The following is a 576716-nucleotide window of genomic DNA, read 5'->3' as shown; positions in this document are numbered from 1 at the left end:
GTTAGTTCCTGGCATTCCAATCTTCCTCGAGGGATTTTGGAGGACTGGTAATGTTCCGTTTCTGGATTTGGGTGCTGATGTGTTCAGTTTGCATAACTTTACTGAACTGTATTTTTGTGATGTGCATTCATACTTCAATAATTTTTTTTTAAATCTTCTCAGGAACATAAGATAGGAAATTTCTTTAGAGCTACATGTGTGTATTGGTTTTCTAGTGATGAGCAACAAAATTACCATAAACTTAGCAACTTCAAACAACACACACCTACTATCTCACAGCTTTCATGTGTCATCAGGAGTCCAGCATGGCTTAGCTGGGTCCTTCCATCAGAGACTCACAAGGATGCAACCAAGGTATGGGTGGGACTGTATCTTCATCTAGAGGCTTGAATGAGGAATTCACTTCAAAGCTCTCTCAGGTTGTTGGCAGATTTCATTTTCTTGCTCTTGTAGGACTGAACGTCCATTTCTTACTGGCTATCATCTGGAAGTCCCCCTCTAGTTCTAGAGGTAACTCACAGCTCCCTACTATGTGACCCTCTCCACAAGTGACCCACAACATGGCAGTTATTTCCTCCAGGCCAGCAGACTCTACTGAAATGGACTCATATAGAATGAAATACAATTAACTCCCATTGCTTTTGCCATATTCTATTGGTTACAATCAAGTCACAGTCTCCATGCACACTCAAGAGGAGGGGATCACTAGGGGCTTGCATTAGGGCACGTCCAACACCATATCTAAAAGTGCTCTCTACTTGTGCTTGATTTTCCCCAGAACACAAATACAGTTGTCTCTAAAGGAATCTCAAGTATCCAAGGCACAGGCAAAGTTTTGGGCAGTTTCTGTCTCTTGTGTTCTACAACTGCCTGGAACTTTATATAATAGCTTTAGAAGCTTCCTAATCAAGAATTCAGTTTCATTGAGGATCACTGCATTACCTACATGATGCATAGTGAGTGTGACAAGAAAGGGTCAGATATTGGGTATAGAGTCTTGAGCTGAGAAGTGATGTCCAAGATGGAGATACAGATTTAGGAGTCACTGAGAAGAAATAGGCATGAAATCTTAGGGTCCTTAAGCCATACTGGAGTTATATTATCCTAATTAGCAGAAGGATCCTGGGATCGGGGGTGGGGGAGATAATGAAACTAGAAGAAATATGAGACCTAGCTGATATTAATTGATTGTACTCCAAAATCATATTATATAAGATTCTTTGGATCCCACTTTACAATCGTAACTCCCCAGGAGGAAATTGAGGATACTGTCCAAAACCCTGTACCATGTCAACCAAGTGTCAGCTGCCTTGGTTGGTATGTTCTCTACCCATAATAAAAAAGGGTTGGGCTAAACCAAAGCAGGACTTTGAAGGGTCACACATCTTCATCGATATTTCAATTGTTGACTGCTTATGTATTTGTTTTTTCCTTTACAAATGATAGTACTTTACCATCTTGCCACAGATTATTTCCTTGACCTCTTGAGATTCAAGGCTAAGTAAGCTCTGTTGAAAGCACTAGCATGAAAGAGCCGGTGCTTGAGTTTGATGGTTGATTTAATGTGTTAATTTGACTGGGCCACAAGGTGGCCAGATATTTGGTTAAACGTAATTTCTGAGTATGTGTATGAGGATGTTTCTGGATGAAATTAACATTTGAATCCATACACTGAGTAAAGCAGATTGCCCTTCCCAGTGTGGGCAGGTCTTATGCAATCTTTTAAAGGCCTAAATAGAATAAAAGATGGCTCTCCTGGGTCTGGACTTCTCAGCCTCCATAACCATGTGAGCCAACTGCTTATAATATATCTCTCCCTCTCCTTCTCTCCATATATATTCATACACATATATAGGGAACCCTGACTAAATACACAAAGGCTATTCACAATTAAGCTCTGTATTTTGTAGCTAGGCTGCTATCAGGAATTTAACAAGGAAGTTTCACTCTTTCACTCATTGGATCTCATATATCCAAGATGCTTCTCTTGAGGTAATTTATATGAAAATGCTTAGTAAACTAAATGTCCTTTGTACACTCCATTATTTTTCATGTTACCTTAATCCATGTTTCTTTCTTTAAAAAAATACCATTCTAGGGGCGCCTGGGTGGCTCAGCCGGTTAAGCGTCCAACTTCAGTTCAGGTCACGATCTCGCGGTCCGCGGGTTCGAGCCCCGCGTCAGGCTCTGGGCTGATGGCTCAGAGCCTGGAGCCTGTTTCCGATTCTGTGTCTCCCTCTCTCTCTGCCCCTCCCCCATTCATGCTCTGTCTCTCTCTGTCTCAAAAATAAATAAACGTTAAAGAAAAAAAATTAAAAAAAAATTAAAAATACCATTCTAATAAAGAAAACAGGAAACTTTCTAATGAAGAAAATATCAACTAAAAATTAAAATTGGGTAAGTTTTATAATATATAAAATAAATCAACTACTGAAAAACCTGCTAAGACTAGTATACCTATCTACACTGATCAATTAACTAAAGAATGATGGAATCTCCATCTTATTTTCAACATATAAACAAGACCTAAGTTGTAGGAAATGGAAAAGATGCTAAAAGCTACTTAGCACTCTCAGCTAACTGTTCCTTTGTATCTTCGCACCTTCAATTTCTTTTAATGAGCTATATCATACAAAGGGCTAGTTGGAAGAGACTTACAACTCTACATAATACACAATAAAACAATGGCTGACTTACTGAAATCTTCCTAGGTGTCCAGTATCTTGTTAAGCGTTCTTCATATTATCTCATTTAATTATCTTAACAATGTAATGAGGTAGGTATCAGTATTTGCTTTATTTTTACATTTGAGAAAACTGAGGCTCAGAGAGGGTATATAGAATTCCCAACAACGCATAATTAGTAAGAGAAATAGCCAGATCTGAAACCAGGCTATTTCTAGGCTATTTCTTCTAACAGTTATCTCCTGCCATCAAGCACCTGATAAAAGGTTTTGTCCCTTCACACTGTTGGACTGAGAGTATCTCCAGTCCTCACTTCCAGAACTACCTTATTTTCTGCACTGTTTTGCTGCAAATATTTTGATTTAGAATGAAGTCTTGCTTTCTAGATTTGATTCTTTGTCCTACATAGCATCTTAATCCAGTCTCTTCCCAGAATGGTGACTTTAATTTCCCATGGTTTCATGCCTTCAAGCAGAAGAAGCCATCTCTCCCAATACTGCAGGCCACTCAGAGCCCTAGACTACCTGTTTGCCTGGCAAGAAAGTTTAGGTACATATGAAAGTAGAAACCTTATGCCAAAAGTTACAGGGGATCAGGGTATGAATAGTCAGGAACAGACGACTTCAAATACTCAAAGCTAGTTGCTTGGTCAACTTCACCAATAGCCAACACAAAACTATATCAGATCCACCAAGTTTCCTAGATTCTGAAGTTAAATGAATTTGATTTATCATATTATTTTTATGATGTTACCGATGATTTCACATTATATTGGTTTAAAATGGAGAGGATAGGAAAATTTCTACAAGAAAAGGTATATGTATTAAGCTAAATAGTTTAGTTGGGGTAAAATGAGCATTTCTGAATTTCTCTCATTTGACAGCTCTTTCAAGTATCTTTTTTTTTAATTAAAAAGAAAATACAGGAAGTATACAAGATGAGCCTGGAGCATTTCGTGGTTTGTAGTAGCAGAAAATAAGGAAGTGCTTTAAAAAAGAAAATAGTGGAGTATGTCAAGGGACACAAGAGTCAACTGAAAGAGTTGCTAATGACCAAAGTTGAAACCATTTGAGCAACAAAATGAATTAAGTAGCATTGGATGATAACCCAAAGTATAAAATAAATATCCCTGAATCATACTGACAGAAATAAATTAATTCAATAAACAAATAAATGAGCAAGAAGAGACAGAAGAATTCCAAATAATTTATGTAGGTATTCCTTAAGGAGATGGAACATAAATCCTCATCCTTTTGGAATGGACTAAGCATACTGACTTCTTTCCAAAAAGTACAGCATAGCGGTGCCTGGGTGACTCAGTGGGTTGAGTGTCTGATTCTTGATTTCAGCTCAGGTCATGATCCCAGGGTCATGGGTTCAAGCCCCATGTCAGTCCCTGCCCTGAGTGTGGAGCCTGCTTGATATTCTCTTTCTCTCTCCCTCTGCCCCTCTCTCCCACCTGTGCTCTCTCTCAAAAAAACAAAAAACAAAACAAAACAAAATAAAAACCAGTATAGAAATATGAGGGAGAGTAACTTTACAACAGAGAAATCTGACAAACACAGTTGTCTCATTCAGTGATTAAAAGTGGCATTTTACTTCTATGGTCTTCCTCCAAAACATTCACAAGCCCAGTCTAAATGTGACAAAAACCCCAGACAAACCCCTATTGAGGAATATTCTAGAAAATACCTGACAACTACTCCTGAAAACTGTCAAGATCATCAAAAACAAGGAAGATGGGGACATGATGACAAAGTACAATGTGGTACCCTGGATGGGGCACCAAAACAGAAAAGGTACAGTAGGGAGAAACTAAGGAAATCTGAATAAAGTATGGACTTCACATAATAATAATGTATAATAAGGAAAACTGGGTCTGGAATAAATGGAACTCTCTGTATTAGTGTCACCCTTTCTCTATACACCTAACACTGTTCTAAAATAAGAAGTTTGTTGGGGCACCTGGGTGGCTCAGTTGGTTGAGCATCTGACTTTGGCTCAGGTCATGATCTCACAGTTCATGGGTTAGAGCTCCGTGTCGGGCTCTGTGCTGACAGTTGAGAGTCTGGAGCCTGTTTGAGATTCTGTGTCTCCCTCTCTCTCTGCCCCTCTATCTCTTGCCCTCTGTCTCTCTCTATCTCAAAAATAAATAAACGTTAAAAAAATTTTTTTTAAGTAAGCAGTTTGTTTAAAAATTTTTCTGCAGGCGTGCCTGGGTGGCTCAGTTGGTTAACATCCAGACCTTGGTTTCAGCTAAGGTTATGATCTAGCAGTTCGTGGGTTTGAGCCCTGCATCAGGCTCTGCACCATCAGCACGGAGTCCACTTGAGATTCTCTCTCTCTCCCTCCCTCTCCACTCCCCCGAAAAATAAATAAACTTAAAAAAAATTTTAATAAAAATTTAAAAAATAAAAATTTGTCTTCAAGTTAAAAAAAAAGAAACTACACAGTCATATGGAACATTTATTTAACTTACATGACTTCAAATGTACATGCTCAGCCACGATAAAGAGGGAGGAGTGTAGTAGAGAGGAAATAGTGTGGTCAAATATTTTGAAATGTTAATGTGCACATTCCTCCTGGAGCCTCTTCCCCTGTGCCCCATCCTGCTTCCCAACTTAGACAGCTAGTCTTGAGTGATTCATTGCATCATCAGAAACATCTGACTATTAAACACCATTGCTACTCTGAGACCAGCAAAAGTAGTCAGATGCCTCTTTCCAAATGACATCTTTTATGTCTGAGGCACTAGATAAAAAGTTGACCACAGAAGGGCAAGACCCATTACTCTAAGAAAAGGAAAGTGAAAGACCAAGCACCTGCTGGAGCGGGGACACAGTTCACTCTCAGCAAGGGAGGCTGTGTGAGAGCTGAGTCAGTTCTCCTCGTTGCCACCCACAAAGGACCTCAGTCATGAGAAGATCTTTCTTTTATCAGACAACCAGTGTGAAAGAATTCCAAGACACTGACCTAATTCCTCTCCTATGAGGGCAATGCCCCATCTCAGAATATTCATAAGCTTTCCTCCCAAAACAGAAGATAGGGAACTTAGTCACCCTGAAGGTCTAAGATAACATGAAGAGAAGGCCTTATCTTTAAGGTATGACTAAATAAAATTGCTTTGATATTAGTCTTTTTCTTAGAACACAAGGGATACATACTATATTTGACACCAAAACAACCATGAAGTTATAATGTTGATTATTAACCCTTCAAAAAAGACCACCAGAACAAAGATGATCAAACAAAGCTAAGTTTATTAGGCTTTCTGCTGTAAGGCAAGCCACACCTTGATGGAATCTGGTTGGTAGTAAGAGAGACATAATGACATTTATGGCATAATAGTTCCAGATGCATGGGCAGAAAGAGGTGAGGGTCGTAATTAAGAGTCATGATAAACTGCTGGTTTTGGTAAGTAAGTTGGCTCAGAGTTTTAACTTCCAGGAGCAAGTATTTCCTGAATCAAGTAGTTAAATTACTTTTACTTGTTCTCAGTTTTATGTAAGGTAGAAGCAGAAAAATATTTCCAGTCCTATTATGGCTTAAACATGGGCAGGAAGTATCCTCAGTCATAGTCTAAGTTGACACAGAAACAGGACATTAATTGGTTCTAATTCTCATCCCCTGGGTTTTATGAGGTGGTCTCAATGATCCCTAACTACTGGTATTCATGCCTTTATGATCTCTTCTCCCTGAGTGTGGGCATGATCTATGATTTTCCCCTAATCAAATGAATATGCAAATGCAATGGGATGTATGTGGTTATGTTACATAAGATTATAATATCCTGGGCACCTGGGTGGCTCAGTTGGTTAAGCTTCCAACTCTTGGTGTCAGCTCAGGTCATGATCTCATTGTTCATGGGTTTGAGCCCTGCATCAGGCTATGTGCTGACAGCATGGATTCTGCTTAGGATTCTCTCTGCCCCTTCCCTGCTTGCATGTGTGCTCTCTCTCTCTCTCTCAAAATAAGTAGATTGGGGGCACCTAGGTGGCTCAGTTGGTTAAGCGTCTGACTTTGGCTCAGGTTGTGATCTTACAGCTCATGAGTTCGAGCCCTGCCTCCGGCTCTGTGCTGACAGCTCAGAGCCTGGAGCCGGCTTCAGATTCTGTGTCTCCTTCTCGCTCTGCCCCTCCCCACTTGTGCTCTGTCTCTCTCTATCAAAAAAAATAAATGTATAAAAAAATTTAATAAATAAATATTTTTTAAAAAAACTTAAAAAAAAGATTATAACATCCCTCTTGCTAGATTTTCTTCCTTACTGGCTTTTAGGAAGCAGGCCACCATGTTGAGAAACCCACTCAGCAAGGACCTGAGACAAGGGCCTCCAGAGGGCAGGCAGTAAAACTGAGGACCTCAATCCAACTACCCACCAGGAACTGAATTCTGTCAACAATCATGTGAGTTCAGAAATGGGTTCTTCCATGGTCAAGCCTCACATGAGACTGCAGCCCCAGCTGAAACATTGATTACAATGCTGTGAAACTCTGAAGTACTACGGGCCCAACTAAGCCATTCCTAAATTCCTTACCCAATGAAGCTGAGGTAATAAGTGTGTGTTTGTTTAAGCCTCTAAGTTTATAGCAATATTGCTACATAGCAATAGAGAACTAATATAGTCCCCCTTTATTTTTTTATTTTTTTATTTTTTTAATTTTTTTTTTCAACGTTTATTTATTTTTGGGACAGAGAGAGACAGAGCATGAACGGGGGAGGGGCAGAGAGAGAGGGAGACACAGAATCGGAAACAGGCTCCAGGCTCTGAGCCATTAGCCCAGAGCCCGACGCGGGGCTCGAACTCACGGACCGTGAGATCGTGACCTGGCTGAAGTCGGACGCTTAACCGACTGCGCCACCCAGGCGCCCCTATAGTCCCCCTTTAGATCATTCTTCCTCCTGAGGTAAAAGATAGACCATTATCATATAAACACATGATTAATCCAGTTCTACATGGTTGAATGACATGTTTTGGTTGTGTAGAACTTCTTATGGTAGTCATTCCAACACTAATAAATGTCAGATTTTCTTATTATTTTGCTGGACAATGCATTAATTGGATCATTTGCTGGGACATTGACTTTTCCACAGCATTTAAGGCTCTGAAAACCATACATTTGTGCATTGAAAACAGACAAATACTAGCTGAAGGATAGTAATCAGAATGTGTAATTCACTAATAATGCAGGAGCCAAGACTGCCCAAATTATACCAAGAGAAAGATCCCATCCCCAAACCAAAAAGCCCACAAAACCAGATATGGAAGTAAAAGCCAAATTACCTGATGTCATCATTTCTTGGTTTCCTGGATATTTTTAGTAATATAAAAGACCCTAGAGAGAGGTCTGTCAGGATGTAAATACAACATTTTTCTCCTAAGACAACATACATTCCACCTCTAGACGCCAGTATCCTAAACATTTTGGACCAGCACCTGTCTAATTTCAGGAGCCTCTCCTGTAGGTTTCAAGCCTCAGTTACATTGTCTAGCCCTTCTGCTATACTTTGAACCACTGCATGTAGGATTATTTACATCTTTGGGGGCTTTTGTAAAATATAAATTGAAGAGGGTTGGGGGTAGGAGAAAACTGTCCAAAATTATCTTTCAATGATTAACAGTGTGAATGTAAACTAGGCTCCAATTTTTCTTATTCTTAAGTTTAACTATGTAAACAACTCTCTTTTTTTCTGAGTAGAGAAACCAGTGGGCCAGACGGACCTTGTGTAATGTCAGGGAATACTCTGAAGGTGGTCATCAGATACTCATGATGAGAGTTTTATACAAAATTTGTGGGTATAATTAGTAACTTTTATAACACAAGTCCAATCCCAGTCATTAGGAATCCACCATTAATCTATTTTTGGCCCAATACCTCATGGCGTTGTCATATAGTATGGCAATGTTTTAGTAGCACTCACTCATTGGGAGTGGTCCTGTGCCAGGTGATGAAATCTGTCTTACAGAGATCAGGTAACTCTAAAGCAAAAAAGTACGTAGAGTCGTCCTAAGTGGCACACATTTCTTATAAAGTCTGAAAAAGTGAGACAACCTCTGAACACATACCATCTGTTCTGTAGCTCTTTCCAAGCTGTAATTCTATGAAAGTTCTGTAGCAAAGTCTAGCTTCTATGAAAGGTCTCCATAGGAACCTTTCATAGGAGCTAAAGAGGAACCTACATTTTTAGATATAATGGAGTGTAAGGTTTTATATTTGTCTGGCCTGTTGTAATTTTTTGCCAAATAAAAAGTTGTTTAGTGCAATTGAATCTCCTTAACTCGGGAAACTAACTGGAACTGGTGTCAAAGGAAGATGGGTAGCATGCAAAGGCAAGTGGATACAAAAGCAAGTGGATAAAGACGCTAGGAATTATGTACTTTGGGCATCAGTTTCTCAGTCTGAGGTGAAATATTGGGGTTTCTGTGGTTGTTTTACCAACACATGCTTTTTTTTAGGCCAAGGTAAGAGTTTCTTAAGTTATACAATTCTCCAAAAATCTTAACAGACTTCTGATCTATTTGTTTTGGATCAATTCCTAGTGCCCATAACCACCCCCAAAGTCATAAATCCAAGCCTCCTATAATTTGTTGCTTCTCAGGGCTATTTCTCTTTCTCTACCAACTTAATGGGATCTACCTTGAGGCCATCTGAAATAAAGGGAAAGTAATATCCTTAATGTGATAGTTGCTGCCAGGATGAATCATTTGTTTAACTGGGAACTCTTAATGGGTTTTTTGCCATTCAAAGCCTTTTGTAGTCTTTATTTCCTAAAGTCTCGTGTCTAGAAGCAGTTGCCTCTTCTACATCTGAAAGGCCACAAATTTCTGAACTTTGTCTAATCTCTTTAATTCTGCACAAAACTCATTTCTTTCTTTAAACACTGTGCTAAATGCATCAATAAATGATCAACGCACACTAATATTCTTGCTCCTCCCAGCCATTCTCACCAGAGTTATGGACTCAGTAGGAGTTGCGTCTGACTGCCTTCCATGTTATCACAGATAAGAGTTTCACAAAATCTGTGTTTTCTCACCATTCGCTATTGAACCCCCAACTCAATGTTACTATTTTAAGTTTTTGTTATGATATAACCCCACGTCAATTCTGTATTTGTTAACATATTGCTAAAAAGCTATAGCAGATAATTACCCCAGTTTTGTTACTTTTACATGATAGATGTTGGGGTTTTTTGTTTGTTTGTTTGGTTGGTTGGTTGGTTGGGATTGTTTTGTTTTGTTTTGTTTTGCTTATGTAACAGCAGTTAGTGCATAAACAGTGAAGAAGACAGTCCTGTTCTGTGGGAGTCAGACTAATAACCTTCTAAACACATCGACATTTTAATCCCCAAAACCTATGCATAGGTTACCCTACATGGCAAAAGGGACTCTGTAGATAATACCAATTTAAAAATCTTGAAATGAAGAGGGTATCCTGGTATTCAGGTCAGCCCAGTGTAATCACAAGGGTCTTTATAAGAAGGAGGCAGGAGGGATCAGAGTGAGAGAAGGAGATGTGACAACAGAAACAGAGGTCACCAAGCAAAGGGCTATGAGCCTAGGAATTCTAGAAGCTGAAAAAGAAGGAAACAGATTCTCCCCCGAGGGCCTTTAAGAGAAACATAGCCCTACTGACCCATTTTAGACATCTGACCTTTACAACTGTAAGATAAGAAATCTGTAGTGTTTGAAGCCACTAAATTTGCAGTCATTTGTTATAGCAGCAACGAGAAACTAATAAATATACCTTCTGCAGAGTCAGCTAGGCGTCCAAGTGCAAACACTGCCATCTTCAAAATGTAAATTTGAAAGTTTGAGGTTTAGCTCCACTACAAGTAACTAAAAAAAGAAAGAGTATAAAGCATCTCCCATGCAGAGTTGTATGGACTAGGTGCCTAGATATAACAGGGGCTGGAAAATATAGGTCTGGCTGGGAAGCTGCTTCCAATAATAACTCCATGTACCATGGATACGAAAGCATGAATATTGGTGGCAAGTTGGTCATTCTGCCACAATCCTAGACTAAAAATAGGACAGTCAAGTGAAACTGTTTGTACTGAATGGGAGGTTTGCATTCTCTTTTTCTTCAATTAACTACCAGAACACTGGAGGCAGGCTTTTTCACTTCAAACATTCAGGGATTAGAAGAGTGTCTTCTGGAGGAACTGAGAAGTTCAAGAGAAAAAAGACACACAAATACAGAGCTTTAATAGTCAGGGGTTCCCACACATATCCCACATCTGACTGCCCTGCACATCATTTAGCAAGCCCTTCACCAGCCTTCCCACCCAGCTGCATGGAGACTTTAATCATCTTTGGAGTGACTTAGATACAAAGAGTCAAGAATCACCACTTTAGAAAAGCCTCCCATAGGAAAGAAAAACCGCCATCAACCCACCTCCACCACAAACCAGAAAGGGGGAATTTGAAGAAACAATGGCAATGTCACGGTAGGTGGCAAAAAGCAAAGAAGTTAAAACTAAAATTAAAATCTGAGAAATAAGAAAAAAAAATTAATTCATGAAATCAGAAGAAAAATGTTTAAAAAGAACAAAGACCATGAAAGAAAAGAATTCTTAGAAATTAAAAATGTAACTGAAAAATTTAAAAGAACTAGTTTTTCAAGGCGGAAAGATTAAATTTTGGCTGTATCATAAGAAACACCAGACTTGAAAAATTAGATAGAAAGGATGAGAGCCCTCTAGGTTTGTGGCAAAGATAGTTACACTCATTAAATATTCCATTATGTGCCCAGAGTCCTTGGGAAAAGGCAGGATCATGTGACTAGTTCAGGCCAATGAAATGTGAGCAGAGTGACATGTGTTACCTCTAGGCTGAGAGAGAAAGTTCTCCACCCTCTTTCCTGTCAAAATAACCAACCCACAGCAAGTGGTGGAGCCTCCATCAGCTGGACACGTGTGTGACTATGTGGAGCAGATCTAATTTCACTCAGCTCGCTTTGAACATGAATATGAAACAAACAGTTGTTGGCTTAAGCACTGAGACTTCACAACAGAAATTTATCATAGCAAAATCTGGCCTATCCAAGTAAAAGTCAATCTAGGAGATTCAACATTTGACTAGCAGGAATGTCCGAACAAGAACGGGGGAAGAAATGCTTTTATTTAAAAAATTTTCTTAATGTTTATTTATTTTTGAGAGGGAGAGACAGAGCGTGAGTGGGGGAGGGGCAGAGAGCTAGGGAGACAGAATATGAAACAGTCTCCAGGCTCTGAGCTGTCAGCACATAACCCGATGAGGGGCACGAACCCACAAACCGCAAACCGCGAGATCATGACCTGAGCCAAAGTCAGACACTTAACCGACTGAGCTAGCCAGGTGCCCCAAAAATGCTTTTTTTTAAATATAAATTTATGGTCCTATTTTACTTTATAAAATGTATACATTCATTAATTTGATTAAAAGGTGGAAAATATTTAATAAGATAACTTTAATATTCATATTGGAAAATGTTACGAATTGATGCTAAGCGGTGTTTGCAAGACAACTGGAAAATGAACATGCTTGTGCATTACTGATGGGTACATAAATCAGTAGGACCTTTTAGGAAAGCAATACAGCATTGTCAATTACATTTTAAATTTACACACCAGCCATTCCTATTATAAGTGTCTTTGAAAATACATAAATGTGTCTAGCAGAGTATTCTTAGAATAATACCATAAAATTAGAGATTACTCAAATACCAGTAGGGAAACAGTTACATAAAGTGCATCCATACCTACCAATGCATGGAATACTATGGATTAGTTTGTTAAGGAATGATTTTGTTTTCTTTTTTTTTTTTTTTTTTAATTTTTTTTTCAACGTTTATTTATTTTTGGGACAGAGAGAGACAGAGCATGAACGGGGGAGGGGCAGAGAGAGAGGGAGACACAGAATCGGAAACAGGCTCCAGGCTCTGAGCCATCAGCCCAGAGCCCGACGCGGGGCTCGAACTCACAGACCGCGAGATCGTGACCTGGCTGAAGTCGGACGCTTAACCGACTGCGCCACCCAGGCGCCCCTGATTTTGTTTTCTAAGAAGTAGATGTATGTATATGGACATTTAAAAATGTCCATAATAAATTGTTGAGCAGAAAAAGCAAAATGCAAAACAATATGTGTAGTATGATTTTTCATTTATGTAACTAAAAAAGATCAAGAAATCTGGATATGTGAGCATGAGTGTGTGTGTACATATATGTGTGTGTGTGTGTTGAGAGGGATAAAAAGAAAAGATGGTCTAATGTTAACCATATGTTATCCTTTTCGTCTCTATTACAAGAGAGATGAAAATGACTGACTTGTTTCCTCAGTCAGCTAGAAGACTCTAATTTGTTTTGTAAAATCTAGATGCTGAATAAAGAGAAAAAAAATTACTGACATAATACAGAACTACAGCAGAGAGAGGAGAAAAGACAGAGAAGAGGGTTGGTCTTGAGTGAATTGCGTGGAGAAATTTAGAAAGCTTGGGGTAAGAATGGAGTGAGTCTTTAAATTATTGCTGTAAGTGAGAACAATATTGACAATAAGGACTTAGGGGAAAAAGTTTTTGAAAGAAATTTTATGATGTGTTGGGAATGTTCTCTTGTTTGAATATTTTTGTGCAAGACTGAGTATACAAAGGTTAAAGTTGGGTATTCTAAGATTAAAACTGTATTATAGACGGATCAGAAGATAACCTATAAAGATATAGAGAGATAATCCACAAATATGAAAAAACATATATTTATGTCTTGTTCAGAAAAATTTATTAAAGAACAGACATCAAATTGTTAACAGCAGTTACCTCTACAAAGTCAGCCTAGATGAGGGAAAGTGAAATAACTGGGCAGGGGACTTATTTTATATATATGTATCTTTATAATATAATTTTAAATCAAAACAGATGAAGAAAATAACAAATGTAAGGTATTGCCTCTTCAAAAATGTGGCATTTATTTATGACTACACAAAAACTACACCTTAAAATTATTTTTTTTTTCATTTCTAATCCCCCTATATGTGTTTATATGCATATATGGATTGCAGGGGCCTTTCAACTAAAACATTAAAATAATTGATTCAAAAAATTGATATTTTTAAGTTTAAAATAAGCATGTAACTATTTAATTCCCCAACTCAATTTCAAGTATAAACCATACAGAAAGCTCAATTTTCACTATTTTCTGAAAAAGCTCCTTTTGGACATGTTTAGGCCTCCCTCTTAACATGAATATTCAAAGAAAGCGTTTTTATATTGTATTGTCAGATCTTTTCATGTAAAGACTAAAGAAAATAGCATGTTAAATGATGTTAGACAAAGTAACACTCTGTGGATAATATGTTTAAGGTGGTAAGTTTTCAAATCCTACAATAATGACTGTAAAACTAAGGAACTCCTCTACATTTAGACAGAGGACAGGTGAAAGCAAGTCTCGGTAAGAGGCATGAACTCTAGCGCCATCTAGCAAACATGCTGGGTAACATCACCAACATAACAGATCTGACACAGCAAGGTGAAGCGTCCTCGAATTCTATATTGCCAACCTTGAAAATCCCACTCACGCATTCCTTAGATTTTCTAAAGTTCTGAAACTGGTATATAGCCCTTTCAAAGTCAGGGCCAAAAAACACATTTCAATTTTATCCGGCCTAGTATAGAATGGTGTCTTGGGAAAGAATGAACACCAGTTAACTACAGGTGCCCCTCCGCACCTTAGGTGAAGCCGCTTTCCTTTTACGGAAGATCTACATTGATTGGCACCTGTGTTCTCTAACTGAAAGAAATCTGAAGAGGATTTTTGCTTTAATGAAAAAAGCCACTACCATACTAATGAAGGTCTTTCATAAAAGCAAAGTATAGCAACAATGAACTTTCAGAAAGCAGGAGATACCTGTATAAGTTTGATAATATGTACATGCCTTCATCCTCATAAGAGAACTGGTATCATTTTATTTCATAATAAAAGCATAATGTTGCTAAGTTTGCTAATTTGTGATCTGGACTATTTTTAGTCATCAAAGTAACAAGTAACAAAAGAAACAGCCTCCACCCAACACACACACACTCACTTCAATTTACTGATATTTTCAATATATATTCATATGTAGTGTTTTTCAATCTATACAAGCCTCAGCTACACAGGAATTTTCAAGCAGAAGTATGTATTTAAGCGCAAATCTGTGAATGAGTTAAACTCAGAAGTCTCTTTGCCTTCTGAGACCATAAGGTATAAATAAATGTCATCAAACATATGAAAATACAATACCTGATACCTTGCTGCTAAAATTCCAAAGTAGGAGGGTATAAAAATATGTTTTAATGATGAAATCCTGAGCATCATAATCCCAGATGGATTTCCACAATAACAATAAAAAGTGCCACAATATAACTGAGAAGACATGGATTAATGACTAGAAGAATTAATAAATAAAATTCCTATCACCCTGCTATCAACCATAGAAAATATTTCAAAAACAATGTTAATTTGTTCCTTTCTATTTATAAGGAACTTGTTCAAGAAACTCATCATGTTTGCAGCCTTCAAAAAGCTTATATGATACTTGCTTTTACTGCTCCCCAGCAGCAAGAAATATATGGCTAATAACATGACCTTATTGGACTACAACACATAGCCTTTTGTATTTTCAAATAAAGAGAGGTGTGAAAGATGTTGCTTAATTATGGGTGTCCAGCAAAATTAGTTACCATTTACATCAGTCAGGGACAGAGCAGGAGACAGAAATACAGGAATTTGGGGACATTTAATATAAATGTTTATTAAATTCAAGAGGGTATTGACTAATAAGAAGAAAGAAACACTAAGGAAAACAGAGCAGATAAAGAAGCAGTCACTACCCTTAGGGCTAACCTAGCGCTGCTGAAGAATTTTCCCCACCAGAGCTGATCCAAACCTCACTGGAGAAGGTGCAGTCACGGCTCATTGGATGGTAGAGAAGTTGCTGAAGTGCTGTGCCAGCAGAATTTGCTGGAATATTGCGCTCTGAAGTTTTTGAGAGAAAGCATCCTCGTGGTAGTTCTTCACTGGTGGCTGTGCTGCAAAGCCACCTGAAGGGGTGCCTAGGGAACCATGCCATTGTGGGTACCTGGGTAGCTTAGTCGGTTAAGCATCTGACTTCAGCTCAAGTCATGATCTCACAGTTCATGAGTTCAAGTCCTGCATCAGGTGAGCCATGCTTGTCTCTCTCTCTTGCTCTCTCTCTCTCTCTCTCTGCCCCTCACTCACTTGTGCACCCTCTCTCTCTTCAAAAAAAAAAAAAAAAAGAACCATGCTATAGGAACTCATGCTACAGGAACCAGGTGCTAGAGACGTTGCACACTGACAAAAGCCAGACCTTGGAGAAGCCATGTGTGCCGCAGGAATCCAGAGCGAGACACACATTGGGACCAATAAAAGGTAGTCCTTCCTCTGGTGTCCCTACAGCACCCTTCGCTGACAAATCGTAACACCTTGTCAGCTGGCAAACAGAGTCAGCTCCTCTCTCACAGAGCAGACACTACAGTGTGGATTTGTAGCTGAGAAGTAATAAATCTATGGTGGGTGCACCATTCTTAATGTGTACCCACTGTCACACATCACATCATGCTTAGGAATTGCTTATTCTCAGCTCACTGGTTTTCCCAAACTGAACTTCCACAGGAGGTTTCTTATTGGTTTAGTGGCCTTTAGTCTCCACTTTGAAATCTATGGTGTGCGATCAGATTGATTTCCCTAAACCATCATTTCACTTTGTCTTTACGCTGCTCAAAAGCTTTCAATGGATTCGTATCGCCTAGAATAGTGATCCTAAACTTCTGAAGTATGAAAGCCCCTTAACAATATCAACAATTTTGTACAGATCACCTCATGATAATAGTTTTACTATTAACCCCTTTAAGTGAAAATATAGACAATAAAATGCTATCAGTTAGACATATACAATTAATTTGTATTTTTCACATGACTCATAGTCCAGTACAAATAGTAGCTCAGATACATGTAATAGACCCATCTATTCAGTGTCCAGGTTATGCTTGCTATAGATATGGATCAGAGAGCCTCTTACAGTAATAACTCCAGAGTCCCCAGAGATCTCGGGCCCACAAACTGGACTCCACTGACTTAAAATCAATTTCAATACCCCAAACCCAGCATTGAGTTTTCCCTGATCTGATCCAACCTACATTTACAACTTTGTCATTCACTCATATTTCCCATGTCACTCCAGTCAATTTCTCATAATCGCTGTGCCCTGACCACATTCTGGGATACCTGCAGCCCTAGTTCCACCTAAATTGTATACATTTATTCTTCCTTTTTAATCCAAATCTCACCTTTCCTCAAGCCTCCCATTATGTCCTTCTTCCAGGCTGCTTTTCTTGGCCACTGTAGCAGACGTTTCTGTTGACTCTCAGAAACACCGCTGCCCTTCTAAGCCCTCTCCTCTACAGAAGAGGATGAAATCCTGAAAATTACACATCCAGACTCTTTTCAGCAGGATTCATTGGATTCTACCAACAAGGGACAGAACCAGAAGGCAGATTTGAATGGGTCCCCATTCCCCTGCAGCATCTACAGGTAGATGAGTGGGTACTCTTGGCTGGCAAATGTGGGGTTTGGCCAGCGGTGCTGCCTTCCCTGGGCCCCTTTTGCACCCTGTACATAACTCTATCATATCACTTATTGCATTGTATCTGATTCTTGGTTTACCTGATTATTTCCCCCAGCAGACTCAGAACCCCACATGAATAAAAACCTACCACTGAGAACGCTGAGACCTGCCACTCCTACCACTCCAAAGTTGCAGACAGCTGAGCTCCTCAGCAGTAGTTTCCTGCAGCCCCTTCACCTCCAGGTGTGCTAAAAGCCAGCACCCCTCAGCCCTCCCACTATTTATATGAGCCTCCAACTTCCTGCATTAAACTCCTTCTCAAAATACCCACAGTAGCTTTCACTCCTCTGAACTGCAATAAAGGCCTTAACATAGCTATTTACTGCTTATATCTCCATTTACCTTTCCATTTGTATTTAGATTATCTCTACAGCTAAGCTTCTTAAAGAAAGGACTGCATTTCCTATTTCTTTATACACAATATAGTATCTTCCCTTGCAAGCAGTTATTCAATAACTAATTGTTGATTTGGTTTGATTTAATTAAATATGGGTATAAATAAGACTTAGCAGATGGCATATTAGACTTATGTCTTAGAAAAAATTGGACAGACTTTCAAAAGGCCAAGTCAATACAGAGAGTTTCAATGGTTTAGGAAAGTTCAATGGCCCTTACCCTCCCATCTCTATGTAATCTAACTTACCTGTTTGAATCAAATTGCTGACTTTCATCCTAAACATCTGTAAACATTTTTGGATGGACAACATTGGGTTAGTTAGGCTAAGTCCATGCTTTATATTTCAGTCCTAAGCATTTTACATTCTTCCACATGTTAAATCTCCTTGCCTCTATATGATCTTTCCTAACTGCCCTTAAAGTCTGCCTTTCCCTGTTTTGTTTTCTTTTTACCACCAGGTATAAAACAATATGAAAAAATACACATTTTTTTAAGTGTGAAAAAGGATAATGCTTTTAGCCTTGAGCTACAAACATGTCTTCCGCTTTTTCCATAAATCTAGTTATACTGAGTTGAATAGTGATCCCCAGACTTCATACCCATTCAGAATCGAGAATGTGACCTTATTTTGAAAGAGTCTTTGCAGATATAAAATTAATTTAATAACCTCAAGAACAAAATCATCTTGGATTTAGAGTGAGTCCTACATCCAATGACTGGTGACTTTATAACAAGAGGAGAAAATACAGAGACACAGGGTTGGAAGAAGGCCATGGAAATATGGAGGTAGAGACCGGAGTGATGCTTTACAAACCAAGAGACACCAGGGAGCCACCAGAAGCTGGAAGTGGCAAGGAAGGATTCTCCCCTAGAAACCTCAGAAGAAGGATGGCTCTGTTAACACCCTGTTTTAAGCCACTCACTACATGGTACTTTGTTTGGCAGTCCTATGAAACTAACACTAGCACTGTACTAGTAGCGATAACACTATACTCATACTAGTATAACTGTTATTTTTCATGAAAGTCAATACAAACTTTAGAGGCACACGCGAATGCATTAAATTGTGAGGCAGTTGACATCACGGTGCATGCTGCTAAACACAAAATATTCCTCATACCTACCCTCTGCCCTCTTTTAGGACCCCCTTCAGAGATGTCAATAAAGCATCTCCCGTGAAAGAGCTTCTTGGCGAATAGTTTCTTGGAAAAGCTCAATTTGCCATTTCCCATGTAGAAGTTGATTTCAAAGACACAATCACCAAAGTAAAATTAAACTATTTTCCACCTTCTAGAGATAATACCTTAGTAATTACAAAACACTGGAAAATTCAGTGAAGACATAATTCTCCTTTCCCCCTGAAGATAGGACTGCACAGGCTACAAGCATACCTGCTTCTCCTCCTGAACACATCACATATTCTGAGGTTTATATTCCAAGGGATGCTCTAGAACACAAATCCCCAGGCAGAGTTAGACACGCCCTCTGTATGCCCTCTTTGCTTTCCATGTGCAGCTCTATTTTATCACATTATGTTGTTATTATTGGTTTACCTGATCGTTCCTCCCAACAGACTGAGAACTCTACAAGGGCAGGAATGTGTATAACTCATCCTCATACTCCCGGGCCCTGGCATCATGCTTGACGGCCCTGGTGCTTGATAAATGCTGAACTAATTAAACCGTTGACCTTGCTCTATTCATAACAGAATAGACAAACTTAGACCACATTGCCAAATTGCAGCATTTATTCTCAAAGCAGATGCAGCAGACATATTTTTATTTACAAAATGTGTTTTATATACTGCCCCTTTCTCAAAAGAAAGCAGCGAGACTCAGCAATTAATTACCCAAACCTAGTGAGAGAAATGTTCACAAGTTACTGCAGCCTGGTATTTATCAGAAAGATGTAATGGCCTGGGTGGTAGCAGGTTCAAGACATTTTTCCTCTTCATGTGCAATCCTGCCATAAAGCAGGTCAAGAACAACAGTAATGTGAGGCTGAAGGACAATGAGTTTTGCCTACAAGTCAAACAAAGCCGGGGTTAAATCTCCCAAATCCTCTGTCCTGGAGTCTCAACCACATTCCATATCCTCTGAATTTAAAATTGATAATGAATGTTTAGACATTCTAAGGTGGTTCTAAAGCTTTTCTAAATCCTCAAAATTGCTGGGTCAAGAGAACATAGGCCACAGCTAGTATACTCATCTCTGAGGTCATAACAGTCTAATTTTAGGCACTGCTAATGGCTTTAAGGAGCAGATACTCAAAAACAGTCTAGGTGAAACACCCCTAATAAAAAGTGAAAATATTGGAAGATTCAGGACAGGGATCCTAATGAAAAAAGAATATCGAGAATCTTGGCTGCAGGAATTTGACTAAGAGAGGGGGACTTAAAGAAGAGCTCACACTTGCCAGGTTTCTAGTTTGCAGAAGGCAGCCTCTAAGATGACCCCAAGGATCCCTATCCCCTAGTATTCATGCCTCTGAGTACCCCTCCTCTGGAGTGTGGGCTGCACCTAGTAAGTGGTTTCTAACAACTATGCTACAGCACAAGTAATGGGATGTCATTTCTGGGATTAGGCCGTCCATCTTTGGTGGCACTCCCTCATTCTTTTGCTCATTCACTCTGAAGAAGCCAGGGACCATGTTGTGAGTTGCCCTGTGGACAGTCTCATATGGCAAGGAGCTTAAGCCTTCTGTCCAACAACCCAGTAGGAACTGAGTCCATCCAAAAACCACTTGTGTGAACTTGGAAGATCCACCTCTGATTGAACCTTGAGATAACTGACCTTGACCACCCTCACTTCAGCCTCATGAGAGACCCTGAGCAAGAGACACTCAGCCACACCACACCCAGATTCCTGACCCACATAAGCGTTGAGATAATAAATGTTTGCTGTTGTAAGCCACTAAGTTCTGGGATAATTTGTTGCACATCAGTAGGTAATTATTATCTAGCAACTTCTATTGTAGTATTAAATACATCCTTACTTTTCAAAACACATATCCTGATTTTTGTTTGTGTAAGAAGGTCATCTGATTCCTGAGATGGAAATAAAGGCCACTTTCTTAGAAGCCACATACTTTGTCTGATACATAAACTGGGGAAGCGAATCATTATAGTCAAGGGACTGGTCTATCTCCTTACACGAAAGCCCAGTCAAGCAGAATGTAACAGAGTTGACCCTAAGGTACTCTTTCGAAGGCCAGAAACCATACATCCAAAGTACAGCCCATTCTTTCGCTCATCACCTTATCACCAGCAGTGGAAACAAAATCACTTCATTCTATAAATATCCAACTATGTGTTTATTAATCTTTTCAATTCAGCATTTTATAGGGAACTGGAGCGACCCAAGAACTGCTTCTCTATCTCCTCTGAATCACTAGAGATGTCTTCTACATGAACAAAATGGATACTAAGCACTTACTCTGTGAAGGAACATAATTGCCTGGCTGCCACAAGATAACATTTCACTTCAGATTCTATCCATTGCTTACTCATTTCCCCAAACAATTTCCCTTTTGCTCAAACTTTCCTATATAATAGAGTACTTTATTAGATAATGTTTACTAATAAACTGAAGGCAAGGGTAACTATTAAAAAAGATAAAGTATTCAATTAGAACAGCTTAATTACAATGTGACTTTGTATAGAATTCTAGCTTGTAATTTTATCTGATAGCAATGTCAAGTGTTTGTTCAAAATAAGACATCTCGCATTTGGTTCTTTCCAGCTTTGACTAGTTGAGCTGGACAACACGGGGCTTTAAACATAGATATGTGCTATCTAGGCCTTCACAAACAATCCTGATATTTTCTGTGTTTTATAATGAGAGATATCATATTAGGACACCATTTAAAACATACATGTTTTGGGGTGTCTGGGTGGCTCAGTTGGCTAATCACCCGACTCTTGATGTCGGCTCAGGTCATCATCTCACGGTTCATGGGTTCAAGCCCCGTGTTGGGTTCTGCACTGGCAGTGCAGAGCCTGTTTGGATTTCTGTCTCCCTCTCTCTCTCTGCCCCTCCCCTGCTTACTATCTCTCTCTCTCTCTCTCTCAAAATAAATAAACATTTTTAAAAAATTAAGATATACATGCTTTTAGGTATCTCAACCTAAGCTATCACCATGAAATTTAGTGTTAATAGTTAATGGTTCTCGAGTAGGAGGAAACATTGGAACTTGTCTTTGGAGATCTGTTATATATATAATATATATATATATATATATATATATATATATTGCTTTATATACTATATTATATATAGTATATTTATATTATATACATAATTATATTATAATTACAAATATATTATTAATTATATTATAATTATAATATATTATATATGTAAAGCAATATATATTGCTTTCCCTCTTAATTTATAAATATATATATTGCTTTCTATATTATATATATAAGCAATATATATTTCTTTCCCTCTTTTAATTTACAAATATATCTAAAGCTGAAAATACACATAAATTCTTCTCCTTGAATCTTTCTTCAAGTCCTCTCTTTTAATAGATAGAATATTTTGAAGATTCACTTAACTTCTCACTCTTCCTACATTATTTCTAACAGAACCAGCAACATTATATTGCTCACCTGCAACATTGAACACCTGCCATAATCTGATTGAACTGATTGAACACCTGCCATAATCTACAAAATTGCCATTAACTCATCTTTGGAAAAATATTGAACAAATCACTAGCTACCAAATATTGGTGACTATTGAAACAATATTCAGGTTGTAGTAACACCTAACCTTTGCTTATTAATAATTTAAGCCAGGGCTTTCTTGACATTGTGTTTTTTCTCATTATATCTCACATTCTTAGAAAAGCATTATAGATTTTTTGTCTTTGAAATCTTGTACCCTATTCAAAGAAGGAATATATCTTGTTTCATTTACATAAATTCTGCTGACCTTTTATAGGCAAATTGAGTTAGCAATAACCTGGAAATTTTTCTTTTTTTTTTACTCAAGAGACGGAGAGAGAGATAGAGAGTGCATGTGTGTGTGAACATGTGCACACACGAGAGCGGGAGAGGGGGAGAGAGAGGGAGAGGGAGACAGGGAGAGAGGGAGAGAGAGAGAGAGAGAGAGAGCGAGAGAGCGAGAATCTCAAACAGGCTTCATGCTCAGCACAGAGCTCAACATGGGGCTCAATCCTGTGACCCTGGGATCATGACCTGAGCCAAAATCAAGGACCACCTAGGTGCCCCTGGTCTGAAGATTTTTCAAAGATAAATCTGAACTATGTAGATAATTGGGATAAAATTAACTCTCTATGCTACTTAATTTCTTCAGCTTAGTGTTTTAACCTTGCTTCTGGTCAGATGGCCTTATCCCCAAACACCAGATTTTCACTCTATTAGCTGTTCTCCAAATCACCACCAGAGAAGTCTGTCTAAAATACAAGTGTTTTCTCACTTTTCTACTTAATACTGTTTCATGGCATTGTCTGATATCTTCAGGATAAGGTTAATATTCATCAGAATGATATATAAGGCCCTTAATTACCTGGATTTCCTGGATTCTACCAGCCCCTTTAGTCTCGCTCTCTGTCCACTTCATACTTCACAGCCACTTCAGCCACCATAAACGACTTGCAGTCCCGACTTCACCACATCCTCCACACACTGGGTCTTACGACTTCTGTTCCTTCCACCCAGGTCACTATTCATCCTATCAACTTTACCTGAGTGACTCAGACCTAAACCATCTTCGGTTCTCATCTCAGGTCACATCCACTTAGAAACACCTTCATTTTTGCTTCCTACCTAAGCTAAATGTGTTTCCTATTTTCTTACCAGCATTCTCTTCCAACCATCACATTTATCACACCGTATCACTGTTGACAATTTCTGTCTGTCAATCTCGCAACTAATTGTGAAGTCCTGGGGTCAGGTGTTGCATCTTACTTGCCTGTCTTTTTTTTTTTTTTTTTTTTTTCAAAACTAGCATAGTGTCTGGAACACAGCAGGCACTCAGTAAATATCTGTTGAATTAGCTAGTATGTTTACAGTCTCTTAAAAGGAGTTTTGGAAAAAGATCTTTCTTTTAAGGCTGAGACAAACAGCCATAGCAGGACAAATAATTCAGAAATTGCCACTTCTAGTTAATACATATGGTCCAATACGATAAGAGTATTTGTAACCTTTGAGAAATGAATATGCCATGAAACTGAAGGAATCAGTTGTCTTGTCAATCAAATGCTGGGAAGGTCAGCAGTATACCAAACTAAGAGGCCTGTTTTTGATCAGATAAAAGCCAAAGTTACTGAAACTAAAAATAAAGAATTAGTGTACATCATTGAAATATGAAGTAAAGACACATCATGCATTATACACATGTATAGATCTTTCTCAACTTATGATGGAGTTACATCTTGATAAGCTCATCGTAAGTTGAAACTACTGAAAGTTGAAAATTGTAGACCTAAGCTATGGAACATCATAGCTTAACCTAGCCTACCTTAAACATGCTCAAAATACTTACATTAGCTTCTAATCAGGAAACATCATCTGACACAAATTCTATTTTATAATAAAGTGTTGAAGACTTCATGTAACTTATTGACTCCTGTACTGAAAGTGAGAAACAGAATGGCTACACAGGTACAGAATGGTTCTCAGTGTACTCGTGGCTTACCCTCGTGATTGTGCGGCTGACTGGGAGCTGTGGCTCACTGCCACTGCCCAGCATCATGAGAGAGTACCGTACCACATATCACTAGCCTGGAAAAAGATCAAAATCCAAAGAATGGCTTCTACTGAATGCACATTGCTTTCATACCATTGTAAAGTCAAAAGATGAGAAGTCAGGGGCTCCTGAGTGGCTCATCTGGTTGAGTGTCCGTCTTCGGCTCAGGTCATGATCTCACAGTTGGTGGGTTCGAGCCTCGCGTTGGGCTCTGTGCTGACTGCTCAGAGCCTGGAGCCTGCTTCAGATTCTGTGTCTCCATCTCTCTTTCTCTCTCTCTGCCCCTCCCCCACTCATGTTCTATATCTCTCTCTTTCAAGAATAAATAAACATTAAAAAATGTTTTAAATGATAAGTCAAACCATAATTTGAGGACCATGCGTATTTTAACCTAAATGTGCAAAAACAATTTCTGTTCAAGAATTCTACCTCAGGATCTTCCTCAGGTCTATCTGGTAAAGTCCAACATACAACAAATGTTATACTATTGGAGGGTAAAATGTTCTGAGAATTCACTTTCTAACTTCTAGAATGAAAGCAACAGTTTAAAACAGTAGTTACTTCAGAGTTGGTCTTCAGATTAGTTTCATTTTACTTTTCACTATTTTTTGAAATTATCCTCTGTAAAGAAAGCCATTACAAACAAAACAATATCCCTCTATTGTGGTCTCAGTGAACTCTGCTGAAGGTAAAGTTAAAATCTAAAGGAATCTAAAGTGGTGGAGAAATCTAAGTGCTTACACAGGAGAAGTACTATGTATAAGTATTACCTTATTTCCCCAAACTCCCAAACTGAAAGCATTGGCCAATCTCAGCTGAGCTCTGTGGGTGCAAATCTGGGACAAGGCGAAGCTTCAGATAGCATGTGCTGGGCTGAGGAAAACCCATTTGATCTAATAGACCTTACATCAAAGAACATATTTTATTTGGGCAATTTTGGAGGAGATCAAGAAGCACACTTCTACTCTACAGTGATTCTAGGATCACAAATCACTCAACCTACCCTGGGCAATAGGCAGATGCCCACAATAACCCATGCTAATCATGGTCAATGAAACCACATTAGTCTCATACACCATTATATCCCCAGAACCTTGAATAGTGCATGGCACATAGTGGATGTTCAGAAAATACTTTTTGAATGAATAGATTAATAATTGTCATGCAACTAAACCATATTGCCTAGGACAACACTTAACTGTATCTGTTGCCTATGGACCTTATACTGGTTGAATGTTTTAGCCAGGGTATTTATCACCAGCATCTTACCACCCCAACTTGTACCTCCAGATATAGCCGAGTTGAACGAGTCCTTTCAATCTGGACATTTTAACAAACAAATAAGCATTTATGACTGGGATTAAAAACTGAGGTCCTTTTCCTTAAGCCACTTCCAAATCTCAACTCAGGAGAAACCTCCTAAGAGGACTTTCCTAATCCCTTCCTCCCATACATTTGACCCTTCCCTTCTTTGTATACCCTCAATATCCCACAGCTACTTAAATATTTCTTAATTGTGAAATATGACATGCATAAAATATATGAAATATTGCTATACACTTTAATAAATTATAAGAAACTGCACCATTTAACAATTATAGCAAAATGGATCCTTGTGTAACATTCACCAAAGTCAAAATATTGAACATCATCAGTGTCAGAAAATGCCTCTATCATGTCCCTTCCTGATCTCAAGCGCATCCCCACTCTGGGTTACCTAGTATCCCATTATAATTCATCCTTGCTTTGCTCTATAATTGTGCCACATAAGCAGGAATCTCTAATCAATTTGGTTTACCAAAAAAAATTGTTTACTTTTGTCCATTTTTGTCTCATTTCTTTTGTTGACATTATGTTCTTAGAATTTTTATATGTTGCACATAGCTGTAGTTCTTAAGTTTTCTGTGCTAAATGTTATCCCATTACATGAATAAGCAATTTGTTTGTTTATTTTGTTGTCGTCGGACACTTGGGCAGGATCCTATTTGGGGCTGTTATAAGCAGCATTGCACATTCTTGGCAAATGTACCATAGTGCCCGTAAGTATGCATTTCAGTTAATAGCAAATATCTCTCTGAGAGAGGAATTTCTGCTTGTGTACATCTGCACATGCTGGATAATGCCAAAGCATTTGCCAAAGTGTGTGGATCGATGTTCAATGCCACCAGTTTTTGGAATCCTTTATTTCTCCATGTTCTTGCCTTGGAATTGTCCTACTTTCAAATTTTCTCCAATCTGGTAGATATGCAATTGTTTTTCACTGAAGTTTTGACAGGTTTTATTTGCTTACCAGTGGAGCTGAACACCATTTTACTTATTAACTTTTTAAAGTTGATTTATTTATTTTGAGAGAAACAGAAACAGCACAAGTGGGTGAGGGGCCAAGGGAGAGGGAGACAGAGAATCCCAAGCAGGCTCTATGCTGTCAGCACCCAGTCCTATGCGGCACCAGAACCCCACACCATGAGATCATGTCCTGAGTCGAAACCGAGAGTCAGACACTAACTGACTGAGCCCCCCAGGTGCACCAAACACCATTTAAAATGTACATTGGTTATTTAGATTTCCTCATCTGTGAAGTGCCTTGCCCATGTTTCTATTGGATTGATAGTCTTTTTTTTCTTTTAAAAATTATTTGTAATAATTCTCTGTGTATTCCGAATATTTTGGTTAAAATTGTTGCAAATATGTTCTCCCTCTTTGTGGTTGCCTTTTCATTATCTTCATGGTGTATGTCAATGAACAGAACGTCTTAAATTTAATGAAACCAACTTTATCGATCTTCTTTTAGTTAATGTTTATGTTTAAGAACTTTGTGTCATGTTTAAGAAATTATTTCCTACCTAAGGTCATGAAGATATTCCCCTTGTTATCTGGTACAAGTTTTATTGTTTTGTTTTTTATATGTAAGTCCATAATCCACCTGGAATTGATTTCTGTGTTAGGTGTGACAGGAAATCCAATTTCATTTTCTACAATAAAGATGTCCAACTGTCCCAATGCCATTTATTGACAATACTAGCCTTTCCCCCACTGCTCTGCATGTCACTGTATCATCAATCAAGTGTCTATATATGCCTGGTTTCTTTCTAGATACTCTATTCTATTCATTCCCCTTGTGCTAACAGCACAGAGTATAACTTAATGTAGATTTATATTAACTTGGCTATTCTTTAATCTTTGTACTGTAGTTCCATATAAACTTTAGAATCAAGTTTTCACAATCTATAAAAACAAAAACAAAAAACCAGTGGAATTTTTATTGGATCTGAATTAAATCTATAGATTGATTTAGGGAAAAGTAACATTTTGGCAAATTTGAATCTTCAAATCCATGAACAGTGTCTATCTTTCCATTTATTTCAGTGTTTTCAGTTTATTTTAATAAAATTTCATAGTTTTATTTATAGGTTTACTTCAAGGTACTTGACATTTTAACCAAGTATCTTATTTAAACTTCAGTTTCTGACTGCCGGTAGTGTATATAAGTACTTTTGTATATTATGTTGCCAAATGATCATTAATTCGAATTATTTCTCTGTAGATTGTCTCACATTTTCTGCATATAACATTGTATCATCCAAGAATAATACAAATTTTAGGGTTTTTTTTTTCAAATGTATATAACTTTTGTTGTTTTGATGATTCTGTGTTTTTTAGTTTTTTGTTTTTGTTTTATTGTACCAGATAAAACCTCCAAGAAAAAAATATCCTATACAGTTAGTGAGAATGAGCCACCTTGTCTTGCTTTGAAACTCACAGGAAGAGATGCCTGGGTGACTCAGTCAGTTAAGTGTCTGACTCTTGATTTCGGCTCAGGTCATGATCTCATAGCTCATGAGTTTGAGCCCTGCATCAGGCTCTGTGCTTATGATGCAGAGCCTGCTTAGGAGTCTCTCTCTCTCTCTCTCTCTCTCTCTCAAAAATAAATAAATAAACTTAAAAAAGAGAAACAGGAAAATTCTACAAAGCTCTAGCATCAAACGACTAAATATTAAGAATGATATGCTGTAGGTGTTTATTAAATACTTTTTATCAAATAAAAGAATTACCATTCCATTCCTACTTTGCTGAGGTCTTTTTCTTAATTTAATGAAAATATTGAATTTTGAAAAATTTCTCTGTTTATCTATTAAAATTACCATAGGGTATTTTCCCATTTTTACTCTGCAAATGTAGTAAATGTCATTAATTTTCTATATCAACCACATAGTCCTGAAATAAATTCAACTTGGTCACAATATACTATCCCTTTTATTTATCACAGTATTAGATTTACTAATATTTTATTTAGGATATTTTGATCTACATTTATAGGAGATTTTTGCCTATTTTATTTTCTTGTCCTTCAGATTTTTTATTAAAACCATGATATATGTATCATGTGTATGAGGAAGAATTGAAAAAAGAGAAAGGGGTTAATGCTGGCTGTCTCGTATACAATGAGACTAGTATTTCTAGTCTCTGAAAGTTTGTAAAAGATAGCAGTTACTTGTGTCCCAAAAGCTTGACGGAATTCAATAATTAAGTAAGCTAGGCATGATACTTTCTCTATGGAAAGTTTTTAAGTTATCTTTTCAATTTTTTAAACAGCTACACAACTACTCACATTTTCTATTTTTTTTATGTTCATTTTGGTAAATGGTAATTTTCTAAGAGTGTCTCCATTCCATTCAAGTTTTCAGATTTTCCATAAAGTGTTTGTAATATCCTATCATCATCTTTTCTGATACTGCAGGATATGCAATAATGTCCCATTTTTTATTCCTGGTCATTATTTTGCATCATTGCTTTCCTTGATCCATCTTGGAGAAAAAGTGCTATACAAAGAATAGAATGGAGTTTCCTTGATGTAATAAAAAGTATCTAATAAACACCTATAGTGCATGGTTTCTAATGAGTGTGGTAGCTCTCCATTGTGTACTTCCGGGTGCTGCCATGGTTTTGTCTTGTGTATGTGAGGCATGTTCCATGGTCTTCAACACATGGTTACAGTTGAGAGACAGCCAGCATTCAGAATTTTTCAATTCTTCTTCATACACAACAGAACAAACATTTTCCTTTCAAGGAAAGCCAAGGGCTTACTGATGAAATGACTGCATTCACTCAAACAAGAAGGCCACTGCCCTTGTCAACTATTGGGTCCACCAGTCCATTGGGCCATGCCCTAGGCCCGTGATATGCCTGAAGCCACACGTTGCCAACCCAGCAGAGTCAGTGGAAGATGGGAAATTACATGTCAGATCTACATGAAGTATGTGTGAAAAATAGATGATGAGCTATTCTGCTGCTGAGCACAAGTAGACTGAATGCACTTGCTACAGTGGTTTTGTCATTATTTTCATTGTGAATCGTAAATGTGTAACCATTTATTTTATTATTTTTCATTACTTTCCAATTTAAAACAAACCCTGTTGGCCATGAGCTCAGAAGAACGGAACTGTATGTTTAATAGAAAAATAAGTACTACATATCTATTTCTGAGAAAGTTAATGATGACCCTGTAATTTGCAAAGATTGCCAATATTTGCCATCTACTTTGAAGGTAGTAGTGATATCACTGAACACAAAAAAGGCACAGATCTCCTGAAGAATGCTCAGAATCTATTTCAAAAGTAGCTAAGAAGACTGAGTTAGAAAATCATAAGCCAACACATGTAGCTGCAGAAAATGCATTTAAACAAGACTCTGTGAAGCTTATCTTTTCATTTAGAGTAAATGCCTGTTCTTCTAAATTAATTTCACTCATTTTGATTCCAGGCTTTCTTGTGCGTCTTCAAAAAGTGAAGCCATAGCTGTGAACATGTTGGTTCCATTAGCAGCAACAGCAACAGACCCTTGCAAACCGTTAACCGATGCCAGTTGTATGGTATTTTACAGTATTTTCAATTACTTTAAAAAGAAAATAAGTTAATTGCAATAATATTTTGATTTTCTCAGCCAGCTGAAGAAATTAGAGTAAAGCTTTTGGAAGATCATTATGTCACTGGGAAATGATCTGACATTATTGTGACTGCTACTGAAAATCCTGTTTAAAATTTATGACCATTAAAATATTTGTTTTACGGGGATAATACACAAATTTGGTATACCAAGGCATTATGGTAAAAAATAGTCTTACAAAATTAATAAACCACTGAGATTTTAGTACACGTGTACATGTATTAGTAAACTTGGCCTTGGATATATATATATATATACACACACACACATATACTTGCAAATTTATTAAATAAAATTACTAAACTACAGTATGTTTATATTTAAGTAAAAATTTAAGCAAATTTAGGAAACTTGACCTGTTACCTACAATATAGTAAATATTATATATAATATATAATATAGGGTATAATTATGTATGATTATACAGTATATATTATATAAATAAATATGATATATAATATAGAATTATAAAATACATATTATGTGTTCTACATTCTATTATATCCATTGTTATATTATGCATTGTATATTGTATTATTTCACATGTATAGATATAGATATAAAATAGTTAAAGTTTGCTAAATTGTTATTCAAATCTTTTATAATCTTTCAAGATTTTTCAAGATTTTTCTTGTTATGTTAATTACCAAGAAAGACATATTAAAATGTCTTGCTTGGGACACCTGGGTGGCTCAGTCAATTAAGCGGCCAACTTTGGCTCAGGTCAGGATCTCACGGTTTATGAGTTCAAGCCCCATGTGGGGCTCTGTACTGACAGCTCAGAGCCTGGAGCCACCTTCAGATTCTGTGTCTCCCTCTCTCTCTCTGCCCCTCCCCCAATTGCACTGTGTCTCTCTCTTTCTCTCAAAAAAATAAACATTGAAAAAAAATTTTTTAATGAAATGTTATCTTCTGGGGTGCCTGGGTGGCTTAGTCAGTTAAGCATCCAAGTCTTGACTTCAGCCCAGGTCATGTTCTCACAGTTTGTGAGTTAGAGCCCTGTATCGGGTTCTCTGCTGTCATAGCAGAGCCCCCTTTGGATCCTCAGTCTCCCTCACTCTCTCCCTTTTCCCACTCGCACTCTCTCTCCTTCTCTCAAAAATAAACAATTTAAAAAATTCTTTTTAAAAAATGTCATGTTCTGGGGCACCTGGGTGGCCCAGTCAGTTGAGCCTGGACTTCAGCTCAGGTCATGCTGTTACTGAGTTTGAGCCCCACACTGGGCTCACTGCTGTCAGCCTGTCAGTTGGGAGCCTGCTTCAGATCTGTTCCCCTCTCTCTGTCCCTCCCCCACTTGCACTCTCTCAAAAAAAATAAACATTACAAAAAAAGACCATGTTCTGACTGTAAATTTGTCCATTTCTCCTTACAGTTAGGTTAGTTTTTATTTTTTAAGTTTCAGTGCTATGCTACTAGGTGAATACAATGTCAAATTGTTTATCTTCTTACTAAATTGAACATTTGTAAGATTCTCTGCTTCTAGTAATGGTTTTCAACATTTCTATGGTTTTAATATTTAGATGTGCTTCTGCAAAGGAAACAATTAACAAAACTAAAAGGCAACCGACAGAATGGGAAAAGATATTTGCAAATGACATATCGGACAAAGGGCTAGTATCCAAAATATATAAAGAACTCACCAAACTCCACACCCTAAAACCAAATAATCCTATGAAGAAATGGGCAGAAGACAGCCAGATGGCCAACAGGCACATGAAAAGATGCTCAATGTCACTCCTCATCAGGGAAATACAAATCAAAACCACACTGAGACACCTCACACCAGTCAGAGTGACTAAAATGAACAAATCAGGAGACTATAGATGCTGAAGAGGATGTGGAGAAACGGGAACCCTCTTGCACTGTTGTGGGAATGCAAACTGGTGCAGCCACTCTGGAAAACAGTGTGGAGGTTTCTCAAAAAATTAAAAATAGACCTACCCTATGACCCAGCAGTAGCAGTGCTAGGAATTTACCCATGGGATACAGGAGTGCTGATGCATAGGGGCACTTGTACCCCAATGTTTATAGCAGCACTTTCAACAATAGTCAAATTATGAAAAGAGCCTAAATGCCTGTCAACTGACAAATGGATAAAGAAGATGTGGTTTATACACACAATGGAATACTACGTGGCAATGAGAAAGAATGAAATATGGCCCTTTGTAGCAATGGAACTGGAGAGTGTTATGCTAAGTGAAATAAGTCACACAGAGAAAGACAGATACCATATGTTTTCACTCTTATGTGGATCCTGAGAAACTTAACAGAAGACCAAGGGGGAGGGGAAGGGGGGAAAAAAGTTACAGAGAGGGAAGGAGGCAAACCATAAGAAACTCTTAAAAACTGAGAACAAACTGAGGGTTGATGGGGGGTGGGGGAGAGGGGAAAGTGGGTGATGGGCATTGAGGTAGGCAACTGTTGGGATGAGCACTGGGTGTTGTATGGAAACCAATTTGACAATAAAATATAAAAAAATAAAAAAATAAAACTTTTCCTTTCTTCCCCATGACAAAAAAATATTTAGATGTGCTTTAAGTAACATTATGTTGTTTTGTTTTTTTATGCAGTGTGTCAAACTTCACCTTTTAAACTGAAGGATTTGGTCTATTTAGATTAAATTAGATTAGGGGCGCCTGGGTGGCGCAGTCGGTTAAGCGTCCGACTTCAGCCAGGTCACGATCTCGCGGTCTGTGAGTTCGAGCCCCGCGTCGGGCTCTGGGCTGATGGCTCAGAGCCCGGAGCCTGTTTCCGATTCTGTGTCTCCCTCTCTCTCTGCCCCTCCCCCGTTCATGCTCTGTCTCTCTCTGTCCGAAAAATAAATAAACGTTGAAAAAAAAAATTAAAAAAAAAAGATTAAATTAGATTAAAAACATATTTTAATGTAAATCTACCATCTTATTACATACTATTTGTTCTATATATTCAATATTCCTATTTAACTCCTCTCTCATTTTCCTTTGGATTGAAATTTTTTTTATTATTTCATTTTCACCTCCACTGCTTTGGAGATTTTATATACTTTTTCTATTATTTTTTGGAAATCACAACATATATTTTTGATTCACCTATATAAGAATAATGAGGAACACCTTAATATACTTAACCCTCCCCCATTCATATTATCATTGTATATTTTAATTATACATATAATTATTGCTAAATACAAAATGTTAACATATACATATAGCAATTATATCTTATGTATATTTTGTGGCTATATTATATTCTATATACATATTACATATAATTATACATTATATATTATTATACACCATATACATAACCTTAAACCTCACAAGATAGTTTATTTTTTTTTTTCAACGTTTATTTATTTTTGGGATAGAGAGAGACAGAGCATGAACGGGGGAGGGGCAGAGAGAGAGGGAGACACAGAATAGGAAACAGGCTCCAGGCTCTGAGCCATCAGCCCAGAGCCTGACGCCAGGCTCGAACTCACGGACCGCGAGATCGTGACCTGGCTGAAGTCGGACGCTTAACCGACTGCGCCACCCAGGCGCCCTGATAGTTTATTATTTTATTCAGCCAATGTTCATTCAGACTTACCAAATATTTGCCCTTTTGTTGTTTTTATTCTTCCCCTCAGCCCTAGCTTTCTAATTTTTTTTTCTTCTAACACTCTTTAGTGTTTCCTTTACTGCAGGTATGCTTGTGGAAAACTATCTCAGTTTTTTATCAGTTGCAAATATCTTTATTTCAAATTATTGTTAAAGGATATTTTTAGTAGGTACGAAAGTTCTTAGTTGTTTCAGTTGGCTAATATTTCAGCACATTAAGTGTATCATTTTATAGTTTTCCACTTCCCATTAATGCTGTTCAGAAGTCAGTTCTCAGTCTTACTTGTGTAGCTCTTTGTTCTCTGACTACTTTTAAGATTTAAAAATATTTTTCTCTTTGTCTTCAATTTTCTGAAGTTTCACCCTGATATGTCTAATTGTGGATTTATTTTTACTTATCATCCTTAGTATTTTGGGGGGTTTCTGAATCTTTGTATTTCATCAGTTATACAAAGATGGAGTGACACAGATAAAGACCAAAAAATCAACAAGAGCCCAATGGGGAAAAGGTTTGAAATCATGGTAAGAAATTGATTTTTATTTGAAATGTGATGGAAAGCCTTCAAAATATTTTAAGCAAAGATGTCATAAGACAAATTGCATTTTTAAAAATTTACTCTATCTGATTTAGGTAGAAGATATTGGGGAGACAAAGAATAGAAACAAGGAGGCAAGTGGAGGCTGCTGCAGTTGTCTAGGAAAGATATAAAGTGGCCTGTTCTAGAGTGTTGTCAATGGAGATAGAAAATAGTGTACATACTCAAGATATATTTTAGAGGTTGAAAAAAGAAGCTGATAGGTTACATTTGGAGGTTGAGGGAGAAGGAAGAATCATGAGTGACTATTGTTACTCTGACATGAACAACTGGATAGAGCCAGCTTTTAAGATGGGAAGAGTTAGAAGTAGAACAGATGAATAACATAAGCAATTCAAACTCTGATGTGTTATTTGGAAGTACCCATGAGACATCCAAGTGAGATGTCAGGTTGATAAGATAGACGAGCTAGAGATAGACAGAGACAAATATATAGGCCTGAAATTCAAGGAATAGTTGGGTTTGAGATAGAAATTTAGCAGTTAGCTAAATAATAGATGGAATTTTAGCAGTTAGCTAAATAATAGATGGAATTTAAAGTCATGGGTATAGATTCTAATACCTAGAAGAGAATACAAATAGAGGAGAAAAGAAGTTCCAAGACTGAGTCCTGAAAAATTTCAAGATTTAGATGTCAAGTAGAGGAGAAGTACACTAAGAAGCAGAGAAGGAGGAAAACCATGAAATTCTGAGGTCTTAGCAGCCAAGTCAATTGAAGGCAGAAAAACAATTTCTTGAGTGGGCCACATAAAGGCCTTTGGTGTCTCACACAAAAGTATTTTCAATGCAATGAGGGTATGGAAGTCAAGCTAGAGTTTTTAATTACAAAAAATATTGAAAGCTGAATTAATTGCACTTTCCTATAATGTCAGTATTATCTACCTTGAGATTGCCTCTACATAGCACTTCTTATTTTACAATAGGTAACCATCTGTCCTCTAAGACACTAATTCATGGGCTAGATCCACATCTCATAAACCCACATAACATTTATGTCATGGGAGTCCCAGAAGATGAAGAGGGAGAAAAGGGGACAGAAGGATTATGTGAGCAAATTATAGCTGAAAACTTCACCCACTCTAGGGAAGGCCACAGACTTCAAAATCCAAGAAGCACAGAGACTCCCATTAAATTCAACAAAAGCCAGAAATCACCAAGACATAGCATAGTCAAATTCACAAAATACATAGACAAGGAAAGAATCCTGAAAGCAGCAAGGGGGAAAAATTCCTTAACCTACAAGGGGGGAGAGATCAGGTTTGCAGCAGATTCGCCCACAGAAATTTGGAAAGAAGTGAGTGGCAGGATATATTCAATGTGGTGAATGGCACAAATATGAAGCCAAGAATTCTTTATCCAGCAAGACTGTCATTCAGAATAAAAGGAGAGATAAAGAGTTTCCCAGACAAACAAAAACTAAAGGAGTCATGACCACTGATAGTTTGATATATGGCTATAGTAGCCATATTTATATCAGATTTTAAACCAAAGACTATAACAAGAGATGATGAAGGACATTATGTCATAATTAAGGGGTCTATCCATCAAGAAGATCAAGCAATTATAAATATTTATGCCCCCAAGTTGATAGCACCCAAATATATAAATCAATTAATAACAAACATAAAGAAACTCACTGACAATAACACAACAATAGTAGGGGATTTTCACACCTTACAGCAATGGACAGATCATCTAAGCCGAAAATCAACACGGAAGTAATGGCTTTGAATGACACACTGGGGCCAGATGGACTTAACAGATATAGTCAAAACATTCCATCCTAAAGCAACAGAATACACATTCTTTTTGAGCACACATGGAACATTCCCTACAATATATCACATTCTGGGCTACAAATCAGCCCTCAACAAGTACAAAAAGACTGAGATCATATTATGCATATTTTCAGATCACAACACTGTGAAACTTGAAGTCAACCACAAGAAAAAAATTGGAAAGACCACAAATACTTAGAGGTTAAAGAAAATCCTACTAATGGGTGAATAGGTTAACTAGTAAATTAAAGAGGAAATAAAAAAGTACATGGAAGCAAATTAAAATGAAAACATGACAGTCCAAAACCTTTGAGATGCACTGAAGGCAGTCCTAAGAGGGAAGTATATTGCAATACAGATCTACCTCAAGAAGCAAGAAAAGTCCCAAATACACAACCTAACTTTATGCCTAAAGGAGCTAGAAAAGGAACAGAAAATAAAGCCTAAAGCCAGCAGAAGAAGAGAAATAATAAAAACTAGAGCAGAAATAAACAATATAGAAACAACAACAACAAAAAAGTAGAATAGATCAATGAAATTAAGAGCTTGTTCTTCAAAAGAATTAATAAAATTGATAAACCCCTAGACAGACTTATCAAAAGAAAAGAAAAAGGACCCAAATAAGTAAAATCACAAGTGAAAGTGGAGACATCACAACCAACACTGCAGAAACACAAACAATTATAAGAGAATATTATGAAAAATTATATGCCAACAAACTGGGAAAACTGGAAGAAATGGATAAATTCCTAGAAACATATAAACTACCAAAACTGAAACAGGAAGAAATGGAAAATTTGAACAGACCATAATCAGTAAAGAAATTGAAACAGTAATCAAAAATCGCCAACAAAGAGTAGTTCAGGGTCAGATGTTCCCAGGGAATTCTATCAGACATTTAAAGAAGAGTTAATGCCTATTCTTCTCAAACTTTTTCAAAAAATGGAAATTTTAGAAGAAAACTTCTAAACTCATTCTACAAGACCAGCATTACCTTAATTTCAAAACCAGACAAAGATCCTACTAAAAAGGAGAATTACAGGCCAATACCCCTAATGAACATGGATGCAAAAATTCTCAACAAGATACTAGCAAATTGAATTTAACAGTACACTAAAATAATTATCCACCACAATCAAGTAGGATTTATTGCTGGGCTGCAGGGCTGGTTCAATATTCACAAATCAATCAGCGTGATACACCACATTAATAAAAGTAAGGATAAAAACCATATGATCCTGTCAATAGATCCAGAAGAAGCATTTGACAAAATACAGCATCCATTCTTGATAAAAGCCCTCAACAAAGTAGGGGGTAGATGGAACATATCTCAACATCATAAAATCCATATATGAAAGACCCACAGCTAATATCATCCTCAATGGGGAAAAACTTAGAGCCCTTCCCCTATGGTTGGGAAAAAGACAAGGATGCCCACTCTCACCATTACTGTTCAACTTAGTATTGGCAGTCTTAGCCTCAGCAATCAGATAACAAAAAGAAATAAATGGCATCTAAACTGGCAAGGAAGAAGTCAAACTTTCACTATTTGCAGATGCCATGATACTCTATGTAGAAAACCCTGAAGACTCCACCAAAAAATTGCTATAACTAATACATGAATTCAGCAAAGTCACAGGATATGAAATCAATGTGCATAAATCTGTTGCATTTCTATACACCAATAACAAAGCAGTAGAAAAAGAAATCAAAGAATTGATCCCATTTGCAATTGCACCAAAAACAATTAGATACCTAGGAATAAACCTAACCAAAGAGATAAAAGATCTATACTCTAAAAACTATAGAACACTTATAAAAGCAAATGAAAAGGACACAAAGAAATGAAAAAGTAATCCATGCTCATGGGTTGGAAGAACAAACGTTGTTAAAATGTCTATACTACCCAAATCAATCTACACATTTAATGCAATCCTTATCAAAATACGAACAGCATTTTTCACAGAGCTTGAAAAAACAACCCTAAAATTTGTATGGAACCACAAAAGACCCTAAATAGCCAAAGCAATCCTGAAAAATAAGAACAAAAACAAAACTGGAAGCATCATGACTCTGGATTTCAGCCTATATTATAAAGCTGTAGTCATCAAGACAGTATGGTACTGGCATAAAAACAGACACATAGATCAATGGAACAGAATAGAGAACCCAGAAATGGATGCACAACTATATGGTCAAATAAACTTTGGCAAAGCAGGAAAGGATATCCAATGGAAAAAAGACAGTCTCTTCAGCAAGTGGTGCTGGGAAAACTGGACAGCAATATACGGAAGAATGAAACTGGACCATTTTCTTATACCTTATACAAAAATAAATTCAAAATGGATGAAAGACCTAAATGTGAGACAGGAAACCATAAAAATCCTAGAGGAGAACACAGGAAGCAACCTCTTTGACTTTGGCTGGAGCAACTTTTTCCTAGACACATCACCAGAGGCAAGAGAAACAAAAGTAAAAATGAACTATTAGGACTTTATCAAAATAAAACCTTCTGCACAGCAAAGGAAACAATAAACAAAAGTAAAAAGGCAGCCTATGGAATGGGAAAGATATTTGCAAATGCCATATCTGACAAATGGTTAGTATCCAAAATCTATAAAGAACTTAGTGAACTCTATGCCCAAAAAAACAAATAATTCAGTTAAGGAATGGGCAGAAGCCATGAATAGACAATTTTCCAAAGAAGACATCCAGATGGCTAACAGATACATGAAAAGATACTCAACATCACTCATCATCAAGGAAATACAAATAAAAACTGAAATGAGATATGACCTCACACCTGTCAGAATGGCTAAAATTAATAACATGAGAAACAACAGGTATTGGCAAGGATGTGGAGAAAGGAGAACCTTCTTGCACTGTTGGTGAGAATGCAAACTTGTGCAGCCTGCAGTATTGCACTCTGTGCAGCCTCCTTATTGCACCCTGGAAACCAGTATGGAGGTTAAAAATAGAACTACTCTATGATCAAAAAGTTAAAAATAGAACTAGTCTATGATCCAGCAATTGTACTACTAGGTCTTTACCCAAAGGATACCAAAAAAATACAGATTCAAAGAGATACATGCACTCCAGTGTTTATAGCAACATTATCATAAATAGTAAAGCTATGGAGAGAACCCAAATATCAACTGACTGATGAACAGATAAATAAGATGTGATGTGTTTGTGTATGTGTGTGTGTAATATTCCATTATGAAATATTACTCAGCCATCAAAAATAATGAAATCTTGCCATTTGCAGTGATATGGATGGAGCTATAGGGTACTATGCTAAGCAAAATAAGTCACTCAAAGAAAAAACATACCACATGATTTTACTCATATGTGGAATTTAAGAAACAAAACAGATGAACATATGAGGGGGGAGGAGAGGGGAGAGAGGTAAACAAACCATGAGAGACTCTTTAAAGATAGAGAACAAACTGAGGGTTGATGGAGGGAGGTGGGTGGGAGATGGGCTAGATTGGTGATGGGCATTAAGGAGGGCACTTGTTGTGGTGAGCACTGGGTGTGGTATGTAATTGATGAATCCCTGAATTCATCACTGTATGTTAACTAACTAGAATTTAAATTAAAAATTTGGGGGAAAAAGGAAAGGAAAAGAAAGGAAAGGAAAGGAGAGGAGAGGGGAGGGGAGGGGAGGGAAGGGAAGGGAAAAGGAAAAGGAAAAGGAAAAGGAAAAGGAAGGAAAGGAAAGGAAAGGAAAGGAAAGGAAAGGAAAGGAAAGGAAAGGAAAGGAAAGGAAAGGAAAAGGAAAAGGAAAGGAAAAAGAAAGGAAAGAAAAGATGTTCAACATCACTAATCATCAGGGAAAAGCAAATCAATACCACAAATCAACACTGCCTCACATCTGTTAGACTGGCCACTGTCAAAAAGACAAAAGATAACAAGTGTTGGAGAGGATGTAGAGAAAGGGATACATTGTACACTGTTGGTGAGAATGTAGACTGGTGCGGCCATTAGGGAAAATAGTATAGACGTTCTTCAAAAAATTAAAAATAAATACCATATGATCTGGCAATCCCACTCCTGAGCATTTATCCAAAGGAAATAAAAACAGGATCTCAAAGAGATATCTGCACTCCCACATTCATTAATCACAGTAGCTGAAATTAAAAAACCACCCAAATGTCCACTGATGGGTGAATGGATAAAGAGGATGTGAGATACACTCACACACACACACACACACACACACACACAGCGAGGGAGTGAAGAGGGAGAGAGAAAATACCATTCAGTCACAGGAAAGAAGGAAATCCTGCCATTTGCAACAACATGGATGAACCTGCAGAACATTATACTATGTGAAATAAATCAGATACATAAAGAATATTGTATGATCTCACTTATATATGGAATCTAAGGGGAAAAAAAGTTGAACTCGTAGAAGCAGAGTAGAACAGAGGTTGCCAGTGACTGGAGCGTGAAGAAATATGGAAGATACTGGTCAAATGGTACAAAGTTGTTGTTATGTAGTATGAACAAATCTAGAGATCTAATACACAGGCACAATGACTATAGTTAGTGATACTGTATTAAATACTGCAAATACACTGAGTAGATTTTAGGTACTCTCAACCACATACAAAAAATGATAACTATGTGAAGAGGTGACATGTTGACTAGGTTGACTGTTAGAATTCATTTCACTATGTATATGTATATCAAATCATCATTTTGCACACCTTAAATATACGTAAGTTCTATTCTAAAAATGTTTTTAAAAAATATTTAGCTCCCAAAATGTGGAAGAAATATTGGACCCTTCTCAGAGGACCCATCAGCAATGCCCAGTGCTTCTCTTTTGATTTGTCTCCTCTCTCTCATCCCACAGAATTTTTGTCTACCTGGATATCAGAAAAGCTGGCTCTGATCCACAATATATTCTTCCAAATTTATCACTTTGGGCATAAATTCTGCCTACTGATCTCAGGGCTAAGGCCTCTGATGCCCAAATTCCAGATTCTGGCAACTCCCAAGCAATTCACTCTTGTTTCAGAACTATGCTCTAAAACCCCTCCTTGGGATAATGAGTGACCTTGAGTAAATGGAAGAAGGTCAAGAGTTCAAAGTAAAAAGAGGAAGGGAGACACACATGTCAAATCAGTTAACATATTCAGCAGAATATGTATAGTTTATAGCTATCAGACTGTGTTCTACAGAACCCTAAGACAGAATTATATTTTCTAAACATGATTCTCAAATTGCCACATTATTTACTAATATAAACACAGTGCACATAATTTATTAATAGAAATAAACTACACTGAAGTCTGCTTTTATGTTAGGATGAACAATCTCTAGCCACTAAATCACTGAAACCTCCAGAAGCAAATTGTTGGAGACCCGTCAAGTCCTTTCTGAGAATCTCCAGGGCTGCCCTAAGAAAGCTTTCCCCCTGATGCGCCATTCAGCTGGGAGCTTGGAGAGGGTCATGGAAAGGGCACAGGAATTGCCATCAGACTGACTTGGGTTTCAATCCTAGCCACACTACGTTTCAGTTGGGAGAAAGTAAGAAAGTTACACAGTTTCTCAGGACTTGTTTCTCACATGTTACCAAAAAATTGAAGTAAAAATCCCTGCCTCTCAGAGTTGAGAATCAATGGCATGCTACATGCAGAACATAGCAAAGTGCCAGACATGGGCTAAGTATTCAGTGAATGTCATTCACCGTCCTTGTCTTTTTGTTAACCATTTTCCAAACATCATAGAAAGGACTGTTCCAGCTCCTATTGAATCACATCTTCCACAGAAGGGACTCTATCTACAACCACAAATGCACGACCATAGAAAAAGTACTTTTTGTGCATGTTTGATGCTCTTTAACTGCATCTTCTAAACAGCTTCTCCACATCTACCCTGGCCTTCTAATCCAGAGGTACTTCTCAGGGTTCCATTTGGCTCTGACCCTAAAACAACTTACTTTTGCTTCTGACAGTCCAAAACAAAAAACATTTCTATGGAATATAATGGAGAGGCTGGCGGCAAAATGGAGAATCTAGCACAAGGCTTAGCATGCGGCAGTTATCCGTCAGTCACACTACAGAGCACGTCATGCATAATAAACAGCTGCGTTTTAGCTCGATGGAGCATGCAGAAAATATGAAATGATAGGATGCAGTTACACACCAGTCCCAGGAGAATGTGCCGGTGTGGGCCAAATCGTGGGTACCATTGATGGGAATGCCAGAAATCAATTCTGCCCAGCACACATTTCTTTATCAGGAAACCTCTGGGAGATGACAAAGCCCAGAAGCCACCCAACCCTGCAGGGAAGACAACCAGTGTCCAGACTGAACTCTTGTGTCGGTAACAAATCTGCTTTCCTCTGCATGAGGATGCTACTAAATACATGTGTAACATGAATAAAGATAAACTATTTAGAAAGCTTATTTTTCATGCTCAATTAGCAAGGATATTTGAGGATTCGTTTCATGGCTTTAATCTAGACATATTCCTCCCCCATCTTTTTCTGAAATAGGCTAAATGTCTGTTTGCGACATTATCCATCTTGGGAGTATTTGTTACGGCCTGGAAATGGGAACTGGTTAGCCAGCAAGCCAGAAATGGCAGGTGATGTAAACCCCATAAGGCAGAAGTGAATGTGGAAGAAAATCAGAGAGTTCAAAGTCCTCACCTTCTGACCACCACTGCATTTCCTGAAAGATGATCAAAATTGCATCATCTGTGGTGGTTTGAGAATAGTAATCCCCACATTCCAGCCGATAGAACACAAGTTGTTAAGTACATGCAAATTTCTAGTGCCTCTCCTAATATTCTTTCAACCTCTCTTTTCAGAATATAATACATCTGTGATTTCATTTTGTCCTATTCCATAATGACTTTCTGACCCACGGGATACCATGGAATAACATACTGCTGAAATCATCAAATTACAGAGTATGTGCCTCAGACTATGTCTCATCAAATTAAAATTGAGCATTTCATAGGAAAACAAAAAACAAAAATCTTCCCCAATGACCAAGGTATTTCCCATCTTACAATTCTTTATGTTTGCTATTTCAGGTCAATTCTTGTTTCCCTGCACAATCCAAGTAATTGCCACAGTTTCACAAATTTCCATTTTACTTTGCTGACATTCATGCAAATTAGGCATGACCTTTTACAGTATTCCACCACACAACCAGGTAAGGCTGGCTCTACATACTGTGACCTTATTTTCTGAACCAAAACTGGGACAAATGGGATGCCAGCGAAGCAGAGTGTTTTCCATCCAGTCCGTACCCTTGCATCAGGCTCTCTTCTATCAAACAAGTCCTCAAAACCACCACTGCATTATATTCATAAAATTGAAATCTTATCAGGTTGATCCTATGCTTTAAACCTTTTGACATCTTCCTCTTTCCCTATCAGATAAAATCTAAACTTGTTGATAGGGCAAGCAAAGCTCCAAATAGCCTGGTGCAAGCCATCTCTTTCCCCATGCCATCTCATAAACCCTCCTGTCCAGTCATTCTGCACTGCTCAGCAAGTCTTAACACAGCCTTTCCTAGATTCCATATCTTTGTACCTGTTATCCTTTCTGTGGAAATACTGTTCCCCGCCACACACGTGCACCCCCCCCCCCCCCCCACACACACACACACACTCCTAGTTACCCTTCAGGACAAATTCAAATGTCCCCTCTGAATACTTTCCCCAGACTCTCCCTTGTAGTCAGTTATTTCTAAACAACATATCTGTGCCTCTATCAAAGCATTTACCACATTTTATGCCACTTTATCTATTTAGGTCTTCTTCTAAGCTAAAGCTCACCATAATTTTAAATAAAGTACATTGAGGGGTAACTCCAAATTACAACTGTAATTTGCTGGAGTCTGATTGCTGAAGTCTGTTTTTATCTACTACTAGATGTATTCTATCATCGTCAAGACTACCACTTGGGGGAGATGTTGTAAAGATGGTACCAGCATTGAATGGGTAAGGGGACAGTGGCCTTTAACAACTCTTTGATACTTTAATAACTTCCAAGCCTAAGATGATGAGTGTACAGGAGAAGAAATAATCAGTGTCAAAACAGTCCAGTCATGTAATCAATAACCAGCACTTGTAGAACCGGAGTTTCCATCAAGTCTCACTGTATAGAAAGGCAATGTACTTACAGCTCATTCATTAGGTTGAAACTCCACATTAGCTATAGCTTAGGTTTAATAGGTGTGACCGATCTATCTCTCGAAAGCTAATAACAAAGACTATCATTCCCATTTTTGTTGGTAATTAAAGAAATTTAAGAGGTGAGTGTATTGGGGAAGTGTAAGCTGTTAGAGAGGGTTAATTTGGATAGTGCTAATTCCATAGAGGGCACAATGATAACAAAAAGGGTTTCTTTCCCTTACACAGAAGTTTTCTTTGTACACAAATATTAACTCTAGGCAAAATGCTTTGGCTTAAATATGTAAACTCCTGCTGACAATCAGAGTCAATGGCGGACTGATGTCATGCCAAAGGACATGCAGCGTGAGCCTTGAACTCCGAGTTTCCAGGGCTAATTAAACAGAACAATTACACCCTGCCACATCCAGTTCTGGAGTCTGTCTGTCAACTACAGAATATGATAACAATTATGTACTACGTCACATCTTCGAGCCTGATCTGAGACGAAGAATAAAATACTTTTAAAAGAATTCCTGAAGAACAGAAGAGGATTCAGCCTAACTTGACTCTTAACAGACATCTTTAAAAAAGAGAAAAAAAGTTACAGTGCCTTCAAAAGGAAATCTTTCTTATTTCTCAATTTTATCCACCTGATTTATGAGTTATTTTTTTTTCCTCTCCTCCTGCCTGTAAAACAATAAAAACATCAGCTTCTTGTATTCAGTTTCTAATATAACCCAATACAAGGCCAACATTTTTTCCCAGAGCCCAAGACCCTGCACCAGCCTTGGGAGCCCCACATGTGCTCTCTCCAAGGTCTGTGGGTGCTGAAACTTAGGAAAGGTGCCATCAGTTGAAATAAGTTGTTCCCAGCCTTTTCCAGGGTCTGAGGCCAGTTCTGTCCTGCGTGCCCTCCTCACACATCGGGGACACTGATTCTATTTGGTTCTAAGCCCCCTTTCCTGTAGGCTGCAGTGATGTGGACCAGAACCTTGCCCCACCTCTCCCTCCTGGGGAGCCTCCATACCATCAGTTTTTCCTGCAGGGCCATTAACACAGTTTTTCCAGAAGCAAACATCTAAACCAAACCTAGGTCATCAAAAAAGTATAGCCAAGAGGCAATCAGAAAATAAGCTTCAAGGAGAAGAGAAGTATCAGAGAACGTTGATCACAGAATCTGATGAAAAATTTTCGTCATCTCCAGACGGTCAAAATTATCAAAATAACAGCCCCATGACAAAGTTGCTCTTTCTTTTATCAGTACATTTGAAGAAAATAACAGACCTTGGTCCTAAAGTGTTCATTCAACTATGGAATTCAGTTCACCAGAAGCCCCACAATTTGTACTTTCTAACTGCCTCTTTCTAGAATCATTGAAAGTCATTTATTTTTAGTGCTGATATGTGAACCAAATAAAAGTGGTTCTGAGATAAATATTACTCAGGCCAATTTACTTTAATGTCAAGTATGTTAATAATAATAGCCTTTCAAAAGTACAAACATGGAGAGCTCAGGAAGCAAGTTTCAGCTATCTTTTATCAAATAAATGACCTTGTCCTTTGGCCCATTTTTCTGCTGGAAAAATGGAAACCCAAGTTGTATATCCAGAGAAAGCAACACAAGCCACAGTGGCATTTGTAGCTCCCACCTAGCCTGTTTCACTTCCTTCTTGCAATTATGGTTCTGCTTGCCTTTATCCTAGTGATAAAAGCCAAAATAAAACCTCAAAATTAAATATTAAAACTCAACATTATTTATAACTGCCCAATTTCTTACAACACAGCTACATTTGATTTGATGCGGTTCTGCGTGACTAGGAAAATTAAGCATAAAGCATGATATTCTATCTACTTCTCTAGTATCTGGGGTGCTTTCCAGCAATTCAACATGTGTGCACTTCCTCTTTGGTGGGAAAAAAAATATGAAGATAGATGGCATCACCTGAAAAGCAAAAGAAGTGAGGGCCTCTAAGCCTGTGGAGGCAGTTTAATCACCTGCAAGCAGTTTATCATTCAACATAATAACACAGGGCCTTAAAAAGCCTGCTCTGACACTCTCATTTGTCCTGTGATAGAGTGCTCACTGCATGGGAATTTAATATCCCCAATGCAATCAAACTTTGCAGTGCACAAAATGTGCCCATCATCTATAAGCTGGAAGTCACAGCACAACTACTTCAGTGACCAGGAAAACCTGTTTCCTACAGGGAGGTCTTAACCATATAAGACCCATTTCTGGATGCCCAGGCCCCACCTCTCAGAATGCATGATGCCAGGACTTGGGCATTTTTTTTTCCCAAAGCTACACAGGTGATTCCGTCACAGAGCTTCATCGAGAATCACAGGGCTGCGGTGTTGACCTTTCAGCATCCATTGCTGGTGCATGGTTTTGAAATTCTGTCCAAGGGTTGGTGAGCACTGCCTTCAAGAAAACTAAAGCAGCCTCATGGGAGGAGGTTTTCCCTGTAGGTGGGCAGCCCACCCCGCCCCCCCCAGGAAGTTCTCTGATGGGAGTATAAATCGCCCTTTCATAGAAACAAGCAAATCTGCTGGCTGTTCTGCTCCTGATTAGCCTGGGACAAAATTTCTTGTTCCAGGCAAAGTAGGTGTTATTATCCTCATTGTATAGTTCAAGAAATGGAAAATCTAAGTGCTAGAATGACTTGCCCAGTTTCATACTACTGGCTTGAAAAGTGGCTGGCTCAAAGCAAGGATTAAGACATTCTGTTTCTAAGCATTTAAAAACAAAGTTTTTAAAATGCATTTCCTATTGTGTTATCTTCACAGATGAATAAAATTTCAGAGTTAGGAAAACAGGATGTCCTCTTTAAAAAAATAAAAAGCAGTTTATTTTAGAGCAGTGGTTCTCTCGAAGTGTTGTCCCTGAATGAACAACGTGAGAATCACTTGGGAATTTGTTAGAAATGCAAATTCTCAGTCCTCACCCTTAGACCCTGAGAATCAGACCCTCTGGGAGTAGAGTCAACCCTCCAGGCAACTCTGAATGTTGAAGAACCATTCTTGTAGACAAACACCAAACCATAAGTCCTTTCCCCAGAATCTTGTTAAGCTACAACCCCATAAAAATATCTTAAAAAAAACCCTCAAAGGTAAAGCCAGAAAAGTAGTAGTTTTAGAGAAACCAGTTCGATTGCCAGAGGTGGGTTCTTTTTGACTAGAAAATAAATATTGGACAATTATGGGAAATCATCCACAAATCGTATTTCTTTTTTTCTCTTGAAGAGAAAAGGCATTTAAGTAAAAGGGCAGGCAAGCAGAAACAGTTTAAAGAAAATATGTTGAATAAAAAAAAAAAAGATAATTTTCTGGCAAGTAAAGCTTTAGGGCTTAGTTTGGTCATCAAAATAGCAGAATACAGGGGGAAAAAAAGACCCAATGGAGATAGATGGTCAGGTTTACCAAACCTGTTTCCCTTTCCACTTTGGTACACAGCCAGACTACATTCCCTAGCCTCCTGGGCAATAAAATCGGGCCCCAGGACTGACTTCTGACCACGAAATGTGAGTGGAAAGGGTGGACACTACTTCTAAACTACTTCTAGCCCAGCCCATGCAAAAAACCTCCTTCATAAGGCCCTCTTTTTCTCTCCTCTCCCACTGACTGGCTGGAAACCAAGAATTCAGCAGAGGCTCCCAGAACTTGGAGGAGTAGTTGAGCCACTAGATAGAGAGGTTTTGAGCTCTTTAATCACCTTAGAGAAGGCCACCCCCCCTCCCCTACCTGCACAGAAATACTATATGAATGAGACTTAAATTCCACTGGGCTAAGCCAATGAAACTTGGGTGTTGTTACAGACAGCACCTACCAAGTTTAATTTAAGCCTTTACTACAATAATTAAATAAATGCATATTAGCCAAAGCAGCAACCTTTAATGCCATGTTCTGAAACCTACACATTAAAATGGTTATAGACCAGGAGCTCTGGAATTCCTAAAGATCAAAGTCAAATAGGGCTCCAGCCACGTACATCTGCAGCTTGTTTTCTCTGCAAGCTGTCCGCAACGACACAGGATCCCACTGCTCCTGTTTCCCAGATTGTCCCTTCTGGAATTTGTCATCATGTCCACACAATGCTTAGAAGGTGGAAAGGTGACCCATATAGGGCTAACAGTTTTTTGTTTTTGTTTTTGTTTTTTGAGAGAAAGAGAGAGAGCAGACAAGGGAGGGGCAGAGTGAGAGGAAGAGAAAATCTTAGGCAGACTCCATGCCCATCATGAAGCTTAACACAGGGCTCCATCTCACGACCGGAGATCATGATGCGACCTGAAATCAAGATTCGGACGCGTAACCATCTGAGCCACCCAGGAGCCCGATGGGCTAAAATTTTAAGTCTAACACAAAAATTGACTATAAACATCATGACGGATATGTTTTCAGAAATATTCCATTCTCTCCTCAATCTCACCTTTTATTGTGACTTTTCCCCATTTTCCCTTAATGCCCTATACCTATCTTCCTTGAAGATTTCACACCTCTTGCTCAATATTCATTCACTGATTAAAAGGTTATTTATTAAAAGTCTACCATGGGCAAAGCTATTAGTTACTCTGGGGACAGCAGTGAACATAAGAAGTTTACAGGATAGTGGAGGAAATAGACAAGTCATTTTTTTCATTCTCTTCGCTGCTTCAGACATGGATGAATCTTTCTGGTTTATTCCTATTCTCTGCCACTTCCTTCACTCTACTTTGCACAATCACCCTTCTCCATCCAATAATTAAATGGTGAATGATGGAACTTTTTCAAGTCTCTGTCTTAGCTTTTCTCTCTTCCCAGTTTCTACATTCAGGCTTTTATATCCACACCGATGTCTTCAGTTTTCACCTATTCATGCATGACTCACAAATGTGTATGTCTCAGACACAGATCTTTCTTTGATATTCCAGATTCATATAACCAATTATTGACTAACTGTTCCTCCTTGGGTATCTCCAAGTCCCTTCAAGCACAACATACCACAAAATTGAACTCATTGTTTCCAGCCCCATAGCCTACCTTCATAGTTGTCTTGCAGTGTGACCATTATCAAGGAATGACAAAAGCTTCCACTCTGGCAAGCAAAGCAGAAATCTCAGGATCCTCCTTGACACTTCCCTCTCCCTCACCCTGATATCTACTCCAAAACCACATCTTGCTGATTTGATTTCTGAAAGTCACATCCAAACTACCCACATCTCTTTTTGAATGTAGCAGTACGTTTCCCATTTAAACCACCACTAGTCCATTCTCTACAATACAGAGTGATCTCTTTCAAATTACAAATCTGATCACATCATTCCACTACTGTTTAAAAGTCATCAGAGGCTCCCCGTCAATGCTAGGCCAATGATCCAAATGTTGACATTGTCCACAGGATCCTGCCTTGGCCTGGATCCCACCTGCCTGCCCAGCCTCATCTCAAAGCCATGCCTTCACTTTCCCTCTGCAAGTCAACCACACTGGCTTTTTTCTTGAATGGGTGTGTTCCCTCTAGCCTTGGAATTTGAAACATACAACTTTTTTGGTCTTAATCTCCCTACCCATCCCATCCCTGTTTCATATCTTCTTTTACATTTTATCTCACCCTGTTGCCCTTTCTCAAGGATTCTAGCATGACCTCCATTTTGTGGTTAATTGCCCCGTTCCTAAGTCCCCCTAGAACCCTTCCACCTCCACATTTATCATAGTTGAAAATTTGCATGTAATTCTAAGTTTCTTTCATTACTGTCTATTGCTCTCACTGAACTACAACCAGCCCCATGAAATCAGGAACCACGTCTACTTTTGTTCCAATGTCATATCCTAGGTTTCTCTCTCATTGAACAGTCACGTGTCAGGAAAGATTCTAGGTACTGAGGACACAGTAATAACAAGATAGAGAAGTTTACATCTCTTGTGGTATTTCCATTATAAGAAGAGGAGACAGATAATGGCAAACACTTGTTTTAAAATAAGAAAAACAACAGGTGATAAGTGCTATGCAGAGAATTAAAATAGGATGATCTTATAAGATGTGACTAGATGTTCACCTCAGATTGAAAGAAGACCATTTTGGAGTGGTGAATTCAAAAATTTCAGTTAAGAATTGAATGACAAGATGAATCCAGTCATGTGAAGATCAAAGAGAACATTCTAGGCAGAGGGAACAACTGCAAAGGCCCTAAGATGGGAGCCAATACCTGGCACAATGCAGGCCCATTATAAGTGTTCAATAAATATTAATTGGCTCTTGTTACAGTAAAGAGGCAGATCAGCAGGGGCCACTGAGAGGCCATCACCCAGGCTTCTCTCTTCAGGCTGCAGGAGGTGCAGGACACAGAGGAGAAAGGGGCAGGTGACACGAATTGTTTCTGTTGTAGTTGCTATTGACTGATAGATCCTCACGCAGCTTTCCAAGGAAGCGAGGTGTGACACATTGATTTTTGTAATTTCTATTGTGAGACAGGGATCACCGGTCTTATTGACAAGAGTGATTCAGTCACTTGCACACAGTAAGACTCTGGGCAAGCTGCTGGGAAAACCTGCATCTGCTATAACTATTACTGTTTTGCTCAAATTATAGCTGACTCCAGGACATTGCTTTGAACTAGTCATAGTTTAGTTAAAATAATTTTTTTTTGATTTAAGTTTCTCCTTTCAAAGTTAAGCTAAGTGTGTAAACAAATTCATAATGTCTAGAAAATACTTTGAACATAAAATATAATTTTCAAGTCTAGAATCATCTCATATCTTCTTCCCAGCCCTTGGCTACTCTCCCAAATTGCAGTTGTCCTCGGTTATTTTTCTCCTCCTCTAACTCTGGAGTAACAATAAAACTTTACACATTGACGGATGAATAAGACATGCTCTTCCCCAGGCAGAAAATAGGATCAAAGCCAAGTATGTTACTCAAGCCATCAGCCTTTTTGAAAAGCAAATGTTTCTTCATAGGATGAACTAAAATATTTAAGGTTTAAAAAGTATGGTATGGAAATTCCTTTAAAGTTGTTCAATTATATAAATAAAATTGTTCTGTTGAATAAGAGTTTTAAGAAGACAATCAGTTTTCATATTTTTTTAAAAATTACTCTGTGTGTGTGTGTTATAAAAAAGAGGAAGGACTTCGGAAACTTTCTAAATAAACATATTTAAATAAAATACCTTGTGTGCCTTTCCTTTCAAAAAGTAACTCTTATGACAGAACTTGAATATGCTTCAGTTACTCCAGATCATTATCATTAATGAACTAATAATCAACCTTATGTTAACCACATCAGTTTATTAAATGGCACTTCCTTTGGGAAAGTTACTTATTCTCCCTGAGCCTCAGCATCCTGATCTGCAAGATTGAAATAATATTACCTTCTTTACATTTAGGTAATGCCAACAGCATCTAATACATCACCTACATGTGGAAGGTATAAGATACAAACAAAATTAAAAATTAAATAAAAATAAAAATTTTTATTAGCATGATGTCTAGACGAAATACATAACCAGCAGTATACTGGAATTACCAGGCAGTTGTCTTCAGGGAATGCAACCTAACAAGTTGTTCTTCGTTGCAGCTGATCGTCAGTATCACCAGGGAAGTATTTTTTAAGGTACAAATTCCCAAAGGAATCTGGGAGTCAGGTTTGGAAACTGAGCTGGAGAACAAATTGTAGCAACTAATACTCTAGAACATTTTTCACACATTACCTCTTGTAAAGCTCATGACAACTCTTACTATATTGAAAGGAGAAAGGAATTTGGAGTTAAAACAACTGGACGTAGAGTTCCCACCTTGTCACTTTTTAGCTACACACAGTACTTAACTTCTGTAATTCTCACCTTCTTTACCTATAAAATGGAAACAAAATGTAGTTATATCTGCCCTATGTGCCTCTTAGGCTTTTGTAAATGCCAAAGCACCTCCAAGTATAAGGTATAATTATTAAAACTGATAAATTGTGTGTTTTTGGAGGAGTTATTTGTCCCGAGTGTCTTTATTAAACAGTAAAGCTAAATAAAAATACGGGCATCAGAAGGAAGATGGATGAATGTGTGTGCATGTGTGCGTGTGTGTTTATGACAATATTAGAGGTAAGTTGGACCAAACAAGACTTTAGATAGCATCACCTTTAATAGCACCCACACATTTTTTTTTCTCTCTCAAGATTTCTAATTGTATGAATTCAGATTGAGTGTTAAAGAAAATATCTCAGTTTTAAATCTGAACTCTGGAGGAAAATTCATCTTCTAGAATAAAAGACAATATCTACATATGAAATTCTTTGGGAACACTACTGTCATTCTTTAACTTTTTATGTTGTATTGTGAACTAAGAGCACTTATAATAAGAAATCATTATGGGATTCTCACTCTCTTCTATAAAATAACTTTAATTTTTGGTTGGTTTTATTTTAATAGTTTCCATTCTTCTAAATCACCACCTAAATTAGATTTTGTAGTGAATGGGAGCACTTACAAAAGAAAAGAATAAAATTAAAAAGTCATATGGTTCTTAATGCATATGCTACAGAAACTAATTTTTTCCTATGGATACAGAATCAACCTTCACTTATGAGCCTAGATTATGGGTTATAAGACAATTGCAATGGTTACGTGAAATGAGCATATAACTATAATGCCAGTTTTAAGAAGGATGTGTATTACTCTTTACCTAGAGAATAGACAGTGAATACTTAAGGCCCAAAAGTAAAATGCCCTCCTTTACTTTTTTAACCCCGGACATTAAAAATTAGAGAACAGGTGGAAAGAGCAAGGACACGAAAAGGACATACTCTCTGAGACTAACAGTAATCCACACAAAATGAATGGGATCCATTGGCACCTAGAAAACATCCCAGAAGCAATTAGGAGACAGTCCATTGAAAAGGTAGTCACCGTAAAATTGGATGTTGACATTGTAAGATGTTTGGAAGGTACCGCAGTGAGGTAGAACACTGAAACAGGAGTTGGGTTTTGGGCCAATGCAAGGACTGTAGAAAGGAGAATCAGAAGAGAATACTTAAAAAAAAATTAATGCTTATTTATTTTTGAGAGAGAAAGGCAGAGCACAAGCAGGAGAGGGACAGAGAGAGAGGGAGGGAGAGACAGAATCCAAAGCAGGCGCCAGCCTCTGTGCTGTCAGCAGACTGCCTGACGGGGAGCTTGAATTCACAGACCGTGAGATCATGACCTGAGCCGAAGTCAGATGCTTAACCACTGAGCTACCCAGGCTCCCCAGAAGATAATATTTTAGACATGTGTTTCAGCCATGTCCAATGGAAGAGATAATCTAAGTTTTTTTGTTAGTCCAAATTATGGAACAAAAAAAAAATTCTAGAGAAAAGAAAGGGACTTGATTAAGCCAATATATGTCTATCCAAGTCATTTCTAAAGAATAATCATTTCTTTTGCTCTAAGTCTGAATTCCTCAAGCTCTATTTTCTTATACAATTGGTTCTTAAATGAATCAACCACAGAGAAACCTCAACTATAATGGGCCAAAAATATTTCCTGTTGTAAATCAATATTAACTTTCTGAATTACAAAAAGGTCTTTTGAGAATTTGGTTGGCATCAATAAATCTCCTAGAGATTGATGAAACAGAGGATGAAGAGTACCATAGAAGTAACTATGACAAAATGCGGTTATCAGGACGCACCACCTATCTACCTCAAACGCACACACACACAAATACATGAAAAGAAAACCCTCAAATCTGGGAAGCTTTGAATCTCAGGAAATACATCCTGAAAATTAGGATTTCCAGGTTTATTTTAGCAAATTAAAATACAAGATGCCCTGTTAAATTTGAATATCAGATAAGCAACAGAAAGTGATTAGTATAAATAGGCTCCACACAATATTTGGGACGTACATATATTAGAAAACTATTGGTTGCTTATCTGAAATTCATGTTTGGCTGGGCCTCCTGCATTTTATCTGGCAACCCTACATAAAGGTCTATGTCCTCAAGTTTCAAAAATACACTAAAAATTAAATTCTATCACTTCAGACACTCAACTGGCACCACAATCATAAACCAATCACTAATTTCATTACTGAAATCATATGATGGCCCTCTGATAGGAGGTAAGCATCCAGATGATCCTGAATATAAATATTTGATCATTATAATTATCATTAGATGCAAACACAAAATTTTAAAATTCTCATTCTGAAAGCCAGAGAGTAAGTCCTCACATCTCCCTAAGGGAATCCTTGTACCCCAGCATATTAGGATTCTCCAGAGAAACAGAATCAACAGAGGAGAGATATTTAATTTAATGAATAAATTCACATGGTTGTGGAGGGTTGGCAAGCCCAGAATCTGTAGAGTAGACCAGCAGGCTAGAGATCCAGGGGAGAAATGCAGTTCAAATCCAAAGGCTGTCTGCTAGCAGATTTCCCTCTTCTGGGGAGGTCAATGTTTTTCTATCAAGGCCTTAAGCTGATTGAGTGAAGCCTGTCCACATTATGGAAAGTAATCTGCTATACTCAAAGTCTAATGACTTAAATATTAACTTTACGCAAAAGAACGCCTTCACTGAAACATCAGAAAAATGTTTCACCAAATATCTCAGTATTTTTACCTAGCCAAGTTGATACATAAAATTAATCATCACATTCAGTTTGTCCTACATCACACTGTAATACACTACATACTGTATTTCCCACCAGAATCATAGTGACCTTAATCATCTGGCTGCTCTCCTGATGCCCCAGCCTGTATACTTATTTTCAGTCTTCAGTGTGTCTAAGTATTACCTGAAAAGTTTGTTAAAAATGAGATACCTGATCCCTCCATGAACCCTACGTCCAAGATTCTGATATCTTAAGTTTGGAGTGGGATCCAGAAATCAAAAATTTTAATAAGCACCCAAGAGATTATGATGCAGGAAGTTTGGGGACCACTCTTTGAAAATATTACCATATTGAGGGCAATTCTTCACAACACGTGGTGTCGCATTTTGGTTCGAATAAGGTATGTGGTAGAGACCTACAAATCACAATTGAGTCAATAAAATTCCATGTTATTTACATCTGTTTCTGTGGAATCTATAGGTGTCTATTCAATTGGACACCCCAGTGCAATAAAATTCAATGAGAACATCAGTAGGGAGCCCCGTGACTTCATCCTCTGTACTAACTCCAATCCCGTTCTAACTTAGACTAAAGGGTGCCAGTCTGAACTAAAAGTATCCACTAGGTCTTCCCCAAGAGAGAGGGACTCAAATTACTCTTGGAGGTCTACACAGAGATCCTGAGTAGTAGGAGTCATGGACTAAAATAACAAATCAGGTAAGGCATATAATCGTTTTAAAAAAACAATATCAAGTAACGGAATTCAGGTGTATTTCTGTATGGTCACTCTATTCTTTAACAATATTTCATCTGCCTGATATTTGTAATATTAATGCATTGAATTTCAAGCACAAGATGTAAATTCCCCAGTGTTAAAATTTTATAGCAAATGAAATTTTATGACAGAATTAGCAAGCATAACCAACTACTGAATTTTAGAAGGTAAATATTAAATGTAATACACTGGATTGAAAGTCACCCTTTCATTAGAAGCGGTGTCAAGGGTAAATGCATGTATCAGCTAATACATGATGATGATCACAAAGAAGGTGATTCTGAAATCCTAAACTATTATCCTATAATTTCAGTAAAGTTGTAACCCACTGTACATTCCACACCCTCACCACAAGAGTCATCTGTCTGAAGTCTTGTATTACCTACTGCTATATTTATACTTTCCTTCAGCTGAATCAGAGTCATTCTGAGAAGGCCAAGACAAAAAAACAAGATTAAGTAAGCGTGTTCTTAATTCAGGGACAAATTTCCTGTCATAATTTAAAACAACTTATTCAGGGGCGCCTGGGTGGCGCAGTCGGTTAAGCGTCCGACTTCAGCCAGGTCACGATCTTGCGGTCCGTGAGTTCGAGCCCTGCGTCAGGGGCTGATGGCTCGGAGCCCGGAGCCTGGAGCCTGTTTCCGATTCTGTGTCTCCCTCTCTCTCTGCCCCTCCCCCGTTCACGCTCTGTCTCTCTCTGTCCCAAAAATAAATAAAAAACGTTGAAAAAGAAAAAAAAAAATTTAAAACAACTTATTCATCCTCGTGTCCTAGCAACATTTTTCAACATTTTTCTATGGTATGGTTGATTAAAATAAGCAATACTCTTGATTTCATGACATTGTAATCAATAGTTCCCATTAAATATATTTTATTCCATTTCTCTATTTAGTGAAAATTTTTTGTATTACCAATACTGAAGACAGAATTAATACCTATCTTTAAGCTACAGATATTATTATATCAAGGCTTTAGCTAATACAGTAAAAATTCAAGGGACGTTATTTGACAAATAACACACTTATGATGATGATGATGATAGATTACATAATAGATGATAGACAGATGATAGATAGATGGACAAACAGGCAGGCAATAGCAGTAGTAAGGGGATACCCATTTATCCTTGATCAGTTTCCTACTTTACATTTTAAAAAGTTATCGATCACACTACATTTTTTTTTAGAGAGAGTGCGCAAGCCAGAAAGAGGGGCAGAGGAGGAGAGAGAGAGAGAGAGAGAGAGAGAGAGAGAGAGAGACTTTTAAGCAGGCTCCATGCTGAACACAGAGCAGGAGCCTGACATGGGGCTCAATTCCATGTCGCTGGGATCATGACCTGAGCTAAAATCAAGAGTTGGATGCTCAGCTGACTGAGCTACCTAAGCATCCCCATGAATATTTATATAGTGCTAATTTATATATGTATAGAATATATTTTATATATTAATCATATCTGTATATAATTTATATAATAATTATTGTTATAAAACACTATACCAATTTAGGGGATTTGGCACTATATAAAATACATGTGCCTGGATCAGTGTAACTTACAGCCTCAGGTACAACCAAATAAAGATTTTGTTGAGAGACAATTCCCCATATGTCTTTCATGTTTCTGTGAGTTTCTGCAAAGTCACTAATGGATTAAGTCCTTTGCTTCTAAGGATCTTTGTATAGCAAACAGCTTTGGAAAAACAGAGATAGTGTCTTTCTCTGGAGCAAAGGACAGATATACTTACAGTCCATTATAAGAGATTGAGGATCCCTAACCTCAGGGTTCTTCTTTTAAAATGCAACTTAGCAGGGGTGCCTGGGTGGCTCAGTCAGTTAAGTGTCCGTTGCTTGATTTCAGCTCAGGTCATGATCTAAGGGTTGTGAGATCGAGCACTCCAGCAAACTCTATGCTGAGCATTGGAGCCCGCTTCAGATTCTCTCTCTCCCTCTCCCTCTGCCCCTCCCCACCTCATGAGCACACACACAAGCGCGCTGTCTCTCTCTCTCTCTCTCTCTCTCTCTCTCTCTCTCTCTCTTTCAAAGAAAAAATGAAACTTAGCAGCCACTGTGGACAACAGTATGGAGTTTCCTCAAAAAGTTAAAAATAAAGCTACCCTATGATCCAATAATTGCACTACTGGATATCTACCCCCAAAATAAAAAAAAAAAAAATACTAATTCAAAAGGTTACATGCACCCCTGTGCTTATGCAGCATTATTTACAATAGCCAAATTATGGCAGTAGCCCAAATGTCTATCCATAGATGAAGTGATATATATATATATACACACATACACATACACCCAATGGAAATTATTCAGCCATAAAAAAGAATGAAATTTTGCCATTTGAAATAACATGGGTGGAGTTTGAAAGTATAATGCTAAGCAAAATAAGTCAGTCAGAGAAAGACAAATACCATATGATCTTGCTCATATGTAGAATTTAAGAAAGAAAATAAATGAACAAAAGGAAAAAAAAAAGAAGAGACAGAGGCAAACCGAGAAACAGATTCTTAATTATAGATAACAACTGATGTTTACCAGAGGAGAGGGTGTTGGGGATGGGTTAAACAAGTGATGGGGATTAAGGAGGGTACTTGTGATGAGCACTGGGTGATGTATGGAGTGTTGAATCACTACATTGTACACCTGAAACTAATATAACATGTATGTTAACTCTACCCACTGGTATTACAATAAAAATAAATAAATAAAATTCATCCTAGTGCACAGATAGGCATCCATCCAGGCCCATCCACATCATTTCTGCGAGACTTGGGGGCAAGAAGAACTGATACATGTAGGCCAGCATTCATGCTGCTGCTGCTTCCTGGGTAATGGGTTCCTTCATCCCTGAGCCAGGATTTGTCCCTCAGCCAGGGTACTCATATGTTCAGCCAGCATCCATGAAACTTGTTCGTTTGCAAGTAGGTTAAAATCTCAGACCCTTCACAGTTCTGGATACATAAGATTGCTATTATCAACAGAATTCTCCCAAGAAAGCTCATTATTGTCTTAGTTCTAAGGTGCCCTTATTTATGAGATGCCTCATTGATTTAATAACAGCATTCAACAGTGGGGTAAAAACTAAGGTACTTAAGGCACACATTTAATATACAACATATTCCAATTTCAAAATAATTATCAGTGTGTAAAAATATCAAAATTAAGCAAAAAATTATTAACTTTGAAGAACTGAAGATCAACCTGGAAATCTCAAAAAAAAAATTTTGACATTCTCATTCACTTATTTGACAAATATAAATTGATTATCTCTTATATGCCAGGAATGGCTCTAGGGGATAGATAAGAATTCCAACTCCCATGAAACTTTCATTCTAGAGAGGAAATTAGTTGGTAAAGATGAAAGTAAAATATATAACGTACAATATATTATGATTAGTGTCAAGAGAAAGAAAGTAAAGAAGGGAATGGGAAATGTTGGGAAGGGACATTGAATCATTTCAAAGAGGGACTAAGAAAGTCTTCGGTGAGATTATTATTGAGTAAAGATGTGAAAAAAGTGTGGGACCCAGCTCTGCGGATATCTGAAGGACTAGCATTCTGGTCAGAGGAAATTACAAATGATACTCAGACAGGCTCAGTTAGGAGGCCACTGTGACTGAATTAGTGTGATCTAGAGAGTAAGAGCACGTGAAGTCAGAGAGCTATTGGTAGAGGGTTTCCAAACAGAGGAGATAAGGGAAACATTGTGTAGGGCCTTGAGTTCATCATACGGATTTGGCTTTTTTTACAAGACTGAGATGAGAAGCCAATGGATGGCTTTGAAAAGAGAAAAAATATAATGTATCTGTATTAGGCTTCTCTGGAGAAACAGAATATCTATTTGTATTTATTTTTATTTATAGGTACAGTATAAATTTTTATATTACGTATTTATATTTGTATTATTCATATCATATCATAAGAGAGTTATTTTAAGGAATTGGCTCAAGTGGTTATGGAAGGTTGGCAAGTGCAAGTCTGACAGGGGAGGCTAGCAGGCTGGAGACTCAGAAAAGAGTTGCAGTTCAAATCCAAAGGCAGTGTGCAGTAGAACCAGGAAAATCCCGTGTTGTAGATGAAGTCAAAGGACAGTCTGCTGGGGGCACTTGGGTGGCTCAGTCAGTTAAGTGTCCGACTCTGACTCAGGTCATGATTTCATGGTTCATGGGTTCAAGCCCCACGTCAGCCTCTGTGCTGACAGCTCAAAGCCTGGAGCCTGCTTCGAATTCTGTCTCCTTCTCTCTCTCTGCCCCTCCCCTGCTTGCACTCTGTCTCTCTCTCTCTCAAACATAAACAAACATTAAAAAAAATTTTAATTAAAAAAAAAATAAGACAGTCTCCTGGAGAATTTCCTCTTGCTCAGAGGAAGTCAACCCTTTGTTCTATGCAGGCCTTCATCTGATTGAATGAAGCCCACCACATTATGGAGAGACATTTGCTTTTCTCAAAGTCCACCAATTTAAATACAAATCTTATCCAAAAACATCCCCACAGAAACACCCAGATATGTTTGACCATGTATCTGGGCACCGTGGCCCAGACACGTTGACACATAAAATTAACCATCGCAGCATCTGAAAAGATGAAAGAGGTAGAGGAAAGAACAGAGTTGTTTTGTCAGGTGAAGACAGCAGACTGGCTCCTATGAGTGGCAGTTATAATTAGGTAGATCTGTTTCCTATAAAGACATGTTACTTCATAAATTCAAGTAAAGCCTGTGTGATATTTGAAAAAAAAATTATTACTGCCTTGATAGGCTGAACCAAGTGAACAAGTTTATTTCTATCAATCCCATGATTCTGTGATTTGTTCATGTGATGTAGCAACAGAGTTAATCATAAGGTTTCAAAATTTCTGACTCTCAAACAGAAACATTAGTTCATGTTTCGCCAAATGAACCACATCTTCAGGGAAAATCCTGATATTTGGTTCTTAACTATAGTGATAATGCATCAAGTGTCTTAGCTCTGGCTGCCATAACAAAATACCATAGGCTGGGTGGTTCAGACAACAGAAATTTATTCTCTCACCAGTTCTGGAGACTAGAAATCCCATATCAAGATGCTGGCCAGTGCAGTTCCTGGTGAGAGCTCTCTTCCTGGCTTATAGATATCTACCTTCTCCCCTGTCTTTACATGACAGGAAGGATGGAAGGATGGAAGGATGGGAGGAAGGAAGGAAGGAAGGAAGGAAGGAAGGAAGGAAGGAAAGAAGGAAGGAAGGAGGAAAGGAAGAAAGGGAGAGAGAGGAAGGAAAGGAGGGAGGGAGGAAGAAAGGGCTCTCATGCCTTTTCTTACGAGGATACCTGTCCTATCAGACAAGGTCCTCCACCATTATGACCTCATTTAACTTAATTACATCCATAAAGACCCCCTCTTCAAATATAATCACATTGCGGGTTGGGACTTCAACATATAAATTGAAGCAAGTGGGGGAGTGGCACACATTCAGTCCATGGTACCAACTATCTCTTCTGCATATTGCCAACTCAGTAGAATTTATATAAATATAATACAAAATAACTTAATGTGCTCATCAATATGAAACAGATTCTAATACCCCTTCATTCCTGAAGTTGGCAAGACGGGGACCCAGAGAGGTAGAGGCTGTCTTCTCTCTGACTTACCAACTTAGTGTGACACATAATGTCCTCACAGAGCGAGCTCTCAGAAAACCCCTGCTGATGACAGTGTCATGTTGCCCACAAATATTCTATTCTGTTCATTCTCATGGTTGTCATCTCTAGTCAGTTGTGGCTACCTGGAGCACTGTGCTAAGAGGCTCAGTGACAGGGTCACAATCTCCTAATAATATCTGCCAGGGCTATGGCCACATATGTGCCACATACCTATCATGGACATAAAGGACTCTAAACAATGACATATAGGGGCGCCTGGGTGGCTCAGTCGGTTAAGCGTCCGACTTCAGCTCAGGTCACGATCTCGCGGTCCGTGAGTTCAAGCCCCGCGTCGGGCTCTGGGCTGATGGCCCAGAGCCTGGAGCCTGCTTCCCATTCTGTGTCTCCCTCTCTCTCTGCCCCTCCCCCGTTCATGCTCTGTCTCTCTCTGTCTCAAAAATAAATAAACGTTAAAAAAAAAATTTAAAAAAAAACAAAACAAAACAAAACAAAAAAAATGCCATATATAATTACACCATTACCCTAGTCTGTTCATTCAACGTAATTATTGTTTTTTATAACAGCAAAAACAATAATAGGGGTTAAGTTAGATAGGTTATCTCTCCTCAATGCAAGAATATACAACCATTAAAAATATGATGTAGATATTTGTTAGATGATGAGGGAAGATGTTTATGACAGATTTATTATGTGAAAAAGTGGATTTCAAACCATATGAAGTATGATCACATATTTTTAAAGTTTATTTATTTTGAGAGAGGCAGAGAGAATGTGAACAGGGGAGGGGCAGAGAGAGGGAGAGAGAATTGCAAGCAGCTTCTTCCAGGTCAGTGCTGAGCCTGATGTGGGGCTCAAACCTACAAAACTGTGAGATCATGACCTGAGCTAAAACCAAGAGGTGGACACTTAACCCACTGAGCCACCCAGGTGTCCATGATCACATTTTTAAACTAGATTGTTGAGAGAGGAAGCATGTTAAGAAAATATTTACACAGGTGAATATAAAGCAAATCATAATTTTTTTCCTCCCTCACCTTCTTATTTTCTCTTCCCTTCTTCCTGGTGGGAGGAGTTTTGCATTTTGCTGTTATGTCACTGTTGCGGTTGTGCTGGTGATTCTTTTTTTCTATTTTATTTTGTTTATGTCTTTTTAAGGTAGGGGGAAAAAAGACATAGAAAATCTGTTTAGCCTAGTAAAGTATCAAATCTATACTATTAAAGTCATCAATATAATGCTAGCTTTTGTTTGCCCTATAAATGTTTAACTCTGGATAAGCCACAATCCCTTCCAAGGAACCACAGGATAAAAGGCACAGACACCACCTCTCTGGGAGGCAAAGTCAGTCAAATCAATAAATGAGAAGAGAGGGAAGAAAGGCAAAAATTCTGACAAGAGGGAGGCCAGAAGAAGTCCAACCGAGGCAAACCTGGATGAACAGACACAAAACTCAAAGGAGAAAGCAAAGGGCTGTTCTGGTCCTCAGAATGCTGGTATAGGGAAAACAGCTAGTAGTGCCCATTCATAAGCACTTAACCATAATACCCTTCAAGATGTCACTAACATAACTAAAGTGTGTGTGTGTGTGTGTGTGTGTGTGTGTGTGTGTGTGTGTGCGTGTGTTTGTGTTTTCAGAAAAAAATGTCGGAGACTATATACATCAAGATGTTAACGTGGTGGTGAGACTATGCACCATTTTCATTATTTTTTAATCTATTTTCATTTTTCTCTACCGTAAACATGCAGATTTTTGAGTAGGAATTTTTAAATTGTTATTTTTAAATTTTTAAATTGAAAGAATATACATATATAACATACCCTCTTTAAACTAAATGCATGTCTCTGCACTTTATTCTCTTCCTTTATAATACCCTACCCTGAGTTGGAGCTCAGACAGTCAAGTAGCCAACTCTTGGTTTCAGCTTGGGTCATGATCTCACAGTTTGTGAGACGGATCCCCATATTGGGAGAACTGAACTGATGGCACACAGCCTGCTTGGGATTCTCTCTTTCTCTCTCTCTCTCTCTCTCTCTCTCTCTGCCCCTCCTGCACATGCATGTGCTCTCTAAATAAATATAAATAAATAAATAAACTTAGAAAAAAGAATCCCTTCCCTCAGTGAAGCCTGCCTTGTGATTGGATCACCCATGACATCCTACTGTCTCAAGAGAGTGAAAGAAACTTATTATCATTAAAACCCCCAGCTTTTTTCTGTGTCATATTTTAAAATATGGCTAGTTGATATATAAGCAGTAGTTTCATCTCTCTCTTCTACTCCAAAGTTGAGCTTTAAAGAAAATTTTACAATAATACATGCCTCCAACCTATTTCAGGTAAAATGAATGTGACAACATTGACAAAATACTTTGAACTCCCAAGGCACAGACATCAGACATGAACAGTAGTAACCTTTCACTCATGAAAGGTATCTGCTGAGCCCGGCGAGACACTGAACCATAAAATAACTTCCTGCAACACATCTGTATCTCCCAACTAAATACAGAAATTGAAACTAGGAACCAGTAATTTAGGGTAGAATCAAATGCCAAAATTGTTCTGCAGCATGGGTAAGAAAAGAGGTGAGAGGAGCAAAGGGGAAGCTCTGTGCGAGCAGATAGTATAATGAAGTCAACTTTCAAAGTTAACTTCTTCCTTTCCCACGTACTCTGAATGTGACACATCTTTCCCATAGGCCTGCAGATGGTGCTTCAGGGTGGCTCTCACCGATCCCTGAAGGGTAAAACTGGAACTGAAACCCACAAACCTTGCACCTGCAGGGTCAGCTTCATTAACAGTGCTGACCCTTGCTGGTGTCCAAAACTTTTGATCCAAGATGGGCATCTTAAGTCAACCTTGATCTCTTTCTAGTAAAACTTGAGATGGATACTTTCTGATTGACACATCTCACCCAGCAAAGGGAAGTTTAACTACAAATTTATATCTTGGGCCTCAGTTAACATTTTTTTGTTTGTTTCTAAAAATGACTTAACTGCCACAAAATCATTCCTCTGTCCCTCCTCAGACAAATTCTATCACCCCAACTTTCTGATATTTACCTTGATTGCAATAAAAGCATGCAGAGAACACAAAGGTAAGGGCAGCTGGCAGTCTTACCACACACAAAATTGCCATTTGGGACATGCTGTCCTCATGTGTAGGGGAAATCTGGAGAATCCTGGGAATAGCAGAAAGATTAGACCGTATCTACTTTGGGTACAGGAAAACTATGGAATGTAGGTAGAACTTCCAGGAATTACTGAAAAGAAAAAGCATCATGAAGCTTGCCCACAATACTTGTCCCCATTTTACAGAATAAAAAATCTAGACAGAGAGGTTAATTTGCCCAAATTATATAACTAAATTATAAACATTTCTATAAATACTTTTTCAATATGTAAAGCACATTATACATTTATTGAAGCATTTAGCATTACTGAGTAATTCTCATTCTACCAATATAGGAGCCTATGCTTTAAGAACTAAGGAACAAAATTGTTCATTTTGAATAAGGCTTTGGGCTGGCAGTGAATCCAGATGATGGTTTTATACTATATGAGAACAGCAGCTCTTTGCATGATAGAAACAAAGCAAACTTGGCCCCAGGGTAGAAAAGTCTGTTCTATTTAAATTCTAAACATCTATCAAATACCTACCATAAACCCATCTCCAGTATTATACTGGTATGCCACAGAGATAAGCCCATCCTCTCTTTTTACAAAATTCTGAAAATCAAATAAGGGTTGAGAAATAACCAACTATAACATAATGCAGAATAAAGAAGTCTCCAACGAGAACTGTAAGTGAGTAACATTTGGAACCTGAGGAAGTAGGAGGGTGACCAAGGAAAATTTCAAGAACTGTTTGCCCAACATTAGCTTTTTAGCCATAACCACAGACAGTGTGGGGAGCACTGTCTCCCCACACCCCCTCTCGCACCCCCACAAAAGAATAAGCTATAACTCCAGGATTGAGTCAGAGATAAACTTGGCCCCTAGATGGTGCTGGCAAGGTGAAAATGATTACAGAAATTCCACAAAGGTTTCTTGGAGAAAGGGTAGACACTCAAAGATCAAAGTAAGGCACGGTAGTGCTTGGGGTCCAGCAGAAGAGAGAATGATTTATACATGGTAGACAAACAGGAAGTCAAACGAAAAGAGGGGGAAACTAACAAAAAGCAACACAGCTGAAACAGTTTAAGCCATGTACAGTGGCTTCCATTTGAAGGAGAGATAAAGGGAGAGAGAATAAAACCACCAGCATGAGCAGAACAGAAAATTCACGAGCAACATAACACCATCATCAGCAGGAGTTTTCTGAGAACTCGCTCTGTGCAGGATGTTGTCACACTAAGTGTGCAAGACAGAGAGAAGACAGCCTTTGCCTTTGAAGAACACACAGTGTAGTTAGGGACCCAGGAAATGCTAAATGAGATGTATATTTAAAAAAAATAATGAGGGGCGCCTGGGTGGCGCAGTCGGTTAAGCGTCCGACTTCAGCCAGGTCACGATCTCGCAGTCCGTGAGTTCGAGCCCCGCGTCAGGCTCTGGGCTGATGGCTCAGAGCCTGGAGCCTGTTTCCGATTCTGTGTCTCCCTCTCTCTCTGCCCCTCCCCCGTTCATGCTCTGTCTCTCTCTGTCCCAAAAATAAATAAAAAACGTTGAAAAAAAATTTAAAAAAAAAAAATAAAAAAATAATGATAATAAGTGTGTTGGGGAGCGGAGGATGAAGTAATCAGGGACTTAGAAACCAAAAGGCAAGCAAGAAAGGGGCTACGGTGAACCAAGGGTGTGATGGGGCGCCCCAGAGAGAGAGAAGTGGGGATTTGGAACACTTCTCAGTGAAAGTAAAGAAAGAACAATTTGAGATGATATTAAAGAGCTGTAAAGATACTCAAATCAAATAATATTCTGTGGTTCATAACATGTTCACCCACATATACTGAAACTATTTGGGTCCCAGGGACTTTTCCAGGCTATGAAATTGCAAATAGGTCCTCAATGAGTTAGAGAACAGTTCATTGAAGATATGTGAATGCTTAAAAAAAATTCTTATTTTCACTTAAACTCACCATACTTGCCCTACTATGGCTGAAAGGCAGGTCCCATTTTAGAGAACAGAGAATGATGCCTCTAGTACAGTGGCACAATTAATCAGCAACATATTCTGTGAAGATGTTTATCTATGAACTCTGTGTTTCTATGTTTAATCATTCTGCATCTACATACAGTAACTTTCAGAGACTACCTTACATGGGGTGGGAGTGGTCTTATATTTAGAAAATGTGAAGTCAATCTCTTGTTTAGAAAATGCGGTGGAAAATGAATATATTCATTTGGAAAGTGCTTTATTTCTGCAAATATGCATTATGCATTTTACTTATGTAATAAATAATTTACTTTCTAATACAATCAAGATTCAATAATCTCCTAAGTATCTTACTGTCCTCTCTGAAGTACCAAATGTATCTCATGCTTCCCATTCAAAATGTATAGAAAACACCTATAAGAACTTTCAAACCACTTTTTTATTGCTTTTTTTGTTTGTTTTTATTATCTTAGAATCACCCTGCTTGGCAATGTGTAAAGTTGTTGTGGATATCTGACCAGAGGTGAAAGTAAGCATTTGCCATCTGCGGTAGCTAGAATCACAGGGGTCCCAAAGATGTCCACATCCTGATCACTCTAACCCATGAATACATTGCCTTACAAGGCAGTGGTGACTCTGCAGATGTATTAGTTAAGAATCTTGAGACAGGGAGATGATCTCAGATTATTCAGGTGCTCCAATGTAAAAGTTCTTGTAAGAGGGAGACAAGAGGCTCAGAGTCTGAGAAGGAGATGTGACTATGGAAGCTAAGGTCCGAGTGATAAGAAGAGGAGCCAGGGCCACAAGCCAGTGAATGCAAGCAGCCTCTAGGAGCTAGAGAAGGCAAGGAAACAAAGTCTTCTCTGAAGTCTCCTGAAGGAACACAGCCCTGCCACCCCATTTTAGAGTTCAGATCTCCAGAATACAATAACCCTCTGTTGTTTGAAAACATTAAGTTCATGGTATGGGGCGTCTGGGTGGCTCAGTTGGTTAAGCATCTGACTCTTGATTTCGGCTCAGGTCATGATCTCATGGTTTGTGGGATCAAGCCCTGAGTTGGACTCTGCACTGATAGTGAGAAGGGTGCTTCAGATTTTCTCTCTCTCTCTCTGTCCCTCCCCCAATTGTGTTTGCTCTGTCTCTCTCTTTCAAAATAAATAAACTTTTTTAAAAAAGCATTAAGTTCGTGGTAGTTTGTTAAAACAGCAATGGGAAACTAATACATGATTCATTTTGAAAGTCAAAATCCTGTGTTTACTCAGCACAACTTACTGACTCTGGGTCAAGTCTACAGAACACATACAGGAAGCTGTTCTCCACTAATGGAAAGACACTGAAGATGACTATCAACCAGCCACAACCATTTACAAGGAAGCTTTAAGGAGCTGGATGGATGAAATGTAAATTAAAATCTAGGACTCCAACTTCACTATGGTCTAATCAACTAGCAATGTTTAGCAAACTTCTGCTGTAGAAGGCAAGATAGTGAATATTTTTGGTTTTGTGGGTCACAACTAAATTCTGATATAGTGCAAAAGCACCCATAGACAACGTAAAAATGAATGGATTAGCTGGCTGGGTTCCAATAAAACTTTATTAATGAAAAAGGTAGTGGATCAGATTTGGCCATAGGCTAACCCCAGAACTACACATTGACATCAGTCAGTAGTAATACACAAGATTAAATAGTTCTCCTTTACAAGGGCTTAATACCTAGGGAGATTTAGAACTTATGGATGGACACTTTTGCCTAAACAAAGGAAAAATCTGGAGAATCCACACCAACATACCAGAACAGTCTAAGATACCAGTATGAAAAAGACTTAGTACATGGGATTAAAGGGGCATTTATCACCAAGTCTAGCTAGGGAATTAGAAGAAGTCTAAATTTGCATTTCAGGATCCTATCTGTTACAACGCATTTCTTCCAATCCTCATTCACCCCTGACCACTCCGGATCATCCCAGATTTTCTCTTACAAAAGAGAAAGAATTCTTCACTCTTAATGTCGCTATGGCAAAGCTTAATTTCAACTCATAGGCAAGGCTTATAGCCAACATAGTGGGGGAAGTATACACACTGCCTATCCTCCTTTGTTCTCTGTGTACAATTTAGTTCCTGGATTTTCTACTCCGGAACATATGAAATGTTTCAACTCCAATTATCTCCACAGGAATGAGGGCTTTCCCCTCCCCTTATACACAGTTCAGAGGGAACTGCATATCCACTGTGATAGTAAAAGATTTCTTTAAAGAGGGAGAAGAAGACTCCCTATAATAAAAGTGTTCTCGATAATTTTCCCAGTATTTTCAGTTATTGCATTTAGTATCCTTTCCTCAAAAGAAATCACACGAAGAGTTCCGGAGAAAAACGCAAAGATTCTTATTTTAATTTCAATCACTCTTCTAAAGGCCTAGAGTCATTGCCCTAAAAACAAGGTCCAAATGCTACTTATCTTGCTCCCCACCACTCCCTCTGCTTACAAGTGTTTCTCTGTTATTTTCCATTCATTCATTTCCATCCATTTTCAATTCATTCCATTCATTTTCCATTCACATTCTCTCCATGTGATCAAGCACATCAATCCTTCAGCAGGAAGGCAACATCATTTATAGTGAATCCTTCCGGGAAGGGTATTTATCTCACACCCAGACAATGGTAACCTTTCCAGTGGCTCTTCCATTTCTGTCCTAATGTGCCTTCTCAGAGCTTCAGTTCCTTACTACGGTATGGAAAATGGAGCAGGATAAAAGGACACGGAGAAGTGCCATGTAATAGATGCACTGAAGAGACTGAGATACTTGTGAGTGCGTGAGAGAAGAGAAATCCCCCATGCTCTAGCACTAACACAGTAGAATAATGTCAGGGAAAGTGCAGACTCACAAGACTGAGTTGGGAAAGATTTGAGATTGTACCTATATCACAAAGAAATGTTGAAAGGTTAACAGATGCCCAAGTGGTCAATTTAGATTAAAACACAACTCTGATGACAGACATTCAATACAGAAGTCAATAGACTCGGGCTGATTGAAGTAACTAGCACATAAGGCCTTGAATCTTAACAAAATCCTTTTCTACCCACACAAAATTGTACATATATATGACATGTGTATATACATATATATTTATATATGCACACAAATGTATGCATATACATGTATGTGTAAATACAATGATTATACTATGTTTTTTAAAAATCCCATGCACTGTCTTAAAATGGACTAAAGGAATCATCCCAAACTATTAACAGTATCTAGGGGTGATTTTTGTCACTACATGTTTCTAGATTTCCAAATGTTCTTCAGTAAGTAAATATAACTTTTATAATTAAAAAATTAGGAGTAGTAGGTGCACCTGGGTGGCTCAGTCGGTTAAGCATCTGACTTCGGTTTGGGTCATCATCTCACAGCTCATGAGTTCGAGCCCTGCCTCAAGCTCAGTGCTGACAGCTCAGAGCCTGGAGCCTGCTTCGGGTTCCGTGTCCCACTCTCTCTCTGCCCCTCCCCTGCTCATGCTCTGTCTCTCGAAAATAAAATTTTAAATTTTAAAAATTAAAAAAAATTTTTTTTTAATTAGCAGTAATAAAAACCGTTGTCTTCATTCCTTTTCTTAATCCTCATGGATTTCATTTAATCCTCATGGATAGTGGTACTTTTATTAACTGTATGTTATACACCAAAAAAAAAAAAAAAACACACAAAAAAAATCAAGGCTCTGAAAAGGAAATTATCCTGGGTTCACAGAGACATAGGATGCAAACCCAGATCTGTCTGGGTCCGAGCTATGTCACACAAGCTCCTCTCTAAAGAGTTAGATCGAGGCTCACACACAGAAAACCAGAAGGACAAGTTGTGTTCATGTACAAATTGCTTACAAGCTCTATTATTTATATTTCCACAACCTAACTCTGTATTTTAATTAAATAGTAGATTTGATTGATATGTTCTGTATATGTCTTATTGCTAAGGACCTCTGAGGAAAGAAAAGAGGTCAGCATATTTTAGCCATTCTGTTTTGAGCAATGCTGGTGATGGGGCGGGGGGAGGGCAGGGGGCAGAAATCAATGAAGAAAACTGTGCATTAGGAAAGAAACACTGGACTAATGGTAAATCAGAATGCTTTAAGCATAAACCTGGCAAACTGGATCTACTTATGCCTCCCCACAGTTCTTCAAAATCCATGTGGAAACATTCAAGGGGAAATAATATCAGTTTGGGTGAGGGGGAGAACAGATTTCAACCATTTCTTATAAATTTGAGTTTGTATCCAAGAACTGCTGTTCTCACCTTTCTACCAGCAGCCTTTGTGCTTGGAGAGTGCAAATGTGCCCAGCTGGGAAGAAAGAGCTCTCAGCTTGCAGAAAAGTTGCAGGAGTAATGTACCAGAGAGCTGACGTAATAAACCTGACACCCAAGAAAGGCACAGTCATCTGGGAACTTTGGAAGTGTCCCAGAAATGTGATAGGCCTTTGAACTGGTTAGCAGAAACAGATTTCATTTTGATTGCTTTACAGTGACACCCTATCATGGGATGTGGTGGGTGTGATATGATTGCATGTGTGATTTTGTATGTGATGTGAAGTGTGTGTGTGTGTGTGTGTGTGTGTGTTTCTGTGTGTGCAAGAGAGAGGGAGAGAGAGAGGGAGATTGTGTACATGTGTATGATGTAGTATATGTGTGATCGTGATTTGTGATCCTGTGTGTGTGTAAATAAGATGAGAATCTATGTCAGAGACAGACAGCAATTCCCCCTCTACTCAGGTAGGGAAATAGACAACAGCAAGAAACCAACAATGACCAGTAATGCAGTGAAGAGCGGACAGGGCAGAGGTTGGGAGCAGGGGAGGGTCCCCAAAGTTAAATAATAGAGCCCTTTGACTGCAGGAAACACAACTAGATCTGAATTCAGAAAGAAAACAAAACACGTAAATTAAAATGAAATTAGACATTGGTCTTTGCCTATCAGTTTGACAAACATTAAAAAGATTGATAATATGGGTGTGCCTGAGTTGCTCAGTGGGTTGAGCATCTGACTTCAGCTCAGGTCATGATCTTGCGTTTTGTGAGTTCCAGCCCCACATCAGGCTCTGTGCTGACAGCTCAGAGTCTGGAGGCTACTTCAGATTGTGTGTTTCCCTCTCTCTCTGTCCCTGCCCCCCTCATGCTCTGTCTCTCTCTGTCTCAAAAATAAATAAACATTAAGGGGCGCCTGGGTGGCTCAGTCGGTTAAGCGTCCGACTTCAGCTCAGGTCGTGATCTCGCAGTCTGTGGGTTCGAGCCCCGCGTCGGGCCCTGTGCTGACTGCTCAGAGCCTGGAGCCTGTTTCAGATTCTGTGTCTTCCTCTCTCTCTGACCCTTCCCCGTTCATGCTCTGTCTCTGTCTCAAAAAATAAATAAACGTTAAAAAAAAAATTTAAGAATAAATAAATAAATAAACATTAAAAAAAGAAAGAGAAAAAAGACTGATAAAATGTAGTTTTGGCCAAGGTATATGAAGCTTTTGTACACATCTGGTGGGAGTGTATCTGGTACATTTCTGGAGGGCCACTGACAATATATACTACAGTGTAAATCATGCATACTGTTTGACCCAGCAATTTGACTTTGGGGAATGAAATATCATAGGAAATGAAGGAGTAAGTGTGGAAAGATGTAAGTGAAAAAATATTTCTTGGACCACCCTATGTAATGGGGGCAATGCTCATAACTGAAGGATCTGTTAAATAAGTAGTAACAGTACTGCTGTTTGAAGGATAAGCTGTAGTTCTGTAGATAAGACCCAGAAAAATGCCCAATATATGGTATTAAGATCAAAGATCACATTACAAAACAAAAAGGTGTTGCATTTTTTTGTTTCAGAAAAGTAAAATTATATTCACATTTATAGAAAATATTTGGAATGATTTATAACAAAATATTAACAATGGGTTATGTCTGGGAGGTGATGACATTGGTGGGGGGGGGAAGAGATTTCATCTTCTACTTTATATGTAATTATTTTTTCCCCAAAGAGCAGATTTATTTCTACATCGGAGGGAAAATGACAATAAGGATTTTGCTGTTTAGGAAGGAAGGATGGGAGATTTTCTAACACACTATGGTACAGCAGACTCAGTCTCTTCATTTCTGATCTGAGACCATGGCCCCGATTACCAGGTTATGCAAAAAAACCCTAACAGTTGAATTCCCCAGATTCCTAAATCTATTCTGAGGATGCATAACATAGTCTGGTATTTCCTACACAGTCTGTGCATCTGCAGTCATCTCTGCAAACCGGAGATGCCTCCCTACACAAGCAGGAAAGGTCTTTTTTCCAAGAGCCCAGCTAGTGCTCCCTGGCAAACAGGAAAGAAGAGCTTTGGCTGTTAAGGACCTTATGGATGGTTTAATTTGCTCCAATAGTAAAAATGAAAGCAAAGGCTAAATATGCTCTTACAACAAAATCACCCAAAGGCATTAAGAATGCATGCTATTCAGCATACAAATGTACAGATCACCTTTGTATATATATAGCAATAACATTTAGATTTCAAAGGGTATGAGAGAATAATGGAACAATATCGTGCATTCAACAATGCTGTAGCTCTATCCAATTGTTTGGGGCTTTGTTTTCTGCCTGTGACTTGCTGAAATAGAGCCTTCATCATTTATTGCATGTCTTGCTTTCACAAAGTACACTACCATACCTCTCCTCTGTGCGAAAGGATAGCTTTTATTTCGGGGGAAAAGACACTCTCCATCTTGCAAACCATAAAAGGTTTCATTTTCTATCACAATTTTCCTAAGTTATTATGAATTTAATATTTTTCTGGTGGCCAAAAATTTTCCAAGTGGGTTTTTAAAATTCTTTTATTGATCTTTAATCACTGTGATTTCCTAAATCATTTTATCTTTTCTGCTCTCTCTTCTTCACTATCACCACTTCCCATTTCTTTGTGATCTATAAATAAAATCCCAAGTATATTAGACTCATTCTATTTAAAAGAATTCCAGGAGAAAAGCCTGGTGGAAATCAAAGAATTGTGTAGGCCAACTCTATAACTTTCCTGTTTTGCAAATTCCCCATTTTGAATGTGGATTTTTTTTTAATCTCTCCTTTTTCTTGTTGTGTATAAAAACTAAGTAAGCAAAGAGAAGGGATATCTTGAGACAATTTGCAAATTAATGACGATTGAATCAGGAGCCCTAATTCTCAGTTCCAGCCAAGGTATGTTCAGGACTAATCCCCAGAAGTAAAAAATAAATCCTGAAAACAGATACTTTCTTTGAGAGAAAACACAAATCTATTAGCTCGTGCTAATTTCTCTGAGAAGACTATTGGTCAGTTCTACCTGACGTGCAGCTTCTTTTTCTTGACTAACAACAAAGATTTTTTTTATCTTCCTGGCATCAACACTTTGTCAATAACCTGAAGGAGGACAGGAGGGAGCAGTAAAGCAAAAGTAAATAACTATGGCCTCATACACAGAGCCTGGAATTAAAGGAAAAGAGCCAGAAATGCAGTCCATATGGCCATCTCCCTTTGTACATGTTCAAATCACAACCGGAAAATAAGTGAGGCACGTATAGATAAGCAAAGGCAAACAGCAGACCCAACACATTGCAAATGATTCTGAATTAGGTCTAGCTCTGTGACTCATTCCTAAGTAACCTTGCAGGTGGCACACAGCAACTCTCAGCCCCAGTCTCCTTCAGTTGCCTGGAATCTTCTGCAAGAAGATTCAAACACTACAGAGGGGTGTTTTTTGTTTCGTTTTGTTTTTAACGTTTATCTATTTTTGACAGAGAGAGAGAGAGCACAAGTGGGAGAGGGACAGAGAGAGACAGAGGCACAGCTCCAGGCTCTGAGCTGTCAGCACAGAACCCGACGCAGGGCTTGAACCCACGAACTGCGAGATCATGTCCTGAGCTGAAGTTGGACGCTTAACCGACTGAGCCGCCCGGGTGTCCCCCAAACACTACAGAAATTTAAGGAGAACTGGACTTTTTTACATTTCCAGCCTGACACCAGGTCAGGTTGATACTTTGGTGTTCAGTCCTTTTCCATGTCACCACATAGATATTAAAAAAAAAAAAAATGGGTATCTTCTTATTGTATTAACAGACTTCTGATTGCAGTAGCTATTGGCTCCTCTCTCTGAATAGATCACATACATCACTGCCTATTGCTTTGTGATTTGTAATCTCCTAATAGGTACATTTGAGACGGTGGAAATTTGCATATGCAATTGGAACTCCCCATCTGGATCTCAGACAAGTCAGAAATAATGTGATGTGAAAATTTGGGGGTTGTATATAAATGATGGTGCTATCCTCTGAATGAGGGAACCATAGAGAAGGGCCAGTAATCCATTTACTATGACTACATAATAAATTACCCCAAAACTTGGTGCCTTAAAACAACAATCAAATTTAACATTTTCTCACATGGTTCTGGGACTTAACTGGAACCAGCTGAGGGGTTCTCCCTCAGACTTTCTCACCTAATTACAGGCAGAGGGTGGATCATTCAGTCAGATGTCTGGTACTCAGACTGGGAAGCCTAGAACCTCTGGGGGTTTTCTAACATTTTTCTTTGTCCTTTTGGTGGATCCACATGGTCTCTCCAGCATGGTGACTTCAGAATTTCTGGACATCTTACGTGAAAGCTTGGGATTTACAAGCTGCATATTCAAAGAGAGAGCGAGTCATGTACAAGCTGCATTCTCTTTATGGGCTAGCCTCCGAAGTCACACAGCGGCACCTCTGCTGCACATGATCAGACCAAGCAGCAGTCCCAAGCCCCCTTGGAAAAAAAAAAAAAAAAAAAAAACAAAACATTCAAGGGCACAGAGGAGTGAGAGGAGTATCTCAATGTAAGAAGCCCATAGGGAGTGGGATATATATCTAGCCATTTTTGGGAAACACAGTCTGCCATAGCCAGGTTTAGGAGGCTAGTAAAATGAACGGGTAGAAATCATGTCAAAATCCCTGAGAGTTAAAAATTATTATTGCCGTCATTAAAATGACTACGTAGTTGAAAATTTTCACCCAGCCTACTGGTAAAATTGAGATGATTAGTATTAAAATTGAGTTACAATTATGCTTTTATTTGTCATTAAGGGGAAGCATTCTACCCATCTTTATATTACTTTAATCTGTATATTAATAACCATTTAGATGGATAAATTCATTGATCCCCACAGCTCAAAGCTTTTTTTGCATAATATTTTCAGAAGATGATTACTAAAAACATGTAAAGTACAGTATAAATAAGATTAATGGGAAGACTTCATTATAAACACATTGATAAATTGTTCATATAAAGCCTAATTTCCTTAACTTCTGGGGATAAAGATCTAAGAGGAGAAAATAAAACTGTAAAATGAATTATGAGTTATTTAGAAATAAGTTATTTAGAAAGCTGCAGGTTTCTGGGATCTGTGTACTGTAAAAAAGCAAAAAACCCCATGAAGAATGAAGCCATATAAAAAAAAAAGTGACCAGGCAGGGATTTTTATAGCATTTCTGAATCATTTACATCAAACTGATCTCTCCTTTTCTGTTAATACAATTCAGAAAATGCAAAAAGTTATAAAAATGCCCATGTTGTCAGTAATTAAGATAAGAACTCTCAAATGAAAGTGCTAGTATGGGATTTACAATTATACGAAGACCAACGTGTTAATTCATGGGCACAATTTCTAGTTATCAAATGTTTCATTAGCTACTGGTTTGCGATACCAAAAAAATGCTGTATCTGCTATAATGGACTCATATAATGAGGGATTAAGAGACATGGTTTGCCCTTTACCACCAAAGCTGTATAGTTCCTAATGAAACAAGATAGTTTTCCTATTGAATGTCAAATCTTAATCTTTATATTTGGTACTATACAGGAAGCAAGTTTTCAAAGGAGTGAAACATCACATTATTTTAAGTATTCATACCTGAATAGCATAAACTAAATACTTCACCTTTTGGATAACAATAGCACAAACAGCAAGTTTATTTAAGAATCAATTAATTTAAGTACTATGATCTTGGATGAAAAAAAAAGCTCTAAAATCATTGTGCCAAAACTTCTTGTCCGCCTGAAAATTTTGTATGTGCCAGAAACCCAACTCCATGTCCCCTGAAAATGGAATGTATTCGTTCATGTAACTGAAAGATCCAAGATAAGCCTTCCTATGAAGCTGGTGTCAGCGACTTGGGTGATACAGAGTGTCCTGTTCACTTGTATATATCGAATGTTGCTGCCTCTCAAGAGGAATTCATCCAACACCATGACTTCCAATTTTTCTTAATTTAAGCTTTAATTTATGAAGGATTGCTTCAGAAGGATAAGGGAATAAAACAAGGAAGAAGGAAGCACAGAATCAAGGAGACAAGACCCACACGGAAGACTGGTGAGGTCCAAAGATGACCACGTGCAACAGGTCTGGGGGAAAAAGATCAGAGCAGAAGGATCTACACTCCACAGAGCAGAATAAGGGGATAAAGAGGAGAGAGTGATAACTAATAGCTGATCACACTTGTGAAACTGTTTAGGGAAAGATTCTTAAATGTGTATAGCACATCTAGCGGAGCATTTGGAAAAAATAAGAGTGGGTATATAGGAGAGCATAGGACTGAAAAAAATAAGGCAGTTGTTTTTTTTTAATGTTTATTTATTTTTGAGAGAGAGATAATCAGAGTTCAAGTGGGGAAGGGGCAGAGAAAGAGGGAGACACAAAACTCAAAGCAGGCTCTAGGCTCTGAGCTGTCATCACAGAGCCCAATGCCGGGCTTGAACCCATGGACCATGAGATCATGACCTGAGCCGAAGTCAGACGCCCAACTGACTGAGCCACCCAGGCGCCCCAAAATAAGGCAGTTTTTAATTCCAATAAAAATTTTTTGAAAATACAAGAAAGGGGGCACCAGGGTGGTTCAGTGGGTTAAGCATCAAGCACTATTTCTGCTCAGGTCATGATCTCATAGTTCATAGGTTTGAGCCCAGTGTCAGTCGGGCTCTTGCTGTCAGTGCAGAGCCTGCTTGGGATTCTCATTCTCTCTCTCTCTCTCTATCTCTGCCCCTCCCATGCTCACTTGCACGCGCTCTCTCAAAATAAATAAATAAACTTAAAAAAATACAAGAAAGGAAATGTAATCATAGAATAGTAGCTTCTTCAGTAAAATGTATTTACTTACATCATCATCATCATCATCATCATCATAATATAAAGACTGTGTTTTGACTTTACTAAAATTATGGCCATCATAAAGGAAAAGGAAAGGAAGAAATTTGGAGGGTGGTAGAGAGCCAAGTTCTCAACTATCATAAGAGGAAGCCAGTAGGAAATGTCTAAAACCTAGGAATCAAGTGAAAACAGTATACTGAAGTTAATGTCAGAAGAGAGAGCAAAAAATGTTAAAAGTGGTCTTCTCAGGGATAAAGAAGGATAGGACAGGACACTGCCAATTTTTTATTATTTTATAACTATGTGAATGCACTGTATTGCACTGACATGTTTTTAAGTGTGAGGAAACATTTTTTAAGTTGATGAAACAAAAATAAAATTTTATATGATCTTTAAAAAGTTATCCTTGAAAATGTCTAACCCAATTTTATCCTTTAGCTCAGAAGTTCAAAAAATACAAAAATAGAGTATACAGTAGGTAATACAAAATACAGTAGGTAAAAATTAGTCTTATCTGCCTTTGACCATGGCAGGAGGCATGGGCTCAAATACATCACCATTAAGGAGGCAACGCTAGGCTTGCAAAAGAAGCCATTCACTGAGGGCTTTTGACTACCTTGCCCCACGGTGGGGAACTTGAGTGGTCATCAATAAAAAATTTACTCTGATTCATTCACCAACTTATGAACACTCTGACAGGTGTTAAAGACAGAGTGCGAAAACTGCAAGTGTGCCTTTCTGAATTCTTTTAAGATTTTTGTAGTTATGGAGTTGTGGGTTCAAATCAAGAGTGGTGGTGTGGAGCTGGGTGAGAGAGAAACCACAAGATCGGTGTTTTGACACCAACTAAATGAGCATCACTAACGTCCACCTTGCATGTTGTGAGCCTCAGTTCCCTGGTCTGTAATTCCCTTCAAGTTTGAAAACACTAGGATTTTGGATTTGGTTCTGATGAGAAATGCCAGTGTATGTGGGTAGGAAGTAGAGGGCAGGTTTTTGTCTTTACTCTGTTTTCATTTTGAATTTTAAGTTTTTGTCTAAAGTTTATTTGATATTATGAGTGTTCCAAACTCATAAAGGGAATATATTATAGATGTATAACAAATATTATAGATGTATAACAAATTTTCTCAGTACAATCGAGAAAAGAGCTAGGATTTATCTGAGACCAAAAGTAGAATATCTTGTCCTTTAAATTCCAAGTACATTTTGACATGAAAGAAAAAAAAATCTAAAGGACAAGAGAAAATAATGGCTCTTTGAGAAAACCTATTTGATCAGTTGAATGGATGAGGCCAAAACAGTCACCAGAGTCTATCTACTTGGCCTTGCACTACAAGGACTCAGAAAAAAATATTACCCCGTCACATGTGTATGAGATGCAGGGAAATAAAGTAAGTCAACGAATAGTGCCAGGGTTTGGGGCCACACTGAGAATACCTTCAAGTGTGATTTGACTTCACTGTCTATTTTGAGCTACAAAATAATTTTCCTCGTTTTTCCTGACCACTACTCTTCTAGCTCCTCTAAGTGTGTACAGATATGCATATCCCTCCTCTAAGTGTATGCAAATGTCCATTGCAGACAGAACTCTGGAGGGTACAACTGGGAGCATATGTGGTATTCTGAGTAGGGACAGGAGTTGCAACCAAACAGGCAAGAGACAACCTTCAAAATAAATTTCCCTATCAGCTCATTTTTCACCAGCATTACCCGGAGAAGAGAGTTTCCTTTCTCTGCTTTTTGAGTCCCAAAGTCCTTTTAAGTGTTTCCTTTTGTTCACCTCTTATTGATGCCTTCCTTGATTCAGGTCAATCAGCATATAAAACCACCAATGCAAAGACAGTTTCCCCTACCCTAGAAGAGATACATCTAGTCAGTCAATCAGCTATGACGCTACTGAGAATGGGGAATAGGAGGAAATCATAGAAGAATTAGTGTTTATCAGTTGCTTACTAAGTATCAGACATTACATTAAGTGACTTTTATGTAATATTTGTCTCATTACTCCAAAATGGTTAGGACCCAGTGCCCAAGGTCACCCAAATAGGGAGTGGCACACACAGCACCTGAACCTGACTCCATCAAGCTCCAAAAATTCAGTGCTTAATCTAAGCCACAGCAATACCAACCAAGGCTGGGCGTGTCACTGCAATAGTCTATTTACCACACAGAGTGCATGGGGGTAAGTTATGGCTTAAAAGAACTTCACAAAGTTTAACAGAGCTTACAAGGCTAACAAGCTGGTATAGTGTCACCAACCTTAATCACTTAGTTCACAAACCTTAGCTGCATAAAAATCACTGGGGAACTTGTTTAAAATAGATCTGTAGGTTCTTCTCCAAAACCACTAATCCAAACCTGTGGGAGCGGGGCCTATCTAACCAGCATCTTTAACAAGTGAGCTCTACTGGTGATTCTTACATAGATGGCCCTTGTCCCACAAGTTGAAAAACACTTACTGAACAGCTTTCAATAGGATACTCCTCTAATCCAGCCCCTTCTCAAAGCCCTTCTCAAAGTCCCCAAACTAGCAGCACCAGCAGCATCTGGGAACTTGTTGAGATGCAAATTCTTAAACTCTACTCCAGAACTACTAAATCAGAAACTCTGGAGGTGGAGCCCAGTGATCTGTGTTTTAATAAGCCCTCAAGGTGATTCTGATGCACATGAAGCCATTTCTACCCTAACTCATCCTGATCCTGACATTTTCAGGCCTGTTCCACATTTCCAACACCATAGAAAAGCAAGCCTCCAACACTTCTATGATTTTATACTGACTATGCAACCAATGCCACTATTCCCTGAACTACCCAGTCCCTCATCATTGGACGGTCTAGTCAACACTTTGATTGTCTACCCAACATCTAGTCTTTTCTTCCCCCTTCTCAACAAAGCCCCATTTTTGTTCAGTTATACACTCCATTTTTACTTTCAGAGAATATTACAGATCAACCAAAGTGCCATGACCCAGGAATAGCTCTTGGCCAATGGATGGGCCTGTGATCTGTTTGTCCAATTATATTAAAGGGAATGAATTATATTCTTTGGTCAAGGAGAAGGTTTTTCTTTTCTCTTCTGCTGGACATAAACAAGGAAGCAAGCAGCTCCTGTTGCCAGCATCAACCATCTTGCTAACATAAGGGGAATCACCATTAGGATGGCACACACACTGAGGACAGAAGAGCACAGGGATAGAAAGACCTTGGGTCCCTGAAAATATCAATGAACTCATTCCAGATTACACTGTTCTTGGGCCCACCACGACTCCTACCTCTCTGTGAGATAATCATTTTCTTATTGTTTAAACCAGTTTTATGTTTATAGCCAAAACCAATACTTCCTCATAAAAAAAAATAAATGTTCCCTAAGGCCCCTAAAGCTCAGGTTGATTCTCCTCTGGATTCTGCCCATCATCTTTTGCCCACTGAACTCAGACTCCTGCCTCTGCCTGGACAAAATTCCCTGGAGTAACAGCTTTCTTACCTGACTTGCCTCTGATAAGTTACTGTACTTTGGCTGATTTTCTCAATCTCCCAAACTTGTGCAGTACTAACGTATCCCTTCTCAGTTTTTTATATTTCCTAAACTCCTCTGATTTTTCTCAAAGTTCCTGTCAACAGAGAAATTAGGGTCACATTTTTGTTTCATATTTCATGATTTGGGGGAAAAGCAGAACAGGTGAAGATGCTACATGTTGGGTTGATCCAACTATGGAAATGCTATAAAACAACACATTAGCTTCATTGTAGGATAAACAAGACTGTACTTGGAAACCCAAGGCCCATTTAGACACTCAAATGTCTATTATTGAAAAAATACATGAAAAGTTATTTCTTTGAGACTAATTTTCCCCAATAGAAGAATTCTATTTGAGGGCTTTAATTTCTCTTTGGAAACAAGAGGTAGAGAATTACATTTTGTTCCAATTTGGGGCATTTTTCTATTTTTGGCATCCCATTACTTGGGGAATTTTGTCATGAGCACACGATGTATAAACTTCTCTGCTAAGGTAGCCCAGACACTAAAGCTGCATATATTTTGAGATGGGAAATAGGATAAGTTTTAACCAAACCTATAAAGTCTTGGAAATAATCAATGTTTTCTTTTGAAAAATTTCAGAAATTTTGGGGAGCAACATCAAAAACCATTATGTCTTCAGCTAAAATACCCCTTAGTGCTTTCAGAGTAATATGGACGAGGAAACCATTGATGGACCTCAAGGTGGACTTCTTTGGTGCTCTGATAGATTTTTCCTCCAGAAAACACTGCAACAAACCTAACTAGAGTTTTAAACCCATGTAGATTTTTTAAAAAATGTTTTAACTAAAAGTAAAAGAGGGGTGCCTGGGAGGATCAGTTGGTTGAGCATCTGACTTCAACTCAGGTCATGATCTCAATATTCATGGGTTCAAGACCCAATCAAGCTCTGTGCTAACAGCTCAGAGCCTGGAGCCTACTTGGGATTCTGTGTCTCCTCTCTCTGCCCCTTCCCTTCTTATGCTCTCTCTCTCTCTGTCTCTTAAAAAAAAAGTTAAAAGTAAAAGAATATAAGATAGAAGAATTTCCCAACCATGTTAGAGCCCCATACTAGCCATATTTTCCACTGAGTTCTGCTTTGAGGATTATGGGCATACCTAACAATAAAAATCACATCCTGTTTCCCTCAGTTATGTTTCCTTTTATATGTATCTCCTTCGGGAATATTCACACCATGTACACTCAATGGGAGAAATGACTACAATTTGGGGCCTGAATTGGGGCTTTCCTGGATTCTTTATGTACGGTAGCATTTTAGAGACATCCTAAAATTCCAATTGCCAACACAAATTCGATGTTAACAGGATATCACACCATCTTAAAATATACAGGAAGTTCTATTGACTGGGAAGACTAACATATCTACTCCCTTTCAAGTAAAAGAGCAACTTTCAAGTAAACTAGTGACACCCTGAGTCACTACAAATCATAGATTCTTTGTGAATTACCCAATAAAGTTGAAATTAGCTTTAGTAGTAAGGGAATGTAGTAATTTTTTAAGGAGGTAGAAAGTATACAGACTCTAGAAGAAGATACCTCTCGGTATAAATATTGGCTCCTCTGTTAACTATGTGGTCATAACCAGCTTGTATTACCTCTGTGGGTATTATCATCTTCAGTCCAATATCGCAAGCTTCTTTTGGGGATTTGAGACATTTGTAAAGTACATAGTTCAGTACCCAGTACATTGGCCATCCTAAATAAGCACTGGTTCCTTGTCCTCCTTTAGCCTGATTAAATCCAAAACATAGAAAAGGATCCTTATTAACCAGAATATTTTATTAATCAGATTAACTATTCCCCAGGTATGATGGAAAACGATTAAGGCTATCATATGAAATATTAAAATTCATTTTTACCAAAAGCTCTGGTATGTCTATTAGAATATCCCTTTATATAACAATACTTAATTGGCATTTTGCCTAAATAAAAAATTGGCTCTTTATCATCCTTCCTACATCCAATCCATTCTTCACAACTGAATGTAGCTGCTGTGAATATCTGCAACACCACCGTGAGGACAGTCTGTGCTGTGCGACAGAAAGTTCATCAGTATTCATATAACAAATGAATGTCTTGGATGCTAATCTCTAAAATCTGTGATGGATGGGGTGCCTGGGTGGCTCAGTCGGTTAAGCATCTGACTTCGGCTCAGGTCATGATCTCGTGGTTTGTGAGTTCGAGACCGGCGTCAGGCTCTGTGCTGACAGCTCAGAGCCTGGAGCCTGTTTCGGATTCTGTGTCTCCCTCTCTCTCTGCTCCTCCACTATTCATGCTCTGTCTCTCTCTGTCTCTCAAAAATAAATAAAAGTTAAAAAAATAAATAAAATCTGTGACTAAATTACCTTGTATGGTAAAAGGGACTCTGTTGGTGTGATTTCATTAAGGATCCTGACATGGAGACACTACCCTGGATCATCCAGAAGGGCCTAAGGCAATCACAAGGGTCTTTAAAAGAGAGAGGCAGGAGGGTCAGGGTCTGAGGAGGTATAGTGAGGATGGAGAGAGAGGTCAGAGTGATGTAGCCTCACCAGGCAAGGAATGCAGGCAGCCTCCAGAAGAGGGCAAAGGCCAGGGAACAGATTCTCTCCTGGATGCTCCAAAGGAACGCAGCCTTGCTGCCCACCTGTTTTGATGTTCTGACATCTAGAATCTTAAAATAATAAATTTTTGTTGTGTTATGCCACTAAATCTGTGGTAATTTGTTGGAGTAATTGTAGGAAGAAAACTAATACATTAGACATCATCAGAGTTAAAAATCAATGTTAAGAAATATAACAGGCCAGGGGCACCTGGGTGGCTCAGTTGGTTGAGTGTCTGACTTCAGCTCAGGTCGTGATCTCGTGGTTTGTGGGTTCCAGACCTGTGTTGGGGCTGGCCAGTAGTTGGTATTAAATTTTTAATTTTAACAAGTGTGCAATAAGACGTCATTGTGGTTTTAATTTTCATGTCTCATAACTGATCATTTTGGGTGTTTGTTCATATGTTTATAACCATTCAGATATCTTCTTCTGTAAATATCTGTTAACATTTTTTGCCCATTTTTAAATTAGGTTGTCCTATTATTACTGAGTTGCAAGATTTCTATATATATTCTGAATATAGGCCTTTTATTAGATATATGCACTGTAATTATTTTATCTCAGTCTGTAGCTTGGCTTTTTATACTTCTTTTTTTTTAATGTTTATTTTTATTTGAGAGAGAGAGAGGCAGCAAAAGAGGGGGACAGAGGATTGAAGCAGGCTCCGTGCTGATAGCACAGAGCCCAACACAGGGCTCAAACTCACGAACCATGAGATCATGAACTGAGGCAAAATCAAGAGTTGGATGCTTAACGGATTGAGCCACCCAGGCCTCCCTGAAACTGGTTTTTAAAAAGACCTAGTGATTTGGGGGCACCTGGGTGCCTCAGTCAGTGAAGCATCTGACTTCGGCTCAGGTCATGACCTCACAGTTCGTGAGTTTGAGCCCCGCGTCGGACTCTGTGCTGACAGCTCAGAGCGTGGGGCTTGCTTCGGATTCTGTGTCTCCCTCTATCTCTCGGCCCCTCCCCATTCATGCTCTGTCTCTTTCTCCCTTTCTCTCTCACAGAAGTAAATAAACATTTTAAAAAATTAAAAAGACATAGTGATTAATAAATTCTTGAGAATTGGGGAAAATGAATGTAAAATACCATCAGACTGAGGTAGGAGCCACAGCAACAGCAAAGCAACAGCAACAGGGTGTAATTCTGCCCAGTGGCTGCATATGGTAGTAGCAGGGACCACCTAGAGGAGTTGGATCAACCTTGGTGTTCTGCTAATAGGACCAGTGGCATGGGTAGACATTCTGCTTGATTTGGTGTTTGACAAAAATTCTCTAATGAGAGGTTGTCAGGTAATATGTGAGAAAATCAATTCTACATGTTTGGGGAAAAATAGATTTTACGCAGGAAAATGTTATCCTTTGTAAGTACCTCGTACATCACAGGACCGAACTAAATGGACTTGAGGGAACTACCTGTAGATACTGTCAGCAGGACAGAGTTTTCTGAAATTGTTTGAATAGTCATAGCTCTATAAACAAAAACAAACGAGAACACAGTCTTTGTCAGAGCTGCAAGAATCCTCCGCTTACTGTACCATTACCCCTTTGAAAATGGACAGCCTTGGGTTGAAAAAGGCTCCCCACTGATTCTGCACGAAGCAATGGATAAATATATTACTGTGTATTGGCAGTTATCTGAACTGGCTCAAGGCGATGTTGGGGTTGTCCCTTGCACTAACACTGGAAGAATTTGTATTTAAGCTAAGCAGTTGTATGTACATGCATTACAATTAATCAGAGAAACTGTTCTTAGGGATAATGATGCCCAGTTATTTCATCAGAAGCTAAAAAAAAAAAAAAAAATGCATGTATACACTGCATGGCCCTCTTGACACAGAGCAAGCCAAATATTGTTCTCTTGGAAACCTGACTGTCAAGATGCAAGGTAATGACCAAAACTGTAGCAAATATTCCTAACGCTGGTTGTGCCCACTTCATGCTGGCCTCCTCCACCTTACCAGTGAAGAGGAAGAATGAGATGGTAGAGCTTCTTTCACCACTTGGTTCTTCATTTAATTAATAAACGAGAGTCAGATAATATTTAAGTTCAAAAAGAGATGCTTACCCACCCACCAGGATTGGGGGGTTTAGGGAGGCATGGTGGACTGAATAACAGCCCCCAAAGATGTCTACACCCTAAACTTCAGAACCTATGAATACATTTCTTTACATGGAAAACTGAACTTTGCAGATATGATGAAGTTAAGGACCTTGAGATGAGGGATCCCCCTGGGTCATCCAGGGGCATCCCAATGCGGGGGGGAGGGGGGCAGTAGAGTAAGAGTCAGAGGACATGAGGCAGTGGAAGCAGAGGCTAGAGGTGTGTGCTTTGAGGATGGAAGAAGGGGCCACAAACCAAGGGCTGCAGGCAGCCCCTAGAAGGTGTAACAAACAAGGAAACAGATTCTCCCCCGGACCCTCTAGGAGAAACACAGTTCTGTGACACCTTGATTCTAGTTCATAAGATCCATTTTGGACTTCTGACCTCCAGAAATGTAAGATAATAAATTTGTCTTGTTTTAAACACCAAACTTATGGTGATGTGTTACAGTAGCAGTAGGAAAATAATACAGGAGATATCCTAGATTCTTTGATTAAATGGGAGATAGGTATTTAAGACTCTAAACTACTAAATGTAAAGTGCTAATATGTTACAATGACTTGCAAATTCTACACCCACCATGCTCTTTCCAAACTCAAAAAATTGTATCCCTACTTTAGTGTATTTGTATGTGTTTTCAGTATATGTACAACCCACCTCTGTGTACAAATTGATGAAAAGGAAGTCAAGACACAGAAATAGAAATTAGATCTAAGGCACTTCTTTCCCATTTGCCCTCATTAGGTCTCTCCTCATCCCTCTTTGGCTACCAAGAATTCAAATGCATTTGTTCCCTTCACCTGGGTCTGTTATATCATGTGTCCTTGTAGCCTTCTAGCAAAAACAAGTTCTGCCCTGTGTTTATGTAGCTTCTAAGGTCTAACATCCTACCCCCAGCCCTGAGGTAACTCCTGATTCCGAAGAGCCTGCTTCCTATCTATTTTCATTTCTTGAAACAGTTGGCAGTTTGGCACAAAAGATAGCATTTCTTATGAAATCCAGAGCAATAATTTTCTGTCCCATTCTAACTAGGGTGGAGAAGGGGGTCTGGAGAACCAGTCTAGCAAGGGTAATATGATTGGCCATTAAGGCATAAATAAGGAAGGGCATCTGGGTGGCTCAGTCAGTTAAGCACTCAACTCTTGATTTCGGCTCGGGTCATGATCTCATGGCTGGTCATGAGATCGAGCCCTGCATCAGGCTCTGCACTGGGCGTGGAGCCTGCTTGGGTTTCTCTTTCTGCCCCTCCCCTGCTTGCATGCATGTGCTCTCTCTCTCTCAAAAAAAATAAAGGCCATGAATAAAGAAAGAAAGGGAGAAGGCATTAATGTAGCATCTACGATGCACCAGCACATTACATAAATACACAATTTATCCTTAAGTAACCCAGAAAAGTGTTATTTTCTCTTTATAGATGAAGAAGCAAACACAGAGTGATCAAGTAATTTGCCCAAAGCTACCCGGCTAATAAAATGGCAATGCTAAGACCTAAATGCAGCTTAGTAACTACACAGGACTACAGAGTAGAATGAAAAACCCACCATCCACCTGAGTCACCTGCCTTAGGTGCCTATGGCCCTAGGGTCGGTCCTCTGCTCCTTGATGCAGAATCTCCAACTGCCATTGCTCCTTCCAACCCCTAATTCTAATTCTGTCCTCTACAGGAGGGTGCATTTGTTTCTTGTCTGCCAGAGAGCAGGAAATGGAAACAGTCTTGTTTAGTACTTAGCAATTCAGTATTTTGTAACAAATGTGAGCTCTGGAAGAGTTTTCCCTGGGCTCCTGCTCAGCGCTTCCATCTAGAACAGTTTGTGGGTGGAAAAATCACTGCTCTGTAGGACACTGAACTAGGAAGCCCAAGAAAAACACCAGAATCATTTCCTTGGGCCCCAGCAAGAGCTGAAGCCCCTTGGCCTGAATCAAGGACAACTCACAAACGAGGGCAGGCTATTTGCAGCTCTCAGAGTCCGTCTGTGATTCTGTGATTGTCTTCGCCAGGAACACAGGTCAAGTATAAGCCCTGGGGAGGTGGGACGAAATGAGTCTTCCTGGGAGAGACCTTGAGGCCAACTAGAAATTGGCCTCCCATTTTCTTCTTTACTTATCCAAGAGAGGCATCAAGACAAATATATGGCTCTTCCTAACCCCAAATTCTCAGTGGAAGCAAAAAGAATCACAAGTAACCATTGCCTAAAAATCAATTTTGATATAGTAGCTCCACAAAATGTTGAGCGCGCAATTTTGTATTTCTTGATAAACTGAGGTCAGAAAGTGTTCCCATAATTGGCATATTGTATTTGTGTCCCCAGAGACTAAATATGTGGGGATAGAGTGGTGGGAATTAGGGATTCTTGTTTCTGGAGCAGGCTGGGCTGGCAGCTCATTTATGCTTCATGGTCATCCAGAAGGTGCCAGACCCATCTGCGTATGTGTGTCTTGTGGTGCTTCCCTAATGCTCCCTGACATGCTGTTGATTTAAGGCTAAAATCTCTCACAATAAAGAATATCACTGGTCCCCAAAGGTTCAAATATAATGATGTGTGGAGGATACAGATGCACCATTTATTTTATTCTTCTTTCTTCAACAGAGAACCACACACACACAAAAGTTATTTAAAGGCAAAGATAAGAAAAAGTCACTTTAATACAATTACACTTTCAAAGGACTTGCCAAGAAAATATTTTCAGCTGCCAAGTCAGCAATTTTCCAAAGATATCCAAACAGAGAAAAAGGGATTAATGGAAAAGAAATTATCAGGGGAAATTTAACTATAGTTTAAAGAACAGCAGGTGGTACCCAGCACATTATTACTTTTTTATTCATTACTTGCCTCAGAGATTCAAAAAAAACTAACCAAACTGACAGACAGCAGCCCAGTACTATGACCTTATGAATACCAAATCTGTGCAATAATAATATCAGTCTGACCCGCTGTGCTCTGCCTCCCCACATCCATTACTGCATTCTTTAAAGCACACAGCAAGCAGCATCCTCCCTGATTTGCAGAGAGGGAATCAAGCTCAGGAGACAGAAAGACCTTCCCAGGGACACAGGAGAGGCCTGGGGGGGAGAAATATGCCTAGATCCCTCCCCTCCTCCCCCAGCTTCCCCCACCTCCAGAGCCAGCCCTCAACTCAATCATCAGCCTGACTCCTATCTGACCCCCAGCCAAACGGATCCTTCTTTCCATCTAGACAATGGGAAATGCTGACCGAACTGGCTTGTGCAATTGGTTTAATGTGACTCCTGAGTTTTCCTTACATTTTAATTTCAGAAGTTAGAAGATTTATACTCAGGGGTGATTTGGCAAACATTTTTTATTGCAAAATATGCATGGATTTTGGTAAACTGCCATGGGAAAAAATAGGAGTACTATCCTGAGTTTACATCAACTTTCAATTTATTATAGGGCTGCTTATCCAGTGTGTGTTATTTATATTTTTAATTCTCTCTCTTGCTGCCTACCATTTTCACCATTTTATTGCCCTCAGAACTTTCACAATAGCATGGTAAGGAATACATTTCACAATTTTATAATGAAATACCAGAGTTTGGAGAGGAATTTAAAATCCTAGTTACTTTATCTTTTCAGCAGTTGACTACAGTGTATAGTAAGAAAGAAGAAATCATTGCTATAATTAAAATTTGAGGACTGTTTATGAATTTTATCTATTTTAATATTAGTCTTTCAAACAGTATTTGTTAAAAGCTAACTATATGCAAAATATTCTGAAAAAGATTGTATGATAGAAAAGAAAGAAGAAAAAGATTTATGGTTTGCAGCCTGATAATCACATCTTATATTTGGTTAGTACAATTTTAAAAATGTTCTCACTTTGAAATAATACCTACTTCTTCTGTAATACATATTAAATATCTACTGTGTATCAAGCTCTGAGATAGGTTCTGAATATACATTATTGTTCACTGGCCAAAATTGACTTTCATCATTTTCAGGTAAACATCCATACTCTTAATAGCTACTGTTTTATGAGAACTTATGATATGCTAAATACTACATTAGTACTTTATTAACAATAAAGACAGCTGAAATTCATTGAGCTCTTCAGAGCTGGGTACAGTGCTTTGGGAGACAATTCTCAATGGGTCTCTCACATGCCTGCACATCTTGCAAACAGAGGCCCTGACTGCTTTTGTTCCAGACTGTCTTTTCAAGAATATTTGCATAGCTAACAGTCTTAGAGGATACAGAGATTGTTTCTGCCAGAGCAAAGGAGCAGGTTTGCTTACTGCCCATTACAAACAATTGGAATTCCCTAAGATCCAAATTTCTCTCCGTAACAAATGCACTGCATGTGCAGGTATCACCTGGCCCTGGTAGCTTTACCTTGTGGGAAGCAGAGCTCAGGAAACCAGCGTAATTGCTGATCCTCTGACTACTGCTATTGCTGTGAGCAATAAAGTCATTTGTCTCTGACCCAAGAATCTTGTGTCTTTTGCCAGCATCTGTGAAACTGTAGCAGGTTAACTTGTGAGTTTGCAAGGGAGGTAAAACCTCAAACCATTCACAGTTCTTAACACTGCTGAGTGCTTTACATATGCTACTTCACTGAATCTTCTCAACAAGCTATTCATATTATCCCAAGTTTAGAGATAGAGAAACCAAGGCTTAGAGATGTTTTAGGGAAGAAAACAAAACAAAAATCCTGCTCAAGGTCATATAGCTGGTCTCCTCCTCCCACTTAGCAATACTTTTTGTTTATAGTGAATGCCCAGATTACAGCCCAGTTGTAAGAGTGCATGGGTATGCACATGACAAATGCCTCTGAGAGACTACACCAATTAAGGCACTGGAGCAGGCAGACCTGGGAGGGAATTTTGAGATATGCAAGTCAGGCTCCAGGCTTTACACTTTTCAGAATAGACAAGACTGAAGTACTAAGGCAGAAGACCTTTGAGGAGAGTCATATTTTGGAAAGGGATTCTATTGGAAGACCAGTCACATGAAAATAATCAGGCTGGGCTTGGAAGCAAGGGGAATTGAAGTCAGAGAAGGGAGACATGGAGGCACAGGTATAATCAGAGAGGCTATTCTGGCAGCTGAAACATTGGCTTCATGAGGACTTGAGGCACATCCACAAGCAAAATTCTCATTTCTGAGCTACTGAGAATAAGGCGACCTATGAAACTCCCAGATCTGACTCATAATGAGAAGTTGCTCTGGAGATAAACAAAGCCTATTGGCTGCCAAATCTTTTAGCTTAAAGTTTCTTTCCCATATTACTCAGAGAGGTGACAGAGGCCACAAGAATGAGTCTCTTAATATCCTCTCGGATGCAGATTAATGACGTACAGCCCAGAGGTCTGAACGTTTCCAAAACCAGTAGGCACTGCATGCAGTGAGGAGGACTCTGTCCTCATGAGAGAAAACAGGAAATGGGTCTCTTAAGATTTAGACTTCTTTCACTGGAAAACAGTTTGTCAATGACACAGACAGCAGGGGCTTTCAGTGTTGGGTTTCAGTAGGAAAACAGGGGTGTGAAGAAAAATCAGATGATTTTCCTCATCTCTGATGGTTTAGCATGTTTAAAACTTGAATTGTACCCAGGAGTGGGTCAGAATCCTAAGTAGCATATGTGAGATGATTTGAACGTTTTTAAAAGGAAAAAAAATTAACTTAACATCAGCAGGCACAGACTGCCAGCCAAACTGTGCCCAGATCCACATGCGTAGACAACCCTGATTTCCTCATCGGGGCCTTCTTGTGATCCTTTGGGGGAAATTCACAAGTGCTATTACTAGCCTCTGACCTTAGATATGTATCACGGTCAAACAGGAGAAGTTATAATTAGGAAGTGCAGTCTAAGAGGTAAAGGTCAGACAACGCTCTAAAATACTGCTTAATATACAGAGCACTGTGTGAAAGTGCTGATGCAGGAGAAATGGCTATTGATTAAATCGGGTGCTTCAAATCCCTGCTAATGCCATAAAATTTAATGGATTACAAAGGGAGCACACAAACCACGAGGAAAGCTGTGGGAAGCACAGCATCAGTGCTTCTCCTAATTAAGGCAAGTTCAGAAAACATACTCTGGATTTTTTTTTAAGCCAAACCTTTAAAGACGGGATAAAAATGGCATCTTTATTTATACTTGCCTAATGCTGTCATCCATCCCCTCTTCTTGAAGAGAATTTACTACACACATAAGAAACAGCCCTGGAGACTGCAAGGCTGTTGTGCCTTTTCTTTATGGCCAGCATAATTTGGGCTTTGAAAAGTTCAAGCCAAACATCCCCACAGTCCTCGATCAGACTCCCTGCTCTATGTTGTCAGTGAGCCCAACAGCAGCTATGAAGGGCCAGACAGGGTCACCTCTGCTCATTGCCATTCTCTGTGGTCACTCAAAGCTTCCAAGAAGAACATTAATGGGAGGCCCTGTTCTCTTTCAGCTCTGCTCGGTGTGGAAGAGGACCATTTGGTATATTGTGAACAGCCCTAACAGCTGCTCTTGATGCGGGAGCATAAGGCCAGCTGAGGGCAAAGCACAAACTAGCACCCTGCCACCCACCAGGTGGGAAATGTGTGACATTCCTCAGTCAGTTCTGACTTCCCAAGAACAAAGGAAAGGAGAGAAAACAAATGATTAATGGATAGAGATCACAGTCATGCAGGACATGAGTCTCCATCAGTTTATAAATGTCTTAGTAAACTATAAGAAAAAGGCAATCTTATCAATAGTCTAATCTCCAGAAACCTATAGACTGTTTCCTGGAGCCCCAACATCACCCTCCCCTCCACAGTGATATGAGGAACAAAGACAAGAAGGAAATGCTAGGTAAAATTAAATTTTCTTATAACCTGCAGCCCATTGACAAATACTTGAGGCAAATACAGAGTAGAACATTTCTCCAGAAACCCCTGCTCTCCAAATGTTAATGCCTTACTAGAAGGGAAAACAACCTTAGCTTGACAATAGCAAGGTCCCTGCCATTTTAGGAGTCCTCTTTAGCATATGAAAGTCTTTCTGGAGGCCTCCCTCTTGCTTTACCTCCCCCAACTCCATAGTATATAAGCAGTCACTCTTCACAACCCCAGTACAGCTCTTTCTGCCCATGGGTCCTATCCCCATGCTCTAATAAAATCACCTTTTTGCACCAAAGATGTCTCAAGAATTCTTTCTTGGCCATCAGCTCTGGACCCCTACCACTCCAAAACTCCATCACTCTCAAAACATGGCAGAAGAGCCACTCCAGCCTGTGAGGACAGCATGTTCAATTGCCACCTCATTTCCAACCTCTGCATGGCTGCTAGGGCAACCCAACCAAAACAAGCCTGAGCCTGTGACTTGACTTTTTACAAACAAAGGTTCTCAGTCACACAAAACAGACACAGCTCTGCTTACTTAAGTAGCAAAGGAAAGTACTGGAAGGTTCAGAGAGAGAGCTCAGAGATCCAATGTACAGCCTAGAGACACAGACATGTGTCAGGGAAGGCAAAGTACAGCCAAGAGGGGGCATAAAAATGGTCTGCTTCGAACCCTGGTCCAGCACCACTTTTTACACAGTACCACGGCTCACCACCACACCTACAGACTCAACCCCTTGTCACTCTCAGAAGGAAAAGTCCCAGGCTGGAACATCCATTTGGCAGAGCCCGGGTTACACACGTGGCCAAGACCAGCTTGGTACCTGTGCAATAGAACATCTGCCCCTGCAGGAGGGAATATCCACCTCCAGAAACAGGAAGTTTTTGTAGATGCCAAGTAGCCACAAACATAATACTTTTCAATAATCTCTCTTGCCTGCAGCATAGAGTACAAGTTCTTTAAAAGCTGTCATAGAAGCAAGGTGAGGGTATGTCCCAGTTTTTCTGAGACAGTCCTAGTTTTACAGTTGTTTCCTAGAATAATCTTTGAGACTCCGTTTACTCTCAACAGTGTCTGGGTTACATGGTCACGGTACTTATGAAGTGTTTCATGACACGGCCCCTGCCTGCCTTTCCAACTTCATTCTTCACGATTCCCTAATTTGTCTTTATTCTTCAGCATGACAGAAATGCTCAGAATTCCCTACCTGAAGAATGCTATTTTTACTTCCAGGTCTCTGCTCATGCTTCCTCTCTACCTGAAATCTCCTTTACATTATCTCCATCTCATCCTGTAATGCCCGAAGGTCTTTCTTGTGTTATATGGGTTACCGAGTTGTGTACCCAGTCCAGTCATCATTTCCTGTTTGCACATATATCTGTCTTTGTGCTTACCAGATTATGTTGTGATCATCTGTTTAGGAGACTAACTGCCCCCTTAGACTGTGAGGTACTTGTGAGGAGCCGTGACCTGCTCATCTTTGATCCATCAAGGCCTAGCACAGTGTCAGACACTCTCAATGTGAGACTCCAAAAATGTGACACTCTCAAAAATAACTGATGAATGACTCAGTCATACAAGTTTGAAATAAGAGATTGGTTGTAAAATCACCACAGTGGGACAATAAATGGAAAGAGGAAAGAGAGGTGGGAACAGATACAAATGAAAGTAAAACAAATTGCTGAGCCGACCACACAGGGAAAGATGGCTAGTCATCTACACCACGGCCTCAGAGTCATTCCTCCAATAAAGCTCAGAGCCCAAAGGGGTTCATTCTGATGGGTGGCATGGGGTAGAGACTGAAAGGTAGAGGAATGGTGTTTCCAATCCAGCCGATTTGTTAGATTTTAGAGACCTAACCAGGATTTGACGTGCAGAGGCTCAGGAGTTCAGACTGAGTGTCGGCCCCAGGAGGAGCCCTCAGGTGCAATCCAGAGACAGGCCAGACACCTAGGGGAGGATGATGGAAACCTGAGGCCTGAGAGATTCATGTATACCCCACTTACTCCACCAAGAGCAAGCCTACCAGAGCAAGATTCTTTCATGATGTCTCAGTGGCATTGGTCAGCTCTGACTCCAGGCCCTGGCCCAGGGAAAAGTCAGGTTAAAGACTTGAAGCATCTGCCATTCAGTGAGGCTAGGAAAAACAGAGGCTGTCACCTGCAATTAATGGCAACCACAAGCTAGGCCTTAGATAAACACGATCTATTTGGAGGGGCCTGGGAGTATCCATATGCTTACTCTCTGAAGAAGCCAATACATATGTTTTGGTCTATTAAACTACATGTTTATCTTCCTTCAAGGCAAAAAGGAACATCTGTCAGCAGGCCCTTGCACTTAATTTCCATGGTGAATACTAAGCTTTGTCAGTTGCCAAGTCAAGTCACAAAAATGGGAAGTTTACAGGCTTGGCTGCAAGAAAACCCCACAGAACTGCCCCTTCGAAGTTCGAAATGGGCCACCAGGTCTCCCTAGCATGTGTCCTCTGTCCAGCACTTTATCTGAGCTCTACTCCCTTGTTACTCATTTTGCACTGTGTCTGGGCTTCTCTATAAACAAATAAGGACTTTCTCTCTCAATTCTAGCACTGACTATTCTTGCTGAGAAAAGCCAGAGACAGAAATGGTCAAGTGACCACAAAAAAGATACAGAAACTTCTGTGATTGCCAGCTGAGCATTGGCATGGGTTTTGGAGTCAGAGAGACACATGCGCTGGTTTCGGCTCTACCATTGGCTAGCTGTACATTTTTGAATGAGCTATGTCCCGGGGCCTTTATGTAACTGACGTTGTATCAGTGTACTTCTTAGCACTAGGTAAACATGCAATAAATACTAGGTACAATACAAATTTATCTTCATGGTATGCTGGGTAGTACTGGTCCCTAAACCAAGTAGCTAGAGGGAGAATGGTCTCTCTTCTCATAAGCTTTGGACTGCATGCATCTGGCTCTATATCAGCAATACTGCTTAGAAATCAAATTGCAAACTCAAACTTCAGTGCTTCCAGAGCCTAGAATGTCCCGATGACCAGAGCACTGAGATATCACCAGTAACTTAGGGTCTTAAGGTTCTGACATATTAATAACCTTTCTGTTTTCCAGGATGTTTATTATTTAAAGCCACACCAAAAAAAAAAAAAAAAAAGAAAAAAGAAAAAAGGCATATCTGAGTATCTCCCTAACTTCCAAACCCCCTCTGGACAAACCATAAATTCTTATTTAAAAGAGATAGTATCAGGTGCTGCCTGGCTGACTCAGTCAGTGGAGCATTCAACTCTTGATCTCAAGGTGGTAAGTTCAAGCCCTATATTAGGTGTGGAGATTACTTAAAAAAATAAATAAAACTTAAAGAGAGAGAGAGAGCAAGAGAGAGAGGAAAGAGAGATGGTATCTGGTTGAGCAGAACCAGGCTGTTTTACTGGCAAAATTTTATTTGCCCTGAATGATTTTTCTGCCTAGAAAACTACAGATGATTAACTTGCCATCTAATAAATGCCAGCAAAGCTTTCCTATGGAGAACCCAGAAGTGATATTTAGAGCTATATTATAATTATTACAATCACACAAAAAATACAGAAATACATGCTGTGTACAAGCCCCAGGTTCCCAAAAGAATTGAAAATAGACCAGTCCAAGGAGAGGCAGATGGCAGCAGACAAAAGTATGCTCGTGCATTTGACTTCTCTACATGAGGCCTGTCTTCTTGCACACTCATCTAGCAGAACAGCCCACACTCATGATTATCACACACTTCTACATTATGCATCAGTCATCAGTACCTTTATGAAATCATGATGCTCTTCTGGTTCAGGACTCAGGACATTCCTGAGGTTCCATCTACCATTTTGGTTCCAAATTTTTTAACTTTTAAGGTTAAATATTTCCCCATGTTCCTGGCTATTGCATACTAACTCAAATAGGTTAAACAAGCATTAACTTTCAAATATATGTACCAAAAAAATTCAGTTTTCAAAAACTACATACTACATCATATCTGGGCTACATGATCTACATATTAATAAATTAATAAGCATATATCAAGCTACATAGAAATCTACTCTTAAAATCTCATTAGATTATTATTCACACAAATTAATTACTCAGACCCCTTATGTTTTTACCTACCAAACAGTAGGATCTCCTTATTCCTAAAGAGGTGAGTCATTAAATCCAACCACTTATATTTATTAATATTGGGTATTTGGTTACAATAACATAGGCGTAAGTCTTAATCACTAGAAATTTAAAAATAGGCCCCAAGACTAAAACTGCACTTTTGTACACCAATCAATCCACTGTGGGCACCATATTTTACATAAACAGAATAATTCAAGCAGGTTTGGCCACATGGGACCCCAATCTGGATTAGCATTGACTCACGTGAAGCAGTACTTGATATATCTTAATGTTCCAACTAACCCATACAAAGAGAGTTTTATACTTCAAAAGCCAGCCAACCATTTGCCTCTAAAAAAATTAGTGGTGGAGACTGAATTATGCCTTTTATAATGCATTTTTAATGCCTTTTTTAATGCATTTTAATTTTAATATTTACCTCAGCACAGGAGGTAAATGTAGTTCCGAGGAGAATGGGGTAAAGTCCAGGGGCCAGCTCTCAAAGTCAAGACACCCAGCACAAAGCTACCACCCTCCAAACTGAGTTTCTGAGCTCAGGTCATGGCGTCCAGCTGTTTCATTGTGGCTTTGACATTCTTCCATCTCTCCTCCTTATTCCTTCATGAGCTTACACTCAGGACTAACAGCTACTTAGTGAGTTCCTATATTCTAAACTGACATCCTCATCATGGCTGTTACATTCTGGCATTTCTGGCATCCCCTCTACACTCTTTGCGCAGGATGTGCTCCCTTCTCTAGTGTTACCTTTTGTCCTGCTTCCTGTGGAGTAAATGTCCTTTCAGTTTCCTCACACCCATTCTGGACCCAACCAGTCTTCTTAAATGTGAAGGAATTTACAATCCTTCTCCCTCCCACCTGATTTCTATCCATTCCTTTTAAAACGTTCTGAAATGAGGAACACCTGGGTGGCTCAGCCGGTTAAGCAGCCGATTCCAGATTTCAGCTCAGGTCATGATCTCACGGTTTGTGAGATGGAGCCTCACATCAGGCCCCACACTGAGAGTGCAGAGTCTGCTTGGGATTCTCTCTCCCTCTCTCTGCCCCTCCTGCACACACTCTCTCTTTCTCTCAAAATAAATAAGTTTATAAAAAAAATTTTCTGAAATAAACCAGCCTTGAAGTGGAAGATGCTAGTGTGCACCGTGGTAGGGATGAAATGGCAATACAGTGGTGAAACTGGGGGAGTGCACAGAGGGGGATCCAAATGGGTGGTCTCCTCTAATTTCTCCATCTCCAATCTCCTTGTACTTCTGTGACCCTCTTGTCACTATCTGGGCAGTTTTCTCTTATGAACACGCTGCATTTTGGTGTCAGCAAATCCACCACCATCCTTTTAAGGAGGAACCCAGGAAGCATTGTCCTTCTACAGCCTCTGCCCAGGCAGGTTCCCAGGTCTTTGGAGCACTAGCCAGGTGCCAGACCAAGAAGACCCCTGAAATTCTCCCTAAGGTTATATATCTTTTCAATACATTGAAATAACTTCTTTCAACCTCACATATAATCCTCCCTGATGGCTTCAGGAGGTCCATATAGAAGGGATTTAGGGGTAACAATCTATTTGAAAAGGGAGTTAAGAGACCAGCCTTGAAGCTATGGTTGCATAGAAAGCCCATGGTTTGGGTTTGGATTATACGTTTCGAATCATTTTTTTTTTTTAAATAGCAAGATTTTTTGTAGATATAATCTACATAATACATAACATTGTTTCCATTTTCCTTATCAAAGAATAGGCAATTTATGGAGATTATGGGGATGAAAGGCCCCAAATCATTCTTTGACATCATTACAGCTTCAGTGTTTCTCTAAACACTCTCCGTATCCTTAGTGAAAATTAATTTCTTCATCTTCCCTCCAGCCTGTGGAATTTCCTCAGGGCTGAGGGCTGTGAGCCAGCTCGTGGATGCGTCCACGATGGAGCTGCTGCTGAGCCCGCACTGTCTCGCACAGTACTTCTCAGCAAGGGATGTTCCTCACACTCACCTGTGGATCTTTAAAACCCACTAGTGCAGGGGCACCGGAGTGGCTCAGTCCATTGAGCAGCCGGCTCCTGGTTTCGGCTCAGGTCATGATCTCACAGTTAGTGGGTTGGAACCCCACATCGGGCCCTGCACTGATGGCGCAGAGCCTGCTTGGGATTCTCCCTCTTCTTTGCCCCTCCTCCCCCTCTCTCAAAATAAATAAACCTAAAAAAAAATAAAACCCACTAGTGCTCAGGACCATCCCCCAAGTTCGTAGAATCAGAATGTCAAAGGTTAAGTCTAGGTCACAAGCACCACAAGCATTGCAGGCAGTTCTGATGTATATATAACCTTGGATAAGAGAACAGAGCTAATGAGAAGAATGAAGTTGGGATCTGAGCTGGAATCACATCTCTGTGAGTTTGGACCTGAAAGTCACATTTGAATTGGAAGTCACAAATTTGCCAGTGATCATTTACATAGCGTAGAGTAAGTCATTAAACCCTTGAGCATGAACTTTTGTAATCAGTAAAATGAAGAGAAAAATGCCTGTTCTACCCCCTTTTAAGGTCATTACAAGGATCAAATAAAGTGACAGCTGTGAAATGTCTACAGGCTCCAGAGCTCTGCAGTTCTGTACAGATGCTAGTATTACTGTTTGATGGACCTGTGTTCTCACCAGCCAAGGACATGGAAGCCTTCTTCGCCTGTGATCTTTTTCCCTTTATTTGTGCCTGATCCCAGCTCTTTCTATTGCAAGGAAGAGACTCATTCAATTTTCCCCAAGAAATTAGTTTATTTATAAACATAGTTGTGGAGTAGAAGTAGGCTTGGAACAAGAACCAGAAAGCCATCAGAAACTAAGGCCATTGCAGAGACCATCAACATCTCTAGCACTTTCTCACAGACCATATAATCTCTCTGGAAGAAAGTCTTCACTGGTGCCTGCTTGTCCTCTTACTCATAACCCCACATGGACCCTCACCAACCTCATAGAATTCACTCAACCTCCTGGCCCCTCTGTGCATACTTCCAGCTTCAGCTCGAGTTACCAACTTCCAGTGGTCTCAGCATTTTCTATTTCCAATATCTGAAAGAAGATATAAAACTAACATGGTCAACTCCTGGGTCAATATTATAACAGCCAAATTTGGGTCAAGTACCCACTCTTGTCTGCCTACAAGGTAGGCAGAGTTAGGGAGTAGAATAGAAGTACACAATCTGTATAGAGAAGTCTCCTGAGCAGTAGCTGCAAGCAGGGCCATTCCACTGAGGAGGGACTGAGGGCCAGCAAACTCTGTGGTCAACATCTCGCAGGCAATGTCTTGGTTCTTTTCTCCTCAGGTATAAGGCAATGAGAGCAAAATGGTCAACTCAGCTGTAAGAAAAATCACAATATTACTTTCTTGGAGCTTGAGATTATAAAAGGTTATAGACTATACCCAGGTCAGCAATCCCAACCCTAGGATATAGTTAGAGTCCAGCTTTGAACCACTGGTGTTTATTTGGAGACCCTGCGCTCCAGATGTCCTTGTCCAGTCATTTCATCCAACTTAACGTGCTTCCTGAGACCCAGTACTCCTGTGCTGGTTCCCTCCCTTACCCGTGCCTTCTCTACTCCCCAAACTCAAGGCTGTCTCAGTCTCTCCTAACCTTCCTGAGCCATTGGGGATTGTTGGTCATGCTCCATGATTCTCATTCAAGGAGAAACACTCAATTCAAGTTTTCCTGTTTGTCTAAAGAATTTGCTTCTACAATTTTTAACTTGTACGTTCTCCAACTTCCCTTCCCCTTGGAAACAACTAAATTCTCTGGTAACCATTCCAATAGAATCCTTATTTTCCCGGGCCACACTGAACCTTCATCAGTATTATACTAGAAAAACAAGGCTTTGTCCACCATAATTTCACCTCCAGGTGGCTTCCTTTCCCCCCACATTTTCCAGTGTCTTCTGCAAGTTGTTGTCCACTTCTGCTGGGGGCTCTTTCTCTCTCTCAAAATAAACAAACATTTAAAAAATAAAATAAAATAAAATAGGGGCACTTGGGTGGCTCAGTCGGTTGAGTGTCCGACTTCGGCTCAGGTCATGTTCTCACAGCTTGTGAGTTTGAGCCCCGTGTTGGGCTCTGTGCTGACAGCTCAGAACCTGGAGCCTGCTTCAGATTCTGTGTCTCCCTCTCTCTCTGCCCCTAACCTACTTGCATTCTGTCTCTGTCTCTCACAAAAATAAATAAACATTAAAAAAAATAAAAAATAAATAAATAAAAATAAGATAAAATAAAATATAAAATAAAATCTTTGTCCAGTTTTCAGGGCCCACCAAGATAATCTACTTTCAATATGCAGCTTTGTTTGTTTACATATATAAATAGCAGTTACCAAAATGATAGAGAGAAGATAAAGTTTTTAACTAAGGAATAATTAAAAAAAAGAAAAGAAGACAAACCTGCTGTATTTTCTTAGGATAAAATTTTAATTGATTAATAACATAAAGACCCAAAATAATATACTTAAACAAGATTGAAGGTTTTCCTCTCACCAACTGGGCTTACATGGTAGGAGTTCCACATGTGGGACCCAGGCTCCTACTACATGATCGCTCATCCATCCCTAGACTATTGCACTTAACGTTGATAGTCTAGGATGCTTTGCTACTATATCTGTACTGCAGCCATCGGAGGGAGGGAAAAGCAAGTCATATCCTATGCAAGGACACACGAAACTTTTGTAAATCATATTTCTCATATTTAGAACAGTCACACCCAACTCCAAGGAGCTTAGAAGGTCAGAAAGACTGCTATATATCCAGCTGAAAATAGTAATAACTATGGAGGAAAGAGAACAGTGTGCAAGAAAACCAACAGTTTCTGCCACAGTGCTAATCAGGAATTTTTCTCTGCCAAAAGAAATATCAAAGTCAGAATAAGCCACATAAGTCAAAAACTGTCCAAGCTGCAAGTAATGACCCATTCATTTCAAACAAATCCATAAAGGAAATTTAACATCAGCCTAAAACACATATATAAATGACAGAGACTTTCAACTAAATCAAGGGAATGTAGCCATATAAGAAAACATTTAACATTTTATCCTATAAAAGCACCAATTCTTAGAGCTGGTGAGAATCTTAAAGGTGATGTAGTAAAAATTTCCACGTAATACAAGAATTCCCCATGCAGTAATCTTGACTAAAGCTACCCCATCTTTGCCTGAATGCCTGTAGGGGTTTTGTGTGCAGCTTGAAGGTCCATGGTCCCCAGGAGTTTTGGACAAAAGCAGAAAGAGTGAGCCAGCAGGGAACACTGGCCACAGCTCACAACTGGGCACTCAGCCATGTGCAAGGCCAAGGTGTAAAAGCTCCAGTCCCAGAATCGATCAAGAGTACAAAACATGGTGGAAGGAAAGAGGTTTTCACCTGCAACATAATTTTGAAAGCCCCAGAGTATAGAGTTTTGCCATAGCTCTCTACACCAGAAAGAAGTAGCTCCCCATAACATTGCCTTGAAGGTGCCTACGAGACATTTCAGTGGCAATTTCGAGTAAATTATCTAGAAAGGTATATCTGGAGTTCAGGGAGAATATCAGAATTAGATGGATTTCATTAGCTACATAGAAGTTATATTTGAGGTATTGAGAAGAACAAAAAGATACAGAGGTAAGAGAAGCTGGGTAACGGACCTTGCTCGTAGACTAAAAAATGGTAAAAGAGGGAAGATGAAGAAGCTTTCTAAAATAAATGTTTTATGGAGAGGAAAGAAGGCATGAGTCTCTAGAGGAGCACTGATTATGGGCAAGGGATTCCCAAGGTAGAAGCCAGTAAGGGTTTCTGAAGTCAGGCTTAGGCCCGCATTTAGGCCACAAGAGGAGTCACTTTCAGTAGTAATTGGAGGATGTGTTCCACGTCTGGGAAAAAGGGCAGTTAAGGGAAGAGAAAGTCCCCCCTCTAAGGCTAAGTAAATGCAGTCACCAGCAGAGGACATCAGTTACCAAGGTCACTGGCCGTGGAGGCAGCAATGTAAAAAGGAGACAAGAAAATAGGACATGGAGAATGGCAGAAATCTAGGACAATCCAACTTGAAATGATAAAAAGGTGCGTGCTGAAAAATGACGTCATTTGGGTTGGCCAGCTAGTACGACCTGTGACAGAGTAAAATCTATGACGTGTGAAAGAACTCCCTGGAACTCTCTGAAGATGTTTGGAAGGAAAACTCAATGAAACACTAGAATTCCTTTGGGCAAGCCATGATCATTTGAATGTAAAAGATTATTCTTGTGATCATAGCTTGGAAAGGCCTAGGATGTACAGATAACAGAGAAGGAAAAAGTTTCCAAGGTTTGGTATAAATGGTGTCTCAAGCTCTAAACAAAATGAGAAGGATGGAGATCAAGGAAATACCATTAGAAGGATCACTGTTTCTGTTAGCGACCTTCAAGAGAGTTGTTTAAGGTGACAGGGCAGAAAGCAAATTCAAAGAAATGACCTTGAGTGAATACCGAGAATTGACTGTGCTTTCAAGAAGTTTGGCTGTAAAAAGAGAAAAGAGCGGGTGCCTAGGTGGCTCAGTCGGTTGAGCGGCTGACTTCGGCTCGGGTCACGATCTTGCCATCTGTGAGTTCGAGCCCCGCGTCGGGCTCTGTGCTGACAGCTCGGAGCCTGGAGCCTGCTTCGGATTCTGTGTCTCTCTCTCTCTGACCCTCCCCCATTCATGCTCTGTCTCTCTCTGTCTCAAAAATAAATAAACATTAAAAAAAAAAATTAAAAAAAAAAAAAGAGCTAGAATTGCAGAAAACAGGATGTGGAGGTTGAAAGGAGGGTTGGCAAAAGGAATGGACCAGGATATGAAGAGGGGGCTGAAGTGAGCCAGTGGGGGCAGGGCTGATCCCCTGGAACTCACCAGATCCAGGCTTAAGGCTCACCTACACATCCTGTGCATGAGACTCACTCCTCTGTCAGGGTGATTAAGAAGTCAGTCAGTTACCTCAGGTAAACCACTTAGGATGGCACCAGTGATAAAGACAGACGCAGTGCTACAGACAGATGGTAAGAGTGGGGTATATGCCGGGATAGAGGCAGAGTCAAGAGAGATCAAGTCCTGTTAGGAAAGAAGGGAGGGAAGACAGGGATCTATCTGTGGCCCCTAAATGAGCAGGGGACAGAGAGCATCCTGTGTTTCTGCCTCTCACTACTGAGAGAACACAAATACAGTAGAACCTAAAAGACTCAAAGAGATTTTTTAAATGTTTATTTATTTTGAGAAAGAGAGAACATGTGCGTAAGTGGGGGAGGGGCAGAGAGAAAATCCCAAGCAGGCTCCCAGCTGTCAGCACAGAGCGGGACGTGGGGCTCGATCCCACAACTGTGAGATCATGACCTGAGTCGAAATCAAGGGTCATATGCTTAGCCAACTGAGCCACCCAGGTGTCCCAGATACACACTGAAAGTACAGATGCAGGGGCACTGGGGTGACACAATCGGTTAAGCGTCCAACTCTTGACCTCGTCTTAGATCATGATTTCATAGCTTTGTGAGTTCCAACCCTGGGTCAGGCTCTGTGCTGACAGTGTGGAGCCTGCTTGGGATATTCTCTCCCTCTCTCTTTCTGTCCCCACCCCCCACCCTTGCTCTCTATCTCTCACTCAAAATACATAAAAATAAACTTTAAAAAGGAAAAGAAAGTATAGATGCAAGGGTTAACTGTGAAGATACTTCTTATAATGATTTGAGAGGCCTTGGAAATAATGAATGAAGATAAATAAAAATCTCTAGGTAGAAACAAAGCAACATGAAAGAATTCAAGTAGCAGGGTCTTAATCATCCATTAAACTACACTCTGGATATCACTGTTCAGCTAACTGTGAATCCAAATGTCTCCATCTTGCCAATAAAAAGATTCATTCCACCTTTTTTGTTTTATCTGACTTTTTAACATTAATTGAGCATGTGTATGCTCAAAAGAAAAAAGTAAAATGTATTTGACAAAGAGCAGCTAAGGAAGATGCAGTGGAATGGCTAGCAGAGGAGGGGTGGAGAAGCAGCCTCTCTACCGCCAGGTAAGTTCAATGATAAAAATATGAATAAGCCATGTGGGAACATAAAAAAGAAAATGCTTAACTCTGCCTGAAGAGTCAGAAGTGACTTCACACAGGTGACAATGGCTTGGCTTTGGAGTAGGCGTAGGCGTTCGCCAAACAAAAAAGGAAATGAGACACAGTAACCAGAAAGAATGGCATTTATAACGGCAAGGAATTAAAAGTATGGTGTATGAAAATAACAGTAAGGGAAAGTTCAGTATAGCAAAATCAAAGATGGGACACAGTGCTTTGGAAAGGAATTGTTTTGCTGACAAAGCCAGGGTTTTGTATTAGGTGCTGGGTCTTTATCCTGTGAATGTTAAAGAGCCAGCAGAGTTCTGAGCGTAATCAGTTCTATTTTCAGATAACTCTGGTGGCAGCACAGAGTATGATCCAGAGCAGTGAGAGAAAGGTAAGACAATAGGCTCAGGGTGAAAAAGGAGCAAAGCATCAAAGGTTACTAAGAATTCTATATTAGAAGATCAGTGGCCCCTCTAACTAAGCCATAAAGAGGAAAAGCTTCTGTGGAGGAAGATTGTCATGTTGTGATTGAGGAAATGACTTCCTACAAGGCAGTTAAAAGAGACTGTCATCAAAAAAGAAAATCCATACAGACTTCCAATTATGAAATAAATAAATCATGGGTGTGTAATGTGCAGACTATAGTTAATAATACCATATTACAGTATTTACAAGTTGCTAAGAGAGTAAGTCTTGAAAATTCTCAACACACACACACACACACACACACACACACAATGTGTAACTATGTATGGTGACGAACGTTAACTAGACTTATTGTGGTGATTATTTGGCAATATATACAAATACCAAATTGTTATCTTATATACCTGAAATTAAGATGATGTTATATGTCAACTATACCTCAATAAAAAGAAAGGAAGAAGAAAAAATGGGTGTCATCGGACACAGATACCTTAATAAAATCAAGATCAAGTATGTCTCAGATGTTCCCCTGATCCACCAGTGGGTAACTTCCAAAAATAAATGGGCTCGATTTGCCACATTACTTTCAGCAACTTGGATGTCATGACAATGCATGTATAAACAGTCATGACGGTGGATGACAACTAGTGACTGCTACTTCCTTCCTGAAGTGTTTACAAACCATCTGCCTAACATTCTGTTTAATAGTAAATATCAATGGTCAGTTCAATCATGCATAATTTTCAGAAATTATCTTCTCCCCATCTTGGGAAATTGGCATAACACTGCACATCTGTAACTATTTCCATTTTGTTAGTCACTGTTATTCCTCAAAAGTGAATGAGGATAGTCTGGCAGCACACCAGCACATCTTCTCGCGGTTCTGGGATATTATTCATCTGGGTCTGGGATTTGACCTCATTAAATACAATTAATTCTTCATTTACTATCCTGACCTAGTATGAACTGCAATTCCTTCTTAACGTCACTTGCTTGGGCTTTTCCAGTTTTGAAATCATTTTTGTGGATGAAGAATATGGAAATAAAATCAGACCTGAACAGTTTTGCTTTCCCTTTGTCATGGGCAGTTAGCATTACAGCATCTGTTTCAAGAAGCAGGCTTTGGGCATCTCAGAAATGTTCCCGGGTTTGGAGTCGCCAACATGTTAAATCAAAATTGAAATGTTGCTGTCCTTAGCATTTTGGAATCTCAGAGCATTCTTGCGGGCAGCCTTCCTAGCCCTGGTCTTATTGATTTATGCCACCCTTTTGTATCTGTTCTTAGCCATGTGACCCTCCCTCTGTGTTTTGTGAATATGCTGCCTGTGGATCCTTTATCTGGGCTCCTGTTTACACCCTCATTGAAGTCCACTGTAATTGCAATGTCGGAGTTATGTTTTTTAGACCCACCTGTGTTTCTTCCAGGCAGTGTTTTCAAGTAATGGAATTAATACCTATCTTTTCCTTTCTCAGTTTTCTGTCTGATTTTCCTAAGTGACAATAACCCACATCTTTGACCATGACACACTCCAAGATGACAGTCTTTTCCTTTAACATCAGGATACCATCTATCATTTACCCTTATGTTCCCTCTGTTGGTAATAGTCAAGCCCAAGTAGCAGTGCACTGTATTCTCAAACCTCTGAGAGATGAAGTTACCTCCAAGACCTGAATGTATTGGGTGCTCTGTCCTTGTCAGATCAGAACTCTCAGTGGCTACACCGAGGCTGAAGCATCCTTACTCTCCATCACGTCAATACCTTGTTTCCAGGCCAACTTTTACTTTCTATTGAGAAATCTTCCACTATGTTCCTTTTCTGGATAAGTGTTCAACACTATCACTACCTTTTATCTTTACAAAAATGTTCCAAACCATGCATCTATTAATTTAACAAACACGTATTAGGCATATGTACTGTATTAGTTTGCTAGAGGTGTCATTAAAGGACCACAGACTGGGTGGCTTGAACAACAGAAATTTCTCTTGTCAGAGTTCTGGAGGCTGCATGTCTGAGATCAAGGTATGGGTGGGGTTAATTTCTTCTGAGGGCAATGACCTAGGTACGTGTTCCAGGCCTCTCTCCTTGGCTTGGGCATGCCTGTCTTCCCCCTGTGTCTTCACATCATCTTTCCTTTATATGTGTCTGTGTCTACATTTCCTCTATTTATAAGAATACCAGTCCTATTGGATTTGGGCCCACCCCAATGACCTCATTTTAACTTAATTACCTCTGTGAAGACCCATATGGTCATAGTCTGTGGTACTGGAGGCGTTAAGACTTCAACATATGCATTGGGGGGGGGGGGGGGGTTACAATTTAGCCCAAACGTGCTATGAACGAGGCCCTGGGAATATATTAACAAATGCAATAAAGTCCTGCCCTCATGGAATTTATTCATGCTCTCGTGGGAACAATAAACAGTAAACAGAGGTTGTAATGCCAGATAGTGGCATTTAGAATCTAAACAGGCCAGGCGAAGTAGCGTGACAGTTAAGGGATGAAGCTGGGAGGGCTATAATTCTAGATGAGTTCACATTTCAACAGAGACATGAATAAAGAGAGGGTAAGCCATGTAGTTATATCAGACACACACATTCCAGGCAGAGGGAACAGCCAGGACAAAGACCTGAGGTTGGAGCATCGTTGACACATTCAAGAAACATGAAGGAAGTAATCGGAAATGAGAAATGGGAATTGGGTCGAGTAATGGGTAATGACATCAGCAGGGTGTGGGGTCTTCTATGGATCTGGATTTTATTCTATGTAGTAGGGGAAGCAATTTGAGGGTTGCAAACAGGGAACTGACATGAGAAAGAAAATTATACCAAACATGGATTTTATGAGATATAATGTGCAACCCCTTCTAGGAAATATATGTCATCCTTAATAAAAACGTCTAAACAGTTTTCTGGTAGACTTTATTGAAATTAAGAATTCCTTCTGGAAAAGGTATTACCCATCACCCGCCTACCTGACAAACAGGTCTTGTGAGAAGCCTAATATTCTTATCGCCTTCAATTAAACACTCATATAAAATCTCTCTGCCAAGGGGGAGTCTTTGAATTGGCTTTTTCAGAAGACTCTTCCTTATGGCAAGTTTGAAATTAAACTTTGACATGTGGTTGCCATCAATTTGTCTAAGAAGTTGCTTTAACGAAGGAAATCATATTTACATTTTTGAAGGCTCACTGTGGGTACTGGATAATTCACTGTAGGGTTTCCATTTGGGCACATAACTTCTTTATTATACCTGAGGTTTTTTTTGCATAGTCCAGGCACAGTTCTCTTAATTGTGCTAGTTCGTTTCAAATCTAAATTTACTACACAGGTCTTCTGACTCTAATATAGTCTATTTAAATTACAAGAAGATAAATGATTACAAAATAACTGAAATGCCAAAGCAAGCCCATTTCTGATACAAATTGACCTTTCTGCAGTAATCAATAAAAAGCTTTCTAAGCTCTTTTTTTTTCATTTCCCTCTTTAAGATCATAATTAAGTATGTATTAAGACTCAATAGGGGCGAGTGGGTGGCTCTGTCGGTTAAGTGTCTGACTTCAGCTCAGGTCGTGATCGCGTGGTTCATGGGTTTAAGCCCTAGGTCAGGTTCTCTGCTGTCAGCTCAGAGACTGGAGCACCCACTGGTGCTCTGTCTCTTTCCGTCTCTCAAAAATGAATAAATGTTTAAAAAAAAAAAAAACTTAACAATATTTTGGAGACTGCATAACCAAACAAAACTGTTTGTCCCTCTTCTACTTAAAAAAAAAAAAAAAAAAAGCAAAAGACTGTGCTTTACTTACGTGATTCACAGTTTCCAACCTAAATATAACATTAGTATTCACTGAGGGAGTCCCAGTAAACATCAAGGAGAAATCACACTGTCAGCAGAAGTCACTGCTTATAACATCTGGTAATATTGAGTGTTTTTAGATTTTAGATTTAGATTAATTTTAGATTAAGTCTAATTAATGAAAAGGGGCAAACTAGAGGTTCTTAGATAAACTAGGGCTCTACAAGGTTTTGTTTTGCTTGTAAAACCTGTGAGATCGCCTCCCAATAAGTGAGATACAGAAAAGATACAAAAGTGAGATCTTTAAAAAGTCAGATCAAATCCAGACCCAGTTCCCCTCTCGCCAGGATGGGCAAGTAAAATATTAGCTATTCCTGAGCTAATTCTTGGGGCTACCATCAGTCCTGGGAAGTAGGTTGAGGCAGGTCCCCGGTTGTCATTCTTGCCTGTATTCCTCCACTAACTTTGTTCATTGAAGACTATGTATCTGCTGGAAATACAAAGTCATTAGCTTGTTGAGATTTTATTTAGTTATGGAACCCAAAGAACAAATGAGTGAGGAGCACAAGGGATGGGACAGGAAGGAAAGTCAGCAAAGAAGAAGGGAGGAAAAAAGAGAGAAAGAGCCAGGGAGGAAAAGTAACATTTGTTTAGAACTTTGATAAAGAATCCGTATGTGCAAAATAAATCACACTCAAAAGATTATTTGCTTAAAGATAAAAACCACACGAACATAATTCAAGTTACAAATTATTAGTGTCACATTAAGCAACTGGGAAATTAGGGGCTTGCACTGACAGCAGCATATATACTAAAAATTGGAACTTGGAAATTAGTAATTAACGTCACAGCAGTGATGCATTTTCTTCCAAATGAATTGTACTGTTTTTTTGCTTAGGGACTTCAAGCTTTCTGTATGCAATGTTACTGCTAGTCTTTGTTAATCTAAGCTAAGTATTTCTAAGATCTTCATTTTATAATATACCAAGACTCCCTCTGTTACCAAAATTCTAAGCAAAGAGCATTCCTGAGATGTCTTTATGTCATTGGCTGATTTTTATTTGGTAATTCGTATTTGGCAGTGAACTCTTCACAAAATCACCTTAAATTTGATACAGTCTGTTATTGTGAAGATATTGTTTTCTTTTTTGCTCTCTCAGTCCTCAGTGAAAAATCTACAAATTACTGTGGGTTAGAGCACCTGTCAAGGAAGCATGAGTTCACACATGCCACCCTTCCTTGAGTTCAAAGACTCTGTGAAAGGTATTAGCGTGAGTTCTAAGAACCCTAGTATTCTCCCTCCACAAAGCCTTAACTGTGATCTTTGGGCTCATAAATCCACAGTGTTTAAGAGTTAGGTAAAGAGGACAAAGAAAAGATTGTTCTACCATATGCATCAAATGCACACATACCCCAATGAATTCATCTGATTTGTTGGGATATATGTGCATTGATACCAAAAAAGATATCAAGTATTTTAACATCATTACAAGTTAAAATACTTGATACCTTTTTGAGCTAAGCCACTTGGCATATAACAGGTTAACTGGAGTGTTTGGAAAGGTTGAGAATAACACTGCCATGCTCAGCCTAGCTCAAAGGCTGAGGTTTGGTTTATTATTATTATTATTATTATTATTATTGACTAAAGAATTAGGAACTAATTATCCGTTTTCAAATTTTAAGGTAATTGCAAAGTAGAGATACTGAAAATAATTGCTTTATGCATGTGCTGTCAATCACCCTAAGTTTGCTGGAGCTTCAGCAGCACTGGTTCCATGTCAAAGTGGGAGGCAAGCCAATCTCTGCACGAACATTCACTTATTCCCCCTTTGTTATGCTGTAGAAAGTTAAGTGGTAGATTCATTGAACTAAAATAGCATTGATAAACACTACCAAACTCATTTTAAAAATCAATAGGAATCCAGCAGGCATTTCTATTGGACATTTCAGTAAAAATTTAAATGCATCCCAGGTGTTCTTCTTGTTTTATTCATGCTTATTATTTAAATGTTGCATTTGTAGCCTAACTGTGGCTACCCTAACCTGATTTCTGGCTTGAGAAGTTTTCACTCAGGCAACCTGTAGCCCCAGGCCCCCAAATTAGATCACTCTCTCAATTCACAAGGAACAATTGATGGTCTTGTCTCATAAAATATTAGTGGGTTCAAATCTCTTTTCCACTCCCATCTATTTCCAACTCTTTCCCAGGATAGTTGTCCTCAGAGAATTATGGCAACTACTAACCTCTCTGCAGCAGACAATTGAAGACACATACAGGAAAACCTGGTGCCCAGAGGCTGGCAACAGTGTTGACTGAATCACCATGAATGTGTTCCCTCCTCCTGGATCCACCACACACACACACACACACACACACACACACACACACACACACACACATGCTAATCACTAGGACTTAAGGCACTTTTCCCCAGAGGAGCAAAAACCCAGATGTCTGATTTGTTGGGCTTTGGGAAAGTTATTCACTTATCTAAGCCTTGGCATCTTAAAAAAAAATTTTTTTAATGTTTGAAAAGTTATTAGGAAATATTTAAGGTATATGAAAGGTATAAAATTAGAATATGTTAAACCTGTGAAGTTATCATCTAACTTTACAAGTATCATTAGCATTGCAGGTGAAGTCCCCCGTGGAGCTTCTCCCAGATTGAGGAGATAACCACCATCCACAGTTCGTCTTTTACATGCATTCACAGGTGTTTATGCTACCCAAAATGTACAAAAGTTTTGTGTATGTAAAGGTTATAATACTGTATATGTTCTTTGGCAACTTGGTTTTTTGCCTTAAGATTCTATTTACGAGTCACGTATTGATATGTGTAGCTGTAACTCATTCTTCTTCACTATTGTCCAATATCCCATTCTATTTGAATATATCACAACTTATCAATTCATTCTCTTGAAGATGGGTATTGAAGTTATTTCCAATTTTATGTTCTTAAAAACAATACTGCCATGGAAATGTTTGTATTTATCTCTTTGCTAAGACAGAGACATTAAGCCAGTATGCTGACCAGTTGGGGCACAAATGGGTATGATGGTAAATATATCTCTCTTGCCCTCAGATTTGGCCAGGTCACGGCCTGGGTTGCCAGAGCCCCTTACCGGTCCACTGCATCCATGAGCTACCTCGCCAGCTTATGGTAGTACATGCTATGAAATAAGAACTGAAATTATCTACTCTCACACTCAGTCAAGACACTGAGAATAGAAACCAGATCTTATTGTCCACATTAACATGATTTTGCTATTTCACTACATTAGTATTGCTTTACTTCTCAGGAGCCTCTTGGTCAGATGAATTATTTGGTTGTTCAGTACAGAAACTTTCCAAAAGACTCATCAACTCTTCGATGGAAAGTATTGGCAGACAATGAGTTCCCTAAGAGTCCTGGAATCTGCTGCCTTAAAATCCTTGCCTTGGTGTTCCCATCAGTCCTGGACTGTTGTAGCATGATCCTTACCCAATCCCACTGATGTTTCTTTATTGAGGTACATGGACTAAATGAAAATTCCACTTCTCAATAAATTCTGATCTTGCCTTTCTGTTCCAAGATGCTACCAAAGTTCTGTGTCGGTGTAAACAATAAACTAAGCTTCATCTTATCAACAGGTTGTATGGGTGATATTTGAGGAACTGGTATTTGCATCAAGAGAAGTATTAATATTTTCAACATGTTGATGTGACAGCAAAGGCTTTGAGAAGCAAGGTTATAGAGTATATACCTCATTGTAGAATGTCTGGTCATTATCAACTTTACTATATATTGGCTACTTGTATCAATGTGAACCTTATTTTCTCTGTAAAATAAAATGATTGGGCAAGCTGATACTTAATTTTTTTTTGTCTTAACAAATATTTTCATCTTCAGATCTAGAATAGGAACTCATTCTGAGAACAAAAAACATCACACCAATTATGTGTGTGTGTGTGTGTGTGTGTGTGTGTGTGTGTGTGTGCATGTGTAGCAAAACCTCATCTACCTTATCTTGCAATGTAAGGATATTTTTAAGTGACTCTAAGAAAGAAAATGAAGCATAGAGAAGAAAAATTACTTAGTGTTTTCCAATGATAAGAAGTGGAAAAAAGAACCAAGCTTCCAAACCTTCTCTGGAATATCCTATAAGCACACCTCTTTTCATAGTTTCCATTAGTAGGATATCTATAGCAGGAATACCATATGTATGGCACATGTGCCAATGCCTCCCCACTTTGCCCTTGGCAGACATTACAAAGCATTCACAGTACTCATTCCACAGCACAGAGTCTGTTTCAGAATCTCTTCCATATACCATTCCAGACAGCCAATGCCAATTACCTCAGGTTGGTGCTCAAGATAACACTTACTGACTATTCCTTGTTTGTCTCTGCTTCTCTAGTTCAAGCAATCTGGTTGACTTTCTGTCTTCCCCAACTGCCATGCCATTCCTTCACTGGATGTTCTGATAATACTCTTTCCCCATCTAGGAAACCCATTTCTCTCACTTTGTCTACTCTCCCCATGGCCATCTTCAAAGTTAAATTCAAATTGACTATTCTCCATGAAAGTTTGTCCTGCAATTCCACATCATGGTGACCTGTCCCATTCATAAACTCGAGTGGAACTTCAGCCTGAAGCTATCCCCAGAGATTTGCCATTTTCGGAAGAAAAAACATTGAAGAAAAATCTGACAAACTTTTTGGAAATGTATCACACGATTGGTCAAGAGTAGAAAGAGAGTGAAATCAGATGCCTCCTTGAGTAATTGTTTTTTTTTTTTTGCAGCCAGGTCATCTTTTAAAGGGAAATGGTGTGGGAGTTGGTGATGACAATGAAGGGTAGCTGAGAGACAGGATGATTCTACTCCTTGAGTTCTAGTGTACAGCCTATTTATCAGGTATTGAAGTTGGAGTAAGGAAATGATGTTAGAATTAAAACGTCTTCTCTGTAAAGATGATCAGCAGAACGGATTCACCTTGACGGTAAAGATGTAGGGTGGTGCATAGCTAAGCCTACAGTGGAAAGACCAAGACTAATAGAGATCACCAAATGATTGTCAGATCATGCGCCATCAATCTAATTTCACCATTAAGGCAGCCAAAGCAACCAGATCGATGATTTTGAAGTCCAACTCTGTGTTGTCTTGGAAACAAAATGGCCCACCCCTGTATGGAACTGATCAATTGCTCAGTGCTCAAATTGCAAATAATGCTCTGACTGGATTGTATCCCTGGAAGTTTTTGGACACAGGAGTAATTAGAATTCTAGGCAGGTTTCCTATCACAGAAGGTTAAAGAGACTTAACCAACACAAAGAATTGAGGCATTATATATTTGAAATTACACAATTTTCTATTCCCTTGGTCCCTTCCCAAACTCACAATTGCTTTCAATAAGTTGCCTGTTTAATTGGTTTCTCTGCAACCAGCAAGAATGCTTGCTTTAATCTAGAAACTAAAGGCAATCATTACAAATCCAGAATTTTAGTCACTTGTCATGTTTATACACTTTCTGAAAAAGTTACACATGTCTATTTTTTGTCTTGTATCTTTTTGAAAACAGCATAAATATTTTGTTAGAGGGGCTAATTTTGCGGTATTAAGCAATTTGTCTCCATCCTATATAGAAGGTCATGAATGAGAATTCAAATAAAGGAAAATGTTAATGAAGCTGTTGGGAAGCAAAATGAAGAAAACAGAAGGTTTAATGATGCTGTAAGTGCTCTTTAAAATAAAAGGGAAGCAAAATAACTGGGGAAGATCTCTTCCCTCCCCTAAAGCCAAGGATTAGAAGAATTACAACAATGAGTACATAATTATAAAGAAGAAATAATCAATGAATTTTCAAATGTGTATGCTCATATTTATGCCTCATTCTTCCTTTTATGTTAGAGAAAGTGACCCTTTCCCCAGGCCAGCTCTACTCTGTGGAGGCTTTACCTTCCCCTGTTTCTGAGACCTTCTCTCTCCTATATAAATCAACCTCTTCCTTTCAATTGGATCCTTCCCATTAGCAATTATACATGTTCAAGATTATCCCATCTTAAAAAAAAAAAAAAATTCCCTCATCACTCCACAGCATTTAATTCCTCTACTTTCCTTCACAGCTAGTCTCTTAAGAGTTGACTAAATCCAATTTCCACTTCTCACCTCCCACTTACTAAAACTTACACCTAGATGGCTTCTATGATCGACACACCATTGAAAAAGCCTTCCAGTTACATATCAATAAATCCAGAGAGAATTTTTTTTTTAGTGTTCAGCCTGCCTGACAGCACGTGCCAGTCTCTCCAGCTTAAAACACTCCTTCTCTTGGATTCCATGACACTCCACTCCCCTCCCCTTCCTTTCTAGTCTTGGATCTCTGCCTCCTTTGCTATCTTTTTGTCCTTTAACAGGATCCATGGTAGCGTGTCTTGAGATTGTGCTCTCTACCACCTTCTTTTCTTACAATTTGTTTTCTTCTTGGGCAATTTCATCTAGGCCCATGTCTTTGACTAGCATTTCCAGTCCCGAAGACTCTCAAGATCAAACCTCTTCTCTGAGCTTCCAAATAATAGGTTTAATAATACGTCTAAATCTCCAATTGAATAGCTTGCAGGCATTTCAGTCTCAACATGTACAGAACTGAACTCATGATCTGCCCCTAAAACTTGATCTTACTCCAGTGTTCTCAATGTTAGTGAATGGCAACAAACCAGAATCCTAGCTTAAATATTTCTCAACTATGTCCACTGCTAACCCATTCCACTGCCATGCCCTAATCTATGCTACCATCTCTTGCAAAAGCTTCTACAATGGTCTACTACCAACTGCTCATCCTACACACTAACCTGTCTCCAACACATTCCCCACATAGCAGCCTGAGTGACATTTTCCAAACCAAGAGCTGATCATGGTGGCACCATTATAAAAGCCATTATTGACTTCCCACAAATCACAAATACCAATATCTTGTATGTTGACTACAAGGTCCTACATTCCTGCACGTTGCCCACCTTTCAAGCATCAAATAGTACCATCTTCTTCTTATTTTCTAGTCTCCAACCCCACTAACACCTTCCTTCAGTTCAGCAATTATTTTCTCCCACAGGGCTTTAGTACAAGCCACTCCTTCTACATGAAATATTCTCCCTTCCTCTTTTCTCTCCCACCTCCAGCCAAGCTAGCAGCCTACTCATCCTTTATGCTTCATCACTTTCTCCCAGAAGGCTCCTTGCCACCCCTGTCTAAGTCAGGCTCCTTTGTTATACATTTTCACAGAAATTCATCCTTCCTTCAGATAACTTAGCTGTTTATAATAATACATCCATTTTTACAATCATTTATATAATGTCTACCTCACCCACCTATCTAAAAGGTCCATAGGAGTAAGCTTTAGATGTGTTTTTTTCACTACTCTTTCCAAGGAACCTAGCAGAATATTTAGCACATAAAGATCACTTAATAAAGAATGTTCTTAATAAAGAAGTGTTTTTAAAGTATTTCACCTGAGGGGCGCCTGGGTGGCGCAGTCGGTTAAGCGTCCGACTTCAGCCAGGTCACGATCTCGCGGTCTGTGAGTTCGAGCCCCGCATCAGGCTCTGGGCTGATGGCTCAGAGCCTGGAGCCTGTTTCCGATTCTGTGTCTCCCTCTCTCTCTGCCCCTCCCCCGTTCACGCTCTGTCTCTCTCTGTCCCAAAAATAAATAAACGTTGAAAAATAAATAAATAAATAAAGTATTTCACCTGTATTTTATATTTTTGCCACTGAAAATGTGATAAAATATCCTGGAATGGCTACAGGATAACTCACACAACTACTTTTGTATGAAAGCAGGTATCATAAATGTAGCACAAATGTTCTGAGAACCATGGGGGATAACAGAGTCCATTTATTTTTAAGGCAAAGGGTTGAAGAATCCACAAAACAATTCTGCAAAATTCACTGCACTCAATGAGAGAAATTACTAAGGGGAATGTGCCATGACCATAAATGTGTGGAAGAAATAAAAGGCTGTACTCTTTTTTGCATCTAATCTTCTCAATTTACAAAGGAGATGAGCTCCAGAAAGGTAAAAAGACTTGTCCAAGTTCCTGTAATGTAAGACCCAATAACACCACTTTATTTATGTCTTTCCATGTACCTAACATTGGGCTCTGTTCTCAGAGGGCATATGATAAAGTGTATTAATTAAAAGGAACATGTAGGTACACAATAAATATAATTCATTCAACACATGCCTCTGCGGCACATTCTATTTGTTGGGCCTTGGATAAGTACCGCAGAACTGAAAACAAGACAAACATGATATCTTCCCTCATGGATCTTACATTAATTAAGAAAATTATGGATTGTGAGAGCTGCTATAAAATATATAAACAAGGCAAGGTGATAATGTGACAGGAGGAATAAGCCACAGTCACTTTGGATAGACCAGTCAGAGGAGAACTGTCCTAGGAATGACAGTGGAGGTTAGACATAAAAGATGAGAAGGGGCCGACCCAATGAAGAGGATGTGGGAAAACTCCAGTGGAAAGAGGCAACAGCACATGCTAAGGCCCTAGGGAGTATGAGAATTTGTCTTCTTCAAGGCAAAAAGCACCATGGTTGGGAGGTGGTGCTTGGTGGGAGCATTGTGTGGGGTAAAGCTGAGGAAACTGATAGGAGTCAAATCAAGTCGTTGAAGCCTGTGGCAAAGAGTTTGCCCTTGCTTTTAAGAACTGCGCATAGCTGTAGAGACAGAGCCTAAAGGCCTTGCATTCTTCAGCCTCCATCACTGTGTATGTGAGCGAATTCCTTTTTTTTTTTTTTAAGTTTGTTTTCTTAAGAGAGAAACAGATAGAGTGCAAGCAGGGGAGGGGCAGAGAGAAAGGGAGACACAGAATCCAAAGCAGGCTCCAGGCTCTGAGATGTCAGCACAGAGCCCGGCATGGGGCTCAAACCCATGAACCCTGAGAACATGACCTGAGCTGAAGCTGGACGCTTAACCGACTGAGCCACCCAGGCGCCCCTGAGCCAATTCCTTATAACTACCTCCCACCTGCCTCTAAGCTCAGAGATCTGCAGTTAGGAAGCAAGAGACCCAGGAGAGCCAATAGTGTAGTTCTAGTCTGAAGGCATTCAGCTGGAGACCCAGGAAGACCTGATGTTTCAGTTTGAGTGCAAAGGCTGGAAAAAACAGACACCTCTGTTCAAAAAGAGTCAAGAAAAAGGAATTCTCTTATTCAGTCTTTTTGTTTTATTCAGGCCCTCAACTGATTGGATGAGGCTCACAATAGGGAGGGCAATCTGCTCTACCAATTCAAATGTTCATCTCATCCAGAAACATCCTCACAGACACACCCAAAATAATGTTTGACCAAATATCTGTGCACCCTATGATCCAGTCAAGTCAAAACATTAATTCAATCATCACATTTAACTCTATAAGGCTGCCTTCTAGATGTAGAACTGTGTTGAGTTGAGGGCTGCAGGATATATTAATACTGCTGTTGAATAGATGCCAGCATGTTGTGCTTGGCTATGTGGCTATAGTGACCTTGGACTAGCTCTAAGGTTAGGCAAAGTCCTGACAAAGAATAGCAGAGGTAGGGAAAGTATGTGGAGTAGGAAAGAAGGACAATAAGCTGATTTGGCTCACCTAGGTAAGGAAACTATTTCAAAGCAAGAGAAGTTGTGAGCATTTGGAAAACTCTATAACGTAGTTTGTGAAAGTCTATATACAGTAGGGTGAGATCAAGAAAGGTTAATTGGAAGAGATTATACACCCAGGAAGCCATGTTGGTGGAAGGAAGATTTCATAATCTGAGCAGAACACAAAAATTCACCAGGGTAAGGTTGGAAACAGTATCTGGAAGAGAGCCGGAACCTGATTCTAAGGGATAAACTAGAGCTCAGAAAGAAATCCCTCAGTTTTCTTATCGGTAGAATAGACATAATAATATTGTGTGACTTCTCGGATTATTATGAGGATCAAATAAACCCTACTTACAGAGGCACCTGGATGGCTCAGTCAGTTGAGCTTCCAACTCTTGATTTCAGCTCAGGTCATGATCTCATGATTCCTGGGTTGGAGCCCCACACGGAGCCCAGTGTGAAGCCTGATATGGGGCCCAATGTGGGCCACACTGACAGGGTGGAGCCCGCTTGGGATTGTCTCTCTCCGTCCCTGTGTGCCCCTCACCCACTTGTGCATGCATGTGCTCTCCCTCTCAAAATCAATAAATACACTTGATCTTAGTCAAAAGGCCGAGAAGCGATCAAAATCAATAAATAAAGTCTTAAAAATAAATAAATTAATTCATTAAATAAATCCTACTTTTGTGGCTCACACTGCTGTGTAGGGAATTTGCTTGTTTATTCTATGGGGAATGTTACACTATGTCATGCTATGGTTAACAGAAAAATTTGTGCATTAGTTATTATTCTATTGGTTGTGAGAACTGAATAATGCAAGAAACCATCAGCAACACCTGGCACAACATAAAGGTTACTTACCTCTGTCTCACTATGCCATTCCCACCTGTCACCCTCTATGCTGAAGGGAAGGGGCAACAGAAAGAAGGCTCTTAAATTAATATGCTTCTACTATTTGTTCCAGAAAATTCTTGCCAAGGAAGACAAGGGTATAAAGGCTGTACATTCTTAGTCCACCAATCCTAAAGCATAACTTGCACTTTACCATATCTTATTCAGATCCCCACCCTGAAATTTGCTCTAATTTCAAACAGATTTCCAAATCCTATAAATTTCTGCCTCTGACCTTTCTCTTCTGAGATCCTAGACATTATCAAGGGGGCATTCTCCCTATTTCAGTGAGTAATAAATCAGCTTTGATCGATAGGTCTTTTGAAGGTGTCAAGAATCAACACCTATCTTCTTTTCCTATCTTACACTGTGACTTTGGTTAAGTCAGTTACGTTGTCAAATGTCTCTAGATACAAAACAAGTCCAATAATACCACACGTCTTCCTCACAAAGTATTTGGAAGAATGAAGTGTGCTATGATTTTCTACAGCACTTTCTGTCCAAGGATCTCAAAGCATTTTATTTCTGCCAAGTGCAAATATATTACATGATTAATAGTACAGCTTCTGAATGTGGCAGGAAAAAAAAAAAAAGATTTCATAGTTCCAAGTATTGTGCTGTCAAACTCAGCATTCTCTTAATGCAATGACTTTATCATACCATTACATAAGAGCCATACAATAGGAAGAATTGGATGAAAATTGAGACCTTAAACTTGCTGCTAGTTTCCTAATTAAAAACTAAAGAATGCCTCCCAACTGCTGATTTCTTTATTTGACTTCATTAGAAAATCACACATGGATGGATTCATAATTACTCTTAAATTACAAGCACTTGTTTATTAATGTTACCAAACTGAGGAACAGTACAACTGTCTATGATATGTCAATTTTAAAAAGCTGTGAAGCAAACTGACACTCTGTGTTAATTACATTGAACCTTTCACATTTTGGATTCTAAATGGTACTAGTGCTTTTATGGGCTTGGAACATTCTGTCTTTACTCTTCACAGAGAGGGGGGAAAAAACCTACTTACCGTTCATTATCTAACAAAAGGGTAGATAAAAAACAGAAAATAGTTAATACTATTTTTTTAAGGATCATAAACCAAACTGCATTAGACTCCTATAAAATCCGATTACAGAACAAATCAGCATTCAAATTTCTGTGCAAGAAAGTGTTGCTTTGGAAAGTGTTCCTTTCCCAATTCTTGCTGCCTGATTGTTTAAGATGCAAAGAAAATGTTCAGGGAGTCATCTGATTCTTTAAAATGAGACTCTACTAAATATCTAAGTTTATCCCTGTATATTGGAGTGTGTGTAACTCAAAAGATATAATCTGACATTCCAATAATAATACTGAATTTCCTGGACAATATAGAAAACAATAAGAGAAATGTGAGGTCTTCTATGAACTTGAGATCATGGCTTTATCCTTGCCAAGATTTAGTGAAACTGGATTTGTAATCAACAAAGAAGGTCCCGCAGGAAACCTGTAGTCTATAGGATCTTTCTCATTTGTAATATTGACTAAAACACTCATGATGAATTATAAAGTTTTGTGAACTGGAGGAAGAAATAATATAATTATGAAGACTCCAAGGCAATGAATCAAGCCAAGTGTCTTCATTGTACATAGAACAATGCCCTTCAACAGTGACCAGAATGTATCCTAGCAACATAATAAGTCCTTCGCTGATAACAAAGAACATGTGATTGTTAAAGCAAATAACTGCTCATCCCTAGTTTTGTATTCTATTCTTGGTTCAGCTACTAATTTGTAGCCAGAGTAAATCACTAATCTACCTTCATGTCTCTATGTCTGCTTCCATAAAATTAAAGGAGAGGTTGAGGGATGTTTAGCAAGAAGAGCAAAGAGCTGGACTAGGTTAAGTAATAGTAATTTAACTCAAATTTGAGGTCAATAAAAAGGAAGGGAGGTAAATGTCAGAGAGAGCTCAAACCTCCCTTTACCCACTGACACCGGATTTCACAAAACACAGCTTGTTCTTTTGATAGGCTCTAGAGAACAGTCTTTAAACTCTCATTATAAAGTATGGTCAGAGCCCAGCCACACAAACCATGAGTGATTTTTTTTTTTCTGTCACTCCATTAGCCCTTCTGGATACCTAGTCCCTTCTTGCTTTCACAGTGAGGTGACTTCTGGAACAAATTAGGGACAAGGGAAGAGAGCCTGGGGGCTTACCTGTCTTCATCCCAACTCCTTTCCCCCAAGCACCTGCCCCACTCTTGCTACCCCTTGTTACAAAAAGGGTTAAACTAGACTCTGGAAAACTGCCACCACCGACGTTCCTCTGTCCCATACCTACCCACCTATGGATGTCCGTAACAGCCCTGCACTTGGCATCTACTCCTGGGCGTGACATGAAAAATATACTATGAGAAAGCATCCAGTGAATTTCTCATCTCCATTAAGGGAATGTTACTAATTCCTAAAAAAAAAAAAAAGAACCAAAACCTTTGTCTTCGTTCCCCTTCAGGGTATTTATTTTTCACTGCTAAAGAATCCAAGCCCAAACATTGCAATGAGCCCAAGACAACTAAGCTATTAGAAGCTACTCTCAAATCTTACCAAAGGTGTTTCCTTGGTGGCCATTCTCAGCATTCCTGTCAGCACATGAAAACACGTCTCAGAGAGAAGCAAAGCACTCATTTACAAATTGGTTCCCTTGCAGTTAATGTATTGTTGCTAGGATTTAATGCTCTCATTATCTTTCATTATTTACAGCCAATGTATTAATATCCCATGAAATGTTTCCTCTGAAATGATTTTAATCTTCTTATTTAGCTTGTTCTAAACTCAACCACTTTGCAGTAATGAACCTGCTCCCCCTAATTAGCTGTTCATGGGAAGCCCACACTACCCTGCGAGGAACTTATTACTAATGTGAAGTGTTCAAATGGTCCTGGTGGGGAGCTGAGATGCCAGCAGGCTCAGCATTCCCAGCTCCATCAATTCTTTCATAACCATGAGCTTAGATTCTGAGTAGTAATACCTCTAATACCTCAAAACCTGCACAAAAGACTATCCACATGTCCCCAACAAGATCCTTTCACTCTAAGACTGCAACAATCAACACTAGAAATTCATTTATTAAGTAAAACAGCTCTTATTGATACACCTACCAAGAAACCAGCACATTGCAGGACACTAGAGATTAAAGGATATTTAAGCCACAGTCACAAGGGTCTCAGAATCTTACAGGCAACAGAGGAAATTCCACTGGAAAGTTATATCTAACAAAAGATAGAATTAAAACGTCTGTGCACACAAGAGTACAAAAATATCATAAAACATTACCAGGTTAACTGTCAAATAAGTGCACTGGATAGTTCAGAACAGTAAAAGATCACTGTGGGCTAGGAGCAACTGGGAAGCTCTTTCCAATTTTAAAAATGTTGAGGCAAAATCTTGATGAAATGGCAGGGCTTGAATGGTCATAGTTGAAGAAGGGCGCTCTCAGTAATTACAGGTCACTCATTACTGAATGTCCATTATATGAGTACCAGTCAACTCAGCTCAATACCTCTACTAGCTAATGTATACCTCAAAACTTACAAGTATGCCTTCTATCTTTTGTTGTTGTTGTTGTTCTTTTACAAAGGAAACGGAAGCATAGAGAAGTTACACCACTCTTAAGTCAGTCTTTCTGCTCTGCTATTAGTGTGTCCCCATTTAGGTGACAGGAAACTAAGTGAGAAAGAACCCATAGACCTGACACTATAAGTAGATTGGTTTGACTGCAGGGAAGAGCCCAAGAATTTGAACCAAGAGAGATAAGGATACAAAGGTAGGCCGTGGAGGGCTCTGAATGTTATGAAGTCTCCTTCTGAGCAGACTTTCAGTGTTGTGGGTCACTTTGCAGGAGCCGCTACTCTGATCTTGCACCATGGAGGTTTTAGGGGAATCGGTGGGACTCAACCACTGGAAATCTGAGTGTGATAGCGAAGTGAGGAGGACCTCGAAACAACCAGCACATGGATCTTGGCAGACCAAGTTCATACCTGCAGTGCTCAAGTCATAATCCCAACCAGAAGTTCTGCTCATCTGCAGAACCAAGCCAGGGACACATTATGACCAGGCACTCGGTGAAGTATAGCTCTAGCTCATTAGAATCCTCAGATAAGGAGTTTTGCCAGCCCTAGAGTCCATGCCCAGGTCACTATATAATGATAAAGCAGTCAATACATCAAGAAGATACAACAATGATAAATATTTATGCACCCAACATTGAAGCACCTAAATACATAAAGCAAAATTTAAGAGAGCTAAAAGGTGAAATAAACAGTAATGCAATAATAGTTGGGGACTTTAATACCTCACTCTCAACAATGAATAGATCATCCAGATAGAGAATCAATAGGATAAAGTGGATTTGAACAACACTATGGACCAAATGGACCTAACAGATATACAAAGAACACTCTAACCAACAATAGAATATACATTCTTATTAAGTGCATATGGAACATTTTCTAGGATAGATCACATGTTAGGCCACAAACAAGCCTTAGCAAATTCAAGACGATTGAAATCACACCAAGTATCTTCTCTAACCACAATGGTGTGTAACCAGAAATTAATAACAGGAATAAAACTGGAAAATTCATGAACACATAGAAATTAAACAACACTCTCCTAAACAAGCAATGGATCCAAGAAGAAATTAAAGGGGAAATTAAAAAGTTTCTTGAGGGCGCCTGGGTGGCTCAGTCAGTTGAACCTCTGACTTCAGCTCAGGTCATGATCTCACAGTTTGTGAGTTTGAGCCCTGCATCAGACTCTGTACTGACAGCTCAGAGCCTAGAGCCTGCTTCAGATTCTTTGTCTCCCTCTCTCGCTGCCCCTCCCCTGCTCACACTGTGTGTCTCTCTATCTCTCTCAAAGGTAAATAAACATTAAAAAATTTTTGAAAAAATTTTTCTTGAGACAAACGGAAATAGAAACACAACAAGTAAGAACTTGTGGGATGCAGCAATAGCAGTTCTAAGAGGTAAGTTCCAGCAATAAACACCTACATTCACAGAAAAGAAAAATTTCAAATAAACAATCTAAATCTACACATTAAGGAACCAGTAAAAGAAGAACAAGCTAAGCCTAAAGTTACCAGAAGAAAGAAAACAATAAAGATTAGAGCAAAAACAAATGAAATAGAGGACAGAAAAATAGAAAAGATTAACCAAATTAAGATTTAGTTCTTTCTTTAAAAATTTATTTATTTTGAGAGAGAGAGAGGGCATGCATGCAAGTGAGCATGGGAGGAGCAGAGAGAGGGAGAAAGGGCGAATCCCAAGCAGGCTTGGCACTGTCAGTTTAAGCCTGGTACAGGGTTCAGACTCACAAACCATGAGATCATGACCTGACTCATATTTGGACACTTAACTGTTAAACCGACTGAGCCACCCAGGCACCCCAAGAGTTGGTTCTTTGAAAAGATAAACAAAATTGACAAACCTTCAACTATATAATCAAGGGAAAAAGAAAAAGTACTGAAATCAACAAAATTATAAATGAAAAAGGAGACATCACAACAGATAACAGAAATTCAAAGGCTGAGAGGCCACTGTGAACAACTATATGCCAAAAAACTGGACAACTTAGAATAAATGAAAAAATTCTTAGAAACATAAAACTTACCAAGACTGAATAAGAAAAAAAAAAAAAAGAAAAGAAAATCTGAATAGATCAATTACTACTAAGGAGAGTGAATCAGTAATGAAAAAAAGAAAATCTCTCAATGACGAAAACTCCAGGACTAGATAGCTTTACTGGTGAATTTTACTAAACATTTAAAGAATCCTCAATTCTTCTGAAACTCTTCCAAGAATCAAGGCACTCTCAAATTCATTTTACAGGACCAGCATTTAGTCGATACCAAAACCAGAAAAGAACACATACTAGAAAAAAAAAACTATAGGCCAATGTCCCTAATGAGTAAAGATGCAAAAATTCTCAATAAAATACTAGCAAACCAAATTTAGCAGCACATTAAAAGATTCATACACACGATCAAGTGGGATTTATCCCTGAGATGCAATGATGGCTCAACATACACAAATCAATCAACGTGATACATCACATTAGTAGAATGAAAGAATCACATGATCATCTCACCGAAAAAAAAGCACTTGACAAAATTCAACATCCATTCATGATAAAAAAAAAATCAAACCTCTTAACAAATTAGGCATTGAAGGAACATATCTCAACATAATAATATAACTTAATTATATTATTATAATAATAACCTTGCCATATATGACAAGCTCACAAGTAACATTATACTCAATGGTAAAAGGTAAAAGAATTTCCTCTAAGATCAGCAATAAGACAAGGATGCCCACTCTCATCACTCCTATTCAACATAGTACCAGAAGTCCTAGTTTTGCCAATCAGGCAAAAAAAAAGAACTAAAAGTATCAGATTTGGAAAGGAAGAAGTTACATTGTCCCTTTTTGCAGATGATATGATTTTATATATAGAAATCCTAAAGACAACCAAAAAACTGTTAGATCTCATCAATAAATGCAGTCAAATTGTAAGATACAAAATTAACATGCAAAAATCAGTACCATTTGTATACACTAACAACAAATTTTCTGAAAAAGAAATAAAGAAGTCGATCCCACTTAGAGTAGCATCAAAAATAATAAAATACTTAGTAATAACTTTAAGGAGATAAAAGATTTCTACTCTGAAAACTACAAGACATTAAGGAAAGGAATCAAAGAATACACAAATGGGAAGGTATTCCATGATTACTAATTGGAAGAATTAATATCGTTAAAATGTCAATACTACCTATCAAAAGTCATCTATAAATTCAATGCAATTCCTATCAATATTCCAATGGAATTTTTTATGGAAGTAGAATAAACACTTCTAAGATTTATATGGGATGATAAAAGACCCTGAATAACCAAAGAAATCCTGAGAAAGAAGAACAAAGCAAGAGACCTCATACTTCATGATTTCATTATACTATCAAGCTAGTCATCAAAACAGTATGGTAGTGGGGCACCTGGGTGGCTCAGTCGGTTAAGTGGCTGACTTCGGCTCAGGTCATGATCTCACTGTCCGTGAGTTTGAGCCCCGCGTCGGGCTCTGTGCTGACAGCTCAGAGCCTGGAGTCTGTTTCAGATTCTGTGTCTCCCTCTCTCTGACCCTCCCCCATTCATGGTCTGTCTCTCTCTGTCTCAAAAATAAATAAACATTAAAAAAAAAATTTTTAACAGTATGGTAGTGACATAAAACAGACAGACCAATGGAACAAAATAAAGAGCCCAGAAATAAACACACTCATATGCAGTCAACTAACATTTGATAAGGGAGTCAAGAATACTCAATGGAGAAAAGACAGTCTTTTCAATAAATGATGTTGAGACAATTGAATATTCACAAGTTAAAAAAAAAAATGAAGCTGGGGGCACCTGGGTGGCTCAGGAGGTTGAGCATCTGACTTGGCTCAGGTTATGATCTCATGATTCATGAGTTTGAGCCCCAAATCGGGCTCTCTGCTGTCAGCCTGTCAGTGCAGAGTCTGCTTCAGATCCTCTGTCTCCCTCTCTCTCTGTCCCTCCCCCACTTGTGATCTCCCCAAAATCAATAAATATTTTTTTTTTAAATTAAACTAGATCCATGCCTTACCTCATTCACAAAAATTGACTTAAAATGGATTAAAGATTTGGGATGCGTGGGTGGCTCAGGCAGTTAAGCATCCAACTCTGGATCTCATCTCAGGTCTTGATCTCAGGGTTGTGAGTTCAAGCCCTGCCATGGGCTCTGTGCTGGGTGTGAAGCCTACTTAATTTAAAAAAATGGATTGAAGATTTATACATAAAACCTGAAACTTTGAAATATAGGAATAAAGCTCCTTGGGCTTTCAAAATAATTTTTTTATACAACACCTAAAACATAAAAACAAAATAAAAAATTAAAAAGTGGGACTACATCAAATTAAAAGCTTCTGCACAGGAACATAAATTATCAACAAAATGTAAGGACAACCTATGAAATGGGAAAAAATATTTGTTAATCATCTATTTTATAAGGGGTTAATATCCAAAAAATATAAAGAACTCATATAACTAAATAACAAAATACCAAATAACCCAATGTGAAAAATAAGCAAAGAACCTGTATGGATATTTCTCTGAAGAAGATGTACAAAAGGCCAACACGTGCATAAAAAGATGCTCAATATCACTTGTCATTAGGAAAATGCAAATTAAAACCACAATGAGACATCACCTGACACCTGTTAGAATGGCCATCATCAAGAAGACAAAAGATAACAGATGCTGGCATGGATGTGGCAAAAGGCAACCCTTGCACACTGTTGATAGGAATGTAAGTTGGTGTAGCCACTGTGGAAAACAGTAAGCAAAATTCTCATACCATACAATCTAGTAATAGAAATACCATAAAATCTAGTAATTTCACTTCTGGGAATATATCCAAAGGAAACAAGAACACTGACTCGTAAAGATATCTGTACCCCATATTCATAGCAGCATTATTTACAACAGCCAAGACATGGAAACAACTTAAGTGTCCATCAATGGATGAATATCCATCAACCAAAAAAAGCAAGGAAATCCTATCATTTGCAACAAGATGGATGGCTCTTGAAGACATTATGCTAAGTGAAATAAGTCAGAAGAGAAAGACAAATATTATATGACCTCATTTATATGAGAAATCTTTAAAAATAATAATAATAGAAAAGGAGATCAGGGGCCACCTGAGTGGCTCAGTCGGTTAAGCTTGCAACTCTTGGTTTCAGCTCAGGTCATGATCTCACAGTTAGTGAGATCAATCCCCGAGTTGGGCTCTACACTGGTAGTGCAGAGCCTGCTTGGGACTCTGTCTCCCTCTCTCTCTGCCCCTCCCCAGCTCACAATATCTCTGTCTCTCTCAAAATAAATAAACTTAAAAAAGGAGAGAGAGAGAGAGATCAGATTTGTGGTTACCAGAAGTGGAGGGTTGGGAAGGGAAGTCAAAACTTCCAGCTTATGTGTACAAACTCATGCGCAAGCTTCCTGTTAGAAGATAAGTACTGGGGATGTGATGACTATAGATAACAAGAAAGTTGTTAAGAGAGTAAATCCTAAAAATTTTCATCACAAGGATATTTTTTTTTCCTTTTTTCTTTCTTTCCTTTTTATTGTATCTATATAAGATGGATGCCAGCTGAACCTATCGTGGTAATCATTTCATAATACATGTAAATCAAACCATCATGTTGTACCCCTAAACTTATACAATGCTGTATGTTTATGATTTCTCAATAAAACTGGGGTTGGGGGGTGGAAACTAGATGCAAGACTCATCCCCACCCTGCCCCTTGGGCTGTGTGATCTCAAACCCAAGACTTAACCTTTCATACCTAGATCTCTCTATGAAATGATCTCGGTCATTACTTCCCAGATTCCTTATGTGATCTCAAAATACTTCCAGAGATGTCTGACACCCAGCCACTAAAATGTTCTTGAAACTTCCCTACCAACCTCTTCAGACTATATAGAGTAGTTCCCAAAACAGTTTGCTTATGAGAACCCTCACTGAATATTTTAAAATACCAAGAGTCCTCTCCCATGGTGGCAGGTGTTTGTATTTTTTCAATTGACTGAGAAAATAATGACTAAAGCTGCTGCTGACATCGTCACATTTTAGAATGAATTTGCATTTTACTATCTGGAGCAGCATCCACATAGAATTGAAAAAAACAAAATTACCAATCTGTGGGAGCCTATCTAGCTATTCAGGCTATAGACAATACCGATCTTCTAATGAAATAGATTTGCCATACTTTGCATTGATGTTAAGGTCTTTCCACAGATATTCAGTCCTCAGCCTGGGAACCACTGACTAGAGTTACTTAACTAATTAGGTAATTATTATCCTCAGAAAATTAATTTTTCCTACAGTTTCCTCACTTAATGAAACGGGATGTTAAATGCCACTGCTGTTAAAAAGCAGCCACCAGAGCGTCTGGTTTGTTTGATGTAATGTCGATTACAAATATAGACATTCTTACCCTCATAGCACAACTATATTCTGATAAAGGATTTAGAAAGCAGTTGCTTAAAGGGAGAACTCTTGTTTGGCTGTTTGTTGGCTTTCCCTTCTGAAAGTCCTCATTAAGTACAAGAGGCTGAACAGCAGAATTAAAAAAGAAGAAGAAGAACAAGAAAGAAAGAAAAAGAAAGAAAGAAAAGGAAGCAAAACTGCCTTCCCAAATCCAAGAGTTCAAATGAGATTGCATACAAATTGCTGGGGACTCTCTTCGTTCAGCCTAGTAGCTATTATTCCTATTTCTATGTGACTTGCATGGCAAACGCTGGAACAGAACACAGAGACAAAGAGCCAGGACCAAGAAAGACAATAAAATTGTTGTGCACGCTTCTGCAATCTACCAGGCTAGTTTCTGCCTCGCAAATTTCTTCCACATTCTGCTGTCCATCATAGAGGCAGCTTTTAGGAAATGGGTGGGGGGGGGGGGAAGCGGCGGGCAGGAAGCCATCCGTTGTCATAGAAACAATAGCAATTTGTGCCACCTTTGTGCAAGTGGAGAGAAGCCTGGCTGCTGCTGTCGGGCCCGTTTCCAAGGACCCAGATTGAGAAACACCAGCCAGCTTAAAAGGGAGCCCCTGAATTTTTGCCAAGCAAGCAAACCTATACCCCTCAAGCGGGCTGTCACATATTTGCCTGGGATTGAAAGTTGATTAAAATACAACCCTGGATGTGGGAGCCCTTTGAGAAAGACACGTTACTCCACCTCAAATTCCCCCATGTGAAGTGTAACCAGGCAATGGTAACCTTGCACGCCAGGGTCATTCTGTGGGGAGCAGCCGGGAGCAGGGTGTTTAGCCCTCAGTCTGATGGGATCTGTTCTCATCAGAGAGAGATGTAATCATCTTTAAGAGACTCTAATTAAGCTGGTGATTAAGGTTAGCGTTGGGAAAGGAAACGTCCCAAGGGTGAGGCCAAGCTGCCAGGGATCACGCTGACGGCGTGCAAGGCCAGGTGGCTGTGGCTTTCCCTGAATTTATGGCCTCTTTAAGACGGTTGCAAAATGGCTTCCCTCGTAAATCAGCAGGCAGACATGAAATAGTAACCCCCAGCCTTCCACAGTAGGCTCTAAATATCTGGCTGTCCCTGTGGGCTCCCCCAACACAGAAAGTGCCCATCTGAGAGTTGGGACACAGCAACCTTAAATATAATAAGCTCATGTAAAAAATGCAAGTCCTGTGGGCTCATAGAGAAGAAGAAATTCCTGTTAGTACTTCTACAAGTTCCCTCCCACCATTTATGCTGTTTCTACCTGTGAGTACTGAGAGAGTATCTAAGGGTTATAGATACAGATCAACGAGGTAGGATTGGAGTCTGAGGACTTGGTGGTGAGACAAGCTGGGCTGTAGGGCTGTCACCAGACAGGAGGGCAAATCCAAATGAAGGACAGAAGAGTCCAGAGAGCTGAGGGAGAGAGGTCGGGAATCACATAGGAGGCAGCAGGGTACACATAAGCAAAGACAAGGAGATTGCCAAAGGTTTCCACAGACTGGGAATACACAGACTCCCAGAACAGACTGGAGAGTCCATCTGAGGCTTAATTTTGAGACATGAGCCAAATTCACTCAGAAGTTTTCCATGTGCTTCTGCTAGGGCAAGAACAAATCACACACCAGATCAGTTGGATTAGGTTTAACTGAATGGGACAGATAATCAAAAAGATCCTTGGAAAAAGCCAGAGGTTGGCAAACCAGGGCTGCTACAGTGGCTCTAAGGCAATCAGGGACCTGCTCCTTTCAGCTTTTCACTCCACCTCTAGGCTAAGGGCCTTAGTCTCTTGACCCACAATAGCTGTTACAGCTGCAGCTATCACACACACATTCCAAATGGCAGGAGGGAGGAAGCAAGTTTTGCTCTTCCCCTTCTACAAAGGCTTACCAGAAGTATGGAGCAATACTTTATCAAGCAACACTTTCACTGGCCAGAATCTACTCATAAGGCCACTCCTAACTGCAAAGTGTAGAGAAAATGTGGTCTTTAGACTGGATTCATTGCCATTCTGAATAAATTACTAAGTAAAAGGAAAAATAGATACTTTTACATAACTAGAAGTCTCTGCCACTCAGGGTATTTCTTCTTAGACACTCTGGTGATCTCTTTCGAATGTGTCAGTCATGGTTGCTAAAAGGAAAAGTGTTCTTCCACTCACTACTCACCAAATCAGGGAGTGGGGAGCATTCCCACACCAATTCTCCAACTCTCCAGACACCAACTGGGTGTCCTACCATTAAAATTGGACAGTAACAACCACAGTTAGTGCAGACCCCACAGGACAAAGGCTCAGTCCCACAAGATGTCCCCCACCAAGTCCCAACCTCCCACACTTCTGACCAACTGGCTATAAATCAGGAGGTCCACAACCCTCTCTGGAGGTTCAATAATTTGTTAGAACAGCTTGAGAACTCAGGGAAACACTCTACTTACTAGTACCAGTATATTATATAGTATATAACTTAGGAACAGTGAAATAGAAGAGATACATAGGGCAAGACATGTGAGAAGGGGTGTAGAGCTTCTATGCCATCCCCAGGCCCACCATGTCCCCATAACCCAACGTGTTTACCAACCTGGAAGCCCTCTGAAGCTCTTCTATCAGGGTTTTTACAGAGGCTCCATTACATAAGCATGATTGATTAAGTCATCGGCAGTTGATGATTGAACTCAATCTCTAGCCCCATTTCCAATGGGAGAGGGCTGAAATTTCTAACCCTTAGTCACATGGTTGGTTCCTCTGGCAACCAGTACCCCTCATCCTGAACATCTAGGTGCTTCTAGCCACCAGTCATCTCATTAACATTCCAAAAGACACTCACCGCTCCAGGATTCCAAGGGTCTTAGGAAGCTCTCTGGCAGGAACTAAGACCAGTTATAACAAAAAACCCTTTTACCACCCGTTCTGTTCAGGAAATCACAAGGCTTTTAGGAGCCCTGTGTCAGGAATGGTGGTTAGACTCCAAATATATATTTCCTTTTTGTTGTTGTTGTTGTTGTTTTGTTTGTTTGTTTTAATATATGAAAATTATTGTCAAATTGGTTTCCATACAACACCCAGTGCTCATCCCAAAAGATGCCCTCTTCAATACCCATCACCCTCCCTCCTTTCCCTCCCACCCCCATCAACCCTGAGTTTGTTCTCAGTTTTTAAGAGTCTCTTATGCAAATATATATTTCCTATTACATCACTATCACACAATTCTGCAGCAAGAAAGTCTTTCTTCAGCTCTTTGTCCCCAGAGTACAGCATGTCCTCTTCAAGGTTGGTGGGCAGTACTGGCATCATGGGTTGGATGGATCGGAGATAAGAAGCTTTAGTACCCACAGGAGAAGAACCCCCGGAGGGTCTAAAGCCCCGACAACGAGTCCACCACCCAGGATCTGAGTCACTGTCAGAGACACCTCTGGCTTTAACTACTCTGGGCTTACACCAAATCAAAGTCAGCTTGGATCCCGAGATGGCCAAAGAGACCACAGTCGTAATCATAGCTTCACAAGTAATGGGATTCATTTGCAGAGCACTTACTCTCTGCAAACACTGTTCTAGGCTCTGGAGATGCAAAACCTGAGAAGCATCCCTTCCTCTGAAAGTTTCCAGTCTTGCAAGTGAAACAGTAGTAAACTACAGGTTAAAAGACAGCATGATCCATGTGATGCTAGGTGTTGCTGGCACACTATGGTAGATTCATCTAAATCCTATAGTAGGTAAAGGAAGGCTTCTCCTGACATGAAATCCTGCTGAGTTTGAAAGGCAAATAGAAGTCAGACTAATTGAAGAAACAGGAAAAGTGTGTCGTGCAGAGCAACAGCACATGTACAAATGTAAACACAAAATAGGGCACATTCGAGGGGAACACTAGTAGTTCGGTCTGGATGGAGTGTGTGGTAAAAGTGAATGAATGGCTTGAGACTCAATCTTGAAGCACCTGGGTGGCTCAGTCGGTTAAGCATCCGACTTTGGCTCAGGTCATGCTCTCATGGCTCATGAGTTCAAGCTCCATGTCAGGCTCTGTGCTAACATCTCAGAGTCTGGAGCCTGCTTCAGATTCTCTGTCTCCCTTTCTCTCTGCCTCTTCTCTGCTTGTGCTCTCTCTCTCTCCCTCTCAAATATAAATAAACACTAAAAAAACTAAAAGATAAATAACAGTAATGACTTACATAATGTTTATCATATGCCAAATTCTGTTCTAAATGCTTTGGCTAGAACTCATTTAATCCTCATGACACCTCTATGAATGAATATATATTTTTTAGTATTTATTTATTTTTGGGTGAGCACAAGTCCAGGGGGTGCAGAGAGAGAGGGACAGAGGATCCAAAGCGGGCTCTGCACTGACAGGCTGACAGCAGCGGGTCCAATGTGGGGCTTGAATGCACAAACCACAAGATCATGACCAGAGCTGAAGTCGGATGCTCAGACGACTGAGCCACCCAGGTGCCCTTCTGTGAATGAATATCTTATCCTATTTTATAGGTAAGAGAACTGAAGCCCAGAGAGCGAGGTCACACAGCTAGCATGTGACATAGGCAGTATCTGAACACAGGAAGACTGACTCTAAGGTCTATGTCTTTAACCCCTACACAAAACTGCACCACCACAGTCTGGTAAGGGGCTACTAGCGCTTGGAATTTGAACTTTATCCCAAAGGAAATAAGGGGCCTTTGAAGAGTCGAAGAATTTTAAGCCAAATGGTATAGGATCACATACTCCTTTAGCAAGTCAGTCTAAAGGTTATGTAAAGAAGCCTGGAGGGGATAAGACTAGAGTGATGGGGCCAAACCTAGGACAGCTGAGATCTGAAGGCACAGAGATCTCTTTGGTTGAGTCAGTATTAGAGAGAAACACGAACCTGGGAGTGTCAATGTCACGAAGCCCTGCGCACCCAACAGGACCGATGGGCAGCTGAGTACGGTCTCAGAGGACCAGGTGCATCCAGGGCTCAAGTACAATACAGCAAGGAAATGTGGAAATTTATAGTCAAGGGGCTGGAGGGGGGCTGTGTCATTGGGTAGAAAATTACTAAGATGAAACATCAGGGGTAAGAGGGGATTCTGGCAAGAGAAAACCAACAAGTTTTTTTTTTTTTAATATTTATTTATTAGTGAGAGAGAGAAGGGGTGGTGGGGAGAGCCCGCACATCAGGGAAGATGCAGAGAGAGGGAGACAGAAGATCCAAAGCAGGCTTTGTGCTGACAGCAGCTAGCCGGATGCAGAGCTCAAAGTCACAAACTCTGAGGTCATGACCTGAGCTGAAGTTGGACGCTTAACTGACTGAGCCACACAGTTGCCCCAAACCTGACTGGATTCTTGCTGAAGGCAGGCCAGGGTCATCAGACACCATCTGGGGATGATGAGGAATGAGGAACTTGGATAGATATCAACGGTGATGGGGTATTGAGGGTGAGGGGTTCTGGTTAAATGACTTAAAGATTCTTGGTAAAATTGGACCACGTGAAGACAAACAGGGAAGTCCAAAAGTCAAGGCCTAGTTGAAAAAGAGCTCAAAGGAGCCTGTGCAGAGTTTGGTCAAGGAGAGACTCTTTGTCAGGGACTGGAAAAACCAAAAAACTAATCAACAAAAAACCTCAGTAATGTCATAATGACAAATCAAGAACAGCTATGGAATGCCCATACATCTTCTATATTTTTCTATTATTCTAAAGGCAAGATAACAACTCTGCAGTTACACACCATCATTTAAATACATATTCACTGCAAACTGGAGACAACCTAGCCCTAAGGAACAAAACAGCATATGAGTTCAGTGCATTAAATCTGTCATCACAAAACCATGCTTTCAGTGATTTCATCCTTCCTTTTCCTATCCTCTCCTGCCCTCACAGAAAACAGTAGAGCATTTTCCATTGGAATCTGTTGTTTAGTAAGATTTTTAAAAACGTTTATTTATTTTAGAGAGAGAGAGAGAGAGAGCATGCATGCAAGCAGGGAAGGGCAGAGAGAGGGGGACAGAGGATCTGAAGTCAGTTCCGTGCTGACAGCAGAGAGCCCCCACACGGGGCTTGAACCCACAAACCATGAGACCATGACCTGAGCCAAAGTCCAATGCTTCACTGACTGAGCCACCCAGGTGCCCCTGGAATTTGTTGTTTAGAGTAAGATATGTGATTACCTCAGTATAAACTGAGAAACGGTGCCTGTATATATTCTGAAAATAGAAAATATGTCTCTCTTACACCTATAGGTATTTGTTTCCTAGTGCAGATCCCTGCACAATCCCCTTTCTGGCTCCCCCAAAGTAGGAGAACCCTTGAACATTTAAAAACCAATGAAAGACAAAGGGAAACTTAAATGCAGATTACTAAGTGGGGAAACAAATCTGAAAAGGCTACATACTGTATGATTCCAACTACATGACATTCTGGAAAAGGTAAAACTCTGGAGACAGTAAAAAAAAATCAGTGGTTGCCAAGGAAGGGGGAGGGGGAAGATCAACAGGCAGAGCACAGAGGATTTTTAGGGCAGTGGAACCATTCTGTATGATACCATAATGGTGGATACACGTCATTATCCATTTGTCCAAACTTACAAAATATACAACATCAAGAGATAAGTCTACAGTAAACTATGGACTTTGGGTGATTATGATTGTTGGTGTAGGTTCAGTCTTGTTAAAGAATGGACCATCTTAGAAGTGTTGTTAACAATGGGGGAAGCTATGCACCTGTGGAGGCAGAGAGTCTATGGCAATCTCTGTACCTTCCTCTCAGTTTTATTGTAAACTGAAACCTGCTCTAAGAAACAGTCTTTAAAAAATAACTAATGAAATCTCATTATTTTGAATTATGCTATTTTGAAAGATGCAATCTTTTCATTTGCTTTGGGATGAAATTTACAGAACACAGTTGCAGAAAGGTTTCTAAACCACTTAATAGCACACACACTGTGATAAGCCCCTGATATGTCCTTTCTTTTCTTGAGTTAACTATTTCTTTTGGGAATAGCTAAGACAGACGCAAAACCCTAAGTCATCAAGTGTTTGTCCTCAGATTTCCTGATGTGTGACTCAGTTTAAAGGGCAGCTAGGCAAGTGCCAGGGAGAGTGAAAAGGAAGCGTGGAAAGGTCCTCTTGCACCCCAGAATACAGAGCCTTGTTTGGTGCTGGCCCCACCACCTCTGTGGCTGCAAAAGCCCTCGGTGAGGGAGCTCAGGCTGTGAATGGCTCCACAATGAGGGAGCCCCCCCCCCCCCATGAAGCTGGAATAAAGGGAAAAGAGGCAGGCGGGGACACAAAGGCAACACTAAAGATCAAAAGGTGGGCTGCGGCGGCTGAGTAAAGGTTGGGGGTCTGAATGAGGAAGCAGGAAAGCCGGGGCAATCCCTGCTCACGCTTGGCAGTGAACCCTGCAAAGAGCTGCAGAACAATGCGGAACCGAGATGACTGGGGCAGCTAGCAGATCTAACGCCTTTGACGCCGGGGGAGTTTGTCAGCGCTAAAACCTGACGTGTGGAAAAAAAAAAAAAAAAAAAAAAAGAACAAAGGAAAGTCTGAAGGCTCCTGTATATCAAAGGAAAGGGGCTGGAAGAAATGCTGCAAAGAAATGATTCAGCCCAAGATGCTTCCGGAATTTAGGGTGCTGATGCAGCCGCTGCCCTCTGCAGCTGCGACTCTGAGCGTTGCCTTCCCTTTAACTGCCACTTTGATACCACAGCCTTTTGAAGTCCTTTTTCATATATTTGTAATTTACTTCTGCAACAGAACTTACTGTTCTGGTGTTTACCCTGTCGTTGGGTTCTGCCGCAAGGCAAGAGGAAAGACAGGTCCGTCGGCGCCCTCTCCTGGTGCTACTGAGAAGCTGCAGCAAGTAGAGCTAGAACGCTTGTGTTTTCCCCTTCGGTGCAGCCAATTTTTATTAACGTTTACCCGGTATCTCTGTTTTTCAAACTTAAGCGGTCACAAGAAACGCCTGGAGGACTCGTTAAAACAAGATTTCTGGGTCCCGCCCCCAGAGTTTCTGATTCAGTAATTTTGGATTTGCATTTCTAGCAAGTTCCCAGGTGATGCTGCTATGGGAGCACAGTTCGAGAACCCACTGCTCTATATACATAAGGCACTGGGTGAGATAGGAAGGCACTTTATAAAATTAGTGGACCTTATTCTAAAGCAGGAAGAAAGCTCAGTAAACTGAAAAAGGCTTCCACTTGTCAGGGTCACTCAAGGTAGTAAGTGGTACCATCTGAATGAGAACTGAGCGGTCTGAACCCCCCCAACAGTGCACTTTCCATTATACTGTGCTGAGCCTTAACTACCCTGACATGCCCTTGATGTGTGTAACAGCTCTAACTGCCACCCAGGGGGAAAAACACACGTCAGAATCTTGCTGAGATAGGCAGACTTACCACACACACTCACAAACCCAAGTCTCCGGCTGCATTCACCAGCCACACCCACGTGCCTTCTGAAGATCTATGGCCCAAGAGCACAGTCAGGTGTGGCTGTGGTAACTTTTCTCCCTGCAACCCAGCGTGTTAGAGCAGGTGTGAGAAAGCCAGGTGTTTGTTGCTGCTGCTGCTTTTGACTGTTTTGTGGCCACTCATTGGCCTCAGGATATGTTCTTTAGCAGGATTCTGTATCACACCTCCCGACCCCTTCTAATCGCTTCATACTTTAGATACTCTAAATAATTAAGGTTTCCCTTCTCTCCCCATTGAACCTTTGAGTCCATGAGGACTCAACTTCAATATTGTCTCCAGAAAGCTCCCTTCACCGCCACGCCCCTCCGTAAGACTGAGTAGGAACCCATGCTACAGTGTTCCCACTGCAGCATCCAGGCAGACCACAGCCTCCACACACCCATGGCAATTGTATGGTCATGGGGCCCTCCCACTACACTCCTTGAGGGCAGGGACTATGCCCTTAGCTTTACCTTCAGATCCAGCACAGTGCCTAGAATACAATGGGTGCTCTGTACCTAAACTACAAGGCATGAACACAGGGTCTTGGATGAAGAATTTCTGTGTCATGGATCCACAGAAACTGAAAAGGAGCAGTAGGGGGCCAACCCAAAGGGCATTTAAAGCCATGAAGCATCGTTACTCTCAGCCCCCAGGCCATGCATGAAAAGGCACATGTCCTACAGGAGATAACCGCAGGCATGTTATGCTGAACTCTGGCAATCCCAGAACAAATCATAAACTGAAGTGTCATAGTTGGAGGGGTTGTAGAGATTTGAGAAGACACAGGTGCATGAACTGTCCTCGGTCCCCAATTTTTTTTTAGCAAATGATAGGAAGTAGTCCCCAGGTCTCTGGATCCATTGTCCCATGTTTTCACTACGTGTTGTGATAAAGTCCTTGGATAAGCCCAATGATGAAAAGGTGGGGCAGAATAATAATAGCAAGAGGGTCTCCTGACAACAGTGCCAGCTGTGGCCACCACAGACGTGCACTGATCAGATCTCCCTTCAGAAGATACCTTGTCAGCAGCTGCAAGGGGTACAGTGAGCCGACAGCTTACAGCTGTCAGCAACTCCAGGCTTCACCTACATTTTGAGTCTCATCCCTGGAAGCCCCCAGCCAATGACACAGCACAGCAGGGGGCCCGGGACACGGTCAACTCTGTCTCACGTGGGAACTCCCAACTGGGTTGCCCGATGGTCAGATCTCTATAGTCGTCTGAAACTTTCCCTGCCCAGTCCTGCTTCTTCCCCTTTTTATCTTTTACAGGCATCCCATCCATTAAATCACTTCTACTCCTAACTTCATCTTACCATCTGCTTCATGGAGGACCCAATATGTTGGCCAGAGCCAGGTGGAATATCCACAGGTAAGAGTGGGAACCACAGAGGAGATGGAGTCCCTGTAGCTGTTGAGAACACCAAACCTGAGGTCCAATAAGCGATCTCTCACAAGACCACACAGCAGGCTTCCTTGGAGAACACAGGAACTGGTAGGTGCATCTTCCACGCTGTTAAGGATCAGGTGTTGTTTTTTTTAAAAAAAAAAAAATCTAAGTGCCCAGAGGCTGTGTATGATGTGACCTTGCTTTTCTTGCTTGATACCCTTTCTTTGCATGTGAGGGGAATTTGGATAAAGAAGGGGAAATCGGGGATTCTAAAAAGGAAAACCTCATTCATAGTGTAAGGCAATCTCCCTCAGCTCCAAACTTCATACTATACCCAGGCTCACAAAACTATATCCTTGGTGCCCAGAGAACATTCCCAGTATGTTAAGTAAAAAAAAAAAAAAAAAAAAAAAACACCAGCCCCTGCATCTCAAACATAACCTTCACCCTTGTATCCTTTTCTAGCTCATTGTCAGTATGAGAGCTCTGTCCCTTTTGGTGAAATGGCCTCAAAAAGACTAGGAGAATGAAAGGATTTGGTTCTCCTATAATTTCAAGTCTTCTCAAGTATACATCTTCTGATATCCTAGAGCCCTTTGGTCTAAAAGCCTGAGGTGAGGTAGGGAGAAAGAAAATAAAATGAGGAGGTTTATCTTGTATGGTCACACCCAAATATTTCTACAGTCTCTCCACTAGCTGTCCAACTTTGATGTCTGTGACACAAGAGGGATGCCAGGTGTACCTCAAACATATTTTCCCAGCAACACCTACCTCACAGGCCTGCATGCCTTCAAGATTCTGAAGAAAGAGGGAGAGAAAGATCCACCTCCAGGTGAGAATTTGCTCGGGTTGGAGTAATCCATCTCACTGAAAGGAGCTGCCCTTTGGTTGTTAATTTAAAAAGTAACCACACAAACCAGCTATACTTTGTACTTTATAGATTTTCTTAGCCCACCATTCAATATTGCAAAATAGTGTTGATGCAGTTTTAGCCAGCCCAAATCCCAGCTACATGCCCGTCTTCAAACGTGTCCCTACCAGCCCTCATACTATCCATTCATTGCATCTTTTTTTTTTAATTTTAGAGAGAGAGGGAGAGCAGGGGAAGGGCAGAGGGAGGGCCAGAGAGAGAGAGAGAGAGAGAGACTCTTACACAGGCTCCACACTCAGTGCAGAGCTCTATCCCACAGCCCTGGGATCATGACCTGAGCCAAAATCGAGAGTCAATGCTTAACCAGCTGAGCCACCCAGGTGCCCCCATTCATTGCATCTTTAAACGATCAACCTAAGTATACCTTTAAAATGCAGCCTTCCAACACCACCATCATTCATTGTTCCATCTAGCTCTCAAAGACACATTTCTCGGTCAGAGTCGACCTAGGGACACGGAGTGGACAATATAGTAACTCTATTTTAGCTCTTACTGTCAAAGACAGTTGAGAATTAGGTCCATTTGATTTGCCTCCAGGCTCTTATCAAACCCTGGGAATTGAAGGGCAATGGTTTCATCTACCATCTTTAATCAGGGCCACATATAAGCCTTCCCAACAGAGCAGAATTTATGTTTAAAAAGAATTCAAAAGATACTGAGTGAATAAAAGAGGTCATTTCATTAATTATGTGGTGAGTAATGGACATTTCTGCACATAAATGGCATTGCCATTGGCTGTGCTGCTTATAGAAATCCAGCCTGCACAGAAATGCTCACTTAGGAGTGTAATCGCATCCGGAACACATTATCAGGAGATAAGTATACAATGGGGCAGAAGTTACAGAGCATCTCTCAGTTTGATAAATTAAGTTGGCTTTCTGAAGTCTTCTGGGAACGTGCTAAAAAACTGGGAAAAGGAACATCCTTCTCTGAGCAACTATGATCCACTCTCAGGGCGTTTCCTGGGAATTCACAGCCAGCAAGTCCACTCACTGACCCAATTGTGCATGTCAAGCCATTAACCCAGAATTGAACACTCATTTCTAGGGAATCTATTATGCTTGAATCATTGTCACTGTAATAAGGATAAAAGAAGAGGGCATAAGGATTTCTTTTGAAAGAAGCCTTTTTGCCTAGTTCTAGAGAGTTGTTTGCTGGGCATCAGCCTGGAATAATTCTTCTAGGCTTCATGACTCTTCTCAAAAGAGGTTAATGATTCGTTACCAACTGCATTGGAAAAAAAAATAGTACCTCATGAGTGCTACTATGGCAATTGATAAAACTGAATTGAAATCCCAGGTGGATCATTTACTGCATGTACATCTATGGGAGAGTTGTTTAACCTCTTGAAGACTCCGTTTTCTCACCTGTAAAATGAAGGTTATACTATCTGCCATCCAGATGGTTGCAAGAATTGAATGAAATTCAGCATAGCAGTGGTGTTAGGAGTTGCTCTTTGGCATCCGACTCCTTGTGTTCAGAATGGCTTCTTACCAGCGAGGTGCCTTTGGACGAGTTAACTACCCTCTCTGTTCTTCAGTTTCCTCATAATAATAACTGCTACTTTTGGTGTTGTTATGAGAATGAAATGAGCTCTTTACACAGATAAAGAGCTGAGAGCAATGCCTGGCACAGAGTAACCACTCAAAAATTGTTCATTATTGCTATTGTTGTGTGTAAAGAACCAAATGAGGTGCGTGCACTGCACATTCTAGATGCTCAATAAACACGACTTCTCTTTCTGTCCACTATTCTTTTGGCCAGGTCCAGGGGAAGCTTTAGGTAACATGACTCAGTACTTGTTATTCTCCAGTTCTTCTCCATAAATCAGGGGTATAGCAAAAGACTGTCCCCTTATCTCCATGGACACAGACCACTTTGCCTCATTTCCCACTGGAAAACTTGCACAGGTGGTTGACCCCTAGCCCAACAAAAGTGACCTCTAAAGCCCCCCTGACAAAAAATACAGATCCCTCTGACCCACTTGGCCCTAACCAAAAAAATACACTCCCCTCATCTTGCCAACCCATGTGCTTCAAATACCCATGATTCCATAATCCAGAAAGTACTTGCAAAACACCTGCCATATATAAAGCAATAAGGACTCAGAAGAAGCAGTCATGACCCCTGCCTCCAGAACTTGGTGACCAGTAGAGACACAAAAGGCAGAGGGGGATAATTGCCAGGAGAGAGAAACAAAGCAGATCAAAAAAGACTTCAGGAAGGAAGTGGCATTGAGACTTTATCTTAACCAATATGTAGTATTTTAAAATTTTTATTTATCCTTGAGAGAGAAAGAGAGAAGGGGAGGAACAGAGAGAGGGAAAGAGAGAGAATCCCAAGCAGACTCCACACTGTCAGCACAGAGCCCAACACGGGGCTCAAACTCACAAACATGAGATCATGACCTGAGCCAAAATCAAGAGTCGGGCCCTTAACCAGCTGAGCCACCCAGGTGCCCCAATGTGTAGCATTTTTAATGGCGTCCATGTATGTGGGGAATTCCAAATGGAAGAAAGAGTGGGAGTAAAGGTTTAGTCAGTAGAAAGCATGGAACATAGGAAAGGTATGTCAGCTCCTCAGGCAGGAGCTTAAGATAAATAATAAGACAATGTTGGAGATAAGAATTTTTAAAGGTGTTTAGGACAGAGCTGAGAGAGCATCAGGAGATCTGTAAAGTAGGGAGCCAGTGGAAGTTTCCGAAAGGCAAGGAAGTGGCATGGTTAAAGCTGGTTCTTGGATGGGAAATCTAACACCGCAGAGGATGAATTTGAGAGGAGAGAGGAGTTAGGGGATCACCATAATAGCACAGGTGAGGAAATTGAAACTTGGTGCCGGTAAGAGGGCAGAATGAGAAAGATACGGGGTGTGGTGTCCACAGGTCTTGACCATTGATTGGATTTGGGGGTGAAAAGAGAAAGACACCAAGGATGAGCCTCAGACCTTGAATGTAGCTGCCGTAGCTGCCAGTGGAACAAAGGACAATGGCCTCGCCTGAAGTAGGGAAAAAGAAGATTCTGCCTCTGGCATGAAATGACTTGGGTTCATCCTTCTGAGAGTTAGCTTTGCCCATTCTAGTCCTTTCCTGAAGCTGCAAACAGTGGGCCTTACTTTCTCAGTTCTTTATTTACAGGAGGAGTCCTCATGAAAATCACAGGGCTCTGGGATATTGGAGAAGAAAGCAGAGGCAAAAGCAGAGGCAAGATGGGAATAAATCTCTTCCATCCTCAGGTTTGTGTGACGAGGTAGTCTCTTGCTCACGGAGAAAACGAAAGGACGACAGGAGGAACTTCCCCCAGTAGAATGTACATTCCATAAAAGCAGGGATTTTTTTTTCCCCGTTTTGTTCAGCGATGTATCTCTGTGCCTAGAGCAGTTCCTGGCAATAGTGGGAGCTCAGCCATGTTTGCCGAATGAACGAATGATCCCTGCTTCTTTTCCTGTTTTTCTTCTCTTTTTTTTTTTTTCTTTTCGAGAGAGAGAGGGCGCAAGTGAACAAGGGGTAGAGAGAAGTAATCCCTTGAAGGGCAGAGAGGAGAGAGAGAGAGATAGAGAGAAGTGGGGCTCACCCAACTCAGGGCTCAAACTCACAAACGGCGAGATCATGACCTGAGCCGAACTCCAATGCTTAGCCAACTGAACCACGCAGATGCCCCGAATGATCCCTGTTTCTAGACGTATGAAGAAATAAATAGAAGGCCCTTCACAGCTAATTCTGGATCTCCCTCCCAACCCCAGTCATGTAGTCTTTTCGTTCTTTTAATGTTTTTCACCTTTGTCCAAGAAGTACCTAGAAATAATTCCCAAAGAGCCCTGCTTTACATTCTCACAGTCTTGCAAAGCTCTCAGGAATTGACAATTGCGGGCACTATAACCAAGGAGATGGCAGCTCTCTGATGAGCAGGAAGCTGGATATTTATGATGTCAAGCAAATAAGGCCTGTCACTGGGGAGGGAGGCTGGATTTGGAAGGATACAAGTGTGTGACTTATTGTCTTGATTTTATTTTCCACTTGTAGGCTCTTTTCATTATTTTCATCTTTTCCTTTTTAGAATGTGACGGGTGGAGGGGCGCCTGGGTGGCTCAGTCGATTGAGCATCTGGCTCTTGATTTCAGCTCAGGTCATGATCTTGTGCTTCCTGGGTTTGAGCCCCATGCCGCGTTCTGTGCTGACAGCTCAGAGCCTGGAGCCTGCTTCAGATTCTGTGTCTCCCTCTCTCTCTCTCTCTCTCTCTCTGCCCCTCCCCTGCTTGTGCTCTCTCCCTCTCTCACTGTGAAAAATAAATTAATTAATAAACGTGAGAATATGACTACGTAGAAATTTGCCATTTGGAAACTAGAATACCATCCAGAATAATGTGTCTCTTTTGATGCTATGAGAGGACACCTTACAACCAGTTTGGGGAAATCTGAGGTGTGGATTCTTCTACAGATTCTCAAAAAGCATCACAAGGTCTAAGAGTTGGTGTGAGAAAGTGGAATCAAGGTAAAATATTTTTAAATGGATAAAGATTGCGAAGTGAAAGGATGTTATTCAAAAGAGTAGTTTATGAGTCAGGTTGGTCTGACATCAGAAGTCCTTAGCATCAGGCCCACCCATCCGGACTCATTATGTTAAATCACGTCTTATCTTCCTTTTCTGCTTCCTGAGACTTAATCATTGTTTCCTCAGTGAGTATCATCAGCTCCCTAAAACTTTGTAAGATAAAAGATTTTCTTTTTTGGGAGCTGCCACTCAGGGACTGAAACTGACTTCTGAACCTACAGTTTTAAACCGTATCATGCCTGACATGAGCCACTCATCCAACTCTGTTCAGATTATACTCTAGGGTCATGTATTATGTGCCTATTGCATGCAAAGCACAGTGGGAATACAGATACAGAGAAGAATAAGACTTTGTTTCTGTCCCGAAGGTAACCACAATTCCTGTGTAGAGAAACACATACAACCACCTCTTCCATGACAGACTGACAGGGAGCCACTGAAGGTTTTACAGCAGTAAGTTTCATGAACACCCAGGGTCAGCCTTTTTCAATGTGTCCTACTTTATCTGTGTCAGGACCAACCTCATCACTTCGAAGGAAGTGCAAAAGGAAAATAAAGTCATTTTGTTCATTTTCCAAATATTTACTGGAGAGTCCATTCTGAGGAATTATATGGACACCCACTTCTAGTTAAATCCTAAAGAAGAAAGCAATCAGAGAGAGCTAGAGCTAAAGGTGGGGAAAATAATCAAATTCGGGACAGGGGGAGTTAACCTGGCTGAGGAAACTGGGAAGAAGAGAGGGAAATGGGGGGGGGGGGGGAGAGGAAGGGAGACACTTGTGGAATCTAGGAGAAAAAGAGACAAGAAAATCTCACTTAAAGGCATGAAAACATCGAGACACATCAAGATGTATGTGATAGGGCCATGTCTGGCTTCTCCCCAGGACTTAGGACAGTGCCTTACATGTGGAATTGAGTGAATATTTGTGGATAAGGGTACTATGAAACAATTAATCAAGTGTATTACTTTATAATCCTTACACTTGTGGCTTATGCTTATTCTCTTTGGAAAGCAAAGGTTAAACTCTCTCTACCATCTCTGTTTCATTTCCCAGATCATCTTAACACATACGAGATCGCAACATCATAGTGTATCATTAAGGTGCTTTCCCATAGCAAATAAGCCACATCGTAGGCTACTGCAAGTGTTTGATTTTAATACTGTAAATATACAAAGGAAAGCAAGAAAGTATCTCAGCACTGCAGAGTAAAACACCATGAGGGACCCAAAAGTAAATCAGTAAAGGTTCCTTGCTGGTTTGGAATTCAAAAGCAATCCTGGTGGCCTGCTCAGTCTTCTCTCCCTCAGAAGTAGGTAAGTCTGGTTCTCCCTCTGGTAGACTCTGTCATTAGTAGGAACAAGCTTCTCTCTCCTCCTCTGCTTTTCCCCTGCTTCTCTTGTTCCATGCCTCCTGCCTGCCCTTCTGTCTAGCATCAGATTTCTCCATGGGAGAGAACATGAATGGGTTAGTACCTACCCAATGAAGACTGCCCCCACTAGAGAGAATTCTTGCACCTGGGATCTCAAAGGTGCTCACTCAGAGGATCCCATTGGCCAGGGTACCCATGTGGCAGTGTGTGCCAGGGGAGTTCCCTGAGGCTGCCTAAAGGGCTCGAAATGTGGCACGCGCTTGGGATTTCATGGATTTTTATGACGTTTGTGTGACTGTAGGCAAACAAGTATCACAAAACTATCTAGAATTAGCGGAACATTGAAAACATCATATAACCAATTCTGAACTCATGAAATTCCAACCTGCCGCCACCTACCCACTCCCAGCAAACCTGCTGTTCCCACAGACTTCTTCATCTCAGCTGAAGACCACTCCACCCTTCTATTTATTTGGTCCATGAAATTGGATTCATCCTTCATTACTTTCTTTCTCTTACATCCCACATCTGATCTGACTGGAAATCCCATTGACTCCACTTTTAAAATGTATCCAGAAACTTAGAACTTCTCACCATTATCTGCACTGTCATCACCACGGTCCAAATCACTATCAGTCTAGATTTACTGCTGTAGGCTTTTTTTTCAAGTTTATTTATTTATTTTCTGAGGAGGGGTGTAGGGAGCAGAGAGAGTGAGAATCCCAAGCAGGCTCCGCACTGTCACCATGGAGCCTGGTGCAGGACTCAAACTCATGAACCGGGAGATCATGACCCGAGCCCAAATCAAAATTTGAATGCTTAACCCACTAAGCCACCCAGGCACCCCAATTGCTGTAGGCCTCTAACTGGTCTCTATGCCTCCCCCCTTGCTTCCCGCCTGCACTCACCCCTCCACCAGCCTAGTCTCAACACAGCAGTCAAATTGATCCTTTCAAATATCGATCAGATCAATCATGTCACTTTTCAGTTCAAAACTCCTCAGTAGGTACTCATGTCTCTTAGAAGAAAGCCCAAGTCCTTACAAGAGCCCACAGTGTTGACATGATTAGGCCTTCCCACCTCCTCTCCATCACTCTCACTCTTGCTCACTCTGTGCCAGCCATGCTGGTCTCTTTGATGTTTCTGGAACATACTGAACATGCTCTCATTTCTGGTCTTTGCACTGGCTTGTCCCTCATTTTGGAACTCTCTTTCCCCCAGAAATCCACAGGACTAACTGCCTCAGCAACCCTGGGTCTCTGTTCAGATGTCAACTTCTTATACTAACAAATCACCTCACTTAAACCCCCACCCAGCATTCCCAAACCCCACACCTTCCCCATGTGGCATGTATTATCATATAATTTTCTCATTATGATTTGGGGGTGGGGGTTCTGTAGGGTTTTTTGGTTTGGATTTATTTTTCTTGTTGGTCTCTCTCCCCCTAGTAGAATGAAAGCTCCATAAGGAAACCTAGACCCATCTCTGAAACTTATAGATGCTCACTAAATATTTGTTGGCGGATACCTGATTCACCAGACAACTGAGGCAGCACCCTGAGCTTATGAATTTAGAAGAGATCAAATATTGTGAAAACTCAAGTGTGGCTTGGGGTTTGGTGTGATGGGTTGAAAAAATATATATGATTTTCAAAGGAAACTTCTTTTTTTTCCCCCTACTATCTAACTTCGAATCACCAATCTGAACTGATAGCAATTATACACAGATACTGATGTGCTAGTTCCCATAAATAAGTGCAAGCTAGTGAGTCAGTCCATCACTCACAGATCACTGTAATGTAGGCAGAATGAAAAGGTAAGTTTCTCATTCCACTATACTCACATGCAAGAAATATCACATTGTTGGATTTATTTGTTTGTTTTTCCTGTATGTAAATCAAATTAAATCTGCTCCACTCCCTCTAAAACAAGCTTAGGCTGAGGTCTTCTGCTATGTGCCCCAAGGTCACCACTTTTAGTGTTTGGCCACCCTGGCTTCCACTTGTCCCTGTCAGTGGCCCTATTAATCCCAGGGGTGCTGTGATGGAGGTCCCTGACACTCTTGGAATAGTCTACCACTAAACCATCCTTCCTAAATTTAGAGGAAGCTCACCTTTCAAAAGGTTACCTCTTCTTAAAAATAATGTCAACCTCTAGTCCCTCTTTCTTGATGATCCTGAACCCAAGAGATTTGTTACTTCAGCATGGCAGATGGAGTGTAGATGCGGAGTTCTACAAGGCACCAAGAATCAGATCTTAATTCATCTCTTTACCTGATGTAATACATCCGATAAGACAAAATAGCTTCAGAATGATTACAACAAAAGAAATTGTATCATAGAGTTTCTAAATTGAATGCATAAATTCTCAGACAGTGTAAAACAAAGATTGATCCAATGGGCTAGAATTTCTCAAAGGAATGTTGCTGGAAGAAGTGGATTTTGAATGAGTCCTGGAACAGGGGGAGAGAGACTGAAACATTCCAATAAAGGCAGGCGATTTTGTCTTTGTATGCAATAGGGGAAGGAGGGGGAGGACACCAAGTCGGGAAACAGTGAGTCACAACCTGGGCAGAAGGGTTAGAGGATCAGGATGTAGGATACCGCAGTCGGCAGGGGGATTCTTTACCATGGCAGAACAGCAAGTCTTATGGTGTGGTACGGCAAGATAGCTGGAAATCTGAGCACATCAAGTATGACTCAAGACCAGTTTAGATTCTGGGAAGAGACAGAGGGGAATGCAAATGCACTCCCAAAGCATTAGTGAAAGATGACCCACAAAAAAGGAAGAGACCAAATACTGCAGGGAAGAATCCCAAGTGTGGTATTGGGTATGTGCTCCATTCCCACTGAAGCATAAATTGGCTACTGAATTGCATTTCCCAGAGCTACTTCAGTGACTGGGCTCATCCGATTTCTCCTTTGGGTGGTAAAAACAAAAAATTGAAACCACAGAAACTCACTAATGTAGGGAAACCTGGGGTCATTTGTACTTCTTTTCTGGGATGGTGCTAAACTTTGTAACATTTCTCCCTCCCTCGGGAACTCAAAGCCCTTGCAAAGACCCAGAGCGTTACAATCACAGGCGGCATGCTTCCTGCAAAAGGGAGTGCTTGTAACAAACGACAGGAATGCTTTCCCCTTCACTGTAGTTTCTAAGTAGTATCAGTACTGCTTTAAATTTGTAGTATGTCCTTCATACTAGCTGCTCAGGCATACATCCTTTATTATTCCTAAGTTTCGTCCAATCTTTATCCTTTGAGGTGGATGATTACGTGAAACGGCTAAAAGTGTTTTGTGACTTTAGTCACAGCTCTAGTGACTAAGGTATGTGATTAGACTGGGTACAATGCCATATTTATGACAGTAAATAGATTGCTTTTCTCCTGCCTTTCCTTTTGGAGACTCTTTACAGAGAGCTGTTGATTTCTTACTTCGTCAGCTGCCACAGGGGGGACTGGATTCTTCCCGTGGTCGCTGACACCGGTAAGCTTACATTTTAAGGCAGTATGTACTCAAGCGAATCATGTTTAATACCCGCAAAAGTGAAATACCATGATGTGTGAGAAGAGAGCAAGCCATCCTGGTTTGAAGAGCAGGGAAAGGCTTCATAGGAAAAGGAGCGGTTTTGCCGGCAGTTAGGGGATGAATGGCATCAATAAGCAAAGAAAGGAACGAAAGGAACATTCCAAACTGAGTAAGAATAACAAAGTCACAGCCATGTGAAAGTGCAGGGTGAGTTCAAGCAACAGCAAACAGTTCTGTGGTTGCAGCAACGGGCACTTGGGAGACGGCGGTAGAAGATGAAACCCGACGATGGGGAGCCATAAATATCAGACATGGGGTTGCAGCAGGGACCCAGAAGAGCACGCCCAGTCATGTTCTGCACAATGACGGCCTCGTTGGAATAAATGGGTACCTTCCTGACATGCGTACGTTGAAGGATGGCACTCCCTGGGATGCCCAAGTTCCAGGGTCGCCGAAACACAAATCAGTCCCCCTCACTTGACTAATCACATCTGATATGATTGTGTTTCGGCAGAGAAAAAGTAAACACCAATTAGGTAAGAAATCAGGCTTCAGAGCACAAAATGAGTCATCCGGCAGACCCACAACGGCGGAGGAGACTTGTTCCTGCTGGGTGGCCTCATCTGAGGTTTCGGGGTATAAAGATAAACTCTGCCAGGAAGCCCCCTTAAAAAAATCTGTTTCTGCCTCAGGGGATTTACAAAGGTCTCTCCCAGGGTCAGGAGTCCCAGGGGATGAGGTGGCAGGGGTGGTTTGGGAAAAGCCCAGCATGGTAAAGTGCTGAGGTACAAGGCAGAGAAATTGAGAAGCTGAGTCTATTCTCCAGCACCAAGAGGAGATGGAAGTGATGAGGGTATTGGAGGGAGACCGCAGCTGGCTCAGCCTGTGGGCACCCAAGACGCACACCAAGGGCTCAGGATAGAGCACCCCTTGCTGCACAATGCATTCTGAATGCCACAGCTCGTGGTCTAAGGCTACCAAAACAATGCCCTGTCCTGGGCAGAAGTGGCCTCAGGACAGTGGCTCTCAAACTTGGGATACACCAGAATAATCTAGAGGTTTTATCAAAACACAAATTGCTTGGCCCCAACCCCAGAATTTCGGATTCAGTAGGTATAGGGTGGGCTGCAGAATTTGATTTTCTAAGGATTTTCCTATTTAGTGCTGATGTTCTGGTCCAAGAACCACTGACCTAGAATTTGATGGGCCAGAGAGCTCAAGTAAAGTTTTCAGCAGTTGAAGGCAAGCAGAACTGGAAAAGGTAGGATTTGATCATTTCTAGTTTGAACTACCTGAAGGGGTTTTATATGCTCAGAAGACTGATGAATGTCAAAAGAGGCAACAAGTCAGTGACAATGCAATAGAAAGAGTGGAAGAAGGGAAGGCTAGCTTAAAGGATTTTAAGAAGGAATCTGGCCATTTGCCCAGAACAACCACCTGTTGGAGGAGGAAGGCACTGCATCACTGGCCACTCACTGATAATCTACAGCTCTCCTGTCACCTGGCTGCCTCTAGAATCATCTGGGAAGCTTTCCCAAAACTCCAGGCACTGGGTCCCACGCCCAGGCAAATTATATCAGGATCCCTGCTGGTGGGGCCCTGACCGTGGAAGTTTCTGAAAGCTCCCAAATGATTCTAACAGCAGGTAGGGCTAAGAGCCACTGTCTGAAAAAATCTGATCCAGTTGAAATAGGAAACAAAAATCTAATAGGGGATCGTTGAAATAAGGAGTCTATCTCCAGTTAACTTAAAACCTAAAGAGATTTCTACACTGACCAGTCCTCACTCTCTTGCTCTGTCCTTCCCAGTTCTTCAATCCCGTTTACTGTTGATATTCCCAGTACCTGAGCAGTTTCTTCACTGTGCTCCCCCTACACTTTGCTAACTGTAGATCACCATTATGGTTTACAGCAGCCAAATGGCCTAAAGCTGAAAGCACTGACCAAGGGGTTCTCCAAGAGATTGTTTTCTTCCTGTCTCCCAGAAGCCTGACACCATGAGCAGGTTCAAAGTTTGCTTGTCTCCACAGAGCCCCAAGTCCATGAGTCATTTCTTTTCTGATCAAATCAAAATGTAGGTTTAAGAGTCATGAAATGCCCTAGTGAAAAGGAAGATTTATAGATGAGCTCGTCAAATATTTCCTAGGTAGATAATCTCAGTATAATGAAATCTAAGTGAAATTTCAACGAAATTCCAACATAAAACAGATTTTAAAAGAGGCACTAGGGGGGCACCTGGGTGGTTCAGTCGGTTGAGCATCTGACTCTTGATTTCAGCTCAGATCATGATCCCAGGGTCGTGGGGTTGAGCCCTGCATCCAGCTTCTTACTGAGCATGGAACCTGCTTAAGATTCCCTCTCTGTCTCTCTCTCTGTCCCTTTCCCCTGCTTGTGCTTTCTCCTCTCTCTCTCTCCTCTCTCTCTCTCTCAAATAAAAAGAAAAAAAAAAAGGCACTGTGGAACAGTGTGTATGCTATGTTGCTACTTGTGTTAATAAAAGAAAGGAGATGGGACAATGGTAGGAGGAGGGGGTAGTCTATCTCTGGACAACAGACCAGAGATGGTGACATTGGTTTCCTTTAAGGTAGAGAACTGGAGACAGGTTAGTAAAAAGACTAGTCACCACATACTGTTTTGTACCTCTTGAATTTTGAATCATGGGCATGCATCACCTATCCAATATTAATTTTTTTTTTTTGCAATTAATTTTTTGTAGTAGAACTATTCTGATTGGAGCAGTCTGGGCTTCACCTTGCCCCCCCCCCCCCCCCCCTTAGCCTACACCTCCACCCCTGGACAAAGAACCATTAGAATTTTTAATCCCATGAAGTTCCTCAGAGGATGCCACCATGGGATCTGGCTGGAGACCTGCTAAACTTTTTCAACCCTACATTTTTTCTTTTTTTTTTTTAAGTTTATTTACTTTTTAAAGTTTATTTACTTATTTAAGTAATCTCTGCACCCAACATGAGGCTCAAATTCTCGACTCCAAGATCAAGAGTTGCACGCTCTTCCAAGTGAGCCAGCCAGGCACCCGTCAACCCCACATTCCTTAACAGCCAGAATTGATGCCTAGAGAGGCCAAGTAACTTGCTCAAAGTCACACAGCTGCAAATTAACCTAAATCTCCTGATTCTTCCTTCAGTGTTTTGTTTTTTTTTATGCATCCTCAGACATTTAATCCCTTCTATGTAGCATCTCAGATACTTGCTGAGTTCCTACGACCATGCCAAAAAGATACAATTAATACAAGCACACACCAGGGGCACAGAAAGATTATTGACCGGACACCAAATAAATAAGCACAGCCCTCACTGTTACAGTATTGAAAATATAACAATAACCCTTACCATCTGTGAAAAATCACCTTATTATCAACCACAAAATATAAAGGATTATGTAGTTTATTTGGGTATTTTGTAGCATGAGTCACAAGACAAACATTTTGAAGATAAAAGCACCATATATAGAAAGCAACTCTGTAAGGTTTTTGTCGATGCTGGCACAGCCCCAATGACCACTAGGTGGCAGTAGTGTCCCAACAACAATAAAGCAGTAGGTCTACAGAGCTCTTCGTGAAACAATTATTACACAACTGCCCCACCTGGTTACACAGTCTTGAGACCCAGAAAGAATTATTAGTGCAAATTCCAAACAATTCGTCATTGTCTTGATAAGCTATGCTCTCTATTGTAACAGCCAAGAATGCTTTCGCTGGTGTCAAAAAGTAGGCTGCAACCAGCAGCCCTTGGGCAGAATCTGGTCAGCAGCAATGTGTTTGCCTAGGTCAGTGTTTGTTTGGTTGTGCTGCTTTGTCTTCATCCACAATGACTTTAGGTGGAACAGGCTCTCTCCAGTTTTCCAGATGCCGCACCACTCTTTAATATCTTATTAAAGATATTTAAGTTTCCTCCATATTTCTGCATGGCCCCTGAAGGCATTTGAGATTGAGATCTCTGCTAAAATGTCTTTCTTAAATATGCAGTAACTCCACAATTGCAATCTAACTGGTCTACTCAACAATCTTGAGCTCTCTCACCTCCACCTATCTTTTCTTATATCACCCTTCTATCTGTAATGTTCTTTTCCGAGATGTGTCCTTTTAAAAAAAAAAAATTGTTAATGTTTACTTATTTTTGATGGAGAGAGATAGAGTGTGAGTGGGAGAGGGACAGAGAGCAGGTGATACAGATTCCCAGTCGGGTTCCAAGCTCTGAGCTGTCAGCACAGAGCCCCATGCAGGCTTGAACTCACAAACCGTGAGATCATGACCTGAGCCAAAGTCTGACACTTAAGCGCTTAACTGGCTGAGCTAGCCAGGCACCCCCAAACCTTCTCATTCTTGAAGGCCCAGATTAAATGTCACCTCCTCCTTTTTCAGTCATATCAGGCTTAAGTGCATTTTCCCTCCCTTCTGTCCTCCAATGCCCCACAGGGCCTATACTACTTGGTTGGTGCTTGTTTTCCGCTCCATAGATTTGTCTATCTTTCATAGGCCTCAGCTATTTGTAAGTTCTCTGAGGAGTCGGCCTCTTCTTCATGTATGTAATGGTATTTTGTACAGTGCCCTCCCCAGCTTTTGATTTCTTCCAACTTAAAAATTATGCCAAAATCTCCTTAATGGGGAGGAACGGGAGGCAGAATGGTTTAGAAAAAAGTATTGTAGGGGTGCCTAGGTGGCTCAGTCAGTTGAGCATCTGACTTTGGCTCAAGTCATGATCTCACAGTCCATGAGTTCAAGCCCCATGTCTAGCTCTGTGCTGACAGCTCAGAGCCTGGAGCCTGCTTTAAATTCTGTATCTCCCTTCCTCTCTGCCCCTCCCCCGCTTGCTGTCTCTCAAAAATAAACATTTAAAAAAAAGGATTATAAGTCCTTAAAAAAAAGAAAAAAGTATTCTATAGAATATCACTAAAAATATATAATTTTTGATACAAGTATATGAAAAATTAAAACTAAGATAAGACTCCATTGTCTCCCTGAGGTGCTAAGACGATATATTTCAGGATTTAAGATAAGCTCTCGAATGAGACAGCCTGGATACATATCATCGCCTCACCCTTAACAAGCTGGGTGACTGAGCAAGTTATTTCACCTACTAATAATAGGATAATCATAGCACCTATTTGAGAAGTTTTTTTTTTTTAATTTTAGTTTGAAATAACTTTAAAATTACAGAAAAGCTGAAAACTTTGTAGAGTATTTCTACACACCCTTCACTCGGCTTCTTCTGATGTTAACATCTTACATAAACATAGTCCAAAGATCAAAGCCAGGAATTGACATCAGTGTGATACTATTAACTACACCTACAGACCTTATTTGGATTCCATCTGTTTTGCCACCAATTTCTCTTTTCTGGCCCAGGATCTTATACTGCATTTAAGTGTCATGTCTTCTTCATCTCCTCCAGTCTGTGATACTTCTGGAAAGGCAGGCCAGTTGTTTACAAAATGTCCCTCATGTTTTCTCATGAGTTGATGGAGGTTATGCATTTTTGGCAAGGATACCCAGATGAGATGCTTTGCCCTCTTAGTGCATCATAGCTGGGGGTACATGATGTCTACATGTCTGACTATTGGTGAGGTTAACCTTGGTAACTTGGATTAGGTGGTGTCCGGGGGGCTTCTCCACCGTAAAGTTACTATTATTCCCTTTGTAATTAATAAATTTCTTGTGGGGAGATACTCTGAGGCTATGCAAGCACCCCATTTCTCATCATACTCTCACCCACTAATTGGAGTGTCCATCACTGGGTCTCATCTGCAACAATTATTATTGCGGTGTTTGCCCAATGGCAATCTTCTATTTCTCTCATTCCTTCTGCATTTATTAAGCAGAATTTTACTGGAAGGAAAAACTGTTCCTCCTCCCTCCCCCCCCCCAAGTAAATAATGGTGGATGCAATGAAGTAAGACATTTACAACAATGCCTGGCACACAGTGAGAGCTCGGTGTGATCCATTTCTAATGTTATTATTGAGACAGTGTGAAAGTCCTCTGATGAATATGGCCATTTTCTGATTGGGAATGAGTACTTCTAAAATGTTTAAGGATATTCCAAAATAGTCTACTGTATTAGTTTGCTACAGCTGCCATAACAAAATACCACAGACTGAGTGACTTACCTTTTCCACACTTCTGGAGGCTGGAGGTTTAAGATCAAGGAGTAAGCAGATCTGGTTTCTTCCCAGGCCTCTCTCCTTGGCTTGCAGACAGCCACCTTCTCCCTGCATCCTTCCCTCTATGTGCTTCCCCCTGCTGTCTCCTCCTGTGTCCACATTTCCTCCTCTTATAAGAACACTGGTTGGATTGGATCACGACCCTCTTTAAAGGTCCTGCCTCCACATACAGTCACATTCTGAGGTATGGGAATACCTCTGAGGGAATTAGGGCTTCACTGTATAAATTTTGTGGGGAACACAATTGAACCTGTAATATTTACTTACTTATTTCAAAGAACAATTGTGAGGAAATAATTGTACGTGTGAGGGTGCTTTCAGAATTGGAAAGCCACCTGGGTGGCTCAATCGGTTAAGCGTTTGACTCATGGTTTCGGCTCAGGTCTTGATCTCACAGTTCTTGAGTTTGAGCCCCACATCGGGCTCTGTGCTGACAGCATAGAGCCTGCTTTGGATTCTCTGTCTCCCTCTCTCTCTCTGCCCCTCCCTTGCTCATGCACTCACTCTCTCTGTCTCAAAAATAAACATTTTTTAAAAATTAAAAAAAAAAAGAACCGGAAAGCACCGTACAAATGCAAAGCAATGGTGTAGAAGTCATCACAGAGCTGTAGCCATGCACACACCTCGCCTACAGACTGCTTAACAATGTCACTAGCACTATTAATCTGACCGTCCCTTCATGGCTATCACAGAACTCTGGAAGGCAAACTTCAACCCAGCTGCTGTCTGCATTATCACACATTCTCGTTGATTGGCACCCGCCATTAGTGTGTTTCGGATTTTTGTCTTCCTGAGGCTCCGGGCTTCTAGCAGCTCACTGCAGGCTGTGCCAGCTACCTCGACAGAGGCCCAAGGCTTGCCCTTACCTCAGAGAGGAAGCCTGCCTGTGAGGCCTGCCAGCACAGCGCCTGGTGGCTCCATCCACCAGCTGCGTAGCCTCGGGCTAGGCCGCTCAGCGCAGCACTTTGTCTCAATTCCACAGCTGAAAAAAAGGGATAACAACCCTCACAAGCAGGCAATGAGGATGAATGAGTTAATCTTTGTAGAGCATTTGGATAACACAAAATGGACAAATTCCCATTCATGTCTTTTGAGAACCCGCATCAGACTAAACACCTGCCAGGAAGCTAATCCTTTTATATAATGTTTTCTTGAAGGAGGCAATTTGCAGATTTTAATAAATCTTAGCCTCCCAGAAGTGGGAAAAGGGCACACACTTTACTCTATCTGCGTAAGTGACAAAAGGGAGAATGATCTCTTCCCACTGAAGGTTTTGCTTATCAGAGGCTACCAGAGGCCAGGCAGGAGCTGTGACCCTCGGTCTGCCTTGCCTGTCCCGGATAAGGGAAAAGACCCAGAGACTCTCCCCCTGGGCTGCTGGATATTTCTTCAGCCTCTGACATCCTCGCCGTCCACAGCCTCCACGCTGAGTGTGTGGGAGGACAGAATGGATAAAGTTTAACTGCTTCCGCCACTAGCTTGCCAAGCTCACCACCATTCTGCCAAGATAACAGCAGCCATTCCTTGCCTAAACATCATGCTTGGAAGCTATTCAGAGTCATGGGTGCTTTGACAGCCAAAGGAGAGAAGTCTTTCTTACGAGCTGCTTGGCCACTTCCAGAACATCCCAAGGGAACTTCTCTGTAGGAACTGTCTTTGTTTACTATACTGCATCCCCTTTTTTGAAAAAATTAATCCCTCTACCTGTGACTTACTGCCAGTGAGTACCCACCTAGTTTTGTTGGAAATCTTACTGTAGCATTTCCTTGCTCCACTGGCAGGTCATTATCACTTCCTGTTCAGCAGCAGCCTTCTAGAATATCTCCCTAAGTCATCCTGCATACTCCCAGTCTAGCCTTCCCTGTTCCTCTCCTCCTGGTCAAATCCTAAAACTGAAACAAAATCTCTCTATTCCCATACCCTCTGTGAAGTTCCATGTGGCTGTTGTGGCTTTTGACCACGCAGAGACAGTGTGTGCACGTGTGACAGGCTAATGAGGGAAAGGAGATCAACAGGGGCTGACAGAATAGCATGTACAAAATCGTGAAGTGAGCATGCGGCCTATTTGGAGAACTACATATAATTCTATCAAACTGGGACCTAAGCAGCAGGCAGGAAAGCTGGTGAGGGTACACGGAGCAAGGTCACAAAGAGCTTCGGGTCCCACGTGAAGCTTGGGCTTTATCAAGAGACAGTGGGAATCATTGAAGGGTTTTATGGAAGGTAATGTCGCAAACCGATTTACAAGTTAGAAAGATTTCTCTGGAGTGCCTGGGCGATTCAGTCGGTTAAGCATCTGATTCCGGCTTGGGTCATGGTCTCAACAGTTCCTGGGCTGGAGCCCCACATCGGGTTCTGCACTGGAGCCCCACATCGGGTTCTGCGCTGACCGTGCAGAGCTTGCTTGGGATTCTTTCTTTCCCTCTCTCTCTGCCCCTCCCCTGCTTGTACTCTCTCAAAAGTAAACAAACAAATAAATAAATAAGAAGATTTCTCTGGCAGAGGAGTGGAGAATGCATGGGAGAAAACAGCTACAAGCGGGGAGACCATCCAAGAGACTGTTGCAACAATCCAGAGTTGACAGCCGCGAGGGAGGAGACGTGATGGTAACTAGGTGATGTTCTTCAAAGTGCTGTACTTGGACCAGTGCCACTGTCTGGATGAGAGTCAGTCTTCCACCTGTTTTTAGCGATCCACTATGAGATAAGAACTTTTGCTAGAAAGTAAACCCAAGGCAGTTCTTCCTTCATCAAGAAAGCCTTGCTTTAAAGAGAAACAAGTGTGTTTGGTGAGGTAGTTGTTTTACGTTTTCCATTCTGGCTCAAGTGCCTTATCTTTGTGGACCTGAAACCAGCAGTTTACAGACCAGTACCATGAGTGGCACTAATTAAAAGTCCATTCTGATCTGATGATGATTTGGATCCAAGTGAAAAAGTTCAGTCATGCTGGGCTAGGAAAAGGAAGAAGACAATATATGCTTGTAAGAAAAACCAGTAACCCAAGGTGCTGAAGAGCTAAGACGCTTAAAGAGTGATGCATGAACTAAGTCTTTGAGGGCTCAAATCCAGAAGCTGGATCCAAGAATGGAATTACTACAGGCTTTTGAGTAAAGGAGAATGGAGTTCAAATCCTAACTCTATGAGTATATACTGACGCTAGTTAGCTGATCTCTCTGAGCCTCATTTCCCTGTCTGTAGAACGGAGGAAATGATACCTACCTCACAAGAACACACTACCATGATACAGCATGTGACAGGTGTTTGTGAACATCCCCAAGATCTGGCACATGATAAGCACTTATGAAAATGTATTAAACACCAGAAAAATTAAGCAGAAAGGTAATGAGGAGACTGTTTACAAAAAAAAAAAAAAAAAAAGAGTAGTGTGAATTAAGAAAGTGTTGGGAGTGTTAGCCTCTCTGGAATACCAAACTGTAAAAAAAAAAAGTAAATCCATGCAGAGATCTGCCCCAGCAGAGCTGTAAAGTCCTCTTTTCTACCTCCATTCCTTCCCCAGAATTTTCTTCCTACTTCCAGCTCCAGTCTGACGTTCTGTGGCCCAGCCTTTGAGTCATCCTGACTAAGTGTCCATCTCCAACCTTTAGTCTTGTCTGATAACAGGGCGTTGCTTTGGTGCCATTTTTGGCCCTATTTCAACCCCGTTCATGTTGTAGGTACCTACCCAGCACCCCAGGTCCCTCTATTGGACCACCTGGGCTGCTCTTACTAATCCCCTCCCATGGAGATTCCCAGACTCGTAGCCCTATAGTGGTTCCCTGACACCTACCTGCAGATAGATGCCCTTGAGAACACACAGAAGCCCATTACCTCTTTCTTTGGACCTCTCTACAATTTACCTGCAGGACTCTGATGTAATACTGCCAGCACCCTTGGGCACCAAACTTTGTGGTCAGATGGAAATGTATCCCAGTAGCTGATGAGTCAGGGGTTCCCCCACCCCTCAGTACCTGCCTGAGCCCCAGAGTAAAACTCCAGTTCTAGATCCAAGCCTTTCACTACACATACCTCGGGTTAAAAAAGCAAATAGTACTTTATATTCATATGGCAGTTCGCAACTTACAGTGTTCTTTCACATTATCTCATTTGAGCCTCACACTAAACTCATGATATAAAAAAGAATCAATTTCCTGATTTTACAGATAAAGGCAAGTGACGTAGCAAGTAACTATTCCAGTTTTCCTGACAGTCCTGGGGAAACTGAGATAGTTTGTCACCCTAGGTCCTAGAGCTAGTAAGTGACAGAGCTAGGATTTGAATTCAGCACACATAGCTCAGTACTGGATTAGTTGCACTCAATAAATATTTGTTAAATGAACGACACCTCATCTGTCTGCTTTCCACTGCATCGTGTGCCTCTCACAAACAGCATCCCTGTTAGACTAAGACATACAGGTCTTATACGCCTTCTTTCTTCCTGAAATGGCAATCAGAGAAAGGATGGGGGAAAGCACTGCTTTGCATGAGAAAAGCATTCTTGCATTAACTCCCATGTAGGAATAAACACCGACAGTAATAATTTCAACAAAGGAATTAATTAAGCAGAGTCTGTGATTATCTTAACAAGAACTTGAAATCAAAAGTGATTGTGAATGGGCCACTAACCCAATCAATATACACACTTTGCCCCAGAATAATCAAAGCTGATTGCATATATGAATATTCAGTATATGTAAATTTTAAATCCTAGAATCACATCATAATGGATGGTTGTAAGAGACATGAAGTATATCTCTTTAAAGTCAAGCCGAGGGGCTCCTGGGTGGCGCAGTCAGTTAAGCGTCCGACTTCAGCCAGGTCACGATCTCGCGGTCCGGTCCGGGAGTTCGAGCCCCGCGTCAGGCTCTGGGCTGATGTGATGGCTCAGAGCCTGGAGCCTGTTTCCGATTCTGTGTCTCCCTCTCTCTCTGCCCCTTCCCCGTTCATGCTCTGTCTCTCTCTGTCCCAAAAATAAATAAAAACGTTGAAAAAAAAATTAAAAAATAAAAAAATAAAGTCAAGCCTAGGGGCGCCTGGGTGGCTCAGTCGGTTAAGTGGCCGACTTCGGCTCAAGTCATGATCTCACACTCCATGAGTTCGAGCCCCGCGTCGGGCTCTGTGCTGACAGCTCAGAGCCTGGAGCCTGTTTCAGATTCTGTGTCTCCCTCTCTCTGACCCTCCCCCATTCATGCTCTGTCTGTCTCTGTCTCAAAAAATAAATAAACATTAAAAAAAAAATTTAAAAAAAATAAAGTCAAGCCTAGCCTCTGGGGCACTTGGCTGGTTGAGTTGAAGGAGCTTGGGACTCTTGATCTCAGGGTCATGAGATGACCCTGATGTAGATGTTGGCTGTACAGAGATGTTGGCTGTAGAGATTATTTAAATAAATAAAACTTTAACAAAAAATAAAAAAAGTCAAGCCTAGCCTCACTGAAACCATCTCAGGAAAGATGACAATCTGTGCTCTTTTCGAAGAGAGAACCCACATGACACTTCATTTAACCATCAAGGAAGGATGAGAGTTAAGAGGATTTGTCAAAGGTATGAATTCTAACTCAACACGGAAAATCTTTCCCTTTCCCTTCACCTGCCAAGTAGGCTTCTGTCCCTCAACAACGAAAAAAGAGAGAGAGAGAGATAAGCATTGTTATCCAGGGAGGGGTTCAGGTGGTGACCCTCAGAGGGGCAAGGGTTTCTTTACAGGCTCCTCCAGGGCCAACACTAGCTTGGGACTTTGTGCAAATCACAAAAACTCAGCTTCTCCAGGGGGACCAGTTAGAACAAGGTGTCCCATCTTCTGAGCTGTCACAGACACCCTCCGTGGCAGACAGCTAGTTGGGAGAGGGCCCAGGGTCAGCCCCAGGCACGTACCCTCTGCCAGACTCTTGTGCAGGCACCACTTCCAGTCTCCACCCACCCAAGCCTCTGCCAGTTCAAGCTCCCCTCTGTCATCCGGGGTGCAACTGTCCTCCAAGACCACAGCCTTTCTTTTGACATTTTTCCTTCATTAACGTATATCACCTTCGGGGATAATTATTTCCCAAGACTCAGCCACATTGTAGGGCAACCATTGTATGCACTGAACATTGACCTTTTTTGCCACTTTACAATCTTTATGTGCATCAAAAAGCTTCTGAATAGTCACCATTCATTCAACAAACATTCATGAGATGCCTATACTGTCTCAGGCACAGTGCTGGGTACTGAAATCTGCAGTGGAACAGTTACAAGGGGCATGAGTTCTGGAGGCCATTAAGGGAGCAAGGAATAAAAAGCCATTCCTGGAAGAGAAGACAGCATCACACAGTTTAGACAAAATGCTCAGAAAACTACAAGTTAGCTCAGAAAGGCTGCAGGCAGGGGTCTTTAAGAAATGGCAGATGTGAGCCTGGATAATTCGGTACTTTTCCAGGAAGTCTTCTCCAGCTGATCCCTAGAAAAGCAAATGCCTCTGCCCTCTCTCCTTATTAAACATAAGGCAATCAAGGCTTCCTACCCTCCCTTTCCCATTTTCCAATTCTCAATGCTTTTCCACCAATGAAAATAGATCATTCCCTGTCTGCATTTTCTTTTCCATCTGTCTTCTGCATATACCCTACATGTTAATCCACATCAGTGTTTTCTGCCTGTAACCACTGGGAAGGGTGGAGTAGTCAGTGTTTCCTGTGACCCAGGAAGAAGAGAAAACAGAGGTTATCAGTTCTGGGCTATACAAGCCACTGTTTCCTCAGAAGCCTGGTTAACCTATCTTACTGTAACATCAGATACCTGTGTCTGCCAAGCATACATCATTAACAGAAGAAACAGAATATTTTACACTCCCCAAAATGCTTTCTAGTGGCAGAAAGGGAGCTAAGCAAAGGATTGGCTTAATTCAGCCAGGGTTAAGAGGAATACAAACAGTGGGAAGGGAGAAAGGCTGAGAAAGGCAATGGAGAAGGGGAAGGAGGCTCTGTGAGAAGTGCTCCTGGCTTTAGCACGTTCACGGGCATGACAGTCATGTGCCTGTCCCATCCACAGGCTCACCAATAAGTCTTCCCCCAGCTGGCACTGCCAACCTGAGCAGGTTGGGACAGGAATAGGATCCCACCCAAGGGCTGTCAACCCGCAGGCTGCACAGTGAGCTGCAATGCAGCCTGGGAATGATGACAACAGTGGTGATAATAACAGCCGTGATGTGTTGCGTGTTTACAATATGCCTAGTAGATAGCTTATCTCCGTTTAATCCTCACAACAATGCTATGAAGTAGCTACTACTATTATCTACCTTTTACAGAAGACAAAAAACATGTTTCCAGAGGCTTCACAAATCTCCCAAGATCAGAAGCTTAAGTCAAACCCTGGTCTGTCTGATTCTAGAGCCAAGCTCTTGCTCACCTTTCAGTACTGCTTTTCGTTCATTTTGTATGTGTTCAACAAATGCTACCTAGTACTCACTGCTAGCCAAGTACTGTGATAAGTGCAGATACAACAAAGGCCAAGATTAAAAATGTCCCTGCCCCCAAGGAGGTTATACTCTTCAGAGGAGCTGAATAAAGAACACGCAAATAATGAAAATAAGTACAGGTTGCATTGAATGCTATGAACAAGGTGAATGGAATGTTATGGTAGAGGAAGATGGAAGAGAACTAGTTAATTGTATGGGCAGAGAAGGCCCCTTGATGAAGGGACATTACTGAGATCTGAAGGATGTGACACAGCCAGCCATGAAGTGACCTGAAGAAGAGGTGAGGGAACAACAAGACCCAGAACAGGCCTATCAAAGAAGAGGCAGGGGGTCAATGTGGCTTTTGTCTATAGAGAGTGTGGCAGGGAGCGGATCATGAGGGCCTGTAAATGCTGTAAAACGAGTTAAAATTGTCTTCTGTGTGCAACCCATGCCATTGTAGTTTGTTAAGCAGTAGAGTGGTGGCTTTTTCACTTTTTATTAAAAAGAGAGACAGCATACATGGATTGGAGGAACAAATACTGTTAAATGTCCATACTCCCCAAAGCAATCTATACATTTAATGCCATCCCCATCAAAATACCAAAGCATTTTCCACAGAACTAGAACAAGTCATCCTAAAATTTGTGTAGAACCACAAAAGACCCTGAGTAAATAAAGCAATCTTGAAAAAGAAGATCAAAGCCAGAGGTATCATAATTCCAGACTTCAAGTTGTATTACAAGGCTGTGGTAATCAAAACAGTAGAGGGCAGACGAAAAAATAGATACACAGATCAAGAAACCAGAAGAGAAAACCCACAATTGTATTATTAATCAATCTTAGACAAAGCAGGAAAGAATATCCAATGAGAAAAAGACAGTCTCTTCAACAAATGGTGCTGGGGAAGCTGGACAACAACATGCAAAAGAATGAAACTGAACCACTTTATTACCCCATACACAAAAATAAATTCAAAATGGATTAAAGACCTAAAATAAATTCAAAATGGATTAAGGACCTAAATGTGAGACCTGAAACCAAAAAAAATGTAGAAGAGAGCACAGGCAATAACTTCTTTGACATGGGCTATAGTAACTTCTTTCTCAATAAGTCTTCTGAGGCAAGAGAAACAAAAGCAAAAATAAACATTGGGACTACATCAAAATAACAAAAGAGGAGGAGGAAACAATCAACAAAACTAAATGACAACCTATGGAATGGGAGGAGATAATTGCAAATGACATATCTGATAAAAGAGTATTTAAAATATATAAAAAAACTTACAAAACTCAAAAATGAATAATCCGATTAAAAAATGGGCAGAAGGCATGAACAGACATTTCTCCAAAGAAGGCACACATATGGCCAACAGGCATATGAAAAGATGCTCATCCTCATTTATCATCAGGGAAATGCAAATCAAAAGTACAATGAGATATCACCTTACACCTGTCAGAATAGCTAAAATCAAAAACACAAGAAACAACAGGGGTTGGTGAGGGTGTGGAGAAAAATGAATACTCATATACTGTTGATGGGAATGCAAACTGGTGCAGCCATTGTGGAAAACAATGTGGAGGTTTCTCAAGTTAAAAATGGAACTACCTTATTATGATCCAGCAATTGCACTACTGGGTATTTACCCCAAAAAACACAAGAACACTAACTCAAAGGGATACATGCACCCATATGTTTACAGCAGCATTATTTACAACAACCAAGATATGGAAGATGTGGTATATATATATATATATATATATATATATATATATATATATGTATATATATATATATATGAATATTATTCAACCATAAAAAAGAATGAAACCTTGCCATTTGCAACAACATGGATGGAGTTAGAGTATTCTGATAAGTGAAATAAGTGAGTCAGAAAAAGACAAATCCATATGATTTCACTCATATGTAAAATTTAAGAAACAAACAACAACAACAAAAAACAAGCAAAAGGAAAAAAATAAGAGAGAGAGACAAAGCAAGAAACAGACTCTTAATTATAGAGAACAAAGTGATGGTTACCAGAGGAGAGGGGGGTAGAGGGATGGATCAAATAAATGATGGGAATTAAGGCATGCACTTGTTATAAGCACAGGGTGATGTGGTTTTGGAATGATGGGGATTTGGAACTGACAGCCAAGAAAGAATTTTTGAGACATCTTTGGTGCAAAAAAGGTGATTTCATTAAAGCACAGGAACAGGACTCAGGGAAGGAAGAGCTGTACTGGGGTTGTAAAGAATGACTGGTTATATACTATGGAGTTGGGGGAGGTAAAGGTATACGAAGGCCTCCAGAAGGACTTTCATATGCTAAAAGGGACTCTTAAGATGCCAGGGGCCTTGCTATTATCAAGCTAAGGTTGTTTTCCCTCTAGTAAGGCACTGACATTAAGACAGTAGGGGGTTTGGGGCACCTGGGTGGCTCAGTTGACTGAGGTCTGACTTTGGCTCAGGTCATGATCTTATCGTCACTGGGTTGGAGCCCTACATTGGGCTCTGTGCTGTCAGCCCATCAGCTCAAAGCCTGCTTTGTCCTCCTCTCTCTGCCCCTCCCCCACTTACACTCTCCCCAAATAAATAAATATTAAAAAAAAAAAAAGACAATAGGGGGTTCCTGGAGAAATGTTATACTCTGTGTTTGCCTCGAGTATTTGTCAATGAGCTGAAGGTCATAAAGAAATTTTTCAAATAAATTTTCATGTTTATTTATCTTTGAGAGAGAGATTGAGAGAGAGAGAGAGACAGAGAGAGAGAGAGAGAGAGAGAGAGAGAGAGCAGGGGAGGGCTAAAGAGAAAGGGAGACACAGAATCCAAAGCAGGCTTCAGGCTCGGAGCTGTCAGCCCAGAGTCCAATGCGGGGCTCAAACAAGATCATGACCTGAGCCAAGTTAGAGGCTTAACCAACTGAACCACCTGGGCTCCCGGAAGATTGCCTTTTTCTTGTAATTTACTAAGATATTTGTAAACTTAAGGAGACTCCCGCCTTACATGATTGTGATCTCTATCAGTTAACCATTTGTTTTCCCCCTTTCCTTTGTTCTTGGGCAGCCAGAAGTGCTAGAGGAATATCCCACAAAGGACCTGGGGAGGAGGAGGGATGTGTTTGCTGAGTCTCAGCTTGCATTATGCTCCCTCATCATTAACTAACTGTAGTTAAAATAAAAACTTTAAGAAAAAGAAAGGCAGCATAGTGTTCTAATTAGAAGCATAGATTCTAGAGACAGAATAACTGGCTGCAAATCCCTGACTTGCTGCTTGCTAATGTTAAAAAAGGGACAACAGGCCCCAAATGGAGTCACTTGTGCTAAGCCCACGTCACCAAACCAAGACTTAATACCGAACTTAATTACACTTTCAACCTCTCCCAGAAGTAGACTTGGGCCAGTTAATTTGGAATTTCTTCATCAGCACTAAGGTAATCTGCCTGATGGACTTCCGCTCTCCCCTAAAGGAAGGTGACCTTGCCTCAAACAATCTACTCTTTGCTAATGACTTCCTTGTCCTGTCCCCTTCTGCCCATGAAAATATTTCATTTTGCCCAAGTCTTCAGAGCTCCTTTCTATTTGCTAGATGAGATGCTGCCCGATTCATCAATCATTGAATAAAGCCAATAAGAACTTTAAATTTTACTAGGATAGGGGAGCCTGGTGGCTCAGTCGGTTGAGCGATCAACTTCAGCTCAGGTCATGATCTTGTGGTTTGTGAGTTTTAGCCCCGTGTCAGTCTCTGTGCTGACAGCTCAGAGCCTGGAGCCTGCCTCAGATTCTGTGTCTCCTTCTCTCTCTGCCCCTTCCTTGCTCATGTTCTGTTTGTCTCTCTCTCTCTCTCTCAAAAATAAATAAAAGTTATTATTTTTTTTAATTTACTAGGATAACTCTTGCTTTTTAACAGATTTGGTGGCAGCTGTGGGATCTGAAAGAGACTTTCAACAGTTTGGGGGACAACAAAAACACAGGCATGGTCCCCATACACCCTTTGAGTTCTCTGTCTTTCTCACTGTTTCTGAAGGCCATGGGTTAGCTCCTCTGGATTCTGAGCTCCACTTTCTCTGCATCACACTCCTGATTTAACTGGCTTTCCAGTCCAGCGCTTGTCAGGTGAGCTTGAGCAGGCACACAGTTCCATCTGGAACTTGAGTCCCTAGTCCTTGGTTCAGTCCCCAGCTCCCCATTTGTTTGGAATCCTAGTCCATAGTCCCCAGCTGTTGATTTCTGCTGGCTCAGTCCTCTCCCCAGACCTCAGTTTGATGCTGGGAATTGCTGGTCGTGCACACAAGGCTTTCTATTGACCAGTCAGTAATATCTGTGGTTACTCCTGGCATGTTGCTATGAGCATGTTTGTCTGTCTTGCTTTGTATAATTTAAGGCTACTGCTAAGGGACTCTTGGAAGCCAAAAGCCATAAAATTGGTGGGCATGAGCCAAGCAGTAGAGGCTATCAGAGCACTCACCACCTAACTCTAAGACCCCGTGTTAGGATAAGTTGGTCACAGAACGGGTTAGACTGACACTAGGTCACCCACCGACCTCAAGAAATTTCCATGCAGTGAGATACACTGTAAAGCACCACACAATCCCCAGCCTCAGGGCCCATCCCTTTTAAGAATTAGCTTGGTTTCTGGGGACCCAAAGGCTTAGCTAAAAAAATGGGATCCTTAAATTCCAAGGAGTTGAGCATGCTACCTTCCAGCACATCTGCTTACTTTATGTATAAAAACTGTGATCCTGGAAGCTATGAATATCTACAAAAGTGGCAAATTTTGTATTAAATTTGTGTCCTAAACTTGGCTTGCTAACTGTCAGGTTCGGGGTCCCAGAATATGGCTGGACAGAAATGTGGGTTGCACCCCCATTTGCAGCTAGAGATTTGTGGACAGAAATGTGAGTTAAACTCCATTTGTGGTTAAGGATCCTACCAAACTACCACCAGCCTTCAGGGAAATCCCAGCCCAGAATTATGGTGGCCATTATGGAGAATATTGCAATGAGACAAGATTATCCATTTAAGCAGTACACTTCAAAGCAAGGGCTCTCAAATCAAACAGAATGGGATACCTAATTTAATTGCCATGCAGAAGCTTCCTAAAGGCTTCAAGACTCCAAAACACCTTCACTGAAAAACTCATTGTAAAACGTGGAAGAAAAAATTAAAGACACATGTGGGACCTAAAACAAAACACTGAGATGGATGCAACCCTTACTGCTCTCTCGATTTTTCTTGACTCAAGTACTCCTTCTGGTAATCCTCCATCTGAATTCTTTCCCCTCTGAAGAGACCACATGACCATAAACCAAAGCGCACCAAGTTAGTAGCTACTTACAGACACCCCCAGAGCTACCCATGAAGGAGAGCCCCCACATGGGCCCCGCCCAGGGCTGATGGGACTCTGAGGGATTCTCTGGTAAACTGCCACATTATTCTCTTAAACAGCCAAGGGAAACTAAACCTAAAATTAATAAAAATTGATTAGAAACCTTGCCAAATTCTAGTAGATATCAGACCTACACTCTCCACTTTAAACTCCACTCAGAGACTGCAGATGGAATCCCAGGAAAACGTCCTTTGTGGAGGATTTACTAAAATATTCCAAAGACAAGCTCTAAATCCAGAACATAAAAATCTTTTTATTTCCATCTTAGTTGGAAATCTCCCTGATATAAAAAAGCAAATTGATGAGAATGTGATAGGTTGGAAGATCAGTCCCCTGATGTCACCTGGCCACAACCCAATTCTTTGAGGGATTAAAAACAACTTTCCTTATTTTACAAATCTTTGTGAAACCAGAAATGTGGCTCCATTTTTTATCAATCCCCAAACCTCCCCCTATTTATATTAAAGGGCTTGTAAATATTCTAACAAGTCTGGCCTTAGAGAATTGGCATTCTGTTCCTATGCTTTTGAGATGTAAATATTCTACCTGATCTTCCCCACTGAGCTTTATCTAGGCCATCTCTTTGAAATGCAAAGTTCAGGGAGGTAATTCTTATCAAAAGGGAAAAAGAGGGGAGAGTATTTGAAACTTAGGTGAATACAAAATCTAAAGTGTTTTCTCTACAAATAATAGTTAAATAGTCATCTAAGCAGGTAAATTCAAGTTATTCCATCTACCAAAACCACAATTTGGATTCAACATATTTTATAACTAGTGACTTTTGTATTATTGTACCAGATTCATGGATAGCTAAAATTTTAGAATAGACTATAAGGTCTCTTTTGGCATCTGTCTGTATGTTTGTGTGTGTGTGTGTGTGTGTGTTATACATGTATGTATATGTTATATACAATGCTGTTATATACCTAAACAATGTTGTTGTATGTATATATTAATGATATATATGCTACATTCCCAACAACCATAATTAGTTCTCCATGCCTGAAGGGACGTTTGAGTGGTGCATCACACTGTCTACCACAGGAATGTTCTTGAAAACATCTGTAGGGGAGTAGGGGAAACATGACTGGACAGAGGCATAAGTTAAACTGTGATGTAGTTCTAACAGAGACCTCCTCCAGTTCTTCAGGGAACTCTGGAACTGGTATGGCCCTCTAGAGTTGTCCTGAACTAAAGGCCTTTGTACCTTTGCTTCAACTAACATTGGATGCAGACTGTTCCTGGGGAAAGGGTCTAATCTTGAGCAGAAGACAATACTCAATGAAGTAATCAGTTGTGAACTGTCAACAGCCAACAGTTCATCTGGCAGAATGAGTGCTGTAGTCCTGAAAGGAATATCTGGATGTTAGACTACAGGCTCCAGTAGGAGTTATCAGCCTATAGATGATAAATTAGGCCATGGACATGGATGGGATCCTGGGGAGAAAATGCAGAGTAAAGAGAATAGAACCCAGGACCTACCCTAAATCTAACTACTAGAAGCCAGAGGGGGAGAGCTGGTAAAGAAATGGTAAAAGAGCAGCCAGAATTGTGGGATCTAAATGGGGTGTATGCCTGATCAATTGGGGGCCCTCAAGTGTGGGGCAACAACCAGGTGGAAGCCAATGGCACTTGAGGTGGAAGAATTCTCCTGAGGCAGAACAAAGGAGATAGAAGTTTGTTGAATACACTGCAAGGGAGCAGCTGGCAAGTCCGCAGAGGAGAGGCTGCCTGCAATGAGGCAGTGGATGGAAGGGGGAAGTCGAGGAGATTTGGTGAAGTATGGAAGCTTCCCTTTTCTTAGTAACTGTGCCTGGTTCTAAGTAGCCCATTGGTCAGTTAGGGCCTCTGGATATTCTGAGGTGGGAAGCCTGCTGGGCCTGTCAGTATTCAGCTGGGGTGGTGGGGTGGGGGGGGCACTGTGGACCCTTTCCATTGTTTGAAATTGTTTGCCTAAAAGTGTCGTCTCTAAGAATGGCAGAAGAAAACCCAGGGGAGCAAGATGTCACTGAAATCAGGGAATAAGGATAGAATCATTCCCCAAGGGGAATGATGCTGAAAGTCTGGCAAATGTAAGACACCACGTATCCATTGTCTTACCAGCATAAAGATCATTGGTAACTGACTAAAGCTGTTTTAGTGACTAGTGGAGAGACAGGCCAGCTTAGAGTGTGAGGAAGGATGAAATGAAGTTCAGGAAGTGGAGACTACTTACGAACACAACTTTTTTGAGATTTACTTAAAAAGGAACATAAAAATAGGTGGGGGTAGTAGCTGGAGGTAGATAAGGGCTCAACATAGGATTTTGCATGTTGTATTTGGGCTTGGTTTTTATTTTGATAACTACTAGAGTATGTTTGCATATTGAGGGAAGATATGGATGCTGCTGGAGAAAAGATAAGAGAAGGACAAGGGTCAATGGCTAGCTGGCAGAGGCAATGGCTCTCAGGGCCAAATGGGAGAGACTAGCCTTTGGTAAGAACAGGACCATGAGGAAAGATGGGGAAAGATGTGGGCAGAATTATGATTGGGTGGTAGAATAAATACGTTCCCAAAGATTTACTTTATTTTCTCAACGAAATATAATTGCCTTGAGTAGGTTAATATCTGCTTGTACCTTGCAGTCCTGCTCCCACCCTAAACTATAATGGTCCCAGACTCTGCCTCTCATATTAAACAGGAAGAGAGAAACAAGGTGTGGCTTTGCAGAGCTAACAGCCACGGGCATATGTTGCTTTCCTTCTTGGCCTTCTTTCTTTTTTCTTCCATTTACAGTCAGGGGTGCCAGTTTTTAGACCAGTAACACAGGGTGGGGCTAAAGGTCAAAAGGTGACAAGATTTCAATCTGAACTCACTGGAGTGCTCAGCTGTGCTTCCTCATTTTAATCAGGAAATCCTGGAGTGACCTAGCCAGCAAGAACACATCTGGGGAGACAGACAGGGGAGGAGGGAAAAGAGAAGAAGGAGGAAACATGTAGCAAGGAAGGGGGAGGCTCATCTCTCTTCTCTGGGCTCAAAATGGATCATTTCTTTAGTTCCTCCCTTTGCATATATTCAATGTGCGCACATTTTGATCTCTGCCGTACCTTTTCCCTTTGCAGTTCTGTTTTTATAATCTCTTCCCCGACTAGCGAGGATTTCATTGCACTTACACATAAGGTCTGTTGATTTCCAGATACACCCAAGATAATCAACATTATATCTTATTATATTATAAAGCATACAGATATTAGTGGTAAAACAAAGAAAATAAAACAAAAGGTATTTATTGACATATAAGTATAGTCCTAATATATTGTTTAACAATAAATGTAGGTTTTTAAAAGTATAGATCAATAAGTAGATATGTATTCAAAGATATATACATTATATATATATATATATGTTTTTAAATGGCTAATACTTATTAAGTGGATATTATATGCCAGCTATAATGTTACCTCTGACTTTTGAAAAGTGATGTTTTTATTTAAAATTTTTATCAGTAGCTATTAATTTTCCTATATGCATTACTTCTGTAACTTAAAAAAATTTTTTTTCAGTGTTTATTTATTTTTGAGAGACCAAGAGTGTGAGCAGGGGAGGGGCAGAGAGAGAGGGAGACACAGAATCCAAAACAGGCTCCAGGCTCTGAACTATCAGCACAGAGCCCAACACAGGCCTCTAACTCACATACCACGAGATCATGACCTGAGCCAAAGTTGGATGCTTAACCAACTGAGCCACCCAGGCACCCCGTGTAAATTTTTTATTTAAAAAATTTTTTCTGTAAAACTTTTACAGTCAATTTTAGAACCAGTATCAGGTCCCTGGTAAACCCTGTCATTTACAACCAGATTCCATGGTTCCTCCTCCCATTTGCAACCTATAATTGTATCAGACATGAGGTTGGACCATTCTTCTGCTCTGGTCAGTCTTTCCTCTGCTCTTTTTAACATTTGCCAACCCTAGGTCTGAGTTTGGAATGCCTTGCCGAGCTAAGTATCTTCTGGGCTCTGTAAATCACTAACAACAAATTTCATGTGTTAACCAACATTAACTTAATTTAATTTCTGTTCTCTTCTCAAAGAAGCTCTCTGATTTTTTAAAAGCCTATGCATGGTTCCCCCATTACTCCAGTGTTTGTGGCTTTGACCTCCAATCTCTTAACTACTTGAGTGCCAGAAGCAGCTCCCCACTGTGGCTGACTTCTTGCAAGAAGGCAGTAAGTGCCTCCTCTACCCCCTAAATTGTCTCCTTTTCCACTCTACCTCTGTTGCATCTTTTCATACAATGAGAAAGAAAACTTGACTCTTTCTTTCCCTAAAGTTTGGGCACAAGAAGAGAGATGGTAAACATGTGCTCAGAGGAACTAACAGTGTTTTTGTATCATGTGTCAGTCATGTTCCAATCAGGAAAAGTTATCCTGACAACCAAATAGCCAAGTACTTTTTAGCACTCATCTCTGTCTTCTATAAATTTAGTTCTCTGTTCTAGAGTTAACATGCCTCCTACATTCTTATAGATATGATACAGTTAAGCCTGCCGACAATGACAGGCATACGGTTAAAATTGCTGCAAATCTTCTTTCCTATTTCTCTCTCTTGAAGTTGAAAATTACCTGAACGTTGGCATCCCACATTTCCTGTTCAATCTCCCTATTTCCTTTGGAGATCACAACTAAAAGGGCTGGCAAAACCTCCCTGAAGGCGCTATTTTTAAGAGAAGTGGGATGGGGAGAGAGAGTGGGAGCATTCCTAATTCCTGTAAGAAGAAAAAGGGCCAGAGAACCACTAGAATCATGTTTCCTGATTTGTCCTGCAGGCTTTTTGACACCCTACTGGCCAAACTCCCTAATATTGTACTACTTTGTCACAGTTTCCAGGGAGTATTTTCCTGAACAGATTATGCTTATTTGATTTATAGGAAAAGTCTAAGACTTTTATAGATCTAAACTTTTCTTTTGGAAGCTACTCCTTGCACGCTGAATAAGACCCTAATTTGAATCAAAGAGAAAAACAGTAAAAGCGTAAGAAAACACACTCAGAGGCTAAAATGTATGTTTTATTCCTTAACTTCTATCTGCTATGCACCCTGTTTGTTTCTATTTTTTTTAATTAAAAAAAATGTTTTTAATGCTTATTTATTTATTTTGAGGGAAGGGTCAGAGGGAGAGAGAGACAGGGAGAGAGAGAGAATCTTAAGCAAGCTCTGTGCTGTGTTTGCAGAGTCTGACACAGGGTTCAGTCCCATGAACTGTGAGATCATGACCTGAGCCAATATCAAGAGTCTGATGGTTAACAAACTGAGCCACTCAGGCACGGCCCCCCTTCCCTGTTTGTTTCTAATTACCCCCGCATGTATCTGGATTTGAAGACCCCTACCAGCCAATTAGTGTTTCTTAACTTTAATCCAAATGCTTATTACTGGTTAAGGGTGGGGGTGGGCCTAGTAAAGGAGGATGAATGGTAAGTCTAAGCCTAGGTCACAATTAGAAACATGACCTGGAATATATCCCCATTCCAAGTGCATTGATGACCTCTTCTTCGTGAGGATCAGCATATTCACTGTGTAGGGGAGGAAAAGTTTTCCACTACTACTGTAGATTCTTTTGGTTTGTCTATGAATTAAATTGACATAAGGCAGATTAACTGGAGAAAAACAAATTTAATTACATTTATAAGGGAGTCCCATAAAATATATGACACCCAAGGACAAGTCAGTCAGCTGAAGCTTATATGCCATCCTGATTTAAGAAATGGGATAAGGGCTTAGGGCATCAAAGGGAGGAAGGAGATTCACGGACAATAGGAAAAGCAGATGTTTGGGAATTAGATGTTTGCATTGCCATATAGATATGTCTTTCAGACAAAAAGTTATCTTTGGTAATAGCTCTCTTTCTGGACCAGGCTCTCTATTTAAATTCTTTTAGATAGTTAAGGGAGAAGTAAAAGTTTTTCTTGAATCTGCTGGGTCTTGATTGCCTTTAGCTCAAAATAATCTACATGCCAAAGTGGCATATTTCAGGATCATGCTCCTCCTGTTTTCCTTTGAAACTTCCCTAAGAAGTTTTGCAGTCCAGAAGTTAAGTTGATAGACTGCTTCACCTAATTGAACTAGTCTCTTAGTCCTGAGAATAGGTCAGTTCAGTGAAACAGTTGTGTCTCATTTCAGGATGCGGAGAAGTAAGTGGGCTCACGTTAGGCCTGTGGTGCAAGCCACCTGGTATTTAATAAGAGATATTTCTATGGAAACAAAAGAAAAACAATGGCTAATGATCAGAGCAGACTACAGTCACAGTTTATGAGTTTTGAAGGCAGACAGTTGAGAAGACTTCTAGATGTCCAGCTTGAAGCATCTTCAGATGGAGTGAGGGCGGGCAGTGACAATATGATAGATCTTCCTGATTTGTAATTTGAATATCTCTGGTGATCTTTCTAAGTGGCTTGTAGGACAACAGGCATGAAGATTACCCATACATGAACTATTATCATGATTTCTCTGAAGTTGATATCAAGTTGTCCAGCATAGCTTGCAGGGTTTTAGAAAAAAAGCAACTTTAGTTCTCCATGACTCCAAGTCAGAAGGGTGAGATAAAATTTGAAATGTTAGTTTGGAGAGTTGTAGCCAAATACTGGAGAAAACTTGAAGAATTCAGGATCCATTCCAGTGTATAGGTAGAAAAAAACCTCAAAGCAATGAGCAATACTAGAATCAGATGTCCACAAGTGCTTATCATAGTTTCTATTAGAACATAATTTTTCTGTCTCTGGTAACCCCTATTTCTATCAAAGAAAATGATCATAAGTCTAATTTGTTTGCAAAGTCAGTCTAGTTTCAATATATTTTGCCAGATTATTTATATAAGTACAGCAAGAATAGTTATTAACTATATAGGCTTTTTAAATCTACTTTGCTAGACATTTTTCATAAGGAATCTCAGATTCCAACTTTTTAAAAGCCTCTTGAGGCTAGAAAGATAAGCCAAAGACTTGCCATCAGAGTTTGCCTGAAAAACTTACAGATTTCGGTTATTTCCTCTCTTCTTGAGGTCCCCAAATTAAGCTAAGGTTCCTGTGCCTGCCAGAAAGTGATCTTCCTTACTCACCTGGTAAGACTGTCAAAAACCAAAAGCAGGGCAGAGAGATTTTTGCAAGGGGCTTTATTAATTCCATAAAGTCAACCTTAGTTTCTTAAAGCTATTTGGTCACCTGAGTTTATCACATCATTCTCAAATATGACATTTTAGTTAAAGCATTAGTAATATAACCCATGTTTCTAATTTTCTTATTACAAGAACAGATTCTTACTGAACTTACACAAATACGTATATTGCCATGAAAATATAAGAATAGTCAATATTTTTCAAATTCAGGAGGGATCAGTTAGGGAGAAAATGTAATTATGTCATCTTTGTTCACAAAGGCATATCTTGCCAAGTTGTTGATAGCTTAAAAGAAAAAGAGAAAAGCTTTCCTTAAATCTGGAGAAACAAAACATAAGGAACCAGCAATGTTTCAAACAAAAAAGTCATAATAATTATAATCATCCACCTCAGTTCAGTCAGTTCCATGTAATTAATGTTTGTTCTGCTTGAATCAGGTTTTTCCATTTGTTTTAGAAATTCTTGGGGTGCCTGGGTGGCTCAGTCAGTTAAGTACCCAACTCTTGGTTTTGACTCAGGTCATGATCTTATGGTTAGTGAGTTTGAGCCCCACATTACCCTCTGCACTGACAACACTGAGCCTGCTTGGGTTCTCTCTCCCTCTCTCTCTGCCCCCTCCCCTGCTCACATGCTCTCTCTCTCTGTCTTTAAAAATAAGTCAATAAATATTTTAAAAAATTTTCATTTAGAAAATGATTTGGGGAAGTTTGTCAAAAATATCAGAAGGTTTAGACACTTTACCAAATAAGATCATAGATCATCATGAAACAATACTCAATTTCTTTTTTTTTTTTAATTTTCTTTTTTTCAACGTTTATTTTTTTTGGGACAGACAGAGACAGAGCATGAACGGGGGAGGGGCAGAGAGAGAGGGAGACACAGAATCGGAAACAGGCTCCAGGCTCTGAGCCATCAGCCCAGAGCCTGACACGGGGCTCGGACTCCCGGACCGCGAGATCGTGACCTGGCTGAAGTCGGACGCTTAACCGACTGCGCCACCCAGGCGCCCCAACAATACTCAATTTCTATTTAACCAAAGTGACAAAAGGTTTTAAGGCAAATACAAAAGGTTACGTAGTTGTGAGCAAAACCAATAAAAGACCTGATAAAGCACAGAAAATTATTTTGAGAAAACAAAGAATATTTGCTTTCTAGGCAAAAAACTTGAAAGGTAAAGACAAAACTGGGTGTTATGCATAGGGGGTGAATCACTGTAATCTACTCTTGAAATCATTATTGCACTATATGCTAACTAACTTGGATGTAAATAAATAAATAAGTAAACAAATAAATAAATAAATAAAATTAAAAACCTAAATTAAAAAAGTAACAAAACAAAACAAACAAACGAAAAGGGTAATGACAAAACTTCCATAATCCCTTAGCAGGAGCAGTACAAGAAAACTTAGTCCTTTTAGCAAATGAAAGAAAATTAAGATTTAGTTTTACATAAGCACATTACTGATTTTAAAACTTAACTTTATAACCCTTATATGATAAGGAAAGCAGCTCTCAAGTCCTCAAATAATTAGGTTGCAGCCTAAGTGACATCTTAGGGGATTCACTCACCCAACTACATTGTTTTCATTTTACCTTTTTTTTATATCATGGAATTTTGGAATATTTTAATAAATCCTATGACAAAGGTTTTAGAAGGTTTTTCTTTTCCTCTAGGTACATTTAGCTTCATTTTTGCTTCAGGGGGGAAAAACCTAAAAAAAAAAAAATTCTTCCTTTTAAATATCTTATCAGTTTTCAGCAGGGCCAAAAGTAAATATTTCTGGCAGTCTTGAACAACCCACCTTGGATGTAAGAGGGATCCCCAAAGAGGGTGCATAGGATACTGAAATTCCAAGATCCAGAGTTACTCCCAAAGATAGCCAAAAGAGAAAATAAAAAATCTGCATGCCCCGGACAGGCAGAAAGCCAAGCCAAGTTCTTAGGATACAACAACTAGATAAGCGAGAAAGCCAAATTTCCACTGGTTGATGAATGGATAAAGAAAATATGGTATATATATATATATATATATATATATATATATATATATATATATATAATGGAAAATTACTCAGCCACAAAAAACAATGAAATCTTGCCATTTTCAACAACATGGATGGAGCTAGAGAATATTATGCTAAGTGAAGGAAGTCAGTCAAAGAAAAACAAAACAAATTATTTCACTTATATGTGGAATTTAAGAAACAAAACAAACAAGCATAGGGTAATTAAGACGGAGAGAGATCAGCCAGCCGAGAACAGACTCCTAACTATACAGAACAAACTGATGGTTACCAGAGGGGAGGTGGGGGAAACAGGTGATGAGGATGAAGGAGTACACTTGTGATGAGCACTGGGTGTTGTATGTAAGTGTCGAATCACTAAATTGTACACCTGAAAAGAACATTGCACTGTGTGTTAACTGGAATTTAAATAAAAACTTAAATAAAAAAAAAAAAAAGAAGACAATAGCTATCCCAGGGAGGGAAAGGATCAATAATCAATATGTCTGGAGTTGTAAAGAAAGGAACAACATAAAATTTTATTTTCTTCTTTCCAGGAGACCTGAACTCCTTGGTGGCAGTTTAGGGTACATCTGTGAAGGACATTGCATAGGAAGACCTAAAGCTGGCAGGGCCTGGTTATAGCCCTCAGCAAAATGATCCCTACTGCCCGTCCCAGGTGCTTCTGCCAAATTCACTTTCTGACTTTTGGTATTTTTACACGTAAACTGTATACCCTGGGCCTGGGCATCAGGCTGAAGTGCTCTCTGTAAATTTTATAGGGAAATGAAAGTTAAATATGGCAGATGTGGCCATATTTTGAGAAGGTGAATTTACTTGGGATTTAATTCTTCTTCTAATTTCAATGCTATCATCTTCTTAATGGATTTCCTAAAGTTAGCCATTATATCTCTTTGTGTTCTTTTTAATTTGGTCTTTCCCTGTGTACCAATAAGACAATTTGTTCAGGATGAAAGCTCTCTAATTTCTTTTTTCTTTCAAACACAGCCAGTTCAAAGGATCCATCATCTAGCCAATGATGAGTAGGATCTCATATTAATGTCAATGGCAACTCAAACCAGTAAACCTTTTATGACTTACACATGGGTGCAAGAGGTATTCCCAAAGAAAAGTGTGGGGGGCGGGGGGAAGCAGCTCTCACAAGGTCCAGAAAGTGCACTCCTAAAGTTAGCCTAAGAAAGATCTAGCTGCAAATGGGGTGCAGTTCACATTTATGTTGCCACAAATTGGTGATGACTAATTTGAAGGTTGAGGTGACACAGACCCCTTAAGGACTGGGACCTCTTATGACAAACTCCCCTGACAGCTGGCACAGTTGGACAAAGAGAACACTGCTTATCAGATCCACAGTCTATTCAGCTGTCCACCAGATGCATGCATCCTCTAACTGGTGGACCAGAGAAAATACTCTCATTGGTCATAAAGCCAAGCTCTCAAAGCATAGAACAAGATGAAAGGGAAACCTCATCTGATTTTTCTTATATGCACATTAGCAGTTGTAGCTAAGCCTTGAGTCTTTTGGAGTCAAACAAATACTCAAAAGGGATGTGCTTCTAGTTTGAGGATTGTGTGGTATTTTTTTACAGAGTACCTTGTTGCACAGAAATTTTCTTGAGGTTGGTGGGTAACCTAGTATCAACCTAACTTGTTCCATAACCAAGTTATCCTAACAAGAGAGTCTTTGAGTTAGGTGATGAGTACTTTAATAGCTTTTATGTGCTCCACCCATTCTCACCAACTTTGTGGTGTTAGCTTCTAAGATGTCCTTTAGCAAGTCTTTACCTAATGTGCACATTAACCCACACCAAAGTTTATCTAAATAGACATCAGTCATGGTGAGAACTGTGAACTCATCAGTCTGTTAGACAGGCTTATAGGGCCTATGATTGTATTCTACCTTACAGCTTTTATCCTTATGACAAAGACAAAGAAAAACAGTGACTATCTCTGGGAGGAAAAGGATGAATAAAAATCAAGAGTACTCATATCAAATCTTTACCAGGGTTACTATACACAAAGAACTATTTCCACAAATATTTTTCCTGCTACTCTAAATTTAGAAAAGGAAGAAAAAGACTCTTACCTCTCTTGTTTCCAATTCTCCCTGTAGGCAGAGATCTCAGAGGCTGATGTTGTAAGAATTCTTAGCTTTTTTTGTCAAAGATTTCTCAGCTGCAACAGCCTCAGAACAAGCAGTGTCCAGCCAGTAAAGTTTGTCCCATCTGAGTCACCAACTGTAGGGGAGGAAAATTTTTTTCTCTTTCTTTCTAGGTTCTTTTGGCTGGTCTATGAATCAAACTGACATAAGACAGACTAATGGGAGAAAAACAGATTTAATTATGTTTGTAAGGGACTCCCATAATATATATGAGATCCTTGGACAAGTCAGTCAGTGGAAGCTTGTATGCCATCCTTAGCTAATAAATGGGATGGAGGGGGGTGGGGAAGAAAAGAAAAGAAGAGAAAAGAAAGGAAAGGAAAGGAAAGAAGGAAGGAAGGAAGGAAGGAAGGAAGGAAGGAAGGAAGGAAGGAAGGAAGGAAGGAGAGAGAAAGAAAGAAAGAAAAGAAAGAAAGAAAGAAAGAAAGAAAGAAAGAAAGAAAGAAAGAAAGGGGATAGGGGCCCGGGGCATTAAAGGGGAGGAAGGTGATTCACAGGACAATAGGAAAAGCAGATGTTTGGGAATACAAATAGATCTTTCAGACAAAAAGTTATCTTTGGTAATAGCTCTCTTTCTGGGCCAGTCCCCCTATCTAAATTATTTTAGGTAGTTGTTAAGGGAAAGGTAAAAGTTTTTCCTGAATCTGTTCGGTCATAATTGCCTTTAGCTCAAAATAATCCACATGCCAAAGTGGCTTATTTTGTGATCACATATTTTGCTGCCCTTCAATTTCATTTTCTTTTTCCCTGTCAATTCTTGCAGGATTATATAGCATTGCATCCAAAGAAAGTAAAGTAGACTCCTTGGGGAAGATACCAGAAGCAGATCATCTGGACATCCCACCTCTCTGCTCAATTCTTGGTAGGATCTTAAAGTAAATAGTCTTAGTCAGATACATGCACCATTATTTATCACCTCAGTCTAGATGTCAAGGATGGTTCTAAATACTTAAAGGTCACCTGTACATGTGTTCTTCATGGGACTCATGAATTAAATGACATGAATATGAAATAAACACATAGGTACAGATGATATGTGATTCAAGGATAGTCCTGTTTATACAAATAATTTCTTAAAATTGACCAGTTAATAAAGAATACACATCGAAATTGGTCTTTACTAACACCTTGTGCCCAACAATAATTGTGGTATCGAATCAGGCTTCATTTCCTCCGAGTGCCTGTGATATCACTAGTAGTGAAGTTTCCTGAAAAGTCACAGAAGTTTGAGGACAAAAAAATCTTGTATCTCAAAATAACAGAGAAACTTGAGGAACTAACCTTAGCTTCTTCCAAGCCATAAAGGATTTGCCCCCACCCATTCACTTCCTCTGAAACAGGAACCTGTGAAGATCTTTCTTTGTTCTCAAAAGAGGAGCTTTATAGGAATCCTCCCCATTCTCCCTTAAGGACAAACCATTCAAGGAAATCAGAGGGAAGAGGAGAACATCAGCAGGAGAGGAAAGAGATTAAATATGCTTTAGTTTTAGTTTATACAGTCTTTTTTTGAAAATTCTCTTTATTTTTTTTCCCTCTCTTCCCTAATCCTTAAAATGTCAGTTACTCAGGGCACCTGGGTGGCTCAGTGGGTTAGGCATCTGACTCTTGATCCCTGCTCAGGTCATGATCTCACGGGTTTGTGAGTTCAAGCTCTATATCAGGCTCTATGCTGACAGGATAGAGTCAGTTTGGGATTTTCTCTCTCTTCCTCTCTGTCTCTCTGCCCCTTCTCTGCTTGCTCTCTCTCTCTCTCTCTCAAAATAAATAAATAAAACATTAAAAAAATATATCTTCAAAAATATTTTTAAAAAGTTAGTCACTTAACCCCTCTGAATCATCATTTTGATTTGATACTAAAGCCTACCTTGATTCAAGAGGATACTGAGAAGTAACTCATAGCAAATAACTATACATTCTTTTGGTAGGATTCATCTTCCTTCTCAATCCCAAAGACACACACACTGACTCATTTTTTTTGTTTGTTTGTTTGTTTTCTCGAGTGAATGCTCCATCAGGTTTTCTCATTGAGCCACACATTACCTTTCAGTCAACCTCACAGAATAAAAAATATACCCCGGCAGGGTTCCACAAACCACCCCCAAATGCTACAATGGCACAAGTGTAATTGGTGGATGAACATCCAAGTGTAATTGGTGGATGAACATCCAAGAACAAAGCTGAAAGCAAACGTCAAAGGACACTGCTTATGATAGCCAGGATTTTAGAGATAAAGATTCCAGTATATTTTATTTTCAATGACTTAATGGGGCAAAACACTGAGTAAGGATGATAGAAACAAAGCAGGAGAAAGAGAGGAAAACAGGAAGAAGAAAAGGGGGAATAAGATGAATGGTGAAAGATGCTAAAAAATTGGGAAGTTAAGTATGATTTTAAAAATGAACGATCACCTAAACAGCAAAGGGGGAAATAATTTGGCCTGCAAGAACCAAACAGAAGAATGGAAGAGGAAGAAGTCTGGGTTTCAGCCCAGAAAAAAGCTGGAACCAAAATAATATGGAGACCTCCACTGTTAGCAATTTTGAGTGGCTAAAATCTGTGACCTTCTTTCCATTTCCTGACTTGTACTGTCCTCTTTACCAACAACAATTCAAAATAAGCAGTCATCAGACCATTAGTCAGCACTTTTAATAGAATTGCATCAAAGATTATTCATCTCTGAAAAGGAGTTCCCCATTATTCCCTCAAATGGTTTTTAGACTAGTCATCATAAGACAATGTTTGAGTTGCATGTTCAGAGTTATTGTAGGATCATTCAATTTATGTAAAATCTTTACACAGAAGTCTACATTATTATTCAGAACAGTGTGCCTTAGTGGAATGGGTTTAGAGGCCAATGAAACCTGTGTTCAAGTCCTAGTTCTGTAGCCTGTAACAAATTACTTTTTAACTTCTCTGAGCTTCAGTTTCTTCCTATATACAATGGAGATTTTTTTTAAGTTTGTTTATTTTGAGAGGGAGAGAGGCAGGGGAAGAAGCAGGGGAGGGGTCGCACGAGAGAGAATCCCAAGCAGGTTTCACACTGTCACCTTAGAGCCAGATGCAGGGCTCAAACTCACAAACCATGAGATCATAACCCAAATCCAAATCCAGAAGCTTAACTGACTGAGTCACCCAGGTGTCCCATACAATGGAGATCTTTTAAATTAAATGACAAAACCAATATAAAAAGACCTTTCTCATCTCTACTCTGTAATAGAGCTCAACAAATTATGGCAATAATTATCATCACATTAATGAATGAATGCTCACATATATAAAAGTTCAAGTGTCAGATCAGAGAGAAAAAGAAACCCAATAATTAGAAAAGGATAATGAAGAGGAAGAGGAAGGAGGGAGATCCCACTGGGTGGAAGAGGGTAAGTTTGACTGAAAAGCAAGTAATCTGCCACTGATGCCAAATCAAGAGCTTGTGGGGCAACTTCCCAGGGCTACCTACATCAGAGCAGTCCAGTCACCTGGACGTTGGAGTACCAGATGCTAAAAGAAGACAATGAGTTCCTGGAAGGCAATAGCCGTGGTTCTATAATAGGAGTCAATTTCTGAAGTACTTCTCACTTTTTGTCTTCCTGAGCAGAAATCTTTGCACTAGTCTGCCTCAGGTAATGATTTGTCCAAAAGGAAGGTTTGCATTTTCTTACAGAAGGAGAACAAGAAAAAGAGCAACGTTCTGCTTCTGTCGTTCAAAAAACCTGGATAAGCAAGCTTCTTGAAAAGGGATTTGCTGAACTCCTTTATGAGACCTTTGTATCTGTTTTTTAAATGTTTATTTTTGAGAGAGAGAGAGCACGAGTGGGGGATAAGCAGAGAGCAGGAGGACAGAGGATCCAAAGTGGGCTCCATGCTGACAACAGAGAGCCTGATGCAGGCTCAAACACATGAACCGTGAGATCATGACCTGAGCCAAAGTTGGACACTAAACCGACTAAGCCACCCAGGTGCCCCAAGACCTTCGTATTTCAACAACCAATCATGGAGACTTCAGATCATAGAGGTCTACCAATAACGTTACAAAAAAAAAAAAAAAAAGTAACCTGTTTTATCACTAAGATTTAGCCAAGTGAATGAAGTCAGGAAAAAGAAATGAGGGAAAGAAAGATCTGCTCTTTTTTAGTGTGGGGAATTGTGAGAAGTTAAAAGAGCCCTGTGGATGGTGGGGGATGGGGGAGGAGGGGATGTGAAATGGCCCAGGAAGGGAAAGGTGCACTGGGAAAGCAAAGTTACCTCCGAAGGCAGAACCGGGGTCATTTAAAGATACCTCCCCATAGACTCCGGAACAAAGTGGGCCCCTGTGTGTCATGCTCCATACAAACCTAGGGACCCAGCCCATCCTGAGGCAGTATGGTTTGGTCAGACAGAGGGATGAAGACAGGAGCCAGAAATCAAGCCTCTGTGCTTGTCAGAGGTAGACGAGGCAGAGGCTGGAGAGGCCAGCCAGACTTCAAAGGGCTCTCTAGCACCAGAGGAAACTGAAATGAGGGCATGTCAAACATAGCAGACTACAGACTTTGACCAGCCAGGAGATCAACCACAAGTCACACCCACCCAGTTTTCAGCCATAAACACCCACAGGGCCAGTAGCACCCAATAGAGAAGGGACAACAGCCTGGGGCCAGAGCAAGCTAAGAGCTATGCCTAAAGACACCAACCCCTCCCACCACAACAACTACCACCACCACGAGGTTGAGGTTGCGTAAGCCTCAGCCCTTCCCCCGCGTTCCGGACAAGCTAGGGAGGAAGAGGTCTGTCATCTGAGAGGCTGAACATTTTTAGCTAAGGAAAGCAGAATAGTACCCAAATGGATTAAATTATTGAATGGGACTACATTTTAAACCGATGTTTAGTTAATGGCATTCCTTCCTCTATCCAGAAAGTAAGGGCTTACAAAAGAAGCCAAAACAGTATAGACTAAATAAAGTTTATTTTTTGCACACTTCAAGTTGTAACGTAGGTTACATTTCGCAATCCCATTACACATTCTTTCTTTGGTTTCATGCGGAAAGGCAATCTAAGCACAATAAGTAATGAATGGTTGACTGGCAAAACTTCCAAAGGAATGAATTCTTTGAAAGAACAAGAATATTCATCCTATGTGGTCTGGTTTTAGTGGAGAGGATCGAGTGACTGGGGTGGAGGGAAAGAGAAGAAAAGGGAGCTGGCTGTGGACAAGGATTTTGTCTATTTTATTCACTATCATGTTGGCCACGCCTGGAGCATAGTAGGTGCTCCACAAATCTGGGTCAAGTGAATGAACATTTATACTCAACAAATAAACATTTATTGGGTACCTGTCTTATGCCAGACATTGTCAACATGATCCTATTTAATTCTCACAACAGCCTTTGAAGTTGGTACTATGATCACTACTTGATAGATTAAAAAAATGAGTTCAGAAAGGTTGAGTAACTTCTTCAGTCACACACCTGAGAAGTGTGTGATGGGAAAACAGGACAAATGGACCACTGTGACTTATCAAAGTATTTCCTCCTATGGAAGGAAATATCTTCCTATAGGATAAATTTCAGTGATAACTCTGCCCTCCATTTTATAATTACAAGAAAGATCCTGATGTTCTCTGCCATGACCTGACTCCCACTGAGAAAATGATTCTTCTGCTGCCATGATCACAAGGCAAAGGTAACGCTGATATAGTAGCAGTTGCTGTATCTAAATTGAAACGTTAATAGAATAGTTATCTGGGTAAGAAGAAATCACAGGAAAGTAGAAAGAGCTGTGTGGGACACTGAAATGCAATCCTAGAAAAAGAAAAAGAAAAAAGGGAAATCATAACCGTAATCAGTACTTTAACTGAAATAAGCATTTTTAACTGAAATAAGCATTTTTAAACGTCAAAAGAACCCTTGAGCTTTGTGTAATCAAAATAAACAAACAAAAAAAAATAGACTAAATTGCATAAAATAAGCCCTTTCTTGGGTTTCCAGTGACGTTACAAACCGCAGAGGCTCCACCATCTATTTAAATTACAGCACGGGCCTTCACCCGCTGGTGGGTTGTTTGGTCAAACCCGGCATCTACATTAACATTCACCACGCCCTTCTGCTTTGATCTGAGGCCCCTTCTAAATTCAACAGACATTCAAGGGGACTCAGAAGCAAAACCATTGTCATTTCAGACTTGCATTCCATTTATCCCAGTTATAAAAATTAGCAAAGGGCCAATGGCCTAAAGATCTAAAAAAAATCTGGCTGGATCTAAAGAAATGCAGCTGGAGGCACAAAAATGGAAATGTCACCAGCAACACAAATGATCCACTTTCGATCATTCCTCTTGCTAACATGACTCTGATATCTAAACGGCACAAAGAAAGGAGAAAAGATTATGAGTCAACAACAAGTCACTTATCTCTGAAATGAGACAGCCGGATACATCAATTTCTAAGATCCCTTCCAACTCAATGGTTCTGTAAGTCTGAGGAAGCCTGAGGAAGTTCTCCTGGCTTCACTGTGTAAGGGAAAAGCAAAGCCCAGTTTCGCTGGCCACTCGCTACTGGGCATGGGGAAGTTATTTAACACCATTAGTTTAAGAGTCCTCATTGTCGAGGGTCAGATGGCTACACAGTTCACAGGATTGTTGTATATAGCTACTGAAAAAATGGGGAAGTCAGACTTGCTCATATGCTTTTTAAAGCCTTTAATTTTTAAAGGAATTTTCCAAAGGGAGGATGAAGGAGGGAACTAACATTTGGTAAGTGCCTAGAACGCAGCACAGGATGTGCATGGCTGGTTTTCTCAATGTGCTACTTCTTTGTACAATACGGCACCTTTTAGAAAGGTTGAGATGCTACTATTTTTGAACCCATCATCACCATGCAGTGCAAATGCAGGAGCTGGAAACCTCCCATTTAGGTATGTGGTGGACTCCAGTGATCAGACATGCCAGCTTGGAAGCCTACCTAACACTCAGTCCCAGAACACAGGCTGGCCTGTTCTCCTACTCCACCCAGGGCTCTCACGCTCCAGGCCACCAAAAGGAGATTGCTCTCAAGTGAGACTGACTTAGTACCCATGGTGAACCTCAGCTCTGAGATCTCAGTTATTCCAATTTAAATCAGGTGGCAAAATAGGAGCCCCGAGGTCACATATGGCTACTATCATGTTACAGTTAGCCTGTAAAAGATTTTTTTTCTTAATTTTTTTAACATTTATTAATTTTTGAGGCACAGAGAGAGACAAAGCACAAGCGGGGGGAGGGGCAGAAAGAGAGAGAGACACAGTATCTGAAGCAGGCTCCAGCACAGAGCACGACACAGGGCTTGAACTCAGGAACCGCAAGATCATGACCTGAGCCAAAGTTGGATGCTTAAGCGACTGAGCCACCCAGGTGCTCCAAGATTTTTTGAAACTGGATTAGTTACCAGTATTTAAAACTCAGGAGATCACACATCAAAATCCATATTTTCAGCTCCTCGTGGAACACCTAAGCACACTGGGCTCACAAGTGTGAGCAGTATTTTCAGCTGCAAGGGCTAGAGAAGATAAAGACTCCAAAGTAAAGGTGAACTTACTCTCAAGTTCACCACAGTCCCTGCCTGGTGTACCTCACTCCAGTGAGTTCTATGCCCGATTCCTAGAGGCATTTCAGTGCAATTACTGATTCAGAACATCTAGACTAGACAATTTCTTTTCTTTTTTTAAAGTTTACTGTGAGAGAATGAGAGAGTACTCAGGAGAGGGGCAAGAAGAGAGGAAGACAGGAAGAATCTCAAGCAGGCTCCACATGGTTAGCATAAAGCCCTAGACATGGCTTGAACAAATGGTGAGATCATGACCTGAACTAAAATCAAGAGTCACACACTGAACTGACTGAGCCCCCCGGGCGCCCCGAAACTAGAAAATTTCTGACTGCCCTCAGCTTCCAGGATGAAGTTGCCTCAGGATCAAAGTGGCTACTTGGGCATCTAGTTCATCTAGCCAGAGACCTGTTCTAAGGAGCCCCAAAAACCAAATGATGGAAGAACACTGGCTAGTTAAGCAACGTAGCAAGTAGGCTGCAGATCCTTACGACACTGACAAGGAATCAGGTCCAGGCCAGAAACAACTGTTCTAGGTGGGTGTTTTTGTTTGGTTGTTTGGTTGTTTTTTGTTTGTTTGTTTTAAGTAGGCTTCACACCCAGCACTAGTCCAATGTCAAGCTTGACCTCATAACCCTGAGATCAAGACCTGAGCTGAGATCAAGAGTCAGATGCTAAACCGACTAAGCCACCCAGGTACCCACCAGAAACATGATTTTAATATTGCAACTGCTTTTAGACTGTCTTGCCATGTATGGGATATAAAATGTCATTTTATAAGATATCATGTTAATTAGCTGACAAATCTATGGAGACATTTCCACAATATAAAGGAATATTTCAGCACACTTAAAGCTGAATTCAAACAGTGGTTCACTAAAATAAATGCTTTCTATATCCCACAATTCTCTTCAATAAAAATAAGCCCAGTTCCCTGGAAAATACTATAAATTACAGAGATCCCAATCTTAGCAGAGCTTAACAGATAGATCCTTATTTTCCCAAAGCCCATACTTAGCTCTTTTTGGGAGAATTACTTTTGTTTCTCTGTGCTGTTTCCCAATATATGATGGTTGTCAGCCTGAATGCCAGTCCCCAAATCGGGTCCCGCTTGTGGGAAAGAGCTCGGTGCACTTAGACTTTTATGTTAGTTCATCCCATTAAAGAGCTTATGCTTTGTTATCCTTTCCTGAACCTTGGCAGGACCTCTTCATTTTCTTACAAGTTAAGTGAAAAGCAAAACTCTGCACTGGGCTGTTAATGATTCCTAGTGAGAGCCATGAAATGTGAATGGTGTTCGTCCTGAGATTATTCAAGTAGGCAGCCACAAATCCCAGGGACACTCTGTCAGTTGGAAAACAGGGAAAACATAGTTGCAGCCTCAATTTCTGCCCCTCCTTAAACTTACCAAAAAAGGAATCTGGGAAGGGGAAATGATACTGCCAACTTTACTCGCTTTAGGCTGGGTGTTTCAGCCTCTGAAGTGAGAGTTAAAGCTATGAATTTCCTCAAATTAAAGAAAAGTTCATGGAGCAACATATAAAGAATGTGAATAGTTCAGAACACAGAGAAACTATAGTAATCCCTGATGTCTAAGACTCCTTTTGTATGGAAAACAAATTGTTCTTTTTCCTTTTTCCTTCAAATAGATTGAAATGAAAGTAGGAAAAAAGTAAAAGTACTTTCAGCAATAAGCAAATGTAATTAGTTTGCTCCAAATAGAAGTTTCCTACCAGTTACCAGTGCATTCTTAATTGATAATGAAATGCAAAGTCTAAAGTGAACTCGCTGTGGTAACACAGACAAACACAATTCCATATGAGTCAAAATTCTGCAAACCACTGAAGAGCATCATCTTCAATGCCAGAGTCAACCCTGACATGACTGAAAGGCAGCTGCGGTGGCCTGAAAATCATCCTCTCCGGGGAAGAAATCATAACATTTGGTCACTGCGTGGTTTTTCAGTGAAACTCATCTTTTGTGTGCTGTTATTTTCCCTTTCAATGTTTATGTAATTCCTTCAAATTCTCCACAGCCATATTCTATCCATTAGGCAAAATTTATGTATAAATAATTGTTTCTTGTAAGAGACTCTGATAAAATCATACAGTGCTTCCAAAAAGCCAAAGATCCATAAGTCAAGAAAGTTATAAAACACACAATTTTATACCACAAAGAAAAATGATTGTCCATGCCTTACGTTAAAATTATTTTAGATTTTCAACATTGAGCACTGCATTGAATTAATACATTTCTTCTAATTTTTTTACTTTGGGGAGGAACTAGTTAATTCATCCTTTTCTGAGAAGACAAACAAAAGATTGAGCAATTTTTTTTTTCCCTAGTAAATCCGATGTGTATTTAGGCAGCCAAGATCCCATGCTAGCAATTCTCCGGTAGTTAGCTGCTGTGAACATTTCAGTATTAACACACACACTTCAAATAGACGCCCTAGCCCCTTGATTAGTATTTAACCAAGACTTTCTGAGAATACTCAACAGTGGCCTTTCTACAAATCTAATATAAAACCCAGATGACCATAGAAAAATACCAAACAAACAACCCTAGAAATCAAAATCCCCTTATCTGCAGGCCACATACACCTCAGCCCAGCTCCTGTCCCTGACGATATCCCTGTAAGGACAGAAAGCATAATCCAGATATGTCCTTTAACTTCACCCTTGGTAATAAGTTCAGTAACTAACCTGGCTTATATTGAATTCCTTAGAAAATGAACAGAGAGGGACGCCTGGGTGGCTTAGTTGGTTAAGCATCTGATTCTTGGTTTCAGCTCAGCCCATCATCTCACGGTCAGGCTCTGCCCTGAGTGTGGAGCCTACTTGGGATTCTCTCTCCCTCTCTCTCTGCCCCACCTCTGCTTGTGCACAGGTGCTCTCTTTCAATCAATCAATCAATCAATCAATAAGGCACTTTACCATCTCCAGACCCAGAGTGACATTAAAAGAAAGAAAGAAAGAAAGAAAGAAAGAAAGAAAGAAAGAAAGAAAGAAAAGAAAAGAAAAGAAAAGAAAAGAAAAGAAAAGAAAAGAAAAGAAAAGGAACAGAGAACAGAAGTCCCTTTTATACAAATTATATACAGATGTTTAAATCATTTCAACACATTTCAATTTTTGCAACTCAGGGCTACCATTCAAAATAACTGATGATGAAAAGAAAAACACTGAATAAGCATCTTTTTAAAAAATAAAAACTAATAAAAATGAATACATAAGAAAAGATAATGTATATAAAGCTGTTTTTCAAACTGTATGTTATTATATGGGTCTTTTTGCCCCTTTAAGTTAGGAGGTCCCTGTTGCGTATGTCTTCTAAATTCCTTATAATTCTGCAACTTTTACTGTCATGCTTAATAGAGTATAATAACTCGGAAAAAAAGTTGACATTAACCATTCTGATAATCGAGACAAGGGATTTTATGGATTGAATAATCTAGGTAAGTCTGTGCTATCCTAATTCACTTTGCGCGTGTGCATGGGAATATGAAAATCTGTGTTTTTCTAAATGCTGCCCTGACTGGCATCTAGACAAGGAAGAGAAACCAAGAACTCATATCTGCAGGTGGCCGCATGAAGGTAGCTGAAGCAGAACAGCATGTGAGCGCTAACCACTATTTCTGGTGCCACCAAAGAAGCCTGGGTGAAGACTCTCTGGCATACCTACATGATAGCTGATGTCTTTTTATAAGTCTTCTCTTATTTTAGAACATAACTTTACTGGTGATTTAAATTTGTTTTTCTCTCAAGTGTCTAGACGGGCACAAGAGAAGCCCTGAAATTAGAAATAAATATGCTTTCCTTTGTACAAAAGAATGAAACCGCTAGTTCTGCCTCTAGAAGACCTTTGAGGGGTAGATCCGGTAAAGGTTAGCAGCATCTGAGCTATTGACATTCTCAAGGGTCCTCCTTATAAAAACGGCCCTAGCCCTGGTGCAGTGGGTGGAGGCTACTGGGAGTGCTCTCTGGCAGAAGTAGCCACTGAGACATATAGAACACAACAAGGCCTTTCTCTAGCCCTAGATGATTGCAATTGCCCACCATTAGGTGGATTTGGTCATAATGATATTGATAATTAAGGTCACGTCTTGTTTCCTCTTGAGTGGTGCATTTGTGTCTCCTTTCTCTTTCATCCAAGTTAAATAAGGACACCACCTAAGATTTACTCAAGTGTAGGCTTCATTTGCTCATTTTAACCCAAGTGGCTACACCCAACAGAGTTCACAGCGGTGCTCTAGAAAGAAAACACAAATTAAGGTGAGATGCTGGATGCTTTGATTTCACATGGGGTCTAGGATTTGAAAAATTGAATACAAATGCTGATACTTGCAACAGCATCCAGAGCTTCTCCATTCCAAATCTGAAAGCTAATGTCCCATTGGTTAAATGATAGCTGCTAACATTAATCATATTTGTTAAATAAAATTCTTTTACATTGCTTAAGAACTCAGTATATTAGGGGGACGGTACAGCAGTGGGAAAACTCATGAAAATAACTGTTTCTTACCGTATCAGTTGCCCTGGACCCCAAAGAGAAGGAACCAATGAAACGCCAGAACTGGAGGAATGAATCCTGTAAGCTCTATGAAGTCAGAGACCTTTTAAATGGTTTTCTTGCTAGCCAGAGTACATGGCCTAGGGCAAGCATTCTTGTTGAAAGGATAGGTGAATGGATGGGTGTACCCATCAAAAGCGGTGGGAGTGGGAAGCCTGAGCCACACCAGTTTTCCTCAACAGGGTTCTTCTTTCTACCTTGGTATCACAAAGGAGCAGAAAAGTGGAGTGATAATAGGATCAAAGCTCCGGGGAAGTAGATAAGCAACTACCTACTTTCCCCCATCCCATCCTCCCTGCTATCCTTGCCCTGTTTTTCCTCTTCCCATTCCTCCTTGGATCTAATCAGCCTGATCAAGTAACACTGCAGCACCTGAGGCAATTTGCTGAGTGTAAAGGAGGGAATCTCTAGAGCTGAGCACAGGCAAACAACGTATCTAGCCACAAGCTTATAAAGCCCTCAAGAACACCAGCCTTGTCTTCCTTTTATTGTGTCTCTGCCCGTGACTCCTAACAACGCAGTGCTTGCACCCAGGACCGGTGTTACAATCTGCCTGAATGCTTTTTATAGGTTTGGTCAGGTGGTAAGAAATGGTTTGACACACTCCAGTGTGTATGTCACCTATACTAATATGTTTCGGTATCCTTGCCAGTGTTTTAAAGCCCATTCTTCCTAAGGCTATTTATGATACATTATATGTTCCTAGGACCAAAATCTGAATGTCAATAAACGTTTATTGTGACAGTTTCATTGCAATCCTAGACTCTTCCAAAACACAGACATTCTTAGGTATTACAAATACCATACTATACCTAATTCTCATCCTATAGAAGCAAGGAGAATATCATCGGGTTACAATTATTTAGCATTTTAACGCTTTGGTTCTGGGACTTAGGAGACTGCTGAAAGAGCAAATTTTCCTTCCGTGGAACAGTGTGGAACTTTTGCAGTGTTCTATTGAATTCTTTGGAATCTCACTGCATAATTTCACAGAGAAAGGCCCATACAGTCCTCATATTCAGGTGGAAATCTACCATACTGACTTTTTTTTTTTTTAATTTCACAGACCCTAATATGGTTGGATAAGTTTATATAAATGCATATACCCAAGTAAACAACATCCTAAGAATTAAGATACAGAACACTGCTAACAATCTAACAGAATTTCCTTCATGTTCCTTTTCAGTATATCTTCTCCATGAGGCAACCGGTGTTCTGATTTCCATCTCCATAGATCACTTTTGCCTCATCTTGAATTTCACATAAATGGAATCACGCAGTGTGTTCTCTTTTAGTGCTGGCTTCTTTTCTCAATAGAATGGTTTTGAGATTTATGCAAATTGTTGCAAGTATCAGTAGTAGTTCCTTGTTTAAATATCCGACTAGTATTCCACTGTATGAATTTACCACAATGTGTTTATCCATTGTTAACACAGGAGCTGGTTGGGCACATGATGATGCTTCAATGAAACAAAATATGGCAATTCTTGTTCATTCAAATATGCAATCCACACACGCTTTTGCTAATGATTATACTCAGAGCTAAATCTGATTTTCAATCCTTCAGTCCTCAAAGGGATGAAAAAGAGACCATGAGAAATGCAGGAATCACTTGAAAGTCTAATTCTAAGAAGAAAGCACAAAGAGTATTAGGCAAGTTGTCTTCAACAGGAACCAAATTTGCCATTGGTCCTGGCTCTTGTCAAGGATTGTGAAAAGGCTAAATTAAATGCAGGTCTAACCCTCCCTCAGTGTTATCCTCCTCTTTCATCTTTCCTAGCTCTTTTGAGCACTGGTTAAAAATTCTTTTTTCTTTTGGGGCGCCTGGGTGGCTCAGTCCGTTAAGCGTCCAACTTCAGCTCAGATCATGATCTCGCGGTTTGTGACTTCAAGCCCCGCATCAGGCTCTGTGCTGACAGCTCAGAGGCGGGAGCCTGCTTCGGATTCTGTGTCTCCCTCTCCCTCTGCCCCTCCCCTGCTCACACTCTGACTCTGTCTTTCAATAATAAATAAACATTTAAAAAGTTTTTGTTTTAATTCTTCTTCTTTGTAAACAATAAAAAGGCTTTCAGTAATTCAAGTAGACCTTGCTTGCTTGCTTGCTTGCTTGAGTATTCTGATTGGACTCTAGTTCCAATCATTATAGCAGTGAAGGCAATGGTATGTGTGAAAAAGTATTTTGAGTCCCTTTCCTTGGGCCTTGTGAAGCACACATCAAAAAAGCAGCAAGATTGGAGGAAAGGATGTAATCTATTATGATTTCTCATCATCCAGAACTTACTTTGTCCACAGGGAAAGAATACTCTAACAGGCCCTAAAGGCTTCTTTTGGTTAGTTGTGATTCCTCCCTCCAGACTTTTTAAATTTTTTTTTTTTCAACGTTTATTTATTTTTGGGACAGAGAGAGACAGAGCATGAACGGGGGAGGGGCAGAGAGAGAGGGAGACACAGAATCGGAAACAGGCTCCAGGCTCTGAGCTTTCAGCCCAGAGCCTGACGCGGGGCTCGAACTCACGGACCGCGAGATCGTGACCTGGCTGAAGTCGGACGCTTAACCGACTGCGCCACCCAGGCGCCCCACCTCCAGACTTTTTAAAACTATTTGCGGAAAACACAGGCACATCTAGTTTGATGTGGTTACTTAAGAAACAAATGAGATCGATCTAGTTTGATCTAATTACTGAGGTGTCCATAGAAAACACCATTCCAGCTGGGTATGGAGTAAGCAACATTTTTCAAAAATCTTATTTCTTTATTTTGAGAGAGAGAGATAGAGAGCGAGCAGGGGAGAGGCGGAGAGAACGAGCAGGGGAGAGGCAGAGAGAGCGAGCAGGGGAGAGGCGGAGAGACAGGGAGACACACCTCTGCGGTGTCAGTGCAGAGCCCAGCGTGGGCTCACACCCATGAACTGTGAGATCTTGACTGGAGGTGAAACCAAGAGTCAAATGCTTAACTGACTAAGCCACTCAGGCACCCCCGGAGAAAGCAATATGAAAGAAAAGAATAACTGAACGTTACAAAGAGATCACAGAAAATGATTATTGCACATCATATAGGTAAATAACAGTGTTCCTGGTTAGAAATTAATTTTTGAGTCAGTGACCCATTTACAAGTTCAAATTTAACAGTTTTGTAATGAAAACATTTTTTAAATGTGTCACTCAAGTATTATCCCTCACTTCTCAATTGAAAATGGGGTTGCTAATATTTAATCATACTTAAACTTCAAGTCCTCACTTTGTAGGACTTTCCCAATAGAGCTAATCATCTTTTTGAAGTTGCTATTTCAGAGTAGTAGCTCCCAAACAGAGCTGCGTTTGTAGTTACCTAGAAAATGTGAGAGGTCTCAGAGATACACTGAAGGGAGGCAAGAAGAGTCAAAATCATTCAAAAAGTACAGTCTGGGTTAGAAGTACTACAAGGATATTACATTGGGTGCATCCTTATCATAGGCAGTGTCTATAGCAGAAATTAATCCAATTTGAAAGTAAGTTAAAAGCTTCATCAAAAAGGGGCACCTGGGTGGCTCAGTTGGTTGAGCATTGGACTCTTGATTTCAGCTCAGGTCATGATCCTAAGGTCATGGGATCGAGCCCCACATTAGGCTCTATGCTGAGCATGGACCCTGCTTGGGATTCTTTCTCTCTCCCTCTGCCCCTCTCCTTTGGCCCCTCTCTCTAAAATTAAAAACAACAACAACAACAACATAAACCTTCATAATAAGACTTTTTACATTGGGGGAACATTAAAGATGCCATAAATCACAACCAAAGTACTGATAATGCCAAAATAAAATCCATTCTCTAGTTAACATAAATGCAACATTTCTATTACTGTAAATGTTGGAATTTCTAATATCACTAGATTAACTTTTACTAAAGAATTTAATTTTTCTACTCATAACGAGGCTAAAAAGCAAGGGCAAGCATTTTTCTTATATACAATTTCTATGTGAATGTTCTGTAGAATTGTAATCACATTTAATATCATTGGGAATAAAGTATTGTTTGATGTCGTTTTGTAATTTTCCTCAATATTTATGCCAGGGGCCCATTTACAAGAATATGTCAAGTATTTCTCAGGCTGCCTGTTTTATTCCTCTTTAAAAATACTACATAAGTTTTTTTAATCAAAACTTTATGGACATTTAAATTTAGTCTAAAAATAGTTACTGAGATTTTTGTTTTCATCCTCAATTCTCAGGATATACTAAATTAAAACCAGATATTCATGTTGAGATACCACCAAGGACTCCTTTATCTCAGCCATTGCTTCGCAGCCAGAGGTAGGCTTCTGTCCCACACCTGCCCAGGAAAACCACAGTCCATGACTGTCTAGCTCTCTTGGAATGAAAGGCACAGTGTGGAACTTCCAGGAAGAATGCACATATGATGACTGGATAATGTGCTCACAGGTGGGCAAGTAAGGCTGTCCTCTCTGTCACTCGTTGTCATGAGTTTTCCAATCCCCGCCAGGGTCAGCTGCCCTACCTCAACTTCCCCGTGTTGTGTGAGTCATTGCTTTGCTTATAAAGATAAAACCAATGGTAGGAACACTTATCGTCCATAGAAACACGAAATGGATGGGCTTTTCCATTATGCTTGACTCTGCAATGAAAGCTCTAGGAAGTGAGTACAACATGAACTCATTCCTTCCGCCTCAGCAGACAGATGGATAGAGACATTCCAGTTTGTTTCCAGTCTTTTGTCTTCAGCACATTTTTGGCATTTCCTTCAGGAAACTGGAGGTTGTGACCTAAGGTTTCCTTCGTGAACACACTTCTGTTTCCCACAGTTAACCTTACCCAGAAATGACATCTACTCTGTGAGGTGAGGTTTATCTTCATGTCCCAACTGTGTCCTGTGCATATGCAGTGACAGTTGAAAGCACAGATTCTGAAAGCAATAACGGGACTGAAGAGGCAAACACACCCAAACCCTTCAAATGAATTCTCAGTGAAGATGACAATAATATCGAAACAATTATTACAGTAATTCTGTGGCGCTTACAAAGTGCCCTTGGTCTCATTGCCTAGTTGGGAGCAATTAATGGCCAGGGCGCCAAAGCTATCAGAGATTATTGAAAGCTTTCAGGTATGAGGGGTATACTACTCAACCTACATTCTACAACTTGCTACTCCTTGCTAGCTATGTGCTCCTACTACTGTGTGGTCCCATATTGTCCAAAAGACAGTCTGGGAGAAGCCAAGACAGTGTCTTGGAAAAAAGTGATTTAATATACTATCTCCCAGATCCATATCCCTATTTCCCCAGCATGTTGGTAGAAAGCCAAGAATGTAAAAGCTTTTGTTGATGGGCTTGAAGCGACCATTGCGTTTCACAGTTTAAATTAGATTTACTGGGGCACCTGGGTGGCTCAGTCGGTTGAGCGTCCGACTTCAGCTCAGGTCACGATCTCAGGGTTCGTGAGTTTGAGCCCCGCGTCGGACTCTGGGCTGATGGCTCGGAGCCTGGATCCTGCTTCTGATCCTGTGTCTCCCTCTCTCTCTGCCCCTCCCCCATTCATGCTCTGTCTCTGTCTCAATAATAAATAAACATTAAAAAAATTTTTTTAATTAGATTTACAACTACATTCTTGTATATTATTTCTTTAAAAGCCCGTGTTTTAGGACAAGAATTATTGTGTAACACTTAGTTTGGCTCGAATGCAATTTAAAACTCCAATAATGGCATTTACTTGTCAGCGTGGTATTTAGAGGTTGGTGGTTTTCATCGCATTTTTTACTACTCTTCAGTGTTAACTTATTGAAGTTTCTCTTCCTGAAAAAGATAGAGTGGTTTTTTAACAAACCACATTTTTTTTCACACCCTAGTTTATCAAGGTGAAATCCTTTAAAGAGTAACAGAAAATTGCCCTTAACTTTGATTGTAAAGATCCACATAGTCAAACACAATGTCTTATTTCTTTAAAAAAAATGCTATTCACAAAGGAATCTTTAAAAAAAATCAGTTTATTAATGTTTAAAAGTTGATAAAGCTATGTGCAAAATGATCCACAAAAGTCAGAAACCTATTAAATACTATTTTTTTAAAAAAAGACATTTCTCGGTTTAATTGCACTGAAAACCATACTAAAGAGACAGCAATATATTTTTATTTTTTGTGACATTTATACACATCTTTAATTAACTATTTAATGAACAGCTGTATTTTAAAACTTCTGGTATTCCCTATCAGTTAAAGTAATGCTTTAATGGCACAAGAGGGTTGTACTTTCTTAGGAAATACATGTTCAACGGTGTTAACACAGGTTAGAAAAGTCCAATAAAATGCTGAAACAAATACATTCAAAAATCACGGAAAGTACTTTGAACACAACAAAATACAACCATCCTGTTGGTTGAAATAATTCACACAACACTCTGAAATAAACGTCAACAAAAGTGCCAAAGACAGACGTTGTATTTGTTAGACAAACTCATTAAGAAATCTCTCTTGGTTTACAAAGTCACCCCCAGTCAGTTTTCACCTTGTTTTACTTGTTTGATTCTCCTATGACACAAAGGATCCCGGTTGATAGCATCTAGATAAACTGGACTTATGCAGACTTGCAGACACAATGGATAACGATGCTGTAACATACTTCATTGTAAAGTTGTTAAAAGAAAAAAAAAAGAAATCAAAGTGACTGTAACCAAATTCCAAAAACTGATCCAGCTTACGTGGAAACTTTGGCCTCAGCAAATAAAATTGCTTTACATCTCCAAACCATCTCCATTCCTCACAGTTTCCCTCCTGAACACGGCCTACCCGCTGCAGACGATCAGGAAATGGACCGTGCCACAACCCCGGCTCTGAAGAACGCCAGGTCGTTCAAATATAAAGTAACAGAATTTTAAGGAGGGGTGTGAAGGGAAAGGGAGGGTAGGATATGCAGGGCATACCCAGAGACGCAGAAGTGCACACAGTCACTTGGGCTGGCAACTAAGGTGAGAGAAAACGTCTCCTCCAAGCTCTCCACAGATGCTCTCACACTGGGGCCTTAGTCTTAGAGGAGCGGCCAGATGAACCCTCCAGGAGCTTGACAATGCTAGACCTTTGGCTCAGTGCAAAATCAAAGCTCCAGGGCGGGGGTAGGAAATAGATCCCAGGCGAGGACCTGATCTCCACCCTTCCCAGTGCATTGTTCACAGGAACTAACCCACCAACACCCCGGCACCACCAGGCTGCTCTTACTCTGCCCCCTGCCCCCTCCGTCTGGCTCCCAGCAGCTCCTCCCTGGCAGCGGTGGAGGCACAGAGACTTTTTTATTTTTGTTTTTGTTTTCCAAACACTGGGTGGTGGGGTGACCATGCAAGAACTCTCCCCATGGGTCGGGCAGCTTTCAGTTTTAGGAAGAAGAGTTGACATTTCCAGAGGACATAATGGTCTCTGGGTTGTCCCCATCGTCCTTCTGGGGGTGGGAGGAGTTGTCCGACTTACTGCGGCTGAATTCCATGCCGGCGATGATGGGTCGCTTGAATTTGCCGGCGGAGTCTCCGCTGGGGCACTTGCAGCAGGACAGGATCCGGATGAAGGCCCGGCGCATCTCCTTGTTGGTCAGAGTGTAAATGATGGGGTTGGTGCCGGAGTTGAGCACGGCCAGCACCAGGAAGTACTCCGCTCTGAAGAGGATGTCGCAGGTCTTCACCTTGCAGCCCACGTCCAGCAGGAGCAGGATGAAGAGGGGCGCCCAGCAGGCGATGAAGACGCTCAGGACGATAATCACGGTCTTGAGGAGCGCCAGCGACTTCTCAGAGCTGCGGCTGGCCTTGGAGATGTTCTTGCGGAAGGTCAGCCGGCGGCTCCGAGTCCTGACCAAGGAGTAGATCCTGCAGTACAGGATGACGATGGCGAGCAGGAGCAGGGTGAAGACGGTGGTGCAGAAGAGGATATAGTGCTTGTGGTAGAGTGGCAGGACAGTGGAGCAGCTGGCCAGCATGTTGATGCAGTTCCAGCCCATGATGGGGAAGCCACCCAGGATGAGGGAGATGACCCAGCAGGCACTGATCAGCAGGAAGGAGCGGAAGCTGTTGCTCCCGTTGTGGAGTTTCATCTTCAGCATTGTGATATAGCGCTCGATGGCGATGGCTAGGAGGCTGAACACCGAGGCAGACAAGGCCACAAACATACTCCCTTCCCGCAGAAACCACTGGGCGGGGGTGAGCTTGTAGGTGGTGGCGCCAGACAAGAGCAGGTTGGCCGTGTAGGCCACTCCCGCCAACAGGTCTGAGAGGGCCAGGTTGCCGATAAAATAGTACATGGGTCGGTGGAACTTCTTGGTTTTCCAAATGGTCAGCAAGACAAAGATGTTCTCTAGGATGATAAAGCAGCAGATGAGAATGAACACCACGGAGCTCAGTTTAATGCCGTTCTCGTCCGCGCTGACATTCAGTTTTCCCGTGTAGTTGTAATGCCGGACGATAATGTCGTAGTTGACATAGTCAGACACAGAACTGCGGTGGGTCTTCACCAGCGGGACGCTGGTGGACCCCATGGTGCGCAAGGTCTCCAGGAACCCGGGGGTGGCGCTTCTCCTGAAGAACGCTAGAGGGCGACGCCGAGAGAGCCTTCACTTGCCGCGGTGGGGGGGTGGGTCCGTCCGGGAGATCCAGGCTTTTTGTGTAGCTTTTCCTTGGCTGGAGAGGGCCTCGGGAACAGCAGCTTTAAACAAGTCACAAAGAGGAGAGAGTCAGGGAAAAAGCCACAGCACACTGGCATAATTCATTCTAGCTAAGGCACTGCTCCAGTTTTGTCATGGATTTGTTTTAAGTAAACTTGGGGAAAGCGCAAGGAGAAGGATTTCAGAAAAAGAAAATCAAATTCTTATTTCTTGCAAAAAAAAAAAAAAAAAAGAAAAAGAAAAAAGGGGGGAGTAGGGTGGGTGAGGGAAGGGAGAAAAAAATTTTTACCCAAACTGAAAACTCCCAACTCGACAAGACGAAAACTCTCCCTGTGTCACATCCAAACGGAAATGGGAAAACTAGAGAAGCAAGTCCCATTTAACACCCCTTCGGCTCCCTCACGCCGCCACCTCGATCCCCCTCCAGGTTTCCAGCTTGGAGGTGTTCTGAAGCATTCGCCCTCTCAGCAGCGGGTTCACTACCAGCTCTTGGTCTCTCCTCGGAAGAGACCCAACCGCCAATATGAGGGTGGAGACGCACAGCACCACCCAGCCAAAAGAACAGAGAACCACCTCCTAATTGCCATGCAAGACATTAGATTCGCACGAAAATCACTTGACAGAGTAAGTCATTCTTTGGGCTCTATTAATAACTCTCTAGGAACAGGTGTGCTTTGGGTCCGAGGGCGCCGCATGGTGTGGGCAGCCAAGCCCGCCCCGGCCTTGCGGTAAACAGGAAAGCTTAACGCCTCTGTGAAGCAACTGCCTTTTCTTTCTTCTGCTGCTGCTGCTTCTTCTTCTTCTTCTTCTTTTTTTTTTTTTTTTTCTTGTAAGCTAATGCAGGAAAATCTAAAGGTTCAGTGAAAATCATTCATAAGAGATTGCAATAAATCCCAGGAGTTTCGCACATTCATTGATTGCATAAGGAGTATGTTTAGTTACTGTGGGTTTGGCCAACACACACACACGAGATAAGTTATACTACTAACGATAACAATACATGCCACTACATTCCTAATTCCAAGTGCAAATCTACAGTCCAGAAGTCTGAACGTACGTCTGGTGCATTGCTAAACGTGAGGCGGTAGTTTTACTTACTGCCCTCCCCCAACATGTTGCCTCGTCTCACAGAACTAGAAAGTGTGGAGAGAATGAAACACGGCACGGTTCGCAGAAGTCTACTTGTACCTCGTTGAAATGTTTCAAAGTAACGCCGCAATGTGATAGAAGGGGCGTAACAGAGAGCAGTTCCTGGGACAGCCGACGCTGCTCGTACCCAGAAACTCGGCATTTCTCCCATCTAATTCCACACCCTCCTCGCCGGCAGTGCAAGTTTAAGCCCTTACCCCCACCCCCACCCCCACCTCCCATATTCTTTGTCTATAAGATTTCCAAAACTAAGCCCCTTCCCCCACCCCTCTGCGACCAACCGCAGTTTCCACTCTCCCCCACCTCTAGTCGGTTTTACAACTGGACTGAACCCTTTTCCAAACTTCATTAAATCACAAGTGCCCCAAGAACAATCCGATGGACTGGGCTTAGTAGCCCAGGGATGAATGTTTCTAGCGCCCAGAGATGGATGTTTTAAAAGTTTCCGTTTTGCTTCGTTCCGGCTTAAAAATTCGTTTCTAACACTGAACACTTCCTGCAGCGGGGGTCCCCCGCACCCCCGGCCCACGCTGGCGCCGCGCTCAGTCCCCTACCTCGCTCAGGCAGGACGAAGTTGCGTTGGGAGAGCTCTGGGTCTCCACTGCGCGCTCGGCATCTTGCTGCCGCCCCCGACTGACTGCGACGCTCTTGAAACTTACTCGAGTCGGGGTCCCCTCCCTCCGCAGCCGCACACTCCAATGGCCAGCCCTGCTCTCCGCGGCCCGCGCCGGCCCGCTAGCTGAAGTCACCGAGCGCCCCGCTGAGGCCGTGTGGCTTCCCTAGGAAGAGGCGGGGAGGGGTTAATATCTCAACCCCCACGCCCTCCGCCTGCGGCTGCGGGCCTCCGGATCTCGGCTTCGGAGACTCACTGTCCAGGAAAGATCTGGGGCAGAAGCAAGCGCAAGTGCGCGCGCACACGCGCGCACACACACACACACACACACACACACACGTGCACACACCCTCCTCCCCACCCCCCCTCCCCAGGCAACCGAATTAAAAAAAAAAAAAAAAAAAAGGAAAAGAAAACAGAGAAGGGACGGAGGCTGGTGCCCCCTGGACTCTGATGCATAAATCACAGCCCTCGCCCGGCTGTCCACCGCTCCCAGACACCGTTCTCCCGAGTCTTAGAAAAGAGAGGACGTGGGGAGCCTTTGGAAACTTTTCTCCCGAAAAGTCTCAGGGGGCAGAGGACGGCCCGGCGTCTCGCAGCGCACCTCGCTGTTTCCCTACCCCCGCAAGCTCTCGATTGGATCGGAGTACCGAGATCGTGGCGGGGCGTCCCGGGGCCGCTTCTGTGCAGACAGGGAAAGGAGGAGCCGACACCCCGCGAGTCCCGGCCGCCTACCGGGGACGAGAGGCTGGCAACGGGCTGCCACAGACGCGGAGGAGATATGAAGCAGCCTAGAAGGGAGAATGGTCCCGGAGGTCCCACTGCAGCCCCGAAACTTGTGGTCTGAGGGGCAGAAAGTGGTTTTCCCGGGGCTCGGTGACGAATGGGCTAACGCGGGGCGAGAAGTAGGGCTGGCTTTCCCCTCACTCAACTGGGCGCAAACTCAAGCCGTGTGTCCCAGATTCTGAGACCTTTGGGGAGGTGGTCAGCTGCTGGGGCCTGACAGATTTAAAAGCTTGGGCAGCACAAGAATTTCCAAAAGGGAAGAGCCGCAGGACCCAGCCAGCCTAGTCTGAGACCGGTGACCTTCTCTCCCTTTCTACTCGGGACGATTCAGAGGCCCCCACACCTCATGCTCCCAACACGCCCACTCTCTTCTTTCACTTTGATGCTACTTCAGAAGGTGAGACATAGAGGCGGCCTTGGTCAGCTCCGCCTAAGTGACAAGCTCAGAGCACTTCTGCCCTGCTCTGCTGCTAGATTTCCACCCAGTTCCTGGTCGCTCTGGCTTCCCATCCTGGCAGATGTGAACGCAAAACTTCTCCGTGTGCAGTTTCAATTGACAGACACACCCTGTACCTGAATGACTCAGAAGGCGGTTGAATGAATAAACAACAGACCCCTGACTTCTGGGATCTTATGATTTTGCAAAAGAAGAAATCTAACGACAGTTAAAATCAAGTTCACAGCTGCCTTCAAGTCTTCAGCAACCGAGTTGCACGGAGCACATCGCCACAAAACAACAGCACATGCATACAACGTGGAAATGCAGAGGAGTGTCCTCTAGACTCTAGAATAGGCTCTGGATGGGTTTGGGGACTTCCTTTATTTAAAAGGAAGGATATGCTGAGTCTGCCCTGCACAACATAAGGTGTGGAGTTGGCAAAATCCACCCCATCCACTAAATTATGAGTTCTTTGAAGGGGAAGGAATTAAAGTGACTTGCATACCCAAACTCTATCTATCACGATAGATTATCTAATTTGAACAAGCATTGCTGGTCATTTTATTTATGAGAGAAATGTCACTAAGACAGCTTACACTAGGCATCCCAGAACTGAGTTCCAAAACTTAATGAGTGCAAATGCATGTCTCCCAGTTCAAACACCTGCAGTCAATACACAGTGAAGGGAGTGAAGGGAAACCTCTGGTTTTAAAATTTTTATTTTTTATTAAAAAATGTTTTAATGTTTACTTATTTTTGAGAGAGAGAGACAGAACACAAATGGAAGAGGGGCCAAGAGAGGGAGAGGGAGACACAGAATCCGAAACAGGCTCCAAGCTCTGAGCTGTCAGCACACAGCCTGACGCTGGGCTCGAACTCTGGAATGGTGAGATCATGACCTAGGCTGAAGTCAGACACCTAACTGACTGAGCCACCCAGGTACCTGGTAGTTTAAAAAATTTTAAATTGTGGGGTGCCTGAGTAGCTCAGTCCATTAAGCGACCAACTCTTGATTTCGACTCAGGTCATGATGCCACGGTTTATGAGATTGAGTCCCCCCTGGCACCTGTTTAGGATCCTTTCTCTCTCTCTTCCCCTTCCCTGTTCTCTCTCCCTCAAAATAAATAAATAAGTTTAAAAAAAGAAAAGAAAAGAAAAATTTTAAATTGTACTAATCTCTTGGCTATATATGTATAAAATGTATACGAAGATATGCTAGTGAATGTCCTTTTAAAAACCACTTATTTCCTAACCATGCAAGTCTGTGAAACATATATAAAAGTATGCTAGTAGATGTTTTTTCCCAGAAGAAAGTATTTTTTTTTTTTGCTGAAATGCTTTGTTAAATTAAATTTATTTTTATTAAATTATTAAATGTTACATTATTTATTAAAATAAATTTATTTTTATTTTTACCACTTTTTAAATTATAAAGACTTTTTAAAAGAGTAGTTTTAGGGTCACAGCAAAATTGAGTGGAAAGTGCAGGCATTTCCCAAAGCCCCCATACCCCACACATGCGTGGCGTCTCCCATCAACAACATCCCCACCAGAATGAGACATTTGTTAGAGTCGATGGGCCTACACTGACACATCATAATCATCCATTGTCCATAGTTTCTACCATGGCTCATTCTTGATGTTGTACATTCTGTGGGGTTGGACAAATGTATAATGACATGTATCCATGATTACGGTATCATGCATCATATTTTTACTGCCCTAAAAATCCTCTGTGCTCTGCCTATTTATGCCTCCCCTCCCCCATGAATGTCCTTTTTAAAAACTACTGATTTCCTTACTACATATTTCCTGACATAGTGTATACAAATGTATAATAATGAATAATAAATTTAATAATGAATATTAAAACATCTCATTATCCACCTATAACATCTAATATAAGGTTGTACATTTGGGTACCAGATTCTAAGTATTATACATACTAACTCATCCTTCTGATGACCCTACAAGTTAGGAATTATTATTACCCTAACTTTACAAAGAAGGAAATTGAGTCCCAGGTGAATTATGTTAAGTAACTTGGTTAACGTGGGCTGTGACCATAGATGGGCCGTAGCCTCTTAACCACTAGTACAAACCACCACAATAAACCTCAAACGTGTCAAAGAATTGCGTAGGGGAACAGTCTTTTTCTTGTGAATATTGCTGGTGAGGACAGCATTCATTTGGTATTAATGCAGTGTTTTAAAGAGCTCAAGTCCTTTTCAGACGATTACTTAGTAATCTCCATCCTTAGTGCACACCTATTAGATATAAAATGCAGATGACCACTCAGGCAAAATTAGAAAGCAGGGCAAAACAATTTGCAGCAATGGCTTCCCTGCCAGTTCCAAGTCTCTGGTTCCCACACATATCTCTTCCCATTACTCTCAGGAGAGGCCCTAAGAATTGCATCCCCAAGCTATGTCCTGGCTCTTAGCCCAGCTGCCTTTCCGCTGCTGCCTGGAAGGCCAGCCCAGTGTTTTACCTCACTTCTCCTGGCAATGAGGTTACCATCTGATGCCCAACGCACACTGAGGTTGCTCCATTCCACATTTCTTATTTCAAAGCAACGTTGCTGTTCTTTATGCATGCTCTACTATCTCTCTTTAAGAGTTGCCAGAGAAAATACCATGTAATTTATGGGACTTATACCAAAAAAACTATGTGTCATTAATCTGCAATTCAAATTTAACTGAGTGAGCTGTATTTTTATTTGCTAAGGCTGGCAACTCTACTCTCTTTCCTAAATGCTCCAGGTACTTTCCAACTCCTCCCCTCCACCACAATCCCCTGTAAAGATCCAACCCTCCCCTTCCTCCCTCGTCTATTCTTAGGAGAATAACTAGCCTCCTACTTTCATGGAAAAAACAGTACCACCGCATTAATTTCTCTCTTCCGAGTTCCACTTTAATAGCAGCAACTTCACCCACCCTTACTTCCTGCCCACAGCTTTACTCCTTCCCAAGACAAACCCTTGCCCCTATCACTGTGCTACTCCCCCCAGACTTCTTAAGACTTGACTCAGTGATTCCTCTCTCTTGTACTTTCCATCCTTGGTCTCTGATGACCCTTTATCTTCAACTTACATTAATATTTATGTGTTTCCTCTACAAATAACTCATGATTTCCCCTCGTACTAACTAGGATCCAATATAAATCTCTCTTCACTTGTTTGCCACCATTCAAAAGTGTAATGGGACATGACAGACTTGGGTTCAGCCTTCATACTGCCTGTTTCCAGCTGTGTAACTTTGGGAAAGTTCCTTTAATCTCATGGAACCTCAGTTTCCTAATCTCTTTCTCTTTCTCCACAATGTTCCAGAATTATACAATAGTGTATCTCGATTTTCCAAGTTCTCTCCTGGGCACACAATGGGCCCTTTATAGTCTGAGAAATTATTTGTCCGATAACTTCATCTTCTCTGTTTTCTCTATTCTCACTTTCTGGAACTCTTACTATTCAGATTATGAACCTCCTGGGTGGTTCATAATCTGAATATATATATATATATATATATATATATATATATATATATATATATTATAAATTTCATCATATTTATTTTCCATTTCTTATATCTTAATCTTTTCTCTGATTTCTGGGAGATTTGTCCTCAACTTTATCTTTCTTTTTTTTTAATTTTTATAAGTGTTTATTTATTTTTTGAGAGAGACAGAACATGAGTGGGAAAGGGGAAGAGAGAAAGGGAGACACAGAATTCGTAGCCGACTCCAGTCTCTGAGCTGTCAGTCAGCACAGAGCCAGATGCAGGGCTGGAACTCATGAACCTCAAGACCATGCATGACCTGAGCTGAAGTCGGATGCTGAACCGACTGAACCACCAGGCACCCTTCAACTTTATCTTTTAAATCTTCCGTTAATATTTCCTTTTATGTTATTAGACTTTTGATTCTAAATGCTCTTTTTTTCAAAACCCTGAATATTTCATTTTTACAGAAATCTGGTTTTTTTAAATTTTTTAAAGTTTATTTATTTATTTTGAAAGAAAGAGAGAGGGAGAGAGGCAGAGAGAGGATCCCAAGCAGGCTCCACATTCTCAGCACAGAGCCTGACATGGGGCTCAAACTCACAAACCGCAAGATCATGACTTGAGCCAAAATCAAGAGTCGGACACTTAACCGACTGAGCCACCCAAGTGCCCCCAAACTCTGTTTCTGTTTCAGGGATCCCATATCTTTACTTACCTCTAAATATGTTAGAATATTATTGTTGTTGTCAAGATTTTCTCCTTTTTTTTAAAAATTGTCTCATTTTCCTCTTTGTTTGGGTTCTTGGTGCTGTGATCTCTGGCTACCCATTCCTATTTCAGAGGGAGGCACTGGAAACTAATTAAAACTCTGTGGGAAGGCTTGCCAATGGAGGGTGCTAAGTAATCAGGTTGTGTTCTTTTGCTGGAGGACCCCAACAGGACTCTCCATTCCTGGACTGGTCAACTTTGTCAGAGAGGAATTCTAAAATCTCTTGTCTGCCTTCTAATATTTTCCCCAGTGAATCAAGGGAGGCAGGGGAGCAAAGAAGGGAGAATTTTATGATTCAGTATTTCAATTTGAACTGAATCACAGTGATGGGGATCTCCATACACATGCTCTCTGCCCTGCCAGGTGCCCTTGGGTCCAAACATCCTCTGATTTAGCCCATTTAGAAAATAAACCTCCAGGCTTCTGCCTGAATGGTGGTATTGGTACTTGTCCTATTAGATACGTTGGAGGCAGAGGGCTGTAGATTGGCTGCTAATCATCATCTGTAAAAGATAATTTTACTCAAAAACCAGGAAAGAAAAAGAGTGGAAAGTAAGATATTGACAACAATGAGTACAGCAGTGTTATAGAGAAGTGGGGGGTGGTGTGTGAAGCATTTCCTCTCTCCTAGAGCCTATGTTTCACCCTCAGGCCTCTTGTTTTCAGATTGGCATTTTCCACCATGTTTAGAAATACCTGGAGTTTCCATTTCCTAATCCTATTTGTGGATCTTTAGTGGGACATTTGCTTGCTTCTAGATCCCCCTGCTTCTAGCTTGGGTTTCAACTTTCTCTTGTCTGACAAGCCATTTAGACACATCAGTTTGTTTTCCAAAATTTCATTGCTATTTTAGAGGCAAATTAACCTTGAAGCTAAATGTTGCTTAGAGTTTCGTTTCCAAGGTCCTGGAAGGTGTCTTAGCAATATGTCCACATGATTATATAAATATTAAAAGTGAGGTGTTTTAGCTGTGATTGGCTAAGCTTTCTGTCTCTTTCAATTAGGAAGTCTCCACTATTTCATTTCCCTGTGTGTAGGGGTGGTTTGGGAGTCACTGTGGGCATTTTGGGATCTGACTAAGGGGAAGCTGAGTTTGGGCTACATTTAGATTGAGTTTAGAAGGATATGTGAGTGAGATTCCAGTTGCATCCATATTATTACCAACCATCCTAGTGTAGAAATGACTTTCAAGGCTATTTTTACTGCCCTCCATGGCTACTCATGCTGTCATGATATAAACATGCAGGACCAGTGTCACATGACTGTGAGCCAGAAGCTAGTCTGGGGAAAGTTATTCCAGGGATGTCATGTGTAAATTGTAATTGAGAATCTGATTCTCATTGACTCTCATAGTTAAAACAATTTCTCCCAGCACATATTTGATAACTCAGTATATATCATTATTAAACATGTCATACATATTTTCTGCTATTTTTAAGTTTTTTTCTTCTTTTAGAGAAAGAGAGAGAGAGAGAGAGAGAGAGAGAGAGAGAGCGAGCATTCATGAACAGGGGGAAGGACAGAGGGAGAGAGAGAGAGAGAGAAGGAGAATCCTAAGTAGGCTCCACGCTCAGTAAGGAGCCTGATTTGGGGCTTGATTCTATGACCCTGGGATCATGACCTGAGCTGAAATCAAGAGTCAGACACTCAACCAACTGAGCCACCCAGGTGCCCCCCCCTTTTATCTATTTTTGATGGAATTCACACAAAAAAAGATTGATCAGAATTTGTGTATATGTCTGGTATTTGTAGGGTGTAACTATTGAAGTTTGGAAATAAATTTAGGGTAATTTCAATAAAGTACATGAGAAATTACAGACTCCTCATCTGGATATACATGTAAAGGATACTTTATTTTGCTATCTATAAGTTATGTAGTAAAGGATTGAGAGTAAATCCACACTAAAAATTATTGAGATATGAAACAAAAACAATAAAAATGAGCAGCTAAATCAATAGGAATTATTCTGGTGCTAATAAGCAAATTGTATCAAAAAAGCTTTCAGCTCATACCAAGGATACAATAGGATAAGTACCATTATCCCCATTCCATGATTAAAAGAAAGGTACATGTTTCACATAGAAACAATGAATATGTTCTTGGAGTGCTGATAATCCATAGAATGAAGAGGAATGAATCATAAGAACCAGAAAAAGATACATTTCCAGCTGATTTGACATGCAAAAATACTGACACAGAGAAAGACACTATCAAACTCAAAATATGTCACTATGATGTAAAGACACCAATAACAAAATGGTTAATGATAATCTCAATTCAAATGTATTTATAATTAGAGCATAAGAAAACTAAGAATGTTTTTAAGTTCTACAGGTTACATATGAAAAAAAAAGTCCTAGCAATTTTCCTAAATTTGGCAACAGTCCTGAAATAAATCTCACATGTTACCAATAATCAATTTTGAAGCTGAAAGAAAGTTTTCCCACTTCTTTTTAATTTTTTTTTAATCTTTATTTTTGAGAGAGAGAGAGAGAGAGAGAGAGCATGAGCAGGGGAGGAACACAGAGAGAAGAAGACACAGAATCCAAAGCAGGCTCCAGGCTTTGAGCTGTCAGCACAGAACCCGACACGGGACTCGAACCCACGAACCGTGAGGTCATCGAAGTCAGATGTTTAACCAACTGAGCCACCCAGGCACCCCTGAAAGAAAGTTTTCAAAACCAATAGTAAATTTTTTTGATTAAAAGTACTAGAGGGAAGACTAAATTTGTTCACTCTAAAGAAAATGATATTTTAACATTTTATTCCATGAAGAAGAGATCAAAGGGTAGATAGCCAAAGATGTAAGAAAAAAAGAATTATAAAATGTTTAAGGCAGTTAATAAAAACACTGTTATTTGGCAGGCGGGGCACCTAGGTAGCTCAGTTGGTTAAGCGTCTGACTTTTGATTTCTGCTCAGGTCATGATCTCACAGTTCATGGGATCTCACAGCAATTGGCTCTGTGCTGACAGAGTGGAGTCTTCTCGGGATTCTCTCCCTCTCTGCCTCCCCCACTCACACACTTGTACTTTTTCTCTCTCAAAATAAATAAATGAGCTAAAAAAAACCTTGTTTTTTATTATTTATTATTTTTTCGTTACATTTTTAGTGTTTATTTTTGAAGGAGAGACAGAGCATGAGTGGAGGAGGAGCAGAAAGAGAGGGAGACACAGAATCCGAAGCAGGCTCCAGGTTTTGAGCTGTTAGCACAGAGCCCAATATGGGGCTCGAACTCAAGAACCATGAGACCATGACCTGAGTAGAAGTTGGATGCTTACCTGACTGGGTCACCCAGGCCCCCCAATACTGTTATTTTTATAATTTCATGATGATTGTTAGATTTTTTTGTAAAGTTTATTTATTTATTTTGAGAGAGAGGGAGCATGAGCAGGGGAAGAGCAGAGAGAGAGAGAGAGAGAGAGAGAGAGAATCCCAAGCAGGCTCTGCACTGTGTTCAAGCCCAATGTGTGGCTTGAACTCAAGAACTGTGAGATCATGACCTGAGCTGAAACCAAGAGTCAGACGATTAGCCAACGGAGCCACCCAGGTGCCCCTGTTAGCTTTTTAAAACTAGTACTTTGTTGTGATATCTTTTCTTCTTCCAAATTCATTTTCATACCCAATTTTGTATTTTTTTCTAAATGGGGGCCCGCTGTCTTCAATTGTATAAGCTCCTATCTAGTTCTCATTTCTTCTTCCATTTTCTTTGTTCTTGTAAGTCGATTTATTGCTTTCAGTGGGATTGGGAAGGGAAGAAAACATTTGCAAATCTCCATATTTTGACAGAAATTTCCACTCATGATTTTTAAAATAGCAATTTTTATTTAAATCATCTATGTATACAGTTTTTAAGTGAAATATTTCCGTAGAAGTTATTAAGTAAAAAATAATTTCTCCTCTGAATTTTGCTCCCCAATGGCAACTACTTTTACCTCTTTCACTTTTCCTTTGCATATTTGTCTCTACGTTTTCTAATAATATGCTTATTTTGACTTTTAGCCTATTTTCAAGTTTAAGTATTATGTGTTGAATTTGTCCTTTGGAAATTAGGATTTAGCTCCCTTAAGTACACTGCACCCCCCACAGTTTCCTACCTTCCAAATAGAGATTACATTTAATTTTTTAATGACTATGCAGATTTTACTCACAGTTTAGCCATGTATGTACAGATTGACTTTCATGTAAATCTTCTGGTTTTCCCTAGACTTAACTATTGTCTTTCTCTTGGTTTTCTCAGCCTCCAATGTACTTATCACTCAGGGCATTCAAACATGTCAGAAAATGAATCTTATTTATGGGGACATCACTCCCGAGTCTTCTGTCCTCTCTAATCCTAATTACAGCACAGTTGTCATTTTAGGGGGTAGGGGTTCCCTTAATTTCTTTCCTGTTCAGAGCCTCAATTCCTGGCTCTCCTTCATTCTCTGTTTATGTCTTCATATTGATGGAGCTTCTAAGAGTTTCCTGGCCAAGGGCCATGGAAGATAAATTCTTTGAGAAGTTAAATATAGGGGTGCCTGGGTGGCTCAGTCAGTTAAGCATCCGACTCTTGATTTCAGTTCAGGTCATGATCTCATGGTTCATGAGATCAAGCACCACGCAGGGCTCTGTGCTGACAGAGTGGGGCCTGGTTGAGATTCTTTCTCTCCCTCTCTCTCTGCCCCTCCCGTTCATGCTCTCTGTGTCTCAAAAATAAATAAATAAACATTTAAAAAAGTTGAATATATACAAATGTCTTCATCCTGTCTTAACTCTTTAGTCATAGCTTGGCTGAGTATAGAAATCTAGGTTGAAAGTTATCTTCCTTGCTCCTCACTGAGGCACTGTTCCTTGTCTGCTGGCATCCAGCTCTGCTAAGGACTTGTGATGTCATTCTCCTTCTCCATCCTTTGTGTATAAGCTGTTTTTATTACTTTTTTGTGTCCTACTCCATGTGCCCTTCTTACAGAATAACAACTTATACTCCTCCATCAAGGGTGGGGACTATGTTGCCTCTAGTTGAACCCGGTGGACCTTTGTAATCAGAATGATGTACAAATGATGTTGAGGAACTTCCAAGGCTAGGCCACTGAAGGTGACATGACTTCTTCTGGCTTGTTCTCTTTGGCTTTTAGCACTCACACCACAATGTAGACACTATAGGGAAAGATGAGAGAGATAGAGAGAAATAGCCGGGGTGCCATTTGTCTTTTGTGAAGATTTTAGACACACACACAGAAAAACTATGGAAGCGCTCTGCACGTGAACAAGCCTTGCTAACTGGTGGACATCACTGTAAGATGATCTGGCTGAGTCATTTCATTGGGGGACCCCTAAATGTCAGTATCTTTAGGTTATTTCTTCTGGGGCACTCACACATCCAGAGAAAAAGTTTTCCATTCTTCTTCCCAGAAGAAACAAACTTGGTTGCAGCACCTGGGAAGAGAGTGAAAGAATGAAGCTGGAGTGTCTTACCATTCTGCATGTGGACTTCCACTTAACCTTCCTGTTTTCACTGTGATATTGCACCATCGAAGTCATTCTATTCACCCCAGGTGTCTTCTCCAGTGAGAGAGTTTCAGTCCCTTGGGCCACACAGGGCTGGAGAAGGTCATGATGGGGCAGCACGAAGGGGTAAGGATGAGTCTAACTGCTTCTAAAGCAGACCATCTGTTTTCATCTCCACTCTCAACCCTGATTTCAGAGACACCTGAAATCCCCAATTTCTGGGCTTTTCTGGGGTTCTGTAGAGCAACTCAGCTTGCTTCTTGCCGTCCCCCATTGTTGCCTTAGTTTTTGGGGTTTTTTGGTTGTAGTAAGAAAATTAACACTCATCCCTCTTCTTTTCAGTTTCCAAAATTTTGTTGCCTTTATCTCTTGTCTTTTCTTTCCCTTTGTTTGTTTATGCCCAAAGCAAAGCAAAGCAAAGCAAAACAAAACAAAAGCCTTTACTCTTATGTCAGTGGAGCGTAGGAGTGGAGGGAAGTGAAAGTGTTCAATTTACCATCTCTGAACAGAGGTCATTTCCATTTCTCATAAACCCCTGCAATCTGGCTTCTGAAACCATTCTTCTGAGCCTGCCCTTTCTAAGGACACAAATGACTCCCTAGCTGACAGAGCCAAAAACTTCTCATAAACCCTTATTTAGGGGAACTTAGTGTAACATTTGACACTGTCGACCATCCCCTTGCTGAAACTTCTCAGTCTGCTCTCCTGGAGAACTCCTCTCTCGCATCATCTTCTGACTTGGGTTGCTCTTTCCCAGTGCTCTTAACTCAGATACCTTAAAGATCCTTACTCCAATAATGTGAGATAATTATAGAACCTGTATTATGTGCCAGGTACTGTACTAAATAAGCATTTTGTGTACAAATGAATTCATCTCCCCAACACTCTATGAGGGAGGTACTACTATTAAATAACCCATTTTACAGCTATAGCACCTGAGGCACAGAAAAGTTAAGTAAGTTGTGCGAAGTACCAGCTTTTACCCAGTGAGCATATTGCCTCTCCAAATGCTACATCTACTGTTCTCTCTCTTATCCATTTGCACTTTCTCAGCTTTTCTTATGTACTTCTAGGGCTTTGTCTATCACATACATGCAGACAAGAGTACACCTTTATTTTCACCCTCCTCCTAAGCTCCAGACTCAATATCCAAATATTAATTGGAAACCTCCATTTGTGTGCCTCACAAGTAACTCAAGATCAAAACGTCCAGGGTCCAACCATGTCATTCTGATCATTCTCTTCCCAGAACAACTCAGCTTGCTCCCTGCCGTATGTATCCGTGAATGGCATCAGCGTTCACCTCATCAGACAAACTAGAATGTGCAGACTCCATTCTGACTGGTTCCTCTCTCTTACCCCTGTGAAATTTGCTGTCAAGGCTGTTGTCCTCTGAAGGGGCTTCTGAATTCATTTCCTCATCATCTTCCCATGCCCTTGTGAGGTTCTTACCACCCTCCCCCCATCTGTAACAGCCTCCTTCTTAGGGGTCTCTGCTCTGAGCTTCTACACCACCATCATAGCTGCTTTTCCAAATGCTTGAGATCTGTTCATGCTACTTAAGGTTGACAGGTAGTCTCCATGGTAGGAAAGGGGCTCCTTACATTACAAAAGAATAACAGGATTTATTAAAGAAACACTTTTTGTGTATGTTTACAGATCAATAAACATATACCAGGAGAAATTAAAAGATGTAATGTTTCAAACCATTGACGTTTAAGTACCAATCAGAAACTAAGATAAAACAGTTCTGAAATTATAACAATAAAAATGGATGCACATTTATTTATTCAATTTCACTCTAAAATAAAGTCTATTGACTTTTTTAAGTTTATTTATTTATTTTGAGAGAGACAGAGAGAGTGTGAAAGGGGGAGTGGCAGAGAGAGAGGGAGAGAGAGAATCTCAAGCAGGCTTTGTGCTGTCAGAGCCTGAGGTAGGGCTCAATCCCAGGATCCTGGGACCACGACCTGAGCCAAACCCAGGGTCAGACACTTAACCGACCGAGCCACCCAGACACCCCATTAATTTTTTTTTAATTGAAAAATTTCAGGGATGTCTCTCTCTCTCTCTCTCTGCCCTTCCCCCCGCTCGCACTCTGTGTCTCTCCATCTCTCAAAAATAAGTAAAAGTTTAAAAAAAAAAAAAAGAAAAAAGAAAAATTACAGGTGCACCTAGGTGGCTCAGTAGGTGGAGGGACCCCATTCTTCATTTTGGCTCAGGTCATGATCTCGAAGTGATGAAATTAAGCCCTGCATTGGACTGTGGGCTGAGTGTGGAGCCTGCTTGGGATTCTCTCTCTCCCTCTCTCTGCCCCTCCCTGGCTCGTGCTCTCTCTCTCTCTCTCCCTCTCTCTCTCTCTCAAAGTAAGTAAACATTAAAAAAAAAAGAAAGGAAAAGAAAAAAAAAGAAAAAGAAAAATCACAGAGACCCCTTTGTTTCCTTTGTGACTTGTTCTCCTGTAGCTGGTCACTTTAGTCTTTCCTTGTTCCATTGTTTCACTGCACCAAAGGATGTTAACCCAGTCTTTTTGGGGTATCCTGGGATACCTTAAGTTTTTGTCTATTTTAAGTCAGTCTATCTTAATCCCTCTTATTTTGAGAAAATTCTGTCTAGTAAGTTTTTCATGAGGATGTAAATTTTGTGGGCATGAAGTGCAATGCTATAGTCCCTGCAAATTTGTTAATATCAACATTGTACAATCACCTTAATCCTTATTACCTGGAAAAGGCTGCAGGAGATCAGTGTGACATTTAAATTAGAAAGTATGTGAAAAGTAATTTCGACCTAATTCTTTGGAAATCCCCCTAGCTTCCAAGAATGAGAGTAACCAGGTATCACTTAGGAGCTGGCCTGTGTAAAAGGAAGAGGTCAAAACCAGCTCTCATATATATAAGGGAAACATGTTCCGCAAGGGCTTCAGGGATACTAATATGTTTATTCAGAGCCCTTAAGTGTTGTGTAGACTCAGCCGGATTAGGTCTTCACAGGTTCTTTTGCCCTCAGCCTGCCCCAACTCTCATTCTCTGTTTGTTTGTTTTGTCTATCCTTTTTCTGTGTCAGGAGGGGAACTGGTAATTGAACAGAGAGGCAGAAGGATAAATGGATAAAAGGATGTGTATATGTTCCCACAATCCAGCCAAGGGTTTCCAGTCACTGGAGTTTTGTCTCTATCACCAGATCTGAAATGCTGCAATCTGAGGAATTTTGCGAGGTTATAAGGTAACTACTATCCTGGAATCTTGCACGTTTGACATAAAAGCATCGACTTTATCTTCTCTTGCCAGGATGCGAACTCTGGAAGGGAAATGTTTTGTTGGTAGCACAGAGGAGTCCTCAGGACAGTAGTCAATCAAATATTTGTTAAGTGTGGGGTGCCTAAATGGCTCAGTCGGTTAAGCATCTGACTTCAGCTCAGGTCATGACCTCAGGGTTCGTGAGTTTGAGCTCCACATCAGGCTCTGTGCTGACAGTGCAGAGCCTGCTTGGGATTCTCTCTCTCTCTCTCTCTCTCTCTCTCTCTCTCTCTCCCTCTCCCCACCTTGAACACTCTCTCTCAAGATAAATAAATAAACTTAAAATTTTTTTTAAAATATTTAAGTGAATGAATTAAAATCACAAAAAATTAGTGATATTTCTTTTTCCTTAAACACCAAAAGACTTTTTTTAATTTAGAGTGTGAATATTCTCTGATTGAAAAAAAAAAGTCTCATTAAAGGCCAATAAAAGCATAAAAACCTCTAAAGCTCTAAAGTAAAATCTAGAGCTTTTGTAAAAGTGTCTATGGACATCGTCAAACTAGACCTAACATGGACACTGTATCATCCTTCGAGGAAGGAGCATCTGCTCAATTACTACTAAATTATTACATTCAGTCAATTCAGTGAAAGAAATCAGTAAGACTAGTTGTTTACCATTGCATGGAGAAGACCACCGGTTGCTTGGTTATAGTTGTTACCATTGGCTTGACTTCAGGTAAGAGCATTGTACCTGTATGAAAAACCCAGTGGCTGAAAGTTGGCTTTCTTCCTGATCTTTCTCATTTCTTCTCGTAACTTATCTCTCTGTGAAGAAGATTTACTTATTTGTTAATCCTGTACACAAATATTCTAATAGTACATATATGCTAACGCTAGGGGTACAAAAGCCCTGGCCCTTACATGCTCAGGTTAGCAAGACCAACTGAGAAATAAACATTTATGTACCATGCAGGGTTAGAAGTCATAAAATCGGTATGTGACTCTGTATCCCAGTGGAGCTTGTGTTCTTCTGGACCCAGGTTTTGAGAGTATTGCTTCTACTAGAACTTTGTTTTGGTTTTTTAAAAAATGTTTCTTTATTTATTTTTCAAAAAGAGAGTCAGAGCATGAGCAGGCGAGGAGCAGAGAGAGAGAGGGAGACACAGAATCCAAAGCAGGCTCCAGACACTTAGTTGTTAGCCCAGAGCCTGATGTGCTATGAACTGTGAGATCGTGACCAGAGCCAGAGTCAGAAACTTAACCAACTGAGCCATCCAGGTCCCTCTAGAAGAAGAACTTTGTATCTGAACCTGACCTGTCTGAAACTTGGTCTCAAAATCATCAAAAATCTCTGTAAGGGGTGGAAATAGAGCTGGAAAAATTCATACCAAAACTGCAAGCAATTTTCTGGAGAATTTGACACTTGATACATATTTGAATCAGATTTGCCTTTTATTCTTAAAAAAAAAAATAAGCCCTTCAGTTATGCAAAAATAAAATAAAATAAATAAATAAAAATTTTTAAAAAATCTAAAGCAGGAAAGGTCACTTAAGAAATGATGGCATCAGAGAGTGAAATTTCTATTTCCACAAAGTAAAAACAAAAAATAACTTACTTAGTATCTCCAGCTGACTATGTGAGACACCTCATACTCAATGTAACTACAATGGAACTCTTGACTTCCTCCTTCAAAACCCCCTGTGTGCCCCAGCCACCCCCACCGCCCCATTTTCCATTTCTCAGTAAATAGTATCAGTAGTCACCCAGGGGCATCCAAGATTGTCCCTTTCCTTTAACAGCAGATTCAACCCCTCAGCAAACTCTGTCAGTTCTATCACCAAAATACATCTGAATCTGTCCACCTCTCCCTTTTTCTGCTGTTACATTTATTTCCAAGTTACTGTCATCTCTCACTGAATTGCCACAGTGGCTCCTTCCACTCCTGCTCCTGCTCACCTCCAGTCCATTCTCTGTTCAGGAACCAGAAGGAGCTTCCCACACTGCCCCCCCCCCCCCCCCGCCTTTAACTTGATAGTTCCATTTTCTTTTTATTTATTAATTTGTTTGTTTGTTTGTTTATTTTTGAGAAAGAAAGAGAGAACACACAAGCAGGGGAGGGGCAGAGAGAGAGAGAGAGAGAGAGAGAATCCCAAGCAGGCTCTGTGCTGTCAGCACAGAGCCTGACTGGGGGGGCTCAAACTTTCTGTGAGATCATGACCTGAGCTGAAATCAAGAGTCAGGCACTTACCCGACTAACTCACCCAGGTGCTCCAGTTCCATTTTCTTTTTAATTAATAGAATTTATTTTTTAGAGCAGTTTTAGGTTCACGGTAAAATTGAGTGGGAGGTACAAGGAGTTCCCATATACCCCCTCTCCCTGCCCACGCACAGCCTCCCCCACTGTCAGCATCCCCTACCAGGGTGGTACACGTGTTACAATCAATGAACCAACACTGACACATCATAGTCACCCAAAGTCCATATTTTACATTAAGGTTCACCCTAGGTGCTGTGCATTCTATGGTTTTGACAAATGTATAATGACATATATCCACCATGACATGGACATCCACCATATATCCACCATTTGTCATATCCACCTTGACAAATGTATAATGCCGTATATCCACCACTATCAGATAGAATAGTTTCACTGCTCTAAATATCTTCTGTGCTCTGCCTATTTTTTTTTTAATTTTTTTTTTCAACGTTTATTTATTTTTGGGACAGAGAGAGACAGAGCATGAACAGGGGAGGGGCAGAGAGAGAGGGAGACACAGAATCTGAAACAGGCTCCAGGCTCTGAGCCGTCAGCACAGAGCCCGACGCGGGGCTCGAACTCACGGACCGCGAGATCGTGACCTGGCTGAAGTCGGACGCTTAACCGACTGCGCCACCCAGGCGCCCCTGTGCTCTGTCTATTAATCCCTCCCTCCCTACTAACTCCTGACAACCACTAGCTGTTGACTGCTTCTGTAATTTTGCCTTTTCTAGAATGTCATATAGTCGGAATCAGATTGGCTTTTTTCACTCAGGAAGATGCATTTTAGCTTCCTCCATGTCTTTTCTTGGCTTGGCAGCTCGTTGATTTTTAGCGCTGAATAATATTCCATTGTCTGGATGTACCACAGTTTATTTATTCATTCACCTATTGAACGGCATCCTGGTTGCTTCCCAGTTTTGGCAATTATGAATAAAGCTGCTATAAATATCTGTGTGCAGATTTTTGTGTGGACGTGACAATTCATTTGGATAAATACCAAGGAGCGTAATTGCTGGATTACATGGTAAGAGTACGTTTAGTTTGGTAAGAAACTGCCAGACTGTGTTCTATAGTGTCACTTTACATTCCCACCCTCAGTGAATGAGAGTTCCTATTACTCCACATCCTCACCAGTATTTAGTGTTGTCAGTGTTTTGGATTTTGGTCATTCTAATAGGTGTACCGCAGTATCTCGTTGTTGTTTTAACGTGTCATTCCCCAATGATATATGATGTTGAGTATGTTTTCATGTGCTTACTTGCCTTCTGTATGTCTTCTTTAGTGAGGTATCTGTTCAGGTTTTTGGCCCGTTTTTTAAATTGAGGTGTTCATTTCCTTATTGTTGAGGTTTAAGAGTTCAAGGTGTTAATAAATACTAGTGGAGCAAGTGAGTAATTGAAACCTTCAGCCCATATCTACATAATCACATATACATTAGAACAATATAAGTTTGTTCCAAATGAGACCTGTCAGTCTTTTCAGTACTACAACTCATTCACAAGAATAGAATTAATATATAAAGAGTAATTTTTATATATTTGGCTAGTAATTAGGTAACATAAAACAGTATTTTATTCTGGCTTTCTTACTTATAAAATGACTACAGTTATAACAAAAAGTCAGATAATATTCATTTTTTTCTTTGAGATAGATATTCTGGAGAAAAGAAAATTATTTCCAATTATAATGCTATCATTAGATGTCTTGAGCCTCCTAGAAAACAATTCACGAAGAGCCCACCAGCCAGCCTTTTGTTAATTGTATAAGAAGTATGGCTCCAGCAACTACAAAGGTGGTATTTTTGCCTATGGAGACAGAAAAGGAAACTAGTTGGTGGAGCATAATTTTCTTTGTTCTGGCTTTATTTCACTCTCTGATACCTTTTCTATTTCCCGTAAGCATGTGGATGTATAATCTTCAACAATTTAACTGATCTTTGGAATGTGGATACCACTGAATTTTATTTTTAACAAGGATCAAAATCAAGTAGGTATTATATTAAAATGCAGTTTTAAAGAACAACTTTAAAGTTTTGTTAAATGTAAATATATTTTTGAACTATGTACTTGAGAACATAGAGGCTCAACAAGCCCCTGCTCTTGGAATTGTTCTTGGAATAGGGAGAGGGAACAGATTCTAATGAGGCTCAAATCATGTGGGAATTCTGAAAATAGCTAAGAATATGGTCTTACTGTACATGTTCTTTTTAAAAGCTATCATTATAAAGAACTTATCAAGCTGAACACACAAAAAAACAACCCAGTTAAGATATGGGCAGAAGACATGAATAGATACTTTTCCAAAGAAGACATCTATATGGCTAACAGACACACGAAAAGATGCTGAACATCACTCATCACCAGGGAAATACAAATCAAAACCATACTGAGATACCACCTCACACCTGTCAGAATGGCTAAAATTAACAACACAAGAAACAACGGGTGTTGTGAGGATGTAGAGAAAGGGGAGCCCTCTTGCACTGTTGGTGGGAATGCAAACTGGTGCAGCTACTCTGGAAAACAGTATGGAGATTCTTCAAGAAGCTAAAAATAGAACTAACTTCTGATCCAGCAACTATGCTATGAGGTATTTACCCAAAGGGTACAAAAGAACAGATTTGAAGGGGTATATGCACCCTGATGTTTATAGCAGCATTATCAACAATAGCCAAACTATAGAGAGAGACCAACTGTCCAAGGACTGATGAATGGATAAAGATGTGGTGTATATATATACAATGGGATATTACTCAGCCATGAGAAAGAATGAAATCTTGCCAATTGCAATGATGTGGATGGAGTTAGAATTTATTATGCTAAGCAAAATAAGTCAATCAGAAAGACAAATACCATATGATTTCACTCATATGTGGAATTTAAAAAACAAAACAGATAAACATGTGGGGAGAGGGAGGAAGAGAAGAGAGGGAAACAAACCACCAGAGACTCTTAATGACAGAGAACAAACTATGGGTTGATGGAGGGAGGCGGGTGGCAGATGGGCTAGATGGGTGATGGGTACTAAGGAGGGTACTTGTGATGAGCACTCGGTGTTATATGTAAGTGCTGAATCACTGAACTCTACTTCTGAAACCAATATTGCACTCTATGTTCAGTAACTAAAATTTAAATTTAAAAAAAGGTGGGTTGCTCTGTCTCTCTCTGTCTCAAAAATAAATAAACGTTAAAAAAAAAATTAAAAAAAAAAATGGGGCGCCTGGGTGGCTCAGTTGGTTAAGCGTCTGACTTCAGCTCAGGTCACGATTTCGCGGTCTGTGAGTTCGAGCCCTGTCATCGGGCTCTGGGCTGATGGCTCAGAGCCTGGAGCCTGCTTCCGATTCTGTGTCTCCCTCTCTCTCTGCCCCTCCGCCGTTCATGCTCTGTCTCTCTCTGTCTCAAAAATAAATAAACGTTAAAAAAAAATTATAAAAAAAGGCGGGGGTGTGGGGGAAGCTATCTTTAGTTGAACTCATAGAAATAGAGAATAGAATGGTGGTTACCAGGGGCTCGGGCTGGGGAGAGCTAGAGAAACGTTGTTGAAGGATACAAATTCACAACTAAAAGATGAATAAGTTTTGGAGCTCTAATGCCCAGCATTGTGATTACAGTCAACAATGCTGTATTATAAATTTCAAAGTTGCTAAGAGAGTGTATCTTAAATGTTCTCACCACAAAAAAGAAATGATAACTATGTGATGTGATAGAAGTGTTAGTTAACACTTTGGTGGTAGTCATATTTCAGTATATGCATCAATGTGTTGTACAATTGTACAATGTTACATGTCAGTTATATCTCAATTTTAAAAGGCTATCTTCCATAAGGAAATATTATGCTAAAGCTTCAATTTAGCAGCATTCTCAATAACTTTTAAATATGTTTCTATAATTTGGGGGACAGAGATGGATTGATCTATATTAAAATATTTCATTCATTCATTTATCCATTCATCAAATGTTTACTTGAAACAAAACATGTGGCAGGCCCAGGTCAAAGGACTTGGGATAAAACAGAAAAATATCCCTGCCCTTGTGGAGATTATATTCCACTAGGGGAGACATCCAATCAACCATCAATATAGTAATAAGCAAATTATGTAGTATTGAGCCAATCAAAATATTTATCGAGCACATACTAGAAGCCCAGCAGTAAACAAAACAGGCAAAGATGTTTATCTCTATGTGGTCTACTGTCTGGCAAGGAGAGATAGGTAACAAGCATAATAAAAAAGTAAATTATATAGTATGCTAGAAAGAGTTAAAGCTAGTAAGTTTAAATCCAGAACAGAGGAAATCGTTGAAATAAATCGTCTTTCCTTCTGAAAGTTTTTAGTTTCTTCATAGTCTAAAGGCAAAAACTGCTCAATTTTTAAAAGAATATTTTGGAAAACAAACAAACTTGTCCAGTTGTAAAATCTCTTTTGTTAATAGCGGGTAGATTCGTTCAGTCATCAATACCTTTATTCCGAAAATATGTATCAAGCGCCCCTTTGGCACAGTAGACCGCAACAAACAATATAGACACAGTCCCTGCCATGATGGGCTAATACTTTATTTCATCCAAGAATTTCATGGAGACCAAATGGATCTGAAAAAAACATTTACCGTAAAGTTTATAACCACTCTTTAAAGACTTATTTTGTGTTTGTTTGGTCAACCAAAAATCTCCCGAAATGCAAACCACTGCTTCTAACTGGAGAGACGGAGAAAGGGAACAGTCTTTGCTGCTGCTAATATTGTTTCATTTTCACTGCAACAAGGAAACCTCTCCTGCTCTTAAACCAAGATGTGTGAACTGAACCATGGAGGGAGTTGTCAAGGAAGGTATTCCCAACTGCATACTTAGGCGAGTCCGGGCGAAGAAATTGTAGTTTCTACAAGAGTTTTTAAGTACCACCTCTGTGGCCTTCTTACTGAACACTACGTCCACATGGACTATGGTCCACATAGTCTTAATGTCCTAAAGTCCAAATAATGGAAATGATTAAGAAAGAAAATGTACCGTATCTAATATCTTAACATGTCCTAAAGTGCTCTGAAGACATTTATGGTGGAATCTGTTCTTTTTGCTGGCCTACAATGTCTTCCCCCTTCTCCTGGTTCTAGCACCCCACTTTTCCTTTGGAAAACAACCCTGCTTTATTCCACATGCCAGGACTGCCAGTCAAGTAACCCAACTCCCTTGGCCAAGCAGTGTGTCTGGGGACCTGAGCCAGACCAGGCTGATTCTCCTGGGATTTGAATCCTGAGCAGGGTGACTCAAGGTCAGAAAATAGTTATAGCCAAGACTTTCCAATGGTGGAGCCCTGAAGAATTGGTTCATTCGCTCCTGCCATCTGGATCCCCAAGCTTACTGGACTACCCCTGTATATCCTTCCAGTAAAATTCCTTTTACTTAAATATGCCTGGGTTGACTTCTGTTGCTTACAAGCAAAGAATTTTATTAGACCTACCCACATAAATAGATTGGAGAGTATAATATAAATAATTATTGCACCTTGAAGAAGAAATTTGTGGAAAATGGCAAAAATGAGAATTGATTTTGTTTTCCCTTAAGTGTCATCCAGTTTACTCCTCAGGGCACAAGAGCACAGTTTAAATATAGATGCAACAAGCATAATTTTTTTTTAATGTATTGAGAAAAATTGTACTTTTATAAAAACACTATTTTAAAATAGGAATTACAGATAAGCTTACCTTTTTATATAAAATTGTTAATGTTCAAATAAATTTTGTCACAAAAATAGACTCCGACCTCCCATATGAGATCCTTATTGCAAAAATAAAATGAGTCACTGTAATAGCTCTATGTGGTTGCAATTGCTGTAGTTTCTTTACCAACAAGTACATATATGTATATGTGTGTGTAGACAGACACACACACACAAATATATATTTACAAAAACAGTATTTACCTGTTTGACGTTTAGGTACCGATTCCTTGAGGAGGGAGAGTTTAACTATGATTGGAAATGCTTCCATTCTGTTAACTATTCAGCTTTCTGACCGTTTCCTAATTTATAAAGGGGAAGCAAAGCAGATCCAAGGGCACCTTATTCAATATAACCTTGATCTGGCTGCTGATTTTTAAATTTACTTCTGGTTTTAAATCTGGGCTGGTACAATATTTAGGTAAACCAGGAAAGTTTTGCAAACTTCAAAATATAGTACTGATGATGAAAATATGGTCCAGTAACAGTAACACTCATTTGATGACCTATATCTTTAAGGATGGTACTTTATAATTTTCAAAACTTTTTGTTTATCATACCCATCAGATTCCAAGCAAGAAATGGAAAGTACTCAGAAGGTTCAATAGGGAGACTTTAATAAAGAGACTGATAACCGAGTGTGCACAGTTTGTACACAAAGCAAACAAAGGATGTTGAGAGAGTCAGACTCACAAGAGTAGGTAGAAGACATTACTTCTCCTAGAACCTAAGGGCTAAGGGGTGGAAAGAGTGTTATCAGAACTCCATGGAAAGTCAAAGCCAAAGAAGAAGGGTCACACAGCTGCCGCCAAAGCTGTGGGGTGGAAACAGTGAAAGAAGGCAGAATTATCTTGCTCCTTCTTCCCACCTTCTGATCCACTGCTAAAGCCAATCAAAAGCCAGATGGCAAGGGAGTCTTGGCAATGCAGTTAGTAGGAGACAGCAAGTCCTTAGGGCACAGAAAATCAGAGAAGGGGGGTAAATGTCTTTGGGGGTGGGGAGGGATGGAGAATAACCAGCCACATACATTAACTCAGAATAGAACAGGCTCAGAGAGATTAAGCGCCTGATTAAATTTACACAGTTCATAATCCCTGATCGGAGATTTTGAAGACAAGTTTCCAGACCCTCCAAAGCCAGTGTTTTTCCAATATGCTTTAGTTAATGGCTCAGGTGCTCATGATTGAGGAGGAGTGTGTTGCTTGGGTCTGAAATAATATTTTGTTTCTAACTGAGCTACCTCAGTGAAGATCCCTAAGAAGGTCCTTTGTTGCACATCTACCATAAGAATTTGGCCTACAAAGTAGATTGTCTGATAACCTGGTGGACACAGTGATGATGACTGTCCTGTCCTGATGAGGTCAATGGAGACACTGGGAGTCATGGGGGCAACAGAGAGGAATGAGGCAGCCAAGAGGGGAGCCCTAAGGCTGTCAGGGAGGAGCATTGCGGTGTGGGTAAGAGCCTGGCCGTAGCAGGCAGCCAGCCTGAGTGCTGAATCCACTCTTTCTCTCATTATCTGGGATAGTGGGTAATTAATCTGCGTCTCCATTTACACATCTATCATTGAGGGTAAAATACCTTCTTCATTGAGTTGATATGAGGACGAAAATAATGCCTAGAAAGGGCTGAGCATGATGCTTGACGTAGTAGCTCTAATTGACACGTCTACCATTCACTGGGCTCTTGCTACCCACAAAACAGACTTCGCGTTGAGTCTTACTATCCCTCTTCTTACAGATCTGGAGATGGAGGCTTAGAGAATGATTTGCCAAAGACCACAGAGCTAACACAGGTGTCGGGATCGGAATTGAAGAGCACATGCTTCTACTCCATTACACAGTTTCAGACAAGGTGGCGTCCCATGGTTTTCCTAGTGGGTCTCAAGGCAGAAACTTTAAAAATGTGCCGAGCACACATTTTTCTTGAAATTTTCCAGGTTGGTGTCATGTGAGGAACATGAATTATACACCCTTTTCTGGTTATTGCTTTCATCAGTTCGTTGTGTCCATTGTTAACATTTCAGGGCTAGCACCAGCAATGTTAGTGTTTTTTAAATAAAGCACATCATGCCCTTGAGGGATACGCCTTTCACCAGGGGATAATTGGTTTGGAATCCTGATGCCATTATTTATCATCACGTGGAGGTGATTTGCAAGGAATATGGCTTTGATGCTTGAGGATTGGCTTTGTGCCAAGAAGTCATTGTTGGGGATTCTGGCTGTTTGATGTTAAGATGCAATCTGCGGAGGAGCTGCCTGGGCCTATTAATAGGAGTTCAAACACAGTGTCACCAGCTTAACTACGAGGGCCTGGACAGAGAGCCTGCATAACAATTCTGAGCGAGCCAGGGGTGTCATTGCACAGGACAGTGTGACCACAGCACCATGATAACGACTCACGAAGGCATCTGAAACATGCCAGCACTTCCCTCCACACTCACTCTCACTCAAACTCACTCTTTTGGGCACTGACAAAACAGGGGATGCCACAGTTAGGTGTCTGTCTTTCCCGCAGGACAGAGATCCTTAGAGGCAGGGATTATGTCATTAATTCAAAAAGCATTCATTGAGTGTCTCTTGCCACTGTCAGGCATTGTATGAGGAGCCAGGAACCTTATTCATCTTTGCACCCAGCACCTCATACAGAGGCTAGCACATGGCAGGCATTCAATAAGGGTTGTGGGTAAAATATTGCTCTCTGAGGGGGCTCAACATAAGCACTGTCACATGAATGTGATGTTTTTTCAAAATTTCCTGTAATACCCAGGCTGTTTGAATTAGGAAAATAAATCAACTTATGGCAAATATAACAGAACAGATTTTTTTAATTTTTTAAAGTTTATTTATTTTTAGAGAGAGAGCAGGGGGCGGGGTGGGCAGAGAGGGAGGGAGAGCGAGAATCCCAAGCAGGTTCTGCATTGTCAGTACAGAGCCTGATGTGGGCCTTGAACTCACCAACCATGAGATCATGACCTGAGCTGAAATCAAGAGTCAGACACTCAACCGACTGAGCCACCCAGGCACCCCTAACAGAACTATGTAATACTTTCTTATTTTTCTTGTGGTTAAAAGCCAAAGAATGCCAGTTGATTAAATATTTGGTTATTTAACACTTAAGTGCATATTTGGTCATATCAATTAAAAAATAAACTCAATACCTATACAAAACATAAATCATTCATTACTATTGTCTAAAAGGGAATGTGTATCTCACAGCTACCATTAAGGGAATCAAGAGCTTGGATTGATAAATGCTTTCCCTCTTACCGATATTACTTTTTATAGTGAATTAATGATACATAATTATGATGAGACTGCTAGACTAGAGTCAATCATTTAAAAAATCATAAAAAAAGAACCCCATATTAATGAAATGTTGTTTGTGAAAGCAACAGAAACTAAGACTGACTAAATGCAACATAAAAAAATTATTTGAAAGATAACAATAAACCATTAACAAAGTGAAAAGCCATCCTATGGATTCGGTGAAAATATTTGCAAATCATGTATCTGATAAGGAGTTAACATCCAAAATATATAAAGAACTTATACAACTCAATAGCAAAGGAAAACATATCTGATTAAAAGATGGGCAGAAGATCCAAATAGACATTTTTCCAAAGAACACATATCAATGGCCAATAGGCACATGAAAAGATGTTCAACACCACTCATCATCAGGGAAATGCAAATCAAAACCACAATAAGATGTCACCTCACACCTGTCGGAATGGCCATTATAAAAAATACAAGAAATAACCAGTATTGTCGAGGATGTGAAGAAAATGGAAACCTTGTGCACTGTTGGTGGGAATGTAAACTGGTACAGCCAATGTAAAACAGTATGAAGGTTCCTCAAAAAATTAAAAATGGGATTACCATATAATCCACATTTCTACTTCTGGAGAAAACGAAAACACTAACTCAAAAAGATATATACACCCATATGTTTATGGTAGCTTTATTTACAGTAAGTAAGATATGGAAACAACCTCAATATCCATCAATGGATGAATAGATAAAGAAAATGTGATACATATATATATATACACACACATATATATATACACACACAATGCAATATTATTAAGCCATAAAAATGAATGAAATTTTGACATTTGCAACAATATGGATGGACCTTGAAGGCATTATGCTAAATGAAACAAGTTAGACACAGAAAGACAAATACCATATGGTCTCATTTATGTGTGGAATCTTAAATAAACAAAAACAAAAACAACCAAGCTCATGGATACAGAGAAGAGGTTGGTGGTTGCCAGAGGCGGAGGGTGGGTATGGGCAAAATGGGTGAAGGGAGCTAAAAGGTACACACTTCCAATTATAAAATAAATAAGTCATGGGGGGTGTAATGTATAGCATGGTGACTATCGTTAATACTATACTGTATAGTTGAAAGTTGCTGAGAGTCAATCTTAAAAGTTCTCATTACAAGAAAAAATATTTTTGTAGCTATGTAAGGTGACAGATGTTAAGTAGACTTCCTGTGTGATCATTTCCCAATGTATACAAGTATTATGCTGCATGCCTGAAATTGACACAATGTTATATGTCAATTATATTTCAATTTTTAAAAATCAAGGAAAAGAAAGAAAGAAAGATAATAAGTAGCTCTTAAAAGAGAAGCTCTTAAAAAGAATGTCAGGGGGGCGCCTGGGTGGCGCAGTCGGTTAAGCGTCCGACTTCAGCCAGGTCACGATCTCGCGGTCCGTGAGTTCGAGCCCCGCGTCGGGCTCTGGGCTGATGGCTCGGAGCCTGGAGCCTGTTTCCGATTCTGTGTCTCCCTCTCTCTCTGCCCCTCCCCTGTTCATGCTCCGTCTCTCTCTGTCCCAAAAATAACTAAACGTTGAAAAAAAAAAAATTAAAAAAAAAAAAAAAAAAAAAAGAATGTCAGGAACCAAAGGGTATTAGATAGCAGGAAGCACAGTGGGGTTGTGCGGCAGAAGCTGTATGGATATCCTGCCACTAGACCCTGGCTAACCCTGCCCCTCTGTGCAGAATGTCTAAACTGTCTCTGTGACACGGAGGTGGAGCCTATGCAGGCTGAGCTAAGATCACAGGACCGCAGCCCAGATTCCAGGGCACTGGAGCAGTGAAGATGTGGCCCCTTGAGCTTCTGTAGCAAGAATCTGGGCTCTGTCTCCCATAAGCCTTATCCATTGGGACAGCCATAAAAGGCTATGTCCATTATATAAACTGAGTGATTTTATTTATTTATTTATTTAATTTTAAACTGCGTGATTTTATAACAAACCCAAATTATATTGTTTAATACCTTGTGATAAAAAATTAATGTACAAAAATCTGATGCAATAGTATAAAAAGAGATAAGTTGGGGCACCTGGGTGGCTCAGTTAGTTAAGGGTCTGACTTCGGCTCCCGTCATAAGCTCACTATTCGTGAGTTTGAGCCCCGCATCGGGCTCTGTGCTGACGGTTTGGAGCCTGGAGCCTGCTTTAGATTCTGTGTCTCCCTTTCTCTCTGCCCCTCCCTTGCTTGTGCTCTCTCTTTCTCTCTCTCTCTCAAAAATGAATACACATTAAAAAATTGTTTTAAATACATAAGTCAGGAAAGTTGAATAATGCCTCCCTCCCTACCCTGCAAGGATATTCACATTCTAATCTTCAACACTTCAGAACATGCTGTTTATATAGCAAAAGGGACTTGACCCATGAGATTAAGTTAAGGGTTGAGATGGAGAGAATAACCTGGATTACCTGAGTGTGTCCCATGTAATCAGAGTCCTTCTGAGAGAGAGCAGAGGGACTAAAATCAGTACAAAGATATGTGATGGTAGAAGTAAGAGGTTGGAGAGATGTGAGTAAGGGGTCCCAAGCCAACGAATGCGAGAAGCCTTTACAAGCAGGAAAAGGCAGGAAATAGATTCCTCTTAGAGTCTTCAGAAGAAACCAATCCTGCTGACACCTTGACATTAAGCTTCTAAGACCCAATTTTGGCCTTTTGACTTATAGAACTATAAGAGAATAAATTGTGCTGTTTTAAGCCACTAAGTTTCTGGTAATTTATTATAGCAGCTGTAGGAAGCTAATACAAGGGGTAAAGGGGGAATCCTAGCCATTTAAACTTACCGGTAAAACACAGAATTCTAGGTAAATAGGAAATTCCAGAAAATGGAAGATAGAATACAAAGACACTTTATGATCATTAACTGCAGCTCTTCAGTATTGTCAACACAAATGTAGTTTATTCTACCAGCCAAATTTGTTGTCAATTGTATCGACATGGTGAAATTTGGGGCATAACTCCAAGAGCCCATATCTTCCAATGACCTACCAGTATGACTACAAGCGTATAAGGAAAAGGGTATATCTGTTAGCAAACATAATTTTTTTTCATGCTTATTTATTTTTGAGAGAGACAGAGCATGAGTGGGGGAGGGTCAGAGACAGAGGGAGACAGAGAATCTGAAGTAGGCTCCAGGCTCCACACTGTCAGAACAGAGCCCTACGCAGGACTCAAACCCACAAACTGTGAGATCATGACCTGAGCCAAAGTCAGATGTTTAACCGACTGAGGCACCCAGGTGCCCCTACACTTCTTTTACAGAAGTTAAGTTTATAGAATATACTACTTTGAGCATGTAGGAGAAACAAAGCAAGAGTGGTAAATACTTCATATATTTTTAAATAACTCAGTAAGCCAAAGAAATTTATGACTGATCATTAAAAGAGAAACCATCCTTTTTAAATATGTTTTTCAATATTTGTAGTTTAGACCAAGTTCTATCATTAAAGCTATTTTGAAGGAAGAAGACTTATACCATAACACATTTTCCCCCTTTTCCCCTTAACACTCATTAAAAATTGTTTCTATCCATAAGAATACCTAGTCATTATATCCAACCTCCCTAACCGCATCCAGATCCTCTCTCAAATAGAAACTAATAATTCTAATTTTTATCCAGCTTTTTATCAAAGCCCTGTATCAAAATCAGTTGGGTCACTGAAGATAAAACATATCTCTGGCTGCCAGTTCCCTTCCCTCATCTGTCCATGTGCCCTGGTTATATGTAAGGATGTCCAAATAGCCTTTACCCCCTATGGTAGCTGAGTTAAGAGTAAACGCTTTAATACTTAAATTAATCCTCTCCCTGCAGTGAAGTGAAAATAGAGGGTTTCATTCTTGAAAAGTCACTTGAAAAACTAAATGCAATGAAATATAACATTCCGTTATATGGAGATAAAAGAAAGACAGACATATCAGTGACAGAGATGTACTATATAAAGTGAAACAATACTTAGCACTTTTGAAAGAAAGAGAACACATTGATAGGAAATATTCTTTATTTTACATTAGTGAGTTTGTTTTTGTGTAAAAACTAATCCTTTGTTTTCCATAATGGGTAGGTGAGATGAAGCCGCTTGTTGCTATTCATTGAGTTTAACACATTGGACATTTGATTCAGACAAAACATTTCTCTAAGTTACATTTGATTAACCAAATTGCATTAAACTCTTCGAGTTACATAGTGGCTTTAAAAAATTTTTTTAATGTTTATTTTATTTTTGAGAGACAGAGAGACAGAGAACGAGCGGGGGAGGGGCAGAGAGAGAGGAAGGCACAGAATCTGAAGCAGGCTCCAGGCTCTGAGCTGTCAGCATAAGCCTGATGCGAGGCTTGACCTCAGGAATCAAGACATCACGACCTGAGCCAAAGTTGGACACTTAATTGAATGAGCCACCCAGGCGCCCCTATACAGTGGCTTTAATGAGTCCAAGCCTAGTATTATTCTCCCCAAATCGTAACATTTTTAAAAGCACATAATCACATCACTGACAAAAGTTACAGTTTACAAAGAATAAAACGATTATTCTCATTTCACTGACAAGACTGTTCAAATAATATTTTGACTTTTAGTGAACCTTGGAAGCAATAGTTTAGTTCATGGAATTATTATACATTGATATATTTTAATGAAATATAAATGATTACTTTCTATGGTAGTGAAGTCAACAAGTCATAGTTCCATGTGATTCAACAGACCTGAATACTGTAGAATTGAGAAACCTCTGGTTATGCTGATTCTTGCTCCCTGGAGTTGAGTCTCACTCTTGTGCCAGAATCAATTAACTGGGGCAGGTATATGGTAAGAGCATCATTCTCACTGTGGAGGTGAGGCCCTGAACTGAGACTTGCTATGACTAGCCTGCATATCTGGTGCACCCAAAACTGGGCCTTGGCACTTGGAGCCTCTGAATTTCAGCATTTCCTGCAGCCCTGTACTTGTGCCTCACTTTCCTTGCCTGTCCTCCACTTACCACCACTCTCTATATCTTTTGGCTATTGGGGTAAATGAGGAATTGCTAGAGATTCCTACCGCCCTTCCTGCCTTTTAGCACTGTCATCCACCGTATCCATGACAGGGTTCTGCAGAAGACCTATTGTAAGTAGGATAACTTTACATCCTGTTCAGTTTGGGTGTTGTGGACTGAATTGTGTTCACCTAAATTCATAGGTTGAAGTCCTAACCCCTACTAACTCATAATGTGCCTGTTTTAAGAGAAAAAGCCTTTAAAGAGGTAATTAAGTTAAAGGGAGGCCGTTAGAATAAACCCTAATCTAATCTGATTGGTGTCCTTATCTGAAGAGGAGATTAGGACACAAGACAACACAAGAGGGATGAACACCCACAGAGAAAAGCCTATATGGGGATACAGCAAAGAAGGTGGCCGGCCACATGTAAGCCAAGGAGGGAGGCTTCAAGAGAAACCAAATCTGCCGACACCTTGATCATGGACCTCCAACCCCCAAACCTGTGCGAAAATAAATTTCTGTTGTTTAAGCCACCCAGTCTGTATATTATAGGTCTGTTGTAGCAGCTCTAGCAAACTTGTACACTGGGGAACTTTTGAGAATGACCAAAGGGCTGCTATCAGTAAATATTCTGAGACAAGTTAAATTGGGATTGTTCTGGACAAATCTGGATCAATAGTCAAATCAGTGCTAATCTTTAGAATAACCTGCCCCAAGGAGAGGATGGGGGAAAGAAAGAGGAAGTTGTTCCATGCTAAGGGAACTCCTGAGTATCACACAATTTGGGTATGTTTAAGAAATACCAGGGGCACTTGGGTGGCTCAGAAGGTTGAGCATCTGACTTCAGTTCAGGTCATGATCTCACAGTTTGTGAGTTCACGCCCCACGTTGGGCTCTGTGCTGACAGCTCAGAGCCTGGATCCTGCTTCAGATTCTCTGCCTCCCTCTCTCTCTGCCCCTTCCCCTCTCTCTCAAAAATAAACATAAAAAAAAAAAGATTTGTGGGTTGTTTTATTTTTGAGTAGGGTCATGCCCAACGTGGGGCTTGAACTCATGACCCTAGGGCCAAGAATCCTATGCTCTACCAACTGAGCCAGTCAGGTGCCCCAAGATTTGTGATTTTGAAAAACCAGTCTGGCAGCGTGTGGCTGAGGGATCGTTGAGTAAAAATGTAGACTGAAGGAGACTGAAACTGAAGGCTATTGCAAAGGCATCAGGAAAAGATGGTGAGAGCCTGCCTAAACTCTGGGAGTTACAGTGGGATGATGGGAGGAGACAAGTGCAAGGAATATAGAACCTGGTCACCAAGTACATATAAGGGACAAGTGAGAGGTTCATAAAACAAATTTGAGTTTTGGTTACTTAATCAATGGAGATGCCATTTACTGGAGACAGGAAATAAAGAGAAAGGTCAAGTTTGGAGAGTTTCTTCCTAAAATGGTTAATGGTGGCCCTGGCTATGTAATTTTTATGGGTCTGACTGTAGACTATGGAATATAATAAAGTTAGAGATAACTGAAACTAGTATTTTGAAATGTTTGTTAAAAATGGAATAAATCCCCAACTCTTCTTTGAAAAGATCAATTTAAATAATTAGTAAAATAATGTGCCAATTATGACTTTATATTACTCAAAAATACCTCTAGACTGTATCAATAACTTTTATATTTAAACATCTCATGTTACTGTATATTTAGAAACTATGAGAACACTTCTCACTGGCGATGCAGGCTATCCATGTTCAGGGCAGCGTCTGGCTAAATCAAGTTTCGGCTGTTCAAGGTGGAAGGAAGATTTGGTCAGTCCACCTTGAAACCAAGCAAGTTGTTCACTTGCTTCTTGGATGATCAGTCATCCAGATCTTCCCTTTTTCATGCTTCATCAGCTTTCCAATAACTTTAGCAATAGGAGTCAGTCATTGATTCATTCCACAAATAAGTGCAATAACCTTGCCTGCTACCTGGAGAACACTGATAGGTCTGAGGTCACAAAATCTGAGATATAACCATTGTCCTCAAGTTGTGCAGCTTCTCAGGGGAAACAAAGCAAGAAAATGGATGTTTTTGGATAGTACAGCAATTGCCTTAGTAGAAATATGCACAAGGAGCTCAATCAAATCCATAGACAAGAAGTGGGGCCATTTCTCACTACCCCAGGCCAACTACATATTCATAGTTTTGTGGTTTTTTCCCACATATTCATGGTTTAAAGAATAAGGTCGTAAATCCTCGTGTTGCTTAGTGGAAAGATAATGATAGTGGGTAAAGTTGATTAATTAAAAAGAAATCATATAGACACATTATTTAAAGATATGGAGTTAAGCTAGAAGAACTAAAAATAGGAAAAGTTTTGAGTGATTACCCCTGGGAAAGGAATGGTGGGAGGTGGGGTGGGGCAGAGGATTGGTGCTTTTCATTATACACCTTTCTTCTTTTTAAATTTTTAAATATTTATTTATTTTTTGAGAGACAGAGAGAGACAGAGCACGAGCAGGGGAGGGGCAGAGACAGGGAGACACAGAATCTGAAGCAGTCTATAGGCTCTGAGCTGTCGGCACAGAGACGGACGGAAGGGTTGAACTCAAGAACTGTGAGATCATGACCTGAGCGAAGTCAGATGCTTAACCAATTGAGTCACCAGGCGCCCCCACTCTACACCTTTCTATTTTAATTTTCTATCATATGCATGCATTTGATAAAAATAAGAAAATAACTATACATTTTAGCTCCTTCTCTTCAGTCACCTTCCTTTGGCTCAATCACTTTCAATAGCACCTTGCTGCCTGCACAATACTTTTCAACATTTCTTATCTTGTCATTGAAGGGACTTCATAGGTTGGTTTCCCTCAATATTATTTTTCACTGTTTCTCAAAATAAGTCCAGGCTGGTCTACTCATTGTCTCTCCAAATTTCTTCTAAGTCCCACATTTGCACCTTTGCTTGTCCTATTTTCCTTGCCTAGATTCTTCCTTCTCTCTCTGCTTCTTCAGTCTACTAAATGCCTAATGCTTAATTAGGTCAAATGCCATCTTCTCTGTGAAGTTTTATTATCCAGTTTCTTTTTTTATTATTATTTTTTTTTGTTTTCATTCATTTGAGAGAGAGAGAGAGAGAAAGAGAGAGAGAGAGAGAGAGAAAGAGAGAGGAAAGCAGAGGGAAAGAGAAAGAGAATCCTAAGCAGACTTCATGCTCAACACAGAGCCCGACATGGGGCTCAATCCCATGACCTGAGCTGAAATCAAGAGTCAGATGCTCAACCGACTGAGCCACCCAGGCACACCTATTATCCAGTTTCTATAACATTGATTTTGGGGTTACTCACTTGACACTTATATATTATCTGCCATTATTTGGTATTATACCTACTTTAGACTATAAGCTTCATAAGACCAAAAAATTTGTTTTAAAAGTACCCAGCATAAAATCATTTTTCAAAATGAAGTATTTAAAAAAATTTTTTTAATGTTTATTTTTATTTTTGAGAGAGAGAGAGAGAGAGAAAGACAGAGTGCAAGCAGGGCAGGGGCAGACAGAGAGGGAGACACAGAATCCGAAGCAGGCTCCAGGCTCTGAGCTGTCAGCCCAGAGCCCGACATGGGGCTTGAACTCAAGAACCACGAGATCATGACCTGGGCTGAAGTCAGATGCTTAACAAACTGAGCCATCCAGGCGCCCCAAATTGAGGTATTTTTAAATTGAGGTATCTAAGGATATAACTTGATGCACACTGTAAAACCTACAACTTGTGTAGGCACCACCATACCAATTAGGATGGAGAGCATTTCCAGTGTTTTGCACCAGGTGAGCGCTTGGTAGACACCACACTTGGCACAGAGAGGAGGAAGCAGAACCAGGAGGATGAATCTTGAGCTTGAGGCCTGTCGAAAAGGATTGGATCCTCTGAGGTCAGATGAAGTGAAAAGTCACATACCGACGTTGGGGTGGGGGGTGGTGGGGACGAGGGGGCAGTATTTAGTAAGTCCGAGCAGGTTTGGAATTGTGCAATCATGTGCTATGCAGGCAAGGTTCAGAGACCAAGAGGCAGCGGTGGAGGTGGAGGTGTTGGGTGGCTATGCCAAAGTCAGCTTTATTTCTCTAGTTGGGAGAATCGGCTCTCTTAAAAATCCTAGAAAGGGAACGGTTGCAGTATGTGGTGCTCCTCAGGTCTGAAGGAATGAGATTTGTGGGGGAGAGGTTTCTCTTAAAAACATTTACTCACTGACTGACTGGCTGGCTGCTGATAAAAGTGAGATCTTGGCTGACTTGGATGTTTGGCTGTGCTATATTAATAAAATGCCCCACTCAATTCCCCACGTAGGAACTGCATCTGACTAAGAGCACATGAAAAGGCCAATCGATTGATCCTAGCACAATACCTCTCTAACATTATGCTAGATTGCTTCTACCTTATATTTCAACAGAGCTGTCGTCCGGCAGGCATCACAAGGCTCAGAGTGTCTACTGAATGTCTCTAGCTGGCTGTCTGTGCAGCATCTTGAATTTAACGTGTTCCCTTCTTGGTCCCTTCTCCCCTGTCTAGTCTTCTCCACATTTTTAAATGTCATGCAGTTGTTCACACCAACGTTCTAAAAAGTTCAAGGAGTCTTCTTTGATTCCTGTCCTTTCTTTCATACTCAGTGTCAGAGCCATCAAGATCTGCCAGCTGTCCCTTCGAAATGTATCCTGATTTTGTGTTACACATAGATTAAGCAGGCCAAGTTTGGAGCTAGATTGCCTGGGTTTGAAGCTTAGCTCCAACACTTACTAGTGGTGTAATGCTGAAGAAGTGCTTTAGTGTCCTCATACGTAACATGGAGATAACAATATCATAGTTTTACGTGTGTTCCATGTGTTGATACATATAAAGTACTTGGAATTAAGCCCAGGTATACTAGGTGTGCAATAAAGGCTAATTCTGCCTCTCAATCTACCATTTTAATCCAAGCCCATCTTCTCTCACTTGGATTACTGAAAACACTAACCTCTACCCAGTTTCCCTGCTTTTATTTTTTGCCCATCTTTGGTCTACACAGTTACCAAAGTGAATTTTTAAAAATATATATCAGGGGTGCCTGGGTGGCTCAGTCAGTTGAGTGTCCGACTTCAGCTCAGGTCATGATCTCGCGGTCCGTGAGTTCAAACCCCGCATCGGGCTCCATGCTGACAGCTCAGAGCCTGGAGCCTGTTTCAGATTCTGTGTCTCCCCCTCTCTCTGACCCTCCCCCATTCATGCTCTGTCTTTCTCTGTCTCAAAAATAAAAATAAACGTTAAAAAAAAATATATATATATATATATAAATCAGATCAAGCCATCAACCTCTACAAAACCCTCCAATAGTTTCCCAGCCACAAAGGAAATCTAAAGTTCTTACCAACAAGGCATGTGCTAGGCTGGCTTCTGATGATGACTCATCATCTACAGCTTACTCTTTGCACTGGCTTCGCTTAGTTTCTCCCTTCCTGCTGCTTCTCAGATAGGCAGGTCACCCCAGTGTGGACCTTTGCCCTTGCTGTCCTCTGTGAGGAATGCTCTTCAGCAAGCCCTTCGCATCCAAGCATCCTTTATTTATTTATCACAGCTCCTTACAGAAGTCTTCCCAAATTACCCTGTCTCCCCCTTCCCCATTTTATACTCCCTCATCGTTTTTATTAGTACCTGAAAATACACTATCACTGAAATTGTATGGGCAGTTTCCCCTACTCCAATGTGAGTTTTCATAGTCTATCTGGTTCATTATCATGTCCCTATGGCTACAGCAGTAACTGAACATCATAGGAACTCAATAAATATTTGATGAGTGAATGAATGGGTTAATTTTCATATCTTCTCATACTCTCCACCCATCCAGCCTGTGCTCCAAATTAAATACCACAGAGACATCTAGCTCAATGTTCTCATTTTGTAGGGGGAGAAACCTATCAGCCAAGGTGAAGGTTGTCTAAGGACCACCTTCTACTCTTGTCCCAGTGTACTCTGGTATAGCATGTGGCCAGTCACCTTCTTTCATCCATACTCTATGGTTCCTTGGTGCTACTGACAATGCACAATGAGCACAGGTAACTAAAGGTTATTATTCAAAGGTCTTCTTCTCTTACCTTCTATCTCTAGGTTTTTTCATCTCCTGTCTTCCTTTTCTCCCTCCACCTTTCTTTCAGCTAGTCCTCTGAGCTCCCCTCTTGGCTCACCTTCCCCAATGGGTAGTCAAGTCCATTGCTGTGCCTTCAACTACCATCTACATGACAAGGAAGCTATACCTTCCGCCCAGATTTCTTTTCTCATCTCCAAGTGACACTAACTGCTTACCAGGTATCTCTGTCTAGATCCCCGCCCCTGCCCTCAGGCATCATACACTCAATATTTCCAAAGCAGATTTTATTCTCCATCAAAATAGTTCTTCCTTCACTGCTCTCTATCCAATGAATGGAAAGGGATTGCTCAATCTGGAAAGCTCCTCACTTTCTGTTCCCTTCACTCTTTTTAAATTTTTTTTAAAAATTATTTTAATGTTGATTTATTTTTGAAAGAGAGAGAGAGAGAGAGAGTGTGTGTGTGTGTGTGTGTGTGTGTGTGTGAGCAGGGTGGGGGCAGAGAGAGAGGGAGACACGGATTCCAAAGCAGGCTCCAGGCTCTGAGCTGTCAGCACAGAGCCCAACGTGGGGCTCAAATTCACGAACCGGTGAGATCATGACCGGAGCTGAAGTCAGACGCTCACTGACTGAGCCACCCAGGCGCCCCTTTGTTCCCTTCACTCTTAAGGACATGCTGATGCTACCCAAATAATTATTGCATTTATGTCTCTCATTTCTACTGCTAATACGTTAGTTATACCTATCATCATCTCTTATATAGATTACTGTAACAATCACCTAATTAAGTATTTTTCAAAATGTGGTTTATAACCCCTTAATGAGGCACCAAATCAATGTACTGGGCCATACCAAGCTTTAAAAAAAAAAAATCTTAAGCTTACTTCTTTATACAATCCAGACATTAGCAGCATCGAATTAGCAGCAACACAGAAGCATTTACTGGAAGCTTTCTTTTTTTCATAAAGGTCAAAATACTCGAAAACATTTTTAATGAGCACAAAGAAACATTTAACAAAGAAAGTCAGTCTTCTGCTCTGATACACTTAACCTGAGCGGAGGAATGTTTTATACGAATAGCACTTAGTGGATAGCATTATCAAATTCAGTGGCAATTTGGTTTTAAGATGATTTACGTATGCATCATGATTATGAAAGACTATTTCTCCACAGTGTTACTCTCCAGAAGCCATATTCATCATGCCTCCTGCCCCAAAAAGGTTAGCTCCTTGGAATAAATTCTTTCTCCCTTTCTACATATTAGCTCCCATCTAATGGTAGTTCCATTAGCAACCATCTTGGATTTGAAATAGCAGTTGGATACTCTTACTTCAACTTGGTCCAGGTCCATGATCTGGGTGGGAGCTGAGTTTTTCACTCACTGTGAAATTTTTTCCCATGTCAATGTGTCCAATAATCGTGCCTCCCTAAAATTTTTCCCCTTCAGCAAACTGTGAATTTGAACAGGAGTCATTCCATGTCTCTCTACCAGTAGCTCAACCAGGTTCCATCTTCCAGCCCTTGAGAGCAATGTGGATGGGATACAGTTCCCTTGACTGACAAGCACAGGATGGCAAGGGGTCTCCAATGTCTACTTGGCTTAAGACAAAACAGCCGAACCTGGCGCTCCCTAAGCTCTCTGGCCCTTTAGCGTTACTCTTGTGGCCTCATTATCTTGCTCAGTTGTTTTCTTGGTTGTTGCAGCCAAGCTCCAGGAGGGCTGGAACTGTGTTGGGTTCACTGCTGTATCTCAAGCACTTCCCCCTGTCTACTCCTCTGCTATTTGCATTTCTGACCATCTTGCTTTGTGGCTTCAGAGAAAACACTCTTCCATTTGTCTCAGTATCTTCCTGTCCCACGAAGGGCTGGGCAAATCGGCATCCCCAGGAAAGGTACTGCCTTCCTGTGGCAGGGGACCCTCCCGTGGTCTCCAGATCTGCCTGGCCTGCCATTCCCAGTATGGGGCCTACCAAGGGCTGTGGCCATGCAGGGGACGGTCCTCAGCATCCTGTGGCCCAATAAGAGCACTTGGACAAGGACCACAATCAGATGAGGGGACTGTACCCTCCCTGCATAGGCTTGCTTCCAGGTGACCCCTGCCTGAGGTTGTTTGTCCCCCTCCCCAGACCACCTCCCCAGACCCCTGCCTGGCCACTCTAACCAGAATTTAAAAAAAAAAACATGAAATAGAATGCAATGGAGTAGTAAATATTTGAGTGCAGCACATGCAGTGAAGTCCAACTATTTTTTTATAGTTGTACGTATTCAGGGTTTACAGTGTAACACTGTGGATCATAGTCAGAAGAATTGAAAGGTGCTATTTTAATTTGTTACCCTGTCTGCATTTCTTCCCCCCTCACATTCACTTTCCACCCTAGGAATGACCTTTCTAACAAGTGAGTGCAATACGGGGAATCTTTAAACTCTGTATGTCAAGTAAGGCAAAGCTAGGCTTGAAGTCAGGCAAAGTCTGACATTTAATGGTGGTGTGATAATGGGAGAGTTAAGTAAACACTGACCCTCCACCTCCTCAGCTTTATAGTGCAAATAATAGCTTCATGAATTCAGGGCTGTAGGCCAGCCCCATGCCAACCACTTTAAATCATTTAGCTCTAATCTTTGCAATAATCCCAAGGTACTTCTTATTATCCTCATTTTGTTACAGAAACTGAAGCTCAGAGAGGTAAAGAAACTTGCTCAATGCCAGGTTGCTAATATGTTGCTGAGCAAGGAGTTCATTTCTAGATTCTCCACGCTCTCCATGGAGCATGTATTTCTACCTGCATAACGTTGCAGATTTGTATTCCCATGGCAATTTGTATTGACTGCTCACACATGCATTTAACTCAATCAATTCCGTATTTATTAGGCATCAGTTAAGTACACGGCACTGACCTGGGGACCAGGGGGGAAAGAGAAGAGTAAAATGCCATCTGTTCCTATGGAACGTACACTTAACTTGGAGAGAAAACACCGGGAGACACAGAGCAGCAGCAGCAAGCTTAGTGGTGGTGCTCAGTACCTGAAGCACCTTAGACATTTAAAAAATTGTAACACGTGTTATTCTGTATAAATTTAAATGATAGTTAATGAAAGAAATCAATTTATATTTTATGCAATGCCTAAGGGATCCAGAGTATGGATACAATCTATAGATAAGGGCTCTATATGGATATAAATGAGTGAAGTTACTTTTTTTTTTCAGAAGATGCCCCATTTCATAGATTCAGATTATTGGAATAATGTAGTCTCTTACACTTTAAAAGTAAACCACATACATTTGTGCTTGATTTAATTATCAACACTTCTTTTTTTTTTCAAATAAATTGGTCTGTTTTGCAGTTAAGAACTAATAGGGAACAGTTTTTAAAAAATCATTCTTTAAAAGGCTCACAGGAAGCTGTATACTTAGTCACTCATAAGAACAAACCTCGCCCTTCCACATCTTGTTTACTCTCTCTGCTGTCCCTATTTATTGTTTCCAATTGATTTTCCACTCCTCTAGTGAGCACCATGTTCCCAACAAAGCTGGGAAATTCAGTTTATATATGTGTTACTGACTTACCAGGTTTTCTATCAGGAGTTATTTAATATGATTAAGGTGGATGGCAGGATGGAAAGGATATGATACACAAACTGAACGCAGAGAATGTGGATTTGGAGGGAATAACCTGAAGGTTCTGTTGCTCTCATGCAGCCCATCCCTACAGTGTGAGGGAGATGGAAGGGCTAACAATATGCCCTAGGACCTTTGCAGGGGTCGATATGAAAGAAACAGTCACTGGGCATATGGGTGGCTCAGTCGATTAAGCTTCCGACTTCGGCTCAGGTCATGATGTCACAGTTCTTGAGTCTGAGCCCCACGTCTGGCTCTGTATTGACAGCTCAGAACCTGGAGCCTGCTTCGGATTCTGTGTCTCCCTCTCTCTCTCTTTGCTCCTCCCCCGCTCCCATCTCTCTCCCTCTCTCTCTCTCTTTCAAAAATAAATAAACATTTAAAAAAAAAAGAAAAGAAAAAAGAAAGAAACAGTCACACCAGATTTCTCTTTGAAGTATTAAAAAACCAAAAACTGACATGAGCTATATCATTACCTTGGTTTAACACTTACTCGAAATTTATACTCTGTTATCATTTCCTAAAACTAAGCTCTGTGGTGTCTTAGCTACAACCTATGAGAAAACCCTAAGAAGAAATCCTAGAAAGAATTGAGTTTTCATCTTTCTTCCTTTTAGTTTCTTTCCTTGCAAATAAAATTAGTATTAAAGCCTCTAGAACAAAATCAGTACTACTCATATCCTGTTTAGGTAAGCTAAATGACGTACATGTTTATCCAGAAACCAAAAGTTCCTTTCACTTTTTTTTTCCACACCGGAGTTTCAAAGGATATCAGGATATTTCTCAAAGAGTTGGGAATTTGCCACGTAGGTGCACACTCCCAGAGGTACATGATAAATGGGATTGTCTTGTTAATGAACCAAAGAGTTAAAAAAAATTTTTAAATTCTTTAAAGAATGATCAGATCCATGATAAAATATCCGGGAAAGATCTTTAAAAACATTGTCACAAGTATGAAAACTAGACAAAACATTTGACAAGAAAAAAGACAACTTGAGCTATAATACATACAAAACTCCCAGCTGCCACAATATTCCCAGGCAGCACGAGATAAGAGGATTCCATTCTTGTGATGTGTGGGAGTTAATACATACAAAAGAAAACAATGGCTTATGCTTAGTGAAGGCACAATATGAAAATTTACACATCATTTCATATTTGACAGGAAGATTATACGGATCAGGTTTAATCCACTGTGAACTTACTATAACATATATGTTACTGGGCTCTGTAGCACTGTGAAGTAAAAGGCATTCTCTCATAGGCATGCCTATGGTTAAATTTGCAAAATAATAAGCCAGAAACTAAGAAATGGAAAATAGACACCATCCCTTCTCCAAGACAATATAAAAAGTTCTAGACCATGTGGAATAGCAGGAAAAAATTAAACTATAAAGGAAGGCACACACATTAGAAACGAAAAGCTAAGTAATAAACTTTACAAAAGTTACAGTCAGATTAAGTGCATGTTATCTTGAAGGAAGTTGATAACATTGGTTTCTCAGGTATGTCAAAGTGGAGTGACAGGATATCAGAGAAGATGCAATTACAAAGCAGAAAGTTGGTTTCATTCACTTGGAAAAAATACATTGAGTGCTTCCTATGAACACATCACCATGCTGCATGTGAAACACTCTTTTAAAAGTTAATAGATGTGATTTTGTGTCCTGTTCTAGGGTTTGCATTTTTATATGCATGATCAAATAGTTGTGAAGTGTGAATCCAATGGAATTTTATTATTATTATTATTATTATTATTATTATTATTTTAGAGAGAGTGTGAGTGGGGGAGAGGGATTGAGGTAGAGAGAAAGAGAGAGAGAGAGAGCAAGAGAGAGGGAGAATCTCAAGCAGGCTCCACACTGCGTCCTCATCCACCCGATGAGGGGCTCAATCCCACGACCCTGGGATCATGACCTGAGCCAAAATCAACAGTCAGATACTCAACTGACTGAACCACCCAGGTACCCCTCCAATGATATTTTTAAAACTATTTTCAGTTTTAATCCCTTTTAGAAGGTACAGACATTTAAAATGGTAATGTGAAACGATTGCTGCACTCATCTGGGCTAAAAGTGACATATGAAAGAAAGAAGTGTAATGTTGGCTGTATACACGTGGGTAAGTGCGTATATGTGCATGAACATACTTGCGTATGTGTTGAGGGGCAGTCTCCAGTTGAATTGAGCATGTTAGAGAAATTCAGCAGACATTCTCTTGTCTTCCTGCTTCCGCATCTCATAAAGCCACTCTTCAGCTTTCAGGTTCCTAAGTTATTTGGCCACTTTTTGGTGTGAGGAGTCTTTTACCAAAGGTCTTATTTATGTGCCCTGAAATGTAGGCTTATTGATGAACTTCACAAATCACTTGTTTTTGTTAATAAGGTCAAAGGTAACTGATGGTTACTGGAAGGGATGCAGAGGGGGTCATGGGTTAAACAGGTGATGGGCATTAAGGACGGCACTTGTAGTGACGAGCATTGGGTGTTGTACATAAGTGGTGAATCACGAAAGTCTACACTGGAAACTACTATTTCGCTGTATGTTAACCAGCTGGAACTAAAATAAAAACTTGGAGAAAAAAAAAATTCAAAGGACAATGGCTTTGGTAACTAGCAATGCTTCAGTCTAAGGAATAATGAATCATTATACTTAAAAAGTTGAACATCACTTTCACTGTTGATATTTACAATTGATATGGTAGGTAATCACATAAAGGTTTTTACTGTGTAACAAGCTTGATCCCATATAAAACACTCTTTAATTGATCGCTTTACATCTAGTTTTCTAAATAATTATGTGGAATAGATAGGATAAAACTTCAAAATTTTATATTTTAAATAAATGTAGTTTATTGTATGTCAATTATATCTCAATAAAGCTTTGTTAAAAAATCCAATCTTAAATGTGTTTTTTTGTTTTTTTTTAGGGGCGCCTGGGTGGCGCAGTCGGTTAAGCGTCCGACTTCAGCCAGGTCATGATCTCGCGGTCCGTGAGTTCGAGCCCGCATCGGGCTCTGTGCTGACAGCTCAGAGCCTGGAGCCTGTTTCTGATTCTGTGTCTCCCTCTCTCTCTGCCCCTCCCCCGTTCATGCTCTGTCTCTCTCTGTCCCAAAAATAAATAAACGTTGGAAAAAAAAAATTTTAAATAAATGTGTTTTTTTTTAATGTTTATTTATTTTTGAGAAAAAGAGAGAGAGAGAGAGCATGAGTTGGGGAGGGGCAGAGAGAGAGAGAGAGAGGGAGACACAGAATCTGAAGCAGGCTCCAGGCTCTGAGCTGTCAGCACAGAGCCCAACATGGGGCTCAAACTCACAAAATGCGAGATTGTGACCTGAGTGGAAGTAAGACACTTAACTGACTGAGCCACCCGGGCACCCCAAAGATCCAATCTTAACTGTCAAGTTATTTCTGCCCAAATGAACTATGAAAATATAACTATATATTACACATACCTGGGGATAAAGATGAAAAATAAAGATAAGAAAATAGAACCACAGACATATGATTGGCAGGACAGGTCTTTCTTCTCATGCTACATATGAAGTTCATGTCTCCAGTGACTTATCACTTTCAACTTTTCCAGAAACACCCAACAGTTTGCTTTCATCACCAAAGAACTAGTAACCTCCTAAATCCTCAGGTCTCTCAAGAAGCTAATGCTACAAAATTATCTCATAGGATTGTAGTTGCATAACCCAGGGAGCAGATTTAATAGCTTTTATTGATAATGGGGAAGGCAAGTGAAAGCAATGATTCAAGGACAAGAAAGACAGTTTGGTACCTTTATTTTACCACTAATATCTAAAAGGAAAAAGGCTGTTGAAAAATAGGAATTGGTGTTCAGAACACCCCTGTCATCCCTTGTTTACTGCGGCCAAAGTGGTATTTCAAGTATGTTTCAAATGGTATCTGATCATTATCTTCCCTGCTTAAAAATTCTACAATGGTGGCTTCCTGCTGGCCACTGCCTTTAGGAGGAGTCCTTAGCATGGTTCACCAAGTGCTTTAGGATTTGACCCCTGCCCACTTTTTCAGCCTCAGTTCATCTCTCTGTCTCCTACTGAATCCACAGTCATTCTGAAAGCCTGTAAGAACCTTCAAAGCCTTTACATGTTGTAACGCAGTTTCGCAGTTTCGATTCACCAGGAAGCAGACTCCTGGGGAGTTTAGTGTTCAGGATGTTTATTAGGGAGTGCCCTTGAAATCAACACCCATGCAAGGGAGGGAGCGGAAACAGGAGTGGGAGAAAGCAAGCTGTGATGCAAGCCCCACAGCCTCAGACACCCGTGCCAGGTGCTGTGCAACTGAAATGACCCATCAGAGTGGCCTAGGTGTACGTGACTTTGGGCAAGGCATCTCTCTACAGCTGAGGCAATGCCTAAAGGGGCTGCCAGCACTGCTGATGCTGGGGGCAGCATATCCTTCTTTAAAGGAGGATCCGTGCAGGGCATTTGCATGCTCCCCTCTCCGTGGTATCCACTTAGTGTGAAGCTCTCTTCTCCGGTTCACCCTGGTAACTTCTGCTGGTCCCTCAGATCTCAGCCAGAGAGAGCACTTCTTCAGAGAGCACCCCCCAAATGCCCGAGCCAGCTCAAACTTCCACATTTCTTTTGTACCATCCTTGTCATAATTCTTATCATACTTAATTGTGATTCGTCGATGATAACTCCGTGAGGACAGAGATAACTTCCATAGTAGTCACCTCTGATCCTTAATGCCTGCCAAGTGATGGCATATACTGTGTACTCAGTGATTACTGATTGAGTCCGTGAATGAATCCGAGGACTAAGTGGCACTGCAAAGAGCAAACACATTGTGCTTGCCAACACATCTAATACACCGATTTGTTGTGGCATGATGCTGAGGCAGAGACTTCCTTCAGGCTCTGGCGTCAGACGGCCCACCCCATCACACTCTAGCTGTGTGACCTGGGGAAGGTTAATCTGTATACGCATCCACTCCTTCACCTATACTATTACTACTACTAGCAACTAAAGTATTTTCTCCATAAGGGTGTAGGGAGAGTTCAATGAAACCATCTATGTTAAGGGTTTATCATAGCTCATGGATCGTAGGTATGCATCACTAAAAGTCAGCTGTAATCACCATCTATAAGTTCTTAATATGCCTCAAAAAAAAACTATTAGGAAAAGTTTTCATTTGTTGCTTTAAAATCCATGAAAATAGTGGAAAAATTAGAACTTTGTGGATTTCCCTACACTTACTTTATGGCTTAAGCTTAGTTTTTAATTTAGTTTTAACTGTAGGAGAGGAGAATGGCATTATTTTCTCATGTACTCAGGGTCTTCCAAGATTTTGAATAAATACTGATCCTGTCCTCTCCTCGCACAACCTGGGCACCTCATTCAATATACTGATTATCTTGTACCTTACAAATATTGGTGGCGGGGGGGCGGGGATGTGTGCATGTATGTATGTGTGTGTTTGTGAAACATGTTTTTGCTTATGTCTGAAATGCCTTTTCTTACCTTAGGAGATTTCTACTTCAGCATGAATGGACTCCTCAGCTCAAAAAACACCTTCTGAAAGAAGTCTTCCCTGACTTCTCCCATTGCTTCTCCTGCCTTTACAGGAGTAAAAGCTTTCACAGGTAAATAAGCAGTCATAAAACCATTTACACACCTGGACTGTTGTTTTAATCACCCCTGCATCGCACCTCCCCATTAGACTGTGAGCTTCCTGAAAGTACATCTTCTTTATCTTTTGTATCTGGAACATTCAGACACTCAATAGATGTTTGCTGGGTTGATCTGAATTAGAAGAAAAGCACCAAATCTCTTCAGAATGACACAAATGATAAAGAGATTTAGGTAATCTGTAATGTGCTCAAAAAAACCAGTAGGATTTAAGAAGAAGAAGTCAAATATTTTCTTTTTAATTTAAATATAATACTCACATAAAGAAAAATGCCTGAAATAATAATGTATTACACAATGAATGGTCACAAAAGGAACATATCTGACCAGGTTAAGAAATAGAACATTCAGAAGCCCCTCTTGTGTCCCCCTGCCAAGCACTTATCTTTATATATTTTCTCTTATATCAGAAAGCCTATCTGAGCCTTTAGAGGTTAAATTTTCCCCTTCATAAATAATTTAAAAAATTAATCATCCCATACAAATATTTATTTATTCAAATTATTTATGGGAAATAAATAACTGTCCTACCCTGCTTTCTTTCTTTTTTCTTTTTTTTATGTTTATTTATTTATTTGGAGAGAGAGATAGAGTGTGAGCATAGGAGGGACAGAGAAAAACAGAAAATCTGAAATAGGCTCCAGGCTCTGAGCTGTCAGCACACAGCCTGATGCAATGCTTGAACCCAAGAATCGTGAGATGATGACCTGGGCTGAAGTCGGAGGCTTAATTGACTGAGCCACCTAGGCATCCCCCTATCCTGCTTTCTTTATGGGCTGCCATGGCAACAGAATGTCAGTCGCTTACCTCCATCCTTTCACTGACATGTACTTTCAAATTCTCTCAACTTCTTAAAGAAATACATTTAGCAGCACACTTCTATGCCTTTATGACTCATTTCTGGGGGTTCTGCTTCCTCCTTTGTCTCTTTTTACTATGTGTTCTGTGTCTGTCCCCATATTCTTCCCAATTGAAACACTCTCCCCCGGGGAATTGTGAATCACCTGCCCTCTCTCTATCTAACCCCTCCACTATTATATGCTTTTAAGATCTCCAACAGGACTTGAAGTTTTGAGGAGTATTTAAAATAAGATCCAAACAGGAATTCTGTATTTAATTCAGCATGTAAAGATGAAGAGAGCTCAATATAGGAAGATGGGCCAATGACATTGTAGAAAAGATGACAAATTCAGAGAAAATGATTTATTCTCTTCGAAGTACCAGGCAAAAGGACATGAGGAAACCGAAACCACCAGCAACCTCAAAGGGGTTAATAATAAGAGTTGTACTCGGGATACAGATGCCGCAGTGATGTAGACATCAGTACTACAGAAAGTTGTAAAAGGTACAATTAACTGAAAATGTTATTTATTACTCAGCTAGAAGAAAGAAAATTAATTCTCAAAAGAACAGACTACTTCTCTGGAAATGTCTCATTTCTTTACGTGTCACTGCATGTTGGTTTTATTATTATTATTATTATTTGTAACGGTTCTTTCCATTTCTTGTCAACCTTATGTCATTTAAAGAATTGGTATTTGCTGAAATTTGCAATTACAAGATCATGCTAGGAATCAAAGTGCTTCTCTTAAGTCTTCATGAGATGCTTCTCATCATATCCTTTAAAAACATTAAAAAGTTGTACTGGTATGTATGTTTGAGCTAGCCTTATATATTACGGATGAAAGACTGATCTGGGAAATTCAGTGTAAGGATACATGGTGACTACAATCAATAAGAATAAATTCTGGGATCTGATAGCATTCACATTATTTCATGATAGTTTAGTCAAAGTGTCTTCAATAACTTATTGCTCCCATTTGAAAAAATATATAAAGGGTAATGTAGTTACAAAAATCCCACCTACAATAGAAATCCTTAGGGGTGCCTGGGTAACTCAGTTGGTTAAGTGTCCAATTTCAGCTCGTCATGATCTTGCAGTTCGTGAGTTTGAGCCCCGAGTTGGGCTCTGTGCTGACAGCTCAGAGCCTGGAGCCTGCTTCAGATTCTGTGTGTGTCACTCTCTCTGCCCCTCCCCAACTCATGCTCTGTCTTTCTCTCAAAGATAAATAAACATTAAAAGCATTAAAACATTAAAAACATTATGTATCCATTAACATAAGTATGTGTTTCCCTGACAGATTTTGAGAATCTTAGAGAAGAAAATGTGTGTTATTCATCCACAGCATCTAGGATGATGCCTAAAATGTTGGTGCTTCAAGCTTCCTAAACTAAAAACCTCAGTGTTAGTCTCAGGATCTCTCCCTCACTAACTACTTGCAACAACCACATTTTTTTACCAGGGAAGAGAAATATCTTTGAAATCTCACCTTTCTTCACCATCCCCAATTCTAAGCTAAAGTCTATGCCCTCAAGGTCTACTGCATTGGCCTTTTCACTGGTCCCACTGCTTCTCTTCTCTATACTTGACGGTCTATCTTCCTCACTGCCTTAAGGAAACTTTTCAAGTGTCACCTATGTGCCAAGTACCTTGTTAAGCATTTCAAATACATTATCTCCCTTAATACCCACAATATGCAGCAAAGATGTATTACTGTGGTATTTCTACTTGAGGAAATTAAGGGAGATTAAGTACTTTTTCTAGCAAATATGGTGGTTAAGTGCTAGAGCTGGTATTTAAACTTTCTTCTTTCTGACATTAGCTGTCGTCACTCTCTTGCTGGTCATGTTATATTCTTGCTTTAAAAATCTCCACTGAAAAGAGTTTTTACTACTGGATCTTACTTGTAGAACAAAATAGAAACTCCCTGATTTAACATACAAAGAAAAAGAAGTCCTCCCCAATATAACTGCACCCACTTTTCAAGCCTCCTATACATCTGTCTGTATAGCATATAATAAGCCCCAGCAGGTCTGGACTTCTCACAATTCCTCAAACTTCCAGCCCTTCCATAATTCTGCATCTTCATAGGTTTTTGTCTGGAATGATCTTTCTCATCTTTTCCTGGCACATTTAACCTTCAAGAGTCAACTCGTGTAAAAATCAATTGCTTAGAGAAGATTTCCTTGACTTTTCAGGGAGCTGTTTGCTCTATCCTATTGATCACATGAATGTAAAAACATTCCAAATCACATTACAACCCATTAAAGAGACCTTGTGTTTCTGATGCTTTCACTGTGAGATGTTTATTTATTTAAAAAAAAATTTTTTTTTAACGTTTATTTATTTTTGGGACAGAGAGAGACAGAGCATGAACGGGGGAGGGGCAGAGAGAGAGGGAGACACAGAATCGGAAACAGGCTCCAGGCTCTGAGCCATCAGTCCAGAGCCCGACGCGGGGCTCGAACTCACGGACCGTTAGATCGTGACCTGAGCCGAAGTCAGACGCTCAAACGACTGAGCCACCCACGTGCGCCAAGATGTTTATTTTTTAATGTTTAGTTATTTTGAGAGACTGTGAGCTGGAGAGGGGCAGAGGAGAGGAGAACAAAAGATCTGGGTGGGCTCCATGCTGACAGCAGTGTGCCAGTGAACCCAATGTGGGGCTTGAACTCATGAGCCATGAGATCATGACGTGAGCAGAAAATCAACCAACTGAGCCACCCAGGTGCCTGTCACTGTGAAATCTTCAAAGCCATAGTTGGGTGTGTTTATTCAAATTGGTATCTGTCTTAGTCAGTTCAGGCTGCTATAACAAAACTACCAAAGACTGGGTGCATTAACAACAGAAATTTATTTCTCACATTTCTGGGGGCTAGGATGTCCAAGATCAATGTGCTGGACAATTTGGTTGCCAGTCAGAGCCTTCTTGCTGTGTCCTTACATGCCTGAGAGAAAATCATCTATCTTCTTCTAAGGGCACTAACCCTATTCATGAGGGCTCCATCCACATGACCTACTTAGCTTCCAAAGACTCCACCTCCAAATACCATCACAACAGGGATTAAGCTTTGACATATGAATTTGAGAGTGGGAGGACATAAACATTTTGTCTATAGCAGTATCTCTAACACATGGTTTAAAATTTTTGCTGAAGAAGGATGGAAGGATTAAACAGTGGTAACAGAAAAAAATTTTCCTGACTTGCCCCCTTCCCCCCAGGAAGCAGCTAAGAAACAGGCTTGTTGATGAAAGCAATCTGCTTAGCTTTCAAAATGTTATTGCTTCAGCAGGCATTTTGTAAAATCATTAAGAGGAAGACACAATTAGCAAAGAATAAAAACTATTCAATCTAAATAAACAGTGCAACAATAACAGCAGCTAACCTTTATTGCTCAATTACTACCAAATTGTTCCGCTTTCATGAGCAAATTCATTTAATCCTTACAACAACCCTATTAAGTAGTTAATTCTGTTATAAGCTGCCTTTGGGAACTGAGGAAACTGAGGCACTGAAGATTTCCCTGAATCTAGAGCCATAAAGAAAACCGATGTCAGAGAAAAGGATTTTCAAAAGATTAAAATTTCCCATCTCTGTTCTAATTCTTTGGGGAAAGATTCAAATGAGAAAGACCTATGTATGAATAACCAGTAAGGCTTTTTAAGACTAAACTGGCCCATAGGAAAATCTATCATGTTTCTATAGAATGTACTTAAGGAAGGCAAGTGAGACTCAAATTATTATAAGAATTAAATTAAAAGACTATGATGTAAACAGATTTATCAAGGGAGCTTTTACAGATATATATGTAACACTATGGTACAGGTTTCAGGGATACAAAAGAACTGTAAAATATGATTCCTGCTCCAAAGAAAACACACTGTTATTGCTGAAGATGTGACTGTCACACTCAAAATAATTAGATAACAGATGATAAAATCTTACATTTTGTGGTACAGGCAATAAATGCAATTATAGAACAATAAATATATGTTAAATAGTCACGTTATTTATTTTTAAAGGTAATTTTGAAAATTAAACTGGGAATTCTTTTTCTCAAATGTTTCCAGAATCATTCCCTCCACAGAAGTTTTATAAAATGAAATTGCTACTCCTATAAAACTCCATAAAAATTAAGCTTAAGAGACAAAGAACAAAACTGAAACACAGTGCACAATTCAAGACTGAATTTGGATTAAAAAAAAAAAAACAAGCTTTGTTTCATGGTGTGAGTAAAATGGAATAGCATTAGGAAAACTGCTTCAGGAAGTCAGAACACAATATAAATCAGTCAAACTTTCCATACCTTTCTAGTTGCAGGAAATCTTAAAATATCACTCCATTCTGCCTGTGTGTGCAGCAAAGGCAAAGTTTTTAAGGCATTCAAAATATTTCGTAAGGTAGAGGTTATATGTTTTATCAAATTGAAGTAACAACTTGCATGTTAACCTGATTTATAAATAAGGAAGGAGAGAGTACATTATAAAAGACATAGGAAGTCTTGCCAAAAATGGAATGAAGGAAGAAACCCACAAGGGAAGGAAATCAATGAAAGTAAAGGCGAATAAAAGAAAAGATATTTTTCGGCCATTCAGTATTAAAAGGTTTCAAGCTTATCAAAATAATAATTAACTACAGAATCAGAACTACATAGATTTAAAAAAAATTTTTTAATGGATTTTCCAACATGCTGCTGATGTGTAGGGGAAGAAGACTTCAAGGGCTGAAGAAATGGAAGACACTGGGAAAACAGAGGTGCCTTAAGAATTTGATAGATGATACTGGGCCAAAAATATTCTGGAACTTAGTTCTTGAACTGAGAAGTTCAGAGTTATTAGGGTTTAGTTATCGGGCGTGCAGATAGTTCAGAATGACTTACTTAATTTAGGCATCTCAAAGGTCGTGCAATTATTAGGTCCTCAACCTCGAGAAGCTTTGCTAAAATAATTCAATGTCTTCGATTAGACCTCTAGGAGTTCATCTTATTTGCCACCTTTATTCTTAATTAAGGTCTTACTGTTACATATTATTTTATACTTGGATCTTCATTGTCACTATTTTTTAATACTTTGTAGGAAAATATATATTCACCTCTCTATATTGTGTGTGTCTATCTTCCAAATAAATTGTAGCTTGTTTCCAGGATGGCTACTATCAGTTTTTTTTTCCTTTTCTGTGTCTACTCCCTTGAATCTGGGCTGGTTTGTGACATCTTTGCCTAAAAGAATATGGTGAAATTGATGCTGCATGACTTCCAACACTAGCTCCCAGGTCTTGAACCCTCTGCTTGAATCTCTTAGAATGCTTACTGTTTAAGTTGTTTTGCTGTATGAAGCCAAAGTCAGACATGTAGAGTGGCCACAAGAAGAGAAGACAGAAATGCCCTACTAGTCCCCAGCTGTTGGAGAAATCTCAGCCCAGGAGCAAGACATGTGAGTTTCAAAGAAGCTTTCAAATGACTCCAGCCTCAGCTGACCCCAACTAAGAAGTGCCCAGCTCTGTCTGTTAACCCCCTGAGAAGTGAAACATAATAAATTATTGTTTTAAGCTACTAATGTTCCACAGAACAATACCATCATATTATACTTATTTCACTGGACCCCAAAATAAATGGCTATATTTTGTTGTAATTTTTAAGGGCCATAAAATAATACAATAAAAGTGATGCATACATGAATATACTCCAGACGTTTATATAATGAAAAATGGTTACATATTCTTTTTAATAAATAGACTTCATTTTTTATTTTATTTTTTAAAAAATGTTTACTTATTTTGAGGCAGAATGAGAGAAGGTGAGCATGAGTAGGGGAGAGGCAGAGAGATAGAGAATCCCAAGCAGGCTTCTCACTGTTAGCACAGAGCCTGACTTGGGGTTCGATCTCATGAACTGTGAGATCAGGATCTGAGCCAAAATCAAGAATCGGACGCTTATCTGACTCAGCCACCCAGGTGCCTCTACACTTTATTTTTTTGGAATAGGTTTAGGTTCACGGAAAAATTGAGTGGAAAGTATGGAGCATTCCTATATACCCTCACATATTCACAGAACTCTCCCACTAGTAACATCTGTGCCACAGTGGTACATTTGTTATAATGGATGAACCTACATCATCGCATCATTATCACCCAAATCCATAATTTACATTGTTACTCTGGTGTTGTATGATTTATGGGTTTTGACAAATGTATAATGACATGTATCCACTATTATGGTATCATACATGATAGTTTCACTGCCTTAAAAATCCTCTGTGTTCTGCCTATTTATCCCTGCCTCCCCTCTAACCCTAGGCAACCACTGATATTTTTTCTGTCTATATAGTTTTGCTTTTTCCAGAATGTCATACAGTTGGAATCATACAGTATGTAGTCTTTTCAAATTGGCTTTTTTCACTTAAAATATGCATTTAGGGTTCTTTCAATGTCTTCTCATGACCTGATTATATATTCTCTTTGAAAGAACACTCTCATATTTTCTTATCCCTGACTCATTCCTTAAATCCTTTTAAATTTAGTTTCTGTTATTACTCCTTTATGGAACTCCATGCGCTTAAAGGTCACAAAAGATTTCCTACTTCCAAAATCCAGCCTTTTCTGCAGCATTGACTATTGCTTCCCTCTATCTCCCTAAATTCTTGCCTATAGATTTTATGAAATTATTCTTTTTCTTCTCTTCAATCTTTCTCCTTCCTTTCATATCACCATCCCACACAGTCTTCAAGGCTAGGTACTCCCCAAAAGGCTGCCTTTGGCCTTGGCCATACCCCCCATTACCATTTCAGCATCTCTTTCTCTCACACCTATATTATCTTCCATGTAAAAATATCTAAGCATAATCTTTGATAGTTTCTCTTGCTTATTACATTCAGCCAGTTACCAAGACCTGTCAATTCTCCCTCCTTGTTACATCTTGCAATTGTTTCTTCCTTCCATTTCTTCAATCTCTTTCCTAGTTGAGGACCTCATTAACTCCTGTTTAGATAATGGCAATAGACTTATAGCCAATATATCTCTGTCTTATGACTATTTTCTTCTAGCTCATTTTATTCTGTCCTGCTAGATTGATTTCCCTGGACCGCCTTGCTGATTAATGCCTTACTTCAGTGTCATTTGAAGCATAAATGTGTATTTAGGATGATTGTGAAAAACTGTTGTTTTTGGATATAATTATGAGTAACTTGTAACTAGAGTAAAAATAATTAAATAAGTTAACATCCAATGAAAATGTATCAGATGAAATAAAAGGACATCATATCAATAAACTGAATGTCAAGAGAGGATGAATTAGATATCTCTTTGAGCCAACAAATATGTATAAAATTTTGAATTACAGTGCAAGGCAGAATAATGTATTATATAATAATTAAAATATTTATAATAGTACTTTTGTACTGGCATTCTAACTTTAATAAAATTTTTATTATTTTATTGAATTTAGGCCATGAGTGTTTTATCAAAATGTCCTATGTGGTATTATTTACATCTTGACAGGATGTTTTATGAAGCAAAATTTTATTCCCTTAAAATTTTCTCAAAATATGGAAAAAGCTACAAACTCATGCATAATATACATAAGTTATCTCTGAGCCCAAATGAAACATGTATAAAGAAAAGTTGAAAAAATTAGAGAAACATCAAATATTCAAAATACACATAAATGTTTTAAGTATATGACTAAGTTTAATTTGAGTACATGGAGGCTATAAATTCAAATTAAAATCTTGCCAAATTTTTATCCTTCCTATTGTTGATGAAGAATGTTAGAGATTTTTCCCAAATAGAAGTGCTAGGTACAAAGTCCCTTCTAGAAAACATATCAGTGAAAACCTCATTTCCTTAATTGTATTTTATCTTACACAAAAAGGGTAATGGTCATTTTAAAATGTGTTACTTCAGCTTCATGTGCATCAGACATTTTGGAATGGAGAACCAACTAGCAATAATTTTTAATGGACAGAATGGTATATAAAAGATGAATTCAATTGTACTTCTGCTACTTGCTTTCTGAGAGATTTCTGGGTCTTGGTCAACTAATAACATAGTGAGTTGGACTGAAAGAATACTAATAGAATGGAAAATCAGCAAAGAAAAATACCATCTAGTTGTCATCGACACTGAAACAAACGTGATCATTTACTGTCAACTTGGCATCACTGCTTTCCCATTTATGATCCATGCATTTCAGAAGAAAAACAGAACCATAGTTCCCAGAATCCTCCTCCCCAGTTGGTTCCAGGTCAGAGTCTGCCAGGAACAGGCACTTATGTGACATTGGAAAGGGAAGGAGTAGAAGCTATTATTCAAGCAGGGCAGTGACAGATAGACATGTGGGCTGACAATAGACAAGAGGTTCACGGCAGCTTATGGATGAATTCCAGCAAATTACCGTCTTTGGTTCCATAGACAATGGAGATGGCTAGTGGTAGCTGCTTGAGAATGATCTGTTGTAATGCTGCAAGCTTATATAGCTGGTAGAACTTCCTGGAGACTGAGGGAAATGGAGGCTCCCAAGAAAGTTTGGGGAGCCAACTACCTGTGCAATGCAAGCTGAGATTAGTGGCAACAGCTTCCTGGATCTTTAATCTCCCAACACTTCCAATGTTTGTGGAACTCTCAAATTCCCATATGAAAATTCCTATTTAGTCAACATACAGTAGCTCTTGTTTTTCTATAAGAGCTTTATTTAATACAACGTGCAGGTTACTATGCACTGCCCACACTGTTTTGATAGGGTGTTCGAAATTACTATGAATTTGCGGTTAAGTGAAAAAAAAAAGGAAAAAAATTACTATGCATTGTAATAGAGTATAGAATTATTAACCGAAACCAACAAAACACACTACATATGAGAGACTTTTTTTTTTTTTAATTTGAGAGAGAGAGAGCACACTCCAGAAAAGAGGGGCAGAGGAAGAGAGACAGAATGTTAAGCTTACCGTGGAGCCCGAAACGGGGCTTGATCCCATGACCCTGGGATCATGACCTGAGCCAAAATCAAGAGTCAGATGCTCAACCGACCGAACGACCCAGGTGCCCCACGTATGAGAAATTTTTAAATTACCTTGTCATGTACTTACACATGTTTAAACAAGACAGAATAGGAGCTGTAACATTTTAAAAAGGTGTTTGAACAAAAGAAAGCTTTAAAAACATTCCATATAAAAATATTAACATAGCAGGCCTTATAAAACTAAATATTGGCTACTTTCAGGGATGCAGCTAGTCTGCTGGAATCTCCTAAAGAAATAACCAAACTGATATGCCTCAAGAATATAAATGTTTCTTAGGTAATATGTGCTAAATATTCTATTATTTACTGCAGATGTAAATTTTTTAACCTTCTTGATCTGTATTGTAACGGGCTTTCTAGATACACTCTAACAGTCCATACTTCTACTTGCATCGTTGGAGAATGCCCGTTTCGCTATATCCTTGCCTACATTATGATACTTTTTTTAGCTTTTTAGCTAGTAAGATTTCAATAGCATTTTAAAGAAAGTTGTTTCTCTTGGCCTTTGAGTTATCTGGCCTTTATAATATTAGTCTTATCTACATAAGAAAACACAAATCTAAACACCAGGAAACATGATATTATTCTTGGTTCGGTTGTGGATTTTTCAATCTGGCCAAATATTTGTGTTTTCACTTAAAAAATTTTTTCAAAAAGGACTGTTTGCCCTTTTCATTTTTTCTTTAAGGAACCTCTGTGCTCCACGTGGGGCTCAAACCCTGAGATCAAGAGTCACATGCTGTACCAACTGAGCCAGCCAGGAGCCCCAGCCCTAACTCTTCTTTCTCAAAGTAGTTAACATTTAAAAAATATGAATAGAAGAAAGTCATTAAATTTAAATACGTTAAATTGAGAGCAAATATTCACGGACTTTTTTATTTATATTTGTTGGGACCCACTAGACACCAGGCAGGTATAAGGAACCGAGGCCTCACACTCTGATGGGGACACAGACCAGCAATCAGGCGACAGTGCAGCTCCACTGGTCTCGATCCAAAGCACTTGGGCCACCAGTGTTTCAGAACCAACACTCTTCATGGATTTTTAGAAAACTAAAAAAATATATAACATTTAATATGCAACACCCCTGACAGAGCCTAGGGCAGCCTTCTGCAAGCATATACTGTAACATTTCTGGAGTAAAACATAACATAAATAGCTTCATGCCAGTTCAGGTCAGGTTTTGCTGCCAAATAAGGTTTGGCACTAATCATAAAATAAACTTTGTTTTTCAGAACTGCAGATAAAGACTGTGGACTCGGAAAATGGCATCATAGGTCCTAGGATAGAGAGAAAAACAGAGTACTATGGGAATATATAGGGGTGGTAGCCAACCCAGGCCGGCAGGGGGCAGATGCATTGGTGGAGAGAATTTATTTATTTAATTTTTAAATTTCCCATTGTTCATTGCAAATATATAGAAATACAATCATTTGTTCTTCTGTTCAATCATCTGTAACTTTTTTGTAGATTCCATAATGCTTTTTTAAAAAAATCTACATTTAAGTTAGTTATCATAATCGTTAGTGCAATAACAATTTCAGGAACAGATTCCAGTGATTCATCCCCCATGTATAACACCCAGTGCTCATCCCAACAAGTGCCTTCCTTAATGCCCCTTACTCATTTAGCCCATCCCTCCACCTTCAACCCCTTCCAGCAACCCTCAGTTTTTCTCTGTATTCAAGAGTTTTATGTTTTGTCCCCCTCCCTTTTTTTATATTATTTTTGCTTCCCTTCCCTTATGTTCATCTGTTTTGTATCTTTAATTCCACATGAGTGAAGTCATATGATATTTGCCTTTCTCTGACTAATTTTGTTTAGCATAAAACCTTCTAGTTCCATCCACATTGTTGCAAATGGCAAGATTTCATTCTTTATGATTGCCAAGTAATACTCCATTGTGTGTGTGTGTGTGTGTGTGTGTGTGTGTGTGTGTGTGTGTGTGTGTACCACATCTTCTTTATCCATTCATCAGCTGATGATGGACATTTAGGCTCTTTCCATAATTTGGCTATTGTTGATAGCACTGCTATAAACATTAGGGTGCATATGCCCTTTTGGAACAGCATACTTGTATCCTTTGGATAAATACCTAGCAATGCAATTGCTGGGTCATAGGGTAGTTCCATTTTTAACTTTTTGAGGAAACTCCATACTGTTTTCCAGAGTGGCTGCACCAGTTTGCATTTCCACCAGCAGTGCAAAAGAGATACTCTTTCTCTACATCCTCGTCAACATCTGTTGTTGCCTGAGTTGTTAATCTTAGCCATTCTGACTGTTGTGAGGTGGTATCTTATTGTGGTTTTGATTTGTATTTCCCTAATGATGAGTGATGTTGAGCATTTTTTCATGTGTCTGTTAGCCATCTGGATGTCTTCTTTGGAAAAGTGTCTATTCATGTCTTTTGGCCATTTCTTCACTGGATTATTTGGGTTTTTTTGGGTGTTGAGTTTGATAAGTACTTTATAGATTTTGGATACTAACTCTATCTGATATGTCATTTGCAAATATCTTTGATGGAGAGAATTTATAAGTTGGCTCATAAGTACCAATGAAACAAAAAAAATTATTGTATTATTGTTCCAGAGAGCTTTGAGAGAGGTTGGGGAAAAGATATTGCCTGGTGATGAACTTTGAGAGACTGCTTTCAAGTTTTCTTACTTGATTGCTGTGTTACACACTGTCAGAGACTTCCTATTGCTGTGTTACAAAGTTAAAAATGAAAACATTATTGTCTGGTCTATTCAATTCCCCTACTGATAGAATGAAAAATATTGCAAACAATACAGTTGTAAACAACAATGTCTTCATTTAAACACTCAACTATTTCTTGCAGGTCTATGCCATAGTTCAAAGTTTTTATACTTTCTTACTGTTCAGTTGGTCTCTCTGGCCCCAGCCAGGCTCTCTCCTACCCTACCATACAGGTGAATGTCTCATTCACTCCATGCCTGAAACCTTCAAGAGTTCCTTGTTGGAAAGAAAATTCTCTCCCTCTCATATATATATATATATATATATATATATATATATATATCAATATCATATATATATGTCTCATATATATATCTCATATATATATCTCATATGTCTCATATATATCTCATATATATATATATATATATATATATATATATATATATGATATACTATATAGACTATATAGACCAGGAGTGAGATAGCATCACACATACAAACTTGAGTAAGAGCACAAATACAAGAAAGCTTTATCAGGATTGCTAACTGGATGGTAAAAGGGCAGGAAGAGCAAACAGGATGAAGATCCAAGCTCAGGAGAGATGTATGAAGCAACATGAGCCAGACCAGGCAAGAGCTTATGCTGAACATGTCACCTGGAACTGAAGCGTATGGAAAACAGATCCAGAACTAGAATCCTCTTAACACGAGCCTAGAATATCTCAACATGTGAAATATTTGTGTGTGAAAGAGTCATTTCTAAAGTTTGTTTTCTTTAGTATTTTTAACATTCCTTTTTTTTCCCAATATAATCTGCATAAATTATTGGCACTATTTTCCAAGGTGGGTTTTACTAAATGATGCAAATCCAGGACCTGGTCAAGAGTTTGTTATACATTAATCAATCAAAAGTGTCCATTGAGCATCTACTCAAATTGACCAGAACATAAGAAAAATCTTGAGGAGAGTTGTTAGAAAAGAAAATCAGGAAGAGTCTGAACAGTATGGTTTTACTTTCTTGACTACTCAGCTTATTGGATACAAAAAGTATGTTTTAAAAATCTCACAAACCTATACAAGTTTAACAGATGTACCTTTAAAATACTTAAAAGATTTTGGGCATTCCGTGGTTCCTTCATTGCAACATATTTACAAATACAAAATTCAAAACAACAGCTACTGATTTTTCCTGGTTGGGACAAAGTTAGGGCACTGAATAGGAAAACTTCAAAGATGATCATTTGAATTATGACTATGTAAACTAGAGGAGCTTGGCCAAACATAAAAAAAAATGCAAAGTCTGTTTCATTTCTTGTTTCTCACCTCAAACTCTAATCTGAATGCAAGGACAGAAGGAAGGCGTGTAAGGCCCCTCTCCCATTTTGTTTACTTACACACTAAAAGATGATGAACCCTGATTCTGTTAGAGCCTCTTTATTGCCTCCCATCTTTTAGGTAAAATGTTCACCTAATTGGGAATTTATTTCAGTGACAATTAAAAAAAAATGTTTCAAGTGGAACCTAATGTTCTTAAGGTAAGGTTGGTATAAAACCTTAATTGGGAGTATATGGGCTGTGGGGCAGCGGCGGGGCGGGGGGGGGGGGGGGGGGGGGGGGAGGGGTGGTGGCTTGTAAAAGGGGTGATTAAATTCCTTCTTTGTGCAAACATGGGACTGAACTCCCTGAAATAACCTTAAATTTCAACACTGTATAATAGCTCTGAGAGATAGGTTTTAAAGATTAGGAAAATAAGGCTCAGAGGTGGAACCTCTTCTAAGGTCCAGTTCATGGGAGGCCCAGTCAAAATCAGAATCCAGATTCCTGACTCTGCACAGTAGGCTTTCATACCATATATGGCAGGAAATGTATTTTCTGAAGCGGATTCTCCCAAACAAATACTTACGAAGTAGTGATTTAGTCTTCTTATGGAAGTACCTGGTGAGTACGTGCATTGCGCAAGGATACAGGAGTGCACCCGTCGACCAACCATCCCGGACGTCATGGACTACATTTATGTGGAGAAGAGAGAAATAAATAAAAGAAAGAAGTAAAATATGTGAAAGTACTATGAAGAAAACTAAAGCAAGAACAAAGGTACAAAGCAAACGGAGACTGTAAATTTAAATATGTTGGTCAGAATTACCACACCGACAAAGCGCATTTGAACAGACTAGAAGAAGAGAAGAGACTGATGAGTGGATATCCGTGGGAGGCCATCCTGGGGAGGTAAACAGGTGCAAAAACCCTGCCGTGAGAGTGAGTCTAGCATGCTCAAGGAGAAACAAGAAGGGCAGTGTGGCTGGAGCGGAGTGGACAATGCAGAGGGTACAGGAGATTAGGCCAGGTTGTACCAGGCCTGTCTGGTGTTTATGTGAGCTCAGAAGCCATGGGAGAGTTTTTTAAATTAATTTATTTGTTTATTGAGAGAGAGAGAGAAAGAGAGAGAGAGGGAGAACCAGCAGGGATGGGGCAGAGAGAGGGAGGGGGACAGAGGATCCGAAGCGGGCTCTGTGCCGACAGCAAAGAGCCCATTGTGGGGCTGGAACTCAGGAACGGTGAGCTCATGACCTGAACCTAAGTTGGATGTTCAACCGCGGAGCCACCCAGGCACCCCAGCGGTGAGAGAGTTGTGAGGAGTGACAGGATATGGATTACATTATAGTTGAATCATGTTGGCTGCTCTTTGAGAGCAGTCTGGAGGTACAACTGCGGAAGCAAGACAACTGGTTAGGAATTTCCAACAATAATCAAAGTGAATGTCAGGGAGGCCAGAGAGACAGAGGAGACAGTCTTGAGAAGTTATTAATTCTGGATTGATTTTGCAGGTGGGGGTCAATAGGATTTCTTGATGGTTTGCATGTGGGTGTGAGAAAAGAGAAGAGGAGTCAAGGATGACTGCAAAGCTTTTAGGTGAGCACCTGCATCATGAAGTTGTCATTCACTGAAACAGGGGAGGCTGTGAGAGCAACAGATTTGTGGGAAGTCCAGGAGTTTGGTTTTAGACCTGCTGGGTTTTTGAGATGACATTTACAACATCCAGGTACAGGTTGAGCAGGCAGTTGGTTGGATATACAAGTCTGGAGTTCAGGAGCAAGGTTGGGACTGCACATATTTGGAAGGTCATCAGTGTATACATGTTATTCAAGCTCCAAGACTGAAAGAGGTCACCAGGGGAATGATTATGGATAGAGAAGGGGCCAGGGGACTGAACCCTGAGCGGAGGAGTCAGTGGAATGCAAGATGAACTCTTTCAAAGGCTGCTGTTTGCTGAGCTCAGATGAGGCTTGAAAACTGGTCCCTGTGCACAGTGGTGTGAATGTCATTGGTGAGCTAAGTGCAGTGTCAGTGGAACAGTGGTTTGCCAGAGTGGAGTGGGTTCAAGGACAAGGGAGGGGGAGTAGTTGGAGATAGCAAGTAGTCAGTTTCTATGTAATTGTCCTATTTTTTTGTGGTTGTTAACTATAAAAAAAGTTTTAGGGAGGACCTGGGTGGCTCAGTTGGTTGAGCGTCCAACTTTGGCTCAGGTCATGATCTCACAATTTGTGGATTCGAGCCCTGAGTTGGGCTTTCTTCTGTAAGCACAGAGCCCGCTTTGGATCCTTTGTCTACCCCACCCCTCTACCCCTCCCTGGCTTGGACTCTCTCTCTCTCTCTCAAAACAAAAAAAAAAAAGGTTTTACTAATTACAACAAGAACTGAATTGTTACTGAATGCACCTTGTATTATAGGCCCTGTGCTATGCACTTTATACATAAAAAAAAAAATTATTCCTTCCAACAAAATGTATTTCACAAATAAGAAAAGTGATATTAAAGATGTTAACTTTCCCAAGGTCACATGTGTGGTAAGGGGCACAGTTGAAATTTGAATTTAGGTTTGTTTGACTCCAAGCCTTCATCTTTAACCACTGTGCAACATGGCCTTTAGCTATTACATAGCTGCATTATGTAGCCAATTAAGTATTAAATAGCCACATAAGAGTGATTCTTTCCTGAGGTTAAAAACTAGCTTGGAAATGTTTAAAAAACAAAATTTAACCAAATAAACTTTAAAGATCTTATTGTTTTTGTTCAACAATTCATGAATGAGGTGGCATACCATCTAGCAAATAAACAGAAACTCTGAGGAACTAGACAAAACAGAAAATTTTTATAGGCAGAAGGAGGCAGGACAAAAAACTTTCTAGCAAAGAGTGGATTGTTTTAGGCAAGGTCACCTTCCTTGGGGAAGGCAGGGGTCTATCAGACAGATTACCTCACTAGCGCTGACTAGGTCATTCCAGATTGACTGGCCTAAGATTCCACTCTTGGGAGAGATTGAAGCTGTCATTAAGAAAAGTATTAAGTCTTGGTTTGGTGACATGAGCTTAGCACAAGTGACTCCATTTTGGATCTATGTGTATTTTTTAACAGAAGAAGGAATGCAGAAAGGTAAACATGTGTCTTCTTCTTCGTTGGTCAAGATATTTATTTTTTATATTTTTATTTTAGAAAGAGAGAACATGAGCAGGGAAGAGGGGCAAAGGGAGAGAGAGAGAGAGCGAGAGAGAGAGAATCCCAAGCAGGCTCTATACTCAGCACAGAGCCCAACACGGGGCTTGATCCCATGACCCTGGGTAGGATCATGACCTGAGCCAAAATCAAGAGTCACAAGCTCAACCGACTGAACCACCCAGGCACCCCCAGTCAGAGTATCCTTAATCTCTGGCAGATATAAAAGGCAGAACTGAACAGGGCTTATCATTTCAGCTGTCAGCCAACTCACAACAAGTCACCATCCATGAAACCCTTTTCAATACAAAATGGCTTGATAACCAGTTTTAGCAATATTGCTAAATCAAATAACTTGGAAAGAAATTCAGTCCTATGAGCATTAATGAAAAAGGAGGGCTGACATATGTCTATAAATCCGGTAAAGCACATACAAGGAAAGAGAATAGCTTTTTTCCTTATCTGGTCATCTATTTGCATGATGAAAAGCAGTGGTACGTACTTATCCCTCAGCAGAGAAGGGTTTTGGAAGGGAAAAATTTTGCAATACCCTATAGGCCCACTCCCTTTCCACACCCTCCATTTAATTTTGACTAATATTTTTATTTACCCAGAGCTGTTGAACACTCTGTCTTGGGCTCAGTGGGATAAGATAAAAGTAACATCAAACTGAATTGTGATGAACAACCATATGGCTCTCAAGATAAACACCTGAGTGTTATGTCTCTGTTCTGGAAGCCTGAGCTTTATAATTCTGTTACACCTGGGTCCAATACTTAAGAAAGTATCAAAGTATCAAAGTATCAAATAGACCTTCCTTAGAAACTTCTGAAAATAGTATCGTATTTTTTTTGTGTGGTGCAGGGGAACAAAAACACTGCAATTCAATATTATAATCACATATTAGGGGAAGAAAACTAGAAGAGCTGAGTAATAATAAATAGTAACAAATAGGGGAGCCTAGGCAGCTCCGTTGATTAAGCACTGGGCTCTTGACTTTGGCTTAGGTCAGGATCTCAAGGTTTGTGGGACTGAGCTCCGCAGTGTGGAGCCTGCTTGGGATTCTCTCTCTCTCCCTCTCTTTCTGCGCCTCTCCCATTCCCATGCCTTCTCCCCTCTCTCTAAATAAATAAGTAAGTAAATAAATAAATAAATAAATAAATAAATAAATAAACAAACATTAAAAAAATAGTAACAAATACTAAGGTGATCTTACAAATTAGGTAATGTATGTAAAATCATTTGGGGAGTTTTTAAGAATTCACAAACATGGGCTAGTGTTATCAGGTAAACGAAATCAAGGGATATCATGGCTACAGCCTAGAGTCTATTGACCAGGCACTTACTTTTAGTTTTATGGAAATAAAGACTTAACAGTGAAAATCTTTGCATTTGTAAAGCACTTCTCATTCTTCTAAAAAAGCTATATATGTACAAGGAAAGAAATTACAATATTATAACATTGTAAACTATGCAAAGTATCTCTGACTGTTAGGCCCTCAGTTCTTTTTCTCAAAGGCAACCACAGTTTCTAGTTTCTTATGTACCCTTCTGTAGATATACATATCTATTCATATTTCTTACCTATATCTCTGGAATAAAAATAATTGGTTCTCACCTGATAGTTTTCCTTTACTCTTTCACATTTTGTAGATTTTGGTATCATAATCGTACTCTATTCTGAAAAATAAATGGCATTATTTTTTTCTCTGAAAATATGCAAACAATTCATAACTATGTGAATATTTAAGTTGCAGTTTTATCTTCGAAGATTCACTTTACAATTTATCAAGGCAATATGCCTGACACTGTTAGAGGTCAAAACCTTACGATCAGTGTTTGCCCAGACAAAATCCTTAAATGTTTGCTGCTCAGGGTTCCTTCACTCACTGCACTCAGTAGGAAGTCAAAACCTGGTGAGAAAGCAGTGCTGATAACTTAACACTGGGCTTTTGATGAAGCCTGCTTTCCTGAATAGACCTCACGGAAGTTGTGTTAGGTCACTTGCCTTTGATTCCTGAGTCTTTCTTCTTTATATAGTCCTTAAATATTTTATGAATCAAGCAAACATTTCAATACAAAACTGAAATACACAAGCTGGGGAAGGAGAAGAAAAATGAAGTTCCCGTATCTTTTGAATATGAAGCTTCTATCTGAGGCACAGAAATGCACTGCATGATGTTTACCATTTCATTTCTTGCCGGGTACCATGAATGTTTTTCCCTGACTTACCTCGATGCTCCAGCAAGGACAGATCTGGCCAGGGGTTTTCATACTCCTTTGCCAGCTGGAGAACACTTCGATGACTCAGGACCTTCCTTCTGGCTACTGGTCAGTAGTCTTCCAAAACGTGTTTGTTTTTTAACAATAATCCGGTAGTTTTTGAGACCTTTGGAAAGAATAAAATGCAATCTATTACAGACGTAGGGAGGAATCTTTGAAAAATAAAGATTCACCATATTTATATCATCAATTTTATAATTTAATGGGAGAAAGGACAAAACACAGCTATTATGAATAGTTAAAATAACAGATTACATTTACATATAGCCAACGTATTTCAGGAAAGTGTGTGTAGAGCCCTCTGACATAGGACTTCCTCTTACTCCAATGTCCCCGCTACCCCCCTTCCTAAAACAAGAAGCCATTGACCTCATTTGTTTCTGAAATGAAACTTTCTCACTGAAAACTTTTGCTATGGCTACATAATGAAAATGCAACCATCACTGTACAAAAAAAAAAAAAAAAAATTCTCAAATATTCATATGGATTGTTTGGGACCAGGCAGATAAAACAATAGCCAATTGCATTTTTCCCCTTTTCACCTAATTGTTTTTGGTCATGGAAAGACATAGGCAAAGCTTGGCTGAATACCAGTCATTCATTCTCTATGGCTTCTCTTAAGGTTTCACCCTGCAGAGTGTGCTGGAATAAAGAAGTTCAAAATGACATTAGAAATAATGCTACTAATAATAGTATTTTTTTTAATTTTTTTAATGTTTATTTTTATTTTGGGGAGAGAGAGAGAGAAAGTGAACACAAGTGGGGGAGGGGTAGAGAGAGAGGGACACACAGAATCCGAAGCAGGCTCCAGGCTCTGAGCTGTCAGACCAGAGCCCAACACAGGGCTCGAACTCATGAACCATGAGATCATGACCTGAGCCAAAGTCGGATGCTCAACTGACTGAGCCACCCAGGTGCCCCACTAATGATAGTATTTTAACTGGAGAAAAGGATTTCTGGGATTCTGTAAAACTGGAGAAAAAGAACTGAAAAATGGGATAAAGTGGAGTTTGTCAGACACATAGAATACAGGATGAAAAAGATCATGGACTCAGATATAAAACAAGAATATGTTAGGGAGGGCACTTGTTAGGATGAGCACTGAGTGTTATATGTGAGTGATAGATCACTAAATTCTACTCCTGAAATTATTATTACAGTTTATGTTAACTAACATTGATTTAAATTTAAAAATAAATTAAAAGGGTCATCTGGGTGGCTCAGTCGGTTAAGCATCTGACTTTGGCTCAGGTCATGATCTTGCAGTTTGTGGGTATGAGTTCTGCGTTGGGCTCTGTGCTGACAGCTCAGAGCCCGGAGCCTGCTTCGGATTCTGTGTCTCCCTCTCTCTCTGCCCTTCCCTCGTGCCCTGCTCATGCTCTGTCTCTCTCCCTCTCTCAAAAATGAATAAATATTTTTAAGGAAATTTTTAATTAAAAAATAAAAATAAATTAAACATAAAAATAAAATAAGCTTTTAAGTTAGATATAGAAATACTTAGTTAATCCCAAATAATCTCATTTCAAGATCTTGTTTATAGTCAACTGCTTCCTATTCAAAAGTTACATTAAAAGTCAATGGATTTCTTTTTTTTTTCTTTTCTTTTTTTTTTTTTTTTTTTTAGTCAATGGATTTCTAAGGGTGCCTGGGGGGCTCAGTCGGTTGAGTGTCTGACTTTGGCTCAGGTCATGATCTCACAGGTTTTGAGTTCGAGCCCTGCATTGGGCTCTCCGCTGTCAATGCAGAGCCTGCTTCAGATCTCCACACTCTCTCTCACTCTCTCAAAAATAAATAAACATTAAAACATAAAACAAGAATACGAAGCTACTTAAATTAAGTGAAAAGAGGGGAAAAAAAGATGCAGTCATACCTGAGTTATGATCTCTACTTCTTAATGATTATATAAATCCAATACTGTATTTAAATATGCTACAGAAATCGGGGCACCTGGGCATCGGTTAAGCATCGGTTAAGCATCGACTTCGGCTTGGGTCATGATCTCACGGTTCATGGGTTTGAGCCCCGCGTCCGGCTCTGTGCTGTCAGCTCGGAGCCTGGAGCCTACTTCAGATTCTGTGTCTCCCTCTCTCTCTGCCCTTCCCCCGCTCACACTCTGTCTCTCTCTCTCTCAAAAATAAATAAAAAACGTTAAAAAAATTAAAAAAAAAATAAGTGTGCTACAGAAATAAATAACGGGTTGACTTTCACTTTGCTCTACACCAAAGACAGAGTACCATGGACAGTGTAGGGGAAAAGCTCCTACTTACTGTTTCCTTTCTTTTCTGAGAGTACAGATTGTTTTTTTTAAGTTCTCAGGAGAAAAAAAACTACCAGATTTGTGTGGGCTGCTCTCCTCTCACCTCATCCTTAGACCCGGTTTAAGCTTTAATCCTCGTCCCTTCAAAGAGTACAGCATTTCAATTCATTTCAGAGCACAGGATTGGTGCTGATGAAAATGGGACCAAAATAAAAGAAGAGAGATTAGTGATGCTGAGAAATGTCCATTGTGAGCACTGTAAGAACCCTGAACCAGTCAGCCAGGGCCTACTGAAGCTGCCTGCTGCTATTTCCAGGAAATTGTACTGTAAATTGTACAAAGTACAGCACTGGAACAGAAGGGAGTAGGGTATGTGTCATCGACTATGAAGATGGAGAAAAAAAAATTCTGTGTAAAATAAAGTAAGGACTCTCCAAAGAAAATAGAGATTCGGACATTCAAATATATATGCACTTCCCACACCCACACAAACTGGGCGAATAAAAAAGAGCTCCTTAAAACCTAATTCAAAAACAGTGTGCCAATTACAGGCTGTACTCTTCTACAAGACAGATAATAAGTTATATGCCCTGCCCATGACAGCGAAGACAATTGTTCCAAAGATCTGGTCACTAAACGCTTTGGGAAAAAAAAAAAAAAATCTGAGCATAATTACATCAGCATATGGACTCTGGAAAATTTCTTCTACCGTAATAAGTTCAGATGGACGTTTCCTGTTTCACGTTTCTAGTACACGTTGTCTTTTAGACAATAACAATGTGAAACAATAGTTTGGCATGAGTTCAACGCATACTAAGAAATGTCCTGACCCTTGAAGGCTGGGATGAGTCAGCCTTAAATGGCAAAGAGAATAAAATTTGAGAAGCCGACACATCTCTGACTTCAATCTTGCAAATTTCTTTACCAGTAAAGAGTTCTTATGTTTAACATTTACATTTAGACAGACAGCATTTAGGCTTGTTTCTGCATAATCTGGCTTTGAAAAAAATTGTTTGTAAGGCAAAACTGCAATACAGAAAAAGGATATGGTGGCAATTCCTCTCAAACTGTTAACAAGGACCAGCCTTTGCTTCCACTATTCAACCTCCTGCCCCTCTTCTGTGTAGTCAGTCTAAGTGAAAATGGGCTTCCCTACCCCTCATCAAGCCTTGCAAACCCCTGGGAATCCTTACCCTTTCGATGGGCCTTACTACTACTTTGAACACCATGAGACAGAGCCAGTCAGTACTGGGCCCCTCTTAAACTTGGTAGTTCTCACATCCATCTTCTTTGACGTTCGACTGGGACCCTCAGTACATGTTGGCATCAAAGCAACCTATGCCAATTTAACATTTGGACCAGTCATTTCCAATGACATCTCTCATCTCTAATGTTCTGCCACTTAGTTAAGAAAGTAGATGAAGAGGGCTTTCTGAAATCAGGCCGAGCCTGCAGAGGCTCCAACAGTGGGACCAGCATTAGGAGGGGCAGAATCTGAGATGAGAAGTTGCAAAGTGGTAAGGATTGACAATGGGGGGAAAGGGCAGGCAATGACAGGAGGGTTGTCTTTTAGCCAGTGCCACAGAATTACCAGGATGAGAGAGCCAGAAGTCATCCTTGACCAACCCTTCTCTTTCACTTTCCACATACGACCAATCCTCAACTTCGCCTCATTTTTTATTCTGAAGGACAAAAAGACCTGCTATTTTTCCCCCTAAATAATTCAGTTTTATTTCTTAAAAATTATAAATTATCTATGTCTATTTTCAAATTTCAAAATAATATAGAAAGATACAGAGGAAAAAGTAAAAATCATCTCCAACTCTACTCTCTAGAAATAGGCGCTGTTTTAACATTTTGTTGAAAAGCCTTACAGATCTCTCTCTCTATATATATACCCATGCACATTCCTGCACACTCATATAGACACTTTACAGAAAGTGAGGCATATTATATAGAATTCAATAATCTTTTGTTTTCATTTAGTAGTGGGTCATGAGTGTCTTCCTATTTCAATTAATATAGAGTTATACAATCATTTTTAGTGGTTGCACAATATTCCATTGAGGGGATATATCATAATTTATTTAACAAATTTTCCATCGAAGGAAATTATTATTTTTTTCATTTTTGACTGTTATTGACAGCACTAATACTAATATCTTGTACATGCTATTATGAGACCTTCTTTTACTAATCTGATAATGAAAAATAGCTCTCATCTTCTCATTTCTATTTTTTGATCTTTGGCAAGGTTTTTAACATTTTGCAGACCATTTATATTCTTTGACAAATTGCTGTGTCTATTTTTTCTAGTAGAATGCTTTCTCTTGGTGAGTCATAATCCTTTGTATATTAAAGATATCATCATTCATAAATGTGTCACCCATTTTTTCCCAGTTTGTTCTTTGCTTGTTAAACTTAATTTTATGATTATTTTTGCTGAAGCATTCACTTTTTACATAGTCTAATTTATCGGTAACTTAATTTTTGATTTAGGCCTACCGATTTAATCTCCTAACATTCCTACCAGCACTACTCAGATCCTTCGTCATCTTTCTCTCAGATAACTAGAAGAGTCCAAATTGGCCTCCCTCTCTTTGCCTCCTAAAATCTACACTCCACACAGCTGTCAGAGTGGTCTTTTTTAAAAAATATTTTAAGGTGTTTTATTTATTTTTGAGGGAGAGAGCAGGGAAGGGGCAGAGAGAGAGGGAGACAGAGGATTCGATGTAGGCTCTGAGCTGAGAGTGGAGCTCTACGTGGGGCTTAAAGTCATGAACCATGAGATCATGACCTGAGGCAAGGTCAGATGCTTAAGTGACTCAGCCACCCAGGTGGCCCAGAGTGGTCTTTTTAAATGAAAATGTGGCCAGGTCATCTTCTGCTTAAGACTGCTCAGTGGTGTCTGTCTCAAATTGGGTATTCATACAGCTCTTCCAGGAGTCGAGGAAATAACAACTAACCGTGGCAAATATTCCTGGAGCATTATTTATTTGTGAAGATTTTTAAAGAAGAAAGCACAATATTTTTATTTTAAGAAAGACACAAATATATTATACAGCAGGATTCAAACTTCAATTGAATTTTTAAAATAAACCAGAATTTTCAAAGGAATATCAAGAATTTAAGTGGCGATGGTTTAAAGGCGATAGATATGGAGAACAGAGCTTAACCTCCTTCACATGTGTGGCAGGGAGGACCTTGCATTCACCAAAATCCATTGCCTTTTCCTTCCAATTGCATAGATTTCCCAGCCTCCCTTGGAGTCGGGTGTGATTATGTGATTGAATTCTGGCCAGTGGAATGTGGGAAGTCAGGGCGGTCATGTGACTTACTGTCCAAGTCAGGACACGGCTAAGAGTGAAAGAGGACAGTATTAATTGTTGCCCTGGGAATTCAGGCATACATTGGGACGTATGATCATCACTGGGAGACGTGATGTGTGCCTTCCCAAGATGGGTCCAATCCTAACTCCCCCGTCTCTTCTATAGTCAGCTAGCAGATGCAGAAGCTGCAAGCAGAAGACTCAATGCTTTGGCTAGAACCAGAGGGTGGAAGGCTTGCGCCAACTGCCTCCAGGAATGAGAACTTCACTCCTAGCATTTCAGACCCTTGTTGGTGACAGCAGTTCTTATCCTGCTAGTACAACACGGAGCACAGGGTTTCCCGTGGTGTGGCCTCTCCCCAGCCCCTCCAGTCTTACCTTTCATCACTCTCTAGCTGGAACATAAGCTCTAGCAAAGTGAATGGCTCTCGCTCATACATTTCCAAATACCTGTTAAGGTGTCAGTCTCTGCCACTAGTTAGAGAACTTCTTGACAACAGCAGCAGCATCATAGATTTCACGAATATCTTTTGGATGAGGAAATATTTAGCCACATAAGAAATGAAATCTTCCAATAGTAGCATTTCATGTCCAGAAACAAAACCATCAGAACTATGCAGCTCATGGAAGATCTTATATCTGCAAAGCCATGTTCAAATTCAAGATTTTGGAAAAGGAGCTACACGTTTTTGTAGCCCTCAAATATGAATGCAAAAATATCCTTCCTCTTAGACTTCACCATTCCTTTATCTTCATCTCTTCCCCCATCCCATATGCAAACACACACACACACACACACACACACACACACACACTTGCTTACCTCCTCCTGGGGGAATATTTGACTTAATTAACAATAGTATAATAAGTTTGAAGGAAAATAAAGAATTAAGATTTTAAGTTCAGATCCTAATGCTAGCCAATAATCCCTACATGAGGTGCTGTGGCCCAGCAGGGGGATTTGCCGCTTCTGCTTCCCAAGATGATTAAGAGTTGATGTATAATTGACAATGATGTACACTAGAGCATGTTATCAAGAAAGGGGTTTTGCCTGCATGATTTAATTAACATTAATGGTAGTTAAGCTGTACACACAGACCATAATGTTCTTTTTGCTCTAAGAGAAAGGAGGGGCTTTCACTACCTAGATTGTGAAATATTGATTAATTCATATATACTCAAACATTCATCTAAAAATGGAATAATTCAAGTTGTCAGTCCTTCCCCCTCATCCACATACAAAAACACAATGGCAGTCCTGAGAAGAATAAGAGTGATGAGGGGGTGGAAACGAGGAAGGAGGGCAAGAGCAAAGAGAGGAGAACACAGCAAATGAAGTATGTCAAGCTACACCCACAGACACACAACACCCACACAAAATCATGCACACACACACACACACAATACCCACTCTACTAATTAATGCAGCTTTGCTTTCACGTCAAATATTAGGGAAACATTAATTAGAGAGAAATCTCATTAATCCATTTCCCAGTTCATTAATTATGCATCAATGCCAAGTTTTTGTTGGCCTGACATAAAATAATCCTATTCCAATGAAGATCTCATGCTGCATATTACATTACAACTATGGGGCTTTCCTGACTCTTTGGGATCGTATTCGGGATCCACTCAATTCATATGTTGTATATATTTGTGTCCCCTAATAAGTATTCTGGGATTAGGATATATCTGTCCTTTAAGCTAACAACTATTTCTCAGCTAATACTTCATCCATCTTTGTCACAGTTACATTAGGAATTCTGTTCAGCATGAAAAAAAAAAGCAACACAACATTGTGAATATAATTAATGCCACTAAATTATACACTTAAAATGGTTAAAATGATAAATTTAATGTGATATATGTTTTACCATAATAAAAATATTTTTAAAAAACAAAGAACAGATATAGATTTTTTTTTTAATTTTTAATGTTTATTTATTTTTGAGGAAGAAAGAGAGACACAGCGTGAGCAGGGGAGGGGCAGAAAGAGAGGGAGACACAGCATCTGAAACAGGCTCCAGGCTCTGAGCTGTCAGCACAGAGGCTGACACGGGGCTCGAACTCATGGACCACGAGATCATGACCTGAGTCGAAGTCGGACACTTAACCAACTGAGCCACCCAGGCTCCCCCCGCGATTTTTTAAATTTATTTTTAAAATTTTATTTAAATCCAAATTAGTTACCATACAGAGTAAATAATGGCTTCAGAAGTAGAATTTAGTGATTCATCACTTACATATAACACCCAGTGCTCATCCCAAAAAGTGTCTTCCTTAATGCCCATCACCCATTTAGCCCATCCCCCCCCCCCCGTAACCCCTCCTGAAACTCTCAGTTTGTTCTCTGTATATAAGAGTCTCTTATGGTTTGCTTCCCTCTCTGTTTTTATTTTATTTTTTCTTCCCCTCTCTTATGTTCATCTGTTTTTGTTTCTTTTTAAATTTTTTTAAATGTTTATTTATTTTTGAGAGACAGAGAGAAAGAGAGACTGTGAGCGGGGGAGGAGCAGAGAGAGAGGGAAACAGAATCAGAAGGAGGCTCCAGGCTCTGAGCTGTCAGCACAGAGGCCGATGCAGGGTTCGAACTCACGAGCTGTGAAATCATGACCTGAGCTGAAGCTGGACGCTCAACCAACTCAGCCACCGAGGCACCCACCCCCATCTGTTTTCTTTCTTAAATTCCACATATAAGTGAAATTGTGATATTTCTTTCTCTAAATTATTTCGCTTAGCATAATACACTTTAGTTCCATCCACGTTGTTGCAAATGGCAAAATTTCATTCTTTTGATCACCAACTAATACTCCATTGTATATGTATACCACATCTTCTTTACCCATCCATCCATCTATGGACATTGGGCTCTTTCCATACTTTGGTTATTGTCGATAGTGCTGCTATAAACATTGGGGTGCGTGTGTCCCTTTGAAACAGCATTTTTGTATCCTTTGGATAAATACCTAGTAGTATAATTGCTGGGTCATAGGGTAGCTCGATGTTTAATTTTTTGATGAACCTCCGTACTGTTTTCCAGAGTGGCTGTACCACTTTGCATTCCCACCAGCAGTGCAAAAGTGTTCCCCTTTCTCCACATCCTCACCAACACCTGTGGCTTCCTGAGTTGTTAATTTTAGCCAGATAAAAGCTATAGATTTTTGAAAAAGTTAAGCTATAGGGGGACTATAAATATAAAAAAATTAGCTTATGACAACAAGTACTCCCAAAAGACCTCAGAATGTATTTCCTTTTGTACAGAGGAAATATGAGTTGAACTTCAGAGCCCAGACAAACTCACATGTGCTATTTGCAAAGAGATTTTGGAAAAGCAAAGATGTTTGGCCTCAACAACAAATATTAACTGAGCATCCATAAGAGTTTTAGCACTATACTAGTTAATTTGGGACTACCTATATTTAACTATGTTTAGTCTCCTAACATATTCTTCTCTATATTCCTAGCTGATTCCTAGAGGGACTGGATGGCACTACTCCCTCTGACCCAACTACAAGTAAAGGTTAAAAGGTTTACTAGACTTGGAGTAAGTAGATAAAAGTTAGGAGCTTCTTCCACGAATGGTTGGGCCTACTCTTTCTACAGTGAATAAGTCTCACTTTTGAGGAGAGTTTCAGATCCATAAAGTGCTCCATACTTAATAAATACTAAAGTGTCACACTTTCAGTGGGTACACAGTAACTGTAACTGACTCAGTAACCTGTCCCAACACTTTAATCAAGATATCCAGTATTAAATGTCACCAAATCCTGTCTTCAAGGTGCAAACTGATTGACTCTGGGGTCTGGAAAAGAATTTTCTACTTAATATCACACAACTGAATTTGCTGCAAAAATGTTATATGGAGTTAATCTGAGGTGAAATTTGGGCCAGTACATCAAAATGAGATTGAAATAAGAAAGAAAAGGGGCCCCTGGGTGGTTCAGTTGGTTAAGCGTCTGACTTGGGCTCAGGTCACGATCTCACCGTGGTGGGTTTGAGTCCTGTGTCAGGCTCTGTGCTGACAGCTCAGAGCCTGGAGCCTGCTTTGGATTCTCTCTCTCTCTCTCTCTCTCTCTCTCTCTCTCTCTCTCTCCCTGTCCCCCCTCTCCCCACCGCCCCCGCTGGTGCTCTGTCTCTCTCTCTCTCAAAAATAAATAAACATTAAAAAAACATTTTTTTTTAAAAAAAGAAAGAAGAAATAGAAAAAGATACAATAAAGTCTCTCTTAACAATTATTTGATTCTTCTAATTTTTCACCATGGAAATATTGCTAATTTGTATATTTATTTCAAGAAAAATAAACTACCAGTACCTGAAGAAAATTACACACAACTGTTAGTTAAATCCCACTAGTTAGTTTAACTAGTTGTTAAATCCCACTAGTCACTTTTCCTTAAACTTCCTACAAGTCTTAATCTTATCTACCATTTTTACCAACAGGCTGATTTACCTAAATTCTCTTCTTCCATTTGTATATATATGTATCCAATCTGCCTTCTCTGGTGAGGGGTTGTTGTCTGTGATCAGTCCAGCCTGTAAGAGACCAAGAAAGAAGATAGAAGATAGAAGATAGGAGACAGAAGATAGAAGACAGAAGACAGAAGGGGCACCTGGGTGGTTCAGTCGGTTAAGCGTCTGATTTCAGCTCAGGTCATGATATTACAGTTCATGAGTTTGAGCCCTCCGTTGGGCTCTGTGCTGACAGCTCAGAGCCTGGAGCCTGCTTCACATTCTGTGTCTCCCTCTCTCTCTGCCCCTCCCCCACTTGCTCTCTCTCTCTTTCTCAAAAATAATAAACATTAAAAAATTTTTTGAAAAAAGAAGTTAGAAGACAGAAGACAAAAGTGCCTTTTGTGCAGCACTGAATCCTGTGTGGAATGAGACAGAAAGCACCAAATGTTATCTTCAGGAAAGACTACTGAGAGAAGTACCTCTCAGCATACAAATGCTCATCAAAGCAAGTCAGAAGGTGCATCGGAGATTAACGAGATCCTTGTTGGGGAAACAAGTGGTCAGAGAACAGGAAGCAGCAGCAGGTCCAAATGGGTGAGCTGCATTTTTGTATGTTTCTTAGCATAATGCTGTGTAAGCAGACCCAATTTATCTGACCAAGAGGGTTAGGACAGATGATGTTCCAATACCCTCAACATGGATCAACTAATATTTGTGTAGCATTTTTATTTTATTTTATTTTTTTCCAACGTTTATTTATTTTTGGGACAGAGAGAGACAGAGCATGAACGGGGGAGGGGCAGAGAGAGAGGGAGACACAGAATCGGAAACAGGCTCCAGGCTCCGAGCCATCAGCCCAGAGCCTGACGCGGGGCTCGAACTCACGGACCGCGAGATCGTGACCTGACTGAAGTCGGACGCTTAACCGACTGCGCCACCCAGGCGCCCCTGTGTAGCATTTTTAAGTTCCCCAAGAAGTTTCAATTGTATCATCTCAAATGTCCCTTGAATCAATCCTGTGATGTAGATATTAATAATATCCACATTTACAGGTTAAAGATAGGAATGAAGACTGTCATTCCACTATAGAAACAGCATCTGGAGCTTGGACTCCACTCATCAAGTCATGTAGAAGCCACCATATCTCTGTCTAGATGCACGTTGGAGTAGCCAGTCTAATAATCTATTTCCTGCTGACCACCTACTGACTGGATAGTCAGAGAAGCATCTGTAATAAGAACTGCACTCAGGCTGAGAGGACAATGAGATCTGGGAGATCTTGGTGAACCTTCTGAGATCTCAGTGTCTCACTTAAAAGGTCCTAAAAGAAAGGTAGTGGGAAGGAGTGGCCAAGTATGAGACCTTATTAAGTTGTCCACTGATAAATCTCCAATTTTTATTTTATTTTATTTTATTTTATTTTTAATTTTTTTTTTCAACTTTTTTTTATTTATTTTTGGGACAGAGAGAGACAGAGCATGAACGGGGGAGGGGCAGAGAGAGAGGGAGACACAGAATCGGAAACAGGCTCCAGGCTCCGAGCCATCAGCCCAGAGCCTGACGCGGGGCTCGAACTCACGGACCGCGAGATCGTGACCTGGCTGAAGTCAGACGCTTAACCGACTGCGCCACCCAGGCGCCCCTCTCCAATTTTTAATGGAAAGATTACAGAGTGGGATGCCTGGGTGGCTCAGTCAGTTAAGTGTCCAACTCTTGATTTTGGATCGGGTCATGATCTCGTGGTTCACAGGTTCGAGCCCCATGTCGGGCTCCACGCTGATAGTGCGGAGCTTGTTTGGGATTCTCTCTCTCTCTTGCTTGGGATTCTCTCTCTCTCTCTCTCTCTCTCTCTCTCCCTCTCTTTGCCTTTTCCCCACTCATGTTCTCTTTCTCACTCTCTCTCTCTCTGTCTCTCAAAATAAATAAGTAATCTTAAAAAAATAAAATAAAAAAAGTGTTAGGGAATAAATCATTTTTAAAACTAAAGAAAGGGGGCGCTTGGGTGGCTCAGTCGGTTGAATGTCCGACTTCGGCTCAGGTCATGATCTCACAGCTTGTGAGTTCAAGCCCCGCGTCGGGCTCTGTGCTGACAGCTCAGAGCCTGGAGCCTGCTTCTGCTTCTGTGTCTCCCTCTCTCTCTGCCCCTAACCCACTCACATTCTGTCTCTGTCTCTCTCAAAAATAAATAAACATTAAAAAAATTTTTTTTTTTAAAACTAAAGAAAGATTACAGAGTGATTTGGGGCATATAACTCAGAAGCAATGGAAAGGGTTTAAGAAAATTCCCATTTAAACAAACAAAAAGCCCTCCTTCCAGAGCCATCTACTTATGTACATGAATAAGGCTTCTTAGGATATACAACTACAAAAATAAAACTAGAGGTTTTATTGATACCAAACTTGTCTCATTCTAGCAAAAAGCAATAACTATTCATGAATAGATACATTAACTAAGTGTAAAAGAAAATAAAAGCCCTAAAATAAAAGGAAAAAAAGGTAAAATTTGAAAAATTTAAAGCCTAATTCACCTCACAGCCATCTCATTGAGATGTATTTCTAATAAAATTATGTATACCTTTAGGTCAAATAGTAAAACTTCTTTTGATCAACTGTATATTAATAATAATTGTAATGGTGACTCATTTCAGAAAATGTTTGGGCCTCATGGTTACAGGAAATATTTTTAATTTTAAATCTTAATCTATAGAAATATTTTTGTTGAAATAAAACATAATAGGTTCATCAATAAAAGATATTCAAGCATAAATATATATTATATTAGAATAAAATTCCATAGGTGAAGTGGAATGAAAGCATAAGTTTAAGGGGGAAAATGACAAAAAAATAAATAAATAAAAAATAAAATAAAATAAAATGCTCAGATTCAGTAGTAAGGAGGACACCTTTTGGGATGAGCACTGGGTGTTGTATGGAAACCAATTTGACAATAAATTTCATATATTGAAAAAAATAAAATAAAATGCTCAGATTCATAAAAAGGGGGGGATGACATAAATATCTGTAAAGAAAGCTTAATGATCTACTTTTTAAGTGGATGGTTGGAGTGTTAAATTGCCATGGTATTTAGATCATGTTAATTATTACTATTAAAAAAGTAATATAGCAGGTTTATTTTTTCAGTAGAATTTTTACAACATGAAGAAAATTTCATCCTCTGCAATTATTAGTACCATAATAAAAATTTTCAGCTGTCATCAATGTGCAAGAGGGGCACAGGGTGCCTGGGTGGCTCAGTCTGTTAGGCATCCTACTTCAGCTCAGGTCATGATCTTGCAATCCATGAGTTCAAGCCCTGAGTAGGGCTCTGTGCTGTCAGCTCAGAGGCTGGAGCCTGCTTCAGATTCTGTGTCTCCCTCTCTCTCTGCCCCTCCCCCACTCACACTCTGTCTCTCTCTGTCTCTCAAAAAAGGATAACTGTAAAAAAGTTTTTTTAAGAGGAGCACAAACCTTTTCAAAATTCTCTTAGGCTGTATGTGAACTGGAAAGTTTAAAGATCACTAATGTCATAGGAACACATCACTTTGTCTAACACATACAAGAAATGCAGATTTTTCTAAAATCTGATGTAGGAGGCAGAATATCTAGCCAAAGAGTACAAACTCATAGCAAGTCATTATTAAAGCAAACATAACTACTGAAATATGTATCTCAGCGAATTCATGTCTCCTACAATTGTCCGATTCTTTCATGACTACATTTGAAAACCAGTTCATTGGGCATATCAGGCAAGAAATAAGAATGTGAGAATCTGATATAAAATAATCACAATTTTGTGATTTGTAGTGATAAGCCACACTATGACAGATGAAATTCTGTTACATAATAAAGGAACAGACATACACATGATCACATAACCCTTGACCCCTAATATAACTCACCTGGCTCACATGTGGGATTATATCCGTTTTCCAAGAGTTACTCCTAATGACTAATCGGGAAGTTACTTACCCCCATGGAATGGCATACACCTAAATAAAAAGGCTGACATTGTGCACAGGAACAACAACACATCAAACAGGAAATGACAACTCTACATGTTTTAATTTATCTTTGGGGCAAATTGACAATAAACCATCAATGTTAAAATGGAACTGAATTGTAATGAAAATTCTGGGGGAAAAGTATTTAAAACAACTTTGCTGGGGCTATTAGAACATGGAGTTCTGTTACAGAAGTGCTTGGAAAAAAGCTTGATAATCTAAACACATCGAAACTCCCTAGTGTAAAACTCTCTAGGCTAAATTATGGGAAAAGCCAATGTCGTATCAGCACCAAACAATCGTCCAGCATCAGAATGAAAAGAAGGAAATGTTGTTCTGAATAGCTTGCCAAGGCTAAAGAAAAGTAGAACAGTTGCTGAAGACGGATTGGTTGTGAGTAACAGACCAAAAGGATGCATTCTAATTTGTGTTTGCCACTTCAATTTTGAAACAGGTCATTCTCTTTAAACTTAGGGTAAATACAGCTGCATTAGAGAAAACCAGAGACAGGGAACGAGAAAGAGAGAGGGAGAGAAGATAAAGAAGGTAACAGGTGACAGTGAGAAAAGCATTTTAGTTTTTATGTTTCTCTCAGTCAATATGTCCCATAACCCTTTATAGGTGTACGAATGCTGTTTTCCCTTTTTTAATTCTTGGTGTGAGACAAAGATTAGGTTAAGTATAAAAAAAGTAATCAGGATACTCCCAAAGTAAACCAGGGATTGACAATGTATCTCTTTATGTTGTCTTTAGTACATAAACTTTGCTTTGAACAACTTGACTGAGTATCCAAAGGAAGAATTTGTAAGCAAAATTACTTGACAATTTAATATAAGGCAGTGGCTACCAAACTTTTTGGGTGGAATGATTTTTAAGGTTATTATAAGGGAAATTTTCAAAAAAAAACCAAAACCACAGAGTTTAAGGGAAAGCTACACTAACTCTCCATGTATCCGTCATCCAGCTTTAAACAATGATCAACTCATGACCAATCTTCTGCCATCTACCCCAGGCTATTGCGAGGCAAGTTTAAGATATGAGATGATTTAGTTTTGTTTTTAATCTAAAACATTTGAGGGTACTCCCCTGTCATGTTACAGTGGTTGAATTTTAATATTACTCAGAGTAATAAAATGTACATGTATATATGGATTATTGTCCACTCGACACCCACTTCTTTGCTACAACCCCTGTGCTACCATTCCCAGAGGTCTGCGGCCCATGGCGGGGAAACTTCTGGCATAATGAAATAGCTGTTAACAGCATTGAGAAATGTGCTTATTTATTAGCACCTTTACATATACTCACAACACAAATACAGCTAATATTTCTTTATTTCTCAGGAATATACTTGTCACTACAGGTTTACAAACAAATTATAAAAAATTGTGTTAGAATTTTTAACAGAACTTTTTTCCTCTTTGGCCACTAACCCGAGCATTTCTTGCCTAACATAGAACAAAGAACTAACACAGGCCACTGCTTTCTAAAAGTTGTTCCCCCCAACAGCTGTTTAGGGGCCTTTATGACATTGACATCACCTATGAAAAAAAGTGCAGATCTTTGTGGGCTGGAAATCCTTGCACAATACAGCTTGAGAGTTGGCATGCTTGTTGGCAGGCTCCCCAAGAAGCTAAGGAACAAACGAGCAAAGACTGTGTTCACACACTTGGAAATGACAATTCCACACCAGAAGCCTTGGTACACCCTGCATATTTCCTTTCTAGAAAAGACTAATACTCAATGCTATTAGGCCAGAACTCCCCTTATACATGAAATTCGCTTTTGTAACAAGAAAAAAAAGGAAAAACGCTTCCCTCTTCTCCATATGAGAGGGATAATTTCTTTAATTTCCTTGGTAAGGGGCATGAAAGCAAATCTTTCCTGGTTTCTGCTTAGAGCACACCTCATGTAGTACTGATTAATGCTAAAGGGATTTACATATTTTAAGAATAGTATACTGTATCTCACAATTATAAATATCATTCAGGAAGTTTGTGAATGGATTACCGGTAGACATTCAATCCGGGTCAATTTCAACCCCTAAAACACTTACGTTAAAATGAACAGAATTATCTCCACTAAATCATATTCAACACTAATTTTAGCTGCATAAAGAGAAAAAATATGAGTGTTACATTTACACTTTACTTGAGAAAAGCAATCAACTCAAAATGAATTATCTTCCTAGTTTTATGGGATATTCTGTTTTGTAATTATACATTTCTGAACAAAAAATATCATCATTGGAAGATTGCAATTTTGGCCTTATTTTTCTAAACATGTCCATCATGGAGCTGAGCAAATAGAATACATAAGACAGTAAAGTCTTGCTTACATAGTATAATGTTTTTCTAAAACAGTTCAGATGTGAAAGAAGGCAATCTGGTTTTCGGCCAGGGAAATTATTATCTGCTTCATATGTACCGTATTAATTAGATTAACCCAAATCCTAGTAGTTTGCATAATTGTATTTAATTTGCCAGAGGGGTCAAATTATAGCATTGGACCTCTGTAATGCTGTTTAGTCAGCAAAACCATATCACATTCTAAAGAAACTGAAATGCATTTGTAATCTTAGAATAATAAAATGCGGTCTTCAGAGTCTCAATTTGAATAGAACTCCCCCCCCCCCCGCCCCAGAAATGCACCTGGCAAATATTTAAATTCATGAAATATGGTTAAACATTAATTAGAAGTTTATTTACTTCACCCCCTTCCAGTTTCCTGTCAATTCCTCAAGTGTATTTTCTACTCATGTAGCTAAACTATCATTAAAATATAAAATTTCAGACACTGAGCTTCTTTGTCCATTAGTTCCTTCTCATGGGCTTAATATGTTTCCTCTATATTAAATAATTTTTTTTCACTCCTCACTTCTACCCCTCAGAAATAGGGTGGAATATAAACACAAAGAAAGCAACTGAGGAAGAACTTTTGGAACTTGTTTATAATGGGGACCAGAGGATCACTAAAATTCTAAGAAATAAAAAATGTGCTGTATAAGAATGTCAGGATGTTTGGGTAAAACAACCTTCTTCAGATTGTATTGAATGTTAGACATTCAAAAGGTGCCCAAGCAAACTTTGTGGTATTTGGTATTCAGTGACTTTGGCTTTCTCTGAGCCACTTGGTCTCCCACCAGCCACCCTGAAAATCCACCAGCCGGGTCTACTCTGGAATTCTGTATTATAAAAAAAAGCTTGGCCCAGTTCTGGGTTAGTTCTCAGCTGATGTAACTCCTGTTTAAAGCAGTGATATATTCAAACACAGATTATCACCAGAACCACTCAAGGCACCTTTGACAAAATACAGATTTCCAGAGAACCAACTCAGGTTTACTAAATTAGAATCTTAGAGGTGGAGGTTAATGTGGTGGTAGGGTGAGACAGAAGCTAGGAATCATATTTTTTAAAAAGTTTCCCAGAGAATTTTTTTAATGTTTATTTGTTTTTGAGAGAGAGAGAGAGAGAGAGAGAGAGAGAGAGAGGATGAGAGGGAGGGACAGAGACAGAGGGAAACAGAGGATCTGAAGCTGGAGCCTCACTGACAGTGGAGAGCCTGATGCAGGGCTCGAACTCACCAACTGCAAGATCACGACCTGAGCCAAAGTCAGACGCTTAATTGACTGAGCCACCCAGGCGCCCCTCCCAGAGGATTTTTTTAAAAACAGCTTTATTGGGCGCCTGGGTGGTGCAGTCGGTTAAGCGTCCGACTTCAGCCAGGTCACGATCTCGCGGTCCGTGAGTTCGAGCCCTGCGTCGGGCTCTGGGCTGATGGCTCAGAGCCTGGAGCCTGTTTCCGATTCTGTGTCTCCCTCTCTCTCTGCCCCTCCCCCGTTCATGCTCTGTCTCTCTCTGTCCCAAAAATAAATAAACATTGAAAAAAAAATAAATAAAAACAGCTTTATTGAGATATAATTTGTATACCATACAATTCAGCCATATAAAGAATATAATTCTGGAGTTTTTAGTATATTCACACATATGTGCAGTCATCACCACTGTCAATCTTAGACTGCTTTTATCACCTCACAGGAAACACCATGCTGTTTAGCTACTATTCTCCTATCCCCCCATCCCCACCTTCAGCTCTAAGAAACCATTTCTGATTCTACAGATTTCCCTATTCTGAATTTTCATATGAATGGAATCATATAATATATGATTTTGTGTCACTGACTTCTTTCCCTTAGCTTAATGTTTACAAGGTCCATCCAAGATGTAGTGTGTATTAGTACTCCATTCCTTTTTATGGCCATATAATATTCCCTTGTATGGATATACCACCTTTTGTTTATGCATTGGTCCACTGATGAACATTTGGGTACCCAGAAGATCTGCTCATTAGTCATATTTGGTGACTATCAATAGAAAAGGACCAAGTGTTGACCTCAGGGCAGTTCCAAGCTCTCCTCAAAAAGCAGCTGAGGGTTTTGTACTGCAAGCGGGGAGAGGAGCATGTCCTGAAAAGCAGGACTGAGGATGGAGTTCTGACTCTGCACTTAGTCATATGACCTGGACAGTGTCTCTCTCTCTTTTTTTTAAGTTTATTTATTTATTTTGTGTGTGTGAGAGAGAGGGCTAGGGACAAAGAGAGAGGGAGAGAGAGAACCCCAAGCAGGCTCCATGCTGTCAGTGCAGAGCCTGATGTGGGGCTCCATCCCATGAACCATAAGATCATGACCTGAGTGGAAATCAAGAGTCTGATACCCAACCAACTGAGCCACCCAGGTGTTCCTGGGCAGTGTCTTTCATTCTATCTCCATTTGCTCATTTGTAAAATAAGAATAATGATTTCTACTTTATGGAATTGTGAGGATACATGGGACAATCTGGGTAATGTGTCTAAAATTGCCTACATGACAATTTTATTTTGTACATTTAGTATTTTATATATGGCAGCAATTATTCTTACTTTCATTTTCTGGGTTGAAGTAAGCCAAAACAATGCTTAAATATAGAGTTATAGAGGTTGGATAGATTATTTTCACCTAGAAAATAAATTATTATAAATAAAATAAGCCTCTCCCAGTCATAAGTAAAAAGACAGATTGGAAAGTGAAATTCCTTTATTTTTTTAACTGAAGTCAAAGTAATGAATAAAGACCACCTTTTCATTTGAAAAAAAAAATAGTTGTTTTTGTTTAAGAGTACAAATCAGGGGCATCTGGTTGGCTGAGTTGGTTGGGCATCCAACTATGGCTCAAGTCATGATCTCACAGCTCCTGAGTTCGAGCCCTGCGTTGGACTCTGTTTTGAGACCTCAGAGCTTGGAGCCTGCTTTGGAGTCTGTGTCTCCCTCTCTCTCTGGCCCTCCTCTGCACTCATGCTCTGTCTCTCTCTCTCTCAAAAATAAACTTTTAAAAAATTAAAAAAAAAGAGTACAAATCAGATTTTTCTTGTTTCATTGCATTTTCAAAGTCTACATATTCTGCACATTCTATGAATCTTTTGAAAGTTCTACCCATATAAGTGCATGTATGGATATATGTGCACACACACACACATGAACACACATACAATTACAGTCAACACTTACTGAACCCTTGACATATGCCAGGCGATATGCTTTATCTGCATTCATACACATATCCTTCCAACACCTCTCTGTGGTCAGCTAAGGAAATTGAAGCTCAGAATTGTTAGGAACCTTGCTCTGGATCATATAGCAGGTGAGTAGCAGAGCCCAAGCTCCTAACCACGACACTTGTAGTAGTTTTTCCTCCATATGTTTGTATGTAAGATTATGGAAAAGATATTTTTTGTGAACTACAGAATGATATTTCTACAGCTTGAAGGAGACTTTGACAGTTACTAGTGAAATCCCCTTAATCTACAGGTGAAAAGACAAAGCAAGGCATTGAAATGGCAAGCCCAGTATATTTAGTTCAGTCTCCTATCTTCCAATCTGGTTTCTGCACTGCACTACACCATCCAGGCACGAAGGTTCCATGTCGTTTCTTAAAGGCAATGTATTATGAGAATGCCAAGCATGTTTAGGGTACTTATGCTTTTATGTGTGCCTTAAGGATCCTTACCTCACTCTCCTGCTGGAAAATTCCCACCTATTCTTAAGGCTCAGCTCAAATGTAACCTTTTCTATGACAATTCCTTTCCTTTTATAAAGTTCAGTCCTGGTGTCCTTCTTTTTGTTCCCAAAGTACGTTGCACTCCTTATACTATTGCATTTTGAGCCCTGTTTAAAGTTTGCACCAGAGAAAAGCAGTATTGTAAACCAGCAGCACTGGTTTTCAAAGAGCTCTGTGGTACCTCTTTACTAGAGACCCAGGGATTGGGGAAGGAAGGAGCTCTAGGTTTCGCACTCTGATTAATCAAAGAAGTTCTGCTTTTATCTGTTTGGTTTATTTTCATCCCAACTTTGATCTATTTGGCTTATTTTCATTTCAATAATAAGATTCTTGATAGGAAAGAAAAAAATTGAAAACCACTGGCATAGTTGAAAGACCCTGAGCTTTGGAGTCAGACAGGACTGACCCTGAGTCCCACTTATGCTACTGCAATCCCAGCTGTACATTCTTGGTTCCAATACTTAACCACTTTGGACTGTAGTTTCTACATCTGTCAAACTCTGCAGTGTTGGCTGGAGGGTAATAAACTGTGTGTAATAGAATTGTGCTTGACACACAAAGCCTGGATAAATTATTCCCTCCCTTATTTGTTATAATTATTTCTTTATTTCCCTGCAGTTTGTAGGATCTTTACATTCTTTCTACCTAACATAGCCTAGCTCAAATAGGCACTTAATGCATGTTTTATCGAGGGAAGCAAATGTGATGGGATACTAAACTGTCTTCTTTTTCCTTTTTTTAAAAATAGCTTTATTTAGGTATATTGGAAGGTTTTTACATCCCTGTCTCCATAATTCATAAAAGGAGGGAAAATTAGTAAGGAGATGGGATCCTATAACAAAATAGTTTCAATATTGAGGATGGGGTGGATTATAAAAAGCTTTGAATGCTATGTTAAAATTTTAAATTGAAAGTTTTGAAAGGTAGAGGTGTGACAATAATTTGTTAGCAAAACAGATAATGTAGTGCAGTGATTCTTTTTTTTAAGTTATTTTTTTAATGTCTATTTATTTTTGATAGAACACAAGGAGGGGGGAAGAAGAGAGAGAGGGAGACACAGAATCCGCAGCAGGTTCCAGGCTCTGAACTGTTAGCACAGAGCCTGATGCAGGGCTCGAACCCATAGACCATGAGATCATGACCTGAGCTGAAGTCAGTTGCCCAACCAACTGAGCCACCCAGGCACCCCAGTAGTACAGTGATTCTTAACAGAAGGTGCTGGAGTATATATATAGTAGTTGAAAGTGTGGAATCTGAATTCAAATCACAGCTCTGTTACTTATTAGCTGTAGGACTGTGAGCAAGTCACTTAATCTCTTTCTTTCATCAGTAAAACTGGTTTAATAATAGCACTTACCTCAAGTGTTGATATTCAGATTAAAAAGTTAACATACATAAAGTACTTAAGATAGTATCTGGCATATAGTCAGCAGCATATAAGTGTTATAACAATGATAAGAGGTAGCCTTATTATTATTATCACATGCCCCCTAAAGGCACATAAAAGGAAGAAGATTACAGAATCACTTGGTCCACCTTTGAAGATTCAGAATCATCTGAGATTCTTTTATAAACTTAACAGAACTTTGTGTTGGGAGGAAGTGCCATTATGAGGCACTCTTACTATTGGAAGTGTATTGTATTCCTCAAGTATGTTAGGACAAATAAAAAGTTGAGAATCTCCTCTGTCCTGATAACATCGAGGAGGGGTTGTAGTGGAAAGAGTCTGGAAGTAAGGAGACGAGTGAGGAAGTTACTACAATAGTCCAGGAACTTAAATCAATAGTCCAGACAAAAGTGAAACACGACCACCAGGGAAGTCTGACTTAGAAATGTCTTGGGGGACGCCTGGGTGGCTCAGTCAGTTAAGTGTCTGACTTCCACTCAGGTCATGATCTCGTGGTCTGTGAGTTCGAGCCCCACATCGGGCTGTCTGCTAACCTTTCAGAGCCTGGAGCCTACTTCAGATTCTGTTTCCCCCTCTCTCTCTTCCCTCCATCCTCCCCAACCCCTCCCCCCCCCCACCACTCGCACTCTGTGTCTCTGTCATTCTCTCTCTCTCAAAAATAAATAAACATTAGAAAACATTAAAAAAAGAGAGAAATATCTGGATTAAATCAGATCCTCATTGGAGACTGCCTAAAAGTAACTTTGAGGCTCTTAGGAGGCCTAGAACTAGCCCTTTCCATTGATAGGATACTCAAGGTTTGGAGTGGAGTGAGTTCCCAGTCGGACCATTTACTCCTGGAGACTTGCTCTAGTTCAACTTAAACATCTAAGGCAGTTTGTAGGATCCAAATATCAGACTATGATGTCAGGAGGCCAGGAGGCTTTCTATGCTGGTTGACATAGTGACCCAGTTAGGAGAGGCCAACAGACCTTCTAGCAACAGAAAATATTTCCAGTAAGCCATGCTTCATGATGGAGGCTTTCTTCAATTGGCTTTAGTTATGAGCTGTTAATCAGGAAGCATGCAATTTCAAGAGCTATAAACCATCTATAAGGGAAAAAGTTTGGGAGGAGATTTTGCTGGAAAAGAACCCCAAACATGTGTAAAGTATGGTTCTCTCTTAGAGCCTTATTCTGAGTCCCCTCCATGTGCTTCCTTATGTGTGGTAAGCAGAATAATGCTCCCCCATCATCCCCAAAGATGACCACATCCTACTCTCTGGAACTTGTAAATATGCTGCCTTACATAGCAAAAGCAAATTTGGAGATGTGATTGAGGTTATAGACCTTGAATTTGGGAGAGTACCCATCCACATTACCTTGTAGTCAGAAATCTTCTTCCAGCTGTGATCAGAGAGGAGCAACAAAAACTCTACCCACCACTGCTGGCTTTTAAGATGGAGGGAGAGGGCCATGAGCCAAAGAATATACTAGCCTCTAAAAGTAGAGAATGGCCCTTGGTTTACAGCCAGGAAGAAAATGGGGCCTCAGTCCTTCAACCACATGGAACTGAATTCTGTCAACTCTTGAATGAGCAAGAAAGTGAACTCTCTTCTAGAACCAAGAGAAAGGAAAATAAGCCTGAGGACACTTTGATTTTAGCCTGGTGAGACCCATACTGGACTTCAGCCTACAGAACTATAAGATAAAAACTTTGCATTGGGTTAAGCCACTAAATTTGTGATAATTTTTATAGCAGCAGTAGAAAAACTAACACTTCACATTACTATATTTTGGAATAAAAATTATTTTCAGTGGGCTGTGGAAACAGAAAATGTAATTTAAAAGTAGTTATTTTAAATTAAATATTAATCTGTTATTGCTACTAAGTGTGACTCTATTTCATTTTAATTAGCTTATGGCACTATGGGGAGTTTTTGACTGTCATGAATATGTTCCTCTTGTTTCATGAAAGACACTCACAGGATGCAGGCAAATGCTCTTCTGACTGTTAGGTTAACTAAAGTTAAGTGAGCAAATACACAAATGTTTGAGAAATAGGATGTAACTAAAAGGAATCATTAGGACAGCAATTCTTGTGCTATTAAATAGCTACAACATGCATAGGCTTAAGCAGTAACACTAAGACATTGATGACCTTGCTCAAGATGGTGACATAACTGGACCATCAAAGGCATACAAGGGCACTCAACACAGTGAGGAAAGAAAAGATTTTGGGTAATCTGGAGAAATTGATTTTAAAAATCATGCTTGGGATTATAATATTTTACTTCAAACATTGCCAGTTCCTACTGATCTTCCTCTCTAGTGTCTCAAACACCTTATACAATGAACTCTAAGATCCTATCTGTGTTTGGCTGATGAAGTAACAAACGTGATTTTAAATAAAAGAACTATCACTCCAAGATTAGATTTAGATTTTCTCTCATAAAGGATTTTCTTGAAATAACATTTGTTGCAACAAAATTTGAACTATAATGCTCATTCAGTTCCATAATACCTGGCATTACAATTCCCTTATTTAATACAGTTGACATTCCATATGGAATTCTGTCTCTTTTTAATAAAGATTCTATCATGGATTATATCTCTGCTTAAGCTTATTATCTGATCTTAGTTTTCATTATAGTTTGTCTATGTATGTCCCCACAGGACTGCTATGCTTGGCTTTTCTTTGCTTATTCTCAAATGAAGATGAGCAGTGCAGAGCCGTGAAAAAGTTGCATAATTGGATAAGGTCATCTGTCCTACCTCCAGGCTTCTCTGTCCCCTTCCAAGAGCCCACCGCCTTTTTGCTGTGCACCTCTCCTCCTCCATCAGAACAGGAATGAGTGTGATATCATCATTTATAGCTAAAACTGAATTAGATATTTGTGTTTTTAAGCTTCTTATCTCTAATTGTAGAAGGAAAGGATTTATCAACAGTTGAAGTGATTTTTTTTTCTTTTAGGCAAAACAGCTAGTGGAAGGGAAATGCTGGGTTAAATGCTAACCCCAAAGGCAAAACAATTTTAGCTATAGTAGGGTGTTGTGTGTGTTGGGGGAGGAGGAAGTTGTGGTGAGAGAGGTTTGTGTGGAGAAAGATGATCAGGTATCAGAGCGAATATCAGGCTATGTAAGAACCCTTCTTATTCCATGTCTTCTTTTCTGTTAAGCTTAATGTATCTCCTTTCATTCTTTGGCTCAAGAGTCTCATATTTTGGAGCTCTGGGGTCCATTCATTCCTCAAAAGCAGAGCTTGATGCATGAATTAAGTGATTAAACTTTGTATGGGAGGTGCAATCCCAGGGTAGTGACCGTGGGGGAGAAAGAAGGTAAGTGTGAGGAGGGTAAGTAACAGTGTCACTATGCTGGTCACTACTTCATAATAAGCCATGGAGAGATTAAGGCAATCACCTGCAAGTTTTCATCTGCTCAGCCACACTGAGAAACTGTGCCTGAGAATGGATGGGAGGGAAAGAGGAGACAGAATTGACCTTCTGTCACAGAATTGTGGCTCCTTCTGGTCTCCTAGCTTCCAGTGGTTCTGGGAATTAACTCTACAAGGAGTTAATTCTCCTATGCTTCTAGGTATAGCACTGGACTCATCAGAAAGCCAGATTCCATGCCCTGTAGTGAAGTGTTTCATCCGAGCTCATAAATGAGAGAAGCAGCCAGAGACTTTGGACTTATGGTTGGCTACCTGGCCACACAGTGATAACCAAAATGAAGGGTCATAATTCTTGGACAAGCAATTAGTTCACTCTCAGACAGCAAAATCATTTGAGGCGTGAAGTAGGTATACCATAGAAGCTTTCAAGGAGGAGCTGATGGTCCAGAATGCAAGACAGGCAAGGCCAGTGAAATAAATCAAGGGGGCTTGTAAGCTACGTCTTATATTTTTTCTACTTTATGAAGATTATAAGTTCTTTATTTTTTAATCTTTATTTATTTTTGAGAGAGAGAGAGAGAGAGAGTGTGTGTGTGTGTGTGAGCGGGGGAGGAACAGAGAGAGAGGGAAACACAGAATCCGAAGCAGACTCCAGGCTCCGAGCTGTGAGCACAGAGCCCAACACAGGGCTTGAACTCATGAACCATGAGATCATGACCTGAGATGAAGTCAGATGCTTAACCAACTGAGCCATCCAAGCGCCCTAAGATTATACGTTCTTTTAGGGCAGGACTATGTATTTTCATCTTTGACTCCTCCATAGCTAGAATACTACATGCTGAATCTTAGGTGAGTTTGACTTCAAGGTGTACTATTATTTTATTTTATTTTATTTTATTTTATTTTATTTTATTTTATTTTATTTTAATTTTTTAAAATGTTTATCCATCTTTGAGGAAGAGAGACAGAGTGTGAGTGGGGAAGGGGGAGAGAGAGAGGGAGACACAGAATCCGAGTCAGGCTCCAGACTCCAAACTGTCAGCACAGAGCCTGATGCAGGGTTCAAACCCACAAGCCGTGAGATCATGACCTGAGCAGGCACCCCAAGGTAGCTAGCAGGGAAGACGAGAAGCAGGACTGAGCAAGCCAGGAGAACCACTCAGCAGTTCAAACTAGAGTTAGTAAAGAATCATGTTGAGCTAGAGCCTGATCAAAGACATTGTAAGGTGGTCTAATTTTCGTGAGATATGGTAACAGTGGAGATATTAAAAATCAGGTGGTAGAGCATCCTGCCTCCATTGGAAGTGAATAACATGTAGCATCCCATTCAACAATTGATGATGTAGGACACAAGATCCAGTTCCCAGGAATAGAGCACAGGGTACTAAAGATCCAGCCATTGTAATAGTGTCCATGGTAGATTTCAGCTCTAGGCAGAGAGCTTGAATTTTTAAAAAACATTTTGTTTAATGTTTATTTATTCTTGAGAGAGAGTGCATGAGCAGGGCAGAGCAAGAGAGGGATACAGAATCCGAAGCAGGCTCCAGACTCCAAACTGTCAGCACAGAGCCTGACGCAGGGTTCAAACCCACAAGCCATGAGATCATGACCTGAGCAGAAGTTGAATGCTTAACCGACTGAGCCACCCAGGCGCCCCAAACTTGAATTTTTTTAAAAGGGGGAAACCAAGACAAGAGGGCTCATAGTTGGGCTATATGAACATGGGATTTTACGGATTAGTGAAATTATTAATAGTATTTGAGTTAATACTAATAATTTTTAGTCAGTATTGATTATGTATATTGGTTATTTCTCTATATTGCTTAATTTTCCCAAAAACTCTCTTAGTTAGTTAGTTAGTTAGTTAGTTAGTTAGTTAGTTATTTTTTATTTATCTATTTATTTATTGAGACAGAGAGAGTGTGTGTGAGCAGAGGAGGGGCAGAGAGAGAGGGAGAGAGAGAATCCCAAGCAGGCCCAAAGGCCTATTTATTAGCAGTGAGACCTTGGGGGAAATTAGTCAACAGATATGAGCTTCAAATAAGTCAGAACTGTACCTGGCAGAGTGCACACAGCGTGTAGTAATAATTCAATAAAAGCTTGTAAAAGAAACTCACTGCTTCATTTCCATCCTTTTCTACTCAAGAAAACAAAACAAAACACAACAAAATTAAACAAACTCAGAGGCACCTGGCTGGCTCAATCCCTAGAGCATGTGACTTTTGATCTCAGGATTGTGAGTTCAAGCTCCATGTTGGGTGTAGAGCTTACCTAAAAATGCATAAATAAGTAAATAAACAATCATCACCTTTTTTTTTTTAAGTTTATTTACTTATTTTGAGAGACACAGAGAAACACAAGTTGGGGAGGGAGGGAGAGAATCCCAAGCAGGCTCCACACTGTCAGCACAGAGCCTGACGCGGGGCTCAAATTCATGAGCCAGGAGATCATGAGCTGAGCGGAAACCAAGAGTCAGATGCTTCACTGACTGAGCTGCCCAGGCACCCCTAAAAAATCACTACCTTAAAGCAAGCAGTAAATCATTACAGTCTCATAAAAAAATTTTTTTTTAAAACCCCACCAAAACCAAACCAAAAACTATCCCCAGTACACAGCTGCTATTTAAATTTCTAATTACCAAGGCAAATTCATCCCACTGAGTGTAGCTACTTTTTCAACTAATATAATTTGTCACTCACATGCACCTAGCATCTCAGCAGCCTCCCAATTTGTACCCCCAACCTGCAGCACAATCAAAGAAAAATGTGTGATGTGCTGCTCCTCTCATCCTGATTCTGTGCAGCTATTCTTGTGTTATTCATTTATCTGAAGCTATTTTGATTTGACAAGCAGGAGGAAAATTAAGAAGAGTGCGTATTTATCCCCCCAAAGCAGGTCTATTTTAAAGAAAACCACTCTCACTTTTAAAACCATAGTGCAATTATACATGAAAATAAATATATATTAAAAGGAACAGGTCATCTCTTTCATCAGTAACCTTTCACTGTAAATATGAATTTCATTTCCTGGGACTCAAAGAAAATAATGCTTTAATTCATGAGGGAGGGAGGCAGGAAGGGAGGAAGAGAGGGAGGGGGGAGGGGGAGAGAGAGAGAGAGAGAGAGAGAGAGAGAGCAAGAGAGGAAAAGAACATTACTGCCACCTCTCGCTCACTTCTCTAGAAATGAGAAAACGTCCAGGAAACCTGGCACTTGCCAAAGGTTCACAGAGACAGTCTGACTTTTGTTTTTACTTCCATGACCTTTGCTGGGTCTCAGTGCAGTCAGACCAACTTTGCATATATATTGACACTATGGAAACCACACAGATAAGCTTTGGGTTTGGTTTGTATGCTGTATTGACTTTGGCACTTGACAATGATACACATATTTTCCTGTTAGAGCTCCCAAAGGCTTTGTTCTGATCTTGAGTTGCTGGTCTCTTTTATTCAGCTTTTGCATTTCACCATAATTACTTCAAAATGCATGTATTTTTAAACTATTTATTTTTCTGCTTAACTATAGTTCAGTTTTGTGTTGGAGTGCATGGTAGGAATGCTGGCTTTAACAGAAGTGGGGAGGATTCTGTGCAAGCTGGGAAACACACACTGTATTGCTGAGCTTCCGCAGGGACACAAATAGGGGAACCTGGGTCTCTGGAGGAACAGACCCTCAGAGGGTCACCCTCTGAGATACAGACATTCTCTATTTCTACCCAGGAGTTTCAGATTGCTCTGTGCCTTCTCTGATTGTCTGGTCCCTCCTATCCTTCTGGCAAGATACCATTTACTTCAGTTAGTTCCCACCTCCTCGTATCACAGGGGACAGAGTATACACTCCTGGAACTCTACAGAAAGACATCTCAGGAACGACAATTTTGAAAAATCTGGTAAATATATTCTAATTTTGAAATTGTGGCTGCTGTGGACTGAATATTTGTGTTCCCCCCTCCCCCGCCCCCACTGCCCAAATTCATATGTTGAAGCTTAAATTCCCACTACAGGGCGTTTGGAGGTGGGGCCTTTGGGAGCTAATTAGGTCATGAGGCTGGAGCCCTCATGAATGAGATTGGTGTTCTTATGAGAAGAGACAGGAGAAAGATGATTTTTCTCTTAGCCATGTGAGGATACAGCAAGAAGCAGCTGTCTCCAAGACAGAAAGCAGGACCTCGTCAGACACCAAATCTGCTGGCACCTTGATCTTAGACATCTTAGCCTCCAGAACTGGGAGAAACAGATTTTTATTGTTTAAGCCACCCAGTCAATGTCATTTTTATTATAGCAGCCTGAGTTGAGCAAGGCATAAAAAATGAAATTTACCGTTTTAACCCTTTTTAAGTGTACCATTCAGTGGCATTAAGTGCATTTACAGTATTATGCAACCATCGGTGATATCCATCTCCAGAACTTTTTCCTCCCAAATTGAAACTCTGTGCCCATTATATAATAACTTCCTATTATTCCTTTCTCCCATCCCTGGCAACGACCATGCTACTTTCTGTCTTTATCAACTGGACCACTCCAGGTACCCCATATAAGCGGAATCATACAATATTTGTTCTTTTGTATCTGACTTATTTCACTTAGCATAATGTCCTCAAGGTTCTTCCATATTGTACTATGTGTCAGAATTTCACTCCTTTCTAAAATTCAGTAATATTGCTTTGTTTTGATAATAGCTATCCCAGTGGATGTGAAGTGGTATCTCATCGTTATATTCTGACTTTTGAATAAAATAAAGTGTGTGGCCTAAATTTCCAATTGTTCTTATGAAAGATTTGAACTCACCACTGACAATGTTATAGCAAAAAGAGTATTTTATAGGCTGCTTAACATGGTGTCATTTTACTGGAGTAAGTGAATAGTTAAAGAATGATTAGCTAAATAGCTAAAAAGAACCAGGCAAGATAGATGAATATGGGAAATAGGCTTGAAAAGTTACTTTCGTAAAATGCACAGGACTTCATGTCATAATTGGATTAGAAGATGGAAGAACATAGAATCTCTTTCATGTTTCTTACATGGGCAATTGATAGATGATAGCGCTATTTATCAAGATGTGAAAAACAGGGGTGAGAGGACTGCTCTGGGGAGAGGGAATTATAAAATATGCTGTGTGTCCAGACGGACATGTTCAGTACGTACCTGAGTCTAGCAAACCAGAGAAAGCTGAGGGAGATGAAGAAATTTTGGAGTTATTAGCTTATGGTGAGGCCATCGGCTTGGAGATCTCCTCAATGTGCAGGCTGAGAAGGGATGGCAAAGGACAGATCAGTGGGATGCAACAGTAGCTGGTGTGGACAGAGGAAAAGTAAGAAGGAATGGTTACAGAGTGAGGAGAGATGGTTCCATGGAAATCAGGTGGAAAAAAAAAAAATTAGCCCAGAGTGTCAAAGGTTGCAGACTGATTAGATAAATAAATAATGAAAACTGCCTACTGGATTTGGCACCTAAGGGCCACAGGTAACATTCATAGAGCAGTTTCAGTTTGGGGGCGGGGTAGGAGCCTATGGGGATGGAAAGAAAGTGGAGAAAGCAAATAATACAGTTTTTCAAGAGGCCCAGGAGCAAGTAGGAGAAATTCAGGATGGAAACTTGAGAAATGCACTTTTTTTTTTTTTTTTAACTGAGAAAGACTTGACCTTGTTTACAGGCTAAAGGGGGAAGAGCTGAAGAAGAGAAGGAGGCTGAAGGCACAGGAAAGAAAAGAGACAGCTGATGGATCCAAGTCCTCAAGGAGGTGGGAGGGAATGAGATCCCCAGCACAAGTGGCTGGATAAGGATGAGGTTTGAAACTTCTTTTGGAGCAGGGAAAAGAGGCTAGGTTACAGCATATGCAGATAATGCTTGTAGAAGTGGGGGGAAGGGCAGGAAGTTAAGAGCATTCATGCTTGATAAATAGCCTTTGTGAAATAGGAAGTAAAGTCATCTACTAAGAAAGGATGATATTTTGGAAAATCAGTATGGTAGAATAGTGTTGTACATGTTGAATGAGGTAAGAATTTACAGTAGAAAGAAACTAATGTAATAGTCTAGGCGTGAGGTTATATGGGACTTAAGTGGAGTGATGGGCAACGGGGTTAGAAAAGTGAGATAGGTCTCATGCTCCTTCTCCTCATATTCTTCTGAAAGTTAGAAGGATTACTTTTCTTCTGATGAACAAATCCCAATAGACAACACCCATGCCAAGGGAAATGCTAAATGACACCAATATTTTTAAATATCCAGGGCTAGAACAAAGCATCCTTGGAGTAATTATACTTTCTTTTTTTTTTTTAAGTTTATTCATTTATTATTTCTGAGAGAGAGAGAGAGAGAGAGCGCGCGCGCGCGCACACACACACACACACACACACACACACACACACACACACAAGCAGGGGAGGGGCAGAGAGAGAGCGAGGCACAGAATTTGAAGCAGGCTCTAGGCTCTGAGCGGTCAGCACCCAGCCTGATGCAGGGCTCGAGTTCATGCACCGTGAAATCATGACCGGAGTTGAAGTTGGATGTTTAACTGACTGAGCCACCCAGGCACCTCAAGACTTTCTAAAGACAAGTTGTTATTGCAGAGATGCATATCAATATCAACTGCCCTACCTATTCCAATCTTTGAGCTGTTGGTCTTAATTTTCTCTTTCTCTCCCTCTCTCCTTCTCCTCCCCCTAACCCCCACATTCTTTTTTTTTTTAAGTTTATTTATTTATCTTGAGAGAGATTAAGAGAGAAAGAGAGGGAGAGAGAGAGAAAACACGATGAAGGGAGGGGCAGAGAGAAAGGGAGAAAGAGAATCCCAAAAAGGCTCTGCGCTGTTAGTGCAGAAATGAACTTAGGGCTCAAACTCACAAATGGTGAGATCATGACCTGAACTGAGATCAAGAGTTGGAGTTGGTCACTTAACTGACTGAACCACCCAGCTGCCCCCCCCCCCCACCAAGCCCCCACATTCTTTCTTTGGTACATATACACAGAAAGTAGAACAATAGAGGAACTAGGGTAAAGGCACAAAAGAGCCTGATGCAAAACCCTATGTAAACCAGAAATAAAGATCATGATTATGAATAACTCATTTTTTAAAATTGTGGTAAAATATACATAACATAAAATTTATGATTCTAAAACTTTAAAAAATATATATTATTTTTGGAAGAGTGCAAGCATGGAGGAACAGAGAGAGGGGAACAGAGGATCCAAAGCAGGCTCTGCACTGACAGGCTGACAGCAGGGAGCTCAATGTGGGGCTGGAACTCAGGAACCACAAGATCATGACCTGAGCCGAAGTCTGATGCTCAACCGATTGAGCCACCCAGGCACCCCTACTATTCTAAAACCTAAGTGTACAATCCAGTGGCATTAAGTGCATTCATGTTACAGTGCAACCAATAACACTATACATCTTCAGAACTTTTTGATCATTCCAAATTGAAACTCTGTACTCATTAAACAATAATTGCCCACTCCCCCTGGCCCCTGGTAACCACTTTCCACTCTCTGTGTCTATGAATTGGACTCCTCTAGATACCTTATATAAGCAGAATCATAAACTATTTGTCCTTTTTTTTCTGGCTTACTTCATTTAGAATAATGTTTTCAAAGTTCATCCATGTTGTACCATGTATCAGGATTTCATTCTTCTTGAAGGCTGAATAACATTCCATTTACATATACAACACATTGTGTATATCCACTCATCCATCAAAGGACAATTAAGTTGTTTCCATGTTTTGCCTATTATAAATAATGCTTCTATGAACATGAATGTACAAATATTTGTTCTAGTCCCTAATTTCAACCATTTTGGATATAGATCTAGAATTGCTGGGTTATATGATAATTCTGTTTGATTTTTTGAGTAACCACCATACTGTTCTCTACAGTAGTTGAACCATTTTATATTCCCTCCAGCAATGCAGAGTTCCAATTTCTTTACATCTTTGCCAACACTTTTTATTATCTGTTTATCTGTTTTTAAATGTTTATTTATTTATTCTGAGAGAGAGAGAGAGAAAGAGAGAGAGAGAGAATCCCAAGCAGGCTCCATGCTATGAGCCCGGAGCCCAACACGGGGCTTGATCGCAAGAACTGAGAGATGATAACCTGAGCCATAATTAAGAGTTGGATGCTTACCAACTGAGTCACCCAGGCACCCCTGTATGTTTTTAATAATAGCCATTCTTTTTTTAAAAAAATTTTTAATGTTTATTTATTATTGAGAGACAGAGAGAGACAGAGCATGAACATGGGAGTGGCAGAGAGAGGAGGAGACACAGAATCTGAAGGAGTCTCCAGGGACAGAGCCGGACACGGGGCTCGAACTCACAAACCCAGCGAGATCATGACCTGAGCTGAAGTCAACCTCTTAAATGACTGAGCCACCCAGGCGCCCCTAATAATAGCCACTCTAATGGGTGTAAAATGGTATCTCGTTATGGTTTCGATTTGCATTTCCCTAATGATTAGTGATGTTGAGCATCTTTTCATGTGCTTATTGGCCATTTGTACATTTTCTTTGGGGAAATGTCTATTCAAGTCTTTCACCATTTTAAAACTGGCTTGTTTGGGTTTTTTGTTAGTGAGTTATAGGAGTTCTTTATATATTCTGGATATTAATCCCTTGTCAGATATACGATTTACAAAAACTTTTCCCCATTTTGTGGGATGCCTTTTCATTCTCTTGATAGTGTCCTTTGATGCACAAAGCTGTAAATAGTTCATTTTTGACCCCAGTGGATACAAAGTGGTGTATTAAAAGAAGCTTCTGAAATAAATTTGAAACAAAATCTCTAGTCATCATCTATTTATTGAATATCTTCATGCTACTGAATTAAAGAAAATTTGCACTGAAAAGGCACAACCTCTTATAAAAATTTCTGTAAATGTGGAACAACAAATTCATTCATTCATTCATTCATACACCGAATGAATATTTATTGAGCCCGTATTTTTCCAGGTCTCCCTTGTCACATGTCATTGGCAAAAGATTACAAAGGAACCATCTTAATGATCTCCTTATTAGGACACAACTATTCTTCAGTCAACATGAAGCAAGTTATGTGTCCCAGGCTACTGATGCCTCTAGACTCTGTCTTCCTGGATTTTCTTATTCTGGCAATAGGATATGATAGACTGAGGAGAACAATGGCCAAGAATCCAAATAACCTAACTTGTTTCTATCATGATAAGTCCTGTAAAGGACATTTCACTATTAATCCTCCTTTCCAGAAATACTGACACTCAACTAGCATTGAAAATCACAGAAAGCTAGCCTATGTTTTTCACCCTTGCAGATGTCTGACTTGACTACATGATAATCTGTTTTATCCTATAAAAGTACAACACGCTGGGCAGGAACCATGCTCCTTCTTACAATATCAAAAAAGTCACATAAAAATCTGGATGTCCAGCTTCTCTTGAAAAAGTGTATCTGACAACCCTCAGCCCACAATCTCACCTGTTAAGAAATGGATAGTGCTAAGGAAGAGTTGTCCTTTGTAGATATTCACCACAGTCTCTGTTACTTCTTATTGTGTATAGGTATTTCTTTCTTTTTCTTTTTTTAAATGGATGTCCATTTGTCCATTCATTCGTGCTGAGTATCCACTCTAGGGAAGCCATTGTGTTAAGCATTAAGGATTATTAAACATTGCCACTGGACAATTTGCTCCAGGCTTTTAGGGAATAGGATAAAGCAGAAAACAGATCTGGCTGACCCTGGTCAGGAAAATTAAACTGCCTCTAAGTGCAGCCTTTCTTAACAGAGTGACAAGCATTTCAAACTGAAATATTAGGCCCTACCTCGTTGAGCACTGATCTTGAAGTTGGGGTAGGAAGAAAGATACAGTGTCAGGGTTCTTATGAAATCCTCCCATTTGCAAGAGGCTTCCCAGGTAAGTGGATATACAGGTCCAGTTTCCAGAGAGAAAGGACAGGCAGTAAAGATATTAGGGTTTTAAACAATAAGAGTTGTTGTTGGTGGTGGTGCTGGAGGCGATGGGCAGTACATTCACAGGTGGGGCTGAAACCACTGCTGGTTGCTCCATTGATAAAGATTAGGCCAAGGAACTGAGCAGAGCTGAGCCTGTAAAACTGAAGGCTCTCAGTTCTTATACTTGAGAAAGATAAGAGAAAGGCATAACTGATTTAATAGACTTGTTTATGAACTACTAGGTATCACAGAGAAGAGAGTTCCCCCTGACTTGGGGGACTGAAGAGGTTTTTCCAGAAATGACATTGTAACTATTTTAATCTTCAAGGATTAAGTCAGCGTTTCACAGATTGAGATGAGGTTAAAAGAACAGTCATCCAACATATAAAGATGAATACATTAGGGACTTACTTCAAGTAGCACAGTCTTATGGGGAGAAAAATATATAGAAATCATTAGAATAAATTAAAATTAGCACAATAATATAAATATTAATATAAAATAAGAAGGCAACATAACAACAAGAGCAAAGAATTCTTCTAGTAGGAGGGAGGGGAGGAGGTTCATTCAGAAGATTTCACCAGATGGTGAAGATCACTTCCAGGAGTTCATCAGGCAGATTGTGAAGACATTCCAAGCTGAAGATGGTGTGTGACTGAGCATCGAAACTTGAAAGTACATTTCAGAGAGCTACAAACAATTCATCATTGCTGAAGCTAAAGGTAAGAAGAAGGAAGCAATGAAGATAAAGCTGCAGAAAGATGAGGGCTGGAAAACTTGGCAGGTTGGAAAAATGCCAAATAGTCTGCAGTGGCTGGAGTGTAAGATGCGTGGGAAAGAATGGTTGTTGCTAATGTTGTGAGACAGTATAGAAGGGATTGTTAAGGCCAATGTATGTTATGGAGCTGCGGTTTTTAAATTTTTTAGAAGTACAGTCCCCTTTAAGAATAGGTTATTTCTGGGGCGCCTGGGTGGCGCAGTCGGTTAAGCGTCCGACTTCAGCCAGGTCACCATCTCGCGGTCCGTGAGTTCGAGCCCCGCGTCGGGCTCTGGGCGGATGGCTCAGAGCCTGGAGCCTGTTTCCGATTCTGTGTCTCCCTCTCTCTCTGCCCCTCCCCTGTTCATGCTCTGTCTCTCTCTGTCCCAAAAATAAATAAACGTTGAAAAAAAAAAAAGAATAGGTTATTTCTGAGGACCCACTCCCAGAAACTACAGAGGATCATAAATATCCTGAAGTCCACATATTGTTCTCCCAGGGTTCTCAGGTCTCAGTTAAGAACCTTGCTTTAAAGAGGTGCTTCCAAACCTTTTAAGTAAAGCCCCTCCCCCCCCCAATAACCAGTAATATTTGAATAGTATACTGGGGTCATCAGAAGGAACTGCTTTAGGTTAGAGGCAATGTCCCAAAGGCTATAGTGATCTTGTCACACCAGTAACCCATTCTAGTGAACTATGAACCACTAAGGGTTTCCAAGTAGAAGAATGAAATGATCAGTTCTGCATTTACAAAGATAACTCTAGTAGCAAGGTAGAGAGTAGACGGGAGGAAATCACATCAGTTAGAAGTTTTCCTAGAAGAGCATACAGAAATGGCTGTAAAGGCTTGTCATGTAGCATTGGTGGATGGGAGTCTAGACACTTTTAAAGACAGAACTAAAAGACCTGATGCCAGTGATAGCTTCAAAATTTCCACACAGAAGGAGCATGATATCCATTGGGTTAGCAAAAGGAAATAGGAGATTTGCAGAACCACCAAATATGTTTATGTAGATAGTTTACTACACAAGTGAAGTCTTACTGGTATGTGCAAAATGATTTACCTGAAGCTCATGTTGTTTTAAAAAATCAAATCTAGGGGCGCCTGGGTGGCGCAGTCGGTTAAGCGTCCGACTTCAGCCAGGTCACGATTTCGCGGTCCGGGAGTTCGAGCCCCGCGTCAGGCTCTGGGCTGATGGCTCAGAGCCTGGAGCCTGTTTCCGATTCTGTGTCTCCCTCTCTCTCTGCCCCTCCCCCGTTCATGCTCTGTCTCTCTCTGTCCCCAAAATAAATAAACGTTGAAAAAAAAAATTAAAAAAAAAATCAAATCTAAGCATGATAAAAATCATTTAAGTCCTATTAACATAGATGTTTCAGAAGATTTTAGCCTGTTGAAAGGCAACTTGATAAGCAATATTGTTTAAAATGTTGTTACAAACTAATTAAAGAGTCTGATAAATTTCCATTTTAGATATTTTATGTCTTATAAATCCTTCTAAACACTGGCTCATGAATATAAGGGTTTTTTTTTTCTCCCTACATCATCATATTTTAGCTTTATCTGATCAAAAGGGTGGGGTTCATGATCCACAGTAACCACTAAGCTGCCTAAGAAGAGGCAGCAGCATGGTGTGTGAAAATCATTTAGGTATGCAGCAGTGAGTATAAATCGAATAAATTATGTTCAGTGCTCTGGTATTTGATGCTGTGAAGTTTAATAATCTAGTTAAAAATATGTCTACCGAATTCTGCTCCTGCATTATTATTTTTATTTGTCACCATGGAGGTACCATAGGTGTGATTTTTTTTTTTCTAAATAAAACTGTTGAGGGGATTTCCTACCTCTTTTCTCTTTTGCTCTCTAAAACAAAGGTTTAGAGATTTTTTTTTCCATAAATGATTACATGGGTACTCTGAATTTTAAACTGCTTTATTTTTCTACAGAAATCAAAACTATGGTCACATTTCCTTGAACTCTGGCAGTTGAGAACTCAAGGGACCCTCAAGGAGCAGAGTGCAGCTTAGGAAGGGAAGGACTGACCGACCACACTGCTCTACAAACCTGCTCTGTGCAGTTATCTGGTGTAGGCAGCTGCTGTACGTTTTGTGCACAATTCACTTGAAGACAAAAAACATGCTGAAGTCAGATGCATGGGAAGGTGAAGCTGAACACGTCAACCAAAAGAATGAGTAGGAACTATTATACATCTCGCTCAGAGTGAAAAAAAAAAACAAAAAAACAAAACAAAACAAAAAAAACACAAGCAAGAAAATAGAGTGGTTTCAGAGATTCCCACCCACTTTACTGCCGGAAGGAAACCCAACCCTCAGAGACCCAGAGAGGAACGCTGAGCTGGATGGATTCTCCAGCACAGAGAGCCAACACCTACAGAGAGCGAATTTGCATAGGTATACTGTGCGTGCAGCACTTCCTCCGCTTATAAAAGCTGTTGTAAACTGGTGCTCCTACGCCAAGCTAATTGTGGCTGCCCTACATGTGACTAAAGAATCAGAGAAGAGAGGGGTCCCCAGACAGAAGGAAGTAAGACACTGCTTCTCCAGCCAAGGCTGATGTCCAGAACAGTTGCAAAAATATTTCCCAGGAGCTCGTGTCCTATCAAAAAAAAAAAAAAAAGGGTCTGAAAAATCTATAGCCTTTACACTCTAATATTGAGCTAATTATCACGTGCATTCCTAGGTTTTCCAAATTTGCCAATATCATGCCATGGTTGAAAGCAAATTTTCATTACAGTATCTGAGCTGACCTAAAATAATTTACCTCGGCCTCAGGACAGGATTAACTTCCATCAGAAATTCTTGGTGTTGGTGATACAATAAATTTCCTAAACGGATATTCTTAGTAGCAGTGAGATATTAGACCTACATTCATAACTAGGGAGTATATAACTAGTAAGGGTACAAGCTGTCAATGTATCATAGCCAAATCATGATTTCACTGCAATGGGAACTCAAGTTCAGTTTTTCTCCTCTTTTCTGGTCCTATTTACAGCATGACCTGAAAGGAGATCAGCCATCATAGTCAATAACACAAATAAAGATCTGATTTATTTATTTTTATTTAAATTTTTTAAAAGTTTTATTTATTTATTGTCAGAGAGAGAGACAGAGACAGAGAGACAGAGACAGAGAGCATGAGCAGAGGGGCAGTGAGAGTGAGAGAGAGAATCCCAAGCAGTGCAGAGCCCAGTGTGGGGCCTGAACTCACAAACCCTGAGATAACGACCTGAGATGAAATCAGGAGCCCGGAGGCTTAACTGACTGAGCCACCCAGACGCCCCTGACTTATTTTATTAAGAAAAGAGAAATAAGGGGGCCTGGGCGGCTCAGCTGGTTAAGCATCTGACTTCAGCTCAAGTTGTGATCTCATGGTTCATGGGTTTGAGCCCCACGTCAGGTTCTGTGCAAACAGCTCAGAGTCTGGAGCCTGCTTCAGATTCTGTGTCTCCCTCTTTCTCTCTGTCCCTCCCCCACTCACACTCTGTCTCTCTCTCCTTCAAAAATAAACAGTAAGTTTTTTTTTACTTTTTAAAAGGAAAAGTAAGATTTCATTTCCCTAAGTTGTATGTTTCTAAAATCTTCATACTGTAGATTTGTGTATTAAAAGATTTAATGCAATATTATTGCAATATTATAAGTGTAATTTTTTACTGTAAAAAGAGAGACCTAGAAATATAGTATGTGATATATACAATTTGAATTTTATCTTTTTCCTGACTAGTGAAGAATTATCTATTATACATTTTACCCAGGAACTCAGGATATTCTACTTAAAAACAATTTTTTTTTAACTTTTTAAGTAGTCTCAACACCCAATGTGGAACTCAAACTCACAACCCCAAGATCAAGTGTCCCATGCTCTACTGACTGACCCAGCTAGGCGCTCCAGGATACTTTACATTTGTTTTAATATGACAAATATGATCCTTGGTTAAAATTATCATCTATTAAGTAACTCCACAGTATATAACTGTGAAGAGGACTAGGGAAAAAATGACCATGAGGGAGTCTGAAATATTAGGTAGACTGGGAAAACTATGATATTTAAAATCTGCAAATAGGGGCGCCTGGGTGGCGCAGTCGGTTAAGCGTCCGACTTCAGCCAGGTCACGATCTCGCGGTCCGGGAGTTCGAGCCCCGCGTCAGGCTCTGGGCTGATGGCTCAGAGCCTGGAGCCTGTTTCCGATTCTGTGTCTCCCTCTCTCTCTGCCCCTCCCCCATTCATGCTCTGTCTCTCTCTGTCCCAAAAATAAATAAAAACGTTGAAAAAAAAATTAAAAAAAATCTGCAAATAAATAAAAACTTTTATTTCATCCGATTATGTCAATCTTCTTTCTCAATATAGCTAAATTCATAGTTGAAAACAAACACACACGTATATTTATATATATGCTAAATTTTGGTAGAAACTACAAAAACTTGAATCAGATGTGTTTTTTACCACTACATTTAGGAAATAAATGGTTCTGATTGAATGAATCTCCTAGTTTATTGAGAATAAGAAAACTTTTTTGTTTTGATCTATGTAGTGGGAAACTTAGCTAACATATATTACTTTACCATCTTCCCTTAGTAGGAAGAATATGACGACCATGATAAATGACCGTGGATCTTAGAATGCTGAAGATTACTTTCACTTTTTACTTTTACTTTTTTTTTTTTTTTAATTTTTTTTTTCAACGTTTATTTATTTTTGGGATAGAGAGAGACAGAGCATGAACGGGGGAGGGGCAGAGAGAGGGAGACACAGAATCGGAAACAGGCTCCAGGCTCTGAGCCATCAGCCCAGAGCCTGACGCGGGGCTCGAACTCACGGACGGCGAGATCGTGACCTGGCTGAAGTCGGACGCTTAACCGACTGCGCCACCCAGGCGCCCCTTTACTTTTACTTTTAAAAGTAAAACTGGCCATCATAGCCAGTAACACTTTTACTTTTCCCCTTTATTAATTCATTCATGTGACAAACACTTACTGGACATCTACTCTGTGCCAGCTCCTATGCCAGGCAAAAGCTCTATCTGATGGTCATTACACCTGCTATAGAAAGGTATGGACAACAGAGTTCCACATGTAGAAATTCCAAGTTACTACCCTGGAAACTGTTCTTAAAAATTCTTATCAGCTTGTGGTGCCCAGGTGGCTCAGGTGGTTAAGTGTCCGACTCTTGATCTCAGCTCAGGTCCTGATTGACTCAGGGTTGTAAGTTCATGCTGGGTGTGAAGCCTGCTTAAAAAAAAATTCCTATCAGCTTGTTTTTGGTAATATCGAGATTTTGCCTAAAAGCTTACAATCTCTTTTCTCTGCATGCTCTTAAAATAAAATCTGCTTAATTGCACTTCCTGGTTAATCACATTTTTTACTGCAGTACAAGATATTTCTATAAAGCAATTACTACAATGCTATGGGAACCAGAAATTGTTTACTCTTGTATGACTGGCAGAAATGCATTGTGTAACCAGCAGTCTTTTTTCACTATCTATGTGAAGAAGCCGTCTCCTGAGAGAAAGGATAGGCAGTGTGATACAGAAACAGTACCACCTCAGGAGTCAGACAAACCTGACAGTTTGACTCTGCGTTAAGTTCTTCACTTGAGTCTTGGTGCCCTTACTTGCGAAATAGAATAATACTGCCTAACTTAATGTTATTCTGAATATTTGAGAAGATAAGTCATTCGACAGATATTCACCAAGTGCTTTATCCTGAGAGCAATGGAGAATCGCTATAAGGTCTTAAACAGAAGAAGCAACATAATTAAACATGAACTTTGGAAACAGAACTCTGGCTGCAATATGAGGAATGAATGAGGGTAAGGCAAGATTGGAGGGACGGAAACCAATCAGGGACCTGTCATTATTCAGAAATGAGTGTAGCCTTCGTTGAAGTAGAGGCACTGAGGATGAAGAGAAGTAAATGGGTTTGAGCACTATTACGAAATTAAAGGTACAGCATAGGGAGTGTAGTCAAAGGTATTTTAATAGTGTCGTATGCTGGCAGATTGTAGCTACACTTGTGAGCATACCATAACATACAGATTTGTCGGAATGCCTATGTTATATGCCTGAAACTAACATAACATCATGTGTCAACTGTACTCAAATAAAAAAATGAAGAAAGTAGTATCAAGAAGAGAGGGTGACATGTTGCATGTGGGTGGCAAGAGTTGTTTGTTTGTTTGTTTGTTTGTTTGTTTGTTTGTTTGTTTGTTTTTTACTGCAGGAACATGTTAGTGGATATCTTGGATCTCTTGCTTGGATATCTGAGTGGATGGAGGTGCCGCTAACTAGAAGAGAAAACACTAGAAAAGCAGCAGGTTGAGAGAAAAGTGACAAATTCTGTTCTGGACAGGTAAGGTCTTCTGAGAGGTGCCTGTGGGATGCCCAAGTAGTGATATACACCATCAGGTTGGAAATACAGGTCTGGAGATAATTCAGAGGAACATGACAAAAAATAGAAACTGAGTCTCAATCCATTACTCAACAGATCTCTTACATGGTTGAGGACATCTTTGCTTCCCCCACTGGCCTGGAAACATCCACTGCTCATGGACCATGAGCTACTTATTATAATGCAGCGTAAGTAGTTCATCTTTGGAAGTTTTAGCAACCCCTTATGCGACCTGGATGACCTGTCTAGATTCTGTCTCAGCCTCTCAGTTTTCCAAATGTCATTCAAAAAGAATCATTCTCTTGTTTCATTTTCAGTGGTCTATATATTATTTTTCCACTGTGATTTCTGAGAACTTCATACTTCTGAAACTCTTTTCAAGATGTGCTTAAAATATGTACCTACTCTCCCTCATGCTAGTTTTGCATATAGCTATTGAGTGTACCATGCTGCTGTCTCATAGGTATACACTGTACTTCATAATTGAGGAGGAGCGTTCAAACCAGAGAAAACACGAGCATCCCTAAGAGAGACTAGTGTGCATTCCCAGCCCAAGGTGGAGCCATGGGGCACCGAGGGGACAGTGTATGACCTGACACAGGAGAGGCAGGCAGGGGTAGGAACATGCTGGGAACATGCAAAGATCCAGAGCTGAGAACGTCACTTGTTCAGAGAACTGAAATTTCAGTAATTTGGAGAATAAAGAGGTGGAACTTCAGAAGTATTTGCTAGAAGAGTTTCAGATCAGGAAGGGGCTCCAAAGCTACATGAGGAAGTGTGGACTCTATCCTGACAGCAATGGGAAATTACTGAAGTTTTACACAAGGGAGACTTGAAGTTTAGAAAGCTCACTTTGTGTGCTCCTTCTCCAAACAAACAAACTTTATGTAAAATGTCGGGGGGTGGGGGGGAGTGCTCCTGGGCGGCTCAGTCAGTCAGTTGAGAGTCTGACTCTTGGTTTCAGTTCAGGTCATGATTTCACATTCCTGGGTTTGAGCCTGGCAATAGGCTCTGTGCTGACTGAGAGGAGCCTGCCTGGGGGCCTCTCTCTGCCCCGTCCCCACTCGTGCACACAGTGCATACTCCCTCTCTCTCTCAAAATAAATAAATAAACTTTGGGAAAAAAAAAAAAAAGCTCACTTTGGTTCTCACATGGAGGATGGCTGGATGAGTGGTGGCAGCCAGGGGTCTGTTACAAAATGCCAGATGAGATAAAAAGGTAGCTTAATTTATGTCAAGGTACCAGGGAAAGAAAGAAGTGGATACTTTCGAGAAACACTGGATAGGACTAATTTTCAGTCTGGAATATCTGGATGTGGGTGGGGAGTCAAGGAAGGCTTAAAGCATGACTGTCAGCCAGGTTTCTGGTGTGGGCAACAAATGGAGGCATCATTCTACTCTGTCCCTCTTTCTTCTAAGGAACTTTCCTCTGCCTACAGTTGCCCTTGCACTTTTTTCCTCTGCAGTGGTGACTATAAAAATACTTATGTTGCTAAGAGTCAGTTGATATTAAGTTGATATGGAAGAAAATGCATGTTGCTCCTGTTGCTATTTGCTGCTACTGTTGTTGCTACTGGCTCCACTGATGGAAGTTCTTACCCTAAGAAGTCAGAAGCTGAGACCTGGAAGAGAGTGGTTTCCCTGCTCCGTTCTCCAGGGTGTTTTAAGGAAAGAGCACCAAGGGCACCAAGCCTTATTCCTTAAGAATTTAAGTTCCCGGGGCGCCTGGGTGGCGCAGTCGGTTAAGCGTCCGACTTCAGCCAGGTCACGATCTCGCGGTCCGTGAGTTGGAGCCCCGCGTCAGGCTCTGGGCTGATGGCTCAGAGCCTGGAGCCTGTTTCCGATTCTGTGTCTCCCTCTCTCTCTGCCCCTCCCCCGTTCATGCTCTGTCTCTCTCTGTCCCAAAAATAAATAAACGTTGAAAAAAAAAAAATTAAAAAAAAAAAAAAAAAGAATTTAAGTTCCCTACTCCTGCTGCCAAAGTATAATATATAGAGTCACAGTTTCTTTTAAGTTATCATAAAGTATATTCCTTTAGTCACACAGCTGCAAAATTCTACAAATTGCATTACCACGTAGCAATACCTGTCCTCACCAATTCTAAGATCTGATTTATTGAAACTCAAACCATTTCTAATTCCTCACACACTGACCACAAGCATGAGTCACAACTTTGTTTAACAAGTGTTTTGAAAACTATCATGGCTTAACATAGTACCTTGAAGAGCTTTTTTTTATACTAAAGCCTATCATCTGATATGCTCAGAACATATCAGAACTTTCTTTCAATGCAAAATATTTTTAAATTCAGTTACCCTGAAACTCTTGCTTTTAGTTTGTTAGTAATTCTGTTTCAGACAGGATGTACTTCATTTGAAGAAAAAAAAAGATAGTAAAGGAACTTCCAACAGTTTATTTCTCTGAAACCATTTTAAGAAGTAATAAAGATCCACTCCTTTTTTCCTGAGAACTAAGAATATTTTTTGGTAAATGCCATAAAGAAAATGTCCAAAATTTTATGAAAACACAGTATTTTAGGCTATATTTGTTAATAGATTGTGGTATTTGAACACTTTTAGTGAAGAAGAAAAATACTATAGCAGAATTTTAGGTAAGCCAAGAAACAGAAATAAGTTCATTAAATTGGCTATAGATTTTCCTCTCTTCCATTTTAAAAAAAGTTTATGTCTAGTGTTACGTATCTGACAGGTGCTTAATCAATATATTTTCTTTTTGACTAAAGGTCCTGCATTTTTCAGTCTGAGAAGGCAGCATATTTTTCTTTAATGTTTGCATTGCAACTTGAAGTCACAGGTCTTGTGTTTGTTTATAAACACAATCAAGGCCCTCCTTTTGTCAATCAACACTATTGTCATGAGTCTTCCTTGCACAAAAGCATTTTAAAGAACACAAAATAAATGTTTTCAAGGAGACAACCTAGTTGGAATGCAGCTTTTTGTTGGCCTATTCACTTGTGGGAGAAAAACTAATGAAAACCTCATTTCAGGCCAATGGATTGTGTTATTTATTTATTTATTTATTTATGTATTTATTTATTTATGTATTTATTTGTTTGTTTGTTTGTTTGTTTGTTCTAGGAAGGATGATGTCAGTGATGTTGAAACCAGAAAAAGAAAGGCTTTCTTCTGTGCATGTCCTGTCTCCAATTTTTTATTAAATAGTATTTATGATGAAAATAGTACATGTTCCATGTTCTTATTTCGCTGGTAGAGATGGTCAATACATAACAGGCTAGCCTGGCCATTATTGATGTTTTAAGTAATTTAAGCATTTTCTCAACATGACAGTACTTTGATTCTTTTTTTGTTGTTGTTGTTCTGGGACTGTAACGCAAACAAACCTGATGCACTTTATTTCCACTGACAGCAACTATTTTGCTTTTAGAATCTTTTTACTTTTTATCACTGCTGAGTTACATTGAAATAGAAAATCTGACATTTGCTAAATGTAATACATAGTTATCCCAAATTTTAAATATCAAAAATTAAAGTTATTTTCTTTATTTGGAAAGAAAAACCTTCTAAGTGTTCAGTAGCTAGGAGTAGATTTAAATATATTGTGTAGTTTATATATCCCATATCATTTGGCATTGCCTCCAAAGGATCTGACATTAGAAAATTCCATGTGTCCTTAGAATATTTTGTTATACAGAAATAACTGGGGGTGTCTGGGTGGCTAAGTCTGTTGAGCATCTGACTCGACTTCAGCTCAAGTCATGAACTCCTGTTTGTGAGATCTAGGTACCACTCCCACCCCCCACCCCCCAACTCCCTGCCCCCAACATTGCTGTCAGCGAGAAGCCTGCTTGGGATTCTTTCTCTCCCTCTCTCTCTGCCCCTCCCCTGTTCTCTGTGTGTGTGTCTCTCTCTCTCAAAATAAATAAATAAACTTAAAAAAAACCTGCTGGTTAAGATGATTTCCCCCATTTTAGTCTTCATCATTAGAGTATGTGTTAAAGTGCCTTATATTAGTATTTACCCTTTTTAATAGAGTACTTTTCTCTATAACCTTTGATTTCTCTATTACGTAGTAGATCCTGATGAGGTTTTGGGGTGATGGTGGGGTGGTCTGGAGCTCATGGCCAAGAAAGAATTTTTGAAGACATCTTTGGTGCAAAAAGATAATTTTATTTAAAGCACAGGGACAGGACCTATGGGCAGGAAAAGCTGCATGGGGTCATGATGGGTAACTCGTTACATACACTCAGGTTGGGAGGGGGTCAGGGATAGAGTAAGTCTCTAAGGAATTTTAGAAGCAAGGTTTCCGGGACCTTGAGGGGCTAGCTGTTGCTAGGAAAACACCGTTTATTATCATTTAGTAAAACCTCAGTCATGAGAACCTTCAGATGTATATCAGGGGGCCATAAGCTTGGAGTACGATTGCCAGAATACATCTTGGGGCAGTTGAGGTAAAGGAAGCAAACTTACAGGATCCTGGAGGTTGGGACAATGTTAAGCTAGGACTCTCCTTTGCCCCTAGCAAAGTGTCATCATCGAGGCAGCTGAGCTCTTAGAGGGAGGTCACTCTGCTGATTTCAAGGACTTGTCAATGGTCTGCAGGTGGTAAGGGAATTTAGTTTTTCATTTGCCTTAGTTTCTGACTTTACCATGGCGAGCACTTAAACCCCCTTCCTTTGTTCTTGGGTAGCCAGGAGTGTCCTGGGAATATCACACATATTCCACCTGTGGGGGAGGGGCGAGGGGTGTGCCAGCTTGTATTTTGTCCTCAGCCTGCCCCACACTCCCTCATCAAGCCTAATACCTATCTACTTGTTAGGAGTACTTTATATGGGATTCCTTGCACTGAAAAGATTTGACTAGATGATCTTTCCTAACATTCCACAATAACAAGAAGATTATAAGGTTGTCATATGTTATCTAATTTATTCTCCTAACATTGGTCTGAAGTAGAGGAGTAAGTACACTTATTCTCATCTTATAGCTGGAGAAAAGAGCTGTAATTCTCCCTACATAATGCAAGATCTAGTACCTAAACCCCAGTCTTCTGACTTTCTCTCCTTACAGAATAACCACAGTTGCATATAAACAACTTGTCTATTTTCTGAACCTTCTCAGATGACCTCCCACTTCCTAAACCCCTCAGATCTTTTTTCTCAAGAGTGATACCAGTTCTATAATATGCTGATAGAGGTTTGAAGTTGAGCTAATCATGTGGCTTTAGATGAATCATCAAAGCAAGCCAGTGGGAAAATATAAAAAATAAATTGTAACCTTTGACTCAAAATCTGCTGGGTTAACCATTCAAGTAAGTGATTTATCACATTTATTTGTGATCACTGTCTTAAATCCTCATGACAGTTGGCACCATATATTCTTTTGATAAAACATTACATGTTGGAGTTCTTTATCCCAAATTTAAGATTGAAACATGTAAAAATGGGATTTCCAGGATCAAACGAGCTGCAGACACCAAAATACATTGCAGGATGCTGGGTAAATGTAGTTTTGGCCTAATTTTACAAATATGAACTACTTGAGAAACTGGAGATTCTTTGTGATGAAATGCACTATCTTGCAAAACTTAAACATTATAATAACAACACAGCAGTGTTATTCTCTTATAAATAAAACTTTCTTTGTTAGGAGTTAGTTGTTTTACTATTCCAGGAGATATATCTGGAAAGGGTCTAGTTCACAGTAAGTGCTTGATAAATATTTGTTGAACGAATAAATAGATGTCTCAAGTCTAGAGAGGAGTCTGAAATTCAGAAATAGATTGAGAGCCACAGCTAAAGAGGAGGGAGCTGAATTTATTTATGCCAGATGGATGAAAGACAAGTATGTGGATGAGAATTTCTCAAGAAAGCACCTAAATAAGAAGTATAAACATGGATAGGAGGTAAAATTATTACAACTATATTATGTCATCTAGAACTGGACTTCAGTAAGGTAATCAGTATAAAAGAAATATAAAAATCAGTAACTGTCAGACACAGAAAATAGTTTGGAAAATGTAAAGGAAATTGTGTCATAGATAATATAATACATATGTAAATAAATACAAATAAATGTTACAAAAATATATAGAACTTACTTGAAAAAATTATAAATATCCACTTAGAGACATCAAAGAAGATTTGAATAATGGAGAGCTAATCCCAAACTAGAGGATAAATTTGGCAGTCAAAATTCCAATAGTCCACTATGTACCTATTAGAATGGCCCAAATCCAGAATACCAACACCAAATGCTGACAAAGATGTGACACAACAGGAACTCTCATTCATTGCTGGTGGGCATGCAAAATGGTACAGCCACTGTGGAAGAGTGTTTTGCAGTTTCTTAGAAAATGAAACATATTCTTATCATACGGCCCAGCAATTGTGCTTCTGGTATTTACCCAAAGGAACTGAAAACTTATGTCCACACAGGGGTGCCTGGCTAGCTCAGTTGGTAGAGCATGTGACTCTTGATCTCAGGTTGTGAGTTCCACATTGGGTGTGGAGATTACTTGAAAATAAAAACTTACATCCATACAAAAACCTAGGCATAGATATTTATGGTGGCTTTATTCATAATTGTTAAAACTTGGAAGCAACCAAGATAACTTTTAGTCGGTGAATGGATAAATAGCTTAGAAAAAGAATATAGCTTAGATAACAGAATATTACTCAGTGCCAAAAGGAAATGAGCTGTCAAGCCATAAAAATATGGAGGAAACTTAAATACATATTACTAAGTAAAAGAAGCCAATCTGAAAAGGCTGCATACTGTATGATTCCAACTATATGACATTCTGGAAAAAGCAAAACTATACAGACAGTAAAAAGATCAGTAGTTATCAGGGGTTGAGGGACAGGGAGGGATGAATAGGCAGAGCATAGAGGATTTTTTTGGGCAGTGAAAATGTTCTGTATGATACTGCAATGATGGATATATGTTATTATACATTTGTCAAAAGCCAAATAAACAATACCAAGAATTAACAAGGTACACTACAATGTATAACATCAAGAGTTAACCCTAATATGAACTATGGACTTAGGTGATAATGATGTGCCAATGATGGCTCATTCATTGTAACAAATGTACCATTCTGGTCCTATGTGACGGGAAGGTTGTGACTGTATGTGTGTATTGGGAGTGGGGGTCATGGAGTACATGGAACTCTGTACTTTCCACTCATTTTCACTATGAACCTAAAATTGCTTTAAAAAAAAGTCTATCAGAAGAATTCTAAAGCTTTAACAAGGAACCTGAGTGAAGATTATGATATTTATCTTGTATAGCAGAAGTACCAAAACTTCCAGGAAAATTCTGCAAAGGAAGAATTCTGGGAGTGAAGAATTGAGCAGGGAATTGGTCCTGCAAAATATCAAAGCATAACGTAAAGCTACATTACATAAAATAGTATGCTGTCAGCATAGGAAGAGGCAGATGGAACTCTGGGTCAGAACAGAAAGTCCAAAAAGGGACTCAAATAAATATAAGAATACAGAATACAATGAAAAGAGGCATTTGAAATCATTGGCTCAAAACCAATTTATCATTTGGACATTATGGTGATGGACTAGCCCGTTGGGAAAACAAAACAAAACGAAACAAAACTGAAGCTGATTCCTACCTAATTTTTTAAACCAACTATACATAAATGGATCAAAAAATTTTACACATTATGGAAAAAAACACATAACATAAAATTTATCATTTTAATGTGTATAATTCATAAATGTTTTTATCACCCCAAAAAGGAGCTCTGTATCCAGTCTCTCTCCTCTTTCCAGTCTCTGGCAATCAGTAATCCGCTTTCTGGGCCTATGGATTTGCCTGTGCATTTCATATAAATTTAATCATACAATATGTGACCTTTTGTGTCTGGCTTCTCTCACTTAGTGAAATGTTTTCAGGGTTCGTCCATGTTATGGCATATATTAGTACTTCATTCCCTTTTATGGCTGAATAATATTCTTTTGATTGAATATACCATATTTTGTTTATTCATTAGTTGATGTATCAACAATTTTTTTAAAAATGAACTCCTAAAAGAACTGAAAGAAAGATACTTGAACATTTTATATTTAATTAAAGGATACGGCCTTTAAAACATAAAATATAATTCTTTGAAATAAAACATGTAAATAAGGAGCATTCTGTATAAAGGGGAGAGAGAAGATGTATTCTTCAAAAATGTCAATGTCCTAGGGGCACCTGGGTGGCTCAGTCGGTTAAGCCTCCAACTTCGGTCCAGGTCATGATCTCGCAGTTGGTGGGTTCGAGCCCCATGTCAGACTCCGTGCTGACAGATCAGAGTCTGGAACCTGCTTCAGATTCTGTGTCTCCCCCACTCTCTGCCCCTCCCCACTTGTGCTATGTCTCTCTTTCTCTCAAAAATAAATAAACATTAAAAAAAAGTCTAGGTCATAAAAGACAAAGAAAAGCTGCAGAAAATTTCCAGATAAAAAGAAGCAAAGAAATATAACAATTAAATACAATTCCTGGGGCACCTGGGTGGCTCAGTAGACTGAGGAACAGACTTAGGCTCAGGTCATGATCTCATAGTTTCTGAGTTTGAGCCCCGCATCAGGCTCTCTGCTGTTAGCTCGGAGCCTGGAGCCCGCTTTGGATTCTGTATCTCCTCTCTCTCTGCCCCTCCCCAGCTCACATTCTGTCTCTCTCAAAAATGAAGAAACATTAAAAAAAAAAAAATACAATTCCTGACCCTAGACTTGATTCTGTACTGGAGAAAGATAAGAAGAAAAATTGATTTCTTTAAAAAAATGTTTTTTCGGGGGGGCGGGGTGTCTGGGTGGCTCAGTCAGTCTAGCATCCGACTTCAGCTCAGGTCATGATCTCACGGTTCTTGGGTTCGTGCCCCGCGTTGGGCTCTGTGCTGACAGCTCAGAGCCTGGAGCCTGTTTCAGATTCTGTGTCCCTCTCTCTCTACCCCTCCCCTGTTCACACTCTGTCTCTGTCTCAAAAATAAATAAACATTAAAAAAAATTTAAAAATTTTTTATTATTTATTTTTGAGAGAGAGAGAGAGAGAGAGAGAGAGAGAGAGGGAGCGCACATGCGGGGGAGGGGCAGAGAGAAAGGGAGACACAGAATTCGAAGCAGGCTCCAGGCTCTGGTGCTCAAACTCAGCAGCTGTGAGATCACTACCTGAGCTGAAGTCGGACACTCAACTGACTGAACCACCCAGGCGCCCCTATTGATTTCTAATAGTAATAAGTTTAGTGTATCTGGATAAATAATATTTAATTTTAATTGTAAGAAGCCCAACTCATCTCTTTCATACAATTCTGCCATAGCTCTCCATGTTTCTACTTGGCTTCACAGCAACTCTCTCCAGTCATTTGTCCTCCAGGCCAAATGTATCAAATAAGGATCTAAAAGCAACATAAAATCACTTTTGCAACAATAAAGGGCTCTCAACTGGAAAAAAAAAAAAAAAAGAATCATCCTAGCCTGCATGCATGTGAGAAGATTACATATTTGCACTCCTCATTCCTCTGAAAAAGCTAATCCAAGCTTCATTACCGTCAAGCTTGTGAACATTTACATAAACGATAGGTTTGTTATCACTTATTACTGGATTCAGCAGATTACATGCAAAATGTGCAAAGACACGATTAAAAAATCTTTGAACTTTTAATCAAAAGAGTAAGCAATATTAATTCATTTGGACAAGTGTGATACACATACTTTATTATAATACTATTTTGCATTTGAGATTACCACACTACAATAATTATTCTTCATTAATGAAGGTTTGTTGCTATGTAATTTCACTGTGGCTCTAGGCAATAACATCCTTTCTAGAGAATTAGTTACATTTGCTGTGAAGTTATTTTACAAAAAAAAACCCAAAACCCATATTCTTTATAAAATATAAATTTTACTATCATGGTATTTGATTCTGTAAAGCTCATAGAAGTATCACTGAGAACTATGAATATGGGAAGAATGAACAATCCTCAAATGGAATAAGAAATAAGCTTCAAATTTAAGAGCCTAGTATATTTCTGTATTGATTTTGTGAAGCCAAGAAAGAAAAAAAGTGCCCCAATCTTATTGCTGCCCCACTCTATTAATGGAGATAGATGTAGACATAAATAATTACAACACAAAGAAGGATGCACATTAATGTAACAAAAGAAGTGACATGCTAATTCTTTCTAGAAGGATCCTGGAAGGTTTCATGGAAAAGATATTTGAATTCATCTTTGAAGAATGGGTAAGATCAAGAAGTAGTGGAGGAAAGGAGAGAGGGGGAGCAGGATGTAAAAGGCAGACCTCTGAATGCCAGCCTAAATGGTGAATCTTTATTCTCAATAAATAGAAAGCCACAGCGTTTTGAGTTCCAAAGTAATGAGCAGAGCTATGAGGAATAGCCTGAGGGTACTGTAAAAGGGACATTCGATTGGGAGAAAATTATGGGCCACAAAGTTATTTCAGTGATTGGTCGGTTTGTCTGTCTGTTCCACAGAGAGTGGTCACAGGCTTCTCCAGCCAGACACCATGTTTTCCATCACTTTATATTCCCTGAACTACACGTATATAGCAAATGCAGTTGAGTGCATAGATGAAAGGGAACCAGCTCTTGTCTATGCTAACGGTGGAGGGAATGAAATGAAAGAGGGACACTAAAATCGAGGAGGTGGCATTGTAAAGAGATGGTTGGATACAGACGCTCAGGGAGACAAAGGAATGAAGTCATTACTCAATTTACCCCAATAAAAATTTACTGAGCACTTATTATATGCCAGAAGTGTGGCAGATGTTAAATATACAAATATGAGTTAATACCTGGTCTTTACTATCAAAGAACTAGGGTAGAAAATAAGTCTAGGGGTGACAGTGAAGGAAACAGATAATAATATGATATGCAATAAATATGTGTGTATATACATATAGATGCAATAATATGAGTGGAAAGTTCACAAAAAGTAAAGAAAGAAGGAATTTATTTTGCCTAGGGAGAATTAGGGAAGACTCCATTGAGCAAAGATGGTGGAGTAGGACTTCGAAGAATAAATAGGAGTTTTTAAGGTAAGGGGGTGCAGGAAGCCATCTCACAGAGAGGAATTAACATTTGTAAGTATGTGGAGGTCTTAAAAACCTTAGTGTGTGTGTATGTGTGTGTGTGTGTGTGTGTGTATGTGTATAAGTAGTTTGGAATTGCAAAAGCATGAATTGCAAGACACAGCTGGGAAATAAGAATGAGATCAGAAAGCTAGGTAGGGGATAGGAAGGTTTTGCATTGCAAGATAAGAGTGTGAACTTTATTCTGTGTGTGGATGGGAGTTAGTGAAGGTCTTCGAGCTGCATAGTTATGGACAGATCTATCTACCCTTTATTTTTTTTATTTTTTATTATTTTAGAGAGAGAGAGAGTGCATGTGCAAGTATAGAGGGAGAGAGAGAGAGAGAGGGAGAGAGAGCCCCAACGTGCGGCTCATGACCCTGAGAACATGAGCTGAGCAGAAATCGAGAGTTGGACCCACACCGACTGAACCATCCGGGCACCCCCTCTATCTACCCTTTAGATGAGAAGCAGGTTAACGAAAGCTTGGCAAATGGATGGGTCACAGGGGAGGAGAGTGGGAGTGAGCAGAGAATGGGAATAGTAAAGACACTGTTGCAAGGGTCAAATGAGAGAGAAGGAAATCCTACTAAGACAATTATAATAGAGAAAGACTAGATAGAATAAAATCAAGAGATATTCGGTGATAAAACTGGACAAGCTCAGTGACATGGGATGTGAAAAAGCCAACTCCTAGGCATTTTGACTGAATTACTCAAGTTGAGAGTTGTACTACCCAATGAGGATTTGGTCTGGGGTAGGAGAGCCGGAGGCATCTGTGGCATCATACCCAGGGGCAAGTTTCTAATAGAGAGTAAAATTCACATCCACAACTTTGAAGAAATGTTAGTGCTAGCATTCACATTTCACACATGAACAGATGGTGATATTATTAACCAAGATATGGAATACAGGCTACAGATATGCAATGGTTTAAAATGCAAACTATAATGTTGGGTTTTTGATGGTTGATTTTGATTAGCTGGTGGGATAATCATGTGAATATGTCCATAAGGAGTTTAGAAGTATGGTACTTCCATATGACAGAATACTATGAAGTCCTTTAAATTTTTTTTTTTTTTAACATTTATTTATTTTTGGGACAGAGAGAGACAGAGCATGAACGGGGGAGGGGCAGAGAGAGAGGGAGACACAGAATTGGAAACAGGCTCCAGGTTCTGAGCCATCAGCCCAGAGCCCGACAGGGGCTCGAACTCACGGACCGCGAGATCGTGACCTGGCTGAAGTCGGACGCTTAACCGACTGCGCCACCCAGGCGCCCCTATGAAGTCCTTTAAAAGATTCACTAGCTCCATTTGCATCAATTAGAAAAGATATCCATGGTATGTTATAAAGAAAAAATACAAATTGTAGAATATGTAATATGATCCCACTTTTGTAACAAAATATATACATATATAAATATGTATATATAAATATGTTACTATATACATATATGTATAAATATAAACACATACATATATACATACAAAATAAGTATATGGGAGGAGAGACAGCTAATCAATCCTTTACTGGATAGTCTACTGTATTCTTTATAATGTTACAATAGACATTCATTGCTTTTTTTGTTTTTTTCAAGTTCTTTTCAGGGTTAAGAAATTGCAGGAAAAAAACTAGAAAAAAAATAAGGTTGTCAAGTGAGAATGTAAAAGGAGGAAAAGAGGGACAAAGACAGAAACCTGAGACAGGCACAAAGCAGAAATACAATTTCAGAGTCAGATAGAGAAGAAAGATGAGGATGGAAAGATATCTGAGGGTTAACAATCCGGAGAAGTGGTTGGTGTTGAAGACTTCAAAAAAAAAGGTGGAGCCTGGGTGGCTCTGTCAGTTAAGTGTGGAACTTCAGCTCAGGTCATGATCTCACAGTTCCTGGGTTCGAGCCCTTCATCGGGTTCTGTGCTGACAGCTCGGAGCCTGGAGCCTCCTTCGGATTCTGTGTCTCCCTCTTTCTCTGCCCCTCCCCTGCTCATGCTCAGTCTCTCTCTCTCAAAAATAAATAATCATTAAAAAAAAAAAAAAAAAAGGCGGATAGAATAATGACCTGACAGTGGCAAATGGGGTTAGGGATTGGCCAGTTTTGATAAAGCAATTTCTTGAGGGCACGATCAGATTGCATTTGGTGAAGCATGAGATTAAAATGAGTTCGTAAAGAAAAGTGCAGTTAGTTACCAGGGAACAGGCATCAGGCAAAGGGAAACTACAGCATCTGTGTAATCTAAGGCTGGAGAACCAGTGTTCTGACAAAGGCTGAAAACACAAAAGGAAGAGGGAGTAGCTGAGCTATTTCATTGGCTATATTTAAATTTCCTTTAAAAAGGGATTAATACTGTATGCACTTTTATATTTGATTTCCAAACCTAGTATGCTTTTATTTACATTTACATTTGACTACAAAGAATCACGCTGGGGGCTTTTACAACTCATTTTTAATTCCCAACTTTGCCATTTTTCAGACAAAAACAGGAACCGGAAAGAAGTGGCTGGGCAGGCAGTCTGTGGTGTGACGCACACTGCTGGCCCAGACAGCTAGAGGAGATGTTGTCTTGGTTCTCATGAAATGCAGTCTTCTAACGTTGGATCAAACAACCTTAATTGTTCAAAGTGACAGTAAGTGTTAGAATAAACCACAACAACTAAATCCGTTGGCAGTAATAGAACTCCACCCAAAGGCTGTTTCGAAAATACACTTGTGAACACTGCTATTACATGTATCATAGACCTCTTTGATATAGGAGTTGGACTATTTTTCTGCAAGCTGTTCATATCTTGACTTCACATGCACAGACACACACAGGAGAACAATGAAAACAGCCATTTAAACATATATTCGTTTGGGGATTGTGCAAGACAAGTTTTGTCCTCAGACAGTTTCCTTCCTCATCATCCATCAGAAACTTATCAACATTGGCATATGGTTAGAAAATGCATGTTAATTTTAAATTTTAAATGCTGACAGCCTGAAAAAGGGAAAGTCTATGGGGCATATCTCCTAGGTAAGATAATAGAGTAGGAAAGCAAAAAAAATGCATCCTAAATTTAACTATGCATGATTTTAAGATTATCTGTGAAACTAAGATTATTTATCATTTGGGGTGATGCATAGTGCTGGTAGAAGGTTGACTATATTGAAGACAAATCTATTCTTTCAAATTTCCTCCCCCAAATAAATTAGTCTTACTTCACAACCTTGAATTAAAATAAAATAAAATAAAATAAAATAAAATAAAATAAAATAAAATAAAATAGAATAGAATAGAATAGAATAAAATAAAATCTATCTAAAATGCCCGATGAGCATCTTCTGTGGTAGTGTCACATATGGTTGGACTTTAGAGAGTTTAATTATATAAAGAAATAATAAAACCAAAAGAAAGAAGGTTAGAAAAGTGGAGCAGGGTTATACAAAGCCTTGCATGAAATATTTAACATTTTGGGATTATGCCAGGCACCAGATATTACCTTTAAGATTGTACACTCTCTCCTCTGTTACTGTTAGACCTGTGCATATTTATTTTGACACGTTTATTTTTTTTAATTTTTATTTATTTACTTTGAAGTAATCTCTACACCCATTGTGGGGCTCGAACTCACAACCCCTAAATCAAGGTCGCATGGTCTTCCAACTGAGCCAGTCAGTTGTCCCTTTATTTTGACACATTTATTTTATGTTTTATAATTATCATTCATGGAACTCTCTCCTTCCAGATTATGAGCAATCTGAAGAGCAGGGAAAATGTCTTTGTTCTAAAATCTTTTTATCCCAGAGTCTAGCATAGACTACAAGCTCAGGAAGCGCCCAAAGAAATAAATGAGCAGAAGAACATATGGATGAGTGCACACATGTAGTACATGGACACAAGGCCATGAAAAGTGGGCGTTAAGACAAACAGATATTTCCAGATAAAACAGTTAGGTCTGGACTCTGGGCTCTCTCCCATGGTTCTATTTTTTTTTTTTTTCTTTAAATTAGGCTGATACGCATTTTAGCCTTGCCCAAGATATCCCTCTCTATTCAGGCTTGATCCCAAAAGCAATGCGGACCATGAGGGCCAACACTGAGGCACAGTCCACGGGTCAAAGGCTGATGCATGAACTCCGTGTAAGGAGATTTACAATGAAATGGACCCAAACGGTTGTTAGGTCTTTGAGGCAAGTCCTGGGCTAGAAATGGGAGCTGCAAGTAGTTTGTATTCTAGGCAAATGCAGTAAGATAACAAAAATTGGTGAGAATAAGAGAGAAGGGGGTCCCAGCACTTGGCATGTGATGAAGGCTGCTCTCCTGAAGTTCCTTCCCTTTGGGTGCCACTGTGCAGCTGGGGTAATAGGCATGACAGGGTGAGGTCACACAGGCCCCTCTCAGCTTGGTTTCTGGAGTTTCCTACAGTCTCATCCTCATCTGTGGGTTTCATTCAGTGAAGCATGCTTCATGTGTTACCATCTTGTTCATTTTGTTGCCCGTGGTGTAGCAGGCACTAAATGAATGCAGTGAGTGAGAAAACACAACCATGAATGCTCCACAGTCCCTGCACTCAAGGAGCTCTCAGTTCAAAAAGGAAAACAGACACACGGACAAATAAGGAGAGTAGGCAAATAGTCTAGGGGAAAATGGACAAGTGCTATGGAAGCTCAGAGGAAATGCCCAAGTCCACTTGAGAGTGGTAGAGTTGGGATGGGAAAGTCTTCAGGAAAAATTTGATAAAACAGAATCCGAAAGGCTGGAGTAGAAGTTTAGCAGGCACACTAGGAGGACAAGAATGACCCACGCAGGTAGAAAGATTAACCAATTGAAAACCAGCACATTTAAATTTGAGGTACATGAAAGAGTAGGATATATTCACAAGTCATTCACAAGATGGGAAGAAGTGGTAAGATATATGGCTGGAATTGTACCCAGTGGCCTAAACTGCATGTCCTACAGTACCTACTAAAATTAACCAAAACTGGAAGAAAAGTTAGGTGGTAAGAAGTACAGATGTCACGAATTTGAGCCAAGATGCTGGCGAGGGGGGATGGAGAGCAAGGCATACACATGAAAAGCAATCTGTAGGAATAACTGAGAGTTTGGTGATATGATGGCATGTGCATGGGGAAGTGTGAGATAGTCATGGATGAGCCCTGGGTTTCTGGAGCTGGTGGCTAGATTGGATGGGGTGGGCCTATCAAGACTGGAAAAACAAGAGAAGTGGCAGGTGTGGAAGAGATGAGTTTGGTTTGGGACATACTGAGCTTGAGTTAGTATGTCCAAAATTAAACTCACAGACATGGCAAACCATAGGAAGAGGCCAATAGGTAGGTGAAAATATGGTTGGGTCATGACCCAAATTAAACATCCCTCTTCACTTCTGTCAAGATGGTGGATGCCTTCTTGACTTTTAATTCTGATAAGCCCATGTCACACATGACTTATTCATGAATGTTCATTACATATTTCACTCTTCGGTGAGAATATGAATTTTTTTGTTTAATGCCTAAATCAAATAGGAGTGTCAGGCTAGAGGAAGAGTGAAGTCCCTTCTAATGTTCAGATCTCTGCGTGTGCATAAAATCTGTGCCTTTAACAAAATTCTAAAAAGAAGAAAATGTGAAAACACATTATTTCTGCTTTTCCTTGCACAACGTATGTAAAAGACATTTTTGGTTTTGGCCTCCCAGTATTACGTATCTCCAGTTTCCTTCCGGGGAATTAACTGTGTATTGTGTTAATGTGAGAAGACTCTGGCAGCCTATCACATGAGCTAGGCTAATCAGGCACTTTCTCCCAGGATTTTGTATTTTATGGGCAATGCCAGGATGGGGGACAGTGGCAGGGTGGTGGTGGCACCTCGTGTAGGTCATCCATTGAGGAAGCAGTCACTGTGAGGTTGCATCTGGCTTTTTGACTCTAGTGACCTTTTAGCTCCTGCCTATTTCCAAGCGTCCTGTGTCCCAGTCTCCTGTTGGTGTTGTGAACCTGACATCCTCTCAAGAAATTCTCTTTGCTTCAATTAGCCAATCAGTTTCTGCTACTCTTGATAAGAAACCTGGCAGAACATTAGAATAAATTAAGGCATTTGGCTGAAAAGAAATACTGGATATTTATTTCCTAATTAAATCTCTAGCTAAAATAAAGTAATAATTACTATCAAAGGCATTGCATGTAGCCCAGAATCAGAAAAGATCTCAACAGTGAGTTCTTTTGAAAAAAAAAAAAAACAAACAAACAAAAAACACTTTATTGGCCTATCATCCATTCATGGCTAGACACATTCCTTCCTGTCTCTGTGGTTATATGGTCCTTACAGTAAGTTGAACATAAGTAGGGTTTTTCTAACAAAAGTTGATTGAGGAGAAATTTTAGCAATTTTTATTTTTCATTTGGTTTTAAATTGTAGAAGACTTATTTTGTGCAGGTAAGTGTCTGACTAGGAAAGGTATATTGTTCTTATTAATTTGGTAACATTTGTCGAGTGGTTATTGCACACAAAGCAATGACTAGATGTTGAACAAGTATGCTCTTTCACCACTTTGTATTTTATAGCATTTGGCATATTGATGCTTGTATAGTGAGTTCCTTCTGTTCTCATGAGAGAGATGGGGCAAAAACAGATAAAAATAATAACAGCACGTCGTAGCACACACTATGAAGCACAGACCAGGAGCTGAGATTGTGACCAACAGTGAGACCATCTCCAACACAGGGGCCAGGGAAGGCCTCCCCAAGGATGGGACATATGCTTACGCCCAGAAAATACGAAGAGGCTGCCATAAAAAGTGTGGAGAAGTGCATCCTGGTTTTATCATTTACAAAGTGGCACTTTGGGCAATTTATTTAAACTTTCTGTGTCTTTGAGGGTGCCTGGGTGGCTCAATCAGTTGAGCGTCCGACTTCGGCTCAGGTCATGATCTTGCGGTCCGTGGGTTAGAGCTCTGCATCGGGCTCTGTGCTGACAGCTCAGAGCCTGGAGCCTGTTTCAGATTCTGTGTCTCCCTGTCTCTCTGACCCTCCCCTGTTCATGCTCTGTCTCTCTCTCTCTGTCTCACGAAAATAAATAAACGTTAAAAAAAATTAAACTTTCTGTGTCTTTGTTGCTCATCTGTAAAATGTGGAGCACGATAGTACCTATTCCATACTATTTCGTGAGGACTAGATGTGTGTATTATACAGAAGGCTCTTACAACAGTGCCTGGCACATAGAAACAGCAAAAGAAATTGTAGCAATTTTTACTGTTCAAAAAGGGAGACCAGCAGGTGCAAAAGCCTGAGGTACTTGAGAACTTTGGCAAGTTAATTAAACTGAAGTAAGATTACAGTGGCCAGAGCAGAATGGACAGAGACAGTGGCACAAGATGAGGCTGAAAACACAGACAGGGGCAGATCACACAGGGCCTTGCAGTTCATAGTAAAGAGTTTGGGGTTTTTAATTGTTGTTGTTTTTTTCTGAGTGACATGGAAAGCCATTGAAGAACTGAAGCAGGAGACTGATGTTACTGGATTTATGTTTTAAGATGATCCCTTTAGCTGCTATGTGGAGAACAGATTGGAGGGGAACAAGAGTAGAAACAGAATGACCAGCCAGGAGGGTATTGTACAGTAGTCAGGGTGGGAGATGATGATGGCCCAGACTGAGGTGGAAGGGGCAGAGAAGAAGAGAAGAGAACGGCTCATGATATATTTTGGAGATAGACTTGACAGTATTCACGAATTGAGTTTGGAAAATGGGGGAAGATCAGAAGAGGGCTGCCACATACAGTTGTGAGGTATGTTCACTGTGTAAGAGTACCAAGGTGACAAGGGCACATAGAGCTGAAAACTATCACACACTGAGCTCACAAAGCCCTGTCCTGCCATGGGCTACATGCATGTGCAAAAAATGCCCTTTTCTGATTTCTACAAAGTCTAGAAGCATTCCTACCTTTAATTCTGGCTTGGGTAACTAGGTAAATGGTGTTGCCATTGACAGAAATAAGGGCATTAGAAGGGAGATGAGACACATTTTAGAGAAAAAAAAAATCAAGGATTTGGGCCCTCTTAACAGTGAGATGACTCCAAGATACCCACGTAGAGATCTCAGATTGGTAGTTACCTAATACTGATTTTTTACTCATCAGCCTTGTTATTTCCAATCATTTATCTGTAGATGCTTTTGAAGTATCACTCAACACAACTATATACAAATAATGGAAATTTTACTAATTCCTCTCTAATCTGCATACTTTTATTTTCCTTTAATGCACCTGCTCAGACCTCCAGAACAAGGCTGAATATAAGGGGTGATAGTGATCATCCTTGCCTTATTCCAGATCTCAAAGATAAAGCTTTTGGTGAATCTCCATTATGTATAATTGCTAATTGTTTCTTTGTAGAGATCCTTATCATATTAATGAAGTTCCTTTCTATGCTTAGTAAGCTAATTTTTTTTGCCATAAAAAGATGATAAATTTTATCAAATGCCTTTTCTGCATCTATTGAGATAATAAAGTTTACTCTCATAATTTTTCTTCCTCATAATTTTCATTTTTCATAATACCATTAAATTTTGGTAACACAGTTATGTTGGCCTCATAAAACAAGTAGGTCACTCTCTATTCTTTGGAACAGTTTGTGTTGGAACGGATCCATCTCTTCCTTTAATTTTTGATAGAATCCATTGGTAAAGTTATCTGGACCTGAACTTTTCTTTGTGGAAAGGATTTTGAATATGGATTCATTGTCTTTACTTTTAAGTTTATTTTTATTTATTTTTGAGAGAGAGAGAGTGGGGGGAGGGTCAGAGAGGGAGAGAGAGAGAATCCCAAGCAAGCTCTGAGATGACAGCTCAAACTCACGAACCGTGAGATCATGACCTGAGCTGAAATCAGGAGTTGGACACAGCCGATTGAGTCACCCAAGTGCCCCAATATGGATTCATTTTCTGTAAGAGTTATGACTACTCAAAGTTTTCCATTCTCTTTCTTTACTTTTGGTAAATTGTGTTTTCCTAAGAATTTGTTCATTGTAACAACTTTTTAAAATTTATTGATGAAGGTGTTTAATAACATTAGTAACATTTTCTTCTTATCTATTTAGAAAACTGCATTTGTTATTTGTGTCTTCTTTTTTTTTCTTGGTCAGTGTCTTCAGAAGCTTATCCCAAAGAACCAGCTTAGGGGAGTGACTGATAATAGGATGGGTTTTTTTTTCTGGGGTAATGATAGTGTTTTGAGATTAAATATTGGTGATATTGGCCCCCCAAAATACAATTGTAGATTCAGTAATCCACGTTCCTTAAATAACCTTTGCTGTGAGAGATTGTACAACCTCTGTGAATATACTAAAAACCACTAAACTGTACATGCTAAAAGGATGAATTTTATGTATTTACATTATGTATAAGTTATTTAAAAATATATATATATATTATAAACAAAATAATGACCTGTATAACCTGTATAAATGTCAATTAAGTTTCTCATATTAGCCTATATCAAGGCTTCCAGTAATATTGCTTGTCTTTGTTTTTGAACACTGTTAGGTTCTTTATATCACCTAGGTGTTGACAAATTAACCACATGAATAATATTGCTGGGAAGGTAAGAATCATTAATATATGACTTCTTTAAAATCTTCATATTTTAAATAATAACTAATAGTCTTCAGAGAATTCTGGTACATGTTCTGTCCATACAGACCAAACCAGTCTAAGGAAAGTAGGTCAGAGAACACAATCCAATCCAAACTTGGCACAAGATGATGCAATGTTTTTTTCTTCACATAATCATGATGTTCTAATCACTCTATGATTCTGACCTTTAAGTCAGTGGGTAGTCTATTATTACTTGGTGGCTGCTGAATCCAGAGTCAACATTTGGAAGCTAAAGAATGCCCATCTTCTTTCAAAATCTTTTGGCTTATTACAAGCTGAGCCCAGCTAAAAACTCTTGCCAGAGTTTAGTTGTTTCATGCATATGAACTAAACAACAACCAGAACACAATTAGCAGAGGATGAAGAAATAGAGAGTACATTTATTTTCTAACATATTAAAGCTGTTAAAATCACATTAAATATACTAAAACATTTAAAAATAAATTACCATAAAGCACATGATAGTCTTAAGAAATTATGGATCAGAGTTTCCTATTTCCCAAAATATGTTATTCTTTTTCTTTCTATAGATAATAGACAAGAATTTTTAATCAGGTTGGAAAACTTAAATTTTAAAAATTCAAGTGACAGAATATCTGCTCTACGTATAGGTTACTGATAAGATATATTCCCTGTCTCTAAAGGATATATAACCCTGGGCACCTGGGTGGCTCAGTGGGTTAAGCATCCTACTTCAGCTCAGGTCATGAACTTACAGCTCATGGGTTCGAGCCCGGCATCAGGCTCTGTGCTGACAGCTCAGAGCCTGAAGCCTGCTTAAGATCTGTGTTTCCCTCTCTCTCTGCCCCTCCCCTGCTCACCCTCTGTGTCTCCCTCTCTCAAAAATAAATAAACATTAAAAACAATTAAAAAAAATAAAAGATACATAACCCATAAATTTACAAGGAAAAGGAAAAAAATAATCTATGGTTATAATTGAATACCTCTTACAAAAGTGCATGTGTGTCCTTTTTCTGTTTTTTTTGTTTGTTTGTTTTTGTAAGAATAGAGTCAAGCAGTTTCCTCTCTAATAAGAGCAATTATTCATTTATATTAGTACTATATAAAGTGTTGAATTTATTTTTAAATATATTTTCAGGTTTTCTAGGGTCTTTTAAAAAAATTTTTTTAATGTTTACTTATTTTTGAGAGAGAGAGAGAGAGAGAGAGAGAGAGAGAGAGAGATGGAGAATGATTGGGGGAGGGGAAGAGAGAGAGGGAGACACAGAATCTGAAGCAGGCTCCAGGCTCTGAGCTGTCAGCACAGAGCCCGATGTGGGGCTCAAACCCACAAACCGTGAGATCATGACCTGAGCTGAAGTTGGACACCTAACCGACTGAGCCACCCAGGCACCCCTCTAGGGCTATCATCTTCTATCATATCCAAAGTTTCTTTCTTAACAAAAAAAATTCTAGAAACAGAACATACATATAAGAGATGGTTAGAGGTACATATAAGAATACTTAAGAAAAATTATTTGAAGTCTTGACTCTTTAAACAAATGTAATTGTCCTTTTACTGAGGAATACGTAGTTTCCATTAGTGATTTATTTGGTATTGTAATAGGTTGCCTCTTTGGAAAACTAGATATATAACTCTAAAATGGGGTTTGTAGCAGTGCAGTACCCTCTGTCCATGAGAATGGAAAGAATTAAGTGCAAATAACTTAATGTATAGGTGCATATCGAGGAATGAAAACAAAAATGACAAATACAATTTTATTTTTTATTTTTTTAAGTTCTATTTATTTATTCTGAGAGGATGAGAACACAAGCAGGGGAGGGGCAGAGAAAGAGGGGCAGGGAGAATCCCAAGCAGGCTCCACACGGTCAGAACAGAACCCAATGTGGGGCTTGAATTCAGGAACCCTGAGATCATGACTTGAGCCGAAATCAAGTCAGCTGCTTAACCAACTGAACCACCCAAGTGCCCCAACAAATACAATTTTAGATCCAGTAATCCATGTTTCTTAAATAACCTTTGCTGTGAGAGGTTAAAATACTATGGAAGTGTGAAAAAATGGTTTATTAAATATTCATTCTTTAACTTCAGGCACCTATGCCTCATGTAGTCAATGATGCATAAGAAACTTTCAAATCATACCCTAAAGAAAATCCTTACGACACATAACAGACAAAAAATTTACATATGTTTTATAAAGAATTCCTACAAAGCAACAAAAAAACATAAATCAATAGAATAATGGGTTCTGGGTTTGAACAGATAATTCACCAAAGAAGTACAAATACATAGTAAAGATATGAACAGATACTGAACTTCACCGGTTAAAAATTTAAGTTAAAATAAATATATTTTTTCTAATCAAATTAGAAAAATTTAAAAGATATCAGCGACTGTTGGATAGGTATGGGGTGTAGAGAAATGAACTATTATATTGTTGGTGGAAGCATAAATTTGCATAAACTTTTGGAGGATAATGTAGTTTTCCCTATCAAAGTCTGAAAAGTATATGTTCTATTACCGAGTAATCCTATTTCTAGGAATCCATCCTATAGACAATGGTTATATGGTAATATAAAAATAAAATAGAAATGGTTGTTACAGCATTATTAGTAACAGCAAAAATTTAGGAACAACGTAAATATCTACTGATAAGTAAATAAATAAAGGTATAGTCTTAAATCATTGCAGCCATTAAAAAAAGAACGGATAGGGTTTCCAGTGTATTGACAACTTTCTTCTTCTGAACCTTAGTAGTAGATGTAGGGATGTTCACTATATGTGTGTGTGTGTGTGTGTGTGTGTGTGTGTACACACATAATGGGCATGTCATTATGTTTATATAGTATATAAAAAACAAAGAGGATATTTGGCAAACCTCTGGAGAATGGGATTATAAGGATGCTTATAGGAGGAATGGAATAGCATTGGAGAGATTTCATAACTTCTCTAAAATATTTTTGATGATATATATATATATATATATATATATATATATATATATATACTTTTATACATGTTTCAATTGACAAAAAAAAGGAAACTTGCCCAGGACAGTTGAAGAAAGCAGAACAAATTTAAAAAGACCAAATCTGAACACGTTCCAATAAATATTTATCCAGCAATAGAAAGTTCATTATTCAGTTAATGGACAGTATTCAAGCATCAGTTGAGCACATAAGAAAAAGTTGAGCACATAATAAAAAGTGCTTGCTAAGGGATAGTTTGTACAAAAATTTAAGACACTGTGGTTATACCCATGTTTCTCACACTGTAGTTAGAGAAATAAACTTATCAACTACAGCTGATCCATTTTTAAATGTAAATTTTATGGTAATAAATATGAATTCAGCTAGAAATCATAACACATTGAAATATTTTTGCAAATGGTAATAAAAGTAGACATTTGTTCAGTGGTAATTAAGTTCTAGGCATGATTCTAAGTGCTTTATATGTGTTCGTTTAATTATCACCGCCAATTGTTATACCATGTCCATTTTATAGATGAGGAAAATGAGATATAGAGAGGGTAAGAAACTTAACAAAGCTTACAGCTTGCAAGGAGTGGGGCTGGGGTCAAACCCAAGCACTTTGATTCTAATACTTCCATCATTCTATACTGTCTTTCAAAGTATTTCCAGTAAAACCTAATATTCATTTCAAATAGTGTGCTGTTATATTAAAGTACATTTTGTGTCTACTCCGCAAGGCACATAAAAATAGCTGTGAAAAATATAAAATGCTATAAAATGTAAAATATTATGATTGCAAAACTTTAGTCACTCCCTCCTTCCCCATAACTAAAAGATGCTTTACTACTACAGTGGGTTATACTGGATGTTATGCTTATTGAGACAAAGTTCGTGTTTGAAGGAAATAATATATAATTTTGAGAAACTGATCAAAATAAACTGTTTCTTATTTATTTACATAGACTAATGCTAATTGCCCCAGCAATTATTTTTATATATTCTAATGCCAAGGAACTATGGAGCAAGTTGTCATGATTTATTTATTAAGATTTATTCTGTAATAATAGATGCAACTTGGGAGTAAATAGACTATGCAATTCTTTTTTTTTTTTCCAGCAAACTAAAATTCAATTTAGAAGATGGAAGGCATTTAAAACTCTAGAGAATAATAACAATGTATATAAGGAAGGATTAGAATGAGTGTCAAAGGCATATAAGAAATATATAACAGTTCAAAAATAAAAGAAATACATAACAGTATAGACACTGTCGAGATATGAAATGCAGGAATTTTTATGCCTAATGTAGAACTGAAATTTGGTCTGCAAGGGAGTGAGAGAATTGAGGAGTCATAAAAAAACTTTGGTTTTGGACAAATAAAATAAATATAATTATGATATTATTTTACCTACTTAGGAGACTGCTAAAATTATGTCACTATAATTATGTTAGCACTTTTTGAAAAAATACTTTACACTCCTCAGTAGGAAGGTTGCTAGTCATTTAAAACCAAGAATGTGATAATGTTTGAAAAAAATGTTCTTCCTTTTCTTTAATCCAAGTAACCCTTCCTTTGTAATTCTTTTATTCATGAATTATTAGTAATTAATTACTGCTTTGACTTTAGTAGTCAAACCCAAACAAATGTATGGATCAGTTGATTACTAGTCATCATACATACATCTTACTAATAAGAAATGTAAAGGTCGTTGGCCAAAGTTACCCGGTAATATTCAGAGCTTCTAACTTTCACTGCAAAGCTTCACCCTATTCCAGTCCTCATGGCATGGAAATGTGAAAGCAAAAACACCACGAATCTGGAATCTCAAGTGAATCATAGGATGTAGAAAAAGAGCAGGGCACTACAGTGATTTAACATCTCCCAATTCCTTAAAATGCAAATATTTGTACCGGGAAAAATCATCTCAGTAAAATACTTCATGCTGTAGAAGGGGAAAGGAAGTTACATGAGAATTGGCTATTCAGGAAAGGTCACGTTAGAGACAATTTTAATGATGGAAATGCAAGGAAGTGGTTAAAGAATATTTCCTTTAAAAAAAAAAAATCAGAGCAACTAGTTTTATTATCTTTAATGAGCTCCCTGGGCCTTATCTAATGTTTTCCCGGAAAATCTCTTGTAAATAAATTTACAGTGGTTCTTAAAAGAACTCCCACTCTTCCCACTACATAGAGGGAAAAGAGTCTGTCATATTGTGGGGAGAGGACAGGGCAGTGGGTAGGTATTAGTGCCAACAGACTGAGAGCTTGTCCCAAAATAAATGCCTGGAAAAAATCCAAACTTTCAGTCATCAATATTCAGTCCCTATTCCACACAAACAAAAAGGAACAAAATACACAGAAAGAAAAGCAGACAAATTGAAAAAGAAACTATCAGAGACCCTCCCAAAATGGTTTCTTTTTAAAGTGGGTTGGAGAAAAGGTCAAGGTCAGTGTATCTTTCTATACAGATTGTCCTTCTGATTAAGGCTATAGCAAAAGCAATATGGAACAGTAACCAAAACAATCACAAAGGAAGTGGAGGAAAATCTTGTTTACTAAGGTTGTCCATATTTGGGTCCCTCAGGAAAATGAATAATACTGAAATTTGAGTGCACTGGGGGGTGACCTCAAATACAAATTGCATACTAAAATTTCCAGCTTGAAATTTTCAAAATTAATTTTTGAAATTAATTAATTCAATTAATTTTAATTAAATTAGAACACTCAAATCAGCAACTGGGCTTTTTTCTGCATGTGGATTTTTCAATTAGGTTTATAGTGTTTCAGTCAATGAATGGACTGCTTGATTTTTTGAGGATTGGAAATAAAACATTACTTTCCAGTAGCTAGGTCAAGAGTATAGACAGCAATTAATACTACCTTTTCTTTGAGCCCAGAGTGTTTTAAATGGGATATATTCTTTGTCTACACTCTTCCAATAGCTCCTCATTCCCAGAGGGAGAGAGAAATTTTACCTTATTTATAAACAATAAAATCTTCCTTGGTGCCCATGTTCTCTCACTTGTGCAGATAAGCATGTGTCTATAATGGAGTTGGGAAAAACAACTTATCAAACTTCATTAATAACATGTACTATGGGGTACCTGGGTGGCTCAGCTGGGTAAGTGTCTGACTCTTGATTTTGGCTTAGGTCATGATCTCATGGTCTTGAGATAGAGCCCTGTGTCAGTCTCAGCGCTGAGCGTGGAGCTTGCTTGGGATTCTCTCTTCCTCTCTTTCTCCCCCTCTCCTCCACTCCCTCTCTCAAAAAAAAAAAAAAAAAAAAAACAGTAAGGTCATATACTTTATGATGGGCCTCAAAAAGATTGGTGAGCAATATGACAAAAAGCATAAATAATAAGAACCCAAGACACCAGTCCAGTGTCTAGTTTTATTACCTTGTACAGATGACACCTTCTTAGCCTCAGTTTTATCATTTATTTTTTTTAAGTTTATTTATTTATTGGGGGGGGGGTAATGAGAGAGAACCCTAAGCAGGTTCTGTGCTGTCAGTGCAGAGCCTGGCATGGGGCTAGATCTCATGAATCCTGAGATCATGACCTGAGCCAAGATCAAGTTAGACACTTAGCTGACTGAGCCATCCAGTTACCCAAGTTTTGTCATTTACGAACCTACTTTAACACTGGTTATGAGAGGGGTGCAGGCCATGCCTGGCTGTAAATTGGAAATAAGGTATCCACTGTGAATGGTCACAAATCTAAGACCCCACCACCATGGGAACAACTACTAGGGTTAACTAGCTATCTCTGCCATTTATCATTTCATTTAATATAATTATTGTAGATTAGAAACTTTTTCTTCTCAAATGGGTAGAAAGAGAATGGGCAGAAAAGTGAAAAAAAAAAGCTATTTTGTAAATGTGTATTGTCTTTTTAATTTTGAAAATTACCAAGCTCCAATAACTTAAAAGATTTAAAATGCTGATGATTTTTATCATTATGTAATTATTATGCCTATACTTCCAAATATCTAAAATGCTTATTTCTCTGACTTTGCATTGGCCTAAACTATATTACATGAAACTAAAAATAATGTAATTGTAAGCAGTAAGATCCCCGTAGCGAGCCTGGAGCCTGCTTCAGATTCTGTGTCTCCCTCTCTCTCTGCCCCTCCCCTACTCATGCTCTGTCTCTCTCCCTCTGTCAAAAATAAGCATTAAAAAAAATTTTTTTTTTAAAGAGCCCCATAGCATATAAAGCATATAGAGGAACCTCTAAGGGGAGACCGTTTGAAGACATGGCAAGAGCACAGGCTTTGTAAATAAAGTCTTGGGATGGAAGGTCCACCATGAGTGGGCCCACCACCCATTCATTCATTCATAGCATCTGTTGCTGTTACCTGCCTATGTTTCAGGTAGTGTGTGTTATGCATGGGATTTACAATCTATTTAATAGGGAAACAGGAATAAAACTTACAATTTTACAACCACTAATTTAATAATTTTTTTTTAATTTTTTTTAACATTTATTTATTTTTGAGACAGAGAGAGACAGAGCATGAACAGGGGAGGGGCAGAGAGAGAGGGAGACAGAATCGGAAACAGGCTCCAGGCTCTGAGCTGTCAGCACGGAGCCCGACGCGGGGCTCAAACTCACAGACCGTGAGATCATGACCTGAGCTGAAGTCAGCCGCTTAACCGACTGAGCCACCCAGGTGCCCCTACAACCACTAATTTAAACTTTAAGTGTGATAAGCTATCCAAAGTAGGAGTATAGGGTACCGTGAACATCTAAAAGTAAGATCTAGGAATTAAACAGAATAAGGAGAATTTATATTTGTTAGTTGAAAGATCTTTTACACTTTAAAGTTTAGATACACTATAAGGTTAAAAAAAAAAAAAAAACCTGCAAAATAGTGTGAGCAGTATGATTCAATTTCATTTAAAAGTTCACACCCCAAAATTGTAAAAATATTATTACATATAAACAGATTCATAAAAATTATAGGATACATGAAATATATATATGTATATAAAATACAATGAGTATGTATTATTTTTGTGCTTGGAAAAAAATAAATAAATAAAAATGCATTTAAAAATAAAATTTAGGGGTGCCTGGGTGGCTCAGTCATTAATCATCTGACTTGGGCTCAGGTCATGATCTCATGCTTTGTGAGTCTGAGTATCATATTGGGTGAGCTCGGGCCCCACTTCAGGTGAGCCCTTCTCACTCTCTCTCTCTCTCTCTCTCTCTCTCCCTCCTGGGATTCTCTATGTGCCCCTTGTCACTTGCACCCTCTCTCTAAATACATAAATGAATAAAAGTAAAAATAAAATTTAGGAATATAAAACACTGCAACATCAGTGTGGCATTTAGACATTGACCTGAAACTAGTAAATACTCAGTGAAAGCTTTAATTACATTGGTAGAAAAACATATTAACATATATATTTAAATGTATATAAAATACTCTTCAATAAAACAAAGAATGTTTTTTAAAACATATTAACCAGTTTATTTATTTTATGGTACAAGTTCAAAATTTCGTATCCATCATTAAGGATAATTATATTTTTCCATTTACAAGACAACTCAGAATAAATCCTGATTTTCCTTAGTTTTCAGGAATACTGAAACAATTAACATAAAGATGATTTTGGCTCTCACAAAATAAAAACAAACACATTGAGTATTTATTATGAATAAACACCATGCTTAATGCTTTGGAGGAAAATATTGATAAATAGTTTGCCAACTCAACAAACATATACTGGGTAGCTACTCTGTACTGGGTCTTGTGCAATGCTCTGCAGATTCCAAAATGAAAAGAACATGGATTCTGCCTTCAAAATACTCCCTTCAAAAGAATCACATATGTCTCAATGTGATAGAGACATATAAATATACTACCAGAAAAATCAAATAACCATAGGTAATTTTTATATCTACACATAACTCTAAACATGCTACTACATGCATGTTCTTCCACAGAATGGCACAGAGTTGTGTACTTTATAATCACGGGAACCAAGGGCAAAGAGCTTAAATAGCTCCCTTTGTTGCAAAAGCATAAAAAATAAATTTGGGCTGAGGGGACAAGAAAAAGGAGAAAGACAAATTTTGCTCACATATCTATCATACTTATAAAATTTGGTGGCTCCTTTTGAAAAAGTCACTTTCCAGCCTTTATGAAATGATCCTGAATTGTGAAATGGTTTAGCTGCTGACAAGGTAAACCATTATAGGAAAGGTCCTTCTCATATCTCAAAAAGTTCTGCTTCTCTCTTTTTGTCAGTTTGTCTAGTGGTGACTGTGGTAACAAAGAAAAGCCTTAGATCCATAGTGATAAGACAGAGTAGTTATTTTTCTTTCTTGACAGTCAGCATGGGCATTTATATTGAGAGTTCACTAATAAGCATTTTCATTATCCATGTAATGAAACTTCTTTGTAATGGTGTTTGGAGACGGAACTAGCTCTTACTGAGACATTCAATCATTCAACCCACCAACACCTTTCTGTCATCTAGAATTTGCCAAATAATTGCTGGACCCTGGAAGTAAGAGGTGAGCAAGGCATAGTACAGGCCCTTAAATTCACACCAAAGCTTATTATATAGGCAACAAATTTCCTATAATCTGGCATTATGGTTAATAGAATTAACTATATACCCTTAACCATATAGTCTTCATTTCTTTATTCATTTAATAAATATATGCTGACTTCTAAGTACCAAAAATTGTACTATACATAAAATAGTTATAAAAATAGGCATGACCTCTGTTCTAAAATATACTTAGCCTGTCTGGGGCAGACTGAGGGAGAAATTGTTAGTTTCCTAAACAATTTCCATTCTCCCTTCTTTCTCTTTAAAAGAAACCTGATTCTTGTCTGGGGAGCAATATGTCAAGCTCCAAACAATGGGTCACAATTAAGCCCATGATTCTCAAACTGTGTGCCTAGTCTCCAAGTGCCAAAGTAAACTCACTGTGGGCCATGGCATAGTTTAATTTTCAAGGGAAACTGGGACTCAACATCTGTTGCACAGTGTGCAACCTACTAGTGTAGAGTACAGTTTCCATATTAAATCACTACATTCTTTTGACTATGCCATATCAGAGGAGCTGGATTTTCAGTGGTTGCCATGATTATTAACAAACAAACAAACAAACAGGTATGGATTAAAAGCATGGAGAACAACAAATGGCACTGTCCAATCTGATTCTAATGTTTACGAAGTTGCAGAGCGCCAAACAGGTATATACATTCCATTAGTAACATGTGGTCATTTAAACGTGAACAAAGTATTACTGTTCTTTTGATTTATGTGTGTAATTTATTCAAATACCCACTAAGTTGTAAATGGAACTTTTATGGGTTTTTTTGTTTGTTGGTTGGTTGGTACCATGAGAAAATTACTGAGACCCAAAGGGAGCTGTGAACCAAGAAAGCTTAGGATCCTTTGGTCAAAGCCAGTCATGTCAATCCTGTTTTCTGCTTCCCTAGCTTCCTTGCATTTAAGTGTGACCATATGATCCAATTCCAGATATGGGCTTAGAGGTGAGAGGGGAAGGACAGTGCTGAGACAGCGTTTGCTTTCCTGATCAAAGGGGACAATGGCAACAACTGTTAGTTGTCCTTCAACAGTTCAATTCCTTTAGCAATACAATCCTACAAGTTACAGGTGCAGACCACATATTCCAGCTTCCTTTCCACCCACATGTGACCAACTGACTAAGCTCTGACCAAAGGTACATGAGCAGAAGGGATATATGTAAATTCTGGATCATACTACTAAAAGGAATGGGCATGCCTTCTACTTCTTTCCCCTTTCTTGACAGGGCCCAGGAAATTAAACAATTATCTTCAAATACACATAGATAATACAAGCAGGATTCTGAGACAAGAATGTTAGGCCTCCTTATTTCTAATGCACTGCTTTTTCTATATACCACACTCATTGAGGTCTTGGAAATCTCTGCTGTAATTCTATATTCTATACTCTATATGTTAATATGATGAAGTATATTTAATACGGTATCATATTATTTATTCAAAGTAATAATAAGATAAATACACATTATAAATGCATTTAGAACTAGATCCTAACTCATGCCTCTCCAAGGGGCAGTTCTCATGGGAGTTGGACAGCTCCTATGGCTAGGAAGAGCCGTGAGGCATTGCTTTGTGAGTTGGGGTTTCTCTCAATCACGGGTGAGAAGGCAAAAAAGTGATTGCTTTTTATTCTATAGAATGCAGGGGGTTCTAGTTCTAGTTTATGTAAAGTAGCTGAAGTAAGTGTGACACACAGAGACATAAAGACAAATGGACAGCTAAGGACAGACATGAATCACGAGACTCTAAAATAGCAAAATAATTAATTAAAAGATTAGCAAGAACTCAGACATCACATCTGAAGCAGTTGCCTTCGTAACTAAATTATTGGGAGTTTTGTAAGAAAACATCTAGAGGGATTTCAAAACACAGTAAAATCCTATTTCTCAAAAAACATAGAACTATTTATTTTACCCAATCTGCCATGCTCAGATTCACACCACTCACAAAATTATTTAATTCCTTAAATATAAAAAAGAATGGTTGAATTCCTAAAAAGATGATAATGACTGAATATATCTTGAATATATCTACAAAGCATACCTATGTACTTTATTCCAGGTCATCTATAAGACCTCAGACAGAACTGTATAGTGTTTGCAAAACCATAGCTACTGAGCTTAAATATCGTGGTGACCCAGGGATCCTCATGTTTCATAACACTGTCCTTGACGGCTTCTTCCAAGAGACATTTAACACCCATATTTTTTGGCCATGCTGGTGTGATGAGCCCTGGATTCTCTGAGTGCATAAATCACAGCTTTATTGGAGTAACCACCCTTAGGAAGTACTTAGGAGAACAAAAAACAAAAAACAAACAAAAAAAATGGAAGATGGTGATCACTAACATTTTAAAAGGGTTATGTTTTAATATTATTTTCCACTAACTTTGGGTCCTTAATATCATGTGTAGATGACTTCTTCACATAATTAAAAACTTTAAAAAATATATGAGGTTGAAAATGAATGTATGGTGAGTTTATCTGACATCTAACTGAAAAAACAAGGACATCCTGTCTATATCTGTGTAAAAAAATACACATCAGACTCAGTGAAGCCAAGGTAGGAGAAATTTAAAGGCGTATTAAAAAGAGACACTTTAAGCAAAAAGTGCCTCATTTGTTTAGGTTATAATAGTCTTAGTGACTCATTTCTGAAAATGGCTTAGTGCATGTGTATTTGTTCTCCCAAAATGTGAAGCACTCCCACCCCAAATGAAAAAAAGTTCTGAGTGGATCAATAAAGAAAAGTTGAGGAATTAGGCTAAGCAGCAAGAGTATTAAGAAGCTGGAAATTTGAATCCTAATTTTCTGCCCCTTCTTTAGTCCTCATTCTCTTTCCAGTCCTGTGGATAGGCCTAGACATACTAACACTTCCTATGTTTTGAAAGAGAGAGGGAACTCCAGAAAATACCTCATTTGTTAGTTAGAAAATTATTTTGTAGCATGTAATTTGCTTTTTGGTTTGGTGCCTCTCTTGCACCCTGTGGCAATAAGTATTCGCCAAATGACATATAAGATGAATTCAGAATAAGATGGTGGAAAAAAATTTAATTATCAGAGAAGAAATAAGTATAGCAGCAAAGACTTCTTTACTTGTAACCATTGACCCATATTATTAATAACAATATAATTATTAACCTCAAGTAAGTACCCTGGTGACTTATAATTTAGTATCAAGAATAAGACTATAGGGGCGCCTGGGTGGCTCAGTCGGTTAAGTGTCTGACTCTTGGTTTTGGCTCAGGTTACGAGCCGGTCATGATTTCATGGTTTGTGATTTTGAGTCCCACATCAGGCTTCATGCTGACTGTGTGGAGCCTGCTTGAGATTCTCTCCCTCCCTCTTCCTCTGCCCCTTCCCTGATCACTCTCTCCATCTCTGTCTCAAAAATAAACGTAAAAAATTTAAAAGAAAAGAATAAGACAACTATATAAATAACTATAAAATATGACAGAATATGTATTACAAGTTTTAATGAGAAACGAAATATAGGCCTCACCAACCAAAAGGTTCTATATTATCATCCTTTTTCTTCAAACTCATTAGAGTCTCCAGGCATTTTCTCTTCCATTCTCTCCCTGTTTTTCTCTATCCTCTCTCCTTACTTCAGTTCCAATCCTTTTGAGATCCTATAGGTCATCAATCCATGTTTTGCTAATACCTCAATTTCCCCTGTTTTATTATTCATGTTACAACCCATCTGGCTGCCCATACTGGTTTTCTCTCAGTTCTTCAAATATGCCCTGTTCATTCCCACCTCAGGTCCTTTGCATATGTTGTTCCCTATACCTAGAACACTCTTTCTTGTCCCCAAATTCCTTTAATCCCCTCTTACTTCGCCTAGCTAACACCTCTTCATTCTCCAGATCTCTTTCTATACTGCACATCAGGGAAGCCACACTTGATTCCCAGGCTAAGTTATACCCTTTTAAACATGTTGTCCCAATCCTTTTAAAATCCACGACAAGTGAAATTAGCTATCAGGTCTTCTTTTTTGTTAGATTATAACCTCTTTGGGTGTGTTTGTTGGGGGGTACCAACTCTGTCTTAGTCACTGTTAAATCCCCAGCACTAGTTTATCATTTGATACATGTTAGGCATAAATATTTATTCCATACAAATAAATGAAAGGAGAAAAGACTCCACAAACTCAGCTAAGATGATCAAGGAAAGATTTATGGGGAAGGAGGATTGTGAGTTAGGCTTTGAAAAATGGACACAAGAGTGAGAGGCAGTGGGAATAGCTGGTGCTAAGGCTTGGAACAAGAGAGCTAGTGGGTGCTCAGAGAAGAGTGGACAGTCCACTTTGTAAAGTACGGGTCATACAGGGGAGTAGGAAAGATTAGACAGGAAAGGAAGGTCAACATAAGATGGTAGGGGAAGGCCTGATTTGAAAATCAATACTTAATTTCATAGTTGATAAAGAGACAATGAAGGAAAATGGTACATAGGCTAAGTGAAAGCAGAAAGAGAGTGTATGTAGGAAACCTGTTCATGAACCCATATAGTACAGGCAAGGGATAAAAAAACTCAGCTGCTGACTGCAAGAAATAAATGGAAAAGAAAAAGCAGTGATAGAAAGAATTATATGTTTATGGTGGATTGTGTGGAGAAAGACTAAAATATTTACCTTAGATATTTGGTGGGGACGAGGAAAAGAGATAAGCCAGTAGTGTGTCTCCTAATGTTTCTGTGAGAGTAACTGGAAACATGGTGAAACCAGGAAAGTTAGGATATTCTGGCTTTAGGGATGGTGAGGGGAGGGAAGTGACGAGTTATTTTGCAACATTATTGAGCTAGATGAAAAAAAAATTCACCCAGAATACAGTATTCTTAGGGTACACTGTAAATCAATGGCTAAAGATTAATGCAGAACTTCTTCTCTAATGAGATTTTATATTTATATTTCTGGAAGTCCCTTAGTCACTTCACAAGCTTTTGCACCACAGGGTGCTTTAAACAGTAGGGTAAACACAGTATGTCTTCTTGGGGAAATAATCATACAGAAAATCTGAAACAATAATTACCAACCAACTTAACCCTTTCTCCAACTTAAAAATATTTTTATTTTAGGGGCGCCTGGGTTATTCAGTTAGTTAAGCATCCGACTCTTGATTTTGGCTCCGGTCATGATCACACAGTTTGTGAGATTAAGCCCTGCATTGGGCTCTGTGCTGACAGTGCAGAGCCTGCTTGGGATTCTCTCTCCCTCTCTCTGCCCCTCCCCCACTCATGCATGTGCATGTGCTCTCTCTCTCTCTCTCTCAAAATAAATGAGTAAACTTAAAAATATATATATTTGTAATTTTAGAAGTATGTTATGGAAGAGGGGTGCCTGGGTGGTTCAGTTGGTTGAGGGTCCAACTGTTGATTTGGCTCAGGTCATGATCCCAGGGTCATGGGAATTGAGCCCTGCATCAGGCTCCGCACTCAGCTCAGAGCCTGATTGGTACTCTCTCTGTCTCTCTCTCTCTTCCCCTTTGCCCTTCTCCCCCAAACATTCTCTCTCTCTCTCAAAAAAGAATGTTATTTAAGAGAATACAGGATTCACATGGATTTTTAGATGATACTCTCGAATCAAAGAAATTCGCAAATTGCATTAGTGTTTATGTTCCTTATCCCAATCTCCACACCCCTCACTTCGAGTTTATTTTGCTATATAAGTTGTTAAAATAGTTTGTCCACATTCATACAGCTAATAAGTGGTAGAACAAGAATTTTAAACGAGGGCTCCATAGAGCCTGCTCTCTTAAGTATTTCATTATATACTATTTAATAATTTAATGGTTAAAAAATTTTTTATGTTTATTTTTGAAAAAGAGACAGAGAATGAGCGGGGTAGGGGCAGAGAGAGAGGCAGACACAGAATCCGAGCAGGTTCCAGGCTCTGACCTGTCAGCACAGAGACTGACGTAGGGTTTGAACCCACAAACCGTGAGATCATGGCCTGAGCTGAAGTCGGACCCTCAACCGACTGAGCCACCCAGGTGCCCCAATAATTTAATGGTTTTTGAGTTTTAGTTAATATTATATTTAGCATCACTAACCAAGTAAATGACAACATAAAGCCAAATACTGGCAGCTGGTGTTTGTCAATTGTGAATTAGCAGGGTCTCTAAGAATGCAATCGGAACAAGTAATTTTTCATAGTGTTTAGGGGAGATTGAAGATGGGATCATAAAGGAATTAGTGAGGTGTTTCCTAGTTCACTGATGATTAATCAGGTGGGTATGTTAAACATTCTTTTAAGGCTCAGTCCATCCTTCAAACTTTTAAAATACTGAGCTGATATCACCTTCCTATTCAAAACCTTGAGTGCACAATTTACAAAGTTCTTCACAGTCTGTTCCAAATTATCCTTCAACAATGAATTCCCAATACAATCAGCTCCAAATACACTAGATTTTCAACCAGGAGTTAAGACAACTAAGGTTGTTAAGACAACTAAGGTTGTTAAGACTTAAGGTTAAGGTAAAAGACTTCAAAATTTAAGAGTAAGAGTTGGTCAGATTAAGGGGTAGGGGGAACAGAGTTGGGAGGTAGAGAGTTCCAGGCACCAACATGCAGAAACAACACCATGTAGGAAGAGAGAGCCAGGCCCACCAAAGATAGTTCCGTGCAGGAGGTATGGAGGGAGATGAGGCAGAAGCCAGAGCCAGAAAGAGGACTTTATGAGTCACATGGGATGTGGCCCTTCCCTCTGAGGACAAAGGGGAGTTAGCGAAGGGTTTTGAGCAAGGAGCAAAATGCTCAGATCAGATCTGTGCTTAAGAACATTTATTCTAGGGGTGCCTGGGTTAGTGTCCAGTCGGTTACGTATCCGACTTCGGCTCAGGTCATGATTTCACGGGTTCGTGGATTTGAGCCCTGCTTCGGGCTCTGTGCTGACAGCTCAGAGCCTGGAGCCTGCTTCGGATTCTGTGTCTCCCTCTCTCTCTGCCCCTCCCCTGCTCATACTCTGACTCTCTCTCTCTCAAAAATAAATAAACTAAAAAAAATTTAAAAAATTAGACACCACTGGAAATGGCATTAACAGACACTGAACTATCACTACCACTTCCAGGTTTTACATGTTCCACTGACTTCTACAGGTAAATGTGGAAACTGATTAATGGATTTACCTAACAAAACTATAGTTTTGAAATCTTATCAGATTTGAAGATACAGAAATTAAGGCTTTCCTCTTAAAGCCTCTCAGTGCATGTTAGCATGGTTTTTATAAACTTTAGCAACCAAAACAAACAAATGACTTTGGAGCACTCTATTTTTAAAATGTTGTTCAATACATGAAATGTGATAATACAGTTCCCAAACCACTTTATAATCCCTTTATAAAAGTGCTTATTTAAATACACAAATATGATCAATGAATACAGAATTACATAATCACCAAGAGAAGTTGCTAGAGTTTTCATAATGGTCTCTTGGCTTTTCCTCTGCTGATATTGGTGCCAAAGAAATTAGGTTATAACTATTGTTTCTCTGTGGCTGAAGAGACATTTCCAAGTACAGAATGAATGGAGTTCATTCAGAGGCCTTGCAAATGGGCTGTGGCCCCTTTTTATGCACCGTGGGTTCTAGCAAGGATATGTAGAACAAAACCAACTTTTACTTTTTAACGCATTGACAAGGTCCTCACATTTTAAAGGAGCTCCACACAGTGGATTTATTCAGGTTTATATCTTCTGTCATCCCAATTTCCAAAGAAGAATATATTAAGGATGGCAGGAAGTCTTCCATTCAGAGAAGGCAACTGAATTTTCTTTTTTAATAACAGGGTAAATCATATGTTGTTTAAAACCTAAATTACAGAGGACCTGGGAACTTCCAATAGATTAGGCTTGACATAATGACATGAAATGATAACGTTTGAGAAAAAAAAGCAGCCAATTCCTGTGGAAGGAAAAAAGGTGAAAAAGTCACGCATCTTTCAATGAACCTTTTTTTTTTTCTTGTGGTTACTATTGTTCCTGAATATATCAGGGCTGCGTGTATTTTTTTGAACTGATATTTTTAAAGACAAACCGAGACTCCACAGTTGGGAGAAAAAGAGGTTGTAACCCACTTCCTCCACACCCTCTTGATGCTTACCATCCACCCTTTGTGTGGTCTTTGGCTTATGCAGTATCCTGTCTCATTATGACTGGACTATCAAGAGTCAAACAACTGTCACCAACAATACAGTATCAAATTGAAGGTCTCATTTTTTAAAAAAAATATCCATTTTGTCAATTTACTTTTTTGTTTGTTTGTTTAAACCACAGAACAACCCCCTGCCAAGTTCACAGCTGGCAAAGTAACAGAGCAGTAAACTGGAATCTAATGCAGGATGGCTTCAGAACAACGCAGTGAAAATATTTTAGTGTGAGCCGAAAGTAATTTCAAATTATTTGACCCATGAGTTTAATATTTAAAGGTTCACTAATACTTTTTCCTATCTTAGTAAGGGAACTAATTTATTCCTAGGTTGGTCCAAGGGCAGATCTCCCCTTCTCAAAGTACTTTGCGGGTCGGCCTACAAAGGACACACAGAAATTCAATGAAAAGAGAGTAACGAGGTAGAAAGAACACGGGTTCTTGGCGTCCGCTTGCATTTGAGCCCGCAAGTCTGCCAACACCAACGCAGGCGAGCCTGAGGGCAGCACCCAGCGGCTGGCTCAGGAACCTGTATCCTGCACACTTCACTCAGCGGCAGGGGACCCGTAAGCGTAACGCTCCTTCCCTCTGGCCTTTTGAAGCACTTGACAGAAACTCTTCTTAATGGAGATATTAAAGAATAAAGGCCAATTCTGGGATTGAGACGGAGAAACAAAAACAAAAAACCTAAGTCAAGTGAAACTATCTCTGATATAAGTTCTGCCGAAGAGAGGACAGCTTCTCTGCGAAAGAAGACACACAGTCATCAAGGGTTGGAAGCAGCAGAGAGATAATTGCTAATTAATCCTCTCATGTTTTCCTTAAGCAAATATTTTAACTTACTGCATACCCTGAGCTTTATTTTGATTAGAGAAATGTTGTATAATGGCTGTGCATGCACTCTAAGCATTTTATTATATAATAATATTACATAATTACAGTGGAAATAATGGTACTATCTCACCAGGTTGAGGAAAGGACAAAATGAAATAAGTATGAAGTCCTCATAAACCATATTCTTGATGCATTGTATTTGCTCAGTAAATGGTCATTATTATTATTGCTGTTATGGAAACTGTTCATGTAAAGCTTCGTTTCTTGGTCCAGCTAGAAACCACTATTAATGGAGATACTAGAGGGTAAATAGTAACTCAGAGTTTAAGTAGGATCTGAAAAAAAAAGAGAAGAGAGAGAGAGAACATTTTGATCCAGAGGTATTTGAAAGGTTTTGAACCACCCCAAGACTTGAAGACTTGGGTTTCCTGGAGTTTCTTTAATTCTTGAAGTTTCTGAAGAGATACGCACTTTCAATAAGTTAGGCTTTCACATTAAAATAAGGAATTCGAATCCTGGTTCCATGACTTAATCTCTCTATATTTTAATTTTCTCACGTATAATATGGAACGATGAATTCTACCTATACCTCAGGGCTGTGGTGAGGATTAAAGAAGCCCATGTGTGTAAATGCTTCAGGCAGTGCTGGGAACATAGTAAATGCTAAACCTATCTTCAAATCACTACCATCCTCATTATCACCAAACGGCAGAACAGGCAAATGGGATTTATGCCTCATTGCCTAAGGTTATCTCTGATTTTCTGTTCTCTTTGTTGGTAAGAGAACTCCAGTTTCCATTTTTTTTTAATGTTTATTTATTTATTTTTGAAAGAGAGAGAGAGAGAGAGGCAGAGGGAGAGAGGCAGACAGAGAATCCCAAGCAGAGCCCAATGCAGGGCTTGAACTCACTAACTGTGCGTGAGATCATGACCTGAGCTGAGATCGTAAGTCAGATGCTTAACTGAGCCACCCAGGCACCTTGAGAATTCCAATTTTGGTTGTTCTGTAGCTGAGCATTCCAAAATATAAGGCAAATACTAACCTTCCTGTTTATAAACTGGAGGGGTATCTTAGAACATGGTGGTTATGAGGAAAATAATCACACATTTGGTAGGCTAAAGGAAAGGAGGAGAACCCAGCAAGGCATGAAGCTACCTTGTTCATCCCCCAGGGACCACAAGGCCAGGCTTGTCCTCATCTTCGCTCTTCTCTGTAGGTGCCCTTGCTCTCCTCTGCTTCCTCAGCAGGACCCCAGTCTTATCTACCCGGCTTTTAAGCCGTAAGTCACTCATCCATTTGTGTGGGGTTTTTTGTCTCTAAATTCACATTCTTGAGAGAGAATGCTGGTACCTTAGTCTACCCTTGGACAGATTGCTGTAGTAATACTTGGTTTTGTTTTGTTACCTCTCTTCCTGAAGCTCTTCATTTACAATTTCTAATTTAAGAAATGAAAAGACCTGTTTCCTAATTACAGGATCAGACTCTTGAATCAAGTTGGTTTAAACATATTCTTAGGAATTTGAATCTTGAGTGGAGGTGCCTGGGACAAAGCTTCTGAGCTTCTGATCTCGAGTCCTCAGAATTGTCCTGGTTTATAACCTCCCTGAAGCTTGCTAGTTCAGAGACACCATCGGTTCTGTGAGCTACTCTAGCAGTTTTCCTTTTTAAAGGTCTCTGTTTCTTAAGCACTTTTCTGTTTCTTAGAACTAAGAGACCTTCTGTGACTGAGTTCTCTCTGGGGGATTTAATCAGCTACAGTCTATTACAGACTTGGGCAAGCCAAACTAAGCTAAAGGAGATGGCAGGTGTAGTAGGCAATTTGATATATCCATTACAGGGGAAAATGGGTTATAATAAAAGAGTCATACTTGTATCTATATCTATCATAGTCCTAGCAGGATATAAAAAAAACCTCATTTAATTAAATTGTATTTAAGTCAATAGGCATTCATTAAATAAGAATTCAGGGAATATTTAAGTGGGTAAAGCTAAATCTTTGCTCTCAAGTAATACCCAGTCTCAGGGGAAGAATATATGTACATATATAATTGTAATATAAGGCAAGGTATCCTCACTACTATGCTAATTAAATAAGAACATGGAGAAAAAGGACCACTAATTTGGGTTATGGGATTAGCCAAACAGATCAGCCTGTTGAGAAACTCAGATACCATGTTGCAAGCTACAGATACGAAGGCGAGAAGGATTCCTTTTCAGAAGCTATGGCTCTATGACATCTTAAGCAAGAAAGAAAAACACTGCCAGGGCTTGTAGGCACTAGGGAGACTTTATTGCTTTCTAACTCTCAACCTCACTTAAGCATGGGCCTAAGTAAAGGTCTTTAGTGGTCTATAGAAGGTCTATAGAAGGTCTATATCCCCAGCAAAGTACTTCTCCCCTCCCTAACCCTAGCCCTGGGATGGAAGGAAGAATTGTGATCCATGGCTAATTTCTTCACCAAGGCAGTTCTCCATGCCTGAGTTACCTCAGCAAGGAGAAAATCTGAATTTATGGTGCCCACACCTTTGAAGTTTCAAAGGGAGACAGAGAAAAGCAAAGATGAGAGTATAGAGGTAAGTCATCTTTCTCATATCTAAATCTGGGGTCTCAGCGCAAATTCTAGTCACAAAGCATCCCCCAACCAGACTGAGTATCCACTGTGCCAAGGATGAGCCCTGGATACCAGTGTAACCCGTGTCTCCTTACCTTCTCCACTGGCCCTATGGGACTGACATTCTGCCCTGGATATAGCCCTTTTCACCTGAGAACTGATTTTCCTAAATCTTAACAGTCTTCTCTCTGGTTATGATTCTGGAGTCTGGACCATGTATTCTAAACCCTAGTCCGATGAGCAATTCTTTTAGAACCCAAACTGATGTCCTCCATACTCTAGAGCAGGAAATGACAAACTTTCTACGAAGGGCCAGATGGTAAATATCCTAGCTTTGAGGGCCAAAGGGTCTCTGTCACAAGTACTCAATATGCCATTGTAGCACTAAAACAGACACAGATAATACTTGAACAAATGGGTGGGGCTGTGTTCTAATAAAACTTTTACAAAAAGAGAGAGTTATTTGGCCCCTGAGTGTAATTTGCAGAGCCCCCTGCCCTTGAGCATCATTACCTATGCATTCAGGATTCCTTAATACCATGATCCGTCTGTTGGAGAGATAGCTCACCTCCATCTTTCTCCATCTGCTCTTTATTTGCAAGGGTCTAGGATGACTCACCCGGGTCATAGTTATAACATCCAAGATGTTCGTACACTTTATTTCAGTTTCTGGGATACTCCAGAGCCCACAAATAACATTTGTGTGTACCCTGTCTTTGCCTCTTTCCCTCTAGAGTCAAAGTGAAAAAAGAGAAACCAGAAATTATGTAAATAATATATACATATTTAGTTATTAGCAGTTAAAAACAACAACTGAAAGTAACTGCTAGCTGGGTGATGGGTATTAAGAAGGGCACTTGTGATGAATCACTAAATTCTACTTCTGAAACCAATATTGCACTGTATATTAACTAAAATATTGAAAAGTACAAAAAGAAAGAATACAAAAAGAAAATAAAGTAAAAAGCCTTACAAAAAGTAACTGGTTCTTAATTCGGGAACAATAGGAAGGGAGAAAAGTTATGAGACAGTAATCTGTTATATTCTGTAGGGAGCAGATATCTTGGTCAAAAGTAAAGAAAATTAGCTGTAGAATACAGCTAATACTGTATTCCCTAGAAAGTGACAAGAAAACTGAGGCTCATGAAAGTTAAAAGAGAGTTCTACACTGATGTGTCATGGAATTGCTCATTAGGCCTACCTAGAGGCAAGGGAAGGGGATGGACTGCAATATCCCAGATTGGAAATTTGAATATATTTTCTGAGTAAAGTTGTTAAATAGAGTGATTTTTTAAAATAGGGTGGGCTTCATAATATTTTGTAAGTGGACTAAAAATACACACAATAACAACAACAATTGACATTTAGTTAAGTGCAATGTAGTGGACACTTTTCTGATTTTGCCATCCAACACCCATTCCCCTTTCTCCTGATAATATTCCCTGTATTTTCCTCTGGGAACCATGCTTCCTGTGCCTTTGGTCCTTATGCTTTGAATGTTGCTTAAACTGTCCCTGATTCAAGAGGTGGGTGTGTGATCTAGGTCTGGACAATCAGAACATTGAATTTCCCTGGACCCACAACTGTTTCAGGGATGGAAACATACGAAAGCTGATTTAATCAGTGAGGCCAGGACTTTTTAAAGTGTTTCTGAGGAGAGTTGCTCTTTTTTTCTTTTAGATTGGAAACTTACAAGATGTAAATATGGAATTTGTAGGAGTCAGAATTAAGAAAATACTTCTTTCATAATAAAGCAAATATCAAGGAAAGCAAGCCAGAGAAATCCAGGGAGATCAAGTCCTGAGAATATAGTTTGAATGCACAATATTTTAGGAATGAAACAAAAGCTAATTTTTAAAATTCTAACAGGTTTTCTTTTTTCTCTCTCCATTCCTCACTTTATCTTTCCTTCTCTCCCTCCCTTCCTTCTCCCTCCCTTCTTTCTTTTTCCTTTATGCCTGTAACTAAGGGTGCTAATACAGTCTATTTTATGTTAGCCAGTATATATACATTTTTTTTTCTTTTTAAAAAATGTTTATGTATTTATTTTGAGAGAGAGAGAGAGAGAGAGAGAATCCCAAGCAGGCTCTGTGCTGTCAGTGCAGAGCCTGACATAGGGCTTGATCTCACAAACTGTGAGATCATGACCTGAACTGAAATCAAGAGCCAGACACTTAGCTGACTAAGCCACCCAGGTGCCCATATACATTTTCTTTAACCCACAAAACAATCTTATGAGAGAACATAATTATTCTTGTTTTCAGATCAGTCAACTGAGCAAATTGCAAAGTATGCCCATGGTCATGCCCTTAATATGCCTCAAAGCTGTGATCCAACCTCAGACCAGTCTGACTCCAAAGCAGGTGGTTCTCACTGCACTCCCTGTTCTCAGGGGACAGGGCTCCTAAGGGATCCGGCCATGGGTTTCAACAACTCACATCTGTTTACAATTTAGGGACTGTATCTATATTAGAGGCACGGTGTGATGATAACATTTGCTCTGACCTGTGATGTGAAAAGAAAATTATTTGCTTTAGAAAATGTAGTGATTCTGGGGCGCCTGGGTGGCTCAGTCAGTGAGGCGTCTGACTTCGGCTCAGGTCATGATCTCACGGCTTGTGGGATTGAGCCCCGCGTCGGGCTCTGTACGGACAGCTCAGAGCCTGGAGCCTGCTTCGGATTCTGTGTCTCCCTCTCTCTCTCTGCCCCTCCCCTGCTCACATTCTGTCTCTGTCTCTCTCTCAGGAAATAAATAAACATTAAAAATTTTTTTTAAATAGAAAATGTAGTGATTCCTTGACTATAAAGGATATTTCCTTTATCCTTAGTCAAGGATAGTCAAGGATAGTCAAGACTATTCCTTGACTATAAAGGATATTTCTTTAAAGCAAATTGCACTTTCCACTTTTAGCCTAATGTCAGGTGTATGTCCAAGAAAAAACTTTGGTACTCATTTACCCGACAATAGACATTTGGAGATGTTAAGACATTTAGAGCATACCAGGCACCAAGTCTAGCAATGGAATAATGATACTTGGATGCCTAGAACAAAAACTTGGTATAGGAAGGGCATCTTAAATTAATAGGGCATCTTATGTTCCCAGCATCAGCCTGAACTGGTCATATCCTGGGAGTGAGTCTGGCAATGTAACACTGTCCTCTACATGTGAAACTTCATAGGGAGCTACTTTTTCCAAACAAAATATAGGAGCCTGAGATGCAGTACTGAATAAACCCTTCTGTGCTTCAGTTTCCTCATCGGTAAATGAGGATGTATAATATAGCACTATTATTATTTGTACCCCATCCTTTCCTCAATTAAATAAACTACTGAGTTACTATCTAGTTTTTAGATTCAAGTATTTATAGATTTTTCATAGAATATGATTCACTTTTGTCTCTTTTGTGCTCTTTCTGACACACACACACACATGAATATGCTAAAAAATTACCTCCAAAAATGGGTAAGTTGTAATACATGCCCACAATTATAAGTTAAATGCGATTTTGTCAGGAAACAACCAAAGGTTATTACTGTATAGTATGAAATAAGGAAATATATCAAGATAGTTTTATTTATTTTTTAAGTGTATTTATTTATTTTTGAGAGAGAGTGTGCATGTGAGTGGGGTAAGGGCAGAGAAAGAGGGAGAGAGAGAATCTCAAGCAGTCTCTGTACTGTCAGCATGGAGCCTGATGAGGGGCTCAAACTCACGAAACTGTGACATCATGACCTGAGACAAAATTGAGAGTTGGTCGCTCAACAGACTGAGTCACCCAGGTGCCCCAAGATAGTTTTCATTATAAAAATATATTATTTTAAAATACCTCCCCTCTCAAATTTTCTATCAACATTAATGTAGCTATGTAGCTTATATAAGTTATAACAAAATGGAAGCCAATTTTCTTGAACAATTTAATGTATGGTTACTTGAGAGCAGTGATATGATTATCACTTGAAAATGTAAATATTGTGTATACACATTACTTATATCTATTTAGAGGAGAAAGAGTAGACTGAGGCAATGGGGAAATATTTCAAATAATTTTAGAAATCGGAGAAATTTTCCTGTATTCCTTTCACCATAATACATTAGGATAGCTCATTGGGATCTACTTCAAACAAATCAAAAGTCTCTTAGTGTTATTGAATTGCAAAGACCAAAATCTCTAAATTGTTAACTCGGAGCAGCAGACAGCTTAGACAGCAAATGTACATTTCTTTCTTTTCCCCAGCTTTACTGACGTATGATTGGTAAATAAAAATTGTATACATTTGGGTTGTACAACATGATTTTTAAGGTGTATAATGCAATGATTTCATACAATTTACATTGTGAAATAATTGTGGAAGTAAGATAATTAACACATCATCACTCATATAGTTATCTTTTTGATATGGGTGGTGAGAATACTTAAGATCTACTTTCTTAGTAAATGTCAAGTATATAATATGGTATCATTGACTATAATCACCATGATGTACAAGTGATCCCCAGAACTGATTCATCTTGTAACTGCAAGGTTTTACCCTTGGCCAACATCTCCCCATTTCCCCCAGCCCCTGGAAACCACCTACTCTCTGGTTCTATGAGGTCAACTTTTTTAGATTCCATATATAAATGAGATCATACAGAATTTGTCTTTCTGCATTTGGTTTATCTCACTTAGCATAATGTCCTCCAGCCTTATCTATGTTGTTGCAAATGGCAGGATTTCCTTTTTCCTCTATGGCCAAGTTATATTTTTATATATAGTATATATATACACATATATAATATATATTATATATAGTATATATATATACACATATATAATATATATTATATATTTATTTCCTTTATTCATTCTATCTGTTGATGGACACTTAGATTGTTTCCATATCTTGGCTATTGTGAAAAATGCTGCAATGAACATGGAGGGCAGATATCTTTTCAATAGATTTGGGTAAGTACCCAGAAGTGGAACTCTGGATCATATCCTTGTTCTATTTTTAATTTTGGAGGGGAACTTCCAAATCGTTCTCCATAGTGGAGAACACCAATTTATATTCCCACAGTGTACAAGGGATCCCTTTTCTCCACATTCTCACTGATACTTATCTCTTATCCTTTTGATAATAGCTATCCTGATACCTGTGAGGTTTTTTTTTTTAAGTTTATTTATCTATTTTGAGAGAGAGACAGAGGGAGGGAGGGAGAAGTAGATAGAGGGAGAGGGAGGGAATCCAAAGCAGACTCTGCACTATCAGCGTAGAGCCAGACATGGGGCCCCATGTCACGAACTGTGCGATCATGACCTGAGCCGAAACCAAGGGTTGGATGCTTAACCAACTGAGCCACCCAGGTGCCCCCTCATTGTGGTTTTGATTTGCAGTGCCCTGAGTGATGTTAAGCCCCTTTTCATACATTTGTATGTTAGTCATTTGTATGTCTTGTTTGGGAAAATGTCTATTTAGGTCCTTTGCTCACTTTTAAATTGGGTTTTTAGTTTTATTGCTATTGAGTTTTATGAGCTCCTTCAATATTTTGGCTATTAGCCCCTTATCAGATATATGGTTTGCAAATATTTATTCCCATTTCATAGGTTGCCTTTTCATTTTGTGATTCTTTGCTGTACAGAAGCTTTTTAGTTTAATGTAATCTCAATTGTTTATTTTGCCTTTGTGCCTTGTTTACTGTGTCATATCCAAAAAAAAAAATCATTGTCCAGACCAATGCCAACAAGCCTTCCCCCCTGTGTTTTCTTCTGGTTTTCTCTAGAAGGTGTTACATTTAAGTATTTAATCCACATTGAGTTGACTTTTTTGTAAAGTCCAATTTCATTCTTTTGCATAAAAGACATATTTCTTTTAGTGTCCATAAAAGGCTGAAGGAAGCCATGTGGCATACTGGTTAAAGAAGAAGGACACTGGTGCCAGACAATTGTGGGTTCAGATTCAGGTTCTGGAACTCACTGTATTAAGTCTGGATGAGGTTCTTAGACTAAATGCATTACTGTGTGTAAAGTATTTAGCATGGGTACTGGCATTTGGTAAGCACATATATATGTATAATAATGCCAGATTTACAAAATAAAAATCTTCATAGAAAGGCCGTTAGTGACAAAGGAAATATTAAAGGTAAAAACAACTATATATTCTTGAAGTTTCTTTACTGGTAACAGCATAAAAAACCCACAAAAATCAAATTCTTAATATAGCTTTATGAATTAAGAGTTAAACCACTTGGGCATATACAAAGGACTATGTAAATGCCAGGAAGATGCTGTACTGGTAGAGAATAATGCTTTTATTGCTATGTAACTATTTTAACTATATTCAACTCTATTGCCCAACATCTTATTAGTTCAGATGCAGTATGAAATGCTATGTTGTATGCTACTCTACACTTGATTTGCTTAGTTATAATATTTGGGATTGTTTGTTACTTTTTACAGTTTTTTATAAACTTGACAGTGAATGAACACTCAATTTAGCTTCAGTTACACAATTATAAGATCTTTTTCATCACACAATTATTCTTTTAAAATTGAATGTGCAAGTACAAATGTCCAGAGTGTAGACAGCTGTCTAAACAATAAGAACTCTATGTATCAGGACAGGTGCTGTTATTATCCCCCAAATCCATAACACAAGTGTTGGGTTTATAAAATATTTGGAGGAAAAAGACTTAATAAACAAAAAAAGAGATAAATATCCCAGTAGTAATTTATTCCATGCACAAGAATCAAAGAATAGTCAATGAAGACTTTAAAGAAAAGTATAGGAGATTGTCCACTGCTTTGGAAGCATTTTGATACCACATAATACCAATTTGGGATGTTTATTAGAGCTTGCTAAGCCCAAGGCACTGCTTCAGTGTTACTAAGAATCATCTGGCACATTTACAAAACCTGACAAATCAACTTAATTTACAAATTATTAGACTATTAGTTACTTCAGGGCAAGGTCCAACTTACTCTCATGGTTTTGCTAGTACCTCACACAAACTGGCACTTATTAAATGAAGGAGCATGGCCAACTGAAGTCCTACACCTACTGGAAGAAAAGCCATATCGCAGGTCAGTTTGCACTATCCCATATGCTTAAATCAATGGCCAGATTTTCTACAAGTGGTGGTTCTCAAGTAGGGGAGCTATTACCCCCTCGGGGACAATTGGCAATGTCTGGAGTCATTCTTGGCTGTCACAACTGTGGGGATATGATGTCATCTGGAGGGTAGAGGCCAGGGATGCTGCCAAATATCCTATAGCGCACAGGACAGCCCCCCAAAACAAAGAATCATCTGGCCCACAATGTCAATAGTACTAAGGTTAATAAGCCCTGATCTACAAGTTAACCGAGTATTTACAATAGCATGAGATAGTCATCCAGAGCAGACCCCATTAAAACCTACCTTGTTTAATTAAAATGTTTCCTTATACAATTCACTACTCATTTTCCCAAAAAGAAATTCTGCTGAAATGGATGGAAATGTGGAAGCAGAATGAAAAGCCTTCCATTTAACTCCCAACTCTTAGACAATTTTTCATACAGCTTTGTGTTTATCACTACACGTGATATTTAGGAACCATGGGTGAACATAAGTGATGATGGTATGCTTCCACATAAGCTGTTGCTTTTCTCCCAAAAAATATATTGACTTCTGTTAGTGAGACATTTAAAGAGGTCAAATATGGAAGGGCTAGATTGGTGCTCAATCCTGGCATAAGATTAGAAGAGGTAAAGGCAGTAATGATAAAGAAGATAGTTCACATCTTTTGGGTGCTTTCAGTCTTCCAGGTACCATACTAAGCACTTTACATGTGAGTTCATTGAGCTGGAAAGATCTATCAATTTCAGAAATTGAGTGTTCCAGAGAGAATATTCTTTTCTCATTTATATAAACATGGTTTCATAGTTTCTCTTTGACCTCTCTTTTCCTCCTCTAGCCTGAGATCTTCTGGAGGTGAGGGTCTCTTGTCTTATTCATCATTGCAAAGCCAAGGAGCTGGCACTTCACCACAGCATAGGGCATTCATTGCCAGTTTGTTACATGGATAAGGGCATCACTGCTCAGTGAGATATAAATCTAGAGACACTATCTAAAACCCTCCAGATTCTGAGAAGAGGGGCTGCCACAAGTCTAGTCTGTGAGCTCCTCTAAGGGTAGGACATCTTTGTTACCTTCACATTCACCATGAATTCGCAGTTACTAGAGAAGAGTCCATCACACAAGGCACTTGGAATATTTTGAATTGAATTTAGCTGGAGACTGTACCTATCTTCAGAAGTTCTTCCAAGACAGGGAAATGTGATCCACTCCTTTACTTGGGTCTTGACTCAGCAAATACAGTTACTCCTGTTTTTCACACATGTTTACAGCTCTTGGGTGATTCCTGCTTTTTAGGGGTTTAGCTTGGATAATAAAAATCAACGGTACTCAGACAAGGTCAAAGGGAGGAGACATTTCACCCGGACAATTTCTTCACTCGGCTATACATTTACCAGTGTGAGGTGCAGAGTGTTTATAGAAGGAAAGGCAAATATTCCTTTCTAAGTCTAACACCGGACTTACCAGCTGCCCAGTTAGCCTGCTGCCCTCTGTGGGGAGCCATCCTGTGGTGCTCCGGTGGATACTGCAGGAAAGGGAGGAAGAAAAGAAGTAAGAACAAATTGAATGTGCTGAGGCAGAAACTATGTCTATTTGGGGCATCTCCCACTGTCAATCTACCCTCCTGATGTTTTACCAAGAGAGACAAGAATGACATGTCTTCTGTGTCTCAGCCACTCAAAAAAGTTTTCACTAAAATTCAAAAATTGAACACACTGGCACAACAACGGCAACAATAAAGCATTAGCTTGCTGTTCTTTTGTTTTAGAAAAGATGCTTTTTCATTCTCTTCATGAATTAATGTTTATGAAATACTCATATACATGCTTATCTGTCATCAATTGCTTTGAGAAAGTTAAACAGAGAAGTTTCTGCCCTCTGAGTTTCTGTATTGTAGAGAATAAGGGAGAGTAGAAGAAAAGGTTATAGTCTCTTCCTCTAAAATGTCATAACCCAAAATACTGTATAAGTAAATGTTTACTGTAACCAGGCAAAACTGACAATAGTATAGATCTGACCGAGCTGAATGGAGAATATATGCCCTCAGAGTATGGAGTGAGTAATAAACATATAAAATATAACAACTTCCAACTTCCCTCAACACAACTTCTGGGTTTGTTGGTTCTAAGATAAGAAGAAAAGGTCTCTTAGATTATCTGTGGTCACTTCGGGTCAGTCTCCAACAGCAGATCCCTTCTTGGTCTACTACTCAAGGAGTTGAAAGACCCCACAGTGGGCCGCCAGAGAGCCGTGACACATGCAAAGCACTTGCAACCCGTCTTGTTTTCTTATTTTCCCTGTTTCCATTGGCAGAATTTTTTTCCCTGCCCAAAGCAGAGCCGCAAATGAAAGCAGCTGCCCAAAGTGGAGGAAGTTCAAAGACCGGGGAAGAAAGAGAAAGGAGGTGGGGGTCAAATGAGGAAAACAACTGAGGACAGCAGAAGACTCTTGGCAACTCTGCCTCATACAAAAGTCTAAAACAGAAAACATACGGGGGACAGATGGACTGGTGGCAGCCGTGGGCAAAGTGATGCACCCATAGGCTTTCAAGTGAAAACTGAGTATTGTATTTTACACAGACTCACAAACTTTTAATGCTTCCAGGGCAAGAAATATTTCAAAATATATTCCTTTGAACTTCTGGTGGACTTTTCTGCTTCCTGCCATATATTCATTCATGTTTCTGAATCATGCTGGAGGTGAAAACCTATTTGAAATTATTGTATGAATTTCTTCTTTTGGTTTCTTTACTTAGGGTTTATCGAGAAAATATAGGTATGGTTATCTTGGAATCTTACTTCAAAAGATTCACTTAGAGGAATTAGTGCAGATCTAGCATTTATTTCTTAACTTCAAGGTTTTAGTGCTTCATTAGATATTAATATTTAATCTTGAAATTATTAAAAAAGGATTATAGTTAAAATGTTCCAATTAGTTGCTTTCTTTTGAAGAACTTAAAAGAAGTAAAATAAATACAACTTGTGAGACATTTCAGAATACACTTGAAAAACAGGTTTAAAGAATATATAAATACCCTACCATATTTTAGGATTTTTAGCAACATTTTATGCAATTTAACTTTATATACTTATAATACAATGTTATTAATATATGAATTCAAGCATATTGAATGGAATGTGGGAATTCCAAAACAGATTGGAAAACTCAATGGACTGCAGATTCTGGGAGGACACTGTTTGAATATATTCACAAGTTCAAGCATCTACATTTTTAGCACAAAAATTTTCTATTGCTTCTTTAAAAAAAATATATCTACAAAGCAAGACTGACTGTGAAATAGGACCTGCAAATGTTTGATCTACGTAGAAATTTCAGGAACGTAACTGCAGAACAGTAAACACTTTTTACAGACTGACTGCCAAATCTAGAAGTCTTTTCTTTCAGTCAACACTTTCCCACCATCGTGAGAACCATTTCTCATTAACAACCAAATTGTTTTCAGATGCTGTGCTATAAGGGGTTTCCTTAGAAACCATTTGGTAAAAGACTGTGGCTTTCTTCCATAGAATCTCAAGCAGTGAAAAGGCAGATTTTCTGGCATAAATCAAACCCAATTTCTAGGGTTCACTAAACCCTTTCTCCTCAAAATAATGTTTTGTGACTTGATCTTAGCAGTTAATAGTACATGCAGGAGAGCTGGTGTGAACCAGTTTTGAATGAATCTTATTCCATTTCTTTTGTAATTCAACTGAAATCATTTCCAGGGCTTGTTATACCTTGATGAAGGTTTAACTGCACAACTAACGGACAAAATAGTACATTTCATTGTACGGCAAAATCTGTAAATTTTTTTCTACTAAGTTTGCTCAGGTGGATTAATCTTTATATTGATAGGATAATACTATCTCTTCTAATTTCAGAGTTGTTCTTGCTTATAAATACACTTTTTTAAAAAAAAGTTAGGCAACAAATAAGTTTTTTTGTACTAAAAATATACACATTTCCTCTGGCTAGTATATACACAAATATATACAAATAATGTTTTAGGGAGTTTCTCGATACATGCAAATTCATAAGAAATACACTGAAAAGAAGCATTTGTATCAATAATTATGTCTCAGGTGTGGACTTGGCAGAATACCTTAAATGGAAATCTAAAATTATTACTGGGATGTAATCACGATTTTCTATATCTTCATACCTTTTGCACACCTTGTTCTTTTTGCCAGCAATGTGTGTCTGGCTACCCAACAAATCTTATTCCTCCCTCAGACTCTGCTCAACCATCTTCTCAGTCATTTATTCATTCACTCATTCATTCTATAACTTTTTACCGAGCACCTACTATCTGCTAAATTCTATGTTAGATCCTGGAGAGAACAAGACAATGTCCTTTCCTCATGAAGCTGCTGGCTGAATCTGAATCAGTCATCCTTCCCTAACTTCAGACAGAGCTACTACAATTTAGCCACTTGACAAGAATCTAAGAGCATTTACTAGGTACTAATTCTAGACAGTTGCCATATTATACATAGTGCAATCATTTATCTGTGAATCTATGTCACCTCTTTGTGTGAGCTCTTTGAGGAAAAGAGCCTTTATATATTTTTGTATTCTCAATACCTAGCACCATTTCTGGAACACAATAGGAAAAAAAATAAATTCTTGTTGAATAAATGATTAAACTAAAATATTCTAGCTAATAAAACAAGCTTTCTTCTACTTGAAAACTATCAATAACATGCCATGGGTTTATAAAAGTATTAGTCCCGATTTGCTGAAAACTTAAGCTAAGCAGTTTAGAGAGATGAAAGATGGAAATCTGTTGATGAAAATCAATTAGAGAGATGAAAAATGGACAAACTGTTCTAAGAAGTTTGGCAACTAGATCCTAGTTGCTGCCATATTACCAGGCAAGTCTTTCCCAAGATTGAGTTAATAAGCTTATAGGATGATCCACCTAAGTTCAAAAAGATAATCCAAAATGGAATTGGTCTTCTTAACTAGATGACAAGTCTTATGGCAATTTGGTTTGAGGGTATTTGAATTAAAAAATTCAACCCTTTGTTTCCAAAGTCATCTCACTGGGAGTAAATGCCCCAAATCCCTACCCTATAAAGCCCTTTAAGACCTGGCACTCTGCCCCCACCTCTCCATGCTCATCTCCTGCCACTCACTCCCTCTTTTCCACGTGTTCCTACCAGACTAAACTCCGTGCTATTATTCCTTGATATCCGAGCAGTTCTGCCGTAGGACCTTCACTTCTCCCTCTGCCTAGAAAACTCTTCTTCACATACCTTCAAAGCTCACTTCCTTCTTCCTACACTCTTTGCTCAAATGTCACCTTTTCAGTGAGGTCTTCCTTGACACCAAATCTCAAACAGCAGTCCTGCCCTCTCCACTCCCAAGCACCCCCTAAACCCTTTACCCTGCTTTCATTTCTTCATAGTATATCCATCCCCATCTGACATACTATGTACTTACTTTTGTTTCTTTTGGTCTGTTTTCCCTAGTAGAATGTAAACTCTACAAGGCTAAGTATTTTGACTATACCCTTAGTGATTAGAAGTGTGCCTTACACATAGAAGACACCCTCTAAATATTTATTGGGTGAACTGAGTTGATTAACCTATCAAAAACTGTATTCAGTATTAATTCTTTATGTTGTACTGTGCTAATAACTGTGGACTACAAATATGGTCATAGAAACCCCCTGAATTTGTGGATTCAGAATTTATTGTTTTGATCTGATATGTACCTGAAACTGATTCAGAAGCCCAAACCTACCTAGCACAACTCTACTGCTGCACTTTTGTCACCCAGATCTTCTTGCCTCAAAATCATTACACTGGAGAAGGCAGTTTTGTGAATACCAACAGATTTATAAACATTTCCTGTCTATATGAAATTGGGATGGAAGTAGGGACATGATCCCCCCCCCCCCCCCCCACACACACACAAAGTAGTTTTAATCCAGTTGGGAACTTCAAGTTGAAAGCATCATTTTCTCTATAGAGAAATTCTTGTGAGAAAGTTTCAAGCATAGCTAATTATTTCTAAGTGGGAAAAAAAGCTTTAAATTAGAAAACTAATTTCACTGACTATTGAGGGATCTTTTTGCTTTATAAAACTATGGAAATGAATCAGTGATTATAGTGTGTTCAGTCAAAGTCATCAAATGCAAGAAAAGATCAATTATCATAAGGTTGTCAACATTTCTAAGACATTTAAGATGCATTAAAAAAGTCAACTGTCCACGTGTTCTAATTGAAAACATTTAATTACCTTCTTTCTTTCCCTATCTCTGATAATTATCTAATTCACCTCAAAATTGCCTGTAAAATATTAATGTATTAAGTTAGAAATAACCAGTTATTTGATTTGGGTTTATGTCATATTATCTTATACTTAATTCTCATAGAGATATAATAAAAAGCCTCAAGGGCTTACTTCAAATTTATGATAAATAAAATTGAGAATATTCTATTAAGTAATTCTCCCAGCTATTATGCCATTCCTTATTTAGTATTAGCCAGTTACTACTTTAGTTCTACTGATATTTCCAAAAAATTTTCATAGCATTTATTCCCCATCAACAAACATACATGTACATGTGTGTATACACATGCATGTACACACATACACAAATACATAGAAAGAAATCTTGGTCAAACCCTACTTTTCAGCTTTATCTATGATGTCCTATAACCTTTCACTCAAGCTACTGACTTTCTTTCCTGGTCCCTGAAGTTTCTTAAGTGGCAGAGTGTTTTAATTTGCAATCTAGTATTGCTTTTAATTTGAAGCTGGCTTGGCATTCTCATTCCTGACACACTTCAGGAACTCAACTCTCACATACATTTTCTTTTTTAACTCTCAAAATACATAGGAGACTGTTAAACTTGGACTAGATTAAGCAGCAGATATGTTGAGTCTTCAGCAACAAGGGCTAGAGTCATCGGGGAGAGGTCTGGTCCATGCCACTGGTATGATGACCAATTCATCCCGCGTTAGCCAGGATTTTCCCAGTTTAATACTGAGATTCCCATGTCCCAGTAATCCCCTCAGTCCTAGGCAAGCCAAGACAGCTGGTCACCCTCATGGATGACAGGATGAAGGAAACTGGACTGACAGGAGCCTGGTCTCTTAGGGTGGCCCAGTGAGCTACTTCCAAAGGAACAGTAAGTGCGGATGTGGCTCTAAGAGTCAGGCCAATGGAATCTGATTCAGTTGGTGAGGCAGGAACAGCAATGCCTATAGACAGATAGCAAGAACTGGAATCCAATAATTTGCTATTGGGTTAATGTGACCTCATGGGTATTTATGGAGCACAAAACACAAAGCCTGTGCAAGGAAAGCTAGCCTAGGCTCTGATCATTTGGTAATATTAATGGCAGTGAAATGCTCTCTGGCCTGCTGGGAATGAGTTTGCTGGTGGAGAACTTCCAATTACATCTGCAAAATCGATGGAACACAGTCATGGATGAAATTAACATTCAAATGGGCTCAGGGTTACATAGCTAGGAAGAGGCACAGCTAAATTTTAAACCTAGATCTTTCTGCCCACGTGTCTGTTGCTCAGGCATTGAAATAAAGGTTATAGTATAAATTTTACTCACAGAAACCCATTTTCTTATAGTAGTTGTGTCCATATCATTGTCTGTTTTCCACGTTGTTAAATTCTATGGGGGTAAAGACTATTCTTCATTTATCTTTGTGTCCTTTAATTAGCAAAATATTCACAAGAGAATAAACTTTTGACAATTGTGGTTGAATTAGAGAAAAGAGACTTGCATATTACTACTCGTTAACTTTACTCTTATTTGGTATTTTTGCTTGCCTCATGGAATAGCCTTCTTTAAATTCTATTCAACTGCCAAAGCCCAACTTAAGTTTTAGAATCTTTACTTGAGGTCATAGAGATCTCTCTCTTTTCTGAACTCTACCTCAGCATTTAATCTTTCTTGTATTTAATTCTTCTTATTCTCAGAGGTGTCGCTAGCTCATTTGTACCCTTCACTATTATGCTTCAGCAGACAGCCAATCAACACTGGTTACTTGAAATCCAGAAGAAAAAGTCTGTCAATAAATTTGTTCTCTTAATCAACAACTCAAAACAGGAATGAACATTCAAAACAGGAAAAGAATTCTAAACTTCCTAACAGCAGCCAGACATTACTATAGTCTGGGTGTTGCTATTTAGTGTGCAAAGAATTCTTTTTGTCCTTTATGAGGAAGTTAGCTTCACCACATCTGAAACATGGAGACTGTCAGTAAATTGATAAGGTTTTTTTAAAAAGAAGAAATCATTTCCTTACTAAAAGACATTCTCAGCAATTTCTAAAAGAGAAAAATATTAACATATAGTTTGTATCAATGCTGTTAAAATAGATATATTCTTGGTATAAAAACTAATAAAAGCCCAATTACTGTTGGGGAGCTACCTTGCAACAAGCTTAGTTGTGAAAATCAAGTTTAGAGCATCATTATTTCCACATGATTGACTGAGGGAAACAGATGAAACAATCAACATGAGGACTATTCCACTTACTAAGTATGGAAGTAAAAACAATACTTTCTACTTTTAAATCCAGACTTTTGCTTATTCGTTTTTGTTTTGTAATCATTAAGATTCTGTATTACAGGGTTTTCTGGGTGGCTCAGTCGGTTAAGCATTGGACTTCAGCCCAGGTCATGATCTCTCAGTCTGTGAGTTCGAGTCCCGTGTTGGGTTCTGTGCTGACAGCTCTGTGCTGGAGTCCGCTTCGGATTCTGTGTCTGCCTCTCTCTCTGCCCCTCCTCAACTCTGTGTCTCCCCTTCTCTCTGCCCCTCCCTGACTCACACTCTGTCTCTCAAAAATGAATAATTGTTAAAAAAAAAAAAAGAGAGAGAGAGAGAGATTCCATATTACAAAAAGTCTGGATTTCTTCCTCTCATCCAAATCTTTAGCATATTATTTTCCAAGGGCCTGCAGAAACTTAGTATGTAACTGACTTTTGTCAGTGTCAGGTAATTATGAAGTAAAAGTCACACCAAAAACATATTTCCTGATTCCCATATTTAGTACCTAAACAAAAAAAAGAATATTTTTTCCAGTTCAAGATTATAGTCTGAATAATTCCAAAACCTTATAATCTATATGTGATATAGAATGACTGTACATATTCAGTCATTTTGTGAGGGTGCAAGTGAGCAAGGGGCAGAGAGAGAGAGAGCGAGAAGTGGGGCTCACCGGGACTCATGTTTTTACCCGAAGTGGGGGTCTTATTTACCCGAAGTGGGGCTTGAGCTCATCCAAAGTGGGGCTTGAGCTCACCCAATGTGGGACTCAGACTCACAAACTGTGAGATCATGACTTAAGCTGAAGTCAGATGCTTAACGCCTGAACCACCCAGGCGCCCAAATGACGGTGCATTTAAAAACACTGATGCTAGGGACACCTAGATGGCTCAGTTGGTTAAGCATCTGACTTTGGCTCAGGTCATGATCTCACAGTACATGAGTTTGAGCCCTGCATTGGGCTCTCTGCTGTTAGCACAGAGCCTGCTTTGGATCTTCTGTCTCCTTCTCTTTCTGCCCCTCCCCCTCTGGAGCTCGCTCTCTCTCTCTCTCTCTCTCTCTCTCTCTCTCCTCTCTCTCTCAAAATAAATACATTAAAAAAAAAAACTGATGCTAAAATCAGAGACTGATTTACTATGAAGCTAATGAAGTACAACCTCCAAGGCTCCTTTGCACAGTTCCCCTCCAAGGCAATGAATTTAACAATCATACATTTTAATACAATTTTTGAAGTAAAATACATTAACTACAATTAAGTTAGAAGCAGTGTTTCTATTCATTATGACTTCATCACCTTTCCTCATGTTAGGTGTGCCAGAGTGGCCACATGCATCTTGGGATCCAGCTAAGAAGATTCAGTTAGGGATGTATGTAGCTTGGATTTAGTGGGATAGGCTTATGTGGTCTGCAGAGTTTATGTATAAGTAAATTGTAACTAGCCAACCAAATTCAAGACTGGCTTCTAGCAATAATCCCATCATTCTGTGAACTGACACATCCATAACTGTGATGCAATGATGAGTCCAGAGGTCATATTATGGCATGAATGTGTCTTATAACTGGAAGTGTGTAGCTAAGTCCAAAAGACATTTGAGAGAGGTATTCTCAAATTAGACAGCAATATTAAAAATTTAGAACACAATTGCTAATATCAAGTTTAATAGTGAGTTGTGAACTAAACAACAACAACAAAAAAGCTTTTCTTCTAACAATAAAAAATAGGACCTCTAACTCTACCCATGAAAGATTTTGACTTCCCACTGTAGACAACTAAACTAGACAAAATATATGAAATATGGCCTCCAGATACTGCACAAAAGGCAATGCAGGCTTGTGATCTCTGAAAGAAGGGTCATGAATTAGTAGTAGGATCAAATTATTTCCAAAATAGAGGCCTACAATAACAAGGCTTAAACGCAAGCCTTGGAAGGATAAAGCCAATATACTTAACTGCACACTGGAAAAAGCCCAATACTCTTTAAAGAAATGCAGCAAAATCCAGTAACCAACCATAAACTTTAGTACTCAATAGTAAAATTCACAAGGTCTAGCATCTTGGAAAAGTATTAGGCATGCAAAGGAGTGAGATATTATTACCCATAATCAAGAGAAAAATTAATTAATTAGAAACATATCCAGAAACAGCCACAGATCAGGAGAAAATATTTACCAAAGACATATAAAATGGAAGACTATTATCCAAAATGTACAAAGAACTCCTAAAACTCAACAGTAAAAACACAAACAGGGAGCCTGGGGGGCTCAGTTGGTTAAGTGTCCAACTATTAAGATCTTTGGCCAATTAAAAAAAATTTTTAATGTTTATTTATTTTTGAGAGAGAGAAAGTGCACATGTGGGGAAGAGGCAGAGAAAGAGGGAAACAGAGGATCTGAAGCAGGCTCTGTGCTGACAGAAGAGAGCCAACATCAGGCTCCAACCCACAAACCCTGAGATCGTGACCCAAGCCACTTAACCAACTGAGCCACCCAGGTGTCCCTAAAATCTTTGGCCATGCTGACAGTGCAGAGCCTGCTTGAGATTCTCTCTCTCCTTCTCTCTCTGTCCTTCCCCTGCTCTCTCTCTCAAAATAAACTTAAAAAAAAAAAGAAAAGAAAGAAAAACATGGAAGGATTTTAAATGTATATTACTAAGTGAAAGAAGCCAATCTGAAAAAACCTACATACTACATGATTCCAACTATATGACATTCCAGGAAAGGCAAAACTATGGAGATGATAAAAACATAAAAAGTTGCCAGGAGTTAGGGTTGAGGGAGGAATGAATAGGCAGAGCACAGAGGATTTTTAGGGCAGTGAATCTACCCTAAGTGGGGATACATGTTATTATACAGTTGTCCAAACGTAAAGAATGTACAATCCCAAGAATTAATCCTAATGTAAACTATGGACTCTGAGTGATAATGATGTGTCAGTGTAGGTGCCCTCATTATATAACAAATGCACCATTCTAGTGGAGGTGCCCTCATTATATAACAAATGCACCATTCTAGTGGAGGATGTTGATAATAGGGGGGCTATACAAATGTGGGGACAGGAGGCATATGGAAAATCTCTCTACTTTCCATTCAGTTTTGCTGTGAACCTAAAACTGCTCTAGAAGTGCCTGGGTGGCTCAGTCAATTAAGCGTCCAACTCTTGATTTCGGCTCAGCTCATAATCTCACGGTTTGTCAGGCTCTGTGCTGACAGCTCAGAGCCCGGAGCCTGCTTTGGATTCTATGTCTGACTCTCTCTCTGCCCCTCCCCTGCTTGTGTCTGTCTGTCTGTCTCTCTCTCTCTCAAAAATAAATAAATATAAAAAAAAAAGAATAAAATTATTAAACCTGAAGAAGCAAACAAACAGAGCATCAGTAACCTGTGGGACAATATCAAGTAATCTAACCTATGTATAATCATAATTCTAGGAGGAAGGGTATGTGACATAAAAATATTTGAAGAAATAATGGCTGAATGTGCCCAAATTTTATAAAAACTATAAACCAATGGATCCAGGAATCACAATAAGTCCAAGTAAAAGAAACATAAAGAAAATCAAGCTAAGTTAAATCACAATCAAATTGCTGAAAATCAGTGATAAAAAGAAAATCTTCAATGACCAGAGGAAAAAGATACATTGTATTCAGAGGGACAAAGAAGAAGAGCCAATTTCTTACCAGAAGTAATTCAAGCCAGAAGAAAATGGAAAGGCCACTTTAAAGTGCTGAAGGAAACTATCAACCAACAATTCTAAACTCATCAAAAATATATTTTAAAAAAGAAACATGGACTTTTTAAAAAATGAACAAAAGCTGAGAGAATTCATCACTAGTAGGCCAGTACAAAAACAAATGTAAAAGAATTTTTTCAATCAGAGAAAAATGATACCAGACAGAAATTTGGACTTACATCAAGAAATGGTGAGTGCCAGAAATGGCAAATATGTGAACAAATATAAAAAACACATTTATCTCATTTTTATTATCTTTAAAAAATAATTATTTATCTGTTTATATTTATAATTATAATTATATAATGTAATATATACTATAAAATATATAATTTTATATTTATATATTATAAAGTATATAAACATATAAAATTAAAATGTATGACAAAGGCATATAAAAGATAAGGAGGAATGTCATTGTATTATTTGAATGTAGACCATGATAAGTTAAAGGTATATGCTAAAAAACCTAAAGCAACAGCTAAAAAAATAAAATGAAACCAGCCAATTAGTGGAGATTAAGTACCCAATTAATATCTTTAAAAGCAAAAAAAAAAAAAAAAAAAAAAAAAAGAGAGAGAAAAGGGGGAAATTAGATGAAATAAATAGTAAGATGGTAGACATAAACCAAGTAGTATTAATAATTATATAAAATGTAAAGATTGAAACAGTATAATTGAAAATATAGATGTCAAATTGGATTTTTTTAAAAAAGGATCCATTTATATGCTGTATACAAGAAATTCATTTTAAATACAGAGATAGAGATAGAGATAGAGATAGAGATAGAGATAGAGATAGAGATAGAGATAGAGATAGAGATAGAGTTAGAGTTAGAGTTAGAGATAGGCTAAAAGTAAAAGGATGGAAAAATATATACTCTGAAAATACTACTCAAAAAGAAAAGTGTAATAGCTGTATTACTAGTAAGGTCATTGAATCAGTAATCAGAAAATTTTTTTAACAAAGAAAATTCTAGAACCAGATAGCTTCACTTGTGAATTCTACATTTATATAATAATTCATTCTAATCTTTCTCAAACACTTCCCAAAAATTGAAAAGGAGGGAACACTTCCAAACTCATTTTACCAGGCCACCATTACCCTGCTACCAAAACTAGACAAGGGTACAACAAGAAAACATTATAGGCAAATATCCCTGATAAACATAAAGGCAAAAATCCTCAACAAAACATCAGCAAACTGAATTAAAGAATACATTAAAAGGGAGGCACCTGGGTGGCTCAGTCAGTTAAGTGTCTGCCTTTGGCTTTGGTCATGATCTCATGGTTTGTGGGTTCGAGTCCTGCATCAGGCTCTCTACTGTCAGTGAGGAGCCCACTTCAGTCTCTCTATTCCCCTCTCTCAGCCCCTCTCCCACTCATGCTCTCTCTCTCAAAAATAAATAAAAATTTTTTTAAAAAGTTAAAAAAGGGTGCCTGAGTGGCTCAGTCATTTAAGCATCAGACTCTTGATCTTGGCTCAGGTCACGATCTCACAGTTTGTGAGTTCAAGCCCCACAGTGAGTTCTGAGCTGACAGCTTACAGCCTGCTTGGAATTTTCTTGGCCTCCTTCTCTCCCTACCCAACTCATGCTCTCTATCTCTCAAAAATAATAAATAAGTGAACTTTAAAATAATTTAAAAAAAGATAAAAAAAAGAATACATTAAAAAGATAATCAAGTAGGTATTATTCCAGGAATTCAAGGATGGTTCAGCATCCCCAAATCAACCAAAGTAATAGTCCACATTAACAAAATGGAGGATAAAAATCACATGATCATCTCAATACATACAAAGTATTTGACAAAATTGAACATCCATTCATGTTAAAAAAAAATCTCCACAAAGTGAATATAGAGGGAATATACTTCAACATAACAGAGGCCATATATGACAAGTTCACACCTAATATCACATTTAGTTTTGAAAAGCTGAAAGCTTTTCCTCTAAGGTTAGGAGCAAGATAAGGATGCCCAGTCCGGCCACTTTAATTCAACATTGTACTGGAAGTCCTCGGCAGAGCAACTAGGCAAGAAAAAGAAATAAAAAGCATCCAAATCACAAAGGAAGAAATAAAACTGTCTCATTTGTAGGTAACATGATATTAGATATAGAAAACTCAAATGACTCCACCAAAAACTATTAGAACTAATAAACAAATTAAGAAAAATTGCAGAAAACATAATCAATACACAAAATTTAGTTGTGTTTCTATACAATAATAATGAACTATCAGAAAGAGAAATTAAAGAAATAATCATATTTACAAAAGCATTACAATGAATGAAATACCTAAAAATAAATTTATCCAAAGAGGTGAAAGATCTGTATTCTGAGAACTATAAGACATTGCTGAAAAGAATTGAAGAAAACACAAATAAATGAAAGATGTCCTGTGCTCATGGATAAAAAAAATTAATATTGTTAAAATGTCCATACCACCCAAAGTAATCTACAGATTCAATGCAATCCCTATCAAAATTCCAATGACATTTTTCACAGAAATAGAACAATCCCAATATTTACATGGAACCATGAAAGACCCCAAAAAACCAAACCAATCTTGAGAAAGAAGAACAAAGTTGGAGGCATCACACTTCCTAATTTCAAATTGTATTACAAAGCCATCATAATCAAAGCAGTATGCTATTGCCATTAAAAAAGACACATAGGTTAATGGAATAGAATACAGACTTCAAAAATGAACTCACACATATATGGCCAATTAATTTGCAAACGAGTTAAGAACATACAATGGGGAAAGGACAGTCTGTTCAATAAATGAAAACTGGACAGCACATGCAAAAGAATAAAACTGGACACCTATATTACACCATACAAAAAATCAACTCAAAATGGATTAAAGACTTGATTGTAAGATCTGAACTTTGTAAAAGTGTCCTCCAAGAAGAAAACATGCCCTTGACATTGGTCTTGACAATGATTTTTTAGATTTGACACCAAAAGCAAAGGTAAGAAAAACAAAAATAAGTAAGCAGGACTATATCAAACTAAAAACTTGTGCACAGCAAAAGAGGCCATTTTAACAAAATGAAAAGGCAACCTATAGATGGAAGAAAATATTTGCAAGTCATATATCTTATAAGGAGTTAATATCCAAACTATATAAAGAGTTATACAACTCAATGGTAAACAATCTGGGCAGAGAAATGGAATAGACATTTCTTAAAGAAGATATACAAATAACCAATAAGTATATGAAAAGGTGCTCAACATCACTCATCATCAGGGAAATGCAAATCAAAACCACAATATCACCTCATACTTCTTAAAATGACTGTTATCAAAAAAGAAAAGAGATAACAAGTGTTGGCAAGAATGTGGAGAAAAAGTCAGAGGGAAAGTGGGTGGGGGGATAGGCGATATGGTTGAAGGGGAAATGGAGCTACAGGCTTCTAGTTATGGAACGAATGAGTCACCAGAATAAAAGGCACAACATAAGGAATACAGTCAGTGATATTGCAATAGTGTTGTATGCTGACAGATGGTAGCTCCACTTGTGAGCATAGCATAATGTATAGAAAAGTTGAATCACTATGTTGTACACCTGAAACTAATGCAATATTGTGTGTCATCTATATATTTTTTAAAAAGGATGTAGAGAAAAAGGAATCTTTTTGCACCATTGGTGAGAATATAAATTGGTGCAGCCACTATGGAAAACAATACAGGAAAACAACCAACTTAAAATAGAATCATGACATTATTTGGAAATCCTATTCCTGGTATATATGCAAAGGAAATGAAAACAGGATCCTGAAGAGATATCTGCACTCCCATGTTCATTACAGTATTATTTCCAATAGGCAAGATATGGAAACAACCTAAGTCTCCATCAATGGATGAATGGATAAAGAAGATATGTTATACTCTCTCCCTCTCTCTTGCTCTGACCCTACCCACTTGTGCTCTCTTTATCTCTCTCTCTCTCAAAAATAAATAAACATTTTTTAAAGGGGGGGGGCACCTGGGTGGCTCAGTCGATTGAGCATCCAACTCTTTTTTATTAAAAAAAAATTTTTTTTAACGTTTATTTATTTTTGAGACAGAGAGAGACAGAGCATGAACGGGAGAGGGTCAGAGAGAGGGAGACACAGAATCTGAAACAGGCTCCAGGCTCTGAGCTGTCAGCACAGAGCCCGACGCGGGGCTCGAACTCACGGACCATGAAATCATGGCCTGAGCTGAAGTCGGCCACTTAACCAACTGAGCCACCCAGGCGCCCCGAGCATCCAACTCTCGATTTTGGCTCAGGTCATGATCTCACAGTTTGTGGGATTGAGCCCCACATCAGGCTCTGTGCTGACAGCATGGATCCTGCTTGGGATTCTCTCTCCCCCTCTTTCTGCTCCCTTCCCACTCACGTGCTCAACTCTCTGTGCTCCCCCCCCCAAAATAAATAAACTTAAAAAAAAAAAGAAGATATGTATATACAATGGACTATTATTCAGCCATAAGAAAGAAGAGATTCCTGCCCTTTGAGACAATATGGATGTACTGTGAGGTCATTATGCTAAGTTAAATAAGACAGAAATACAAATACTGCAGGGTTTCACTTATATGTGGAATCTTAAAAAAAAAAAGTCAAACTCATAGAAACAAATAGAAAAGCAATTTTGGGATAGGGAATGGGAGAAATAGGTAGAGATTGGTAAAAGGATACAAACTTTCCACTGTAAGATGAATGAGGTCTGAGATCTGTATAACACAGTGACTACAGTCAATAACACTGTACTGTATATATACAGTACATATATATATGTACTATATATATACATGATTGAAATTTGCTAGGAAAGGAGAACTTAAATGGTCTCACCAAAAAAAAAAAAAATTTAAAAGAGAAATATGTGATGTGATAGATATGTTAATTAACTAGATGGTAGAATCATTTCATAGTGTATATGTACATCAAATCACCATAACGCACACTTTAAATATCGTACAATTTATATGTCTATGATACCTCAGTAAAGCTGAAATTTAAAAATTATTAAAAGGTTAACACAAAAATAGAACTACCCAATGATCCAGCAATTGCACTACTAGTGTTTATAGAAGCATTATCAACAATAGCCAAACTATGGAGAGAGCCCAAATGTCCATCTGCTGATGAATGGATAAAGATTGGTATGTATACACACATACAATGGAATATTGCTCAGCCATCAAAAAGAATGAAATATTGCCATTTGCTGTGATGTGTGTGGAGCTAGAATGTATTATGATAAGTGAAATAAGTCAGTCAGAGAAAGACAAATACCATATGGTTTCGCTCATATGTGGAATTTAAGAAACAAAATAGATGAACATATGGGAAGGTGGGTGGAAAAAGAGAAAAGAGGGAAATAAACCACAAGAAACTCTTAATGACAGAGAACAGACTATGGGTTGATGGAGGGAAGTGGGTGGAAGATGGGCTAGATGGATGATGGGTACTAAGGAGGGCACTTATTGTAATGAGCACTCAGTGCTGTATGTAAGTTATAAATTACTGAATTCTGCTGAAACCAATATTGCACTGTATGTTAACTAAAATTTAAATTTAAAAAGGAAATAATTAATTAAAAAAACAGTATATGTGATATATTTATAATAATTTTATCAACTATTCATTCAATAAATATGTAATAAACATGGGGAAGGAATAAATAATCAAAGACTGACTTTTATGTCACAGGCATGCTATTGTACTTAATCACCAAAGATACGCTTTGAGACAGGCATTAGTATCACCAATTTATTAATAAGACAGGTGAAATTCAGAGATTAAATAATTTCCTTAATGATACATAACAAGCCGGAAGAATCTGAATGACAAGAAAACCCACTTGTTTCCTTTATACCATTCTGTTTTTTTCTGCTGGCTCACATAGATAATGCAAACATGAATATGATATTGCCTTTAAATAGTCAGTAAAATAAAGTGTTTAAATAAAAAAATTATTATAGGCTAATACATAAAAATGCATGTAATCTTTTTAGAAAAGAGCCCGGCATAAAGGATCCACTATATATTAGTAGTTATCACTGTTTTTGGCTCCAGGTAACCTGCTGCACTGTTCTGAGTTGTCATTTCTTAATCTGAAAAAGGGCAATGTTTATGAGCCATAATATTATGAAATATAAACCATATTTTATCTCAAGATAGTATACTGTTAAATTTTTATTTAAATCTATTGTTATTTAACAAAGCCCCAAAGTGTAAAAATATCCTAATAAGAAATAGTGTTTTATTAAATTCTAGTCACTAAAAAGAAAAAAAAAAAAGCCAAAGTTGGGCAGATCTGTACAATAAAAAGCTAGAAAGTAAGTTTTTACAAATAAACATATAATATAAACACATTTAGTTCTCCATAGCTATTTATTGATTGATTTGCATAAAGGAATAAAACCAAATCAAGATTCACAGAAACAAAGTCATTCTGTTATCAGGAATCTTCATTTATTTAAGCTCTCCTCCCTCTCAGAGGATTCCCACAAAAAGTGATGTCACACTGAATCTAATCACGTGGAGGAAAAACCTGAAATAACACTTTAATATCATCAAAGCTTTGAACTACACATGCCATCATAGACATCCACATCTTGTTATTGGCTAGGATCTAACCACATAGACAAAGAACTATTTTTTAGTATGCTTACTCTTAATATAGTAGGAAGTTATAGGTTCCGATCCTGGTGTGCATAAAAAGATAAACTCTGTAAGAAAACTAAAACACAATTTACATTCAAACTTGTTGGTTACATTCAATTTTATTTTTTTTTTATTTTTTTTCAACGTTTATTTATTTTTGGGACAGAGAGAGACAGAGCATGAACGGGGGAGGGGCAGAGAGAGAGAGGGAGACACAGAATCGGAAACAGGCTCCAGGCTCCGAGCCATCAGCCCAGAGCCCGATGCGGGGCTCGAACTCACAGACCGCGAGATCATGACCTGGCTGAAGTCGGACGGTTAACCGACTGCGCCACCCAGGCGCCCCTGGTTACATTCAATTTTAATTATAGGCGATTCTTTTAGGATTTGCTTTGAAACAAAAAGGAATCTCTTTGAGAAATATAACTGACATCTATAATGTGAATGCAGGCAAAACAAAAAAAAAAAAAAAACAATGTAAAATAGTGGATACTATTTTAAAAAATGTATGATTAATAACAGTCATTTGTTTCTCAGGCTGTTACTGGAACTGCCAAATAGTCTGTCCTCTTATCTCAGAGGAACAGCCGTCCTGCCCACTTCCAAATAACCCCCCAGCACTGTACTTGATGGCCTTCCCTAAAAACTATGCTTAAGTTGTGTAGCTGTTTCTGTATCTGTGTCTCTATCTTCATTTCTGAATCTATATCTATTGCTGTGTAATTTATCACCATATCTATCTTTCTCAATGCAGTTTTTGCCTCAAACTACAATCCTATTTTTCTTTTACTAACACATCTCCAGGTAAAAAAGAAAAAAGCAGTTTCCACTTTAAGTGCTCACTGACTCCTTCCTTAGGGCCTTGCCATATAGCTTCCTACCTCACTACATCTCTAAAGCAACTAAAATCCTTTCTACTGGGTTGATTAGTGTCCCTTCTCCCTCAAATTTATGCCCACCCAGAACCTGTGAATATAAATTTATTTGGAAATGGGTCTTTGCAGATGTAATAAAGTTAAGATGAGACCACACTAGATTAGAGTGGGTTGTAATCCAATGACTGATGTCCTAAAAAGAAGAAAGAAATCTGGACACTGAGACACAGACACTCAGAGGGAAGATGGCTATGTGAAGAAGGAGCCAGAAAACGAAGTGATGCAGCTATAAGCGAAGAAATGCCGAGGACTGCCAGTAACCACCAGAAGCCAGAAGAGGCAAGGAAGGATTCTTCCTTAGAGTGTTAGGAGGGAGCATGGCCCTGCTGATACCTTGATTTGGGGCTTCTGTCCTGCAAAGGTGTGAGAGGGTTAGGTTTCTGTTGTGTTGAGCCATCCAGCTTGAGGTATGTTGTTGCTAGAAAACTAATACATCCTCCTAATCACAAAATCCAGTTGTCCCTCACTTTCCTCGGTTTAAAGAAAATTTTATAGTAAAATTCCTCCATTGGATTTGAAGACTCCATTAATATCCCCGTGAGCTCCTTTCCCTCCCTTTTTGCCTTTTTGTGGGCTTTCTCCAAAACTCTTTGCTCTTCTTTTCATTCCTTCTCCTATAAGACCTCTCCTATTCTCATGATTTCAACTCAATACAGATAACTTCCAACCAAAATCTTCGACTCTGACCTATCTTCAGAGCTTTACATCCTACATTTTTACCAATAGTAATTTTTAAATTCTGCAATCTGTTTTATTTTATTTTATTTTTATTTTTATAGGCAATTTTTCTGATAGAAGTCCATAGCCACTTATATGTGCTAAGCACGTTACATATATTAACTTGATAACATTCATAACAACCTCATGAAGCCATTACTATTATTATGCCTTTATAATAGCCGTTACTATTATTAAGATGAGAAAGTTGTGTGAGGCACTGAGTGGTGACATTAACTTGTCCAAGGCCCTGCAGTCGGTAAGTTATGGAGCTCGATACAGACCTACACAATTTCACGGGGTATAGTATTCTTAAGCATTTAGGCAACTCAGACTTTTTTGAGAATTTGCTGTAAACGTAGTTATTCTCCACAGAAAAATTCTTTCCCATAAAATTTTAGAGAGTTCAAGAATCTCTTAGAAGTCCACTTATGGATCCTAAGTTAAGAACACCTGTATTGGAAAAAACTGAATTACCACGGACATTAAAAGGACATAAGAAAAAAAGAACTGGATTCAACAATCTAATTTGATCCATTAATTTGACTCCCTAGGAAAAGATAATTTCTGCTACACTCAGCAAATTAGTAGATCTTTATCATAAAGAAAATGGTGAACATCATGCTCATTCATTCAACTCAAGTTAATGAATGGCTCCCAGTCTAGAAGGGAAAACAAAATACTTAAACAATTGCTTGCTAATTTTAAGACAAATACTTAAACAAACATAAGAAAATGCAATAGGTATGACAAGAACAATAACGTTTGTGGATATGTGGAGAATAATATAAAAGGATGGTGGTGAACAAGTAGATCAGATTAGAAAATCATTTTAATTAGGTTAAAAAATCCCATGCAGGAGATGATTAGAGAGACTCTAACAAAATGCAGTGGAAATAATCTTTCCCAATGGGTAAAAAGGAATAGATTCAAGGGTTACAAATGAGACAAAATTGTCCAAGTTAGGGGCCAGTTAGACACACAAGATGACAGAGAGAAGGGGAATAGAAGGACAACTCTGGAGATTGCTGAATAGGATGACTGAGCATAAGAGATGCCATTAACTGAGACAGGAAATAACAGAAGGGAGTTGGGGTGAGGAGAAAAAATTCCATTTGGACATGCTTAAGATTAGATTCAGGCATCAATGTAAAATAGAGTTCAGATAAAATACTGAGGTAAATATTCTGGAGTCAAAGATATATTATGGACATAGTTGAAGAACTTAAATGGATGAATTATATGAAGCATGATGAATATATAGCAAAGGGATATATAATTAGAGTCCCCCAGAGAAACAGAACCAATAGGAGGGGTGTGTGTGTGTGTGTGTGTGTGTGTGTGTGTGTGTGTGTGTATGTGTGTGTGTGTATTTTAGAGATTTATTTCAAGGATTGGCACACATGATTGTGGGGGTTTGGCATTCTGAAACCCGAAGGGCAGGTAAGTCTGAAATTTTTATGATGGGCTGGCCAGCAGGCTAGAAACTCAGAAACTCTAGCAGAGGTTGATCTTGAGGCAGAATTTCTTTTTCTCCAGAAAATCTCAGTTTTTGCACTTAAAGTCTTCCAACATTGGATGAAGCCCACCCACATTATCTTCTTAAAGTGAACTGATCTTAGGTGTTAACCACATCCACTAAATACTCTGTATCAGGGCTTGATTAAATAACTGGATAGTACAGCCTAGCCAAGTTCACACATACAGTTAACCATCACAGGAGTGAAGACAGGACCCAACAGTCAATGGGAAAACAAAAGTATACTGACAAGTAGTCAGAGACGTAGAGAACTTGAAGACAGGGATCAAAGATGCCAAAAATAAAAGATTATCAAGATGATCAAAAGTGTTAGGCACCATGCCTGGGGTCACATGAGATAAGAGCTGAAATCTGTTCATGGACTTTAACACTTAGTAGTTGATTGTGACCCCAGTGAAACCTATTTTGATGGAATTTGGGGGAAGGGGACAGAATTGCAGTGGATTGAAAAGTGAAAGGCAGTTGAGGAAGTAAAAGCCTAATTGCAATGTATTAGTAGGAATAATAATTGAAATGTTCCAAAAAACATTTTCCCTTTCTTCAGCTGAGGCCTCCCCACAACCAAATCATTTAGGTCTTCCCCAAAGCTAGAACAACTCCCTGAGGGGCCACCTCAGCAACAGGTGCAGTCATGGCTGTTTAGATGCCAAGCATTATGAAAATTAGCTTCATGTCACAGATGACAAAGTAGACATTAAAATGGAAATTCTGGTAATATTTTTAAGAGATATAAGAAAATCCCTAGAAAAGTTCTAATTTTTTTTGTGGAAATAAATGCAAATATATTCATTAATAAATATTACTTTAAAAATCATGGGTAATCTATATACTTTTCTGGTATCAGAAAAGATTCCAACAATGTGTTAAATGTGCAGTTTGTTAAGTGGTCATACTTAAAGTTTGGATGTATAGGTAAGTACAATTAATAAAACAAAAGCATTTATGAGAAATGGGTACATAGAATTATTTCATTATGATAAAATAGTACTTAAGTTATTTGTCAAGGTTAAGTCTTTGCCTCTAATAAAATCAAGAAGTATTACTTGAAATGCAAATGCTTTCTAAAATACTTGAATTTCACAATTGTTAGAAATTCGTTTGACATATAATCTTAATACTTATTTGATAAAAGAATAATCTTATGTGTGTTTCTTAACCAGATACATATATACAAATTATCTGGGCCTCCCCAAGGCTAAAACTACTTCTGAAGGGCTTCTCTCAGCATTCAGGAGAAAGACCATTGGATCTATGAATTAAAAACAAAATTAGACAAAATATTTCTTTTTTAACACTGGTCTTGGGATATAGGACCTATACTTAATTCATAGGCTACTCATGGGGCATCTGAGTGGCTCAGCCAGTTAAGGGTCTGACTTCAGCTCAGAGCCTGGAGCCTGCTTCGGATTCTGTTTCCCTCTCTCTCTCCCCTTCCTCTGCTCACACTCTGTCTCTATCTAAAAAAATAAATCAGCATTAAAACATTTTTAAAAATTTATTGGCTACTCATGATACATATAGTTTTATTGTCAATGAAGACTTTACCTAATTGATGAATAGTTCTGCAGACCCAATTATCTTCAAATACTTTGGTAAATGAGCTGTCTCTTCTATTTCCCATTTCAAAGAAAAAGGTAAAAAGTTAAATAAAATAAAATTACTGAAAAAAAGAAGAGAAATATTTTTTAAAGGCAACAGTAAAACAAATTATCCAGAAACACAACCAAGGGCAAGGCAAGTGCTCCTGTAATAAAGAACAGGACACCTTATCAAGTGGAAAGTTGGAGAGATGACACAGCAAGGGCTTCTCTTTGTTTCAACATTCACAAGAATTTTTTATTATTAAGTTTTAAATTCCATACATCAGGGGTGCCTGGGTGACTCAGTCGGTTGACATCTGACTTCGGCTCAGGTCATGATCTCATTCATGGTTCATGAGTTTGAGCCCCACATCGGGCTCACTGCTGTCAGTGCTGATACTGCATTGGGTCCTCTGTCCCCCTCTCTCTCTGCCCCCTCCCACTCATGCTCTCTCTCAAAAATAAACATTAAAAAAAACTCCATACACCACCCAGTGCTCATTCCAACAAGTGCACTCCTTAATCTGCAACCATTTCACCTATTTCCCCACCCACCTTCCCGCTGATAGTTTGTTCTCTATACTTGAGTAGTCTGTTACTTGGTTTCTCTTTTTCTTTTAGTTGTTTCCTTTGTTTCTTAAATTCCACATATGATTGCTATTATATGGTATTTGTCTTTCTCTGACAGACTTATTTCGCTTAGCATTATACTCTCTAGTTCCATTCATGTCATTGCAAATGGCAAGATTTCATTCTTTTTTATGGCTGAGCAATATTCCATTGTGTGGAATCTTCTTTGTCCATCTTCTTTATCCATTCATCTATCAATGGACACAGGCTGTTTCTGTATTTTGGCTATTGGAAATAAGGCTGCAATAAACATAGAGGTGCATGTATCCCTTTGGATTAGTGTTTTCATATTTGGGGGGTAAATACCTAGTAGCGTGAATGCTGGATTGTAAGGTAGTTCTATTTTTAACTTTTTGAGGAATCTCCGTATTGTTTTCCAGAGTGGCTGCACCAGTATGCATTCCCGCCAGTAGTGCAAGAGAGTTCCTACTTCTCCACATTCTTGCCAACATTCGTTGTCTCTTGTGCTTTTGATTTTAGCCATTCTGACAGATGTGAGGTGATATCTCATTGTAGTTTTGATTTGCATTTCCCTGATGATGAGTGATGTTGAACATCTTTTAATGTGTCTGTTGGCAATCTGTATTTATTTGGAGAAATACCTGTTCATGTCTTCTGCCCATCTTTTAATTGGATTATTTGTGGATTTTTTTGTATTGAGTTGTACCAGTTCTTCATATATTTTGGAAACTAATTCTTTATTGGATATGTTGGGTGCAACATCTGACACAGGAAGGGCTTCCTAATCATAGCTCAAAGTGTTTGAAGATTTCACCATCAGACACTAAGACTTGACCTCCAAGAGAGGTATATACAATCTGTTTTTACTGCAGGCCCATATATGGGCAGGCAACATGAACTGTTCTTCCTCCCACTCTCCTCCTCCTCCTCTCCCTCTACAGGCTCCTCTCACTCTATTTTTTTTTTTTTTTTTTTTTTTTAGCATTTATTTATTTTTGCGAGGCAGAGAGACACTATGTGAGCAGGGGAGGGACAGAGTGAGAGGGAGACAGAATCCGAAGCAGGCTCCAGGCTCTGAACTGTCAGCACAGAGCCTGGTGTGGGGCTTGAACTCCAGAACCGTGAGATCATGACCTGAGCCAAGTTGGACACTTAACCCAGTGAGCCACACAGGCACCCCAAGTCTCCCCTCACTCTAAAAGGTCACTCTTTAAAAAAAAAATTGTTTTAATGTTTATTTTTAAAAGAGAGAGAGAGAGCACAAATTGAGGAGGGCAGAAAGAGGGAGACACAGAAACTGAAGCTGGCTGCAGGCTCTGAGTTGTCAGCACAGAGTCCGATGAGCAGCTTGAACTCAAGAACCACGAGATCATGACCTGAGCTGAAGTCAGATGCTTAACCAACTGAGCCACACAGGTGCCCCAATCTCCATTCTCTTTTTGATGGGCACTTGGGTTGTTTCCAGTGTGAGACTTTTATGAATAGAACTGCTACAAAAACTCTTGTATAAGTCCCTTCCTGGGCATATGTATTCATTTCTCTGAGATAAATACTAGGAGCTGAATGGGTACGTCATAGGGTAAGTACACATTTAATCACAAACAGGCCTCCAAAGTCCCCTCATCACTTTACACTCTACTGGCAAGATAAGAGAATCCAGATATTCTACATCGTTGCCAACATTTGGTGGTGTTCATCTTTTTAATTTTAGCCATTCTAATAGATGTAAAGCGGAATCTCACTGTTAGTATTAATTTACATTTCTCTAATGACTAATGATGTTTTGTATCTTTTCCTGTGCTTACTAGCCATTAACCAATCTCAGATTCATTCTCAGGTGAAGTGTTGTCATTCAAGGCAGTTTTTAAAATGAAGTTTTCTTATTTTTGAGTAGCAGTGTGAAATAATAATATGTATGTTGGTGGTCACTGCTCCCAATTCCTGACACAGAGCTCCTAAAATGCTTATAAAATAGGGATGCTATGAGAATATTTTGTTCTAACATTTAGTCAAATTTGACCTGGCTTTCTGAGACAGACCTCCTAAGACCTTTGTAATCTCCTGAGTGACAGAGGCATCTGACACTGAGGTTCTGAATCCCCTGGAATTTCACGGGTGACAGGAGCCTCTTTTGTTCTAATGAGGTGAATCTTGGTGGGCCCCTGGCTGGGGGCTGATTGCCAGAAAGAGAGCCACAATTAGAAGCTTGGTGAGCCACAATTAGAAGCTTGGTACTTTCAGACCCCCCCCCCCCCCCCGCCTCTGCAATCTCTGGAGAGGGGACAGGCTGTAAACAGAGTTAATAATCAATCATGTCTATGTTATGAAGTCGACATAGAAATTCTAACAGTTCAGGGTTTGGGAGTTCCCAGGCTGCGAACACAACCATGTGCCAGGAGGATAGCATATCCTAGTTCCACAGAGACAATTCTTGTGCTTGAGACCCTTCCAGACCTCAACCTATGTATCTAATCATACAGCTATTCTTGTGTATCCTTTATCATATCCTTTACTATACAACAAACCAGTGAACATAAATGTTTCCCCGAGTTCTGTGAGCTGTTCTGGCAGATGATTAAATTGAAGGAGTCATGGGAACCCTCAATTTATAGCTAAACTGGACAGAAGTTGTGGGTTACCTGATATGATATTGTGATTTATAACCAGAAATATAGTCTTCATCTACTGTTCCTGGCACATCCTCCTAAAACCTTGTTATTTTCTATACAGTAGTTTCTCCCCCCCCCCCCCTGCTGCCCCACTTATCCACAGTTTCACTTTCCATTATTTCAGTTATCCATGGTGAACCTCTACCTGGAAGCAGATGACATTGCTTCTGATGTATGCCAGAAGGTCATTAGTAGCCCAATGCTACATCACAGTACCTATGTCATTCACCTTACTTCATCTCATCACCCAGGCATTTTATCATTTTATGTCATCACAAGAAGGGTAAGTACAGAGGCACCTGGGTGGCACAGTTGGTTAAGCGTCTGATTTTGGCTCAGGTTCCAATCTCACAACTTGTGAGTTCAAGCCCCACGTCAGGCTCTGTGCTGACAGCTCAGAGCCTGGAGCCTGCTTTGGGTTCTGTGTCTCCCTCTTTCTCTGCACCTCCACAGATCATGCTCTGCTTCTCTCAGAAATAAATAAACATTAAAAAAAAGGGGGGGGTGAGTATGGTACAATAAGATATTTTGAGAGAGATCACATTCACATGTTATTACAGTATATTATTACAATTGTTCTATTATTATTGTCTCTTATTGTGTCTTATGTATTAATCAAACTTTATCATAGGTATGTATGCATGTATATGAAAAACCATACTATATATAGGGCTCACTCTCAGTTTCAGTATCTGCAGTTTCAGGGATCTACTGGGGGTCTTGGAACCGATCCCCTCCTGATAAGTGGAGGTGTGGGGGGGGCACTGCTTAAGGGCCATGGGGTAACTTTTGTTATACTATTCGCCCTTTTGTCATAAGTTCCTGAAAAAGCTCCAAAGCCAAAAAGGTAAGGAGTGTCTTGTCATTCACAACCAGCCCTTTTAAACCACACCTGAGTTAATGTTTAGGCGCTAACTTTTGTAAATGCCAAAGGGTGAGGGCCACTTGCCAGGGGAACCAACCCTGATTAGAGGGTTGGAACTTTCAATCCCATCCCCGAGCCCCCAGCCTCCAGAAAGGGGAGAGGGCCTGAAGGTTGAATTAATCATGCATATGTAATGGAGCCTCCATAAAAACTCCGAAGTAGAAGCTTCAGAGTTCCCAGGATGGTGAACACCTGGAGATGGTGACAGAGAGGTGAGCCCAGACAGAAGGGAACCTCTGTGCCCCTTCCCTCGTAAGTCACCTACACATCACTTCCATCTGGCCATTCCTGAGTTATATCCTTTTAAAATAAATCAATAATTTAATAGGTAAAATGTTTCTCTGTGCTCCATGGACTGCTCTATCAAATCAATCAAACCCAAATAGAGGGTGGGAGGAAACTCCTATCTACTTAGGTAAGGTAATAACCTGGACTTCAGTTGGCATGTGAAGCGGGGACAGTCTTGTGGGACTGAGCCCTTAATCTGTGGGATCTGATACCATCTCCAGTTAGATAGTGTCAGAATTTAGTTACATTGTAAGACAGTCTGTATCCACTGAGAACTGGAGAATTGCTTGGTGTTGGAAAAGACATCATACTTGGGGACCTACTGCTTGTGATTGGCCTCTAAAGTGGGAGGCAGTCTTGTGGGACTGAGACCTTAACCTGTGGAATTTGTGCTAAGTCTGGTTAGTGTCAGAACTGAACTGTGGGACATGCAGCTGGTGTTGGAGAATTGGTTGATGGGGGGAAACCCCACGTTAGAAGTAATGTGGTAGCAATGCAAGAGTAAGGGAGAAATAAGGAGTTTTCCTTATGAGAAGGAACTTAATAAATTATTCAGATACGAGTCCTTTGTCAGATATATGCATCTTGAATATTTTCTCTCAGTATGAGACTTGACTCCTCCTAATGACATCTTTTGACCAGAACTTTAGATTTTGATGAAATTTCTTTTTTTTTTTTTTTTAAATTTTTTTTTCAACGTTTATTTATTTTTGGGACAGAGAGAGACAGAGCATGAAGGGGGGAGGGGCAGAGAGAGAGGGAGACACAGAATCGGAAACAGGCTCCAGGCTCTGAGCCATCAGCCCAGAGCCTGACGCGGGGCTCGAACTCACGGACCGCGAGATCGTGACCTGGCTGAAGTCGGACGCTTAACCGACTGCGCCACCCAGGCGCCCCAAGATTTTGATGAAATTTCAATTTATCAGTTGCTTTCTAAGATTGTTGCTTCTTTATGCTTTTATAAGACATTATTTTCTTAAAAAAGAAATTATTTTCTTGATTTATTTTTCAGTTTAAAAAAGGTAACTGTTAATAACAGTATATTTCAATTTTAAAGCTATTGAAGTTCAGTAAAATATTGTCTCTTATAGTTCACATTGCTTCATTGTTTTAAGATTTAAACACAAACATAAAATCAGTGGCCACACAGATTGTCAGAACTGAAGGAATTTAAGTTCTATTTCTTTGCTTTTAAGTTACTGTACTATCAATGACTTTAAGTCTATTATTTAACAAAAGACTGTGCAGTATCATTGAGCTACTTGAAGAAAGCTCAAATAATTTCTAACCATAATGAACCATAAACATTTTCTGTAAAGGACCAGATAGTAAATACTTTACATTTTGCAGGCCATGCACAGTCCCCAACTACTCAACTCAGCTGTTCTAGTGTGAAAACAACCACAGATAACACGTAAATGAATAAGCATGGCTTTGTACCAATAAAACTTCACTTATGGACACTAACATTTGAAATCCATATAGAGTTTTCATGTCATGCAATATTGTTCTTCTCTTGATTTTTTTCCAGCCATTTAAAAATGTAAAAACCATTCCTAGCTCACAGGCTATACAAAACAGGCAGCCGGCAGATTTAGGTATGCAGTTTACTGACTTCCAGCCAATGGAATGTTTAGTTTTTGTTAATATTCCTTGCTGTCCCCCTTTGTAGGACAGGTTTACATCTAGTTCACCATCATACAGAAGGTGAAACCTTTTGAGTATAGATCTCCTCACAACAGGTCTCTTACTAGACCGTTTGGCTTTGGTAGGCTGTAGTTGGTCTCCCGCCCTGGTTACCCTGAGTTGTGGAAATAGAGCTCAGGGGCCAAGTGCTTTTGCACAAATCCCTGGGGCAAAAAAGCAGCTTGAGTGCTACTTCATCTCTCTGGATTTCTGTATTCATATTGCTTTTGTCCTCTGAGTTTTCAAAATTTCTAGCTAGCTCAGTTAAACATTTTACCCATCATGTATACCAGTTATCAGTAGAAGGGTTAGAGGATTTTGCCATTCTGCATAAACAGATCTTATAATCACAAATAATTTTTATTCACACTACCAAAAAGCACTGGGTCATTTTACCCTCTTTCCTTACAATTTTTAAAAGTTTTGGAGGCTAAAGTCCTAGACAGACTGTTAGATTTCTTCCTAGGAGTTATATACTTCACTCTAACATATCTTAATAAGAAAGAGTGTCAATATTGGTACAATAAATTTAATATTGTTTGACTATTTAAAGTACCTGTAAATGTAGGCAGAAACTTTAACCAAGATTTAATTACTGTTTATAAACAAATCCTGGATTAAATGGTAAATAGAATTTTAAAATTTTAAGTTAAATCAGTAAGAAATACCAAATGGAGAAAATAACATGTCTAAGGACTATAGATTACTTTGTCTATTCAATCTAACTTAAATGATGTAGGACCCAACAAGATTTCACAGACCATCAGCTTTTGAAGGATCATTGAAGTTCCATTATGCTTATATGCTATGAACTGTCCGCATTAGTGGAATTTCTGAAACATATTCTCTAAATGAAGTTGATGTAATCTAATTCAGAAGTATATCCTGATTCTGATAATTTTTTTTTTTTGGTATGGACAACCTCTAGCAGATTGCCAAATGAAAATTTATGCTGTCAATTCAGTTTTTAAGTGTCATTTAGACAATCTGTACATGAATTCCAAATTCCTTGCCCCCCCCCTTTTTATATGAGAATAAAGTTTACTCTCTTAGCAAATTTCAGCTCTACAATATTATCAACTATAGTCACCATGTTATATATTAGACCTTAGACTTTATCTTATACCTGGAACTTTGCAACCTTTTACATACTCTCCATTAGCCATTCCACCCCATACAGTTTCTATGAGCTTGGCTTTTTTTTCCTATTGAACATATAAATGATACCATGCTGTATTAGTCTTTCTGTCTAGCTTATTTCACTTAGTGTAATGTCCTCAAGTTCTATACATGTTGCTGCAAACAGTAGGATTTCCTTCTTTCTCATGGATAATATTCTATCGTGTATGTGTGCATACACACACACACACACACATCTTCTTTATCCATTATCCATTGACAGACTTGGGTTGTTTCTGTATCTTGGCTATCAGAAATAATGCTGCAATGGACATAAAAGTATGAGTATCTCTTCAATATCCTGTTTTCATTTCCTTTGGAACATGGCCCTTTCTTGACATGACTATAACAAATTCTGGACTATCAGCGTAATTCAGGTTTTGTACATGCTTCAGTTTTGGTGACCAACTTGTTTTTTTTTTTTATTTTAGATGGCTTAAGGCTGTTGGATGAAGAATGTGACTGGCCTGTCCCTGGGTCCTGGGTGGTAGGCTCTAAATCCTTGGAATTTCCCCAGTGATAGGAGTGTCTTTGTCATTCGTGGTGGGCTCCAAGAAAGTTTACATTAGCGGGAGAATCAGGATGGGGACTGGACAAGACAGAAAGACCAATCACATGTCTAGAAATTTGGGACTTTGAGCCACATGGTATCTGCCCATCCATCAAGAGAAGAGGTGGAGACATAGACTTAATTGAACCTCATAGCCAATGATTCAATCATGCTTATGTAATGAAAACCCTCTAAAAATTCTGGACACTGAAGCTCAGATGAACTCCCCCTATACACTGTCTTACATCAATGGGGGACTAAGGAGAATGCTCTGACTACAAGGGGAGAGGACATGGAAATCTCATATTTGGGGCCCTCCCAGACTTCACTCTAGCTGTCTTTTCTTTTGGCTAGTTCTGATCTATCTATCTATCTATCTATCTATCTATCTATCATCTATCTATCACTACAATCTAAGTATAGTGCTTTCCTGAGTTCTGTGAGTTGTTCTAATGAATAATCAAACCTGAAGGAATCATGGGAACCTCCTAAATTTGTAACCAGCTGGTCAAAAGTGAGGGTAGCCCTGGAATTCTCAGGCTTGCAGGTGGTATCTGAAACAAGAACAGTCTTGTGGAGCACTGTACCCTTACCCTATGAAGTCTGGCCTAACTCTAGGTAGTTAGTGTCAGAACTGCAGTGCAAAGGTTTTACTGTATTTACTGTCACATGTATTCCTGAGCTACTTTCTCGATCTTTAAGTTCTTTGGTTCATATAGGAGTGACCATTTTTTAAGAGTAAGCCTATTGTGCATTATATAATTTTTTTAAAAGCACTCTCATGGTAGATAGTAGTGATTATTTCTGAAGTAACCAGAAATGAGACATGTTTTTATACAATAAATTTTTATTAAGTATATCCATAGGTACATTCTAGTTAGCAGGATACAAAGACAAAATACGTAACTTCTACTGCCAGGGAGCTTACATTCTAGGAAAGACTCGGACAAACCATTATAGCAGACTTAATCAGCACTATAAAATAAACAGAAATAATAAGTAAGCCTTGGAATTAGGATAGAAAAAATAAATCAGAACCAAGAGACATAAGAAGGTAAAACTGTATTGGATTCAACTGAATTTGAGGGGATAAGCACTGGGGAGATATCAGGGTTCAGTTTCAATGGTGCTTCTCTTCACTAAAGGGAATTGAGGAAGAAAAACATCTATGGTAGGAAGAGTAGAGTTCAGTTTTGCACATATCGAGATTCTATGGAACAATTAAGTATGCAGTTGAATAGATGAGATGGTAGCTCAGGAGAGAAATTCCAAGTGAAAATACAGATATGAAAGTCATAACTTTAAAGTGACTCTGGAGCCATGGGAGCAAATAAGATCATTACACAGGAGTTTACAGAGTAAAGAAAGAGTAAGACCAAGAAACAAATCCTGAGAACGCCAATATTTGAGGAGTAGATGGACTTAGAACATACAGGAATTCAAGAGAAAATAGTGTCTGCATCCAGTAGCAGATTTTTCCCTGGTTTAATAACATGCAGGTCATTAGAGACCATGGCAAGAATAGTTTCACTGAAAGTGGATTAAGAAAATAGAGGGGTGGGCGCCTGGGTGGCTCAGTCAGCTAAGCATCTGATTTTGGCTCAGGCCATCTCATAGTTTGTGAGTTCAAGTCCCGCTTCAGATGGTCTCGAGCCCTGCATTGGGTAAGCTTGTGCCCTGTTTTGGGTAAGCACGGGCCCCACTTTGGGTGAACACGAGCCCTGCTTCAGGTGAGCCCCACTTCTCTCTCTCTTTCTCTCTGCACTTCGTAGGATACCCCTCTCCCTCTCTCTCAACAACAACAACAACAAATAGAGAGGATGAGGAATCTGAGATGACCTCTGCCTATATTTTAAATATGCTTGTGTGTGAAAGGAAGGAAAAGTTTTGGGAAATAGCTAGATGGGGGCAACAATTAGAGGAAAGCTGTTCTGATTATTTTTTTTTAAGTTTATTTATTTTGAGAGAGGGAGAGAAAGAGAGAGGAGGGGAGTGGCAGAGAGAGAATACCAAGCTGGCCCCATACTGTCAGTGTAGAGGCTGATGTGGAGCTCGAACTCATGAACCATGAGATGATGACCTGAGCTGAAACCAAGAGTCAGATGCTTAACTGATTGAGCCACCCAGGCACCACTGTTCTGATTTTTTTAAATATGGGTACATTCTAATATGCTAAAGGGAAAAATCCAGCAGGGAGGGAGAAATGGAAATTGTGGAGAAGAGCATAACAGATAAAGCAAGGTCTCTGGGAATGTGGGGGAAGAGAGCCAAAGAAATTCAGAGAAGGGGTAGAGGGATACATATTTATCAAACAAGATGAGGAATACTGTATTCCGAGTGGGGGGTGGGGGGGGGAGAAACAACCGTAGGGAAAGGATTACAAAGAGAAAACTGAAGTTACCACTCAAATAAAAATTATTTACAGGGACAAGGGATTGAAACTCATTAGCAGGAAAGCCCACTCATCTTTGAAAATGATACAAAACAAGTAACAATTTATGCACGTTATCTATAGATGAGTACCATGCAGAATATCAAGCCCAAAGAATAAGAAGTATTTCCATGCCATGTTTCCTTTTCCTGAGGAAGCCAGGAATTAGCTATTGAAACAGATACCTAAGTGGAGATCCCAGTTTTTCGGGATTAGCTATTGAAACAGATACCTAAGTGGAGATCCCAGAAAGCATGGCCATACCGTGGAGGAATATTTACAACATTTTAAACTAGTAATCACTATGCATTTTTCTATGAAAATGGTTTAAAACCGCTCACAAAAACTGACTGGATACATCCTATAACTAAAATTTTACAACAGAATGTTGGCAGTTTGCATAAAGAAAAAAAAAAAAAGCCGCTCTGAAATGATGATGTTAAGTACCTGGCTAGAATCTTCATAAGGTGAGTGACTTATTCCTGCACACCGATCCCACTGGGCACCTGATTTAAATTTATGCCTCTGCAAATTACAAATCACTTCATGTGAAAGATCTTTAAGACTGCTTAAAAATTAGGAAATCAAATCCAGAATACCAAGTGTCTATTTACTTCATTCACTTAATATTATAACTATGTCCCAGTTACAAAAATGAAGAGAACACTGCTTCTGTCTGCCAAGAGTACAAACTCTACTGATGGACCTGAAACAATGAATTACTGTAAGAGGATATGTACTACTAGGTGCAGGAATGAGAACACAAAAAAAGGCCCTGTTTTAGGTGTAAGAGTGTAAGAAAGACTTCTTGGAACAAAGTCTACATGAACTGACTCCTAACAATGAAGAGGAGTCTACTTGGAAGATGGCTCGGGGGGGGGGGGGGGGGGGGGGGGGGGGGGAGGGAGGGGGTTCTCCACTGAGTGGGAACAGCAGCGAAATGGTGACAGAAAGAAAACTTGACTTCTGGAGAAGTCAAGTTTGGCATGGCTGCAATAAAGGATATAAAACAGAAGAATGGAGCAAGGATTGGAAAAATAGGCAAAATCTAAATTAGAAAGGTCTGTACATTATTCTAAGGAATTTGGACTTTTATATGTGGATATGACAGAAGGACTGAGGAATTTTAAAGAGATTGCAATGAAATTTCTTTTTAGAGAGCACACTCTTACAGTGTAAAAAATGGATTGGGGCAATATTTTAGATAAGGGAGATGGGTTAGAAAGCTACTTCAAGGTGCAGGTGAGAAATGACAAAAGCTAGAATTAAGGTTTGAACAGTGGTCATGGAGCATACTGGAAAGATCTAAGAGTTATTTAGGAGACAAAACTAACAATATATGAAGAGCAATTAATCAGGGGGTAAGAGAGAGCATTCTTAGTGTTAGTCTACTGCTAAGAAGCTGGCATTCTGGGTAACCTGAAAACTCCAGATAACGTGTCTATAAGGCTGAAGTCCACCTGCAATGCCATCCCATCTGCAACAAGCTGGGATCCCTGGACAACATCCCATCAACACAGTTCCCCCAAACTGTGACCAAATAAACTTTGGTTATCTGGTAAGCAGTCAAACATCCAGAAAGAGCTTTTATGTGTTACCTAGATACTATAAAAAAGAACAGTATTAGACTAAGCTATTAGAGCAGTAACCAGTATAATTAATCTCCCCTGCCCCATTCCCCTGCTGTACTACTTGTACCTGTAGGATAGCATGTATCACTGTATATTATTAACTTGTCCCTATGGAGCACAGCTATTTATGCTGTTTCCCCCACTTGAATATAATCTCTAGAGGGTACAGATAGTAGCTTACACTTCTCTTTAACCCCGAGAGTACAGAACACCTAGCCGTATGCATGACAGGCACATAAATATTGTTTTGTATTGAAGTAGGCACAATTATGGCCAATTAGGTATTACAGGGCTTCAAATTAGTTGTGGGAGGAATTACGCTAAATCTTTGCATGTGATGAACCTCAGGAGTGTGCAGGAATCTGTCAAAAATGTGATCCTCTGGAAGTAAGTACAGCTAGCTCTCAGGAGGCTTTATGGGGGAGGGGTGTAAAAGTATTGCCCAAAGATCTGCAGAAATGAGTAATAATCTCAGTTCTCTCAATATGCCTATTCATTCCTATGTCCAGCTGGTTACAAGAGAGGAGTAAAATCCCACAACTCATTCTAGTTCTGTTGAAATCTTACCATAAAAGTGGGGTTGTTGTTTGTAGTAATCCAATGTGACAATAGCTCTAGAAAGGCCAGATGAGAAATTTCTAGGACCCATTTCTTTGTGGTTTTAAACATTTAACTGAATGTAGAGTGCTGTTAACTAAATGAAAAAAAATTCATTTTTATTTTTCTGACATTTGACAAAACTTTTAAATGTAAGAAATTGTTTCCAGTTTGGATTGATGTCAGGTTTTAATCAGTATCTGCTCTCCTCTCCCCCATTTAATTTTGGTCATGGTCATTCACATTGAGTTATACAATCAACATATCTCACTCAAGTTACTTGCTTAAATACAGTGTATTTAAGACTGATTATCACCTCAGGCATAATTCACTACAGTAGTTTACCAAGTGACTTCCCCGTTGCTGGCCTCTTTCCTTTGGATTTCATTAAGTGTGTTGTCTCTTGAATGCTCTTGGTAAGCAGCACTTTCACCAAGATGTTCTACAAATATTCAGTTAGCATCTATCATGCGCAAAGCACTGATACAGGTGTTACAGAGGACATAAAGACAAATAAAACACTGCCCTTTTTCCCTAAAATCTACAGTGTAACTAAAGAAATAACATAAGATATTGAAGAAAATCAAAAGAGGAAGGAAAGAAATTGCAGCGTAGGTGAGGTGAGAAGATACCATAGATGAGGGGCTTCTAAATCACAACTTAAAGGGTAAGATTCCTATGGGAGTCTTCCAGGTGGACGCAACAACATTGAACAATGGGTGGCCACCAAAGTTGAGACAAACCAAACAGAGACAGGATACAAAGCGCAGGGTATCAAATACTTAACGAAGACTATAAACACTGGGGCATGAACCTCAGCACATGTTGTCCAGTGAAGACCACTCTTTAAAGTGTTATTTCAGCATATAATGATATGGCACGTATCATTAGTTTAAAACAAACAAAAAGTCAAGTAACATAAGATCCAGGGTGTCTATCCAAGCAGAAGCAGAGCAGGTGAAAAAGGTTAATAGGCAACAGGTCACTGGGCCACCATGACCAGTTGAGCGGGTTGTATGTAGTCTATGTGACTGGCACTTCCTAAAGCTGTGCAGGGCACAACCCGTTCAAAAGTACTCAGTGAACCTGACAGTTTCAGACAGCTAAATACCTAGCTTTTGGGGAGTCTTGCTTTGCAAAAGGGAACTCATTCATGGTGAGGTGGAGCCAAGGGCAAGAAATCAAGTCTCTATTAAGTATATCAGTTGTATGGTTCAATCTCTTGAAATAATAAGGCAGAGATGCATATAGAGATGAACTAGGTACAAAACGAGGAATTCTATTACTGAGAAACATGGCGGGGGGGGGAGGAGACAGAAGCACAGGTGAGCAGAAACAAATAATGTTGAGTGATGCCAGTCTCAAAATTAATATGATTCGGAGTGTAATTTGTATGGCCCCAAAGTATTACAAAGCCATGCCCTACACACCCCCAACCTACTGATGAAGTTTACCTGGCCACAGGATAGTATTATTAGAAACTAAAAAATGTCATCACATCTTTATTCAAGAGGAAAATGTTCAAAACTCAGTTTTTTAAAGGTCTCAGTGCCACTTTCTTCTCCCTTTCATTACAAATAACATTTCATGTTATAATTTTTAAAAGCTTTAAGCATTAGCCTGGAAATCCATGTCTTCTGAATACCAAATATTCTAATCGCAAATTCACTTTTTTTTTTTTTTTAATGGGAGGGAGGATGGTCCTGAAGTGCAATCTGACCAGAGCACATAGAAGTTGTGTAAACAACCAGCCAGAGAAAATCTTTAGTAGGCATTTTGACACATACTTTACTCATATTATCTTATTTAATCCTCACAAGAACCCTAAAGACAGTAATTGTTTACACTCACAGATAACACTTACTGAATGACTACTAAGTACAAGACACTGTTCAAAGCATTTTGTATGGACTATTACCTCATTTAAGCCACATGACAATCCTATGAGAGAAGTACTTTAATTATCTGCATTTGTACAGTTCTGTAGTCTGACTCCAAAGGCCAAGCTCTTACCCACAGCTTTCTACTGCTTTTGCAATTGACTTACATGGAATAAACAATATTTTTGATATTACTGTTAGAATTCCATCAACTATTATTTAATGAATACCTTAAAAGGAGCAGTAACGAGAAGAAAAGATAGGATTAAAATTGATTCTATGTGAGCCTGGATCCCAATAAGCCATTATTTTCAGAAAATTTAATGAGCTCTTATAATAAGTTGTTAAAAAATGCTAAAAAGAAACAATGCTATTCAAAGAATCGGAAAATATTAATGCAAAACAAACCAAAAAAAAAAAAACAAATAAAATCAAGTAAAATGCAGGGAAATTAAGATTAGATAAATCATATCCTATGCCTGCCTAGGATTTAGAAAATGCAAACCAAATCCACCCGAAGAAAATTAAGCTTGTGGAAATTCTGCAGTTTGATATAGGCAGGGGTTTAATTTTGGTTGAAAATGTTTCTAGATTTATCATGGGAAAAAAAAAATCACTCTAAGTACGATAAGTGACCATGCTGCTAAATTTGAGTAACTCAAGGTCTACATAGTTTATTAGTGTACATATTTAATCACAACTAATATGGTTTAAAAAATTTACATTCTGGTTATGTTAATTTCCAGGCTTCAGGGATTATTATACTGGTCAATTTTCATATTAAAATCTTTTAAAGGAGGTAAGGTAGGGAAGGAGGAGGAAGAGGAAGAGACTTACTATTGAAGTTTAGATCAGGAAGTAAAACAAAGGCCACAAAGGGCAAAGAGCCCAGGTATGTGTAAGTAAGCTTTTTTTTCCCTTTGTTTCTAACCCATTTTTATACCTGGTGATTTCTTCCTCCAAAGTCTATTGCTAAAAAGGTAGAATCAGGGATACACACTTTCAGTCTTCTTATGTTTAAACAACTACACAAATTAAGAATTCATCCAACTATATACTTATGATTTTGAGGACTTTGCTATATGTAAGGTATATCCTGTCTCCGTGGCATTCTTTTGCTCAACTTTCTTTGTGAGATTCATTCATGTTGTTTTGTGTAACAGTAGCTCATTCATTCTTTTTACTGTATAGTATTGTATGAATGTACCACAACTATCCTTTTAATTGCTGTTGGGCATCTAGAAAATTTTTAGATCCCAAATGAATGCCTTTTCTGCTCACTATATTTCATGTACTAAAATATTACTTGTGTATTAGCCATCTTATACTTTAGGTATTAGCAAATTACCAGGCAACACTTATTTGGTGCTAACCAAGTCTACAGTGCTGAACTCTGTGCCACAATGATACAAAGATAGTTTTTTTCAGAAAGAGCACCTCAGAGTATAACAATGTTCGCTTAAGATGACCTTTTGTGAATCAATAAAGTATAGTATCTAAAGGATTGGTCTATAATTAATGAACTCATATAATTATTTCATAGAATTATTGTGAAGTGGGAAAAAGAACAAGAACCAATCTAAGTGGGATGGAGAACACTAATTCTCATAATCTGATAGACTCTGCAGATAAGAATAAAATTAATTTCAAACTCTATTACCTGTCAATGTTTATTGAGTCTTTACCAATTGCCAGGTACTATGCTAAGCCCTTCATATGTATTCTTTCATTTATCCTCACAATAGTCCTATGAGAGGTGGTACCATTATCTCTATTTCACAGATGAAGCAACTTGAGACTTAGAAAGGCAATAACAGAACTACTGAGTGGAAACTCCTGGACTTAAGCCAAAGTCTCAATGACATTAAAATATTTTATTTATTTATTTTGTAATGTTTATTTATTTTTGAGAGAGAGACAGACAGAATGTGAGCAGGAGAGGGGCAGAGAGAGAAGAAGAGAGAGAGAATCCCAAGCAGACTCCATGCTCAGCATGGAACCCAACTCGGGACTTGATCTCACGACCCTGAGATCATGACCTGAGCAGAAATCAAGAGTTGCACGCTCAACCAACTGAGCCATCCAGGCACCCCTCAACATATATCTACTGAGCACATGCCAAACACTGTTCACATTAGTAAACCAAATGGAAAAAAAAAATTTCCTGCCTTTGTAGTGTTTATATTCTAGGAAGACACTAACAATAAAAATGGACACAACAAATAAGTAAATTACACAGTTACATTAGAAGGGGAACAGTGCTATAGGGGAAAAGAGCAGATGAAGTAATTGGAAGTGTACAGTTTTGCAGCTTTTGTAGCAGGAGGTGACTCAGAGATGTAGGACAGTGGTCTAGTGACTGGGAGCATGTGACTAATATAGAGCCTGGTAGGCCCCTTTTCAAAAATTTTGGCTTTTGAGTGAAGGGGAAACCACCCTCCTTCTCCTGACAAATCTTGGCTAATTGTGATATGACTCCCTAAATAAATCTTAAAAGGGCACTGTGTAGTTGTTTAAACATAGGAAGAACAAAACTATGTATCTCTGGTTCTACCTTCTTAGCAGTAGACTATGGAGAAAGAAATCATCAAATATAAAAATGGGTTAGAAACAAAGGAAAAAAGCTTACTTATACACACACGCACATGCGCACGTGAGCGCGCGTGCACCCACACACACACACACACACACACACACACACACTCAAGAGTAAATATCCTAGGGAGCTACTTTACACAAAAACACAGGTCTCCAGGCAACTTTCTTAAAATCAGTCCACATGGTTACTCTCAACCTATTAAGCCTGCATTAATAACAACAATAAAAAATCCTGTATTTTTCACAGAAAATAGTTCTAGATTTTTTATTTTAGTATTACACATTTTACATGATCAGATGATGTAAAACATATAGATGAGTAAATAAAATCACTGAATAAAGTGATTTTTTTCCTAAGCCAATGCACATTAGAATAACTTCAAATCTTGTCTTAATCTTAGTAAATAGAACTTCCCTAACACCATGCTATCTTAATTATCACTTATTTGTGAACTGATAGAAAATAATGGCTATCAATCAATTTGAGGTGTCTAAGCTCTACAAATATTAATCAAGATATCCTCTAACAATGAGGCAATCTCTGGGAACATGGAGGTTAAAAGGCCAGCTTCAGAGTAAAATAATATTCTCTATTCACAATAAGGTCACATGGAGTTTACCCAGTAGCCCTGATGTCTTCTTTTCAATAGGCAAACAATTAACTGAAATAGGAAAATTGAAGGATGACTTCTTTTAGATGTAAGTTAATTATAATTTGTTCATAATGTAATGCAGTGTCCCAAATGTTATCACTTTAAAATATAACTACTATAAAAAAATAAAATAAAATAAAATATAACTACTATATGATGTGTTTATGACAATGGAATGGAAAAGCCATCAGTATTAACTTCTTATGACTATCTATATCTTTCACATTTTATGACTACTGCCTGAAGGTCACAGATTAGATAGAAGGAAGAATTTCTGACAGTGTGGGTATAAAAATGAGTTACTGACAAAGGTTATGAAAACAGCTTAAAGATCTTTCAGGAAAAGCATAAATGTTCACCCTGAGGGATGATTTGGTACTCTCCTACCTGCAAGCGGAATATAAAGAAGAAAACTCTCTAGGCCTTGTTATTCTTTTTTTTTTTAATTACTTTTTAATGTTTATTTTTGAGACAGAGTACAAGTGGGAAAGGGGCAGAGAGAGAGGGAGACACAGAATCTGAAAGCAGGCTCCAGGCATTGCGCTGTCAGCACAGAGCCTGATGCGGGGCTCAAACTCAGACTGAGAGATCATGACCTGAGCTGAAGTCTGATGCTTAACCAACTGAGCTACCCATGTGCCCCTATCCTTGTTATTCTTTAAACTAAAACTAAAAAGGCTTTCATTTCATCCTTTTCTTTTTTTTTTAAGCCCTAGAATCACAGTTCTTTATAACCATCCCCCCCATGTGAGATTCAAACTTGCAATGGCATTATAAATATGTATTCTGACTAACTGCTTTCATTATCATCAAACTAAGCTGTTTTGTTAATCTGTTTACCTAGATGAGGGGGTTATCTTTCATGCAAAATGCAATCAATATGTGTACTTACGTCTGCAACTCCCTTGGAAATGCATCAAAAAATAAGATGGGTTGATGGATGGATGAATGGATAAACATGTGATAAAACAAATACAGCACAATGTTAACAACTATAGAACAAACCTAAGAGGTGACTATATGGATGTTTATTATAAAACTGTTTCAACTTTTCTAAGTGTTTGAAATTTTTAATAATAAATTATTGAGGGAAATGCAATCATATTTGAAACTGTTTTAAATGGTAAGAGAGAAATGTCCAAATCACACAGAATAATTCTGCAAAAAAAGAACAGCAAGAGTTTGCTGGTTATATTTGTTGAGTTGGGGAGATTTGCATAACACCTTTACTTTATCTCCAGAAAAGTTCCTAAATTTACACTCTTATTGAGAAATGAAGGCAGGTAAAAAGGTTTAAGAATTCTATAGGGAAAGCAGTTCCTTTGACTGAATTCTGAAGAGTAAAAACTGAAATTGCTTCCATATCTAAAAAGAATATTTCCTTACCTACCCAGAATAACTTCATTTTCAATACAGATTTCCTGAAAGGAGATAGACAACACCTTCCTTTTGATTAATTATTCCTTTTGACGTTGCCTTTTCACTGTAAATCTACCTGGAATTACCCAAAGCAAATCTGACAACAAAAACATGATCAGTACATTGGAAAGATTACCTACTCAACAGGGTGCATATGAAGTATACGTGAACTGTGTCATAAACCTTTTAACGTAAATAACTTTCTGAAGTGGCATAAGTGAGGCATTGTTTTTGTTTGACATTCCATCAACGACTTTTTGGGAGTCATCTAAAATATACCACACCCTGCATTTATTTCATAAAGATAGGAAACTACACCATAATTCAAAGAAATTGCTCAGCTACTAGTGTATACATAAATGATCTATTTAATGATTATTTACTGAATACCTACTATGTGACAGACACTGCACTAAGTGTATCTTGGGTAACTGTGTAATATAAGATACAATTCTGTAATTGTGTAATATAAGATACAGGCCCTAACTTTATGAAATTGATGGTTTGGTTAAGGAAGATACACAAATGGGCAATTATAAAACACTTAAGTTGATTGATAAGTATATGCATACAGTATTATTGTAATTACAAGGAGATACTCAACCCTACCTCAGGGATTTCTGGGAAGGACTCCTAAACTTAGTCTTAAAGAGTGAGCAGTTGGGGCGCCTGGGTGGCGCAGTCGGTTAAGCGTCTGACTTCAGCCAGGTCATGATCTCGCGGTCCGTGAGTTCGAGCCCCGCGTCGGGCTCTGGGCTGATGGCTCAGAGCCTGGAGCCTGTTTCCGATTCTGTGTCTCCCTCTCTCTCTGCCCCTCCCCCGTTCATGCTCTGTCTCTCTCTGTCCCAAAAATAAATAAACGTTGAAAAAAAAAAAAAAAAAAAAAAGAGTGAGCAGTGGCCTAGATAGGAGAGAATGGGAGAGAATATTCAATGTAGAGGTGGCAGCCTGACTAAAGTCACAGAGGCACAAAGGGAGAATGTTGTGGGCACAGAAGAGTAGTGCCAGAGTAAAAGCTCGTGGTATGGAGTGGAGAGACATGAGGCTAGAGAGAGGTAGGCAGAGGTCACTCCAGGGATGATCCTGTGGGATATTTTGAAGAGCCTGGACTTTTTCTTGGCCTCAAAAGGATTTTTAGAAGGGAATGACATTTTCAGATTGTATCCTAGCTAGATCTCTCTGGCCCCTAGAAGTATGAATGCGCAGGAGACATGGTGACCAGCTGCAGGAGCGACATGAAGACCTAAAGAAAGACTGCGACAGTAGGTAAGGTTTCTACCAAGAGAGGCAGATATGTTAGACTGAATGGGGGGTAACTTCCACGTGTCTGGCTTGCATAAGTCTGTAGTTGATAATGCCTTCCATCCAAAGTAGATAATACAGAAGGAAAAGCCAAGTTGAAAGGGAAGAAGATGGATTCAGCTTTGAATGTGATGTCTCTGGGTTATCTAGGTGATTTCCAGCAGAAAGTTAAATATAGGAGGCTGAAGGGGAGGTCTAAATGGGAGATTAAAATCTGAGTCAGCAAAATACTAGAGATACCCAAAATTATTGAGAGTGAATATTCAGGGTTTTATTTTGTTTTTGCTTTTAATTGTAGCCATTCTTTTATTACTATTTTTATTTTTGAGAGAGAGAGAGACAGAGGGTCACAGAGTGAGGGGGCCAGAAGATCTCAAGTGGGCTCTGTGCTGACAGCAGCAACTGGATGCGGATGCGGGGCTTGAACTCACAAACTGTGAGATCATGACCTGAGACAAAGTTGGATACTTGACTGATAAGTCAGATGCTTGACTGACTGAGCCACCCAGGTCCTCCAATTTCAGCCATTCTTTTTTTAAATTTTTTTTCAACGTTTTTTATTTATTTTTGGGACAGAGAGAGACAGAGCATGAACGGGGGAGGGGCAGAGAGAGAGGGAGACACAGAATCGGAAACAGGCTCCAGGCTCCGAGCCATCAGCCCAGAGCCTGACGCGGGGCTCGAACTCAGGGACCGCGACATCGTGACCTGGCTGAAGTCGGACGCCCAACTGACTGCGCCACCCAGGCGCCCCTCCAATTTCAGCCATTCTAATAGGAATATACTAGATTCTCACCGTGGTTTTAATTTTTATTTTCCTAATGTCTAATGATGTGGCTTATTTGATGTTAGTGTATCCTCTTTGGGGATCTGTTTACCTTATTCTCTGGGAGATTTTTTCAAATTCTTTGCCTACTTAAAAAATTAAGTTGTTTTCTTATTTACCTTTTGAGAGTTATTTATGCATTCCTGATACAAATCCTTTACCAGATACATGTTTTGCGAATGTTTTCTTCCAGTGTGTGGCTTCAACAATGTCTTTTGAAGAACAGGTTTTATCTCTCTCAACTTCAATTTCTCAATTTTTCTTTTCTACATCATGCTTCTGGTGTTCCACCTGAGGAGTCTTTGCCTAAATAAGATCACAAATATTTTCTCCTATCCTCTCTCTAGGAAGTTTTATTGTTTTGTTTTCCATATAGTTTATATGTACATCTATGATCCATTTGAATTAATTTTTGTTTATGGTATGAAGAATGGATGGATGTAATGAAACTGGATAGAATCAGTCATGAAGAGTGTATTGAATGTGAAGTGCAAAGGGTGGATGGAGCCTAGGAAAAAACATAAAATTAAGGGTTAAGTAACAGGTATTGGGCAAAAAAAGACACAAGGCATTGTCTGAGAAGCAGCAGGAAAATTCTGAATAATCAACACTGCCTAAGATAAACAATGGAAACTGTCTTCTTAACTTGGATGAGGTCACTAGTGACCTTACCAACAGCATTTACAGTCAAAACAAACCATTTCGATATCGGAACTACATCTAACTAACTATAGGAATTCCCCCTGTGGAAGCATTAAGTCTGAAATTCCTGAGCGCTCTTAAAGGTCACTTGGAAAGGCACGGGGCGGGGGGGTGGGGGGGGTGGGGGACGAGAGGGCGGCTCTGGGCTTCCCGACACTGAGGATGGCTGAGGCATATCCCAGTCACGCCCCTCGGGGCACTCCGGCATGAGGTCTTGGGGTTGGGGACAAACCCCAGGAATCACCGCCCCGCTAGGAAATCAGAGTCACACTGATGGCCAGGTTTGGCTACACTGACACCTCATCAGGGAGGTAGCTGGTTAAACGGCAGCGGAATGCAAAGGCGAGTATGGAAATCTCTGCACTAGGGCGATCCCGAGCAAATTAGGGAAGTCCGTCCCACACGTCACCCGTTCTCGTGACCGGAGAAGAAAAGGCGTAACGCGCCGCGCTGCGCTACCCAACCTCGGGTCCAGCTCCTCCCAGGCAAAGAGCTCCTGCACTTACCCTGTCCTAGGTTGGGGAGGTGTAAAGCCACTGGCTAAGGGGATCGCGGGTGCTCCTCGTCCTTTCCCAGAGGCCATGCTGGGGACTCTAGACAGACTGCCCGACCGACTGACCTTTCGCTTCCCCACCCTAGCAGCGGGCGGGTCACTTCTGGCGCAGCCGGCAGATCTCCCCCACCCCACCCGCAGAGGCCGGCTTGCCCTCCCCTCCAGCTAGTCGTAAAGTGCAGTAAAGGCGCTGACGTTTTGCGGCACCGTCGGTGAGGCCGGCGGCGTGGATTTTCTCTGTGGGCGAATCATCGCTTTCGGTAGCTATATTTTCGGAAAGGCTGCTTTTAGGCTTTTGGGGACCCAACTACAATTCTCTCTAGGGTAATTGTGTGCTCCTAGGTTGGTGTAACGAGAAAATGCGGGGTAGGGTTGTTCACAAACATTCATTCCAGTCCTTATGTAAGAGGCGTGGAGTGAGGTTCTCAGACCTCGCTCGTGATTGCCGTCTCTTCTCCGGCTGTTTTGGTTTTCAGTTTCCATGTTCATCACTAGATTTTAGATATCCTCGGTGTAGCTGACACATGTTTTTCTTGTTCGCTTCGTCCTGCAGTCTCCCTGGACTTTGAAATGCTTTACCTGATCGGCCTGGGCCTGGGCGATGCCAAGGACATCACAGTCAAGGGCCTGGAAATTGTTAGACGCTGCAGTCGGGTGTATCTGGAAGCCTATACCTCAATCCTGACTGTAGGGAAGGAAGTCTTGGTAGGTGCTTAAGGATCTCCAGTCCTGGGAAGAAAGCTAACAGCTGATTTTCATTACACTAAGCTGAACGCAATTTTCAGGTCTGCTTGTTGAAACCTTTTAAAACCCATCCCCTGCTCATTAAGGATCTGAGGAGTACAAGAATGGAAATAATACAACAACCAAGTGACTTGGAAAATGAAAGGGTGCTTTTGTCTTACTTTACAAGTCTAATTTTGTGGTTTTCTCCAGTAAATAGGAAAGGAAAGTTACTTTACACTCCTGGGGATAGTTCTCAAAATCCCTTATTTCATGAGATAGTCCATTTTTTTCTGAGTTGAGTGCTAATGAGGTACTGACATAGCCTTAATGAGTTGGTTATATATGCAGAAACCACGCTGAAAGCTTCTCCCTTTGAAGTATTTCCATAGGGAATGGTAATCGCCTTTCTGTCTGTATCCTATCCAGAGACGGCTTACCTTTAAAAAGACTCCCCGTAAGGCTTATACACATACTCTTGTGTATACTGAATAAGCCTGGGACTTAATAAACTTAGGATTTGTTAATTTATCATGCATTTAGCTGGCTCTTGTTAAGGGCTCAGTACATTTTGGAGGAGGGGTTAAGTAGTTCATGTCCATTGTCAAACTCCAAATGGAATGTAAATTAAGATGAACAGAGTGTTGGACGTGTTATAGGAGGAGGGAGAGGATTTTAGAATTGTCTGGTCTATCAAGGCTTCTAAACAAAAAAAATGACCTAGAGAATTTCAGGTCTAATGCCCTCTCAGATTCACAGCCCAGGGAATTCTGGTCTCAGAGTTATAAGGAATTAAGGACTGCTACTTGAATTGGTATTGATATGAAAGTTGCATCTAACGACCAGCTTTGATTTGTTGACTCTGATTTGTTAGGATGGAAGCAAAGTGTCTAAGCTCAAAATAATAAGTATTCCTCTCTTACCAGTAATTAAGGAAAACTAGACTGGACTTAAATTCTTCTAAGAGAGTAGAGACAAATAAAACAAATCAGCATTTTTTAGGGTAAGATGTCAGGATTTAGCATAGAGGAAAGTTTGGACCTGACTTTAAATCTTCTCTGTTACATGTTACCATATAACCTTGGACAAGTCCTTTAACTTTAGTTTTTTAATTTGTGAGATGGGGATAAGAATGCCCACCTCATAGGTTCTTAATGTAGTGCCTGTCACAAAAGTCTCCAGAAATGGTAGTTGTTGATAGGCACATTTCTGGATTTGTCTAAACCTCAATTATCTCATTTGTGAAAATAGAGATAATAACCAATTGGAGATTTTATTAAGGTAGGGTTTTATTAAGATGATATATTTGAGGTGGCTCAGTTGGTGAAACGTCCAACTCTTGATTTTCCTCTCAAGTTATGATCTCACGGTTTGTCAGAGTCCCATTTCGGGGCCCTGTCTCACAGACTGTGCACTGTAAGCACAGAGCCTGCTTGGGATTCTCTCTCTCTCTCTTTCTCTCTGCTTGAGTTCTTTCTCAAAATAAATAAATATTAAAAAGATAACTTAAAAAAAGATGATATATTTGAAAGTGCTTTGTAAATTTTAAGTGCTAACTAAATGGTAATGTTGGTTGCTGTAATTTTTTCAAGTATTCTTTTCCCAAAAATGTAGAATTCGGGCTGGGCCCAACCTCACCTACAGGTAAATTATGTTTTCTTTGTTAAGGTGCTGGAATATCCATTTCTCTACAATAATAAGTGCTAATATTAATAGAATACTTACTATGTACTGTTCTAAGTGCTTTATATGTGGAACAGGATTATTATTCTATAATTACTGTACACAGTTTACAGGCACAAAGAAACTTGCCCAAGGTCATACAGATAATGAGTGATAGAGCCAGAATATGAGCCGAGGCAGTCCTGAGTTGAGAACCACCACTCTTCACCTTTGTAACATACTGTGTCTCTGTATACTCAGGGATAGATCATAGCTTCACAGAATAATAATTTCATAGAAAGGTAGCATTCAAGCAAAATGGTCAATTTTGAATCTTCTTATCACAAAATTCCATCAGTCTGTTCTTCATGACTTTCTCCAGGTCTTTAGTTCATGTTTTTTCCTGAGCAACTTTCTGTGTGACATCAGCCACCTTTAGTAACTCTTTTCTAGAATAAGTTAAGGTATAAATAAATAAATAAATTCATGCCTTATATTGCCGAGTAAAATGTCAGAGCCACTTTTTCTTCAGTGACTTCCTTTTTGTTTTTTCATTTCTACCTTTTCTTTCTTTCTTTAAACAAATTGATTTTTAAAAATTGTTGACACGTGCTCACACCTGTATGTACAATCTGGACTCAATAACTGGATAATTATTACACAGTGCAAAAAAAAGATTGGAAAAACCTATTTTCTGCAGTGAACATGTGCTTTCTTTTATCAATAATCACACAAAATTATGAAAGCCATATATAGATGTTACTAAACAAATCTGGACTTTATCTTACATTGAAAGCTATTGTTTTGAAATTGCCAAACAGGTAGTATTGTTTATATATTCTGTAGTATTCAAAAGTTCATTAAACTAGAGACAGTGAATCCAGGGAAGAGTTTTAGTTTTGTTACATACACTTTGAATTTCTTTAGGCACTTTCTGTGAATAAATTATGATCTTCTATGCCGATTTGGTGTGATACACTTGTAGTGCCTTATACAAAGAAGTAAAAGGTATGGCCTTTGTTCTCAAGTGGTTCATGATTTATCTGTGTTATACCCAGGAAAACATAAATAATAAAGGAAGATTTAAATAACAATTCATGACAACAGTGAAAGAAGCTATAAAATTATATTGCTGGGAAGAACTTAGATGATCTTACTTAAGCCAGTGCTCTTGTTTTCATGGATTAGGAGAAGCTGCCTTACATAATAAATAATTACTAGTTATTAATTCTAATTGAAATTCATATAAGAAAGAAGATCACTTCATGGGGCACCTGGGTGGCTCAGTTTGGTTAAGCATTCAACTTCAGCTCAGGTCGATCTTACAGTGCATGAGTTTGAGCCCCATATCAGGCTCTGCTGTCAGAGCAGAGCCTGCTTCAGATCCTATGTCTTCCTCTCTCTCTCTGTCCCTCCCCTGCTTGCGCTCTCTCAAAAATAAACAAACATTAAAAAAAGAAAAAAAAGATCACTTCAGTCCATGGTGGTCAAGGGAGACTACAGAATAGATGGAATTTAAGCTGTGTCTTAAAATAATGCATCCCAATCTTTTTGTTTTATTTCTTTTGTTTTCATAGTCTAGATTGAAAATGGCAATATTTGCACGGCTCCGCAGGGTAAATAGAGAAAGCAGCTATGGCCAAAAGGAGCTAACTTTGGGGCTGTAGCCACCCTGTAAAAAGCAGAGGAGATCACTAAGCTCTGCCTGTCTATGGCTTATTTATGATACATGTGATGTTTTGTAATCAACCAAGGTTCTGTGACTTTGGACAATCAGTTAACTTTTCTGTGGTCTTTTTCTTATCTCTAAAACGGGGATAAAAATAGGGGCTATCTCATAGATTATAACGAAGATTCAATGAATTCATAGGCATAAGTTCTTAGAACTATGCCTGACCCCAGAGTGATCCTAATGTAAATATACTATAAATGTTGTTATTATAGATAAGACTTGGCAAAGGGAAGAGAAAGAGACAGTTGTTATAGATAAGATTTGGTAAAGGGAAGAGAAAGAGCATAGTGTTCTTTACTGAAGAAAAAATAATTATGAGCAAAAGCATGGAAAAAACAAGCATAATAATTTGCTATACTTGTTCTTGGGCATCACTCAAATAACTTTCATTTTCTTCCAGTATGTGTGTTCCCTCCCTTTTCTTCCTAATCTACTTCATCTGGGTACCAACTCGCTCTAGTTCCTGTCTTCCTATCTGATAGCTGTGGAATGATATTGGAGGGATAGAGGAGAAGACAGTAAAGGCCTTCCCACTGAGAAAGATGAGGCAACCAGCTATGACCTTCATTAACTTCCCATTAACTTCCCATTTGTCCTTGCCCTAAATCTGAATCTGTCTTCCCTCCAGTCTTAGAAAATGACTTGTTAGGCGCGTGTGAGTGTCTCAGTCAGTAGTGTCCAGCTCTTCATTTTGGCTTTGGTCATGATCTCACAGTTTGTGGGATTGAGCCCTGCATTGGGCTCTGCGCTGTCAGCACAGAGCCTGCTTCAGATTCTGTGTCTCCCTCTCTCTGCCCCTCTGCTTGTATTCTCTCTCTCTCAAAAATAAATAAATAAATAAATAACTTAAAAAAAAAAAAAGCAAATGGCTTGTTAGATTGAAGTTCTCTTCCTGTTCAAGACTAAGTAGATGTGTTTTTCTCAAACCTCTTCCTCTCCCTTCCTCTGAAACTTTATTCCCATCAATTATTCTTTCTTCTTTATGTTCAGTCTGTCTTAATATGCTTCTCTCCTGAACCTGAAACCATATTCAGGTATTGTCTCTTTTGAAAACTCTCTCCTTTAATTTTTTTTTTTTTTATGTTTATTCATTTTTGAGACAGAGACAGAGCGAGTCGGGGAGGGGCAGAGAGAGGGAGACACAGAATCTGAAGCAGGCTCCAGGCTCTGAGCTGTCAGCACAGAGCCTGATGCAGGACCTGAGTCGAAGTCAGATGCTCAACTGACTGAGCCAGCCAGGCACCCCAAAATTCTCCACTTTTAAACATCTTTTCTCCATAGTTACTATTCTCTTATTTATCCAAAGTTTTTTGAAAAAGCAGCATACTTTTATTGTCCCTACTTCACTCATGTCTCATACTCCTGTGAGCTGATTTCCATTCCTCTGAAATATTTGTTTGTTGAGCAATTATTTAATAGCTGAGAATGCCAGAGGATACTTTTCAATTCGTACCTGTTTTACTGCTTTTGACATACTTGCTCACTCCTTGAAGCTGGCTTTTAAGACATGACTTTTTCTTGGTTTTATTTGTACTTTTCCATTTTTCTCAGTCCCTTTTGTAAACCCTATTTCTCTGTTCTTTCTTTAAATGTTTGTGTGTGTGTGTGTGTTTAAGATTTTGTTTTCTTAAGATTTTGTTTGTTTACACATTCTACTTCTGGCTTCTACTTTTCTATTTTTTTTTTTTTTGACTAGGTAATACATTGTATGGTATAAAATTCAAAAGATATTAGGGGTGCCTAGGTGACTCAGTTGATTAAGGGTCCCAACCCTTGATTTTGGCCCAAGTCATGATCTCACGGTTTGTATGATCGAGCCCCATGTAGGGCTCTGTGCTGATAGCATAGAGTCTGCTTAGGATTCTCTCTCTCTTTGCCTACTTAGGATTCTCCTCTCTCTTTGCCCCTCCCCTAGTCTCTCTTTCTCTCTCAAAATAAATACACATTTAAAAAAGAATTTAAAAGATACTAAATGGTGTATACATTGCAATATTTCTAGCCCAGTTCCCCTTCATAGAGGCAGTTATTACTAATTTTTCATGTATCCTTCCAGGAATACCCAAAAGTAATTTTAATTTTGACTTTTTACCTTGCCCTCCTTATACAAAACCTGCCAACTTAAAGCAAGAAGCTTTAAACATTGCTTTCAACTTAAAGCAATGAGTTTTTTGAGTTTTACCTTCATTTTCATGGAGGAGATTAGGGCTGATGCTATACAAAAACTGGCTAATGAGTCATTTGATAATGTATAATATAAATTTAAAATTATTTGTTAAATAATACTGCTTTTCCCTCCTGCCCCTTCCCTGACTCTTATTAGATTCCAAGCTTCTATAGCACTTAATGATGTGGTTAGATAATTCCCCACTAGACATTATAAGCCACAGGACAAGGGCCATGTATGTCTCATTCAGCACTATTTGCCGACAACAAGCGTAGAGGTTGGCTTGGAGGTTGTGTATAGGAAATATTCTTTGGGGCACCTGGGTGGCTCAGTCAGTTGAACGTCTGACTTCGGCTCAGGTCATGATCTCACAGATTGTGAGTTTGAGCCCCGTGTCGGGCTCTGTGCTGACAGCTCGGAGCCTGGAGCCTGCTTCAGGTCCTGTGACTCCCTCCTTCTCTGCCCCTCCCCTGCTCATGCTCTGTCTCTCCCTCAAAAATAAATAAACATTAAAAAATTTTTAAAAAAAGAAATATTCTTTGAGTAAATGAATAAATTAAGAATAATGTAGGTAAATTAAGAATAATGTAATACCAGTTTCTTACTACTTTTATTATCTCTTCCCTTTTTTACATTTTTTTCAAAAGGATCAGCTATTTGGTTATAATGGAGTGTTTGGGGTGTATGTGCACAGTTATGCATATGTGGATACTTTTTTTTTAATATTGTGTTTCAGTTAGATAATGAAATGTTTCTTAAGTAATAAATATGGAGTGATACATGATAGAAGTCTTGAGAAGAGTGGGGTTTTCTGTTGTTGAATCATAAAGTATTAAATAGGATTTAAAATTACTGCTAGCATTAAGCTAGTCACATGTGATTTTTAAAAATTTTTTACAGAAATGTTACAAGTTCAGTGAGTGATGGGCATTGAGGAGGGCACCTGTGGGTTGAGCACAGGGTGTTGTATGGAAACCAATTTGACAATAAATTTCATATTAAAAGATGTTAGAAGTTCAGGAAAAAAAGAATTCCTTCAGTTTTCAGTAATGATGTGTATGTCTTAGATATATGTGAATATAAATGTTCTACCACTGATAAGTTTTCTGGGCTCATGAAATTAAAGGAAGTTATATGCAAATGAATTATTAAGAAAAAATATAAAAGTGAAAATAAAGAGAACACTTTTTATCTGTAAAAACGTCGTTGTCATTGGGAACTTCTGGAACATCTCTGCTAAGATATGCAGAGAAAGGGAAGGGATCTTTTTTCAAGAACAGATTCTAGTTAAGTATTAAGAAATAGTTATCAGAGTTGGAACTATAGCCTTTATCTTCAAATGCTTAATCATTTGTTCATTTACTCTTTTGCTTGACAGATATTGAGTACCAGATAACGCTTCTATTATAGCAGTCCTTGTAACATTTGACTTCTAATATAATCTTTATAGCTCAAACTTCTCAGTATGTAAGAAATAGTATTTGTCTATGAATCCACTTTTACTATATTTGAATTACATATTATTCCACGGGAAATCAGTTAATAAGATTCATGACTTTGCATAATAGTTTGTAACCACTGCCATATGACCACTGGCACATCAGTTCACTCTCTGTACTTACATGCTGCCACCCATTAAGGTCAGCCTCCTGGGTTTATTCTTTAGAGTTGAACTTCAGGGAATTGGTTCACAAAGCAGTTTGTGTTGAGACTTCCTATATACTTAGAATTCTTTTTTCTCCCCTGCATCTCTGCCTTTTTAGCAGGAAGTAGGAAATACAATTGTTATTTATTTTTTTATTTTCTTATTATTTATTTTAGAGAAAAAATGAGTGGGGAAGAGGTGCAGAGGGAGAGAGAGAGAATCTTAAGCAGGCTTCATGGCTCAGCATGGAGCTTGACGTGGGGCCCATCCCATGATTCTAGAATCATGACCCGAGCCAAAACCAAGAGTCTAACACTCAGCCCAGGCACCCCAGAAATACAGTTTTCAATCAATCTTTCCTGCAATTATATAGGAATGTTTGCTGGTTCTGTAAATAACTGAATCTTAATTTTCTATTATTTCTCATTGAAGTTACCTTTTATTTTAGCCAGAGTCCTATAGGTTTTCCTATGGAAAATTTAATTAAACCCAAATTACCATGTATGTTTATAGTTATTATTTAATATATTCATTTTTATTAGTATGTTTATGAAGTAAGGCTCGTACAAACATGTTCTCTGTTCATTCTACAGTATTCTGCCTGGTCTGTTAGACTCAGATTTAGATAAATTTAAAATGCAGAAAGTCTCAGATGTTAGGAGGTCTACCTCCTCTTGGGATATTAAGATAGCCCCAAAGACAGAGTTTAATTGCAACATGTTATAGAGTGCTAGCTCACTGATGAGTCCTATTCAGTGATCTACGTATGGATGTCTGGATGGTTGCCAAAATTTGCACCAGCCCCAGAGATTAGTGTGTGTGTGTGTGTGTGTGTGTGTGTGTGTGTGTGTGTGTGTGTGTAAATGGTCACCTGCTGTCTCATTTTGATATTGGACTAAATCTGTAGGAAGAGTTCTACGGAAGAAAATTGATTCTTGCTGATAGAGAAGAAGTGGAACAAGAAGCAGATAATATTTTAAAGGATGCCGATATCTGTGATGTTGCATTCCTTGTGGTTGGTGATCCATTTGGGTAAGTCAAAGCAGATATTTTAATTTATTTGCTTGTTTTTAACTCGGTAAGAATTATTCCATTTAAAACTTTTACTTGCCAGGTCTTAATAAAGGACTGTGTTTACGTAGGTTCTAAAATCTCATAAAGTTTCATTATCTTTGAGATAAGTGAAGAAAATCTGCTTGATAAGGATGTCATCATATGTAACTCTTACATTGGTTATTAAGGGTCTGTTCTAAAGTTTGTATCATTGCTTTTGCTATTCTTTTAGAAGATAACTTAGGACATCAAATGACCTAACTAGTATATCATTATTAATAAGTTTATTACATTATCAAGAGTTACACCTACCATTTATTTTTCAGCTAAATTGCAAGCATCTTCTGATTCCTTTATCCTAAGCTTTTTTTTTCTTTTTTAATCACTTCATATTTATCAACATTGTCACTTTACTTGCCTTGAATTTAAAAATCTGTCAAGCCTCAGATTTCAATTTCTTATATCCCTTGGGAGCTCTGTTCTTTCCCCATTACTAAAAAGATGGGTTTCTACCTGTCTAGTCAAGCATCATCAATCTCTAATGTCAAGCAAAACAGAGGAGTTCTTTGTCTCCAGCTGGTGACCCAAGATTTATGTCACAGATTTAAGGAACATAAGGACAATTAAAGCACTATGAACTCACCACCAAGGATGTTTTTCAAAAAGAATGGAGTTACATGTGCATGTGTCTGTCAAAAAAAAAAAAAGTAATTTACATCAGTATGGTATGCCAGAGATTATGTTTCCTTATTATGTTTGGTTGCAAATGACATTGTATAATCACACATTTAAAAATAACAGTTTGTTTTAGCCTATGACATTGTTTTCTGTAAGTCTTCCTCCAAATTAGCAGTACGTATTTTTCTTTTATTTCTTTTAGCCAGAAAATAGTAAAATAAAATAAAGGTGATGAAAAATTCTGTGTATAAAATGTCTTGAAACTCTTGTAGGATTTTCTCATTATTGCACTGGATTCCTGCCAAAATTCCATATTTTTTTATAGGGACACCTTCTGAACTCACCAAACTTTCTTACTTGATGGTATAACAATTCTTACAGTCACCTAAAAGAGTAATCTCAGAGTTACTTTTGACTTCCATGGCATCTAGTCACTGACAGAGCCCAATAAACCAGTGCTGCTCAATGTGAGGTTTATAGACTGGTCCCAGGCCACAAATTTACTAGTCCATGATGAGGACTACAGAAATTGAGAGTAAGCATTTAGAAATTCTATAGCAGTTTTTAGAAGTAATTTTATCTCTGCTGAATCTCATAATTTGGAGCTTATATTTTGTATTTTATATTTTATTTTCCTAATCATTAATTTTGATTGCATTTTACAAAACTATTGTTCCATGACCATTTAGAACTTAAAGTATTGACCTTTTACTAGTTAGTATGAGAAGCACTGCTTTTGACCTTTCTTTTTTTTAACCAAAATTTTTTATATCTTTTTTATTCCCTAGTTTAATATAGTAGCCTTTTGTCTGGTCCAGGTACAGATTCTTATTTCATTACCTATGTTGTAGCCAAATTTATATTTGTGAAGCCACAACTTGAAAATCTTACTTGAGCTCAAGTGGGAATTAGTAGCTCTGTTGGCCAGACATGAAAGGTACTGTCCAGCCTGCCCTTCTAACTGTATCTGGTTCTCTTGTACTGGTTTGCCCACACTCATGCCAACCAGTTTGTTCTTCCACCATCATCTTGATTTCTCATTCTATACATCTGTTCAAACTCTTCCCTGCATCTGTAATACCTTTTGGTATATTTCTGATTGTCAGAGTCCAGCCATCTTTTGAAGCCTAACTCAGACATCATATTCTCAGTGATGCAGTCTTTTATTACCCAGATGAGAAGTTCTGTTTCTAACTGCTGAAGTATTATTCATATGAGTTTTCATACATTGCCTCACAATGCATTTTTTTAAATAAATATATACCTCTACCTTTTATATTTGTAGGCTATCCTTCACAATTTTATCTCCCTAGTTTCCCTCACAATATAGTAGATATCAATGAAATATTAATGGAAAGAGTTGTTTAATATTTTGCCTGGGGTCACAAAGGAAGATGAGGCATATCTTAGACTGACATTTCTCCATTCAATAAATATCTTTGGAACACGTATATCATGACAGGCACTCCTGCATGCTGGATATATGTTAGATGATAAAAGACAGGCTTCATAGTTTAGTAAGGGAGGCTGACATCAATGAAAGAAAAAATAACAAATTAAAATTTTGATAGGCCTGTCAAGGAAAAAAAGGACTCACAGGAATAGGCTAATTTGTGCAGGGTATATGGAAAATCCTTTTTGTTGAGGTAATATTTAAACAGGTGTCTGAAAGATGAAAGGAATAGCAGAAGGGAAGAACATTGTAAGCAGATGGAACAGCAAGAATGTATTCAAAGACCTAGAAGGCCAAAGTGACTGGAGTAGCAGGGAGAGGGAATGAGAGGGAGTTAAAGAAGTGAGTGAGACCCAGATCTTGTAAGGCCTTGGTGGGGGTAGGGTTTTGTTTGAAGTACTCTGGCACATCTTTGGTGGTTTTTAAGCAGGAAAGAATCACAGTCTGATTCACATTCTTAAATGATCATTCTAAATGCTTGCATGAAGGGATTTAGGGAGACAAGGTGGCTCTGGTGGAAGACAGAAAAAGGCAAACTGGGAAGAATTTAGAAGGAGGAATGCCAGTATTATGTATGTAGGTGAGGAAAAGGAAAGAAGCAAGTTTTCCAGAATTCTGGCTTTAGTGACTGAGTAGTTGATAGTGCCAGTTCTTGAAATGATGAAAACTTGTAGGGGAAAACAAGAATTGGTTCTGGAAATGTTTTAAATTTGAGATGTCATGTAAGCAATTTGATATCTGCTACTTGAGCTCAAGGGGTTTTCTTGGATATGTGGCTTTTGAATTCATGAGTATATATGGGGTGGGAGAGAGGGAGAGATACGGTGTTTAAAGCTAGAGAAACGGATGAAATCACTTTATTTTTTAATTTTTTTAATGTTTATTTATTTTTGACAGAGATAGACAGAGACAGAGCATGAGTGGGGGAGGGGCAGAGAGAGAGGGAGACACAGAATCCAAAGCAGGCTCCAGGCTCTGAGCTGTCAGCACAGAGCCTAACGCGGAGCTCGAACTCACGGACTGTGAGATCATGACCTGAGCCAAAGTCGGACGCTCAACCAACTGAGCCACCCAGGCGCCCCTGAAATCACTTTAGAAAAGAACAAGGGGAAAAGAAGACCTAGGATCAAGCCTTAGGAAACTTGTATTTCGTGGTCTGTCAAGAGCCAGAGGAGGAAGAAAACCAAGAGTGTGTTGTCACAGAAGCCAAGAAAAGAGATACTTTAGAGAGGAAAGAGTGGTGAACTCTGATACACTGCTGAAAGATTAGGTCGAGGATGAGGATAAAAAAGTGTAAATTAAAAGGCAAAGAGTTTGGAGTTTTTCTGTGGTGGTTTTATGGAGGAGTTGGTGCTTGGGCTGGGTCTGTGTAGAATTCAGTAGGTGGAAATTGTGGAGGAGGTCTGTGGGACTCGGGGTAGAAGGAGAATTCCACATACATGAAAAATTGAGGCCTAAAGTGCCTTGATGCTATTACTACCCTGCTCAAAAACCTTGAGTAGACACTGAAGTTGACTTCATGGCCTAAGTCTTTTAATAGTCTATGTACTTTCTTCTTTGGTTACTCTTTGTTTTTATTGTGCTAGAGTCAGATTGTTCAGTTTTGCCATTTCGTAAGTGTTTTTGCAGTATTTATCTACCATGTTTTTGCTGCTCGTACTTTTTCCTTAAAATAGACTTTTCTTGCCAGTTTGTTTCTTTTATTACCAATTTATTGACATTTAATTGGCATAACAGCACTGTGTAAGTCTAAGGTAAACAGTGAAATGACTTGACTCATATTTTGAATGGATTACCTCAGTAAGTTTAGTTAACATCTATCATACAAAAAAGAGAAAGAAAAAAGTTTTTTCCTTGTGATGAGAGACCTTAAGATCTACTCTCTTAACAACTTTCAGATATACTGTACAGCAGTGTCAACTGTAGTCATCCCCAGTTTCTGTTCAGTAAAATAGTAGATTCTTTAAGACCCAGCTCAGATGCCACCTCTTCCATGAGTCCTCCATTATTTTATTCAGGAATGAGGGCGGCCTGTTTTTTTTTTTTTTTTTTTTTTTTTAAACTCCTGGGCAATTAATTTGCTCTATGTCATTGACCAATAATCATGCATATCTTACATTCAGATTTGTGTAATAATTACTGTACCTTGGTTATTTTTAACTTACCGACTGGATTACTATTGAGATATGGTACTTGCAGACAGAATGGTGGGGAATGTGTACATTTTCATTGGGCCTTGAAGAATTAGGATTTGTGTGCATTAAATGCATAAACCTGGAAGAAAATACGGAATGCAGCAAAGCACCAAAATTCTTCCTTATGTACAACCACAAAAATTTTTTATTTTTAAATCCCTTTCCCCTTATCTGAATATAAACTTTGAAAAGTACTTAATCTCAAATTCTTCATTCTAATATTTTTTAAATTGTGATAAGGTTTATATAACATGATATTAACCATTTTAAGCATTTTTAAGTGTGCAGTTCAATGACATTAAGTACATTCACACTGTTGTGCAGCCATCACCATCATCCACTCTTAAATTTTGAAAGAAGGTAATTGAAAGTCAGTTAAGTCAGTTGATATAGTTCTCATCTTTTCCCTTTTATCCAGGTTACTGATAGGAATGTGGAAGTTAATCACATAAAGAATATAAATGACTCTAAAAAAAATTGTATGTCAATAGATCTGACCCAGTCATGTGAGCAATGACAGTCTTAAGCTTTCTATCCCCATAAAGAATTTAGTTGACCAAGGTCACGATTAAACAAATTTTAATGGTGATTCCATTTTGTTATTCCATTCTTTATTTTAGTGTGCTCTGTAGCCGTGTATATTTTATAAGCAATGAACACATAATTTTTTTTATCCTTATGTTGTGTGCCTTTTCCTTCATGGCATACACATACATAAAAACATATCTTTATTCACTTGTCTTCTGTTTGCTTTAATGTAGGTCATTTGATTTTTTTTCCATTCCATGCAATGGATGTGCTTGGCATCTAGTAGCTATTCAATAGATGTCAACGTTATTATCATTAGTCCATTTATTTCTCCAATATAAGTAAAGCTGCCGTGTATGGATTAATGTATATGACCCTTTTCCCCTCCTTCCATTCTCTCATCCCTACATTTTGGATTTTTTTTCTCCAAAAAGTTTATAATACCAAAGAAAAAAAAACAAAAGTTTTGAACATGGATATTTTCAAGCATGTATTATCAAATTACTTTTCAAAGGACTGTACCAATTTATTTTTTTAAAATTTTTTTTTCAACGTTTTTATTTATTTTTGGGACAGAGAGAGACAGAGCATGAACGGGGGAGGGGCAGAGAGAGAGGGAGACACAGAATCGGAAACAGGCTCCAGGCTCCGAGCCACCAGCCCAGAGCCCCACACGGGGCTCGAACTCACGGACCGCGAGATCGTGACCTGGCTGAAGTCGGACGCTTAACCGACTGCGCCACCCAGGCGCCCCAAGGACTGTACCAATTTATAATGCTTCCAGTAGTTTATGAGAACATCACTTTCAGCATATCATTACAAATGTTAATGAACTTTCAGATCACAAGCCATAGCACTGTCAAATGTGGCAGTACTGTATCTGCAAACTAGCGTTATTATAAAATAAACATACCAAGTCTTACACATTTAAATTGGTCATCTTTATGTTCTTTATTTTATTGATTCCATTGATCAGAACATTCTTGAATCTCTTTTGAAATTGCTTTCAGAGCAATTCCAAGTAATAAGAATATTATTAAGACAAATTTATTACTATTTCTGGGCACGTGGCTCTATCCAAAATCATATATACATACATATACACACGTGATTTTGGATAGAGCCATGTGCCCAGAAGTAGTAATAAATTTGTTTACACACACACACACACACACACACACACACACACACTTTTCCAGTCACCAAAATGAAGCATTTTCATGATTCGTGATCTAGAAGGAATGCCCAATATGATGGTTTAAACCTGTGTTTCAAGCCAGTTTTTTCTTTTGCATGAAGCAGTATAATTTGGGTAATCATGATGATAAAATACCAATTTTTTCATAGCAGGAATCTGAGGGACTCATTTAATCACATTCATGGCAGTTTCACAAAATCAGATCACTTTGTCAGGTCATTAAATCTTCATAGTATACCAACCACATCTGGTCATTTTAAATGAAGTTGTGGTAAAGAGAGGTATAATTTTAAACCAGGTTTTCTTTCTGCTCATCTGTTCAAATAACTCACCAAATAACTAATTCAGTATTGTTTAATCTTAGTGTTAAGTAGTGAAATTCTGTTGAAGATGATATTAAAAACATTCTTTATAACTGTCATTTATGTTATTTTTTAAAAGCTTGCTCTAAATCAAATTGATTGTTTTTCATACTAGTTTTTATTTTATGTGTGATTAAAAACAGGCTTCCCTGGTGGGCATTTGTTAATCTGTTTCTGACTGCCTCATGGGGTGAAAGCCCTTGATCTTCCTACTTGGTATGCATTGACCAGTTGACAGGTTCTGCTGGTTTGTATGTAGTTTCTCAAACATACCAATGTTGCTTTCCCCAGCAGGACCTGGAGTTTTCATCCAGGGGAAAAAGGCTTTTAATAATGCAGTTCTGAATTGATGTGGGCTTACATTTCATAGTATCCATACTTGCATTTACATATATTCTCTCTCCACCAAAGTCTTATCTTATCATAATCATTAGATTTATCTCAACAAAGGAAAGGCAACAGGCAGAATGTGCACTCACATACACATGCACACATACAATTATATACAGTAACCAGACTGAAAACAGTTATAAATAAAATCACTGCTAGACAGATGTAAAATGCAACTACGATTATGTCAGATAGAACCCTAATATAAAGGCAGAACTTGATAGCCTATAAAAATGTTCTTTATCATCTGTTCTATAGCATTTCAAAATACAAAAAAAGAAACCTTCAAAATAGAGCAGAAAGTATAGAGTAGGTCTAGTTGTGCCATCATTTAGAACTCAGAGCAGTCATTTTAAGAGTTTAAAGGGGTCCTAAGACGAAAAAGTTTGAGAATTGCTGCTCAGGAGTTCACTTGCTGAACTTCCATTCCACAGATGTGTTTGCAGGTATTAAAGGGACAAAAGAGTAAGTACAACTTCCCTTTTTCTCTGTAGCTACCAAGGCTGCTCTAAAAGGGTAACAAGTGCAGTTTAGCACCGTGAAGGGCATGTGTAGACTTAACACTTTTCTTGTCAGAAAGCCCCCAAATTGAGGAAAAGGAGCCCCCATAACCCTTTGATTGGCTTGAACTCATGAAATATTATACCTTTACTCTCTTAAAAAGTCAGTGTTACTTTAATCCAACCTGATCTTTTCCCACTACAGGGCTACCACACACAGCGATCTTATTCTGAGAGCAACAAAACTGGGAATCTCTTACCGAGTTATTCACAATGCTTCCATAATGAATGCTGTAGGCTGCTGTGGTTTACAGGTAATGCTACGAAGATTTTTTTCTTAATGGTAGTTAGCAAAAGTGTTTTAGAAAACTACAAATTGCAGGTAGATTTTGTTATATTTCATGAATTTTAAGATGTTATTTTATGTAATACATTAATGTGTACTAAATTTTTAAATATTAAATATTTTATACTATTTCCCTAGAACTTAGATCTTTTTCCCCGTCATTGAATAGACCACTGAAATTAGCTACAGAAAGACTTTAATCTTATATCCAGCTTTCGCATACAAAACCAGGGAAATTTAATCTAATTAAATTGGTTCTGTATTCCTAAAGCCATTTCACACTCTTCCAAATAACTTACTCTGCATCGCTGATGCATGTTTTTCCATATGGTTATTATTTTCTGTCCCATCACGAGCATCGTGATACAGCATTTCTTAAAGGAATCTGTAAAAGAGCCAAAAGCCAATCATATTAGGCTTTTAAGCCACCTATGTAATTATCTCAGTGTATTGGTTATTTTTAACCCAACAGTCTTAGTTTTGAGGAGTTAAAAGAGTGCTCCATAACTGTTTCTGGGATTTTCTTCCAAGCTGCTGAAGTTTGGTATCTTGTGTTCTGATGTTCACACATATATGATCTATGGCAACTGTGACTGCTCATGGCCAACAGTGGTTTTAAGACTTAATTCCTTGTTAGGACTTATTCCTATTTCAGATATATTTTAATAGAAAAAAAATGTACATCTTAGAATCTATGAAATGAGATATCCCCAGTGTGTCTTCCTGGAAAGCATAATTTAAAATAGATATTTACAACAAGAAGATACATTTACATTGGACACCAGTTTGTGTCTGTTGCTTTAGAGGTGTCTTTATTTTCTGCGTTACCTAGGAAGAATATCTCAATTTAATTGACATGCTAGCCAGTCATCTCAGAAATCTTGCCTTTGGTTCTGAAGAATCAGAGAAAAGATATAAATGATTCACCTTTTAGTATTCATTACTTGCACTTAGTTATTACATTTAAATTGGCAAAGAATTTTGCTCTCTTTTGTCTTCTAATAAAATGCATACGGGGGCGCCTGGGTGGCGCAGTCGGTTAAGTGTCCGACTTCAGCCAGGTCACGATCTCGCGGTCCGTGAGTTCGAGCCCCGCGTCAGGCTCTGGGCTGATGGCTCAGAGCCTGGAGCCTGTTTCCGATTCTGTGTCTCCCTCTCTCTCTGCTCCTCCCCCGTTCATGCTCTCTCTCTCTCTGTCCCAAAAATAAATAAACGTTGGAAAAAAAAAAAATGCATATGTAAAAAAAAACCTTGCCAATTCAAGGCCTTTTTGCACTTTTTTTAAAAAGTTTATTTATTTTGAAAGAGAGAGAGTGTTTGTGCACCTGTGCTCATGTAGGGGAGGGGGCAAGAGAGAGGGAGAGAGAATCTCAAGGAAGCCAGGCTCTATCTCGTGAACCATGAGATCATGACCTGAGATGAGATCAAGAGTCCAATGATTAACTGACCGAGCCAGCCAGGCGCCCCTCTTTTTTACCCTTTTTTTTTTTTTTTTTAATTTTTTTTTTTTCAACGTTTATTTATTTTTGGGACAGAGAGAGACAGAGCATGAACGGGGGAGGGGTAGAGAGAGGGAAGACACAGAATCGGAAACAGGCTCCAGGCTCTGAGCCATCAGCCCAGAGCCCGACGCGGGGCTCGAACTCACGGACCGCGAGATCGTGACCTGGCTGAAGTCGGACGCTTAACCGACTGCGCCACCCAGGCGCCCCTCTTTTTTACACTTTTAAAAACCCTCTTGAACATTCCTGTGCTGGAGTAAGTGAATGGAATTTCCTGATTCATAGTCCAGTATTCTTTCCTGTAGACCATGTACTTTTTAAGAACTGATGGTTGCCAGGAGAAAGGAAAAAAAAGAGAAGAATAAATTAATCATGTGATACACAAAGATGTGTAATAAACCTTAAGCTAATGGAGTATATATATTTTTTTCATATTGGTTTTATTTTGATTTCTGGTGAGGAAAGTTACCTAGCCCCTTTCCATCATATTTTGGTCTAAATTATCATGACTTATCATTTAAAGTTTTTTGCTTCTTTCTAAACATAAAACTTTTCAAAAGATTTTTGTCTTCATCACATGCATATCTGTTATTTAGACTGGCAGGAACTAAATTAGGGTGACCCTGTCCTCCTCCTGATCCTCTAGGTTGATAGACAGGTACAGTGTTATTGTTCTCATGTTTGAAATAGATGAAGGTATTTGAGAGGAAATTTACTGTGAGAATTGACAGTCTCCATAGAAGCCCTTAAGATCATATCCATATTACATAGATTATTTTTAACAATTCAGCTTTCTCTCAGTTTTATGTAGGATTTTTATGGGCAGCTACAAAGCATTGTTTCCCCATCTTGGTTCTATTCTCTAATCTGGGTATGAAAATGACTTACTACTTGTGTGAAAAACAGGAAGTGCCTTTTTAGGTTCTGCCTTAGGTATTTGATGAAATTTCTATGAAAGTATACTTTTTGTACCACCCAAGTTATTTATATTCTAGGAGAAAGAGGTAATTATTGACACTGTTTCTAAGTGTTCTAAGATAAAGCACAGTCATTATATTCATGGCACTTTTACATTTTAAAACAAATGTATAGATACCCTGCATAATACCTAAGGTTTTCAAAGTCCCCTTCCTTATAGTAGCTGCTCTTTTTCTTCTAAGTATTTAGGGTTAGCATTTATGGGAAAAACAATAACTTACATGAGTGGTTCTCAGACCTTAGTATTCATGAGAATTACTTAGAGGGCTTATAAAAGAGATTGCTGGCCTTCCCCTGAAATTTTCAGATATAGTAGATCTGGGGTGGGGGTGGGGGTCTAAGAATTTGCATTTCTAGCAAATTCTCAGGTGATGCTGAAGTTGCTAGTACATTTTGAGAATCACCAAACTAGACAGATAAAAACTTTCTTAGAAAGTTAATGAACTTGTGCTTTTTTTTTTTTTTTTTTAGCATGGCCTAATTGAAAGAGTAGATTTCAGTTCTCAGAAATATGTTTGCTAAATGTAGAATGTTAACAGGTTACCTTGCCATGCTGTCTTTCTCAATTTTTTAAAAGGGAAGTGGGCACCACTTTCGAAAGAGATTCTGTCATCTCTGTGAAAGCTTTCCCATGAGTTCAAAAACAGCCATCAAGTTATTGAACAGAAGTACTGTTTTGGGTAATGTGACAGACCTGAATAGTATATGTTTTACAACATTTTTACCTTAGGTTAGAGAGTAGCAGTATGGAATTCCTAACCTGGAAATAATGGGCACTGATTTTTTTAAGCCTGTCAGTTTGTTAGCCCCTTTTGAACCTATCTTATCATTGTTTCCTAAAGCAGCATAGAGAGCTCAGAATCAACTATTCAGTATTTTTCATCAACTTTGTAGTTTATTAACTAGACTCTTGATTATCAGTATTTTTTTTTCAATGTTTATTTATTTTTGAGAGACAGAGCATGAGTAGGGAAGGGGCAGAGAGAGGGGGAGACACAAAATTCAAAGCAGGCTTCAGGCTCTGAACTGTCAGCACAGAGTCCCAACGTGGGGCCCAAACCCATGAACCGCGAGATCATGACCTGGGCTGAAGTCAGACACCCAACCGACTGAGCCACCCAGGCGCCCCTTGATTTTCAGTATTAATGAAGGTAAGTAGGTGTGTAGACTAACACTTCAAAACACACAAAACCAGTTGATACACATTCTATTATGGGCATGCCATAAAATAGTTTTTTTATTGCAAACCCCATATTCCTATGAAAATGTTTCTTGTTAAAGGGAATGTGTAGTAAAGGCTACCAAGTTAGACATCATTAAGAGGTTTAGTGATTCATTTATTCAACAAATATTGTTTGCCTATTTATTATTTGCTTGCCTTGGATACGCTGATAAATCTGTCTAACAAGGTCTCTGCTTTCAAAGAGCTTACATTCTAGTAGGAAGGAGAGGCAATAACAACAAGAAAATAAACATCAGGTAGTGGGAAGTATAAGAAATTCAAGTAGACTGATATATGTTAGAGATTTGGCTGGGTCTCTGTTGTAATTGGGTGGTCAAAGGAGGCCTCTCTAAAGTGATGTTACTTAAGATTATATATGAATCAAGGAAGAGTGAACATATTCCAGTCAAAGGGAATGGTTTGTGCAAAGACTCTAAAGTGGAAATGACCTTGGCTCATTGAAGGAACCAAAGAAGGGCTTATTGGAGAGTAGCAGGCAGGAGAAAAGTGGGTCTGAGGTCAGATAAGTAGATAGGGTTGGATCACTAGGCTCTCTAATCCAACGTCAGCCGTTTGGATTTTATTTGTAGTGAATTGATCATGTAGCAGAGTGTGATTAGGTTTAATTTACTTCAGACTCTGAAGTCTTTCCTTTTGTCATGTGAAGAATTAGTAGTCCTGGCATAGATATTAATTACACGTATGTTAAGTGAAAGAAGTTTGACACAGAAGACCATATATTGTAGGATTTTGTTTATATGAAATGTCCAGAAAAAGCAAATCTGTAAGATAGAAAGTAGTTATTGGTTGGCTGGGGTTTAGAACAGGTATTGCTTATAAATGGACATATGGAATCTGACTGAAGTGATAAAAATTTTCTAAAACTACATGTGGTTGCACAATTCGGTAAGTTTACTAAAAATTGAATGTACATTTGTAATGGGTGAATGTTACGGTATGTGCATTATGTATCAATAAAGTACTTTAAAAAATGAATTATAAGAGGTTTGCTAAATGAACAGTAAGGCAGATACCTTCCCAACACAGGGAACTATACAGTTAAAGAGAGTCATGAAGCACTTTGGAATCTTCGAGGTATTATAGAAATACACAGACACCAATGAATACATACATATGTACCACAGAAACCTTGGTTACCTAGAGATTAATTAACACAAGACTGAGAATATATATGTTGGGTAAAAACTGACTATATTTTGAGTAGAACTGGTAAAGAAAAAGTAATAATGGAAAAGGTTGAGTTTAATTGCAGATTAAAAGTTCTTGGTTTTACTTTTGCTCAGGCAGTAATTAAGGAGTCCTCTAACTTCTCTGGATCTCAGGTTTCCTAACTGTAAGGGGATGTGAGGACAGGGAGGAACACCGGACATGATCAATGGTTTTCAAAGTGTACCAGGATTTATGAAGCTGCTTCAGCAATTCTGCAGAAATTGAAGTACTTGAGACCAAATAGCAATGAATAAATCCCCAGGGAGCCTTGATCTTTAACCCTATTGATGTTTTATTTAAGAATTTATTTGGGGGGCGCCTGGGTGGCACAGTCGGTTAAGCGTCGGACTTCAGCCAGGTCACGATCTCGCGGTCCGTGAGTTCGGGCCCCGCGTCAGGCTCTGGGCTGATGGCTCAGAGCCTGGAGCCTGTTTCCGATTCTGTGTCTCCCTCTCTTTCTGCCCCTCCCCCGTTCATGCTCTGTCTCTCTCTGTCCCAAAAATAAATAAACGTTGAAAAAAAAAATTAAAAAAAAAAAAAAAGAATTTATTTGGAAAAAAAGACTTGGCACTAAAAAGTATGGAGAATACTAACTGAGATCAATTCTAATGTCCTCTAGATTTAGAAGCCAAAAAACCTGGCCTGTTTTCTAACTTCAGGCAAAGGTTACCTTAACCAAGATACATTAGATGCTCAAATTTTCACTGAGTAAATCTTAGGTTTTTTCCCAATTCATATACTAGTTATAAACATATAAACTTTAAAATCATGTTATTTGAAATTCCTAAGTAACAAATATTTCTAACACTTGTGAAATTTGTATTTTGAGGATTTTTCTAATCAAAGGAAAATCCATTTATTTGTGTAGAGCCAGGCAAGTTGGTTGTATTTAGGCATTCCTGATAATGAAATATCAGGGATTTTTCTCACTACAGAGACGGCAAGAACAGAGTCTTTTTCTTGAATTCTTAAGGTTAAACATTTGGCACCTTAGTCATGCAGAACCAGAATTTTTTTCATTTACCATTGTCTCTGCTTTAGAAAAAACTGTTTTTAAAAAATATTTTTATTTTTCTTGATGATAAGTGACATATATACTCATAGAAAATTAGGAGAATATAGTAAGTATAAGGAAGAAAATATCTGAAGTCCCAGTACCTGGAAGTAACCATAGTTAGTTACTAGTTTGGTATATTTCCTTTCAGTCTTTTTTTTAATGTTTATTTATTTATTTTGAGAGCGAGAGAGAGAGAGAGAGCGAGCAGGGGAGGGGCAGAGAGAGAGGGAGACAGAGAATCCCAAGCAGGCTCCATCCACCCTATCAGTACAGAGTCCTATGCGGGACTTGATCACATGAATTGTAAGATCATGACCTGAGCCGAAATCGAGAGTCAGACGCTTAACCAGCTGAGCCACCCAGGCGCCCCTCCTTCATTCTTTTTATTCAATTCTTACCTGGATACATTGACCTGAAGATGACAGGCCAAAGAAAGAAGAAATTACAAATTCTGGCACACTTTCTTTATGTGGTATTTATCATTTCTTGTTAGTCATTTGTGTGATAGAATGAATCTTTTTTTTAAAATTTGGTGACTAAAATGGTTTTGAGACATTTTAAAGGACAGATAAATGAGACAGTTCAGTGAAACCAGGTAGCAATGATTTCTGCATAAAAACTGCATTATCAGTTGCAGCTGACTTCAGGGAAAAGATTGTATAATTTTCTCATCATTACGAAATGCTTCCACTTTCTCTGGCTGTTGCATGAGTGACCTTGATTATTGCCATATGTTCCTCTGTTTATATAATACATTTCTACTTTGGAAAATATGTATATTACTTTTAAAAAGTAACAACTCATTTCCTTCCTTTTTTTCATAGCACAAGACTCATTGTGATAATCAGCATTGTTTTGACCTTGTAGTAGTTCTTACTGTTAGTTTTCAAAAGCATTGAATTGATTTCATTGTTGTCCAGGGACTAATGTAGAAATGATAAAGTCTAACCTTGTACAGTGAACACTAAACTAGGTAATAAGGGGATCCACACTCTACACTGCCACGTAACCTTAGAAGAACGCATCTGAGGAAGCTTCCTGTTCTTTCAGTCACTTTGGAATTATTTTGACCACCTGCGGAATCATGGGCATATTAAAAATGTTTTTCTTTCCATTTCCACTGGAACTGTTTTTAGTCAATATTTTAATAGTTTTATTTTTAATTTATTTTTAAATTGCAGATATGATTGTACCATTCTTCTACTTGCACAATCCTGATACATCGTCATCCCATACAGAATATTCAGTTACTTTATGTGTTTATGTGTTGGGCACATAAACTTCCTGATTTACTCATCTTCACATCTCCCTTTGTGCTTTATCACAGTGCCAAAACATATAATCAGTATGCAACAAATATTTGCTGAGTTTAATTGCTTATTTATTTACTTATCCTTCCCACCCAGCCCAAGTTGGTTTATTTTTGGAATTATGTACTTTAAATTAAAATTCTTTCATTTAATTCATATGTGGATTCTCTCATTTATGTGTGATAACATAAATTTTATAGCTCTTTTGTCTTCAACTTTATGTATCTTGTATACAGTGGGCATGTGCATAATTTTTCTTAGTGTCAGCAAAATCTGTGTTACATAAATGTTAAGCAAAACGCATGTGGAGATTAAAAAAAACAACTCCAAGACCGATATTCTGTATAGAAAACTAGTAACTCTTGATTATGTGGTTTGTGGTGTGTTTTTTGACATCTTTGCTGGCTCAGCTTTCTTTTACCTCACAGATTTAAGTGATCTGATTTAGGATTCATGTTTATATATAAAAGATACATGTGGGGCTTCACAGAGTTGTTTAAAAAAAATTTTTTTTAATGTTTATTTTATTTTTGAGAGAGAGAGAGAGAGAGACAGAGCACAAGTGGGGGAAGGGCAGAGAGAGGGAGACACAGAATCCGAAGCAGGCTCCAGGTTCCAAGCTGTCAGAACAGAGCCCGACACGGGGCTCGAACTCACAAACTGTGAGATCATGACCTGAGCCGAAGTCGGTGCTTAACCAACTGAGCCACCCAGGTGCCCCACAGAGTTCTTAATAGCAAGTTAAATTTTCTGATTTTTCTGTATGTTGAGAAGATATTTTTTAACTTAGAAAATCACAAACTATTTTTTTTGTTTGTTTATTTTGAGGCAGGGGGCAGAAAGAGGGAAAGAGAATCCCAGGCAGGCTTGCACTGTCAGCGCAGAGCCCAACATGAGGCTGGCTTCCATGACCATGAGATCGCTACCCGAGGCAAGAGTCGGACAGTCAACCGACTGAGCCATGCAGGCACCCCAGTCACAAACTATTTTTTATTTGAATGTAGAATGACAAAAGTATTAAATCCTAATTATAAAAATGGATTTTACAAAGCATTCTGTGCTTCTGAAAGGAAGGAAACATTGGTGGCAGTGCGATGAGTTAGAAGATTATTAAGGTCATTCAGGCAAGTGGCATTAAGGACTCAAACTAAGGTAGTGATAAAAGAAATGAAGTCAGTTCTAGATATATTATAGAGCTGGCATTGACAGGAATTGGCACATGGTAAAGCTGTCGGGAATTAAGAGATACTTGTTAGAGGCAAGTCGGGCAATAGCTATTTCTAGATAATTGCTTAATACCATGCTAAATATTGCCCAACAGTTCCCACCTCTGTTGTTTCTACCATCTTGTTCTTCCCCCAAGATCAAGTTCCCCCATCTTTTCCACCCTTTAAGGTCCAGCCTATATCCTGTCTTCAGGTGCTTTCCAAGTGGGAGTAATGCTGAACTCCTTCAGTACTGTCTATGTCTCATTTTTTAGAATTATTATTTACTACCTAATATTTATCTTTCTTATGCATCTTCTTGCTTTAACTAGATATTGCTTTATATGTTAATTAGATCATTTTGAGTTTTTATCTTCAACAGATAAAAACACGATCCAATATCAAGTTGGATAAATTGCTTTCTTTATAACTTGCTTCAGATTAAAACAAACAAACAAGAAGACCTGTGTTTATCTACTGTTCTTAGAAAACAGCTCTTTTTATGGTCTCTAAATTTAGATTTGCATCAATACTGTTTTGGGGGAAAATGATCACAGTACAAAGGCTAATATGTATAAGACAGTGCTTAGACTTCTGCAGCCTCAGTTCTCGACACTGTTTTACTCCAGTTTCTTTTATGGTTTACTGGTAAGTCCTTGGATTGTGAAACATGGCACTGATCTTTCTGTTCTTTGAGGGACTGACATCTTAAATGGTGAAACTCTTTGCATAATGTTCCAGAACTCATTGAAGAAGTTTGCAGCACAACCATGGGAATGGTTACAGTCTATAAATCAGGGTCCTAGAAAGCAGTGCTTATGTGAGGCTTTCTTTTAATCCCCCAAATTAGACAATTCCAAGAAGCTTTCCTACAGCATGCTGCAGCTAGTGTTTATATGTGACTAGCATCTCAATTCTCTCAGAAATCATCTATCCCTTTCTTTCTGAATGAAGAATTTACCTTCATGAGTATATTTCCATGACTCTTAAAATATTGAAGGCCCATTTAGAAAAGTGTTTATATATGGTTGCATACGTAATTTTCTTGAACCTCAATAGTTTTATTTTTTACAGAGTAATAGCAATATTTCAAAGTCTGATCAGAGATGCCAAAAATCCCTTTTAGAATGTAAACTGTTGAACTTATCAGAGCTAAATCATAAACTTATTTTCAAATATTTGGTAATATTTTTGAGCTCATTCCAGTAAGGAAAGCAGTTGGATTATAGCAAGACACAGCATTTTAGACCATTTTTATATCATCATTATAAACATATTATTATATCATCAAATCCCTAACATTTATTGTTTTTACTGTGTGCAATGTATTAGGCATTCTACACACTTTATGTCATTTAATCCTTTAAAAAAATCACATTATTAGGTTTATAGTTATGCGCATTTTCCCGGGGAGTTTCTCTTGAAAGTCGGGAAAGTTATTTGTCCACGGTGGCCCATCTATTAATGTTTATTTATTTTTGAGAGAGACAGAGACAGAATGTGAGTGGGTTAGGGGCAGAGAGAGAGGGAGACAGAGAATCGGAAGCAGGCTCCAGGCTCTGAGCTGTCAGCATAGAGCCCGACGCGGGGCTCGAACTCACGAGCCGTGAGATCATGACCTGAGCCAAAGTCAGACGCTCAACTGACTGAGCCACCCAGGCACCCCATGGTGGCCCATCTATTAAGAACCAGCGCTGTGACTTCAGAGCTCTTGCCTGCTCTGTGAGGTATATGCAAGACTGCATTGGAACACATTGGAACTCATCAGCTGGATGCATTTTTCACAGAGAAACATTATATACGTGGCAAGAAGATTCATGACTCTGAATTCCTGCAGTTACATGGCTCTTGCTATACTGATCTGAGAATTTGCCAGAGGATGGCATGTCTTCCATAGATCTTTTTTAGACAGTTTGCAAGTGGACTTTGAGAATAAAGCTCATTGGTAGGTGAGTTGGAAGTTGTGGCCATGTGAGGAACCTGATGAGCTTTCCCTTAAGAACTCAGAGTCACCATTAAGAGTATCAGTTACAGGTTTTAGGCCTCAGTGTACAAAAAGTGAGAAAATTTGAGCTTTCCTGGGGTGGAGGGATAGAGGGCCTTGAATGCTCCAGCTTTTCTGTTTCTGTTCTTTCTGCCTCCCCCTTACCTCTTGCAGCAGCTTCTGAACACTGATTGGAGAAGCCTCAGGATGATAATCCCTTCTGCAGACCAGTTCTTCATTTGAAAAATGAAAAACCTTGGGCTTAGAAAAGTTCAGTTACTGTCCTGTGCACAGTTTGTGGCAGAGGACTAGACTTGATTTCCTGTGTCTAGTGCTTTCCAGCTCTTATAAATTGTTTCAAGCACTGTTTCAAATGAATAATTAAATCTTTACCTAACAACTTTAGTTTTATGTTTTACCATGTATTAAGTCTTTGAATCTAATTGTCCTTTGCACAGTGACTAGATAAGAACTAATATTAGCATATTACTTCACAGTTTGAATAACTTTTTACATGTTTACAACCCCATGAATAGGAAGGACAGTATGTTTTTACTATCCCTATTTTAGAGATTTAGAAGGAACAATGTCACACAGCTACCAAGTTGCAGAACTAGGATTCAGAACTGAGTTTTCTTAGCATAAGATGTGGAGTTGGGCTCACTTCAGTGAACTGTGCAGCCAGACTGGAAGCAAGCTGGAACAAAGCAAGCCTCTTGGTTGTGTGATGGCCAACTGGGGTGGGTAGGCCACTTGGGAAAGGAGGAGGTTTGGGCAAACCTTCATTGAATTCTATAGTGAGGAATCAAATCGTGGGTAAAGTAAGGGGGTAGGTTTTAAGAAATAGATACAGCGAATATACTGTCTGAATTGTCCTGAGCTGCCATGGTGGAAAGGAGCATTTCTTGGACCTCAGTTTGAGTCTTTTTCATTACTCACTAGCTGTGAGACCCTGGGCAGATGAGCTTGATGTTTCTGAGCCTTGGTGGTCTGTAGTGTGAGGATAATAAAATTAACTTAGTGAACAGTCCCTGCTCTGACTGCTCAAACGTCTTTGTTTATTTCCTTCTGGGTTCTGTTTCAGTATTTTTAGCAACTACATAGCTAAATCGTGAACTGGTTACATATGTTGCTATACTGAATGCTGAACTACTAGGAGCACTACTGTAAAGGGCATCAGAGAGACACCAGCTGCTGTGGACCAAAGAGAACATGTATTTTGTGAGAGATTTGATCCCCCACTCATCTCAAGTCTGGGTCTCACTTTATGTTTTGGTTGTTAACTTTGAAAGAGTAAGCAGTGAATTGTTCTATCATTAATTAATGTTTTTACTTTTTCTAGTTGTATAAGTTTGGAGAGACGGTATCTATTGTTTTTTGGACAGACACTTGGAGACCAGAAAGCTTCTTTGACAAAGTAAAGAAGAACAGACAAAACGGCATGCACACGTTATGCTTACTAGGTGAGGGCTTTGGAGTTTCCTTAAAGTCACAATATGGAGTCATCGTATTATTCTCATTTTGATTTTGTGTTCAGGTAAAGCTGTTCTGTGCATAACTAGCTAGAGGTTAAGGAACGACCTGGTCTAGCTGCTCTGTGTGCCACATACTTCCCTTACTCTCAGGGAGATAACGCATTTTCTGCTCCAAATACTACCTGGCTATTCCCTTATGTATACCATAATTCGTGCTACTCCCTTCTTATGCCCTCATGAATCCACTCCAGCATTCTATCATCTTACCCGTTTATCCATCAAAACCCTGTTCTTGTCAGTTTACTGCAATTCAGCAGACCTGTATTAAGCATTTATTCTTACCAAGTGCCATCCTTTGTCTTCCTAGAGATGTTTTTTGAATACCACAGTATTGATATCAGAATCACAGAATTACAGATCTGAGAGAGACTCTGAAGATCGTGTTATTGAAGCCCATTTTACAGATGAAGTTGAGGCCCAGAGATATTTAATCATTTTCCCACTGTGTCACCCAGTTTATCAGTGGTGGAATTGGTGGAATCCAGATAACCTGTTATTCACAGCTTTTTACTATATCATGCTGTACTTTATGCCCATTGTAGAGTTAGGGTTTTTTGGAATACTAAGGAAGTATTAGACATGTGTCCTGCCCTCAGGGTTTTGAAATTTAGTTGCTATGTACACAAAAGTTTAAAGAACAATTAAGTTCTGTTGTATGAAGAGGCAGGAAGGACAAACCAGAACTTTGGCTCTCGATTTCTCTTTCTAAGAGCTTCCCCCTTTTCTTGGCTTTCCTGGGAAAAGACAAACAAGGCTAAACAATATATCTTCCTTGCTCCATTAACAAAAACAGGAACAAGGTGTGAAGTATAAGATATGATTTCAAATCCTCAAACCGTACATCTCATCATTTAATCATCTGGAATGCTCATCATTTAAATTAGTATATATTTATTGAATGCCTGCTGTGGTCCAGACCCTGTAGGGATTAGTGAGAATATACCATGTTAGGATACTACAGAGAATTTAAAATTTACTTGAAAAGACCAGATATATATGATGTAATTAAAGATTAACAAAATATAGTAATAACTATATAGATATTTCAAAGAACAAAGAGCTTTTGAGGGGAAGTTAACATAGGCTTTATGAAGGAGTTGGGACTTATGTTACTTCAGGGGTAGGTTAAGATAGGCTGGTGTGTGGGTAGTAGTAGAGCCACATGAATAAATTGATTCAGTAGACTTTTATGGAATATCTATTGGGTACTTTGCATTATGCAGGGTGCTGGCACTAAAGTGAAAAGGAGACGCTTACCTTTAGCAAGTAGAAGTAGAAACGAATAATTCTGGCCTGTGTGAAGACAAGGGAGAAGTATTAAGACTGGTCTGGCTTGATATTAAATATTTCATAATGTAGTCTTATGTTCAATCAAAAAGCATTTGCCTGTAAAAATTCTCCCCAGCCCTCTTCATACTTAAAACCAGGTTCTATAGAGCAGATCATTTAAAAAGTTAAAATACTAAAAACTCACGACATTTCAGAACCTCAAGGTGAATGAACTAAATGAATGTGTTGAATTTTTAAAAATCTTGCAGGTACCATATAAAGGAAGTCTAAGTCTGTTAATTGTATTGCAGGCCATTTTCAATAACTGATATGCATTTTTTCTTATATGTGCTAGACAAGTGGAAAAATTAAATAATGATATTTCGAACCTGAAAGGTACATTCACCACTGGTTCCAAGAACATTTACAAATACTTACAAGGGCTTAACCTCTGCTGTATTTTCCTAGGAAACTCTTTAGTCTCCTTCATAAGAAAAACTTTGATAATCACTTAGGAAAGCTGTAGAAATCCAACAAAAAGACCCTTCAGTTGCAGTGTATTTATTTTTGCAAAAGCAGACTTTGGCTGAACCATTTGTTTTTAGCATGTAGAACAGGAAGCAGCTGTTGCTCTTGCTGTTGTATACTGAGTTCCTGTGAGGATGTGGAGTGATTGTGCTTTTTTACCTTTTACCAAACTGTGTGGCTGAGCATCAGTGATTAAGAAGTAAAAAGAATCAAGGATTTGTGACACTTGCATTTCAGGCTTCATGAGAGCAGAGATTATGTGTGTTCTGGCCTCTGTGGTAGCCCCATACCTGGCAGTCAGTGCTTGGGAAAGCGCTGTTTATGAATATTGGGTATTAAAGGGTTTATTTACAAGTTATTAGACACGTCTTAACCATTCACAAGAGAGCAAAGGTTTCTTTTCAAAATGTGGTGAAAGTTTTCTTCTGTTACATTACATGCATTAAAGCTTACGTTCTAGTGCCTGAAAAATAGGTTAAGAATAGGAACATAAGAAGACTTCTCAGTTGGGTCTGTGCACTTACCAGCTAGTAGAAATGAACACAAAGATTTGGATTAGCTGTTAGGTAGTGTATATGCCAATATTTATCTAACTCTTTCCTGTGTCTTCTTTTCCAAGAGGAAATTAGATCCTTTCAGGATGGTCTTAGGGCCAACCTCATGTTTGTTTTCTAACTAATGACCTTTACACACCACAAGCTTCCATTCTTCTGTATATTTCTATAAAAAAGTAGATGGATACAAGTGTGGCGGAAGAATGACATGAGCTCTGAAGTTAATATTTTGGAGACTTGACAAAAACGCTTCCCCCAAATTTAAATGACTCTACCGAAGTTGACACACGGGGTTTTGGATAAAGTAGTTAATTAAAAGAGAACTATTTTTCACTTCCTACAGACATCAAAGTAAAGGAGCAGTCTTTGGAAAATCTAATCAAGTAAGTTCTTATTCTGAGAATGCTTATGTCTGTTTCTAATTCCTTATACAATAAATTCTACTTAAAGGACATGGGTTCTAAAGATTGTTGAAAATTAGCTTTCCTTAACTGGTAAAAATTAATCACCTCACCTTATGACGTGAAAAGCAGTGTGATGGAGTGGAAACAGCAATAGATCTCATGGATTCAGGACCGTGACAGTAGTTGACACCTAATAGGCACTCTGTAAATATCTGTGGTGTGAATTAATGAATTGGTGGTCAGAAGAAGACGTGGATTTGAGTCCTGAGTCTGCCTCTGGTTATGTGCTCTTAGGCAAGCTACTTTGGTTTCCGAGTCTGCCTCCTATGTGTGATGAGTGCTAAAATCCTTCTTTTGCTTATCGAGGCAATGTGCAGTACAGTAGCTACTACCCACATATAATTAATGAGCGCTTGAAAAATGGCTAATGTAATTGAGGAACTGCCTTCATAATTTAATTTTAATTAATAAAAATACTCAACTTAGTTATTAGAAAAGTATATTTGGAGTAACTTCACTGTGTAAATATTTTGCAACCATGAATTTTATGAAATTTAAATACAGATTAAGTATTTCCAATGAAAATTTAACACTTGAATTAATGCTATAAGTATGAAATAGCAGATGTCAAAAACTTAGTACAAAAATAATCTCTTTAATACTTTTTATAGGAGTAAATGTTGAAATACAACATTGTGGATATAGTGGGTAAAATAGTATTGTTAAAATTAATTTTGCCTTTTTTTTTTTTACTTTTGTTAATATGACTACTAGAAAATTTAAAACTCTGTGGTTTGCATCATATTTCTCTTGGACAGTGCTGACTTTGAGGATTTTTTGGGGAGTCAGTAAGATAATCTGTATGAACTGTTTTGTAAGCTATGAAAACAGTATTTTTATTATGATCATGGGCAGATGTGGTAGGCTTTGAGGTATCAGAAGTAAACATATCTGACCCTCCAAGATTTTTAGATATTTACCACTTTAGTTTACTTTTCTTAGAGGAAGAAGTGAAAAGAGGAATATGTGGTTTAAACATGGTAATAAAAATGAACACGATAGAACCTGGTTAAGCCAGGATCTAGAACAAATTGCTGCTTAATTTGAACTGTTTTTGCCTGGGTTATCACTTTAAATAAAAGTAACTTTGATTTAGACATTTGTCATTAAGTTGTTGGACTTTTATTTCTGCCAGCATTTCGGGGAGATCAGAGGACACTTGAAGTAGAACAATGAAAAAAGCTTAAACTTAAACAATTATGGTATTCATGTTTTAGTGTATACTTAAATGGGTAATGTGTGAATGCTTCAAACCATGTAGACTGTGGTACCTGAGGATTCCTGGGGGAATAACTGCATTAAAAATGTGTTATGTAATTTCATGGCTGAGGACAGTGGCATCTAGTTTTATATTTACAGGGGAAGGAAGATCTATGAACCTCCTCGGTATATGAGTGTAAACCAAGCAGCCCGACAGCTTCTGGAGATTGTTCAGAATCAACGAGTACGAGGAGAAGAGCCAGGTACTCAAGGCCCTAAAAGGGTCTCATGTTTCCCCACTGCTGTACTGAGATGTGCACATGGTACAACTTCACACACACCCCCCACTTCTGAAGTGAGGTTCAGTGTGCTTGCATAGTACTTTTTCTTGTCTTTTTTTTTTTTTTTTTTTTCAGTTTTCACTTAAATTTCATAGGCTAAAAGTAGTATTGAAGGAAAAATATTGGAGTTCTTCCTAGGAACATTAATACCATTCAAGAAAGTGAGGATTTTTCACAAGTTAACAGTAAATCAGGTTTAATGTAAACATGTTAATAAATACATAGGTAAAATGCAGAACTTCCTTTTTAGCCTAAATTTATGGTAAGATCTATCCTGCAAAAATATACTTATTCTGCTTTTTCTCTTTGTTCTCACTGAGACTGGGAGTAGTTTTCCTCAGGATAAAAACAAGAGAATTTATCCTTATATTCATAATATCTAGACACAGTACGTGGTATATAATAAAATGTTTGTCATCAGTAAATCTTTATTGAGAGATTCTTTTTTTTTAATGTTTATTTTTACTTTGTGTGTGTGTGTGTGAGAGAGAGAGAGAGAGAGAGAGAGAGAGGGAGAGAGAGAGAGAGAGAGGCAGAGTGAGAACTGGGGAGGGACAGAGAGAAGGAGAGACACAGAATCTGAATCAGGCTCCAGGCTCTGAGCTGTCAGCACAGAGCCCGATGAGGGGCTCGAACTGAACAGACCGCAAGATCACGACCTGAGCCAAAGTCAGACCCTTCACAGACTGAGCCACCCAGGTGCTCCATTTATTGAGAGGTTTTTAAAAGAACTTGTCATTATATTCTGTTGTAAGTTGCTGACTGCCTTTGAGCACCAATCTCTTGATAGAAAAAATACATGAAGAGATTCTTGAATGACTGTTGCTTATTTTTTTTTCTCATTAGTAGGTCTCATTAAAGTTATGAAACAAATAATTTGCAAGGGTATTCCATATCCATAATTTTGTACACTTAAGCCTAAACTTGCATGCCTGCTTGTCCTTGTAGATATCATTGTCCCATTTTTTAAACATGTATTTCTTTATTTTAAGAGAGAGTGAGTGAGCAGGGGAGGGGCAGAGAGAGAACGAGACAGAGAATCCCAAGCAGGCTTTGCACTGCCAGCTTGGAGCCCACCTTGGGGCTCGAACTCACAAACCATGAGAACATGCCCTGAACCGAAATCCAGAGTCAGACGCTTAACCACCTGAGCCACCGAGGTGCCCCTCATTTGCCCCATTTTGATCATTGTTCAATCAAGACAGCTTTCCCAACTAAACAAAATCATGAAAAGGTCAGCACTTAAAAACATAAGTAATGTCATTATGCCCATTATCTGTTAAGGGCTCTGTAGTTTATTAAATACTTTCATGTCTGTTATCTCATCCCTTACAACTGCCATTTAAGATAGTATTATGTTTTGAAAAATGAAAAGAAAACTGAAGTTTGACATAGGTGATTATGTGGCCAAGCAAAAATTCAAATCTGTGTATTTATCTCATACTCCTCTTGTTTTTCTAGTATACCTTGGTCACTGGGAACATATATCAAGCAATTTATTAAAAATATAGGCAGGTTTGGAGCACCTGGGTGACTCAGTCGGTTAAGTGTCTGACTCTTGATTCAGCTCAGGTCATGATCTCATGTTTCTTGAGATCAAGCCATGTCAGGCTCCACATTAAGCATAGAGCCTGCTTGGGATATTCTCTCTCTCTCTCTCTCTCTCTCTCTCTGCCCCTCCCCCAATCTCACTCTCCCTCTCAAAATAAATAAACTTTAAATATTCATAAGTGCCTTAAAATATATATATATATATATATATATATATATATATATATATATATATATATATATTTGAGCAGATAATAAACATTGTTCACTCAGAAGCTGTATAAAGACAAATGCTGGGGCACCTGGGTGCTTAGTTTGTTAAACATCTGACTTCAGCTCAGGTCATGATCTCACGGTTCATGAGTTCGAGCCCTGCATCAGGCTCTGCGCTGACAGAGCAGAGCCTGCCAGAGATTCTTGTCTCCCTCTGTCTGTGTCCCTCCCCTGCTCATGTGCACATGTTCTTTCTCTCCTCTCAAAATAAATAAACATTAAAAACAAAATAAAGACAAATGCTAATCAGTTGTAAAGAGTATGGATATAGGCAATTGTTTATCAAATCCTGAAAACTTAAACTAGGGCAAGCCTTTGGAATTCCAAAAGGGTAAAGTTAGGAAGAACTGCTTTATATGTCAGGTAGTGCATATAATTTAGAAAAGCCTCAGGTAAATCAATAGATAATTGGTCTGTAATATGTGACTAAGGAGATTTAAGATATTCAGGGCTTCTTTAAATGTACTTTTGGTACTAATGTTCATTTTAATGTTGGACAGGATAATGCAATTGCTGATTTGAATGGCAGTATCTTTTTCTTCTTCTTCTTAATAGCAGTCACCGAGAAGACACTCTGTGTTGGCTTAGCCAGGGTTGGAGCTGAGGACCAGAAAATTGCAGCAGGCACTTTGCAGCAAATGTGTACTGTGGACTTGGGAGGACCGTTACACTCTTTAATTATCACAGGAGACAACATGCATCCATTGGAGATGGAGATGCTAAGTCTGTTTTCCATACCAGAAAATAGCGCAGAATCCTAAAGCATTGACGGAATGGAAGCATAGACATTTTCTATTGTTAGATGTTAGTTTCAGTCATATATGCACATACCCGTATTTGTATAATGAACAGTTCTTTGGTGTACCTAATAATTATAAAACAAGTGACCAAGAAGAAAGATCTTGACTCAATAATACTTAGTTTCCTGTGGCAGTGAGTTTTTTCCTTATGACATCATCATCTGTTGCTGCTATTTTGGTGATTTTTGAGGATGTACACACATGGAGCAGACCAAGCCTGAAAACTTGCGGATAGATATTCATATTGTTATTTAAAAGCAGTTTTTACTTATGAAATGAGTTTATACAATGTGGAACTTCCTTCTTTTTTAAAAGTCAGCTGTGCTGACCACAAGATGAATTGTCCTGACAGTAGTTGGTATTAGTGCTTTAAGCAGAGGTGGGAAGAGTAAGTACCACCCAACTGTCCTCTTACTTAAAGCTCAGCTGAGTACATGCCACAAAATGACATCTTTCTGAATTGCCTTGTCTTGTTTAGCTGACACTCTAATTATGTGGTTCATATTCTGCTGTATTTTGGAGGTTATATAATTGTTGAATTATAAATGTTCAGCCAGCCATGGACAGTTGCTGTTTGGTTTTAAATAGCATCTTTCACATCCAAGTGGACAAATGGAAAACTTAATGACTATAAAATATGGCTTTAAAAAATTTAAGTTTGAAGACATTGGGTTAGGCAAGATTTGTCATATCACTTAACTCAGTAATATGCCACCATATGTATGTAAGTAGTCACATTCTTTTTCCTAGTTATAAACAACTCTGCATTTATAATATTTCATGACTACTGTAGAGTCTTGTACTTTTTGTTCATAACAGAAATAGCTTTGCTACATGCTAGTTTGGTTGGTCTAACTCTGAATATTTCCATGGCTTAATCAACCATAGCTTAAATTTTGTTAAATTCATTGGAAGTTGAACATATACTTCCCTACTTCCTGGGAGCATTAATTAACAAGAGATTATTCTGACTTATTTCGTTTGAGATAAAAGGTATTTTAAATATATATGAAATATTCTGTTTTTAATCTGTTACATAAAAAGGGAGAGAGCCAAGGACATTTAAGTACCAGTTCTGTGTTGTTTTCTTCTGAGGCATTAAAGCAAGCATTGAAGAATTATATAAGGAAGGACTTCTGGCTTTGGTAATGGTGGAATAGCTTGTAATGTACAAGCCCTCCCAATTATAAACTCTGGGAAAAACATAACTGTCTGAAGACACTGGGGAATGACCAAAAGCAAGCTGAGAACTATACTTATATATAGCTTTTTCCCTCAGGCCATTCCCCAGTCTGTCTGCTAAGGGATGGCTAGAATTCAAGAGAAGGCTAGAATTCAAGAGTCTTATTGGCTTGAGGTGTCAGAGAAATTGGGGGCTGCTAGAGGAGCTGTAAAGTGAGGAGGAAATTCTAGAAATGGAGATGGCACTGAAGGAGGAGCCAGCCTTACAGTCTGTATACGAATCTCCTCTTAATTCTTTGGCTAACTGCTGAATTATGCTTTGTACAGGGGAAGACTCCATGAACCTGGTGGAAAGCCATAGCTGGAAGGCTGAAAAATCTGAGCAAAGTTTGTTGCTTTGTATTGCAAGGGAAAACAGTTTTGAGTTTTAATCCTGTCAAGTTAGAAGGCTTGGTAAGCACTTTAGGCTTTCTGTCAAATCTCTAGAATGGCTGTGTATTAGAAGAGACCATGCCCAGGACTAAGGATTTGCCTAAAACTAAAGACAAAACCTTTAACATAATGTAAAATCAATCCTCCATGAAATCAAGGTGATTAGTCCATAATTTAACTGCCTGCTGGAACAAATCTTAACACTTCTAGGGCATGATAACAAATAGAGTCTCTTTAGCATATCAACAGTGACTAGGAACAATAGTTGTAATGAATGTATATAGATGAGTGCTGTCAGAGAAATGGAAGCAAAAACCCAACTGGTTGGACCTAACAGCAGAGTGCAGATGACAGGTGGATAGAAATTGTCCTGATGAATAAAGGCTAAAAAAATAACTGGAAAGAAGAAAACAGCACAGTGCTTCAAAGTCATGGGGGGCAGTATTCAGCAGTCCAATGCATATGTAATTGAATTCCCAGAAGGAGAAGAGAGAGAAAATAGGGCAGAAAAATTATGAGTAGGTTAAGATCAAAATTTTCCCAAGTTTGGTGAAACTATCAATACATAGATCCAGTAAGCTCAGTGAACTCCAAACAAAATAAATGTAAAGAAAACAAGACCTAACACATCATAGCTAAAACTGATGAGAACCAAAGATAAGAGAAAAATCTTAAAAGCAACCAAGAGTGGGAGTCGGGAACCCACTACACACAGGGAAGCAATAAATGTTGGACTGCTTCACCTCAGAAACCGTGGAGGTCATGAGACAAAAGAAGGACATCTGTAAAGTACTGAAATTAAAAAGTAAAACCAAACCAAATCTTATCAGTCCAGAGTGGCAGAGTTCTTACATTTTATTTAAAGCAGTGGAATACTAATGGTAGACTGATCAGGTCTATGTAGGTTATGTATTGAAATCTTTTGGCAACTGCAATAAAGAAGAAAGAAGCAAAAAAAAAAAAAAAAAAAAAAAAAAAAAAAGGAATTAAAATTGAATACTGAAAGATATATGATTCATCAAAAAAAAAAAAAAAGGCAAGAAAGGAGGAAATATAGGTACAAAATATATAGGACAAATAGAAAAATGGCAAAATGATAGACCTAAATTTAACCAAATCAGTAATTACTTAAATGTAAACCAAACACTCCAATTAAAAGAACTAGATTTTTTTAAAGGTCCAACTATATGTTGTCTATAAGAGAGTTAAACTTTAAGTGTAAAGACACAAGATGAAAGTAAAAGAATGGGGGAAAAACAGACTATACAAACAGAAAACAAAAGAAAACAAGTGGCTCGATTAATAGAAGATAAAATGGACTTCAAAAGGAGTATAATGGAGATAAAAAAGGACTTTTCATAAAGAAAGGATAGTTCATCAAGAAGACAAAATCCTAAAGGTATATTCCTTGAATACCAGTTTTAAGGTACAGGAGGCAGAAACTAACAAAAGGGAGATACAGCCATATCTACAATCAGAGTTGAGGATTTTAACAACCTCTTGGCAACTAATAGGCAAAACATTAGCAAAAATACTGACAGTTTGAACAAAAACCATTTGCACCCAACTGATACTGAAAGATCACTACACCCAATAGTGGTAGAATAGACCTTATTTTCAAGCATGTATGAAACATTCAGCAAAGTAGACCATATGCTTGGCTATTAAATTAAAAGTCACCAGGGGCGCCTGGGTGGCTCAGTCGGTTGAGTGTCCAACTTCGGCTCAGGTCACGATCTCACAGTCTGTGAGTTCGAGCCCCACGTGAGGCTCTGTGCTGACAGCTCAGAGCCTGGAGCCTGCCTCGGATTCTGTGTCTCCCTCTCTCTCTGCCCCTCCCCCATTCACACTCTATGTTTCTCAAAAACAAACATTAAGAGGGGCACCTGGGTGGCGCAGTCAGTTAAGCGTCCGACTTCAGCCAGGTCACGATCTCACGGTCCGTGAGTTCGAGCCCCGCGTCGGGCTCTGGGCTGATGGCTCGGAGCCTGGAGCCTGTTTCCGATTCTGTGTCTCCCTCTCTCTCTGCCCCTCCCCCGTTCATGATCTGTCTCTCTCTGTCCCAAAAATAAATAAACATTGAAAAAAAATTAAAAAAAAAAAACATTAAGAAACAATTTTGTTAAATCACTATCACTAACAAAAAGATGTCTAGAAAAGTCCCAAATATTTGGAAATAACATTTATTGTAACTGAATAAAAACAATATTAAATATGAAAATTTGTGGGATGCAGGTAAAGCAGTTCTTAGAAATTATAGCTTTGGAAATCTATATTAGAAGACAAGTTTTAAAATCGATATGTTTCCATCTTAGCTAGAAAAAAAAGTGTATAAAAACTAAGTAGAAGAAAGGAAATACTGAACATCACGGCAGAAATCAGTGAAATAGAAAATGGTCAAACAATAAAATTAACAAAGCCAATGGAATGTCAAAGATTTTGAAGGCTAACAACAGTAAAAGTTGCAAGGATATGGAGTAACTGCAATTTGCCTGCTGTTGGGAAGAATATAAATGGGCATAACTACTCTGGAAAGTAGTTTTCAGTTTCTTATAAATTAAAGCCATGAACTAGTAAAATCAGTTCTAGGTATTTACCCAAAAGAAATGAAAACATTGACAAAACAATTGCATAAGAATGCTTTTAACTTTATATATTTATTTGCTTATAGCCCCAAACTGGAACCAAGCCATGTGTCCAATAGGAGAATAGATTTTAAAATTGGCTGTATTTTACAATGGAATATTAATTAGCAATAAAAAAGAATGAACTATTGACTCCTACAACATGAATTAATTTTAAAAACATGTTAGCAACAGGGAAAAGTAGTCACAAGAAAATAGTATTTGCCCATGGAGAGAATGAAGATTGACTGGCTGGGGATAATAGGGAACCTGAGGTAATGGAAATATTCTGTATCTTGATTGGGTGTTGGTTGTATGGGTATAAACATTTACCAAAATTCATTCAAATATATACATTTAGGATCTGTGCATTTTTCTGTATTAGGATTGCCAGATCAAATAAAATAATCCAGTTAAATTGAATTTCAGATAAACGTGTGTATGGGTGTGTGTGTGTGTGTACATACACAGAGGTGTATATATATATATTCAGAACAAGTATGTCCCATTCTGTATTTGGGACACATTTATACTACAAATGATTATTTGAAGTGAAATGTTACTGGGATCCTTTATTTATTTATTTATTTATTTATTTATTTAATTTATTATTATTATTATTTTTTTGCTAAATCTGGTGACACTATTCTGTATGTAATTTCACCTCAATTTAAATGAAATTGTAAAATGAAAAATGTGTATTATTTATCAGCGGAAAAGGAACAATACTATTTTTGGTCTGTCATGAAATCCCAGTGTTTGGTAGTTAAATTAGAAACACCTGAACACTACATTCATTTGTTTGTTTTTAGCTCTTTAAATTCTCAGTGAATCCACCCTTATAATCTAGACACAAAAGTTTCATCACCAAAAAAGCTTCTTCCCACTATACCTATATATTCATGCCCCTACCCACCCACTTCTTACCAATTATAGATATAGATATAGATATATGCACATACATACATACGAATGTTAAAACATTCACATTTAGGTTTTTATGTGACATGAGTTTTAATTTTTCTGGAGTTAGATAGGAGTGGGATTCCTGGTCATATGGTAGATGCACATTTAATTTCACAAAAATCTTCAAAAACGATTTGCAGAGTAGCTCTATCATTTTGCATTCCCACCAGTATTATGAAAGAGTTCCTGTTGCTCTGTATCTTTGCCAGCATTTCTTACTGGCAATATTTTCTATTTTAGCTATTCTGGTAAGTGTGTTGTGGTATGTCATCATAGTTGTGTTTTTTTTTTTGTTTTGTTTTATTAATATATGAAGTTTATTGTCAAATTGGTTTCCATACAACACCCAGTGCTCATCCCAAAAGGTGCCCTCCTCAGTACCCATCACCCACCCTCCCCTCCCTCCCACCCCCCATTAACCCTCAGTTTGTTCTCAGTTTTTAAGAGTCTCTTATGCTTTGGCTCTCTTCCACTCTAACCTCTTTTTTTTTTTTTCCTTCCCCTCCCCCATGGGTTTCTGTTAAGTTTCTCGGGATCCACATAAGAGTGAAACCATATGGTATCTGTCTTTCTCTGTATGGCTTATTTCACTTAGCATAACACTCTCCAGTTCCATCCACGTTGCTACAAAGGGCCATATTTCATTCTTTCTCACTGCCACGTAGTACTCCATTGTGTATATAAACCACAATTTCTTTATTCATTCATCAGTTGATGGACATTTAGGCTCTTTCCATAATTTGGCTATTGTTGAGAGTGCTGCTATAAACATTGGGGTACAAGTGCCCCTATGTATCAGTACTCTTGTATCCCTTGGGTAAATTCCTAGCAACTACTGGGAAGAGGAAACAACCAACAAAACTAAAAGGCAACCAACGGAATGGGAAAAGATATTTGCAAATGACATATCGGACAAAGGGCTAGTATCCAAAATCTATAAAGAGCTCACCAAACTCTACACCTAAAAAACAAATAACCTAGTGAAGAAATGGGCAGAAAACATGAATAGACACTTCTCTAAAGAAGACATCCAGATGGCCAACAGGCACATGAAAAGATGCTCAACGTCGCTCCTCATCAGGGAAATACAAATCAAAACCACACTCAGATATCACCTCACACCAGTCAGAGTGGCCAAAATGAACAAATCAGGAGACTATAGATGCTGGAGAGGATGTGGAGAAATGGGAACCCTCTTGCACTGTTGGTGGGAATGCAAATTGGTGCAGCCACTCTGGAAAACAGTGTGGAGGTTCCTCAAAAAATTAAAAATAGACCTACCCTATGACCCAGTCATCATAGTTTTAATTTGCATTTCCCTAGTGGATAATGATGTTAACCTCTTTTCACATGCTTATTAATCATTTTTGTATCCTATTTAATGAAGCATCCATTTCATGTCTTTTGCCTACTTTTAATTTGGATTGTTATGGTTAAGTTTTAAACATTCTTTACATATTCTGGACACAAGTCTTTGCCAGATACATGATTTGCAAATATTTTCTCCAAGTCCATAGCTTGTCCTCTTATTCCCTCAACCATGTCTTTAGTAAAAACAAAAGTTTTTCATTTTGATGAAATCAAAATCGAGAGTATCAGTATTTTCTTGTGTGGATCATGTATTTTTGTTACAATGTCTAAGAACCCATCATCAAACTGAAAGACACATACATTTTATCCTATGCTTTCTTATAGTTTTGCATTTTACATTTAGATCTAGATTTAGAGTTAATTTTTGTATGAAGTGTAAGTTTTAATGGAAAGGATCCTTTTTTTTTTTTTTTTTTTTTTTGCATATAGATGTCAATTACTCCAGCACCATTAGTTTTTTTAAAAAAGACTATCCTTTCTCCGTTGAATTGTTTTAGCACCATTGTCAAAAATCAGTTGGCCATATTTGTGTGGATCTTTTTGCTGTTATGTTGATTTATGTCTCCCTTCTATGATACCACACTGTCTTGATTACTTTAGGTTTATGGTAAATCTTAAAAATAGGTAGTGTGATTCCTCTAATTTTCTTCTTTTTTCAAAACTGATCTATTCTAGTTCTTTTGCCTTTCCATATGAATGTTAGAATGAACTTGTTGACATCTGTAATAAAACCCATGAGATTTTGATTGCATTTATTTGATTATGATGCATTTAGGTGTGGATATTTTGGGGTTTGACCTTTTTGGAGTTTGCTTAGCCTCTTGAATCTATAGGTTAATGTCACCAAATTTGGCAACTTTTCAGCCATTATTTCAAATATTTTTCCAGCACTGTCTGGTTCAGCACTGTATGCAGAATCCTTTCTTTCCAGGACTCTGATAACATGAGTGTTAGACATTTCTTATTGTCCCACAGATCTCTGAGCTCTTTTCCTTGCTTGCTTGCTTCCTTCCTTCCTTCCTCCCTCCCTCCCTCCCTCCTTTAATTCCTTCCTTCCTTCCTTCCTTCCTTCCTTCCTTCCTTCCTTCCTTCTTTCCTTTTTTCCGGCTGTTATTCTCTGCCATTCAGAATAGATAATTTGTTTTAAGTTTATTGATTTATTTAGTAACCTCTACACCGTGTGGGTCTTGAACTCACAACCCCAAGATCAAGAGTTTCATGTTCTTCTGACTGAGCCAGCCAGACATCCCTAGAGTGGATAAGTTTTATTGATCTGTCTTCAAGTTCATTAACTCTTACCTCTGCTGCATTTGCTGTTGAATCCATTTGTATGTGTGTTTTTAAATTTGAGTTACTGTTCTAATACTTCCATTTGTTTCTTTTTTATATCTTCTATTTTGTTTTAATATTTATTGCAAGATTATTTCTGATGGCTTATTCAAGTATTTTTATAATAGCTGCTGTAAAGTCTTTCTCAGATAATTCCAATATTGATGTCATCTCAGCCTCATCTATTATTTTTCTAACATAAGTTGAAATTTTTGTGGCACTTTGCAGGGTAATTTTTGATTATAGTATGGACATTGTAAATATTATTTTAGAAGATTCATTCTAGATCTTGCTTAGATTCTATGGAGAATGCCAATCTATTTATTCTAACAGGCAGTCAACCTGGTTAGGTTCAGGTTGCAATAACCAATCTACCTGTGGTCTATGGTTCCAGTGTCAGTTCACTTTTCAAGGATTGCGGTTCTCTTTGGATCTATTTCAAGTTTGTGCTACTCAGTGTGGGACCTAGACAGTCTGGGACCTAGTTGATTGGATAGTTTAGTTCTGAAGGTGTTTTGGTATGCTGAGTAGGAGCAGATCCGAGCATCAGTGACTTGAGCATGTCCCTTGGGGTTTGTAAACAACTTTATGAGATTGCTTTCCTGTGCCCCTCCCATTCCATGACCTCTCTGCCACTTCCTCATTTTCAGTCCTCTGCCAGAAACTTGGGGTTCTAGTTACTCTATTCTGTTGCTGTCTGTCTCAGAGCTTCATGATTGAGCCTACATCCTGACCCATGTGGAGGGACAGAAAGAAAAAAAGCAACAGGGGGTTGCTCTATGCTTTTGAAACCACAGCTCTAGGGGCGCCTGGGTGGCGCAGTCGGTTAAGCATCCAACTTCAGCCAGGTCACGATCTCGCGGTCCGTGAGTTCGAGCCCCGCGTCGGGCTCTGGGCTGATGGCTCAGAGCCTGGAGCCTGTTTCCGATTCTGTGTCTCCCTCTCTCTCTGCCCCTCCCCCATTCATGCTCTGTCTCTCTCTGTCTCAAAATAAAAATAAAAACGTTAAAAAAAAAAAAAAAAGAAAAGAAACCACAGCTCTAGGAAACAGAGAAAAATTCCCTCTTCTTGCTGATAGCTATTGTGGATTTCCATGGTTTTTGGTCACCACTACAGAATTGCTTGGAGGAAGTCTCTGGAAGCCAATAAGAAGCCTTTGCTTCAACTATTATTATTACAAGTGTAGTAACTTTGTTTTGTTGTGAAGTTCTGTAGAAATCTATCATCTGTGTACAAAGTATTGCTCAAGGGGAAGTAGTATGATGCACATACAGGACAGATAACCCCTGTAAAGTTGGACAACAGTCTGACCTCACTTAATGCCTAGGGTGGGAAGAGTGATGGCTAATCAGATAGATATTTATCATTTTGGAAGTGGTATGTTATTTTCAAAAGTCCAGGCCAAATAGTAGGGTTTTAATTGATGTGAAACTGTACTAAGATTAGATATGAATCTGAATTTCATGTTTATTTATATAGTGTCACTCTTTTAAAATACTGTTATCTGCCTACATTCAGGAAATACTTTCAAATGCTTTTGTTTTTTTAAATTTTTTTGTTTTTAATTCTTTGATTTTAGCAGTGGCTTGCAGTTTACTTGAAAGTGTATACAGAAACATTTTCCAAGGAGGAATTAAACTTCATATTAAATTAATCAATTTTCCCAATAAATTTTGATTGCCTAAAGTGTGCCAGACTCCATACATTTTGAGTATTATCTTACTGTTACCATTATTACTTCTCTTGGTTATAGAAATTTAGCAGATAACGTTGAAATGTACATTTAAAGTTAATAGCATGTGCTAAGTCTGAAATACGGTAGACTTTTTTTTAAACCCTTTTTTTTTTTTAACCTGGAAATAAGGCTGGATGAGCTGACAGATTGTTTGAATGAACTAGAATCTCATTGAAAGGTGGTTTTCTTTTTCTTTCATTTATTTCCTCCCTCCCACCATTCCTACCTTCATTTGTTTTTCCAGAATGAAAAATACTGAATTGCTGTCATTCTATCTGCATGTTGGGCCTGCTGGTCTCTCCCTGTCTGCTCTTTCCCTGGTCTAGAGTGTTGATTATTTTGCTTATTGCCATGTTGTAGGTAATTACATTGAACAGGGAGGAGAGGAAAAGCATTATGAGTTTCTAAAGTTGTTCAGAAGAATTTGTATTTGATGAGCATTAGGGAGCCACTAGATTCCTGAGCTGGAGGACTGATACCGAAAACTGAGAAGTGCACTTAGTCTGTCAGTACAGTAACAGGGTGGTTTCTGTGGGGAAGGAAACAAAAACTCTAGATAAAGATGAGGTAGTGGAGTATTGTAGTAAATAATTTGCTTACACCAGTATATAAACAGAAGAGGCTGCTCTGAGGGCGTGGTGATGGGCCACTGTAGTTTCAGATGCTAATTCTAGAGAACACAGGAAAGGCAGGGAGTCCTGGCAGGTGCTCTAGATCTAGCAGGTCAAAGTCCAGAGTACAGAAGGGCCAACAGAAAGTAATCAGGAAGCCAGGGTAGGGGAATGTTTTCAGAATGCTTGGGCAAAAGTCTGATTCTGCAGAAATCCCTTGTACTTCCTGCCTATGGCCAGAATTGTGTTTGTGGTGATATGGGGAGGCGGGGGTTGGGGGGCGGGGACTGACATGGAGGTGGCTCAAGCTGGGCATGAAAAAGACAGGAAGCTAGGTAGTCTCACATGCATGTACTCATCACGGACATCCCGGAATAAGGCAGTGGAAGTGGAAAAGGTGAATTTAAAAGATATCAAAGGATTGAAGGGAAGGATGTTGCAATAGGGAATTTAGAAAATGGAGGTGGCAAAAGCAGTGTTTTGATTTCCAAGCATTATGTAAGGGAGTCTGACAGAAACTGGTAGTTGAGAAGAGATTTGAGTGGGAAAAAAATACATTTTTTTTTCTTTGTTGATTTTGAGATGTATGAATGTAACCAGAATTAAGCCACGATGGCCTCTGATTAACTTCTAAAATATAAAGAGCAAAGCCGTATCAGCAGGAGCTATGGACATGGTTAGAAAGGACACATTAGAAGCACATGCAGACCACAGAAAAGGTGTCAACAGTAGACACACTAAAGATAAAGCCCTTATTACAGAACAGAGATTAATAGTAAAGAGGCTGCTTTAATAGACTATGTGTGAGAAGGTGGAATGAGTGGGATCTTAGATTTTGTGGAGAAGTGATTTTTTTTTTTTTTTTAACTGCTTCTGAATAGAGGGAAAAAATTTGGAAAGATAACAGAGGCTCATGTCTGGTTTTGGTCTTTATTTCTTGTAAGCTGATATCATACACAGGGAATGAGGTGAAAGAATAATTCAGGGTTAATCCAAATATCTGGAAACAAATACTGTGAGATGGTGTTCATCAGGCAAAATAATCAGAGCCACAATGAGGGCCTTCACATGTTAAGACCTTACCAATCTCCAAGCATCTCCTCTCTCTGGTGAGTTTTCTTGTTTTTTGGTCTTGAACACCATTCTTTAAGACTTCTAGGATTGATTCCAATACTTGTTTGGTTCACAGTGTTCCTTTCAATTTGTCAAACTAATAGACACAATTCAGGTGAAGGTTTTGAAACAAATTTTATTGGAAGAATTTTGTTACAATTGTTTATTCTTTTTAAATACATCTGAAGTTAAAATATATACATGAATGTCTTCAAGTAGAAAAAAAGTGAAATATACAGGATGGATTTGTTGTATTACACTTAGGCAAATCATAATTGTTCACTTTAGCATATTCAAACCAAAGTACAACAGTCTGAAATTTGACATTGCAATCTAGCCTTGTACTCAAACATTTGTTTAGAAATGTTTTGATCCCATAATCTTCACCAAAGGAATCAAACCCAAATTCAAACTTGGCAGGAAAAGACAGGGAGGTAAGATGTTGTAGGGGTATTTAGAATATACTGAGAAGGGATTTGGCAATTTTTAATTCACAGTATTTCTGATATAAAAAGATCCATTCTGTTTACTGATCAAACTCACCAATGTCGGGGCAAAGTATCAGTTGGGAAGAAATATCTCTGAAATTTTGCTATCAGAGGAAGCAATGGGATTACTTAGCAAATTCTTGACAGGATACTTCTAGTTCAAAACCAAATCTTCATTGAGGCTAACTAATGCATGATACGTGGTACATAAACAAAATTCAAATACTAAAATTAAAAATAAAGCTTTCTTTTCACTTAGTAAAAGGGAAATTTTACCGTGGCAGCAGCAATTAATTAAAAGAGATGAAAAATAAGAAATATAGAGAAGCTCTACTAAAATTTAAGATTTAGAGGGGAAAGGGGAAAAAAGGAAAAAAAGCTAAGAAATATTTAAATCACTTAATACACGTAGTGTTTGTTTTTTTGGAAGCACCTTTAGGATATACCACTAAGAGTTTTGGATAGTCCTACATATGGGGATAAATGAAACAAAGTATGTTATACACAGATCCTTAAAGTAATAGGAATATGGCAATTTTCCATAGAAACCAAGGAGGCAATATGGTTTCTCATTTGGCAATACATAATGTAAAAATTCAAGTGACCCAGCTTCCACGGTCCCAGTTCTGCCAAATTCCTATCCAACAACATGGATAACATCTCTATACTTGGTCTACTGTTCCTGGATTAAAATTGAGAAGCAGCTCACAGGGTTCCTTGAAAAAAAATGGCCAAAGTGAATACAAAGTCACTTACTTGTGCAAAAATGCCAAAGAAAAGCTGAGGTGTCTTCTGTAATAAACAATAAATTACTGGTTCTCTCTGTCCACAGCCCATACTTAATTTTGTATCCACTACCATCTACAAGAGTTACTCACTAGTTAACCAAACATTTACTGAGCATATAAGCTCGTGCTAAGTTTGGGGATAATGGGATGGATGAAGAGACACTTTTTTTGTTGTTTTGTTTTTGTTTTTGTTTTTTTTACAAACTTGCCAATATTACCAGAATTGCAAATACTAAATTTTCAAAGCCTCAGGAAGAGTTCAAAGTTCAGTATTATTATTAAGCATAGATTGCTACTAATTAAGAAATAGAGTTCTTCCTTGAAAAGGTGTCTGTACAATGTAATGTTGTAAATCAAATCCTCAGATCCCTCTCCAGCAGCACAAATTATTTGTACTTCTTGGAAGAGAATTCCCTCATCAATTAAGTTAACCTCTCTCTTAGCCAGGGTGAGTTCAGGTTCTCCTTACTCATACATAGGCTCTCTTCTGAATCCCTCCCTTTTTTAAGCAGCTGAATCTGAGCATTAGTAAAACTTTTTTTTTTCCTAAAGATTTTGAAATACTGATTCTGATTATTTCTTTTTAGTAAAGGGCCCTGCAGGGCAAGGAGGGGGTGTGAGGTGGCTGCACAGTTTAAATTCAGTGGCAAAGGTAGGAAATACGCATGAGAGCACTGAATGAAGGAATGAATTTAAGCAATGTATATGGAACTATTGCACCATAATCTATTTTGTCATGGTAATTGTTCACTGATTTTACTGGAGAGTCTGTTTAAGTCAGCTACAACTTCTTGGGTCTTTAAACCACAGCAGAATGAAGTACTTAATACAGCAGTCATCAGAAAAACACTGGATTTAAGGTCAGTACCTTACCACTGGCTATCCCTCAGGCAAGTCATTTAAAGTCTCCCAAAACAGCTTCCTCATCTGTAAAATAAAATGCAGTTAAGAATTCCTTCCCCAGAGCTGGGGTTGGGGTGGGATTTGAAAATGCTCTATCAATCATAAAAGCATGCAAAATTCTTTATTGAAATATGAGGATTTCAAATGTGATAACCTGGAAAAGACCACACAAAGAACCTGACACAGAAATACTAATATACGTTGACCCCCAATCTTTCTGTTTTAATCTGTAGTTAGGAAATGGTTAAACATAAACCAAAAGATGGTCTCATCAAAAAGACTCCCATCTATTTAGCTTTTAACTATACTTCTCTGCAAATGTTTTTCTTTTGATACGTAATTTTTCATTGTATTTGTGGGTCTAGATTCTATGGTAGAGATCTAGATGACTAAGGCTTCTGGTGGATCATGTCTTGAAACCATCTTCTTCCATTAATAAAACTTTTAGTGAGCTTCAAAGAATAACATTTATTTATTTTTGCCAACGTTCTTGTGAACTGTAAAATAATTTGTTTTGAAGATGGTAACAGAAAGAAAAAAGTTTAACTTTATCAAGGTAATGCTTTTATGTTGAAAGTAAGCAATTGAATATTTGGGGTCCAGGTAAGACTTCAAAAATTCACCCTATTGATTTAAAAAACTTGTTTGGTTCTGTATTTCATTTAATGCCCAATTTTGTGTGGCTCTGAGAACAAATATTAAAAACTCAAAAGCTCCCTAAGTAATAAAACTACCAAGTGTCAAGACTGAAATGGTATATATAACCCGTGAGAATTAGCCTAGTTTCTGAAAAGTACCAGCCCAGAGAATATAAACAAAATAAAGAAACTAAGCAATCCTTAAACTGGGTTTAGCCTCGAGCAATTAACAGAAAATTTCACTCACAAGTTAAAAGTATCCAAGAGCACAGATGTCATTGTATTTTAAAAATCAGGAACTGGTTTCATAAGAGTAAAAAAGTAAAAGAGAGTACAAAAATTATATTTTCCACAAAGAATATTCTAAACCTCATAATGAAAGTATGGAAATAATATTCTAAATCTCATAATTACTTATGAAAAACAAGACAAACTCCATTTATAAAGTGCCTTAATGTACCAAAAATGGAGGTCAGCTTCCCTTTATTTACAAATGATTTTTCATCACATTTACAGAAAGGCAAATATTACACTGGAGAGGCAGCACAACAGAGTAGAAAGAACTTGACTTGGAGTCAGAAGACCTGGGTTCTAGTCTTGGCTTTGCCACTAATTCTCTCTGTGACCTTGAGTAAATGACAGCATTTCTGGGCTTCAATTTTCTCATCTCTAAAATGAGAGGTAGAATGAGACTGCTTTTAAGGACAGTCCCTTAGATGTAAAATTCTGTTACGCAATGAAATCTTTTTGTTCTTAAATCCCAGCATTGTAGGAGCATGCCACAATGTTAATAATCTATACAAAATTGATTATCCCATAGTAGGTAAAAACATCATAGAACATCTCATCAACTACATTTGGAGTCACTGACTGGGCTACTTTACAAAGGTGCACAAGTCACAGTATTTTGGTTCCTGGCGTATACATGTAGGCTTTGAAGAATGCCGAAGCATCTGGATACAAGGTAAATCCCAGTGCCACTACCTACTACTTCTTTATGCCTCTGCACAAGACAGCTTGGCAACAATGAGAAGAATACGGAGCTACAGATTACACACTGCCCCTCACAAAAGTGCACAGGGAGTCAGCAAAATAAAACACACACAGTAAGCCCTTTGAGTAATATAATCTAGATTTCAAAACGCAAAACTAATATAGGTAATTTCAGTTTGGGGAAGTTTACCTTGCTAAGTAAACTGCCCCAGAGCAAAACAAATTTGTTCTCCAGAGAATATTTTGGTTTTTAAAAAATTGGCAAAGTTCTACTCAGAGATTCATCCCCCTCCCTTGAGCCCCAAGAATTACTTAGCTCAATAATAAAGACCTCTCAAATCTTTAACAACAATCAGGTAATGTTTCTGAGTGGAATTATCTATTTTAGCAGTACACCTGTGCCAAAAACACAGCTGAGACAGAGTATTTGTTATAACAGTATTTGTGAGAACAAAGTTGCTTTTTTTTCACACTAATTTGTCCTTACTGCACACACAGGTTTAAGGACATTTAATTAAAGCATAAATGTAAATGCCAACCTGCTAAATCATACAAGCTGGCAACCTCTTGTAACAGGTGCAAAATTAGAGTTCCATATCAGTCTAATAATGTGTATGCTCAATGCCTTATCAAAGAAAAGACATACGCATGCACTTGTGTATTGAGAATATAGTTAAAATGATGCAAAACTTCACTTGGAGTGGAGGGCTTGGTGAAAGGCAGAACTGCATCTGCAAATGCACTGGTCAGTTTTACGGGCCAGTGCAAATATTATCTCCACATGTGAACAATCAGTACAATTACATATAATATTAGTTTTTAAAGGCACACAACCAAAATTCCTGCCTTCATCTAGACTCACATTTTCCACAATATGCCAAAACCCACAGAACACCCCAGGCTTCTATCAGGCTTGGTAGTGGATGAAAACTTCCAAATGACTACTTAGACTTATAATGAAAAAGCAGTACATTATCAGGACGTTTCCTTTTATACTTTCCCTCCTTAAACATCTCAACAGTTGTTTTCGTCAAACATATTCTGTTGCAGGAATTCTTAGCTTCAGAACTGCCTGGCAGTAAGTAGAAATGCTTTGAAAATACTGCTTAATCTGCAAAACGGAGACTGTCAACAACTCATAGCAATCTGCAGCAGTTTAGAAAAGCATAAAGTAGTCCAGTTTTCCTACTATAGTTCATAAACTGTAGATCAGAAATAGGGAGAAAGATACTCTATAACTTAGACAAAATAACAGCGATTTCTGCCCCATCAGTGAAAAAGTGCTTATTATTGGTTTACATTCTAAACAAGTATTCCCATCCTGCAGGGTTTTTTCCCCCAAGAATTCAGTTTTTTAAAGTTAAAAGGGAAGATACCTTATGATAAAACAAAGAACAATGGGTAAATGTCTATCCAGATCAATATTTCTTCATAAACCACAGAGAATCTTTGAGTGTTCAAGCACTTGTCATCTCAAAGCACGATTTTATTTTTCAAATACACCAGAACCCAGAAATCAAGTTATTACTTCTAAGACACCTGTTTTATCACAACTGATATCTGTATCTTATCACAACTGGTATCTGTATCTTATCACAACTGTATCTTCAATAGTTCAAACTCAATAAAATGTTGCTTTTAGGATTTCTGAAAGCAACTGTATTTGTGCAAGGCTTGCACAAGAAAACAAATTGTATGACTTAGCATTTGAAGAATGAAAAAACACAATAACATTGTCACAACCATTTCTGCCTTCACTCTACATTGCCTTTCCTTTCATTAAGAAAATCCATCAACAGCGAGGAGACATAGCAAAGGTTATCACAGACAAGTAGCTTTTAGAGAAATTAGGGATTTAGCAGATGTTTTAAGTTAGTCAAAACAACCATCTGTAAAACAAATGCTTTGCAAAGTTTTGAAAATACAGTCCATGGAATAATGCAATGTGATAACTGAATTTGATTTAAAAAGCAAAATAACACCTGTTTTTTGATGAGGTAAAGCAGAAGGGGAAACTTTTCATATATTTAAACCTATGCTGGAAAGACACGAAAAGACAATCTGTATACATCACTAACAAGAGTCTTCCACCTTGTACAGATTACAGAATTACCCATTAAAAAACATATGCATGACCTTTGATGGTACATTTTTATGCTGGCAAATACATTTTCTGATACAAAGGCACTTTGAAAACCCAATATGGTTTGGTTCATAAGTTTGCAAGGTACAAACAATTTTACAAACATATGATTATACTGAAGAACGTCAACAATCGTGACATTACATATAAAATGATTTCTTTTTTTTTCTTTTCTTTTTTTTTTTTTTTTAGTAACACTAGTTTTGTGGAAAGGAAGCAGTGGCTTCCATCAGCTTCAGCGAAGACATTCAGATGCCTGGAGGCCCATAGTCCGAATTCTTACTGGCTAGGAGAACTGGGAGTGAGGGCATTTTTGAAATGGAAAAAGAAAAGAAAGGAAACAAAAACTAACATCCTGGAACAAAACTAGAAACCTCAGAAATCAAAATGGTTTGGAGGGAAGAGCACAAAAGACAAGACCAACAGTCCAGGAGGGACCCTCTTAACTCTGATCCCTCAGCTGTGAAGTCCTGGCAGAGCACAAAAGGCTGACGCTACCTGGTGTACTTGGAGCTGGGGACTTGTAGTGACGATTTCCGTCTTAAAAAGCTAGGTACAGTGTTTTGGATTGTACAGTACCAGAAATACTGGGTCCCCCAAAAAGGACAATTTCTTTTCATTCATTACATGGCCGCAAAGTCAATCTGTACATAAAGCTGTCTCACTCCAGCCTGAAAAGTAAAAAAAAAAAAAAAAATTAGAAAAATCAAACAATAACACACTACACATTTCAGAAAATTAATTTAAAAAAAAAACTTTTTTTTTTTTTTTTAAAGGAAAGCATTACTTTTCTCTTCTGCCTCTGGAACAATAATTCTCTATTTTTCATCATAAAGGGCCAGCAATGTTACTTTAGAAATAAGCATAGTGACAAGTTGCAAAAAACATCCTTCATTTGCCTCTAGGTAAGAAAGCCATGCTACTGATTATAAACCATGTCGCAGCGAAATTTGGAACAATTAGGTTACCCGTGTGCTGTTACTCTGCCAGAGAACACCATAGTGCTTGCTTAGTTGGCTACTAAAATCATAAATCGATCCAGGCCCCATCTCCCTGTGACGGATGATTAGTAAACACTTACGTATGACCATCTGTTGGTCATTTAAATACATTCTACTCCTCTCTTCCATTTTGGATATGAACTCACTATTCAAAGACCGTTCTCTAAATTGCCACTAGCTCTCCTACATTACCAATTTTTGTGTATTTGCCGCCTACAATTCCTTTTCTCTCTTCTCTTGAACACATTTCAGCTGAACTTTTGCCACCCACCACTTTGCAAAGCTGTTGGTCAGGGTCGCCTCCAAGGTGCTCAGACCAGTGCTCACTTGTCAGTCCTCTTAGCAGTTAGTCTATCAGCAAGGACACAGGCGATCTCCTCTCCTAACGAAAACGCTTTTCCCCTCTTGGCTTCCAGAGAATACTCACTGGTAACTTTTTACCTCATTTATCAGTCTTCCTTAATCTCCTTTGGTGCTTCTTTCTCCTAACTTGGAATACTAAGCACTAACTACCCAAAGGCCCAGTCCTCAGATTCCTTCTTTTTCTGCACTGTTCCCTAGCTGATCTCGTCTAATATCCAGACTTTCAGTACCAGGTATATGCTCATCCTCCCACATTTGTATTTCCACATTGGAACCTACCAACCGTCTACTTGACAGTTTCAGCTAGATGTCTGACAAGTATTACAACACAGCCAAACTGAACACTATTGCCTCCCCTCAAAGCCTGGTGCTCTTGCATCTTCTACGCTTCAATCCTACCCTTAATGTTACAACTGAAAGACCTTTCTCTCACACTCAGCCCATTAGGAATACCTGTTTGCCTCACTTTCAAAACACCACAGTCCCAGAATCTGACCACTTCACATCACCTCCAATTGCTGCCACTTTGGCCTGAGGCACTCTCATCTCTTGCCTGGATTTGGTAATGGCTTCCGATCTAGTTCCCATGCCTTTGCCTTCCTTTGGTCTACGTGCAGCAGAACAGTGGCAGTGGTATCACTCCAGCCCTCAAAGCCTACAACTGCTCATCTTCCTTGGTCCTTACAGTGGCCTACAAACCCCCGTGACCTGGTCCCAATTACCTCTCTGACTCCTCTCCCCTTGTTCCAGCTTCACTTGACCCTTCTGCCACTAACAGCATTCCCTGAGATAACCATGTGGCATGCTCCCTCTCCGGTCAGACACCAGTGAGGCCTACCCTATATAAAATGCATTCGGTTCATTTATCCAACAAGTATGCTCCCTACCCTTCCCTAACCCTGATTCCCCTATCCACAACACTTACCACCTCCTGACACATTATAAAATTTAGCATTTGCTATGCTGCTGTGTTTACTGTTGCTCACCCATTATCATGTAATCTCTCCAAAAAAAAGGATTTTGTCTTTTTTTTCACTGCTGACCTCTATACCTCAAGTAATGCCTGGCACAGAGTAAGTAATAAATGTTTACTGGATGAACAGAAATTCTACTAAATTCCTTCTTTCAAATAAAAATAATTGTTTAAATGAAAGCATACAATAGTTTAAGAATTTTCTTGTCAGTACCACAGAACGAAAGGTAAATCAGAATATTAATGGGAAGGAAAAGAGCCAGAGTGGGGGATAAAAATCTATTAACACTACCATCTTGAGGTAATTTCTAGCATGGCTTTATTTCCTAGCGTTCACGGCGGAGGGCTCCGCACAGCACTGATGGGTGTGTGGGAGGAGCAGGAGCAACTCTGATGGGATAAAACACTGGGGAGACCTGGAAGCTTCCCAGCACAGAACACCCTTCAGCTCTCTTGCTGCATTAAAAAATAATAATAAAATAAATCTTTGCTGTGGTCAAGTTAAAGCTGTTATTCAAAATTGTTATTCAAATTTCCGGAAAATACATTTAATAGCAGCCTCTCCTTAAAGAGGCTTCTGGCAGAAAACAGAAGGATTTGGGGCTAACATTTAGAACAAACCTCAATTGTCTCATTGTAAAAGCATCGATACATACCAAGCCTACTCATCTCACACAACTGTTACATGTTCATCCAGTATTTGACAAATGTTTAATAAAGCCTTGTTCCATACCAGGCACTACTGGAAGGAACATATGTGAACATATAAGAAAGGATTTCATGTGCTATTAAAGTCTACGGAAACAAATTATTATGATTCATTCTAAGTAATTGTATTTGATTTACTCAACCCAGATGGCCTCTGAAATAATGAAGGAACTCTTCTGCAAAATTCCCGTATGTCTGACCTTAAAAACACAACTTCGGCCCAAATAACTGGCTTAATTTCTTGTCTCTTTTAACAAAATTCTTAAAGTAAAATGGGCAAACTAAGTTGGGCTCCTGTCACTAGCCCTGTCACTTTCCTCACTCCCAGCCCTACTACAGTGAAAATGGTAATAAGAAATGAGGTTAGCCCAAGGCAATAAAAAAAGAGGAAAAACAAAGAGGCTAGGTAAATTGATCTTTGCATAATCATGAGTTAATTACTCAAGCTTATATCTTTCCCCTGAGAGGCTACAGCTTTACATAAAAGCTTGGTCTAACAGAAGCAGTCATTTTGCTTCATCCAGCTGTCCTGAGGGGGACAGCCTCAAGTCTTCCAGCTTCCCATGTTCCTTTCTTCGTTTCCTTCAAAGTAGAGAAGCAGAATTGCCAAAGAATCCTATACTGAGTCATGTACTCCCTGAATGCAAACCAGGTTTTCAATACAGTTTACTCACCATAAAGAGAGGACAAATACTCTAGCAGATCAAAACAGGGCTTGGTTACGTTAAAACATTCTACCACTGGGATGGCACCAGGAGTCATAGCCTGGCAGGGGATTGTCTTTAAAAAGTGAAAACTATATAATATTCATTGTATCTTATATCATGAGAGTAATATAAACCAGAACTCAGTCAACACTTTTTAAAACTAAGACTTATTTTTTAACACACGTGCACTGCTAAGAAAATAAATGTTAACCTGGTGCCATAGACTTAGAAAATCCTCAATAAATACTCACTGTTGTGGAAAGACAAATGACTCAGAAACTTTTAAAAAATTAGGAAAGTAAACAGGAAAATGGCTACAGAAAATTCTGGTTTGTGTTCTCTACCAAATTCTACAGAAGCTTTCTACTTTTTAGTTTTTGAATATATAATATTAACTTTATCCTTTTATTTATTTATTTTTAAACATTTATTCATTTTTAAGAGACAGTGTAAGTGGGGGAGGGGCAGAGAGAGAAGGAGACACAGAATCCGAAACAGGCTGCAGGCTCTGGAGTTGTCAGCACAGAGCCCAATGCTGGGCTTGAACTCGCAGACCATGACATCATGACCTGAGCCGAAGTTGAACACTTAACTAACTGACTGAGACACCCAGCCGCCCCTGACTTTATCCTTTTAAACTGAAGTGTTGAAAACTGCCTTACTCTTGCATGTAAAACGAAAGCATCTCAGAATTAGTGAAACAGCGAGTGAATATGATAAAATTATTTTTTAATTTTTTTTTAACATTTATTCATTTTTGAAAGAGAGAGACGGAGCATGAGTGGAGGAGGGGCACAGAGAGAGGGAGACACAGAATCCGAGACAGGCTCCAGGCACCAAGCTGTCAGCACAGAGCCTGATGCGGGTCTTGAACTCATGAACCATGAGATCATGACCTGAGCCAAAGTCGGATGCCCAACCAACTGAGCCAGCCAGGCACCCTGGTGAATGTGATGAAATTGTAAGTCATGAGCAATAACTTGGGCCCGGGTTCCTTCTTCTAAAAATTGCAAATAATAGAACCTGTTTTGTAAGGCTAGATTATTATGTTAAGCACCTGTCAAAATGCTTGGCACTGGTGGGCTCTCAATAAAGGTGATTTGCTACTGCTATTATTTTCTGCCCTCCATCAACCAACCAATGAAAGCTTAAACCTTGTGGATTAATTAAAAACAATAAACCTAGGGACCTGTCTGCCTCACATCCTACGGCTGTTTGCTCCAACCTCCTCAGAAGGTGCACATACAATGAAAAAAATGTAAAGTTGGATAAGGAAAAGTTGAAGAGTTGGGAAGCAGAATTGATACATAAAAATTAAGATTAAAACCATCTACAAACAGGAAAGGGGTAGGTAGCTTCTCCCACTCGCTACCCTTACCCTCCAGCAGACATGAGGCTGGGGGAGGTCTATGGTCAGAAAGGGAGGGATCAGGAGCATGGAGGGATGGGGAGGTTCCTGAAACGTGGGTAACTCCCATTTGCGCATGTGAAGAGGCTTTCTGGTTCCTTCCTGGATTATCAGTATGAACTTCTATTTTGAGGCTAGAGAATACAGCACAAAAAGCTGAAGCAGGAAGCGGGGGTTCAGAACTTAATATGCATAACAGACACAGGAGAGTAGAAAAGATTAAAGAAATCATGATAGAAGTTCTATCACTGAATAAAGAGCATGTCTTAAGCTTGACTGTCTTCAGTGCTTTGTGGAACTGAAGAGGGCAATGAAACTGAAGCATACTTGAGATTTTTTCTTCAAACATTATTTCTAACAAAACCGTATATTAAAAAAATTAACAGATGATATCAGCAAGTTTTAAAGAAACATAAAATGTTAAATTGCCGTCTTAATCCAGTATCCTTTCTCTTCCTGTTCATACACCAAATATAAAAAATAAGTTTTCTATCTCCTCAATTGCCAAATGATAACTCATTTTTTAAAAGTTAGTGCAGGGGAGAATGGGAGAGAGAACTTTTTTTATGCCAACAGAAAACCTTGTAGTTTAAAAATCGTATTATCCCTTAACTAAAAATCCCTAAGGAATCTAAGTTCACCAATTCACTTGTTTTACTCTCTCTTCATGCACAACAAGCCAACTCCTTTGGCCATTAAAGATTAATTGATAACCAAGGAAAATGAGAATAAAAAGGACATGCCTAATATACAGTTCTAAAGAGTCATGAAGCTTACAGTTTTATCACCAGAATGGAAAATTATAATTCGCAGACTGATGTTGGTCCTTTCAGTTTAAGGTTACTTCATATACAGTTTAGCAAGAACAACTTACTAACCAAAAACTATTACTTAAATTCTGATTTAAGATCAGCTGTAAGAAAAACACCTGAAAATGTCATAAAACCAAAAAGTGTAACTTATTATTGAGAAGATCCTTCTCAGTCTTTTGGAACTTCAATTTCTGCTATGTCAGAACCAAAACAATGATCACCAAACAACTGTAAAATAATTAAAGGATGGGATGAAACATCAGTAGGGTGACCCCCGCTCCCCTCTAGAAAAAACGTGTTGAACCATCTTCACTGCAAATCCCTGGTGTTTGCTGAGCGTGGAAGAGGGTGGCTTGACCCTGGCTGATGAAAAGGCTTAAAATATTTTTCAGAGCTTAAAAATTTCAAAACCCAAATATAGTCTCCAAAACCAAAGAAGCAGCTGAATAAACTTTCAGCTTCAGCCATTTGAAAAGCCAAGATTTCCAGGGTTACCAGAAGAACGTCCTCCACCTACTTCAGTTACAACTTCAGCAGTTCCTAAGCACAGACACAGCTGCTTATGCATTTCTAAACCTAGAAGTGGCATTTCCTTTGCAGAGGGAAAACCGTGACTAAGCGCCCAAGTCACAGAAGAGTACAGTGTGTCCTACAGGTCAACAGAGGCTCATACAATGGGGGTGGAAGGACATGGTAGAACCAGAAGAAAAAGGTAAAGGAGAGAATGATGATCTAGAAATAACGGGGGAAGAGCAAAGTTATTGCTAGCCACATTCTCCTTTAGCCTCTAACACAGGAAGGAGGTGGGAGAAGGATTCAGACGTACTGTGAAGGTCTTGCACACTTCATTATGACATGAAAGTCATAATCATACAGACTTATTATAGTGTCTGTTAAGAAAAGACACGTAGTTCTTCAGATCCCAGAGTAAGTGGTACCAGCAGACTGTTTTATACTAGAGTAAGTCTTGCTGTTGCCTATACATAAAATTATTTCATTACTTATCCCCCAAGGAACATTAACATACATTTTTCATTATTAGAGAAGAGAAATCATTTCATTTTTTTTCCTATTTTTTTTGAGATGTCATTTAATTTGTACTAAGGTCCTGAACTTAACTAAACTGCATATTATGTTCTGTTGTCCATGTCTGAAGATAACGATGTTTCTCTCCCTCTCTTCCTTTTTCTCTCCCTCTTTCCCTTTCTGTGTGTGTGTGTGTGTGTGTGTGTGTGTGTGTGTGTGTCTGTATATATCATGACTGTATTTTTGTGTTGTGGTTAAAAAGACCAATGAGAACCCAAGCATACTTTTTCCATACTTAGCATATGTAAAGACAGTTTTGTTCAAATACAATTTTAAGAATTTGTTTATTCAACAAATTTATTATACATGTACATTTTTCTAAGTATTGGGAATGCAAAATCATGATGTCTGGAAGGAACCTGCAGATAAATATGTGTTATCACAGGATAAAGTAATGCTGCTTGGAGGGGTTTTTAGGCTTCAGAGGGAAAGGAACAATTGAAATGGACCTTTAGATCAGAGTACAATTTGTCCCACACAGGAAAGTAAATAGTCTGGAGGGATATGAAGTACATGGGAATGAAGAACAGGAGGCTTGAAAACTGAATTGGGCTGTGCTGAAGTTTGGGTTTTATCCTGGTGGCAATGAGGAGTCTCTAAAGTTTTTATTTTTTAACTTTTTTATTTTGAAAAACTTTAAGATCAAAAGAATATTATGATAAATAACTATCTACCCATCGCCTACATTCTGCCACATTTCCTTTATTTCTCTAAAAGGAATCTTTTCACTTTTGCTGAACCATTTGAAAATCAGACATCCTGATCCTTTGCCACTAAATCCTTCAGCATGTATCTGCTCAGAATGGGAACTTTCTTTGATAACCACAATATCATTATCACACCCAAGAAATCCAACACCTACACAATTATTATGAACTATTATGCAGTCCATATTCGAATTTCCCAATCACCCAATAATTTCCTCTGTGCCTGTTTTTTTATTTCCAATCCAAGATTCAACCAAGGATTATGCATTGCATTTAATTGTGAAGTCTCGGGGCGCCTGGGTGGCGCAGTCGGTTAAGCGTCCGACTTCAGCCAGGTCACGATCTCGCGGTCCGTGAGTTCGAGCCCCGCGTCAGGCTCTGGGTTGATGGCTCGGAGCCTGGAGCCTGTTTCCGATTCTGTGTCTCCCTCTCTCTCTGCCCCTCCCCCGTTCATGCTCTGTCTCTCTCTTTCCCAAAAAAAATAAATAAACGTTGAAAAAAAAAATTAAAAAAAAAAAAATTGTGAAGTCTCTAATCTAGCATAATCCCCTAGTGGTTATTTTCCCCCTTTCTTGACACTGACAGTTGGTAACAATGCAGGCTAACAGTCTTGTAGAAGTTTCTACAAGCTGGGATTGTCTGATTGTTTGCTAGTGATTAGATTCACGTTAACCATCTCTGGCAAGAATACCACACAGGTGGTGTTATATGCTTCTCACTGCTTCACACCAGGAGGCATGTGCCAGTTTTAAAGCACACAGTTTCAAGGCATGGAAACAGTTCCTCACTAGATCTATGTGCTAATTAATTTTGGCAGCAGTGTCAACATCTAGATAATTTTGCCAAACGTTTCCAGCAAACTGGAGTGAGAGAAGAATTTCTATTTTCTCACTCTCTCCTTAGATGTTCTTATTCTCCCAATAGATAAGAGAAGAACACAGTAATCACTCCTCCAATGGTTATTGGTCACATGACTATGTCAACCCACGATGGCTTAAGCATTAATGTAATGAAATAATTTGGTTGCAGGCATGCATTGACTAATTTATGAACCCAAACACAACAGCATATTAAGCTTTTACATCAACACAGAACTATGGCTTTGCTATCATACAAAACTGCTAACACAGTCTACTTTTAGCTAAAGCCACTGACAAGGCATTATTCTTATTCCAAATGCTATTTTAGTTCCTGGCTTTAAAAAGCATTTAATATGCCTTGTAAGGAGTATACAATAAAGGAGGATCTACTTTTTCTTAAAAGAATTCAAATTAGTGCAATAATGAGTAAATAGGAATATCTTCCTTAAGAGTATTAACTAAAATTAGAATCCCAAATTTGACAGTATGAGTGAAAAAAGTATCTTTATACTTTCCTCATAGGATAGGATAGATATAAGTATTTACTCTGTTAAATAGTAAATATTTTTTAAGCTAGTAGATAAATTCAAAGATCCTTAAGAAGTTAATAAAAGAAGTCATACCTGAGTAAAAATGTTATGTGTTTGGCTTAAAATCCACCTGGCATCGGCATCAGGTGCTACTACTAATTTCAAGGTCCCAACGTAAACATCAGAACATAAGGTCCAGAAGTGCTGTTCTTGTAAACTGTAAACTCCTTGTAACTGCTGCACCTGAAATATAAAGGACAGATATTAGCACCGTAATCAAGCACAAGGGCCCCCTTATTTTATTATGTATGTTATTTAATTATTATTATATGCAACAGTTCAGTAAACTCTTACTTAAATTATTAACCATAATATTATCATATTATTACGTGGCATTGCAGTAAACATGGATTCTATTCTCTGGTTCAAAAACGGCGTTGGAGTGGGGTGCTTGGGTGGCTCAGTTGTTAAAGGTCCGACTTTGGCTCAGGTCATGATTTCACAGTTCGTGGGTTCGAACCCCACGTCGGGCTCTGTGTTGACAGCTCAGAGCCTGGAGCCTGCTTTGGATTCTGTGTCTCCCTCTGTCTCTATCCCTCCCCTGCTCACACTCTGTCTCTGACTCTCTCAATAATAAATAAACATTAAAAATAATGTAAAAAGGGGCTGGAGATATTTGAATTAACTAGCAAATACCTATTGGGTACTCATTATGTGCTGTGGCAGGTGTTTGGGAAATATGAATGAAGCCCTATCAAAATATGTAGGGTATAGCTAACAGAGCACCTAGATGGAAATTTTCACTTTTCAAATACATTGATCAGAGAACACAAATGAGCTAAGAAACTAGAACAACAAAGTGAACTCCACGAAATTGGAAGGAAGGAAATAAAGGACAGAAATTAATGAACCAGAGATTTAGAAACTGTTAGAATTCACAATATCAAAAGAGTAGCTCTTTGAAAGATTAGTGAAGTAGAGAAGTCAGTATTTCTTAAAGGGGGCATATTTTGGACAGGACAGTTCTTCACTGTGCCAGAAACTACAAGACCTTTGCATCCCCAAGTCCCCAAGGAGCTAAATGCCAACACAAACCCTTCTCTGAATCATGTGATAACAAAAAAGAGAGAGAAGTCGCTAAGTTTTTCCAATGGCTCCTTAAGGTTGTCCTTAAGCTGACAACCATTGGGAAGACAACCTCTGATGGAGGTTTAAAAAAAAAAAAAGAAAAAAAAAAAAAAAGAATGAAAAGGGAAACCAACTACACACAACAGATTTTAAAAGTTGAATCCAAACACTTCTCACCATCTCCACTGCTATCAGCCTAGCTGAAGACAGCATTATCTCAAGTCTGGATTATATCTCAAATATATCTCAAGTATACATCAAGTATTATTATCTCAAGTATAATTATAATAATAATAAAATATTTTAATAACTGCTCTATTTCTATTCTTGCACCTCTTCCATCTATTCTCATCACAGTAGCCCGAGTGCGATCCTGTTAGTTTGGGTCAGATGCTGCCACTTGCCTGTTCAAAATCCTCCAAGGACTTCCCATCTTACACTGAACAAAAACCAATGTTTTCACGATGACTTACACGGACCCGTGTCACATGGCCCCCCCTTTACCTGACCACCTCATCTCCTATTGCCCTGGCCTTGCTCCTTCTTCCCCAGCTAAACCAGCATCCTCACCACTGGCTGAAAAGTCTGGCACACTCCCGCCTCCGGGTATTTGCTGTTCCCTCTGACTGCAGTGTACCTCCCTTCCTGATTTCTACTCACTCGACTATGTGTGGGTTTTTAGGCAAATGTCATCTCAGTAAGTTACTGTAACTCTGTGCTCTGGGTCTTCTGTTACTTTATCTAAAAAAATGTTTTCACTTTCATGTTTCTCTGCTTTTTTTTTTTTTTTTTTACTTTTTAGAGCATATTGTCACATATTGCATTACTCCTTTATATTATTTATAATTTTTATTGCCTGTCTCTCCAGGAGAACTTAAGCTCAATAAGAGCAGGGATGTATTTTTGTTTTTTTTATGTTTTGTATCCTTAGCACCTAAAAACAATTCCTGCCCCAAGTAAGTTGCTCAGTAAATTGTGTGTGTGTCTATGTGTGTGTATAATATATATACATAAACACACACAAAATAAAAACATGATTTTGAAAACCTAAACAAAATGGATACGTTTTTGGAAATACAGAAAATGCTGTAATATGAGAAAAAAAGTAAATGTGGGAAAGGACCATTAAAAATTGAATATGTAGGGGTTAATATACAAAATATAAAAATAACTCCTACAACTCAATAGCAAAAAACCAAACTCTCTGATTAAAAAATGGACAGGGGTGCCTGAGTGGCTCAGTCAGTTAAGCATCCGGCTTTGGCTCTGGTCATGATCTTGCAGTTCGTGAGTTCAAGCCCCATGTTGGACTCTGTGCTGACAGCTCAGAGCCTGAAGCCTGCTTCGGATTCTGTGTCTCCCTCTCTCTCTGCCCCTTCCCCACTCATGCTCTGTCTCTCCCTCAAAAATAAATAAACGTTAAAAAAAAAATGGACAGAGGATTAGAATAGACATTTTTCCAGAGAAGACATACAGATGACCAACAGATAGGTAAAAAGGAGTTCAACTCATTAATCACTAGGGAAATGCAAATCAAAACCACAATGAATTACCACCTTACACCTGTTAGAATGCCTATTACCAAAAAGACAAGATCCTTTTCAATTCTGAGATTCTCTGATTTTTAAGTAATCCATTTGGGATGTTAATTAAGAAAAAGTGGAACTTAGATCTATCAAAAACATTCATTTTTATCAGAATTTGATGAACGTAGGCATTATTTTCTATAAACTCCAAGACAGTTGGTAGGAAATTTGAGACACTACCCACCATGCCCTTTTTAAAAACTGCTTTTACTGGGAAAAGAGGTCAAGGTGGACTTTTTCTTCCTCTTTCAGGACTCTGATGATGTAGTGGCTAGAACCTGATTATCACCCTACATTTTTCTAAATGGCATCCTCAGGGGATATACTGTGAGTGAAATAACCAACTGAATAGATTTCTTCTACCTCTAAGAAAGCAAGTACTCTTGTAGTAAGACTAAGGAATGATTCCTAGAGAAACTGACTGTAACTCTCCTCACATTAAAAAATACGGGGAAACTGTAGTTACAGATGAAAATCTGTGTTGCTTTTCCTACTCTGATGGTGTGGTAGAACAGAAAGGGCATGAGCTTTGGAGTCAGATGGATAAGGAGTAGAATGCTGGTTCAGCCACTAGCATTTGTGACCTTGGATGAGTTAAATTCTCCGAGCCTCAATTTTACCTATGCAAAGGACGATAAAACTTACCCTGTATAAATATGGTGAAGACCAGAAACAATATATGTAAAATACTTAGTACAGGAACCAGCTTTATAGTAAACAGTCAATAAATTGCTCCCTTCTCTTAATTATTCATAATTAGTCATAATTATGATGACTATCCTACCTTACAATCATAACCACAAATGTCAAAATGGGCAACACTTCACCTTCCCTCCTTCAAAAAAAACCCCCTTTTACACCTTCTTCTTTTTTCCTCTGGCTTTCTAAGCTTTTTTGTTTGATTACACTGCCTTATAAATCATAAAGAAAATAAAAGTACATAGAAAATCCCTTATCCTATACCACCAAATCCACCAGTTGACCCTCATCTATGTCAGCACATTTTTTTTTAAATTTTATTTATTTTGAGAAAGAGAAAGACAACATACGAGCAGGGGAGGGGCAGAGAGAGAGAATCCCAAGCAGGCCCCACACTGCCAGGGCAGAGCCCGACACGGGGCTTGAACCCAGGAACCATGAGATCATGACCTGAGCCAAAGTCAATGCTTAACTGACTGAACCCTATGTCAGCACTTTCTGGCCCCCCCTCCAGGGATACAGTACCCCTGGCTTCCTTCTACACCGAATTCCCCCATAGGGCTTTCAGTTCTATCCTTTTTCTTCTTAAGAACTTCATTCTTTCAATAACCACCTTTACTACCATACCATCGATTTCTTCCTCTAGGATGGCCCATTCCTATCAATAACAAACATGCTCCTGAACTCCGCTGTGTAATACAGAAATAACTACACACATGTGCCTGTTTAACTACATGAGAATTAAAATACATTAACAAAGTCAGTTGTGCTAGCCATACTTCAAGTGCTCAATAGCCACATGCTGTTTCTGATCTCTGTACTGGATGGTGCAGATTATACAATATTTCCATTACTGGGGAAAGTTCTATGGGACAGCACTGTTCTAAAATATCTTATTTTATTTTATTTTATTTTATTTTATTTTATTTTATTTTTTTCAACGTTTATGTTTTTGGGACAGAGAGAGACAGAGCATGAACGGGGGAGGGGCAGAGAGAGAGGGAGACACAGAATCGGAAACAGGCTCCAGGCTCCGAGCCATCAGCCCAGAGCCTGACGCGGGGCTCGAACTCCCGGACCGCGAGATCGTGACCTGGCTGAAGTCGGACGCTTAACCGACTGCGCCACCCAGGCGTCGCGGTCCGTGAGTTCGAGCCCCGCATTGGGCTCTGGGCTGATGGCTCAGAACCTGGAGCCTGTTTCCGATTCTGTGTCTCCCTCTCTCTCTGCCCCTCCCCCGTTCATGCTCTGTCTCTCTCTGTCCCAAAAAAATAAACGTTGAAAAAAAAAATTAAAAAAATAAATAAATAAATAAAAACTGATACTGCCTGATACTACATCCATACCAGGCTGTCACCTCATTTCTTTGCTCCTTTTAACAGCAGCACTTCTTCTTTTTTTTTACTTTTTAAATTTTTTTTTATTATTCTTTTTAAATTTGTATTTAGTTTATTTTTTTAATTTACATCCAAGTTAGTTAGCATATAGTGCAACAATGATTTCAGGAGTAGATTCCCTAGTGCTCCTTACCCATTTAGCCCATCCCCCCTCCCACAACCCCTCCAGCAACCCTCAGTTTGTTCTCCATATTTATGAGTCTCTTCTGTTATGTCCCCCTCTCTGTTTTTATATTATTTTTCTTTCCCTTCCCTTATGTTCATCTGTTTTGTCTCTTAAAGTCCTCATATGAGTGAAGTCATATGATTTTTGTCTTTCTCTAATTTCACTTAGCATAATACCCTCCAGTTCCATCCATGCAGCTGTAAATGGCAAGATTTCATTCTTTTTGATTGCAGAGTAATACTCCATTGTATATATATACCACATCTTCTTTATGCATTCATCCATCGATGGACATTTGGGCTCTTTTCATACTTTGGCTATTGTTGATAGTGCTGCTACAAACATTGGGTTTTACAGCAACACTTCTTAAATAGTCTTAGTTACTATCCCTAATTTCCCCAATTCATTTTCTCCTTAATCTACTCAAATCATGCTCTCCTCCCCAAACTCCTCTGAAACTGGTCTTATCAAGGTCATTAGCGATGTTCATGATGCCAGTCAATGGTAACTTCTCTGTTCCTACCCTGCTTGCCCCTCAGAAAGATTCAGGGCAGTTGATTACTGCTTCCTTCTTCAGTTCTGAGAGACTACACTCTTCTGGTTTTCCAGTTCCCTTACTAACCACTCCTTTTCCTGGCTTTCTACCGCCTGTGCTGTGAATCTGGAGGTGAGAGTAAAGGTAAAAAGAAGAGCGCTTAGGGGCGCCTGGGTGGCGCAGTCGGTTAAGCGTCCGACTTCAGCCAGGTCACGATCTCGCGGTCCGTGAGTTCGAGCCCCGCGTCGGGCTCTGGGCTGATGGCTCAGAACCTGGAGCCTGTTTCCGATTCTGTGTCTCCCTCTCTCTCTCTGCCCCTCCCCCGTTCATGCTCTGTCTCTCTCTGTCCCAAAAATAAATACACGTTGAAAAAAAAAAAATTTAAAAAAAAAAGAAGAGCGCTTAATTCTCCCAAGGTAATCTCATATAATCCTAATATTTCAAATATTCATATACTGATGTCTCAAAACTCTTTCTAGTCCTACCTAATCTGTCCCTGAACACCAGATCTGCATATCCAACCACTGCATTTATATTTCCCCTATACCAATAGTAGGTGCTTCAATTCTAACATATTCAGAATAGAACTCTTGATTTGGGGGATTTTCCATCCTCAAACCTACATCAATACAACATTAATCTTAACAAATGGTATCAGCATCTACCTAGCTGAGAGGCAATACTTTTTCTCCTCTCCACTTATAATCCATCTCTGAAAATGTATCCCAAATATGTCCTTACCTCCATCTTCACTGCTACCTCTTTAGTCCTAGCCACTATTTCTCCCCACATAGATAACAACAGCCTCATCACTGGCTTTCTTTCTTTCATTCTCTCTAGAATTTGTTCTCCAGTAGCAAGCAGAATAATCTTTTAAAAACATAAGTTTTAGGGGCGCCTGGGTGGCGCAGTCGGTTAAGCGTCCGACTTCAGCCAGGTCACGATCTCGCGGTCCGGGAGTTCGAGCCCCGCGTCAGGCTCTGGGCTGATGGCTCGGAGCCTGGAGCCTGTTTCCGATTCTGTGTCTCCCTCTCTCTCTGCCCCTCCCCCGTTCATGCTCTGTCTCTGTCTGTCCCATAAATAAATAAAAACGTTGAAAAAAAATTAAAAAAAAAAAAAAAACAACATAAGTTTTAGGACACTGTACCTGCCTAAAAATTTTCTAATGCTTCCCACTGGATTAAAATTAAATCTAAACTTCTTGGTAAGACCAAAATCTCTGTATGATCTGGCCCCTACCATTCTCTGCAGCCTTTCCAGCCAGTCATCCCTTTGTTGATTACACTCCAGCCACAGTAGCCTTTTCTTCTGTTCCTCACAACTCAAAATTAGTTCCAGCCACAGAACTTCTGCGCTAAGCATAAACTGTTCCTTTGCCTGAAACCCTCTCCTCCACGATTTTCATAAGGCTGGCTCCTTCATGTCATCAAGGTTTCGATTTCCTTGAATATAATTTCCTTAGTGAATCTAAGGTAACCATCCATGTCTACCACATCACTTTCTTTTATTTCTATTATAGTAACGTCATGGATATTTTCTTACTTCTCAAGGTATTTAGTGCCTGTTTTTCCCCACTAGACCGTACACTCTTCGAGAACAGAGACACTGTCTGTCTTGCTTACTCTTATATCCTTAGTACCTTATTAGAATACCCGGCACAAAGTAGGAGCTCAAAAAATACAGGTTGAATAAATGCTTATATCATCTGCTATTCATACCTATATTTTAAAAGAACTGCTCAAATTCTAAAAGGGGACAAGTTCTACCACATTTTCCTTAGTAAAGTTCAGTATTTTCCAATGATTTTATTCTGGTTTGTGTAAATAGCATTCATGGTCAGCATTCAATCTTGAAGAAATACTAAATTATATACATATGCTACCCATATTTGTAAAAGTTAAAAACCCTAACAGCTTGGAAACAACATAAAATTTAATGGCTTGGAAGCTCTGAAACTTACCCTCTGATAGCACTGAGGCAGAGTATTTTCCAACACTGGAGGGGTTCTCTGCATTAATATGCCAACAGATTCTCTTAAAAGAGGAATAACGCTAAAGAAAAGGAAGAAAACATTTATTAAATCCATTCTGACAATCCCATTCTGCAAGAAAGTAATAATATACCTCCCTATACTAGAACATAGTAAGATTTATCAGAATAATATGAAGAAGAAAGAATCTAGTCATTGTTCTAAATTTGTCCTGTGATCGGTAAGTTATTATTAAAAATAAAAGAGCTAGATAAAGTGCACTAACATACGAAACACTGAACTATACTACTGAATAGTATTGAAGCATCAAAAATCTAAACATAGGAGTCATTCAACTGCTATTTAAAGCATTATTTCAATTGACCAGAATCTTCCAATGTAATCTATAAAATATACAATGGCCAACTGGTCCTTATTGTTTATCAAATATTACATGTATGTATCTGAATAGTATTGTAAGGAAAAATACAAAAAGTTAATATGGTATATTAGTCCGTTCATCCAATATTTTTACAGCCCAATTACATATCAATTATATATCTTTCATTACCAGTTATATATCTTTCATTATTTAAAAAATAGAAAGGAGGGGTGCCTGGGTGGCTCAGTTAAGCATCTGACTCTGGCTCAGGTCATGATCTCACAGTTCGTGAGTTTGAGCCCTGCGTCGGACTCTGTGTGACAGCTCGGAGCCTGGAGCCTGCTTCAGATCCCATGTCTCCCTCTCTGTTCCTCCCTTGCTCGCACTCTGTCTCTTTCTCAAAAAAAAAAAATAATAATAGTAATAATAATAAATAAATATAGATTTAAAAAATTTTTAAATAAAATAAAATAAAAAGTAGAGAAGCCTCCATATAACCACAGATCTAGTGCATCAGCACCTTTAGTGACAGGGTCTGAATGTCTGTGTGTATTGCTGTAGCCAGTCCTCCACCAGTATTTGGAAATCACTACTTAAGCTCTTTGGATGGTTAAATGTCCACAAAACAACTAACAGTACAATGATGAGGGTGACTCTACTGCAGTAGTTCTCTTAACTATCTAGACATCAAATTCACCTTAGAGTCTTATTTGTTTTCATTTCTGACAGATTAAATCAGAATCTTTGAAGGGAAGTCAAGGCATCTGTTCTCATTTGTTTACTATTTTTAAAAGTTTTTATTTATTTATCTTGAGGCGGGGAGAGAGAGAGAGAGAGAGCACAAAGAGGGGAGGGGCAGAAAGAAGAGAGAGGAGAATCCCAAGTAGGCTCCATGCTGTCAGTGCAGAGCCCAATACGGAGCTCAAACTCACAAACTGTGAGATCATGAGCTGAGTCGATACCAAGAGGTGGACACTCAACCAACTGAGCCACCCAGGTATTCCACGGCATATGTTTTTAAAAATCTCTCCACAGGGGCGCCTGGGTGGCTCAGTCGGTTAAGCGTCCGACTTCAGCTCAGGTCACGATCTCGCGGTCCGTGAGTTCGAGCCCCGCGTCGGGCTCTGGGCTGATGGCTCAGAGCCTGGAGCCTGCTTCCGATTCTGTGTCTCCCTCTCTCTCTGCCCCTCCCCCGTTCATGCTCTGTCTCTCTCTGTCTCAAAAATAAATAAACATTAAAAAAAAAAAAATTAAAAAAAAAAAAAAAGCTCTCCACAGGATTCCAGTGGGTCAGGGTGGCCAGGCACAGCTCTACTGCTTGAAGCAGACTGAGAGAGGAGGTCAGAAAAAGCTTCACTGCACTAATAACTTAAGCCAGTGCTCTCTTTTAAATGTGGACAATCTCAAAATTTCCAAAGTAAAATCCCTTCTAGTTACAGCTGTAGGAGACAGAGACAAAAGAAACATATATTTCAAGATAGGCAGAAGTTGAAATGTACCTTAAATATTAGTGATATTTCTTTTTTTTTTTTTTTTTTAAGTTTTGTTTTCATTTAAGTAATCTCTACATCTGATGTGGTGCTTGAATTCACAACTCCAAAATCAAGAGTCATGTACTCCTCTGACTGAGCCAGCCAGGCACCCCCCAAAATTAGTGATGTTTCTGACAGGTGGAAAGGAAGAGGAGACATTCAAAGAACAAAGACAATGAGAACAGAGAGGATGCTTGTCTTCCTCACAATTCCCAAGGAGGCCTAGTAAAGTGCTGGTTCCAAAGTCAGCCCACAACAAATACTTGTTGGTTAAATCAATGATAGATAAGCAAATATTAGATGTTTTAGAATCTAGATTAAAGATAGGAAATGGGCAGAAGGAAGCAATTACGAGACTGTTCCCACACGTTAAGTGCACAGTGATAAGTACTTGGATAATGAAAGTAAGATAGGAACAGAGATAACTAGGAAAATTAAACAGATATGGAGAGAAATAACTGGTGTCTAACTGGATGTAGTGAAGAAACAGTGAAGTGACACCAAGGACAAGTCCAAAAGACAAAAAGCATGGAGGGAATGGCAGTAGTGAAGATGAAAACTCAGTGTAGACAGGAGGTTAAGTCACATTCAAGTGAAAATATTCTTTAGTCAGATGAAGAGCTAAGTACGAATAATTAGATGCCACCTTTAATTCCTTCTTCTCCCTTTAAACCCCCATGCTCTAAATCACTAAGTTCTCAAGATTTAACATCCTAAATCTCTCTTGCCTCCATCCTTGTCATTCTACTACACTTGTCTACAATAATCTCTACATCTTCACTTGGATTATTATAATCACCTCCTAGTGGGCCATTTTTGCCTCTAGTCTTACTTCAAGTCCATTGTGATAAGCAGCTTCGAAGATGGATCCCAATGGCCCATGCCCCCCTACTATTCATGTTCTTGTGCAATCCCCTACTCTTGAGTGTGGGCTGGACCTAGTGACTTTAATACAGCACAGCAAAAGTGGGACATGGCACTTCTAAAATCAGGTTAAAAGACTCTGGCTTCCATCTTGTTCACCCTGCTCTCTTACGCTCTCACTTTGCTCACAGCTGTCATGTTGTGACCTGTTCTAAGGAAAAGCCCAAGTGACAAGCAACTGAGGGATGCCTCCTTGGAGGAACTGAGACCCTCAGTCCAATAGTCCAAAAGGAACTCAGTACTTTCAACAACCACTTCAGTGAGCTTAGAAGTGGATTCTCCCCCAAATGAACCTTAGAATGACTGTAGCCCTGGCTGACACCTTGACTGCCATCTTGTGAGTGACTCTGAGCCAAGGATCCTCACTGACTATGACCAGGTTCCTGAACCAAAACTATAAGATAATGCCCATTATTTTAGCTACTAGGTTTTTTTTATTTGTTATGCATTCTTAGATAACTAATATAACCATTCTTTTTAAAACTATTAGACTAATCTATCTAAAATCAGTATCTGACCCTATTATCCCTTCCCCATTAAAAAAAAAAAAAAATCCCTTAAAAGCTCCCCACTGCCTAGGGGATTAAATGTAAGCTCTTCAACATGGTATATTTTTGGATCTGCCCTGCCTAGCTTCACATCCTATCAATCCTTGCTTCACATTTTAAGCCCTCAAACCAAACATCCTTGCACTTTACTTTTAGCTGTTTCTTCTTTTCATGCTTACTCATGCTGTCACTTCTGCCTAGAATGTCCCTAAATTGCCTTGTAGTCTGGCTTTTATTCCTTCTCTAAAATCTCAAGTGTCACCCCTTCTAGGGTATATTTCCTGATCCCAAACTGTTCTTCTCTCAACTGTACGAAATGTCCTTTCTGTGCTCCTTAAAAAAAAAAAAAAAAAAAAATCTGCGCTACCTATGGCAATGTTAGAACAACTAGAAGTGGGGTTAAGGATTTTTACAGCAAAAGAATATTGGTTATTCCTTCATGTAACCTGAAGAGCAGTATCTGTTTCTATCTACTGTGCTGTTATTATTATACAGGTGAGGATGCCCTGGGTTTATAAAAAAGGCAAAGAAAAACATGTTGGTAGACTCACAGGCTACAATTCAACCATTATAACATTTTTCTTTCCCCTCTCCATCATTTCTCAAGAAAAAGAAAGGACCAGTCATAGAATATTTTTACAAACTAACTTACAATTTTTATGTTTTCCTACTTTCCTTACTGTACTTTTCAGAAAGTGAGGCACAAAAATGGTTCTGCTATAATGAAAGTTTGAGAAAAAAGAGGTTTTTTTTTTTTTTCTATGTACCTCTTAGAACCACACAGAAAAATTTAGCTATTTTGATCATTTCTTCTTCAATCTTTATCCCAAGGAACTGCTAATAATGCCTAAAGATATGTGAGGTAGAAAATGGACTCATGATACTTGGGTTCTAATTCTGCCATTAAATAACTCTGGACAAATTGTATAGCCTTCCAGAGCACCAATTTTCTCATCTGTAAAATGAGGAAGTGGATTAAATATCTAGGCAATTCCTTCCATCTTCATTTTTCATTCCATAAGGAAAAAAATGGTCAAACTATAAGGAATACTAGTGCAAGAATATATTTGGAAATGAAAGAAAATGTTACATATATATGTATACATATATATACATCTGTATATATGTATATCAAGCATCACAAAATGAGGAGAGATCTACTTGGCAAACTGCTTTACTCCTGCAAATGGATTTTATTAAGCAATCAATATGAATAAGCAACTATTGAACTATTTGGTATCATATTTCCTAGAACTAGATGGAATCTTACTCTAGATTTGGAAATGATGGTCTAGAACACCAAAGGAACTTGCTGAAGGACACAGCTAGTGAGTAGGAGAGCTAGAATAAAAAGACCAAGACTTTGGACTCCAAATTCAATTTTGAAAAGTTCAAGTCAACATTTATTATATGCCTACTATGAGCCAAGCATGTGCTAGGCACTGGAAATAAAACGATAAATAATACACAATAGCTACTTTAATGGAATCCACAACTTTTGAAAAAGCCTATAGAGAGGTCACTGGAAATCAGGCAACACACTCATTCAGGGCCCAGCATTTGGAAGAAGGTGCATATGAATGGAAAACAACTAGAGACGATGCCTGTATCCATTTTCATTTCCCATGAACTTTTGGCGAACAGTTTTCTTTATTAATGTGTTGGTAACTTACTTTTGAATATCCCTTTTAAAATAGAGAAAAATGGGCAAAAATAGAAAAGAATACAGACCTTACTGTAGCAGAAGGCAAACACTATGAGCAATGATATTATTAAACAGCAGATGGGAAACATCTTTTTGCAAATGACTTTTAAAATATAATGTTTTAGGGGGCGCCTGGGTGGCTCAGTCGGTTAAGGGTCCGACTTTGGCTCAGGTCATGATCTCACAGTTTGTGGGTTCGCGCCCCGTGTCGGGCTCTGTGCTGACAGCTCAGAGCCTGGAGCCTGCTTCAGATTCTGTGTCTCCCTTTCTCTCTGCCCTTTGCCTGCTCACACTCTGTCTCTCTCTCTCAAAAATAAACATTAAAAAAATTTTTTTTTAAATATAAGGTTTTAGAATACCTAGGCATAGTCTAGTTTTTCTAATTTTTGTGTTAGCTAAAACACAATAAGTAAGAGATGACTGAGTCTAATCTATAATAATCCTTGAAGAGATCAGCCTTAAAACCTTAAGGACATTTCCCCAACACAGTCTCTTAATAAGGCACCCAGAACAACCATCTACAAATTTATCCAAACCTTTGTTCAACTTTTTATGTCTATATTCCATGTATGTTGCTTCCCAAAGCCAGCTATGCCTTGCCATCACATTTGTTTAAAAAAGAAGGAGGAGGAGGAGGAGGAGGAGGGTGGGAAGGAAGGAAGGATGGATGGACTAGTATTTCCTCTTTTCTCATAAAATTCATTTATTCACATGTGGCTTAGTTTGAGGATTCTAGAACTGGTGAAGAAGTTCCATGATCACAGATAACACACTATTAGAATTAACAGGGAATTTAGAAATCATTTACTTTAACACTCAATTTAAGAATCATAATGCAAATAAACATTTTAATAAAATTAATTTTAAAATAACTAAATAAAAGATATCAATGATATAAGGAAATAATATATAACAGCGGTTTTTTTTTTTTTTGGTAAGGGTCAATGAGGTGTTTATTGATTTTGCTATATTATAAGATTTGAAATGGCTGCCTGCTTCAGTAGAAATTTAATAAAATGTTTCTATTCAACAGCAGCAAGCATTCGCCAAAGCACATGGATGTGTCACACTAATTCTGTCTAATAGGAATTCTAAAATCATGTAAGGATTTCAGAGGTAACTAGAAGTAGGTCATGAAACTGTGGAAGAGGGAGAAAGGTACTTGCTAAAACCTTTCAGCAATTCAGAACCAAGGTCAATTTCTGTAACAATTTCAAAGATCATAAAAATGTAAAAGAAACTTGCAGAAACTTTATTTTTGCTTTTTAGTGTTTAGCTCAGGAGTTTGCGTCCATATTTTTCTGATTAACTATCGTAATGGGAAATCATAAAACAGATTTTAGCATGGATCTATCTACCCATAATGAAAGGATACTGGGAAAAAGACAAGCTTAGCAAATTCCTGACTGAGCTAACACTTAGAGCTTCATCCAAACCCAAAGAGGAAGCATTTGGAAACAATTAGAGGTTCACTTCTGGTTGACTAACTCAATTCTAACTTTAACAATGAAACACCATTTTCCTAACATATATAAAAGGCATGAGTCATTAGGTATATGAGTTTACCAGTAAAACAGGGTAATGGTTTTATTCTTCAAAAGCTGAAGGTAAATCAAGTTTATAATCATATAGTCATAAACATAAAATTAATGTGAAAGCTTAAATGCTGGCAGATTAAATAAGCAATAGTTATTACTCTTTATTGCCAGTAACTTTGCAAATGAAAATATACTCAAATCTTACTTTGGAAGCAGCTTTTAGTGAAAGTCTCACCATTTCAACAGTAAATTATCTAGCCATAATTATGAATAAGCCAAACAAAATAAAAGGGTATACATCATGAAAACTTCTGAAGAACAGACTAGTGATAATCATAATGCTTAGCAATAAAAAATTTCAGAGGGCTGAAACTATTACTTAGATCTGAGAATAAACACCTATAATAATAATTAAAACATAATTACTGATTCAACTTTTTGAATTGGCTTATGGGCTCAGTCCTTGGGCATATTATCAGGGGTTCTTATAATCTACAAACATAGAAAAAGACAGTTGCACTTTTTGAAGAACCCATACATTGGAAGGTCTGGTATTTGCCACACACTTGAAAATATTTACTGGACAAATAGCCAAAGAAAACTGACCCCAAATTGAAATGTACTCTATGTTTAGACACAGTAGTCCTATGGCAAGCTGTAAATATGCAGTCATATTTGCCTAAAAACAATTATTTCATACTGATGAACAATTACCTTAGTTAACCCAGAATTCCATAAGCCTAATATAGAAGAGATAATCCCAAACCACAGGGATTGTGGTGTACCTTATAATTATACAGAATTTCAAAACCTATGGCTTAAATCAATGCACATTTACAGAGTACCTACTTTACTAAATAACGGTGATAATAAGATACCCTAAAATATGCCTAGAACTCAGAGCCAAAGTCATGAAAAGGTCATCCTTTATTTCTTAAACTTCTGTAACTTAATTATAACACCTAATGCATCTGGTCTTTGGACCAAAAGCATTAGCAAATACTGCCAAATCAGTAAATAATTAGTAATGTCTTTGTTTAGACAACACCTAATAGTTTTTAAAGTCCTTTCGTAAATTTTTTCTAATTTGATCCTCACACCAGCCTTAAGTTAGTAACCTTAAGAAAAATATCCCATTTAGGAATAATCGAATGTCAGATGCAGAGATCACTTAGGCCAACTCTCTCATTTTACAGAAGAGGAAACCAGCTCAGAGATGTTAAGACAACTCGCTCTCTGTTACACACTGCGAAGAGGCAGAGTTGGATGTGCTGATTCTAACACTAACGCTCTCTGCACGGCACTGTGGTGCCTTATCATGATGAAGTCCTCCAGGGTCAGAGATCATGGCATGTTCTTTTTATTCCCAGTGCCCAGCACAGTACTTGGAATATAATAAGCACTGAACACATATCTGCTGAATGTTTAATGTGTTTAAAAATTTTAAACACTAGTGGAAGATAATAAGAATATAGAATAGCCCTTGTTTGATGTGACTTTCAACCCGTCAAAGTAATAGATAAATAGGAAAAGAATAAAGTTGCCCTCAACTGAGTTATTCCCCAGAAGAATTTCTATAACTGGAAGCAAAAGTTTCTTATTCTCTGTTCAAGTATAGGTGAGAAAGAATGACACTTCAGCAGGAGCAATCACCATTCCCAATTCTTGATTTGTAATTTCTTAACTTAATACAAGTTCTTTTCTTCATTTTCATGAAAAAGAAACTAAAATCACACCAGCAATATAAGAAAAAAATTATTAATGATCTATTAATGATCTATTCTGTATCCATAAGGAACAAAGGTGTAGGTAAAGAAGAAAAATGAATACAAATTCACACTGATATCCTGTCAAGAGGTTGAGAATTGGGACGAGACAATAGAATCAATGAAGTAAGAGGGCAAAAGTTCTACAAAATATACAGTTTTGAGAAGACTTTTGAGAAGACTGAAAAAATTCACGTTATTTGTATTAAATATGGTAACATTTGTATTGAAAAGATAATGTGATCTGGAAGAACCGCCCCACTACTTCTGTAACCCATTTAAAGTAGTAGCTAGACTAGGATGGGCAAAAGCAAGAGATAACGTACTTCAAAGAAATCTGCATTTAAAAAAATTTTATTGGGGCGCCTGGGTGGCGCAGTCGGTTAAGCGTCCGACTTCAGCCAGGTCACGATCTCGCGGTCCGCGAGTTCGAGCCCCGCGTCAGGCTCTGGGCTGATGGCTCAGAGCCTGGAGCCTGTTTCCGATTCTGTGTCTCCCTTTCTCTCTGCCCCTCCCCCGTTCATGCTCTGTCTCTCTCTGTCCCAAAAATAAATAAACGCTGAAAAAAAAAAATTAAAAAAAAAAAAAAATTTTATTATTGGAGGCAGAGAGAGAGAAAGAGACAGCGCACAAGCAGGGGAGAGAGGCTGAGGGAGAGAGAGAGAGAATCCTATGCAGGCTCCCCATTCAGCACAGAGCCCGATGTGGGGCTCAATCCCATGACCCTTGGATCATGACCTGAGCTAAAAATCAAGAGTCAGACGCTCAACCAACTGAGCCACTAGGCGCCCCCATTTTTAAAACAGTATAGAAGTGAAGACACAGGATCTTGTTTAGAAAAACCAAATAAGATGGCAAGAAATATTGATCACAATTATTAAAATCAAATTAATTATCATTCAGATAGCTTCAGTGATCACAAGTTTTTTTTGTTTTTTTTTTTTTTTTTTAATTTTTTTTTCAACGTTTATTTATTTTTGGGACAGAGAGAGACAGAGCATGAATGGGGGAGGGGCAGAGAGAGAGGGAGACACAGAATCGGAAACAGGCTCCAGGCTCTGAGCCATCAGCCCAGAGCCCGACGCGGGGCTCGAACTCACAGACCGCGAGATCGTGACCTGGCTGAAGTCGGACGCTTAACCGACTGCGCCACCCAGGCGCCCCAGTGATCACAAGTTTTAACTGAGAACAAAAAGGCCTTGTGGTCAGCAAGAAAAATCCAAAAGGAATAGAACCAAAGTGCTGATTATCTCTAGGTTCAACAAAGCTATTAGGAATCTGAGCTAAAATGGGTCTGTCTGGTTTAAGTTAAAAAATGGTATACCTGTAACTGATTCAATCTATGTGGTATTCAAACCTTAACATTTCCTCACCATACAGTGATAGAGCTTTGCCTCTAGATGGCTGAGTGTGTTCCTCTTAAGAAATCTAGCAGCCAGGAAGGATACCACAGAGAAGTAGAAAAGGGGCACTGTTAACATGCAGCAACTCCTGTGCCCTCCTAAATGATGGAGGCAGTCCATACAATGAACTGTATTTCTTTTATTCTCTCCTTACTTTCTCTTTTTCCCCTAGTTGATAATGAATGAATGAGGGTCAGTTAAGGGCGGGGGGGGGGGGGGGGGGAGGGGGGGGGCGTGGAGAGGGAAGGGCATGTTATCATCATAGGAGAGAAACCATGCAAGTGAATGGTGCCTGCTATCCAACAGCATTCCTTTGGGGAAGGAAGGTAGGCAGGCAATTAACTCATACAATGCTTCCCATTTTTTTGCCAATTTGTTCCATACTTTAGATATCTTAATCCATTTAATCCATACATAGCAAATTATGAGGTAGGTATTACTATTAACCCCATTCTAAAGATGAAAAATTGAGGAACAGAGAGGCTAGGTGACTTGCCTAAGGTCACACAGCTAAATGGTGAAACCAGGATTTGAACCCAGGCACTTTGGCTCCATAGCAAATGATCTTAACCACTCTGCATTATTTCCTCCAATGAAGTCATCAAAGTGGCTTTCCTAGCGATCACAAAGTGCCTTTGCCTATAGGAGAGTTCTGACTTTAGGAAAAGCTGATCTTCAAAGCGTACAGGATGTCTGGACCACAGAAAGAAATTTAAAAGCTCAGGAAAAGATGAGCAGTAGTAACGATATGAATGTTACTGCTGACTGGTATTGTCAAAATTTGAATAGAAGCAAATCCCTAGTTACCATTTTGGACCCATCTTCAATGATAACTTCCAAAGTCACGTGTTTGTGAGAAGTAAACCAAACATGGGAAATACAGAGCAAAGGCAAAAAGGACCTTTATTTAATTGTTTACCCAAATTAACCTTTTAAAATACCACTGTGAGAACAGACCTTTTACTGACTATTTCAAGGTAGGTTTCTAATTGCTACATTATGTTGCATGCTGACTACATGAAAATACTTAGCTGCTGAGACAGGGATAGAAATCATGTTTTGCAAGCATTAATTAAGCAAGAGAACAGAGTAACTTAAGTGCAGGCTATAGCTAGTAGAGGAGAGTTAGAAATTGACTACACACAAATTAACAATGAACATTAAAATTAACCAAAAGGGACTATTATTGCACCCTTTCTTAATAAAAACCCTTGAAAAAGTCGGGATAGAAGGAACATACTTAAAGATCATAAAAGCCATTTATGAAAAGCCCACAGCTAACATCATCCTCAACGGGGAAAAACTGAGAGCTTTTTCCCTGAGATCAGGAACACGACAGGGATGCCCACTCTCACCGCTGTTGTTTAACATAGTGCTGGAAGTTCTAGCATCAGCAATCAGACAACAAAAGGAAATCAAAGGCATCAAAATTGGCAAAGATGAAGTCAAGCTTTCGCTTTTTGCAGATGACATGATATTATACATGGAAAACCCGATAGACTCCACCAAAAGTCTGCTAGAACTGATACATGAATTCAGCAAAGTTGCAGGATACAAAATCAATGTACAGAAATCAGTTGCATTCTTATACACTAACAATGAAGCAACAGAAAGACAAATAAAGAAACTGATCCCATTCACAATTGCACCAAGAAGCATAAAATACCTAGGAATAAATCTAACCAAAGACGTAAAGGATCTGTATGCTGAAAACTATAGAAAGCTTATGAAGGTAATTGAAGAAGATTTAAAGAAATGGAAAGACATTCCCTGCTCATGGATTGGAAGAATAAATATTGTCAAAATGTCAATACTACCCAAAGCTATCTACACATTCAATGCAATCCCAATCAAAATTGCACCAGCAGGGGCGCCTGGGTGGAGCAGTCGGTTAAGCGTCCGACTTCAGCCAGGTCACGATCTCGCGGTCCGTGAGTTCGAGCCCCGCGTCAGGCTCTGGGCTGATGGCTCGGAGCCTGGAGCCTGTTTCCGATTCTGTGTCTCCCTCTCTCTCTGCCCCTCCCCCGTTCATGCTCTGTCTCTCTCTGTCCCAAAAATAAATAAACGTTGAAAAAAAAAATTAAAAAAAACAAAATTGCACCAGCATTCTTCTCGAAACTAGAACAAGCAATCCTAAAATTCATATGGAACCATAAAAGGCCCCGAATAGCCAAAGTAATTTTGAAGAAGAAGACCAAAGCAGGAGGCATCACAATCCCAGACTTTAGCCTCTACTACAAAGCTGTCATCATCAAGACAGCATGGTATTGGCAAAAAAACAGACACATAGACCAATGGAATAGAATAGAAACCCCAGAACTAGACCCACAAACGTATGGCCAACTCATCTTTGACAAAGCAGGAAAGAACATCCAATGGAAAAAAGACAGTCTCTTTAACAAATGGTGCTGGGAGAACTGGACAGCAACATGCAGAAGGTTGAAACTAGACCACTTTCTCACACCATTCACAAAAATAAACTCAAAATGGATAAAGGACCTGAATGTGAGACAGGAAACCATCAAAACCTTAGAGGAGAAAGCAGGAAAAGACCTCTCTGACCTCAGCCATAGCAATCTCTTACTCGACACATCCCCAAAGGCAAGGGAATTAAAAGCAAAAGTGAATTACTGGGACCTTATGAAGATACAAAGCTTCTGCACAGCAAAGGAAACAACCAACAAAACTAAAAGGCAACCAACGGAATGGGAAAAGATATTTGCAAATGACATATCGGACAAAGGGCTAGTATCCAAAATCTATAAAGAGCTCACCAAACTCCACACCCGAAAAGCAAATAACCCAGTGAAGAAATGGGCAGAAAACATGAATAGACACTTCTCTAAAGAAGACATCCAGATGGCCAACAGGCACATGAAAAGATGTTCAGCGTCGCTCCTTATCAGGGAAATACAAATCAAAACCACACTCCGGTATCACCTCACGCCAGTCAGAGTGGCCAAAATGAACAAATCAGGAGACTATAGATGCTGGAGAGGATGTGGAGAAACGGGAGACTATAGATGCTGGAGAGGATGTGGAGAAACGGGAACCCTCTTGCACTGTTGGCGGGAATGCAAATTGGTGCAGCCGCTCTGGAAAGCAGTGTGGAGGTTCCTCAGAAAATTAAAAATAGACCTACCCTATGACCCAGCAATAGCACTGCTAGGAATTTATCCAAGGGACACAGGAGTACTGATGCATAGGGGCACTTGTACCCCAATGTTCATAGCAGCACTCTCAACAATAGCCAAATTATGGAAAGAGCCTAAATGTCCATCAACTGATGAATGGATAAAGAAATTGTGGTTTATATACACAATGGAATACTACGTGGCAATGAGAAAAAATGAAATATGGCCGTTTGTAGCAACGTGGATGGAACTGGAGAGTGTGATGCTAAGTGAAATAAGCCATACAGAGAAAGACAGATACCATATGGTTTCACTCTTATGTGGATCCTGAGAAACTTAACAGGAACCCATGGGGGAGGGGAAGGAAAAAAAAAAAAAAAAGAGGTTAGAGTGGGAGAGAGCCAAAGCATAAGAGACTGTTGAGAACTGAGAACAAACTAAGGGTTGATGGGGGGTGGGAGGGAGGAGGGGGGGGTGATGGGTATTGAGGAGGGCACCTTTTGGGATGAGCACTGGGTGTTGTATGGAAACCAATTTGACAATAAATTTCATATATAAATAAAAAAAACTGGCAAATTAAAAAAAATAACTTCCTCAAAATTATCATTAAACTTGGTAGAACTGGTAAAAAAAAAAAACAAAAGGGACTATTATTTTTTTTTTGGCAACAAGTGAAAAATAGTAAAAAAAGAATAAGAGTGAATGAGTGAATCAGAGTTGAAAAAACTTGATGTGGTTTCCATTTTAAAAATTTACTTTTACTTTTTGAATGAAATCTTGCCATTTGCAACAATGTAGATGGAACTGGAATGTATTATGCAAAGTAAAATAAGTCAGTCAGAGAAAGACAAATATATTTCATTTATATGTGGAATTTAAGAAGCAAAACAGATGAACATAGGAGAAGGGAAGGAAAAATAAAATAAAAACAGAGAGGGAGGCAAATCATAAGAGGCTTTTAACCATAGAGAAAAAACTGAGGGTTGCTGGAGGGGAGGTGGGTGGGGTGATGGGCTAATGGGTGATGGGCATTAAGGAGGGCACTTCTTGGGATGAGCACTGGGTGTTATATGTAAATAATGAATCACTAAATTCTACGCTGAACCTCCCCCCGCCAAAAAAAACCAAACAAACAAACAAAAAAAACCCCCAGAAAACAAAGCAAACAAAAAAACTATATGAGGCACACAAGAATGAAAAATAACAGTGTTTGAATTATAAATATATTGCTACCCAAACAGAACAAATCAAGAATCCTTCAAAGACTAAGAAACAATACTTTACCCACTTTCCACTCCTGGAAGACACTGTAATCCATATCGATAACTGGTCCTTGTATATGATGCTGACCATCTTTAGAGTTTAGAAACTGTTTACCTTTCCATTAACAATTATAATCTGTTACATGAGATCAAGCCAGACAAAATAACCCCGAGAAAACAAATGCTTACAGATAAGAAAAGGTTGGTAATCGCCCTTGCTTCCTGGAAGAGTCCCCTGCATGTGATGTACTAGAAGTGCAAGACAAAGGAGCCTGATAGAAATGTAGCTTTACCACACAGAAAACAAATAGGAAGGTAGAATTTGCCATTTCAGGGCAAGAGATACAGATATAACAATATCTTGTAGGAAGATGGAAATTGCTCAGAGGCTACAAACCAACCTGTTCTCCTTACAAGGAAGACTTGTCTAACTCCACCAGAGATCCATTTCCCCTTCTTCTGGACAAATGCCACTTTCTGAATATGTTCCTCCTCTTAACAGAATGCACAATCAGAAAATAAAGCAAACTAAAAGTGAACTTAACAAAAGCACAGCCACCTCATGAATGCATGAAAACAAAACCCATGAAAACTTCATGAAGATTAAATGGCTAAGAGATTGCTTCTGATTTTTTTTTTTTCCAATGGCAGACATAAAAAGGAAAAGTTTTGTTATGTTTTAAATGCTTGGGATTTTTAGTAGACAGTCTATAAATATTTTTTATTTAAAAAATTTACTTATAGTTTGTATTGTATTTTTTTTTACATTTTTATTTTAATTCCAGTTAGCTAACATACAGTGTTATATTCGTTTCAGGTATACAATATAGTGATTCAACAATTCTATATATTCCTCGGTGCTCATCATAAGTGTACTCTTAATCCCCCCACCCTAATTTTTTTAAAGGCTAAAAGTGTCAACAAGTCCAAAGTCAAAAGTATGTCTAAAAAAATATATTCAAAGTCTCACTTCTAATTCCTTCTCTCTGCCTAGAAGTAAACATATTATATTTGCTTTAGGTTTATTCTTGAGTTTCTTTTGGAAATTTATAAGAAAACATGCACATTATACATGTATCTCTTCTCCTTCTTATAAGAAAGGTAGCAGTGCTACCTTTTACATGTCTTTTACTACACACCTATACAGCATGTACTACATTTCAAGTGTTTTTTTACATTTTTTTTTAAGTTTATTGATTTATTTTGAGAGAGAGAGCGTGCACAGGTAGGGTAGGGGCAGAGAGAAAGAGAGAGAAGGAGAATACCAAGAAGGCTCTATGCTGTCAGCACAGAGCCTGATGCAGGGCTCAAACTCACAAACCAGGAGATCAGGAGTCAGACGCTTAGCCGACTGAGCCACCCAGGTGCCCCTCAAGTTTTTTTTTTTTAATAATGTATCTTGAAAATCACGTATTACCACATAGAGGTCTTCCTCATTCTTTTTTTATTATTATGATAAAAAAACACATAACATTAAGTTTATCGGCTTAAACGTTTTTTAGTAACAGGAGTGTTAACTTCATTGTGCAAAATTGCTCTGTAACGTTTCATGCTGTTACACTGAAATTCTATACCCATTAAACACTAATTTCTCCTCCTCTCTCTTCAGCCCTTGCCAACCACCTTTCTACTTTGTTTCTATAATTTTGACTACTTTACATATTTCATCTGAATGGACTCATATATTGTTTGCCTCTTTTGGATTGGCTTATTTTGTTCAGCATAAAGTCAAAATTCATCTATGTTTTAGCACATGACAGCATTTCCTTCTTTTTAAAGACTGCCTACCCAACACATTCAATGTGTGTTATAGAGAGACTGCCTTTTCCCCACTGTAGAGTCTTGGCACTCTTGCCAAAAATCATTTGGTTATATATGAAAAGGTTTATTCCTGGGCTATTTATTTGTTTCATTGGTCTATGTGCCTATCTTTATGCCAGGACCACATAATAGCTGTTGCTTTGTAGTACATTTTAAAATGTGGAAGTGTGATGCCTCCTTCTTTCTCAAGATTGTTTTGTCTAGTCATGGTCCTTTGAGATTCTATACAAATCTTGGGACTATTTTCCAGCAAAAAAATGTCATTGGGATTTTAATAGAGAATCCATTGAATCTGTAGATCATTTTGGGTAGTATACACATTTAAACAATATTAAGTTCTGATCCATAAACAAGAAGTCTTTCCTTTTTCTTATCTTTTTTGATTTCCTTACCAATGTTTTGTAGCTTTCAGTGTACAAATCTTTTATTTCCTTGGTAAAGTTTATTCCTAAGTACTTTATCCTTTTTGAGGCTATAATAAATGGAATTATTTTCTAAATTTCATTTTTGGCTTGGTCATTGTTAGTATTTAAGAAAAACAACTGAGTTTTCAGTGTAGATTTTGTATTCTGATACTTTGCTAAATTCTTTTATTAGCTCTAACAGCGTTTTGATGGAATCTTTAGGGTTTTCTACATAGAAGAACAAATCATATATGAACAGATCATTTTAATTCCTGATTAATTACAGGAATTAAATTAATTAATTAAATTCCTGATTAATTATTAATTAATTAATAATTACACATTTTCAATCTGTATGCCTTTATTTCTTTTTCTTGTCTGATTCCTTTGGCTAGAATTTTCAGTACTATGGTGAATAGTAGTGGTGAAATTGGGCATGCCTATTTCGTTCTTGAGCTTAGAAGAAAAGTTTTCAGTCTTTCCCCACTGAGTATGATGTTGGTTTTTATATATGGCTTTTATTACTGAGGTAGTTTCCTTCTTTTCTTAGTTTGTTAAATGTTTCCACCATGAAAGGCTGTTGGACTTTGTCACATGATTTCTCTGCATTGATTGAGATGATGTCTTTTTTCTTTCACTTTGTCCATTTGATATGTAACATCAATTGATTTTCATGTGTTGAACCATCCTTGCATTCCAAGTGTAAATCCCACCTGCTCATGATGTAAGACACTTTTAAAGTGCTGTTGAATTCATTTTGCCTAATATTTGTTTAGGATTTTTGTGTCAATGTTCATGAGGAATATCGGTCTATAGTTTTCTTTTCCTGTCCTGTTTTTGTCTGGTTTCAGAACCTGGGTAATTCTTGTCTCACAGAATGAGTTTCAGAGTCTCCTCTCCTCTTTAATTCTTTGGAAGAGTTTAAAAAAGAATTGGTTTGAATTCTTCTCTAAATGCTTGGTAGAATTCACCAGTAAATTCATCTGGTTCTGTGCTTTTTCCTGTTGTTGAGAAGTTTTTTATTAGTGCTTCAATTCTTTAATTACTGGTTCCTCACTAGTTATAGGTTTGTTCAGATTTTTTTATTTCTTCATGATTCAGTCTTGGTAGGCTGGACATTTCTAGAAATATATCCATTTCTTATAAGTTTTCCAATTTGTTGGCATATATTACTCATAGTAGCTCCTTATATTTCTTTTTTATTTATGTGATATACGTTATAATGTCTCCTCTTTTGTTTCTATTTTAGATATTTGAGTCTTCTTTCTTCTTAGTTAGGGTGCCTAGCTAAGGGTTTGTCAATTTTGTTGATCTTTTAAAAAAAACCAATTCTGGGTTTTGTTGACATTTTCTGTAGTTTTTCTATTCTCTATTTCACTTATCTCTGCTCCAATCTTTATTATTTCCTTCTTTTGCTGACTTTCAGTTTAGATCTTCTTTTTCTAGTTCCTTATGATGTAAGGTTAGGTTGTTGACTTGAGTTTTTTTAAATGTAGGCATTTATCACTATGAAGTTCCCTCTTATTACTGCTTTCACTGTATCCCATAAGTTTTGACATGTTGTGTTTTTGTTTTCATTTATCCCCCAATATTTTCTAAATTCCTTTGTAATTTCTTCTTTGACCCACTGGTTGTTAGAGTATGTTACTTAATTTCCACATAATTTTGGATTTTTGTGTTTTCCTTCTGCTAGTGAGTTCCAGTTTTATTCCATTGTGATTAGAGAAGATATTTTGTGTAATTTTAATCATCTAAAATTTGTTAGGACTTTTTTTGTTACCTAACATGTAGTCTACCTGGGATATTGTTCCATGTTTGCTTGAGAAGAATGTGCATTCTGCTATTATTGGGTGGAACGGTCTGTATTTGTCTCTTAAGCCCAAATGGTCTACAGTATTGTTCAAGACTACTCTTTCCTTATTGATCTTCTACTTGATTGCTTTATCTGTAACTGAAAACGAGGTACAATGTCCTTCTTTGCCTTTTGTTGTAGTTTTTGTCTTAGAGTCCCTTTTCTCTGATATAAGTATGGCCACTCTAATCTCTTTAGGTTCCTGTTTGCACTGAGTATCTTTTTCTACCTTTTCACTTTTAGTCTATAAATTTAGATCTACAGTGAATCTCCTGTAAGCAAAACAAAACTGGATCATGTTTTCATTTGTTTTTTTTAATACTCATTCAGCCAGTCTATGTCTTTTTTTTTTTTAATGTTTATTTATTTTTGAGAGGGAGACAGAGCGTGAACAGGGGAGGGGCAGAGAGTGAGGGAGACAGAATCTGAAGCAGGCTCCAGGCTCTGAGCTGTCAGCACATAGCCCAATGCGGGGCTCAAATTCAGAAACCGTGAGATCATGACAAAAGCCAAAGTCAGCCACTTAACCGACTGAGCCCCCCAGGCGCCCCCAGTCCATGTCTTTTAATAGCTATGCTTAATCTGTTTACATTTAAAAGTAATTACTTTAAATGTAAGGACTTGTATGACTTGTATGAAAGGACTTACAATTGCCATTTGTTCCTTGTTTTCTGTCTTTTAGCTTTTTGTCATTTTTTTTCTCTCTTCTTCGTGTTTCACTGATTTTTCTATAGTGACATGTTTTGATTCACTTCTCATTTCCCTCTCTGTATAAATATCCTATAGCTATTTTCTTCATGGTTATCATGGCATGTGACAAGTTGTTGCTTTCAAGACTCTCACTTTACATGTGACATCTGACAGTATAGTTATGATGTGTCTCAGTGTATATCTCTTTAGATTTACCCTAGTTCTTTTGAGTTTCTTGAATTTGTATATCCATTTCTCTTCTTAATTTTGAGAAACTTTTGGCCATTGTTTCTTCAAATAGATTCCCTGTTCCTTTTTTTCTTTACTTTCTGAGACTCCCATAATTTGTATATTGTTTTTCTGGTCCATAAATCTCTCAAGCTCTCTTCATTTTTCATTTTTGGGCTCCCCTGCTTCAGTAAAATTTGAAAGTCCTATGTTCAAGTTCATTGATTCTATCTTCTGTCTGGTCAAATCTACTATTGAGTCCTGACAGTGAATTTTTCAATTTTGTACTGTTATTCTTTAGTTGCAGAATTTGTTTAGCTCTTCTTCATAGTTTCTATCTCTTTGTTCATACTCTCATTTTGTTCATGCATCATTTTCCTAATTTTGTTTACTTGTCTATCTGTGCTGGTTTTTTTTTTATTTAATTGGGTATCCTTAAGATGGTAATTTTGAATTCTTTACCTGTCAATTCACATCTCCTTTTTTTTAGATTTGGTTTCTGGAGATCTAATTTGTTCCTTTAAACATATTATAGTTGGCTGTTTCTCTGTAGGTCTTGTTTTTTGTTGTTGGGATTTGGGGATCTGAAGAATCGACCAACTCTTCAGACTTTGTAGTCTGGCTTCATACAAGGATGGCTTTCTCTATTCAGCGTGCTAGAGATTCTGGACACCTCAAAGGTCTTTTCCAGGTATGTGTCCTCTATGTGTTTTTGCCAAGTTATCTGTCCTATTTGAAGATGTTTGCTGGCTTCTGCTCAGGAGCTCTCCCTTGTGTGTCTGTAACATTGCCAATGGCTGGCTACACGAAATCACAGTCCAGGGACTCCATCTAGTGTCTGTATATGGTACTGCAGACTCTAATGCACTGTTGCTGTTCTCAGGGGTGCTCAAATTGTCACCCTGTTTCTGTCCATACATGCATACAAGCAAGAATGACACTCTCAGGCAGCACCCCCTACCCTGCAAAAGCCAGCTGGAAGTATGTTCAACTCCTTTTCCTCTCCAGGGAGAATACGGTAGTTGGAGTTTTCCTCGCAAAATGTGTGAAGGGTGGGGGTAGAGCGGGAATGTGCTAATGAGAGTGGAAAGTATCACCTATTTCCTACCAAGCCTCCATGTAGTTGGCTTCCCACTAGCCTGGGGTGCAGGAACACTTGAACCAGTTTCAGGATTTCTACAGATGTATTTTGTCAGTTTGTTGTGTTAAATTTCTGTCTCCAAGGAAGAAAGAGAATCTAGCACTTCCTATCCTGCCATCTTGCTGATGTCACTACCCTCCCCCAACTTATTTTAATCATGCTTGATACTGTCAATGTTCTTTCTGCAGAGATAATACCATTCTCATTTCTATCAGCAATGTTCTGCCTATTTTACCTATAGTCTTGACAAAAGATTATGCAAACTTTGACTATTTATCCACCTGATAGATAAGAGGTGGTGTCTCAAGGTAGTTTTAATTTGCATTTCTTTTTAATGAGTGAGGCCGAACTACTTTTATATGTTTAAAAGTCACTTTTATTTCTTTTCATGTAAATTAAATGAACTTACACTTGCCCATTTGTTTATCAGCTATTAGTCTTAATTTTTTTTAGGAGCTCTCTCTATGTTAGGGAGGTTAGCCTTTCAAGTTGTAAGTGGCAAATACTTATCAGTTTATTACACCTTTGACTTCACTTTTGTTTTGTTTTTGTTTGTTTAAGTCAGAAAACCAGTGTTTTATTTCTAAAGCTCTGCCATATGTCTCCAGAGGGTGCCAATGATCACCTGCCACCCTGTGACACCAGGCTGTCCACATAGCCGGCAAACAGAGTCTGGCCATCAGCAGACCAGCCCAGAGAGGCACACTGGGGTGGCTCTGCCTTGCTGCTGGAACTGATAACGTTCTGCTTCAGTTCATCTACAGTGATCTTGTCTTCCATGTCCCAGATCTTGATGTGGGAGCCCATGGCAGCACAGAGTCAGTATCAGCTAGGACTGAAGCATGGCGCATGAGGATGTCCCCAGCACCTCGCATATAAAGGGGCTTGTCTTCATTGAGGTCCCACATCATGACTTGGCCATCCTTGCCCCCAGTAGCAAAGAGGGATCCACCTGGAGTGACACAGTGTTCGGGGAGCCAGTGTGGCTGATAGGATTGGTCCTCAGCTTGCAGTTTGCCGGTCCCACACTTGACCAACTTGTCCCAGCCACAGGTGACAATGATGGGATTGCTGCCATTGCGTGAAAAGCACACACAAGACACCCACTCCAAATGGCTTTCATCCTGGACAGTATATTTGTATACACACCGTGTACTCCACAGCTTGATGGTTTTATCTCAGGAGCCAGAGACAATTTGCTGGTTGTCAGAGGGTAAGGGCCACACTCAGCACATCCTTGGTATGGCCTACAAATATGTTGTGGTGGTACACGTTGTGAGATCCCAAAGACAAAGAACAAACTGAGAGAGCAAACTGGCCACGTGAGGAGACGACCACATCACTAACAAAGTTGGAATGACCCTGAAGAGCATGCTGTGGAATGCCCTCATCCCTGGTCAGCTTCCACACGGTAATGGTCTTATCTTGAGAGGCAGCCACAGTTAGTCTCATCCCTGGTCAGCTTCCACATGATGATGGTCTTATCTCGAGAGGCAGGTAGCATCATGTCCAGGAACTGGGGAGTGGTGGCGAACTGGGTCACTCAGCTATTGTGGCCTTTGAGGGTGCCACAAAGTGTCATCTGGTCAGTCATGGCAGCAGTGTGTGCAGGTGTCGCTGCGTCAGCAAGAATGGAGTTGGACAGCTCAGAAAGACTAGCACCACAGCCACTCCTGCCACGGCCCTGCTGAAGAAAAGAGCTTGACTTCCTTTTGATGCTTTCTTTTCCATGCCGAAGTTCTTTTTCCTGTAACTTAATTCATCAATCTTTTTTCCTACTGATTCTAGTTTTGAGCCATAGTTATTCCCCTAATATTCTCACACTATAAAATAATTCAGACATACTTTCTCCTAGTATTAGCATGGTTTCATGTTTTGAGAGCTCTAATCAATTTGGAATTCATTCAAGTATATATAGCATGAACTACAGTTCCAAATTTATCTTTCTCCAAAGGACTGTCTAGTTATTAGAGAGCCCATCTTCCCCCCACTGATTTGAAAGGCCACCTTTATCCTTACTAAATTTATATTTGCACATAAATCTATTTCTGGATTTTTCTCATCTGCTCCATTAGTTTGCTTCTTCAGGCACCTCACTATTTTAATTATAAAGGCTTTACATTTTATTTTATTTTTTCCAGGGTTTTCTTGGCCATTCCTCCTGTTTATTTTTCCTTGTAAACTTCAAGATCAACTTTTACTACCACCCTCCAGAAAAAAATCTGTTGGTATTTTTATTAGAATAGTTTCAAGTACATAAATAAACATAAGAGTTGACCTGTTTATGATGGTGATTCTTCAAAAACAAGAGGCTCTCTGTTCAAGCCCATTTGAGTTTTTTAAAAGTAAACTTTCCTCACACAAGTTTTACACATTTTATCTACAGACTGGATTTTGCTTATGTATAAAGGGTATTAATTTTGTACATCAATTTTATATCTGTGACCTTACTAAATTATATTTGTCACAGTTTTTCCATTATTTTCATGAGCTTTACAGAAATAAAATCATAGATTTTACATAAAAGAATAATCCCTTGTCTCAAATTTTTAAGTCTCAAATACTCTCTTATCTAAAGTTATTAGCTAGTGATCACTAATACATTACTATACGTCCTCTGCTCTTTCTCATATTTCTAAGACTGTCTGCCACCCTTTCTTAACTAAAATTCCAAATCTGAACTACCAAAAACACACAAAATAATTTGAGTGACTATTTCTGAATTCCCCCAAGGATAGTAACATAAGTAATACTTTTCTAGATATATAGGTGACAAGTTAATACTTACAAACAAATGAATGCCTTAGGGCATTCTTTCCCAGAATGCTGGTTGAAAAAGGCTGTTAGACTAATTAGTATTTATAAATGCTCTCACTATGGTTTTACATATGATTAAAAAATACAATTATTATATAATAATGTTCCCATTTGTTCAATTTTACAATACAGATACATACGCAAACAACAAGTTAAAATCTTAAGAAACTACTTACTTCCCCCTAGAAGTACAGTTCATAAATTATAACCGTTTGATAGCCCAGCCACAAAGGAAATTATTAGGCAACACCCAAAACCATTTTTGAAAAAAAATCTTCATGATTTTTCATATATAGGAGTATTTGAAGATATGGTAGCTTCTTATATGTTAAAAAAATGCTACTTTTTACTTAATATAGTTCACAAATAATTGTCTATTTAACCACAGAATCCACAAGATTTGTCAAAATCAGTATCTGCTCCAAATCCTGTATTCATTAATAATGATGATCTTCTATGATTTAGAATTTCAAGTTTATAATTTTGTTTTCATTAATGCATACTCTTTTTCATTTTATATCACTATTTATGGCCATAATTGTCATTTCTAAAGTCTGGAGTTTGCCTCTACAATTTGGGGGACTTTTTTCTTCAAATTGTAAGAAACAAATATATTACTTGAAAAACTTTTACACCTAACAAAAAGATAATTTGTTTTGTTTAAGTTTTTCTGTATATTTACATATGATCATGGTAAAAAGGTACAAAGCACTACAAGGTGGTAACTCTGAGCTGCAGAAAATGGATTAAAAAAAAAAAAAAAATTCCAGCACAGCTTCAAAAATACCACACCAGAAACAAAGATTATTTCTGCATCCTGTTTATGTATATTTTCCCATCATGCATAAGTACCTCTTTTATTTAAGTGAATTAAAAATCAAGCTACAGATCTACGTAAAGGGCATCACTTTTACATAAATCACAGTATGATTCAAAGCCATAACTAAGTGGTCAGATTTCTGACGCTAAGTATGAATCCACTTTCCATTCCAACTGAACTACTGAGAAAAAGGGAGAAAAACGACTCTGAAATCTGTTATAAGAAATGTATTTCAGAAGATAAAAAATTACACTCTAACTATTATACTCAATCTCCTACTTTTCATTGGGAAACAAAATTCATCACAGCACAACTCAGTTTCACTGAGCAATTTATAGCACCTTTTGCCTGTGTTAGAAAATGCTGAGAGAAAAACTGTCTTTTTCTAAGAAATCACTGTCACTGTGAAAGTGAAAACGGAACACTGGGCAGCTTATAAGAGAGAGAGGTCTATTTCCACAACATGTTCTCAATCAAGGAATATTTAGTCCCAGAAAACATATGAAGCCCTATTATTTCTTTTGCTCTTGGTGAATTGCAAATATATATAAGAATGAAGGGTAAGGAAAATTACTTCTCTATACTCTATTTTGTTGAGTCTGTAAGAATTTTCATATATTTCCAAAATCAGCTTTGGATAACTAAGCAAACTTTTAGCCAATTTGAAAAACATCTCAAGAGTGTTCTACTTACAACTATTTCATTATCATATGAACTTAAAAGTAAATTAAGTGTTGGGTTTTTTTTTTAAGTTTATTTATTTATTTTGAGAGAGAGAGTAAGTGATATGGGGAGGGGCAGAGACAGAGGGAGAGAGAATCCCAAGCAGGCTCCACACCATCAGTACGGAGCCCAACACAGGGCTTGAACTCATGAACCATGAGATCATAACCTGAACAGAAATCAAGAGTCGGACGCTGAACTGAGCCATCCAGGTGCTCCAAGTTTGCTTTCTTAACATAAAAATAGACAACTGGAATGTCTTTATTTTGTTCTTTGGAGCGACTTTTTTTTTAATTGCCCTGCATTTTAAAAAGTTAGGTTTTAAGGTAAAGTCAGAAATATTAGCTTGCCTTAGAGACATTAGGAAAGAAGCACAATTTTAAAATTGCACCACCACCCCCCAAAATCAAGTAAAAAATAAAATTGTATCACTCCCCCACACACACGTGTGTGTGTGTACTCTAATTAATTTTCCCCTGATACATGTAAAAAGAAATATACACCTTAGATATAGACTCTTCATAATAATGAATCATTCTACGTGTTGCCCTGTACCTTGTTTTATTTATTACCATTGAATTAAGGCCTTGCTACCTAATAAATCATTACATCTTTCATCTAGAACCTTTGAATGCTCTAATACTGTGACCAAGCTTAACAATCAGCATATAAAGTAGAAACTCAATGTAAAAAAAAGGTCTAAAAATGACTGTAAAGAAATGCTGTTAACAGTGGTAATGTGACCTCTAGGTGTTGTGATCCTGACTGATTTTTCTTTACATCTTTATATTTTTCATCATTTTCCAAACTTTCTATAATGACTATGTATTATTGGAAAAAAATTAAAAAAAATTTTTAATGTTTATTTTGAAAGAAAGACAGATACACCATGAGCAGGGGAGGAGCAGAGAGACAGGGAGAGGGAGAGAATCCCAAGCAGGCTCTTTGCTCAGCACAGAGCCCAACCCCATGACCCTGGGAATCATGACCTGAGTAGATATCAAGAGTCAGATGCTTAACCCACCAAGCCACCCAGGCGCCCCCAAATTTTCTTAACAATACAATTTTGTATACATAATACAAACAAAAAACACTGTTTTCAAAAAAAGGGCTCAGAATAAAAGAAAAATCCATAAGAAAACCTACAAAAATATTAACATGGTTCTCTCAGCTATTGGAACTATGAGTACTTTTTTTCCCTTATCCTTTTCTATACCAAATTTCTTGTCAATAGAATTGTTTCCGTTATTAAAAAAATACTTTTAAATTCACAATTTTCACTAAATTCTTCAGCCTCTTCTCTCAATAGCCACAGCATGTTCCTGTTCTACGTGAAAACTGGCTATCCTATGAGGGCACTGTTCTCCTACAGCGCAGTTTTGTCTCCCATACTCCGTGTAATACGGGAGTTTATGGTGAGGTAAACATCCTCCTTGTTTATCACTTCCACTTCTAGATCTTTGCTCCTCTTACCCCCCCCCCCCCCCCCCAAAATATAGTTCCTTTAAGACCCAGGCCATCAGATTATTCACCTTCTCTCCATCTTGACTACCAGTGCTACGATCCTGGATAGGTCCCCTTGGTCACTAAAAAGTGTAGTCATGGGCTTATTCTCTTTCCACCTCTACCTTTTTCATTACTCTTAGTTTAAATACCCAGGTGGGCAAGCCATCCAGCACACTCGGCCTCTATATGATGGGTTTATCCTGGATCCACCCCTACAGTCATACCCTACACCTGCACATCCCAAGTTCAAGCCTCTCACAACCCGAGCCTCCCCTGCTTACTGCACTCACCCTCCTACCAGAGCTCCAACCCGCTAACAATCTCACTTTTTCGTCTCTTTTTCAGCATCTATTACCACCTTTAAATCTTCATTTCCCACCTCTGTAATACCTGCCGTGCTTCTTTCTCACTCTGTCAGTACTCATCTGACAAAACCCCAAACCAGATGAATCTGGCTGTCTATCCCACACTTTTGACCAAGTAGCTGAGCAAGACTAGAGAAAAACACACTATGCTGGTTGTTTTCACTTTAAATTCAGGACCCCAAACTTCAGAGTGGGCCCTTGGTGCTGCCAGGCAATCACACTGCTCCCCTTTACAGCAAAAAGCCTTAAAAGGGAGTTGACTACAGCGGCTACCTCCATTTCTTTCCTCCCCAGTCTCTCTTGAAGCTCCTCTGAACAGGCTTTCCTTCTCATTACCCTTCTGAGTGTCTTGTCTAAGTTACCAATCATCAGTCACAGCAGCACATAACAGGGCTGATCACTCCTTCCTGTTTGAAACACTTTTTTTACAGGGCTCCTAAGACGACGTGCATTTGCATCTCTCCTCCCATCTCCCTGGCCACTCCACTTTCCACTCCTTTAGCTGGAGTTACCTCCTGTGCTCCACCTTCCAGGGTTCAGTCCTCAGACCTCCTCTTCTCTTTACCAGTTCTCATTCTCTGGGAAAACTCATCTGATCTCATGGTTTAAAGTACCATTCATAAGCAGCTGACACCCAAAGCTATATCTTCCATGCTCACCTCCTCCCCAAACTCTAGATACTCTACCGCTGTGCCCTGAACATTGCACTTTAGCGACACTGCCCTTCTCACTGCTCCTTACACATGTCAGGCGGGTTCCCACTGTACTGTGTTTACCTGAAGTTCCCTCTACCAAGAATAATCTTCCTCTGATCAGAACCCTGACCCTCTCCTTCGCTTGTAGGGTCTCTGTTCAAATGTCACTTTATGCAGGACTTTCCAAGCCCTTCTAAAATAGCACCCCCTTCCCCTGTTTCATAGAACTCACCCCGGTAAGATATTACATTATCTATTTGTATGTTCATCTGCTTTATTGACCAGAACCCCTATTAGAACATAAGCTCCATAAGGTTGGGTATTTGCCTATGGTGTTTACTGTCTAAAACATTTACTGAATGATGTTAAGATATGTTAAAGTTTTCTGCTTTATCTCCAAGAGGTGAGATTATGAGAACATTTCAATAGATAGGTTGCACATTTCAGTAGTACTTGAGTTTTTCAATCAAATCACTTGTGTCATCAGAACAAAGGAAAAAGATAAAAATGTTAAAGTTTAACAATGAGAAAGAATCAAATTATATGAATTTGAGACTATATATTTTAAACTAGTGAGAAAAAGTTTTATAAACATATCAGTAGAACTTAGACAAGAATGATATATAGACTTTATATTGAAAGCCAACTGTAGCTGATTGGTTGTGGCTGCTTGAAACACTATATTGAAAGGGACCCTGAAGCTAAAGTGGGTTCTGCAGAAAAGAAGGATGTTTTCCAGAAAAATGGAAGGGGCGGGAATTGTGATTCCTGCCAGATAAATGCCAGTCCATGACTTTAAATCTTTATGTGTACTGTTTTCAATTCTTTGTATTTAGCTCAGATCTCCCAAGAATTCCTTATTTGTACATCCATTGCCTATTTGAGATCTCTTTACAATGGTCTAATGAGAGATCTCAACTCAGTCACAAGCCAAACAGAACTTTTGGTCTGCAGTGCTCTTCAAAAAAACCCAAACAAACATTACTCTTCCCTTAGTCCTTCCTCTTTCATAAGGACACCTTCATTCACTAGGTTGCTAATGTAGAAACTCTAAGAATTATCCTTGATTCCTCCCTCACTTAACCATGCCCTAAACATTCATATCCATAAGCAAATTCTATTAGCTCTAAGCCCAAAGCATTTTCTAATTTTATCTGTATCTCTCCAACTCCTAGATGAGTACCTCAGACCAAGCCACCATGGTCCCTCATTTTATTGACACTAATAGCTTTCTAGTTGGCCTGCCTTTTTGTACTCTTGCCCCCTAATAACCCATTACCTACACATCAGCCAAAGTAGTTTTTTAAAATACAAATCAAATAATAATGTCACTTCCCTATGGTTTCCCACTGCAGTTAAAATAAAACCCAAACTCCTACCCTGGCTCATTTTCCTAGGCCTATCTCTCCCAACTTTATCTCAAACCTCTTACTTTCCTCTTACTCCCTATGCTTCAAGTCATATTGGCTAACATTGTTTTCACTACAGGGCTTTTACACTAGCTGTTCCTTACAGAATGCTCTTCTTCTGATAGGCTTTCTTGTGACATTCAGATCTCAGTTTAAATGCTACCTCTTCAGAAGACTTCCTTTATCACTCAATCTAAAGTAGCAAGCCAATCACTATCATCCTATCTTAACTCTCTGCACACTACAAATAACTACTTGATGTTTGTGTAGTTTATTAATTTGTTTGTTGTCTCTCTCTCTCTCTCCAACTATAACGTAAGATACTGTGAAACAGTATCTTATTACCACTCTGGTGACAGGGCCTATTTAATAAATATTTGTTGAAAAGGATTTGTGCAATTTTGCTTTGTTTTGGTTTTAGCATGTATTTACTTCGCGGGACAGCACAAGTGGGGGTGGAGCAGAGAGAAGGGGACAGAGGCTCTGAAGTGGCCTCTGCACTGATAGGCTGACAGGAGTGAGCACAATGTGGGGGCTTGAACCCATGAACCATGAGATTATGCATGACCTGAGCCAAAGTCAGACGCCTAACTGACTGAGCCACCCAGGTGCCCCTGATTTGTGCAGTTGTGTGAAATATAACACAAAATATAATGTGTTATATTTCAGTAAAAAAAGTTGTGTGTATGTATTTTTATTCATATCTGTTGGCTAATGGAATGGTAATAGAACTAAGTAAGAATTCCCTATTTGGGAACAGAGAAAGTAATTCTCCAAGGTTGAAGAAACATGAATTTATTTTGATTCAAATCCAAAATAGACAAACTTTTAAAAACCTGGCAGAGTCTGGTACTGACTATACAACAATGACAAAACAATTTGCCCTCACAGAGCTTAAGAAAGAATAAACAGGCTATTTCAACTTGTTGAGTCAATGCAGTGAAAGGAACAGTCAAAGGTGGTACAGGTAGGCATATTTAACTCAGCCTGGGAGGTGGACAATCCCGAAATCCTTTCTGAAGGATGAGCTGAAATCTGATCTGAAGGATGAGCAGTTGTGATGGATGTACTTGCGGGGGAGAGGGAGACAGGCACTCAGCATAAGAGTATTTTGGAGAGAGGAAATATAGTCAAAGCACAGAATCCAGACAGCTCATAACATATTTTCAGGAAACTGAAAGTAATTTGCTGTGGCTGGAGAGCAGAATATAAATTGAGAAAGGGTTAGAGAAAGACTGAGAAGTAAACAGGCTATCAAGATGCCCCACTGAGGAGTTTGGACTTTATCCTGAGGGTAAGAAAGCACCACTGAAGAATTTAAAGCAAGATAATATTTCCATGCACCAGAATCTTCATTTAAGAAAGATCATTGTGGGAGCACCTAGGTGGCTCAGTCGGTTAAGCTTCTGACTCTTCATTTCAGCTCAGGTCATTATCTTACACTTCATGAGACTGAGCCCCAAGAGTTGGGCTCCACGCTGAGTATGGAATGTGCTTGGGATTCTCTCTCTCGCTCTCCTCCTCTCTCTGCCCCTCTCCTACTCTCTCTCTCTCTCAAAATAAATGAATAAGAAAGAAAGATAGATCACTGTGGCCACAGGGTGGAGAAAAGTATACAGGGAGACAGAGAAGCCAACCTCTTCGAAGTAATAATTGATAGGAGAATTAGGATAGTAATAATGTAGCCAAAAAGAAGCAATTATTAAGATCCTACTCTAGGAAGTATTAAAAGCCACTAAAACTTATAATACAAAACAAAATGAACATACAAATAGAGAGATACAGATATAAGTTACCAAATCTATCAGTAGTTAAGTTTCATAGAATTATGTGACATATCAGCTGAACTTTCAAGGAAGTATAGTTAAGATTTCCAAAGATGAAAAAACTTCTGAACTTTATAAAAGACTTTTACATAACAGAGTTGCTTCCTGGTACAAATAATTTGAAGAAATGTAAAAAATAAGCTGCATATTTAAATCTGTATCCTTTTTTTAAGGCAAGAACTTCAAAATTAATATTTATGACTAATTTACAATATTATAATTCCATCATAATTAGGTATATTCTATTCAACCGCAAGCTATAAAAATCATAGTCTGTCCTCTAGTGATCATTAGAAATCAAGTTTTACCAGCAGTAAAATTATTACGGATAAATAAAACAAAAATAGTCAAATCAAGGTATATGTATATATAATTACTAAATATATTAAACAATTCAAGACTGAAACAAAGGCACATATTATTCCATTATTCTGATAAAAATTAAACAAATAATAAAATGTATTTCAGAGTGAGATAAATCTGAGATATTACACAATCTAATTTAGCAAATATTTACTGAGAATTCACACACACACACACACACACACACACACACTTTTACATATACATTAGAAAAATGGTAGGCGATAAGCAACTAAGAGATCCTTCCTAAAGAATTTTATAAGTCTAATTGGGAGACAGATATATGTATACCTCAATAAGCATTTTTATAAGACTTCGGCAATGATAAGATGACTTTATGAATTAAATAGCTGTAGAAGAGACTTTAACATCCTTTTGCATCTGATAACATAAGATATAGAATCAGATTCTAAATATAGCTAAAACATTTTATATTTTCAATGTTCTACTCTACAGATAGAATATTGGATTTAAAAAAATTACTACTAAGTTGAATTACAAGCCAAAAAGATTAATTGCTAAATACCCAAAAGAAATGTCAAAACCTAGGCAAGACATAAATGGCAAACAGAAAAAAATAGGAAGATGAGAAGAGAAATAATCTACATCGGAGTTTGTTAATGGCCAAAGAGAAACCAATATAATAACAATTTGTCTTTTAGATCTGTAATTTAAGTAGCACACTAATCACCTCTCATTTTAATATCTGAAAGTAATGTATAACACTTACCTTACAACTATAAGCATGGCTATCAGGATTGAACAGATAGGATCTGCTATCATCAGACCAAAATTTTGCATCATGATGGCAGAGGCAATTACACCAATACTCCCAAGTGTATCCGCCAGAATGTGTAAAAATACACCTGGAAACAAAGCATAATTAAAATCAAAACAGTATCTTCTGATCAGTGAAAAATACAAATATTTCTTAAAACTATATTCTTCATTATATATATAAAAAACTAAATACCAATTAGAAAATCGGGATGAATGTAAATTCATTGTTTAGTAGTGAATAATAGGGAATTGAAATAATCTTCACTTTTTCAAATCACCAGGGGTTAAAATAGCTGATTCATAAATCATACTTGTTTTTCATGATTCTTAGTATTTTGGTACAACATAAATGAAGAAGAACAGAAACAAGTTGATTTTAAGCACATTCATCTCTGGTTAAGAGAGTCCATATATTAATTAACAATTTGTTAGAAAAAAATTGCATTAGGCTGAAAGAATTGTTCAAGTAGCATTGTTTACAACTAGGAATACATGTACACACAGAGCCCTCTGCTGGTAATTAAAATTATTACTACTTGAGACAAGAATTTCCTTTGGATCATAACTCTACAAATCCTGACATACGTACTTATTAATTATCCTGAGGGTTTTGTTACCTAAAACTACACATTAAGCTCAAACCTGATGTGGAAGAAAGTAGAGATCTGAATATTTTAAAGTAAATATATTTTTTAAACTTTCAATAAATAAAAACTAGATTGGTAGGATACTGATATTCTAACCGTTCAAGAACCTAGATATAATATTGTGACATTGTGATTTATAATAAGAAATACATATTTGGCCTTCATCCCTGTTTCTAGAAAAGCCCTGGAACTTCCCAAGTGACAGCAACAAAGGTGTCTCTTGTTAATGTTAACATACTTTTGGACCCCACCTGAGGATGGGGGCTGGCTGCCAGGAGAGCCAATCTGTCCTGTGATCAGAGGATTGGAACCTCCAGTCCCAAGCCACTGACCTCTGACCTCCAGGTATCAGAGAACTGCTTGCTGGTATGAGAGTATATTCTTCATTCTTCCATAGGAATTGTGCACAGAATCTTAGTTGGAGGTCAGATGTGGGATCAGAACCAGAACCCACTTCTAAATGTTAACATGTAATAATTGACATTTGATTATTAAACTATTAAAAAGTATCAAGAGGTAAGTTTAAAATACATTATTTCTTTTTTTTTTGTTTTAAATACATTATTTCTTAAAAAGACTAACAAAGCAATAAGTTATTCAACATTTAGATCTTTAATAAGTAAAATTTACTGTACAGCAAAACACTGTTCTTGAAACAAGCTTAAACCATGTTACTAAAAATAGAACATTTTAAAATAGCATTTGCTCTATCTGAAAAGAAATACTTAATATGTAAAAAGCATATGTCTACATTAGAAATACTTATTCTACTTCTTTATTATTCACTGGACAATTGAAGGCAAATCATTTATTTTTTAGGTATATACCATAGATTTATTAAACTTGAAAACACTTTGTAATAATTTAAAAACAGACTATCACTGAGTCCAATCAAATCTTAATGTGCTATAGGAAAATATGCTTCAATTCATTTACTACTGTATAATTTTATATCAAGTATTATACCAAATATAATTCATCCCTCAGTACTTAATATATACTTTTTCATTCATATATAGACCTTTATAACTACTCTTCAAAAAGCTAATGGTTCTATTTCCCGTAACGAAAATATTATGCCAAAGCATACTCATAGAAAAAAAAAAAAAAATCTGTTGCTCTAGGGTGTTTCAAATAGCAAACAATTTAATAAGTGTCGAGCCCACATTAGGTTAAAAAAAAAAAAAAATGGAGAAAAGTGTCCATCAAAGTAGATTGAAAGTACCTAAGCTTCAAAACTCTTACGTGACATGTGATGTCAAGCCTTTATATTCTTTAATTAGTGTCTTAGTAGGATCAGATGTAAAAATGACTCTAAATACTAAAAGGAAAAAAAAAAGTATCATTTGTTCTTGATTTCTCTTCCACTAAAAAGTCCCTGACTACATCTTATGTTCTGACCTAAAAACTGGCTTTTTTTTTTTAATGTTTACTTATTTTTGAGACAGAGAGAAAGACAGAGTGTGAGTGGGGGAGAAAGAGGGAGACACAGAATCTGAAGCAGGATCCAGGCTCTGTGCTATCAGCGGAGAGCCCAATGCGGGCCTCGAACTCACGAGCTGTGAGATCATAACCTGAGCCGAAGTGGGACACCCAACTGACTGAGCCATCCAGGCGCCACAAAACTGACTTTATTAGGAAGTGTCATGAATTTCCTAAGCCCTTCTTACTTTGTAGTGACTGTTTCAAGAAGAATAATCACTAAAGAGAGAAATCTAAACTAGTATGTTTAACTTATATAAAAGTTGAAAGCCTTAGAAGACCTGGTAGGATACTGAAATGTTAACTGTCCAGGAATATAGAAAGCCAGAGTTCATACTGAAGAAACTGCAAATAACCAAAAAACTTGGTTATGTCAGTTTTCATGTGTGAGTAGCCACACGGAAACTTTTAATGCCAGTTATCTCTATCCTTCAGCTATCTACTGGGCTGCAGCAGCCATTGGAAATTGATGGATACTCAGAAAATATAAAGTAATTTTCCTAATAGCTTGTATAAAAGATAATTAGGAAGGCAAATCTAACCTCCCTTCCCTCAACTTGTGATGATTTCCAAAACTAAAAATAAACTCATATTGTCAAGGCTAATTTATAGCATTGGATATAGTTGCATTACATATGCATGATTACAAGCTATTTCAGCAAATGCTGTTCTAAACCAATTCTATATATTTTGCAAATGGAAAACTAGTGACTAGAAGACACATTTAAGCCTCCTGAAATAAACTCCTCAGTATGAAGGAGCATATTCGCAGTGAAAAAATAAAAAGCAAGAGCTCTATCAAGAAATAGTGAAGAAAAATAGGTGCAGTACAGATTGTATCACGAGCTATTGAGAAAGTCTGATTGAAGTCAAAAGTTACTAAAAGCAGGAAGGTGGGGAGCTGGGAATTTGGAAACTTTGACAATGAAGTCTAAATGGAAACTCAGAGCCAAAGATTGGCTCACATCTCAAAAACAAACTATCATAGTTCATAGACAAAATTGATTTTCTCTGCCTTGTAAAATTTTGTAAGGTATCATCATTTGATGCCTATGAATATGACAAAGGTCTCACTGTGCATTACATGCATATTTTAATATAACAGAGTTAAGTTTTTAGAGCAGTTTCACATTCATAGCAAAACTGAATGGAAGGTACAGATTTCCCATACACCCTGTATTGGGCATAACATTCCAAATTGTCAAAATTCCCCAGCAGAGTAGTAAGTACATTTGTTACAAGTGATGAAACTACACTGACATGTCATTATCATTCAAAGTCCGGGGGCGCCTGGGTGGCGCAGTCGGTTAAGCGACCGACTTCAGCCAGGTCGCGATCTCACGGTCCGTGAGTTCGAGCCCCGCGTCGGGCTCTGGGCTGATGGCTCAGAGCCTGGAGCCTGTTTCCGATTCTGTGTCTCCCTCTCTCTCTGCCCCTCCCCCGTTCATCCTCTGTCTCTCTCTGTCCCAAAAATAAATAAATGTTGAAAAAAAAAAATTAAAAAAAAAAAAAAAAACAAAGTCCAACTACATTAGGGATCATTCTTAGTGTTATACATTCTAAGGGTTTGGATGCATTACATTTTTTCCTCTAAATTTTTCCACAACGTAAATACATACTGAATACTGAATTTGGAAAAAATATTTAATCATCCTATGAAGGCAAATATATTACTATGGTGTTACTATAGCCATTGGCATGGGTATAATTTATAGTTAACTACTAAATATTAAAAAAAATTTTTTTTAATGTTATTTATTATTGAGAGACAGAGAGACACAGAGCGTGAGCAGGGGAGGAGTAGAGAGAGAAAGAATCCAAAGCAGGCTCCAGGATCCGAGCTGTCAGCACAGAGCCCAACACAGGGCTCAAAGTCACAAACTGCGAGATCATGACCTGAGCCGAAGTTGGTCACCCAACCAACTGAGCCACCCAGGTGCCCCTACAGTACTAAATATTTTAATCTTCTTATTAAATCTAAGAAAATAGGCAAAAGTAACAGTTAAAAGAATATCTGCTAATATACCTAATAGTATATATTTTAAAAATCAGAAGAAAAGCTAATATTTTAGACACAAATATTACATTATACACTTTTCTTAAAGGAAATTTCCAGATAGATCAACACAATGAAATCCATTTCATAAAACAGAAATATACAAATTGCTTGTCATACCTTGTAAAATCTGTCTGCTGGGTCCTGTTGTTTCTTTTAAAGAGGGACCATCTGTAGAGAGTTAAGTTAAATTATTTTAAAATATATCTTCAATTCCTGATTCAACTTTTGCAATTCAGAGAACTTTTCATTCAAGTATATCATGAAGGATGCATGACTATACAGCCACATCAGACCTACAAAATTATTTTTTTAATTTAATGTAGTAACTGAATGGAGATAGACATGGGCATTTTAAAAATACACAGTATTTAGGTCATTATTATATTAAGCAATCTAGTAAAAGACAGTAAATTAAAAACACTGTGAAAGTCTTCTACTACTCGTAACATACCTTATACTACAGCTTGCTACACTAATATTACAACTGGAAAACTTAGACAAAACAAATCTACTGCTTGAAGTTACAAGAGGTCGAAGTAATGAAGCCAGGACAGCATCCAGGATAACTGGACTGTGGCAAACAATAGTTTTCTAACAGCTTCTAAATGGATGTGGCAAGCTTTTCACAGATAAGAGATAAAAATACTTTTTCATTAAGACTTTATGATGAAAAAAATTTAACAATACTGTAATTTCTATACTTACTCTGAAGATACTAAAGCAGAAAATATAGGTAAACAATCAGCAATATTGAGATCATGAGGAGGACTGATAAGCCTTCTGATCATGTCTAACAGAAAGCTTGTCTGGGGTCATGGTTCTTGGCCCATAGTACCTACGAGCTGACATATCCTTACTACAGCTTTGATAGAGACTGTAACAATGCTTCAGAAAAGGCATAAAAGCCTAAAGCTGCACAATGATTTCTGTCTGGATATGGCACTGCTATGATGGCAGAAAGATGCAGCCACCTTAAAAAATCATGCTGACAGTCAACAGTGTTGACTATTCCAAAACTCCAGCTCCCTAATCAAGGCAAGGGATTTGTCTATAGGTAGTAGGTCTAGATAAGGACAGTAATTTTTGACATAATTATTTGGAAGGTATATAATACTATACTAATATAATGGCTATGTAAAACAATTAACTCCCATCTATGTAAAATCTGACAGTACTTCTGGACATAAAATTTGTTATCTGTGGTAGAGACTGGGTAGTTGTTTATCACCCACTTCTTTGGTAAACAACTAAACTACATTTCCCAGGTTCCATTGAGTTATGTGATGTATGTGACTGAGTATTAAACAAAGAAATATGAGAGGTAAACCATTTCCAGGCTTGTAAGAATGTCCCCCGCCTCCAAAAAATAATGTCCCACATGATCTTCTATGTAGTTTATCTCCAGGTAGATGCAGAGAATCCATGGGAGGATTCCAAAGGTCAAGAATCCCAGAAATGAAAGGAACATGGATCTCTAGACTGAATTAATATAGACTGTTTAATATACACTGAAGGCAGAAATAATAGTCAAGAGAAGATTTTGGAGTCAGATTTCCTTGTGTTTGAAGCCTAGCATTTCCTTTTACTAGTTACTATGATATCCATGTGCCATGATGTCCTATAAATTCTTCTTTGCCACTTACGTTCTCCCCTTGGCAAAAAAAAAAAAAAAAAAAAAAAAAAAAAGGCTACCTTTCACCTATTTAGAATCTTACTACAGTGCATTGCCAAAGGCATAAATAAAAAAAATTCTAGAGCAACAAACAAGTGGTGAATTGCAAATATTGGTGTTAATATCAGAAAAGTAATAACTGTAGATACTACCTAGCAAATCCTTTTGTAAGCAACATGATTTCCAATTCTTTACTTTTTAATAAAATGTAGGGATTAGCTAATGAAACTGCCAATTTATAGATCATCAAAAATAATTTTTGATAATAGATCAATGCGTAATTTTTGGAATGTAATTATTTAAAAAAAAATTTTAATGTTTGTTTATTCTTGAGAGATAGAGACAGTGCGAGCAGGAGAGAACAGAGAGAGAGGGAGACACAGAATCCGAAGCAGGCTCCAGGCTCTGAGGCATCAGCACAGAGCCCGATGTGGGGCTCAAATCCACAAACATGAGATCACAACTTGAGCTGAAGTCAGACACTTAACCGACTGAGCCACCCAGGCAACCCTGGAATGTAATTCTGAAGTGTTCAAAGAATAGACTGAAACTGCTACAAACAGAATTTCTTCTACTTAAAGTTTCTTAGTACTTACATTATAAAGCTAGAAAATAGGAACAGAACTATTACCCAAATGTGTTTTATGCTGATGTCATTTATCCATATACTAATTGAGAAACAAGGAGCTCAAATCATCTCATTAATATATGTATTTCAAGAAAAATATTGCTTTTTATGATTATGTATTATCAAAATTTTTAAAATACAATTATTTTGATTGACTTTTAGTAATAACCACAGTAACTCCATCCAAAATAAATGCTAAGTCTTATGTTTCTAGGACATAAAAAATTTTAATTTATACACATTTTACTGCCAAGAACTATAATACGAGGTCAATTAATCACACAAATATAATCCATTAGTATAAAATTCTGGAATGAAAATAAAACTTCAAGGAGAAACAGGATGTTATAATATTTATAACTATTTACCTGTTTTTGCATGAGTGAGAGTGGGTCTCAAATCACTAAGTTATTTAGAGTCCAATGAATATATTTCAGAGTAATACAGAAGTTTCATTCTAAATATTATCAATAAGATACCTGAAATCATATTCCTTGCCATTATTTAAACAAGTAATTTTTTAGGAATCATCTTACTGTGTGAGGAATATACAATGTTTCAAAATTATTACAGGATGCATGTAAGCAAAATCTTGGGAAAGCAAGGTTTTAAAACGTACCAGTGTAAAATCAAGAACATAAGAGGGGTGCCTGGGTGGCTCAGTCAGTTGAGCATCTGACTTTGGCTCAGGTCATGGTCTCACAGCTCGTGGGTTCGAGCCCCACGTCAGGCCCTGTGCTGATAATTCAGAGCCTGGAGCCTGCTTCGGATTCTGTGTCTCCCTCTCTCTCTGCCCCTCCCCTGCGTGCACACTATCTCTCTCTCTCTCTCAAAGATAAATAAAAACATTTTTAAAAATTTTAAAAAACAAAACAAAACATAAAAAACAACAAGTGTTGGCAAGGATGTGGAGAAAAAGGAACCTTGGTGAATTGTTGTTGGGAATGCAAACTGGTGCAGCCACTGTGGAAAACAGAATGGAGGTTCCTCAAAATTCAAAAACAGAACTACCACGTGATCCAGTAATTGCACTACTGAGTATTTATCCAAAAAAAAAAAAACCAAACCACTAATTCGAAAGGATATATGTATCTGTATGTTTACTACAGCATTATTTACAACAAATTATGGAAGGAGCCCAAGTGTCCATTGATAGGTGAATACATAAAGAAGATGTAGTATATATACATACAATGGAATATTATTCAGCCATAAAAAGGATTGAAAACTTGGCATTTGCAACATGGATGGATCTAGAAAGCATAATGCTAAGTAAAGTAAGTCAGTCAGAGAAAGACAAATAACATAGGATTTCACTCATATGTGGAATTTAAGAAACAAAACAAATAACCAAATGAAAAAAAAAAAAAAAAGAGACACACCAAAAAGCAGACTAAACTATAACTAGAGAACAAACTGATGTTATCAGAGAGGAGGTGGGGTTGGAGGATGGGTAAAATAGATAAAGGGGATTAAGAGTTCATTTATCTTGATGAGCACTGAGTAATAAATGGAATTGTTAAATCACTGTATTTATTGTACACCTGAAAATAATTTAACATTGTATGTTAAGTATACTGGAATTAAAATACAAATAAATAAATACTAAATAAAACATACCAGTGTAATAGTACAAAAATATAGCAAATTTTAGAGATTGAAAAATTAGGGACTTAATATTCAATCTCTAAGAACTTTTTTTAATTATCAAATCAAAAGTTTGAGGATTCTATGTGGCAAGTACAGATAATACTTAAGCATATAACTTGTTCTCAGAGCAGCTTATATTAATCTATACTGAAATTTCACAGATAAATTATTTAAAATATAATTTAAAAATAAAAATTAAGTTGATAAATACCTTATAACTTAATACCCAATGCTATATAAGTTAGCACACAAGATTTCTGAGAGAACAAGGAGGCAAATCAAAAATTCTGCAATGAAAATGAAAAAAATTGAAAACCACTATAAGCCCACATACAGCACAAAAGGCTTTATCATATTTTAAAAAAAATGATTTTCGGGGTGCCTGGGTGGCTCAGTCGGTTAAGCGTCTGACTTCAGCTCAGGTCATGATCTCGCGGTCCATGAGTTCGAGCCCCGCGTCGGGCTTTGGGGTGATGGCTCAGAGCCTGGATCCTGCTTCCGATTCTGTGTCTCCCTCTCTCTCTGCCCCTCCCCCCATTCAGCTCTGTCTCTGTCTCAAAAATAAATGAACGTTAAAAAAAAAATTTTTTTTTTAAATGATTTTCATTTGCTAAAAAACAATTGTTTCTGATTCACTGACACTCATTTAAAATAGTGGCATATAGTATAATATATTCACTGAAAAAAAAGCTATATCCACTGCATTATATTGAGTTAATTTCATCATATACTAAAAATGAACTAGCCCTGTGAACCATTTAGTCCAATTCATTAGAAAGGAAGTTGATTACAAGACCCTTTCAAGAGACTATTTCAATGAAAAGAGTAATCTACACAAAATCTCTGTGTATTTGGAAGGCTATCCATTTGAAAATCTTCTGCCTGTACTCACCATGAGAATGAAAGTGTCCATGTCCATGAGCATGATCATGGCTATGTGAAGCACCATGTTTCAAATCATGACTATGGCAATGATCTCCATGGCCATGTGCCTGATCCAGAACACCATTAAAAAGGGAATGACTGTGTCCATGGCCTAAAAAGTAGTTAGAACAAAAGGTATGTAAACGTATACTACATAAATGATTACAATAACACTGATATTAGTGAAAAGAACTAGCTCTAAAAAGAGATTTAATTAAATAAACATTTACTTGCAAGAAGTGTTACAGTGTTAAAACAATACTGAGTTCCTCCTACCATGGAGTATAGGAAGGAAATAAAAGTACAGAGGCAAGTGGTAGACTTTATTGATGATGAAAGTAAGTGAGGAGTACACAGAAATATTTAAAGAGATTACAGATAATGTTATTCATTCATACAAGAGGAACACACTATGTTATAGGCACTGTTCTAGGCACTGGGGATAAAGTGGTGAAGAGCACAGAAAAAATCTTGGCTAAAACTTTGCAAAGTACCACTACATATACTCACAAAGATAAGACAAAATGTATGCATATGGTCATTTGAGGCAGAGAAGCTGCTGTATTTGTTCAAAGGATCAGTAGGGGCACCTGAGTGGTTCAGTTAAATGTCTGACTTTGGCTCAGGTCATGATCTCACAGTTTGTGGGTTCCAGCCCTGAGTCAGGCTCTGTGCTGACAGCTCAGAGCCTGGAGCCTGCTTCAGATTCTGTGTTTCCCTCTTGCTTTGCCCCTCCCCTGCTCGGGCTCTGTCTCTCTCTCTCTCAAAAATAAGTAAACATTAAAAAAATTTTTTTGAATAATAAAAAAAAAAAGGATCAGTAAAACTACATTATGGCAAGTAGAATACTTAGAAAAAAACAAAATAATGCAGAATCCTCTCTCCATAGCAGACCTAAAACTACTAAACCATCAAAGAAATGTCTTATACAAGCTATTGCAAAGCACATAAGAACACTGGATGTTACCCAATTCAAAAACATCACTAATATTCACAAAAATCTTAAATACCAGTAAACCAAATCCAGCATCGCATTATATGGAAAATCATGAATAATGGGGAGATCAACTCCCAAAATGGTGGAGAGAGGATACTGGCAAATTAGTTCTTTCTTTAAAACAATAAGAATACAAGGGACACATTTAAAAATCAACATCAGAACTCTAGCAACTAACCAAAACCACAAAATGAACTAAAAAGCACCCATCCAAGAAGAAACTACCAAACCTCAGTAGGACTACAGAGTTTCTACTGTTTTTACTTGGGGCTACTCCCATTTCACCTCCTGCCCTAGCTCAGCTGAAAGCAGCCAAAAAAAGCCAGCAGCACTGTAGACAATGGAGAGATCGGATTTCTTCCAGAGCTCTGTGAAAGCACCATCTCCAGAACACAGTCAGTATTTTGTACAAACTTGCAATTCTTTAGAAAAACCTCTATCCTCAATGTGGTGACTATTAGACTCAGAGGTCAGCTCTAAAAATTTAACAGCCACACGCTGCAGGAAAGCCATTAGTCCAAGAAAGTCATGCAACAAAAGAAACCAACAGTATCAGCAACAACAAACTTTGAAGGGAGAGGTTGAAGTAATGATACCAGAGTCATTATAATATAAAATGTCCAGTTTTCAACAACAACAAAAATTATAAGACATGCAAAGAAAGAGGAAAGTATGCCACACACACATGAAAAAATGCAACCAACAGAATATGTTCCTCAAGGGGACCCATATTTTGGTCTTAATAGACAAAGACTTTAAACCAGCCATTATAAATATGTTCAAATAAATAAAGAAATCCATATCTAAAGACTGAAAGTGTAACAGTGATGACTCACCAAATAGAAAATATCAATGACGAGAAATTATAAAAAAGAACCAAACAAAAACTCTGGAGTGAAAAAATACAATAACTGAAATAAAATATTTACTAGAAGTGCTCAACAACAGAGTTGAGCTACAATAATGCAAACCTGAACATGGATCAACAGAGGTTTTCCACTCTGGTTTCCCAACAGAGCAGAAAAAAAGAAAATGAAGAAAAATAAACAGCCTTAGAGACCTTGATGTGTGGAAACATCAAGTGTACCAAAATAAGCATAAAAAGAATCTCAAAAAAAGAAAAGAAAGTAGGAGACAGAAAAAAAATTTGATGAAAAATATTAACCACACATTCAAAAAACTTAGGAAAATCCAAAGAATATCCAAAGAATAAACTCAAATGGAACCATATCTAGAACCACCATAGTCAAATTGATGAATGCCAAAGAGACACTGAAAGTTGGAGACCAGGATAAAAAATAACTTACCATGTATAAAGAAACCTGCATAAGATTAACTGGGGACTTCTCCACCAAAACCATGGAAGTCAAAAGCCAGTGGGACGACAAAATCAGAATGTTAGAAAAAGACTCAACTAAGATATCTAAATTCACCTCTCTCCTTTAAAAATAAAGGACATATAAGACATTGCCACATCAACAAAAACACTACCTGCCAATGAGATAAAAGAACACTAAACAGTAATTCAAATACACATAGAGAAATAAAGAGCATTGGTAAAGGCAATTATAAAAGAGGATGAATGTATTTTTAAATTGGTGACTCATTTCTACTGTAGGTTTTAAGAGACAACTGCATAAAGTAATAATTATAAAACTGTACTGATGGGCTTACAACATAAAAATACGTAATTTGTCTGACAATAATAGTACAAGGAGGGCAGGCGAACGTGGAGGTGTATTGGAGCAAAAGTTTTGTGTATTACTAAATTACTATTAATCTGAACTAAATCATTTTAAATCAAGATACTACTTGTAATCCTCAGGGCAACAATTAAGAAAATATTCAAAACTATACAGTAAAAGAAACAACAGAATTAAAAAGTACATTAGAAAGTATCCATTTAAAAAATAAGAGAGTAACAAGAAAACAAGTAACAAAAACCCAAGAAGTAGAGTAACAAAAAGGACTGAAGATACAGAAAACAAATATTAAAATGGCAGATGTAAATCCTACCTTAGTAATTACATGCAAATTGTTTAAATATCCTAATTGAAAGACAGAGATAGAAACAAATATGATCTAATTATATTGTCTATAAGAGATACACGTTAGACTCAGACACAAGCTGAAAGTAAAAAGAAAGAAAAATACACCATGCAAGCAGAAAAAAAAAAAAGAGAGAGAGAGAGAGAGCGCGCGCGCGCACAGGGGAGAGCTGGAATGGTTATCATAATATCAGACAAAATAAACTGTAAGCCAAAAGTTATTGTGAGACAAAAACAACATCACATAAAAACATGTTCAATCTATCAGGAAGATATAATGATTATAAACATATTGCACTGAACAATACAGCTCCAAAATACATGAAGCAAAAAATAATTAACTGAAAAAATATACAATTGAATAATTATAGTTGGAAACTTAAATACCTACTTTCAATAATAAATAAACAACTAAGCAGAGGATCAACAAAAAAAACCCAGAAGGTTAAACAACTATAAACAAATTACAACTAACATCTGAAGAACAGCAGAATACATATTCTCCTCAAGTGCACATGGAACACTGTCCACAGAGACCAAATGCTAGGTGATAAAACAAGACTTAATAAATTGAAAAAAACCCCTGAAATCATATAAAGTGTGTCATCTGATCACAATGGAATTAAATTAGATATCAATGACAAAAGAAAATCAAAAGTAACACTCTTAAATAGCTAATGAGTCAAAGAAGAAATCAAAAAGGAAATTGAAAAATACTTTGAGGGGTTCCTGGGTGGCTCAGCTTGTTGAGCATCTGACTTTGACTCAGGTCTTGATCTCACAGTTGGTGAGTTTGAGCCCCACATCGGGCTCTGTGCTGACAGCTTGGAGCCTGGAGCCTGTTTCAGAGTCTGTGTCTCCCTTACTCTTTGCACTTCCCCTGCTCATGTTCAGTTTCTCTCTCTCAAAAATAAACATTAAAAAAAAAAGAAAAAAAAAGAAAAATACTTTAAGATGAACAAAAATGAAAACATGACCTACCAAACTTACGGATCATATTTCAGCAATGCTTAGAAAAAAATTTGGCTATGCTAAAAACAACAACAACAAAAAAAAAAAAAAAAAAAAAAAAAAAAAGCAAAAAAACAAAAAACCCTCAAATTAACAATCTCATTTTCCATCTTAAGAAATTAAAAAAAAAAAAAAACTAAAGGCAAAGCATAAGGACATAAAAGTATTAAAGCAGAAATAAAATTTAATATAGAGAGAAAAACAATGGGAAAAAAAATCAATAAAACCAAAAGGGCACTCTTTAAAAAAAAAAAAAAACAACAAAATTGATAAACCTTTAACAGAACTAATCAAGAAAAAAAAAAATGACAGAAGGCACAAATTACTAAAACTGGTAAAGAAAGGTCTTCACTGCTGACCTTATGGAAACAAAATAATTTTTTTAAAAAAACATACCATAAACAAGTAAACAAAGAAGATACTTTGGATGAAATGGACAACAAATGCACAAAAGAACATTCCTAGAAATGTACACACTACTGAAACTGACTCAAGAAGAAATAAAAATGTGACCAAACCTATAGTAAGCAAAAAATAAATAAAAATAAAATAAGAATTTAAAACCTGAAAAAGAAAAGCCCAGGCTTTTGAATTCTGCCACTTATGAATTCTGCCAAACATTCCGTACTCTTCCCCACCAATTCCCTTAAAAATAAATAAGTAAATAGAAGAGGGGCACCTGGGTGGCTCAGTCGGTTGAGCATTTAACTCTTGATTTTGGGTCAGGTCATGATCCCAGGGTGGTGTGACAGAGCCCTACATCAGGCTCCATGCAGTGTGGAGCCTGCTTAAGATTCTCTCTCTCCCTCCCTCCCTCCCTCCTTCCCTCTGCCCCTCTTTGCTCATGCTCTTTCTCTCTCTAAAATAAAAATAAATAGAAAAGAGAACATTTCCCAACTCATTACATAAGAGCAGCATTACCCTGATACCCTGCAAACTACAGACTAAAAATTCCTTAAGAATATAGACACAGTGTCTTTAACAAAATACTAGCAAACCAAATAAAGCAATACATAAAAAAGATAAATCATGGCCAATGAGATTTATCCTAAGAATGCAAAGGTGGTTTAATACCCAAAAATCAAGCAATGTAATATGCCATATTAAAAGGATAAAGAATAAAAACCAACTATCATCTCAAAAAGTGAAGAAGTTGTGACAAAGCCCAGTACCCTTTCATGATAAAAACACCTAGTAAACTAGGAATAGAAATAAACTTCCTCACAGCTAACAGCATATTTAATGAAGAAAGATTGAATGCTTTCATCCTAAAATCAGGAAAAAGACAAGAATGTACTCTCTTACCACTTCTATTTAATATTGTACCGAATGATCTACCAGGGCAATTAAGCAAGAGAAAAAAAAATTTTTTAAAGGCATTCATATGGAAAGGAAGAAGCAAACTATCTCTATTTACAGATGACAGGACACTAAAAAATTCTACAGAATCCACTAAAAACCTATTAGAATACGGAACAATTTCAGCAATGTGGCAAGACACAAGATCAGTATACAAAATTGAACTATATCCTTATACATCAGTAAAGAACAATATAAAAATGAAATTAAGAAAACAATCATACTTATACTACCTACAACAAAAAAAGAAAGCCTAACTGTAAAGTTAAGTGTGAAACATGTACACTAATAACTATAAAACATGTTGAAAGAAATTAAAGAAGCTATAAATAAATGTGAAGGCATCCCATGTTCATGGACCAGAAGACTTACCATTGTTAAGATGACAATACTCCTCAAATTCATCTACAGATTCAATACAATTTCTATAAAAATCCCAACCGTCTTTTTTTTTTTTTTTTTTTTTTGCAGAAATTGACAAGCTGATCTTAAAATTTATATGGAAACGCAAGAGGGGATCCAAAATAAGTAAAATAATCTTAAAAAAAGAAAAAGCTGGATAACTCACATGTTCCAATTTCAAAACCTACCTCAAATGTACATTAAACAAGACAGTAGGGTACTGGCATAAGGATAGACATATAGATCAATGAAAAAGAACTGAGAGTCCAGAATACTCTCACATTTATAGTCAACTGATTGTTGACAAGTGTGCCAACACAATTCGATGGGGGGAAAATAATCTTTTTTTTTTTTTTTTTTTCAACGTTTATTTATTTTTGGGACAGAGAGAGACAGAGCATGAACGGGGGAGGGGCAGAGAGAGAGGGAGACACAGAATCGGAAACAGGCTCCAGGCTCCGAGCCATCAGCCCAGAGCCTGACGCGGGGCTCGAACTCACGGACCGTGAGATCGTGACCTGGCTGAAGTCGGACGCTTAACCGACTGCGCCACCGAGGCGCCGAAAATAATCTTTTTAACATGGTGCTGAGACAACCAGATATCTATATATAAGAAAATTATATTGGACCCATACCTCACATGATATACAAAAATTGACTGAAAATGGATCACACACCCAAATGTAGACCAAAATATAGACACAAAATTTAAGGATGGTTCCTTATGAGAAATCTATCAATGTAATTACAAATTTTAAATTAACTAAGGAAGAAAAAATGATTACTTCAATAGATGCAGGAATAAAAAGTAATATCTTAACTTGATAAGACAGTTTCATCAGAAATAGACCATAAACATCAGACCAAATGATAAAACTTTAGTAGCATTCTTCATTAAATCAATGAAGAATGCATATTAAAATATGCTGATGCTTGCATTTTCCTCTGGAGATTCTGATAAAAATGTTCTGCGATTAAACCCAGGCATTAAGGTTTTTTTTTTTTTTAGGTTACTCAGGTGACTATCCACTTTGACACAAGGATACAAACTTTAAGTATATCTAATCAACACTGTGCTAGGGGTCCTGGCTATACACTAAGACAAGAGGAATAATAATTTCTATTCTTAATAGTAACAAAAACAGTCAACTACTTAAAAATAAACTGATCAAAAAATACAAAGATCTTTATTAAAATAGCTAAGATAATTTAGTAAAAGACATAAAAAAATTTTTATGCATTCCCAATCAAAATCCCAAAAAGATTTTTCATACAACTTGACAAGCTGATGAAAAAACCAAATGGGCAAGACAGGCCCAAACAATTTTAAAAGGTAACTTAATATAGGCTAAAAGTGTTGTTTTACATCAATGGGGTAAAAGGCAGGTTAATAACTGGTGCTTGGAAAACCTGCTTATTCACCCTGGAAATAAAAAGTTAAGTCCTAACTCACCCTACCACAAAAACAAATTACATATAGATGAAGGAACAAAATGGATTGGGAAAAAAAACCCTAAATTTTAATGGTATTAAAATATGAGACATGTTTATGACTCAGAAAATGGAAATTTCTCAAAGTAGAAAACATACCAGAAAAAAATGTAAGACAGAAAAACTAAGACTATATCAAAATTAAGAACACCTACATAAAAGTTTAAAGATAAGCCATAGATTGGGAAAAGATGTTTGCAACACATAAAACAAATGATTAGTATACAAAATATATAAAAATTATTAAAAATGGATTAACAAGAAGAGGATAGAAAAACAAGCAGAAATAAATAGTTCAAGAGGATAAACTTGAATGTCCTAAAACCATACAGAAAGATTTTCAACCTCACTACTAAACAAGAAATAACAAATAAAATGAGATATCATTTTTATCAAACTATTAGCAAAACAGTCTTAAACCCATAATAATAAGTTTTGTGTTTTTTTAAATTTTCTTTTAAGTTTATTTATTTGTTTTGAAAGAGAAAGTGCACAAGCACAAGCCGGGGAGAGGCAGACAGAGAAGGAGAGAATCCCAAGCAGACTCTGTGCTATCAGCATAGAGCCTGATGTGGGGCTCGATCTCCTGACCATGAGATCATGACTTGAGCTGAAATCAAGAGTAGGATGCTTAACAGACTGAGCCATCCAGGAGCTCCAATCGTAATAATAAGTTTTGATTTGAGTGGAAGGAAATTAGTACTGACATTCATTGCTGGGATAAATGTGAATGATAGTAATTTTGAGGGCAATTTGCTATTGTCTACTGAAACTAAAAACTGTATTTCCTGTGTTCCAGCAACTCTACTTATAGTCCAGCACAGTGCAACTCAAAGAACTTTCTGTGACAATGGAAATGTTCTGTATCTGCTGTCCAATATGGTAGCCCTATGTGGCTACTGAGCACTTAAAATGTCACTAGTGTAACTGAAGAAGTGAATTTTTAATTTTATTAAATTTAATTAACCATAATTTAAATTTAAATAGCCACATGTGACTAATGGCTACTATATGGGACAGCAAAACTCTGGAAAAACAACTGCATATGTTCACAAGGATACGTTTCATATGGAAATGACTTACAGTCTACATACAGAAGACCAGTTAAATAAGCCATGGTATCCCACACCATGGAGTTTTATGTGTCAACAAGAGAAGGCCAACTGATACATACCAAATAGAAGGATCTCAAAGACAGATTGTATAATAAATTTCATAGCCACATGTACTGTAATTTTTAGTAACTAGATTGGTTTTATTGTTTCTAATGTTTATTTGTTGGTTTTATATAAATGGTGTCCACAGCTACAGAGGTATGGAAGCATCCATAACCAAACTTGATTATGTGTAACTCTGAGATGGCACTGAGATGGAGACACATGGAGAAGTGGGAGTGATGGTTCAAGAAGACATTAATAAGTGTCTATTAACATAGTATTTCTGTTGTTAAAAATCAACATAGGGGTTCCTGGGTGGCTCAGTCGGTTAAGCATCAGACTCTTGATTTTGGCTCAGGTCATGATCTCACGGTTCATGAAATAGAGTCCCACATCGGGTTCTGCATTGACAAGGCGGAGCCTGCCTAGGATTCTCTTCTCTCCCCCTCTCTCTCTGCCCCTCCTCCACTCATGCTCTCTCTCTCTCTCTCTCTCTCTCTCTGTCAAAATAAATAAACTTAAAAAAAAAACCAACATAGACTTTAACTTTAAAATGTATCAATTTTCAAAAGTGATAATTATGATGAAAAGAGAAAATGAAGAAACAAAGCGTTCTAACCATCATACCAGAGCCATGAGAATGTCCATGACCTCCATGCTTGAAAACAAATATTCCTATTAGGTTTACCACAAACCCAAGAATTGAAACAAGAAGCAGTCTCTCATGGTGTACATCTGGAGGGGCTAATGCTCTCTAGAAAACACGTAACACAAACAAACAGCATTGATATAATTTTTGAGTGATCAACTGGTAAAAACAAAAAGCAATCTTTAAAAATTTTTATTTTCAGAATTAAAAGTACTCTATAAATATATACCAAAACAGTTTCTAGAAAAAAAAATAGTGCTCACATACTGCAGACAAGGTAGTAATTACTATTTTTAAATACACACCAATATTTAAAAGCATGACTATTTGGTCTAAAAACCATCCCTCTTTGGTATCATAAAATACTGCCATTCATTTCAGGTTCATTGATCTTTCAATTTTCTCTTTATATTTCTTTAATATGCCAAATATTACAGGTTCACTGACAAAATTCTCGGATTTGTTTAAGAACTCTTCCCAGCTGACCTCACTACCCAGACCGTGCCTTTACTTTTCACAGCGTCTACAATTCATTCATAGCTTATAAAGCACTATCATTTAATGGTTTTCAATTTCAAGTAGTTTCACATATATTTAATTTTTCCACTATTTTGTAAGCTCCTCTTACATATTTTACGTAATCTAAGACTGTCCTCAATAATACTTAATAACAGTGTGAAGACAGCTTTATACATGTATCTTTAGTTCATAAACATTTTCATTGCAGAAATGTAATTTACTGACTCTAATCATTATCTACAATACCTCAACTCCTTCTGAGAAAATAAAAAAAGCAGTGAAGATCAAAAACAGGCCATTGACAAAGCCAGCCAGAACTTCCGCTCTAACATACCTAAAGAAGAGCAAAGTAAACAAATGAATTATTATTTCTTAAAAATCAAATCATACATTTATATACATTCAGAGATTCTAAACCATATTATATGGTTAAAAGCAGCCAGCAAAGTCCTAGTATTTATAGTATAGTATGCTTTATTCTATATATACTGTAGAAATGAGGAAATGACTTTAATTATTATGAATTATGTATAATAGCAAAATGCCATAAACCACATCCATCTCTACAAGCCAATCAAAAGACCTTCCTCGAGTAAGTACGTTTAGAAAGACCCTGCACAGAAACATAAATTTCAAGTTGCCCCTGGAGAAGGAAAAATTGGACTGGACAAGGAGGCAAAGAAGGAAGGATCTAAGAAATAAAAAGTAGGAGCAAAGGACTTTTCTGAAAGAGGGGTTTAATAACTTATTTGCTTCTTTTCTAAAAACTCCTTATACTTTTTGTTTTATAACTTTCAGTTTTGAAATCTTTGGAAAATGGAACTTTGATCTGAAGGAAAACACAATCATCCTAGCGCCAACTTAAGATTTACATTCCTAATCACTCTTTTCTAAGATTAATACATTTAACAAAAACTTTTCAATCGCCTATTTTTAGAATCAATCCTGGCTTCATATAATTTTAATTAAACTATTTTTTAAATGCCTGCCTTTTTCTCTATGGACTTCTGAAGCTTTCTGCTTCCTACCTGCATGAAGCATCAGGGAAAGATTCTATTTTTCTGTTAAGGTATATGTGGCTTAGGTAAAGTCATTAGAAACTTCAACTTGGCAGTTTTACATGTCTTAACTTGATTCAAAGGGTGCTGAGAGCAGTTAATCACTATGGTCCTTAAATAATATAATAGGAACATCAGAAATTCTGCTTTTCCTAGCTTTGTCAACTTCTAGATTATACAAGCTTTACTGTAGAAAACATTTTTAAAGAGAACAAACTATTTAAAATGTACTCGTTTCAGGGGCACCTGGGTGGCTCAGTCATTTGAGTGTCCGACTTCGGCTCAGGCCATGATCTCACAGTTTTGAGTTCGAGCCCCACGTCGGGCTCTGTCTTGACAGCTCAGAGCCTGGAGCCTGCTTAGGATTCTGTGTCTCCCTCTTCCTCTGCCCCTCCCCAGCTCCTCATGCTCTGTCTCTCTCACAAAAATGAACATTAAAAAAATGTGCTCATTGCAGTTATGTTGCAGTTTGCTCTTTCAGTACATTCCAACACAGCATGTATTTCTACATTCAGAAAGAATGCAGATTTCTACCTTCTAATACATACGGATGAATTAGATTTACATATTTGTCAAAGCATATGCCTTTTTATTTTTCAGGAGAAAACATTCATTAAATTCAGCCTGCTTCCATAGTAAACACTTAGGAATTTACCTAATCTATCAGCAGGGTTACTAACCTCAAAATAAAAAAAGCACTTTCTTTTAACCCACTCTTCTATTCCCAAAGCTAATGCTTGATTGAAAGCCTTTTGTCCTTGAGTTCCACTGGATTTCAAGATCAGACGTAGAAATGTTTTTCAGGCATCTTTTTGTCTCTCTAGTGCCTAGCTTAGTATGTGCTTAATAAATTCTGATCCGCTGTTGGACTCAAGTGATTTAATTAGGCTTAATATATTTGCTAACCTTGCTTGCATGAATCAAGTGAAAATTTTGTGAAAACCAGACATACTTGACTCTACAAATAACTGTTTACTTCAACAGAGTGAGTCTTGGAATTACAACATATAATTCACGAACGTGCTATTGCCTAATTAAGTATGATGACATCTGGATTCTTTAGCCAAGGCAAAAAAGGGTTCACATACATACACATATGTGTGAAGGCATGTACATACGTATCTACCCATCAGACATATATTATTTTTATACTGGCATCGCTATTTCAAAAATAGTGTGACCAGATACAAAAATGACTTTTCTATAGAGAAATACTGAAAAGTCTTCTGCCTCTCAGATTCCTCCTAATCTTCTATTGTAGTCAGTCTGCTATTGCGATCATACTGAATCAGGGTTTTGGAGATTCATCCCTAGGCTTAGTCTATCCAGTGTCATTTTGATGTACTGGTACCTATATTTTACTGCTTACTACTATAGCAATCATTAATAGGTTCAAATGTTGCATCAGATTTTATTCCCTAATTTTTTCCTTCTCAAAAGAAAAAGGCAAACAAGGAAAAGATAGAATAAGAGATAAAAAGATGGCAAGAATATTACTCCCTCATATAAATGAGTTGAAGTTGCACAGTTAAAACCGCTATGGTACTGAAGGTATCAAAGTTATGCCTAAAAACCATCTTACAGTGGAGACTACGCAACCTAAACAGAAAACAACAGATATCCTAACGTGTAAGAACTGAGAACTTTTATAGTCACCTATTCTTTATCCCAAAAACTTGTTCAGTAAGATACTCTAATCAGATTTCTGATATATGATATATATGAATTACTAATTTTCCAACACAAAATTAGAACTTTACATACAATTTTTCTTTAATGATTCAAAACACACTTAAGAATCTTTTGATTGCATAATGCCATGGAAAATGTTCTCTTCTGAGCTGTTTGGATTTATTTATATACAGATCTCTCGCTCTAGTCTATAAAAACAGTATAATTAGTGTTTTTGCCTCATTTTTATAATCTTACAAATAATTATATCACTTCAGTTATACCCCAAATCAGCAAGTTTTGTCAGAATTTCATATATCTCTCTTTTGGCACTTGTCACAATGTACAGTCATTATGGTATTTTTACTGAACCATTTTTCCATCTGACCACAAGTTCCTCCAAGGCAGAAGACATATCTTATTCATCTTTATAAGAGGCAAAGGATTAGACTCACAGTGGGCCCTCTGAAGAGAACAAGAGCATGTACAAGAAAGACAGTGTGTGCTTGCTTGCTCAAGAACAAAAGCAAAAGGTGGAAAGAAAGAGGAAAGCAGTGAGGGAACAAGAGTAAAAGAACAAGGGGAGTAAGAGGCAGTGCACTAACAGAGTGGCTATGAGCAGGCAGGAGAGAATGAGAGACGCTGCAAAGGAAAGAGAGCCTTCCAGGAGGAGGATCAGGGAGAGAAGGAAAAAGACTGGGAAAGGGAGAGAAGAAAGCCTTAGGGCAGAAGAGGTTGAGAGAGAGGGAGAAGGAAATAAGGAAGACCTGAGAGATACAGCAGTCAAGGGTAGAGGGAGAGAACAAAGATGTGCAGGAGAGAGAAAGAGAGGAAGGAGAGGGTGGAAGGCTGAGGGATAGACAAAGACCATGAGCACAGGCACAAGGAACTGGAAAGTACAAGAGAGGAGGTTAGGGAGTTCCGGAGAGATGACAGTGAACATGAGGATGGGGATGAGAGTGAAAGAGAAAAAAAGTAGGAAAGAGTGAAGAAAGGAGAGAATGTGAGAGAGCACTCACAAGGGAGCTAGACAAGAGTCAACAAGTAAGAGGCAAGGGGGGAGCAGGAAGGAAAGAGAAAGTGGATGGGGAGACAGAGAAAAAGGGTACTACCTCTGAGTACTGGTTACATGTAAATATAATTACACTGCAAAATACTCTATGAACTCAAAAAAGAAAACACCCAGGCAGATCACTCAAACATCAGAAACTTCATTGCTTCCCCCAGTCAGAGATGGACAAAAGGCAAACCCTGCCTCGAAGGGTACGAGGCTTGGAAGTGAGACCAGATGTGCCAATATGGTCTCTTCAGCATAAAAACTCTCCAAATATTTGATTAGTTAGCCAAATTCAGCAAGAATATGAAAAGAAGTATTTTTCATAAAAGCAGAAGTGCAGAGGGTAATATAAAATCAGATTAGAAAATAATGATTTTAAATAAATTAACGGCAAAGTATCTCTTTAAAAAAGAAACATGACCATTTTCATAAACTGAAATATTTTTTCTTCTTCTTAAAAAAATTAGGTTAAGAGTTGAGGAAGTCCCCTATCTAGCAAAAAATTTCAATTAAAATTTTCTGGTAAAACCAAGATGTCCTATCTCTAAGCAAAAGAACTTCGATGCAAAAACAAAAAATATATATATACTGTAGATTGCAATTACATACTGTTCAAAAACAGCTTAAAACTAATCCACCAAGTTAGGGAAGTGCTTGTTACTCTTGGGGAGCGACATGGGAAGGAACGAGAAGGAGGCATGAGGGGGAATTCAAGAGTTCAAGTTATACAAATGTGTTCAATTTGTGAATATTCATTATGCTTAAGATTTATTTTCTGTATTTCTTATACTTCGATAAAAAAGTTTTTAAAAGGTCTTACCCATAAGAGAAAGCATCATTATCTCTCCATTTGGAAATAACAGATGCTGCCAATCCAGCCAAAATGGCAGTGCTATCGAAAAACATGTGAAAAGAGTCGGAAATCAAGCCTAAGCTGTAAAAGAACAGACATATTGGCATATTATAATAGTAACCAAATAGTAGGCATCCTTCTATAAATTCTCTAAATATCCTTCTGCTCATCAGGAACTAATCTTCTAAACAGACAACCTTGAAATATGATACACAGAAAGACATTGAGGATAAGTTTTAAACATCTCAGAAGGAAACCCTCACACCCCCTGCCCAAGAAAAAAAACCAAGCTTCTACTGAAAGAGGGGTTTCTAGAAACAAAGCTAGCTGCTACTGGATGAGCAGCAGGAATCTGCCCACTCTCTGATCGCTGACAAAGGTCAGCCACCACTGAAAGAGAGAAAAAAAAACCAGCCATCACTGTCAGGGGCAAGTCTGAAGCCAGCTTGGGCCCAAGATCTTACATTGATATAAAGCAAAGGTCTGCTGTTGTTGGAAGAGGAGCAAGACAATCATTCCTTCTCTTGATACAAGGCTGCGGAGAGAGGTGGGAGAAGGGGCAGGAACACTAATAATAACCACTCTGGCACTCAGGTGACAACGGACTGCCTAAAATTAAAGCTCCAGCAGGAGGACCAAATTCTCTCTCCCCACAACCAAAGCCTTGACTAGAGTACAAAACAATAGCAATCTACCACTGAGAGCTGAGCAAGAGCACAGAGACTCCCCTATGGAACAGGTGAGCGTGACTTGTTGAAAGCTGAGAGTAGAGCAAGAACACTGAGAAAACCCTCCAGGGCCCCAGACCCTACACTAAACACAAGGTGGTAGAAGCCACTAAAAAAATTTGAAGTTGGTAGCTTGTTGAAACTAACTAGCAATAACAAAAAACACAAAACCCAACTAGCCAACTATGGATCAGAGACTCAAAACCCCACACTAATGGCCTGACAAAACAACAGGGGTACACATTTCTGGGCATACATACTATCAACCTTGGTCGCTGTTAATCTTTTAAACATAAGATCCAGCACTCAATAAATATTTATAAGACACATAATAAGATCAAGGGGCAAAAACCAACCAACCAACCAACCAACCAACCAAACAAACAAACAAAAACCACTGTCAAGAGCTAAAGCAGTCAAGAGAATCAGAACCAGAAAAGGCCTAGAGACTGGACTAGGATAAGGACTTTAAAACAAATATGATTACTATGTTAAAGGATGTTGTATAAAGCTGTTGAAGATTCATGAACAAACTGAGGACTTGCACGTAGATAAAACTATAAAAGAATCAAACGGAAATGACAAAAACATTTTTTAAAAATCACAATATTGAAGAGAAATAATAACATACATGGGCTTCTGAGCAGATGGGACACAGACAGAAAGAATCATGTCAAGAGAAATTATCTAAGTAAAACACAAAGAATTAAAGGAGTGGGGGAAAGAAAAAACACAGAACAGAGCATTCAAAATCTGTCACATCTATCAAAGAGACTCAAATACAAATATTTGGATTCTCAGTAACAGAGGAAAAAAATAGGGTAGAAAAAGTATTTAAAGAGAAAATGCTGGAGAGTTTTTGAAAACAAACTACATATTTAAGAAATTTAATAAACCCCAAGCAGGGGGAAAACCCTACATACCTCACAAACTGCTCAACACAAAGAAAAAAGAGAAAATCTTGAAAACAGTAAAAGGAAAAACAAAGATAAGATTATTAGTATATTTTTCATCAGAAACTACTCAAGGCAGAATAATGGAGCAATGTCTTTAAAGTACTGAAAAAAAAATGCCAACCGAATATTCTGTATCTAACAAAATATATTGAAAAATGAAGGCAAAATAAAGATTTTTCCAGACAACCAAAGCTGACAGAATTCACTGCCAGTAGATCTGAGTTAAAAGATTCAGAAGTTCTTCAAACAGAAGTAGGATAACAGATGGAAACAGATTTGCATAAAGAAATGAAGATCACTGGAAATGATAAATATGTGAGTAAATAAAAAAGATACTTTTTCAGGGTGCCTGGGTGGCTCAGTTGGTTAAGCATCCAACTTTTGATCTCATTTCAGGTCTTGATCTCAGGGTCCTGAGTTCAAATCCTGCACTGGGCTCCACACTGGGCATGAAGCCTATTTTTTTAAAAAAAGATAATTTTTCCACTTTTAGTATCTTCAAAAGATCATTGAGAACAGAAAAAAAAAAGAAAAAAAGAAAAGAAAAACAAACCAAAAGCTGGTTCTGTGAAAATATCAACAAAATTCACAACCTGTAAGTAGACTAACCAAGAAAAAAGGTAAAAGATTCAAATTACTAAAATCAGGAATGAAAAACAAAAATTACCACTGACTTTACAGAAATAAAAAGGATCATAAGAAAATACTATGAACAATTATAGGCCAGCAAATTAGATAACATAGAGGAAACAGACAAATTCCTAGAAACAGTCTTGCAAAACTAAAAAAAAAAAAATTTTCGAATATAACAAGCAGACAAATTGAATAATTGTAAAACTTCCAACAAAGAAAAGCCCACACCCAGGCAGCTTCACTGGAAAATTCTACCAGACATTTAAAGAACAATAGATACCATCCCTTACAAAGTCTCCCAAAACACAGATGATGAAGGAATGCTTCCCAATTCACTGTGTAAGAGCAATATTACCCTCATACCAAATGAGACAAAAGACATCACAAGAAATGGAACAGACTAATCTTTTGCAAATATACACACAAAAATCTTCAACATACACTAGCAAGTGAAATCCAAGTATATATATTTGAAAAGTACATACCACAACCAAATGAGATTTATACCAACAATGCAAGGTTGATTTAATATATGAAAACCAATCAATCTAACACATCATATCAACAGAATAAAAGACAAAAACCACATGGTCATCTCAACAGGTGTAATAAGAGTTTGACAAAATTTAACACTCCCCTTTATATTAAAAACACTCAACAAACTTGGAATAGAGAGAACTTTCTCAACTCTTAAATGGCATCTACCAAAAACCCAGAGCACCATTAAAGGCCAAGGACTTTCCCCTAAGATCGGGTATAAGGATGTCTCATCTTGCTACTTCTATTTAACATTGCACTGGAGGATCTAACAAGGGCGGTTAGGCAAGAAATTAAAAAAAACAAATAAAAAAATAAAAAATAAAAAGTGAAGGAGTAAAACTATCACAATTTGCAGATGACGGGGATTTTATATATACAAAATTTTAAGGATGCTACTAAAAACCTATTAGAATAGATGAATTTGGCAAGGTTTCAGGATACAAGACCAACATACAAAAATGAACTGTATTCTTAATAGTAGTGATGTAAAAAAATAAAAAAGATTTCCATTTATAATAGCATCAAAAATAAAATACTTATGGGGCGCCTGGGTGGCTCAGTCGGTTAAGCGACTTCAGCTCAGGTCACGATCTCACAGTCAGTGAGTCCGTGAGTTTGAGCCCTGCGTCGGGCTCTGGGCTGATGGCTCAGAGCCTGGAGCTTGCTTCCGATTCTGTCTCCCTCTCTCTCTCTGCCCCTCCCCCGTTCATGCTCTGACTCTCTCTGTCTCAAAAATAAATAAACGTTAAAAAAATTTTTTTTTAAATAAAATACTTATGAATAAATTTTACAAAAAAAAGTGTTAAATTTATACTCTAAAACTATAAAATATTGTTGAAAAAAATTAAAGAAGACCTAAATAAATGGAAAGATATCTGTGTTTATGGATCAGAAGACAACATTGTTAAGATGCCAATATTTCCCTAGTTGATCTACAGAGTCAACTCAAACCTATCAAAATCCCAGTTGACTTCTTTGAAGAAACTGACAAGCTGATCTTAAAATTTACATGGAAAAGCAAGGGACCTAGAATAGCCAAAAAAATATTGAAAATGAAATCTAAAGTTGAAAGACTCATACTTCCCAATTTCAAAACTTTACTATAGAGTTACACTAATCAAATAGTATGGTGCTGGCACAAAAATAAACAAATAGAGCAACGGAATACTATTTAGAATCTAGAAATAAACCCTCACATTTATGGTCAGCTGACTTTTGACAAGGATGTCAAGACATTCCAACAGTGGAAAGAATAGTGTTTTCAACAAATGTGTTGATACAACTGGATATCCACAGGCAAAAAATGACTTTTGACATTATAAAAATTACCCAAAAATTAACCCAAAACAAAATTAACCCAAAAAATTAACCCAAAAAAGATCAAAGACCTAAACATAAAAGCTAAAATATTCGCCACCTGGGGCGCCTGAGTGGCGCAGTCGGTTAAGCGTCCGACTTCAGCTCAGGTCACGATCTCACGGTCCGTGAGTTCGAGCCCCGCGTCGGGCTCTGGGCTGATGGCTCAGAGCCTGGAGCCTGTTTCGGATTCTGTGTCTCCCTCTCTCTCTGCCCCTCCCCTGTTCATGCTCTGTCTCTCTCTGTCCCAAAAATAAATAAACGTTGGAAAAAAAAAAAAATTTTAAAATATTCGCCACCTTGGATTAGGCAATAGTTTCATATACATAGAAGACATCAAAATCACATGCAATAAATGAGAAAACAGAAAATACAGACTGGATATCACTGGAATTTAAAACTTTTTTTTCTTCGAAGGACATTATTAAGAAAGTGAAAAGAAAATGCACAGGTGGGAGAAAATATTTACCAATTCTATATGACAAGGGGTTTGTATCCAGACAAACCCCTTGTATGAAGAACTTTTTTTTTTTTTTTTTTTTTTTTCAGATTTTATTTTTAAGTAATCTCTATACCCAACCTGGGGCTCAAACTCACAACCCCAAGATCAAGAGTCACATACTCCACCAACTGAGCCAGCCAGGCACCCCTACATGAAGAACTCTTAAAACTCTTCCAAAAGATAAGGCGCTTGGGTGGCTCAGTCAGTTAAGCAACCAACTCTTGATTTCAGCTCAGGTCATGATCTCGTGTTCTGTGAGATCTAGTCCCGCACTGTCAGCATGGAGCCTGCTTGGGATTCTTGCTCTCCCTTTCAAAAACAATAAACAAGGGGCGCCTGGGTGGCGCAGTCGGCAGTCGGTTAAGCGTCAGACTTCAGCCAGGTCACGATCTCGCGGTCTGTGAGTTGGAGCCCCGCGTCAGGCTCTGGGCTGATGGCTCGGAGCCTGGAGCCTGTTTCCGATTCTGTGTCTCCCTCTCTCTCTGCCCCTCCCCCGTTCATGCTCTGTCTCTCTCTGTCCCCAAAAAAAATAAATAAACGTTGAAAAAAAAAAAAAACAAAAAGCAATAAATGTTTTTAAAAAACTCTTCAAGAAGATTAGTAATCCAATTTCTTAAATGAAACAAAGAATCTGAATAAACATTTCTCCAAAGAAGACACACAAATGGCCAAAAAGCACATGAAAAGATACTCAACATCATTAACAACCTTTCAGGGAAATGCAGGTCAAACAATGAGAAACAGCTTCATAACCACACTATGACAGCTAAATCAAAAAGATCAATAACAAGTGTTGGTGAGGATGTAGAAAAATCAGAATTCTCCCACACTGCTGAATTTAATTTGGCAATAAAAATAGATGAATACTAATACACGTAGAATATGGATAACCTTTGAAAACATTATGCTGGGTGCAACAAACCAGTCACAAAGGATTATACACTATATGACTCCATTTACATGAAAAGGCCAGAGTAGGCAAATACAAAGAGACAGAAAGTAGATTAGCAGTTGCCTAGAATTAGGGCAAATCAGGGGATAAGGGAATTAGAGGGCGATGGCTAGGGGTGCAAGGCTTCCTTTCAGGGTAATAAAAATCTTCTAAAATTGATTGTTCTGATGGTTTTACAACTCTGTGAACATACTAAGAGCCATTCATTTGTATACCTTAAATGGGTAAATTGTATGGTATATAAATTATATTTCAATAAAGCTATTTTTTAAAAAATGATAACTATCTAAAGCAGGAATCAGCAAGCTATGGCCCAGACTACCATCTATTTTTGTAAATAAAGTTTTATTGGAAAACAGTTACATTCATCTGTTTATATACTGTCTATGGTTGCTTCTGTGCTTTTACAGTAGAATGGAGAAGTTGTGACAGAGACCTTATGGCCCTTAAAGCTTAAAATATTTGCCATCTGCTGTTCAGATAAAGTTTGCTAACCTCTGGTACAAAGCAAAAACAGGTACTGTATTATGGGGTTTAAAACACGTAAAAAGTGAAATGTATGACAATAATGGCACATAGGACAGAAGGAAATGGAAGTGTAATATTGTAAGATAAACATATTATTATTTGTGGTTAAGTAAAAAATTCATATTACTCATGCTAGAGCAACCACTAAAAAAAGGGGCATAGAATTCTGCACCAACACAAAACACATGTCCTGCTACCACTGGAAAAGGAGCAAGAAACTTACTCTCACCCAAGACCATCCACATGTACAGAGCAGAGTTTTGCTTTCACAGAAGGGGCAAAAATGTTGGGGGGAGAAAAAAACCTACTCCCAGGGCCCAGGCTCACGGCGCCTGCCTAAGGGCCTGGGTTAAGTTAATGAACGCTCCTTTGCTCTCACCACCAACTTAGCACTGAGTAACAAGAAACAGCAGTCTGCAGCTTGGTGGGATCGGTGGGGGAGGGTTGCCATGCCCCATTTGAAGAGTTATCTCTGTACTGTGTTACAAAACCACCAATAAAGACATTGCTTCTGATTTTGTTTTCTCTTCTATGATAAAGAACTAATATGGTAAGTTACTTTTAAAATTTAGTTTCAGGGGCGCCTGGGTGGCGCAGTCGGTTAAGTGACCGACTTCAGCCAGGTCATGATCTCGCGGTCCGTGAGTTCGAGCCCCACGTCAGGCTCTGGGCTGATGGCTCAGAGCCTGGAGCCTGTTTCCGATTCTGTGTCTCCCTCTCTCTCTGCCCCTCCCCCGTTCATGCTCTGTCTCTCTCTGTCCCAAAAATAAATTTTAAAAAGTTGAAAAAAAAAATTAAAAAAAAAAATAAAATTTAGTTTCAGAAAATTCTCTCTCTATTCTGATAAAATAGTTGTGTTGTAGTAAAACCTAACAATGAGAATTTTTACCCATCGTGCCTTAACTTTATGGAATTTTATAACTAAATTTAAAAGTCAATTTCAGTAACTACATTAATTTACACTTTTAGTAGGCTTACTTTTTTCCTCTCTATACACGATTCTTCATGTTTTTATTTCTATAACTTAAGGATTCTATTATATATGTTACTTTTATTCTTAAATGGCCATAAATTAGTTGTAGAAGAAGGCAGGGTATTCATTCTAAATAAATATAAATGAAAATGATACACTGATGTACACATATATTTAGTAAAACCTGCTGTGAGTTGAATTGTGTCCTCTTCTAAATTCTTAAGTTGAAGTCCTACATCTCCAGTACCTCAGCTGTGAGCTAATTTGAAAACAGGGTCACTGCAAACATAATTTATTAAGATTAGTTTAGCAAGGTGGGCCCTAATCTAATATGACTATTGTCCTTATAACAAGAGGAAATTTGGAGACAGACATGCACACAGAGAGACTACTGAGTAAAAGATAAGGCAGATATCAGATGAGGCTTCTACAAGCCAAGGAATGCCAAAGATTGCCAGCAAGTCAACTGAAGCTAGGAGAAAGCATGGAACAGATTCTTCTATGCAGATCTCAGAAGGAACTAACACTGCCAATACCTTATTCTTAGACTTTTAGTTTCCAGAACTACAAGACAATAACTTTCTACTGTGGTACTTTGTAACAGCGGCCCTAGTAAATTAATACACACTAGCACTATCTTCTTTGCAACAAATTTATTTTAAACATATTTAGTGGACACCAAACACCGCCTACATGGGAGGGAAATGGTAAACCTCTTCTGTACACCACAGCAATTAAGTTCCCTTTTCAAGAGGTTTAGATATAGCTTGGCAATTTTAATACTCATCAAAATGAGATTTTAAATTTATTTAAATTTTAAGTAAATTTAATTTTCATTAAAGATTTTTTTTTCAGAGTGCATTCATGCACATGCACGCACAAGTGGGGAAGGGGCAGAAGGAGTGGGAGAGAGAAGCTTAAAGCAGACTCTACGCTCGGCGCGGGGTCCCACACAGGGTTTGTTCTCATAACCATGAGATCATGACCTGAGCCAAAATCAAGAGTCAGACGCCTGACTGAGCCACTCCGATGCCCCCAAATGTTATTTCACTTTTAGTATACTATAAAATATGATTCTACCTGAAAACCCACTCCCTCTTCTAAAGTGGAATCATGTTCTCTTAAAGCATTGCAATGTTTTTTTAAACCTGGTATCACGATTTGAAAATTACTCAGCTGCAACTATATAGACAAACTCAAATGAAAGAGTCTACTTCTAGTTCTCTGTTCTATAATACATCAAAACCCTACTCATGAGGAACGTCAATTTTATTGTTCATCTTCAATATTAGCAAATGTTTCTTATTATGAATTGTCATTTAAACCGCATGGCATAAATTTCCTTGTAAATAAAGACAGCATAAGAATATTTCAGGTTATATGATTTACATACCAAATGTAACCTAATAAAGAACAATTAGTTGTTAAAAGCAGCATACCTGTTTTAGGCTCCCATCTTTAAACGCTGTCAGTTTCTCTAAAATTAATTTGTAAACTTTTTTTAAGTGACTACTTTCTAAAGATATTTTAATAAGTAAAACTTCTTAGAACATAAAAGAGAAACCTGATCACTGAAACAAAATATAATAAATGTGAATAAAACATTTAGCAAAAGAAATTCTCCAAAAAGATTTTATTTAAGGTCATTGGGGCAAAAACAAACAAAAGGGAGAAAGAGAGCCCATAAATTGAGATTTCAGAGACATATCAACCAAATATGCTTGGATAGGAGTTTGGATCCAAGTATGATTTTGTTTGGATTAGATCTTATTTGGATTCTGACTTACAAAACTAACTGTAGAAACAATTTCTGAGACAATAAGGATCATCTGAACCCCAACTGGACATTTGATATTAATAAATTCCTAATTTTTAAAGATGAGAATGGCACTGGGTAGTATTATGGGGTGGGGGGGCCTTTTCTTATTAGAGACTCATACTGAAGTAGTTAGGAAGGAAATTATTTGGTATCTGTGTTAAAATAATCCAGTGGTGAGACAGATAACACAGAGGAAATGAAATAGACTACATGTTGATAAATGATGGGAACATGAGGTCCATTAAACTCTCTTTTCCTTATGCTTAAAATTTTCCAAAATAAAAAATTTTAAAAAGATCTGGTAACTAAGCTAACAGTATATGTATAGTGTGTTGTTAAAGATTAATTCAAAACTGAAGACAGGGAATAATCATGATAAGTTTCCATGAGATGGAAAGTATAAAAACTTAACTACCAATTTATTAGGAAGAAATTAGAATCCTGTCATTTGCATAAGTTGTTAAACTAATGACAGTTATGGTAAAAAACACACAACTCTACTACATTCCATTATATAATCCCTTACTTAAAAATATTCTTAGCAAAGGGGCGCCTGGGTAGCTTAGTCAGTTAAGCATCTGACTCCGGCTTGGTCATGATCTCACAGCTCGTGAGTTTGAGCCCCACATAAGGCTCTGTGCTGACAGCTCAGAGCCTGGAGCCTGCTTTGGATTCTGTCTCCTCACTCTGCCCCTCCCCTGCTCATGTTCTGTCTCTATTTCAAAAAATAAATAATAAACATCAAAAAAAAATTTTTTTAATTTCAGCAAAGTGGAATATTTGCCTGCATTTTTAAGGTGAATAACAAAACTACAGGAAAGCAGAAGTCATCACCATAAAGTGGTAAACACTGTCTTTTAAGAACGGAAAAGTTGATAAAAGACAAAGATAACTATGTTTTAATTCTATAGAAAAATGCGATTAATAGAAGCATTTTCTTTACCGAGTTACTTTACAAATATATGACATATTATACAGAAGTAGGAACAAATCAATGTCCAGTATGGCCTCACACATTTCCTGAACAAATATTTATTTTGGTAATACAAAAACATTTACCTTTAGAGTTATATGAGTTCCCTCTATGTCTAAGGGGAAAATTGTTCCAACAGCTTTGGTAAAAAATATTACTGAAGTTTTCTAACAAACAGCTAAGTACAGTTAAAAGAGCATAAGAACAAAGGAAACTATAGTGGAATACTAGGGAAAAAATCACGGTATAGTAGAAAAAAAAAATCCCTGGACGACAGGTGCTTCTAGGCTTTACTGCTACTCTGGGGGAAAAAAAAAAAACCAAAACCTGGGCCTCAGTTTTCTATCTATAGAAGTCAGACTAGCTTATCTCTTTCTAGTCTCACTTCCTGAGCCTACAGTATCCATATATTTCCTTTCTTTTTTTGGTAAAGAATCCTTAACTTTCAGCAGAATACCTGTTTGACTGGAACAAAGATGACATTTGCAAGTAGGCATGACCAATAAGATAAAGGATTAGCACTGAACTGTAAGTGTTCTATGTGTGTCCAGATAAATCTCCTTAAAAGACACTATATACACTTTTTACCTCTTTTTCTCTCTGTTTTGGACAATCTGCTGCTAGGGATAGTTGGAATGACAGCCATCGTAAAAATAAAAGTTTTGTGATATGTAAGAAATCATTATTTGGGGATTTTTCTGTAACTTGAAAAAGCACTTAATCCTAGATGGTACAAAACCACATACTTATACTATATTAACTTGAGATGAAGTAGTTACTCAACAATAATACCAAAAGAAAATAAAATGATAGAAAGAAAAGAATCTTAAAAGGAAAGATCACATATGGTATCCCCATCATTTTCTTAACTTCAAAGAATAAGAGAAAAGAGGAGTTGTAAGGTTTTCCTCCTCTCTAATAGGGCAGTTAGTACACTTAGTGTCGGTAGATTAATTCCATACATTCATTAATCCTTCATTCCTTCATTCAGCAAATATACATTAGCCATACTATGTGCCATGTACTAAGGTGCCTGAATAAGATAGAAAAGATCTTTACTTTAAGGAAGCTTACATTATAGCAGAAAAGTAAAAGGCAGTGGATATTTAAAGGTGGAAAAATACACAAAGAACTTAGCTATTCTTCCACCGATGACACATTCTCACCATCAAAAATATGAACCAAGTCCTTCCTTTAAATAATGAAGGCTCTAAACAAGAAGGAGAACTATTTATTTTTTGCAACTAGATCAACAACTGTTTCTATTAACCTTTATTTGTGAAGACAGCATGTTTTATTCACCTTTTAATTCTATAATGGAAAAAAATTCTTGACATTTCATGTTCATAACATCTTGAAACTTAATTTTTATAGAATGAAAATGAACACAGAAATGACTATGACAAACAAAATAAATTTTGGTGAGACATTTATTCAAGGAACTTAAAATCTAATTGAAACTTCAGGAACAAAGATAATCCAATTATATAAGGAAATTGTTGACCAGTCAACAAAAGGGACTGAAAACTGCGATATCTAAATAAGACACAGAAATCCAGATTATGAAAAGGCCCAAGCAATTTTTAAACCTGTCAAGGCTTCAATAGCAATGTATTTGTACTTCCCACTCACTGATAAAAATTAATATCGGTAAGTGGTGTGGACATGGATGTTAGTATAATGATGAATACCTACTAAATGATTTAGGTAAGACAGACACTAGCTCAGAGCTAGATTTCAAATGTGGAAGATATCATAACACAAAGAGAGTAAATTGTAGGAAAAAAGATCCTAAGGTTAGAAAAACAAGCCACCAAAGGGCAGAAGAAAAAGTCATGTACCACTGACGTTTTCCTTCGGTACTGGTGACTAATGGCAAATGGCTTGGAAAACAATGGTTTTAGTACAGTGATTGAACAATGCAGGCTTGTTCACTTATATGCAGTTATTTTTCAATTTGGTACAGTACCAGAAATGTATTTTATCTTCCTTATGATTTTCTTAATAACATTTTCTTTTCTCTAGCTTACTTTATTGTAAGAATACAGTACATAATACACATAATATATAAAGTACATGTTAATCAACTTTATGTTATCGCTAAGGATTATGGTGGACAGCAGGCTATTTGAAGTTAAGTTTTTGGGGAGTCAAAAGTTAGACACAGATTTTTGACTGTACAGGGTTCATTTCCCTAATCCCCATGTTGTTCAAGGGTCAACTGTAATTTCTTCAATAGATCTCTACAGATCAAAAAATTTACTTTATACCTAACTTTCCACGAAAGAAGTGATGTGGGCACTTCAAATATAATTCCCCTGAACAAGACATTTCACATAGTAATTTATGCCATAAAAGGCCACAGTGAAAGATAATGTATTGTAATGTAAAGTGTACATATATAAACCAAGTTATAGCCTGAATACAATCAGTACACATGCCACAATATGGCATAATTTAAGAAGAGCAAAATATATTATAAACACTGTATATTTACAATAAAGCATGATTATTATACTATAACATAGTGTTTTTAACATGCATAATGAATTGAAGAATATTAATATTACAGGATACGTATATCTGCTTCTCAGAGGGTTCAAAATGGTTATTACATACACTAAGATTTTACTATGTCTCAATATTCCTTTTCAAGTAGTGACTAAATCAATAATCTTCATAATGTGCTGAGTATTTTTTATAAAATTGAGTTGACATCTGAACTGAAGTCCACTTTTCCATATAAAAATGTAAATGTCACAAAAAATGGTGATCTTATTTAACGTCATTGTTCAATCTCGATAAAGATCAAGGACAGCAATTCTCTCTAAAAATGGACTACAGAGGACAGAGACTAACTCTAAGTAACAGAAAACAAAGCATAAATAGCATAGGTTCTTAATCTAGGGTTCAAAATCTATTTCAAGGAACTCCATATCACTCCTGAAGTTTTACATAAAATTTTGAGGGTTGGCTTTTATCAGATTCTCAAATGAGTATGAGATTTAAAGAGGAATCTGCACACTTAGAAATGTAACGATCTTATTGTTAGCTGCACAATTTTACAAGACCTTAAGTTATTCAACAGTAAATACCTGGAAATAATAATATTTCAATTCCAGAGTTCCTGGATTTACCTCTTCCCAAAGCAGGTTCAAAAACAAAAAAAGCCCAAAGATGGCACAAAAACCCATCAATTCAGGGGCTGTAAGTTTTTAGAAAACTGTACCGGATTTTCTACTGCAATCAAGACCAGAGGAAAATCATGAGACAGTTGCAGCATAAAATGAGAGAAGAGAACGACACATATTTCTTTGGATAGCTTCTTTATAAAGCTCTTAATAATAAATTAGGTTGAACATCTAAGATATTCCCTCTCAGATCTTAAGGGTGAAATCCAGATGCCACTCCCCCAGAAAGAAGCAAGGAACACTCCCACCCCAAAGAGGCAGGAAACAGGTTTCTTCTAATTCCAAGAAAGTGGGCAAAGCTAAGGATTGTAGTTAGGGATGACTCTTTCCATCGGCCAAAATGAAGAAGAGACTGGTCACTCTTACTTGACGGGGCGGGGGGCGGGAGGGGGATGGGGCGGGGACCCAAATCTTAATAACTGCTGCACGTGATGGGCCCCGGATCTTAAACGTAGCCTTGCCAGATTGCTGTGGATATGAGAAAGCAACTCAGCAGCAGAGCTGAACAGCAAAGACCTGAACCTCCTGGTGAGGAGCTACGTGGCATTAAGCAAACAGTGCTTCGTTTCCCCCACCCCCTGCTTCCGCCCAAACCCTTTTCCCTTTGGTTACCAGTTGCTCCAGATGCCGTAGAGTAGTTCAACAAAAGCGAAAGAAAGGTTCAGGCACAGGAAGAAAAACAGGTTCCGGGACGTCTTGTCCGACAGGATAGACCTGGGAGTGATAAAAGTGGAGAAGAGGCGGGAGAGTCAAAGGGGTGCCAGGACCCGGAGGCTGGGTCCCGGTTTAAAGACCCTCCCAGCCCAAACGCTCCTTTCCTCACAGCGAAGGAAGGTGTCCCTGATGCTCCCTCCCTGGATCTCGGGCCATCCTTAGGTCTGGGCCTTCTCCACTACGTCCGGATACCCCCTTCCCGCAAAAACAGCACCCCGCACCTAAACCAGCCCGAAATCTTGCCGAACAGATTGAACTTGGGTGGTTTGTATTCATCGTCCTTGATGGACAGGGGTAACATCTTCTCTGCCCGGCGAAGGGCCGGGTCTACTCCCCTCTAGTAGTGGCTCCGTGGGTGATGGTAGTGACAGCGGCGACGCCTCAGGTGGGATTCCCCAGCGTTTGTCCCGGGCCGCGTGCCGCTTCGAGACACAGACAGACACAGACACACACCCGGGAACTCGCCGACTTCCGGCCCGGGCCGCGCAACGAGTCCTGGGACGCGAAGGGGGGAGGCGGGGCTGGGGGGGCGGGACCTGCGCGGTGAGGGGCGGAGCTTACGGCGGGGGCGCTGTAGGGGCGGAAAAAGGTGGCAACTAGTAGGTAGTTAAGGCGCTGGCCTGGGATGGAACGAAAAAATCCTGAGGTGGCGACCCGCAGACTGGGATGGCTGGTTGGTTGAGCCTGCTCTCGCCCACCCCGACCGCCTACCACTGATGTTCCCGGATGCGCTGGTGTCCAGCGCCTGCCCTTTCACCATTGCCCCCTCTTAACTAAGTCCCGGTGCTTTAGGTAGCAGTGCTTTAAAACCCAGAACGCGTTGCTGCCAGCCCGCAGGAAGCGTGATGGTGTTACTGGGTGAACTCTGGGGCACCCAAATCCTAGTAATCCGGTCCCCCAAAACAGCGCCTGGCCTTCCATACTGCCAAGTAGGAAGCAATCAATAAGTGTCTTTCTAAAGAATGTTAAATGTATCAGAAGACGCCCTTTAAAGGAAACTCCTAGGAGACCGTGTTGGAATTGAGGTTTGGGTAAGGCATTGCTTCCCGGACAATCTCAGCCCGCGAACCACCCGAAATTCGAGTTCGTGCAGGTCCCTCTTCACTTCCAGGTCATCCTGAGGGCCGCAGCCGCGGCTGTAATTCTTGTCAGAGCCGCCCTGCGCATTTGAGGGAAATGCTGGAGGAGCTGGCCGGTCGGTGGGATGCGAGGGATCTCGGGGCGCAGGAAGACGAGCCCTCGGGCCTGCCCCAGTCACCCACAGTGGTTGGAACCTTCCTGCGGGCGCCTTTCCGGAAAATTGTTTGGTTGGGTGAGGTCAGGTGGTCCATCACGTGAATGATTAAAAGTTGTTACCTTGGGGAAGAAATGCGAGAAAGGAGGGCTGGCTTTTGGAAGTGGGCTAGAAACTACAAAACCGAGCTTCTTGGGAACTGCCTTTTAGTCTAACAGGAAGTGAAGCGTCACCGAAAGGGAGGGGCGGCCACCCGGGGACTGTCCCCTGCTTCAGGCGCTCACTTTGCGGAAGGTGTTTTTTCCAGGTTATCAATCCAGCGAATGAGGCTGGGTGGATGCACGCTGCTGGGTTTAGAAAAAAACAAAAACAAAAAATGAGCAAGCGAGAGGCCCCTTCCGTTCTATGAGAACCAGGCTGCAAGCAAGTAAATCTGCTGTCCACACTGCAATCGTCTGCGCTCGAGGTAAGGAAATAGCAAAATGCTTTTGTGGTAAAAAAATTTTTTGCAGTAAGGATATATGCATGTTTTGCTCTGGTTCTTGGAACTTTGTGCGTGAGTGAGATAGGGATTCGTTGGCTTAATTTTTGAAAATGTAATTTTATTCAGTGTTCATGTTAATTAAAATTGCTGTGTAAAACATCTAGGTTCCAGAAATTAAGTTCTGGAAAGAGTATTTTCTCTTTGCCTTTTTGGACATATATTTCATTATTTTAACTTAAACATAGAAATATTCTTAATCAGTAGAATTTACATATATTTTTTAGGAAGCTTTTATATTAGCCATAGACTTTGAATTTTACTCTGCTGCACTGCTGGGGAAACATTAAGTGGGTGCAAACTAGGCTAAAGATAAGTATTTCCATGGTAATTGGGTTTTTCTCCAAACGGCTTTATTTCAATACGATCAAGTGGGGGGTGGGGGGAGATGTATGCAAATAACCAGCTTTCAGTAACTGATTTCCAGTGTTCTCTTAATTCATCAAGGTCAGATGCAATTTGAACCTGTGTTTTTGTATTCTGCCTTTGAAAATAAATTCTGCATTTTATCCTATATTGCTACAAATAAGAAATTTCTCAGCTGGTTTATGGAGAAATCTTCATTATCCCTTTCAAATACAAGTTGGAGAAATTGAAGTTTGATTTCAGTTACAATGGTTTCCTGGGACTCCCCAGTTGCCCCATTCCCCACCCGGAAGGATACAGATATTCCCATGAGGGCCTTCTCCCTTCAAAAAGTGACAGTCCTACTTCACATCTTTCAGTCTTGGATGGCATGATTACCAACTTCAATACTAAAGTCATTTTGTTGGAAATACAAACTGGACACTAGTTAAATCAGGAAAAGTTCTAGGAGTGGGAAATGTTTGTGTCTCAGTTCTTTTGTCACTTGAAATATTTCTTCTATATATGTTGACCAATATATATTGTCCTATCAAAGTTAAAGTTAGTTTCTTTCATTCAGCATTTATTGTCTGCTATCTGCTAGGCTCTGTGCTGGACACAAGACGGTTGGAGGGAAACAGTTAAAAAGCCAATTAAGTCAAAAGTTCTTTCCCCAGAAGAATTTTTTGGGAAGAAGAAGCTGATGTGAGGAGAGAGGGTGGCAGGCAAATCAGTCTAGGATTTTAGAATTGTCTGATGTTTAATATGTGTACAAGGTATGCCCTTGGTGTAGCAAAGGGACACAACTGTCACTCAGAGAGTCTTTTGGTATGTATCAAACCTTTTGTCCCAGCCATCCTATTGTCCCTTCAATAACTTGTATCATGAAGGAACATTATTTCAGAAAACCAAAAAATGATTCTTCAGCTCAATTCAGGTGGTCGTTACAGAGGCAGGATTTTGAAAGACTCCAACCATAATTCTTAATGCCTTCATGTCTTAAAAGATTAAATGGGTTTTTAAGGTTATAAAATAGATATAGTAATGAACATTTAAAACTAATAAGTAGATTCCTATCCTGCACTTTTGAACATTTGTTTAGATCTTCTTCCACTAATTAATTGCATTGCACTAAGCAACAGAGAAAGCCCCCAGCTTCTCAGACATGTGATTGAGGACTGTGAGAAATGAAAGCAGAGAGAATAAAGGGGCAGACGCTTATCTCCAGTCAGGGTTCCAGCTCCTTTCAGACAGTTGTCACTAAGGAATAGGAAGGATGCCATCCGTCATTCCTCAGTGATCAACCCTGGCATTTATCTGCAGCCCAGTTTAGACCCCATGCTTTTTTAGATGCTTCAAATTGAATGCCCTGTGAACCTCCAGTGAAAAAAGAAACTGTGATGGTGTATAAAACTACAGATTCTTAAAAATCTAGAAATCGAGCATAAGTGCAAATTGTATTCCATGGTTTTGCTCCATGGCACATATATATGGCATATAGGTTTCAGTTGTACAAACCCATTAGATAGGATGATGTGATTTTTTTTTTTTTTTTTCTGCCTCTGCATACGTCCCAAAGATGAAGACAAAAATACAGCAGCGTTAGCTGCAACCTCACAGGAAGACATTCTCTATCTCACTGCCTAAATATTTATTTATTTATTTATTTATTTATTTATTTATTTATTTATTTATTGAGCAGCAGACAAAAGTTTATTAGAATATAAGATTCGAAAGTAAGAATAGTAGGAAAGCTCTCTTTACAGAGAAGGTACATTCAAAAGTGAATGCCCCTAAATGTAACTTTTAAAACACAGAACACCTAATTTTAATTTCTAAAAATAATTTGAAGCCTATAGACAATGGCATTAAAAGCAGTTTTAAAAATCTCCTGATGACTGACAAAAACATCACAGAAAATTCTTTGATTTCCCCTAATAGTGCCAAGAGATCCTGTTCCTATCAATTACAGAAGCCATAAAGGAAATTTTTAAAAAATTAAAACTTTACCATAATGAGGTAAGTGCCAGTATTTTTTTTTTGTTTTTTTAATTGTGGTAGAGTACACATAATATTTACTATCTTATCCATTTTCAAGTGTATAGTGTAGTACTGTTAAGTATATTTACATTGTTGAGCAACCAATCTCCAGAACTTTTTCATCTTGCAGAACTGAAACTCTGTATCATTAACCAACTGCCCATTTCCTCCTTCCCCCAGCCCCTGGCAACCACCATTCTACTTTTTATCTGTATGAATTTAACTACTCTAGATACCTCATATAAGTGGAATCATGTTGTATTTGTCTTTTTGTGACTGGTTTATTTCACTTAGTATAATATCCTCAAGATTCATCCATGGTGTAGCATGTGTTAGAATTTCCTTCCTCTTAAAGGCTAAATAATATTTCACTGTATGTATATAACACATTTTGTTTATCCATTCTTCTGTTAGTGGATATTGGATTGCTTTCACCTTTTGACTATTGCGAGTAATGCTGCTGTGAACATGAGTGTAGTACCAATATTTTTATCTGAGAAAAATGATTTCCTACAGAGGTACTCTTGTTTCCTTGGAAATAAAAGTTCTTACTTGAGCCAGGGTCTGTTAGAAAATACTGTAAGGCCTCTTTTTAGTCTTATCCATTGAAATAGTTCAGCTTACAGAATAAAGCCAATACCCATATAGTTGAAATACTCTGGTACTAGAACAAAGCTGAAGATAAGAGACTGTGCAGAGGACACTGAAAATACAAAGTGACTCACGTGTGAGAGTTTGGAGTTTGGTGGGACCTACTGTGCTCAGGGAAAATCATTTAACATGCTCAGTCTTAGCTATCCCATCTACAAAATAGGGGTGGATACGTTTTAATTTCCTTCTCTAAAGTTTGAAACATTGCCGATTTGAGATATTCTGTAGCACACAGAAGGCAGAGGTCTGCCAATTTTCATTACTGTTGCTGAGCTCCCTGAGGGCAGGGACTGGGTGGTCTGGGCACTACCATCCCTGGGGCCTGACGGTCTGGTGCAGGTGGGAGGGGCCTGTAAATGTTGACTGATGAATGTTTACCATGGTATTTTGGCCTTCCTCTCTCTAATAATGTTAGAAAGTTTATACGAATTAGGATTGCTTTGATGTTAGGTTTGATATCTGAAACTACTTATGAATTATAATTCATATGTATGAAATCTGTTTCTCTTAGAGAGCTATTTTGGAATGTGAGTTTATTGCTGAAAACCAGTATTTTGTAACAGAAAGAAGGTTCCATAGAATATTCCAGAGATCTGTTGCCTGACAGTCTTGCCTTCCCTCCATTTTCCTGTGACTGAAACAGAAGTTCAAATGAAAAGCTCTCTTATCCTAGAATGGTAAAAGTAATACATTTGCAGATGTACTTGGTTTCTTTTTGACCCATTTCTGGAACTAATTTTGCATGGCACTGTACTGAGCTAAAAATGCTTTTCTATTTCTAGGCTTTCTTCTTAGGATGCATTGACTCCTTGGATCCTTACAAGTTGTGGATGTTCCTCTTAGAAATAAAGCCATTCCTGCTCCTGACCCTAATACATGTCCATGGAATTGGTCATCTCCAAACATCATCATCATCATCATCTTCATCATAGCTACAATTAATTGGCAGTTCCGGGAGAAGGCTGCAAGGCTAAAACAAACTTTTATCTAGCATAATTTTATCTAGCATAACCTGTGCACTTTGAGGGTAGAGAGGACCTCGCTGTCTGCCTCCCTAACAAATGGCTGTATTAAAGGAGGCAGTACTTTTAAAAAAACTTTACACAAAATATTTATATATTATGTCCTCTTAAATGAGTGATGATTAAGTAAATCCAGTTAATTGACAGTAGCTGTCTGAGGAAGTATTAAAAGGAATATGATGCTTTTGTAGAGGCTTAGGAGGAAAAAAAAAATGCCAGGACTCTTGGGCAACCTTTGCTATGGATATGGGGTAGGATTGGAGAGGGAAATGGAAACACAGGTACTTATTGGCTGTTATCCCTGTTTTAAATGCAGCCCTTGGTATTCACTCAACCTTGATTTACCTATAAAAGAATGGCTCACTCAGCCAGGCTGCCTACAGGAGGACTTGATCTTCAATGTACCCAGTACAGAAATTGCTTACAGCTTGTAGTGAGAAATGACCTGTAGCTGCAGCATCTATCTATTCAAATGTGGTCTTGCAGTAAAGGTAGCTCTTTATCAATCTGCTTTAGCACGTCTGTTTCAGAACTACAGTTTCAGAATGAAGTGACTGCAGGACTAAGCCTTCTAAAAGACAGGCTTTAAATTGGCTGTCAGGGATCTTATATATGTCGGCAGTTAGACTGTGAATATAAAAAAAGACTAATCATGTTCATGCTAGCAGCCAGTCCATGACACAGGTGATCTAGATTGTGGTCATCTGAATGGTCCATTCAGAACACTGTACCATTGATCATAAATACAGCATGATCACAAGATGAATCTGACACTGTGGACACTTTTATCATTTATTATGACTATAAGTCTATTCCCACTCCAGTTTTTCCTATTCCTAAATACAGAATATTTATTAGTAACACAAAATAACTTAACTTATTTTGATGTATTTAGACCTATGAAGAAAGTAATGGGAGTTAAGAAGAGCCTTGTAAGAACAGATGGGTTCTTCAGGAGGAAAAGTGAGGGAAAATCATTTAGGAAGCAGAGAATAGAAGTTGGTAAAGGAGGGGCACCTGGGTGGCTCAGTCGGTTGAGCATCTGACTTCGACTCAGGTCATGATCTCATGGTTCATGAGTTCAAGCCCCACGTCGGGCTCTGTGCTGACAGCTCAGAGCCTGGAGCCTGCTTCAGATTCTGTGTCCCGCCCCCCTCTCCGCCCCACCCCTGCTTGTGCTGTCTCTCTCTGTCTTGCAAAAATGAATAAACATAAAAAAAAGTTGGAAAAGGATGAGAAAAGTGGTATGGCACTTAAAAAAATAGCAGTGAAAAGAATGAATTTCTTGAATATGGGGAAAATACTAACAGCCAAACTTCCCAGGATACCGTAGAGCACCTGGAAAAGACTTCTGAAGAAAAGTGACCTTCGTGTACTATTTCTGGCATTCTATGTTTTGCCATGAAGTAAATTCTAGTTTGCGTGGCTCGAAATTGTAATGCAAGAGGCTTACTCCGGGCAATAATGAATGACACTTGGGGGCATTGTTCTCACTTAGTTTTCTTTTTCTGCCAGTTGTCCTGAAGTCTAAGGGTTTGTTTGTTTGTTTGTTTGTTTGTTTGTTTGTTTTTGTCAGTTTCTGAATCGAAACTAAATTTTCATTTCTCAGCTAGGTAAGATTGTATTGTCTGTTGGTTAATCGTGTATAGTGCCTGCCAGATGGAGTCATATAGCTTCTGATTTTTGTTAGTCCCTAAAGGTTTGGGGAAATTCACAAGGGTGATCTTATCTAACGAGTGATGACTCCCCCAAGGCAAATCGGGTCTTCTCCTAGAGCTTCCATGGAAACAAGAATGTGCAAAGGTATTTCAATGCAGAATATCTTTGAAAAGATGTGGGGGAGAAATGAGAGTTGTGGGACATCTTGTATTTATCAGGTAGCTTGGTCCCAGAACTGATGGTAGAAAGGTGACTTGTGCTTGAGACCACATTTCATACCTGGCTGTTCTAGTTGCCAAATGGGGGATAACCCAGGTTTTTTGCATAGGGAAGGCTTTCTTGGGTACTGTATAGGCTTAAGGGGGCCTTTGTTTACATTTAATTTAAGTTCATTCTGTTAGTTTCAGGCATTTCTTATCCATTGTGTTGTTGAAGACAATTTAAACATAGATTCCCCCGTGTCATTTAACCATAAAGAGTTGGAAGCACTTACTGAAATGGGCCAGGCGCTGTTGTGGATTACAGATACTAACAGAAACTGCCCTCTAGATAATGTCACACTCCAGAGGGAGCATAGCTCATGGTCGTAATACCTGGAAACAAAGCCTTGTGACGGTGTGTTCTCAGTTCCCAGGAGCACTGAGATTTAGAGAGCTTGAGAGGAACCTTCGCAGGGGACGGGATTTTTGAAAGATAGTTGGCAGGGGACAGACGGGAGTAGAAGTTTGTCAGGTGGGGACCAGGAAGGGCTTTGTAGGTAGTGAAAATAGCATGTACCAACACATGGAGTCCTAAGCCAGCACACTGTCGGATATCATAAAAGAAGAGTCCTTTTGGAATTTGCCTCAGATTGAGCAATATGTGTCCATGTGACCATGAACCTGGTCAGAGGCTGCTCATCAGTTGCATCATAGCCGCCTCTTCCAACCCCTCTCACATGTTCATGGAAGGAAAGCCCAGGTTCTGAATTGGCTTCTGCATTCCACTTTGGAAATGATTTTATCTCTTGGCAGCCGCGGGCCCTTTTCTGAGTATCTATATTCTATAATCATCAGTTTTTAGGCAAGTACATATTTTGGAGGATGAACCAGAGGAGAAAACAATCTGTACAATATGAGGCAAATCTAGTAGTGAAATGGCAGAATAATTATTGCTCCTCTGCCATCTGTGGCATCAAAATGAAAATGACAGCTTCTCAATGTACGACGTCAGGCTGTTCACTGCGTTTCTACTTTCTGAGTCAGAGGACATAACTAATCTTTGTTCATACTATGGTCTGGCATATTTGTTTTCATCTTCTGTCTGGATAATTGTTGCCTTTTCAGTCTGAAGGAACTGGCCCTGAGAAAAGAATTATTCATTCAACATTTAGCAGCCTTCCTTCTAAGGAATTTTGGTAGATGATATAAGTAAATATCCCACTGAATAGTGGGTTTTTGACAATTCAAATTTCCTGGTCCATTTAGAGACACGCATTAGAGAATGTGCAACTGTTGCTTTATAAACTATGTGTTATTTACTTTCTTACTCTCCTATCTACATTTAAGAGATTTTTTTTTAACATTTCAAATAATACTCTTCCAAAAGCTGTTCAATTCTCAGATATTAAACAATTTCTGGGGCACCTGGGTGGCTCAATCGGTTAAATACCCGACTCTTGATCTTGGCTCAGGTCATGATCTCACAGTTCATGAGTTCGAGGCCCACATTGGGCTCTGTGCTCACTGTGCAGAACCTGCTTCAGATCCTCTGTTTCCCTCTTTCGAGCCCTCTCCCACTCACCCACATTCTCCCTCTCTCTCTCAAAAATAAATAAATGTTAAAAAAAATTTTTTTTTAAGATTCTGACATAGTGACCCTACAGCTCCACTGCTAAGTATATACCCAAGAGAAATGGAAACATGCTCGCATAAAAACCTGTCCATGAACGTTCAGAGCAGCATTATTCATAATAGCAAACTGGAAACAACCCGAGTATCCAGCAACTGATAAACAGGTAAACAAAATGTGTTCTATCTGTACGGGAATGGAATGTTACATGGCAATAAAAAAAATAAATGAATGAGGTCCTGATGTATACTATGACATGGGTGAACCTTGAAAACATTATGCTGAGTGAAGCCAGACACAAAGGTGATGTACTGTACGATTCCCATTTATATGCGACGTCCAGGCGAGGCAAATCTATGGTGATCAAGTAGATTAGTGGTTGCCTGCTGCTGGCGGGGAGGTTGGGGAAAAGGAGAATGTCGAGCGACTGCTAATGGAGGGGTCTGGAGTTTCTTTTGGGGGTGTTGAAAATGTTTTAAAGTTAGATTGTGGCAGTGGTTGCACAGTTCTGTGAATATACTGAAAGCCACTGAACCTTTTAGTTGACCCTTCGAACAACATGGGTTTGAACTGCACGGGTCCACTTTCACGCAGATATTTTTCAATAAATACGGTACGGTGCTACAAATGGGTTTTCTCTTCCTGATGATTTTCTTAATAACATTTCCTTCTCTCTGGCTAATGTCATGGTAAGAATGCAGTATATACTACAGATAACATTCAAAATATGTGTTAATCAACTGTTCATGTTATCGCTAAGGCTCCTTAGTAGGCTACTAGTAGTTACGTCTGGGGGGGTGGGGTGGTTAAAAGTCATACGTGGATTTTTGTGCAGGGTGGAGTGGTTGGTGCTCCTAATCCCTGTGTTGTTTGAGAGTCAGTTGTACTTTAAGTGTGTGAAATTTATGGTATAGGAAATAAATCTTTTTGTTTTGTTTTTGTTGGGTTTTTTTTTTTTTTTGAAGTTTATTTATTTTTGACAGAGAGAGAGGCAGAGTGCGAGCAGGGGAGGGTGCAGAGAAAGAGGGAGACCCAGAATCTGAAGCAGGCTTCAGGCTCAGAGCTATCAGCACAGAGCCCGACACAGGGCTCAAACCCACAATCCACGAGTTCGTGACCTGAGGTAAAGTCGGATGCTTAACTGACTGAGCCACCCAGGCACCCTGGAAATAAATCTTACGTTGGAAAAAAATACTCCAGCATACTAAGTATGAGTTTTTATATTATCTTACAGACAGTGACAGTCTTGCGTACTGATTTTTTGATCCATGATTGCAGAATTTACCATAATATACCATTTACCATACAGTGGAAAGGGTCACCACGGACTGTGCCATCAGGAGGTCTAGATTCTTGCCCTGGTTCTGCTGCTGGTGTGCCACATGTAGCTGCATGAACCTAGGCAAGTCCCTTATGCTGAACCTTGGGTTCTTAATGAAATAGGGAAGTTGACTTAGGAGAGCTCTGAGCTCTCTTTCAGCTTTCTGAGTTTATGTGTTTGTGCAGTAAAGCATATAAATATTGGGGCAGCTTTGGAGCCATGGCTTTATCACTTATGGTTCATAACCAAAGCATTGGGGTTTTCAGAGGCCACTTGGCTAGCGCTCCTTCCCCCAATCATGTTCAAGTAGGTCTTGTTAGGTAAAATATATGTAGAGCAGGGTTTTTCAACCTCAGCATTATTGGCATGTTAGGCTGGATAATTCTTCCCTTTGGAGGGGTGTCCTGTCCATTGCGGGATGTTTAGCGGCAACCGTGACATCTTCCCACTCGATAGCATCTCCTCCCCAGTCCTGACAGTCAAAAATGTCTCTGGTCTTTGCCACATGTCACCTGGAGAACAAAGTCATCCCCAGCTGAAAATTCCTGGTGTAGAAGATGCTAGAATAACAATATGAAAATAACCAAACGGATGTGCTCTCTACCTATGAAGAACTAACAACATATGTGCAAAAAAATACCATTTGGGAATCTTTGATTTTTCAGATAATCAGGAGAAGAGGAGGACTTTTTGTTGTGTTATGCTGACATTTACCGTGTTTATTAAGGTCACATTTAATCTGTAGTCATGGATTGGAGAAAGGCAGAGGAGGAATAGTCTAAGAGCTGTCAGATCCTTTTTAGAATGAGACAAGGTGTCAGTAAATCAATACAGGCATTAAAAAAAAAATAAAAAAATCTAAGAAGAAGGTGTAGGAATTGAGGGCAAGAGAGCTAGGAGGTACCTTCTTGGTTCTTTGCACAGAAGATGTAGACCATCCAGATGTGTTCTTTCTCCTATCTCCTGTTCAAAGCTCAAAGCTGTGAATTAGATGATAAGTTATTTCTCTAGAAAAAGAACAGAAGAAAGCCATAAACTGGAATCCAAATAGCCAGTGAATTCCTCGTTCCTCTCCGAACGGATCTGGAACTGTTTCTGGTGGACCTGCAGTGGGGCTCCAGACTCCACCTGTTCTCGAAGCACACACGTGCCACTTGCACAGCGGTCTATGAAGTTCTTGCTTTTCTTTTTAATTTCGTTTTAACATTTATTTATTTTTGAGACAGAGAGAGACAGAGCATGAATGGGGGAGGGGCAGAGAGAGAGGGAGACACGGAATCGGAAGCAGGCTCCAGGCTCCGAGCCAACGCGGGGCTCGAACTCAGTGACCGCGAGATCGTGACCTGAGTTGAAGGCGGACGCTTAACTGACTGAGCCACCCAGGCGCCCCTGAAGTTCTTGCTTTTCTAGACAGACTAAAAATCTTACATTAGCTTATTGGGTTGCATTGTTTAATAAATACCACATGAAATATTTACACTGTATTTCTAAAGATAAATTATTCATATCTCCCACAACATTTTGATACAGGTAAAATAGGGGATTAGAAGTTATCTGAGGAAATTTCTGTGATGGGCATGGGGATAAATCCTGCTTGAAAGTCTAGACAAAAGTGAAATACTCATGAGTGTCTTTGATAATGTATACTTATAGTAGGCTACAGTAATTAATTTTCATTACTTTTTCTAGACTAAAATGCCAGATAGTTATGTGTCTACTTCAGAAGCTAGAAACACTTCTGTGTAAGTTTTACAATATGCTATTTCTCGTCAGCTGTGGAAAATGAACACAAAGATTTTAATCAGGGTATATTTTAATGCAGTTGCTGGATGATTCTTTGCTCTCGTTTATAGCTAGCCGTTTTTATGCAGAACTGAAAATATGTTTTATAAGACCTGCTTTTGATTCAATATATTAGAAGGATTTTCAAGGCCTTTGAACCAAGGTTATTAATTCATAATGGTTTTTGGTTGACTACTTTAATAGTATATGTTTTAGTAAGAGGGTGCATGTAATGAAAACATTGTATTCTAAAGCCTTAAATTACTGTCCTTGAAGAAATAATCATAGTAAAGCTAAGGTTATTTCAAAAGTAAATTCATTTTATTCATCTCTTGAATGAGGCCATGATAAAAGGAGAAACACAAAATTGCTTTTCTTAACAGAACAGGCTGCAGAGAAGGTCCTGGAAAGAGTATCTTTGAAAAATCTCTGTAAAGGTTACTACAAGGTAACATTGCTTTACAGATCTGGACTATTGAAAAGTGAGAGCTGCTGAATGACAATGACCATCCCCCTGATCTTATGAATAACCTCTTTCTTTGCTTGCACTTGCCTCCGCCCACTGTACAATCATGGAGCATATGCCCCTCCCCACCCCCCTTGGAATTCTCCATTCCCCATTCTCATAAACTTCAAAGGGAGATGTTAAAGTCATGGACTATATGGTCTCTCTATGTCCTTGCTGAACTATATATAAATCATTTCTACAATTAGAAAACACTCTACTGCGTGAAACAAGATCACGAGAATGGGATTGTCCTTTGAATTCCACCACTGCTAAATCTTAATGAAAAACAAAAGGTTGACTGAACATCACTTGGAAACTAAAGTGAGATTTCGTTGGGAATCTAATCTGTAGGATGGGAAGATTTACACCACAGTGTCAGGATTGCCTGTGGAATGGTAGTGTGGCAGCACATGCTGAGTTAAACCACAGGGTGTGAAGTCAAGAGCTTAGGTATCCACAAACACTGTACTTTTCTAAGGAGATGGAGACAACCAAAAACAAACAAACAAACAAAAACCCAACTGTACAGAGGCAGTGTTACACAGAGAAGGACAGCGACAGTGGCTTGGTACAGTTAACATACCACAGCTGTGAGGGAGCAGTAAGAAGTCTCTTCTAGCTTTATCATATTTGTCTGTATTGTGGAATGGATGAGAGTATTCATTTATTGCATAGCCTAAGAAGAGAAATTGTACCAAAATAAATAAGGGTAGACTATGGACCCATTAAAGTCATCAAGAATAATGAAACCTCATTCTTTGCGGTTCTAAAATCTATGTTTTTCTTAAAGGAATTTTTTAAGTATTTAGGAATGTCTGGTTGATTTTTGTTTTCAGTCCTTTAAAGGAATATCTGTTTTCCTCATTTTCTGGCTTTTGTACTTGAACAGAGCAGTCAAATGGATCTAGGATATATGCTAAGATGTATAGGAAGGCTCAGCTGCCGAAATGCACGATAAGGACTTCCCTCACAGGCTTATGGAGGCTTGTGGAGAAGTAAGGGAAGTCTGGAATCAGAAGCAGAAATAGAAGAATACGAAACAGCAAAAACTGAAAGTCAGCAGTGCTCCCAAAGGAGGCGGCAGGGGTCAGAGTGAAACTGTATTGGAGGCTAGGAAATCAAAGCTCCACATCTCTGTAAAACTGCTTGTGAGATTCAGCCTTTTCTGACGTAAGCGAATGAGAGGTCTGAGCAGACAGACGTGTTTGGCCAATGAGTGTCCAGGCCACACGAATCGGGGGTTCACCTACTATTCTGTAGCCACCTTAAGCACATCCTTCAGGTACCATGAGGGATAGGGGAGTACATAGCTGATTACAGTACCTCCTGACCCTCGTGTACTGTGAGACAGGGTGATTTGGAAGCTCCAAAGCCCTCCCCGACTTCAACCCGAATTGAAATTCAGCAGTATATTCCTAGCTCATAATGATGAACAGCCTGGCTCTGGCAGCAGATTTGCCCAGGTGTAGATTCCACATCCATTTCTTAGTTGCTTCGTAATATTGAGAAAGATATTTAACCCAGGCTACAGTAAAAAATAAACGAGATCCTGTCACTCTCCTGATCAGAACCCTATAATGGCTTTCCATCTCAATTAGAATAAACTCCAGGGCCGCCTGGGTGGCTCAGTCAGTTAAGTGTCCGACTTCAGCTCAGGGCATGATCTCATGGTTCCTGAGTTCAAGCCCCATGCTGAGCAGTCAGCCTGGAGCCTGCTTTGGATTCTGTGTCTCCCTCTCTCTCTGCCCCTCCCCTGCTTGTTCTCTCTCTCTCTCTCTCTCTCTCTCTCTCTCTCAAAAGAAATGTTTAGGGGCTCCTGGGTGGTTAGTCAGTTAAACATCTGACTTCGGTTCAGGTCATGATCTCATGGTTCATGGGTTCGAGCCCTGCGTCCAGCTCCGTGCTGACAGCTGGGAGCCTAGAGCCTGCTACAGATTCTGTGTCTTCCTCTCTCTCTGCCCCTCTCCCGCTCATGATCTGTCTCTCAAAAATAAATGTTGAAAAAAATGTAAAAATAAATAAATAAACGTTTAAAAACAAATCTATATTCCTTCGTCAGCTGATAAGATCCCCGATAATCTGGTCCTTGCTTATGCCACTGTGATTTATTCTCTTCATTACCACTATTCTAAATTATCTTTGAGTTTACTTTTTGTCTGCCCCTCTCTACTGCTTCCTCTCCTTCTAACAGCAGAGACTTTGTCCATCTTATTCATTACTGTATCCACAGAACCTAAAACAGTGCCTGGCACAATAAGTGCTTATAACTGTTTGTCTATTTGAGCGAGTAAGTACATATTATGACATGTGCAGCTCTTAGTACAGGACCTGATAAGTAGTAAACCCACTGTAATTGTTTGTTGCTGCTGCTACTACCATCATCATCTGTTTCTTATATTAGGGTTCTGCAAATGATTTCATTTGGAAAAAAGTTTGCTACCAAAAGTAAGTTTAAATCTGTGCACTGAAGTATAATTGACCCTTAAACAATGTGAGGGTAGGAGCACCAACACCCTGCACAGTCGAAAATCCACACGTAACTTTCAACTACCCCCAAACTTAACAAATAATAGCCTACTGGTGACCGGACGCTTTACCCATAATATAAACAGTAGATTAACACATATTTTGTATATGTATTATATGTTGTATTCTTACAATAAAGTAAGCCAAAAGAAAGAAAATGTTGTTAAGAAAATCATAAGGAAGAGAAAGTCCATTGAAAGAACTTTACTATATTTATTGAATAAACTCCACATTCTAAGTGGACCCATGTGGTTCAAACCTGTATTCTTCAAGGGTCAGCAGTATACACATAGCAGAACATCACATTGTACACTTTAAATATATACAATTTTTATGTCAAAGATATCTCAGTAAAGCTGTTTAAAGAATTAGTACACTACTAAGAGAAATGTAATCCCATTTGAAAAAATAATCTCAGTTCCAAATATTTCACATTAAAAGGAAGACAAAGTTTTGAAGGCACTGCTTAATTCTTTCGGCTTCTATGTAGATGATCTTTTGTCCATAACTGCAAAGCAAACAGGCCGAGGAGGTTTGTTCACTGTACCTTTTATTTTTACCTTTAAGAGGCCAGGAGAACTGTGAATTTAAATCAACTAAAATAAGGGCGCTTGGGAGGCTCAATCGATTAAGCATCCGACTTCGGCTCAGGTCATGATCTCGTGGTTTGTGAGTTCAAGCCCCATATCTGGCTCTGTGCTGACAGCTCAGAGCCTAGAGTCTGCTTCAGATTCTGTGTCTCCCTGTCTCTCTGCCTCTCCCTTGCTCATGCTCTGTCTCGCTCAAAAATAAATAAGCATTAAAAAAATTTTTAATCAACTAAAATAAAGTTAACTTCTGTCCTCCTTAAAAAAGCAAAAACAAAGGGGCACCCGGGTGGCTCAGTCGGTTAAACCTCTGACTCTTGATTTTGGCTCAAGTCATGGTCTCATGATTCTCAGGTTCAAGCCCCACATTGGGCTCTGCACTGAGAACATGGGGCTTGCTTGGGGGTTCTCTCTGTCTCTCTTTCCCTGTGTGTCTCTTCCCCTCCCCTGTTCACTCGTGTGCCCTCTCTCTCTCTCAAAAAGAAACAAAACAAAAACAAAAACCTGGGAACCAGTAAGAATGCTAACACTCTGTATTTTATTTCCATTTCTATTCCAGGTGCTGCCACATCTGCAAACTTCCTGGAAGAGTGATGGGGATTCGAGTGCTTCGTTTCTCTTTGGTGGCCATCCTTGTGCTGCTGCTGGTAGCTGGGGCTCTGACCACTTTACTTCCAAATATTAAAGAAGACAAGATGCTCACTCTGCGTAGGGAAATAAAATCCCCGGGCAAGTCCACCCTGGATTCCTTTACTCTGATAATTCAGACATACAACAGAACAGACCTCTTACTGAGACTTCTAAATCATTATCAGGCAGTGCCACACCTGCATAAAGTGATCGTGGTGTGGAACAATATTGGGGAGAAGGGACCGGATGAGTTATGGAATTCTCTAGGGCCTCACCCCGTCCCTGTGATCTTCAAACTACAGACAACAAATAGGATGAGAAATCGACTCCAGGTCTTTCCTGAACTGGAAACCAATGGTGAGTTGCAGCTGAGTTCTTAGCCAGCAAGGGCTGCAGCTAACCGGAGCTGGGAGGCGGGCATGTGTATTTCTGGCCTTCTGTCCTAATTATGCTGAGAAAGTAGGAAAATTTAATCAAAAGAAAACACTTTGAAAAACTTAAGGGGCCAATTTTCAAGATGTCAAGAAGCAGTTTCCTTGGGAAGAAATCACACGTCTTGCAACAGTGACAAAGAGGTTAACAGTTGTGAAAGAAGATACACTATAATTACATATTGTATCAGAGAAAGTAGTAAAATGGCATTCAGCTTATGCTTAATGTATTTCTTTGCCACCTCCCTTTTCCTCCCATTCAGAGCAGTTTTTTGAGCATTGCAATTTGCTTAAAAGATCCCCAGTCTTGTTTATTTGCGTGATCATTCATTTCTAGGATAGTGGGTGATAACTGCATGATCATTTCCCAGTCAGGCAATTATGAAATCAATTACAATTCAAACACACGCTTTTTCTACAAGACAAATGTCTCCAAGAATACATTTCTTGTTCACTTATTTTGTCTAGAAAAGTATTCCTTTGAATGATCTATCTAGACACCGTCTAGATACTAGTTTTGTTTTCATTTCCAAACTGTTGGATTCAAATTTGTCTCTCTCTCGTTTCAGCTGTGTTAATGGTAGATGATGACACACTAATTAGTGCCCAAGACCTTGTCTTTGCTTTCTCGGTTTGGCAGGTAATGTTGCTGTTTCCTTTACGAACTCCTCAGCATGAAGGACTACCCAGGGTAGTGTGGATTAATGTGGCAGTCACCTCAAACAGTGTAGACACTATTTATCTAAAAGAAAAGTTTGGTGCATGGTAATCAAGATTTCTTGTGTTCAGTTAAGCCAACCTGCAAGTTAAGTTATCTTTTATCTGTATTTGATTTATATTTGGTATATTGGGGAGAAGAGCTGGAACTACTTTCCAGAGAACAATGAGGAAACTATCTGATATAGCCGAGACTGGAATCGAGGGACATTTTCTACAAGGCCACAGATCTGTATCTCAAAAGAGAAGTGTATCTCTGTATTAATATTGTATATAACTTGCTTTAAAAGAAAGCACTTTACACCGACCAAATTTAATCCTAATTCTGGAACCCCTTTTTAGAAATTAGTGATAACAGAAATTCCAGTGCATCATTGTGGTGGCCATTTTATTTATTTGTTTATGTAGGTCTTTTCCTCAATCATAGGTGGAATAAACAGACATAAATTGCTTGTCATTCTGTAAAAACAACTCTTTGCTCATGAATATGTGTTAATAGTACTTGGCTTTAACAAGTTGTAGTTCAGGGGCACCCAGCCGCCTCCGTTGGTAGAGCATGCGACTCTTGACTTCAGGGTCATGAGTTCAAGCCCCACATTGGGCATGGAGCCTACTTAAAATAAATAAATAAATAAATAAAAGTACCATGTAGTATCCAAAATCTTTGGGGCACCTGGGTGGCTCAGTTGATTAAGCATCCAACTCTTAATTTTGGCTCAGGTTATGATGTCACAGTTCACAAGAGAGAGCCCTCATGGGGCTCTGCGCTGATAGCATGGAGCCTAATTGGGATTCTCACTTTCCCTTTCTCTCTGCCCCCCTCCCCATGCACACGTGTATGCTCTCTCTCTCTCTCTCTCTCTCTCTCTCAATCTCTCTCTCACTCAAAATAAACAAACAAACTTCAGAACACAACAAGTTGCAGTACAGTTACCTGAAACCAGAACGAACCACATACCAATAATCTGAGCTGTGTCAAATAATTAAACACTGTGCTACCCAATACTGGTCTAATTTGCACTATAGTACCTCTCCTTAATTAGCTACTTGGGATATAAGAACATTAGATATTAATGGTAAGTGGTCACAGTACCCTGTAGATACCACTGCTCTCAAAACTTCAGTTTCAAAATTCATGCTGAGTATACTGATCAACAAGTTTTTGTTTTTTTTTTCCCCATTAGCGCTTTCTCCAGCCTTGTAAATAAAAGCTCTTTAGGCAAAAAAATTCTAATGTAACACTCCAGCTGTGAAATTTCTATTTCAGGTAGAACATCAATTTACCTAAAATGTCTGGGGTCGGGGTAAATAGAACCATGGTTAATTGGAACAATCCAAGTAAACCATAATTAAAGATGGACAAATATGATTTTTAGGTTTTCTTCATAGAAGAACAAGCAAGAACAGTTTCAATCCATTGCCCAAGGTAACCCGACTCCCAAAGTCATTCCCATCAGTGCCCTGCATGGTGTAGTGATGTAAGCGAGAGAGGCAGGCAAGGCTGGGATGGACATCTATCAGGCCTTTGTATTTATCTGCTTAGTGCTGTGACTTTTCCTCCTCTGGTCATCTGTGGAACTTCACTCATCCTCCTAGATTAGGTAAATGGCACATCCTGTCTGAAGCCTCCCGTCCTTTATCATTGACCCCCTATTCCCCTTTGCCTCCCAGCAATACAGCTGTCACCCTGTCCTCGGTGCTTCCAAGAGGTTTACCCAACTGTGTGTACAAGCATCTCGTAGTATGGGAATCCTTTGTTCACATATCTGGATCATGTCCTCCCCAGACTATGCAGTTTTTGAAATGGGAATTAACCCACCTGATGTATGTGTGTGTGTGTGTGTGTGTGTGTGTGTATGTGTGTGTGTGTCCCTTGTTTAATGTCTGTTCAGTAAGTGAGTGAAACACAAATTACTTATGAGATTGAACTAAACCCTTTAACTCTATAAATTCTTACTTCTTTTCCATGCTTCACTGGTTTTCTCTGGTTTGGTGATTTTTATTGTTAGTTACTCTCATCTTAATATTATTGTTTTACTGCTATCTTTTCTTCAAAGATCCTGCTGACATCTCGTTATATAGTTTTCCTTGTATTTTTTTTTTAAAGTTTATTCATTTTGAGAGAGAGAGAGCAACCAGGGAGGAGGCAGAGAGAGACAGAGAGAGAATCCCAAGCAGGCTCCACACTGTCAGTGCAGAGCCCAGGGCAGAGCTTGAACTCACAAACTGTGAGATCATGACCTGAGCCAAAGTCAGGAGTCGGGCACTTAACCAACTGAGCCACCCAGACACCTCATATTTTTTTTTCTCATATTTTTAAAAAGGAAACACCCAAGCTAAAAGGGAGAAAAATATAACATTGTTTAAGATCAACAGTGACTTTCAAAAACATTGAAATCAACATGGAAAAACAGTAGAATCATACATGTAGATCCATAATTTTATGTACTCCTAAGAGATTAAAACCATTTTTCAAAATAATCACACTGTATCTTTTTATCTGCTATAATGAATAGCACTCATACAGTCAGCTTCTCCTGCAGCAAACTTTAAAGAACCAGACTCCTTGGTGACTAGAATTTATTAATATCAGATATCATTTGAATTAAAAGAACATTTGTAAGGTTAGAAATTTTGTTAGGTATTTGGGTTGCGATGGAATTTGACCTACAACTGATCAGGACATAGATTTATCAAGTTGCCTGGAGTCAGATGAAATTGAGATGTAGAAACCAGGAATAAAATGAAGTTGATAAATCAGTTCAATTCTCTCTGTAATAAATAATTGCCTTTTTTACCATGTCTGCTCTGAAGAAATGCCACCCTTAATTGTTCTTTTTTCCATCTTTTCAGCAATTTCCTACACAAATTGTAGGATTTGTTCCTAGAAAGCATGTGTCTACTTCATCAGGTATCTACAGTTATGGAGGTTTTGAACTGCAAACACCGGGGTTTGGAAATGGTGACCAGTACTCTTTGGTGCTGATTGGAGCCTCATTCTTCAATAGCAAATACCTTGACCTCTTTCAGAGGCAACCTGCAGCTGTCCATGCCTTGATAGATGAAACCCAAAACTGTGATGATATTGCCATGAATTTTATCATTGCCAAACACACTGGGAAGACTTCAGGGGTATTCGTGAAACCTGTAAACATGGGCAATCTAGAAAAAGAAACCAACGGGGGCTATCCTGGAATGTGGCATCGAGCTGAGCACTTCCTGCAGAGATCTTATTGTATAAATAAGCTTGTTGATATCTATGATAGCATGCCTTTAAAATACTCCAACATTATGATTTCTCAGTTTGGTTTTCCATATGCCAACCACAAAAGTAAAATATGAGAGTAAAACAAACAAAATCAAACCTCAAAACTGCTTTGTATTTGAGTAGCTTCTCTGCGCTACAATTGGTGTGGTTTTTTTGTTTGTTTTTGTTTTTGTTTTTTTAAGCAACATCATGAACTTTTATCCACTACAGAAGTCTCTACAAAGGAGAAAATGTACAGTGCTTCTAGGACATAAAAGTCACATGAACTTCAAAAGCCAAGAAGCTGGTACTCTCTAGATAGGTCTTCTTGTGAGGAGTTTTCATCCGCAGAGAGAACTCCTTGGCCAGCGATTTTAATGTTTACATTCTGAGACTTGTAGACTTCTACAATTTCGTTGACTCATGGCATTTGCCTTAAGGACCTATTGCAAGTTGTCTCCAGGATCAGAAACTCCAGAGAAGCATTTCTCAGCTTTTTCATTAAAGGATGATTGTTTTCATTTGAAGCCTGAGATGCTTTGTTAGCAAAAGCCTGTGGTGTAGAGAAAAGCCATGTGAGGCGAGGATAATCTCAATCCCTTATAAAAACAAGTAGAAAACTCATGACTACCATGCTTTCATTGTGGTCTTTCCAGCACTAACTCGGCCTGGCATGGTTTCGATGCATCAATCACTGCTTTTATTTTCATTGATAAGTCTGTGTGACTGGAAGTGTTCATTTTAGTAGCTGAAGGATGTCTCATTGATCACTTGGTTTTTGTGAACATTTACTGCATGGATCACAGAAAAGTGCAGCCTGTGTTTCTCATGTACAACCTATATGCAGCAAGGAGTAAATGTGTTACTAGATTCAGGTAGTGCATTTTGGCCCTGAATCTGACCTTGAGAGTATACATTGATTCTTATATTTTGCATAAACCATGCATTGTTGTTTAAGAAACTTCTAAAATAATCTTCTAAAAGAATGCTTTAATTAGGAACTAGCAAAAGTTAAAACCCTTGGTGTCAAGAGATATTTGTTGTTAGGGCATAGGTTACCTCATGGATACTGAAGTTACGTGTATTATACACAAAGTTAATTTCTTGTATTCAGAGCTGCTGCTGCTGCTTTCAATTTCCCCCAAAAAAGACTCGAGGCACCATTCATCATGATGAAATTTTGATTACATGGATACAGGAAAAAAATAAGAGAACTGAATCGTAGCAGAGGAATTTTATACAGAGTCTGCATCAGTAAATTGTTGAATTGCTCACTCTGTTGCGTGAATTAGTATCTGTGTTCCACAGAGTGTCCGTGTTTGAGTCCTTGTTCATACTAGTAGCAAGGAATATTTAATTAAGCTTCATCACCTCCTCTTCTTCTCCCCCTTCTTCTCCCATAATGTCATTATATTCTCACAATTGCAAAGCTGTGAAAACATTGTTACAATCATGGTTAATGTTCCAACAATGAAGTCTGTGTGCAATCAGTTCAGTACATGTTGTTTCTTTACCTTGGCATGTGTATGTGTCTTAATGCAGTCAGATAAAGCCAGTAGAACTCAGAACCTCACTAAAAATCTATAATGTTCATTATCTGCTTTGGTCAACCTTGGTAGTGATTTTTTTGCCTCTTGGGATTCCACTGGCAGATAAATAAAATCAACTTCTACCATGAAGATGTTCTGTTAATTAAGCAGACTCACATTTTTGTGGTTGGTATTTTTACAATTGCTAAATGTTCTAATATATTGTTCAGGGTAAGGCAGAGGCATTAGCTACATTCTCTAGGGGGAGCGGGGTGGGGGGAGATTCTTCAGTGGGAAAATATTCCCAGATTTTATTTCCCATTTTGTGTTCTCAAACTTGTCAGAGGCATCACATAAGTTAATCATGTCATGCTTTTCAGGCATTATAGAGCAAATATGATAACAAAGCGAAGGTCAATCTCTGATACAGGCACCCTTGCGTTGTGGCTGGAATTCTGAAACTGTTTTTCTCTGGGCACCTCTGGCTCCACATGATCGGGAGAAGAGAGGATGCTCGGGTTTGAAACTGCATGAGGAAAACAAGGTAGCTCAGAGGTGAAGGGTGCCAGGAGAGTGCTTGGATTCAAGTCCTTCCTTAGTCTCACGTTTACTTAACTTCCTGGAGCATCGGTTTCCTCATCTGCAAAAATGAGAGTAATATCTACCGAGGGGGTTGTTTTGAGAAGTAAAGGAGATACCTGGTATAAATATAGGAGAATGCTTTGCCCATCTTAAGTGATCAATAAATGAAAGCTGTTGGGGTGTGTTATTGATAGTAAGTGCAGTTAATTCTACAACTCACCACCTAGGTATTAGGCCCCTGGACACACCAGGTGAGATATTCAAGAAATTATTTCTACATAACAATGGGCAGACAACCAAGGAAATTTTCATGTCATTTTCTTTATTTCAAATGCCCTCTTTCTTATTCTTAAAACAACACCTCTTCAGGGGCGCCTGGGTGGCTCAGTCGGTCGAGCCTCTGACTTCAGCTCAGGTCATGATCTCACAGTCTGTGAGTTCAAGCCCCGCGTCGGGCTCTGTGCTGACAGCTCAGAGCCTGGAGCCTGCTTAGGATTTTGTGTGTGTTTGTCTCTCTGCCCCTAACCCACTCACATTCTGTCTCTGTCTCTCTCAAAAATAAATAAACATTAAAAAAAAAAAATTTAAAACACCACCTATTCACTGGCAATTTTGACTTATTCAGAACAACGTCAAGAAGAAATTACAAGCACACCACGACATTAACAATGGCTAAACATGTTTGTGTCTATTCCTCCTGACTTTCCTAGGCATATATTTTAAGAGCATAATTTATTTGGCATTTCATTAGATGGATAAACTATATATAATCAATGATATTACAATTTTGTTTGACTTCTTACTATTATAACAATATTTGGGTAAGTGCCCTTGCCTTTGAGCACATCTATAATGATTCCTTTATAATAAGGCCAAGAACTTCAATACCTGGATCTACAAGGTATGTGTGTTTTTCGAGTTTTTGATACATATTGCTGTATCATTCCAGAAGCATTTCCATAACTCACTATTAGTATCACATCTGAGGGTACCTGTTTCCTGTCAGACTTCCCAACACTGCATACTATTTAAAGTTTCCTTTCCTTTTTCTATGTACAAAACACATGAATGTTGCAGGATTTGGAAGGACTTGGCTATATTAAGAACTCTGTTAAGGCTGAAAAACAGGCAGTCAACTGTCAAATAAAAGATTCAAAGGCAGTGTAAGCATTAGGAAACTTTGAAGTGAGTCTAGAAACTCTTTGCTCTCAGGCTTGAAGTATAGGCAAGGAATTTCTGACCCTTTGCTGGTCCCAGCAAGAAAAAATTTGGGAGCAACAACAGAAAAAATGCTCACACTTGTTCCTCTTGGAAAGACCCAAGGTTTTGACCCAAAGGTGTGTGTGCATGCTAATGTGTGCACACTCATGCACACTTATGGATGCAGGCGGGGAGGACAGGAGGTAGAGGGAATGGGGAGGAGGGAATGGAGTGGAGGATCATGCTGTGTTGGAGGAAGGACAGGGAGGTGCCAAATCTCACTGGCTGCTAGGGCTTCAATGGTGAGAGGTGATCATCCCCTACCCCGTGCTATTTCATAAACCAGTGTTTATTCTGCAAGAGTTCCTCCGATTTCGTGTTCTCTCTCTCCCTCTCTCCTCCGTCCCTCCTCCCTTCCATTTCTCCTTTTTGAAAAAAAAAAATTTAATGTTTATTTATTTTTGAGAAAGAGACAGAGACAGAGAAAGAGTGTGAGCCAGGGGAGGGACAGGGAGAGAGGGAGACAGAATCTGAACCAGGCTCCAGGCTCTGAGCTGTCAGCACAGAGTCTGACACGGGGCTCATAAGCCCACGCACGTGGCTGTGAGATCAGGACCTGAGCTGAAGTTGGATGCTCAACCGACTGAGCCACCCAGGTGCCCCTGTTCCTCCTTTTCTTCTTTCATAAAGGCTCTCTCAATATAAAACCCAAATTTTTCAAAAACATACTTACTGTAGATGAAATGCAAACATTTGATACATTTTGGAAACACGCACTGAGTCCTGGCTCCACTTAGTCTACACATTAGGGCATAATGTGTAGAGAGAACTTCATAGCATCAGGAAAACATGAGACTTTTTTAAAAAGCCATTACAGATAAAGGAAGAGAAACTTGGCCAAGAGTTCAAGAAACCTGGTCATGAGTTAGCTGTGTCAAAATTATGCCTTAGAGAATAAAGAACCAAGAGTGACTATTCAAGTACTGGAAACAATTTAAGGAAACCATTTTATTAACTCTGGCTCAGAACAGAATATTTAGATGAAGTATTTATCTAAACTAGCAATGACTCCATGCTTTCTTTTCATACGTCAATATTTTATTTGAAAAGAAAAAGAATGAAATTCTTGAACAGAATATTTTAAGTAGTTAAACATAAAGGAGGCAGCTTTAATTTACCGCAGTGGTTCTTAACTCGGTCTGATTTGACCACCCACCCCCCAGGGGTCACACAGCAGTGTTTGGAGACATTTTGGTTGTTAAAATTCCAGGCATGCTACTGGCTTCTAGTGAGGATGCAGCAGCAGCCCCCAACACAAAGGGTTAAGTGTCACAAAATGTCAATAGTGCTGAAGTTGAGGGAAAATGTGCTTGACATTCTATTATAGAATATTGGGTAATTTATCTGTATAGCACATACTTCATCACAGCGCAAGTTTCAATGTTGTGGTTTTATCCTGTATAACAGTGCCTCTTGGAACAGAAAACTAAGGGGTCGGGAAACATACTTCTATTACTGATAAGACATCTGGTGCATAATTCTGTTATCCCAAATCTGATGGAAAAGCCAGAAATTTTTCTGGTTCAGGTTTATTTCTGCCCGCTTTTTCTTTCTGATCCACATTTTGTGTCTTCATTTTCCCATCTGAAGAAATGGAGCTTCATTCTCTGGGAAGGACCTATAGACAAATACCTATTTCTGAATCACTACCGGGCAATATTACATAATACAGTGTATATTTTAATAACACCTCTCTAGTTAGAGAAAGTCAGGATGATTGAGTTAATGTAAGCTAAATACAAATTCTCAAATAATCATATTTGAGTGTTCAAGTATTTTTGGTTTAAATAATAAGCTTAATAAATAGCTAGGAAAGACAATTTACATAGAAGAGAATCCTACAGTGTGAGATTTAGGAAACATTTTTCTCCTATCAGCCAGGTGATGATTTAGGTTATGTAAATTTATCTGGGTCACAGCGTTCACATCTATAAAAGAGAGAAATGAACTAAATGATTAGTAAATTTCTTTCCAGTTGTAAAATGCCGTGACTCCAAATCAGTTTTGAATTAGTAGGTTTTAAAGAAACCAGGTTATACTTCCTGACAAGAAAAAATCATTCCTTGGAGTTTAGCCTTGCTGAAGCTTCCTATCTTCCCTACACCCTCCGTCTATCTCCCGGGAGTCCTTTCTCAAAGTGAATACTAATTCAATACTAATACAATTATTACAAATTCAATTAATAAACATCACTACAGTTTTACTGTTTTAGAGCCAAAAGACGTCATGTTCATGATGTGCTGAGGATGAGAAAGATGATGATGCAATTGTTCAGTGGTAAACACTGACTAGATGAGGTTATGATTTAAAAGGTGGGATACTCCTGGAGACACCTGGGTGGCTCAGTCAGTTAAGCATCTGTCTCACTCTGGATTTCAGCTCAGGTCATGATCTCACAGTTGTGAGATGAGCCTCACATGGGGCTCTCTGCCGAGCATGGGCCCTACTTAAGATTTTCTCTTTCCCTCTCTCTCTCTCTCTCTGCCCCTCCCCTGATCCCACTCACACACTCTCTCTCAAAAATAAATAAGCATATAAAAAAGGAATAAAAATAAAAGGTGTGTTACTTCTCAACCAAGCTTCTGTTGCTACTGGCCTTCTTGAAGATTCCAAAGAGACGCAACAGGTTAATAAACCACTTGAATCAAATCGAACTGTGAATTGGAAATGATCGGGTGCAGCTGCTAATTGGTTAAATTCAGAAAACTTGTATTTACAAGTTTAAAAGCCTGAATTAAACTTAAAAAAAATTTCCCTTTTTCTTATTTTTTAATTTCATTTTTTGTTTTTTAAAATTTATATCCAAATGAGTTAGCATACAGCGCAACAATGATTTCAAGAGTAGATTCCTTAATGCCCCTTACCCATTTAGCCCATCCCCCCTCCCACAACCCCTCCAGCAACCCTCAGTTTGTTCTCCATATTTATGAGTCTCTTCTGTTTTGTCCCCCTCCCTGTTTTTATATTATTTTTGTTTCCCTTCCCTTATGTTCATCTGTTTTGTCTCTTAAAGTCCTCATATGAGTGAAGTCATATGATTTTTGTCTTTCTCTAATTTAACTTAGCATAGTACCCTCCAGTTCCAAGTAGTTGCAAATGGCAAGATTTCATTCTTTTTGATTGCCGAGTAATACTCCATTGTATATATATATATACCACTTCTTCTTTATCCATTCATCCATCAGTGAAAATTTAGGCTCTTTCCATACTTTGGCTATTGTTGATGGTGTTGCTATAAACATGGGGGTGCATGTGTCCCTTTGAAACAGCCCACCTGTATCCCTTGGATAAATGCCTAATAGTGCAATAGCTGGGTCCTAGGGTAGTTCTATTTTTAGTTTTTTGAGGAACCTCCATACTGTTTTCCAGAGTGGCTGCACCAGTTTACATTGCCACCAGCAATGTAAAAGAGATCTCTTTCTCTGCATCCTCGCCAACACCTGTTGTTAATGTTAGCCATTCTGACAGGTGTAAGGTGGCATCTCATTGTGGGTTTGATTTGTATTTCCCTGACGATGAGTGATGTTGAGCATTTTTTCATGTGTCTGTTGGCCATCTGGTTGTCTTCCTTGGAGAAGTGTCTCTTCATGTCTTTTGCCTATTTCTTCACTGGATTATTTGTTTTTTGGGTGTTGAGTTTGATAAGTGCTTTATAGATTTTGGATAGTAACCCTTTATCTGATATGTCATTTGCAAATATCTTCTCCCATTCTATTGGTTGCCTTTTAGTTTTGCTGATTGTTTCCTTCACTGTGCAGAAGCTTTTTATTTTGATGAGGTCCTAATAGTTCATTTTTGCTTTTGTTTCCCTTGCCTCCAGGGACATGTTGAGTAAGAAGTTGCTGCGGGCAAGATCAAAGAGGTTTTTCCCTGCTTTCTCCTCGAGGATTTTGATGGCTTCCTGTCTTACATTGAGGTCTTTCATCCATTTTGAGTTTATTTTTGTGTATGGTGTAAGAAAGTGGTCCAGGTTCATTCTTCTGCATGTCGCTGTCCAGTTTCCCAGCACCACTTGCTGAAGAGACTGTCTTTATTCCATTGGATATTCTTTGCTGTTTTGTCAAAGATTAGTTGGCCATATGTTTGTGGGTCCATTTCTGGGTTCTCTATTCTGTTCCATTGATCTGAGTGTCTGTTCTTGTGCCAGTACCACACTGTCTTGATGATTACAACTTTGTAGTATAGCTTGAAGTCTGGGATTGTGATGCCTCCTGCTTTGGTTTTCTTTTTCAAGATCGCTTTGGCTATTCGGGGTCTTTTCTGGTTCCATACAAATTTTAGGATTATTTGTTCCAGCTGTGTGAAGAATGCTGGTGTTATTTTGATAGGGATTGCATTGAATACATAGATTGCTTTGGGTAGTATCGACATTTTAACAATATTTGTTCTTCCTATCCAGGAGCATGGAATCTTTTTCCATTTTTTGGTGTCTTCAATTTCTCTCATAAGCTTTCTATAGTTTTCAGTGTATAGATTTTTCAACTCTTTGGTTAGATTTATTCCTAGGTATTTTATGGTTTTTTGTGCAACTGTAAATGGGATTGATTCCTTGATTTCTCTTTCTGCCACTTCATTGTTGGTGTATAGGAATGCAACCGATTTCTGTGCGTTGATTTTATATCCTGCAACTTTGCTGAATTCATGAATCAGTTCTAGCAGTTTTTTGGTGGAATCTTTTGGGTTTTCCATATAAAGTATCACGTCATCTGTGAAGAGTGAAATTTTGACCTCCTCCTGGCCGATTTGGATGCCTCTTATTTCTTTGTGTTGTCTGATTGCAGAGGCTAAGACTTCCAATACTACGTTGAATAACAGTGGCGAGAGTGGACATCCCTGTCTTGTTTCTGACCTCAGGGAGAAAGCTCTCAGTTTTTCCCCATTGAGGATGATATTAGTGTTGGGTCGTTCATATATGGCTTTTATGATCTCGAGGTATGCTCCTTCTATCCCTACTTTCTTGAGGGTTTTTATCAGGAAAGGATGCTGTATTTTGTCAAATGCTTTCTCTGCATCTATTGAGAGGATCATATGGTTCTTGTCCTTTCTTTTATTGATGTGATGAGTCACATTAATTGTTTTACGGATATTTTTTTTTTTCCAACGTTTTTATTTATTTTTGGGACAGAGAGAGACAGAGCACGAACGGGCGAGGGGCAGAGAGAGAGGGAGACACAGAATCGGAAACAGGCTCCAGGCTCCGAGCCATCAGCCCAGAGCCCGACGCGGGGCTCGAACTCACGGACCGCGAGATTGTGACCTGGCTGAAGTCGGACGCTTAACCAACTGCGCCACCCAGGTGCCCCTGTTTTGCGGATATTGTACCAGCCCTGCATCCCAGGTATAAATCCTGCTTGGTCGTGGTGAATAATTTTTTTAATGTATTGTTGGATCTGTTTGGCTAATATCTTGTTGAGGACTTTTGCATCCATGTTCATCAGGGAAATTGGTCTCTAGTTCTCCTTTTTAGTGGGGTCTCTGTCTGGTTTTGGAATCAAGGTAATGCTGGCTTCATAGAAACAGGTTGGAAGTTTTCCTTCCATTTATATTTTTTGGAACAGCTTCAAGAGAATAGGTGTTAACTCTTCCTTAAATGTTTGGTAGAATTCCCCTGGAAAGCCATCTGGCCCTGGACTCTTGGTTTTTTGCAGATTTTTGATTACTAATTTGATTTCCTTACTGGTTATGGGTCTGTTCAAATTTTCTATTTCTTCCTGTTTCAGTTTTGGTAGTGTATATGTTTCGAGGGATTTGTCCATTTCCTCAGGATTCCCCATTTTATTGCCATATAATTGCTTATAATATTCTCTTATTATTGTTTTTATTTCTGCTGTGTTGGTTGTGATCTCTCTTTCACTCTTGATTTTATTTATTTGGGCCCTTTCCTTTTTCTTTCTGATCAAACTGACTAGGGGTTTATCAATTTTGTTAATTCCTTCAAAGAACCAGCTTCTGTGTTTCATTGATCTGTTCTACTGTGTTTTGGGTTTGTTTGTTTGTTTGTTTGTTTGTTTGTTTTTGGTTTTGATAGCATTAATTTCTGCTCTAGTCTTTATTATTTCCTGTCTTCTGCTGGTTTTGGGTTTTATTTGCTGTTCTTCTTCCAGTTCCTTAAGGTGTAAGGCTAGGTTGTTTGTCTGAGATCTTTCTTCCTTCTTTAGGAAAGCCTTCTTTAGGAAGGCTATATACTTTCCTCTTATGACCGCCTTTGTGGCGTCCCAGAGGGTTTGGGTTGTGGTGTTATCATATTCATTGGCTTCCATATACTTTTTAATTTCCTCTTTAATTTCTTGGTTAGTCCATTCATTCTTTTTTTTTTTTTTAATTTTTTTTTCAATGTTTATTTATTTTTGGGACAGAGAGAGACAGAGCATGAATGGGCGAGGGGCAGAGAGAGAGGGAGACACAGAATCGGAAACAGGCTCCAGGCTCTGAGCCATCAGCCCAGAGCCTGACGAGGGGCTCGAACTCACGGACCGCAAGATCGTGACCTGGCTGAAGTCGGACGCTTAACCGACTGCGCCACCCAGGCGCCCCTATTCATTCTTTAGTAAGACGTTCTCCAGTCTCCAAGTATTTGTTACCTTTCCAAATTTTTTCTTGTGGTTGATTTTGAGTTTCATAGCATTGTGGTCTGAAAATATGCATGGTATGATCTCGATCTTTTTGTACTTACTTAGGGCTGATATGTGTCCCATATATGGTCTATTTTGGAGAATGTTCCATGTGCACTGCAGAAGAATGTATATTCTGCTGCTTTAGGATGAAATGTTCTGAACATATCTGTTAAGTCCATCTGGTCCAGTGTGTCATTCAAAGCCATTGTTTCCTTGTTGATTTTTTGATTAGATGATCTGTCCATTGTTGTGAGCGGGGTGTTGAAGTCTCCTACTATTATGGTATTACTAGCGATGAGTTTCTTTATGTTTGTGATTAATTGATTTATATAGTTGGGTGTTGCCACATTTGGTGCATAAATGTTTACAATTGGTAGGTCTTCTTGGTCGATATACCCGTGGATTATGATATAATGCCCTTCTGCATCTCTTGATGCAGTCTTTCTTTTAAAGTCTAGATTGTCTGATAGAAGTATGGCTCCTCTGGCTTTCTTTTGTTGACCATTAGCATGATAGGTGGTTCTCCATCCCTTTATTTTCAATCTGAAGGTGTCTTTAGGTCTAAAGTGGGTCTCTTGTAAACAGCATATACATGGATCTTGTTTTCTTATCCATTCTGTTACCCTAGTTCTTTTGATTGGAGCATGGAGTCCATTGATGTCTAGAGTGAGTACTGAAAGGTATGAATTTATTGTCATTATGATGCTTGTAGAGTTGCAGTTTCTGGTGGTGTTCTCTGGTCCTTTCTAATCTTTGTTGCTTTTGGTATGTATATATGTATGAATTTATCTCTCTCTCTCTCTCTCTCTCTCTCTATATATATATATATATATATACATACATTTTTTTTTTCATCTTTTCTGCCCTCAGAGAGTCCCCCTTAAGGTTTCCTGCAGGGCTGGTTTAGTGGTCACAACTCCTTTAATTTTTGTTTGTCGGGGAAGCTTTTTATCTTTCCTTCTATTTTGAATGACAGTCTTGCTGAATAAAGAATCCTTGGCTGCATGTTTTTCTGATTCAGCACACTGAATATATCCTGCCACTCCTTTCTGGGTTGCCAAGTTTCTGTGGATAAGTCTGCTGCAAACCTGATCTGTCTTCCCTTGTAAGTTAGGGACTTTTTTTCCCTTGCTGCTTTCATGATTCTCTCCTTGCCTGAGTATTTTGTGAATTTGACTATGATATGCCTTGTTGATGGTCAGTTTTTGTTGAATCTAATGGGGGTCCTCTGTGCTTCCTGGATTTTGATGTCTGTGTGTTCCTCAGGTTAGGAAAGTTTTCCGCTATGATTTGCTCACATAACACTTCTACCCCTATTTCTCTCTCTTCCTCTCTGGGACCCCTATGATTCTGATGTTATTTCTTTTTAATGAGTCACTGATTTGTCTAATTCTTAAATCGTGCTCTTTTGCTTTAATCTCCCTCTTTTTTTTCTGCTTTGTTATTCTCTATAAGTTTGTCCCCTATATCACTAATTGTCTGTTCTGCCTCATCCATCCTTGCCGCCACTCTATCCATCCATGATTGCTGCTCGGTTATAGCATTTTTAATTTCATTCTGGCTATTTTTTACTTCTTTTATCTCTGCAGAAAGGGATTCTAATCTATTTTTGACTTTGATTCCAGCTAATATTCTTATTATCGTGATTCTAAATTCTGGTTCAGACATCTTGCTTGTATCTGTGTTGGTTAAATCCCTGGCTGTTGCTTCTTCGTGCTCTTTCTTTTGGGTTGAATTCCTTCGTTTTGTCATTTTGAAGGGAGAAAATGAATTAATGAGGTAGTAAAATTGAAATTAAAAAAATCAAAATTAAAAAAAATATTAAAATTAAAAATTAAACACACACACACACAAATTAAATAGATGATGGTAGATCCTAGGTGTGTTTTGGTCTGGGTGTTGAAAGTGGTTTGACAGATTAGAGGAAAAAAATGCGGTGTGGGGAAGGAATCGTTTGAGTTTTGAAGAAATGAATACACTGAAGTAGACTAAAATGAGACGATAGGCGTAAAATAGAATTTGAAAAAATATACACAAAAGTAAAGAATATAGTAGAAAAAATTAAAGAAAAATATTTTAATAAAAATTAAAAATAAATATGAATTTTTCAATTTTCTGTATTTAAGAAAAAGAAAAGAAACGAAAATGAAAAAAGATAAAAGAAAGAAAAAAATAAATCGTTTGCAAATTTGAAAAAGTGAGTACACTGCAGTAGACTAACATAAAATGATGGAAGTAAAATAGAATTTGAAAAAATTTACATAAATGCAAAAGTAATAAAA

General features: G+C 38.8%; 4 protein-coding genes, 3 long non-coding RNA genes and 1 pseudogene across 22 annotated transcripts; 3 read left to right on the top strand and 5 right to left on the bottom strand.

Annotated features, from left to right (window-relative positions):
- Positions 1–146186: 146186 nt before the first annotated feature.
- Positions 146187–184808, bottom strand: LOC147578205 (uncharacterized). Its single transcript, XR_015254221.1, has 3 exons — positions 184503–184808; positions 180186–180336; positions 146187–146491 (listed from the first exon to the last, which is right to left on the bottom strand). It is a non-coding gene; the product is annotated as an uncharacterized LOC147578205 (long non-coding RNA).
- A 13523-nt stretch (positions 184809–198331) lies between these two features.
- Positions 198332–202979, bottom strand: S1PR1 (sphingosine-1-phosphate receptor 1). Of its 3 annotated transcripts, none has more exons than XM_025912805.2 (2): positions 202704–202979; positions 198332–201041 (listed from the first exon to the last, which is right to left on the bottom strand). In XM_025912805.2, exon 2 carries the CDS (start codon positions 200872–200874, stop codon positions 199729–199731), a length of 1146 nt encoding a protein of 381 aa, XP_025768590.1. In that variant the 5' UTR covers positions 200875–201041; positions 202704–202979; the 3' UTR covers positions 198332–199728. The 3 variants fall into 3 exon arrangements, with proteins under 3 accessions (XP_025768590.1, XP_025768589.1, XP_086573818.1); XM_025912804.2 differs by lacking the exon at positions 202704–202979 and adding an exon at positions 201290–202303; XM_086717692.1 differs by lacking the exon at positions 202704–202979 and adding an exon at positions 201412–202303.
- A 9400-nt stretch (positions 202980–212379) lies between these two features.
- Positions 212380–405107, bottom strand: LOC147578204 (uncharacterized). 7 transcript variants are annotated; one of them, XR_015254927.1, is made up of 6 exons: positions 404916–405056; positions 360267–360327; positions 267889–268045; positions 267275–267336; positions 263070–263171; positions 212380–213671 (listed from the first exon to the last, which is right to left on the bottom strand). It is a non-coding gene; the product is annotated as an uncharacterized LOC147578204 (long non-coding RNA). The 7 variants fall into 7 exon arrangements; XR_015254926.1 differs by lacking the exon at positions 212380–213671 and adding an exon at positions 259316–259746; XR_015254929.1 differs by lacking the exon at positions 212380–213671 and having other exon boundaries at positions 262787–263171; positions 405029–405107.
- Positions 405067–456886, top strand: DPH5 (diphthamide biosynthesis 5). 3 transcript variants are annotated; one of them, XR_015254923.1, is made up of 11 exons: positions 405067–405222; positions 405516–405667; positions 413796–413920; positions 421451–421559; positions 433422–433542; positions 436309–436348; positions 437789–437892; positions 440350–440598; positions 442104–442229; positions 451789–451953; positions 453821–456886. XR_015254923.1 is itself a non-coding variant. In XM_086717701.1 (8 exons), the coding sequence occupies exons 2-8, from the start codon at positions 405533–405535 to the stop codon at positions 440553–440555; spliced, it is 840 nt and encodes a 279-aa protein (XP_086573827.1). In that variant the 5' UTR covers positions 405068–405222; positions 405516–405532; the 3' UTR covers positions 440556–441370. The 3 variants fall into 3 exon arrangements, 1 of the variants encoding a protein (XP_086573827.1); XR_015254924.1 differs by lacking the exons at positions 440350–440598; positions 442104–442229 and having other exon boundaries at positions 405082–405222; XM_086717701.1 differs by lacking the exons at positions 442104–442229; positions 451789–451953; positions 453821–456886 and having other exon boundaries at positions 405068–405222; positions 440350–441370.
- Positions 422822–426835, top strand: LOC147578203 (uncharacterized). The gene is made up of 2 exons (XR_015254932.1): positions 422822–423051; positions 423297–426835. It is a non-coding gene; the product is annotated as an uncharacterized LOC147578203 (long non-coding RNA).
- Positions 456887–457899: 1013 nt separating the features above from the next.
- On the bottom strand, positions 457900–543880 carry SLC30A7 (solute carrier family 30 member 7). The gene is made up of 11 exons (XM_086717693.1): positions 543600–543880; positions 543277–543378; positions 529481–529594; positions 525121–525208; positions 524334–524460; positions 515210–515353; positions 510485–510535; positions 506130–506265; positions 474537–474627; positions 467159–467308; positions 457900–458581 (listed from the first exon to the last, which is right to left on the bottom strand). Exons 1-11 carry the CDS (start codon positions 543677–543679, stop codon positions 458534–458536), a joined length of 1131 nt encoding a protein of 376 aa, XP_086573819.1. The 5' UTR covers positions 543680–543880; the 3' UTR covers positions 457900–458533.
- LOC147578202 (small ribosomal subunit protein RACK1-like) lies at positions 492565–496629 on the bottom strand (annotated as a pseudogene).
- A 76-nt stretch (positions 543881–543956) lies between the features above and the next one.
- On the top strand, positions 543957–566128 carry EXTL2 (exostosin like glycosyltransferase 2). Of its 6 annotated transcripts, XM_086717699.1 has the most exons (7): positions 544740–545078; positions 547440–547517; positions 548972–551014; positions 552712–552866; positions 559984–560411; positions 561055–561125; positions 564056–566128. In XM_086717699.1, exons 5-7 carry the CDS (start codon positions 560018–560020, stop codon positions 564542–564544), a joined length of 954 nt encoding a protein of 317 aa, XP_086573825.1. In that variant the 5' UTR covers positions 544740–545078; positions 547440–547517; positions 548972–551014; positions 552712–552866; positions 559984–560017; the 3' UTR covers positions 564545–566128. The 6 variants fall into 6 exon arrangements, with proteins under 6 accessions (XP_086573824.1, XP_086573823.1, XP_086573822.1 ...); XM_086717698.1 differs by lacking the exons at positions 548972–551014; positions 552712–552866 and adding an exon at positions 543957–544220 and having other exon boundaries at positions 544920–545078; XM_086717697.1 differs by lacking the exons at positions 548972–551014; positions 552712–552866 and adding an exon at positions 544248–544409 and having other exon boundaries at positions 544920–545078.
- The last annotated feature ends 10588 nt before the right edge of the window (positions 566129–576716 follow it).

This window comes from Puma concolor, chromosome C1 (genome assembly GCF_028749965.1).
Source record: "Puma concolor isolate L17-30 chromosome C1, mPumCon1.1.hap2, whole genome shotgun sequence".
Taxonomy (NCBI): Eukaryota; Metazoa; Chordata; class Mammalia; order Carnivora; family Felidae; genus Puma; species Puma concolor.
This window is presented reverse-complemented; position numbering and strand designations above follow the sequence as displayed.

What these genes read in the sequence shown, in the direction of transcription:
- DPH5 (XM_086717701.1), top strand. Translation starts at nt 405,533, where the DNA reads ATGCTTTACCTGATCGGCCTGGGCCTGGGCGATGCCAAGGACATCACA. An exon ending in GTGGTTGGTGATCCATTTGG is followed by an intron (nt 413,921 to 421,450) that starts GTAAGTCAAAGC and finishes TTCCCACTACAG; the next exon opens with GGCTACCACACACAGCGATC. An exon ending in TCTTTGGAAAATCTAATCAA is followed by an intron (nt 436,349 to 437,788) that starts GTAAGTTCTTAT and finishes TTATATTTACAG; the next exon opens with GGGAAGGAAGATCTATGAAC.
- EXTL2 (XM_086717698.1), top strand. An exon ending in TCCTGAACTGGAAACCAATG is followed by an intron (nt 560,412 to 561,054) that starts GTGAGTTGCAGC and finishes CTCTCGTTTCAG; the next exon opens with CTGTGTTAATGGTAGATGAT. An exon ending in TTGCTTTCTCGGTTTGGCAG is followed by an intron (nt 561,126 to 564,055) that starts GTAATGTTGCTG and finishes CCATCTTTTCAG; the next exon opens with CAATTTCCTACACAAATTGT.
- SLC30A7 (XM_086717693.1), bottom strand. Translation starts at nt 543,679, where the DNA reads ATGTTACCCCTGTCCATCAAGGACGATGAATACAAACCACCCAAGTTC. An exon ending in TGGACATTCTCATGGCTCTG is followed by an intron (nt 515,354 to 524,333) that starts GTATGATGGTTA and finishes ACTACTTTTTAG; the next exon opens with GCCATGGACACAGTCATTCC. An exon ending in TGCCTCAGTGCTATCAGAGG is followed by an intron (nt 467,309 to 474,536) that starts GTAAGTTTCAGA and finishes TTTATATTTCAG; the next exon opens with GTGCAGCAGTTACAAGGAGT.
- S1PR1 (XM_025912805.2), bottom strand. Translation starts at nt 200,874, where the DNA reads ATGGGGTCCACCAGCGTCCCGCTGGTGAAGACCCACCGCAGTTCTGTG.